This window comes from Bos grunniens, chromosome 5, assembly GCF_055505025.1.
Source record: "Bos grunniens cultivar Pamir isolate PY7600 chromosome 5, Bosgru_T2T1.0, whole genome shotgun sequence".
Lineage (NCBI taxonomy): Eukaryota > Metazoa > Chordata > Mammalia > Artiodactyla > Bovidae > Bos > Bos grunniens.
Window position 1 is genome coordinate 5,144,119 of NC_141169.1, and position 564,336 is coordinate 5,708,454.

Consider the following 564,336-nt stretch of genomic DNA (forward strand, 5'->3'; position numbering starts at 1 on the left):
TAAACTAGTGAAACTTAAACTTTCCTGTAGTTTGTTGGTCAAATAATTCACTCAGATTCAAAGGGGATATAGACGACCCTTTTCAATGGAACAGTCTTAAAAAATTGTGTCTGTCTTCAAACTACCGTAGTTTATCTCCTGCAACTTTCCTCTCCATTCTTCTTGTTTCACTATTAGTATGGATTCCTGATTTAATGGATATTTTGTAATCTTCTTTCTAATTAAGAAACTACTATGTACCACTTACTTTATTAATATGACAAGGAAATAAAGTAGTATACATAATTGATGGTTCTACCCATTAGTACCTTAGTATCTTTCTAACAAATCTATTAAGCAATTCATTTCTCCTTCCCCGGTTCATTTTTGTCACCTGTAATACATATTTGAGACTGGGATGTTTTGACAATTAAATGAGATAAAACAGGTAAATTACCTAACACAGTACCTGGAATACATTCAATTGTGAATAGTCAACTTTCCCTACCCTGAATTAGACTTAATTGTGGTTAATGTGTGTAATTTGGTTATTATAAGTGTGACTTGAGGATGGAAAAAAAGGGAAAGTAAAAAATTTTACTCTGTCAATGCCTGTATCATAACAGAAATAGAATTCTTCATGCTGCATTTCAAGGGAGTATGGAGTAGTTATGGATGGTTTATTTGAGGATACTGAGAACCTATCAAGTCTACAAGAAGCAAAAAAGAAGAAAATTTTGAAAATACTTGAATACTAACAATCATTTGGGCTTAATACACTGGGTTGGCTTATGCATAGTTCTTTTCTATTTTATTACAATCTTCCTATATTATGAAGATCTTAGGTTAAATGAAGCTTTTCATTACAAAGTATGCAAACCAATTGGAATCCACACTATTGCATCAAAAGGTAAAAAGCAAGGAGGCAATTCAGACTTGTTTACACATGATCAAATTGTTTGTCTATAAAATTGAATATATGCTGGAGGAAGTATATTACAATTTTTCAATATCAATCCAGTGGGAACTATAGAGCTTTAACTTATACTTACAAAATTATGCAGCTTGTCATCCAGAGATGTATCTGCTTATGAAAAGTCATATGGTATCTAGATTGTTGCTGCTGCTGCTAAGTCACGTCAGTTGTGTCCAATTCTGTGTGACCCCATAGACAGCAGTCCACCAGGCTCCTCCATCCCTGGGATTCTCCAGGCAAGAACATTGGAGTGGGTTGCCATTTCCTTCTCCAGTGCATGAAAGTGAAAAGTGAGAGTGAAGCTGCTCAGTCACATCCAACTCTTCATGACCCCAGGGACTGTAGCCTACCAGGCTCCTCCATTCATGTCCATGGGATTTTCCAGGTATGCCTTACTGCCAAAAGTAAAAAGCTTTTGGAGTTTGACCAATTAATTATTGAGCTCTTACTTTGTATGAAATACCATAGTAAGTCCTGTAGAATATAAAATAAAGTAACTTTCCAATGGAATTCCAGTTATCTTATAAATTTAATATATACCTATTGCATTGTAATGGAACTCAATTGACAATTTCTTATTATTGAAATTTTATCTATAAGATGTAGACCGTAGGAATAATATGGGCCATATTTCCAATCCATGAGAGAGCCATTCAGCAATCTAAGTTTTATATTTCAGGAGTATTTTTAGTGTGTGTTTTTAGTCTTCCACAACCACAAAAAGATGCATCAGGATGCAGCAGAAAATAGAAAAATTTAAGTAAAGTAAAAAGAATATGAAAAGAACATTTATACTGGTAAAACCTAGACTGTGACTTGCTATCTTTCTGTGGTGTTTTTGTTTTTTTAAATCAGTCCAATTCTGTATGGGGTATATAGGAAATTCAGCTGTAATTGAGATATTGAAACAGAGGAGTCTACTATTTAACAAATGAAAGGTAAGTAATGAAAATGGACTAAGAATTTAGAGGGTTTTCCTTTGTGGTATTCATCAGTTAGAATGCATGCTCATATTGATAGCTGATAATATCAATATAATTCCCTTAACTGATATGTTAAAATTTAAGTTACATAAAACTTAAGTTGACTAAATGGAACTTGTCAAGCCAAGGTCAGATGTTAGAAACATTACTCAAGAATCCTTTCCAATACTAGACATGTGTTCCCCCTAGTTCTATGAAATATTCACATTGCACTGGCTGAAGAACACTATATGAAATTTAAATATAGTTCCTGTCTAGTAAATTATCTAAGCTAATTTATATGAAAAATTATCCTCTTATTTAACTAAAGACCAGTTGGGATGCCAACAAAACAAGATGATTGATGTAGAAGGAATTGCTAAGAGGCTTGAGATGGCTGTGATACAATTATAGAAATATGATCATGAGTCTAAAGTACACATAGAATTGCACATAATCCAAGTGTTTTCTATTTGAATCTAAATTTTTAGAAACCAGGTCAACTGTACCTAGTAGTTTTTCTGTTGAGCCCAACCAGTCTTGTTTCAGCTGAGTCTGTTTCTGTTAGTTTTTCACAAGTGAAAAGTATGCTTTTACAATCCCCCTCATTCCTGTTGCTCACTCACTCTTAGATAAACTATTTGAATACTGCCAGAGCTACTAAAATTAAGAATTCAAAAACAGAAATGCTTGTAATTCTAAACAACGAATTCATCTATACCTTTTCCCCTTCCCCAGCTTTATTGAGGTATAACAAATGTACAAAAACTTCACATATTTAATGTATCCATTTAGATGAGGTGAAAATGTATGTACACCTGTTACACCATCATCAACATCAAGGTAAAATATTGATTAATTACCTCCAAAAGATTAAAAATCCTAAAATGTGGTTTACCTTCTTGAGTCTTAGAATGAACAACATTGTGTGGTTAATAGGCACTGTTTTACAGTTGATCTTTAGAACTTATTCATCTTGTATAATGGATTTTAAAATACCCACAAAACAAAAACTCTCTACTGCCCCTCCATCCAACCCCTGGCAACCACCATTCTACCCTTTATTTCTATTATCTTAATTATTTTGTATACTTTGTACAGGTGAAATCATCCAGTATTGCCCTTTTATGACTGATATTTCATTTAGTATAATGTCTTCCAGGTCCATCCATGTTGTCCAAATGATGGAATGTCCTTCTTTTTCAGGGCTGAATAATACTCCCTTGTATGTATATACCACATTTTCTTTATCCATCATCAGTCAATGGGCATTTAGCTTGTTTCTCTATGTTTACTATCATGAATGATACTGCAGTGAGTATGAGTACAGATATCTCCTTGAAACCCAACACCAATTTTCTGGGAGAAATACCCAGGAGTGTGATGGCTGGATTATGTGGCCATTTTATTTTATTCATTTTAAAGAATCTCTGTGTATTCCGTAGTGGCTGTTCCGTTTTACATCCCTACCTACAGTGTACCAGGTTACCGATTTCTCCACCATATTTACCAACATTCATTATCTTTTGTTTTCTAAGCTTTTTAAAAAACAATACTCTTGAGGTATAATTGATTTACAATGCTGTGTTAGGTTCTGGTGTACAGCAAATATATTCTTTTTCATTATCATTTATTAAAGGATATTGAATATCATTCCATGTGCTACACAGTAGGACCTTGTTCTTTACCTATTTTATACGTAGTAGCTTGTCTCTGCTAATCCCCAACTCCTGATTTACCCTTTCCCGCCCTCCTTCCCTTTTGGTAACCATAAATTTGATTTTTATGTCTGTGAGTCTGTTTCTGTTTTATGTAGCTACTGTGGAAAACAGTAGGGAGGTTCCTTAAAAAACTAAAAATAGAGTGACCATATGAACCAGCAATCTCACACACACACACACACACACACACACACACACACAGAAGTCGCTCAGTCGTGTCTGACTCTTTGCGACCCCATGGATTGTAGCCCACTAGGCTCCTCGGTCCATGACCATATGAACCAGCAATCTCACTCCTGGGCATAAATCTGGAGAAACTCTAACTCTAATTCAAAAAGATACATGCACTCCAATGTTTGTAGTAGCATTATTTACAGCAGTTAAGACATGGAATCAACCTAAGTGTCCATTGACAGATGAAAGGGTAAAGAAGATGTGATACACACACACATACACACACACAAAATACACACACAGTGGAATACTATTCGGACATTAAAAAAGAATGAAATGATGTCATTTGCAGTAACGTGGATGAACCTAGGGGTTATCACACAGAGGGAAGTAATGTCAGATAGAAAAAGACAAAAACCATATAATACCACATGTGCACTCTAAAATATGATACAAATTAACTTATCTTCTTTTTTTAATAATAAGTGTGAAGTGATATCTCATTGTGGCTTTGATTTGTTTCTCTATGAATTTTAGAGATATAAAGCAACAACAAATTGTAACTCCAGGAGAAACATATGAAGTACCTTCTGTGATCACAAGACATCAAAAATGTACTATGATTTATTTTTAAATGTCAGTTCACTTAACTAGTACAAGGGAAATGCCTCTTTTTCATATTGCACACAATTATGTTTCCTTGAATATAAAACAAAAATCAATGATTATACTGTCTCATTGGCACTGAGAAAAAACGTGGTGTGCCCCTGTAACTGATCCCTGAAAAGCAAGAGTCCAAATATCTGACTGAAAACAAAAAGGAAAAATAAAGATGTATTGTAACAAAGAGAATGAACTGTGGCCAGCTCTCCAATATGTAGTTAAACTATTTGAAATATATGCTTTTCAGTTTAGTTCAGTTCAGTCGCTGAGTCGTGTCCAACTCTTTGCAACCCCGTGAATCACAGCACACCAGGCCTCCCTGTCCATCACCAACTCTCAGAGTTCACTCAGACTCACGTCCATCAAGTCGGTGATGCCATCCAGCCATCTCATCCTCTGTCATCCCCTTCTCCTCCTGCCCCCAATCCCTCCCAGCATCAGGGTCTTTTCCAATGAGTCAACTCTTTGCATGAGGTGGCCAAAGTATTGGAGTTTCAGCCTCAGCATCAGTCCTTCCAATAAACACCCAGGACTGATCTCCTTTAGGATGGACTGGTTGGATCTCCTTGCAGTCCAAGGGACTCTCAAGAGTCTTCTCCAACACCACAGTTCAAAAGCATCAATTCTTCGGCGCTCAGCTTTCTTTATAGTCCAACTCTCACATCCATACATGACCACTGGAAAAACCATAGCCTTGACTAGATGGACCTTTGTTGGCAAAGTAGTATCTCTGGTTTTCAATATGCTATCTAGGTTGGTCATAACTTTCCTTCCAAGGAGAAAGCGTCTTTTAATTTCATGACTGCAATCACCATCTGTAGTGATTTTGGAGCCCAGAAAAATAAAGTCTGACACTGTTTCACTGTTTCCCCATCTATTTCCCATGAAGTGATGGGACAAGATGCCATGATCTTCGTTTTCTGAATGTTGAGCTTTAAGCCAATAAATTGCTCCTTTAAACTGCAAAATACTTTGAAAACAATGGTAGAATTAAATAAGATTTACATAGGTAAAAATTCTGTTATGTTCTTGGAGAAGCTAGATTGATATACATGAAGCAGAAAATCTATGACAGATTATGATTCATTGCTGAACTATTTATACAAACTATATTTATTTATACAAACTATTTATATAAACCATCAAGATTTATACAAACTATAAATCTTTAGGCAGCCCCATGGACTGTAGCCCACCAGGCTCTTTCATCCATGGAATTTTCTAGGAAAGGGTACTGGATTGGGTTGCCATTTCCTTCTCCAGGGGAATCTTCCTGACCCAGGGATCGAACCTGGGTCTCCTGCATTGCAGGTGGACACTTTACTGTCTAAGCTACCAGGAAATCCCATACAAACTATCAAGATTTATACAAACTATAAATCTTTAGGTGTTCAAAAAAGGAATAATTAACACAGCACAACATGATTTTCCAAGACTGCAGAGGCTTGAATTCTGAGCCTTAAAGGATGACTAGAGTTTGGAAAGGAAAAGAGTCAAAGATGTTTTTATATATATTCTGCACAGAAAAGAGTTTATGGGAGAATAAAGGAAGACGGTAACTTATTTCTTCATACATATAATGCCTTGATTTTCTTATCAAAAATAATTTTCTTATAAAAAATTTTATAAAGTTGTGAAAATTTTAGGTAACAATATGTGCAAAGTAGCTGTATTATGATTGAGACATTTAAGTTTAAGAACTTAATAAGATGAGTGGCTTAGCAGGAGTTCTTTGATTAATAACCAGCTTAATATGAGCTTCCCTGGTGGCTCAGATGGTAAAGAATCTGCCTGCAATGCAGGAGACCTGGGTTTGATCTCTGAATTGGGAAGATCTGCTGGAGAAGGGAAAGTCTACCCACTCCAGTATTCTTGCCTGGATAATCCCATGGACAGAGGAGTCTGGCGGGCTACAGTCCATGGGGTTGCAAAGAGTCGGACACAACTGAGCACCTAATATAAACTTTGCTATGTTATGCTAAGTCACTTCAGTCGTGTCCGACTCTTTGTGACACTATGGACTGTAGCCCACCAGGCTCCTTTGTTTCCTGAGAGTAAGACCCATTCTTTTGTTGTTCTTGTTGTTCAGTCACTCAGACCCATCCTTAAGCTCTGGACTATAGTGGACAAAACAGTGATTCTTATGACAAACCGCCTCAGAAACTTTAAGTATTTACTTTGCTCAACTGTTGTTGTGTATCTGTGTGTGTGTAGCAGGGGGGAGATGACTACCAAGAAATACTTGTTTTTTGAATGGCACTGGACCTACATTTTTAGAAGGAAATGGTTCAGTTCCACATTGTTCACTAAAATTTTCCTTCTACCTTTTATCCAGGTTTATTTTCATAATGTTGAAAATGTTTTTCTAGATTCCTTTCAGAGACAACTAATCTAAGAAAAAAAATCATGATGTGATTGAAAATGTCTAAATATTGAAGAAAAACTCTTCTCAACTAAGTACAATAATTAAATGACTTGCAAATTGAATTAATAGATACATTTACATGGATCCTTTTTGTAAAACCTGGGGCATCAAATACTGTATTTATCTTAATGAACGCAGCCTATAAGTTTCTAGTTGTTTGTGACACCCATATAAAATAGCTATAACCAGTTTCTAAACAAGACATGACTTTAAATATAATTCCAGAATTCCAGGTCAGTAAGGGATTCATTCTCCTTGGAAGGAAAGTTATGACCAACCTAGATAGCATATTCAAAAGCAGAGACATTACTTTGCCAACAAAGGTCCGTCTAGTTGATTGAAGAATTGATGCTTTTGAACTGTGGTGTTGGGGAAGACTCTTGAGAGTCTCTTGGACTGCAAGGAGATCCAACCAGTCCATTCTGAAGGAGATCAGCCCTGGGATTTCTTTGGAAGGAATGATGCTGAAGCTGAAACTCCAGTACTTTGGCCACCTCATGCAAAGAACTGACTCACTGGAAAAGACTCTGATGCTAGGAGGGATTGGGGGCAGGAGGAGAAGGGGACGACAGAGGATGAGATGGCTGGATGGCATCACTGACTCGATGGACGTGAGTCTGAGTGAACTCCAGGAGTTGGTGATGGACAGGGAGGCCTGGGGTGCTGTGATTCATGGGGTCACAAAGAGTCGGACACGACTGAGCGACTGATCTGATCTAATCTGAAGGGATTCATTGAGAATGTGTTTAATACGGATTACCATATTCAATAGAATGTTAAAATATTAGTACAAATAGAAGAAATGGAGTAGGAGTTAGGAAGACTCAATCCACGGTTCTCTTTTTTACTTAAAAGAGAGAGGAATTTTCTAATAAGAATTTATTATGTTTTATTACAGTGTCAAGGGATTAATGACAATAACATACCATGTAAAAAAATCTTAGGCAATACTTTGGTTAAGTTAATTTGGAATATAGATGAAAAGAATGCTCGAGGTTAGAGGTCTATGAACTTTTTTCTTTACAGGGCCCAGATGGTAAATATTTTAGGCTCTGTGGGCCGTATGGTCTCTGCTTGCAGCTACTGAATTCAGCCACTGCTAACTGTAGAAAATGCATAGATGAATGAGTGTAGCATTGTTATAATATAATCTTATTTACAAAAGCAAGTGGTGAACCAGATGGATTTGGCCCACAGGCCTTAGTTTACCTTAGTTCACCTGGTCTGGATAAGCAGTTAAACATATTTCTTATACAAAATAATGAATCCTCAGATCTGTAGTTAAAGTAGTAGTTCCTGCCAAATCCCTGAGGGCTTAGCTGGGAGAAAAGGTGTTTTCTTCAGATACTTGCACACTAAGGCTCAAGGGGATCTCTGGCATAAGCTAAGACTCCTTTTTTAGAAGAAAATGCTTGACTAAGTCTGCAGAAACCTCTTTAGAAATTTGACTCTCACAATTAAAAAATACGGAGGAAGCAAAACACAGCTGCATAGGATACTGTGCACCAGTAATCAGTGGAATTGCTGGTTATTTTCTATGAGGACAATAGATCTTAATTTAGTTCTGCTCTCTTCTCCTAACTTTATGCTACATAGTCATCTTTATCCTATAACGGCATATATTGAGTACAACATTGCTGCTTTATCAAAATTCCATGATATGTATATTATATTTTCTGAGGTTGTTACAATTTAAATGTTCCATGATGTCAGAAAAAAAAATCTTTAAAAACTCTCTTATCCTAGATAACTGTGTTATGAGAATCTATAGTATCTTTTTCTGTTCCTCCTAATACAGAACCACAGGCTACCAGGAGCTCAGGAAAAGCTTTCACAATGTAAAGAGGTAGAATTTTTATTTGAACTAAAAATAAGATATTGTTGAATAGAATACATTTAACAGGATAAAGGAGAAACTTTCTCTCATCTCTTGGCAAGATAAAACATCTTAATGCACATCCATCTGTCATTTGAAATGACTCTTATTCTATCTTAGAAATATTTTAACCAATTTCCAGTTGTTGACATAAAGGTCATTTCCAATTACCTACTAAACCAGATAATGTTATGATGAATATTTTTACATACATTTGAATGCCAAAGATAATTCCTAGAAGGAGAATACATCAGACCTTGGATCACTACAGGATACTTTTTGCTTTAATCTTGCCATTTTGATATACAATGATGGTAATTCAATGTTTTTAAATCCATATTGAAGTAAGAGTCTAAATTGTATATGTTTATTTCCCATTTGCATTCCTTTGTTTGAAGACTTATTCTTCCAACCAATATTTATCATTGTCCACTTGTGCCAAAAACACAGAGGGTCCTGGACAGTACAAGATCGCTGTTCCTCTAAGAGTCTAACTTTCGGCGTGTGAGTCTCAGTTGACCAACAAATCTTTACTGAGAGTCTTTAAAGCATTGAGTACACAGCAATGTATAGGACAGAAAGGTCTTTGTTATAAGGTGGGAAGAGAAAGATACTAAACACAGTGAGTTAATACATATTTCACATATTAATTCTACAAAGAAACTAGAGTAATATGGTAGAGGATAAACAGAGACAGTGAGGTTTGGAAGGGGGAGCCTGCTTTATTTAGAGGATTCTGATTAGGCAACTTTTAAGTTGAGACTTGAATCATAAAAAGAGTCCTGGTAAAAAGCTAACTAGAGGATCACCCAACTTGATGAAAAAAATTACAAAAGATTCTGAGATAGGAGTGAATTTTTTGTCCTGGTGGGTTAGAAACACAGCTAGTCAATCTACAGTATGAAAACAAGGTAGTGAACAGAGGGAAATAAAGTCAGACTTAGGAAGTGACCAGATCATGCTGGATCAGGTAGGCCAATGTGAGGAAGTTGGACCTGTATTTTAAATATGATAGGAACCTATTGGACAATTCTGAAGAGGGAAGTGATAAGAAAGGGATTGATAAATTATTAGAAAGTGGAGTAAAATGATTTGAAGCCTTGATGAAGTAGCCAATCTGACGGACAAAATAAATGCATAAAGTTAGAGATGAGATTGCTCTCAATGCGGTTAGAGGTCTTATATTTACAGTGTGCCTATCTACATATTTACATGGTGTGGTTACTTGAAGTGAAGTTGTGGTAGAATTCACTGCATTCGAGAAGGTCGGAGAAATCTGATTGGACATACCAAGTGACATTGAAGTGAGAGATGGCATCAGGCCTCAGAAGGGAGAAAGGATGAGAGGAAGGTAAAGTGATGTGATGACAATAGACGATAACAAAAATGATAACCAATAGAATGTGCCATAGGTAATTAGCAGAAACATTCATTAAATTATGGTGGAGATAGATCAGTGATCAACTGGAATATAAATTGTGAGCTGGGAGAATATCACCTTACCTGGCATTTCTATGCTACGTGGCTGTTAGTGGAGCAAGGAGCTTCAGCTTAATATGGCTGCAGGGGTCATGTATTTTGGGAACCAGCACATTTTATTTATAGCAAGAAGCAGTGGTGAGTACTGTGATGAGACTGAAAAATGAAGGGAACACAGTTCCCTAGGAACAGAGGTGCCTGAGGCGCTTTGAGAGAGGTTGGGAAGAGTAAGAAGTGTAGGAGGAGGCCCAACATGTATAAAGGAATGAGTCTGTAAGAATGGGATATCATCATCTCTGATCAGAGACCCAAACAGAAGTTATCATTAAAACCTTTACATAAAGCATAAAAGTAAAATTATCTCAGGGCTCTCCTCTCACGGCGAAAACAGCCACAGTTCTTAGTCCCAAAAGGATTCAGGCTAACCAGTGAAGCGTGTTCCAGACAGGCTAGGTGGTAGAATTATAAAACAAATTAAGAATTGAACCCTTTCCTCAAGAGGCTTACTGTCTAGTAGAAAGAGGCTGAATACATTTTCTAAAGGTGCCTATAAAGCAAGTACAACAAAGTGTGTATAAATTCATAAAATATTCGTCAGCTTTGTTTTCCCTAAAATCAAAAGTTCTTATGTTTAATATTTCAGGAACTTCATACTACAATAATTGTTGCTAAGTAGTGCAGAGTTTCTAGGCAGAATTTCACACTGGGTCTGGCATATAGAAGCCAATGAAGTATGCATTTATGAAGGGTCTTAAGCAAGGGACCTTTGTATAGTGAGAATATTCTAAGACAAATCTCAACTATACCTGGATCAGGATCCAGGTTCTTCTGCCTAGTCCTGCTCCTTACAATGCAAATGTCCCATTATATTATTTAAGGATGGTTTGGTCCCAATTCAGAGCAAACTGAGTAAGCCTGTTTGCTGAAAATGTATACTGGACATGTCAGAAGCAGTCAGATTCTGTCATGCAGTTATTTTATGACAGATCTAGGCCAAAGACATGAAGCTTGGCAAGTGCCTTATAAATTATAGCTGTGCTGAAGCCTACAGCAGTGAGTCTTAACTTTATCCCACCTTCTAACTATTCTTGCAAAAATAAATATGATAGAATTACCTAACACAGGAAAGGAAAAGCAATTCCTCCAGAAAACTACATGCCAAGCATTCAATAAGAGTCTTAGATTTTTTTATTAATGTTTTATTTCTTTTTCCAACAAATCTAAAACTGTCACTATTAATAGAAAACCATGTAATATTATGTAATGCTTTTCTTTAAGGTCTAACTGGCCCTAAGTCTAAAGTCCTGGCACAGGTGACAAAAATCTCACCCTAAAGAGATGTGACTAACATCACTCTTCGCTTCATTTTGGGTATTAATTTAGTAATCTTCAAATTTTAAGTGGAAATGTTCTGCATTATCTGTATCTTACTTTCTAAGAGGGCAGGAAGGAAAAGGCTATCGTTACTTAGAAGCAGTGTATCTTGTCACTCACTAATTTAGAATAATTGTTCAATATCATTAAGAGACACTTAGATGTTTGATTATAATGGCAATAAAGGTCCCAGTATAAATTTAATATTTAAGATAGAAAAAATCTATAATAAATCAATGAAAGAGTCTTTCAGCTCTGATAGTCTGATACCTGAGCCTGTGTGTTTCAACAATAGATTAAACAGCAGGAGATCCCAATTGTGAGATTCCCTGGAGAAGGGATAGACTACCCACTACAGTATTCTTGGGCTTCCCTGGTGTCTCAAACAGTAAAGAATCCACCTGCAATGTGAGAGACCTGGATTAGATCCCCTGGAGGAGGGCATGGCAACCCACTCCAGTATTCTTGCCCAGAGAATCCCCATGGACAGAGGAGTCTGGCAGGCTACAGTCCATGGGGTTGCAAAGAGTCAGACTGCTGCTGCTAAGTCACTTTAGTCATGTCCGACTCTGTGCAACCCCATAGACGGAAGGCCACCAGGCTCCCCCGTCCCTGGGATTCTCCAGGCAAGAACACTGGAGGGGGTTGCCATTTCCTTCTCCAATGCATGAAAGTGAAAAGTGAAAGGGAAGTTGCTCAGTCGTGTCCGACTCTTAGCGACCCCATGGACTACAGCCCACCAGGCTCCTCCATCCATGGGATTTTCCAGGCAAGAGTACTGGAGTGGGGTGCCATTGCCTTCTCCAAAAGAGTCAGACATGACTGAGCAACTAAGCACAGTAGTCGGTGCAAATTCTTATAGCGTCACCTAGTTCTTTATTATTTGTTTGTGAAATATATAAAAATTTAATAAGTTCAAAAAAATTCCCAAAGAAATTTTATTCTCTATTTTTTACATTACCAAAATTTTCTTCACTTTTGGGTAACTAATTATCATAACTTATTATACATTCTTAATGCTTTTATGGTCTTCCCTGGTGGCTCAGATGGTAAAGAATCTGCTTGTAATGCAGGAGACTGGGTTCGATCCCTGCATCAAGGTATTCCCCTGGAGAAGGGAATGACACATGACTCCAGTATTTTGCCTGGATAGAGGAGACTGGTGGGCTACAGTCCTTGGGGTTGCAAAGAGTCAGAGGTGACTGAGCAACTAACCACCACCATCAATGGTTTCTATGGGCAAACTTGAAGCTTTTGTAATTATTCAATTCCCAAATTCCTTAGTAAAAATGCATGTTTCAGTCAGTGTAAACAATCTAAAAAATATGATGCTTAAGGTAGAGCCGTTTAATGTGCAATTGTATGGAGAAATAGGAAATAATGGAAATAGTTTTGTCCAGTCCTATGAGCTCAGTATTCAGAATAACAGTTTTCTCATAATAGTGTTGAAGAGTGCATATTATGTCTTGATTCTGAAATATTTTTTACCAAAACAATAGCATGAACTGAAGTCTGATTTACTTCAAAATGAAAAACCTTCCCAGGAGAAATATAGAACTTTACATTTTGGTGAAGATAGATAAATAAATATATAGATAGAAAATGACATGGGGAGATTTTTTAAAATAATGAAAGTAGGATCTTGCTGTTTTCATCATGGTGGGAAAACTGTGCCCTTACAGTTGAAGTCTATTGCAATGATTGAATTGAATGCCTTTTCATTCAACCCCACCTTCCAAATATTCTTGCAAAAATAAAAATGATACAGTTATCCAATGCACAAATGCACAAATCACTTCCTCCAAGGAAATAAGTGCCAAGTATCCAATAATAGGAGCTATGAACTGGACAAAATATATGAAAAACTGTTTTTCAGACACTGGACAAAATGAAACTCAGAATTCTAGTCCTCGAGATACGAAAAACAAATGAGATGCCTGTGGTGGTCACCTCTTTTTTCTGTATACAGCCACATTCCAGACCACAATGAAGGCAAAGGGGATCCAAGCAGAACATAACTGTATCTCTGAATTTAGGAGGCAGAAAGTCTATGAATAGTTTGGGAAGGCTTAGGAAACTATTACACCAGAAATAAGGGAGAAGAAAGAATAGAGCTTCAGAAATTTGAATAAGGTTTGCCTTGAGTCTTTGTTGTTGCTTTGAAGATGAAAAGAACAGATATTTTATCCTTCTGTAGGGGAAGATTCAGTATTATATAGATGTTAATAGGCCCCAAATTAGTCTACAGATTCTTTGTACCTAACGGAATCCTAAGAACTTTTCAAGGCTGGAAGAACTGTACGCTTGTCAGCATTCACATATATATTCACAACAGATGTCCACATAAAGCAAAACATGTAATAAAGGTGATATTTCATGTGAGTGGCTTCACAGAATTAGTAAATACGACTGCTCAAAAAAAGAAAAAAAAAATCCATCTCTGTACCAAAAAAGAACACTCAGATTTAACCAAGTTGGCTTAAACCTGTAAATTTTATTAGCTTTATTCAGAAAGCCGACAAATAACACTTTCACTGCTAGAATTTTAACTCACATGACCTGGAGAGACATTAATATAAAAGCAGTCATTTTGTTTCAAAGAAGCAAGCTTGTGAGCCCCTTCTGCGAGAGCTGCCAGCTTGTCCCCAACTCTCCTCTGTGCTGCTTGGAACCCTCTCTCCTGTTCCAGGTGCCTTGAGTCTTTGGATGAACAGCTTTGTATGCTCAGGGTTCAGCCTATTAATGCTCGGCAAAGAAATATCATGGAGCTGTAAACTGAACAATTTCTGAAGCTCTCTCAGGACAGAGAGATATTCAAATTCCAAACAAGCAGAATAGAGGAATTTATGAGTAACCAAGGATTCATTAGAGACTCAGGAAGGCTATGCTTCTATAAATGAGCTAAAGTGGTTTTAGGAGTTACAGCTATTCTATACGCATTCTTTTTTTTTTTTTCCTGGCCTTTCCATTTATTTATTTATTTTTTATTTATTTTCATTTTATTTTATTTAACTTTACAATATTGTATTGGTTTTGCCATATATCAAAATGAATCTGCCACAGGTATACATGTGTTCCCCATCCTGAACCCTCCTCCCTCCTCCCTCCCCGTACCATCCTTCTGGGTCGTCCCAGTGCACCAGCCCCAAGCATCCAGTATCTTGCATCGAACCTAGTCTGGCGACTCGTTTCATATATGATATTATACATATTTCAATCCCATTCTCCCAAATCATCCCACTCTCTCCCTCTCCCACAGAGTCCAAAAGACTGTTCTATACATCAGTGTCTCTTTTGCTGTCTCGTATACAGGGTTGTTACCATCTTTCTAAATTCCATATACGCATTCTGATCATGATAGTGTTAGATGCTCAGTTGTGTCTGACTCTTTGGAATCCCATGGACTACTAGCAGCTCTCCAGGCTGTCCAGGCAATAATACTGGAGTGGGTTGCCATTCCCTTCTCCAGATATCTTCCCAACACAGGGATCAAATCTGGGTCTCTTGCATTGCAGGCAGATTCTTCACCATCTGAGCCATCAGTAAAGCCCTATGCATTCTAACAAAGGTTAAAAATTTCAAAAAAACACAAGTTGATCCAATAGTAACTTAAAGTATTGTAAAACAAAACTAAACAAAATGCGCAAAACCTTTAAAGAAAAACAACCATGTCCAGACATTAGACAATCTAATATGTATAATATCCAGTAGAAACACACTAGACAAGTCAGAAAGCAGGAAAATGTCATCAATAACCAGGAGAACAATCATTAGAAATAGACTCAGAAGGTATAAATTTGGCAGAATTAACTGAACAGGACTTTAAAAACACTATTATATTACAGTTAGGACTTAAAATAAGAATATAATGAGAAGCAAAATATGTTTATAAAATCAAATGGAACTTTTAGAGATGAAAAATATCTGAAAAAAAATCCTGGATGGGTTTAATATCAGATTAGATACTTTCAGAAAATAAATAAATAAATAAAAGGGTATCCAAAGTTAAACAGAGAGAAAGAAAGGTTGAAAAAATAAAAAGAGCCTAAGTGGCACATAGAGTAATCTCCAGCAGTCTAAAATCCATATTTAACAGTGGGAATGAAAGGAAGCATCACTACAAACAAAGCTAGTGGAGGTGATGGAATCCCAGTGGAGCTATTTCAAATCCTAAAAGATGGTGCTGTGAAAGTGCTGCACTCAATATGCCAGCAAATTTGGAAAACTCAGCAGTGTCCACAGGACTGGAAAATGTCAGTTTTCATTCCAATCCCAAAGAAAGGCAATACCAAAGAATGCTTAAAAACTGCACAAATGCACTCATCTCACACACTAGTAAAGTAATGCTCAACATTCTCCAAGCCAGGTTTCAACAGTATGTGGACCATGAACTTCCAGATGTTCAGGCTGGTTTTAGAAAAGGCAGAGGAACCACAAATCAAATTGCCAACATCCACTGAATCATCGAAAAAGCAAGAGAGTTCCAGAAAATCATCTATTTTATCTGTTTTATTGACTATGTCAAAGCCTTTGACTGTGTAGGTCACAATAAACTGTGGAAAATTCTGAAAGAGATGGGAATACCAGACCACCTGACCTGCCTCCTGAGAAATCTGTATGCAGGTCAGGAAGCAACAGTTCGAACTGGACATGGAACAACAGACTGGTTCCAATTAGGAAAAGGAGTACGTCAAGGCTGTATATTGTCACCCTGCTTATTTAACTTATATGCAGAATACATCATGAGAAAAGCTGGGCTGGAAGAAGCACAAGCTGGAATGAAGATTGCCAGGAGAAATATCAATGACCTCAGATATGCAGATGACACCACCCTTATGGCAGAAAGTGAAGAAGAACTAAAGAGCCTTTTGATGAAATTGAAAGAGGAGAGTCACAAAGTTGGCTTAAAGCTGAACATTCAGAAAACTAAGATCATGGCATCTGGCCCTATCACTTCATGACAAACAGATGGGCAAAGAGTGGAAACAGTGACAGACTTTATTTTGGGGGGCTCCAAAGTCACTGCAGATGGTGACTGCAGCCATGAAATTAAAAGACGCTTACTCCTTGGAAGGAAAGTTACGACTAACCTAGATAGCATATTGAAAAGCAGAGATATTACTTTGCCAACAAAGGTCCGTCTAGTCAAGGTTATGGTTTTTCCAGTGGTCATGTATGGATGTGAGAGTTGGACTGTGAAGAAAGCTGAGCGCCAAAGAATTGATGCTTTTGAACTGTTGTTGGAGAAGCCTCTTGAGAGTCCCTTGGACTGCAAGGAGATCCAACCAGCCCATCCTAAAGGAAATCAAGACTGAGTGTTCATTGGAGGAACTGATGTTGAAACTGAAACTCCAATACTTTGGCCACCTCATGCGAAGAGCTGAGTCTTTTGAAAAGACCCTGATGCTGGGAAACATTGAAGGCAGGAGAAGGGGACGACAGAGGATGAGATGGTGGGATAGCATCACCAACTCAATGGACATGAGTTTGGGTAAACTCCAGGAGTTGGTGATGGACAGGAAAGCCTGGCGTGCTGCATTCCATGGGGTCGCAAAGAGTCGGACATGACTGAGCAACTGAACTGCAAAGAGTTGGACACGACTGAGCAACCGAACTGAACTGAACAGTTGGAATCACAGAAAGAGAGGAGGGAGAAACAATGGTGAAAATATTTGAAGAAATAATAAAAAGTTTACATTCAGTTGATATTTCTATCAACTTCTTTTCAGAATTAATGCAAACCCAAAGAAAATGGAATAGATTCATAATGCTGAAAAAATTAAATTAAAATTAAATATCCAGCAAAAAATTTTTTGAGAAACAAAGGTGATATAGAGACATTTTCAGAAAAAACTAAAGAGAGGATTAATCATGAGCAGCCTTGCACTAGTTAGTGTTAGTTGCTCAGGAACCTCTTTACACTCCACGGACTTGTAGCCCACCAGGCTCCTTTGTTCGTGGAATTCTCCGGGAGACCCAGGTTCAGTCCAAGGGTCAGGAAGATCTCCTGGAGGAGGAAATGCCAACCCACTCCAGTATTCTTGCCTGGAAAATCCCATGGACGGAGGAGCCTGGTAGGTTACCGTCCATGGGGTTCCAAAGAATCAGACACGACTGAGCAACTTCACTTTCACTTTCACTTTCATCCACAGTTTGAGGTCTGTTTCAAAAGTGACTTCTTCCATGGAGCCTTTCTCAAATCTCCTTGACAAAAATAATAGCCTCTTTCTTTGAACCTCAGGATACAGTGCAAGAAACTCTTTATACACGTGATCTGTGTTTACATTACTTTTGTAATCAGTTTTTCCTCATTGGTCGGGCACAAGCAGAAAATGCATCTTGCTAACTGTGATATCATGTTTCACATCCAAGATAAAAAGTGAATTAACATTGACTGAATACCTAATATATATCTTTATGGAACTAATCATTTGAAAAATACTTATCTCTACTACAACCCAAAGAAATGGGAATTAATGTTCCTGTTTTACACATGATGAAATAAAACCTGTGTATCTTGTTCAAGGAGCAGCCCTGGTGGCTCAGCAGTAAGGAATCCACCTGCAATATACATAGATGCAGGTTTGATCGCTGGGTCAGGAAGATACCCTGGAGGAGGTATTATACTCACTTTTGTATTCCTTCATGGAGAATCCTTGGACAGAGGAGCCTGGTGGGCTGCAGTCCATGGGGTCACAAAGAGTTGGACAGAGCTGAAGTGACTTAGCATGCACGCTCACTGGCATCTTGTTCAAGATCACATAAATACTAAGGCAAAGCCATAAAGATACCTTGTGATTCTGAGACTATAAAGCATGCTGCTGCTGCTGCTAAGTCACTTCTGTCGTGTCTGACTCTGTGCGACCCCAGAGACGGCAGCCCACCAGGCTCCCCCGTCCCTGGGATTCTCCAGGCAAGAACACTGGAGTGGGTCGCCATTTCCTTCTCCAGTGCATGAAAGTGAAAAGTGAAAGTGAAGTTGCTCAGTCGTGTCCGACTCTAGCGACCCCATGCACTGCAGCCTACCAGGCTCCTCCGTCCATGGGATTTTCCAGGCAAAAGTACTGGAGTGGGGTACCATTGCCTTCTCCAGACAATAAAGCATACATTTCACTAAATATTCTCTATAATTAATTTGCAAAATAAATATAATCTGAAGAGTTTTGGTTCAGATGAGCTATTGATGTATTAAGTATTTCAAAGATATGAAGAATGGAAGGAAGGGGAAGGGGAATAGGAAGGAAAGAGGGAAGGGAGAGAGTAAAAAGGAAGTAAGAAAAGAAGGGAGGGAGGAAAATAGCAGAAGTGGAGACGCTAGCGAGTATTTGAAGCAGAAATTCCAAGCATTTTTGTTTAGAACATTTCATATAGAACACCCAAGGGAGTACAAAGGGATAAATCAAAGTAACTTTCACCTCAAGACAGCCATCAAGCAACAACAAAAAAGCCAGGGTGCTACTAAAAATGACTATTATAAAGACAGAAAATCTCTATTGATTTAGATTTCTAGAGTTAGAGAAGTACCATGAATAAACAGTACATTGAATTACTGTTGGTAACTCCAAAGTCACCTTATGAATGCCTGAACAAGGAAATATATTTCTTTCAAGTAGATCAACTTTCTTCAACAGATGTTGTATATGCATATAGTTAGGTCTATATTCTAAGAATTATTAATAACATCATATGATGATGAGAGGACTTTTGTTAATAAAACAAACACATTAGTTAATGCCTCTTTTACTACAAGTGTCAGGAACGCTTTTGTGCTATGAAGCCTCAAAGAATATTGTCATTTCTTGCTCAATGACAGTAATTTTTTTAGATAAATAAGGCCATGGTTTCCACCTGTTTTTTTAAACACATGGTTTGAAGGAAGTGTTGCATAAGTTAAAATATTTATCAGTATTATTTGTGTATATAATCTATGTCTGTTTATGTGTGCATAAATCCATTTACAAATATCTCTGAATCTTGTTACAGAACAATATAAAAATGCTGGAGATTATACCTACACTGATGGATATATTTCATTGCCAGTAAAAATAGTTCTACAATTTGCTAGCATATTTCAAAGAGTATAACAGGCAGGTGTTACTAACCTCCATTTTGCTCAAATTAAGTCACAGCCATTCTTTGTGAAGCTCTTAAAATGATGTATTAAGTGCTGAAACATATGAAGCTAATATCTAAAAGATGTATACATTTTATAAAAATACACATGTAAATTTCTCCTTGAAAGACATTAACAGAGTTTTTCCAATATGCAATTTTAGGATGTTGAACCATTTTTCAAATGTATTCACTAAGACTTTCTAATCAACATACATTCCAAAGTGGTTCATAATAATTAAAATTTAAAATAATGATGGTCTTCAATAATAGGAAGCAATTATTGCAGTGATAATCTGTGGAAGATATCTTCAAGAAGCTTGACCGCAAAGGCAAAATTATACAGACTGAATTATGGTAGTAATCAGATGAACAATTTCTATAGTAAAAATGGTCATTTCATGGCAGCCTGGTTAATTAATATTGTCGGTTGCAAATCAATTCAAAAATAAACAAGTATATTAGCTAAAATAAATAAGCAGAACACTTTTCAAAACAATGAGAAAAATATTCCTGAGCAACACAGAAGACTCAGTTGAAAGATTTTTGTGGAAATATATCTTAATCAAGTAAGTAGACGAGATTTCGATGCAGTGGAGAATTATGAATCACAGTATTAACTGCTGTCGTTCGCATCATGTCACAAATGTAACCTTATGTTTAAACTCCAGATGAGTGACTTTGTTTACCACTACATTCACGGGTTTTGCACTTGCCCATTGTAGGTGTTAAATTATTTGTTGGTTAGGTGAATCAGAAGATGAAAATCTCTTCTGAAAATATCCTTTGCAATAGGAAGAACCACATTTATTCTTTTTCTGTCGATGATATGCATTCACTCTTAGTCTTTTCTCTAACCTCTCACTACTGAATCCATGTGTTACAAGGACATTTTCCAATATAAAAGGGCAAAAATATCACTAAATTGCTAATGAGATGCCTAGCAGATTACTTTTTTTTTTTCTTTTGCTTCATTTCATCGAACAACATGCAGCCCAGAAGGAACTGGAAAGTTAACATATGGGTTAAAATGTTCCTTCTGATGTTTCACTGTGGCACTGCACAGTAACATTTTATAGGTTCCAAGAAAACAAATGAAAACAGTAATTCAGACTCTGGTCTAACTATCTCTACAACCTTAATTTTTGTTCTCATTTATGGCATAGCCATCTTGGGAATTCTCATTACAAAATTTAATTGCTGAAGCAACAGAGCAATTCAAAAGCAAAGCCATTCAACCCATCAAAAATGTTTGTGTTGCAGAGGGCAGGACAGGAATCTCTTCAAGTTCATTCATACAGGCCCTTAAGAATTGACAAACACTGTCTGGTAGCATGAATCCCTTGCCACTAGAGCCCACGAAGGTCTTATGTTACACCAGGTTAATTCCCTGACCTGTTCAAAACTGTCTCTAGCCCCAGCCCTAGTAGGTATGCTCAAGATTTCATGAAAAATGAGTTCTCAAACCTACCAGCTCCTTGAATATGATCAACAGGCAAGAAATGAATACTGTCAATGATTATGAAATTAAACTTTTTTCTATCAAGAGTATAAAAAAGTTCTTAGAAGGATTCTGTCCTACAAAGAAAAAAATAATTAACAGACTCATATAAAGTAGGCAGGGACTTCTCTGGTAGTAGTGGTTAAGAATTCGCCTTGCAATGCAGGGGACCCGGGTTTGATACTTGGTCAGGGAGATAAGATCCCACACTCTGTGGAGCAGCTAAGCCCATGAGACACAGCTGGAGAGTCTAATGTACGGTGACAACAATCCTGCATGATGCAACAAAGATCCCATGTGCTGCAACTGAGACCCGATGCAGGCAAATAAATAAACACATTTCTTTAATTAAAAGAAAAAAAAGATAAGTGAGTCAAGAGAGTTACCACTTAAGGATGAGGTGTTAAGGCGCAAGTTAAGAAAAGTGATGACTGCTGATGAAGGAGGAGAGGCTGGAGTAAAATAAAAATGCAAAGGGAACTTTTTGATTCTGCATCTTGTAACTAGTTAGCTCTAAGTCATATGTGTAAAAACAACCTGGGATAGCCCAGGATAAATGTAGTGGTCTATGGAACTTGGTCCTGGAACTTCAAAATTCTTCAGTATTTTTTAATAATTCAGTTACATGTGAAGGGCAACAAATGGTACTCTAAGTGTCAGGAGTGAATGAAGAAATTAGTGTTAAACATATTATCCAGGACACATATACAACTTCCTGTGATTTCTCTTTTTTGAAATCAATATTCCAGGTCATGTGAAATAAAATTACTGGGATAGACTCCAGTTGGCATTCTGGTTTTCTATTCCTGGATTGGAAATGTCAAGGCTGAGCTATGTGTTGAGTCTTGTCTGCTTCTCCCTATGATTAAGAGAATAGTATAAAGAACAGCAGGATTGCCGGGAGAAATATCAGTAACCTCAGTTATGTGAACAACACCACCCTGATGGCAGAAAGGGAAGAGGAACTGAAGAGCCTCTTGATGAAAGTGAGAGAGGAGAGTGAAAAAGTTGGCTTAAAGCTCAACATTCAGAAAACTAAGATCATGGCATCCGGTCCCATCACTTCATGGGAAATAGACGGGGAAACAGTAAAAACAGTGGACTTTATTTTTCTGGGCTCCAAAATCACTGCAGATGGTGACTGCATCCATGAAATTAAAGGACGCTTACTCCTTGGAAGGAAAGTTATGACCAACCTGGACAGCATATTAAAAAGCAGAGACATTACTTTGTCAACAAAGATCCACCTAGTCAAGGCTATGGTTTTTCCAGTGGTCATGTATGGATGTGAGAGTTGGACTATAAAGAAAGCTGAGCACAGAAGAATCGACGTTTTTGAACTGTGGTGTTGGAAAAGACTCTTGAGAGTTCCTTGGACTGCAAGGAGATCCAACCAGTCCATTCTAAAGGAGATCAGTCCTGGGTGTTCATTGGAAGGACTGATGTTGAAGCTAAACTCCAATACTTTGGCCACCTGATGCGAAGAGCTGACTCATTGGAAAAGACCCTGATGCTGAGAAAGATTGAGGGAAGGAGGAAAAGGGGATGACAGAGGATGAGATGGTTGGATGGCATCACCAACTCAATGGACATGAGTTTGGGTAAACTCCGGGAGTTGGTGATGGACAGGGAGGCCTGGCGTGTCAGGGTTCATGGGGTCGCAAAGAGTCGGACACGACTCAGTGACTGAACTGAACTGAACTAAATTGATATAGAACAGCTTTCTTCAAATTAATGAAAAGTAAAGGTGATTAAAGAAACCAACCCAGTAGGGAACAGTCCAGGTTCCTAGATCTAGCTGCTGCTGCTGCTGCTGCTAAGTCACTTCAGTCGTGTGACCCCATAGACGGCAGCCCAACAGGCTCCTCTGTCCCTGGGATTCTCCAGGCAAGAATACTGGAGTGGGTTGCCATTTCCTTCTCCAATGCATGCATGCATGCTGAGTCGCTTCAGTCGTGTCCGACTCTGTGGGACCCTCTGGACTATAGCCCACCAGGCTCCTCTGTCCATGGGATTCTCTAGGTGAGAGTACCGGAGTGGGATGCCATTTCCTTCTCCCTAGATCTAGCTAGAGAACAGTAAACAGTCCACATCTCAAGTTACAGGAAGCTGTCGCCAAAGATTCCAAGGATGATTCAGATCCTTTGGGAGATGTCAGTCTTTGCATAAAGAAAATGTTGCTCCATCTTTTGAGTTATTTAATACATACAGTCTCAGCTTTGAGATATAGTTAGAGCAGTCACACAATCTTGGATTTTTTGAGTCAGTGCCAAATTAAAATTTTCTGTTTTTGATGTGTGTGCCCTAGATTTGGAGTCAGGAAATAATGTTCCCTTGAACCTGATATCACTGGACATTAAAAAATCCCTACCTTAATTCAGGGCAGGGCAGGAAAGGGAAAAAAGGGATTTTCTTAGAGTTTCTAAGTCCCACACCAATTTTTAGCTTCTTTAAAAAAAGGGGGGATGCAAACTTTGAAATATCAAAGAGATCAGAATAATGATGGGCAGAAGATATGGATCATTTTTAGATAAAAGATTTTTGAATACCTTTATCTTATTTATTATCATTGCAGCAGTCAGAAAAGACCCTAAAATAACCATAGGGATTGCGGGCAGACAATAAAGATGCACCTGCTCTTCTCTCTTCCATTTGCTTGCCATACTGTGTGCATGTACGTGTGTATACATGTGCTTTTCTCAGCATTTCCTCCACTATATCATGAGCTTTCTTGGGGTAGGGGTATATTTTTAATATCTTTATGTTCTTGAGCCTGACTTAGAATAGGTACTTAGTAAGTGCATGTCAGTTGCATGCATATTTGAATGAATGAATGCTATTCCCATGGCAGAAAAAGTAAATAAAACAACAGTCACGTTAGTTTTAGCTAACATGCGTAAATACTGTGGTAAAGAAGATAAAAATCGTTGCTTTTAAAGTGGAATGTAAATCAATTCTCTAGGTCCCATGTAGGAAGCAGTAGGAGGGGTATAGACTTGGAATCGTTGCCTAGCAACTGCTTACCACTAATAAAAAAGGGACTCAGAGACAGACCCAAAGAAAGGATCCTGAACCACTGTAGCATGGAATTTATTTTCTAGCTCAGGTACAGTTAATTCTTGATTATTTAATTCAATTTCAAGATATGGATTACGACTAGTATAGACTATAGGCCTTGCCTCCTAGGAGCATAGAGCAAGCAATATTCCCTATTTGCCTTATTCAATCAAGTCCTTGCATCCCTCTCTGTTATACTCAATGCTGAAGATGTAAAGCTGAGTCAGTCTTCTAAAGGAATAGATGAAAATAAAGGCATGTGGAAAATATGGAGCCAAAAAACCGCTTGTCTGAAAGCAGGTCAATCTATGTGGCAAAGCCACATGGAGCAAAAACGGCCACTCTTGATGATTTTGGCAACTAATTTCACCCAATGGACCTAACTGTGTCTCTCACTTCTCAGCTTAAAACCTGGAGAAGCTTGCATTGCTTATACCAGCTCAAAACCTTCAGACTGAGTATATTTGACAGATATGTTTTCTTAGGTCTATTCACTATGAGCCTTCATAATATTTTAAAACTATGATTTATCAGTAATTACAATTTTGGATACTTCACAAAAGTGCAATTTACACTTCTCGAAAAACTGAGAGTTGTGGCAACACTGGGTGATTATAACTGGGGCTTTGTAGTAGCCACTTTAGACAGTAAAATATTCCCCCATGGACCATACCCTGAGAGGCTTCACTTCCAATGAATTCTCCAGGCAAGAATACTGGAGAGGTAGCCATGGCCTCCTCCAGGGGATCTTCCCAACCCAGGGATCAAACCTGGATCCCCTGCATTGAAGGCAGATTCTTTACCATCTGAGCCACCAGGGAAGCCCCCCAGTATTCTCCAGTCTACCACAGTCCTCATCACTCCTAAATGATCCAATGACTGTCAGGTCAGGTCTTCCTTCAGGTATACACAGGTAAGACTGAGGCAGAGGTGTGCTGGAGCTGGCTGATTCTGCTCAGAAGAAAAAGCATGCACAGCTCTTCTGAAGCTCAAGTTCAATAGCACTTTCTGGTTACTCGAACAGTTCTTTACCCAACTTTAGAGACTAGTTGTTAAGCATTCATCAGTGCCCCAAAGGACTGAGGTGAAATGAAGAGCAGCTGCAACTCACAAAGCCACTTCAGTTAACATATATCACCGGCTTTATAGAAAAAAAAAAATCAAAATCCACAATAAAAATATACTGACATACCATGATCTACCTCTATACTTATTTTAATTGGAGGATAATTGCTTTACAATGTTTTGTTGGTTTCTGATGTACAAGGATGCAAATCAGAACATATATATATATATAGGGGGAGAGAGAGAGAGAGCATGGCAACCCACTCCAGTATTTTTGCCTAGAAAATCCCATGAGGAAAATCCGCAGAGGAGGCTGGTAGGATATGATACATAGGGTTGCAAAGAGTTGGATATGATTGAAGCGACTTAGTATTTACACTATATAGCAACCCACTCAAGTATTCTTCCCTGAACAATTCCATGGACAGAGGAGCCTTGTGGGCTACAGTCCATGGGGTTGCAAAGAGTTGGACATGACTGAGTGACTAACACTTGCACTTTTTCACTTTCATATATATAAATACATATATATCCCTCCCTCTTGAGACTCCCTTCCCCTCCCACCGCACCCATCTAGGTCATCACAGAGCACTAGCCAGGCTGGGCTCCCTGCATTACGTAGCACCTTCCCACTAGCTAGCTATTTTCTACATGATAGCACATATATGTCAATGCTACTTTCTCAGTTCTTCCTACTCTCCCCTTCCCTGGCTGTATCCACAAGTATGTTCTCTACTTCTGCCTCTCCATTCCTTCCCTGCAAATAGGTTCATCAGTACTATTTTTCTAGAGTCATATATATATATAGTTAATATAGGACATTTGTTTTTCTCTTTTGGTGCAATCCCTTAGTGTCTGGTACTTATTTTTTTTAGCATAGTATCAAATGGTCCAATCCAGTCTTGCTAAAGTGCTTAAAGTTTCTAAGATGTAACACTTTTTTTACTTTGTTTCTTTGTAAATATTGTTCCCTTTATCTGGAATAACCTTTCCATCTTCTCCCTCTGACCAGTGCCTGTCTATCCTCTAAGATTCAACTCAGGTAATTTATCATCTGCTCAGTTTCTCTCTAACTGGCTTCCATCTCTGTGCATTTGAACATGGAGAACACTTCTCTAATAGCTCTTTAGTGTTTGGTCATTGCCCGATTGTGTCTTTTCCCCCTGGACTTTGTGACACTTAAGAACAGAACTTTGGGTTTATTTTTTATTTATCCTTATATAAAGATACATGTTTTCCAATAAATGTTCAGTAAACATTTATTAATTTTAATAAACACTTAACATTTAAGAAAATGAATTTCTTTGTATTTTGAGACATGCAATGCATGCTTGTTATAGCTGTGAGTAGTTTCTCTCTGTAAATCAAAATGTGACTCTCAAGCCTGAAACACTGGAGATAAGGTAGAGTGAGGGGTTAGAATGGCAGAGAATAGAAACACTGTTGGTCACCAAGACTGCAAGGCTCTCAGTAACTGACTGAATCAGGACTCCAGTCCAAGGCTGCTGCTGCTGCTGCTAAGTCGCTTCAGTCGTGTCCGACTCTGTGCGACCCCATAGACGGCAGCCCACCAGGCTCCCCCGTCCCTGGGATTCTCCGGGCAAGAATACTGGAGTGGGTTGCCATTTCCTTCTCCAATGTATGAAAGTGAAAAGTGAAAGTGAAGTCACTCAGTAGTGTCCGACTCTTAGCGACCCCACGGACTGAAGCCTACCAGGCTCCTGCATCCATGGGATTTTCCAGGCAAGAGTACCCGAGTGGGGTGCCATTGCCTTCTCCGCAGTCCAAGGCTACTAACAACAAATTCAATCTCTTTCCACTGGTTCCTGGTTTCCTTTTAGTCCTATTAATCAATCTTATTACTCCAGCTTTTCTTCCCAATGCTAAAAGTTCCTGCACATGTTTTACCTTCTTCCTAAAGGCACTGGGATTCAATAAATAATGTAGATATCTAATTTTATAACTTAACACCTTAAATTTCTACTTAGGAGTCCATTTCTGCCTTCCCTGGACTCCCTCACAGACATCTCTTATCATCTTATCATTGAGATTTATTGGTGTCATTTCATTTACCAACTGCCGTTTTCAATTTCAATCAGAAGCAGATGTTCAATCTGGCATCTTCCCCAGCTGCAATCAGTGTACATAATGCCACAGCTCCTTGATTGGCTTCAAAACATCTTCCTGTCTGCAGTCAGGAAGACAGTTTTAGGTTTCTGATGGCACATCTCAAGATGCTGCTTAATTTGTCTCCAGTTCTCAATATCTTAGTTGTTTCACACTGATCTTTAAAAATAGACTCTCTGTTGTTGTAAGCTGAGAAGTGGTCCTAAAGAAGAGGAGATTAAAATTATTATAGTGCAATATAGATTCCAGATATCCTATTGCACTATGGATATTAAAAGGAATATGCTGGAGAAAAATGTAGATGTATTGAACATGAGCAGTTAGATAACCCCTGTTAGTTGATAAAGTTATTTACTGTGATTATTGTTGCTTTCCTAGTCAGTTTTTTTTTTTCAACTTCTCTTGATATGAAAAGAAGACTCTTGAGATCCCCTTGGACTGCAGTAAGACTAAACCAGTCAATCCTAAAAGAAATTAACCCTGAATATTCAATGGAAGAACTGATGCTGAAGCTGAAGCTCCAATCCTTTGGCCACCTGATGCCAACAGTTGACTCTGGAAAAGACCCTGACTCTGGGAAAGGTTATGGGCAGGAGGAGAAGGGGGTGACATAGGATGAGATGGTTAGATGGCATCATCGACTCAATGGACACGAGTCTGAGCAAACTTTGGGAGATAGTGGAGAATAGGGGAGCCATAGGCCATGAGGTAGCAAAGAGTTGGACATGACTCAGCAACTGAACAACAATATAAAAAAAGTAGTAATTTTCTTGGCAGTACTTACATGTGGTTTTCAATGATATACAAAAAAAATTATTTCTTGACATAGAGAAGAATGTTTTATAGCGTGTGAATTATTTTATGCTTAATTAATACAAATTGCTCCAAATAAACTTAATACAATAAGTGCCATTTATCCACTTCTCAAAGCGTGTTTTTAAACAATTTTACTTATAATAAAATATGCAATCTATCCTCATTGAGATATTTCTCTTTTTTCTGTGTGATTGCTATTGTCACTTTTATCATTTAGTTAGTATCCACTGATCAAGTACACACAACAAAGGCAAGGTTTTTGCCTTTCTCCAGTGAATTTGGCTCTGCTGTGACTGTTACTCCCTCCCCAGCTTCTGAAACAATTAAATCAAAACTACCTAGAATTTTTAGTTGTAGTTGATGAATTCTGAAAATGGGGTGACTTTTTTATTGGGGTGACTTTTAAAAGAACTTTTTCACAAAAATCATAATAGAAAACACACCAAGTGATTGAAAAAAAATTCCTCTAGTTTCTAGAGCTCTGTTCACTTTGCTCTTTTTCTATAAATTGTTATTTTTTAGGTAGATTAAAGCAACCTGGTATTTGAAAAGTCTAAAAGACTGGCTTTTAGGTTTCTACTAGTCTATTTAAAGACATTTTAAAGAATTTTTTGCAGTATTTGTACCACAGGGGATCCAGGATATATTAGGAAGGTGGAACAAGGTAAGTGTTTCTCAAAGTGACAGTTATAAGTGAGTAAGACATAAGGAGATGAATCACTTGGTCATCATATTGATCTGAATTCTTGGAGGACATAGATCATAAATCTGAAGGAGAAAGGCAATGCATTTCTGCAAATGGATACTGCTTAAGTCTCTAAAATTCTCCCTGAAATAAAAGGGGCACAAACAAGGTTGCTTTACCCTAAAATGATCTCAGCTCCAATCTTGGAAGTTTTCAGAATTCTTGATACTTCTTGATTATCCTCTTAATCAGTGCATCTTTAATGAGTAGCCAATGGAGTATTGACTGGATGTAGAATCAGAGGCCTTAAGCAAATCACTCTAAGCAAGCAAATTACTCTGAGTATTAACTGTGCGATTTGTAAAATAGATTTTGTTGAAAAAAATATTCACAGATCTCAAAAATCCCATGACATATAACAGTGCAATGCAACCTCATATCAAAAGTCATTCCATTTTCTTCAGAGAGCTCTATTTCAGGGCCTAGTGGAAAATATTCCAGTAAAACATCTAATAATTCCTGAAAACTTTAGCATTGTAAATTACATTATGTTGTTATATGACAAGGCAAAAACATGTATGTTAGGCTTCACTAAAATTCATATTTGGTTTATTATCAGATGAAATTGGCAAGCACACATATAAATATAGAAAATTTTTAATTTCATCTTTGCTACTTAATTTAAAATTTTCATCTTATGTAAATAACCTTAGCTATCTCACATAACTCCTCTGAGTTTAATTTTTTTCCTTCTATAAAGTGGAAAGAATAATTTCAACTATGATAATATAATGAGTTATTAAAAGGTAAATGAAACAATGTAAGAATATCAGCTGTTATATCACCTAGGGATAACTCGTATGTATGAACAGAAGCCAAGAGTCTTTCATAAGCAGTGAATTGCTTTACTGCCATGCTCAGAAGAGGGGCTGAGTTTTTAAAATTAATTAATTTATTTTAACTGGAGGCTAATTACTTTACAATATTGTGGTAATTTGATTTTTGTGGTAATATGGTTTTTGCGATACATCGACATGAATCAGGAGGGGCTGATTTTTAAGTGAGATTTGTTTATTCATTCAAGCCACATTGATATATTTCAAATAGTAGATGAAGGTAGATGATACTGAGATTCATAAAGCACATGCTCTAATTTCAAGAGAGGCATAATCCAGAAAGGTTTGTAAACTCAGCTTATGGTGGCCCACAGATAAATTAATTTTTTGTTAGCACAGTTTATTTAAAGATTGAATTCTAAGACCTTTTAATATACTCTCCAGTTGGCCACATGCTCAACATCTTCCTTTTTTCTTACACTGAAAGTGAAAGCCGCTCAGTCCTGTCTGACTCTTTGCAACTCTACGGTCTTACATTAACCTTCCTTTATTCTTACATTCATTACATTGTCTACATTATGTAGTCAAACATAATATGTGCACTTACCTTCCAAAGTTCATGTGATACAGTCATGATACAAGCATGATCGTGTTTCCTTGGCCAAATGAACACCCTCGTATAGATGCCTTATAATGTTGCTTGATTCTCAGGCTCCTTTCAAGAATGCATGTTCCCATGCAAGCTGTTGGAATAATATTTAGATCAGTCATTCTTAAATATGTGTGCCTAAAGCCTTTTCTTTTCATTTTCCTCCGGACTACGCATATATCTAGATATTTCTCAGATTTGTTGTATTTCTTTATAGTTTTGCTGAAACATAGCCCTGCCAGACAGGATACATGCTGTTACATACTTCTGAGACCTCTATTTTCCTCAAACTCAACAAAGTTAAATCTTCACTACTTGACTATTTTACTCCTTAGTATTTGCCCCCTTTCCTGAATCCCTGTAGCATTATTTACGCATATATCACTCACTAGGGAATGGATATGGGAAATAGATGGGAAAACAGTGGAAACAGTGTCAGACTTTATTTTTCTGGGCTCCAAAATCACTACAGATGGTGACTGCAGCCATGAAATTAAAAGACGCTTACTCCTTGGAAGGAAAGTTATGACCAACCTAGATAGCATATTCAAAAGCAGAGACATTACTTCGCCAACAAAGGTTCGTCTAGTCAAGGCTATGGTTTTTCCTGTGGTCATGTATGGATGTGAGAGTTGAACTGTGAAGAAGGCTGAGCACCGAAGAATTGATGCTTTTGAACTGTGGTGTTGGAGAAGACTCTTGAGAGTCCCTTGGACTGCAAGGAGATCCAACCAGTCCATCCTAAAGGAGATCAGCCCTGGGATTTCTTTGGAAGGAATGATACTAAAGCTGAAACTCCAGTACTTTGGCCACCTCATGGGAAGAGTTGACTCATTGGAAAAGACTCTGATGCTGGGAGGGATTGGGGGCAGGAGGAGAAGGGGACGACAGAGGATGAGATGGCTGGATTGCCTCACTGACTCGATGGACGTGAGTCTGAGTGAACTCTGAGAGTTGGTGATGGACAGGGAGGCCTGGCGTGCTGTGATTCATGGGGTCTCGAAGACTCGGACACGACTGAGCGACTGAACTGATCTGATCTGATCTGAGGGAATGGATTCACATACGAAAACACTTCATTAGCTACTTTGTATCTCTCTAAAACTGCATTGTTTATTTTTTGAGAATAGGAACTGGGTCTTACATTCTCTTCCTTCCAGACCTTCTTCTAGTGAAATTTTTTTTTTTTTTTTTGAAATCTTGGAGTAAGTTGACAAATAAGCACTGAAGGATGACACAACTCAAAGTGAAGTGAAAGTCGCTCAGTCGTGTCCGACTCTGCGACCCGCGGACTAATCCATGGAATTCTCCAGGCCAGAATACTGCAGTGGGTAGCCTTTCCCTTCTCCAGGGATCTCCCTAACCCAGGGATCGAACCCGGGTCTCCCGCATCTCAGGCGGATTCTTTCCAGTTGAGCCACAAGGGAAGCCTGAAACAACTCAAAATGTGACCTCAAATACATTAGTCTAATAATACACACAGGACAGTTATATGAAATATAAAATTATGTAATATATATTATAAAAACTACCCTCAATTATTAGAATCAAGTTAACCACAACTTGTCTGTCTACTTTATTCATCCTGGAACACAAACAACAACTGAGAAAAAAAAAAAAAAGCTCCAAACTCTCTTTCCATCAATTCAGTTGCTCAGTCATGTCCGAATCTTTGCGGCCCCATGAATCGCAACGCGCCAGGCCTCCCTGTCCATCACCATCGCCGGGAGTTCACTCAAACTCATGTCCATCAAGTCAGTGATGCCATCCAGCCATCTCATCCTCTGTTGTCCCCTTCTCCTCCTGCCCCCAAACCCTCCCAGCATCAGAGTCTTTTCCAATGACTCAACTTTTCACATGAGGTGGCCATAGTATTGGAGTTTCAGCTTCAGCATCAGCCCTTCCAATGAACACTCAAGACTGATCTCCTTTAGGATGGACTGGTTGGATCTCCTTGCAGTCCAAGGGACTCTCAAGAGTCTTCTCCAACACCACAGTTCAAAAGCATCAATTCTTCGGTGCTCAGCTTTCTTCACAGTCCAACTCTCACATCCATACAAGACCACAGGAAAAACCATAGCCTTGACTAGAACTGACCTTTATTGGCAAAGTGATGTGTCTGCTTTTGAATATGCTATCTAGGTTGGTCATAACTTTCCTTCCAAGGAGTGTCTTTTAATTTCATGGCTGCAATCACCATCTACAGTGATTTTGGAGCCCCCAAAAATAAAGTCTGACACTGTTTCCCCATCTATTTCCCATGAAGTGATGGGACCAGACGCCATGATCTTCGTTTTCTGAATGCTGAGCTTTAAGCCAACTTTTTCACTCTCCTCTTTCACTTTCAGCAAGAGGCTTTTGAGTTCCTCTTCACTTTCTGCCATAAGGGTGGTGTCATCTGCATATCTGAGGTTATTGATATTTCTCCTGGCATTCTTGATTCCAGCTTGTGCTTCTTCCAGCCCAGCGTTTCTCATGATGTACTCTGTGTATAAGTTAAATAAGCAAGGTGAAAATATACAGCCCCGACATACTCCTTTTCCTATTTGGAACCAGTCTGTTGTTCCATGTCCAGTTCTAACTGTTGCTCCTGACCTGCATATAGGTTTCTCAAGAGGTGACCTACAAAAGCTATTTTAATAATATTATCTGCGGTGCTATAGCAAACATCAGTTTTCTTGGCAACCTATCTTTATCTTCTGTTGCACTTGGTAACCTCTTGATTTTATGTATAGAGTTATTTTTCTGATGCTGAGTGTCTTTATAAAATCACATTTTAATGCTTCTGGAAATAAAAACTTGTTGTGAGAAGCTATATGGAAACCTAGAGGCTATTATCTCAATAGTTTCATCTAATACACAGCTATGTAGTCTGCAGCTCCCTGATTCTCCATGTAATTCCTAGGAGGCCAGTCCATTACTTTGATGTGCAGGATTTTAAGACTACATTTAACCATGCCTAGGCAGGTCAGTTATCTTTTGTGGCTTTATACTGTATAAAGCTGACCTCTTTATGTGCACATTCATTTTTCTTTCATTTTCTTTAATGGGTCACTGATGCTGGTCAGATATTCTCAAAATGATTTCCAATTAGAAAAACATAAATTTTTTACCTTTTATAAATGTCCCCCAAATGGAATGATATTTTTACATATAAATTGCAAAAGATTAGCAGAAAGTAAAGATTATTACTGAAGAGGCATTGAATTTCAAATCAGAACACCAGAATTTGGTTTCCATTTTTGTCAGTTAATAAAAATACAGCTTTGGCTGCCTATATAGTAACTTTTCTAAGTTTAATTTTCCTATCTGTGTATATGATAATAATAATTCTACTACCTATTAAGATAATTGGGAGGATCAAAAATTTCCAGTGAAGAGCTTTGCCAAACATTATACAACTGGTATGTGTAACTCCTAAGCATAAATAATGATGGCTAAAGTCTTATATCTGGTACCCTTTATTCTTGCATAGCCACAGGACAAGCCACTGCTGATGCAAACAATTAGTAAAGAATCTATAATAGGAAAAGAAGAGTTTTATTTGAACCAAACTGTGGACAATAAGACAGGGAGACACAGATTTGGGAAACTCTTGAATTGTAATCTGCTGGACTACAAAATCTGGCAAGCTTATAAAAGGTGAAACCTGCAAAATTATATAAACTGTGAAGAATTAGAATTGGAGCTGGAAAGACGTAAGGGTGCTTATAACACAAGGATTGACTGGGGTCCAAAATGATTGCATATTTATAAGGGGTGAACTTGAAAGCATATGTTTGCAGCTTGCAGGTGCTACTAGACATTGTTTTGAGAATGCCTTGTTATGTCCTTAAGTTTGATACAGTTCAGAAAATTCAAGTTTTTCAGTGATGCAGGAACATACCTGAAACCATATCCACAAGGGTCACCCAGATCCATTCTGAATGCCTGAACAACAGTTGCTCCATTTTGATTTTTAAATACATTCTTTTCTTTAATGGTTAAAGCAGATATAAAATGCATGTTTGTAATAGGCTACAAAACAGGTTCTAAGTGGCACAAAGTTTAAGTAAAAGTCACTCAGATGTATGACTCTTTGTGACCCCATGGACTATATGGTCCATGGAATTCTCCAGGCCAGAATACTAGAGTGAGTAGCCTTTCCCTTCTCCATGGGATCTTCCCAACCGAGGGATCAAACCCAGGTCTCCCGCATTGCGGGCAAATTCTTCACCAGCTGAGCCACCAGGGAAGCCCAAGAATACTGGAGTGGTGGCCTATCTCTTTTCCAGCAGATCTTCCCAACCCAGGAATCGAACTGGGGTCTCCTGCATTCCAGGCATTCTTTACCAACTGAGCCACCAAGGAATCCCAGAGCTATCATATGTTTATGCTGTTCCATTCCTGGGTATTTATTCTAAGAAAATGAAAACACTAAAATGAAATGGTATATACACTACAATGTTCATTGCCACATTATTTATAATAGCCAAGATATGGAAGCAATCTAAGTGTTCATGATGGATTAATGGATTAAGAAGATATATATACATATAATGAATATTAGTCATAAAAAGAATAAAATTTTGCCATCTGAAAGAATCTTACTGGGCCTGGAAGACATTATACTAAGTGAAATAAGTTAGACTGAGAGAGATAAATACTTTATGTTTTCAATTTTACGTGAAATGTAAAAAATTTCAAATTTCAATAAATAAATATAAAGCAACAGAAACAAACTCACAGATACAGACAATAAATTAGCAGTTGCAAGAGGGGAGGGACAGAGAAGGCAATGGCACCCCACTCCAGTACTCTTGCCTGGAAAATCCCATGGACAGGGGAGCCTAGAAGGCTGCAGTCCATGGGATCGCTGAGGGTCGGACACGACTGAGCGACTTCACTTTCACTTTTCACTTTCATGCATTAGGGAAAGAAATGGCAACCCACTACAGTGTTCTTGCCTGGTGAATCCCAGGGACGGGGGAGCCTGGTGGGCTGCCGTCTCTGGGGTCACACAGAGTCAGACACGACTGAAGCGACTTAACAGCAGCAGCAGCAGAGGGGAGGGATGAGCAAAACAGGTGAAGAGGATTAAAAAGTACAACCCAGTGATGAGTCACAAATATGTAAGGTATAGCACAGGGAGTATAGTCAACAACATTATAATAACTTTGAGGTTTTTTGTATACTCTATCCTGAGAGCTTACTTATTTTATTTATTTCATTGAAGTCATAGTTGACTTATAATGTTGTGTTAATTTCAGGTATGTGGCAAAGAGATTCAGTTTTATATATATGCATGTATCAGATCAGATCAGTCGCTCAGTCATGTCCGACTCTTTGCGACCCCATGAATTGCGAATGCCAGGCCTCCCTCTCCATCACCAACTCCCGGAGTTCACTCAGACTCATGTCCGTCGAGTCAGTGATGCCATCCAGCCATCTCATCCTCTGTCGTCCCCTTCTCCTCCTGCCCCCAATCCCTCCCAGCATCAGAGTCTTTTCCAATGAGTCAACTCTTCCCATGAGGTGGCCAAAGTACTGGAGTTTCAGCTTTAGCATCATTCCTTCCAAAGAAATCCCAGGGCTGATCTCCTGGGATTGATTGAAGAGTTCAATCAATTCTTCGGCACTCAGCCTTCTTCACAGTCCAACTCTCACATCCATACATGACCACAGGAAAAACCATAGGCTTGACTAGATGAACCTTTGTTGGCAAAGTAATGCCTCTGCTTTTGAATATGCTATCTAGGTTGGTCATAACTTTCCTTTCAAGGAGTAAGCGTCTTTTAATTTCATGGCTGCAGTCACCATCTGCAGTGATTTTGGAGCCCAGAAAAATAAAGTCTGACACTGTTTCCACTGTTTCTCCATCTATTTCCCATGAAGTGATGGGATCGGATGCCATGATCTTCGTTTTCTGAATGTTGAGCTTTAAGCCAACTTTTTCACTGTCCACTTTCACTTTCATATATATATGATATATATATATATATATATATATAATCAGTTCACTCTCTCAGTCATGTCAGACTGTTTACAAACCCAGCACGCCAGGCTTCCCTGTCCATCACCAACTCCCGGAGTTCACTCAAACTCATGTCCATCAAGTTAGTGATGCCATCCAACCATCTCATCCTCTGTCATCCCCTTCTCCTCCTGCCTTCAATCTTTCCCAGCATCAGGGTCTTTTTCAGTGAATCAGTTCTTCACATCAGATGGCCAAAGTGTTGGAGCTTCAGCTTCAGCATTAGTCCTTTCAATGAATATTCAGGACTGATTTCCTTTAGGATGGACTGGTTGGATCTCCTTGCAGTCCAAGAGACTCTCAAGAGTCTTCTCCAACACCACAGTTCAAAAGCATCAGTTCTTCAGTGCTCAGCTTTCTTTATGGTCCAACTCTCACATTCATACGTGACTACTGAAAAAACCATAGATTTGACTAGACGGACCTTTGTCACCAAAGTAATGTCTCTGCTTTTTAATATGCTGTCTAGATCGGTCATAGCTTTTCTTCCAAGGAGCAAGATCTTTTAATTTCATGGCTTCAGTCACCATCTGCAGTGAATTTAGAGCCTAAAAAAATAAAATCTGTTACTGTTTCCATTGTTTCCCATCTATTTGCCATGAAGTGATGGGACAAGTTGCCATGATCTTAGTTGTTTGAACGTTGAGTTTTAAGCCAGCTATATAGAAATAAAAGCTATATAGCTGGCTTAAAACTCAACCTTCAAAAATATATATAAATAGATATATATATATGTATATTATATTTGGCAAAACTAATACAATTATGTAAAGTTTAAAAATAAAATTAAATTAAAAAAATTTTTTTTCACATTATTTCTAAGTTCCCTTATTACAAAATATTGAATATAGTTCCCTGTGCTATACTGTAGGTTCTTGTTGGTTATGTATTTTACATATAGTAATGTAAATATATTAATCCCAAACTTCTAATTTATAACCTTCCCTTTTTTAATCAAAATCTGTTTTCTGTCTGTTTGTCTATTTCCATTTTGCATATGAGTTAATTTGTATTTTTCTAATTCCACATGTAAACAATATCATATGATACTTTGTCTCACTTCACTTAGTATGATAATTTATAATAACTTTGGTGTGTAATCTACAAAAATACCAAATTACTATGTTATATCATATTGTATATAACTGAAAGTAATATAAGTTAATTATACTTCTATAAAAACAGACAATAAAAATATGTAAATTAAGGTGAGAGTTCTGATAGCAAAGGGAAAAATGGAGAAAAGTGAACCAGGGAAGGTAAGTAAGTCTGGTACTGAAGGCCTTGTTTGTGGGGCCTGTCAAATATGTTGACCCTAAAAGAAATGGAACCTTTGAAGGGTTTGAAGCAAGAGATCACATGTCTAAATTACATACCTAGAATATATGAATTAGTGTGAAGAAAAAATTTAATGGTACAATACTGGATATGGAAAGAATAGTTGGGGACAATTGCAGTAGGAAGGAACAAATTTGTATTGTTCCTATGGCAGTGGCAGTGGAGATGGAGAGAAGACTGATTTGAGAAACATTTAGGATGTAAAATATATTCACAGTGCTGAGCTCTTCATTGGAGGAAAGGGTCATGGGTGCTAATGTTGGAAACAGCGGAAGGGATCCAATTTAGGGGGACAATAGTGAATTCATGGATGTTGACTTACAGGTGCCTTTGAGGCATCAAATTAGGGATATCGGGACCCTAGTTGGAAATATACTTTTGGAGTCCAGAAATTTCTCATTCATTTGCACATGTTCAAACTGTTGCACTGCATTCAGATCTATTTTAATTGGATGATCCTCTTGCTGCGTTGTTACACCATGCACCTAGTCTCGACAGGATGTGGCTGGTGAACTGTATTTACTGAGAAAGCACGTGGCTGAACTTATTCACCGTCGGGGCTTCGTTTGATGGATATTACAAAACAGTGAAAGAGTCCAAGGAATTGATAGTATCATCAAGAGTGCATTGAAATATGAATAGTAGATTATAGTAAAATTGGAGATACTCACAGGCAAGGAAGAAGTAAAGATGATCAGTGGACTTCAGAAGCCAATGAAGTCATAGATAACAGCAGCTAGACTCAAAATGGATTAAAGATCGAAATGTAAGACCAGAAACAAAAACTCCTAGAGAAGAACATAGGCAAAACACTCTGACATAAATCACAGCAGGATCCTGTATGACCCACCTCCCAGAATAATGGAAATAAAAGCAAAAATAAACAAATGGGACCTAATTAAACTTAAAAGCTTTTGCACAATGAAGAAAACTATAAACAAGGTGAAAAGACAGCCTTCAGAATGGGAGAAAACCATACCAAATAAAGCAACTGACAAAGAATTAATCTCAAAAATATACAAGCAACCCCTACAGCTCAATTCCAGAAAAATAAATGACCCAATCAAAATAAATGGGCCAAAGAGCTAAACAGACATTTCTCCAAAGAAGACATACAAATGGCTAATAAACACATGAAAAGATGCTCAATATCACTCATTATCATAGAAATGCAAATCAAAACCACTATGAGGTACCATTTCACACCAGTCAGAATGGCTGCTATCCAAAAGTCTACAAGCAATAAATGCTGGAGAGGGTGTGGAGAAAAGGGAACCCTCTTACACTGTTGGTGAGAATGCAAACTTGTACAGCCATTATGGAGAACAGTGTGAAGATTCCTTAAAAAACTGGAAATAGAACTGCCACATGACCCATCAATCCCACTGCTGGGCATACACACCAAAGAAACCAGAATTGAAAGAGACACGTGTACCCCAATGTTCATTGTAGCACTGTTTACAATAGCCAGGACATGGAAGCAACCTAGATGTCCATCAGCAGACGAATGGATAAGAAAGCTGTGGTACATATACACAATGGAGTATTACTCAGCCATTAAAAAGAATGCATCTGAATCAGTTCTAATGAGGAGGATGAAAGTGGAGCCTATTATACAGAGTGGAGTGTGTCAGAAAAAAAAACAATACAGTATATTAACACATATATATGGAATTTAGAGGAGAAGGCAATGGCCCCCCACTCCAGTACTCTTGCCTGGAAAATCCCATGGACAGAGGAGCCTGGTAGGCTGCAGTCCATGGGGTCGCTAAGAATTGGATACGACTGAGCGACCTCACTTTCACTTTTCACTTTCATGCATTGGAGAAGGAAATGGCAACTCACTCCAGCATTCTTGCCTAGAGAATCCCAGGGACGGGGTACCCTGATGGGCTGCCGTCTATGGGGTCACACAGAGTCGGACACGACTGAAGCGACTTAGCAGCAGCAGCAGCATGGAATTTAGAAAGATGATAACAATGACCTTATATGCGAGACAGCAAAAGAGACACAGAGATAAAGAATAGACTTTTGGACTCTGTGGGAGAAGGTGAGGGTGGGATGATTTGAGAGAATAGCATTGAAACATGTATATTGTCATATGTGAAACAGATCGCCAGTCCAGGTTCGATGCATGAGACAGGGTCGGGTGCACTGGGATGACCCAGAGGGATGGGATGGGGAGGGAGGTGGGAGGGGGGTTCAGGATGGGGAACTCACGTACACCCATGGCTGATTCATGTCAATGTATGGCAAAACCAATATAATATTGTAAAGTAAAATAAATAAATAAATAAAACTGGAAAAAGAAAAAAAAAAGCAGCTAGAATGGGGGAAGTTTGAGACCAGTATGGGATGTGCTATAAATCTAATTGAAGATGAAATAGTTCCAGGTGGCAGCAAGATGTCTTATAAGAGTGAATGAGATGGTGGAGTGTAAAGGACACTCATCTGCAGTGGGACCAAAGAGTTGGGGAAAACACATGTTGAACATTCCATGGTCCGTAAGCAATGATGAAGAAAAGGAATAAGTGGTTATTCAAATAAAAACACAAAGACTTGTACACTATTCCCTTGCTCAAGAATATCAAAGAAACTAGAGCATATGCTATTCCAGGAACTTTAAAGACTTTGTTACAATAAAGCCTTTGGGGTCTCTCCATTTTGGATTTCAGTGCAAAATACTTGTACATAAGATCCTAGTGATTTTGGATATTTCACATTTTTAGCTAATATTACACTGATGCCTCTCATCACACACAGACACGCACACCATCCAGAAAATCCAGCATGGAAAAATATATATTTTGACAGCTTTGATCATTAGGAAGCAAAGATGACAGTCATAAGAGATTTCCTAGGAGGCTCTTGGACAGAGAAAGGAAACGTAATTAAGATGTTGAATCATTTAATGACATCCACTCTCTAGAGCTTATCTTTTACTGCAGTTGCTATTTCCAGATTCTATTTTTCCAGCCAGCGATTTTTTCATGAGTTGTGATATTCACTTGAAACCTTAATCATTCGCAGAGATCCAGCTTTAAATGGAAACTAGGGCTTTTCCCTCCACCTGAAACTCACTTGAAAGAAGGATAGCTGCTGTGTCAACTGCTTTCAAGAATTATGGAGGGCAGGCCAAGGAAAAGGCTTAAGAATAATGTAATAGTTGTTCTTTAGTTTTTTAAAAAAATGTTCTAAGGCACTGGTTATCAAGACTTTCCCTATGAAAACTTCAAAGCTCAGTTTTCAGATCCCAGATTAAGATGCTGGATAAACGCACAGTATGATCTAGGTAAGGATCCCTAATAAAGACCCTGTCATCATAAAATGAACAATTGGCAGCAACTTAAACAATGTAGCTACAAAGTAAGCAGGAAGCAAAATTTTCACACTCAAAACTCTAATTTGAACAATTCTAATAATTTTCACATTGCTTTTAGTGTTGCTTTAATGACTTTATTTACCAAGTTCTATCACTTTTACCTAACACTTTTTCCTTTGCCCCTGACTTTAAAACATAATTCTCATTCAGTCCCATTTTGCACCCTTAAATTTGTCTCTATCAGTCTACTGACTATATTACTGTTTCAATGCAGTCTTTACTTTGTGATATGTTTCAAACTGCCTCCTTCATTTTGCAAATGCTTTCCTTCCCCAAAGTGAAGTTACAGTGATTGGTCTTATTCCACCATTGTTTTTCCAACTTTAGGAGAAAAATGTCCCCCCTATCCCATACATTTTGTGATAATTTCAGAAACCTATGAATATGTTACATGACAAAGGGAATTCAGGTTGTAAATGGATTACATTACTAATCAGCTGACTTTAAAATAGAGAAATTACTCTACATTTTTGTTATCTAGTCACTAAATCATGTCTGACTCTTTACAACCCTATGGACTTTAGCCCTCCAGGTTCCTCTGTCCATGGGATTCTCCAGGCAAGAATACTAGAGTGGGTTGCCATTTCCTTCTCCAGGGGATCTTCCTGATCCAGGATTCAAACCCCCATCTCCTGTATTGGCAGGCAGATTCTTTACCACTGAACCACCAGGCAAGTCCTAGGGAGTATACATTATACTGATGTCATTGTAAAAGTCCTTAAAAGTAGAGAAAGGAGGGAGAGGAGGGCAGAGTTAGAGATATTTGGTGATGCTACACTGTTTCCTTGAAGATGGAGGAAGGGGCTTTGAGCCAAGGAATGTAAGTTACCTCTAGAAGTTAGAAAAACAAAAAAGTTTTTTCTAGATACTCTAGAAGGAACCTGTCAACACTTTGATTGCAACCCCAGAAGACCCACTTCAATCTTCTGACTTTCAGAACTGTAGTATACGTTTGTGTTCTTTTAAGCCACTGCATTTGTGAAAATTTGTGAGTAAAGTAATGCTCAAAATTCTCCAAGACAGGCTTCAGCAATATGTAAACCGTTAACTTCCAGATGTTCAAGCTGGTTTTAGAAAAGGCAGAGGAACCAGAGATCAAATTGCCAACATCTGCTGGATCATGGAAAAAGCAAGGGAGTTTCAGAAAAACATCTATTTCTGCTTTAATGACCAAAGCCTTTGACTGTGTGGATCACAATAAACTGTGGAAAATTCTGAAAGAGATGGGAATACCAAACCACCTGAGCTGCCTCTTGAGAAATCTGTATGCAGGTCAGGAAGCAACAGTTAGAACTGGACATGGAACAACAGACTGGTTCCAAATAGGAAAAGGAGTTCGTCAAGGCTGTATATTGTCACTGCTTATTTAACTCATGTGCAGAGTACATCATGAGAAACACTGGGCTGGAAGAAACACAAGCTGGACTCAAGATTGCCAGGAGAAATATCAATAACCTCAGATATGCAGATGACACCACCCTTTTGGCAGAAAGTGAAGAGAAACTAAAAAGCCTCTTGATGAAAGTGAAAGAGGAGAGTGAAAAAGTTGGCTTAAAGCTCAACATTCAGAAAACAAAGATCATGGCATCCGGTCCCATCACTTCATGGGAAATAGATGGGGAAACAGTGGAAACAGTCTCAGACTTTATTTTTTGGGGGCTCTAAAATTACTGCAGATGGTGACTGCAGCCATGAAATTAAAAGACGCTTACTCCTTGGAAGGAAAGTTATGACCAACCTAGATAGCATATTCAAAAGCAGAGACATTACTTTGCCAACAAAGGTCCATCTAGTCAAGGCTATGGTTTTTCCTGTGGTCATGTATGGATGTGAGAGTTGGACTGTGAAGAAGGCTGAGCACTGAAGAATTGATGCTTTTGAACTGTGGTGCTGGAGAAGACTCTTGAGAGTCCCTTGGACTGCAAGGAGATCCAACCAGTCCATTCTGAAGGAGATCAGTCCTGGGTGTCCTTTGGAAGGAATGATGCTGAAGCTGAAATCCAGTACTTTGGCCACCTCATGCGAAGAGTTGACTCATTGGAAAAGACTGATGCTGGGAGGGATTGGGGGCAGGAGGAGAAGGGGACAACAGAGGATGAGATAGCTGGATGGCATAACTGACTCAATGGACGTGAGTCTGAGTGAACTCCGGGAGTTGGTGATAGACAGGGAGGCCTGGCGTGCTACGATTCATGGGGTCGCAAAGAGTCGGACACGACTGAGTGACTTAACTGAACTGAACTGAATGGTAAAATAACACCCAAGTTTTTACTTATGGGTCTATCAGCAATTTTCAGCTTCTGAATTCTCATCTTCATTGACAATTTGCACAGATTCTCTACCCCCATCACTGACTGGCATCATAGTCAAATCCACTGTAGCTAGTTTACTGCACTGTAGTTAGGGGTTTCTATTACTCAGTAGCAATATCATGAAATAAATAGTGCTCCCATAAAGGAAACATTGGAAAACCAAGCATCAGAGATGACAAGTCTTCCAGTAAAGCTGCAGAGAAGGATTGCTTTGTTTAACCTCTGCTCATATCACTCACCAGGCTGTCTCACCTACAGGGCTGATTTTTCCCCAATTCCCAGATTTTCTTCTCCTTTACCAGATCCAGAGTCAAATCCATTTGGACGTACCTATCTATGTTCCCCAAAGTCTGTTCAAGATTAACTCTAGGGCTGTAATAGCTCTTATTATTGTTAATTAAAACAGTGGGTGAAGTATCTCTTATTCCTAAGTAGTTCCTGACTAATTGGAGGAGGTACACTGATCATCTAATTTGTCTAGTGAAAGTGAAAGTGTTAGCCATTAAGTCATGTCTGACTCTTTGTGACCCCATGGACTGTAGCCCACCAAGTTCCTCTGTCCATGGAATTTTCCAGGCAAGAATACTGGAGTGGGTTGCCATTCCTTCTCCAGGGATCTTTCCAACACAAGGATTGAACCTGGGTCTTCTGTATTACAGGTAAATTCTTTACCATCTGAGCCACCAGGGAATCCCTAGAATACTGGAGTGGGTTGCCATGCCCTTCTCCAGGGGATCATCCCAACCCAGGGATAGAATCCAGGTCTCCACATGGCAGGCGGCCTGCAGGGCTACAGTGTGGCAATGTGGGAGACCTGGGTTTGATCCCTGCATTGGAAAGATCCCCTGGAGAAGGGAACAGCTACCAACCCACTCCAGGTAATAATTTGTCTAAGTAAATAACAATTTCCCAAAGGTATATAACTTCTAATGATTTCTAATAGTCATTTGAATCACTGGTCCTGATTAGTCTTAAGTTTTAAAAAAATGGAGAAGACAAGTCTGAAGAAGAGAAAATTTGAATTATATGATACTTATAAAGGATGAAGTTTTAAATTTATATTATTGACATAATTAAGGTGCAGCTGTCAAGCATTAAGCTATTTGTCTTAAAATGATGTTAAGTTTATGAGCAACCTATCAATGTTTGCCTGCTTAGAGATGCTTCCACAGTGTGAAAAATAGCTTATCCTCCTACAAAAAGTTAAATATCTTTGTGGAATGTTACTTGATTTTGTTATTTTTTTTCTTTCTGAAAAAGTAGAAAATTAAGTTTGTGCACCTAGAGATGGTGATTTCTAAATTGCCAATTTATTGGATTATTATTTATGAAGCTGACGTATGTGGTACATATTTCACATACTTGAACACATCTATAATTTTTATAGTATGCTGTACCATCTATAGGCAGAGACCCTGCATTATGGAACATGGATACGGGTTTGAGAAATGCATTCTTTTCAAATTAACAAGAAAAATAAACCTAGTAATCATTTTCTTCATCTTTCAACTCATAAGCCCTAAGCTCTCAGGCAGAATGTTTTAACTAGATAACAAGGATAAAATAAGCATATTATCTCAAAGAACTATCATGAATAACATTACCTTGATTGTGTACCTCAGAGAATATTTTCAAAAATTATTTGGAAGAGTTAATACATTGATGATCCAGTTAGAGAACACATGTATTAGCAGTGTCCTTGTAGCAAAAAATAAATGCCACGCCACAGTTTACAGGAAACACGAGGAATAATGAAACCAACACATAAATAAAATAAATAAATAAGCAATCCCCACCACCAAATAGCTTCCCTAGTGGTTCAGATGGTAAAGCATCTGCCTGTAATGCAGGAGACCCAGGTTCAATCCCTGGCTCGGGAAGATCCCCTGGAGAAGGAAATGATATTCCTTAGATTGACGATAATCAAAAGAGGTTAAAAAAGGAAAAGGTCTTTCAGAGAAACACAGTATCACAATATTTTAAGGGATATTTTCTTCTGGGCTGGTAGCCTTTGAAAGATTCCATCATTTGTCAAGTTAGGATGAAATAAACTCAGATCAAATGGAAAAACAACAAAGCCTAGCAAAATTATTCTGAATCATCTCTTTTTACCCTTTCTTCTGGAAAGTTCAAGCAAATAACATTAGTTTTATTCTATTTGTGGAAAATAGCTATCCACTTACAACAGTCAGACATTCAAAAATATTGAAAAAGAAAATGACTTATTTTTCATTATTCTAAGTAAACGTAGTACTGTTTTAATGATAGCCTCACCACTGTGGGGAATCATGAGAGAGAGAGAGACAGCTGACCACTGTGCCTGAATGGAACTGGTTTGTGGCAGAGTTTGACATTTTAAATAAAAATGTCCAAAAGTCAGGTCTTTTCACCTATATATAGATACCCATGCCTAATTAAACTTTTCAAGAGGAATAATTGAAGCTCAAATACCTCATCTGAACTGCTACATAAAATAATATGCTTTATATTTGGTTTATAAAAATGGTGCTCATGTAAGGCTCACAATTTTGCCATTCTGAGCCATTAAACAGTCTAAAACACTTGACATAAAGGGATTTTAGAAAACAAAGACTATCTATCTTTATAACATATTATTTCAGTAGCTGATTCCTTAATATTTTGGCGAAATTTCATATATGCCAAACAATGTAAGCAATATTTCACTATTACTTAAATCTTCTACCACAGTTTGGAAATAAAATTTTGTGTATTCACCTTAGATGATTCTTACATTTTCACTTACAGAATTGAATGGCTCTAAATCCTTTGAAATTTAAATAAATTCAATAACTAGGATATTAATTTCATTCTTAAGAACTCATACTCTTAAAAAAAAGACTACAAATGTCAAATATGGTATATTGCCAATAAGATTATAAAACAAATTTGCATCTGGGTAACAAAATCCACTACAAATTTGGGGAAATTTCCTTTTTGGCTATTACCACACACTTCTGTAGCCATCAAACTGAGAAGGAGTTAAGGAAAATCAGGAAAAATAAGATTAATTTGGATCTAAAAATTGTATCATTAAATCATAGAATAAAAAAGATCCTACTTTTATCCAATTATGCTCCAACAGCATAAATCTACGTAAGCAAAAAATATATAAAAAGGCCTAGAATACGACCTTTAAATGTTTCATGATAGCCTTCAGTTCAGTTCAGTCACTCAGTCGTGTCCGACTCTTTGCGACCCCATGAATTGAAGCACCCCAGGCCTCCCTGTCCATCACCAACTCCCGGAGTTCACCAAAACTCATGTCCATCGAGTTGGTGATGCCATCCAACCATCCGATCTCATCCTCTGTCATCCCCTTCTCCTCCTGCCCCCAATCCCTCCCAGCATCAGAGTCTTTTCCAATGAGTCAAATTTTCGAATGATGTGGCCGAAGTATTGGAGTTTCAGCTTTAGCATCATTCCTTCCAAAGAACACCCAGGACTGATCTCCTTTAGAATGGACTGGTTGGATCTCCTTGCAGTCCAAGGGACTCTCAAGAGTCTTCTCCAACACCACAGTTCAAAAGCATCAATTCTTCGGCACTCAGCTTTCTTTATAGTCCAACTCTCACATCCATACATGACCACTGGAAAAACCATAACCTTGACTAGATGGACCTTTGTTGGCAAAATAATGTCTCTGCTTTTGAATATGCTATCTAGGTTGGTCATAACTTTCCTTCCAAGGAGTAAGCATCTTTTAATTTCATGGCTGTAGTCACAATCTGCAGTGATTTTGGAGCCCCAAAAATAAAACGGACACTGTTTCCACTGTTTCCCCATCTATTTCCCATGAAGTTATGTGACGGGATGCCATGGTCTTAGTTTTCTGAATGTTGAGCTTTAAGCCAACTTTTTCACTCTCCTCTTTCACTTTCATCAAGAGGCTTTTTAGTTTCTCTTCACTTTCTGCCATAAGAGTGGTGTCATCTGCATATCTGAGGTTATTGATATTTCTCCCAGCAATCTTGATTTCAGCTTGTGCATCTTCCAGCCCAGGGTTTCTCATGATGTACTCTGCGTATAAGTTAATAAGCAGGGTGACAATATACAGCGTTGATGTACTCCTTTTCCTATTTGGAACCAGTCTGTTGTTCCATGTCCAGTTCTAACTGTTGCTTCCTGACCTGCATATAGGTTTTTCAAGACACAAGTCAGGTGGTCTGGTATTCCCATCTCTTTCAGAATTTTCCACACTTTATTGTGATCCACACAGTCAAAGGCTTTGGCATAGTCAATAAAGCAGAAATAGATGTTTTTCTGGAACTCTCTTGCTTTTTCCATGATCCAGCAGATGTTGGCAATTTGATCTCTGGTTCCTCTGTCTTTTCTAAAACCAGCCTGAACATCTGGAAGTTCACGGTTCACGTATTGCTGAAGCCTGGCTTGGAGAATTTTGAGCATTACTTTACTAGTGTGTGAGATGAGTGCAATTGTGCAGTAGTTTGAGCATTCTTTGGCATTGCCTTTCTTTGGGATTGGAATGAAAACTGCCCTTTTCCAGTCCTGTGGCCACTGCTGAGTTTTCCAAATTTGCTGGCATATTGAGTGCAGCATCATCTTCCAGGATTTGGAATAGCTCAACTGGAATTCCATCACCTCCCTAGCTTTGTTCGTAGTGATGCTTTCTAAGGCCTACTTAACTTCACATTCCAGGATGTCTGGCTCTAGGTGAGTGATCAGACCATCGTGATTGTCTTGGTCATGAAGATCTTTTTGTACAGTTCTTCTATGTATTCTTGCCACCTCTTCTTAATATCTTCTGCTTTTGTTATGTCCATACCACTTCTGTTAACATTTCATGTTAGCCTTGGTAGTTATTAATGCATTCTTTGCCTAAACAGGTGAGAACATGAGTACTTATTTTGATTGTTTTATCAATTATTAATAACTGTAATACAAAAATAAGTGCTTTGGGAGAAGATCACGGAGCTGTTGATATCTGATCTTTTTTTAAGAGTCAATTTGACAGGTGCTAAATTTTTTAAATATTAAGGTTTTATTTAAATTTTATTAAAGTTATTAGGGTTTTTTTTTTAATATTTAAGTGTTCTAGAGTATCTGCTTCATGAAGGAAATGGTCTTTAACCTGTTTTATTCACTGACACCAAAGCACTTAGAAAAGTGCTTGTAAAATAGTAAGCAATCCATATAATTACCTCAGTAATTCATATCAAGAGGAAGAGTTTTCTAAAGTTGAAATTTCAAAAATTAAAATCTTGAAATTTTGCCTTTGAGGGTGCTTCCATTTATAAAAACAATATATTTGAGCTTTTTATTTAGCATATTTTGGATATAGGAGGGATTTTTCTTCCAGCTTAGGGTTTACACCTACCAATTCCCTTAACCCAATGTCAAGAAAATGAAAGCTCTGATTCTTTAGTGAATTTTGCTTTCTCAAAGAAAATGACAGTGTAAGACATCTGATTCCATCCTGTCTTTTGTTCCGTTTCAGAATAAAGATATTAGGACTTCAGTTGTTGTTCAATCACTCAGTTGTGTCCGACTCTTTGTGACCCCCATGGACTGCAGCACACAGGCTTTGCTGTCCTTCATTATCTCCCAGAGTTTGCTCAAACTCATGTCCATTGAATCTGTGATGCCATCCAAGCATCTAATCCTCTGTCGTCACCTTATCCTCCTGCCCTCAATCTTTCCCAGCATCAGGGTCTTTTCCAATGAGTCAGCTCTTTGCATCAGGTGGCCAAAGGATTGGAGTTTCAGCTTCAACATCAGTCCTTTCAATGAATAATCAGGACTGATTTCCTTTAGGATGGACTGGTTGGATCGCCTTGCTGTCCAAGGGACTCTTAAGAGGACTTGAGAAAAAACTACACGTTAAAAACTAAAACCAGATCAGATCAGATCAGTCACTCAGTCGTGTCCGACTCTTTGCAACCCCATGAATCGCAGCACGCCAGGCCTCCCTGTCCATCACCAACTCCCAGAGTTCACTCAGACTCACGTCCATCGAGTCAGTGATGCCATCCAGCCATCTCATCCTCTGCCGTCCCCTTCTCCTCCTGCCCTCAATCCCTCCCAGCATCAGAGTCTTTTCCAATGAGTCAGCTCCTCCCATGAGGTGGACAAAGTACTGGAGTTTCAGCTTTAGCATCATTCCTTCCAAAGAAATCCCAGGGCTGATCTCCTTCAGAATGTACCGGTTGGATCTCCTTGCAGTCCAAGGGACTCTCAAGAGTCTTCTCCAGCACCACAGTTCAAAAGCATCAATTCTTCAGTGCTCAGCCTTCTTCACAGTCCAACTCTCACATCCATACATGACCACAGGAAAAACCATAGCCTTAACTAGATGAACCTTTGTTGGCAAAGTAATGTCTCTGCTTTTGAATATGCTATCTAGGTTGGTCATAACTTTCCTTCCAGGGAGTAAGTGTCTTTTAATTTCATGGCTGCAGTCACCATCTGTAGTGATTTTGGAGCCCAGAAAAATAAAGTCTGACACTGTTTCCACTGTTTCCCCATCTATTTCCCATGAAGTGGTGGGACCAGATGCCATGATCTTTGTTTTCTGAATGTTGAGCTTTAAGCCAACTTTTTCACTCTCCACTTTCACTTTCATCAAGAGGCTTTGAAAAATGCATGCCTAAAAACTATATCATTTTTTTAAAATGTATTTATTTATTTTAATTGGAGGCTAATTATCTTACAATATTGTAAGGGCTTTCACCATACATCGACATGAATCAGCCATGGGTGTACTCGTGCACCCAGTCCTGAACCCCCCTCCCACCTCCCTCCCCATCCCATCCCTCTGGGTCATCCCAGTGCACCAGCCCTGAACACCCTGTCTCATGCATTGGATCTGGACTGGCAATCTGTTTCACATATGATAATATACATGTTTCAATGCTATTCTCTCAAATCATCCCACCCTCACTCTCTCCCACAGAGTCCAAAAATCTATTCTTTATCTCTGTGTTTCTTTTGCTGTCTCGCATATAGGGTCATCATTACCATCTTTCTAAATTCCATCAGATCAGGTCAGATCAGATCAGTCACTCAGTCGTGTCTGACTCTTTGCGACCCCATGAATTGCAGCAACCAAGGCCTCCCTCTCCATCACCAACTCCTGGAGTTCACTCAGACTCACGTCCATCGAGTCAGTGATGCCATCCAGCCATCTCATCCTCTGCCGTCCCCTTCTCCTCCTGCCCCCAATTCCTCCTAGCATCAGAGTCTTTTCCAGTGAGTCAGTTCTTTGCATGAGGTGGCCAAAGTACTGGAGTTTCAGCTTCAGCATCATTCCTTCCAAAGAAATCCCAGGGCTGATCTCCTTCAGAATGGACTGGTTGGATCTCCTTGCAGTCCAAGGGACTCTCAAGAGTCTTCCCCAACACCACAGTTCAAAAGTATCAATTATTCAGTGCTCAGCCTTCTTCACAGTCTTAGATATGCGTTAATATACTGTATCGGTGTTTTTCTTCTGACGCATTCCACTCTATAACAGGCTCCACTTTCATCCACCTCATTAGAACTGATTCAAATGCATTCTTTTTAATAGTTGAGCAATATTCCATTGTGTATATGTACCACAGATTTCTTATCCATTTGTCTGCCGATGGACATCTAGGTTGCTTCCATGTTCTGGCTATTGTAAACAGTGCTACGATGAAAGAGACAATGGGGTACACTTGTCTCTTTCAATTCTGGTTTCCTCATTGTGTATGCCCAGCAGTGGGATTTCTGGGTCGTATGGCAGTCTAATTCCAGTTTTTTAAGGCATCTCCACACTGTTCTCCATAGTGGTTGTACTAGTTTGCATTCCCACCAACAGTGTAAGAGGATTCCCTTTTTTTTGCACCCTCTCCAGCATTTATTGCTTGTAGACTTTTGGATAGCAGCCATTCTGACTGGTGGGAGATGGTACCTCATTGTGGTTTTGATTTGCATTTCTATAATAGTGAGTGATGTTGAGCATCTTTTCATGTGTTTGTTAGCCATCTGTATGTCTTCTTTGGAGAAATGTCGATTTAGTTCTTTGGCCCATTTTCTGATTGGGTCATTTATTTTTCTGGAATTGATCTGCATGAACTGTTTGTAGATTTTTGAGATTAATTGTCAGTTGCTTCATTTGCTATTATTTTCTCCCAATCTGAAGGCTGTCTTTTCACCTTGCTTATAGTTTCCTTCGTTGTGCAAAAGCTTTTAAGTTTAATTAGGTCCCATTTGTTTATTTTTGCTTTTATTTCCATTATCCCGGGGGGTGGGTCATAGAGGATCCTGCTGTGGTTTATGTCAGCGAGTGTTTTGCCTATGTTTTCCTCTAGGAGTTCTTTAGTTTCTGGCCTTACATTTAGATCTTTAATCCATTTTTAGTTTATTTTTGTGTATGGTGTTAGAAAGTGTTCTAGTTTCATTCTTTTACAAGTGGTTGACCAGTTTTCCCAGCACCACTTGTTAAAGAGATTGTCTTTTCTCTATTGTATGTTATTGCCTCCTTTGTCAGAGATATGGAGGAAATGGCAACCTACTCCATTATTCTTGGGTTACAAGAATGGGTTACAGTCCATGGGGTCACAAAGATTTGGACACAACTAAGCAACTAACACGTTGTCAAAGATAAGGTGTCCATAAGTGCGTAGTTTTATCTCCAGGCTTTCTATTTTGTTCCATTGATCTGTATGTCTGTCTTTGTGCCAGTACCATACTGTCTTGATGACTATTGCTTTGTAGTATAGTCTGAAGTCAGGCAGGTTGATTCCTCCAGTTGCATTCTTCTTTCTCAAAACTATACCCTTTTTATCATCTATACTTAATACAGAAACTCTTTATGCTGCTGCTGCTGCTAAGTCACTTCAGTCATGTCTGACTCTGTGTGACCCCATAGATGGCAGCCCACCAGGCTCCCCCATCCCTGGGATTCTCCAGGCAAGAACACTGGAGTGGGTTGCCATTTCCTTCTCCAATGCATGAAAGTGAAAAGTGAAAGTGAAGTCGCTCAGTCGTGTCCAACCTTCAGCAACCCCATGGACTGCAGCCTACCAGGCTCCTCTGTCCATGGGATTTTCCAAGCAAGAGTACTGGAGTGGAGTGTCATTGCCTTCTCCTGAAACTCTTTATAATGCTATGTAAATACAAGGCTTATTTGTATGAGTATGTATAATATAATCCTAGGTAAAAGAGAGTGAATGCATGTTTTATTATTAATAAAATTATTCTATTCCCCAGAATATTTCTTTCTTCCACTAGCAACAAATTTTATTTTTATAGTGTTGAGGGATTTTTTTTTATAGTTTATATGTAAAAATGTGCTGGGAAAATGCTAAAGTAGTGTATTCCATGTAGGTCTATTCTGTCACAAATATTATTAGTTCACTTATCTAGTATGTGGTTTCTTTGTAAGTCGGATATGATATTGTTCAAAAATGAAATATATACCTCAGCTATATGGTATTTCATAAGCTATATGATACTTAAACTCAATTATTTGTTTGTGTGTGTGTCTGTGTGTTTTACTCTGCTCTCTCAATGAAGTTAAATGGTGGGACAATTTCAAAGGAGATATTTGATTGAGGTTTTTGCTGACTTTGAGTCCATTGAGGAGGAAAAACTCTCTGATCCCTGATTTTTAATGTCGCCTTTAATTCTCACTTCATTCTTGCCACCAATCTCTGTGGCTACTACAAATGGAGAGATAACTTATAAATTTCCGTGTAATAAGCCCAGATAAGAAATTCTCAGATAATAGCCCTGGGAAACAGCAACTGATTTTAGTGTGTCTACTTACTACTACTACTACTAAGTCACTTTAGTCGTGTCCAACTCTGTGCGACCCCGTAGACGGCAGCCCACCAGGCTCCCCCGTCCCTGGGATTCTCCAGGCAAGAACACTGGAGTGGGTTGCCATTTCCCTCTCCAATGCATGAAAGTGAAAAGTGAAAGTGAAGTCGTTCAGTCGTGTCCGACTGTTAGCGACCCCATGGACTGCAGCGCACCAGGCTCCCCCGTCCATGGGATTTTCCAGGCAAGAGTACTGGAGTGGAGTGCCACTGCCTTCTCCAGAGTGTATACTTACAGATCTTCAAATAAATATATATTGGACTGCTATTCCAGTACCATAAATGTCACTTTATTGTTCCTGAATAGAGCTACCGGGGTAAATATTTTGAAAATAAGCATTATCTGAATTCCTATTCCCCTTTAGTTCTTGGATGAAAAGAACTGAATTAGTCACTCTCAACAATTCACCCCACTCCAGTACTCTTGCTTGGAAAATCCCATGGATGGAGGAGCCTGGTAGGCTGCAGTCCATGGGGTCGCGGAGAGTCGGACACGACTAAGCGACTTCCCTTTCACTTTTCGCTTTCATGCACTGGAGAGGGAGATGGCAGCCCACTCCAGTGTTCTTGCCTGGAGAATCCCAGGGACGGGGGAGCCTGGTCAGCTGCCATCTCTGGGGTCACACAGAGTCGGACATGACTGAAGTGACTTAGCAGCAGCAGCAGCAGCAGCAACAATTCACAGCTCTCTCTTTTTTGGCCACGCTCACAACTTGCAGGACCTTAGTTCCCTGCCTGACCAGGGTTTTAACTCAGCAGTGAAAGTGCAGAGTCCTAACCACTGGACCACCAGAGAATTCTCAGATCTGTTATTTCTTTTTGTATATTTATCAGAATCAACACTCCCAGAACTGTCTGCCTCATAGAAAACCATTCTCAAATATTTAACTTGTTGCCTGAAAAATACTTTGTAAATAGAGAACACATGCCATTGTCTTATGTATATATTTACCACGTGTTGTAGATTTCACTTTTTGCTGTAGTTTTCCCTGGGCATTATGCTTTTACCGTCCAGCATTACTGCCTAGTACTGTTTCAATTGTTTGTTGTGATCCATAGGGCTTTTCCATTGCCCTAGAAGTACACACCTAGGTTACTTTTTTCTGATGCCAAAATTAGCATTACAGTGAAATTCTCCATAGCTGTCCTCTGACATACTTGTTGAGATATTCCTTGGGATCTGTAACTGGGTGTGATTGCAGAGTACATGCCCACTTACTGTCACTGAAGGGGGCAAGACTATTCTGTAAAACAATAATATCATTTACATTCGTACAGAAATGAAGCCTTTCCACAACTCACTGATGCTTGGAAATAATCAGGCTTGTTAAATTTGCCAACTGACCAGACTAGGACAGCAGTGCACTGTCCCTTTAATTTGTACTTTTCATTAGGTTGTGACCATGTCTTCATGTGCCTTCTAGTCATTCATATTTCTCTTTCTATGAATTACTTCTTTGCTCATTTTTCAACGAAAGTCCCTGGTGTGCATGTGTGCCCACATTTGCATATTTCCTTGAAAACCAGTTTTTAAGTGAAAACCAATTTTTAGAATTTAAAAGTGACATTTCACGAAATAAGTCATTTGTTAGATTTTGCATGTGTCATTTCATAAACTGAAACTGTTAATGTTAATGTAGTAAAATTCATGATACATTTTTGTTGTGGTTGCCAACTGTATTTTTTATTAGCTCAGAAGGATTCCTTTCCAACAGTTCTTAAATCCACTGGAATCCAAGAATGATGCAACTAATCTCTCCATAGCAATCAGTTTTGCCAGTGCTGTGTCCTGTGAAGCAGTCCGCCTTTCCTGTACACATGGGTCCGAGTTATTTACTCTCTGCCATTGGTTTTACGTTTGTTAATTTTTCATAAGCATCACACTGTACCTTTGGACTATATTCTAATTTTTGTAGAGTGAGTCCCCTTCTTTGCTCTTCTTTTTCAAAACTGGCATAATTGTTAGGGACATTTTTATGTTTCTACATGAATTTTAGCATACACTCATGAAATGCTTCAAAAATTCTATTGAGATATGACTTGATTTATAAACACTTGTTAAGAATTAATACATTTTAGTAAGTTATTTCATCTGTGGTGAGATTCTGTCTGTGAACATGAAGAGATGTTTATTTATGCAGGTGTTATGTCTTTCAACAGTTTCCATTTTTTTCCAAAAGGCTTTTCAATATCTTTTCTTGGATTATTTGTCTTCCATTTTGTTGTTTGAGAATGATATAGTTTTCTAATATAATATCTAGTTGACTATTTGTAGAATTTAAAACCATTATTGATTTTTATAAGTCTCTTATGACAAATTAATTTTATCCAGAAGCTTTATGAATTGTTTTATTAGTTCCATAGAGTTTTGGGTGATTCTGTAGGGTTGATCAAATAGCATGAAAAAAATGACATTTTTCTTTCTTCTAATCCTATAAGGATTGTGTTCCTTTTTTCCTTCTAAAATTATGGCCTTTTGTAAATTGTTACAGAGTAACAGTATTAAGGTATATCTCTGGTAATGCCAATCTTAAACAGAAAGTATGTAATTTTCTGAGTTTCTTGCATTTGTTTGACATTACAGCTTTTAGAAAGCTACAGAAAAATTCCCTTATCTGTAGCTCCCTGAAAGTTTTTAAAAACCATAATTGGTATTACTTTTATCAACTTATTTTCCTGAGTCTATTATGATCATTGTTTTCCTTCAATTAATGTGGTAAGCTGATATGTTTTCTGATGCAGAATAACCACTGCATTCTTAGACAAAAGTCTAATTGATCATTATGAAATATTTTGAGTACGTTTTTTGCCTTCTGCATGGTTATAACTTAAATAAGTATTAGTCATTGTTTCTTTGTTCTTTCATTTTCCTGTTTTGAATCAAGTTTATATTAACTTCAAAAAAGTACGTTGAAAATTTTTCCTCTATCTCATACTCTGCAATAAACATATAATATGAAGATAAGCTGTTCTTTGAATTTTGGGAAGAACTCATCAATAAAATCAATTGAGTTGTGACTTCTTGTTGAGAAGGTCACATAGGCTTTAATCATCACTGGAATTTTTTTTCTATTTTGTCTTGTACCATTTTGACATTTTACATCTTTCCCCCAAATGTAAACATTTCTGTTTAATACTCAAAATTTATCATATATTTTTTCATAATATCCCTTTCCTATCTTGCAGTTACGATTGTGTCTGTAATTAGATATCTCCTTTCATTTTGTATTTTATATCTAAATTGCTTCCATTTTCCTTGACCTGATGATTGTCTATTCATCCGTCTCATCAAGAAAGAGGTTTTCCTTGGTTACATTGTTGTTTGGTTTCTGTTCCAGTGATTGCTTCCTTCCTCTTCTTTGCCTGGATTTGTTTCTCTATCATTTTGTCAGTGGTTACTAATATCAGTTCAGTTCAGTCACTCAGTCGTGTTCAACTCTTTGCGACCCCATGGAATGCAGCACACCAGGCCTCCCTGTCCATCACCAACTCCCAGTCCACCCAAACATATGTCCATTGAGTTGTTGATGCCATTCAACCATCTCATCCTCTGCTGTCCCCTTCTCTTCACGCCATCAATGTTTACTAGCATCAGAGTCTTTTCAAATGAGTCAGCTCTTCGCATTAAATGGTGGAAATATTGGAGTTTCAGCTTCAACATCAGTCCTTCCAATGAACACTCAGGACTGATCTCCTTTAGGATGGACTGGTTGAATCTCCTTGCAGTCCAAGGGACTCTCAAGAGTCCTCTCCAACACCACAGTTCAAAAGCATCAGTTCTTTGGCACTCAGCTTTCTTTATAGTCCAACTCTCACATCCACACAACTACTGGAAAAACCATAGCCTTGACTAGACAGACCTTTGTTGACAAAGTAATGTCTCTGCTTTTTAATATGCTGTCTAGGTTGGTCATAACTTTTCTTCCAAGGAGCATGTGCCTTTTAATTTCATGGCTGCAGTCACCATCTGCAGTGATTTTGGAGCCCCCCAAATTAAAAGTCTGTCACTGTTTCCCCATCTATTTGCCATGAAGTGATGGGACCAGATGCCATGATCTTAGTTTTCTGAATATTGAGGTTTAAGCCAACTTTTTCACTCTCCTCTTTCACTTTCATCAAGAGCCTCCTTAGTTCTTCGCTTTCTGCCATAAGGGTGGTGTCATCTGCATATCTGAGGTTATTGATATTTCCCCTGGCAAACTTGATTCCTTTATTCTTTCCCACTCTATGAAAAATGAACTTAAAGCAGAACATTGCTATGTCACACATGTGTTGGTATGTTGTGCTTTCACTGTTATACAATTCCATGTATTTTCTAATTGGTCTTATGAGACCCTCTTTCAGGTAAGAATATTTAATAGTATATAGATTTATTGCATTTTAAGCTATTCTCTTGTTATCAATTTCACTTTATTGCATTATGATCAAAGAATATGATTTTTTGAGATGTTGAATCTTTGAATTTATGTAGATTCCTTTTAGGGTTAAAGCAAAAGTTGATTTCTCTGAGTGGGTTTGAAAAGAATGTATGAAGTTATATATTCATTCCAGCTCTTCTGTTCTAGATCCATTGTTCTTTAACATATCGATTTGCTCCTTATAAACTTAAGAAATAATCTTAAATTCATTAGTCTGTTATTAAAACTATTAATCCAACTTGCTTTTGGTTGATATTTGCCTGAAATATCTGTTACTCTGTATCATTATATTTGAACTTCTGTTGTTTTGTTTCAGGTGAGTCTAAGTACTGCACAGTGCTTCTGATTATCACTTAGGAAAGTGTTTTCATATACATTGTTCTGTTGATACTTCCACTTCACAAAAAGTGAAATGACCCGCCCAGTTCTTAGGCTTTCAGAACCTCAGTGCTTTCCCCTAGACCACAGCAGAGACAGCGGAGTTTGCCACTTTCCTCTTTACATCCAGTGTCCCCATTCTGACTGCCTTCCATGGAAATGCCATATTCAGAAGCTTCGACATTCCCACTCTCACACCTCACTTCTGTCTCATTCCCAAAGTGTGTCACTAGGTGACTTCCCAGCTCATCAGATTTGAGAGAATTTTTAAATAGGTAATGATTAATTTTCCTCCTTCTCAAGGGGTGTTTAAATAATTAACAGCAACCTCCAGTGCCTCAACTCAAGGCAATGAATAATGTGGTAATTTCCAGCCCTTGGCAAGTCTAGTGGGATAAATGTTTTTGAATCATGGGGTGTGGGAGTAGCCAGTTTCGGGCTTGTCATGAGCTGAATCACCTGTGCAGGCAGCTCAGCCCACACTACCCACACGACAGCTTAACACTCTGAGTAGTCAACCTAAAGTTACAGGTGTGTAGAGAAGACCCAACTTCAAAAGATGAAAAATTTCAACACTTTTACAACCACTGAAATCCATTAAATTTACATATTCCTTATATATGTATATATGCTACTTATGAAGCATTGATAAGAAATTTAATTTTATCCAGAAAGTATAATAAAAGCATGTAAACATTTTTACTCTATAGAGTGTACTCACAGCATATGGGAACAGTTAAGTCAACTAATAGATCAATTAAAGTCATAATTTTGAGTTTTTGTTCGATTTGTCAATGAAGATTTTACTATGGTAAATGCCCCTAGGTGTTCTATACCCCCAACGCATCCTCTACCCTTTTCCCTCTTGCTCATGTCACTGCAGACACACAGGTTCCTCGCTGCTCCCTAATCATACCAATCATGCATGTGTGCTAAGCCTCTTTAGCCATGTTGGACTCTTTGTAACTCCATGGACTGTAGCCCGCCAGGCTCCTCTGTCCATGGGATTCTCCAGGCAAGAATACTGGAGTGGATTGCCATGCCCTCCTCCAAGGCATCTTCCATGACCCAGGGATCTAACCCCTCTGTGCTGCATCTCCTGCCTTGCAGGCAAAATCTTTACCACGGAGCCACCGGGGAAGCCTCCATACCAATGATACATTTCTGCATTTCTGTCCTCTCAGCTGGAAACACTGTTGTCCCAGGTTTCTCCTAGGACTACAGCTACCTTGATTATCCAATACACATGGCACCTATACCATCCAATCACTTTCTTCACATGCCTATCTATCTATTCAACCCTTATCACCAAATAGCATATAATGGATGTCATTTGTTTCTATAAATTCTATGAAAGCAAAGACTTTGGTGTGCCAAAAACACTATGCCTAGGACTTCCCTGGTGGTGCAGTGGATAAGAACCAGGTTGCCAATGCAGAGGAGCCAGATTCAATCCCTAGTCCGGGAAGATTTCACATATCGTGGAGCAACTCAGACTTTGTGCCACAACTACTGAGCCCACTGTGCTACAACTCCTGAAACCCGCCCACCTCGAGTCTGTGCTCTAGTCCGTGTTTACGAAGAGAAGCCGCCACAGTGAGGAGCCCTCGCACCAAATGAAGAGGAGCCCCGCTCACTGCAACTAGAGAAAGCCCATGCACAGCAGCACAGACCCAGGGCAGTCAAAAATAAATGAAATAATAACTAGAAAAAACACTCTAGCTACGAAAAAAATTGGGGATTCAATAGTTTTTTGTTAATGGATAAACCAAAAGAGAATTTAAGTACTATGCAAATTACAATAGATATCCTATAACTCTAAATTAATGACATATCAATGAAAATAGTATATTTCTGCAGTGTCTTAAATGGCATACTGTTTTATATAAATAAAAGACATTATTAAAATGTTTTGGCTTATGACAAATTCCTAATTATTGTTTTTACCAGTCAACATTTGTGGAGGATTGAGTTTATAATTATCTAAATCATGTTTAATTGAAAATATTTGGAGATAAAAGCATGCTAATAAAATCAACAAATATCTAAGTACCTATTGCAAATGTTTAGATTTTTTTATACTTCTATCAATTGAAAGATCAATAATCTATTTTGTTTAGTGATTGAGATTTCAGGCTCTCAGAGTCATTGCTGGAACATATAATAAAACTGGGTGGCAGATGGTTTTAACTCCACCACAAAAATCAGGTACAAGAAGCCTAACATGGCTATATTTTGGTGATCAGATTAAATCCATCTTTATGCCCCTCTTTGCGTGGATATTAACTCAACATTAGTCATTAATGGGGGAAATTTCTCTCTTTGTCTCTAAGATTCTATGAAGATGCCAGGATTTTATGCAGTCCAGCAAATGAAGGTCTTTTATTCTCACTAAAAGCTAAAGGCATGCTTCGATTTCAAGTTGGCATTTTTTTTTTGGAGGAGGTAACATGCCAAGGACAACAGAAGCTATACACTATCTGACTCTTTCTTCACTTCCATCTTATTCTCCTTTGCCTTCCTTGAACACAAGAAACTATAAATACAACGCAATTTACCAGGCTCTATGGCAGCTTGGGGAGCCATGTGGCAGCTGAGCAATGAGTTGAACACAGAAGCTCACTGGTCTTGGTTCTCTCCCCTGGTGCATGGTATATGATTCACTGGTACACAGTTATCTCCACATTCTTTTTCCTGCAACAGCCATGTGAAGCTGGAGGTATAGATACCATATGAAAAGCAAAAGAATAAAAGTCAACATGCTAACAGTGGCAGAAGAGACAGCCAGCAAGAGCCTGTGTCCTTGATGGCACTGCTGAACAGCTGGGGCAATGCCAAGAACCAGCTACGTATGTGCTAAATGTTATGGCCCCAAACCAAACACCTATTTATTTAAAATATTTTAAGATTCTGTTTCTTGTAGCTGAACACATTGCTAATTGAAATGCCAGTCTTGGGCAAGGGGATCTTTGTCTAGCATTTTAGCCCTGCTACCTACCGTCTCAGCTCGGTAGGTACACCATGCTGTCATTTTCTGCAGTTAGGGCTGCTTCTCTGGGCTCTGGTGATAAAGTGAGCACAGTTTTCTGCTAATGGCTGGTAACCTCCGAAGCCTGCCTCCTTCGTGGCCTTGGTGAATTTCACCATTCCACAGAGTGAGCACTTCCAGCTTTTGCCCTCCAAGCACTTATTTTATTCTCCTCCACCATGGAAATATCAAGCATATTCCCTGCAAATGAGCCTTAAACCCTAAACTGAGATCACTTTTAAAGGGTGAGACAGAGAAAGAAATGAAATAGGGAAAGTAGAGGATGATGTTAAATACTTTTTTTCATATTAATTTCCCAGTTACACTATTATAACCTATCCTGTTTTGGCATAAGTGTTGATATTTAATTTAGTCATTCAAAAGATCAGTTTTAAATTCCAGAGTCTGCCTCAGTTAGCGAGCAATCAACTGAATGATAGACACATCTAGTACATTGTTGGTTAAAATACCAAATAACAAATTGCTATGTTTCAAACCTTAATCTTCCCCATAAAAAAAAAAATCACAGACACAACCTAAGTTAATTTGAAAACAGATTTTATCACCAAGGATAAAAGAAAAAAAGTATGATATCAACTTTATGTTAGCCACTTGAAATCACCTTTAATCCAAAGCCTATGTCTTATGCTCATATCAGGCACAATTTAAAAACATCTACCTTTATCTAGAAATAAGCAGAACTTATTTGCAAAATATTTAAGTATATTGTCTCATTTTTTTCTGGCTAAAGAGAAATGCTGTCACTTCCTCCATTTATTAAAAATAATCACTCAACTCCACTTTCCACATCTACAGTTGCCCTATTTCTCTGCTCCCTTTTGTAACAACTTTTCTAAAGAGAATTTCTCCATGTGTTGTCTCCAGGTCTTCATTCTCTTAAACCTATCTTAATCAGATTTTTACCTGTGTCACCAAAGCTGATCTTGTCAAGGTTGCCAATGTCTCCGCAGTGCTAAATCCAGTGACCAGTTCTCCCAATTGATTGTTTCCTCCTCCTTCATTCACTTTATTTCTAAGCTTTCAGTCCCCTGCATTCTTTTCATTTCCATCCCTCCTCACTCTTTGGTCATTCTCAATCTCATTTGTTGGTTATAACAATCTCTCCTTACCTGGAAGTGTCCCAGGAATCAGTCCCTAGATCTCTTCACTTTCCCATCTACAGATAACTCCCTTGGTGATCTGACCCATTAGAATAGTTTTAAGTGCCATCTTTATGTCAACAACTCTCAAAGTATGTTTTCACCTCAGACCTCTTACTCAACCTATGTCATATCTAATAACCAAGCTGATATACCCATTTACATCTTTAAACTATCCACTTGTTCAACGGAAATCTTATATTTATACATACATAAATATTTGTGTGTGTGTGTGTTCATCACTCAGTTGTGTCTGACTCTGTGACCCCGTCGACTGTAGCCTTGCTGTCCATTGGAGTCTCCAGGCTAGAATACTGGAGTGGGTTGCCATTTCCTTCTCCAATGTATCTTCCCAATACACACACACACACACACACACACATATAAGGAAATTAAAAATCAATTTTCCTAAGAAGCCAAAATACAGGGTTAATCAATTTATTTTCTTAGAAAGAAATTTACAAGTAAAAAATATAAATACACTTTTTGTGCCTAGCCAGTTTCTTCAATAGCTGAATCTTTCACATATTAATATGAAGTTTTAGAGACAGTGCTATAGATATTCTAGAATGTATTTTTACATTAGTAAATGTACTTTAGAAAAAGTTTTCTTTTCCCAAGTGTGCTGTATTTTCCTTCGTTCAAAGAAAAATATGCCAAGTTATATGCCTCAAGAAGAGTTCAGTTCAGTTCAGTCGCTCAGTTGTGTCCGACTCTTTGCAACCCCAAGAATTGCAGCATGCCAGGCCTTCCTGTCCATCACCAACTCCCCAAGTTCACTCAGACTCACGTCCAATGAGTGAGTGATGTCATCCAGCCATCTCATCCTCTGTCGTCCCGTTTTCCTCCTGCCCCCAATCCCTCTCAGCATCAGAGTCTTTTCCAATGAGTCAACTCTTCGCATGGCATGGCCAAAGTACTGGAGTTTCAGCTTTAGCATCATTCCTTCCAAAGAACGCCCAGGGCTGATCTCCTTCAGAATGGACTGGTTGGATCTCCTTGCAGTCCAAGGGACTCCCGAGAGTCTTCTCCAACACCACCATTCAAAAGCATCAATTCTTCGGTGCTCAGCTTTCTTCACAGTCCAACTCTCACATCCATACATGACCACAGGAAAAACCATAGCCTTGACTAGATGGACCTTTGTTGGCAAAGTAATGTCTCTGCTTTTCAATATGCTATCTAGGTTGGTCATAACTTTTCTTCCAAGGAGTAAGCATCTTTTAATTTAATGGCTGCAGTCACCATCTGCAGTGATTTTGGAGCCCAGAAAAATAAAGTCTGACACTGTTTCCACTGTTTGCCCATCTATTTCCCATGAAGTGATGGGACCAGATGCCATGATCTTTGTTTTCTGAATGTTGAGCTTTAAGCCAACTTTTTCACTCTCCACTTTCACTTTCATCAAGAGGCTTTTTAGTTCCTCTTCATAAGAAAGAGTTAGCTTATCTTTATTTTTATCTCAGAAAAAAACAAAATCAAAGTATCTTACTGACATTGTTAATAATGTTGGCCACTGCTTCCACCCTTCTCAAGCTAAATGAGGGCATGTTTTCCATTTTATAGGATTGTGAGAAATAACTAAGCAAATAACTATGTTACTATAACCACTGCTTTAACCAATTCATAATTAAACTCCCTCTTAATGTTAAAAAAAAAAAAAGACAAAACCACTTTTTGTGGATTTGATAATTTTCTACAGAATTCTCAATAAACTAGGGAAGTACTACTACCACATCAAAGATTATGTCTACTAGTTTGCATTCCTACCAACAGTGTAAGAGAGTTCCCTTTTCTCCACACCCTCTCCAGCATTTATTATTTGTAGACTTTTGGATCGCAGCCATTCTGACTGGTGTGAAATGGTACCTCATAATGGTTTTGATTTGCATTTCTCTGATAATGAGTGATGTTGAGCATCTTTTCATGTGTTTGTTAGCCATCTGTATGTCTTCTTTGGAGAAATGTCTATTTAGTTCTTTGGCCCATTTTTTGATTGGGTTGTTTATTTTTCTGGAGTTGAGCTGTAGGAGTTGCTTGTATATTTTTGAGATTAGTTGTCTGTCGGTTGCTTCATTTGCTATTATTTTCTCCCATTCTGAAGGCTGTCTTTTCACCTTGCTAATAGTTTCCTTTGATGTGCAGAAGCTTTTAAGGTTAATTAGGTCCCATTTGTTTATTTTTGCTTTTATTTCCAATATTCTGGGAGGGAACACATGTATACCTGTGGCGGATTCATTTTGATATTTGGCAAAACTAATACAATTATGTAAAGTTTAAAAATAAAATAAAATTAGAAAAAAAAATTTTTTTAACTGAAAAAATACCTGTTAATATATATAATTTTCCACTCAAGTATTATTTGAAATTCTATTTTCTGAAAGAGTAGTGTCTATAAGTTACAGCACAATGGCTCATGTGCTTGTGTTTAGTAAATGCCAGAGAAAGAACAGAATCATAAATAGAGAAATTATAGACAATCACTGGGTAAAGATAGCTATATTCACATGGAGGTGACAGTATCGTGTTGCTTTACTTTGAGAAATAAAAAGCTTTTTAACAGAAAAAAAAAAAAAAAAGATTATGTCTAATTTGGATGGTCCTACTGTGACCCTGCGGAGAAGGCAATGGCAACCCACTCCAGTACTCTTGCCTGACGAATCCCATGGGCAGAGGAGCCTGGTAGGCTGCAGTCCATGGGGTCGCGAAGAGTGGGACATGACTGAGCAACTTCACTTTCACTTTTCACGTTCATGCATTGGAGAAGGAAATGGCAACCCACTCCAGTGTTCTTGCCTGGAGAATCCCAGGGACGGGGGAACCTGGTGGACTGCCGTCTCTGGGTTCGCACAGAGTTGGACACGACTGAAACGACTTAGCACCAGCAGCAGCAGCCAGCAACACTGTGACCCTGACAGTAATCTTGGAATCTCTTAAGCCTACTTTGCAGAATAAAATAAAAGTTATATATAATATTTTTATATTCTTCAGAAAATATGCTAAGACTTTCCAAATCATACTGAACCTTTAAATTACCAGAGATTTCGCTGATTTCTATTTATTGTTATAAAATGTAAACAACTCAATCTTTGGAGATTTAGTTTGTAAACAATAGGAAAAAAAAAAAACCTTAGAAAGTATATTCATTTTGATGCTTGGATGAATTTGAAAAGAAGATTTCATTATCTTTAAAGGCAACCTGGAAATGGATTTAGAAACTGTTACCAAAATTTTGTCCCATGATTATTACCTGCAAAAAAAACCATACTAGAAATAAAAACTATGTTACTACTCTATGAAAATTCTTTGCAAAAAAAAATCAATGATAACATAATAATTATAATCATAATTCAGTTCAAATTTACTGAGGAGAATCCCTGAATTCAATACTGTGCTAAGGATGCGTGCATGCATGCTAAGTCACTCAGTGGTGTCTGACTCTGTGTCACTCTCTGGATTGTAGCCCCCCAGGCTCCTCTGTCCGTGGGATTCTCCAGGCAAGAATACTGGAGTGAGTTGCCACGTCCTCCTCCAGGGGATCTTCCCGACCCACAGATCGAACCTGCCTCTCTTACACCTCCTGCACTGGCAGGTGGATAGTTTACCCTAGCCCCACCTGGAAAGCCCCTGTGATAAGTATACTATATGCATTTTCTCATTTAGAACTCATGACAGAATTATGATATAGATATTACTATTCTCAACAGTTTACATGTTTCTATAAAATTTAAATTACTTGCTCGAAATCCATATCACTAGTAAAGGAGAACAAGATTCCAACTCAAATTTACTTCGACTCTAAAGCCATTTGCTTTACCATAGGGCAACAAAGGTCCGTCTAGTCAAGGCTATGGTTTTTCCAGTGGTCATGTATGGATGTGAGAGTTGGACTATTAAAAAAAACCGAGCACCGAAGAATTGATGCTTTTGAACTGTGGTGTTGGAGAAGACTCTTGAGAGTCCCTTGGACTGCAAGGAGATCAAACCAGTTCATCCTAAAGGAAATCAGTTTTGAGTGTTCATTGGAAGGACTGATGTTGAAGCTGAAACTCCAATATTTTGGCCACCTGCTACGAACAGCTGAGTATTTGAAAAGACCCTGATGCTAGGAAATATTGAAGGCAGGAGGAGAAGGGGACAGCAGAGGGTGAGATGGTTGGATGGCATCACCGACTCAACAGACATGAGTTTGGGTGGACTCCAGGAGTTGGTGATGGACAGGGAGGCCTGGCGTGCTGCAGTCCATGGGGTCGCAAAGAGTCGGACATGACTGAGTGACTGAATTGATCTGAACTCAACTGAAGGGCTTCCTAGGTAGTGCTAGTGGTAAAGAACCTGGCTGGCAATGTAGGAAATGTTAAGAGATGCGGGTTTGATCTCTGGGTCAGGAAGATCCTCTGGAGAAGGACATGGCAACCCAGTCCAGTGCTCTTGCCTGGAGAATCCCATGGACAGAGGAGCCTGGTGGGTTACAGTTCATAGCGTCGCAAAGAGTCAGACAGGACTGAAGTGACAACATAACACACAACACAGGTTAAGTAGGTTTATCTACAAATTACAATAGAATGATGATTTGTGCTAATTGGTGGGGGTGGGGGTAGATCAGGGGAGATCTTTAAAGTGAATTTCTGATCTTAGAAGTTAATTCTGGCATTGCTGTTGATAAGTTTAGATAAAATATATAAGAGGTTTAAAATAATAGTAAGCACAAAATCTGTTGCAAATTGAAGTTTGACTTAGACAGTTATTAGTGTCCAAGAAGGCCCAAACCAAAGGTGAGGCAGGACAGCAAGAGGTCCAGGGTCAGTGATGACGCTGTGTCTACCATATCCCAGAGACTTTATGAAGCCCTGGAGCTACTGAACAAAGGAACTAGAGAAAATAATGAATTGTTGACTACAGACACACAAGAAAGAACCAAATGATAAGATGTGTTGCATGGCAAAGTTAAACATTTGTTTTATTCCAATGTTGATAGATTGACAACTAGGAAAGAACATGGTGAGATGCAAATTCAGAAGATTCAGTCTAAGTAACAGTTCACTTTAACAAATATGTACTGAGATTCTTCAGTGAGCTTGGAAGTTGCCTTGCAGTAGGGATAAAGTGATGAATATACCTGTTGGGGGACTCTAAGGGACAGTGTCCAAAAAAAGAGTGGGTCTTACTAAATCATTTTATCATATTTTGGGCAGTAAAAGGAAAAGAGATGAATGGCAACAACTTAGTTTATTTACAGCTCCCTTTCAATTTAATCATTTCAAAAAAGGAAATTTAATTCTTTAAAAAAATGAAAGCTGTTTTATTAATTCTCAAATTATATTTATGATATTATAAAAAATCTTCTAAATGTCTGTTTCAAAATTAGCTTACAGAGTGGTTGGAATTCCTCTTCACCTCTCCCTACCTATGTAAGTCCTCAAAATGCTTTTTTCATTTCGTTTTTGTGATTCATCACAACTTACAATATCGACTAAGGAACTAGACAAACTGCATTTCATTGGACCAGTTAAACAGGCAAGGAAGATTTTATTTAAGATTATTGCAATAAGGGAGAGAGATTAAACTCAACTACACTGAAACACAAGTGGTAGAGCTTTAAGCCCTGGAGTGAGCCAGTAAAAAGTACCAGAGGACACTAGAGGGGAGGTTGGTTACTGTGACTGGATCATCCGTGTTTGCTAATTGGCACTTAAGAAATGCCTATATATGGAATTTAGAAAGATGGTAATGATAACCCTGTATGTGAGACAGCAAAAGAGACAGAGATGTATAGAACAGTCTTTGGACTCTGTGGGAGAGGGCGAGGGTGGGATGATTTGGGAGAATGGCACTGAAACATGTACAATATCATATGTGAAACGAATCGCCAGTCCAGGTTCCATGCATGATACAGGATGCCCGGGGCTGGTGCACAGGGATGACCCAGAGGGACGGGACGGGGAAGGAGGAGGGAGGGGGTTCAGGATGGGGAACATGTGTACACCCGTGGCGGATTCATGTTGATGTATGGTAAAACCAGTACAATATTGTAATTAGCCCCCAATTAAAATAAATAAATTTATATTTAAAAAAAGAAAGTTAGGCTCCTACCTTCCCACAGAGACTAGGAGTTAGAGGTGCTATCTTTTGCGATTATTCTATTTCAAAGAAATGGATCCCAGGAACTTGAAAAAGATATTCCTGGGTTGTAGAAATGGTGAGAGCTAGAAGGCTTACCCTTCCAAGGGGCAGAGAAAGAATTTACACTAGCAAGTTTTCAAAAGTAAACACTTTAAGAAAAAGGGATGTCAGGGGCCAATGCCAGAAAGAAACATGTGGTGACCTAGAGGGGTGGGATAGGGCTCGTGAGAGGGAGGCTCAAGAAGGCAGGGATATGTGTATATTTATGGCTGATTCATATTGTTGTAGGGAAAAAACCAACACATACTGTACACAAATCATTTTCCAATTTAAAATAACTTAAAAAATAGTCTTTTGTGGAATTGAGAGGAATGGTAAGGCATCTTGGTCATAACCATCAGTTGGCAATTCAAAAGATAACATGTGTCTTCATGAAACAGTCTCACAGTTCACCTGGTTTAGTTAGAAGAAGGATTATTTGATGGTGTGAGGCTGCAGAAGTTTCTGCCTGTGGATCTCAAGTGAACCACTTATGTCAGAAGATGCTTTCTAAGCAGCAATTCTACGTGTCTTTCTTCCATAGGTCCAACATACCGCATGTCAATACCAGAACATTTGGTGCCAAGAAAAAATGATATTAAAAGCAAAAAATGTTATTTTACCTTAATATTTTGACATTCAATGTTATGGTTGCTATGTGTTATCAGTTCTAAAAAACAAGTAGGTGGATCTGAGCCTGAAAAAATTTAATTTTGGAAAATAAACCTTATACTTGTATCTTTCCTAGGAATCTCATTTGTGTCATTAGGGAATTTCACATTAAAAGGCAACATGTTCTCAGTAGTCCTCTGTCATTTTGTGCTCTTACGATAAATTTTTTAAAAACTTATGTAAATTCATTTTACACAAATCAAAACAAATATAAAGCCAGTAGTATTTTATATTTTGACAGTCAGCTAGTTCTGAAAATATTTAACTTTAACACTAATGTAAAAGTAAAGAAAGGATATTACTTTGTCAAAACTGAAACAAGCAAATAAAAACAGAGCATCTAAGAGGAAATTGTCTAAATTCACTAAAGAATATGAAAATTTGTGGTCTCTTCTCTAGCATCCCTGTGACGGAATGGAAACCTTTCAAGGTCTCCAGTGAAAAGAAGGTCTGGCCTTTTTGTGCAGAATTTATTCTAACATGACTTATGAAGCTGAATTATATAATTATTTCTTTACCTTTGACTTGTCCTTTCGTTTATTTCACACTAACTGACCTTGCTTCAGGCGATATTCAGTGTTTGAACTTTATCTCTGGCTTTTCTTTGCCTTTGTATTTGCAGCAGTGAGTGTGTGTCTGTGTGTGTGTGTTTTGATCGGTATTGTCTTAGATTCTGGGGCTCTCTACCAGTCATCTGCCTAGAATTCTTACAATTTTTTTTAAGTTTTTTGCCACCCAGTGTGATAAGGAACATCTACTGCAACAGGAGAAAATACCACTGTACAGTGTTTAAACTACTGTCTTTGTTTCCAGATAGAGACCAAATTACTGGTAAAATGTCGGGTCTCAGGGAAAAAAAGAAAAGAAAGAAAGAAATACACAGTCATTCCTTAGGTACTGACTTCATGCTTAAGTCTTTGCAATAAAATTACAGGTTTTATTTTTGATGAGAAAGTTAAGTATATCTTTAAGTCATATACTTTCTCTTGGCCATTAAGAAATAACTGGTTTTAAATTAACTGTTCAGTTCATTGCTAACAGATCTCAAAAGGAGATAAAAACACCGAGACCATTGATTAAAGTTTAATCAAAGCTTTTAGGAACTACGATCTTCAAATTACATTAAGAATGCTTTTATATCCTAGCTGTTTCACCTCACTAGTCACTACTCCTAAGACAAATGTGAAATTGTCACTAATGCCAAAGTCATTTTAATCATTTTGGTGTGATGACAACTCTTTCTAACTCAGAAAAAACTCTAAGTGTTTACCAAATTTATAACAAAGATCAAAAATATTTTCCCTCAAAAATAATATACTTGAGTTAGATGGAATGTCCTTATATCACTTTTTGATTATAAGAAATACACTGAGAAATGAAGATTTAAACTCTATGGATTTACAATACACCTATAAAATTCTTTTTAATGACATCTCATTTTGGAATCACATTTGATGACTACGAAAAAAATTTTTTCCTAATACAGGTACTTGGCTGATCTGCTAGTAAAAGACTAGCTAACCTATATGATAAATTCACTTCAGTTCAGTTCAGTCGCTCAGTCGTATCTGAATCTTCCTGACCCCATGAATCGCAGCACACCAGGCCTCCCTGTCCATCACCAACTCTCAGAGTTTACTTAAACTCATGTTCCTCAAGTCGGTGATGCCATCCAGCCATCTCATCCTCTGTCGTCCCCTTCTCCTCCTGCCCCCAATCCCTCCCAGCAGCAGAGTCTTTTCCAATGAGTCAGCTCTTCCCATGAGGTGGCCAAAGTACTGGAGTTTCAGCTTTAGCATCAGTCCTTCCAATGAACACCCAGGACTGATCTCCTTTGGAATGGACTGGTTGGACCTCCTTGCAGTCCAAGGGACTCTCAAGAGTCTTCTCCAACACCACAGTTCAAAAGCGTCAATTCTTTGGCACTCAGCTTTCTTCACAGTCCAACTCTCACATCCATACATGACCACTGGAAAAACCATAGCCTTGACTAGACGGACCTTTGTTGGCAAAGTGATGTGTCTGCTTTTCAATATGCTATCTAGGTTGGCCATAACTTTCCTTCCAAGGACTAAGCATCTTTTAATTTCATGGCCGCAATCACTATCTGCATCACCATCTATTTTTTGGACCCCCCAAAAATAAAGTCTGACACTCTTTCCACTCTTTCCCCATCTATTTGCTATGAAGTGATGGGACCAGATGCCATGATCTTAGTTTCCTGAATGTTGAGCTTTAGGCCAACATTTTCACTCTCCTCTTTCACTTTCATCAAGAGGCTCTTTAGTTCCTCTTCACTTTCTGCCATAAGGGTGGTGTCATCTGCATATCTGAGGTTATTGATATTTCTCCCGGCAATCTTGATTCCAGCTTGTGCTTCTCCCAGCCCAGCATTTCTCATGATATACTCTGCATATAAGTTAAATAAGCAGGGTGACAATATACAGCCTTGAAATATATATGGTATTTATCAAATCTACAAGTTTAATTCATGCTCATTTTTTTCTTTGTTATGTTTCATTTGCTAATAATATGCATATAAGTCTTTTGTAAAATAATATACATGTCTAGGCTCCATTTCCAGATATAATTTAAAAGGTTTAAATTTTATCTGGCATTTGTTTTTTTAAGTGACATCAACAATTTTTTTGATGCAGAGCCAGGATTAGATATCAATATTCTAGGTGAAGTTTTCTATGCTTGGAATGATGTCTTATGTATCTGTGCTTCCCTGGGCTGCTCTAATGGAAACTATGGACTTTGGATAATCATATATCAATGCAGATTCATCAATTGTAACAAATACCACTGGTGTAGAATGCAGAGAGTGGGGGATGTTGTGCATGAGTGGGAGCAGGGGGTAAATGGGAAGGCTGTATTTTTTGCTTAATGTTTCTATGAATCTAAAGCTGTTCTAAAATATAGTTCATTTTTTAAAAATTGAGTGCTAGGCACCTGGGATTCTCAATGGAGAATACATAGTCTTTGAACATTTTAATGTTCAAAGTGCATATTCATTGGTCTGTCACTTTGACATGACAGTTTGATGAATAAAGAAACCATGTAATACTAATGCAATTTAATTATTTAATCCTTAGATAATGAAAAATATCATATTCTCAGAGTTGTTTCAGGGGAGAACAGGAAACAAAAGATCAATAATAATGATACTGCAACTATGTCAGGGAAAATTTATATAAATCTATAGTATTCATTTAGCTCTAAATGTCTTCAAGCATGTTATAAATCCTCCAAAGTCCTTGCTTTGTATTATCGTCTTTTAATATATTCACTGTCTCTTTCCAAGTTAAGTTCACTCTTGCTCATTCATCTGTCTTGTGATTTATTTCAAAGATAAACTGAATATATTCCCCCTTTTTCTGTAAGTATTTAATCTTGATTTTTAATCAAAATTTGATGGCAATTATCATGTATTAAAATGCATTCTTTCCCCATCCTATATAATTTTCCTTTTTACAGTAAATCCTACATCCTGACACCATAGTTAACAACTTTTTGTCAGTAATTATATTTAGACAGATTTTCTTTTCTGAATCTTGGTTTCTTAATAGTCTCTTAATAATCAACAGTCTCTTAATAGACTTAATAATCAATAGTCTCTTAATAATCTAGCTCTTTTAGACCTAGAAAAGATTCAGTAAAGTGTTGGATTTGTCAACCTTATTTCTCTTTTCCATTTTCCCTTTCCTCTCTTCCTGTTGGTGACATAGAATTTACAGGTAAATAAAAACATAACCCTGCAATGAAAATGGAATGCCAGCCACATGTGGTGTACTGCTGAAACACTCATCTTTTATCCAAAAGCAAGACAGAAGTCATATTTAGAAGATAAGGCATTTATAAGAGGGCTTCCCAGGTGGCAGTAGTGGTAAAGAAACTTCCTGCCAAAGCAGGAGACACCGGTTCAGGGAAGATCCCCTGGAGTAAGAAATGGCAACCCATTTCAGTATGCTTGCCTAGAGATTCCCATGGACAGAGGAGCCCGGCAGGCTGCAGTCCACGGGGTCACACAGAGTTGGATATGACTGAAAGGGCTCAGCACAAGAAGCTCAGTAGATATTTAAACCATAAGAAACTATGACAGGAAAATCGTGACAAATATATACGTGAATAGTCTTGCCTCTCTGATCTTTCACTTCACCTCCAGTAAAATGAAACAAAAAATATTTACCTCCAGAATCATTGTGATGATTAAATTGGAAAGTGTAAGTGAAAATTCAGTATTTAGTCATAAAATGCCATATAAAAATCAAATACCATAATAATAATTTTACTACTTCAGAATTATAAGAGCAAAAATCACTTAGAAGAGGAAAACACTGGCTACATGTCTAAGGCTTGAATGAAAATGTGACCTATGTATGTTTACAAATCCTTTCATCTCAAATTCTTTATTATGCATGAGTGTCTTTTGTTATCACGATGCATAAAAATGGTAAAGCCTATTGAAAACTCCAAAACAAAGAGACGAGCCAAGGAAAAAACATGAATAATTTATTCCGATAGGATTCAAGTTTATCCCCAACTTATTTACCTTTTATTCTTCATTTTAGTTAATTACATTTTCACCATTTATCTTCAAGGTTATGCATGCACCTTGAGATGGTCACAAAAGGTCCGTGATATAGGGGTTCATAATTAGGTTGTATGTTATATTCAGAGTCCCAGGGGAACTAATAGATTCCAGAAATATTGATTAAGCAAGATGAATTCTTATACAGTTTCAACTACAACAGTTTTAAAGACAAGTACAAGCTTCTTTGCCACAAAATTCACAAAAAAAGTAATCGATTGAAGAATATCTCTTTTATGCAAAATATACATTTTAGGATACAATTCAATTCATATTCTACTATATACTGATATTGTTCTTGATAATTTAATAAAAAAATACTCTCATTGCCAGAATTTTATTTTTTTAATATTTATAATTGAGGTAACAATGACAAAATGCTTGAATCATGAATAATATTAATGAGTTTAAGTCAAATAACTTTTAAGAACTTAAAACAAATGTGAGACTCCAAATGGGTCAGTTTTGACAAATAGGCACTGAAAATTTTACAACATGACAAGCTAGTATAAGTGGTTTATTAAAAATAAATGCTACAGTTAGTGTTCGTGGATCTAACCAACAAAAGAGAACTAAAGGAAATTAAGACAGACCTATAGTATACCAATATCACTGCTCGTATGATCACAGCACAATCTACTGCAGGTCCACGAAGGGTAATTCACAGAGGGGCGGGCCTTACTTGAAGCTCCAGAGACGCTGATCGTGACTCTGGCTTTCTTTGATGTGAGATGGCCAAAGCTGTTGACCCATGCATACATGTGGGTATTTACAGCTGTTTCACGCCAGCCAGTCCTCAGCAGACCACTCATATGGGCAGCACCAAATGAGTTCCAGCCACAGTTCTTGCATAGGCTTCTCATGCCTCATGAAGACGCCAGGATCTCTTCCAAGTGCAACCTGGTCACGTCAGGGCACATTCAGCAGCAGAAGTCTGTTTCCAGAACAGTCCTTGGTATGGCTAAATTCCACTGTCCCTTTTTCAGCAGTCAAAAATCCATGATAAATTCTGTATAACACTGCAGTCAATAACAGCAGCACCAGACAGTATATTAATTCCTTTACCATAAACTTGTGTTTAATTATAACTTTCTATGTGTAGTGTTATCAAAAGCATCAAGGAATCTCTAAATGTAAGTTGTTTATGTCTGGGTAAATACAGTGCTGTACAAGGTCTCTGACATGCAGGTCATGCTCTAGGACTTGGGGATATAAAGTAATACATGTTATGTGGCCAATTCTAAAAGTGACAATTGTCTCCCTAACCGGAAATAAACATGAGCATCAGGAATTAGCAGTCTCAAGGACCCTAAATGCCTTAGAAATATTGTTTATCTCTCAATTTATAGTATGGTATTTTCTTCCCTCTCATGTCCAATACATCAGACACACTACTGCTATTGCATTTGTAGAGATGTGCAAACAGAATGTCTTCCACTTGGACTGAATAAGACACCCTGAGGGTTTCATCGGCGTGTCCTGATGAATTCTGGTTGCCAGTAGAAACTGACACTGCAGCAGGCAATCAAATGCAACGGTAAAACTGCTGCTTAAATCCTGCTCCTCAAAAAGGTTCACAGTACCAATTAACTTAGGTAGTCTACGGGGCATCATTAATTTACACACAAAGCAGAGAGGCTGTTCCAAGTAGTGAAGAAGGCGAGGGGCAGGGGAGAAGACCCAGTACTAAAATCATGAACACCTTATCAAGGCATTTCTGTGCTTCATGGAGACAGATGGCATATACATATAAGACAGGGAGCTAAGACATGCGGACAGAACAACATACAGGACAAAGCACCTGATTAAACACTGCCTGAAAACCTGATTAATGCTGTCAGTCAGGAATTTAAGGCTGGTCAAGAAAGCTTCCTGTGAACAACAATGCTCTTTGTTGTTTGCGAAAAAAAAAATAATAAATTAAATAAAAGAAGGGGGTAAAAAAGACAAGAATTTTGAGTGATATTTGGCACCCTGACTCTGAAAATGATGACAAATTCTGGGATTAAAAAAAAGAAAACATGAGTCTAGTTCCAAATAGCAGTTCCTATCTGAACGATGCAAGCCTGGCTGGCAGTTACCTTTCTCATGTTTTGTGCCTTCCCCAAGCCATTAAGTAAGAGATCTGGCCTCGGCTTGCGTGTAACCAGTAATGACAATCTCTTTGCAGTTATCTGTGTGCAAACAACCAGAGACATTCAGAACTCCAATACAGCATTTTGGAAGGAAAGTAAATCAATCAAGAAATTAAACATATCTTTTTTTTTCAAAGACTAATAAAGAAAAAAATATTGTCAAGGAGAAATTCGCCCTCCCTGCCCCACAGTTCAACATGCAGAACAGCCAACCAGTGCCTTCACATCAGCAGGATGGCTCAATGCAAGTACACATATCCCGAGCCCTCTGCGGTCCCCGAGCTCTGCGACATCGCTTTCAGGTGATAGAGACAAGATGGTCCATGCAAATGAGCTGACCCAAGTCATGTTGTGTGCATTCAAAACAGAATCCCAGACATCTTCAGAATGGTTCAGAGTCACAAGAAATGAAGTTCCCATGAAGTAGCTGGCATTTGGAAGCACAATGATTTAAATATATCTCCCTGAAGATGTGTTTATGTATTAGGGTACTCGCCAATATCTGGTGCTATCTGTCATTTTATTGCGAAAGGAGATCAGGGCAATTCATACGGAGAAGTGGTAGCACTACTAGGAGAAGATTCGTTTAAAGCCAGGATAAGATTCGTCAGCTACCCAAGTGGCATTTCTGACCTCAGATAGTAGTATCATGCAGGATTTATACTGTGTTAATGGCATCTGGAGTAACTCTACATTTAATTATTTCCATTATGGGGTAAACAGTACTTGAATTAAGACCATTTAGCCAACTGATGCGGTTTGGTTTACAAGATAGATGGGATTGGAGATCGAGAGCGCCTTAGAGGACAAGGAGAGTTGTAAGGTGAAGTTACTGGAGAGAGCCTCAGAGCATTGCCTGCCAAGCCCGCTATGTTGTTTAAGCTTCTGGATTTTTCATATCCTTTTATGGAAAAATGCACAGACATCAGTTGAATTCAACCAGAAAACAGACACAGACAGACAATATCATGCAGGGCAATCAAAGTGCTATTTTTGAGCTCAAAGAATTTTCTTACAAAGAATTCAATATTGAGACAATTTACAACTCTAAAAAAAAAAAATGAAGCTCATTGTAGCTGTCATTTCCAAAAGATTAAGCCAGCTATCACAAATTACTATTGTAATATTCAAAATCTATTCTTTTCCAAATTATAGTTTGTATTGATGTAATTTTGACATATTCAGTATCAGAAAACTTTTAAGAATTATGCAAAGCAACTTAAGTAAGATATAAATTTGGCTAGTATTTTTAAATTTCAGAATACGTCCCTGAAAAAAAAAATGAGCTATTTTTTCTCTTTTCATTCTTATGTTACTATTTACTAAGCTAATAAAGCATGCTTAAGTTTAAGTGGACAACTCTTTCCCAGCATCTTTAATCTTCCAGCTTTAAAAGGGGAAGGGGTTAAAAGGATGATTCCTCAATAATGGCTTTTAATGCCATTATCTAGGTGATGCAGAATGAATGCCCATTTCTAATCCCTTGTATTAAAAAATAAATAAATAAGTAATATAAACTGAGTCATCATTTCAGTAAATTTAAATCTGATTTTGATTATATATTTTCAGCTGATTCTTCCCTGCCAGGAATAAAGAATAATTTGATATTAATCCACCTTTTCTTCCTATTATCTTGCATTCTAATCTTCTGTTCATAATAATCATTGACTTACAGAATCCTTTCCACTTACAGGTCTTTCTGACAAACTTTAACCCACTGATTTTTGCCTTAGCTGCTCAACCCACATCCATCAAGGACACTTTTAGAAGAAGTATATATTGTGGTATTTTTTATTAGAAAAGACTAGAGGCAGGTAAATGAGGTAGTGAGTACCTACTGTACAAGGAGGGGTAAAATTGTCTTAAAAGCCAGGCAATCATTAACCGAAAAAATAGTCATATTATACAATTCAGTAAATAAATGTTCTGACAGCTCCATTGAAAAAGTGTTATAGATCCAGAAAATGACAGCTCTACTTGGGGTAAGGTTTGACTAGTAGGAACCCTCTCTCTATATACACACCCACAAACTTTTAGCAGATTAGATGTTTTCTTTGATATTCTGTAGATGAAAATTTATGTCATCCACTGATTATAGTAAAGTTCTCTAGAACATAATTTATGCTAATGAGAAAATTATCTGCCTATATGTTTTATTAGTATTTTGAGCTATAAAGCTCAAAATGTGAGGTGCATATATTTCACTCTGCTCTGGTGGGTGATGGAATAGTTAATGAGAGAATGTCTTAAATAATTAAAAAGGAATTGCAAGTCATTCATTCTTACATAGGAACCTTCACATTTCTAGAGGGCTAATTATCATTACTCTTCTGTAATGCGATTGGAAATATAACGAGGACTTGTAGAAAGAATAATTTATCCAAGTTGACTTGGATTTTTAGTGTAACCTAAAAATGTAAACTAGACTATAAACATTGATTGGTGTTGATTAAAAGCAACCTCATGAATATACATGAATCAAAGAAGGTTAATAACTATAAACCATCCTTGTAAAAATATACATCTTTTTCCCCCACAATAACTATGTTCCCTATGAGACTTCCGAAAAAGGTAAAAATCTGTTTAACAATTTATATTAATCATGTTATTTACATGTAAATCTTGGTTGCCCTTGCAAATGTTTAGTTACTTTTCTGAATTATAGTCATTAAGATAAATATTATTTATTCTGTTTATAAGTCTTTTTATTTTTAATAACTATGATTTCAGTGTCCATTTGAGAAGGGTTCCCTTATAATTTAGTAACAAGTATTTAATTAGTAAAATTATGTTTTTCATATACATTTATTCTTCCTTTATTCTGCAGGTTCATTTATGATTAGAAAACTTGACAAAATTTTGCCTCATCAAGCTTTTATTGAATGGAATGACCGAAAATATAATTTATGAGAATAAACAATATTGAACTCAATTTGAACTAACATCTAAATACATGATATACATTTTATACAGCTTTTAAGAGCACATATTTGTTTGGGGCAATATTGAAACTGCCTATTTGTGCACTATCAATGAGATGTTTGTGTTCATGTAAAATGATATATATATATAAAACTACCATATAAATAAAATCATAGGTTCTAAGTTTTGGGAGTTCATTCATTTAGGTAATCCATATGTTTTCTTAATGTATGCCCAACTGCATTTACACTTGTTGATAGAAAAAGAATACAATGGGGATCCAGTCATTTTTCTCATCTATATAGGGGAGAATTTACATAACTCAAAAATCAGGTCAGTGTAGAAAACGATTAGAAACATACAGAAGATAAATATGTGAGTGGGAATAATAGAAGACATCTCTAATCTATATAAAGGAAACAGGAGAAGAAATGAATGGATTTCTAATAGACATGACAAAGAAAACACTGAGAAGATTAAGTGAAAATAGCCAGAAATGTTACCAGATCTAGGAAAAAAAAAAACACAGATCTACAAAATAAGCAAGAATGAAAAAGGATTTGTTTATAGTGAGAAATGATGAAAAATAAAAAGCTCATAGTTGGTTTTTCAAAGATGCTTTCATTGATAGAATTTGTATTTGTGAAATAAGATCACATGTATAATTTTCTCATATAAACACAATATCTTATTAATTGCTTTGCTATGGAATTTTGCCATTTTACAGGAAAACTATATTTATATAGGTGCTTTATAGTTTTCAAAGTATTTTTAAATATGTGATCCCCTCTGACAGTTTAAAATTCAAAATACTATCTAACATAGAAGAAAAACATTCTAGCTAGAGTCTTAACATGTAACCCTAGTATAAATACTGCATGTGATATTTTATTGAACGATGCTTAAAATATATCCAAATATAACCACATAATACATAAAAATACATATATACACATATGGATATATGTATATACATATATAGTGATTTAAGATTACAAGGCACTTTAAGTACTATATTCTATATTATTAGTTATATACATATATTTTGCTTAAGTACTATGATAGAGTATTAACTATAAAAATATTTAAAAACTATTGTAACAATATAAAATAGTGAAAAATCAGATAATTGAAACACATTTTCGTACAAGAAATAGATGCAAAGAGTGACAGTTCTTGGAATGAAGTATAATTTAAAATATTACACATTAAAGAAACAAAAGAAGAGTCCTCTGTCTTCTCTTTTGTATGGAGACAGAAAGAACAATATAAAGTGCTCAGAAGAAGCAAAAAAGAAGCACAACATGGGTAATGAGCTATTTCAAAGGAAGTAGGCATCATAAAATAAATATTTTAGGCTTAAACGGTAAAGTATTCTATAGGGAGAAACAATGAATTTGCAATGAATAGTAAATAAGCACAATATTTTTAAAATGCAGTTGCACGAACATGAAAGTTCTAGAGTGGTTTTTCATTCAAATTCAGTCAATTGCCTAAGAAATTTTATTTCTTCATAAAAAATGTGTAGTTCTTTCTCTATTCTGTCGGTAAATTGAGTAAAATAACCTTGGCACTAAAGCAACTGGAATTCTCAAAGTAGAAGGTGTTCTAAGAGCATACCAGAACTTTGACAAGAGTGGGTTATAAGTGTTATGAAACTAATTTCTTGAGGATAAAAAGGGTCCAATTGTTTGGTTGGCAAAGTTTACTAAAATGAAAATGAAAACTAGCACCTAAGGAATAGTCATAGATGGCTGATACAATCTAGGGAAATAAAACCACGTGCTGGAGTGGAGCTTCAGTATCCTGCTACATTTCTTAACCAAGATGCCTATCTGGTACAATGCATCCATTCAACAGATATTAAGTATCTTCTATGAGCCAGGAATTGTTCAGTGTCAATTAAAAAATAATAAAATGATTACTGCCCAGAAGAGAAATTTTGTAAGTACATTTTGTAAGTACAGTAAGTAACCTTTCCACTGATTGGGTATACTGTTCTGTATGGCCAGAGGATCATGTACCTTAGCAAGCTCCTGACATTCAGATTAATTACTGGGGAAAATTTGCCCAAACACTGGATAAGAGACCATTAAGTGAAGTCGCTGAGTTGTGTCCGACTCTTTGTGACCCCACAGCCTGTAGCCTACCAGGCTCCTCTGTCCATGGGATTTTCCAGGCAATAGTACTGGAGTGGATTGCCATTTCCGTCTCCAGGGGATCTTCCCGACCCAGGGATCAAACCCGGGTCTCCCACATTGTAGACAGACACTTTACTGTCTGAGCCACCAGGATAAGAGGCCATTAGAGTATGTTTAATGCTTTACTTTGAAGAAAAAGCTTTATTATTGTTTTATAATTATCAACCACGTATCATACAGGTGCATAGAGTTAACTAGTGAGTTTAATTCATTGTAGGAAAAAAGATAACTTTTCAAGACTGCTGAATATATTATATTAAAATAATTAGATGATTGACTTTATTAAATACTTCATTACAATTCTGCCTATAGACAAATGAAAAACCAAAAAATAAAAAAAAAGAAAGAAGGGTGAAATGTCTTTCAGATATGACAATCAAGTTGGCTGTCATGATACATATTTTTAAATGTTTATAATGAGATAAGATGTAATGAGGCAAAAAGCACTGTGATGTCATAGTTGTTCCTAGAAAATGATGAACGAGCATTTTACATCACTCCATACATTTGCAGCATTTAATTGCTATGTCACCTGTTAGGATCTAATGAAATGCATGCCTACCTTTCCTGATCCCTCCATCAGAAGCACACGTGTAATCACCTGCCGTCAGCAGGAAACATGTTTCCCCTCTTCTGTGTTTGTCTCTGGTACTAGAGCGCCTGATGGGGAGCCTTTCTGGGGGTGATAGTGGTGGCTCACTTCCTGCACTGTCGTCACCTGATAACACTGGTCACAGCGCCGTGCCCATTGACAGACAGTGATGATGAGGAAATGAGACAATACAAAGAGTTTACGCCGGGTGTCCATCGCACAGCCACGCGATAACACAAACCACAATAATCACAACATGGTAAAAGAATTTTCATCACTCGTCACAAAAACTTACATGGAGCAAGATGGAAATGTATGGAAAAGGAGAGAAATGTTCTCAGGGAAATTTTAATTTCATGTTGGATTTTATCTAATATGACAACGACTTTTACAAAGCTAACATGATTCAAAGTAAGCGTGATAATGAAGTAGCACACGAATTAACATCTTTCCACTTTTGACAGGTTATCTAGGTACTGCAAACAGACATCTTTAAAAACGGAGCCTACTGAAGGAGAAACTCCTAAGTAAAGATTTGTCTTTGCAGTGCTAAAAGACATATGCTTTCATTATTTTCTGAAAGTAATTTTTCCCAAATTTCATAATGAAAACAATCCCAAAGTTTACAGACTTTGTGTCCAGGTTCTCTGTTTTAAAGCGACATAGTATTTTTGAGCATAACAATGGAACAAGATCAACTTCTCCAAACGCCCTTGAAACGTTTATGTCTAAATACTTGCCAAAGACTTTCATGTCCTATAGCCTAGATGCTAGCTTGTAACAGTGCTTGCCCAAGCTGAGAGTGTGTCCTCCTTTCCATGCCCTTCAGAAAAGCTCTGCACAGGTACCTGAGAACAATCCAATAAGGGCAGCAACGCAAACTAAATTCCATCTTTCATAAGGGCATTCCTGGCATAGCAACTCTCAGATACCCCTGACAGAATTTGCAAAACAATCTACTAAATAAACATAAGGACTTTGAATAAAATCTTTTAAAAAGCAGCTCAGTTCCAGTCAGGTTCCCACCCCTCCCCCACCCAATTTAATCCATAATAGCTTCTGGGAGCTAAGGAAGCAACCTGTGAAAATGTCACTTGCCTTTTCCATGTGTTTGCTGGTTTGCTTGTTTTGTTTAATCAGTGTTATTTCTAAATAATGCTAAATTATTCACATGAGATTGTCATAAATCATTTTTCTACAAGAAAAAGATTAAACCTATCTAAGTTATAGGGAATGCATATATCTTAACACTTCATAGATGACAAAAAATTAGTTAAATTGTGAGGTCTACAATATATTTCATCTGTACTAGACACTATTGAATATCACTTTGGCAAATTGAATGTCAATTTACAGTCAATTAACTCTAGATTATCTATGGCAATAGAGAGAAGTAGGAATTCAGCTAATTTCAAGCAGGAATTTATCCAAAATTACATTCTGGGAGGGAAAAGACCAGTGCAGAATGCATAAAAAAGGAAATCCACAGAGAAATTCAACCTTCCTATTGATTAGCCAAAGCAGATCATCTAGACCCTGCATAATGTTGGGCTGATTGTACTACATAGCACTTTACCCAAAGCAAAGGAATTATATTGAAATACCCTAATTTAAGAATAATGAAAACTTAATCAACCGTCCATAATATTAATGAAGAAGACCTTTACTTTCCAAAGGGCATTCTTACATATCACCCCTTCAGTGTTTAGGCCTTGGAAACGTAAACATCCATTCTTTTTACATAACTTTTTTTTGTGAATTAGGTCAAAATGCATGGCCCCGTGTGGCAGAGATAAAACTGAGACAAACACACCAAGCCAAATGATATGGAGATCAACATTTTTAGAATGAAGGATGGAAAATGTCCAATATCATACCACCACATCGTGCAGGGAAACAAAGAAACAACAGCACAAAAGCAACAAACAGGCAAAAGAAAATATTGGCGCCGTCAGCACATGGCATTCCCGTCAAAGCAGGAGAACTCTATAGACCAGCTACGCGGACTTCTCCTTAGGATTCATTTAGAAAAGCTACAGTCTAGCTATTATTGGCGCCGTCAGCACATGGCATTCCCGTCAAAGCAGGAGAACTCTATAGACCAGCTATGCGGACTTCTCCTTAGGATTCATTTAGAAAAGCTACAGTCTAGCTATTATTGGCACCGTCAGCACATGGCATTCCCGTCAAAGCAGGAGAACTCTATAGACCAGCTATGCGGACTTCTCCTTAGGATTCATTTAGAAAAGCTACAGTCTAGCTATCTACAAGCCTGACACAAACACATTTTGTAAAGGGGTAGAACTGAAAACTCCAAACACTTGCAGAAAATGAGAAGGTGCCTTCTACTTAAGGGACATACTGGTCTATAAAGTATTTAATGGCATGCATTTGAAACCGTGCCTTACCTGATCTGTTATGTTCCAGAAGCCGATTGTCTTTGCCCAGACACGTGTCACCCTGTTTGCTGTTGCAGGCCATGTTTAATTCTGTCTTGCAAAAACTAGGCGAGCTTGCCTGAGGAGCAGGAGGGATGTGCTTCTTTCTTTTCCTTGGAAGTTTCTGCTTCGCCATTGCCAAGGAGTAGTACATTCCAAAATTGTTGACAATGACAGGCACTGGCATGGCTATTGTCAGTACTCCAGCCAGAGCACACAGGGCTCCCACCAGCATCCCCGACCATGTTTGGGGGTACATATCTCCATAGCCCAAGGTGGTCATGGTCACTACAGCCCACCAGAACCCAATGGGGATGTTTTTGAACTGCGTGTGCTCACTAGCTGAAGGGTCGTTGGGCTGGGCACCCACTCTCTCCGCATAGTAGATCATAGTAGCAAATATCAAAACTCCTAGAGCCAGGAAGATTATGAGCAGCAAAAATTCATTTGTACTCGCTCGAAGAGTATGTCCAAGCACCCTCAAACCTACAAAATGGCGGGTGAGCTTGAAGATCCTCAGGATCCTCACAAATCTGACCACTCTGAGGAAGCCAAGTACATCTTTAGCAGCTTTAGATGAGAGCCCACTGAGGCCCACCTCTAAGTAGAAGGGTAGGATGGCCACAAAGTCAATGATATTCAAGAGGTTCTTGACGAATTCAAGTTTATTGGGGGAGAAAACAATACGGACTAAAAATTCAAAAGTAAACCATACCACACATACTCCTTCTACATACGTCAAGGCAGGATCTGTTTCAATTTCATACTGTGGAACCACACTGGTGCCATTGGTGACTGATTCTGTCTTGTTCTTAACAATATTGAAAGCTTCATGTGTCTCCAGGCAAAAGGTTGTGATTGAAACCAGGATGAAGAATAAAGAAGCAAAAGCAATAAACTGTAGAGAAAAAAAAAAAAGAAATAAAAGGAGAAACATAGAATGATCTGAACCATAATATACTTCAACCCAAGTCTAAGAACACTCCCTGTAGATGAAGAAGTATAAACGCATATTTGGAGATTTCACTTGGGATGTTACTCAACTATAAGAACTTAGACATGTAGGTAACATCCATTAGAGTTGCACAGGAAGGATGTTTCAAGTTCTTCTTTCAGCTTATATAGATTAAAAGTTTTGATTTACGTTGGAAAACAATTTGACTCTTTCGTGTAAGAAAAAGAGCGAAAAATAAAATCCTTGCAAAAGAATGTTAAAGGGCAGCAGGCTGAAAAAAAATAATAAATGTAGACACTGGCTCCAGATATTGGTTATGATCCTAGAAGTCTTCGTGTATTAGATCCAGATTGACAACCATAAATATAAGATGCAGTCTACACTGATGGAAATTTGGAAGTCACCCATATTTAACTGCAGGCTTCTTAAATGTTCAGATTATCATGAGGTGTGAACATGCAAACACTATCTGAGCTGTGCTACCATTTATATCAACTAAAGGTGAAGGCTTGTCCACAAAGAGCAAACCTAGGGAAGAAGAGTTGGCATTGAGACTGAAGGGAGAGAAAGAATTAAGGAACAAATTAAAGGCATTCTTCCTCTCCTGAAAAAGAACTTCAAATGTTAGAATAATATGTTAAAAAGTTATAAAGTGTATGTTATAAAGGATTTTTAAAATTCAACATTTCTTTTTTTATATCTTTTTTTAATTTTAATTTTTAATTTTATTTTTTAAATTCAACATTTCTTTGGCCAATAATATATGACTATACACACACCTACTAATACAGAATAATAATAAAAGCTCCCACTTATATAGTTCTTACTAGTACCAAACACTCTTCAAAGCAATTCACATAATTAACTCATATCAATGCTCATAACCACACTACACTGTCACTTTTATGGTCACAGAGTTGGTAACTTTTCCAAAGTCATAAGATTAACCTGATAAGTTTTGCCCCAGATTCTGTTCCCATAACTACCAAACTCTCAGATGTAGAATACAAATACGTGGAAACCTTTATTTTAGGGTCACATTCTTCTTAACATGAAAGACCTGAAAATTTGAGACCCAGTGTCGTGTGATGCCCATGACACTGCTGCCAGCTGTCAGCAATCGAGGCTGTCAGAAAAGCTGGCAGGGCCCTGGTGGTCTCGGAGTGCGCTCAGATTGGGCACGCTCACTCAGCATTAAGAGACTACCAACAGTCCTTGAATACCTAAGCAAATGAACTATGAACGAGGAAGAGGTCATCAGTCAAATAGAGGGAGATTCTTTTAGAAATAGTACGACATATCCCAAACCCAAAGCTCTTCCCTAATGCCTGCTTCTCAACTAAACATTGAAAAGATCTAAGTTTCAAGAAGAGATTGAAATCATCTCCCTTCTTCCCTGGTTGAGTTTCAATGTAAGAGATATACAGATCTTGCCAAATACATGAGATTTACAAAAAGACTGAAAAAAAAATCTTAGGACTGAGATTATCTGCCTTAAAGAAACTTCTCAAGAGGCAGGGGAAAGATAGGGATAAAGGATTAAGAGGTACAAACTATTATGGATAAAATAAGTAAGTTATAAAGATACATAGTACAACTTAGGGAATACTATCCAATAGTTTTAATAACTATAAATTGAATACAACTTTTTAAAAGTTGTAAATCACTGTGCTGTACACCTGAAACATATAATATTGTACATCAACTATAACCTCAACTAAAAAGGAAAAGAAAATGAAAGTGAAAGTGAAGTCATGTCCGACTCTTTGAGACCCCATGGACTGTAGCCTACTAGGCTCCACCAGCCATGGGATTTTTCCAGGCAAGAATACTGGAGCAGGTTGCCATTTCCTTCTCCAGAAAAGGAAAGAACCACCCCAAATTATGGACTAGTTTCTCTGCAGTGTGCTAGTAAAGTACACTGTTCATATTAATATTATAAGTCATGTAAATCAAGGCTTTGCCTTATTTTTCCATTCCTGTCTTCCAACTTCCCTTGGTTTTGATGTTACAATTTGACTATGATCTTTTCCAGATATATTGTGAGATGATGGCATTTTTTTTTCACTTAGCTTTTCCTTCATACAAATAAATATACTCTTCTTTTTAAGTCAACTACTTGTTCTAACACTCAATATCACTAGGACCTCACAGAGTCTTTAAAATATTACATCCTTTGGAGAAAGAATCAATTATCTTTGTTCTGTGCATCACTTCTTTATCTAATCACAATTTATCTATGGATCTGAGAGTCATGCTTGTTTCTGACTCTCCCCACACTCTTCCTTTGTCACTAGGGCCTCGGCAGTGTGACATACTGAGTTCTCCACAGCCACTCCCCACACATCCCACCACGGCATCCAGAATTTTAGGCTAAGCATCTAAGGTTTTAGTGGGCAGATTCTATCCATGAGACGTTAGCAAGTACGAAGCGATTAAAGTAAACTGCACTTTTATCTTTGATTCCAGTGTTTCTGAGTCAGCATTTTTTCTGCCTAAAATAAGTTTTCAGTCTCAAATGTTGTCCACCTATACTCTGTAGTGAATAGAGTGGGACCTTCAACGTTGCTCATTCAAAATTAGTCCTGACTTACCACCTCTCATACAACAAAGACAGTTTTCAACTATACTTTTATGCTCATCAATATAAAGTGCTAAAATCTTTTCCAGTCAGATATTTTCCTACACTTCATTCATTAATTCAACAAGTATGTTGAGTGCCTCTGTATGCCAGGTCACAGGGATAGGGCCTTACTTTAACAGTAGTAAACAAAACACAATCCCATCCTTTGAGGAACTCACAATCCACTAGGTATACAGACATTAAATATTTAACTACACAAAATTACACAATTGCAATTATAATGAATTCAATGAAAGGAAAAAATGACCTAAAACTTTATTTAGACTGAGAGATTATAGAAACCTCTGAGAAAATATCAATAGACTGGACTTTGAAGGGTAAGTGGAGGTCAACCTGATAGAAAGGAGAGATGTGTATCACACAAGAGAGAAGTTTTTTTTTGTTGTTGTTGTTGTTGTTTTTCTTTTTATTATTTTTTTTATTCAATTTTAATTAAAAAAAAATTATACATGTGTTCCCCATCCTGAACCCTCCTCCCTCCTCCCTCCCCATACCATCCCTCTGGGTCGTCCCAGTGCACCAGCCCCAAGCATCTAGCATCGTGCATTGAACCTGGACTGGCATCTCGTTTCATACATGACATTTCACATGTTTCAATGCCATTCTCCCAAATCTTCCCACCCTCTTCTTCTCCCACAGAGTCCATAAGCCTGTTCTATACATCAGTGTCTCTTTTGCTGTCTCGTATACAGGGTTATCGTTACCATCTTTCTAAATTCCATATATATGCGTTAGTATACTGTATTGGTGTTTGTCCTTCTGGCTTACTTCACTCTGTATAATAGGCTCCAGTTTCATCCACCTCATTAGAACTGATTCAAATGCTGGAGAGGGTGTGGAGAAAAGGGAACCCTCTTACACTGTTGGTGGGAATGCAAACTAGTACAGCCACTATGGAGAACAGTGCGGAGATTCCTTAAAAAACTGGAAATAGAACTGCCTTATGATCCAGCAATCCCACTGCTGGGCATTCACACTGAGGAAACCAGAAGGGAAAGAGACACGTGTACCCCAATGTTCATCGCAGCACTGTTTGTAATAGCCAGGACATGGAAGCAACCTAGATGCCCATCAGCAGATGAATGGATAAGAAAGCGGTGGTACATATACACAATGGAGTATTACTCAGCCATTAAAAAGAGAGAAGTTTTAACAAAAATGTCTGGAATTTCTTAAGTGATGCCTTGAAGGGAACACCAAAGGAAGAATAGAATAGACTTTCCAAGTCTGCCTCTTCTGCACAAATTGTGATGAATAAATCCCAAATTAGCACAGAGATCCTCACTTTTCAAAGGTTTTAAATCAACCAAAAATATTACCTGTATTTGAATTTAAAATGAGACTGTAAGGTGACTTTTGAGGTTTGAGTGCTGGTAGAGTCCTTTTGGACTTTCTATAATGGGAGACCTATTGAATTAACTTGTCTTAAATTATTGCACCAGCCCCATTGACTGGAATAAAGTGAAAATAAAAGATATATATATTAATATGGCTTCTAATTTAAAGCACTATGAAAATACTTGAAATCATTATTACCTCAGTAAGAATTACCGGAACTTACTGTTTATGTTCATTAAACAAGTTGTTACCAGGAAAAGGTCAAAAAAGTCTTAAGATACCACACTAGGTTGCTGGGATTTAGCTAACATGAATCTTTTTGTGCTAGGACATTATTTAAATACCCCACTCATATTTCCAAAAATGTGCTCACACTCATTATAACACACCTGGGCAGCTTACATAAATGTGAATTTCTTAGTCCTACATCAGATGTCAGATTCCATTGTTTGGGGAGATGGAATTTGCATTCTATAGGCTTTCTAAGTGATTGCTATGCATAGTATAGTTTGAAACCTCTGTTTCCGTGTTTTTTCAACAGACTGATAATACAAGATTGATAACTGATTACTAAATGAATTGGAGTAGTTTTTAAATTCTAAGCATTTGTAGACTCTTAAAAAGGTCTTCCTAAACCTTAATGAGAGTAGCAAACTACCTCCTATGTAATGGGATGTTTATGGCCCATGTGTGTTTATGTGTGTTTATGTTAAGACATAATTCTGGCTTCTACACAAATAACTGAGTAAGCAAAGAAACTGAACAGTTTCTAAATATACACAATTCTAAGACACAAAACTTCAGAAACCAAAAGTTGTCTGGTTTTATGTCATTTGGATCTTTCATTTATCAAAAATTTTATTAGAATTATTTAAAGAACCACATGATGATTTTTGCATTTGTATTATTCTGCATTGTAGTCTTTATAACTCAATATGTCTTTAGCTTTTAAGGACTTTGTATATCTGCTGGTGTGATAATATTATAACAGGAAAATACAGAGAGTATGAAAAATAGAAATAAACTTCGATATGCTTGGAAATATACAAGATTCATCTTCCAAGTAGATGATTATTTTGTTTAAAAAACAGCTAGATAGGTCATTAATAAAGGCCAAAGACACTTGGTATGGTCAAAAATAAGAAAGCTGTAACCGAAAGCCAAAGTTTACTTCATTATTACATGGTAGGGAACTGGAAGTTGGCTTCTGTCGGCCTGCAAAAGAGGATGCTGGAAGAAAGTTGAATTCTAATGAGAAGGAAATGGAAAAGGTCTCGAAAGACAAGGAGGAAAAGTCCAAAATGCGAGGACAAACAATTAGAGATCCCCCCACAGATATCAGTCAGTAAAGAATCTGCCTGCAATGCAGGAGACCCAGGTTCGATTCCTCGGTTGGGAAGATCCCCTGGAGAAGGAAATGGCAACCCACTCAAGTATTCTTGCCTGGAAAATCCCATGGACAGAGAAGCCTGGCGGGCTGCACCCTATGGGGTCGCAAGAGTCAGACGTCTTAGCGACTATATCACCACCACCACCACAGATATAGCAAAAGAACCTTAGGAGACTAACGGAGAACATTAAATTCTAAGATGATGCTTGCTTTCTTACGCCTCAGTAAAAGGTGGTTTTACAAAACAGCGTGGTGTTGAATGTGCTCTGAGTAATGAAGTTCTTGGACCATGGGAGGATGACAGGAGGGGAGCAGGCAGCCAAGGAGGAAACATACATAGTCAGATTCAAAAACATAAGAGAGCAGCAAATAATAGTAAAAGGGAATCAGGAGAAATTGAGCCCCCAGTAAAGTCCTTGGAGATACTGGGAGACAGAGCTTCCCACGGAGTGAAGAACAGGATCTCAGTTTACTAGGAATTTAGTTTGAGCATCAAATGAAAGGGTAGCTCCAGAAATCTTGAAGATCTAGGATTATCCAGAGGCTACACCTGGATTTCTTTAACAAAGGATGTGAACACTTTATTTGAACTTAAATCTAAGAGTCTCAGAGATAGAAAATGTCTTCCTTTGTTCCTACCTCAGAGATTGCATCGAAATGAGTAAATGTGAGGTTAGACTGAATAATACTAAGAAAAAGAAATGCAAAGGGAAAGAAATAGGGGGAAAGAAGACTTTAATTATTTATTTATTTATTTATTTTTCTCTTCAATGAACTGGTAACTGTTTAAGGACTTGAATATTGTCATATTCATTTCTGTATCCCCTGATTCTGTCACAGTAGTTAATATTTAGTATGACTGGATGGATGAATACAAGGGTGGAAGAATTAATTCAAAATGTATAAAATGAACAAAACAATAATCACATTTTGATGGTGATAAAAATGAGATAAAAATGGTGAAAAGAAGAAATCACATTTTGATGGTGATAAAAATGAGATAAAAATGGTGAAAAGGAGAAATGAAAAAATAAAGCATGCACATTGAAGCAAAAATTCAAATTTATAGCAGAAACAAATTAAATTGGTTCCTAGGTCCAAATGTTGCCAATAATAGCTTCCATTCATTCAGCTAATAAAGCTTGTGTCTTACCTGGGATTTGAGGAAGAAAACTATACTGCCATCTTTCTCTTCCTTTTCCCCTGTGATAAGACTACAAACTCCTACAAGCATTAAGTAAAAATAAGAAGAGGCATGTTAAATACTAATTAAAAATTTTAAAAGTTTTCCAGAGAAGATGCTGCATGTTGCCTGACTTCAAAGGACTGCTACATCACCTAAGGCAGTTTCAGGATGGGAATATCCTGCTAAAATATTGGTTTGTGGTTCCAAGAAGCAGTTACTTTTTCTCCATAAGCTCAGTGTCCATGCTTAGCAACACAGAGTGCCCAACACTCTCTAATTTTTTTTTCTTGATTAGCATCTATGGAGAAGTCCTCAGAGCCCAGGTTGTACATGGAATGTATTACATCTAAAAGCCTCAAAGCAAACATTCAAGGAAGATTCTCCAGGTATACATAATAGGCTGAAAGAAAGGTGAGGGAAAATGTCATATAGTTTTATGTTTCATCATTTTCTTTTTCATGTATGTATTAAAAGACATATAGTTGAACTCAACAGCTAAATAACATTATCCACCATCATACACAAAAATAAACTCAAAATGATTAAGGACCTAAATGTAAGGCTGAAAAACTTCTAAATGAAAACATAGGCAGAACACTCTTTGACATGCTGCTGCTGCTGCTGCTGCTGCTGCTGCTAAGTCGCTTCAGTTGGGACCGACTCTGTGCGACCCCAGAGACGGCAGTCCAAGAGGCTCCCCCGTCCCTGGGATTCTCCAAACAAGAACACTGGAGTGGGTTGCCATTGCCTTCTCTGCTTTGACATAAATCACAGCAATATTTTTTTTTGGATCCATATCCTAAAGTAAAGGAAATAAAAGCAAAAATAAATAAACAAATGTGAACTAATTAAACTTAACAGCTTTGCATAGCACAGGAAACCATCAACAAAAGAAAAAGACAGCTTAACTAATGGGAAAAATATTTGCAAAAGATATGACTGATAAATGACTAATACCCAACATAAATAAGCAGTTCCTACAACTCAACCTCAAAAAAACCAACAATTCACCTAAAGATGGGCAAGAAAACCTGAGTAGACATTCAGCTAAAGAGGAAATGCAGATGGGTAATAGGCACATAAAAAAATATTCAGCATCACTACTCATCAGGGAAATGCAAATCAAAACCATGATGAAATATCACCTTACACGTGTTAGGATGGCTACTATCCAGAAGAACACAAGTAACAAGTGTTGGCAAGGAAGGAGAAAAGGGAACACATGTGCATTATTGGTAGGAATGCAAATTGATACAACTACAGTGGAAAACAGTACAGAAGTTTCTCAAAAAAATAAAAATTCCACTCCTGAGAATATACCACCTCCAAAAAACTAAAACATTAAATCAAAAAGATAAATTTACTTCAATGTTCATAGCAATATTATTTACAGTTGTCAAGATATGGAAGCAACCTACATGTCCTTCAGCAATTGAATGGATAAAGAAGATGGGTGTATGTATATATACATGTACATATATACATACATACAATGGAATATACTCAGCTATAGAAAAGAATGAAATATTGCCATTTGCAACACCATGGATGGACTTACATGGTATTATGCTAAGTGCAATCAGTAAAACAGAAAAAGACAAATACTGTGTGATATCACTTATATGTGCAACCTGAAAAATACAACCAACTAGTGAACAGAACAAAAAAGAAGCAAGCTCACAGATATAGCAAACAAGCTAGTGGTTACCAGTGGGGAAAAGGAAGCAGGGACGGGGAATATACAGGGGTAGAGATTAACAGGTACAAACTATTAGGTATAAAATAATCTACAAGGATATGTTGTATAAAATGGGAAATATAGCCAATATTTTATAATAACTATAAATGGATGTAAACTTTAAAATTGTGAATCACTATATTGTATACCTGTGACCTATATAATATTGTATAGCAACTATCAGATCAGATCAGATCAGTCGCTCAGTCGTGTCCGACTCTTTGCGACCCCATGAATCGTAGCACGCCAGGCCTCCCTGTCCATCACCAACTCCCGGAGTTCACTCAGACTCACGTCCATTGAGTCAATGATTCCATCCAGCCATCTCATCCTCTGTTGTCCCCTTCTCCTCCTGCCCCCAATCTCTCCCAGCATCACAGTCTTTTCCAATGAGTCAACTCTTCGAATGCGGTGGCCAAAGTACTGGAGTTTCAGCTTTAGCATCATTCCTTCCAAAGAAATCTCAGGGCTGATTTCCTTCAGAATGCACTGGTTGGATCTCCTTGTAGTCCAAGGGACTCTCAAGAGTCTTCCCCAACACCACAGTTCAAAAGCATCAATTCTTCGGCACTCAGCCTTCTTCACAGTCCAACTCTCACATCCATACATAACCACTGGAAAAACCATAGCCTTGACTAGACAGACCTTTGTTGGCAAAGTAATGTCTCTGCTTTTGAATATGCTGTCTAGGTTGGTCATAACTTTTCTTCCAAGGAGTAAGCGTCTTTTAATTTCATGGCTGCAGTCACCATGTGCAGTGATTTTGGAGCCCCAAAAAATAAAGTCTGACACTGTTTCCACTGTTTCCCCATCTATTTCCCATGAAATGATGGGACCAGATGCCATGATATTTGTTTTCTGAATGTTGAGCTTTAAGCCAACTTTTTCACTCTCCTCTTTCACCTTCATCAAGGGGCTTCTTAGTTCCTCTTCACTTTCTGCCATAAGGGTGGTGTCATCTGCATATCTGAGGTTATTGATATTTCTCCCAGCAATCTTGATTCCAGCTTGTGCTTCTTCCAGCCCAGCATTTCTCATGATGTACTCTGCACAGAAGTTAAGTAAGCAGGGTGACAATATACAGCCTTGACGTACTCCTTTTCCTATTTGGGACCAATCTTAGGAGGGCAGAAACCAAAAGGAAGAAAGAATTCAACCTTCTTTAAGGAAAGAACTCAACTTTCCTTGAAACCTGGGAAAAGGAGACCTCAAACACAATAACTTAAAAAATAAATGAAAAGGCAGAGAAATACTGCACAAATAAAGGAACAACCTAGAAAAACATAAGTCCAAATAAATGAAGAGAAAATAGGCAAACTACCTGAAAAAGAATTAGAATAATGATAGTAAAGGTTATCAAAAACCTTGAAAACAAAGTGGAGAAAATGCAAGAATCAATTAACAAAGACCTAGAAGAATTAGAGAAAAAACATACAGAGACAAACAACACAATTAGTGAAAGTAAAACTACTCTAGAAGGAATCAGTAGCAGAATATCTGAAGCAGAAGAATGAATCATCAGGCTGGAAGATAAAATGGTGGAAATAACTTCTGAAAAACAGAATAAAGTAAAAAGAATGAAAAAAGCTGAGGACAGTCTCAGAGACCTCCGGGACCACATCAAACCCACCAACATTTGAATTATAGGAGTCCCAGAAGAAGAAGAGAAAAAAAAAAAAAAAGGGTATGAGAAAACTTTAGAAGAGATTATAGTTGAAAATTTCCCCAACATGGAAAAGAAAATAATCAATCAAGTCCAAGAGGTACAAAGAGTCCCATACAGAATAAATCCAAGGAGAAACACACCAAGACACATACTAATCAAACTAACAAAGACTAAACACAAAGAAAGAATATTAAAAGCAGCAAGAGAAAAGCAACAAGTAACATACAAGGTAAACCCCATATGCTTAACAGCTGATCTTTCAGCAGAAAGTCTGCAGGCCAGAAAGGAATGGTAGGATATATTTAAAGTACTGAAAGGGAAAAATCTACAACCAAGATTATTGTACAGCAGGGATCTCATTCAGAATTGACGAAGAAAAAAGCTTTTCAGACAAGCAAAAATTTAGAGAATTCAGTACCACCAAACACATATAGACTGAAAGTGAGAGGATGGAAAAATATGTTCCATGCAAATGGGAAGCAAAAGAAAGCTGGAGTAGCAATCCTCATATCAGACAAAATAGACCATAAAATAAAGAAGATTATAAGGGATAAGGAAGGACACTATATAATGATCAAGGGATCAATCCAAGAGGAAGACATTAAAACTGTAAATATCTATGCAACCAACACAGAAGGACCTCAATACATAAGACAAACATTAACAGACATAAAGGGAGAAATTGACAGTAACACAATAATAGTAGGAGACTTCAACACCCCACTCACACCAAGGGACAGATCCTCAAAACAGAAAATTAATAAGGAAAAACAAGTCTGAAATGATACATTAGATGAGATGGATCTCACAGATGTCTTCAGGACATTCCATCCAAATGCAGAAGAATACACCTTCTTCTCAAGCACACATGGAACATTCTCCAGGATAGACCACATCTTGGGTTACAAATCAAACCTCAGTAAATTTAAGAAATTGAAATTGTATCAAGCATCTTCTCTGACCACAATGCTATGAGACTAGATATAAATTACAAGAAAAAAAGTTTAAGAAACACAGACACATGGAGATTAAACTATATGTTTCTAAATAACCAACAGGTTACTGAAGAAATCAAAAGGGAAATCAAAAAATTTCTAGAAACAAACAACAATGAAAACATGACAACTAGAAACCTAAGGGATGCAGCAAAAGCAGTTTTCTAAGAGGGAAGTTTATAGCCACACAATCCTACCTCAAGAAACAAGAAAAACATTGAATAGACAACATAACTTTACACTAAAACAACTGGAAAAAAGAACCAAAAAAACCCCCCAAATTAGTAGTAAGAAAGAAATCATAAAGATCCAAGCAGAAATAAATGAAAAAGAAATGAAAGAAACAATAGTAAAGACTAATAAAACTAAAAGCTTGTTCTTTGAGAAGATACACAAAATTGACAAACCTTTAGCCAGACTCATCAAAAAAGAGAGAAGAGTCAAATCAACAAAATTAGAAGGTTACAACAGACAATGCAGAAATAGAAAGGATTAGAAGAGACTATTATGAACAACTATATGGTAATAAAATAGATAACCTGGAAGAAATGGACAGATTCTTAGAAAAGTTCAATCTTCCAAGACTGAACCAGGAAAAAACAGAAATTATGAACAACCCAATTACAAGCACTGAAATTGAAGCTGTGATTTGGGGAACACATGTATACCTGTGGCGGATTCATTTTGATATTTGGCAAAACTAATACAATTATGTAAAGTTTAAAAATAAAATTAAAAAAAAAAAAAAGAAAAAACAAAAAAAAAATAAAATAAAAAATAAAAATCTCCCCAAAAGCAAAAGCCCGGGACCAGATGGCTTCACAGGAGAATTCCATCAAACATTTAGAGAAGACCTAATTCCTATCCCTCTAAAACTCTTTCAAAAAATTGCAGAGGAAGGAACACTTCCAAATTCATTCTACGAGGCCACCATGACCCTGATACCAAAACCAGACAAAGACAACACAAAAAAGGACAACTACAGGCCAATACCATGGATGAACATAGGTGCAAAAATCCTCAACAAAATTTTAGCAAACATAATTCAGCAACGCATCTAAAAGCTCATATACCATGATCAAGTTCAGTTTATTCCATGGATGCAAGGATTCTTAAATATATGCAAATCAATCCATATGATACTATATTAACAAATTGAAAGGTAAAAACCATATTATTATCTCAATAGATGCAGAAAAAGCCTTTGACAAAATCCAGCACCCATTTATGATTAAAACTCTTCATAAAATGGACACAGAAGGAACCTACCTCAACATAGTGAAAGCCACATATGATAAGCCTGCAGCAAACATTATTCTCAATGGTGAAAAACTGAAAGCATTCCCCCTAAGATCAGGAGCAAGACAAGGGTGACCACTTTCACCACTATTAGTCAACATAGTTCTGGAAGTCCTAGCTACAGCAATCAGAGAAAAAAAATAATAAAAGGAATCTAGATCAGAAAAGAAGCAGTAAAGCTCTCACTGTTTCCAGATGACACGATACTGTACATAGAAAACCCTAAAGATAGTATCAGAAAATTACTAGAGCTAATCAGTGAATTTAGCAAAGTTGCAGGATATAAAATCAATACACAGAAATCACTTGCATTTTCATGTACTAACAATGAAAAATCAGAAAGAGAAATTAAGGAATCAATCCTATTCACCATTACAACAAAAAGAATTAAATATCTAGGAATAAACCTACTTTAGGAGACAAAAGAACTGTACACAGAAAATTATGACACTACTGAAAGAAATCAAAGATGATATAAACAGATGGAGAGGTATCCCATGTTCCTGGGTAGGAAGAATCAATATTGTGAAAATGACTATACTACCAAACACAATCTACAGATTTAATGGAATCCCTATCAAATTACCAATGGCATTTTTCACAGAACTAGAACAAAAAAACTTCACAATTCATATGGAAACACAGAAGACCCTGAATAGCCAAAGCAGTCTTGAGAAAGAAGAATGGAGCTGGAGGAATCAATCTTCCTGACTTGAGATTATACTACAAAGCTACAGTCATCAAGACAGTATGGTACTGGCATGAAAACAGAAATATAAACCACTGGAACAAGACAGAAAGCCCAGAGACAAATCCATGCACCTATAGGTATCTTATTTTTGACAAAGGAGGCAAGAATATACAATGGGGCAAAGACAGGCTTGTCAATAAATGATGCTGGGAAAACTGGACAGCTACATGTAAAAAAAATGAAATTAGAACACTTCCTTACACCATACACAAAGATAAACTCAAAATGGATTAAAGACCTAAATGTAAAACCAGAAACTATAAAACTCTTAGAAGAAAACACAGGCAGAACACATGATGACATAAATCAAAGCAAGATCCTCTATGACCCACCTCCTAGAGTAACGGAAATAAAAACAAAAGTAAACAAGTTGGACCTGATTAAACTTAAAAGCTTTTGCACAGCAAAGGAAGCTATAAGCAAGGTGAAAAGACAACCCTCAGAATGGGAGAAAATAATAGCAAATGAAACAACTTACAAAGGATTAATTTCCAAAATATACAAGCAGCTCATACAACTCAATGCCAGAAAAGCAAACAACCCAATCAAAAAGTGGGAGAAAGACCTAAACAGACATTTCTCCAAAGACATAAAGATGGCTAACAAACACATGAAGAGATGCTTAACACCACTCATTATCAGAGAAATGCAAATCAAAACTACAATGAGATATCACCTCACACTGGGCAGAATGGCCCTCATCAAAAAGTCTACAAACAATAAATGCTGGAGAGGGTGTGAAGAAAAGGGAATGCTCTTGCACTGTTGGTAGGAATGTAAATTGATACAGCCACTATGGAAGACAGTATGGAAATTCCTTAAAAAACTAGGAATAAAACCGCCATATGAGCCAGCAATCCGACTCCTATGCATATATCCTGAGGAAACCAAAATTGAAAGAGACACATGCATCCCATTGTTCATCCCAGCACTATTTACAATAGCTAGAACATGGAATCAACCTAGATGTCCATCAACAGATAGATAAAGAAGTTGTGGTACATATACACAATGGAATATTACTCAGCCATAAAAAGGAACACATTTGAGTCAGTTCTAATGAGGTGGATGAACTTAGAACGTATTATACAGAGTGAAGTGAGTCAGAAAGAGAAAGGTAAATACCGTATTCTAATGCATATATATGGAATCTTAAAAAATGGTTCTGAAGAATTTATTTACAGGGCAGCAATGGAGAAACAGACATAGAGAACAGACTTATGGCCATGGGGAGAGGGGAGGAGAGGGTGAGATGTATGGAGAGAGTAACATGGAAACTTACATTACCATATGTAAAATAGATAGCCAATGGGAATTTGCTGTATGGCTCAGGAAACTCAAACAGGGGCTCTGTCTCAACCTAGAAGGGTGGGATGGAGAGGGAGATGGGAGGGAGGGTCAAAAGGGAGGGGAATATGTATACCTATGGCTATTCATGTTGAGGTTTGACAGAAAACAACAAAATTCTGTAAAGCAATTATCCTTCAATAAAAAATAATTAATAATAAATAAATAAAAATAAAAAGAAAGCTAGATAAATAAATAAACTTGAACTCAATAACTAATTCAAAAGCTCCAGGACTTAAAAATGTAATGAGAACCAGACTGATTAAATGACCTTCCTCCACCCTCGCCTAGCCCAGGATCACTGATGACCTTCCTCCACCCTCCCCTAGCCCAGGGTCACTGATAATACTGTAGCACTTTTCTATCAGTCTTGTTCCTGATGCTAATTCCTCATCAGCATTTTGAAGAACACTTTCACAAGTTCTTCAAAGAGAAGGACTTGATATCTATCCTTAAAGCTAAGGACCAGACGTAACCCATGGCAAGAAGTAGGTGCTCAGTTCTTATGAAATTAGTAAAGCAGCACATTTTAAAAATATCTGTTATGTAAAAATTATGTTGGCCACAACACAGAATCTGTCTTTAAAATTCACTTAAAAAAATAAAATTCACTTCATCTTATTAATTCACAGATACATGAACCTTCATTGCAAGTTTTAAAGGGAGAAAATAGTTGAAGAAAACTTAAACTCGCCTCTACGTTTTAACAGCAGTCAATGAGATAATTTTATACTTGGACATAAACATTATAAGAAGCTTTTCTAAGGCATATTACCTAAAATATATGCTAAGGAATTTGTTTTTACAGTTCCATATGAGGTGCACCTATTTTTAGCTTGTATTTCAAGGGCATTATATATTTTCCAAATGGGAATGCTTCATTCCTATTATGCTCATTCTGCTTTACTCTCTTAAATAAATACATGAGAAGAGCAAGGTCTTCCAATGATAAAGTATCAGAACTCACAGTGCCTCTTGATCCAAAATATCCACTTTCAGAAATTTACTCTGGTAAAATATGTATATAGAAATACAAGGATATATGTAGGGCATTCATTTAAGCATTATTGTACAAAAAAGAAACAGAAAAAATATAAACATCCATGAGTCAATGGTATGGTCATGGTATGGTCATAAACTTGCATCACAAAAGAATGATATAACAATATGATATAATGATATAACACAGAATGATCACTAATGAAACATACTAAACAACCACCTGGCTTCTAGTAATTACTATGTACCAGACTCTATTCTAAATGGCTGTGGCACAACAACGCAGAGTTCAACCCCATTCCTTTCTTTATGTATAACTGCTGCTACTGCTACTGCTAAGTCACTTCAGTTGTGTCTGACTCTGTGCGACCCCACAGACGGCAGCCCTCCAGGCTTCCCCGACCCTGGGATTCTCCAGGCAAGAAGTCGCTCAGTCGTGTCTGACTCTTCATGACCCCATGGACTGCAGCCCACCAGGCTCCTCCATCCATGGGATTTTCCAGGCAAGAGTACTAGAGTATAACTAGTACGTACAAATAAATAGAAATGCTATATTCTTAGCAGTGGTTATGTTTGAGTGTAAGAGTGTGGCCTTGAGTGAGTGTGTTGCTAATGGAGAATCATAACTGATTTTATAAATGAAAGCCAAGTTTACATTTATCACAAAATCTTTAATTATGTGCTTTAAGTTTTAATTTTAAAACAAAACTCAAAGAAAATAATGACCAAAAAAGGATTAAACCTGGATCTTCATTCTTGATGACCATTAAGCTTATTTTATTTGTCCATAGAAATTATACATTGGCAGTTTGTAACTTTTCTTCTTTTCCACAGCATCTGAAACTCAGCAGATGCTCTTAATCATGTCTGTATGCAGATCCCATACACTAGCTTTGCCGTGTTGTTCAAAGAACTGTGGTCTCTAGGGAGAGAAGTTTCTTTCATTAGTCAGTCTATCCTCAAGGGCCAACCAAACAGCCCAGTGTCTGCTGGCTCCATGCAGAGTTGACAATCACTTTGACTTCTTAAGCCAGTAAAATCAGTTTCTCTTCATCCAAGTTTATTATTAAGAAGCAGTTTCACATACATTACTGCATTTATGGTACAGAATTAGGTTGAAGAAAGCTGATCACCTAACGTGATTACTAAACTCAGAAATCAGGGAAGAAGATTAAGCTAGAGGTAAGGCAATGGCACCCCACTCCAGTACTCTTGCCTGGAAAATCCCATGGATGGAGGAGCCTGGTGGGCTGTAGTCCATGGGGTGGCTAAGAGTCAGACACGACTGAGCGACTTCCCTTTCACTTTTCGCTTTCATGCATTGGAGAAGGAAATGGCAACCCACTCCAGTGTTCTTGCCTGGAGAATCCCAGGGACAGGGGAGCCTGGTGGGCTTCCATCTATGGGGTTGCACAAAGTCAGACACGACTGAAGTGACTTAGCAGCAGCAGCAGCAACTGTATGTAATCATGTATGTGTTTATAACATGTTATGTGTTTCATATCTACATATAAAATATGTTTATGTATGATAGACGGGTATTATATATAGTAGCCATAGATTAAACATAGACACAAAATATTATATAAATAGATATAGAAACAGACATATATAGAAATGGACAAAAAACCCAAAGACATAGAATAATATAAGATTTTTTAAATCAAGAAAATATACCAAAATTTTACTTTTGGCTACTGAGACCTATGTGATCCCTAATAAATATCTTCCATCATGTTTTTTGGTATCTTTATCCAACATATACATGATTCTCTCTGCACTTTCTTTGCAACAGACTGATTTCACTGAAATTTTAGTTGTTTATAATCAAGGCCTATTCACTCACACCCAAATATAATTTTCCAGGATACAGGCAAAAAAGGCCTGTGTATAATATTAGTATCACCATAATGGATTGTGTTATTCAAAGTTAGAGAACTAGAATTAAAAGTCATCAGATATGAATATGCAATGTGATTTTACTTCTCTAAGTCTCACAATACAATCTAAACTGTGTTATTAATATACTTCATGAAAATAATTTTTACAACTGTTTCATTAGACTAAAAAAAATTCTATACCTTTTCAGTCATAAGAATAACAGATCACATATAATCGCTTCACAACAGAAACATGAATTGCATACCTTAGATGCCAATTATTGAAAACTCTCCTCAAACCAAATTTTCCATCTTTAGCATATATTGATTTACCTTAAATTTATTTTTTAAATGATTCAGTTTGTCTTGAAATGATATGATGTATGGAACCATAGTCTAAGATTCCCTGGAGAGGGGCACATTTTAAGCCTTGTATCACATGAACCCCAGTACATCTTTCTTTAGACTAACAACTACTTTCCAAAATGAATTATTTAAGAATCCTTGATTTTATTTAGTTGAAAGTGAGGGAGGCGAAGGGAGGATTAGATGAAGGTGAAGGAAGGTGACTAGTTTGAAAACACCTGCCAGAGATTCACTGACTCTGATAAAAATGTTTCTTTCAACACTATGGCACTGTGGTTGAAACACACTCTACCCAATGACATGCATGCCTGGCTACCTGCAGTACCACCTCTGCTATACACCATACAGTGTTCCCCAGGTTCAGTCTCCAATATTACTGCTCCTTTTGTTCCATATCTGCTTGCTCAGTAATCCTTTCTAAAAATATGACCTATGCCAAGGTAACTGATCCTGAGAGTTTTCCAATCCTAGCCATTGCTCCAATGTATCTGGGCCTTCCCCGTACATACTAACATATTTGTTGGGGTTTTAGTATCCCCCTCTCCTCAAGATCATTTCGTTTAGTAGATACCTTGATCTTCCATGCTACTCAACCTGGGTCAGGCCCCTTCAGTCCACCCTAGTCTACCTCTGTGTGGATTGAGGACTCTAGATTCTCGGTCCCTCCTTTACCTGAAGATCTTGAGCACTATTGCAAATAGTTGCAAATTCTTCCCAGAAGGCAGAGGAAAATTATCTTTATGTCACAAAACAAAGCCCATGTGTAACTTGCAATTTCATTACAAGACACAGAAATGACATATTTAAAAATGAAAGGGGATTCATTGGCTGTGTAATTGAAAACCCAGTAGGGCTGACCTTAATATTGCTTGCCTTAGCAATTTAATGATATCAACAGCTATCACAGTATAACCTGTGGACTTATAGAGGTCCTTAGAACTTTTCCTGGGCCTATAAGATCAAAATTGACTTTGTAATAATATTAAAATAATTTTGGCATTTTTCATTGTCATTGTCTCACCAGTTTACAGAGAAGTTTTCTAGAGGCTGCATGACATGGTGTGTTACAACAGACTGAATGCACAAGGAGATATGAGAATCCAGCCATCTGGATTAGTGAGTCAGACATGAGATTTGCAAAAATTTAAAACGATGCCACTCTTCTCACATTTTTTTCTTTCAGAGATGCTATTCTTTTAAAAAATTATTTTTATTAAAAATGTTTGCTTATATCACTGAGTCATGTCCTAATCCAGGAAAACAGGTATCTCCCGATCCTTCTATAATAACTAGTAGGACTCACCAATGACTCTATTGTTGGTGTTCAGTTGCTCAACTGTGTCTGACTCTTTGTGAGCTCATGAATTTCAGCATGTCGGAGTTCCCTGTCCTTCACCATCTCCTGGAGTTTGCTCATGTCCATTGAGTCAGTGATGCCATCCAACAATTTCATCCTCTGTCGTCCCCTTCTCCTCCTGCCTTCAATCTTCCCCAGCATCAGAGTCTCTTCCAAGGAGTTGGCTCTTCACATCAGGTGGCCAAAGTACTGGAACTTCAGCTTCAGCATCAGTCCTTCCAATGAATATTCAGGACTGATTTCCTTTAGGATGGACTGGTTGGATCTCCTTGCTGATCAAGGGACTCTCAAGAGTCTTCTCCAGCACCACAGTTTGAAGGCAATCTTTGATGCTCAGCCTTTTTCATTGTCCAGCTCTCACATCCGTACAAGACTACTGGAAAAACCATAGTTTTGACTATATGGACTTTTGTCGGTAAAGTAATGTCTCTGCTTTTTAATACGCTGTCAAGTTTTGTCATTGCTCTTCTTCCAAGGAGCAAGTGTCTTTCATTTCATGGCTGGAGTCACCATCCACAGTGGTTTTGGAGTCCAAGAAAATAAAGTCTGTCACTGTCTCCATTTTTTCTGCATCTGTTTTCATGAAGTAATGGGACCACATGCCATGATCTTTGTTTTGTGAATGTTGAGTTTTAAGCCAGCTTTTTCATTCACTCTCCTCTTTCTTTCACTCTACACAAGACCACTAATTCTCCAAGGTGATCTTTAATTGAATTATATGCTTTATTAGATTATAAAATAAATAAATCATGCATTTATTATGTTTATAATTTTAAAACTATCACACATGAACTGAGCTCTAACCTAAGGAATTCTTGGTATTCACAGAAATCTGGAATAATCAGAAATACTTGCATCCACTGATTAAGTATTGAAATCTCTGGAAATCTGGTAAGCTTCTTTATTTCCACAATTCCAACTACCACCAATGCATGAAATATTAATCTTCAGCTTATACTTTTTCCTTTGTGACTTATAATCATAGTTCTCCAAATCCATACAATTCTTCCATCTCAATCAAATAAGTAATATGGAGGTAATCAAAACAATAACTCTCTTGGTCCAGGTTCTCCAGAGAAACAGAATCAATATGATATATCTAGGTATATAAAAAGAGATTATGAGGGACTGGCTCACAATATTGCCAAGGCTGAGAACCCCATGATCTGCTGTCTGCCAGATGAAGGCTTTAAAAAGCCAGTAGAGTCCCCGTCCAAGCTTGACAGTCTCACAGTAGCCAGTGATGTAAGCCCCAGTCTGAGTCTGGTGGTCCAGGAACCATGAGTCAAAATGTCCCAGGGCAGGAGGAGATGGATGTCCCCAGACAAGCAGAGAGAGCTAATTCACCCTCAACAGTCCACCCACACTGGTCCACCGGTCTTCTTTAGTCAGTGGATAGATTAAAATAACTTATTCCAGAAACACATTCAGAACTAATGTTTTACCAGTGATTAGGGCATTCCTTACCCTAGCTGACACATAAAATTAACCATCAGAGTAGATGTTATATATTTTATTATTGAAGGTTTCAAAGGAACTTCAAACTGTACTTGCCTAATATACATTCAAATCTGATATTCTATTCCATTATATTTTCTGTTATTTTGAACCTTCATTTGCCAATAAACTGTGGAAAATTCTTAAAGAGATGGGAATACCAGACCACCTGACCTGCCTCCTGAGAAATCAGTATGCAGGTCAAGATGCAACAGTTAGAACTGGACATGGAACAACAGACTGGTTCCAAATAGGAAAAGGAATATCTCAAGGCTGTATATTGTCACCCTGTTTATTTAACTTATATGTGGAGTACATCATGAGACATGCCAGGCTGGATGAAGCACAAGATGAAATCAAGATTGCATGAAGAAATATCAGTAACCTCAGATATGCAGATGACACCATCCTTATGGCAGAAAGTGAAGAACGTAAGAGCCTCTTGATGAAAGTGAAAGAGGAGAGTGAAAAAGTTGGCTTAAAATTTAACATTCAGAAAACTAAGATCATGGCATCTGGTCCCATTATTTCATGGCAAATAGATGGAGAAAGAATGGTAACAGTGAGAGACTTTATTTTTTGGGGCTCCAAAATCACTGCAGATGGTGACTGCAGCCATGAAATTAAGAGACAACTACTTCTTGGAAGAAAAGCTATCACCAATCTAGACAGCATATTAAAATCAGAGACATTGCTTTACCAACAAAAGTCCATGTTCTAGTCAAAGCTATGGTTTTTCCAGTAGTCATGTATGGATGTGAGAGTTGGACTATAAAGAAAGCTGAGTGCCAAAGAATTGATGCTTTTGAACTGTGGTGTTGGAGAAGACTCTGGAGAGTCCCTTGGACAGCAAAGATCCAACCGGTCCATCCTAAAGGAAATCAGTCCTGAATATTCAATGGAAGGATTGATGCTGAAGCTGAAACTCCAATACTTTGGCCACCTGATGTGATGAACCGACTCATTGGAAAAGACCCTGATGCTGGGAAAGATTGAAGGCAGGAGAAGGGGACAACAGAGGATGAGATGGTGGATGGCAGCACTGACACCATGCACCTGAGTTTGGGTAGGCTCCAGGAGTTCGTGATGGACAGGGAAGCCTGGTGTGCTGCAGTCCGTGGGATCGCAAAGAGTCAGACACGACTGAACTAATATTTTCTGTTATTTTGAACCATCATTTGACCATTAACCAACTTGGAACCTAGATTCCTTATTTATTTTCCCAACAGCTTCAGCTGTTGAATCACTGAGTCTTGTAGTTTCTCAGACTTAAAATTTCTCTAGTATTTTTCTCCTTTCCCTCTATTCCCAGTCCAGTGGCTTAGCTTTTAATTTGCCTTTCATTAGTTTGTCCTTGATTACCAGGAATAAGCACCCCTTTAAGGGAACAAATGTGATTATGTCACTCATCTGCTTAAAAGTTTAATGGCTCTCAATTACAGGATAACATTCTGTAATCATTCAAAACATTTCTTTATGGAGACCTTACACACTTTCTACTGTGAACCTCCCTATCTCCCATGTTGCACCAGATGCTCCGATCCTCATGCATTTGTACATGCACCTCTTTGCTTTGTATGACTGGCAAAGAACTACTTAATATTCTAGACTCAACTCAGAGATCACTTGGTCTTTGAAATAAATCCCCAAAATCTGAGGCAAAATTAAACACTTTCTTGATAGGTTCCTGTTCATATCTCTACTATAGCACCTCCCTCATTTCTATAATATTTTATATCTGTTCCTTTGGTTGCATATAAGCTTGTGACAGCAGGAATCTTTGTTCTTCTTTTATGTCAATGTCATTGAGTTGGTGCTTAATAAATATTGGTAATAGCAAAGAATATGCTCACAGCAAACATAAAAGTTTAACACCACTTTGGTTCACTTATTTACACCCAGCCACTTTTTTCAAATGGATGTTTAAAAAGGCTTATGAAAACAACACACACAATAGATCGGAAAGAAAAGTATAAACCAAGACTAATAAAGGAACAGACTGTCAGTGAGTGACAAGAGCAGGGCAATGTCAGAGATGAAAAGAGAAAGAGGAAGATTCAAGGAAGAGAGATTAAAATGTCAATTTCCGCAGAGTTCAAAGACAATAAAAATGGAGAAAGGTCTTCTGGATGAGATAATTAGGCCATCACTAGTTTCCCTTGATGAGTACTTTTAGTGAAGAAAAAGGAGAGAATAGATTTCAAGGGATTAACAAACTGTGGGTACTAAGAAGTATGAGTTGTATATAAACACACACACACAAATTACTGCTTTCACACGGGTAAGTCAGTTTTGCTCATAGGGATTATTACAGATTTTTAATTTTTGCTCTACTTGCTATAAGAATAAATGAAATGGGCTAGCAATGAAAAAAATGTAAAAAAGTTATTCAGCTAATACAGCAGCAGACCACATTTTTGAAACTGTAAAGTTAAGAGCTTAGTAATGAAAGTACAAATATCCCAAATATAATCACTGAAACTGTCTAAATCATAGACATTTTCTATCCATAACCAATCAGCAAAATATGGGAACTTGCTGTTATTCGGTCACTCAGCTGCATCCGACTCCTTGTGACCCCGAGGACTGCAGCACGTCAGGCCTTCCTGTCCCTCATCATCTCCCAGAGTTTGCCCAAGTTCATGTCCATGGTAACTACACAATTGTTTTATACCGTTTGTAACTAATTCCACCTCCCAAATCTAATTCAGTATCCACTGTCCTCAGCGGCATCGGGAAACTAGGAAATTGAGGGCAGTACCACCAATGAGAGTTTGTAGGATTAAAGAATGATTAAAAAAAACAACTAGGATTAGTTTTAAGATGTCAGGAGGAATACCGTCTTTGTCATTTAAAAGGTAGCAACTAAAAATAATAAAAATCTAAAACAAAAAGCAATAATAATACTAATAGGTAAAATTCAGTGAGGATATCTGTCCTCAAAAATAATTAGTATCTGTTTTAATTCTGCAACCATATTGCAAGTACATTCCATTATCCCATTTTAAAGAAAAGTTGCAGAGACTAAGGTCAAAGCTCTCTGTTTTCTAACATGAATTGATTCTCTGAATTTATCTCTTATTAAAACAAGAATCTTCAACTATACCGAACACAAATATTTAGAAAATAAGTATTATAATATTCCAACAAATAGCATTTTATACACATATATATGTACAAACACTCATGCACAGACACATGCTAAACTTTGGTCATCAATAGTGCAAAAGTAGCTAAGCCACAAAAATGAAATTCCTAAGCTTTATTCCTGATTTCTCTTACGGGTCTTTATATATAGTACTTTTTCAAGGTCTTTATAAAATAAATAGAATAATAACCAAATGCTGATTCTTCATAAGCAAAAATAACTAAGCAAAGAGGCATCAGGCTAGAAAGCAACTCTGTGTTCATTACTCGGACAAACCATACATTTTGCTCCTAAAGTATCTTTAAAAAGTCTGAAGCTTGCATGAGTGGACAAGTATGAGCTAGGTTCTTCTCCTTTACATATTTGTTAAAAATCTATTTTCTAGCTAGAGAAAGATATGGTTGTTTTCACAGGTTATTTAGCTCATTTAGACTTTCCAGAGCAAGGTTTGCAGGACTTGCCCTTGATAGAGAGACAATGAAGGGAAGCTTCTGAATATTTAATAGAGCTAGAAAATCCTACAGTTAATATTCTCTTGAGCTTGCACAGTGCTGACTTAGAAAGAAACCCAAAGTGTATCTTTTCCACATTGTAGAATCTTAAAAATGCTGTGTGCTTTAAAATGACACTCACAACTTGAATTGGTTTCATTCTTAAAGGTAAAACATTTCTTTTAAACTATGTGCTAAAAGTCTTTTTTTTTTTTTTTGGATCCCCAGGACACCAGACCCTGAAGGACCCCGCCACACACCAGGGGACCCCCGGAATCACCCTTGTCATCAGAGAAAACAAAAACAGCCACGTTCCCAGAGGACAACAGTGACTAGTGAAGAACACGTTGTCCCTAGGAGCCAATCCCAGGGAAGGAGGGCGGGCCTCTATGCCTAAAAAGTCTTTAGTTAATCAGAAAAAGGTAACTTTGACCTTTACCTTATGTTTCTGTTAATGTCTCATTTTTTATCACTTTATTTCTTGTTTTTAGAACTTCAAAATCTGGCAGCAGCTCAAGTTTTATCCAGGTTTTATTTTGTTCTGCTTTGTCACTTTTGTTTTGCTTTATTTGAATCAGGGACACACTTTAGGAATGCTAAGCAAATCAGCCATCTAATGCCATTTTAACAGCTTTTGTACATCCAACATGCTTTGTTGATTTTGACTTTATAAATGTGAAAATTTCTTTAAGACAGTAAGTTTTGAAAGAACTAGGACTGGAGAAGGAACCCCCATACAAAAAAAGTCCTTCTTAAATGGTTACAGTAATCCTTCACTGAATATATTTAATGACCTACTGTTTTGTTTCTTCTCTGTTCTGCAGTTTTATTAATTGTGCAAGAGTCTAATTCAATTCAGTAAATGTTTCTTGTTCGACTATTAAGTTGAAGCTTCTCTGCCTGAGATTCTGGAGAAACCAAGACAAGTTCTCATATACAAAGAGCATGTATTTGTGGGGGGATATAAAAAAATAAATGCCTCAGATAGAGATAAAAATAGTTCATTCAATAAGAAAGAGACAAAATGTTTAAAAGTCAGCCATCCACCCACCTCATATTTCTCCAGTTAGAGCACCCAACTCTCATAGAGGGCATCAGTTGCAAGCCAACTTGAATGGATATTTTCATGTTCTCTTCCTCAAAAGCAGTAAACACTAAATGTCCTCTCTCTTTGAGATATTCACAGCAAAGATTTCCAGGCTACCACATCCTTCTGATTTCCTCCCTACTTCTCTGGACAATACTTTCCAGTTTTCTCTGAGAGGTCCTCTCTTCCACTTGATCTCCAAATGATGGAACAACATGCAACTTGGCTGCAGATCCGTTTATATATCTAGGTGACTTCATATGATCCAATGATTAAAAACTCATCCATTTGCTTCTGATTCCAAACTTACATCCCCAGCTCTGGCCTTGCTGAACTCTAGACTACATTCTTGCTCAATGGCTTTCTTGTCATTGCCACTGGACATGATGTCAAGTAGGTTCACCAAATTTTTCAATTTCCCTCTAACCTGTTATTTCTCTCTTCCTCTCTATCTCAGTAGAAATAACACTGGTAGATATCTCAGTAGATAGATCTAACTAGTCAATCCTACAGTCCTGAATATTCACTGGAAGGACCGATGCTGAAGCTGAAACTCCAATACTCTGACCCACCTGATGCGAAGAACTGACTCATTGGAAAAGGCCCTGATGCTGGGAAAGATTAAAGGTGAGAGGAGAAGGGGATGACAGAGGATGAGATGGTTGGATGGCATCACCAACTCAATGGACATGAGTTTGAGAAAACTCCAGGAGTTGGTGATGGACAGGGAGGCCTGGCATGTTGCAGTCCATGGGGTCACAAAGAGTAAGACACAACTGAGCAAATGAACTGAACTGATAAAACTGGTGTGGGTGTGTGTGTGTGTGTGGGTGTGTGTGTGTGTGTGCGCATGCGCTCAGTTGTGTCTGACTCTTTGTGACTCATGGACTGCAGCCTGCCAGGCTCCTCTGTCCATAGAATTTTCCAGTTAAGAATACTGGAGTGGATTGCTATTTCCTTCTCCAGGGGATTTTTCCCGACCCAGGGATTAAAGCCACATCTCTTGCATCGTCTGCATTGCAGGCAGATTCTTTACCATGGCATCACCTGGGAAGCCCTGGAACACTGGTACTCAAGTACTCAAGTCAAAAGTGAAAGCTCATGTTAGTCCTTTCTTTTCCTTCTCACTTCAGAGTCTAATTCACCAACTCACTGGAGTCAGGAGGCAATCATTCCTTTGAGAAATAACCAGTCTTTAATTAATCTCCTTACTCCCATGCTTCCAGACACGAAAGTTATAGTTATCTATTGTTATGTGAATATTATCTCAAACTTAGAAAATTAACAGATTTTTATTATCCCAATTTCATATCATTCAGGGTAGGTAAGGGTGGTTCTGGCACATGGATTCTCATGAAATTGTAGTTAAGATTTCAGCTAGGAGCTGTGGTCACTTGAGGCTTATCTGGGGCTGGCATATCTATTTCTAAGGTAGCACAGTCATAGTCTGTTTCCAGGAGACCTCTATTCTTACTGTCTATTGAGAGAAGGCCTTAGTTTCTTACCACGTGGGCCCCTTTCCACATGGCCTTGAGAGCCTTCAAAACATCTGCCCATACCAGGGATCCATGAGGAATCCAAAAGAGAGATAAAACAAGGAAGAAAATGTGATGTTTTCTGTGACCTAGTCTCAGAAGCTACTTTATGCACCATCACTTTTCTCCACATTCTGTCTGTTAGAAACAAATCACTAAATCCAGCCCACTTTCAAAAAAGATAAATCAAACACCATTTTTGAAGAGAGAGATAATCAAGAATTAGGGGAACATTTTTAAACCACCACAGCCTTTCTTCGCCCAGAGTGCAGGGCCTTTATACAAAACAACTCCAAGACAATTATAACACAGGGAGAGTGGAATTAAAGGGTTCTTTTGATTCAAGAATTGAGAGTTTGTACAGATACCAATGCAGAGAATGCTGCTGCTGCTGCTGCTGCTGCTAAGTCGCTTCAGTCATGTCCGACTCTGTGCGACCCCAGAGACGGGAGCCCACCAGGCTCCACCGTCCCTGGGATTCTCCAGGCAAGAACACTGGAGTGGGTTGCCATTTCCTTCTCTAATGCATGAAAGGGAAAAGTGAAAGTGAAGTCCCTCAGTCATGTCCAGCTCTTAGCAACCCCCTGGACTGCAGCCTAACAGGCTCCTCCGGCCATGGGTTTCTCCAGGCAAGAGTACTAGAGTGGGTTGCCAGTGCCTTCTCTGAATCCAGAGAATAATCTTTACTAAAAGAAATCTAGGTGGGAAAACCTAATGTTAACAAGAAAGACTGGAAGAGATTCAAAAATTCTCTGGGCAATTTCAATGAAAAGGGACGGTCTAAATGTATAACCTACAGGGACAAACCTTCCTTCAAATGAGGAAAGCTTCTGGACATGTATAAACTTGGCAGCGGAGAGGAACGTGAAAAGCACCTCTTCTCAAGGAACGGCAAAAGGAGGTCCTGCTAATTAAAAGCAATCTCAGGAAAAGTTAGGTTTCACTTAGGCAAGGAGGTAAAACAATGACAGGGAAGTGAGCTATAAGCTATATTAGTCTGGTCCATAGGCTAGGTGACTTAAACAAAACATCAGAAATTTATTTCTTGCAATTCTGGAGGCCAGAAGTACAAGAGGAAGGTGGGTTGTTTCTGATAAGACCTCTCTTCCTGGCTTGCAGATGGCTACCTTCTCCCTGTGTCCTGATGTGGTCTTTCTTTTGTGTCTGCTCATTCCTGGTAGCTCTCCCTCTTCTCACAAAAAGATAATAGTCTTGTTGGACTAGAGTTCTACCAATATGGCCTCATTTAACCTTAATTACTTGCTTAAAGGCTCTGTCTCCAAATACAGTCATATTAACAGTTAGGGCTTCAATATAGGAATTTGCAGGGTTGATCAGGAGAAACAATTCAGTCCTTAATACTGAACTGGTTAATTCATAGTCAGAGTGCACTGTGGGTTTCATGGGACCATATGATAGAGGAGCATCACAGTCCAGGTTGTTATAGGCACAGGAGGGAGTTAGAACAGATGTTGAGAAAGTTGGAACATATAATATGGAATGAGATCAGAAAGCAAGGACACAGAGTCAGAGTCAGGTGTGGAAGGTAACTGATAAATAATGGGGTGTTGATCTTCAAGCAAGAAAAAACTGCAGTGCGATGAGATGGAGAACATTCCATATTGAGTGAGTATAAGAAGAAGTTGGAAATTAGAAGTTATTCAATGTTCAACTTATATATTAGAAACTTGGTTTGAATTGGAGCAAAATTATTAGCCTTCTCAGAGCATCTACCTGCCTTGCCTGAGCCTGGAAGGGAAATTATTCTTCACACTGATTTTCAACATCCAGATTGAAAGAAGGACAGTGATAGGAGTGTGTCAGCAATAGGCTTAGGCTGGAAGGAGAAGCAGATCTGAATAAGCAGTAGCTTGTCATTTCATGAACTGAATCACCTCAAATACTTCATTCAATAAACAATCATTGACAATGCTGGTGGTAAATTCAAGAAAATGTTTGAGATCCTTAAGCTTCTTTTCAAACATTCTGGCAGAAGAGGCCTATACACCAGAGACAGGACAAATTCTCTCACAATTTATGACAAACATGTTCAGGCAGATTAGAAGTTGAATAAAGAAAATTATATGCAGAAGCAAGATTGGTCAAGAATGCCTACACTTCCTTAGCATGCCAATGTATTAATTTTCACAGGCAATTATTATTATTTTTTTTTTTGCCCAACAAAGGATTCACAATAATTTGGATGACTTTTGAAACATTTCAACTAAAATTACATAATTTTCACTTTTTTGGTGTTAAAAAAGTGATTTCCTAACTATAAGTTCTTAACAATAGGGATACAATTAAAAAAACAAAAACTACCCATCACATTTGAAACTATTATTAAATTGTTAAAACCAGACTGACTCCAGGGCTTCCCTGAAGGCTCACTAGGTAAAGTATCTGCTTGTAATGCAGGAAACACAGGAGACGTGGGTTTGATCCCTGGGTCGGGAAGATCCTCTGGAAAAGGAAATTACAACCTACTTCAGTATTCTTGCCCCCCAAATCCCATAGACAGTCCATGGGCAACAGTCCATGGGGTCGCAGAGAGTCAGACATGACTAAGTGACTGAACAACAAGACTGATTCCGAGGTAAAGAAATACTGAGAAGCAAAAATTGATATGCATGTCACTTAATCTTTCTTAGATTCTACTTTGAAATGAGCTTTCATTAGCTCCTTTGTTCTTTTACTCCATTATTTCACTACTCTAAAGTGCTATAAGAGCCAATCTCTCTTTGCAGATTCTAAAAGGTTCTTCAGCCAACCATGCCACACTGGATAAGCAGCATCACCTCCCCATAGCACCTTTTAGTTTTTGTGAATTGGCTCCATGGTTCGGCTGTGACTGTTGGAATAAAGCATCCCATTTTTTCTTGAAATAATTATAACTTTTCATTTCCTGGAAAAAAGCTTGAGTATACTAGAGTCTTCTGATCAAGAAGTATAGTAAGTGTTTCAGCTAATTGTATTAGGAAGACAACAAATATATCTCTAAATTATGTTAAAAAGAAGATACAGAAATGTTCACTTTTTGTTACTGTTATTAGGTTATGATTTCTTTCCATTGAATTTTTGCTTGCTATTGTCAGCAGTAGTAATTATTTTCAACAAGACAGATGCTTTCAAACATGGCCTTTGAAATGACAGCAGAAATTATGCTCAAAAATGTCATTTGCAAGTTTATTTCCTGTGATAGGGTGTATGGCCTTTTAATTTTGAATTTAACTGATCAGAAATGTTCTATTAAATTTTGAAGTTCCACATTTGAATTTTGAAGACTTAACCTTAAATTAAAATACACCATTTACAACTTTTACTCCAGGCAAAAGTTTCTGGTATGTCATTTGGATTCTGAGTGTATACACTCCACTATACACATGTGTGTGTAGCATAGCACCAATATGCTATAAAAGTTATATAAAACTCATGAAATTGTGTGTATATTTTCCCAAATAACACAGGCAACTAGATAGGTGGAAAAGAGAAACTAGTATCAGTGAATTTCTTTACTATTTGAGCATATAATAACCTTTACTCACTAATTTTATTTTATTAGCTAGAGTTTACATCATGAAAACAAAATACAAAATTAAATATAATTATCAGTATTTGAAAAATAGATTTCATTGGTAATGCAAGACTGAATCACTGGATTCAATGAACCCCTAGCGGGGGTGGAAACAGTAACAATCAATGTTTTTTGGCTGTTTCTTCAAAAGACACCAAAACGAAAGATTCAACAGCAGTGTGAGCGCAGTCCTTCAGTGCATTAGTGTGCCTCACGTGAAGCCCCACTTGATCTAACGTCTTAGAGACTGACAAGCACGTGAGTTTACTTAAAGTTGATTACTTAGTGTTTATAAATTCTATAATACTATAAATAAGCATGATATTGCCAGTTATTTGTTTGCTCTGAATTTTTAATTGTATAAATGCTCAAAGATAGCATTCCATATGAACAGGCTTTTCATGACTAACTTAACTAAAATTACATTTTTGTTTTCAATTTGCTACAAATCCTATTTGTACCAATTATTCAAAATGAGAAATATAGTTATGAAAATCTTATCTTGCAACACTTAATATCAAATGTCTATCTCTTAAAAATAAGACATTATTCTTTTTTTATAGAAATATAAGAATAATTCAAGAAGCCCTAACTTTACAATAGTAATATTTTCTTCTCAGCCTTCTTTATTACTTTTTTATCTTTACCATTTGGCACTATTTTTTATAGTTAGCCAATGTTTAAAGTATCATAATAAAATTTCTAGTTTGCCTTAAGTTATGCTACAAATTTTGATTTTATATGATGTCTGGTATAGTAAAAATTAATATTTTCCTACAAAGTTCAAACTAAAATGCACTCCTTATGCCACATAAGAAATAGTAAGTTTTTTTTTTCAACAGAGCAAGATCACTTATAAGTTAGATTACATAAATGTCATAACCTATGTCTGCTGCTGCTGCTGCTGCTGCTAAGTCACTTCAGTCCTGTCTGACTCTGTGCAACCCTATAGACGGCAGCCCACCAGGCTCCCCCGTCCCTGGGATTCTCCAGGCAAGAACACTGGAGTGGGTTGCCATAACCTATGTCTAAAGTTTCCTAAATAATTTAAGCTTTGGGGCTTTAATTGCAGTTGGAATAATTCATTTGCATATAAAAATAAAAAATTTGGATACTAAATTAAATCCAATAACTCACTTAATTTCAACTAATGTTAATGAAATAAATAGTACTCTGTTACTATTTGAACGATTCAGTCACATTACAGAGATCTGATTTTAAGCCATGTGTTCTTTCTCTTTAAGTAATTATTCATCATTTAATCAATAAACTTAAACTGTCAATTTCAATAAATCTAACATATATAAGAACTAGAATTGATATATGTATTCTTGTCCATACCAGTTAATTGAAAATAAAGATTTTTCAAATTTAACAGGACATGGTTTAAAAGTGATATTGTTACCTTAAATATACCAAGTAAATGTATTCCAATTGATTTTTGTCTATTACACATTAATAGAAATTTAAATTTTAGAGCTATAAAGAAGTTTAAAAGCATTTTGTCTAATCTCTTCAATTCATGGATGAAAAAAGCCTAAGTTAGATCTCATGTCCAGAGTCACCTAGTTTGTGACAAAGTCTCTAAGTAAACACCATAGTATTTACATAGTTATCTTAAAAATTTTAAACACAAGTAAACATATAAATTATAAAATAATATAATATATTATGTCCTATTTGAGAAATTCAGTGGGCTCAGTGGTAAAGAATCTACCTGCTAATGCAGGAGATGTAGAAGACACGGGTTTGATCCCTGGGTCAGGAAGATATCCTAGAGGAGGAAGTGGCAACCCACCCCAGTGTTTTTGCCTGAAAAATCCCATGGACAGAAAAATCTGGCGGCCACACTCCACAGGGTCACAGAAGAGTTGGACGAGACTGAGCACACACACAGTCTTCTCTACATGCATCTAACCAACACTTATTGAACACATAGAATAGGTAAAACCCATGAAAAATATGACAAATATAAATAGAATTCTTTACCGGCTGAACCACAAGAAAAGCCCAAGAATACTGGAGTGGGTAGCCCACCCCTTCTCCAGCGGATCTTCCCGACGGAGGAATCAAACTGGGGTCTCCTCAATTGCACGTGGATTCTTTACCAACTGAGCTATCAGTGAAGCCCCTTATGCACATAGAGAGTGCCTATAAAACTTCTGTTAAACTAAAGCGAACTGGGTCTAATGCAATGATCATAACATTTATCTCTGAAGCAATGAAACTGATTTTCCAGGGAAGGAAAAAAAAATGGAAAATGTACAGAGTGTTAATAGACTCTACTAATCTGAGACAGAGTAGAGCCAATTATGCATACTTGGAGGGTTAAACCACGGTATGGAAAGCAGTGGCATGTTACTGGGCTTCTGCTTCCCTGGTAGCTCAGACAGTAAAGGATCTGCCTGCAATGCAAGAGACCCAGGCATGTCACTTGTGAAGTAAATGATGAGCAATGAGTCGGATCCAAATAGGCAATGGTCTTAGATGCCATAAGAAACATTGTGTATTCTGTGTTCACCATAGGTGCCCAAGAAAAGTTGTAAACATGGTAGGGATATAATAAACACTTTTTTATGAATTTTAATTAATGATAAGGAAGGAATTTTGGGAGGGAAAAAACTGAATAGAGTATATTCCAATCAACTAAGCCAGAGAAGATGAAGGCATGAGTTAAAGCCATGGCAGCAGCTGTGAGGATGGAAAAAGGAAACAGGTTCAAGATAGATTTCTGAGGTGAAACAGATACAAGGCACAAATACATTTTGTTAGGAATTATTTAATGAGGTGAATTTGTAGAAAGTAGGAGTTAGAAACAATAAGAGGAGAAGCTATACAGACAAATTGTGCTGTGCTCAGTCGCTCAGCCATGTCCGACTCTTTGGGATCCCACAGACTGCAGCCTGCCAGGCTCCTCTGTCCATGGAGATTCTCTAGGAAATAATATTGAAATGGGTTGCCATGCCCTCCTCCAGAGGATCTTCTCAACCCAGGATCAAACCCAGGTCTCCCCCATTGCAGGAGGATTCTTTACCATCTGAGCCACCACAGGAGTATGGTGTATGCTTTATTAATTAAGTATGTAATTAAGTAAGTAAGTAAAAAAAGTATACTTTATAAATTAAGTATGCCTTATTTCTGTGGGAATTGTCTACTGACAAAAAGATTATATTTGTACTGATAAAGTTAAGTTGCAAAAAGCCAAAGGAGGAACAAAATTTGAGGAGTAGAGTATTATTAACTAGTTACAAATATCAGGGAGAAATCAAAGAAAACTTAAGATGGGTCTTTGGACTTGGGTAATGGGAACTAATCAATAACGAGAATGAGACAGAATCATTTCAAGGCCGAGGGAGTATTCAGCCCAGAAGCAAACTTAGTTTAGAAATGACTGGCATATAGGAAAGAAGGGCTAACTGTTCTTCACGAAACGCACCCTAATAGGAAAACAAAGTCTTAAAGGGCAGGAACATTTCAAGAAGGTCTGCTTGTCTGCCTGGTTTTTGTCTTCTTTTACAAGATATTTTACTCAAAATAGGCAGAAAGAAAGAAATCAGTGGAAAGGAAGAGCTTGAATATACATGAGTAAGCACACATCTATGTGAAAATAACTTTAAGAATTAAAATTAAAGGACCATTGAAACAAGTCAAAAGAACTGAAATGTAGCTTTGCTTTCATATAATCTAAAAATCAAAACAACTGTGACCTGAGGCTTAGTGTACTGTTTCCACTGAATGATTACGGTAGACCAGGTGGACCAAAATTTCACTATGCGGTACTGCTTCTGCACAATGACCACTGCAGACAAATTTCAATGGTTTACACAGATCTTTATTTCGGTTCTTCCTATCTAAGCATAACTGGGCTTAATCAAGCATTCTTTATTACCAAGCACTTAAAAAGATGAAAGGAATATGGGGTAATCCAAGGTTTATAGTATTAGGTAGCACTTTTATGGGTTCATGCATACTAAGTCACTTCAGCTGTGTCTGACTTTTTGTGACACCATGGACTGTAGCTCGCCAGGCTCCTTATACAGAGTGAAGTAAGCCAGAAAGAAAAACACCAATACAGTATACTAATGCATATATATGGAATTTAGAAAGATGGTAACAATAACCCTGTATATGAGACAGCGAAAGAGACATGATGTATAGAACAGTCTTTTGGACTCTGTGGGAGAGGGAGAGGGTGGGATGATTTGGGAGAAAGGCATTGAAACATGTATAATATCATATATGAAACGAGTCGCCAGTCCAGGTTCGATGCACAATACTGGATGCTTGGGGCTGGTGCACTGGGATGACCCAGAGAGATGGTATGGGGAGGGAGGAGGGAGGAGGGTTCAGGATGGGGAACACATGTATATCTGTGGTGGATTCATTTTGATATATGGCAAAACCAATACAATATTGTAAAGTTAAAATAAAATTAAAAAAAAGAAAAAAGATGAAAGGAAGCCTCTTTACTGTGTAAATCAAGAAAAGGAAAGCATTCCCTCCTCCACCTTCACCCTCTGGGTAGAACCTTCTTGCAGCTCTAGGGGATAAACGAAGCTTCAAGGCGAGAAGGAGTTCTCTTCTCTTCTCATTCTATCTTCTCTATCTTTCAGGAAGACCCAGAGGAGTAAGGTTGGGCCTCAGTGGGTCATTTTTACGGCTGTAAAGTCAATTTCAATAGCCCCAACTATACATCAAGAAAACATAAACAGGATCTAAGTGACTCCTCTGCAAAAATTTCATGAGTAGATTTATCTCTCTGGCTTCTTTACTCATGCACAGAAATGTGGCTCTTACCACATTAGCTAATCATTAGCTAAGCTCTATGAGCAAACTTAAGAAAATACACTTAATCAATAAAAGAATAATAAACAAGTATATGCTTCTTGCCAGTAAAATAAATGTTTTACAATGCATTTTTAGACAAGGCATCGTCACTCTTTAACTTGTAGAATATTAAAAATTGCAAAGGTAAATTCTTTCAAGGAGAATGAAATATTTTCAGAGAAAAATTCCTATACTCTTACACCTACATTGCCATTTCATCTCAGTCCTCAAGGTGATACAAATAGAACTTAAAAAAAATGCTTGACATATTCTTAAATATAGAATTATAAAATAATAATATACAAATGTATAAATGCATTTATAATACATTTAATTTATATGTACCTTTATAAGAGGTCTATGTATTAATTTCATTTGAGAAAATGACTTTATAAATTATAAATGTTGATTAAAACCGCATTTGTGATAAATAAATGGAGAGTGCAAATATTCTGAAAAACATTTTTCAGACCAAGTGGCTAAAATATACTCACAGAACATATAAATGGAGAGGGAGAAAATTACATATTAAAATTATAAGCTTTAAAATTAATAGCCTATTTTATTAGCAACAGATGTATTTTTCACATTAATTCTTATGTTTATTTTCCTAAATTCTTTATTTTCATCTTTTTCACGTTTTTTCCTATACCTAATCACATTTTCATGGTTTAACTGTAAGTAAATTTTACTGGACTGAAGTTGAATCATATCTTCACCATTTACTATCTGTGTAAATCTGGCCATTAGTGTCCCACTTTAAGCAGAGAGATAATAAAACTCTACCTAGTTACTATTTGATCTCCAGAATTACCTGATCTATGTAAAAGGCATTGCATAATGCCAGGGTCTCTTCTGGCATAAAAGATATCTTGAAAGTAATTTAAATTAACAATAGCTTTGGACAGACTAATTTCCAAAAACACTACCATGCTTCACCAGGTCCCAGGATTTAAGGAACTGAAAGAAGGGATTTCAGATTCCCAGTGTATACCCCATGACAGGAGGCAACACAGGCAGCACGAGTTGCAGTACCTAAGTCATAGTCCTGAGCATTTATTGAGGAGGTACTTAATAAATATTATGCTTTATCTCCCCACTTCTACTTAGACATACCAGGTTTATGAATAAGGGAGTATCCTAAAAATATCTGCACACTTTTTAAAATTTATGTTTTTACATAAACACTTCAAAAGGAAACCCAACACATTCTTCGTTACCTTAAATGGTTAGCTTCATGACTTTTGGGGAGTTATCCTCTGTACTTTATGCATATTATATGTTTTCAAATAATTAGAAAATAATGAACTATGCTTCTTACAAAGCATACCCCACCAAATAAATTTCTTTTATCCTTTAGTAAACACTTCAGAATATACCAATTCCCCAGAGCTGGCACCATAGAAACAAATAACCCTCCATCCAAGTGAGAGTGAGCTAAAGTGCTGGTTAATAGAATGCCAGATACAGAGATTACATTTATATAAATATCTTTCAAATGAAAGCTCAGTAGGGGTATTTCTTAAAATACTGTCAATTTGATATGTGCAGCACTGCTGATATAGAATTAATGTCATGGAGCTAGCTGCAAAATTACATAGACTTCTATCTTTCTATTAATGCCTCTGTTACTTGACTTTTCACAGCTGTTATTAAACATCATGTCATCAAAAAAGAGAAGAATTGAAGTGACTGACATTTGTGAGCACTGTGGCAAGACAATGTGATATCTAATTTGATTCAGTTAAGGCTTAAAATTATGCTAATTACTCATAAATAAATTCAACATAATGATTTAAAATTATATTTATGGAAAATAGCCTAATAATAGTAAAAAGGAAATTTATTCTTCTGTAATTATAAAAAAGTACTTCATAAATATATTCTTCAAGAAGATCCTTCCTGAGATCTTTCAGGAAGTCCTATTATTTAAATGTATGTGTTACAGAGGCTCAATCTCCCTGCATAGCTGAAGTCTTAAAAATAGAAGGATAACATCTGGGAAACCCAAAGATATGAAATGTCAGGATATTTAAAAGAGAAAACCAACAGAAAAGTCAAGTAAGTCCTATATACAATAGGTCATTTTATTATTAGCTTTTCAGGAACTCTCTTATAGAGCTCAAAAATTTCTCTGGAACTTGCTGAATGCCTGGGAATGACAACCTTAACTTGCAATGTTCTTTCGCTTGTCAGTTTCAATCAGACTTTTAACGCTATTTCAGTAAAGCTTTTTGAACCAAAGATCTTGAAATGGCTTTGATCTGACACGATTTTAAGACACAAATCTGTCAAAATTGCCAAATAAATTTAACATGTAGACTATTCGGGATTTAGGATCTCCTGATAAGACAGTTTCAACTGCAGTGGGCAGAATGGTGCCCATTCAAAGGAATAGAAATATACCCCTCCTTACAAAAAATGCCTATTTATATTAAAGAAAAACAAATATGATCCAAATTGCAGCAAACTGAGCTGAGAATTCTAAAGCTCATTCCCTGATTTCATAACTCTGCACAGGTTGTTTATCTGTTTTGACCTGACATTCTATCATCATAAAAGAGTTACTGCCATATCATTGATTATTCAGTCTAAGCACACAATATCTGTACAACTTTTGAGCTTCTCTGAAACAAATATTATCATTTGGTAATAACAATATTTCTATTTTTAAAATAAGCATACTTTTAAAGCAAGTTCTTGGCTGGCTGAATTCTGCCAAAAAAAACTTTTGACTGAAGGTAGGAAATACATTTTTAAAAAGCTTGCAAAGTCAAAGGAATATTTCTATATAAATTTCTGAAATCCACTCTCAAATTTTGTATCACTTCCTTAGACAGTTAAGATTTTCCCAAAATTAAACTTGTTTTGGGGCTTCCCTCGCGGCTCAGTGCTAAAGAATCTGCCTGCCAATGCAAAATTAAACTTGTTTCACAATGGCACCTTAACAGAGTGTTGTTAGTATGTTTAGTAGAAATTTTCTCTCATTAGTTGTAATCTTACATTAACTTCAGGTAGATACAGATGGTCATATTTTGAGTATTTTGCTTGTGTCTTTGCTTGAAATATTTTTCACAATTAGAAAGCCTGCACCTAAATTTAGGAGACTGTGAATTATGCACATAAGCTAAGTGCAACTAAGATATCTCTTTAAAGAAGGAAGAATATAAAATACAAAAATAGATGATTTCAAATGCCTCTATTAAATAAACTATGGGTGGGATGATTTGGGAGAATGGCATTGAAATACATATAATATCATATATGGAACGAGTCGCCAGTCCAGGTTTGATGCACGATACTGGATGCTTGGGGCTTGTGCACTGGGACGACCCAGAGGGATGGTATGGGGAGGGAGGAGGGAGAGGGGTTCAGGATGGGGAACACATGTATACCTGTGGCGGATTCATTTCGATATTTGGCAAAACCAATACAATAAAGTTTAAAAGTAAAATAAAATTTAAAAAATTTTAAACATTAAAAAAAATAAATAAATAAACCATGGGAATCGTTTAAAATTCTAGAGAGCATAGAAATGTATGGGCTACTAGATCTAACTAGTTATTATCCTAATATATTGCTATGTTTCATGAGAAACGCTGGGCTGGAAGAAGCACAAGCTGGAATCAAGATTGCCGGGAGAAATATCAATAACCTCAGATATGCAGATGACACCACCCTTATGGCAGAAAGTGAAGAAAAACTGAAAAGCCTCTTGATGAAAGTGAAAGAAGAGAGTGAAAAAGTTGGCTTAAACTTCAACATTCAAAAAACTAAGATCATGGCATCTGGTCCCATCACTTCATGGGAAATGGGGAAACAGTGGAAACAGTGTCAGACTCTATTTTGGGGGGCTCCAAAATCACTGCAGATGGTGATTGCAGCCATGAAATTAAAACACACTTACTCCTTGGAAGAAAAGTTATGACCAACCTAGACAGCATATTGAAAAGCAGAGACATTACTTTGTCAACAAAGGTCCGTCTAGTCAAGGCTGTGGTTTTTCCAGTGGTCATTTATGGATGTGAGAGTTGGACTGTGAAGACAGCTGAGCGTCAAAGAATTGATGCTTTTGAACTGTGGTGTTGGAGAAGACTCTTGAGATTCCCTTGGACTGCAAGGAGATCCAACTAGTCAATTCTAAAGGAGACCAGTCCTGGGTATTCATTGGAAGGACTGATGCTAAAGCTGAAACTGCAGTACTTTGGCCACCTCATGAGAAGAGTTGACTCATTGGAAAAGACTCTGATGTTGGGAGGGATTGTGGGCAGGAGGAGAAGGGGACAACAGAGGATGAGATGGCTGGATGGCATCACCGACTCGATGGACGTGAGTCTGAGTGAACTCCAGGAGATGGTGATGGACAGGGAGGCCTGGTGTGCTGTGATTCATGGGGTTGCAGAGAGTCAGACACAACTGAGTGACTGAACTGAACTGAACTGATTGCTATGTTTCTAAATTGACAATTTTTAATTCAATGAATCCAAGTAAAAATAGATACAATTAACCTAATCAAAGTTCATATTTTATATTGGAGTTCCTCCTAAATATTCTGGGCAAGTGACTTTTCCATTTGTCAATTTCACATAATTGTTGTTGAGTCCCTAAGTCATGTCCACCTCTTTGCAACCCCACGGACTACAGCACGCCAGGCCTCCCTTCACTATCTCCAGGAGTTTGCTCAAATTCACATCCATTGAGTCAGTGATGCTATCTAACCATTTATCTCTGCCACTCTCTTCTCCTTTTGCCTTTAATCAGGGTCTTTTCCAGTGAGTCCACTCTTCTTATCAGGTAGCCAAAATATTGGACCTTCAGCATCAGTCCTTCCAATGAATATTCAGGGTTGACTTCCTTTAGGATTGACTGGTTTGATCTCCTTGCTATCCAAGGGACTCTCAAGAGTCTTCTCCAGCACTACTGTTCAGAAGCATCAATTCTCGAGCACTCAGCAGTCTTTAGGGTTCGGCACTCATATCTGTACATGACAACTGGAAAACTCATAGCTTTGACTATACGAACCTTTGTCAGCCAAGTAATGTCTCTGGTTTCTTATATGCTGTCTAGATTTGTCATAATTTTCCTTCCAAGGAGCAAGCATGCTTTAATTTCAAGGCTGCAGTCATCATCACTTACAATGTTGCAAACATCAGACATGAGATACTGACACCAGAGATATATATGATATATCCCCTGACCTCAAAGAGACTGAAGTGCTAAATAAGTGAGATTAGTAAAGTAATACTTACTGTAAACATTTAATAAGTATTGTGTTTGAGAAATAGTTTGCCTACGGAAGAAAGAAAGAGGCCTGTCTAACTCAGGAGGACAGGAGAACTCACTTCAACCAAAGTTCAGCTCACTGAAGGACAGAAAGGTGTTCCTAGATCAAGAGAGAGAAGGAACAGAAACATTAGAAAACAAGATATGCAGTATTGTTGAGCAACAGTTTAATGTGGAGGAGTAGATGAATGTGAGTCTAGAAAGCTCAAAAAGGAAATAATTTAGGGATCTGAATTTAATCTACAGACACTAAACTCTAAGCCCAAAATAATATTGAAGGTCTATGCAAAACAATGATAGAATCAGATCTATACTTTATAACTCTACTAAAGTGTGAACTAACCACATGTTGGGTTGTTTTGTTTTGTTTTGTTTTGGTTATTTAATTTTGTTTTATCTATTTCTCTGAAGCCCCATCCCACCAGGCCAATGTTGGTAGTTAAACTGTTCCAGTCAAGACGTGCTATGATTCCTCCTCTCATTATTCCTTCAGAAAAAAACACCCTTTCAGGATCTGAATAATCTTCTTAACCTCTTTGTAGGAAAAAATGAATGTCTCTAAACATTAAATCCAAGTCTCGGGAGAACAAAACACAAAGATTCCTCAATACATACATTTTCTAATCTGAAGACTGAAAAGGAATTAATGGAAACCTCTTTAGAAAGAAAACACATAGCTAGTCTTGAATCTATTGGATTGGGTGGAAGGCAGATGACAGCTATCACTGCATTATTAGTTTCTAAAACGTTGGAGTTTTGACCTAAATGTTGAAACTTTAAAAAATTATGAAATTATGGTTGCATTCATGCTCTAAATAAAATAAACTGCATACCATTACTCATATTCATAACTTAGGAAGTATACCTAGGAAGAGGTAAAATACAAGATTTTTCCTCATATCATTTTACAAGCATCTGTTAGAATGGATCTAAATACATTAACTCCTATCTAAATTTACCTTAAAGATTACTCTTCTATTTAACATTTGCAAGTGACATGCTCACTATAAAAACAATGACAATGTTTCCTAACAATCAAACTACTGGTAAAGTGCTTTCAGGTAGAGATGCTATACGAAGGCCCTGAGACATTTTAGTTCCCACCAACTTAGACCAGATGTAAAAATATCAAAATGCATAAGCAATCCCAGAACTTTCTCTTGACAGAGAATTCTAGAACATTGACAGAGCCTTTCTATATGCCTAGAGTTTTCAATCAACTTATCCTTTTATATAATAAATGAGTGCGACTCTTTCTCATCCTATGGACTACAGTCCACCAGGCTTCTCTGTCCATGGGATTTTCCCCATAAGAATACTGGAGTGGGTTGCCATTTCATGCTCCTGGAAATCTTCCCAATCCAGGGATCGAACCCGCATCTCCTGTGTCTCTTGCATTGCAGGGGGATTCTTGACCACTGAACCATTGGGGAAGCCATAATAAATGGTAGAATTATTGTTAGGTATAAATTTCTAAATTTATGCTATGATTAACCTCCAGAATGTGAGACTCTTGAAACTTATTCATTTCAATAATCCCAATGCACATTACTATAGTTTCAGCATGAAAATTGTTGACTTGCTGTGTATTTTAATATCTTACTCTGCAGCTAAATATATCTATTTCACTCTACCAAATTAAATATATTAAAGCACTATTGAGTTTCAATAAAGCTTAGGAGTAAGATATTTTCTCGCTTGAAATAGTTGCAAATTTAACCTAATCAATGAAAAAACATGTCAATTCATAGTTTCACCAACTTTTAATAGTAGATCTATTACATCAGTAGTTCAGCTTGTTAATACCAGTGCTAGTGTCATCAGTATTTGCTGAGAAAAAAATCACTTTTGTCCTTATTATTTAAACAAAAATGCAACCATGTCTATATGATAAACCTCATTAAAATCAGTCAATTTCCTAAGACTTAATAAACTCCTGTTTTCATGGATCTGAATGACTCACACAATAATTACTTTCCGTACAGGGTCATTTTAGTAATATCTCATCACATGCTGTCTGGCCAAATCTGTTTCCTAATTGGATATTCCACGGCTCCAAGTAACTTTGAGAAAACAAGGTAAAGTTTCTGATGCAAATCAACTTCTTGGCAGTATTCATTTGTCCTTTTATTGTTAGTCCATTTTAAGTTTGAAGGGCAAAAATTTCCTCTCTTCTAAAGGATTCCAAGATATACCTTAATTTGTAACCATGGACCTGTCAACTATCTTAAAATAAATATAGCAACCATTAGACTCCTGGAAGGGAAGTCTAGGTTTATATAGGCAATATCCTTTGTTAGACAATCTAAGTAATGACAGGATAAGACCTCCCAAACGTATTGCAAAAATTTACAAGGAAAGGGGCAAATGAGTTTAACCTCCACTCCCTCTGGCACTTCTGACAGGAAAGGAGGATGGAAAGCAGGATGTTGAAGGGCAGAGTACATAGTGTCCAGGCTAGGAGGCTGGCGCTACATAAAGATATCATACGTTCTCCTCTGAGTCATAAGGAGAGTCTACTCTTATCATTACCTTCCTTTTCTACCAGGTTCTCCGGCTGTCTTGTTCTTGTCACTTGTCTTCATGCTCTGTGTTCTTTCTTCCATTTATGTGTGACTATGTTTAATAAAACATAACACATTCAGCCCATCTCAGGCAGCTCATATAGAATATTCATTAGGCAGAATGGTCAAGAATAAGAAACCATAAACTGTGAATAAGGGCTAGGAAGAAGTAGTCTGAATGAAGATTCCAGAATGCTGGGTGTGTTCCTTCACAGGCTCACAAAGCCAGAGTGGTATTGGGAGACCAAACTGGTTGGAGTACACTTTATAATAACTTCGGTTTTTAGGCTATATAAGTACAAAGGAGTTTAACTCCTGCCATCGCGCACACTTATGTGTCTGAACATTCAACTTGACGTTTCCACATAAATCCATATTCTGTCATTGTAATGGCTTTAAAGAAAGTGTGATACTAAAGAATACAGAAAGAGTTGTTGAATGGTAATTGCAATTTCCTTCAATACAGTCTTCATCATCATAATAGCCAACACATATTGAGAGTTCTTATTACAAAACCAGTATGTTTTCATAAATGTTCTATACACGTGCTGAATCCTGTAATCCTCAGGGAAACCTTCTTTCTATAAATGAAGTGAAACATACAGACATTAACTCGTGCAAGTTCACATATGCAAGGCTGGGATTCCAATCTAGTTAGTCAGTTTCTGTTTTAACTAGGAGAATAAATCTGGTAGGCAAAAGGAATGTCTTAAAGATATTAGTGAGGATATTTTTTAACATAATTTATATCCCTGAGATACTGGAGTTTCAACAGCCCTTTTTAACACTACAAGTCAATCAAGTTGGGTATGACTAGAGACTATTTAAGCAATGGTAGCATAAATTTCCAGAGAAGGCAATGGCACCCCACTCCAGTACTCCTGCCTGGAGAATCCCATGGACGGAGGGGCCTGGTAGGCTGCAGTCCATGGGGTTGCTGAGAGTTGGACACGACTGAGCGACTTCACTTTCACTTTTCACGTTCATGCACTGGAGAAGGAAATGGCAACCCACTCCGGTGTTCTTGCCTGGAGAATCTCAGGGACGGGGGAGCCTGATGGGCTATCGTCTACGGGGTCACACAGAGTCGGACACGACTGAAGTGACTTAGCAGCAGCAGCATAAATTTCTCTAGATTCTATCTATACCCAAGGGCTTCCCCAGTGGCTCAGCAGGTAAAGAATCTGCCTGCAATGCATGAGATGCAGGAGACATGGGTTCAATCCCTGGGCTGGGAAGATCCCCTGGAGGAGGGCATGGTAACCCAGTCTGATATTCTTGCTGGGAAAACCCCAGCAAGAATGGACAGAAGAGCCTGGTGGGCTACAGTCCATGGGGTCGCAGAGAGTCGGACACGACTGAAATGACTGAGCACACATCTATACCCAAGTTTAATGTAAGAGCATAGAGAATTTTATGTGTATATTCTTACATCACTAAGATAAATATGTACTAAACACAAAAGCTTCATGTTTTACCAGAAGCTGAAATTAGACTAGGAGGTCAGAGAAATTAAATTACATGTTTCACATAGATCTTGGAATATACCACCAAATCATGTATGCAACTTACAAAATGTTTTTGGTATTGTGGTAACAGTATATAGGAATATGTTAAGCCATATTTATGGTCTGTGCCTCTGCCACTGTTAAACATGAATAACGATCAAAGGCTTGATCTTTCCCTAAGGATAAATTACCAAATGCTTTAGAACTATAATTTAATCCATGATTCCCCAGAAGTTTTCCAGTGAACTACCTTAAGGAATGCAATTTTCTTCATTCTTGAGTGGAAAGACTATATGTAAACTTTGAATACTAAAAAAAAAAAAAAAAAAATGTTCAACTGTGAAAAACAACCTAAGGTCCCAAGATCTTAAGAATAGTGTATTTAGTATAGTAGGCATGTAATACATATCATGGAATACTTTGTTGACTAAATGAATAAATACATACTCAGCCCCTTTGCTAATATATCTCTGTGTTTAAAATAGCTATGTTTGTATGATGGTGTATATGCTTATAAGCTGTTTGATCACCATAACTTACTGCAAGGTAAATCTTATCATGCATCATAAAAATATGCAGTCTCTGTACAAGGTCAGAATTCTAAACAAAAATAAAATAAAAACTCACTTACTGAACATCAAAATCTGGAATAAATATAAGCATATAAAAGTCTACTGAATTTAACAGCTCTCACTCAGTTTCTCAATATAAAATAACCAAATAACCAAAAGTTAAGATAATTGTCTATCATATTTTTATCATTTAAGATACAGAAAGAGGGGGAAGTATAGCACCCGTCTTTGAAATAAAGCATTTCCTTTGTGGATGCCGTTCTTTTAGTGGGAAACGATGTGTTGTCTGATTTTTGTCTCTGAAGACTTTTCACATTTTATCAGCAGTGAGAATAAAAAGGAATAAATGAGCTTAATTTTACACAATCAGTCTAATTTTACACAAAAAATTTCCTGTTTTTATTTCAACATATACTGCTTTTGTTCTTATTTTCTTGCTCAACCTTGTGATCAGTTCTGTTGGCAATGAATTACTCCTCCAAAATAACTTGAGAATTTAATTGAAGATAATTTTTAAAAATCAAGAATGCAGAAAAAGTAATTAAATAACATGCTAAGACAAGTAGATGAACTATGCAAGCACTCTTTTATCGGTGGCATTTGTGCACCAAGATTGAGGATTAGAGTGTCTTGTTTGGAACATGTGAGCCAGGAAATGCTTGTATTCACTATCATGCACAAGCTTCACTTACTGTGATAAAACAGAAGAAAATGCAGAACACTGAGAAACTACTCAAGCTATCTCTTGATACAAACCAGCTAGCCATGCATAAAGAGAACACAGTTCAGTTCAACATTTGCGCTTCAAGCTTTACAATAAACACAAAAGGCATTTTTCAATATATATAAATATCTCTATAAATGGAAATGTTGTACTGGGCTAGAATTGTACTGAACGACACATAACAGATCAAACTTTAAGATATGATTATCCTTGAAGAATTACTTTATAAAAATAAATACAGGAAACCTTATTTAAAAACAAACAAACATAACTAAGCAAAACCAAAGCCATTGATACAGAGGAAAAACAGATAGTTACTAAAGGAGAGGGGATGGGGGAGGAGAGAAACAGGTGAGGGAGATTAACAGTACAATTTTCAGTTACAAAATAAATGAGTCCCATACGTGAAATGTATATTGTGGGGAATATAGTCAACAATTGTGTATCTTTGTATGGTGACAGGTGATAACTAGACATCTCAGTGATCATTTTGAAACATATAGTATATGAAATCAGTATGTACCAGGAATTAACATATTGCTGTAGGATTAATTAATACTTCAAACAAACTCATGGAAAGAGGGGTCAAATACATGGTTACCATATGCAGGTAGAGGGAGGGGTGAAAGAGGAATTGGATGAAGGTGGTCAAAAGGTACAAGCTTCCAGTTATAAATTAGTACTAAAAATGTGATGTATAACATGATAAATGACGTACAACATGATAATTAACATAGCTGTATGTTATATATGACAGTTGTTAAGACAGTAAATCCCAAGAGTTTTCATCAAAATATTTTTCTATTTCTTTCTTTTTTTTTTTTTTTTCCAATTTTATTTTTAAACTTTACATAATTGTATTAGTTTTGCCAAATATCAAAATGAATCCGCCACAGGTATACATGTGTTCCCCATCCCGAACCCTCCTCCCTCCTCCCTCCCCATACCATCCCTCTGGGCCGTCCCAGTGCACCAGCCCCAAGCATCCAGCATCGTGCATCGAACCTGGACTGGCAACTCGTTTCCTACATGATATTTTACATGTTTCATTGCCATTCTCCCAAATCTTCCCACCCTCTCCCTCTCCCACAGAGTCCATAAGACTGTTCTATACATCAGTGTCTCTTTTGCTGTCTCGTACACCGGGTTATTGTTACCATCTTTCTAAATTCCATATATGTGCGTTAGTATACTGTATTTATGTTTTTCCTTCTGGCTTACTTCACTCTGTATAATAGGCTCCAGTTTCATCCACCTCATTAGAACTGATTCAAATGTATTCTTTTTAATGGCTGAGTAATACTCCATTGTGTATATGTACCACAGCTTTCTTATCCATTCATCTGCTGATGGACATCTAGGTTGCTTCCATGTCTTGGCTATTATAAACAGTGCTGCGATGAACATTGGGGTACACGTGTCTCTTTCCCTTCTGGTTTCCTCAGTGTGTATGCCCAGCAGTGGGGTTGCTGGATCATAAGGCAGTTCTATTTCCAGTTTTTTAAGGAATCTCCACACTGTTCTCCATAGTGGCTGTACTAGTTTGCATTCCCACCAACAGTGTAAGAGGGTTCCCTTTTCTCCACACCCTCTCCAGCATTTATTATTTGTAGACTTTTGGATCGCAGCCATTCTGACTGGTGTGAAATGGTACCTCATAGTGGTTTTGATTTGCATTTCTCTGATAATGAGTGATGTTGAGCATCTTTTCATGTGTTTGTTAGCCATCTGTATGTCTTTTTTGGAGAAATGTCTATTTAGTTCTTTGGCCCATTTTTTGATTGGGTCGTTTATTTTTCTGGAGTTGAGCTGTAGGAGTTGCTCGTATATTTTTGAGATTAGTTGTTTGTCGGTTGCTTGATTTGCTATTATTTTCTCCCATTCTGAAGGCTGTCTTTTCACCTTGCTAATAGTTTCCCTTGATGTGCAGAAGCTTTTAAGGTTAATTAGGTCCCATTTGTTTATTTTTGCTTTTATTTCCAATATTCTGGGAGGTGGGTCATAGAGGATCCTGCTGTGATGTATGTCGGAGAGTGTTTTGCCTATGTTCTCCTCTAGGAGTTTTATAGTTTCTGGTCTTACGTTTAGATCTTTAATCCATTTTGAGTTTATTTTTGTGTATGGTGTTAGAAAGTGGTCCAGTTTCATTCTTCAGGATGAGAGAAGCAAAGGAATGGGTACAGAATGGGATAAGGAGGTTGTAGGGAAAGTGGACCCCCAGAAAAGAGTGTTGTGCCTAGCACAAGGTTTCTTGAGAGGTTGAACTGCCTTTGCTAATGGATTTTAAGTTTCTTTACCTCTTCCGTGATCTCTTCTAGGTTGACCTAGAACAGAAATCTTTTGTTAGCTTTGGCTAAGTGGAGAAGTATTATTGTTTCACGGTGACTTGTGTGATCCTACCTGACTGTTCTCAACCCTTTTGATATCTATGCACTGCTGCTGCTGCTGCTGCTAAGTCGTTTCAGTCGTGTCCGAGTCTGTGTGACCCCAGGGACGGCAGCCCACCAGGCCCCGCAGTCCCTGGGGCTCTCTAGGCAAGAACACTGGAGTGGGTTGCCATGTCCTCCTCCAATACATGAAAGTGAAATGTGAAAGTGAAGTCGCTCAGTCGTGTCCGACTCTGAGCGACCCCATGGACTGCAGCCTACCAGGCTCTTCCGTCCATGGGATTTTCCAGGCAAGAGTACTGGAGTGGGGTGCCATTGCCTTCTCCCTATTTTTCTATTTCTTGAGTGCTGTTATCTATTTAAATGATGGATGTTCACTTTATAATTGTGCTGACCATTTCATGTGTATGTTAAGTCAAATCACTGGGCTGTACACCTTAAACTGGAACAGTGCTGTTTGTCAATTATATTTCAATAAAACTAGAAGAAAACATAATTAAAGTTGGGAAGCTCTAAGGAGGCACTCTCACCACAGGTCACATACTGCGGCAGGAAGAAAGATTCCCTCCTGACCCGGCAACAAGCGGCCCACAGCCTGCAGCCAATGAAGAGCCGCCACCGCCTCCCCAACTTCCTCCTGATACCTACTAAAGGCTAACCTCCCATTTGTCTCCTTGGACTTGCTATAGTTTGCCACAGTTGGATGACCCAAATTGCAAATTTCTCTGATCTTCCCAAATAAATTTATTTCGCTGGTAAAATAATTGGCTATTTTGTTTTTCAAGGTAAACAGACTTGAGGAATAGTTCTACACTGAAGTTTTCCTCGGCTCCTTAGCACACACCACCTTAATTTAACCCTCTCTCCTCTGGTTACACACCAGTAACCTATCTCTGCCACACACACACACACACACACACACACACACACACACGACTGTAATATGCCTATACTAGAATTGCATTCCTAGATAGTTGTTTTGAGTTTGTATTTGATCATCCCATGATGGCACGACCCTCAGTACAAAGTGCAGAGCTGAGCATTAATCAGAAGTCACATTAATTGACAAAAACTGATGGATCATTTATGGCTTCTTAATCTTCTTATGGCGAATTCCTCCCAGAAAGAAGATATGCTAGCATAGGGTAAAATTAGTGGTTTCAGAAATGACTTTCTTTTTTTTTTTTCTAATTTTATTTTATTTTTAAACTTTACATAATTGTATTAGTTTTGCCAAATATCAAAATGAATCCGCCACAGGTATACTTTCTATTGTCTGTAATTATATTCTATAGCCTCCCTATAACTCTACACATTATGTCTTCAGTATCCATGTCTTAAGTACCCATTCTATAGAATGGGAAGGGAGGAGGGAGGAGGGTTCAGGATGGGGAACACATGTATACCTGTGGCGGATTCATTTTGATATTTGGCAAAACTAATACAATTATGTAAAGTTTAAAAATAAAATTTTTTTAAAAAAGAGTAATATCTTTAACAACTTTCTTCCAATAATCTTTAAAGATCCTGGTACAGCATTCAAACTAAACCAAATCCCCTCCCAGAGAGTTTCTTCTCACAGCAGGACTCTGGTATGTCAACAGATTTAAATAATCAATGTATTCTGCCACATTCAATTCCCGGGTAATTTATATTTTGTTTATATCACTGTGTTCCTATTGGAATAAAATAGAAGCACCATCTAACACTGCTTATTCTTTTTTCTCCTTCCAAATTGCTACTTTTTATCCATTTATTTTGACCTTAGAAGACTCTGGCAGAAGATGAGCTTTATAGAGACAATAAAGTATAATAATGAGACCTAAGACTGACTTGACCAACCTCAAAATACTTTTGTTCTATAGATTTACAACTTTTGTAATAATTTGGTTGCTGGGGATAGTTTGCTAAATAGTTTATCTACAAACAGCCTGATTCACTTCTTGTAATAAATTTCCTCAGCTATTCTGGAAAACTCTAGCAATAAAAATGGAAGGTAATGAAGTTATGCCTATATAATAGCTTGAGACCATGAGAACTATTTATACCTAAGAAGAGAGAAACATAAATGCCTCAGTGGAAACACACACAAATTGAAAATCATGACACATAACTTCTAAGTTTAGAAAAATATAATACATCTTAGCAGATGTATGTGGGGGTCTGTGTGTGGGTGTGTGTGTGTGTGTGTGTATTGTGTACTCCATCACTCAGTCGAGTCCTACTCTTTGTGATCCTTTAGACTGTAGTCTTCCTAGGTCCTCTATCCGTGGTGTTTTTCAAGCAAGAGTACTGGAGTGGGTTGCTATTTCTTCATTCAGGGAATCTTCCCAACCCAGAGATTCAACCCACATCTCTTGTGTCTCCTGCATTACAGGCAGACTCTCTACCACTGAGCCATCTAGGAAGCCCATTAGCAGACATCCTCTGATCTAATTGTTTGGTACCTATAAGCGTGTGCTGGACCCAAAGCCAACACAATATGGACTGGACCTTTTTACTGGTTCCTATTCATAGTAAGCATCTTCAAAACAATTATGTTACCAAACTAAAAATTTATTCCAATTTCCTAGAAGTATGCATTTCCACAGAATCTCTTGAGAACCACTTAATTTCTGCTTAAGCTTAAATAAGTTGCTTTTCTGCTAAGTACTTTCAGAATGTGTGAAAGACAAACAATAATACTCATTTCTTATTATTACTTCAGTGGTGTGAAGATTAATTAAAATACTGTTTGCTGACAATTTTGAAAAGTGCTATATAAACACAAGGTATTACTTCTGAGGAGTAAGAAACTACCTTAGGGAAGTTTAAATCCTGGAAATTAATGATTCATCAGAAGGCCTGTAATAATAATTTTACTTAAAGTTATGTGATGGTGCACAAGCATGGCCAAGAGGAGCTACCCCACATCCAAGGTCAGGGATGGCGGCCAGGAGGAGCTACCCCACGTCCTAGGTCAGGGGCAGCAGCTGCACTTTGCCGGAGCACCCATGAAGAGATACCCTACGTCCAAGGTCAGAGAAACCCAACTATGATGGTAGGCGCTAAAAGAGGGCATCAGAGGGCAGACAGACTGAAACCACAATCACAGACAGCTAGCCAATTTGATCACAGGGACCACAGCCTTGTCTAACTCAATGAAACTAAGCCACGCCATGTGGGGCCACACAAGATGGGCGGGTCATGGTGGAGAGGTCTGACAGAATGTGGTCCACTGGAGAAGGCAATGGCAAACCACTCCAGTATTCTTGCCTTGAGAACCCCATGAACAGTATGAAAAGGCAAAATGATAGGATACTGCAAGGGGAACTCCCCAAGTCAGTTAGGTGCCCAATATACTACTGGAGATCAGTGGAGAAATAACTCCAGAAAGAATGAAGGGATGGAACCAAAGCAGAAACAACACCCAGTTATGGATGGGAATGGTGATAGAAACAAGGTCTGATGCTGTAAAGAGCAATATTGCATAGGAACCTGGAATGTTAGGTTCATGAATTAAGGCAAATGGTCAAACAGGAGATAATAAGAGTGAACATCAACATTCCAGGAATCAGCGAACTACGATGGACTGAAATAGGTGAATTTAACTCAACTGACCATTATATTTACTATTTTGGGCAGGAATCCCTTAGAAGAAATGGAGTAGCCATCATAGTCAACAAAAAAGTCTGAAAGGCAGTACTTGGATGCAATCTCAAAAATGACAGAATGACCTCTGTTGGTTTCTAAGGCAAAACATTCAATATCACGGCAATCCAAGTCTATGCCCTGACCAGTAATGCTGAAGAAGCTGAGGTTGAACAGTTCTATGAAGACCTACAAGACCTTCTAGAACTAACACTCAAAAAAGATGTCCTTTTCATTATAGGGGACTGGAATGCAAAAGGAGGAAGTCAAGAAACATCTGGAGTAACAGGCAAACTTGGCCTTGGAGTACAGAATGAAGCAGGGCAAAGGCTAATAGAGTTCTGCCAAGAGAACACACTGGTCACAGTGAATACCCTCTTCCAACAACACAAGAGAAGACTCTACACATGGACATCACCAGATGGTCAACACCGAAATCAGATTGATTATATTCTTTGTAGCCAAAGATGGAGAACCTCTATACAGTCAACAAAAACAAGACCAGAGTTGACTGTGGCTTGGATCATGAACTCCTTATTGCCAAATTCAGACTGAAACTGAAGAAAGTGGAGAAAACTACTAGACCATTCAGGTATGACCTAAATCAAATCCCTTATGATTATACAGTTGAGAAATAGATTTAAGGGCCGAGATCTGATAAACAGAGTGCCTGATGAACTATGAACGGAGGTTCATGACATTGTACAGGAGACAAGGATCAATACCATCCCCAAGAAAAAGAAATACAAAAAGGCAAAATGGCTACCTGAGGAGGCCTTACAAATAGCTGTGAAAAGAAGAGAAGCAAAAAGCAAAGGAGAAAAGGAACGATATACTCATTTGAATGCAGAGTTCCAAAGAATAGCAAGGAGAGATAAGAAAGTCTTATGAGTGACCAATGCAAAGAAATAGAAGAAAACAATAGAATGGGAAAGACTAGACATCTCTTCAAGAAAATTAGAGATACCAGGGGAACATTTCATGCAAAGATGGGCTCGATAAAGGACAGAAATGGTATGGACCTAACAGAAGCAGAAGATATTAAAAAGAGATGGCAAGAATACACAGAAGAACTGTACAAAAAAGATCTTCATGACCCAGATAATCATGATGGTGTGGTAACTCACCTAGAGCCAGACATCCTGGAATGTGAAATCAATGGGCCTTTGGAAGTATCACTACAAACAAAGCTTGTGGAGGTGATGGAATTCCAGTTGAGCTATTTCAAACCCTGAAAGATGATGCTGTGAAAGTGCTGCACTCAATATGCCAGCAAATTTAGAAAACTTAGCAGTGGCCACAGGACTGGAAAAGGTCAGTTCTCATTCCAAGCCCAAAGGAAGATAATGCTAAAGAATGCTCAAACTACTGCACAGTTGCACTCATCTCACACGCTAGTAAAGTAATGATCAAAATTTTCCAAGCCAGGCTTCAGCAATACGTGAACCATGAACTTCCAGATGTTCAACCTGATTTTAGAAAAGGCAGAGGAACCAGAGATCAAATTGCCAACATCTGCTGGATCACTGAAAAAGCAAGAGAGTTCCAGAATATCATCTATTTCTGCTTTATTGACTATGCCAAACTCTTTGACTGTGTGGATCACATTAAGCTGTGGAAAATTCTGAAAGAGGTGGGAATACCAGACCATCTGACCTGCCTCTTGAGAAATCTGTTTGCAGATCAGGATGCAACAGTTAGAACTGGACATGGAACAACAGACTGGTTCCAAATAGGAAAAGGAGTACGTCAAGGCTGTATATTGTCACCCTGCTTATTTGACTTGTATGCAGAGTACATGATGAGAAACGCTGGGATGGAAGAAGCACAAGCTGGAATCAAGATTGCTGGGAGAAATATCAAGAACCTCAGATATGCAGATGACACCACCCTTTGACAAAAAGTGAGGAAGAACTAAAGAGCCTCTTGATGAAAGTGAAAGTGGAGAGTGAAAAAGTTGGCTTAAAGCTCAACATTCAGAAAACTAAGATCCTGGCATCCAGTCCCATCAGTTCAATTCAGTTGCTCAGTCATGTCCGACTCTTTCTGACCCCATGAATAGCAGAACGCCAGACGCTAGTAAAGTAATGCTCAAAATTCTCCAAGCCAGGCTTCAGCAATACGTGAACCATGAAATTCCAGATGTCCAACCTGGTTTTAGAAAAGGCAGAGGAACCAGAGATAAAATTGCCAACATCCGCTGGATTATCGAAAAAGCAAGAAAGTTCCAGAAAAAACATCTATTTCTGCTTTATTGACTATGCCAAAGTCTTTGACTGTGTGGATCACAATAAACTGTGGCAAATTCTGAAAGAGATGGGAATACCAGACCACCCGACCTGCCTCTTGAGAAACTTATATGCAGGTCAGGAAGCAATAGTTAGAACTGGACATGGAACAACAGACTGGTTCCAAATAGGAAAAGGAGTACACCAAGGCTGTATATTGTCACCCTGCTTATTTAACTTATATGCAGAGTACATCATGACAAATGCTGGGCTGGAAGAAGCACAAGCTGGAATCAAGATTGCCAGAAGAAATATCAATAACCTCAGATATGCAGATGACACCACCCTTATGGCAGAAAGTGAAGAGGAACTCAAAAGCCTCTTGATGAAAGTGAAAGTGGAGAGTGAAAAAGTTGGCTTAAAGCTCAACATTCAGAAAACAAAGATCATGGCAACCGGTCCCATCACTTCATGGGAAATACATGGGAAACAGTGGAAACAGTGTCAGACTTTATTTTGGGGGGCTCCAATATCACTGCAGATGGTGACTGCAGCCATGAAATTAAAAGATGCTTACTCCTTGGAAGAAAAGTTATGACCAACCTAGACAGCATATTGAAAAGCAGAGACATCACTTTGCCATCAAAGGTCCGTCTGGTCAAGGCTATGGTTTTTCCAGTGGTCATGTATGGATGCAAGAGTTGGACTGTGAAGAAAGCTGAGCACCGCAGAATTGATGCTTTTGAACTGTGGTGTTGGAGAAGACTCTTGAGAGTCCCTTGGACTGCAAGGAGATCCAACCAGTCCATTCTAAAGGAGATCAGCTCTGGGATTTCTTTGGAAGGAATGATGTTAAAGCTGAAACTCCAGTACTTTGGCCACCTCATGCGAAGAGTTGACTCATTGGAAAAGACTCTGATGCTGGGAGGGATTGGGGGCAGGAGGAGAAGGTGATGACAGAGGATGAGATGGCTGGATGGCATCACCGACTCGATGGATGTGAGTTTGAGTGAACTCTGGGAGATGGTGATGGACAGGGAGGCCTGGCGTGCTGTGATTCATGGGGTCGCAAAGAGTCAGACACAACTGAGTGACTGAACTGAACTGAGGCCTCCCTGTCCATCACCAACTCCCAGAGTTCACTCAAACTCATGTCCATCCAGTCAGTGATACAATCCAGCAATCTCATCCTCTGTCATCCCCTTTCTCCTCCTGCCCTCAATCCCTTCCAGCATCAGAGTCTTTTCCAGTGAGTCAACTCTTCGCATGAGGTGGCCAAGTATTGGAGTTTCAGCCTCAGCATCAGTCCTTCCAAAGAACACCCAGGACTGATCTCCTTTATGATGGACTGGTTGGAAATCCTTGCAGTCCAAGGGACTCTCAAGAGTCTTCTCCAACACCACAGTTCAAAAGCATCAATTCTTCGGCACTCAGCTTTCTTCCCAGTCCAACTCTTGCATCCATACATGACCACAGGAAAAACCATAGCCTTGACTAGACAGACCTTTGTTGGCAAAGTAATATCTCTGCTTTTTAATATGCTATCTAGGTTGCTCATAACTTTCCTTCTAAGGAGTAAGCATCTTTTAATTTGATGGCTGCAATCACCATCTGCAGTGATTCTGGAGCACAAACAAATGTCTGCCACTGTTTCCACTGTTTCCCATGTATTTCCCATGAAGTGATGGGACCGGATGCCATGATCTTAGTTTTCTGAATATTGAGTTTAAGCCAACTTTTTCATTCTCCTTTTTCACTTTCATCAAGAGGCTTTTTAGTTCTTCTTCACTTTCTGCCATAAGGGTGGTGTCATCTGCATATCTGAGGTTCTTGATATTTCTCCTGGCAATCTCGATTCCAGCTTGTGCTTCTTTCAGCCCAGCATTTCTCATGATGTACTCTGCATACAAGTTAAATAAGCGGGGTGACAATATACAGCCTTGACGTACTCCTTTTCCTATTTGGAACCAGTCTGTTGTTCCATGTCCAGTTCTAACTGTTGCTTCCTGACCTGCATACAGGTTTTTCAAGAGGCAGGTCAGGTGGTCTGGTATTCCCATCTCTTTCAGAATTTTCCACACTTCATGGGAAATAGATGGGGAAACAATGGAAACATTGGCTGACTTTATTTTTCTGAGCTCCAAAACACTGGTGATGGTGATTGCAGCCATGAAAATAAAGACGCTTACTCCTTGGGAGAAAAGCTATGACCAACCTATTCAAAAGCAGAGATATTACTTTGCCAACAAAGGTCCATCTAGTGAAGGCTATGGTTTTTCCAGTTGCCATGTATGGATGTGGACTATAAAGAAAGCTGAGCGCCGAAGAATTGATGCTTTTGAACTGTGGTGTTGGAGAAAACTCTGAGAGTCCCTTGGAATGCAAGGAGATCCAACCAGTCCATCCTAAAGGAGATCTGTCCTGGGTGTTCTTTGGTAGGACTGATGTTGAAGCTGAAACTCCTATACTTTGGACACCTGATGTGAAGAGTTGAATCATTTGAAAAGACCCTGATGCTGGGATAGATTGAGGGTATAAGGAGAAGGGGACAACAGAGGATGAGATGGCTGGATGGCATCACTGACTCAATGGACATGGGTTTGGGAGGACTCAGGAGTTGGTGATGGACAGGGAGGCCAGGTGTGCTGCAGTCCATGTGGTCACAAAGAGTGTGACATAACTCATTGACTGAACTGAACTGAAGTGATAGAATGACATTGGAAGTGAGAATCCTACAACTGAACCTCCTACTATCATGAACAGGTTTTGTGTAAAATAAAACTCTATCATAGAAACTAATCTCCAGGAAAATAGTGTTACTAGCACTCATAACATACATATGAAAGAAGGACATGCATGCTAAGTCGCTTTAATCGTGTTCACCTCTCTGTGACCCTATGGACTATAGCCCGCCAGGCTCCTCTGTCCTTGAGATCCTCCAAGCAGGAATACTGGAGTGGGTTGCCATGCCATCCTTCCAGGGGATCCTCCTGGCCCAGGGATCGTACCCACATCTCCTATGTCTCCTGAATTGGCAGGCGGGTTCTTTACTGCTACCACCACCTGGGAAGCCCCACCCTAGAAAAGGACAGACAGCAGTATTTAATTAGCACTGTGATACTAGTATAGCAGACACTGTGCCAATCGTTTTTCCATAAAGATCTCATTTGAGGCTTACAAGAATCCTTAATGTAGGCAGGTATAGTTTTAACTATTTCAGAGGTGATGAAACAGTCTCAACATGTTGAATAATGTGCCCAAATCAAACAGCCTTTAACTACCAGAGCTAAGAATTCTATCCAGGTCTTCTGCTCTTTGCATTTCAACATGTTGTATTTATTTTAATGGTCATTGACCAAAATATAATTGATATTTCAACTATTTAATGAGAATTTAAACGTCCTAAAAGTAGAGAGATTACTCTGTATAAGTGTAGACTCTTCCCTATGAGTGAGTGGGTATCACCTGGTATGTAGGGAGATACTGCCATAATTAAAACTTAGTGGTCACTACCACTGCTCAGAAGGACACTTCAGATTGTTAACATCACACATACAATGAAAATACAATAAACAACTCAAGACAATGACATTTGTAACATACGTGACCTTGATTAGCATGCTTGATATGTAAAAAACTTTTTTATAATTACACATTTTTAAACATATGAGTCAAAGAACACAAGCAGCGAATTCACAGAGAATACGGATGTCCATTTTCTGTTCTTTAATGTTTAGCTTCACTCATAATAAAAAAAAAAAAACCACAATTCAAAACCATAAGATATTTGCTGCCAATCAAATGCATATTTGAACCAATGTTTATAAAATTGGGGGATGTTTATTTTTCTGGTTGGAGTATAAATTAATACAACATTTTAGAAGATTAATTTAATAATAAAATAAACCCAAAATTTTAAAAATGTAAATTCTATTTGATCCAGAAAGTCTTTTAGATTCTCACTCAAAGGAATTATGTTTTGATGTGTTAAAATTTTCACTATGAGAATATTCATCATGGTGCTGCTTTTCATGGTAAAAACATGGACATTACCTCAATATACATGTAATAAAGGATAATTAAGATAAATCCTGGAGCATTCATATATTGAATTACTTGCTAAACAATTAAAACAGCATTTTGGAAAAATACTAAATGATAAGAAAAAAAGGTTCATAAACTTACTGAAAAGTAATCAGGGTGCAATTTAATATTGAGGATGATTCTATTTTGTTTATATAAAGACAGCATATATTTCATTTTTACATCCAGAGATAGATATATATATAGAAAGAGATGGAAAGACATCTGTATAGCAGAGATAGAACCAGAGATAAATCAAGAAAGACAAAGACAGATATACCTTATGAGATAGGTGTGGAAATAAAATACAGATAGAGGTACTTACATATAGAAATAAAATATTTCTATACAGATAAAATTACACTTTCAGAAATACATAAATCTAGATGTATATATATATATATATATATACATGTTTAAACAGCTAAAATTTAGAAGTGGCTATCTAAAGGAAGTGAGGATTGAAATTTTTTTTCTGTTCATCTGTCTTCTTTTGCTTAAAAAATTACTAATTTTAGAAATTTTTAAAAATTAATATGCAATATTATGTTTTTTAAAAATCATTTGTAAAGACAAAAATAATTATACCTAAAGGCCAGCATCATCTTACCAAGAACAGTAACACTGCTGTTTTCTGTTAGCTGTTTTAATTCACAGTAAGAAGAAAAAATCATGACCCTTTTAGATGTCTCCAATCATCATCCAATTTCTGTTTGTTAACTGTATCAGTAATTAATTGGTAAAGTATTTTAAAACTTTAAGGTTTACAATAAAAAGTCCTTGGAGACAACCCCGCTAGGTGCATTTAACTGGACAATGTGTATAGAATGTAATTATTTGTAGTTAATTTGATAAAATTAATAAGGGTACGTGTTAAAGCCAAAGAGAATAGTAAATCAGAAGTCATGAAAATAAGAGCTATAATCCTACTTCTGCTATTTGCCAGTCACAAAGCTTTGAAATGTTTCCTGAAAATTTCTATACCTTATTTACTTCATTTACAAAACTGGGCTAAAACTAACTGCCCTTGTACCTTAACTGTAAATATGTAAATACTAACTCTGGTAGTATGGATAAAATCTAAGAAGATTTACATAAGCATTACACTCAGTGTAATTATTATTATTTAATAATAAACCAAAAAATTGACAACTTAATTATCATGTATGTTAATCAGTATAAAATACTTAGATTTAACATTTTAAGATTTTAAGAAATTTTATTATAATAAATACATGATTTTCTAATGTTTTTCTTACCCTTCTCTATTAGCAAGGTGAAAAGGCAGCCTTCAGAATGGGAGAAAATAATAGCAAATGAAGCAACTGACAAACAACTAATCTCAAAAATATACAAGCAACTCCTGCAGCTCAACTCCAGAAAAATAAATGACTCAATCAAAAAATGGGCCAAAGAACTAAACAGACATTTCTCCAAAGAAGACATACAGATGGCTAACAAACACATGAAAAGATGCTCAACATCACTCATTATCAGAGAAATGCAAATCAAAACCACTATGAGGTACCATTTCATGCCAGTCAGAATGGCTGTGATCCAAAAGTCTACAAGCAATAAATGCTGGAGAGGGTGTGGAGAAAAGGGAACCCTCTTACACTGTTGGTGGGAATGCAACAGTGTGGAGATTCCTTAAAAAACTGGAAATAGAACTGCCTTATGATCCAGCAATCCACTGCTGGGTATACACACTGAGGAAACCAGAAGGGAAAGAGACACGTGTACCCCAATGTTCATCGCAGCACTGTTTATAATAGCCAGGACATGGAAGCAACCTAGATGTCTATCAGCAGATGAATGGATAAGAAAGCTGTGGTACATATACACAATGGAGTATTACTCAGCCATTAAAAAGAATGCATTTGAATCAGTTCTAATGAGGTGGATGAACCTGGAGCCTATTATACAGAGTGAAGTAAGCCAGAAAGAAAAACACCAATACAGTATACTAATGCATATATATGGAATTTAGAAAGATGGTAACAATAACCCTGTATACGAGACAGCAAGAGACATTGTTATATAGAACAGTTTTTTGGACTCTGTGGGAGAGGGAGAGGGTGGGATGATTTGGGAGAATGGCATTGAAACATGTAAAATATCATATATGAAACGAGTCGCCAGTCCAGGTTCGATGCACGATACTGGATGCTTGGGGCTGGTGCACTGGGACGACCCAGAGGGATGGTATGGGGAGGGAGGAAGGAGGAGGGTTCAGGATAGGGAACACAGGTATACCTGTGTAGGATTCATTTCGATATTTGGCAAAACTAATGCAATATTGTAAAGTTTAAAAATAAAATAAAATTTTAAAAAAATCAGAAACCTCAAGGTAAATAAAATACTTCATTAAATTCAAAGAATAAGTAAGTTCATTTTTATTCCCTCTATACTATAGTCTTGGGCCAAGTGGAAAATGTAAGCACTAATGTTCCTAAATTGGAATGTACCCCTTTAATTAGAATCCTCTGTTTAATTTTTGCTTTGAGTGCTTCATACTTCTCTTGAAGTATCCTAGAGTTAAACCACTTCAAGTGTGTTCACGAAGAAAGCTGGAAAATGTGGACATGAAAGAAAGTAATTCACCCAAAAGTATCTAAGGAACATCTTCTTTACCAAATACTATATGAAAAGGAAATCTTGCTCTCCAGGGGTTCATAATCTAGTTGATTTTATATCTGTATCTACCTATCTGGCTATCTAATAAATAAAATACATATACATAAATATATATACATCCATTTAAAAACACAAAATGATAGAATTTTAAACCTCTCCAAACGCTATAGGAATTCATAAAAATAGGACACCATCCTAGTTCTAGTATGTTTTGAATTATACTACTACAGTTAGGGAATGACTGAGCTAGGATTCAAACTTTTGTCATTCAAGTTCAGAGCCTATGATTTTGCCATCTACAGAGAGGCTGACATATTTGAAAATTCCATTAACTCTCTTCAGTCACATATATTTTACTGTGCTTAAGAGTGATTTCTCAAATAGTGTCTCTGAGAAGTTTATTGGTCCAATAAAAGGTCATTATTATTCATCTCTCACACTAGTCTCCTAAAGATAAATTCATTTCAATTGATTATGATCCCTTATCTAGTAGCCTTCCAAATTCTCATATCTCAAAATACAAAGAACAAGAAAATTAAAGATGAATCTAAACCAGTGTCGTTAATGCAGTGATTGTGATGGAATAACATTATGTTGGTATTCAAAACACCTGATTTCTCCACTCTACACATTTCTTAGTGAAATTTCTTTTCTGCTGAAGGTATGAGCATAACTCATGCCCATGCTAGTTCTAAAATTTATGGTTTTAATTCAGCTTTTTTAAACAAATATTTTCCACCAATAGTATATTCCATTCATTTTCTAGAAAAGATTCAGGTTGTAGGAAATATCAACAGTGACTATAAAATTTCTCTACCCCAAAATTCAAGAAGCCATCATTTTGCTCTAAAACTACCTGGAAGGGCTTGGGTTGGGGTGTGTGTTGGGTGAAGTGGGAGGAAGAGTAGAGGGGACAATGGGTGAGAAATGTAATCATTCGAAGACATGATTTTGTGCCATAAATGGCTCCTGGCTGTTGAGCCATCTGCATTCCCCTACTATCTGTCAAGTACACAGTTTAAGTGACTTGGAAAAACATGCATAATGAAAGGATAATGAAAAGAATTTAGCTGAAACAAGAAATAAGATGTATTTTTCTACCTTCATTTGCTTGTTATGTTCTACTATCTTGGTGCTCTCCTCGTGAAATAGTAAAATGGATGTGACTAAGTCAGATCTATCTAATGTGTTGTTAGCCTGCCTTTGGTCATGTAATAGACACACTCAGGGAGGCAGTAAGTCAGCACCAGGATTCAGGGCTAAGGCATATGTTTAGTTCACCTTCAAACAAGTAGAATACAATCCCTTAAAAAGTAGATTCACTTGCTAATAAAATATAATTTAAGATAAAAGATAAGAGCAAGTTTAAGAAGCAAAGAAAAAAAATGAACATGTTAAATTTCCCACATTAGCTAATAATACTATTCAAGTGAACTGGGTTTATTTAGTTAAGTCATCCTTCTGTAGCGAGGATCCTCAACCTCAGAATCAACCAAAGACAGACTGAAATACTCAGGCTGAGAACTGGTTGATAGGGATGCCTAATACTACTCCATTTCATATACTCATTCACAGATTTTGGTATCCACGGGGTCCTTGAACCAACTCCTCTCAGATACCAAGGGACAGCTGTACCTGGCTCAACCAATAAATTGGAGTTGAGTAACTTTAAAATTTTTTCTTGCAATGCTTCTTAATGTTCAACAGCACCTTTAGACTCACTTATTCATGTAGTTATTCAACAAAAAGGAAATCATCAAAATAATTCTTTTGTACCAAGTTCTTCACTGCATACTGAGGATGGAAGAATAAAGAACTTTGTTAGCCTTTACTCTTATGGAGCTTGGAGTTTGAGAAGGGAAACACATAAACAAATCATTCTTGGTCTACATGAGAAGGGCCATGTGAAAGAATGTTCAGTGCTGAACCACTTATCTTCACAAAAACCTCTGGTTAAACTTAATGTTTGCATCCCCATACTAAAGGTAGCATTGGCCTCTGGAGGTATAGCAGGATTTTTCCAAGGCCTGAGAACTAAAGCAGAATCATAAGACTTCATCCATAACATTCAGCTTAGCATTAGTACATGCCCTCTCTTCCAATTAGTAAGGATAATATTCTAGAGGTTTAGATTTATAAATGCTTTGCTATTATTTTAGGTATGTAGAGTAATATCCGTTGGTGATCTCAGCATCATTTTCCTCAGCAGTTTTCTCAGCAATTGTTCCTACAATTGGTCACTTCAATAATTTTCAAACCTCTAATAATTGTGTAAAGACATGATACTTTTTTCTTGTTTTTTTTTTTATATTAATTTATCCATTTTAATTGGAGGCTAATTACTTTACAATATTGTACTGGTTTTTGCCATACATTGACATGAATCAGCCATGGGTGTACATGTGTTCCCATCCTGAACCCCCCTCCCACCTCCCTCCCCATCCCATCCCTCAGGGTCGTCCCAGTGCACCAGCCCTGAGCGCCCTGTCTCATGCATCGAACCTGGACTGGTGATCTGTTTCACATATGATAATATACATGTTTCTATGCTATGCTCTCAAATTATCCCACCCTCGCCTTTTCCCAGAGTCCAAAAGTCTGTTCCTTACATCTGTGTCTCATTTGCTGTCTTGTATATAGGGTCATCGTTACCATTTTTCTAAAGAAAAACACCAATACAGTATATTAACGCATATATATGGAATTTAGAAAGATGATACATTTTTAAAATTAATCTTTTCCTAGTGCTTTCATTATTTTGAGGTTCCTGACCTTTAGCACCCAAGGCAATTACCATTTGGTTTTTCTTTTCGATGCTTATGACCTTAGTTTGATTTGTCCACATTAAACTCTTTCAAATTAAATCTTAGGGAAACCCAAGGCAACACTGCTACTTACTGTATAGATCCCCATCCATGGGTGTATGTTACTGCTGGGTTTAGTAATGCAAAGCCTGGGAAGAGGCTGGGAGTGGGCCAGGGATGAGAACATGAAGATAGGCTAGTGGAAAACTGCCTCTTCCCCCAGTAATCTGACTAAAGTGTTTCAAATGTAACCCAGTGGCCACCAGTGTCATCCTCTTCCTTTCCTCTTAAACTCCTGATTGTCCCAAGTATTTCATGGTAACAGAAACTAGCCTAATAATTGAGTGATAGATTTTTTATTTGATGGATCCGGGTTTATATCCAGTCTTTGACACTTATCAGCTATATAGCATTAGGCAGCATGTTTATCTCTCATCTGTGAATTGGAGGTTAAAAACACGATTGACCCAATAGGGTAATTATAAGGATTTAATGAGGGGCAATAATGGAAACAGTGTCAGACTTTATTTGGGGAGGGGGGCTCCAAAATCACTGCAGATGGTGATTGCAGCCATGAAATTAAAAGACGCTTACTCCTTGGAAGTAAAGTTATTTCCCTCCAAATCCTTGGAAGGAAAGTTATGACCAACCTAGATAGCATATTAAAAAGCAGAGATATTACTTTGCCGACAAGGGTCCGTCTAGTCAAGGCTATGGTTTATCCAGTGGTTATGTATGGATGTGAAAGTTGGACTGTGAAGAAAGCTGAGCACCAAAGAATTGATGCTTTTGAACTGTGATGTTGGAGAAGACTCTTGAGAGTTCCTTGGACTGCAAGGAGATCCAACCACTCCATCCTAAAGGAGACCAGTCCTGGGTGTTCACTGTAAGGACTGGTGCTAAGGCTGAAACTCCAGTACTTTGGCCACCTCATGCGAAGAGTTGACTCATTAGAAAAGACCCTGATGCTGGAAAAGATTGAGGGCAGGAGGAGAAGGGGACGACAGAGGTTGAGATGGTTGGATGGCATCACTGACTCGATGCACATGAGTTTGAGTGAACTCCAGGAGTTGGTGATGGACAGGGAGGCCTGGCATGCTGCAATTCATGGGGTCACAAAGAGTCAGACATAACTAAGCGACTGAACTGACTGAATGAGACAATAAACGTTGCGTTCTAGCACAGTGTCTGGCTTATAGTGAAATCAATGGGACTTTTAGCAAATTGTACAAAAATTAAGCTCTAAGTTTCAATTTCCACATCTGTGTAAGTAAAAATAAATTACCCCTTAAAGTCTGAGAATTTAATGAGGGAATGCATGAAAGTATTTCACCTGGTGTCAGGTCTATAAAATGAGCTCAATAAATGTGAAATTTTAAAATACTGCACAAGTATAAAGTTACAGTGAAAGCTCACTTAACCTCTAATTAACTAATTGCCCAGATTAACCAAAAGTTCTGTTCTTTGTGTACAACATATCAACTGATGTTCAAAGTTTCCAAACACCAAGGCTAGTAACACACTTTGTAACTATAGGCCTTAGTTTGTCTGGAACAGTCATAATTTTATTCTCAAAAGCTTCTAGGTGTGGAAGATAAATTATATGCCTACTATACAAATATGCCATGCCCACCATACCTGCCAGAAAATGTGTACACTCACCAAGTACTCTCTGGATTAGTTTACAGAGCTGTTTTTGCAAGTTTTCCTTATTATTATAAACTCATAATCCAAAAATTTTATAAAAACTGATGAAAATGCTATATTTGTTTCATATATGCTTTATCTATACCTATAAAATGCTATAGAATTAAATGTAATTTAATTAAAATTTACATAAACTAATGAAATCTTCTACAGCATTGGACATGAGAGAGGGAAAAAAAAAGTTCAGAAGATGGGACTAGAGACTTTTTGAAAATGTAGAAGCTTCAGCAGGCTTTACTTTCCAAGTTTAAGTGCTTGTTCTCATTCACTGAAATTCAAAGTAAAAATTGTAGAGAATGGAGAAAAGAAAACATTAAATTTGTCACTGGATTCATACTCACATACATACTTTACCACTGCACCTCAAAATAACCTTGCAAGGAAATAATTTGTCTAAGTCCACTAACAAGCAACAGCGCTGAGTCACAAACCTAAATGTGTCTGACACTGAAGTCCTTCTCTCAGGAGCTAGAACATAGCTCCCCCACTCCCATAATGAAGACGCAGTATGTAAAGGCTGGCTGCTGCTGCTGCTAAGTCTCTGCAGTTGTGTCTGACTCTGTGTGACCCCATAGATGGCAGACCACCAGGCTCCTCCATCCCTGGGATTCTCCAGGCAAGAACACTGGAGTGGATTGCCATTTCCTTCTCCGTAAAGGCTGGAGTGAGCAAGAAAATATAATATCTTTTGAATTGAAGCCCAAAGGGCTTGATTTGTTAATTCTGGAAGATTGACAATATACAATTTTTTATACAAAAGAGCATCATAAGTTAAGGATGCATCATTATGCTCTATGTCAGCATTCCATTGAGATAGATAAATATGGGCTTCCCAGGTGGCGCTAGTGGTAAAGAACCCACCTGCCAATGGAGGAGACACCTTCAGGCCCTGGGTTGGGAAGATCCCCTGGAGGAGGGCTTGGCAGCCCACTCCAGTATTCTTTCCTGGAGAATCCCCATGGACAGAGGAGCCTGGCCAGCTACAGTCCATGGGGCCTCAAAGAGTCAGACATGACTGAGTGACTAAGCACATTGACAGATATATTTTTAATTGCAAAAGGAAAAAGTGAAGAGAGATTGAGTACATCCTGGTGATTTATTTTCTGTTATCATTCTACTAAAAATTAAGTGTCTGTATAATTCTGCTGTAACACAGTAAAGGCATATATTTAATCTGCAGTCCTGCAATATATAAACTTTAATGTTAAACACAAAACTGCCATTCATTCTCAGTGCTCACTATGTAATCCTTCTAAATTGATAACCTTCTATTAGAGCACTGTGTAATATGACTATAAAATAGTCTATTAAATAGTATCCAGTTTCATCAGTAATTGATTTGGGCTCTGCTTTGAAAGATTATCTTAATTATACTGAAACCAGGAAAATAAAAATGCAACCTAGTTAGATTTAAATTATGATTTATGAATTTTAAAATATTGAACCATTTTACATACATGTTTCACTAATGTCAGTGGGAGATGTGCAGCTAAAAGAACATGCAACACTTAACAATGTTATACTTAATTGGACACTTCTTTTCCGTTTCCTTTATCAGTGATGATGGTGGATTATTACAAATGGAATTGCAATCTCCAAATTGTTCATAATGCACTGTTTTAGATTAAAATACTTATAAAATACCTAGATTTATAAATTACAAATATAAATTATAAAACTATAAATATCTAAATTATAAATAAGTTATTAACTTAATACATTACATAAAATGTGAAACGCTCTCGACAGTCATGTTTCAAGTACTTGGTAAACACACATGGCTGGTGTCAACCATCGCGGGCAGCGCAAATACAAAACAACTACTGGAGAGTCCCTATATAGGTTTTAGAAGAAACTCTTTTCAGTTTTAATTTTCCATGCATAAAAGTCCAGTTTGTGACTTTCTAACAAACTAGAATGGATTTTAAAAATATTTTCATTATTATTAATAAACCAGGTAGGTTTGGATGGTACCTTCTAGGGAGCTCCAAATCCTCATGTCTATAGCCTGACATCTCTACCAGAAGTCTCTAAATATCCTCAAACTCATTACTTTGGGAAAATCTATGTGTCTGCCATACACAGTTCTCCAAAGCCCCTGTTTACCTTCTTCTTCTATTTATTTTTATGGTACTACCATCTCCACAGCCACATCAAAATAATTTTCAAAGTCATGCCTTTGATTACTTCCTTTACCTCTCATCACGACCTCTAAAGTGGTCACGGTGCAATTTCTTAAACCAGATAATTCCTTTTTTGCCTTGTCCTCTTCTCTACCCTCACTGTAACTCTTAACAATCGTTTTCTCACCTTAATATATCTTTCAAACAAACACCATATCAGTCTTATTAAAACATAGATACGATGCCAGATCCAACTACAAAATGAGAGGCAAACTCCCAAGCATAGCACTGCTGCTAAGTCGCTTCAGTTGTGTCCGACTCTGTGCAACCCCAGAGATGGCAGCCCACCAGGCTCCCCCATCCCTGGGATTCTCCGGGCAAGAACACTGGAGTGGGTTGCCATTTCCTTCTCCAATGCATGAAAGTGAAAAGTGAAAGTGAAGTTGCTTAGTTGTGTCCGACTCTTCGCAACCCCATGGACTATAGCCTACCAGGTTCCTCCATCCGTGGGATTTTCCAGGCAAGAGTACTGGAGTGGGCTTCATTGCCTTCATAAACCCCAACACATGTTACAGACACCCCCCCACACAATGCCTTGGTAACTTCTGTTGGCATATTTTGAAGCCTTTTCCAAATAGCTGAAAATAAATTCAAGGTCTTTAATCTTTGTGACCCTCAGTTTTTCTACCATAAGTGGAGGAAAGAATAGCTACTTTCAGGGATAATTTAGAGCTTCAAATAAGCCATGTAATAAATTTTTGCTGTTGTTATCATCATTCTCTTCAATATAATCATTAATTTGGCTTTAAACCTCCACATCTCTAGTTGCATTTTCAAAGAAGTCTTCATAGACGGAGTGGTAAAGATTCCTATGTTTCATTTCACTGGTGAAGGAAAATAGGTCAGACAAGGCACCATCCACTTGCCATGACCAATCCTATCACTGAGGGGTAGCCCGAGGATCGCAACGACCTTTTATTACCACTAAAAATTACTCAAAGGCTGTTGAGGCCCAATGTTATAAATAATCTTAAATTATTTTTATAAGATTTCTGAATGCAGTATAAAAATGTCCGTTGTACTCCACCGCCTGATACAAAGATCACATCTGTAGTCCCTATGCCTTATTGCCCAGACAGATTATAATACTGAGTCTATCCAGTTGGTAATGTTATCCCCTTATTACTAAAGAAGAATTGCTGGAATATTTTTCTTATAAGGCTTATCTCAGTTTTCATCTTTTGTTTCCTCCAGTTTTTATTTAACTGATGTACAGCACAATTTCCAGGTGTACTGCATAATGGTTTGACTTGCATACATCATTAAATGATACCACAATGAGTTCAGTGAATATCATCATCTCATTTAGACGCAACATGAAAGAAATAGAAAAAACATATTGTATCCTTGTGATGAGAACTCTTAGGATTTACTCTCTCAGCAACTTTCATATATACTGAACAGCAGTGTTAATTATATTAATCATTAAATATATTACATCATTAATTATATTAAATCCCTAGTACCTGTTTTTCTTAAACTGGAAGTTTGTACCTCTCAACCACCTTCACCAATTTTCACTTTTCACTTTGAGTTTTTTTAATTCTTTAAGGTTTTCTAACTCTTCCTGCAGCAACAATTTACGAACAGTTGTCAATAAGATAGCTCCCTTTTGATTTAATAAAGGCAACTTGTTATCAGCAAAAGCATCAAATTTGCTGAAGGATTATAACATTTGAGTAAGGCTGGCCTAGCAAATGAATCTTTGAATCTCAGCTTTCTGCACGCACAGTCCGATTCTGAAAATCATTTAAAAACTGCTTGAAAAGTAATTTATAAAACACTACTTTTATCCTCATAGAAAATAGGTGGAGAGTCAGATATTAAGTTGCTCTAATTAAAAAGTCTTCAGTTTCTACAATGCAAACTATGTCTTTGTTTCATTTTGTTATTGAAACAAAGTTTAGAAGATGTGAGAATATGTGGAGAATTCTCTCTCACTGATGATAAAACTATTTATGGGTACTTTTGAGAAACAAAACAGAATGCTAAAAGGCCTTAGTGTGTATATGCTTAGTCACTTAGTCGTGTCTGATTCTTTGTGATGCTATACACTGTAGCCCACCAGGCTCCTCTGTCCATGGGATTTTTCAGGCAAGAATACTGGAGTGGGTAGCCATTCCCTTCTCCAGGGGATCTTCATGACCCAAGGATCAAACCTCAGCCTCCTGTGTCTCCTGCACCGCAGGTGGATTCTTTAACCCCTGAGCCATCAGGGAAGCCCATGAGGGCTGTAGACAAATATAAAGTTGTGTCCTTTAAAACATATGCAAACACTATCCACTTTGGTTGTAAGACACAAACTTAGGAGATGTCAGTTAATTTTGTGATTAATGGCAAATGTTCAACTCAATTGTGGTTAATAGTTAATTGAGAAAAACAATGTTTACTTTATAGAATTTCCCTTAAATACCAACATTACTTCATTGTAACCATGTGTCTCCAAGTGTCTCCTAGATCAACAGTATCGGGTACATCTGAAACACTTGTTTGAAACATAGATTACTGGAAGAATTTGAACTTTGGAGTGAGGGCCTAATCTTCATTTTAACAGTCTCCTCAGATAACTCCCGGAGAAGGCAATGGCACCCCACTCCAGTACTCCTGCCTGGAAAATCCCATGGACAGAGGAGCCTGGTAGGCTGCTAAGAGTTGGACACGGGTAGCGACTTCACTTTCACTTTTCACTTTCATGCAATGGAGAAGGAAATGGGAACCCACTCCAGTATTCTTGCCTGGAGAATCCCAGGTACAGGGGAGCCTGGTGGGCTGCTGTCTATGGGGTCGCATAGAGTCAGACACGACTGAAAAGACCTAGCAGCAGCAGCAGATAACTCTCAGGTATTCAAAATTTAAAAACAATGCACTATGTTATTTAGAATGAAAGCAATTAAGTGATAAAACCAAAGGCAGATAAAAGGTCAGGTGGACCATTTCCCTCTCTCCTTTAAATCACACGGAACAACTAAAGTCCTTACTTTAGATATACGGTATGTATGCTCAGTCGCTCCGTCATATCTGACTCTTTGCAACCCCATGGACTGTTACCCGCCAAGTTCCTCTGTCCTTGGAATTTTCCAGGCAAGAATACTGGAGTGGGTAGCCATTCCCTTCTCCAGGGGATCTTTCTGACCCAGGGATAGAACCCTTGTCTCCTGCAAGTCTCCTACAATGGCAGGCAAACTCTTTACCACCAGGCTTTCCTGGTAACTCAGCTGGTTAAACAACCTGCCTGCAATGAAGAAGTTCAGTTCAGTTCGGTCGCTCAGTCGTGTCCAACTCCTTGCAACTCCATGAACCACAGCATGCCAGGCCTCCCTGTCTATCACCAACTCCCAGAGTCCACCCAAACCCATGTCCATAGAGTCGGTGATGCCATCCAACCATCTCATCCTCTGTCGTCCTCTTCTCCTGCTGCCTTTCCCAGCATCAGGGTCTTTACAAATGAGTCAGCTCTTTGCATCAGGTGTCCAAAGGACTGGAGTTTCAGCTTCAGCATCAGTCCTACCAATGAACACCCAGGACTGATGTCCTTTAGGATGGACTGGTTGGCTCTCCTTGCAGTCCAAGAGACTCTCAAGAGTCTTCTCCAACACCACAGTTTAAAAGCATCAATTCTTCGGCGCTCAGCTTTCTTCACAGTCCAACTCTCACATCCATACATGACCACTGGTAAAACCATAGCCTTGACTAGACGGACCTTTGTTGACAAAGTAATGTCTCTGCTTTTTAATATGCTGTCTAGGTTGGTCATAACTTTCCTTCTAAGGAGCAATGCAAGAGACCCTGGTTCAATTCCTGGGTCTGGAAGTTCCCATGGAGAAGGGATAGGTCACCTACTCCTGTATTCTTGGGCTTCCATGGTGGCTCAGATGGTAAAGAATCCACCCGCATGCTGGAGACCTGGGTTCAATATCTGGGTTGGGAAGATCCCCTGGAGGAGTACATGATAACCCACTCCAGTATTCTTGCCTGGAGAACCCCATGGACAGAGGAGCCTGGTGGGCTACAGTCTATGGGGTCACAAACAGCCAGGCACAACTAAGAGACTAAGCACAGCACACATGTAGGGTACAGTCAGTATGTATAATTACCCTGCAGCATAACAGATCTGGTTTTTAAATCTTCTTGACAAAGTTTTGATAGTTTAAATAGGAAAACAGACTGATGCTTATACTGCCAACATAAATTTACTTGTAAAAATGTCTTAATCAGTGTAGCACTTCTCTAGGGGGGAAAAAAGTTGATTTTTCATTGCCTTGCAAACATATTCAAATATATTTTACTCAACTTAACATTAAAATTCATTGATGACAACTTGCACAAATATCTTCAAGGCAAATTGAACATAGACATCTATTCCTAAAGAATGAGACTCTCTCTTGGGACAGTGATAATTATGATAATCAGTTGTACAAAACTCTGAACGACAATGATAAAAAAATTAAAATTTCATGGTTGAGAAAAATAAAAGAATAATTGTCAATCTTCCCTTCTCCCTTTCATACTTCTGTCACAATCTCTAAGGGAAAGACATATCAAATATTACATTTAGTCCCGAAGACAATATTCTTTGAATAAAAGGAACAAATTAATAACTTTGCTCAAAATTAAACCTACTATGTGAATAAGCTTATCATATTCAATATTCTTGATTACTGTTTAATCAGCTCATCACAAATCTTTATCATAAGATTGATGCTGACTTGAAAAGGTCATGAGTCCAGGATATGATTGTAATTTGACCTTCAGTGTTTTTTAATCGGTTGAATAGTTATCTGTTCTGTCCCCTGTCCTTGAAACCGCTAAGAAAATGAGGATAGAGAGCACAGAGAACCAATACAACAATTGAAAACATCCCTTTTTATTGCTTTATGAATTCACAAACTCTAAAAACTTTGGCAAACATAAACATGAAACATATGCATATTCAGATGGAATGGCAGCAATTCATAAATTAAATGAAACTCAATAAAGTCTTCTTTTAAAATCTGTTCCCTTTTTTCCCAATATCAGTTGTCTCAGTAGTGTCAACTCTACATATATTATAGGATTAGTTTATGTCCATTAAAAGGAAAAAACTATTGCAGTATGTTCCTTCTCTCATGTGTTTCATGGAAAATCAATCTCTGAAAGAAGCTAATGGCCCAACAAGCCTGGCTTCTTCAGATGCAACATCTATTCTTTAGACCTCTTCAGCACTGATTGGTTATCCATGGACTTGTGGAAGACTAAAAGACTTGAAACTCGTGTTTAATTTACTCAGGGATAGAAGGGCTTATTTCATCTACAAGTGTAGACAGCAACATAATACAAGTAAATTATTGTTAGAGTAAAAGGGCTAATGAAGTTTCATAGACAACTGGTAACTGGGACTGTGTTTAGGTACAGAGAACACAGCACAACCTGACACTAACTAGAGCTCATTGAACTAATTTTGCTTTGATTTAAATGACCAGCTAAGACACATGGCAATCCACAAAAGAATCAAGCTTTTCAGAAAAAAAATCAACTTGTAATCTTCATTATTTACAAATAGCAAACATATATGTGGGGCTTTGCAGGTGGCACTAATAAAGAATCTGCCTGCCAAGGCAGGAGGCACAAGAAATGCGGATTCGATCTCTGGGTCAGGATGATCCCCCAGAGTAGGAAATTGTAAGCTGCTCCAGTATTCTTGCCTGGAAAATTCCATGGACAGAGGAGCCTGGAGGGCTACAGTCCATGGTGTTGCAAAGAGTCGGACATGACTGATCAACTGAGCACACACTAATATGTATGTACTGACCAGTGAGAAACAGGTAATGTGAGGCCACTTTATTAAAAGGTTTCACTTTAAGAGAGAAGTTTAGTACATTCTGAATTTATAATAATGCATAGTTTCAGTATAATGCTTTACTAGGCCCTCTTTTTAAATTATTTTAAAGTAATTAAAAATTATTCTCCACGACCCAGCAATCCCACTGCTGGGCATACACACTGAGGAAACCAGAATTGAAAGAGACACGTGTACCCCAATGTTCATCGCAGCACTGTTTATAATAGCCAAGGCATGGAAGCAACCTAGATGTCCATCAGCAGATGAATGGATAAGAAAGCTGTGGTACATATACACAATGGAGCCATTAAAAAGAATACATTTGAATCAGTTCTAATGAGGTGGATGAAACTGGACCCTATTATACAGAGTGAAGTAAGCCAGAAAGAAAAATACCAATACAGTATACTAACGCATATATATGGAATTTACAAAGATGGTAACGATAACCCTGTATGCGAGACAGCAAAAGAGACACAGATGTATAGAACAGTCTTTTGGACTCTGTGGGAGAGGGAGAGGGTGGGATGATTTGGGAGAATGGCATTGAAACATGTATAATATCATATATGAAACGAATCGCCGGTCCAGGTTTGATGCAGGATACAGGATGCTCAGGGCTGGTGCACAGGGATGACCCAGAGGGATGAGATGGGGAGGGAGGTGGGAGGGGGGTTCAGGATGGGGAACACGTGTATACCCGTGGTGGATTCATGTTGATGTATGGCAAAACCAATACAACACTGTAGAGTAATTAGCCTCCAATTAAAATAAATAAATTTATATTTAAAAAATTATTCTCCAGTACACACACAAAAAAGCAAACTCTTGCCACTCTTTTGCGTTGAGGCTCAGAATACAGTCTGCACATTTAGTGACTAGTTCACAGTTTGGGTAGATACAACTTTCTGGTTGTTAAAAGTAAAATTAAATATGATTTCTCTTTTAAAGTTATCTTTTGATTTTTCAATTACATAAATATTGAACATACACAAGTACATATTGAAAGTAAAAAACTATCTGCTTCTCTTATACTAACATCAAATATTCCACCAACTAATACTTTATGAATGGACTACCAAAGCATATGGCTACGAAGCTAATACATGGTTAAATGAATTGTCATTCTCAAGTTGAGTGAATTAGAAGTCTGTTTGTCAAAGGTGATACAGCAAAATTATTCTGCTCTTGTACGCTTATGAGTAAATGCATCTATTTTAACTTAAAAGTGGAAACAGAATAGCAAAATTCTCCCCTACCCTCTCATATTTATATTCAGTAATATTTTGCCTTCTCATTTTTATCAATTCTATATATAAACCTTCCCTTATCCAGGGAAATGTCTGACTCATAAAATTCTTGTTTCTATTTAGCAAGAATATTCACCTTTCTAACAGCAAGGTTTCCAAAAGGGTAATTCAAACAAACATTGAGAAGTTTCCAGGAATTTTTAATTGAATCAGAACCGATAAAAATTAATTAGCTACATCTGTCCTCATGACAGTCCTGATGTGGGAACAATAATCAAATGAAAACTCTGCCAACAGAAATTGGCAGTGATAAAGACTTACTGCATCCCTCTCTCAAACGTAAATCCCCACTGCAAAGACATTACAGAAAATGATGTTACAATGAGATGGATGATAAGTGACCTGATGTGATTGGAAACAGACCAATGCGTCTAGGAACATCTAGCTTTCTAAAAAGCAATAATGTGTAAAACTGAGAATTAACAATGCCCCCTTGATTGAACAAAGTCTTAAAGGCATCATGCTTCACAGAGTGAACAATACATTGTCAGCACATTTAAATCGTGAAGGAAGACTTGTGTTTATGCACTTATGTTATATAGATAACAGAAGAAGTGTAAGGGTAGAGAATTATAAGGATGGAAAATGATTTATAGCTGATCATTAACAAAGAAAATTATACAACCATACTTTCTGCTGTCCTGTCCAATTTATGATTTTAATCCTTAAAATGTCCCTCAGTGCTCGCAGGGAATTCTACTGTAATCTCTTTTTCACCTTAAAATGCATGAGTGTATCTGCACTTAGGACCCATGCTTGGTTTCATGCATAGCTTTCAGAGACTTGAGGGTTTTTTTTTTTTTTTAACAATTTATTAATAGGACTCTCACATTTTGTGTTGCCTGTGCTAGTCAAATCTCTATATTCCTCTACTTACCCAATAATTATTATTGCTTTCTTTTAGTCTTCTAGTGTCTTCTCCTTTCATCTCTCTGTTTGAAGGTTTGGGTATATTATTTTACTAAAAAGGAAATGAAAACAATCAAAAGAGAATTTCTACATCCTCCTGCAACCATATTCAGCAACCTACATCTGTATACATATAAAGTTGGGTCTCCTTCTATTAAATTAAATAAATGTTTCTCATTTTATCTAAAACCACATAACCCACAGGGAACATAACTTCTACTTAATGCCTGGTCTACAGAATCGCATGAAAAGCCAATAAATCTGCCTAATTGTGGAATGCAGTATTAGGAAACCCATTTTGCCCTTGCAACTGAGCTACAATCCCCATTCCACCTCTATTAGTACTAGAGGTAATATTTTAGGATCTCTGTCTATTCATTCCTTGTCTTATTTTTCAGAACAGAAAAAATTTAATGTTGTTTGTGAGTTCCTCAAAGACCTCAACAGAGATCTCTTAATTAAATATTTGTTGAAAGACTGAATAAGTGAAATGTGTCCTTTAATGTTTGTTTACATTTGCCTAATCTACCAAGTAACCTTAATTTTTAAAATCTCCTGATTTTTACTTCCTTACCATAATTATCATATTTTTCTTATCCCATTAATAGTAATGTATGCCAAAGCCTTTGACTGTGTGGATCACAATAAACTGTGGAAAATTCTGAAAGAGATGGGAATACCGGACCACCTCATCTGCCTCTTGAGAAATCTGTATGCAGGTCAGGAAGCAACAGTTAGAACTGGACATGGAACAACAGACTGGTTCCAAATAGGAAAAGGAGTACGTCAAGGCTGTATATTGTCACCCTGTTTATTTAACTTATATGCAGAGTACGTCATGAGAAACGCTGGACTGGAAGAAACACAAGCTGGAATCAAGATTGCCGGGAGAAATCTCAATAACCTCAGATATGCAGATGACACCACCCTTATGGCAGAAAGTGAAGAGGAACTCAAAAGCCTCTTGATGAAAGTGAAAGTGGAGAGTGAAAAAGTTGGCTTAAAGCTCAACATTCAGAAAACGAAGATCATGGCATCCAGTCCCATCACTTCATGGGAAAGAGATGGGAAACAGTGGAAACAGTGTCAGACTTTATTTTTCTGGCCTCCAAAATCACTGGTGACTGCAGCCATGAAATTAAAAGACACTTACTCCTTGGAAGGAAAGTTATGACCAACTTAGATAGCATATTCAAAAGCAGAGACATTAATTTACCAACAAAGGTCCGTCTAGTCAAGGCTATGGTTTTTCCTGTGGTCATGTATGGATGTGAGAGTTGGACTGTGAAGAAGGCTGAGCGCCGAAGAATTGATGCTTTTGAACTGTGGTGTTGGAGAAGACTCTTGAGAGTCCCTTGGACTGCAAGGAGATCCAACCAGTCCATTCTGAAGGAGATCAGCCCTGGGATTTCTTTGGAAGGAATGATGCTAAAGCTGAAACTCCAGTACTTTGGCCACCTCATGCGAAGAGTTGACTCATTGGAAAAGACTCTGATGCTGGGAGGGATTGGGGGCAGGAGGAAAAGGGGACGACAGAGGATGAGATGGCTGGATGGCATCACTGACTCGATGGACGTGAGTCTGAGTGAACTCTGGGAGATGGTGATGGACAGGGAGGCCTGGCGTGCTGCGATTCATGGGGTCGCAAAGAGTCGGACACAACTGAGCGACTGATCTGATCTGATCTGATGGGTATAGGAATCTGTTTCAAGTAAGTGATGCTCAAAGACTAAGTTTAGTTGAGAAAATAACTTAAATGGCTTACAGTAAAATGGTAAATTATGATGACTCTACAGAAGTGAGTTTTCACCCTCTCCCTACAACTTCAATTTACAGCTGATCGAAGTCCTTAATTTTCTCCATATACCACAATGAACAAATTTCACAATTTGTGCTCCATTACACTACTTCCCTGATCTGGGGCTTCCCTGATAGCTCAGTTAGTAAAGAGTCCACCTGCAATGCAGGAGACTGTGGTTTGATTCCTGGGTTGGGAAGATCTGGGAAGATCCCCTGGAGAAGGGATAGGCTACCCACTCCAGTATTTGGGGGCTTCTCTTGTGGCTCAGCTGGTAAAGAATCCACCTGCAATGCAGAAGACCTGGATTCAATCGCTGGGTTGGGAAGATCCCTTGGAGAAGGGAAAGGTTACCCATACCCACTCCAGTATTCTGGCCTGGAGAATTCCATGGACTGTATACTCCATGGGGTCAATAAGAGTCAGACACAATTTAGTGACTTTCACTTCACACTACTTCCAACCAAGTCAACTGCAAACAGCTCAGCTCAATTTTATCTCCCTTTAGGAATAAAGATACACTTTAATTTCCCATGCTTATAGGAGTTCCAAACTGAAAAGAATGAATTAGATTAATGTTTTCTAATATTGTTGATTTCATGAAAATATTTTAGAAAGAGTTTTGGGTAAGTGGGGAAAATAGGAAAGAACTTCAGTGGATTCTCCACTTTCTACCAGAGCAAATCTGTATTTGCTTTCATTATTCATTGATTTTTCTCATACATTTGTTTAAGATATTCTTCTGCTAAAAGTTGTCTAAGTCTCCTTAATAGTTCTAAATGATTAAATAAAATATTATTGTTGAATATAGGAAAAAAGCATATAGACAATTTGTTACCCAAGGATCTATATTAAAGAAAGAAATGGTACACTTCTTCGTAAGAAAAACTGAGTAAAAGGCAAGTGATTAATTACACAATTATAGGGGGAAAAAAGAATGAGTAATAAATGACAGAAGAATAAGAAAAAGTTGCAAAAGCACATATTCATCCCTATTATCATTACCCTACTCCCCTTAAGCATTTAGGAAATGAGCTTAACCAGATTTAGGAATCTTTAAAAATTCTGCAATTCATACATGGAAAGATGAATTTAAAATCAAGTTATAATTCATTTTGCTTAGTGAATAAATAGTATCCTCATTATTTTCAGGCCTTTAAGAATTTCCACTTTAATATTATGGAAAATAATTTAATTTATATAAATGTAAAACTAAAAACAGAACTACCTTATGACCCAGCAATTTCACTCCTGGGTATATATCTCAAAAATACAAAAACACTAATTTGAAAAGATATACACACCCCAATGTTCATGGCAGCATTATTTACAATTGCTGCCACTGCTGCTGCTGCTAAGTCACTTCAGTCGTGTCCGACTCTGTATGACCCCATAGACAGCAGCCCACTCGGCTCCCCTGTCCCTGGGATTCTCCAGGCAAGAATGGATATAACCTAAATGTCCATAAACAGATGAACAGATAAAGAAGATGTGGTGTATATGTGTGCGTACATATATATATATGTGTGTGTGTGAATATATATACATATTCATATACCAGCTGAGCTACCAGGAAAGCCATATATATATATATTCCAATATGGAATATTACTCAGTCATAAGAAGAATGAAATTTTGCAGTTTGCAACAACATGGATGACCATGGAGAGTATTATGCTTAGTGAAATAAGTCAGACAGAGAAAGACAAATACTGTATGATATCACTAACATGTAGAATCTAAAACATACAACGAACTAATGAATATAACAAAAAAACAAACAAAAACAGACTCACAGATATAAAGAAGAAACTAGCAGTTACCAGTGGGGAGAGGAAAGGGGCAGGGTCAATATAGTGGTAAGGGTTAACTGTAAATGGAATATAACCTTCAAAAATTGTGAATCATTATATTGTATACCTGAACCTACATAATATACTTATATAATAGAGTTAAATAATAGAACTTACATAATCCAGTGTAGCTCAGTAAAAATAAGTAAATAAATAAAATAAGGAATGAGATATGTTCATGCAAAAACCTGTATATGAATGTTTATATCAGCTTTTATTTTATTTCTAAAACTTGGAAGTGACCAAGATATCCTCCAATAAGTGAGTGAGTGGATAACAGGTACATTTGTACAATGGAATATTATTCAGTGATTTTAAAAATGAGCTATCGAACCAGGAAAAGACATGGAAGAAACTTAAATGCATATTGGTAAAAGGCCAAACTATAGAGACAGCAAAAGATCAATGGTCCCCAGGAGTTTGGGGTGGGGAAGAAAGGATGAATGGATGGAGCATAGGGGATTTTTAGCACAGTGAATATATACTCTGTGTGGTATTATAATGGCAGATATATGTCATTATATATTTGTCAAAACTATAGACTGTATAACACAAAGAGAAATTGTGAGCTGAAGACTTTAAATAATAATAATGTGTCAGTATTGGCCCATCAATTGTTAACAAACGTACCACTTTAATGAAAGAAATGGTAACGGGAGGAGAGGCTGCTGCTGCTAAGTCGCGTCAGTTGTGTCCAACTCTGCAACCCCATAGACGGCAGCCCATCAGGCTCCGTCGTCCCTGGGATTCTCCAGGCAAGAATGCTTGAGTGGGTTGCCATTTCCTTCTCCAATGCATGAAAGTGAAAAGTGAAAGTGAAGTCACTCAGTCGTGTCCGACTCTTCACAACCCCATGGACTGTAGCCCACCAGGCTCCTCCGTCCGTGGGATTCTCCAGGCAAGAGTACTGGAGTGGGGTGCCATTGCCTTCTCCGGGGAGGAGAGGAGGGGGGATGCAAATGGGAACTCTGCACTTTCTGCCCAATTTTTCTGAAAACCAAAACTGTTCAAAAGTAAATAAAGTCTATTTTTACGATCCATAAAAATGAGAAGAGAAAATAAAAGTACACTCGTGAAGTAATTTTACCTTACAAAACAGCACTAGAAGCCTATATATACCATGATTTCTAACAGCAAGGATTTTGAAGAGAGCTCAACCAGCATTTCAACTGAAGCTTTGCTATTTACCACCTGTTTCACCTTGGAGAAAAAGTTTTAATCACTCAAAAACTAAGTTCCATCATTTACAAGAAAAAGATGATATTTGTACCTATTTCCCTCATTCTGTTTTATCTCAACATGAAATATTAAAATAACCCAATAATGTCCTTTTATTTGTTCTTTTGGAAATAAAAACAGTATCATGTTATGAGATGGTTCAGTTTGAATCATTGCTTTAAATTACTACCTTCTGCCTACTCAAGTTCTATAGTAAGAAAGCTTATTATTTACATTATTATTAATATGTATAATTAAGAAGTCTTGCTCATTTTCAAGCCTTAAAAAGGTGGTGAATTTATAGCAATAAGGCTCCAAACTGAGCTTCATTATGTAGATGCAGTTCTCATCCAGATAAGGGCAACTTAGAGACATGATAATATTATTGAATATTTCATGTTAAAATACATTACCAGCATTTAATAGAAGAGAAATTTGCTTCTGTTGTTCATTTAAGAAGTATGAGAAGCCTTTTAAGCACTTACATGTTTCACTGGGCACTTATATTACTGTGCAATCTGTTGCTATTTGTAAAATATTTATTTCACATCACTTCGGTTTGTTGATTCAGGTTTTATTTCCATGGAGAACTACAGAGAAGCTTTTCAAACACTCTAAAACTACCTTAAATCCCCCTTATCTGTGGAATACTTAAATTGTGTTGGTCTGGTGCAGGGAATTATTTCTCAGAAATCATGCTGGAAGAATTCTGAACCAATACAAAAATCATAAGCCAGTGTGGTCTGAGAAAGGCTGTTGACACACAGAGTAGGGCTTTGCCCTCAGAGAACGTGGAAAGATTCTGCTCTCAGTGTCCTGCTGATTCACTGTTTGACCTCTCTCAAGGACTCTTCCTCACTAGTTGTTGAAAATGAGCAAAAGATGTCAGTATCTTCTACATTCTTTAATGACAAATTATAAATCAATAACCTTATCTTATGATACAAATCTGAAACAGAAATGTTGCTAATACAAAGCATCATCATTATTTATGCAAAATGTGATAAAAACCTGAATGTATTAACTTGAAGAATTATGAGTCGTGCCTAGAGGGCTGGCACCATGCAAGGTGTCATTTGTTCTGAGATAAATTTACTTTCCATTTCTAAGATTCAAATGAGAGAAAGAACTTGAATATTTCACCCACAAACACATAACTCTGCAATGCATCCAGGGATTTTGGAGTTGAATTTAATTCACATTCAAATAAAGTTCAGTTTTTGCACATTTTTGCTTTGTTTTGTCCATGAAAGGCCCAGCTGCTTGCCCAGCTGCCTATCAGTCATTCCAGATCATAGCTTTATCTGTGTGATTCTCTACTCCTGCTATTTCCTTTGGAACTAAAAATTGTAGATGTATATTTTCTTTGTTTTAAGGTCATACAAAAAGCTTCTGACTCTATGAACATGAAGATTATAAAGAAGACATTATTTAGAGATTCTTATACAAACATAAGGCACTTATAAGAATTCACCCTGATTGAGTTATTATGGCTTCCTTAGCTGTTGAATGACCAATCATCTCAAGTTAAAGAACTCAGCTTGGGTTCAAATACTAGATTTCTATCATTTCCATTTCACACTCAAGTCTCCATTGAATAACTTCAGTTAAAAAACAAAATATATCACAAAAAAATGTCAAGTTTCCAAGACCCATAACATTTGTCAGAATGAACAAAAGAACTGTGAGCTGTGGATAAGTGCAACAACAGACCAGGATCAGAAGAGCTTTCTCTGACTCCAAACGATGCTAAGACCTTGGGAAACTATCTGGACATCCATTTACACGTAACAGTTAAGGAAAATAGGCTAGATGAATGATTTGCAAATTGAATTCCAGAACATCTGGGTTCTGTGAAGGTATCTGAAAGGAAGGCTTAGGCAGAAAAAATGGAGAAAGAAAAGTTCAGATGGGTAGGATTTTTGCTCCCGTTTTCATTAGAATCACTCTGCACTAATCTTTCTTTGGTTTAATAAAAATGTTTTCTATACATGCATTAAATAACTGGGTTATTTCTATAGTCTTTTTTATATCTAAGAGTCGAACCAGAAAAAAATTGATGAATTTCAGGCAAATCCTGATCAATATGTTCCTCAAACAGGTTACATCAAAGGGTTGCTCATCCTTTGGTTTGTTTGTTGTTATTATGGTATCATCTACTTAATGTACAAATTTCAGCATGTCCACACAGCAAAATACATTCTGGAAATCCAAACCAACTGACAAAGACAGTAAGACAATGTAAAACTACATTAAAATTTCCCTAAAGAAATTACTGATATATAATTTTGCATACTGAATAAAAAATATAATTTTACATGGAAATAATAATTATATAAAACATATGTACACCATAAAATTTTGGATATCATTAAGTACTCTATTTTGCTCTTATTATGAACCATATTGCTACTACCATTTCAGTGGTCCTCTTTCCTTACTTCCCACATTTAGATAATCTTAATGTATATTCATAATGATTACAACAAATCCAAAATTATAGTATGAAATTTTGACTGCACATATTTTTAATACATTTTTGTCTTAGGGACAAACTTGACAAATCTAAATATTAAATTAATATTCCTTAGATCATAAACTACAAGCTCTGTACAGGCAGTTAATGATAAAGGTCAAATCAGGAGTTTAAATAATCAGATATCAAGAGAAATACAACGTGAAAAAATAGTAGGAATTATGAAGCAGTGGAAGTGTTTAAGTAAAGCAGGTCTCCAAACATCATACATAAGTATCAGCTCAATTTGATGATAGACTTAAAGGTAAAAACAAAACTACACAATTTTTAGGGACTTCCCTATAGCTCAGATAGCAGAGAATTTGCCTGCAATGTAAGAGACCTAGGTTTGACCCCTGGGTCAGGAAGATCCCTTATAGAAGGAAACGGAAACCCACTCCAGCATTCTTGCCTGGGGAATCCCATGGACAGAGAAGCTCCGTGGTCCATGGGGTCACAGGGTCGGACACAACTAATACAGACACACACACACAATTTCAAGAAGAAAATACTTTTAAAAATTCTTTGTAAAATTCTGTTAGACTCATCCTTAGATAGGACACAAACCAAGAAGTCTTAAAAATAAATAAATAAAAATCTATCAGAAGTAAAAATCTTCTGCTTTCTCTTTTCATGCTAAAAACATATCACAATAGGCAATAAACTATAAGAAAGTAATTACAAAATGCATTATTAAAGGACTTCATCCACAATATGTAAAGAACTCTTATAACTCAATAATATATGAAAACCAACGGTACAATCTAAAAAAGAACAAAAGATTAGAACAGACACTTCATCAGACAAGAGATGAAGATGATGAACAGGAACATGAAAAGATGTTTAATATTATTAGCCATCGGGGAAATGCAAATTAAACCACAGTGAGATACTACTATATACAACTACTAGAATGGCTAAAAATTTTTTTAAGAAAAGTACAATATAAAATTCTAAAAAGGAAACTCTCAAACATTGCCTGGTGAGAGTGCAAAATGGTACTACTTTGGAAACCAGGTTGACAGTTTCCAAAGATTGGTATTTTCAATGGAGACAGCTGTTTAGCCCTCCAGGCATTTAGGTCCGTATACTGTTGACAGTATTGACAGTTTGACAGGTTGACAGTTTGACAGTTTCTTATAAGATTACAATCATATCTACAGGTTGACAGTTTCTTATAAGATTACAATCCAGGTTGACAGTTTCTTATAAGATTACAATCATATCTACCATGTGACCCAATAATTCATAGAGTAATTACCCAAGAGAAATGGAAACTTGTGTCAAACAAAGGCCTATGCACATATTCTTCACTCACAATTGCCCCAAACTGGAAACAACCCAAACTTCCATCAGCAGATGAATGGATAATTAAACTGTGACAGATTCATACCGTGAAAACTTTACAGCAATACAAAACAACAACAGTGATGAATCTCGAAAGCATCATGCTGACTGAAAGAAAGCAAGCTACACACTGCATGATTCTACTCATTGGACATATGGAACAGGGAAAGCAGTGGTGTCCAAGGGTGGGATGACTGGGAGCAACGAAAGAAGCAAGACTGAATCCAAAGGGGCATCACACTGTGGAGTGACGGAAACCTTCCTATTTTAATTAAGGTGTTGCTTCCAAGTGTGTACATTCACCAGAACTCATCAAACTTTGACCTGAAAAGAATGCTGTTTCATTCATTTCATGTATCAATTCTGCAATTCAAGAAAAAGGAAGAGAGAAGGCAAAGGACAAAGGATATATGGCAGCTGAGTCTTTCATCTGTAAGGCAGCTTTTCTTGAAGCCCCTTCTAACTAGTCTCATTGAACTGTTTCATAATGTCCTTTCTATCTGCAAAGGAATCTGGGAAAATGTAGTTTTTAAGACGATCCTCTAAAAATTGAAGCTATATAAACTGAAATAAAAAATAAAAATTGAAGCTATATAAAAGAGTTAGCAAAGGAGAAGAAGTAAAAGTATATTGTTGTGTAGACAAACAGATGTCTGTACAAGCAATAAACTGTCCTCTGTAAGACTGCTAATCTCATGTTAAGAAAAATGGTGAAGGACCAAGCAATGGTGAACTTGGTGGAGAAGTTCACAGATAATCTACTAGATGGCTTTAAGCAATGAATTATAACAAAATTTGAAAATTATGGGCCAGAGGTGTTTGATGTTTACAAAATAAAATGAAGACATTTTGACATCTTGTTTAACAGCATGAAGAAAATGTCATTTATTTGCAAATAAAAGCACAATCTGTTGCCGGAATTCAAAAAAAAAAATAAATAAATAAAATGAATAAGCATATCTTTTCAAAAAACAGATCTACTCTATCTGTGGTTCAACAATAGAGAGCTATTTTTTTCAAGTCATTAGAAAAATATATGCATAGACAGAAAATTCATGGACTCTTTCAGTTTATTCAGAGCTTTTTCAGTATCACTTAAGAGAACCACGTGTGATCTGAACTTCCTTGAAAAATCCTATGTGAAATTAAAATAAAAAAATAAGAATGAAAATAGAAATAAAAATAGAAATACTGGTAAGGAAGAAACTTAGAAACCATAAAACAATAAGTGCTGTGGCATATTGTGCATATTACAAGAGCAGTGGGGCTTTGCTGCTGCTGAGTCGCTTCAGTCATTAAGACGGTAGCCCACCAGGCTCCCCCATCCCTGGGATTCTCCAGGCAAGAACACTGGAGTGGATTGCCATTTCCTTCTCCAATGCATGAAAGTGAAAAGTCAAAGTGAAGTCGCTCAGTCGTGTCCGACTCTTAGCGACCTCATGGGCTACTGCCCACCAGGCTCCTCCGTTCATGGGATTTTCCAGGCAAGAGTACTGGAGTGGGTTGCCAGTGCCTCTCCAGTGGGGTTTTAGGTAGCACAAATTCTTAGGACCTCTATCTTGATTAACTCCGGAGTGCCTCTCATGTCACACTCCCCTTCCTGTGGCCTTTCGTGGCTGCTGAAAATGGAAGAGCATCTTATGGGATTTACTATCTTCTTTCCCCTCAGTTCTTAAGGAATTGTCAACAGGGCCCTCCTAGTCAGACCACAGTAAGAGTAAGCCATCCAGATTAATTTGATTAGGGGGTGGTAAATTTGGGAGGGCTACTCTATTAATGTATTTGCGTGTTCCTCCACTGGTTGATTTTGGGGGGCACAGATAATATAGTTTGCTCCATTAAATAACTGCTGATACAGTGTTTTGAGAAGTCCAAGGAATGAGAGGATTGGGCAAAGCACAATGAAAACCTTACAAAGAATCTTCTATTCTTTCCTTACAGTGATAGACGCTCAGCCGTGCCCAACTCTTTGTGACCCCATGGATTGAAGCCCACCCAGCTCCTCTGTCCATGGAATTCTCCAGGCAAGAATTCTGGAGTGGGTAGCTGTTCCCTTCTCTAGGATATCTTCTCAACCCAGGGATCGAACCCAGGTCTCCCTCATGGCAGGCGGATTCTTTATTGTCTGAGTCACTAGGGAGGCACTTTCCTGACAGTATACAGACCTAAATGCCTGGAGGGCTAAACAGCTGTCTCCACTGAAAATACCAAAGGAAAAAAGGCACACAGCTCTTCAGTTCCCCTGACACATGCTCACACATGAACAACGATACCATACTTTGGGGGAGGGATCATATGGACAATTTGATATTGGTCATGAAAACACAGACTTCCCAAATGATTCAGAAAAAAAGGGGAATGTTTACCCCAGAACATATGAATCAAGATCAGTCTGAAACTGCAAGATCATCACACCAGTGTGTAACCACAAAAAAGAAAAAAAAAAAAAAAAAAAGTGGTAATTCCTAAAGTTTGGATTTCATGTATATAATCAACTATTTGCCTTGAGTTTTGTTTTTGTTTTTTTTCCCGAAGCTTTAGGTGAATCATTTTGCATTCATTCCACATTCTTCTCCTACATATGGGTTTTCTAACCTTGGGTCTGATCACAAGATTATATGGAAATACTACTACACAGAGGTCAGGAGATCTAAGTCCTTATTACCTCCGCAATCTGACCAAATCAATTAACTGCAATGACACTCAAGTTTCTTTTTAAAAGGTTTTTTAAATGTTAAAAGATATCATTCTATTGGATGACAAATGAAGGGGAATAAAATGTAGTTTTCTGAGCCATTTATGTCACGATGCTGAATTTAAATTACATTAATAAAATCTTAAAATTTTAATAGTCTTTAATTTTTCAAAGTACTTTCACATACCTCATTTTTCATCCACAAAATTACTGTTTAAAATTTTGTCTTTGGTTTTATATACATTAATCAATGTAGCATCAGTGAAAACTAAATATTTATCACATGTAAGTATATACATGTAAATATACTTTGCTCATATATTTATCAATGTAATTAATGAGTTACATTAATTACTACTGAATATGTTAGAGTAGAATAAGGGTATCCTATATATTGTCAATATAGTATGATCTAAATGATTCCTGATTTTTCTGAACAACTGTAATTGTATTAATATCTCTGCTTTGGAAGAATTTTAGTCAGAGTCACCGACATATATAGAAAGCAATTTTCTGTTGCATTGGACAGGGAATCAGCCTTGTCCTCCAAAGAAAACTGGTTGAGAGACATCTTCAATCACATTTACTAATGGCATATTAGCAAATTATAACACTAAATTCCATAAAATATCTAGCTTTTATGAAAGAAATTAGGGCTTCCCTAGTGGTTCAGTAGTAAAGAATTCATCTGCAATTCAGGAGACGCAGAAAACTAGAGTTCAATCCCTGGGTCAGGAAGATCCCCTGGAGAAGGGCACAGCAGGCCACTCCAATATTCTTGCCTGGAGAATTCCATGCATAAACGAACCTGGCAGGTTACAGTCCTTGAATTCTAGAAGAGTTCAGCTGCACAAGACTGAAGGGACTGAGCCCCCATGCAGAAAGAGAAACTATATCTTAAAGAAAGAATTATTCCTTTCCTCTAAAACAAGAGTATGGAGTGGTGGCTGTGTGGCACAGGAGCTAGCTCATGTCCAGAGCAAGGATCAGCAGCCATGAGGAGCTACCGCACGTCCAAGGTCAGGAGCAGCGGCCATGAGGAGATACCCCACACCCAAGGTCAAAAGTGGTGGCCAAAAGGAGCTACCCCATGTCCAAGATCACGAGCGGCGGCCTTGCTTTTCTGGAGCAGCTGTGAAGAGATACCCCACATCTAAAGTAAGAAAAACCCAAATAAGACAGGAGGCACTGAGAGAGGGCATCAGAGGGCAGACAGACTGAAACCACAATCACAGACAACTAGCCAATCTGATCACAAGGACCACAGCCTTGTCTAACTCAATGAAACTAAGCCATGCCGTGTGGGGCCACCCAAGACAGAAAGGTCATGGTGTAGAGTTCTGACAGAATGTGGTCCACTGGAGAAGGGAATGGCAAACCACTTCAGTATTGGTGCCTTGAGAACCCCTGAACAGTATGAAAAGGCAAAATGATAGGACACTGAAAGATGAACTCTCCAGGTCGGTAGGTGCCCAATATGCTGATGGAGATCAGTGAAGAAATAAATCCAGAAAGAATGAAGGGATGGAGCCAAAGCAAAAAGAACACCCAGTTGTGGATGTAACTGGTGATAGAAGCAAGGTCCGATGCTATAAAGAGCAATATTGCATAGGAACCTGGAATGTCAAATTGGAAGTGGTCAAACAGGAGATGGCAAGAGTGAACGTCGACATGCTAGGAATCAGCGAACTAAAATGGAATGGAATGGGTGAACTTAACTCAGATGACCATTATATCTATACTGTGGGCAGGAATCCCTTAGAAGAAATGGAGTAGCCATCATAGTCAACTAAAGAGTCTGAAAGGCAGTACTCGGATGCAATCTCAAAAATGACAGAACGATCTCTGTTCGTTTCCAAGGCAAACCATTCAATATCACGGTAATCCAAGTCTATGCCCCAACCAGTAACACTGAAGAAGCAGAAATTGAACAGTTCTATGAAGACCTACAAGACCTTTTAGAACTAACACCCAAAAAAGATGTCTGAAAAGGTATAGGGGACTGGAATGCAAAAGGAGGAAGTCAAGAAACACTTGGAGGAACAGGCAAACTTGGCCTTGGAGTACAGAATGCAGCAGGGCAAAGGCTAATAGAGTTCTGCCAAGAGAACACACTGGCCATAGCAAACACCCTCTTCCAAAAACACAGGAGAATATTCCACACATGAACATCACCAGATGGCTAACACTGAAATCAGACTGATTATATTCTTTGCAGCCAAAGATGGAGAAACTCTATACAGTCAGCAAAAACAATACCAGGAGCAGACTGTGGCTCAGATCATGAACTCCATATTGTCAAATTCAGACTGAAATTGAAGAAAGTGGAGAAAACCACTATAGCATTCACACATGACCTAAATCAAATCCCTTTTACAGTAGAAGTGAGACATAGATTTAAGGGATTCGATCCAATAGAGTGCCTGATGAACTATAGATGGAGGTTCTTGATACTGTACAGAGGACAGTTATCAAGACGATCCCAAAGAAAAAGAAATGCAAAAAAGGCAAAATGGCTGTCTGAGGAGGCCTAACAAATAGCTGTGAAAAGAAGAGAAGTGAAAAGCAAAGGAGAAAAGGAGAGATATAAGCATCTGAATGCAGAGTTCCAAAGAATAGCAAGGAGAGACAAGAAAGCCTTCCTCAGCGATCAATGCAAAGAAATAGAGGAAAACAACAGAATGGCAAGACTAGAGATCGCTTCAAGAAAATTAGAGATACCAAGGGAACATTTCATGCAAAGATGGGCTCGATAAAGGACAGAAGTGGTATGGACCTAACAGAAGCAGGTGATATTAAGAAGAGGTGGCAAGAATACACTGAAGAACTGTACAAAAAAGGTCTTCATGACCCAGACAATACGATGGTGTGATCACTGACCTAGAGCCAGACATCCTGGAATGTGAAGTCAAGTGGGCCTTAGGAAGCATCACTATGAACAAAGCTACTGGAGTTGATGGAATTTCAGTTGAGCTATTTCAAATCCTGAAAGATGATGCTGTGAAAGTGCTGCACTCAATATGCCAGCAAATTTGGAAAACTCAGCAACGGCCACAGGACTGGGAAAGGTCAGTTTTCATTCCAGTCCCAAAGAATGGCAATGGCAAAGAATGCTCAAACTACCGCATAATTGCACTCATCTCATACGCTAGTAAAGTAATGCTCAAAATTCTCCAAGCCAAGCTTCAGCAGTACGTGAACCATGAAATTCCAGATGTTCAAGCTGGTTTTAGAAAGCGCAGAGGAACCAGACAGAGATCAAATTGCCAACATCTCCCGGATCACTGAAAAAGCAAGGGAGTTCCAGAAAAACATCTATTTCTGCTTTGACTATGCCAAAGCCTTTGACTGCGTGGATCACAATAAACTGTGGAGAATTCTGAAAGAGATGGGAATACCAGACCACCTGACCTGCCTCTTAAGAAATCTGTATACAGGTTAGAAGCAACAGTTAGAAGTGGACATGGAACAACAGACTGGTTCCAAATAGGAAAAAGGATACCTCAAGGCTGTATATTGTCACCCTGCTATTTTAACTTAGATGCAGCATACATCATGAGAAACTCTGGGCTGGAAGAAGCACAAGCTGGAATCAAGATTGGCGGGAGAAACATCAATAACTTCAGATATGCAGATGACAACACCCTTACGGCAGAAAGTGAAGAAGAACTAAAGAGCCTCTTGATGAAATTTAAAAAGGTGAGTGAAAATGTTGGCTTAAAGCTCAACATTCAGAAAACGAAGATCATGGCTCTGATTCCATGACTTCATGGGAAATAGATGGGGAAATGGTGGTTGACTTTATTTTTGGGGGCTCCAAAGTCACTGCAGATGGTGACTGCAGCCACGAAACTAAAAGATGCTTACTCCTTGGAAGGAAAGTTATTATCAATCTAGACAGCATATTAAAAAGCAGAGACATGACATTGTCAACAAAGGTCCATCTAGTCAAGGCTATGGTTTTTCCTGTGGTCATGTATGGATGTGAGAGTTGGACTGTAAAGAAAGCTGAGCACTGAATAATTGATGCTTTTGAACTGTGGTGTTGGAGAAGACTCTTGAGAGTCCCTTGGATTGCAAGGAAATCCAACCAGTCCATTCTAAAGGAGATCAGTCCTGGGTGTTCATTGGAAGGACTGATGCTAAAGCTGAAACTCCAATACTTTGGCCACCTTATGCGAAGAGTTGACTCACTGGAAAAGACCCTGATGCTGAGAGGGATTGGGGGCAGGAGGAGAAGGGGCCAACAGAGGATGAGATGGCTGGATGGCATCACCGACTCAACGGACGTGCATTTGGGTGGACTCCAGGTGTTGGTGATAGACAGGGAGACCTGGCCTACTACAGTTCATGGCATTGCAAAGAGTCACACTCAACTGAGTGACTGAACTGAACTGAATTGATCATTTAAAATGAATGTTTCAACTGAGAATTGTTATTTCAGTGGAAGTCTCATTTGCCATTTTTGACGTAATATGTTTCACATACATTTAGATCTCTGTGGTTGGGATTGCAATCCCTAATGTCTACTCAAAAGTCCAGCCAGCACAATCTAAGAGGGCAGTTTTACCTACTTTTATTTGATAAAATGACTATTAAAATTAAATTTTTCACATTAATAAGAATGGTTAAGCTCAAGATTACAGTGTTCAGAGATTTGCCAATTCATTATGGGGCAGTTTCACAGGGTGGAGCTATTCTGGGAATACATAAGGGTAGGTTACATGTGATTTGTAAAAAAAAAGGAAAAAATACCTTGTTGCAGAGTTGGTCAGTTGATCTGTTATACCTTTTGAGGATGCAACTCTGAGTTTAAAAAGGCAACAATAGCAAAAAGAATTAATTAATTCAGTATGTGAGCATAAAGAAAGCTTCATTTCCACAAAAAGAGTATTCCTAAAAAAGAGAACACTTGACTAGTTTCTAAAATCACCTTTGCTTCCTGAATGTAAGCATACTCTTCCTTAAGAAACTAAAAAGACCAAAAACAAAGATTCCATATTGTCTGCTTTAATACCAATTTCCCAAAGCTTTAGGTGCAGTGCTAGCAATTATGTGGGATTTTCCTTATTCTTAGCACCAGCGATGAAAGTAAGAACAGAAAATAAAAATAAAAATTGCATATATATTCCTCTGTGGCCAAATTTAACAAGTCTTGAAATTGCTAGAAAATGAGATTTCATTCAAGAGGAAGAGATGGCATTTAAAATACCAAATCATCAAGTTCAAAGTGCTTATCCCAGCAATGCAAACTGACAGCATATGCACAGACATAATCAAATGGGAAATAATAATAGTACATCTCAATAGACCGCCCAGCACAAAAAGTCAACGGCCCAAGGGATATGTCAAGAATAATTTCTTCACATGCATTGCTCCCATGCTGTGCTCCGTCACAGAGTGATTTCATCAATGGAGAGTATATGAAGCTCTCAGGCAACAAGACTCGATCTTTATTCACACCCAGCTTCTTTACGTGGGAAGAAGAAATCAGGTTACCTTCTTAAAACAAGCAGCTCTTTGCTTGGAGTTAGCAGTGAAGGCTTTTTCTAAAAACCATATTTCTGTGTATGCATAGGAATCAAGAGGGAAGGAAAAGGAACTATTTTCCAAAAGTGAGTAGAGACAAAAGTATGTAGTGGGAGAAGATTTGATCCTTTTACAGAGGAAAACTCTATCATTTGGAAGTTATTTCAAATATAATCATTAGATGCAAATTAGATAACTAGGGTGACATCTGCACTGGTTGCTGCTGCTGCTGCTGCTGCTAAGTCACTTCAGTTGTGTCCGACTCTGTGCGACCCCAGAGATGGCAGGCCACCAGGCTTCCCCATCTCTGGGATTCTCCAGGCAAGAACACTTAAGTGGGTTGCCATTTCTTTCTCCAATGCATGAAAGTGAAAGTGAAAGTGAAGTCACTCAGCCATGTCCGACTACCAGCGACCCCATGGACTGCAGCCCACCAGGTTCCTCTGTCTGGTTACATACCTCTAATTTTGGACAGCCCTAGTAGCTAGCCCAGAACACCACGTCAGCAGCCAAAACAACCCTCAATAAAAGCTACAGAAATTCAAACGCTATCTGGACATTTCTTGAAGGCCTGTATTTTTTAGAATTCTCCCCTAAAATATTTATTACCAATAGCCAAAGAAAAGATTTCTAATTATAAATATGCTGTGCTTAGTCGCTCAGTCATGTCCGACTCTTTGTGATCCCATGGAGTGTAGCCTGCCAGGCTCCACTGTCCATGGGAATTCTCCAGGCAAGAATACTGGAGTGGGTTGCCATGCTCTCCTCCAGGGGATCTTCCCAACCCAGGGAATGAACTCATGTCTCCTGCAATTGCAGGCAGATTCTTTATCATCTTAGCCACCAGGGAGGCCCAAGAATACTGGGTATATATGATATGTATAGATATAGATTTAGATATACACACATTTCTAATTACACATACATACAGGTTACATTATATATACATATGTAATACATAACTACGTGCTTGTGTACATGCTCAGTCACTTCAGTCATGTCTGACTCTTTGCAATGCTATAGACTATGGCCCACCAGGCTCCTCTGTCCATAAGATTCTTCAGGCAAGAATACTAGAGTGGGTTCCCACGCCATCCTCCAGGGGATCTTCCTCACCCAGGGATCAAACCTGCATCTCCTGCATTGGCAGGTGGGTACTTTACCACTAGAACCACCTGGGAAGCCCAATTATATAACAGCATAATATATTAATTATAAAATAATATTATATAATAATTATATATACATATAGCTTAAATTTGGGCTTCCCTGGTGGCTCAGATGATAAAGATTCTTCCTACAATGCAGCAGACCCAGGTTTGATCCCTGGGTCAGAAAGATTCCATGGAGAAGGGAATGGCTACCTACTCCAGTATTTTTGCCTGGGGAATTCCATGGACAAGGAGCTTCATGGACTATACAGTCCATGGAGTCACAGAGTCGGACAGGACTGAGTGACTAACACACACAGTTTATATATGTATACATTTCTAATGGAATACACACATATATGTCTATGTTGTTTTTAAGATTGAAGAGTTGTCTCTTAATGGAGCTAATTAGGCGACTACAGAAAAAATTAGGCTCTTATAACATGTTGAGTTTTCAGAGTTTTTAGAAAGCGCCATTGCCCATGGAACATGTCCCCTCCCATACAGGATTATTGATAACAGATCTTTTAATAGAGGACAATGCCTTTGATTTTACAAGATAATTTCTTTCAAATAGCGTCTATGGAATGGAACGTTTTGATTTGAACTTTTCCCATATAATATAAAAATCTGTAACTAACACTTCTTCAGTGCAGGTCTTCACAGTTGGAGAAGAGCCCTGGGATGGAAGATGCCTCCACCGAGTGCAAGCATGAAAGATAAACCCGGGTGCCAAGAGGTGAGATTAAGAATGCTGAGACACACCCAGCTTTCCCTATGAAGGTGCTGAATTGCTGAAAAAATCATCTTTAAGGGCAAATCATAAGCTCTCTAAATGAAAATGATTAAAAGGGTTAAATCTAACTCCATGGAAAACAAACAAGCCAAAGAATGTAATTGGACATTTCCAACCACGAGTCAGACTAGATGTGGGGCTTCTATGACCACTATTGTCGTTTCCAAGCACGTGAGGGGTTTTCTCTCCTTACTGTTGTTATATAAAATTGTTAAGGAGGGCCTATTATTTGTTCTTATCCATTTGTTTGAAACCTGCAAATATAGCCCCTCATAAAATCCCACTAGTAACTTTCCGTAAGATATCAAAGCAAGGACAATATTTACACATCCTGGGGATTGATCCTCATTCTTCACTGCCAGGGTTACTGAGTAATTGATCTACTTAGTATCAACCATTCTTCAAGATCTTCTATATCTGTTACCTCATTTGCATATTATACTAGAAAATATCCCCATTCTAAAATGAGGTGGATAAAATTTAACATTATTAACTTGAATCCACATGGCTAGTGGGAAGACTGGAACCACAAATCAGATTCCAAAAATCCACACTCACTGTATGATGTGACATTCATAGTGTGTAGGGATCAGTACAATGCACTCCCCACAAAACAGGCACTGAAAGAAACAATACTAATAATCAAGTACGATCAACTTGTTCTATGAACACCATTATATCTATATAATTTACTTCTGAGCATAGTTTTGAAACATATCTAATTCATATATCAATTTAATAATATTCCTTGTGCAATATATATATATATATATATATGCTATAAGGAAACTGACAGAATAATTAACTTGTCTAAGGTCATACAAAGTAAATGGTAGAGCCAGTTTTCAAACCTGGGCAATATGATTCCAGTCTCAAGAACACTGTTGGTGGGAATGCAAACTAGTACAGCCACTATGGAGAACAGTGTGGAGATTCCTTAAAAAACTGGAAATAGAACTGCCTTATGATCTAGCAATCCCACTGCTGGGCATACACACTGAGGAAACCAGAAGGGAAAGAGACACCTGTACCCTAATGTTCATCGCAGCACTATTTATAATAGCCAGGACATGGAAGCAACCTAAATGTCCATCAGCAGATGAATGGATAAGAAAGCTGTGGTACATATATACAATGGAGTATTACTCAGCCATTAAAAAGAATTCATTTGAACCCATTCTAATGAGGTGGATGAAACTGGAGCCTATTATACAGAGTGAAGTAAGCCAGAAGGAAAAACACCAATACAGTATACTAACGCATATATATGGAATTTAGAAAGATGATAACAATAACCCTGTGTACAAGACAGCAAAAGAGACACTGATGTATGGAACAGTCTTATGGACTCTGTGGGAGAGGGAGAGGGTGGGAAGATTTGGGAGAATGGCATTGAAACATGTAAAATATCACGTATGAAACGAGATGCCAGTCCAGGTTCAATGCACGATACTGGATGCTTGGGGCTAGTGCACTGGGACGACCCAGAAGGATGGTATGGGGAGGGAGGAGGGAGGAGGGTTCAGGATGGGGAACACATGTATACCTGTGATGGATTCATTTTGATATTTGGCAAAACTAATACAATTATGTAAAGTTTAAAAATAAAATAAAATTTTTAAAAAAATCAAAAAAAAAAAAAAAAAAGAATCTTACCAGTAGCTTGCACTGCCCTTTACAGAATAAAAGCATGTTCTGAGTTTAATGCTATGAAATTAAAAGATGCTTACTCCTTGGAAGGAAAGTTATGACCAACCTAGACAGCATATTAAAAAGCAGAGACATTACTTTGCCAACAAAGGTCCGTCTAGTCAAGGCTATGGTTTTTCCAGTGGTCATGTATGGATGTGAGAGTTGGACTGTGAAGAAAGCTGAGCGCTGAAAAATTGATGCTTTTGAACTGTGGTGTTGGAGAAGACTCTCAAGAGTCCCTTGGACTGCAAGGAGATCCAACCAGTCCATCCTAAAGGAGATCAGTCCTGGGTGTTCATTGAAAGGACTGATGCCGAAGCTGAAATGCCAATACTTTGGCTACCTCATGCGAAGAAATGACTCATCGGAAAAGACCCTGATGCTGGGAGGGATTGGGAGCAGGAGGGGAAGGGACCAACAGAGGATGAGATGGCTGGATGGCATCACCAACTCTATGGACACGAGTCTGGGTAAACTCTGGGAGTTGGTGATGGACAGGGAGGCCTGGCGTGCTGCGATTCATGGGGTCGCAAAGAGTCAGACACGACTGAGCGACTGAACTGAACTAAACTGATAATCCACTAATTCAATAGGCTTTGATCTAAGTGCCTGAGATGAAGCTAGAATCAAAACATATCAAGTCTCCCTGACTTCAGAGAGACTGTATTCTAATGGAGAAATCAGGAAACAAGCATTATCAGTAAGTAAAATATATGGCATGTCAGTGCTTTGGATAAAAATATAAATAAGTGAAATAAGAAAGTTTAGGTATATAAGAGGTGAAGATATACTGTTTTAAATTTCTTACTATAGAGATGGCATTTAAAGAGAGAGCTGAAGGAGGTGATGGTAGTGGTTTAAATTTGGTGATAGCAATGGAGAGAAATATCAAATTCCAGATATATTTTTGAAAGCAGAGCTAACAGAATTTCTTAGGGGCTTCCCAGTGGCAGTAGTGGTGAAGAACCTGACTCTCAACACAGGAGTTGTAAGAGATGCTGGTTCATTCCCTGGGTTGGAAGATCCCCTGAAGGAGAGCATGGCAACCCACTCCACTATTCTTTCCTGGAGAATCCCGTGGACAGAGGAGCCTGGAGGGCTATGGTCAACAGGGTTGCAAACAGTTGGATACAACTGAAGCGACTTAGCACATACACATACACGCAAGAATAGGATATAGGGAGTGAAAAAAAAAAGGAGAGCTTAAACTTGACTCCAGTGTTTTGGAGTCACAGGATAAAGCTGCCATATCTTGAGGTGGGGAATGCTTTTCAAGAAGCTGTTTTAGGGCTTACCAGAATTTCACTGAGTCATGTTAAGTCTGTAGTGATGGCTATAAGGCAACAAGGAAGAGATGTCCATTACAGCAGCTGAATACAAGAATCTAGTTTGGAGAAGAAGACTATATGAACGAATGTATAGAATTCGACTTTCTTAGACTGGAAGAAATCACCTACAGAGGGAACTAGAGCAAGTGAAGCTTTGAGGACTGAGTTCCTGGAGACGCCACCATTAGGACATTGGGCAGAGAAGAAAACAGCAGAAGAGACCAAGAAGAGCTGAGATGATCACTTGTGTCAAGCACTGCTGATAAGCGTTAGTGTTGCAAAGATGAATGATTTCACCTTAGTTTTAGCAACCAGAAGTCACAGGCGACCTTGAAAACAGCAGTCCTGTGACATTGAGGGCTGAAAGCCTGAGAGCAGTAGGTTCAAGCATGAGTGGTAAAATGGAGAAAGTAGAGAGAGAAAATAGACACCTCTTGAGAAAATTTTATGCAAAAGACAGCAGAGAAATAAGGTGGTGGCAGGAAGAAATTATAGTATGTCTCTATGCTGATAAAAAGTATTCCTGGCTAAAAGAAAAAGCAATGATAACTAAGAGAGAAGGGAGAATTGCTGGGGTGGTGTCACTGAGAAGAGGAGATGAGCTGGATTTATTGAACAAGAGGAGAGACTGCTATCAGATGGGAAGAGGGAAGATCCACTCATGGAAACAGGAGGGAAAGCAAAGGATGAGGATTTGGCCAAAAGATGCAGACAAATACCTAGAAGCACATGCAGGTTTCTTCAAATTGCTATAATTTTCTCAATAATATATAAAGTGAATAAAATACAATATAAATATAATCACCACTAATAGAGACTGAGCATCAACTGTGTAGCAGGCACAGGCCTGGGCCCATTAATTATGTGATAATACCTCTTTTAATTTAGATACTATTCTTACATCACTGGGCTTCCCTGGTGGCTCAGATGGTGAAGAATCCTCCTGCAATGTGGGAGACCTGGGTTTGATCCCTGGGTTGGGAAGATCCCCTGGAGAAGGGAACAGCTACCCACTCCAGTATTCTGGCCTGAAGAATTCCATGAACTGAATAGTCCACAGGGTAGCAAAGAGTTGGACACAACTGAGTGACTTTCACTTTCACTTACATTACTATGGAGAAAGCTGATATCAGCAAGAAAACAATTCATATATTCAATTTCAAAAATATGCTTTTAATTCCACACAAACTAATATTTAGGGAAAGTCAAATTTAATAGAATAACAATATATAGTAAAGAATAGCAGTTTTTAGAATCAAGTCAATTTTTTGTCAGCAAATTTAAAGTTATTCTTTTTTCTTTCATATTAAGAAGATAAGCCCCCCAAATATCACAGGGATATGAACAGAGCTGAAAGAGTAGGAATAATTGCTCATGATAAAAGGCTTTTCTAATAGAGTTTATTATGAAATCAAAAGCACATAAAAAGTCAAATAATATTTTATTATCTGATGCATTATCTGAAATGCTTAGTCTATTTTACTAACTTCTGTCAGGAAAAGCAAAATTTCTCTAATTAGTCTCCAATTAATAACATGGCCACTCAGTCTTCTCAAATCCCTGTTAGATTTATGTTTTCAACTGAAGAGCAGAAGGAAAACACAAAGTGCATATTTTTATTTGAATATGTTTCTTGTAAATGTCTTTCATGTAACACAGCTATAAGTTTTAAGTTTAAAAATCAGAACAGTAAAAGGAATGTGATGATGACCACCATAAAGAATATAAATTTTAGAATAAGCTGTAAGAGCAAACAAAGAAAAATCAGGTCCAAGTCATTGATTTTTACCTTTTGTAAACTATTCAGGAAAATCTGGAAAAGAATTACTTCTACATGATGCATATTAAAACAGAGAGCTCTCCACATACTCTTATTTACTTTCTTACTTTACTTATATACTTTATTTATTTACTTTACTTATATACTTTCTTTTCTAAAAGTAGCAGAATCCTGCATAGAAACCTAATTTACTTTTCAATTCTTTATTCACATCACACAACATGAAAAAGAAAATAAAAAACAAAGCAGGAAAGAGAAAGAAGATAATTGCAGAGTAGAAAATAAAGCTACCAGAGCTGTCCTTAGACCTGTGACCTCTGGGAAGTGACACATTTCTTCAGTCAATAGTAAGAAAGAATGCTTGCTGAATAAATCAATAAATAAATGCCAAGCAGATATTTGGTACAGCATTCTGGGTTATTTTCCACCTACCTCTTCAGAATATGACCTCTCTGAAGCTAACTGAATATATCCAAGAAAAATTAAAACAGCCTGACTTTTGATTCAGAATGATGAGTGTTTTACAAAGCAGAGATGCAAGAGGCCTCTGCGACCTTGGGCAAGCTGCTTAACCTATCTGAGCTCTAATTTCCACATTCATTAAATAAGAAAAAAGATGATTACCTTGTAAAGGCTTTCCCAACCTCACTGTGATGATATATTTCTCTCTTTTACTTCATAATTTTAAAAGGTTCAGAAATATCCATGTCCATTCTTTAGGAACACCATCTCCTTGGCTACTTAGTTCCTTATATTATCATATGACAGTGAATTTGAGAACAAATTTTAATTAAAAAGTAGAGGAGGAAACAGCAGTGACTAAAATTTGGTTCTGATTATAGCTACATAAAATAATTACTAATATTTGCATATTTTTGTTTACCCTGTGTTTTCTATGACTATTCAACTGAAGACTACTTAAGGGCAAGAAAAGGAGACCCTGCCATCTATTTTTTTTAACCCCTCAACAGCTTCAAGAACAATTTGTCTAATACTGTTGTTTACCCATTCATCTTAGAAGCAATTATTTTAAAAACATATTTAGAATTGAGACTAAAGTTTACCATGACTAAGCCTTTAACTGCCCTTATCCATTCCAAAACAGCTGCTAATTTCATAAAGCCAGCAATTACAACTTTCTCCCTCCCCCAAACCCTCACAGATTCTTACAAATGGATTATTAGCTTAATTTCATTCTAAACCAAATAAGAGTGTTTTCACAAATCCAGTGTGGTTGTTTCAAGGCTGAGATGGTTTCATTGGGCATGGATATTTAAGCATTTTTTTTTCTAAACTGAAATTCAAACTATCAGATACAGTCACTTTACAGTAAATATCATCCCAAAGGAATACATACGCTAGAAGGAAAGAAGGGAATATGACAGCAACTGTCACAATTCTTCTGCAATTAAGTTCAGGGTAACTTAGAAAGTAAGAGAGTTACCTCCTGGTAAAGGTGCAAAAGACTATAAACGAGTGAAAAAGTGTATAAAGTCCAGAAAAACGGGAGTCAAAATCTTAGCCACTTAACCCTTGCATCTGTGAGCAGGTTACTTATTTAACTAAACCTCAGTTTCCTCCCTTTAAGTGGGGCAATTACTATATACCTCGAGACACTGATGTGATGATTTAAAAGTAGATAAAGCCTGACACATAGGAAACCCCACAAACAATGTTATCTTTTATGTAAAACTGATCAGTCTCATAAAAAGTTCTGGGAGATTCTGGAGAGACGGCATCTCCTGAACTTAATCCTTAATGCTCCCACCATACTCCCTCTTGCTCTATGGTTCCAGACAGCAGCCGCTGAAGAAAAACCGTTCACTCTCCTCTGTGTTTTGACGGAAGCCAGAAACCACTGGTCCGGGGTGATTATTCTGACCTTCGTACACCCAGAGATAATGTCACCCTTCAAAATCTGTGAGTTATTGTAGGGAAGTCATGCTTATGTGAGGTCTGAGAACCTACAGAGGACCCATAATTGGAGCCACACTGCTAACTGTCTTGAAAGTTATTAAGTGCAGTATTAAGACTTGCATTGCACCCCAGAAGGTCTAGGAGCATCTGAGAAGCTCCTCCATGGTACCCCATCAGATTTCAAGTCCCCTGTCTATTCACAGGTCTAAAGGAACAAAACCATATTGGACTCTCTTTGCTGGTTGGGCAGCAATGACAGGATCCTAACAATCTGACCTGATGGCTACCAACAGGCATTGGAGCCCAGATACCTATGGCAGGACTTTCAAGTAGATGATCCCAAACTGAAGGCTTTTACACAGTTCACTGAGAAGAGTCTGTTGATGACTTGAAACTAATAAAAAAGCAATAAGACCATATAAAGATATCCTTTGGGTCTTAAAAAATAATCCGAACTTTTAAAAAATTAGCAGCAGAGGAAATGAAAGAGACAATGTTTAGGCAAAGACCAATGAACAGGAATATCTCAAAACACACAAAAGAGACAGGAATATAAAAAGTCATGGGAGAACAGTTAAGAGTCTGAAGGAAAAATACAGGAGGCTGGATGTACAAATAATAAGAATTTCAGATAAAGGGAAAGGAACAGATGGAGGAGAGAGAATAATCAAGCCAACAATAGACAAAATGTTTTCTGAACTGAAGAAACATTTGAGCCACAGATTGAAAAGATTCACCACACCCCAGTAAGGACTAATTAAAAAAAAACATATTTTTATATGTACTCCAGTAAATTCTTTTAAGCTTCCACACAAAGTTACTTTCACAATAAAAAGAACTGGAGTAACATTCAAATCATCTGAAATTCCAAAAGTTAAAAGAAACTCATATTCACAGCCTGCTGAGAATGGGCAATAATCAATAACCCATATCCAGATGATACTCCTGTCACCTGGGAAGAGAAAAGAAGTCTATCTCTGCATACACAGAGATTCTGAAATTACATCACTCATGTTTTCCCATTTGAGGAAAATATGAGAAAGTATCAAACATCAACTGAGGAAGACTGTAGACCCCGGGATAGAAAAAGATGAAAAGAGGAGAGTAGTAAGCCAGGAACATTGTTGAGCATACAGGGATGTGTGTACACATAAGGCGCACAGCACACAGGGATGTGTGTACACATAAGGCGCACAGCACACAGGGATGTGTGTACACATAAGGCACACAACATATGGGGACGATCTCCATGAAGATGCCGATCACTGATATGTTGTAAATATGCTTTTTCTTGAAAATATCTTAATGCAATGCTTTTAGTTATAAAATATGCACATAAAAGTTATAAAGAACAAAAAGAATATCCATGAACCAACTACTTGACCACTCCAAAAACTCTAGGCTACAATACCTCTCTGCCTTACTGTACCAGCAGTGTTGTGTTAGTCGCTCAGTCATGTCTGACGCTTTGTGATCCCATGGACTGTAGTCTACCAGGTTTCTCTATGGGATTTTCCAGGCAAGAATACTGGAGTGGGTTGCCATTCCCTTCTCCAGGAGATCTTCCCAACCCAGCAATCAAACTCAGGTCTCCTGCATTGAAGGCGGATCCTTTACTGTCTGAACCATCAGCAGAGACCATTATATTTTTCTTGCTCTTTTGGAATTTATGTTTTAAACAACATGTGCATATTTCTATACATTTTTTTTACTTTTCTTGCTAGACTATGCAACTTTCTGAAACTTGCTTTTTATGCAGTAATATGCTCATTCAGCTCATGAATGTTTTTCTGTAGATGATCTGCTTTCAGTGCAAGACATATCCATTGAATGAACTCATTGCACATTTTGTCTGTTTTTTGGTTGAAGAAACTTGGTGGTTAATAATCATGAACAATATTGATATAAACTATTTTATTTATATTTACTGGTACAATAGTTTCTCTAGAGAACATACCAAGATAAATATTTTAATTTTATGTTAATATAATAAATATATGTTCTACAAGGTAATGCCAATTTCATTGTCTCCAGTCATGTATATGTTTTCATTAAAAGTTGTCAAGATTTGGCATTGTCAATACTAATGAGTCTTAAAAGATAAAGTGATTCAAGACAAAACATTAAATCTGGAGTAAAGAATATTAAGCTATCTCCTCAAAAATCTAAAAACTTGAAGCAATTTAGGAAAAGATAGGAAATACATGAATTTTTAAAGCACATGAATTTAAATATCCATTCTGTGAACAGAGGAACATTATACGTGTTTCTCTTTTAAGTAATAATTAAAAAATACGAATTTAAAAATTATTGATTAGAATGGGAATATAAGCACCAGCAGAAATGAAAATTGTATTTAAAAGCTCTAAATTTGTCAATTTAGACAGGATAAATTCCTTACCATTTTATAAAACAAGAAATAACAATGAAAATAACTAGAAAAATTCAGAAAGCAGAATTAAAAATCACACATAAAGCTATCATTACCTACATTAAACATGACTGACTTGACTGCGGATCTCCCCTAATACAGGAGAAGGGCCCACCAAGAAAGGCAATAAAACCCTTCTATTTGTTTCTTTCACACTACACGTAAAACAAAAGGCTTAAAATAAAACTAGAGCCAGTGACTAGACAAATGCAAGCAGAACCAAAGCAGAAGTGACAATATCAGCAAAGCAGACTTTAAAGTCAAAGCACCAAATAGGACAAGAGGCATGTGAGGTAATCATAAAGACACAATTTACAAATTTCTCCTATAAACTTTGCAGCTAAATATAAAAACTCAAACTTACTCAAAGTACAAGGTGACCTTGACAAACAATTAGTGTGAGATACATCTTTCTGAATAGAACAGAATACAGAGAAAAAACATTTTGTTAAGGAATGAAGGGGTCTGAAAAATACAACTAAAAAGTTCAGTTATATTGATTTATATTTTCTACCCGTATCTGTATATAATTATGTCTTATACTATAAGCACTGAAATGTTATTCATATCTTATGATGAAGGGACATTTATAAATATGCATTATATGCTTAGAAATTAAAAATCTTCAATATATTTTAAAAAAGAAGAAATCAACAAATAACTTAGAAATAATAAAATCAAGAAACAGTAATTTTCCTTATAATTGCATCCAACTGATTAAGAAAAAAATGTACATATTCTTCAAATAAAAGGCCACAATATAGAAAATATATTAATGTTTATTTTTAATCAACCAATAAACTTAAAAAATGAATTAATTGTAACCATACAAAGAATGAACATTGATAAAAGTCAGCATGCCAGAAACTAAAAATTTGAAAGTATGGGAGATATATACTACGAACAAATGTCTAGGGTGTAAAGATGTCTTTTCTTGACAATTAACCTTCCCTTGATATTCAAATAATTGGAATCACCAAATAAAGTTAGAAATGATAAAAGGACAATTAAATAACTTAACTACAACAGCATTTTCTGAATTTTTTTCTAATCCCTGGGTCAAATAAAAAACCCAAACTAAATATACAAAATTCACTTGGATTCATGTTGATGTATGGCAAAACCAATACAATATTGTAAAGTAATTAACCTCCAATTAAAATAAATAAATTTATATTAAAAAATAATAAAATTTTAAAAACTTAAAAAAGATTTATTTTTGAAAGTGATCAAAATCTACACAGAGGAAATCTGATAGACTTGAGTATCATCATTACTAAAAACTGAAACTGACAAAAGTAACTTAGCACTTATTTTAAGAAAAAGATAAAAAATAAATAAATAAACCAGGAAAGTCAGAAGATGTAATTAATACAGGTAAAAACAATTGGCCCTCCATATCTGCTGGTTCTACATTTGCAGATTCAAACAACTGCAGATCAAAAGCATTCAGAAATATAAAATTCTAGAAAGTTCCAAAAAGCAAAACTTGAATTTGCCACAAGCCAGCAACTATTTACATAGCATTTACATTGTATTTACAATTATTTACATAGTATTATGGAGTATAAGTAATCTAGGGATGATTTAAAGTATACAGGAAGTTGTACACAGGCTGTATGCAAATACTGTTACACCATTTTATTTCTATGAGGAACCTGAGCATTGGCAGGTTTTGATATCCATTGGGATCCTGGAACCAATCCCTCACATATATTGAAGGATGACTACACTAAAATAAAATAAGTAAAAAATAAAAAAAGGAACTTGTAGTTTCCAAACTATCTTTTAGTATTTCATTCTGGCTGCCTTTATCATCAGTGTCCATTAAAATTAACCATTAATACCATAACTTTCATAATAATAAGGGGTCAGGAGTTTTTAGCAAGAGAGGTGGTCATAATTCATTATTGCTACATCAGTTCATTAACACAGGTCAGAAACTCAAATGCCTAAAGCATTCAGATGAGTGACATAATTATTGCCTCAAGACAGGTGAGGGTACAGTAGGGAAAGGCCCGGAACACGCAGGCTGATTCACGGGGGATGCTGCCAGCTTCAGACAAACACTGTCACGTGGGAGTGGGGGCCACTGCAGCCAGATCTTCCAACTTTTCAAAAGATGCCTATTAAGCTAGCTTTGTTTTATTTTGCTCTTACATGATATTACTGGGAAACCAATTGAAAAGTTTTAAAATACAGTGAGAAACTATGCTACGTGAACTAAAATGGGTGGGCCTGGTAAAACAGTGCGTGCCTGCTCAGTCGCTTCAGGCGTGTCCAGCCCTATGACCCCGTGGACCAGAGCCCGCCAGGCTCCTCTGTCCATGGGGATTCTCCAGGCAAGAATTCTGGAGTGGTGGCCATGCCCTTCTCCAGGACATCTTTCTGACCCAGGGATCAAACCAGCATCTCTTTTTTCTCTTGAATTGGCAGGTGAGGTCTTTATCACCAGCGCCATCTGGGAAGCCCAGTGAAACAGATCAACAGCTAAATTCAGTCCATGGACTACTTGATATCACCTTCTTCCTTAAATCCCAAAATTAATGTTCCCTGGAATATTATAGCAAACATAGAAACAGCAGATACAGCAATTTCATCTTTAAAATTCCTCAACAAACCATCCCATCTGTGCTGTGTGAAAAAAATCACACAATTTTTAAATACTCTCATTGTTTAAAAAATATTCTACAGACAAGATAAAGAAAATTATGAAAATACTGAAATCTCCATCCAATTCACATTAGATTTTTTATGTTAATTTTTAGAAGTCTCTTCTATTAAAATACAAAATATCTTATAATTTCATTTATAATTAAAAAAAATATTTTGTATTGAAGTATAGTTGATTAATAATGTATTAGTATAGCAAAGTGATTCAATTATACATATACATGTATCTATTCTTTTTCAAATTCTTTTCCTATTTAGGGAAAATTTCATACATCTGTTTTTATAAATTCACAATACAATATCTCTATTGTATTGGAGGGGAGAAAAAAAGAACCTCTTACTTGTATTTTGATTCTGAAGTTTAGTCCTGTTCGTGTCCATTATAGGACATTATTAGTACATTCTCCTGCCCTGGGTCATAAGAATCATGCTGATGCTAAGACAGAGCATCTAGACATTTAAACATCTCCTCTAGGAGAGAGAATTTTTTTTAACCAACAGAATCCAACTTACTACACAGTTTATTTATTTTAAATTTACTTTTCCTTCCCCAAAGTAACTCCCACACTCATATTTATTGTTTATGAAAGTTTAATTTCATAGATAAGTAAAAAGAAAAACAAGTTCATTAATCTAACTCATATTTGAATGTGACTTAACTAAATTTTTAATTTCAAACAGAATGAAAAACTCACAAAATATGATGGCTAACATGTACAGCAGTAAACCAAAATGAGAGTTTTTCTGACATTTTGACTTAGAGATTCAAAACCAGCTATGAACACATATATTTTAGTATCAGATATCACTAAACAAAAAAAAATCAAAATTTAAAAATAAAATTGTAGATGGCAGCCAGTTTTGACTCTTCCCTCTTTTTGTACCCTACAGCCAATCTGTCAGCAAAAATAATGGGTTCTTGTTCCTAAATATTTTTCAGGCATTATTAATTTATTTAATAAATATATAGAGAATATTTAATAAATATCAGACACTGTTTTGGCAGCAGTGACATAATAGTGAGCAAAATAGACTAAGTCTTGCCCTCTTGAGCATGTGTTCTATGATGCAATATTGCTATCAGAAAAATAAATCAGGACAAGGAAATGTTAGAGGATAATATCTCAGATAGGGGATTACAACCCACGGAGGTAACATTTGATCAAAGCATAAGTGATGCATAGATCTGAGCCTTACTCAAGGTGTGTGCAAAGGACCTGGGATCCTCTCTGTATCAAGAGTTACATCTAGTATTTCCTTTATTTATACCTTTGCTTGTAACTAAAATGCCCACCACCCTCTCTGCTGCCTTTTGGAATCCAATCAGTTCCTTGCACGCTTCCAGGACCCTGTCTCAGAAAACTCCAGTCTATACTCAACTTCTGTCATTCATGGGCAGCTCTCTCGCTTCCTGTGACCTGCACCAAATATCACTGCACTTAGAATCTAAAAGAGAAATGAAGTGAAACTTTTAGAACCTCTAATATGAGCCATATCCCTGCCCATAGCCTATTATATATTATCTCACTTAACAGTCATGCTACTTCTGCTGCTGCTGCTAAGTCATTTCAGTTGTGTCCGACTCTGTGTAACCCAATAGATGGCAGCCCACCAGGCTCCCTCGTCCCTGGGATTCTCCAGGCAAGAACACTGGAGTGGGTTGCCATTTCCTTCTCCAATGCATGAAAGTGAAAAGTGAAAGGGAAGTCGCTTAGTCATGTCTGACTCTTGGCGACCCCATGGACTGCAGCCCACCAGGCTCCTCCATCCACGGGATTTTCCAGGCAAGAGTACTGGAGTGGGGTACCATCACTTTCTCCAATGCTGCTTCTAGAAGGTAGCTATTACTGTTCAGTTTTACAGATGTGGGAACTCAACTGAGAGATTCTGACCACACAGAGATTCTGACCACAAAGACAAAATCCATATTCAGTTTTATACTATTCCATATATCTATTTTAATTAATTTATTTATTTTTGCTCCTACATCAAAACAGTTTGCCCCGTGTCTTTTTTTCCAAGTGAAGGAGGTAGATGATTTTCAGCACTTTTGCTTAGAACTCTGTTAGGTTCCTTCTCTGCATATCAAAATTTTCAGAGCCCAGCATGCTACAATGCTTTTTCAAATAGTTAAGACAGTATTGATCTCTTCTCTGAATTCCTGATACACTTGGAATCAGAATTGCACAGACTGGAACCTGTTTATTTCTCTGCTTGTTTGGTTCTTAATCCTTTTTTCTAAACAAAATTACTGAAGAATCTAATGTGAGCTCTAGATACCCTCCTCCGAAAAATAATGAATACAATTACACTATTGTGCTTTCCTGAAGCTCATCCCTTGGACTTCCGGCTTTGAATGAATTTATTTAAACCATGCAAGAAAATTACGTGCTCCTTGAGAACAGCAACTATGATTTATTTTCTCTTGAGCTCCCTGCAGTGCCTGGCACAGTGCTGAACAAATATACTAAGTGACGTACCTGTCAAAGAATCTTGTGCTATAGATTATGCCAAGTGATAGGTTCTCAGCATAAGCTCATCTAATTCCAGTCTGCAAAATAAGAAAGTTGGATGTATTTTACAGAACCGAAAGACCAGGAGATTACAGTTTCTAAAAGGGAGCACAATAGAGTTCATTTCCACCATTTCAAGGTCATTGAGCTGTGAATTCTCAACCTGACTGCAGAATCTGGATTTTTTTCCTTTGATTTTTAAATTAATTTTTATTGGAGTATAGTTGACTTACAATGATGTTAGTTTTTGCTGTACAGCAAAATGAACTTATTGTAAATAAATATATATCCTCTCACTTTTAGATTCTATTCCCATATAGCTCATTACAGAATATTGAGTGGAGTTCCCTATGCTATACAGAAGGTCATTAGTTATTTATTTTATATACAGTAGTGTGTATATGTCAATCCCAATCACCCAGTTTATCTCCCCCAATCCCCGTTTATCCCTTGGTAAGCATAAGTTTATTTTCTACATCTATGATTCTATTTCTGTTTCGTAACATTTTTTTTAAGATTCCACATAAAAGTGATATCATATGATATTTGTCTTTGTCTGACTTACTTCACTTAGTATGACAACCTCAACATCCATCTATCTTGCTGCAAATGGCACTACTTCATTCTTTTTTATGGAAGAGTAATATTATTTATATATATATATCTATATATATAGATATATATATATAGATATATATATAGATATATCTCACACCTTCTTTATCCATTCCTCCACTGATGGACATTTAGGTTGCTTCCACATCCTGGCTATTGGAAATAGTGCTGCAGTGAACAACGGGATAACACGTATCTTCTCCAATTATGGTTTTCCCTGGATGCATACCCAGGAGTAGGACTGCAGGAGCATATTGTAGCTCTGTTTGCAGTTTCTTAAGAAACCTCCATACTGTTCTGCATGGTGGCTGTACCAATGTACATCCCCAGAAACAGTGTAGGAGGGTTCCTTTTTCTCCACAACCTTTCCAGCATTTCTTGTTTATAGATTTTGTTTGATGATGGCTATTCTTGACTGGTGTGAAGTGATACCTCATTGTAGTTTTGTATTTCTCTGATAATTAATGATGTTGAGCATCTTTTCATGTGCCTCTTGGCCGTCTGTATGCCCACCTATCCCTCCGTTTCCCTTCAGACATTCCTCTTAAGCAGGAATCCATATTATAGACATACAGAAGCCGGGCTCAAATGGGACTCACATTCCCTGCCTTAAAGATAGCATCAGACGTATAGCTCCTCATGGTTGGAGGAAGTCCTCCTATTGTTGGACTTGCTCATTATAAAATAATAATAAAGCAAAGGGAAATATTATTAGGTTTCAAAATCAAACTATAAAAGCAGCTACTAAAAATCACTGTTAGGAAGTCTTCCAATTCATATAATATCATTTTCTTACTCAGTTTCAAATGAAATGAACATTCTCAGGGAACTGGCTGACTATACATATTCCAGCAGGAGAAAATACTGCAAGAGCAAACCAACATTTAGAAACAGCCAAATAAGCACAGTAGGAACAAAAGACAAAACACAATATTTCATGCTAAAATTTAGATCACTAGATAACAAAACAATATTTAAAAGTGGAACAAAACAGTAATGAATGTAGGAAAGGCTAAGCTGCAAGATGGCCCTGTTCCTAACATTCTCTATCTTGGCAACCTCAGTCCAAATGCTGCACCCACTCCTTAGCAGACCCCACATACTGACCCCTATACACATGTCTCCAGTTCACGGTTGATGAACTTTTTCCCTGCAGCCCATCCACCGCCAAATAAACAGCTTTAAATTATCTAACAGTAATAGATGGCATCTCACTTGCTTCGGCTATAATTTCCAGCCTAGCATAAGAAACTTTTCCTTTACAATTGCTCTCCCTAAAATTCCATTCACATAGCAACACATTTTTCCTTCTGTTTTGGGCACATTTACTCCATGACTCTCATTAGCACTGGTAATTGCTCTTTTTATTTATTTATTTATTTTTTTTGGCATTGCACTTTCTTTCTTTTTAAGGAGAAGAAAGAGAAAACAAAAAGAAAGAAATAACTTCCAGATTTAATTACACATTTGTCTCCATACATTGAGAAGTTTCTGGGTGTAAAGGCTTAATGTTTTTTGTTCTTTGTAATGCTCTGAGAAGGTTTCCTTTTGAATTCATTTTGCCTGCTCCTTTCAAAACATACAAAGGAGAAAATCTGGGGAAGATACAAGCTGCCTTATCAACAGGCTGGCCCTGCACTGCTTTTATTATCGTGACTGCAGCCGCCAACAGGACAGCAGACACTGTATATAAGCTACCCGTAGCAACTGCCCCCCTCCCCAAAAACCTGTAATGCTGATTCTTCTTTTGCGCAATTGTTAGAATCATGGATAGTCTTGGGATCTTTCCAAACCAAGGGTCGAACCCATGTCCCCCGTACTGGCACTGGATCCACAAGCACTGGATCACCAGGGAAACCCCCTCATCAGCTGTTCATGAATATCATATGAGTTAATATTTAAAAGCGCTTAAAACAATGTGTTACATAATTTAGGGCAATGAAGCTGGGCTTAACATACCACCAACTGAAAAGTACCCCTGGAGTTGTACAGTTCGGCAGCCCAGTATAGTGACCAACGTGTGTCAGTTACTTGTCCAGTCCTTGCCGACCTCACTGCACGGTGCGCTCTTCAAAACAGGCCCTGTCCTTCATCCTTGGACCTCCGCCCGACACAAGGCTTGGAAAGGCGGATGCTGACATTGTCAGAGAGTGTCACAAAATCTCTGGGAACTAATAGATAGAGAAGATGATTAGTATTCTCTGTAGACAAATCAGGAGGCTGAATCTCAGAAAGGATAAGTGACTTAATCAAGAACTTTCACTTAAATGATCATTGGCCATTTCTGAACATCTATGATGTGCCAGACTTCAAGGGCACAGCCAAGGATAACACATAACCATTACTGCAGAGGAGCTAACATTCCACTAGGGAGAAACAGATGAAGAGCATGGAAGTGAATAAAAGAACTTCAGATACTACTGATTAGAAAAAGGAATAAGGTGGAGTGGTAGGGTCTAGAGTGGCTTGGTTGGCAGGTTTACATAATGTACTTGGGGAAGTCCCCTTGGAAGAGGTGACCTTTGCATTTCAACCCCAGTTCTTAAAAGACTGCCTTGTAAGAAGCAGGAGAAAGCATCCCAAGCAGAAGGAAATCAAGGATCAAGACCTGAAAGAAGCTGGCAAAGAGAAGAAACCCAGAGAGTTTGGAATGCTTTGAGTACAGAGATTTTAGGAAGAAGTCAGAAGGAAAGGTCGGGCATTAGAAGTCATGGTCGAGGAGGTAGACTTCTTTCTGGTTACTGTGGAAATCCGCTAGATGGCTTTAAGCAGGGAAGCAATGGGATTCAATTTAAACTTTAGAAAACTTACTCCAGCTAACTGTAGAAAACAAGGTAAGAAAAGTGCATAAAGTTCAGTTGAGGGCCCAGTATAGTAATTCAGGAAAGAGATTACGTTTTGCAGTACGTTCCTTTCTACGACTATGAGAGAAAGAACCTCTAACTGGACAGAATGCAGTACTGAATGAATGTGATATCCCAACTTTTATGCTTTTATAAATTTACAAGCACAGAAAAAGGGAATTTGCTAGCAAGCCAAATGTGGTACCTGCACTTCTTATCAACTTCACACTAAGTTACCGGGCCTTAGGAGAGTCCAGCTAAATTGTGGAGGAACAGTGAAATTATGAAGAATAAAGCAATGCATCACTTACACTGAAATGTTATATGGAATATGTTCGCTGGATATGCCCTTTCATTGTATCCCTTCAGGTCTTTTCACTTCACTCAATGCCTCTTTTGAATAGATTAGTATTGAATGCACAACTTAGTACCTTCAAGACTGGGATACTGAGGCTGCTCACATTCATTTTCAAAAATACAACCACAACAACAAAAAACCCTTGCAGAGACTGCCAAGTGAGCCATTTCACACATAACTTCAAAATTTAGGTTTTCTTTAAAAAGTGGCCTTGACCAAACCAAATCACAGCTAGGAAGGTAGACATTCTCTCTAGTGGAGAGATTGAAAAGGGTTTGGTTAAAAATAACTAATATTAAAAAAATAAATAAATAAATAATATTATGTATCAGTTTACTATTTGTAAACTGCTTTCCCACCCAATGCCTCATTATGATACCTAAAGTAACACTGCGATTTAGGGTAATAATAATTATTATCTCTAATATAGAGATGAATAAGTAAGTTTCGACAGGTAGTGACCTAACCGAGAAAACTCAGCCAGGAACTGGTCAGCTGGGTCAGTGCTGCCATTCACCATCACGCTAGTTCCATCACTCTCTGCAGCCTGCATTCAGTAAAGGCTCTCTTGCCCTAGAAGCTGCAGGTTCCAGTGATAAAAAACAGACTTTCAGGTCAGATATAGCTCCATGGATCTATACTCTAGCTCTCTTATCTCACTGGCACTCTCGGTATCTATTGTTTCCAATGTTCTTACGTGTGAAATGGGGATACACATAGAAGTCGCTCAGTCATGTCCGAATCTTTGTGACCCCATGGATTGTAGCCCACAAGGCTCCTCGGTCCATGGGATTTTCCAGGCATGAATACTGGAGTGGGTTGCCGTTTTCTTATACCAAGTTCCAATTCAAAGATCTTGTTTTGAGGATTAAGACAATATATAGAAAGAGTTTAGCATAGTATCTTCAGTTCAGTTCAGTTGCTCAGTCGTGTCCGACTCATTGCAACCCCCTAATCGCAGCATGCCAGGCCTCCCTGTCCATCACCAACTCCCGGAGTTCACTCAGACTCATGTCCATCGAGTCAGTGATGCCATCCAGCCATCTCATCCTCTGTCGTCCCCTTCTCCTCCTGACCCCAATCCTTCCCAGCATCAGAGTCTTTTCCAATGAGTCAACTCTTTGCATGAGGTGGTGAAAGTACTGGAGTTTCAGCTTTAGCATCATTCCTTCCAAAGAAATCCCAGGGCTGATCTCCTTCAGAATGGACTGGTTGGATCTCCTTGCAGTCCAAGGAGCATAGTATCTTAAGCAACAGCAATAACTTAATAAATGATAGTTTCAGAAGTGGATGACCCTCACAACTAAATGAAGCATACACTCTAATTGTCTTTAGAATACAACTGTAAAACCAAGTCAGGGATAGGGTGACACAGACAGTTATGGTACTCTGCATAAAACTTTCAAAGATGATTTCTAGCCCATCCTCTACATCTCACTTTTAATTAATAGAAGCCTGGGGATTTAAATGCAATACATACAGAATGAATACAATAGCAAATTAAGTCTCTTATGAGCATCAGTTGAATAGTTCTGGTCATCTGCATTTAAGGGGTGTTTGGAATAACTCATTTCCAATTAACCCCAAATATTCTATCATATTAACAGTTGCAGAGACTCCCTAGTATGGCAGCAGTGTCTCATCAATATTCAAGATTGATTTATGTTGGAGCACATGTTGGAATACAGGGATTCCTCGATGTCTCAGCAGTAAAGAATCCACCTGCAAGGCAGGAGATACAAGAGACGCAGGTTCAATCCCTGGGTTTGGAAGATCCCCTAGAGGAGGACATGGCAACACACTCCAGTATTCTTGCCTGGAGAATCCCATAAACAGAGGATTCTGGCGGACTACAGTCTATGGGGTCACATAGAGTAGGACACGACCAAAGCAACTGAGCACATAGGCACACACAGAGGATGCTTAGCATCTTCTTTTCTGAAGGCATGGATCATGTCTATTTTGCAATGGTATGTCCTTAGCATCTCACCCTATGCCCTGCCCTGAGCTCAGTAACTAGTTATAAAATGAGAAAGGGGTCTTGTTAGCAAACTGTCCATTGGATCATTGAAAAAGCAAGAGAGTTCCAGAAAAACATCTGCTTCTACTTTATTGACTATGCCAAAACCTTTGACTGTGTGGATCACAACAAACTGTGGAATACCAGACACCTGACCTGCAGAGGACAGGTCAAGAAGCAACAGTTAGAACTGCACATGGAACAACAATCTGGTTTCAAATCAGGAAAGGAGTACATAAAGGCTGTATACTGTCATCATGCTTATTTAACTTATATGGAGAGTACATCAAAAGAAACACTGGGGTGGATGAAGCACAAACTGGAATCAAGATTGTCTGAAGAAATATCAATAACCTCAGATATGCAGATGACACCACACTTATGGCAGAAAGCAAAGAACTAAAGAATCTCTTGATGAAAGTGAAAGAGGATAGTAAAAAAGTTGGCTTAAAGCTCAACATTCAGAAAACTAAGATCACGGCAACTGGTTCCATCACTTCATGGCAAATAGATGAAGAAACAATGGAAACAGTGAGAGACTTTATATTTTGGGGGCTACAAAATCACTTCTGATGGTGACTGCAGCCATGAAATTAATAGACACTTGCTCCTTGGAAGAAAAGTTATGACCAACCTAGATAGCTTATTAAAAAGCAAAGACATTACTTTTCCAACAAAGGTCCATCTAGTCAAAGTTATGGTTTTTCCAGTAGTCAGTATGAATGTGAGAAAGCTGAGCACTGAAGAACTGATGCTTTTGAACCGTGGTGTTGGAGAAGACTCTTGAGAGTACCTTAGACTACAAGGAGATCCAACCAGTCCATCCTAAAGAAAATCAGTCCTGAATATTCATTGGAAGGATTGATGCTGAAGCTGAGACTCCAATACTTTGGCCACCTAATGCAAAGAGTTGACTCATTAGTAAAAAACCCTGATGCTGGGAAAGATTGAAAGTGGGAGGAGAAGGGGACGACAGGGGATGAGATGGCTGGATGGCATCACCCACTCAATGGACATGGGTTTGAGTAAACTCTGGGAGTTAGTAATGGACAGGGAGGCCTGGCATGTTGCAGTCCATGGGGTCACAAAGAGTCGGACATGACTAAGGAACTGAAATGAACTGAGCTGAATTGAGGTATGTGGTATTAGGAATTAGGGATGAGAGGAATTAAGATCTGGAAACATCATAAAAGCTAGGGATGGAAAAATAGAAGTTATCTAGGACAATCTTGGCATTGTGGATCATGTGCCTCAGAGAGAGGTGTACACAGAGGTCTAGAGTAGATAGAAGGAAAATGCTGTACAAGAATTTGCTCTTAGTGAGTTGCACATATTAACTCATATTAGCTGCAGAGAAGGGGATAAATTACAGCCATCATCTATTGTTGAAAAAATGCATAAAGTAAATCTCTTGTGAATTTATCATCGGAGATAGTGTTTAAGGAAAAAATGTCACAAAGATTAAAAGGAAATAAAAAGATGTATGAAGCTAAAATGAGCTTCTCAGAGCTATATACTCAGAGCTATGGTTTTTGCAGTAGCCATGTACAGATGTGAGAGTTGTACCATAAAGAAGTCTGAATGCTGAAGAATTTTGGTGCTGGAGAAGACTCCCAAGAGTCCTTTGGACAGCAAGGAGATCAATCCAGTCAATTCCAAAAGAAATCAACCCTGAATATTCATTGGAAGGACTGACGCTGAAGCTGAAGCTCCAATACTTTGGCCACCTGATGCAAAGAACCAAGTCATTGGAAAAGACCCTGATGCTGGGAAAGACTGCAGGCGGGAGGAGAAGGGGATGACAGAGGATGAGATGTTTGGATGGCATCACTAACTCAATGGACATGAGTTTGAGAAAGCTCCAGGAGATAGTGAAGGACAGGGAAGCCTGGTGTGCTGCAGTCCATGGGGCCGCAGAGCCAGACACGACCAAGTGGCTGAACAACAACAAGATAGCATAATCTCGCAGCCTGCAGAAGAGAGACACGTGAGGCCCTCTAGGGTAATTCCTGCAAGTTGTCTCAAAGAGACACTTTCTGAGGACCACCAAGCGTCTACCTTTCCTGGAGAGCAATTAATAACCAACTGCCAAGGAATGTTTTGTTAGAGACTCTCCTTGTTGCCAAAGTGTTTCATCAAATTTAGCACTTTTGTGTTTAGGGGTCAGGACATTCCTTTGATGGCTTTGGCCTCATTTGTGGCTTCAATCTATGCAGTTTCAGAATCTTAAAAGGGTGCCATTCCCTAGGCCTTAGGATGTAGTATATGGATTTGTTCCAGCTGTGAAAAGAACTAGCTGGACTCAAGGCATGGCATCATAAAGAAACGCTGCTCCATATAATCCCAGCTGTAAATCCTGCTTGATTTAGAATCCTGGGTCAAAGGAGGCCAGCAGGGGAGGCGAGGGCTCCTGGTGGGAGGCAGGATGGGACTGTGTCTGCCAAACCTGAGTGCCAGAATGCCCACAGTCTTAGCATCCTTCAGGAAAGAGGATGCTAAGCAAGGAACCACATACATAACTCAAAAGTGGAGGTTGCTATATGTGCTAGTAAAAAAGGAGAGGAGGTGGGAGGGAGTCAGAGAAGGCCCCTGAGGAAGTGACTGCCTTTGTCACAGGACCATAAGCAGTCTTTAATTGCACTTTTTTATGAGCTGTTGAAATCCAAATGTTGTATTAGTTCGGTTAATATTCAGCAAGTGACTCAGACACTCTTTAGCTGTGCCCAAAGAGCTTGGTCCTGTTTCTTTTGGAATTTCCAGTGGAACAGAAGCATTCATTTCCCTTGGCCATATTGGATGGATTAAAATAAGTGCAACTCATTTGTTGGCTCAGTTGAAGCAATGTCACAGTAAAATTCTCCATTCCATATCTAGTATTCACTGAGATCCTTGGCCACCTCCCCTGCATGGAGGGGAAAAGTGAGGTCCTCTGTGTATAAATGATCTTATCCAAAGGACTCCGCAAGTTTATGATAGAGAAAAGGTCAGAACACAGAGACCTGGGTTATCAGTTCCTGCACACTGACTCAGCAGCTACACTTGGTGACCGGAGGCATCATGCAGACGCTGCTGCGGACGCTGCTCAAGAGTCTCACACCCCTCAATGCCCCAACCAAAGCACGTAGAAGGATAGTATGTGTGTGCATGCTAAGTCGCTTCAGTCGTGTCAGACTCCTTGTGACCCCATGGACTTTAGCCCACCAGGCTCCTCTGTCCATGGGATGCTACAGGCAAGAATACTAGAAGAGGTTGTCATGCCCTCCTTCAGGGGATCTTCCTGACCCAGGGATTGAACCAGCATCCCTAAGGTCTCTGGCATTGGCAAGTGGGTTCTTTACCAATAGCACCACCTGGGAAGCCCAGAAGAAGAAATCGAAAGTCATGTTCCACCATCACCAACGCAAGAACATCAGCCTTCTTTCCAGAAAAAAAAATGGAGTTCTCTCTGCCCTCCCTAGACTCACAGATAGTAGAGTTCATTTGTTAATGTGAAGGGAGATAGGAAATGGGAGCTCTTTTATACCGTCAGGACCACCCAACAAAAATCATCATCCAAGTATTACAGCAACTCCAGGATATGGGATATTGTTTTACAGATGCAGAAACTGAGTCCCAGAGCCATTTATATGGTGAGAAAACACAGCACTCATTTTAGTACCCACACAAGTGGGAATCCAAAACTGCCAAGTTTCCTGTTACACCTACCAGTGTTGAAATATAGGGTATGAATTAAGAGCTAAGTTTGTCGTATAACTCTCCTTGAGGAGTACCCTGTTCTATATACTGACTTAACAACAGAACATTTTATTTTTAAAAAGTCAGAAGAACAGGAAATAGAAGTTCAAAGCTGATGGCTCTGAAGCTCAGCATACTTGAGTTTTTATCCTGGCTGTGCTGCCCACTAGACATTTTGTTACCTGTAAAATCAGGTCAATAACTTGTATCATTCTATTTGGAATCTTTCAAGAATTTTTTTTTTCAAAATGTTTCAAGTATAATTTTTTAAGTATCAGTGTCTGGCACACGCCCAGGAAACGTTAGCTATCATTTTATAGTCTACATTCACATGAATGAAACTGTTTTTTGAAGCTGTGTTAAGTAACTTTTGAAAAGGTTCAGTTAAATGAACATACATCATAACACATTTTCAATAAAAATTCAGTTCCATAGTACATGTCCTAAGGTCTTTAAACCTTTTATTTCATTGCTTAAGTCTCAACCTTATAGAAAACTTAAAGCAAAACAATAAGCCATGCAATAAATAGATTACAGATCCAGAATCTGAAGACCAAAGTTCAAGTCTCAGTTTTTTCCATTTTTGGCTTTGTGATGTTGTATATTTATTTAATCCTTATGAGTGGATCAGTAGCCCTATATTTAAGATAAGGAAGATAGGATTCACTTCCTCCACATGGCTTCAGTATCAAAGTAAATCATTGTTAAAACAGAGAAATCTATTAAATATGCTTTTCAGTAACTAAAACAGAAAAATTCAAGGATTTAATGTTCTTATTTGATCTCTTAGGCCAAATAAGCATGAAGTACAATTATAAGGCATCATAGCAAGCCAGAAAGCAGAAACATTTTGTTGTTGTTGTTCATCTGTGGAATATTCATTATCTTCTAACATTTGCTAAGATCGTATAACAAAACATCAGATACTAGTTAAAATCAGAAAGCTGGAAAAATATCAGAGTGCTGTAGGTTATAGTTTTACTAAAAGAAATTTATTCTTTGAAACTCAGATTTATTTTAATCAGAGGATATTTTAATTCAGGTCTTAGGCCAATCTGTCTTGATAATTTATAAAGATATTTTATGAAGTATTATGTCTTTAAAATTGAGTGTTTAGCAAATCCTAGATGAAATAAAATCTCTACCTAACCAGATCAGATAATTACATCAAATTAAATATATTTCTTCAAAAGTACAAATTTTGTAGGAAAAAAAAAATGAAGATTGGTATATAGGTCTTGCTCATTTTTAAAGGATAAGTGCTCTTTAACATCATTATATAAACTTAAGGTACCACTTAGGACAAAAATGGAAACACTTTCATAAAATTTCTGCTTCAAATTTGGGTATAGCAGAGACATGCATAACAAAATAGTCTTTTTTTCAAGGTAATGTTTCATGCATCGATTAAGCCTAAACATTAAGTTTATGTTAATTGACTCAGAATCAGTGACATGTAAATCTTAGAGTATCACTTGAAACCAGTTCTATTCTTAATAGTACAAAAATAGGCACAATGAAATACTTCTCTTCTAATTAAATGTTTTAAAAATACATTTAAGAAGCAGAGCAAAACAAACACATTGGTATCCACCCACCATTCCAAGCAATTACTTTTCCTAAATGCCTCTTTGGGGGCTGAATAGGCAGTACATTTGTAATCCTTCTACCTGAGGTCCTCTTCCCTGATCATTCATTCTGCAAAGAAAACCAATACAACAGCATCCCCTCCTTCATGTGGGAACAACACAACTTTATCTGAGGACACAATTTAAGGTCTTGATCCTAGACCAATTAAGTCAAGGCTTAAAAGCTAACAGGCTCCCTGACCTTCATTTCAGTCCAATACAATCTGAATACAGTTCTTCCTCTGGGGTATAAACCCCTCCACATTTCTTTCTCCTTCAATTCTTCCCTACTGTGGTAGAACCCTTAGGGATCTGATGGTCTTAGAACCTCAGGAATCAGTGAGCATCACTAGAATCACATAAAAAACAGCAGAAACTTCAAAATCAGCAGCACTTGGAACACTGGACTTAGAGGAAGCTGACCAGAGGAGGATGCAAAGGTTATTTGCCAAAAACCAAATCTGAATACCACTTTTGCAACACAAGGGAGCTATCCTTCAATAAACACTACGTTTTCTAAGCCTTATATGTTCCCCATTTGAGTGACGGGAATGAAATTTCACTTAGGATTGCTAAAGGAAGAAAGTACAAAATTCCAAAAAAGAGTCCAAACCTTTCAAATCTTTCTAATAACATTTAATTACCTTCTGTATACAGCATTTGGTTCTATATGAACTTAAATCATCCTCATTCCCCCAAATCAATTTGCACCATGTATATAACTCCAGGGGAAAAAACCAGTCTGTCCTACACTGATCAATATTTATTCTTTAAATAAACCCAATGATATGATTATCTACACTTCACAAAACATATTCAGGGGATTTATATACCCTAAATTGCCTTTACACCACATTCTTTTTAAGTTAAAAGTCTGCACGTTTACTTGATCATAACCATCAGCTCTATAGCGATTTACTATATAGACGTTTTATGCCTTCACTCAGGCTGGTACAAGAATTTAGATTGCAATGAGAAGGTTTTTGTGAGATTTAAATATGAATTGATGGTAAACGGGACTTTTACCATCAAAGATACTTTGACAAGTGATTGCGGATTAACTCTCTGAGATGTCTTAAATATTTAACCATAAACAGAGACAAAAAATGAGCTCTGGGGATCCCTTACAGATCTATGATTCTATAGAAATGAGCCATGACACAGGTGAGTCTTTTAAGATAAAGATGTTTACTACAAGTTGAACAAGGATTAAAGATGTAGAATTTGCAATATTCTGTGATTAAATCTCTATCTCCTACCAGGCTCATAATACTGTAAAAACAAACACCAAAAAATTAAAATAATTTGCTTTCTCATTAGTGATTACAGCATTCTGCAAAGAAGTTCATAATATTCCCATTGAAATTTACCACGCTTCATATCTTTATTACTATTCCTATTTAGGAGATCTTAGTTAAAATGCATCAAAAGTTGTGGGCAAACATAATAACCAAGCTGGCAAAGAACATCAAAGAGGTTCAAATGATTGGTGTATGGTCCACCACAGCAGGAAAATAACTAAGACATTGACAAACTCATGAGGCTACCATTCTCCTGCAACAAGTTGTTCACAATGTGAGTGATGAGCAGATTAACATAGCATGCAAAAGTACACATCTCAATTAAGTGTTTTGGAAAATAAATTTGAAATATTGAACTTGAGCCAAAATCAGACCAACCCACTTTAGTCAATCACGAAATAGTTTAGGTTCCATGATTATATTGTTATTCTTCTTAACAGAAACTTATCAATAAATTTACAGTTAAAAGGAATCAGCTGTGTTTTCAGCAGATGATCCAAACAAACTGAAGAAGGAGCAGATGTTTCTTAGCAGCAGTATGTGCATATACCCTTAAGAAATGGTGGAATCTTTCATGCTTGGCTCTTTCTCTTTCAGAAAGCAATCATTCTGACTATGAGCCACAGCTTCTGTTTCAAGATCACCTTTTGTTAGGTATCTAGCCAAGACTATTAGAACGTGTAGGAGAAAATTCTAAGCCATTGCTGTTTTATGTGTCAAACAACCCTTCTGCACTCCTTTCACCTTTCTGCATGCACTGTTATCAAACTCACACACACTCGGGCTATGGGCCAGGACCCTCCAACTAAATGCACTCATTTTTCTCGTTCCTCATCGGAATACTCCCTTTTATAGAATCATGCATTGGAAAATAAAGTGTTCAATACAAATTTCTGCTTGAATATTGCCCTTCAGAAATACATAGATAAATGGATAGATATACAGATAAATATAGATAGAAAGAAATAATGAGAGAGAGTGAGATCTCATTTTGCTCCTTATGATAATCCCATAACATGAATGTTGTTTTCTTCATTTTAGATGATAAGGGAAATAAGGCCAAAGGATGGGTATCTAGTGGGCTGTGGAATCAAAACTAATACCCAAGTCCTCTTCTCTTAAACTGAAGGCCTTACTGCTTTACAAATTAGTAAAAAAAATAATAATAATCTTCATAGCCTAGCCCAGGGCTACATGAACTAGTTTTAAAAGTTGCATTGAAGGTGGTAAAACTAATTGAATTTATGTGTCATCTCATTTATAATATTTTGCATTTTAAAAGAGAATAATTAGGTAAATTAGATCTTTAAAATAGGAAAATGAACTTCCAATGTTGAAATATCAAGCATTAATTTATTCATTCATACATTCATTCAACAGACTCTTACTGAGCACTGTACAATGTGCAAATCATTGTATAAGCTATTAAGGATATAATTTGAATAAGCTGTTTTTATATCTCTAAGTATTTTATATCAGGGCAGATAGAAAACTAAACATCATTGATTACTGTGGAGTGATATACGAGAGGTTTACATAGGATGCCATGAAAACAAAAGGAGTTTGGCGAAAACATACTGTAAAGGTTTCATGTGTAATGTGGCAAATGAGCCGAGTGCTTTAGGACGAGGAAGTTGGTGATACTAGAGAAAGAATTTTCCAGACACCTGGGACTGCATGAAGAAGGCACAGGCATGAAACAGCCTGAGACAGGGAAGGAAACACATGTCACTCAAAATGGCTCTGAGAGATGTGCAAGGCTCAATGCACAGACTGAAAATGAAGGGCCATAGGCTAAACTGAAAAGTCTGAGCTTCATCTTGAATCCTATGGGGACATCAAAGGGTTAAAAACAAGAGTGTTCAGAATACGACCACTCTAACAATATTAGAAACATGCCTTGGAGAAGGAGTTGGGGGCAGGAAGGGTTTCCCAGTGTTCTTAAAATCACACTTTTGAAGAGAGTCAAATGACCTGGATATGTTAAAAGAAAAAATCACGCATAATAACCAAACATTCCAACAAAGTTTCTATCATGCCTACTAAAACACAATACACCATTATATATTGTACTGTATCGGAGAAGGCAATGGCACCCCACTTGCCTGGAAAATCCCATGGACGGAGGAGCCTGGTAGGCTGCAGTCCATGGGGTCGCTAAGAGTCGGACACGACTGAGCGACTTCCCTTTCACTTTTCACTTTCATGCATTGGAGAAGGAAATGGCAACCCACTCCAGTGTTCTTGCGTGGAGAATCTCAGGGTCAGGGAAGCCTGGTGGGCTGCCGTCTATGGGGTCGCACAGAGTCAGACACGACTGAAGCAACTTAGCAGCAGCAGCATTGTACTGTATATTGTGTGTACTGTATAATGTATATTGTTAAAATTTTTTGCTTTTTAGTTTGTCTCAGTTAATGTTTTGGGTTTTCCACTTGTCTCAAAGATTTAAGAATGAAAACTCACTATGCAAATTACAGAAGACAGGTAGCAACAATCTTTCTGTTCTGGTGAAATCCACACTCTAATAAAGTGAGAATTAGTAGCTGCATGACAGCACTAGTCGAAAATGTAGCTCAAATTAAATTCAAACATATAGAAAATTATAGGATCTCTCACTTGCTTTCAGAGAGAAAGGTCAGTTCTCCTACTGCTGACAGGAAGAAAAAAGGGAGCTTGATATTTAAGGAAAATTGCCTATGGTTTTATGGAACCATTGAGAAAACTGGCAGTCTCAATGGTACGTTTTATTTAAGTCAAGTGATGGTTTGGAAATAATAATAGAGCATGCCAATTGGAAAATATAAAGAAAAAGGATGGGGGAAAAAAACTATTACTTTACTGAGTAATCAAAACACATAAATTCTCATTCCCAAGGTGAAAAGCTTTAAAGAGGATGATGAGGCAAATATACACATTGCCCTTAGGAATGAAAATAATAAAGACTAGAAATGATGAAGAAGTAGAAAGAGGAGGGCAAATCATATTTCTCTAAAAAGAAGAAGCAAGTGGAAAAGAATTTAACATTGAAAATGTGAGCATGTTTGGAAGACAAATGTAATGAGAAAAAAGTTTAGTCCATTAAAAAAACTCAACAGAATATTCCTATTTCACAAATCAATGTACCTTTTCAAAAAGTTATCAATTATGGAACTGCTAATGGAATTCCTTTCTTATCTTTAAGAAAATATTAAAATTGTTTTTCATCAAGTTAACCTGGAGAGGAACAAAGACTATCATCATCTAAAAATATATGGATACAACTTTTCTTCAAGCTGAGAAAAAACATATCAAGCCAAAACCTTTATTATTTCATTATAACTTCTCATATTAAAGTGGTATAGCAATGAAAATGTCTAGTAATCTAATAAAATGTCCCAGTTTCAAACGCAATGTCCAAGAAAATTCTTGTTACAAAGTACTCTCTACAGTAAATTTTCCATTACCTTTTCTCCTAATTAATCTACTTTTTTTATTATCTTTAACCCCCAAATATTTACAATTTAGATTTTAAATGTGCATTGGAATGATACAGGAAAATATTCAGTATAATAGCCATAAAACTAGTCAATAAAGAATAATAACTCAAATATGTTCAATCTTCTGTGGCCCACAGTAGGAATCTATTGTATTATACTCATTTATAAGTAGAAATATATTAAACATTAAAAATGCATGTAAATTCCTAAGCCTATTTCTGCAGAACACTATGACCAAAACAATGAGAAGATATTGGAGGGAGTAAATAAATTCTTACAAATCAGCTTCATATTCAGTGTACTTTTAAACATGCCAGGGTTGTGGACCTTTCAAAGTTCCTCATAATTTTAGGATCTCAACACCTAGTTTATAAAATCAGTTAAAATGGCAAGTCAACAAACTCTACCACTGAATAGGTGTTGTTTAAAATGCTTAGAGAATGAGACTCCCTTATGCTTTTAAGCGTAAGCACCTATCCTCCCCACTTACAGACTCAAGGAAAACATAGCGACCTATGTTCATATGTTCAAAGAGAGTAGTTCACACTTGCATTTTCAGGAATTTTAGACTTTAACATTTATGCATACCCAATACCAGTCTCCTGTGTTAAGAAAATAAAACCTATCTAGGGTTTTGTCTTTCAAATCCTACAAGAGACAAATAACAGATATTCAAGAGCCTCAGGAGATTTTTCAGACTCTGGTAATATTATTCAAAAAGAAGGTTAAATTTTAAACTCATTAATTTCACATAGGAGGCAAAGAGAAATGCATACAATCAGATAATCACCAGTAGTGAGTCCCATTATTTGTTGATTCATGCTTTATTTATTTTCATGTTTTCTCTAGAGAAGATGCAATTAGCCTCTCACCTGCTAATCAAATGTGTGGTTTCATGCCTCTCAGCATTTCAATTTATATTGATTCAAGAAACCAAGGTCAGATTGTTACCAACTTGAAAATCCTCTCCACGGACTTCTACAAGCCAAATTATTATCCATGTATCAGAAAAGTCTTTTTTTAAAAAAGAAAACTTGAATAGTCATAAAAGACATTTTAGTTTATTTTTTATTGAAATATCGTTGACAGACAACATAATGCTATTTTCAGGTGTGCCACATAGTGGCTTGACATTTACATACATTATGAAGTAATCAGTATGGTAAGCCTAATAAACATCTGTCCCCAACAAAATTACTACAGTATTACTGACAGTACTCTGACGCTGTATATGATATCCCCCTGGCTTATTTTATAATTGGAGGACTGTACCTCCTAATCCGCTCACCCATTTTTTAACTCATTTTTTTGATGTTGAGTTGTAATGAGTTCTCTGTATATTTCGGATTGTTGTGCTGTTGTGCTAAGTTTCAGTAGTGTCTGACTGTACAACCCTAGGGACTATAGCCCACCAGACTCCTCTGTCCATGGGACTCTCCAGGCAAGAATACTGGAATGGGGTGCCATTTCCTCCTCCAGAGGATCTTCCCAACCCAGGGATCAAACCTGTGTCTCTTATGTCTCCTGCACTGGCAGGCAGTTTCTTTACTACTAGCACCACCTGGGAATTTAACCGCTTATTAGGTATATTTGGCAGAGAAGGCAATGGCACCCCACTCCAGTACTTTTGCCTAGAAAATCCCATGGATGGAGGAGCCTGGTGGGCTGCAGTCCATGGGGTCGCTAGAGTCGGACACGACTGAGCGACTTCCCTTTCACTTTTCACTTCCATGCATTGAAGAAGGAAATGGCAACCCACTCCAGTGTTCTTGCCTGGAGAATCCCAGGGATGGGGAAGCCTGGTGGGCTGCCATCTATGGGGTCACACAGAGTCGGACACGACTGAAGTGACTTAGCAGCAGCAGCAGCAGCAGGTATATTTGGAGAAGGAAATGGCAACCCACTCCAGTATTCTTACCTGGAGAATCCCAGGGACAGGGGAGCCTGGTGGGCTGCTGTCTATGGGGTCGCACAGAGTCAGACACGACTGAATAGACAGCAGCAGCAGCAGCATTGGGTATATTGTTTGCTAAAATCTTCTAATCAGCAAGCTGCCTTTTACTTTTGTTGATAGTTTCCACCACTGTGCAAAAGCTTTTTAGTTTGATATAGTCCCATTTGTTTATTTTTGCTTTTGCTTCCCTTGCCCAAGGAAGCAGATCTAAACAAATATTGCTAGGACCTATTTTATAGAGTTTGCTGACTATCTTTATTTTCAGGAGTTTTATAGTAACAGGTTTTACTTACACTTAAGTCTTTAACCTATTTCGAGTTTATTTCTGTATATGATGTGAAAAGGTAGTCCACTCTGATTCTATTGTATGTAGCTATCTACTTTTCCCAACACCATTCATAGAAGAGGCTGTTTCCCCACCACTGAATATTTTTGTCTTGTCACAGATTAATTGATCATATAAGTGTAAGTTTATTTCTGGGCTCTCCATTCTGTATCATTAATCTATGTGCCTGTTTATGTGCCAGTACCATACTATTTTGATAAGTGTAGCTTTGTAGTTTAGTTTTAAATCAAGGAGTATAAAAAAATAAATAAATAAATCAAGGAGTATGATCCCTCCAGTATTGTTTTTCTTTTTCAAGATTGCTTTTGCTATTTGGGGTCTTTTGTGTTTCTATAAAAATTTTAGAAATATTTGTTCCAAGTTCTGCAAAAAAAAAAAAAAAACCCTTGGTATAAGACTGCACTGAATCAGTAGATTGCTTTGCATAGTATGGTCATTTTAACATTATTAATTCTTCCAGTCTATGAGCATGTTACATCCTTCCACTTGCACTGTCTGAAATTTTCTTATCAACATCTTATAGTTTTCAGAGTATAAGTCCTTGACCTTTTGGTTAGATTTATTCCTAGGTATTTTATTATTTTTAATGCAGTGTAAATAAAATTTTTGCTTAATTTCTATTTTTGATAGTTTGCTATTAGTGTGTGGAAAGACAAAAGATTTCTGTATAGTAATTTTATATCCTGAAACTTGACTGAATTTAGTCATTAGTTCTAATAGCACTTTGGTAGTATGTTTAGGATTTTCTATATATGATATCATGTCAGCTGAAAAAAGATTTACTTCTTCCTTTCCAATGTAGATTCCATTATTTATTTATTTATTGTCAGATCACTAGCCTAGAAATTCCAATATTATGCTAAATAAAAGTGGCAAAAGTGGGCATCTTTGTCTTGTTCCTAGTTGTAGAAGAAATGCTTTTAGCTTTCTACTGTTGAGTATCATACTGACTTTGAGTTTATCATTCATATTCTTTATTATATTGAGGTATGTTCCCTCTGTACCCACTTTGCTGAGAGTTTTTATCATAAGAGGATGTAGAATTCTGTCAAAAGTTTTTCCTGCATCTACTAAGTAACCATATGATTTTTACTCTTCAATCTGTTAATGTGGTGTATCTCATTAATTGATTTGCAGATATTCACCCATTCTTGCATCTGAGGTATAAATCCCCCTTGATCATGGTGCATTACCTTTTTAATGCATTGTTGAATTTATTCTGCTAATATTTTGTTTAAAAATTTGCATCTATGCTCATTAGTGATACTGGTATGTACCTTTCTCTTAATGTGGTGTCCTTGTCTGGTGTTAGTATTAACATAATAGCTTCATAGAGTGAGTTCAGAAGCCTTCCTTCTTCTCTGACTTTTTGGAACAGTTTAAGAAGGTATGTGTTAATTCTTCTTTTTTTTTTTTTTAAATTCACTTGTGAAACTGTCTGGACTTCTGTTTGTTGGGAGTTTTCTTTTTCTTAAATTGCTGTTTCAATTTCGCTATTAGTAATCTATATATTCATATTTTTTATTTCTTCCTGATTTAGTCTTGGGAGATTATACATTTCAAGGAATTTACCCATTTGTTCTAGATTGTCCATTTAATTTGCATATAATTGTTAGTATGATCTTTGGTATTTGATCCTTGGTATCCTCTTATGATCCTTGGTGTTTCTGTGGTGTTGGCATGTATATTCTCTTTTGTTTCTAATTTTTATTTATATGGGCCATCTCTCTTTTTTCTTTATGTATCTGACTACAAGTTTATCAATTTCATTTATCTTTTCAAAGAACTAGCTTAGTTTCATTGATCTCTGTCTCTATTTCATTGATTTCTGCTCTAATCTTCATTATTTCTTTCTTTCTACTAACTCTGGATTTTGTTTGCTCTCTTTGATAGTTCCTTTAGGTGTGAGCTTAGATTATTTATTTGAGATTTTTCTGGTTTTCGAGGCAGGCTTGAGTCACGACAGGCTTCCCTCTGGAAATGTTTCACTGCATCTCCTACAGTTTGGATTGTTCTGTTTCCATTTTCATTTGACTCCCAGTATTTTTTTTTATTCTTCTTTTTTTCAGTGACCTATAGATTGTTTGTATCATGATTTATATTCCATGTATTTGCAGTGTTTGCTCTTTCCTTCTTGTAGTTGATTTCTACTAGTTTCATAGCATTGTGGTCAGAAGAGATGCCTGACATGATTTCAACCTTCTTAAATTTATTTAGGCTTATATTGTTGCCTAGCATGTAATCTATCCTGGAGAAATTTCTACAGGCATTTGAAAACAAACGTGCATTCTACTTGGCTTTCTGTATATGTCTATTAATTCTATCCAGTCTAATTTGTCATGTAAGACCACTGTTTCCTTCCTGATTTTCTGTCTGAATGATATGTCCATTGATACAGGTAGGGGGAAAACCATTTAAAGCATGAATCAACACTGAGGTTACCAATATGCCAACTTGGAATTCTCTAAAGCCAGTTATACTTTCTCTCATGGTTATGTACTTCACGTTATATATAAACTTCTTGCAGTTTTGCAAGAGTATATAACCACTTGCAAATCTACTGTCTTATAAAGGCAAGCTATAGTAGATCTCAAAGGGAAATGAGAAAATGGTGGCAAACCAGCACAAACAAGTACATTAACACCACGGGATGAACAGCTCCTCAAACATACGTTCCAGCCATCCAGGAGTCGTGGCACTAACATTCTGGGAAAGAGTCCCCTTCCCCCTATAACTCTGTCAGGGTAGCCAGTTACTCTGGATAACAAGTCAGCACAAATATCCAGTGATGGCTTTCATGGATAAAGTGGCTTACACTGAGCTCGCTTTTCCCTACCATTCAGTTCATTCAGTGCCAAGTATTAAATAAGAGAGAGCATTGTGCTTTCATTGGTATTTATATTTGACTCTTGTCTACATTCTAATTTCTTTATGGGTAAGACTGTTTCTTACTGTTTTGGTTCCCTTTTCATTGCACACCATACTGTTTGATGTACAAGAAGTGTTTTCATGTATACACCCTGAAATAAAGGCAAGTAAATAGAGACAATAGAAAAAAGAGTGAGGGAAGAAATAAAGATGATTTTCTGTTATCTGTAGCACTATATAGAAATCATGCAAAAAAAATGAGGATTGGAAGTGTCTGATAGAAACAGAACATTCTGAACAGTCCTGATAATCATTATACTAAGAAGATATTCATAGAATGTAATGATGCCCAAGAGCTTACCATATTTTAGGAGACTGAAAAAATTATAGAAGAATGGTAATTTGATTATATATTTGCTTCACTAGGTAAATAACTTATCAGAAAACATATACAGAAATAAATCTCATGTATAGTCCTAAAATCATTAAGTCCATATAATGCTATTTAAGCTATGTATAGTATCCATGATATGCTAGTAGGCTTAATTTTTAAAACTATGGGAACAGTCCTAATCAGTTGCCATATAGATATAATTGCTTATTACATATTTTTAGCCTTAGTTCATATAATTGTATGAAAGTGCAAACACCACACAAATATTTATATCTTTCGAGTCTTTAGGCCTCAGTTAGGTCCGTCTCTTCTATGTTCCTTTAATATTCCTGATCATAGCACTCATTACTGTATTATAATAAATTTATTTGCATGTTGTTCATTTCTGCTTGTCCATAAACTTTTTTTTTTTCCCTCTAATTTTATTTTATTTTTAAACTTTACATAATTGTATTAGTTTTGCCAAATATCAAAATGAATCCGCCACAGGTATACATGTGTTCCCCATCCCGAACCCTCCTCCCTCCTCCCTCCCCATACCATCCCTCTGGGCCGTCCCAGTGCACCAGCCCCAAGCATCCAGCATCATGCATCGAACCTGGACTGGCAACTCGTTTCCTACATGATATTTTACATGTTTCATTGCCATTCTCCCAAATCTTCCCACCCTCTCCCTCTCCCACAGAGTCCATAAGACTGTTCTATACATCAGTGTCTCTTTTGCTGTCTCGTACACCGGGTTATTGTTACCATCTTTCTAAATTCCATATATATGCGTTAGTATACTGTATTTATGTTTTTCCTTCTGGCTTACTTCACTCTGTATAATAGGCTCCAGTTTCATCCACCTCATTAGAACTGATTCAAATGTATTCTTTTTAATGGCTGAGTAATACTCCATTGTGTATATGTACCACAGCTTTCTTATCCATTCATCTGCTGATGGACATCTAGGTTGCTTCCACGTCTTGGCTATTATAAACAGTGCTGCGATGAACATTGGGGTACACGTGTCTCTTTCCCTTCTGGTTTCTTCATTGTGTATGCCCAGCAGTGGGGTTGCTGGATCATAAGGCAGTTCTATTTCCAGTTTTTTAAGGAATCTCCACACTGTTCTCCATAGTGGCTGTACTAGTTTGCATTCCCACCAACAGTGTAAGAGGGTTCCCTTTTCTCCACACCCTCTCCAGCATTTATTATTTGTAGACTTTTGGATCGCAGCCATTCTGACTGGTGTGAAATGGTACCTCATGGTGGTTTTGATTTGCATTTCTCTGACAATGAGTGATGTTGAGCATCTTTTCATGTGTTTGTTAGCCATCTGTATGTCTTTTTTGGAGAAATGTCTATTTAGTTCTTTGGCCCATTTTTTGATTGGGTCGTTTATTTTTCTGGAGTTGAGCTGTAGGAGTTGCTTGTATATTTTTGAGATTAGTTGTTTGTCGGTTGCTTCATTTGCTATTATTTTCTCCCAATCTGAAGGCTGTCTTTTCACCTTGCTAATAGTTTCCTTTGATGTGCAGAAGCTTTTAAGTTTAATTAGGTCCCATTTGTTTATTTTTGCTTTTATTTCCAATATTCTGGGAGGTGGGTCATAGAGGATCCTGCTGTGATGTATGTCGGAGAGTGTTTTGCCTATGTTCTCCTCTAGGAGTTTTATAGTTTCTGGTCTTATGTTTAGATCTTTAATCCATTTTGAGTTTATTTTTGTGTATGGTGTTAGAAAGTGGTCCAGTTTCATTCTTTTACAAGTGGTTGACCAGATTTCCCAGCACCACTTGTTAAAGAGATTGTCTTTAATCCATTGTATATTCTTGCCTCCTTTGTCGAAGATAAGGTGTCCATATGTGCGTGGATTTATCTCTGGGCTTTCTATTTTATTCCATTGATCAATATTTCTGTCTTTGTGCCAGTACCATACTGTCTTGATAACTGTGGCTTTGTAGTAGAGCCTGAAGTCAGGTAGGTTGATTCCTCCAGTTCCATTCTTCTTTCTCAAGATTGCTTTGGCTATTCGAGGTTTTTTGTATTTCCATACAAATTGTGAAATTATTTGTTCTAACTCTGTGAAGAATACTGTTGGTAGCTTGATAGGGATTGCGTTGAATCTATAAATTGCTTTGGGTAGTATACTCATTTTCACTATATTGATTCTTCCAATCCATGAACATGGTATATTTCTCCATCTATTAGTGTCCTCTTTGATTTCTTTCACCAGTGTTTTATAGTTTTCTATATATAGGTCTTTAGTTTCTTTAGGTAGATATATTCCTAAGTATTTTATTCTTCCCGTTGCAATGGTGAATGGAATTGTTTCCTTAATTTCTCTTTCTGTTTTCTCATTATTAGTGTATAGGAATGCAAGGGATTTCTGTGTGTTGATTTTATATCCTGCAACTTTACTGTAGTCATTGATTATTTCTAGTAATTTTCTGGTGGACTCTTTAGGGTTTTCTATGTAGAGGATCATGTCATCTGCAAATAGTGAGAGTTTTACTTCTTCTTTTCCAATTTGGATTCCTTTTATTTCTTTTTCTGCTCTGATTGCTGTGGCCAAAACTTCCAAAACTATGTTGAATAGTAATGGTGAAAGTGGGCACCCTTGTCTTGTTCCTGACTTTAGAGGAAATGCTTTCAATTTTTCACCATTGAGGATAATGTTTGCTGTGGGTTTGTCATATATAGCTTTTATTATGTTGAGGTATGTTCCTTCTATTCCTGCTTTCTGGAGAGTTTTTATCATAAATGGATGTTGAATTTTGTCAAAGGCTTTCTCTGCATCTATTGAGATAATCATATGGTTTTTATTTTTCAATTTGTTAATGTGGTGTATTACATTGATTGATTTGCGGATATTGAAGAATCCTTGCATCCCTGGGATAAAGCCCACTTGATCATGGTGTATGATCTTTTTAATGTGTTGTTGGATTCTGATTGCTAGAATTTTGTTAAGGATTTTTGCATCTATGTTCATCAGTGATATTGGCCTGTAGTTTTCTTTTTTTGTGGGATCTTTGTCAGGTTTTGGTATTAGGGTGATGGTGGCCTCATAGAATGAGTTTGGAAGTTTACCTTCCTCTGCAATTTTCTGGAAGAGTTTGAGCAGGATAGGTGTTAGCTCTTCTCTAAATTTTTGGTAGAATTCAGCTGTGAAGCCGTCTGGACCTGGGCTTTTGTTTGCTGGAAGATTTTTGATTACAGTTTCAATAAACTTTTAAAGAATCTTTTCCCAATTTATCTCTCTTGTCCCAGGACTTAACAATGACTAATATAACATAGAGCCACAATCAGTTCAGTTCAGTCGCTCAGTATGCAAAAATAAGTGAGTGAAAGGATTAAATAATCAAAACTGAGCACATGTTTTGTACTAGAATCAGTATTAGGAAATGTCATGGCTGTAAATATGAGTCACATTTAAACCATGACCAGAATGAGCTTACAGAAATTATTGTAACATAGAAAGTGATAAAGCAATCGACAAGAAAATATTATAAGGATGGGATGAAAAACTAATTAATTTGCATCAATGTGGATATTGAAAGTATGTGTTATCCATACTTGTGAGGGCAAGAATTTTTTATTTGACTTGGATACTTCCACTTAAGCCATACAGGGAAGCTCAGATTCAGTCTATCTACCCTAGAATCTACTTTAGTTCACTGGCAATTCTGAATGAATGACCAATATCTGCCATTCACAGATAAAAGCAATTCCATCTGTTGTGTCTTCTGAATTTTTGCTGCTTGGATGCACCAATGCAATGATGTGTGGAATACCTTTCAGGATATAACTAGAATAAACATATGTTGAGAAAAGACCTAAAGCTTCCAAGCAGTTGTGTCATTTTGTATATTTCCATGAAAATAAATAAGACTAGATGATTATAAATTTTCAGATATGCAATGCAACAAGTCAGCTAGAATGCCTCAAATAAAAACAGAATGACTCACAGGCTATGAAAGAGAATATTTCACAGGGAAAAGGACCATAATTTTTATTGTTATCTTGAAACATTTGGTTTTCAACATATATCCAGAAATCAAAAGGTAAATATAAATATTACAATAATTTCTCACAGATCTTACCCTCAAATATTAATTAAATTCTTTATAATTTACTCTTAATAAAATTTTTGATAATCAGGAACTCTTTTTTTAAAATAGGACTACTGAAAGCAATGGCATATAACTGTGATTGCGGCAGGCAGAGTGAAATCCTTAACATAGTCAGACTTGTGAATATGTAACTTTATATAACAACAGGGATTTTGCAAATGTAACTAAGATTATAGATACTAGAATAGGGAGATTACTCTGGTTTATTGGAGTGGATCTAATCTAATCAGCTGGGTCCTTAAAAGCAGAGAGCTTTCTCTGGCTGAAGGTAGAAAGATGAAGTAGAAGAAAAGTTAGAGATGTTCAGAGAATGAGAGAAATTCAACTCTTCATTGCTGGAGTGGAGCCATACAGAAAGTTTAAGGAAGTCAGCCAGCGTCTAGGAGCAAAATGGCCCCCTTACAGATAGTCAATAAAGAAAGGAGGACCTCAGTTCTACAGCTACATGGAACTTAATTTGACCAACACATGATTGAGGTAGAATCTTCTGCAGAGCTTCCAGATAAACAACCAGCCCAGATAACACTTTGATTTCATCCTTGTGAGACCTTAGACAATGGATCCAAATGAGCTATGCTCTGTACAGATTTCTGACCCATGAATCTAGGAGATAAATGGATGTTGTTTTAAGCTGTTAAGATTGTGGTCATTTGTTACAGCAACAATAAAAAACTAATACAGAAGCTCTTGTTCTGGAATTAAGACTCTTTAGGTTCAAATCCCAGCCCTACCACAAAGATATAATCGGAGAAAGTTTACTAATATAAGTTTTCTAATCAACCTTGCAAGTTGACCAACCTCTACAACTAAGAATATTGGGAAAATTATGCCTCCATAATTAAGGGTCCATATTTTCACCTGGAAAGTTTATTTAATAAAAACAACATCTTTATCATACTTTTTTGGGTGTATCAGTAAGATACCACAAATAACATAGTTAAGTGCTTTGTATAGAATAATGTGCTGATCAAAGATTAGCTACTTCTATTTAAAGTCAAATGCACTTGAAATATTTAGCCAGGGTGTAAGTATCTTTAATTAATCTTGAAATGTATCAAAAATAAGCAGATTAATGGATAGACATTGGGTTGGATAAATGGATAGATATATGAAAATCCAAGTATAATATATTGTTAATGGCAGAAGGGAAGTACGTAGATAGATGCTCCCTGTGAAATTCCATCCAACTTTTGTGTGTTTGGAAATTTTTATTACAAAAACATTGGGGGAAAAAATTCATGCCAGTGGTCTTTTATGAAGAAAACACCTTATATTAAAACACAGATAGTGTTATTGTTAGTAAAATTACAAACTTTGAGAAGAAACCTTGTTTTTTTGCTCTTGCTTTTTCTCTCTGGCCTGTCTTCTCTGAGATGTTAAGAAAATCAAATTATATGGAAGCAAATTCTCAATGCAAAATAAAAGTGTTATATGGTATCTTTTTATTATATAATTAATAATTCTTCACATAGTGAAGTGATACATTGAGTGTTCTAAAATAGACTCATTAAATCAAATTAAATGATTCTCTAACATTGCTGAAGAAATGTAACATAAATTTAATGACAACTCCCCTGCTAATGTGTGCTCCCTGACACTGCATTATCACTGCTGCTCAGCTTCACTCTCATTCATTCCTTATTGACTCCCTCTCACACTGACAACTGCATCCTCGAGTTGATTAACAAGCATGTGAGGTTATTTTGAGCCTTGAATCACTGTAAATTCTGAATTATTAAAGAAAAATTAATAAAGCTACTATAAGATCAATGGTAGTCTTTATCAAATGTATTACCTACTTCACTTTTATCCAGATACCAAAAAGCTTAATAATACTTCTTTTAATTATTAGCTGCCTGTAACCAAGGATTTTAGTTTTCATCTACTCTACATGGTTTGGTTAAGAGTTCTGAAATTGCAAATATCTTAGCATACCCCTTACCCTCACGTGTAGACTGTATACAAAATTTCTACCACTTAGCAGTTGGATTTTCATGAGTATTCTTACATAATATGGCAAATTTTTCCTTTCAGATTTTACTAAATATTATATAACTTGAAATGTAATACAAAAAATATAGTCTATGATGTATATACTGGTGAACTGGATACTAACTTGGAAAGTTAGGAAAAAGTTCATAGGCTTTAATAATCAAGTGATAATTACAAAATTCTATCTATGTAATGCATGTTCTGAATGCTAAAAGAACTGATAAATGAGTGCAACACCAGACTTCAAAACCAAGTCAAGATAAAAGTATAAGCACTGGATTTGATGTTCACCAGTTCTTATCAGCAACCCTCCAGATAATACTCAATAGACCTAGTTCTAGTATAACCTAGAACAAAATTATGTGTACTCCTTTCAGATACATGTGGAGAAAACTAAACTGACATTTTTCTAATCATCTATAATAAATTACTTGCTCTCCCAAGTGAGTAGGAAAATGACATTTCTAGTGTTTACATTACAGTGATTATGATTGATTATTCATTAGATTTTCTTTAAAATATGCATTCCCACAATCAGATAAAAGGTAAAGAAGAAATTTAACTCAAGGACAATATATTTCACCATAATTAAAGTAGTGTTGGGGAAATCCATTGATTCTAGGAAGTTCAGCTTGATCATAGTGAACAAAAATAACCTAGCTGCTAAGAGCTGAATGCGGATGTGATTCAATTTTCTACTTGTACTCCTGATCACAACATTTCACTTGTAGAGAGGCCATTTGGATCAAGTCAAGAATCATTCCATACGTAGAAAGTCAGCACATATAAGCCAAGTGAATCAGCTCTATTCCTAGTTCAGGAGCACTATTTATACAAATAGTGAATAAGTACGGAGGGCCCAGGTGGTCCTAGTGGTAAAGAACCCTCCTGCCAATGCAAAAGACATAAAAGACATGGCTTCTATCCCTGGGTCGGGAAGATCCCAAGAAGAAAATGGCAACCAACTCTAGTATTCTTGCCTGGAGAATCCCATGGACAGAAGAGCCTGGTGGGCTACAGCCTATGAGATCACAGAGTCGGGCATGACTGAAGCAACTGCGCATGCAGGGAGGGCTGGGGCAAAGCAGAAGCCTGCTGCTGCTGCTGCTAAGTCCTTCAGTCGTGTCCGACTCTGTGTGACCCCAGAGACGGCAGCCCACCGGGCTCCCCCGTCCCTGGGATTCTCCAGGCAAGAACACTGGAGTGGGTTGCCATTTCCTCCTCCAATGCATGAAAGTGAAAAGTGAAAGTGAAGTCACTCAGTCGTGTCTGACTCTTGGTGACCCCATGCACTGCATCCCACCAGGCTCCTCCATCTATGGGACTTTCCAGGCAAGAGTACTGGAGTGGGGTGCCACTGCCTTCTCCGAAGCAGAAGCCTAGGAGAGCGCTAACCTCAGAAACACCTTCAACGAGTGAGCTGGGAGAAAACTTAGGGAATAAACATACCAGTGATATTTTTGTCTCTTCAATCACATTTTCACAGTTTCACATGAACAGTAACAAGACTAACATAAGGGTCAGATGATTTGAATTGTAATTAATACCTCTGCATTTGAAGTAGGTGATATTTTAATTTCTCCCTGTATCAGTTAGATGGACCACGCAAAATTGAATAATTGAGGATCATTTAATGCAGAATGGGGGGGGGGGCATTTATACAGGTATGGGAAAGGTTTGGAAATCCATGAGAGATGGTGAATCACCTGGTTGGCAATAGCAGAACGTTGTTCCCATCCCTAGGCTTGCAGACAAATGACGGGACAGCATCAGGGAGAGCTGCAGCTCCAGGGCAGGGACCTTTGGTCAATGACACAGCTATTACCAATTTAAGCTCCAGCAAGGAAGGAGAAGAAGGAATAAGTGCAGAGACATCCGGTCTTCTGGTCTCTTGCCAGTCCTTCCAAATAGCTAAACCCTCCTGGGATACAGAGAGCAAGGAGGGAGCCCGCTGAAGGTATCCTCAGGAGAGAGGTGGGGAAAAGGAGCTGGAGGGGCAAAGATACCCTACACATTACCTGTCACCCAACCTGACTCATTCTTTTAAACAGTAAAAAGGGATGAGGAAAAGTATGAAGAAAGAAGCAAAATGTGGCGCTAGAATTCTCCACTGCTCTCCCCCAGAGGCTAAGTGGCTAAATAACTCCACTAAGATGGACTGAGCCTACTCAGTCCTCTCTCAAACTAGTGAAAATGGTAAAATATGGGCCTCAAAAGGTAAAAGGGAACTGTTCCCCATCCAAGTGGAAAGCACTCAGGCTTTGACCAGTAAGATATTAGCTATACAATTTTCTTTTTTTTTTTTAGGGGAAAAAAAAAAAAATTCCAGTGGAGTCATACATGTGTTGGGAGCAAAACAAGGAGAGAAGAACTTAGGGGGAAAAGCAGCAATGCCTTTCCCGTCTGCTCGCTGCCTCCACCCCCCATCGCACTCCCCAGATTCACCCTCTTTTTAACTGTTTGTTTTTAGTACCTTTAGCAGTTACCTCCATAAATCTAGATAAAAGGCTTAACCTCTTTTTCTCCATTTATCAACTTGAGATAATATCTCTAGACACCTTAATATGAAAAGGGAGGATTTAGCTCATTTACTCTAAACCTCCTCCTCTTCCAAATGTTTTATCTTATTCCATTCTTACCTTTGCAATTTTAAATAATATACAAACCTTCCAATCAGAAGCCCCAGCTTTCACTTTTTTTATCCATTTATAGTACTGTGAGCTGCCTAATATTTAAAAGTGAAGACAACCTACAATACAGATGCCAGAACAATAAGGCCAAAAATTCTTCATGGTGAACCCCAAGTAGTTAAGGAGCCCTAGAAAACATGAAGGATGGTCACACAGGTCGGGTGCATCTCAGACACCAGAGGAGCCTGTTTTATCATGATGTCAAGCCTCATTTATGGCCAAACTTAACATTAGGACTTAAACTGAAGTTTAAACAGTGAGTTGGAGACATCTACCCTGAGACTCAGGTCAGAGTTTATTGTGGTTACTTAAAAGTTTTAGGTTTCAAAAGTTTGTCTTTCCTAAAAATTGTAAGGTGCTGTTAAATACTCCTTTGCAGTAGAGAAGCTTTCTTCACCTCCTCTAGTCTCCTCCTATTGCCTCCGATCCAAACAATGCTTCAAGGGCTCATGGTGATGGGTTGTGTCGACTTCCACCAGTTGGGGGGGTGCTGTACAGGTCTAGCTCCCCTGACATCTTCGCCATGATTTACCTTGGTGACTCCCCTCCTATGGGCTCCTCACCCTGAGACACATATCAGACATAAGGGGAGTTAGGGTGGCTCTGGCAAAGATAACAAGGGCAGTGAGCTGGGCATAGCCTCCCACACCATTCAGCACCAGCCTATCCCTGAAAAGACAATAAGGCAGGTCAGGAAGTACAAGGACAGTAGCTGCTAATCAGACAAGAATTAATTCCGCACCCTTGTCTAAGAATGAGGGAGTGTGGTGGGTAGTTGAGAGGAAGCCAGAAGCAGCAAGGTGACTTGGGAGGAGAATCAGGAAATAGTGGAGACTGTTAGAACTGCCCAGGTGTTAGAGTTGGGCTCTAAAGTAGAGGGTGGGGGAGGGGTCAGAAGTATAACAGGATGGCAGGAATTTTTACTAGGGATACACAGGGATTTGAAAAGTTATGCTTAACATGATACCATTTTATGCTTGAAAAACACTTTTAAAAGGAGTACATGACTACTTTGTTCAGAAATTCCTTCAGTGAAAAATCAGAAGTTACATAAGTTGAGAAGCACTACTTTAGAGACAACCTGGGTACTTAATTTAAAATACCTAAATAAATCCTTTGATTCAAATCTGCTGAAATTGGTTACATTTGCCTGCTCTTAATTCTCTAGTATAACAGAAAAAAAATTATAATTATTTTAAATACCACAACGTTGCTTTAAAAGAAAAAAGAAAGTCAACACTCCCCCCACCCCATCCCCAGTCTGAGCTTTGGCGGCAAGTGAATAAATGAAGCGGTGATTAATTTAAGAGGTGCCAGCAGCTTTGATTTGTTTTCTAGTTTCTTTGAACAGAATGTGCCCTAATTTGTACTTCTGCCCAGTCCCTCTCGACCTTGCCGCTCTTAAGTGCTAATTTTTTTTTTTTTTTTTTGCTTTTAGTTCCTCTCCACCCTCTTGAGTGACCTTCAGGCCACTCACCAGTGAAATCTTCCGAAGTAAAGAGTTGGTGCCCACCTGAGGCTCTTAAAACTTGGGTTTGCTCAATAATCATCCAGCAAGGTTGTTAAACATGAAACATGTTTTTCCACCCTACCCTGTCCCTACCCAACAAGAGGGTTAAAGGAGGAACTACCAACCTCCACCACCAGGAAAACCAAATTCCAGGGCCACCAGGAAGACCCCATCCCACATCTCTGAGACTCCTGGCAGCCCTCCCTCCTCCACCCCGAACTCCACGTTCAGAATCTTCTCTTCCACCTCCTCCTCCTCCTCACTATACAATTTTCTTAAATGTACTTTAACTGTGTTAGTTGCTCAGTTGTGTCCTACTCTTTGTGACCCCATGAACTGAGCCCCCCCAAGTCCTCTGTCCAGGGAATTTTCCAGATAAGAATACTGGAGTGGGTTGCCATTCTCTTTTTCAGGGGAACTTCCCGACCCAGGTCTCCTGCATTGCAGGCAGACTCTTTAGCATCAGAGCCACCAGGGAAGCCTAGGGATATTCACTTTTATTCTTAATTTGTGGAAATTTTTTATCATGAACTATGATTGCTGTTTTTTCATCCATTGATAAAATTATACCATTTTTGCTTTTCAGTTTGTTTATAAGGTGAGTTACATTGTTTTGTTCTCAAATGTTAAAACTACCTTGCATTTTGGAGTAAAACTCAGCTGGTCAGGGTATATATAGATAGATAGATAGATAGATACACATAAACATACATATATATAAACATATATATATATATATAATGTATTACTAAATTCAGTTTTCCAATATTTGATAATGACTATTCATGATAGATACTGATCTATAGCTTTCTTATGTTGTAATTATTTTGAATTTGGACAAAACTGGCCTCATAAAATGAAGTGGGAAACATTCCCTCTTTCTCTACTTTCCAGAAGGATTTTTGTAGACTTGAGATTATTTCTTCCTAAATGTTTTATAGACTCACTCCAGTACTCTTGCCTGGAAAATCCCATGGATGGGGGAGCCTGGTAGGCTGCAGTCCATGGGGTTGCTGAGGGTCGGACATGACTGAGTGACTTCACTTTCCCTTTTCACTTTCATGCATTGGAAAAGGAAATGGCAACCCACTCCAGTGTTCTTGCCTGGAGAGTCCCAGGGACGGGGGAGCCTGGTGGGCTGCCATCTCTGGGGTCGCACAGAGTCGGACACGACTGAAGTGACTTAGCAGCAGCAGCAATGATTGTATCTAGAATTTTTTTGATAGAAATGTTTTTTAGTTTTTAATTTCTTTAATAAATTTTAGGCTATTAATACTATCAATTTATTTTTAATGATAATCTTATTTAGATAACTCACCATTTTGAAGTGTACAATTCAGTAGTATTTAGTACATCTATAGTGTGCAACCATAACCATTATCTAATTTTAGGATATTTTAATCATTCCACAAAGAAATTCTATAGCCATTAGAAAACATTTTCCATTTATTCTTCCCCTGAGTCCATGACAACTACTAATCTAATTATTGTCTCTATGGATTTACCTATTCTGGACACTTTGTATAAATGGATCAGACAATATTTGGCCCTTTTCATTTTTGCTCTTTTTAAAATTTTTTTTTAATTGGAGGAAAATTGTTTTACAATGTTGTGTAGGTTAACATATAGCCTTTTATATATGGCTTCTTTCACTTGGCATGGAGTGTTCATGGTTCATCCATGTTGTAGCATATATCAGTTCTTCTTTCATTTTTATGACCAAATCATACCACATTTTATTTAGCTTTCCATCAGTTGATGGGCCCCTGGGTTGTTTCTACTTTTTGTGTATCATGAATAATACTTCTAGGAACACTCATGTCTCCATTTTTATGTAGACAAATGTTTTCAACTTTCTTGGGTATATAGCTAGCAATGAAATGGCTAGGTTAAATGATAACTCTGTGTTTAACCAATTGAGGAAGTACCAAACTCTTTTTCAAAGTAGCTACATTTTATATTCTCACCAACAATTTATGAAGGTTCCAATTTCTCCAGTATCCTCCACAATACTTATTTTCAATCTTTTTTGTTACAGCCATCTTCATAGATGTAGATGGTTATCTCATTGTGGTTTTTATTTGCATTTCCCTAATGACTGATGACACTGAGCACCTTTTGATGTGTTTACTGGCCACTTGGGTAACTTCTTTGGAGAAATATCTATTCAGATTACGTGCCCATAAATAAATTGAGTTATTTGTCCCTTTTGTTATTTAGTTGTAAGGCTGCTTTTTGTATCATGGTTACCAGTCCTTATTGATATACAATTTGTAAATATTTTATTTCAATATGTGGGTTATCCTCTTTAATTTCTTATGAATTAATATTCACTGTACTTCTTTCGCTATGTTTCACTGATTTTTCTCATGATTATTGGGCTGTCTTATCCTACTTCTTTGTGACTTTTGGTCTTTCCACTTGTCCTTGTTGGAACATGAGCTACGGCCAGTCCTCTGTGACCTTTGGGATTGTTCCACTTTCCACTTTTCAGTAGTTCTTTCCTTGTATATGCAAATGAATACTCAACCAAAAATTGGAAGAAACTCCTTTGCATAGTTTGAGACAATCTGTGTAGTTCCACCATCTTTCATATTTTGCTCTGCAAATTACAGCAGCCCTGACACATTAGACTCTTTATCCTCTACTGGAAGGGGTTGTCTTGGGTTTTTTTCAAATTCTTTCTCCTTGCCTGTGGCCTGGAAACTCCAGGGAATCATCTAGGGCAGTGGTAGAAATTACCTTATTCGTTTTCCTTCTCTCAGGGATCACTACTCGGTGGCTTGTATATAATTGGGAGAAAAACCAAAAACTTGGAAAATGAGTTTAGAAAGTCATAAAATGATAAATTCCATGCTAAGAAATTTACCTTTACTATTTTTATTGTTTTCTGTTGTTTTTCCCAAAAAGGAACATAATAATTATATAATGAGAAAATCACCAAGTAACACTATAAAGGATGAATCACAGGGTAAAAGTTATGATACGGGCCTGAAACAGGGTGAAAACAGATGAAATGGTGAAGGATTGTAATCACTCTAGAAAGAAATTTATTCTGATGGGTATACCACTGAATCTGGAGAATGACACAAATGAAAGTGTTCATCGTTAGACTAGGTTTTGTAGCTTAAGAAAATTGATGATAATGATTCTAGAGAAAGCATTAATGAAGGCAAAAGAAGGAGAAATATTTTCTATGGGGGAAGAAGCTAAATAGTTAAAATCAGGATACACAGTGTTAGGCATTCTATGTGATACAAAGATATATGTATTAAAACCCAAAAATGATTCTCTTTGCCATCTGTAGTTACCATATTTTATTTGGTTATCCTATATTATACAGTGGTCAAAGGCTGAAATTTGAGTAAACAGTGACTTTTCATTCCTTATAAGTTTTATTTAAATCTTCATTCATTAGTAATTTCTTTATCAAAATAATTGCCCAGTTGCTCATCATCCTGTTTTAATTGCAGCACAATTCAATTTTAGATGCTTCAAAATTCTGCTTCGAAACCAGTGTGGATCAACTTTCATCTCCCTTGAGTCTACTTATGAGGTTTTGGCAGAAGTGTCAGGCTACCTAAACAGAGTGTCGGAACCTTTGAACAAACTAAATTAAAAGATGTCTCTTACTTAAGCAGATTCTTAAAGCAAAGTTGATACAGAATTTTAAAATAAAACCTTTTATGTATTGCCAGTAGGAAAAGAATTTTGAAAGATATTCAGGCAAAAAAATAAAAATAAGAAAATAAAGCATATGTGCTGATGGTTGGATAATTCCCCAAACTGTAATGTCTTTTCTAAATTCAACAGGCACTGTGAGTTAGCTCCTATATCGAATGAGGACCATAATTCATCAAAATTGCCCTGATCTAAATTTTTGTCTCTTATCAAAGGAAAATGAGTTCAACCAACATTTAGACTGGAATGCCAAAACCTTTCCCTGATTAATCAACTGTTCATTTCTGGCTGCAAGACTCCTTTAGAGATTTTCAATATGTCTAAGCCTTGGAGCCTTGGAGACATACATCTATAAATCATGATATTTTAAACAAATGATAAGAATTTCAGCAACACTGTATTACAGACATCTAACAGGGAGGTTTTTTTTTTTTTTTTTTTAAGTTTTCTATTTGACTGGCTTTTACTTTCCCTAGAACTTCTACTGGCTGGAGAAGTTTGAACATTTGTTAGAAGTTATAAATGACCTCCTGATTTCATCCATCACTGAAGAAATATCTATTTGGGTCTACCTTTAGAAATAAAAAGTATTAAATTCGAAAAAAAAAAGAAATAAAAAGTATTAAATTAATATTTTTAGGTTTAAATGATGTACAAGACTCAATAACTTCAAATAAAACAACTTATACAAGTTTATAGACAGGAAAGGATTTTGTCCAGTAATTATCTTTCATGCTTAAAAAAATCTTCAAGATTTTGCTACCAGCATCATACAAATCAAAACTTGTGTTAAAGAACGGTTCATAAACCAAGTACTGATATTGACTGAGGATTGTCTCGGTAGGGGGTTTGTAGTTAAGTTCAGAAGCTCAATGACATTGTGTCCCCGTCATTTAGAGTAGATGAGCATTAACTGCAATTAATGATTTCCATAAAAGGAAAGCTTTCAAGAATCCACTCAAACCAATTTCAACGTTTACACTAAGACACTACCAGGAAAATCTTCCTTGTGTATCTCTTCATATTTCCAATGCTAGATCTGAATCATTTCCCTCAATTTTTTTCTCAGTTGAGATGATTAACAGTATCCTTTTTTTTTTTTTTTTTTTTTGGTGAGACTTCTTCAGCAATTAAAGATCAGTCACTGAACTCTGTGTGTAAAACTGGTTACCATTTTGGGCAAACTGTATTGAATAAGGCCCAATGCAGGAAGGGACAGATAGACTCTGAAATATAAGAAACAGATTCTGGTTCTGTCTCTATAAAGTTAAGCAAATATTTTGATTTCTCTGTAACTCATTTTTTGATAAAATGTGAATTCATTCATCCAACAAATATTATAAAACAACGTGCAAGAAACTGGGATAGAAACTGGGCTAGACAGCAGTGACAGTGACCAGCCAAGACACGGTTCCTGCCCTCAGCAGGAGAGTGGGGCGAGCAACAAAAATGATAATAGTGAACAAAAACCACAGAAAGAAAACAGGCACCAGAGGAGAGAGCAACAAACATGATGATAGTGAACAAAAATCATAAAAGAAAATGACACAAGAGGGGTAAGGGTATGAGAATCACAAGAGCATATACCAGTAGGCATTGATTAATATTTATCCTAATTTCCTCAAAAGTTTGCTGTGACGCACATGTATGAGAGCTTGAGACAAGTGAAACTTGTCACACAAATGAAAAGCAATCTAGTATTATCTTCCAGAGTGATAAAAATGTGTCTGGACAGTTGTCAGACTCACCTGGCAGACTAGCCATCATCCACTAAAAATAGTATAATTAAAATTAAAGCATAATAAACTGCCTATAATAAACATCAAGTGATTACTTGCTGACTAAAGTACTGCGATACTCCAAATATATAATTATATGTTTCTACTCATACCATGACAGAGAAGGCAATGGCACCCCACTCCAGTACTCTTGCCTGGAAAATCCCATGGACGGGGGAGCCTGGCAGGCTGCAGTCCATGGGGTCGCTAAGAGTCGGACACGACTGAGCAACTTCACTTTCACTTTTCACTTTCATGCATTGGAGAAGGAAATGGCAACCCACTCCAGTGTTCTTGCCTGGAGAATCCCAGGGATGGGGGAGCCTGGTGGGCTCCCGTCTACGGGGTCGCACAGAGACACGACTGAAGCAACTTAGCAGCAGCAGCAGCAGCACTCATACCATGAAATAATATGATTAATGCAGACACATGCTTTTTAATAACACAGAAGGGATTATATCTATATTCTCTGAAACAGGAATATGCAATTCTATTGAGCATAAATTATTATTTTTTAAACATGATGTTAGAATGACAGAAAAATAGGTATGGCTATCTTTATGATGACTTAAAAAAACAATTCACCATCTAAGCTCATGTTGGAGGCTGTTGTGATGCACATAAACATGTACTATACATGTTTGTAACACTGCCAGCCCCAACCCATCCATAGACCATAAACGGCATTGTTATTCTCTCTTCATAGATCAATCCAATGTTTTGAGTTAGATTCAGAATGGATTATGCAAGGCACTAAGATTATAAATTCTTTTAAAGTATCAGTCTTTCCAGAAACAACTATTCACAGATAATTAATGGATACAATTATAATCATTTTATAATAGAGGGCATTTCTTAAAGCCTACTCTTAGAAAACACTTTCAATCTAATATTAAATGCAATGTTCATTTGCAAGTAACAAAATCACATTTGCTTTAAATGTTCTGAAATACAGATTTAAACTAGAGTTCTCTCTACTTAGTCTGATTAACTAGGTTTCATACAATTATAATTACACTCACAAAAATAATTGTTTCTAGTAAACTTATTCATAACCAGTATCAGGCCATTTTTCTCTAAATAAATACAAAATACTTTCCTATTTGCTCTCTCAAATGTTACACAGCCCCAGTCACTAAATCAAGATTATACTGATTCTTATGACCTCGGGTCACAAATATCTGTCCTCCTTAGAATCCCTACCCACAGTGACATAGTGACTGGGAATAAGTCCAGGATAAAACAGATGGAGAATGGCTGGGTTCATTAGGCACCAGGCCAGGTGTTTGTTTCTGGCAAAACTGTAAGAAAAAAGTGCCACTGAATCCCTGACTATTACGTACGCACAGTTCTGTGTGAACGCGGTAATGGTGGCAGTTAATTAATGTGTCCTCTTTACTACCAGGCAGGTTGCATTATTTCAATCACACATGCAAACGTTTACTGCATGGAAACTCAATGTGCAGTTTCCTATCATTAGTGTCCTAAAGTTCTCTCTAGAGAAAATAAGAGAGATAAATAGTTAGCTAAACAAAGAAATGTGTGTGTGTGTGCGCGCTCACTCAGTCGTATCTTTGTGACCCCATAGACTGTAACCCACCAGGTTCCTTCGTCCATGGAATTTTCCAGGCAAGAATACTGGAGTGGGTTTCCTATTCCTACTCCAGGGGATCTTCCTAACTCAGGGATCAAACCCACATCTTGTGCATCTCCTGCATTGGCAGGCGGCTTCGTTCCACTGTGCCACTGGGAAGCCATCCTCCCGACCCAAGGATCGAAGCCAGGCCTCCTGCATTGCAGGATTTTTTACAGTCTGAGCCACCAGGAAGTCCAAACAAATAAATACTTAAATTCAAACTTCAGACAACATTCTGAAAATAACTATTTTTAGTACAAGAGAGAATTTATAAACTAAGCTGTACAACAGATATTACAGCAATACTTTTATAATTGCAGAACTTTTGATGAGAACTTACTACAGAAAATCAGAGGGAGAAAATGTAAGGACATTCTACATTCGTTCTGTGACAAATAGCTTCCCTTCTCCACACACCACAGAACTGTGGCTATCACAATGGACATGATCTCTGTTTACTCATTTCCTCAAATCAATGACTCATCTGAGCTCTGTAAAATAAAATAATTGGTTCATTATAATCCCACAGTTTTGACGATTAACAGCACAAGGGATAACTACACCCTACATTTACCCTGAGCATGTTTATTTTCTAATTTAACGTGGTGTCTTCTTTGACAAGTGTGTGATCTATAGAGAAAAAAACAAGTATTTTTTTATTACACACATTAAACTTATCTTCAACTCCTTTTCTCTAATCTCAGAGGAAAGGTGCCCCTCCAGTTAAGATTAATCTGTCAATTTAAGCACTCAGAGATCCCCATATTATCGAGGAGTTTTCCACGTGGTTCAGATGGTAAACAGTCTGCCGGAAAAGCAGGAGACGTGGGTTCAGTCCCTGGGTTGGGAAGATCCCCCAGAGAAGGGAATGGCAACCCACTCTAAATATTCTTGCCTGGAGAATTCTACGGACAGAGCGGGCTCAGTTCCTGTTAATATTATCTTTTCTCTCTTTGTACATATAACAACTTTCTTCACTGTCACCTTCTCTTTAGCCTGCCGGGAAACCCAAGTTCCTTCTACTTTTTAAAAAATAAAGATACTTTTGCTTTACTCTGTATGATCCCACCACAATCCACTGTAACTTTTTCTCTTCCCTTCTCAACCAAACTTGCAACAATAACTTACTCTAGCTATCTTCCTTTTTTTCTTCTTCTTCTTTCAAATGGCTACAGTAAGTTTTTTCCCAAAAGCCTTAACTAAGGTCTGATCACCTAATACTTGAATCTAACAGACTCTTTTAAGGATTTTCTTCTCTCTTTGGCCCTCAGGATATTCTCTCACCTAGATCTTTACTACTTTAGTGGTCATTCCCTTTAAGTGTACAACAGTAGGCTTTTTCCCCTTTTTGTCACATATATACTAATTCCTCAAGGATCCCATGCTCAACTCTTTTCACACATTACATGTACCACCTGGAAAATCATGTAACCCATTGGTTTTACCTACCACCTCTATAAAAGAATTTTTACAACTGCATCTGTGATCCTGGTTTCTCCTCAAAGTCCCAGGATCCTATGTACAGCTGCAAATAGTCTCTATACATTTTATTACTGTTGCTTATTTGTCATAACTAAATTCTTTATAAGACCATGAAAAAACTGGACTAATCACATTGATGAAAAAACAGAATGCATTAAAGAAATGATGACATGGTCAAATCCATTAAAAATAGCAGGATTATCATTAATATTTTGTCCCAACACCCTGTTGTTATATATATATATATATATCTTCATGCTGAAACATTTTTGCATAGATCACTCTTATTTCTGAATGAAGAAAGCTTTACAGTCAATATATATCTTTTAAGAAAAGATATAAAGGAGACAAAGTCATATTAAATTCCCTTCCTCAGTTCACATCTCCATTAGCAAATATCTATCACCATCAAATATTCTCACCTCTTCAGCATGGGCAGAAACAAAGGACAAATACCTCTGATTCAACCTGGTACACAGAAATGTGCCCATGAGCAGTTTACGTTTAATAGCTACAAAAATGAAAGTACAGTGTTGAGTTTATTTCCTAAAGAGAAAAATCCAATTCCTCAAGATTATGAGCATGACTGGAAGCCCACTGTGGGAATGCAGTGGTTGTTTAGAATGAAAGTGAAAAGCACTCAGTCACTGTCTTACTCTTCGTGACACCATGGACTGTAGCCCACCAGGCTCCTCTGTCCATGGAATTCTCCAGGCCAGAATACTGGATTTGGGTAGCCATTCCCTTCTCCAGGAGATCTTCCCAATTCAGGGACTGAACCCAGGTCTCCTGCATCGCGGGCAGATTTTTTACCATCTGAGCCACCAGGGAAGCCCAAGAACACCGGAGCGGGTAGTCAATCCCTTCTCCAGTGGATCTTCCTGACTCGGAGTCTCCTGCATTACAGGCGGATTCTTTACCAGCTGAGCTACCATGGGTTGTCATTAATTGGCAGTCACCCATGCTGTGCCCTCACATGGACTGACTCACTGATATGGACATAAACAGAATCCTAATTCCATTTTTTAAAGCAATGCTCATTTTAGGAAGATTGCATATGTGTTTCCTGACATGAAAGCACAGCAACCACCTGAATATTTAGTTACTGCATTTTGTCTTTGTCAAGGGAAAAAAATCCACTGTTTAGTCACTTGCTTGTTAGTGGCTCAGTTGGTAAAGTATCTGCCTGCAGTGTAGGAAACCTGGATTCAGTCCCTGGGTCCGGAAGATTCCCTGGAGAAGGGAACAGCAAACCACTCCAGTATACTGCCTGGAGAATTCCATGGACAGAGAAGCCTGGCAGACTACAGTCCATGGGGTCACAAAGATTGGACACAACTGAGTAACTAACACTTCACTTCACTTCACTGTCTTGTATCCACTACAAAAAAACTCTATCACTTAATGTTCTCACTATCTTTATCATAGGTCTTAAAAAACTGCTTATACATATGTGTGACTTACCAATACCAATTAGAAGATAACAATATAATTATATCTAAATTTATAAAACTACGGTTTAGGCCATTTCAAAATCACCTGGATGCTTTTTAAAAAATAAACCACCACAAAAACAAATTCCTGGAGCATCTCAGGAAATCCACACAGTCCGAAGATTTGCAGTGAATGGAGGGTCTGTTTTAGTGGACTCCCCAGGTGATGTTTATGCACACTAAACTTGAAAACAAGACTCTCTCATTGCTTTTACTAAGTTGACTTTAAACAAGAAATCAGAAAGAGGGATTGAAAGAGAACGTTGTCAAAAATGTTTCACTTAAAAAGAGAGAGAGATCTCATTTACAAAAGGTTCAAGGAGATTCCTGCTAGTGCTCCTCACCTGAGAAAAAGCCAAATCAATGAAGGCATTCTAGCATGGCGTCCTAGAGACCTCAAGATCTAATAAACCACATTATTTACTGTCTACTTCTTTAAGATCAGCTTGACTGCCTTTGCTCTCGTTAGAGTTAAAATAACCAATTCACTTCTCTTCCTTCTGCTGCACAAAATCAGTTGCTTCAAGCATCCAAGTTGGCCCAGATATAATAATAAGGCCATGCCTTGAAAAGGAAATGAAAAAGAATAAAACATGAACCAAAATTGTACCTCTTCCTCAAAGGAAGCTGTGAATTATGGTTAGAAATAAGCTGATAAAATTGTAGGCAATGCTCTGCTTTAAAAACAGCCCAAGTGAAATACAATTTGGCAGCCAGAGAGAACACAAAATTCTTTTAGAAAAAGAGATCACTATTGAGGGTGAAATTTCCTTATGTGAACAAGAATTTCTGTGAGAATTCCGTTCAGCTCTAACTGCTATTCCAATCCATAAATACTATCCTCACTCAGGCTTTCTCTCTTTTTTCCTAAGTATATGTTCTGATGATGGCTAATACAACTCTTCTCCATACCGAGGAAAAGATGTCTTAGCAGAAATACACTATAGCTACTTTTTCAAATATAAAAGAAAATAATTTTGACTTTGGAAATACGACTCATATTTTGCTTTAGAATTTTTAAAAATTTCTAAAGAACTTTATGATATCATATTAGACTTTTCTTCTAAATCTGCTGAAAGAATTAATAAAATATTATAGAAGAAAACCTAGTAGCAACCCTATAGATTCCTCGTGTGTAAAACTGAGACAACAAAATCTTCCCTAATTGGTTCCCAAGGTTGATATACCCACATGCTTCAAAGAGCAATATGTGTATCAGTCACCTATTGCTGTTTAACAAATCACCCGGAAATTAAGGCATCTAAACAAAAGCAATCTATTGACTGTGTATTCTTCTTTGGGATGGATTTAGCTGAAGAATCTTCTAATCATCTCACCCATGTTCTTGCGTGAGGGGATCTAGTGGGTGTAGATGGTCCATAGCGGACTCATTCACATTCACATGTCTGGTGGTTCTCTGGGACTTCTGTTCTGGGCACTTGTGTTCTTTGTATAACTTCTCCAGCATGTTCCAAGGGAGCAAGTCACAATGAGCAACATCAAGCCTCTGCTTGCATCACACTGATGACTATACAGTTGGTTAAAGCAAGTCACATGGCCAAGTGCAGAAGTCACAGGAGGGGACCGTACAAAGAGGCAGACACCAGGGGTGTGATAATGCAGTTAACCTCTCCAATATTAATTGTCTTGAGGATTAAATAAATTATTTTACAATGAGTTTAAATAGTAACCAGTGTAAATATGGCTAGCAAGCAGTTGTTATATCAATAGTCACAGTGATAACAGATGTTTGGCAGCTAATTTTAAACCTTCTCATGTACTGGCATTTTTACTAACAATATGTATTGTATTATTGGCTAATATGTAGTTTCTCAGCAAATATGACTACTAAGTCCTTCTTCACCTTTATTCAGACTGAATCAATGATTTCCCACTTGAGTATTCCATTGTTTAAAGTTTATTCAATTATCAAAGTCATTCAGAATTTGAATCTATCTTCTTATTTTTTCATGTCTGAGTAAGGTTGTTAACTAATATAAATGTATTAATATGGGTTGAGTGAGCTATCAGGTCCTGAGAAGGAGTTGGGAGAAGGACAATGCTCTTTAGAAGATATTGCTATATACCTGAGGAGAAAATAGCCATTTGTTTTGAAGGACTGTATTATTTAATTCCAATAATAATAAATGACAGCTAACATGTTTTGAGTATTTACTATGCTACATACTGTGCTACACAACTTACATGAATTAGTTCTTTTACCTTCACAAAATTATAACGCTGTAGTAGGTACTTACACTGTTCTCATTTATAAATGAGAAAGTTCAGTCTTAGAGAGATCACGTGATGTGCCTAATGCCGCAGACGTTTTAAGTATCAATGTCTGATAAATCCAGGTCAGACTCTAGAAGCTGAATGTCTAATCCTTAAATAAACTTCCTCTGCAACTGCCACAAAAAGTAAGAGAGTTATCGGCTCTATTTCATAGGTCGAGTAAATTGAGACAAAGAAAAGTTAAATAACGTGTCCAAGATCTCAACATAAACGGCAGACTACGGATTTGAACCCAGGGCAGTTTGGCTTCAGATAAAACAACAACAACAAAAACAGTAAAAACTGTGGCTCCAGAAAGCACAAATCCACAAACGTAAATTTCTTGTGATGCTATCTGGGTACACTTGTCATTCACAAGTCCATCTTTAAGCTTTGAAAAGAAAATGATAGAAACAATGAAACTTGTATGCTAAACAGTTTTTTAAATTCTCCTGATTATAGGGACCTTCACTCAAGTAAGCAAGCACATGGTATCCAGCATGACAAACCGCCCCGAAAACTCAGTGGCTTACAAAGTCATTTATTTACTCATGAATCTGTAGTTTTGAGATAAACAGGCCATTTCTGCTCCACACAGCATCAGCTGTTGAAGATCTGAGCAAGGACTTGACAGTCTATTTCAAGATGCTTCTGCAGACTGGCAGCTTGGACTCAGCCAGGGATATCAAGCCCCTTCCTGGACTGCATGACTTCTCTCATGGCATGGTAGCTGGATTCCAAAAGTGAGCAACTACAAAGAACTATGTAGAAGCAGTGTTATCCGTTATGAGTTAGCCTGGGACACAGGGACACTTTGCTGTAGTCACAAGTCAGCCCGCCAATGTTCACAGGATGGGAACATGGCCACCCATCTCTTGGGAGGAGTGTCAAAGCAATAAAGTACTTAAGCTCCTGCACTTGTTTTACTTTTAAAGCTCCAGTCCTTCAACCCTGATTAATAACTTTAGTCTCATTCTCAATTCTCATATCAACTCTGTCTCTAGCAAAGTGGACATACAGAGCCATGTTGAAACAGTTCAGGAGCTTTGTGAGGAGTCAGACCTGGAGGCCTGTAGAAATAATAATGCTGTTCAAAGAACATTCGTCCTGGAAATCAGGCCATCCAAGATCAAATGGGGGTTGGGTCTGACTAACTTATGGGTAAGGACTCTGCAGGCTTCAGTTCTCTCATCTATAAAATGACTGTTGGTCTAAGCCACCTCCGAAGCCTCTGAGATTTATGATGAAAGTAACCTTTTCTACCTATTCTCCCATATTTCATGTCCTATACCTCATATCCTAGTGGCCACCCAGACACAGAATTTGTCTGCCTCTGAAAACCTACCTTTGTGAATAGGCACCTAGTACCTACTCCTACAACCCTCTCAGGGGAAAGCCTGCCTTCCAGGATCTCTACCGCATGTAACTCCGTCCCTCAGCTATTCCACTTGATTGCAAAGATAGACGTGAGGTTTGGGAACTCATCTGGATGAGGTTCTAGCAACCTACTCCTTATGTAGATTGACTCGTCAGGGACTTCTCTTTATTTTTTTTTCATTTTTTAATATAAATTTACTTTAATTGGAGGCTAATTACTTTACAATATTGTATTGGTTTTGCCATACATCAAAGGAACATTTCATGCAAAGATGAGCTCTATAAAGGACAGAAATGGTATGGACCTAACAGAAGCAGAAGATATTAAGAAGAGGTGGCAAGAATACACAGAAGAACTGTACAAAAAAGATCTTCACGACCCAGATAATCACGATGGTGTGATCACTGACCTAGAGCCAGACATCCTGGAATGTGAAGTCAAGTGGGCCTTAGAAAGCATCACTACGAACAAAGCTAGTGGAGGTGATAGAATTCCAGTTGAGCTATTCCAAATCCTGAAAGATGATGCTGTGAAAGTGCTGCACTCAACATGCCAGCAAATTTGGAAAACTCAGCAGTGGCCACAGGACTGGAAAAGGTCAGTTTTCATTCCAATCCCAAAGAAATGCAATGCCAAAGAATGCTCAAACTACCGCACAATTGAACTCATCTCACACGCTCGTAAAGTAATGCTCAAAATTCTCCAAGCCAGGCTTCAGCAATATGTGAACCGGGAACTTCCTGATGTTCAAGCTGGTTTTAGAAAAGGCAGAGGAACCAGAGATCAAATTGCCAACATCCGCTGGATCATGGAAAAAGCAAGAGAGTTCCAGAAAAACATCTATTTCTGCTTTATTGACTATGCCAAAGCCTTTGACTGTGTGGATCACAATAAACTGTGGAAAATTCTGAAAGAGATGGGAATCCCAGAACACCTGATCTGCCTCTTGAGAAATTTGTATGCAGGTCAGGAAGCAACAGTTAGAAGTGGACATGGAACAACAGACTGGTTCCAAATAGGAAAAGGAGTACGTCAAGGCTGTATATTGTCACCCTGTTTATTTAACTTATATGCAGAGTACATCATGAGAAACGCTGGACTGGAAGAAACACAAGCTGGAATCAAGATTGCCGGGAGAAATATCAATAACCTCAGATATGCAGATGACACCACCCTTATGGCAGAAAGTGAAGAGGAACTAAAAAGCCTCTTGATGAAAGTGCAAGTGGAGAGTGAAAAAGTTGGCTTAAAGCTCAACAAAGGTTCAGGATGGGGAACACAGGTATACCCGTGGCAGATTCATGTTCAGATCAGATCAGATCAGATCAGTCGCTCAGTCGTGTCCGACTCTTTGCAAACCCATGAATCGCAGCACGCCAGGCCTCCCTGCCCATCACCAACTCCCGGACTTCACTCAGACTCACGTCCATTGAGTCAGTGATGCCATCCAGCCATCTCGTCCTCTGTCGTCCCCTTCTCCTCCAGCCCCCAATCCCTCCCAGCATCAGAGTCTTTTCCAGTGAGTCAACTCTTCGCATCAGGTGGCCAAAGTACTGGAGTTTCAGCTTTAGCATCATTCCTTCCAAAGAAATCCCAGGGCTGATCTCCTTCAGAATGGACTGGTTGGATCTCCTTGCAGTCCAAGGGACTCTCGAGAGTCTTCTCCAACACCACAGTTCAAAAGCATAAATTCTTTGGTGCTCAGCCTTCTTCACAGTCCAACTCTCACATCCATACATGACCACAGAAAAAACCATAGCCTTGACTAGACGGACCTTTGTTGGCAAAGTAATGTCTCTGCTTTTGAATATGCTATCTAGGTTGGTCATAACTTTCCTTCCAAGGAGTACCCTTCCATAAAATTTCATGTTAAGTCAGCTTGAAAACTCCTATTATGCACGATATGTTTTGATGGGAGTTTTAATTAAACATATAAAACTAATTTAAGTGTCAGCAATATTTTTTCCAATATGCATGTAGACATACTTTTCATCTGATAATAAAACCGACACAAAAGGTAAAGAAAGAATTATTGCATGGAAGTAATAATTGCCTAAGAAAACATTGCAATTCATGGTGAATACCTGTTTTTGTATGACTGACATTGCATTAATAATTATTATAGTTTTACTTGTCACTGAAACAAAGAAAACAATATTAGCTTTATTGTACAAAGATAGATTCACCAAATATATTGTCTTATGAGTCTATTATTTATTTTTAAAATTATTCACTATCATCTGCATTTTAATTAGCACATCTTAATATTCCCTGGTGGCTCAGATGGTAAAGAATCTGTCTGCAATGCAGGAGACCTGGGTTCGATCCCTGAGTTGGGAAGATCCCCTGGAGGAGGGCTTGGCAACCCACTCCAGTAGTCTTGCCTGGAGAATTCCATGGACAGAGGAGTCTGGCGGGCTATAATCCATGGGATCGCAAAGAGTCAGACACAACTGAGCGACTGAGCACACTGCATAATATCTGCAGGGCACTAAATATTCTGGAATACCAGTTATTGAAAGACATGGCTGTTATCCTCAAACATCCGTAAAAAGATGCAAATCTATGACTCATTGTTATACCTAAATTTAACAAAGTCCCAATTCAATCTTTTACATGGCTAGTAAAAAAGTAATTAGGATAACCTCTATCCATACGGATAAAACTTTATAGCTCTTCCATGACTGACATACAATCTGTACCAATTATTCATTTAAAATGAGCTCTCAGGCGATATTCTTCCTCCTTGTCTTGCTTTTAAACTATACATTCTTATAGGTCAGGAGGTCTTCCTAGTCTCAGTTGTATGGGTAATTTATAACAAGTGTTTTAGCCATTTTTTCCTTCTGGATATATCTTCCTAAGGTTAAAAATAGTCATTTGAATCAAAAGATTAACTTAGTGACTATGATTTCAGTATTTCCACTTAGCATATTAAAATATTTCTTAAATGTTTTATGCTATATTTTATAGGTAAAGTAAAATTGCATTATTTGTTTTTTACCAAGAACATAACGGAAGCTTAATGGCAAACACTATTGTAGGTTTTTTTAATATTTTTAAAATTTATTTTTGATTGGAGGATAATTGCTTTGCAATGTTCTGTTGGTTTTTGCCATACAACAACATGAATCAGCCATAAGGATACATATGTCCTCTCCCTCTTTAGCCTCTCTCCCGACTCCCAGCCCAGGCTGTCACAGAGCATGGGCTGAGATCCCTGTGCTACACAACTTCCCACTGGCTGTCTGTTTACACACGGTAATACATATGTTACAGGGCTACTCTCTCAGTTGGTCCTACCCTCTCCTTCCCCTGCTGTATTTTTATACTTCTCCTCTAACTTTGGTCAAATTCTTCAAAGAATAATGAAATCCTTTTTTGTCTTAATTCTCCTTAATATCTGTCTAGGGAAGAAAGACTATTTCAGCATTGCCAATTCAGTTTTTTGCCTCAATTTCACCTCAACAGTTTCAGGATTTCCCATCTGCCAATGCAAACATTTTTTAAAGTGGTTTATTTCTTATACCACTTCTTATGTCTCATGGCATTTCACAATGTCAATGAATGTGAAAAGCTTTTTGATAACTGATTAAATTGGGGAAAAAAAAAAAGATTCTTGGTAGAAATTGAAAATTGATACCATCTTATCACTGTCTACCAGAATATTAAAATGAGAAGTACAAGTTAAGAATGACCAATTTTGGATAATTCAATAAATCGAGGATGCAATTTAAGGAAACCTTTATCTAGTCATTAAAAAAGGTAATGATGTGGAAAAGCTGGAGGAACTCGTGTGTGTCTGTTTGTGTGTGTGAAGTATGCATTTTATTTTATAGTTTTCCCACTTATTGTACTTCTTATATTATTAATGTGTAAAAATAAGCACATCCTGTGTCTACATATTTTCATTCACAGATCAAGACTATATACTATTTCTGATTACCTTTTAGTCATCAAGAGGGAGGGGATATGTGGCTCAGCTGGTAAAGAATCTGCCTGCAGTGCAGGAGATCTGGGTTCAATCCTTGGGTTGGGAAGATCCCCTGGAGAAGGGAAAGGCTACCCACTCCAGTATTCTGGCCTAGAGAATTCCATGAACTGTATAGCCCATGGGGTCGCAAAGAATCAGACACAACTGAGCGACTTTCACTTTAGTCATCTGAAGATCATGTATTTGCCTCTCCTCCAAAAATTATTCTGTAATATGGTGAAAGCCCAGATATGTATATCATTGTAATTGTGAACAGAACCTACACTGTGGAAGTTTTCCTTATCATCCTTCTAATCCATACAAATGAAAAAAAAAAACAGTCAATAGTTGTGGCATGTCTTTCCACAGGTATTCTAGCCCAAATCTCTTATTAGTCACCTTTAACCTGCATTATGCATATATGCTTAGTCCCTCAGTTGTGTCTCACTCTTTGTGACCCTTTGGACTGTTTGAGACCCTTTGGACTGTAACCCACCAAGCTCCTCTGTCCCTGAGATTTCCCAGGCAAAAATGCTGGAGTGGGTTGCTATTTCCTCCTCCAGAGGATCTTCCCAACCCAGGGATTGAACCTGCATTCCCTGTGTCTCCTGCATTACAGGCATAATCTTTACCCGCCGAGCCATCAGGGAAGCCCTTAATCTTCACTGGTGCTCCATATTTGTGAATTAAACAGCCAATATTTGTTTTATGTTTTGACCTGTGTCCAAAAATTTAAAATATTGGAAGGCATTTTAATCATCTGCTAAGAAACAAAAAGTCAAGTATAATTACTACTAATAATAATTACCTAATAATATTTTTAAAGAAAGATAAATCAAAATACATGCATATATTTATTAAATTTGGACAGGAAAAAACTCAACAGTTTCTTACTGAAGTCATGAACGTCTTAAGAGATACAATTGAAGATTATTGACATAATTCAGCAACAATTTCTATTTTATTCAATAAGCAGATACAGTGCTATTGAAACACTAAATTTAACTATTGTTTGGTTGGGCAAGGACTCAATTGATCACAGCGCCCTCATATCTTACTATAAGCAATTGCTTGTTACCTGCCTGACCCCTGAAGGCACTTGACTGCAACGACCGCAAATATAAACCAATGCACTGATCCTCCATTCAGAGTCTACTAGAGCTCACTTCTGCTAAATATGTATTTCTGCATAGGCTTTGTTCTATTGCCCGTGTAACTTTTAAGAAATCAGAAAATCATTTAGTTTCGATTATGTGGATGATTAAAAAAATAACTTCAGTGACCTCTGCTTAACAATTTTTTCCTTTTTCACTACACCCTCATCATCCACACTAACACACTGTATACTCTCTAGTAATAGCGAGCTTAGACTTCTATATTATACTGCTCTGCATATAACGCTATGCCTTTATAAACTATTGTCACCACCGTCTCCAATGTATTCACTTGGTAAATGCCTCTTACATATCAAGACTCTTCTTAAAAGTTCCTTGATTCTCACAGGCAGACTGAGTGGATCCTTCCTCTAAACACCATTAATATGTACGTGAATTTTGAGGTATCTAGTTACTTGATTGCATGGGTATCCATTTACTAAACTACGAGCTTCATCAAAGCAGGAACATCCCATGTGCTTTGGGAAATCTTGGGACATAGTAAGCATTCAAGAAATAATTTTCAAAAGAAGAAATAAATTGTTACATAAATATCCTCAATTTTCCAAGTCACTTAGAGAATGTATTGTAAATGTATTAGTATTAGTAAATGCACTGTTATCTAAGAAAATTGGATTCTGAAGCCGTACTGTCTGGGTTCTAAATCTGGCACGGCTACAACTAACCGTGTAAATATGGGTGAGCTACTCAGACTCTCTGACCTCAGTTTTTTCATATATAAAATAAGTATTAAAGAGTACCTTCCTCAAAGAGTCATGACGAGGACTGAGTAAATAAATTTTAAAAATTTAGAACGGTCTCTAGCGCATAGAGGTGTTCAATAAAAGTTAGCTATTTTTATTACTGAAGAAATAATGCCTTTTTATGGACACCATAAACAAATCATTCCTAAAGTTAAACAAATGAAAACGCATAATTCTCACAGTTCTTTGATTTTTAGCAGAAGTTTTTAAAAATTTGGAAAGGCTTACTGGCCAAGTATATCTTTGTATATACACATGAAACACTGCAAAAAAATTACATGATCACATTATTCTAATAAAAGATTTTATAGTTATGGTTAATATAGTTATATTATGTTTAATATAATATGTTTAACTATATTTATAACTATATAGTTATGTTTAATATATCAATATTTTATACATTCACTTTTAATAAATTATGTCCACCTGAATACCAATGTTTCATTCACTAAATTTGTCTTCATTTGGTTTCAAGAAAAAAATGTAGATTATACAATAAAACCTCAGCTATGTAAAACATTCCCTTCAAAATCCTACAGTAAAATTAGGTGTTAAAATCAATCTTTATGCATTTGCAGTTCTTAACACCCAAAATATCTAGTTCCATTCTTACAGTGGATTATATACCTTCAGTGCCTCAGATGGTAGAGAATCTACCCATGATGCAAGAGACCCCGGTTCTATCCCTGGTTCAGGAAAATCTCCTGCAGAAGAGAATGTCAACCCACTCCAATATCTTGGCTGGAGAATCCCATGGACTCAGAAGCCTAGCAGGCTACATGAGTTTGCAGTGAGTTGGACAGAACTGAGAGACTAACACTTTTACTTTCATACACCCTGCCTGATGCTCCTTGCTGCTGCTGCTGCTGCTGCTAAGTCGCTTCAGTCGTGTCTGACTCTGCGTGACCCCATAGACGGCAGCCCACCAGGCTCCCCCGTCCCTGGGATTCTCCAGGCAAGAACACTGGAGTGGGTTGCCATTTCCTTCTCCAATGCATGAAAGGGAAAAGTGAAAGTGAAGTCGTGCAGTCGTGTCCGACCCTCAGCGACCCCATGCTCCTTACTGAGGAATAAAAATTATATGTAAGTGTGTGTGCCAGTGTGCATGTCTGTGTAATACATGTTATTCTGAACACATCACTGCACTGATGCAAAAATACAAAAGAGGAAGCAAGAGCTCTGGAATGTGAGGAAATACCAAAGGTGATTTTTACCTGGACATTTTTTGCCTGAAGCCAAAAGGCTTTGAGCTTCCATGTGATTACTGCACAGAAGTACAAAACTGGTAAAGCCTGAGGTTCTCACAATGCAGCGAAACTCGTAAGAAAGCTTTGCACAGAAGATTAAGCACAGGGGAAATAAACCCTTCTGTTTGGAAAGATCCACGACTGTCTAGATGCTGGATGTGGGTGAAGAGAAATGTTAACATTTCTCCTGAGCATCTCTAGCCACAGATGAGTTTCAAACCAGGTTTGGAGTTGGAATTCACACTATCCCAAGATCCTCATGTGGATAAGGTCAAGGTGTCCTGGGTGGTGGCCCTGCCAGATGACTATAAAGTCTCTCTGGAAGAGCTCAGTTTCAAACCAGACCTCAAAGAGTCCCTACAGGTAAAAATTCCAAAAGAAGTGAATAGCTCACAGTCAAAATTCACAACCTGTGCCAAAACAAGAACCAGCAGATTGTAATACATAGATGGATAGATGAGAGAAGGAAAGAGGGAGGGGGAGAAGGAGAGAGAAAGTAGATTAGACAGATAGATATACAGAAAAATAAATAATACTCAAATCAAAACAGACAATGGATTCTGGAATTATAATATACCTATTTAATATATTAAAGAAATTAAAATCCTAATAAAAATATTTGATAATATGACCAAGAATCAAGCAGATCTGAAAAAAAAATAGTATTTAGAGAAATGAAAAATATAATAATGGAATCAAAAACATATTAGCAAGATCAACTAAATGCATTAGTTTAAGAGAAAATTAGTGAACCACAATAAACATCTGAGATAGTGTTCAGAATATAATGCAGAAGGTTAAAGAGAAGGAAAATATGAAAAAGAGAAAATGTGACATGGAGACAGTAGAAGCAAGTCTAATGTAAAATTGTAGGTCAAAAAAGTAGCCAATAAAGAAAAAAGGGAGCAAAAAGATACAGCTGAATACATTTCCAAGACAATGGTTAAAGATTCAATGCTCATATCCATGAAGCTCAATGAATCCTAAGCAGAAAAATAAAAAGAAATACAATAAAATAAAAATTACCCAAATGAATGGGAAGATCATAACATCAGTGAGAATAAAAAGACAATCTTCAAAAGAATGACTATTAAAATATTTGCTGGCTTTTGAACAACAGTAGGAGTCAGAAAAGAATGTATCCCTTGGTTTACTGAGAGTAAATAATGGTTAACACAGTTCTAAAATTTCTAGTATCACTGATTTCAAGTCATATTCAAACAAGTAATAAACGAGAGTTTCAGATATGCAGATGATACCACTCTAATGGCAGAAAGCAAAGAGGAACTAAAAAGCCTCTTAATGAGGGTGAAGGAGGACAGTGAAAGAGTTGGCTTAAGATTAAATATTAAAAAAAAACTAAGATCATGGCATCCAGCCCCATTAATTGCATGGCAAATTAGAAGGGGAAAAGGTGGAAGTAGTGACAGATTTCCTCTTCTTGGGCTCCAAAATCACTGAGGATGGTGACTGCAGCCATGAAACCAGAAGACGACTGCTCCTTGGCAGGAAAGCTATGACAAACCTAGACAGTGTGGTGAAAAGCAGAGACATTACTCTGCCGACAAAGGTCGGTATAGTCAAGGCTGTGGTGTTCTCAGTGGTCACATCCGGTTGTGAGAGCCGGACCGTAAAGAAGACAGAACGCCAAAGAATTGATGCCTTCGAACTATGGTGCTGGAGAAGACTCCTGAAGGTCCCTTGGAAAGCAAGGAGATCAAACCAGGCAATCTTAAGGGAAACCAACCCTGAATACTGGTTGCAAGGACTGATGATGGAGCTGAGGCTCCAGTATTTTGGTCATCTGATGCCAACAGATGACTCATTGGAAAAGTCCCTGATGCTGGGCAAGATTCAGGACAGCAGAACAGAGCATCAGAGGATGAGATAGCTGGACAGCATTACCAATGCATGGACATGAACTTGGGTAAACACTGGGAGATGGTGAGGGACAGGGAGGCCTGGGGTGCTCCAGTCCATTGGGTTGCAAAGAGTTGGATACAACTCGGTGACTGAACAACTACAGTAGTACCGAAAGACCCTCACTGAAAGAAACTTTTATCTAAATCCTTCAAGACAAAGGAAAATTATCCCAGATGTGAGATTTGAGATGTAAAAAAGAACAGTAAACACAATAAATATTTGGGTAAATTTAAACAGTGATTGTCTACATTAGTTGCAAAAATTGTTCATTGTATGTTGGTGTGGAGTAGAACGTAAACAGGCTAGAATTAAAATATCAAGCCAATAATAAACTAGAGTGTTCAAGGTAAAGAATTCTAAAGTATTCGATTAGTTGTAAAGAAAGTTATGATATGGCATAAAAATTTAGAGGCCTCAAGCAAACTATGCTTGTTATATGTACTAAGATAGGCACTAGAAAAACAGCGTAGACCATACAACTTGTAAAAATTAAAGGAGAAATATATAATAAGAAGAATAAATTTGAAAACTCAATTTATCCCGAAAAACTGGGGCAAGGGTGGGGCAAAGGGAGAGCGGGAAAGCCATCTACAACCAACATGCATGAATTACAATATGTTACGTTGAGGCAAAATCTAAAGAAATACTCTATGATTTCATTTAGCATTCACAAAAAGTTAAGACTAAACCATATTATTTAGAGATACATTTAAAGGAACTGTGATTTGGAATAATAGATACTTTGAGGGAGATATACTAGCATGTCATGGGACAGGGGGTCATGAAGGGTTTCTAGCATACAAATATGCCTCAGTGATGTGACAACGATGTTTACCATTTTTCCGGAAGTATGCATGCAATTTTACATAACCTAATTAGAATGATGTAGTTCTTTTTATTGGAGCATAATTGCTTTACAATGTTATGTTATTCTGCTATACAACAAAGTGAATCAGCTACATGTATACATATATCCCCTCACTCTTGGACCTCCCTCCCACCCCACCCCCATCTCACCCCTCTAGGTCATCACCGAGCACCAAGCTGGGCTGTGTACTGAACCAAGAAGCTGCCCACTGGCTGGCTATTTTACATGTGGTAGTATATATATGTTAGCGTCCCTGGTAGCTCAGCTGGTAAAGAATCCACCTACAATGCCAGAGACCCCGCTTTGATTCCTGAGATGAGAAGGTCCCCTGGCAAAGGGATAGGCTACCCACTGCAGTATTCTTGGGCTTCCCTAGTGGCTCAGATGGTAAAGAATCCACCTGCAATGAGGGAGACCTGGGTTCAATCTCTGGGTCGGGAAGATGCCCTGGAGGAGGACATGGCCACCCACCCCAGTATTCTTGCCTGGAGAATCCCATGGACAGAGAAGCCTGGCGGGCTATAGTCCATGGGGTCACAGAGAGTTGGACACGACCGAGTGACTAAACACAGCGCAGTGTATATATGTCAATCCTAATCTCCCAGTTTATCCCACCCTCCCCTTCCCACACTATGTCTGCATGTCTGTTCTCTACATCTGCACCTCTATTCAGGATTCTTTACAAAGGCACTTACTTTCATTCCATTGAGTAGTTTCATGAGGAAAATGACAGAACAGGGCACCCTGAGGTAGATGACTCCCTGGGGTCCAGGCTGATATTTAATTATTTGGCAAAACACACAACTACTGCACTTGTTGTATCAGGAGAAATAATTGTGGAAGATTTTAGACAGGAGCATCTGAAAGACTGGCGTCTTAAATAGGTCACATTCTTTAGATAAAACTGACTGCTGCAGACCAAGCAGCTGAGATCCGGGAAGCCTTCGCTGAGGTCTCCTGCCCAAGTGTCATCACGCCCATCCTCCCAGTTGTCCATTTCCAGACTCCCAGCCTGAGGCTCCCATGGACGTTCAGGGGCTCTCATATTACGCAGCTTTTACACCTTAGCAAACGTCAGGCGTTAGGACTCTTCCTCTCTGGCATTTGTGGCGTGTGGAAGGTAAGTGACAATAAATCAAACTGACTAAATTTCCTAATCCCATCTGGAGCTACTGCTGCACAGATAGATGCAATCATGTTTTAAAAGAGACATCTGACTGGCAATGGTGTGCCCTGAGTCATGAAATGTGCGAGCTGGTCACCCAAATAAGTAAGAGAGGATAACTCACTTAGAGCCTTTATAATTCTGAGCTATTTTCATTTGATGTCATTTCATAAATCATACGGTACTGGTGCTACAAAGCTAAATACACGGTATATAAATAGATAATAGAAAAGTCTTTGGTTTTCTATAATAGTTACAACACGGCAACTGCTATGTGAGATTTCTTTCACATTTTAACCATTTTGAAAAACTAAAACATGCTTCTTTCAATTTTTCTGTCTTTACAGTCTCTATTGTCAAGAAGTACCTTTCAAGTTCCAACACACTTTTTCACTGATACGCCATGCTGTGCGCTAAGTATAAAGAGAGCTTCAGAACCGTCACCAAACAGTTGGGAGTTCAAAGTTCAGGGCAATTAACATTAGATTCAGTCCTGTCTTCCAACTCCCTCTTCCCAGAAAATCTCCCTTCTTCGTCTTGTCTGCACAAGCCTCTGGCTCAAATGTTACCATAACGACTATCAATGCACAGATTGGATTAGGGCTGGTTATATAAATCGAGGGATTTGTATTTTGTGGTGCCTATGATGAAGCCATGTTCTCTCATGCACTCTTTCAACAGCGGATTTAGAGGCAATGGAACAAGAAAACAAAGAACAACTAAGCACAGCAACAATCCTTTCCCCCCACACACAAAGCTAGTCTCAAATCCAAACGTCAGGGGTAAGAAGGACAAAGGAAAATAAACTCACAGTCACTCAAGAGAAGAAAGTCAGTGCCAGCATGATTTCCCAAAGATGGAGCCCCAACCAATTAATGCAGGTTTCCTTCAAAAGATAATTTGTGTTTATGTTGGCAAGGCTTTATATCTAACCCTGACGAGTTCATATTCTACATCTACTGACTGATGACAGAAAACGAGAGGGCTCGTTAAGACTGCAGGTGATCCTAACTTGAGAGGGTGCTTAGCAAGGAAGCGGACGGGAGAAGGATTAATAGGTTAAACATCGCCGAGCAGCAGAAGAGAAGCAGAGCACCATTATAGAATGACAAGGTTAAGAAGCTTCAAGTCACTGGGTTAAGTGCTTTTTACATAGTTTACCATTTCTTCTTGCAATAAGACTTCAAGGTAGGTAACATTTACAGAAGACAATGTAAAATCCCAAAGAAATAAGAGTATAAAGAAAGCTGAGGGCTGAAGAATTGATGCTGTTTAATTGTGGTGTTGGACAAGACTCTTGAGAGTCCCTTGGACTGCAAGGAGATGCAACCAGTCCATCCTAAAGGAAATCAGTCCTGAATATTCACTGAAGGACTGATGCTGAAGCTGAAGCTCCGATACTTTGGCCATCTGATGCGAAGAACTGACTCATTGGAAAAGACCCTGATGCTGGGAAAGACTGAATGGGACAACAGAGGATGAGATGGTTGGATGGCATCACCGACTCAATGGACATAGAGGTTTGAGTAAGCTCTGAGAGTTGGTGATGGACAGGGAAGCCTGGCATGCTGCAGTCCATGGGGTCGCAAAGAGTCGGATACAATTGAGCAACTGAACTGAACTGAACTGACAGTAAAAAACAGGCTTCCCAGATGGTGCTACTGATAAAGAAACTGCCTGCCAATGCAGGAGCCTAAAGAGGTGCAGGTCGATTCCCTGAGTAGGGAAGATCCCCTGAAGGAGGGCATGGCAACGCACTCCAGTATTTTTGCCTGGAGAATCCCCTGGACAGAGGAGCCTGGCAGGCTCTAATCCACAGGGTCACAAAGAGTCAAACATAACTGAAGCGACAGCACAGCACAGCATAGTAAAAAGGAAGAAAAAGGAGAAAATGTTGTCATTAGGGAGCATAAACAAAAAATAAACACCTACCGTATAGCACTATGTAGTTAAAGAAAGTGGAGTTTGGCTTCAAAGTTTAGAAAAAAATGCTCTAATGGTCTGATTTCAGATCACCAAGAACAGTGGTTGAATATTTCTTCCTCATACTTTTTGAGGGTAGAGACAGTGCAGTATCTAGGAAATGCCAGTTGGATATATCTACAGCTGCTAGGTATAGCAGCAAAGTCAAATACAGAGGATTTAGAGCAGTGATCAGCAAGCTATGACCCATGGACCAAAGTTGACATCCCTGCCCATATTTTTGTACAGTCCACAAGTGAATAATGGCTTATACATTCTTAAGTGGCTGAAAAATACGAGAACAAAAATGTTATTTTATCACCTGTGAGCATTACAACTTTTGCAATCTAAAATCTTTACCATCCAGCCCTTTACAGAGCAAGTTTTCTGACCTTGCTCTGAGTCACTGGGTCTTGAATTCAAATCCTGATTAATGTCTAGCTAAACACAATTTCTTTCAACCTCATATCTTCATCAGTAAATAATATCCATCTTGAAGGTTTATTGTGAGACAAAATGATAAACTCAGTGGCTCAGTTATATCCAATCTTTTTGCAATTCTCCCCACCCACCCACCGCCCCATGGACAGTAGGCCACCAAGCTCCTATGTCCATGGTATTCTCCAGGCGAGAATACTGGACTTGGTTGCCATTTCCTCCTCCAGGGGATCATCCTGACCCCGGGACTGACCCCAAGTCTGTTGTGTCTCCAGCAGTGGCAGGCGGATTCTTTACCACTAAGCCACCTGGGAAGCATTCTACCTCAACGCTTCTTGGCAAACCAGAAAAATAAAGCTTTCCATTTATTTTTTGGTTTCTCTGTTTCTTATAGCAAAATCCAATCTTAACTAATATATTCACCCTCAAAGAACTATTTGATCCATATCCTTATTTGGGTCCAGGCGTCCAAACATCAAGACTACAGTTCAGTCATTTTAATCAGTTTCCTGTCATTTTTGCCTGAGTAATATTATGTAACTTACTAGCACCAAGCACCAAAAGTGAAAGAAAAAGATAAAGAAACAGGAGAAAGGAATTGAGATGCTGCACTCGGAATGAGACTCCCTGCCACTGACTACTGACAGTGGTGATCTTAATTGACAGGATCTCTGATTTGGGAGCTTGAACTCTGTACTACAAACCAACAGTATAATTAAGTTATCACTTCAAGACATTTTCAATGGAAACTTCAAACTTCATAGACCTTTGGCTTACCCACTCCTCTGGAAACTTCTCTCTCTTAGAAAGCTTAGATTAAATGGCAGGGAGGCTTTATTGACGGAAAGTCCATTTAAGTCATAACTCAGGAAGTTCACTGATTCAAGTTATATTTGGCCAAACTTTGTCATTAATCTGATCCTATGAACTTTACTTAAAAGATTTACATTTGAAGTCAATAGAAGTCAGTGGGAGACTTATTTATGTTTTCTCACAGGTTCAGTAATGAATATATACAATTTTACCAATCTCTTAGTTTATCAATTTATTGTCTGAATAAATCTGCCATCTACCAAAACTCAAGATGTGAATGGAACAGAAATAAAATAGTGTTGCCAAAAAACTGTAGTTCTAATTTTCAACTAATAGAATCTTTTAACCTTAATTGAAAGTGGGGGAGAAAGTTACCAGCACAACTTTGCTGCCCACCTTTAATAAGAAGGAAACCATGTGTATATCTGGACATCATTCACTATATTAATGAAGATTATATTTTCAGATATACTTCAAGGAGAAAAAAGGAAGTAGCCACACATTTTTAGTTAAAGCAAAAACAAAGTAACAGACTATATCCTCTCACCTTTACATTGGTATTACCTTGGTTTTTCCTACCAAGAAGGCTTGATGCTTTGAGATCCAAACCAAGGTTTTTTTTCTTGGTTATGAAATTCCCTGTGACATTTATTTTAAAAAAATCAATCTGGCTTTTCAAGTACTGGAAACAGGGTCTTGAGAAATGAGGAAACCATAACAAGGCTTCAACCAACAACATTACTTTGATTTTTTTTTTTTTTTTTTTTTTTGCCCAAAAGCCTTCTGAGAAGCTTTATCTGAAAATGGATCTAGTAATATATCAAAGGCAAAGACCACCTAAGAGGCTTTTTATTAACTGCAAGATTATCTTCTTCTACAGATTTAATTTTAGTCCCCTGAGACTCTGAATATAATCAAGTCATAGAGTCAATACTGAGCATGTGATTTTTTTTTAAAATATTTAATAAACTTAATAAAAAAAAAAGAAAATTTTAAACAAACAAAAAAAAAAAAATACTGAGCAAAATTTAATTTGGTCTTGTCCTAATCAGACCCGAAAAATGAAACAGGAATGACAAAATTCCTATTTAAAAGGCTGAGAGGTATGAAGTGGAAATGTGGCCTCAGTAGAGGCAGAATGAGCAGCTAAAGATCTGTGCAACATCTTTAAAGTATATCTGAAAAGTAAATTTTCAAATATATATATATGTACATATATATTTATATGCACACTTATATATGGGTCTTGATTTGGTTTTCTCCCAATAACACTTCCTTAAGTCCAGTAAAATGTAAGAAATAGTTTGCTGATGGCTTTGAAATACTACTATGATTGGCAGCTGCATATAAAGCTCTAATGAACCCAAGTCGACAGTTGAAGACTATCTCATGAAATAATCAAGTATTTATTTATGTTAGGGAAACACAGAAGCAAGGTTCAACCGAACTTCCTACTCAAACTAGATGTGTAATCTCAGGCAAAACACTTGAGATTCTCTGAAGCTTAATTTTTATCATTAGGACCACAAGGCACAATGACCACAAAAGGACTCAGTCACCTACAAAGCACCTTTTAGATTTTCAGTTATTATTTTCCATTTGATCAGTGGAAGCCAAACTCCCATTATCTCCCAGAGAATTTTTTTTAATAACTACATAATTCACAGCCCTCTCTGAGAGATCCTGACGTATTCAGGAGTCTGAATATTTTAAAGTCCTTCTGGTCACTCTGCCATTCTGTTATGTAGTCAAGTTTGCAATCCACTGTAACTACATTACAAGTTAATTGAGGGCAGGGGCAAGTGTGACAGTCAGATGCCCTGTGCCTAACACAAGTGTCTGCCCCAGAGTAGGTACTTTACAACGTGTGTGCTCAGTCGCTCAGTCGTACCCAACCCTTTGTGACCCCACTGACCGTAGCCAGCCAGGCTCCTCTGTCTGTCCATGGAATTATCCTGGCATTAATGCTGGCGTGGGTTGCCATTTCCTGCTCCAGGGCATCTTCCCAACTCAGGGATAGAACCCGTATCTCCTGCGTCTTCTGTATTGGCAGGCAGATCTTTACCATTGAGCCACCTGGGAAGCCCAGGTACTTTATAAGTGAGTGCTAAATGAAAATATATAAATGACTGAACAGATCGTGAAAACACCTAGTCACTATTATGACTCCCTCAAAATTTATACATTGAATCCCTAACCTTCAGTATTTCAGAATGTGACTACTTGGAGACAGGGGCTTTAAAGAGGTAATTACCTTAAAATGGAATTGAGCAGGCTCTAATCCAACATGACCATTGTCCTTAGAAGAAGACAAAAGCTGGACATACAGAAAGATACAACAGATGTGCCAGCACACGGGAGGCATGGGAGGACACTGAAAGAAAGTGGCTTGTCTGCAAGCCAAGAGAAGCCTCAGGAGAAACCAGACCTGCTGACAACTTGACCTTGGACTTTCATCCTAAAGAATGGTGAGAAAATAAAGTTCTGCTTTTTTAAGTCACCCAGTCTGTAATATTTTGTTATGAGAACCCTGGGGTTTGAACACTGGTCTAGGAGTTATGTAATTATAACTCAAACCCTTTGCCTACTCTACTGTGGCATGGAATGTGCTCTATTAACAAATCCAGAATTATAACCACCTCCGAAAGATTGATCCAATCTGTAAAAAGACTAAAGTTATCTATTCAGAAGCGGCATGCTTTTCAGGATAACATCTGTGTCAAATGCACATTGGTATCTTCTCTCTTCAGATCGTCATTTGCTAAATTATAAGATAAATGCAACCGACTCCAATATTCTTGCCTGAAAATCCCATAGAGAGAGGAGCCTGGTGGGCTACAGTCCATGGGGTAGCAAAGAGTCAGACACGACCTAGCAACTAAATTACCCAGATAAACATACTCAAGGCTTCATTAAGATCTTAAAAAATACATGCATTTAACATCTCAGTTAAATGCATTATCATAGTTTCACAAAAGATATGTATGGTAGGAGATAATAACCACAAGAAACAGAGAAACAGTTTTAAGACATGTAACAAATTTTTCAAGTTCATTATTGATTTGAAAAGTTTCCATCTTCCATGAAAAGCAAATGATAGGTTGTGTAAGGTTCAGTTCAGTTCAGTCATTCAGTTGTGTCTGACTCCTTGCAACCCCATGGACTTCGGCACACCAGACTTCCCTGTCCATCACCAACTCCTAGAGCTTGCTCAAACTCATGTCCATCGAGTCGGTGATGCCATCCAACCATCTCATCCTCTGTTGTCCCCTTGTTCTTCTGCCTTTGATCTTTCTCAGCATCAGGATCTTTTCCAATGAGTCAGTTCTTTGCATCAGGTGGCCAAAGTATTGGAGTTTCAGCTTCAGCATCAAATATTCAGGACTGATTTCCTTTAGGAGGGACTGGTTGGATCTTTGTTGTCCAAGGGACTCTCAAGAGTCTTGTCCAAAACCACAGTTCAAAAACGTCAATTCTTCTGCACTCAACTTTCTTTATAGACCAACTCTCACATCCATACATGACCACTGGAAAAACCATAGCCTTGATTAGATGGACCTTTGTTGGCAAAGTAATATCTCTGCTTTTCAATATGCCATCAAGGTTGGTCATAACTTTCCCTCCAAGGAGCAAGTGTCTTTAAATTTCATGGCTGCAATCACCATCTGCAGTGATTTTGAAGCCCAAAAAAATAAAGTCTCTCACTGTTTCCATTGTTTCCCCATCTATTTGCCATGAAGTGATGGGACCAGATGCCATGATCTTAGTTTTTTGACTGTTGAGTTTTAAGTCAACTTTTTCACTTAATTGGTGTATGGTCAGATGTGTCCAACTCTCTGCAGTCCCATGGGCTGTAGCCAGGCAGGCTCCTCTCTCCATGGAAATTCTCCAGGCAAGAATTTTGGAGTGGGTTGTCATTTTCTACTCCAGGGGATCTTCTCAACCCAGGAGTGGAATCCATGTCTCCTGCCTTAATAGGTGGATTCTTCATCACTGCACAATCGGGGAAGCCCAAATACTAATCTTTGAATATCAACCAGCCTGTACCATTAAAGGTTGTAGGCACTCGATAGCTTTAAATATAAACTCAAGATTGCCTTTGCTTTCAAAACAAGCATGATAGCAACAATAATAAATATTATTCAGAACTTTATATTTTCAAAGTTAAATCAAAGTAGTAATCTAAGCTATTGTTTTGAACATCTATGGACTCACCCTACAAACATACCTTTAAAATGTAAATGACAGCTACTCAAGTTTAATTTAATCATTTAATTTAAATTGATATCAACTAATTTTACCCAAAGCCATATGGAAAGCTACTTTCAAGTGGTAGTTCAAAAACAAAGAGTTCCAAGAAACAAAAATAATCCATCAAATGGAGTACAGTGATATCTTCTAAATGCAAACTTCATTTTTATCTAATATCAGGGTCTTTTACAGAATAAAGTTCTGCAAAATTTGAACATGAAGTTAAGACATCCTGATTTCTGCTTGGCAGAGAACTTTATTGCCATTTCTCCTCCAGCAATGTGAAGAAAGAAAAGTGATTACTTTAAACACCTTGGTAAAATTTATAGTTCTGGCAAATTTTACAATCTAGAGCTGTCACATACACTCATGCAGGTTGGCCGCTACCCAGTTCTAGAGACTTGAATGTGAATTGCAACCCTCTGGAGTCACGTAATGCTTTCTTTCTTTCTTTTTTTTTTTTGGAGTCACGTAATGCTTTCTAACTGGGAAATACATCTTAACTCTAATTTTTTTTTACTAAGAAAAGAAACAGCCTTATTCCCCTACCCATGGTAGATTACTATGACTTAAAGTGTAGGGTAGAGAAGTGAAAGTCACTCAGTCGTGCCCAACTCTTTGTGACCCATGGACTATACAGTCCATGCAATTCTTTACCAGCTGAGCCACGAGGGAAGCCCAAAGGCTCAGGGTGGAAAAGGCAGTGGCAATTGAGAAGCAATACTTGGGGAGAGATATGAAAACATGCTGAAGAAGGGAAGTGATACCATTAATAGAACTGAAATCTTACAGTAACTAAATTCCTTCAAAGTCGTGAATTCTGTGCTTATAAAATCCCAACCCATGTACCATCCAACATTCATCAGCCAATAATGACGGGATCCATGAAGAGCAGAGAGCTCTGTGAGGTTCTATTAGGGATTACAGAAAATAAAGACATTCCAGTCATGCTCCCATTCTCTATTATAGACCGAATGCCTGTGCTCCTGCAAAATTCTTATGTTGAAACCTAACCCCCAGTGTGATGGTATTTGGAGATGGGGCCTTCGGGATGTGATTAGACCATGAGGATGGAGCTCTCGTGAATAGAATTAGTGCCCTTATAAAACAGACCTCAGAGAGTTCCCTTGTGCACTTCCCCATGTAAGGACACAGAGAAGATGATGGTTTATGAACTAGGAAGCAGGCCCTCATAAGACATCTCTTTATGCCAGTACCTTGATCTTGGACTTCCTAGGCTCTAAGACTGTGAGAAATGCATCTCTGTAATTTATGAGTCACCAAGTCTATAGTATTTTTGTTATAGCAGCCTGAAAGACTAAGGTAGCCCCACCACAACCACCCACAAGTGAGTCTTTCTGCATAATCAAGTTTTCCAATGAGCCAGTTTACTTCATTACAAAACACAACATCTTGCTTTTAAAAAATTAATGTTGTATGAACATCTTTATAAAATGTATTAAATATAGCTTCTTTGATAGAATACTTGACCTTAGTTTCTTCACTTATGAAAGATTTCGGTTATGTGGACTCCAAGGTCTGCTTTTCAAATTTTCCTAAATGATCAGCATTGTTGGTCTCAACCTACTGATAATTCTTTCCCAAGACAGCCTGAGGCCATCAGGGTTGGCTCAAGTTTATGGGACTCTTTGCCAGCCCACAAATTGGCAGCTGGTGGCAATGTCTTTCGAATTATTAGATTACATCTATACTTTTGTTCTTTCTTCTCTTGCTGTCACACTGTCAGAAGCTACACTTTGCTCTGCTGAACACCGTTAAGTCCTTTCTCCTGCACTGATTTCCCATCTTAAATCATAAGCACATTTACAATCGGACAACCATGCCTGCTAAAACTCCACAAAAAGAGGCGTGCCCTGTAGTTTAGATTTTGAAGAGAAAGAACAGATTTACTAACATCCGTGTTGCCTACTCATCATCAGAAAACCTCACTTTCTCCATTTCTGTTCACTCCATTTTTCAAAATAGGTAACTTCACCCCCTCTGCTTACTTGCAGATTAGTGGAAGGCAATGTCTCCAGCTCCTTTGCTGCTGCTCAGTCACTTCAGTCACATCCAACTCTGTGCGACGCTGTGGACTGCAGCCTGTCAAGCCCCTCTGTCCATGGGATTCTCTAGGCAAGAGTACTAGAGTGGGTTGCCATGTCCTCCTTCAGAGGATATTCCCAACCCAAGGATTGAACCCAGGTCTCCAGCATTGCAGGCAGAGTCTTTACCTTTCCCACCAGGGGAGCCCCTTCCAGCTCCTTTAGGAGTCCCCATCTCAAGACATTCACACAGAAGGTGTATTTAACTAGAGATTTAAAAGTCTAAGGCCATGACCTACTTCCTCTTTATTTACTGTAATTAAAGGCAGAAGATCTCTCTTGCAATTTGTCTTCACAGAGCAGACCTATTTAACTGGTGTAAATCCTGGAGATTTATGGATCTACAGATCTCTGTGTAGGCAAGCTTGAGTTTCAGTTCAGGGGAAGATGGCATACTCCATTTGCCTGCAAACCTCAGGCTGATCCTGCAGCTTCCCTGAGAAAGCCAGTAAAGAGGGAGTGGGGGATCAGGAGGCGGTGAAGGAAGAAAAGTGAGATGTGCTGTCATCCTGCACTTTTCCATTCATTAATAAAGCTGATATTTTATTTCCTTTTTGTCTGTAACTTCTTGACCAAGAACCCAAAGGGAAAAGGATTGACAGGTCCTCTCCAGGTAAAAGAGATTTTATTGAGAAACCACTGTGGGGAGTAAACAGAGGGTTGCTGAGAGAAACCTATTTTCTCAAGTGGGATTCCTAAGCTGAAAGTCGACCAGATGGCGAAAAAGAACACTTCCCATTTGGAACAAATGCATTTAGTTTCTACACATTAATAATTTGTTTTAGTATCAGCCACTTACAGATGAAAAATTCTGAGCATTAATTATGACACAGCACACACCTATTTCTATAGACTGTTAAACTTCAAAAATATGAAATAGATGCATAGCCTGTATAAGAAATATCTATTGCTGCTTACTCATTCCAACCATTTTGCTCTATTTGTTTTTTTAAAAATCTAGTGACATAATCATGAATATAATTTAGAAAATCACACTACTACATTTGGAGAACTGTAACATCAATGACTCGAAAAATACAGGTTACACTGTATAAAAAGAAAGATGAGCTATTTTCCTGAAACCTAAAAATTTGACATGTTAAGTGTTGATGTTACAACACTTATATTTTTGCCAGACTTCTCCAAACTGTAACCTCATTTCAAAACTGCCATGAGATTTCCTACAAAGATTGTTGCTACTACTGTGAAGCAAATCCCAGAAATCCTTAAACTATGTTGGGGAAAATTATACTTCCCTTGGTTGGAATTTGCAAGAAATATATGCAAGAAAGCAAAAGAATGATACCTGAACTCAGGAATTCTCAGAACTATCATAAGAATTACCTTTTATATATGACTTAAGCTCCTGTTTCATAACTTTTCTTTTCTTTAGTCACTGAGGAGAATACAGGCCCAGTATCTGAACATCATTAGCCTCATGCTTATTTTCTATTGTATTTTTAAAATATATTTTAATGGGAGAAATAGTTTGGACTTAATGCATGTGTCGGCCCTGCTCATGTTCACTCAGCCCAGCACAACACACTACCATCTAAACCAAATTTCTTTCACTTCATTTTGAACGATAAATCAGCATCCAGTGTAGGGACTGCTCTGGTTATGTTATTACACGAATACCCCGGGGTATAAGAGGTCAAATTATATTCTTAGCCCCACACATATTCTAACACATTTTAAACTGTGCCCTCACTTGAAAATTCTAGGTCCTAGAAACTACTCAGATCTTTGATCCTTTGCCAGCAGCCACTGTCACTTAATGCATTTGGGCATAACTATTGATCCTTAACTAGAGTGCATTTCTCTGGACTAAACTGTTGCCAGGTAGAATTTGGGTAATGGACCCACCAGTCATCTGCAAGGAGACCATAAACGTTCTCTGGGTAAGTCAAATGGAGTCCCTTAAACACACACCTGTAACAAATGCTGTTTTGTTTCCCCTCCCAAATCTATTTTTTATGTATGAGGACAGCCAGTGGTATGGTGCCTGAAGTTTTCTATTTATATTCATAGACCAGAAATGACTGAAATAAAACTATCTTCATCTGCATGAGTTATTCAAAATTTTTGTTTGATATTCATTAATATTTTAAAAGCCCATTTAACAAATTCTGTCAATATTTCAATTACATGCTTTCCTAACTTCACCACCCAAATATCCACCAGCCTACTGCAGTTAAAACCATTATTCTTAGGCTAAGCCATGACTGCTACATACACTAAAATTCCTATTTCATTTCTTAGTGACTTTAATTTGTACAGGTCAAGATAGTGATCAAGATATTTTCCTGGCAATGTCTCCCAAATCCATGGGGCCATTTGTGAACATTCTAAGGGGAACTGATGGAAGGAAGTCTGCACTGTTATCTTTGAATCTCATTAAAGCGTTAATAAAATCTACCCTTTAACAATTATTTTCCCATATTTTATCAGTGGACCAGATAGAAAATCTCAATAGAACTAAAACAAGTAATGAGATTTAAGTATTAATTTTAGAAGCTACCCCTACCAAACAAACAAAAAAACCAACTACACAGTTTCATTAGTGAACTCCATGAAATATTTAAAGAATTAATGCCAATCCCTCACAAGCTGTTCAAAAACAGGACAGAAAGGAACATTTTCCAATCCTTTCTGTGAGACGATTATTGTCTTAATACACAGCCCAAAAAAGATCTCTTTCTCTCTCCCTCTCTCTCTCTCACACACACACACATACAGAACAATATTCCCTATAAATATAGACCAGAAAAGAAAATTCTCAACAAAATATTTGTACACTGAGTTGAGTAAAATATAAAAAGGATTATATATCATGACCAAGTGGATTTATCTCCACAATGCAAGATTAGATTAAATCTGAAAATTAATCAATGTGATCAACATTGATTAATCAATTAATCAACATTCTATTAATAGAATATATGACTCTATTAATAGAATATAGGACAAAAGCCACATGATCATCTTGACTAATGTAGAAAAAGGCATTTGACAAAATCCAACAATCTTTCTTGATAAAAAGTACTCAAAAAAACCAATACAATATTGTAAAGTTTAAAAATAAAATTAAATTAAAAAAAAAAAAACCTGGAAATAGAAAGGAACTTGCTCATCTTGATAAAGGGAGTGTACAAAAAACACTTACATTTAGTGGCAGAAGCCTAAGATCAGGAACACTCTAATATCAGGAACAAGACAAGAATGTTCCCTATTGCCACTTCTATTCTATTACACTGGAGGCTCTAACCAGGAAAATTATGCAGGAAAAAGAAATAAAGGGCATTTGTATTGAAAAAAGAAGTATCTGTAGATCACATGATCATGATGATAAGGACTCCACTGAAAAATGTTATAACTCATAAACAACTTTAGCAAGCTTGCAGGATACAAGATAAATATGTAAAAATTAATTGCATCTCTACACACTACCAATGAAGAAACTGAAAATGAAATTCAGGAGGCAATTCCATTTAAAATAGCATCAAAATACTTGAGAATAAATTTAATAGAAGAAGTATAAGATTTGCACACCGATAATTACAAATATTTTAAAAATAAATTAAAATCTCTAAAAAATGGAAAGATAAGTCATGTTAATGGATATCAGAAACTTGGATATTATGTGCCTGTGAAGTCGTTCAGTTGTGTCCGACTCTTTGTGACCCCATGGACTGTAGCCTGCCTGGCTCCTCTGTCCATGGGATTCTCCAGGCAAGAATACTGGACTGGACATTGTGTGCCTAGGCAGGTTGAATTTTTCTCACTTAGGGTTCCTTAAACTTCTTGAACCTGAATTTTACCAGTTTTGGAAAAGCCTCAGCTGCTATCACTTTAAAGTGATTTAAAGTATTTAAATACTATTTCTTTCATTCATTCCCCTCTTTCTAGTACTCTAAATTTCCAGATGTTTACACCCATTTATTATGCTCCAAATATCTCTTTTTTTTCTGTTCTTACTAGTCTGTTTTTCCTGTGTTCCAGATGTGTTTTATAGATCTGCCTTTTGATTTCATTAAACCTATGTTCAGCTCTAATCTGTTGTGAATCCAATCTAACACTCTCTTAAGTTTAGAATTAGTATGAATAGAATATTCACTGGAATCTGATAGTTCAAAAGTCTATATTAAATTCTCCAGTTTTCAAATTTCATCCTTTTAAAATTCAAATTTCTTTTCTTTTTAAAATATATCCATTATAGTTAAAGATTTTGTTTGCCAGCCCTACCATGTAAGTTATCTGTGTGTCTGCTTCTAAAATTTTCCTTTAATATTCTTTCCTTTTTACTTATAAGTTTTCATTTATATGTCAAACATTGTGCATTAAAAAAAAAAATACCTAGAAGCTGAAATTGAAAATCTCTTCCCTAGAGCAGATTCATCCTTTCCACTATTAAGACAGATACTTTGAGGGGCTAAATACTTAACCCAATAAGGATTTGAGATGGATTAGAGATATTTTGCATTTTCTGTATGATTCACTACATCTCTGATTTAAATGTCTATTGCAGAGACTTGTAGAATATTTCAGGCCTCTCCCGCCAGCAGGATTTTGTTTCATCAGCAATGAGACAGTGTACAAGATTTCATTCTGCTTTTCTAGCCCAAGGTTAATCTTAATTTTATAAATGTTATAGTTTTTATCACTAATCCATTAAATCCTCATAACCATAAGTTAATTACTACTATAATTACTGTTTTACCTGTGAGGAAACCCAGCAACAGAATGATTTAAAAACTTTCGCAAAATTATTCATCCGTGAGTGGCAGAGCTGCCATGTGAACAAGGGAAATCTAGGTTTAGGACCATGCTCTTAACCATTACATATCTATTACTACCTTTCAAAAATATTATAAATGTTCAAAAATAGAAATTTGTTAAATATGCAATGTAGCTTTCTATGAATATTATGTAACCACTAAAATTACCATGTAGATCTATCTTTAGGCAGAAATGATAGTATATGTATGCTGTGAAGTAAAAAAGAGAACAAAACTATGTTATATGATTTAATTTTTGCAAAATAAAACTGTGTGGTACAGACACAGAGAACAGACTTTGGACACAGTGGGGGAAGGAGAGAGTGGGATGAATTAAGAGAGTAGCATTGAAACATATGCACTGCTGCTGCTGCTGCTGCGTCACTTCAGTCGCGTCCTAAAACAGACAGCAGTGGGAGGTTGCTGTACACCCGCACAGTTGCAGTGCGGTACTCTGTGACAACCTAAAGGGCTGGGACGGGGTGGGAGGCGGGGGGAGGCCCAAACGGGAGGGCGCATATGTGTGCTCACGGCTGATTCATGTGGTTGTATGGCAGAAGCCAACATAATATTGTAAAGCAACTGTCCTCCAATTAAAAATAAATTTTTTTAAAAGTGAGGTTTAACACATGTATACCTGTGGCGGATTCATTTTGATATTTGGCAAAACTAATACAATTATGTAAAATTTAAAAATAAAATAAAATTTAAAAAAAAGAAAAAAAAAGAAAATAAAAGTGTGGTTTATGCACTCGTGTATACGTGAATATATAAAAAATATAAATCAGTGTATGTCCAAATAGTAACAGTGGTTATCAGCAGGCATAGGGTTATGGGTGAATTTTTACTCTATTATCTGTATTTTTTTCTTCTTTTGTTTCTATTTATTAACTATCATGTAGTACTTATTTAAATGTTTCATTCATAAAATAAAGTTTATGTAGTAAATACTACAAAGAGTAAAATTTTCTCAAAAATATAAAACAAAAGTTTCTGATGAGTCACATTTTCTTCTTTAGAAATTATAAGCTAGGAATCATTCATAAATATATGAAAAGAATATCATAAATACTGGAATGACACAGAGAAGAAACCACACAAAGATAATAACCTTATCTAACATATGTAAAGACACATGAAATTAAAAACAAACACAAGCTGATAACTAGAGTTGTCTTAGCAGAGAGGTCTTTCTCCCACCAATCTGAGTTGTAATTAATGCATTGTGATTACAGGTCTATGTTTTTGGCATTTCCGTTTTCTCAAAAGTACTGCTGAGAACGAGTTAGTTACTAAATCATGCACTCTCCTGAATAATTTTTCATCATTTTCACTTTCAAAATCCTCTTTCTTTTCAGATAATTCCTATCTTATAACAGGATTTAATCATGGCTATATGTATGACAGTATCTCAAGATTTTCTGACACACTGATGGCCTTTAATCTATAACGCAAAAAAAAAGTTATCTTAAATTCTCAATCATCATTTCCAATTTTGCTTTAATCTCCACATTTTATCTTTCATATTTTAATGATGACTCTTTGTTAAAAATGTATAATATGAGACTGCCAAAGACCAAAATGAGCTCCACACGTCCAAGTGATTTGGAGCACCTGTCTCCAAAATGCTAATCTCTCCTTGCTGTTCATCATTTCCCCTCCTGTAACTGACAAAATGAATGTTGGGTTTTTGATTTTGTTTAATGAATGACTTGAGAAAACTGAAAGGCATGGTGGATGTTGGCCTAATCAATCAAGCAGTGGAGGAAAACAATTCTTTAATGACTTTTATATATCTTATTTTGAATATTTACTATGTATACGTCTAGTAGGTATACATGGTAAGTACATTTGATAAGAAATAATAATGAGGGACTTCCCTAGTGGTCTATTGATTAAGACTTCACCTTTCAATCAGAGAGCAGAGGTTCGATCCCTGGTCAGGCAGCTAAGATCCCACATACCTTGTGGCTTTAAAAACCAGAACATTAAAAAAAAAAGAAAAAAGCCAGGAGCTATAGTGTAACAAATTGACTTTTTAAAAAAGAAATAATAATGGACTGTTTATTATGCACTTCTCTCTTTGCCAGGTATTGTGTTTAGTCCTTACACAGCAAATAAGAGCACCAGCCCTGTTTTGCAAACTAGAAAACTAAGTTAAGGAAGCTGATTTCCCAGCATCATCAAAAAGCTAGAAAGTGGTGGTACCAGGATGCAGAACCAGAGATTTGGTCTAATTATTATGCTCTATAATTATGAATTGCATGGTTTCCATACAAACAATACATTTAATTTAAACTTACTAGGAAAATATAATGAAGTAAGAAACAAAACACAACAATTTTGAAATTCACAAATGATAAATATAATTATTTGATTTTTTTATTTTGACAACAGCATTTTCTGTTTAAAGCCATATCAGCAGAAGGAGAATTGATCGAATATTTTTAAAAAATGTTTATTCCCTCATGAAACTTATTCCCAAATAATTTTGTAATAAGTATGGGTTGTAAATAATGCAGAAGTCTGTACTGGCTAGAATTTGTTCAAATATCTTTAACTCAGCCAAAATAAATATTAAAAATCTGTTTCAATATTTTTGGAAGCAAAGTAGTTCACATAATCTTCATTTAAAGATTCTCTTACTTGGTTTAAGCCTTTGCTATGACTATTTGTAAAGATTTGCTCACAAATACAATGCAAATACTAACAGAAAGGCTTTCCTTTGCAGAAGTCAGGTAAATGATGTTTTAAACCATCAATCTTCTGTTGAGATAGATGCCAAAAGAAAAGAGCATATATTTTTATGGTATCTCTCTACCAGAGAATTAACTTAACTACGTGTAGCCTCCATTATTGAAGGCCAGAAACCAATGTAATCAAAACTAAACCATAGTAATTCAAATAATCTCTTTCAAGCACAAAGCTAACTGGGACTGCCTTTGTCTGAGGCCTTGACAGTCTTTCGCAAGAAAATCACTACACTAGCACCTAGCATGGTGCCTGGCACACAGTGAACGCTGAACAAAAATATTTTTGAATAAATGGATGAATCATTGATTATCACAAAATAGATATCAAACTGCAACCACTCTGAAAAAACTGGTAGAATTAATTATAACAAATGAAATAGCACAAATTATTCACAATGTATATATAAAAAGATATTCAATGATGTTCCATTACGAGTGACAAGATAATGTCATCTAGGGTACAAAATAAAAATTAAAATTTGTGGAGTCAAAAGATATATATATATATATAGATATATATATATATATGACCTTCTTAATGAACCAAGCTTGATTTATACTTTATCTTCACTGGGCAACAAGGTTAGAAAAAAAGTTGGGAAAGCATTTTAACCAATACAATCACTTTCAGGGTACTTTCATATCCTCCTCTTCTGAGTTTCATTGTTTTAATCTTCAGAATACACGTAATCTTTCTCAACAACAACAAAACAGTCATTTTAGCAACAGTAGTTTCTTTAATGGGGCTTCCCTGGTACCTCAGCTGGTAAAGAATCCACCTACAATGCAGGAGACCCCGGTTCGATTCTTAGGTTGGGAAGAACCCCTGGGGAAGAGATAAGTTACCCACTCCAGTATTCTTGGGCTTCCCTGGTGCCTCAGATGGCAAAGAATCCACCTGCAATGTGGGAGACCTGGATTTGATCCCTGGGTTGGGAAGATCCTCTGGAGGAGGGTATTCTGGTCTGGAGGATTCCATGGACTTTATAGATAGTCTCTTTAATATAGATTTTGATTGAATTTGAGTTAAATATTATTCTTCCTCAGAGCTCTAACGTTTTTCCCACCTGGTTCCTTAATTTAATCAGGTGATCAAAATTATAGGAAACTTGAATATCCTAGATCATTGATTAAACTTGATCAGAATTCTTAAATATTATTAAACACATGACTATATTGTCATAAAACAGGTGCTAACTTTTCAAATGTTCTTAAATAGAATGATTGGAGGACCATCTTAGTTACTTCTGATGCTCTGTCCTTATGGCACATGGATCCCCTAGTGAATATAAAACAGAGAGTAGCAAAAACCCATTTTATTTTGCTTCATTCTCACCACAAGAGAGATGGACACTTTACAGCACTGTCATACAGTCTGAAAATCTCTTATTGAGACACAAGTGAATTTCCCTCAGCATAATGAATGTGCTGCCTCTGATCCACTCCTTTCATATATAAAAATGATCATTTAAATCCAGTCTTCACTTAAGAGTTTAAATGTATTTAGCAAAATATATCTTTTCAGTTTATGGAAAATGAAGTCTGGATTTCTGGCAGAAATCCACCAAGGTTTGTTATTTATCCCAAAGGGATTCAAAAAGAAGTCTCATTTGAGTAGTCAACATATTTTTCTATATGTTGTATTGAATTAATTGTGGTTTTGTACACATGTGCTTATGTGTGAACATCTGTTTATCTGACCTGATTGAAAGGATAGTAAAAAAGAAAAAGGTTAAAGGAAATTAATATCAGATTAATTCCCCTAAGCTAGAAATGGCAGTAGTAAAGGGGTACAAAAAGAAAAGAATTTTTATTGTCCAGAAGCAGAGGAATCCTGCCTGCCATGTAGAACCTCTGGGTAAACAGCCTGGTAAATGAGAAGCAGAGAGAAGCCCGTATCTGAAGGACCAATGAAGACCACAACTGTGTACATCTCAAGAGTAAAGCTCAGATGAAATCACACCTTCACACAGCGCTGGGACTAGAGAAAGGTGCTGTTGTTGTTGCTTAGTTACTACATATCCAACTCTTTTGCAACCCTGTGGACTGTAGCCTGCCAGGCTCCTCTGTCCATGGGATTCTCCAGGCAAGAACACTGGAGTGGGTTGCCATTTCCTTCTCCAGGGGATCTTCCCAACCCAGGGATCTAACCCACGTCTCCTGTAATGGCAAGCAGATTCTTCACCACTGAGCCACCAGTGAAGCCTCAGACAGAGAGGAGTGAGGCGCAAATGTAAGATGAATTCAACACACATGGATTGAAGTTATACTCTGTCAATATAATTCTAGGTTCTGCCTCTCAAATAATTTATCTCAAAAAGATTAAATAAGTAGAAAATGGTTAAACTGCAAATTAAAATAAGATAAATATCATTAGGAAATTACAAATAAATCCCAAGTGGCTCTAGAAAGGGAAGATTGCACCCATGGGGAATTGCACCTAGAAATTACATCATTCCTGCTTCCCCTAGCTCCAGTCTAGCTCCAGTCCCCTCTTTCCCAGGATATGATAGAACTGAACTCTTATTCCTCTCTAGCTGATGGGCCCAAAAGACTTTTCTGGCCAATGAGTTGCAAATGGCAGTTATGTTTGTTACTTTCAGACCAGAGCAATTAATTGCTAATGTGAAATTCTGCAAAGCTCTCCCTCTGGCATCATAAGAAGCAACTTTGAAATGGTAGTCTCTGAAGAACTAAATTAAGAGGGCTTCTCTGCTATGCTGTAAAGTACATGTAGCATAAACAGGAAATAAAACTTTGTTGTGTAAAGTCTCTAAGACTTTGGAGTGGCACAACAAAACCTATCCTCATTGAAACTTCAGTGCTCATTGACACTTGAGCACTAAGGCACTAAGCTGTAAATTAATTACAGCTTATTAATAGTGTTGCCAGATAAAATTCTGGGCTTGCAGATGAATCCTAATTTTAATAAACAATGAAAAGTAGTAAATGTCCCATCGTTCTAATTTTAAATTATTCATTGTTTATCTGAAATTCAAATTTGATTGGACCTCCTATGTTTTTACTTGCTGAATTTGACAACCTTATTTATGAAGGCAGTGGTATCTGAGATGAATCTTAAATCATTAATAAATTTTGACATGTAGGACAGATAAACAAATGCTCAGGCAAAGGGCCAAAGAGCAAAAAGTATAGAAGAATGTCCAAAGATCAGGAAGTCTAACTTAACTGAAACACTGTATACCTAGGATGGCAGATTCCCTTGCATTTTTCTGTTTCCTAGTGCTCCATCCATGGTACTACTCTCATTATTCTACCTGCTTGCCCTAAGCACTGTCATCCACTCCAGCTTCCTCTCATCTGAGCTGGAATAGGATACAAATGGCAGACTGGGCTATAACTCACTTCGAGAACTTCCTCTCTGTTGAGAGCCACCATATCTAGCCTATATTCTTACAACAGCCCCCTAACCCAGACTGAGCCTTTGCTGTCACTCCTACATTAAGTTTCACAATAGTGACCACGGTAGTCCTTTTAAAAAGAAGCCATCTGTATGTCTTCTTTGGAGAAATATCTGTTTAGTTCTTTGGCCCATTTTTTGATTGGGTCATTTATTTTTCTGGAGTTGAGCTGCAGGAGTTGCTTCTATATTATTGAGATTAAACCTTCGTCAGTTGCTTCATTTGCTAATATTTTCTCCCATTCTGAAGGCTGTCTTTTCACCTTCCTTATAGTTTGCTTTCTTGGGTAGAAGCTTTTAATTTTAATTAGGTCCCATTTGTCTATTTTTGCTTTTATTTCCAATGTACTGGGAGATGGGTCATAGAGGATCCTGCTGTGATTTAAGCTGGAGAGTGTTTTGTCTGTGTTCTCCTCTAGGAGTTTTATAGTTTCTGGTCTTACGTTTAGATCTTTAATCCATTTTGAGTTTATTTTTGTGTATGGTGTTAGAAAGTGTTCTAGTTTCATTCTTTTACAAGTGGTTGACCAGTTTTCCCAGCACCACTTGTTAAAGAGATTGTCTTTTCTTCATTGTATATTCTTGCCTCCTTTGTCAAAGATAAGGTCTCCATAGGTGCGTGGGTTTATCTCTGGGCTTTCTATTTTGTTGCATTGATCTATATTTCTGTCTTTGTGCCAGTACCATACTGTCTTGATGACTGTGGCTTTGTAGTAGAGCCTGAAGTCAGGTAGGTTGATTCCTCCAGTTCCATTCCTCTTTCTCAAGATTGCTTTGGCTATTCGAGGTTTTTCGTATTCCCATACAAATTGTGAAATTATTTGTCCTAGCTCTGTGAAAAATACCATTGGTAGCTTGCTAGGAATTGCATTGAATCTATAGATTGCTTTGGGTAGTATACTCATTTTCAGTATATTGATTCTTCCGATCCATAAACATATTTCTCCATCTATTAGTGTCCTCTTTGATTTCTTTCACCAGTGGTTTATAGTTTTTTATATATATGTCTTTTGTTTCTTTATGTAGATATATTTCTAAGTATTTTATTCTTTTCATTGCAATGGTGAATGGAATTGTTTCCTTAATTTCTCTATTTTCTCATTATTACTGTATAGGAATGCAAGGGATTTCTGTGTGTTGATTTTATATCCTACAACTTTACTATGTTCATTGATTAGCTCTAGTAATTTTCTGGTGGAGTCTTTAGGGTTTTCTACGTAGAAGATCATATCATCTGCAACAGTGAGAGTTTTACTTCTTCTTTTCCAATTTGCATTCCTTTTATTTCTTTTTCTGCTCTGACTGCTGTGGCCAAAACTTCAAAAACTATGTTGAATAGTAGTGGTGAAAGTGGGCACCCTTGTCAACAAACACATGAAAAGATGCTCAACATCACTCATTATCAGAGAAATGAGAATCAAAACCACAATGAAGTACCATTTCACGCCAGTCAAAATGGCTGCGATCCAAAAGTCTACAAGCAATAAATGCTGGAGAGGGTGTGAAGAACAGGGAACCCTCTTACACTGTTGGTGACAATGCAAACTCGTACAGCCACTATGGAGAACAGTGTGGAGATTCCTTAAAAAACTGGAAATAGAACTGCCTTATGATCCAGCAATCCCACTGCTGGGCATACACACTGAGGAAATCAGAATTGAAAGAGACATGTGTACCCCAGTGTTCATTGCAGCACTGTTTATAATAGCCAGGACATAAAGCAACCTAGATGTCCATCAGCAGATGAATGGATAAGAAAGCTATGGTAGATATACACAATGGAGTATTACTCAGCCATTAAAAAAAATACATTTGAATCAGTTCTAATGAGATGGATGAAACTGGAGCCTATTATACAGAGTGAAGTAAGCCAGAAAGAAAAACACCAATACAGTATACTAACGTATATATATAGAATTTAGAAAAACAGTAACGATAACCCTGTATGCGAGAGCACAAAAGAGACACAGATGTATAGAACAGTCTTTTGGACTCTGTGGGGGGGGGGGGGGATGATTTGGGAGAATGGCATTGAAACATGTATAATATCATATATGAAACGAATTACCAGTCCAGGTTCAATGCCTGATACAGGATGCTCGGGGCTGGTGCACTTGGGATGACCCAGAGGGATGGTACGGGGAGGGAGGTGGGAGAAGGGTTCAGGATGGGGAACACGTGTACACCTGTGGCAGATTCATGTTGATATATGGCAAAACCAATACAATATTGTAAAGTAATTAGCCTCCAATTAAAATAAATAAATTTATATTAAAACAAAATTAAAAATTAAAAAAATAAAAAGCCAGGTCATGTCACTCTTCTGCTTAAAATGTTTCAATGAGTCTGACTCAGAGTAAAAGCTGAAATCATTACAACAACCTCAGGCCCTGCAAGATCTCCTGCCCTGAAAACTCTCTGGCTGTTTACCACTGCTCTCCACCATCCCCGCACCAGACTAATGGCCTTCCTAGTGCTCCTAAAAAGCAACAGGCACACTTGCCAGCGCTCCTAAAAAGCAACAGGCACACTTCCCAGCATGGAATCTTTGCACTTGTTCCTGTCTCCACTTGAAGATACTTTTCACCTAAATTTTTGTGCAGCCTCCTATCTTACAACCTTCTGGACTTTGTTCAAATATTCCCTTTCTGCTGTAGCCTTTTCTTCTAGTTATGACATTGAAGCCCTCATTTCTTGTCAAACATTTTCTCCATACTTTTGTCACCATATATTATATGGTATATCAGTTCAGTTCAGTTTAGTTCAGTCACTCAGTCATGTTTAAACCTTTGTGACCCCATGAATCACAGCACGCCAGGCCTCCCTGTCCATTGCCAACTCTCGGAGTTCACCCAAACCCATGTCCATTGAGTTGGTGATGCCATCCAACCATCTCATCCTCTGTTGTCCTTTTCTCTTCCTACCCTCAATCTTTCCCAGCATCAGGGTCTTTTCAAATGAGTCAGTTCTTTGCATCAGGTGGCCAAAGGACTGGAGTTTCACCTTCAAAATCAGTCCTTCCAATGAACACACAGGACTGATCTCCTTTAGGATAGACTCGTTGGATCCCCTTGCAGTCCAAGAAACTCTCAGGAGTCTTCTCCAACACCACAATTCAAAAGCATCAATTCTTTGGTGCTCAGTTTTCTTTATAGTCCAACTCTCACATCCATACATGACCACAGGAAAAACCATAGCCTTGACTAGAGGGACCTTTGTTAACAAAGTAATGTCTCTGCTTTTTAATATGCTGTCTAGGTTGGTCATAACTTTCCTTCCAAGGAGTAAATGTCTTTTAATTTCATGGTTGTAATCACCATCTGCAGTGATTTTGGAGCACAAAAAAATAAAGTCTGACACTGTTTCCACTGTTTCCCCATCTATTTCCCATGAAGTGATGGGACTAAATGCATGATCTTCGCTTTCTGAATGTTGAGCTCTAAGCCAACTTTTTAACTCTCCTCTTTCACTTTTATCAAGAGGCTCTTTAGCTCCTCTTCACTTTCTGCCATAAGGGTGGTGTCATCTGCATATCTGAGGTTATTGATATTTCTCCCAGCAATCTTGATTCCAGCTTGTGCTTCCTCCAGCCCAGCATTTTTCATGATGTACTCTGCATGTAAGTTAAATAAGCAGGGTGACAATATACAGCCTTGACGTACTCCTTTTCCTATTTGGAACCAGTCTGTTGTTCCATGTCCAGTTTGAACTGTTGCTTCCTGACTTGCATACAGATTTCTCAAGAGGCAGGTCAGGTGAACTGGTATTCCCATCTCTTTCAGAATTTTCCACAGTTTATTGTGATCCACACAGTCAAAGGCTTTGGCATAGTCAATAAAGCAGAAATAGATATTTTTCTGGAATTCTCTTGCTTTTTCCATGATCCAGCGGATGTTGGCAATTTGATCTCTGGTTCCTCTGCCTTTTCTAAAACCAGCCTGAACATCTGGAAGTTCGTGGTTCACGTATTGCTGAAACCTGGCTTGGAAAATTTTGAGCATTACTTTACGAGCGTGTGAGATGAGTGCAATTGTGCGGTAGTTTGAGCTTTCTTTGGCATTGCCTTTCTTGGGATTGGTATGAAAACTGACCTTTTCCAGTCCCGTGGCCACTGCTGAGTTTGCTCAAATTTGCTGACATATTGAGTGCAGGACTTTCACAGCATCATATTTTAGGATTTGAAACAGCTCAACTGGAATTCCATCACTTCTACTAGCTTTCTTTGTTCGTAGTGATGCTTCCTAAGGCCCACTTGCCTTCACATTCCAGGATGTCTGGCTCTAGGCGAGTGTGAGTGATCAAACCATCGTGATTATCTGGGTCGTGAAGATCTTTTTTGTACAGTTCTTCTGTGTATTCTTGCCACCTCTTATTTGTTTATTTTCTATCTACACCTTCAATAAAATGTATATCCACAAGGGTAAAGGTTTTGTTTGCTTTATTCATTTCTGTACTTCCAGGTCCCAAAACAGCAAGCTGCACATGAAGATACTCAATATTTTTAAATGAATGAATGTATCAATTACATGGACAACAAGAATAATGTTGGCTGGTCTGAAGTCAGTAAGCATATTACCTGAGCTGTACTTTATTAATATTAGTAACAGAGTTTAAGGGTAGTGGGCATATCCCAAATAAATGACTTTTCAAAAAATTAAACCATAAAATAAGTGTAGGGAAGTCTATTGAAGTTATCTTTTCCAAAATGTTGCTTTCAATATATTTTTCATCTTTTATTTCTTTCTAGGTATTTTTAAAAATATCTAATACCAAATTTTTTAAGAAAAATAAATGCTCCAACTTTCCCAGTATCTTAATATTCCCATGAATAATCAATGCAGGGGAGATAGGAAGTTCATTGTGGAAGCTATTTCTGTAATATCAAAAGAGCAACAGTTGTGGGAATAAGAATATGTATGTGAGATAACAAGATAAAAATTTTAGAATTTAGTAATCAAATGGATAAGGAGAAAATTGTGGAAAAATCTTTAAGGTAACTCTAGAGTTTGAGACCCATGTGATTTTACTGACAGATGGAATTTTTATGCTTTATGGACCAGTCTTCCTCTGTTTAGTCACTGTTTGAAGTCCATAATCTATCTCTTAACAGACCATGACTCAGTCAACTTTGCTCATCCCTAGCCCATGTCAATGGCAAACTGTTTACATTATCCTAAGAATATAAGAGCAGTTTCATTGTAGCCTAATTTTCAATAAATAGAGACATTCTTCCATGACATGTGCAACTTTCATTTTTAATAGTTTAATTTTAGATAGTATAGTTTTATTTCAGCTATTATGTTTCCTTGTTCATACTATTAAAAAGTAATTCATGCAATGATTTATTATTAAAACAGATAAAGTAATATAAAAGTCTTATAAAAAATGTAGGGGAAAGGAACCATGATGTTAGATATGGCAATTATTCCTTACATATGGTACCAAAACCACAGTAAACAAAGGAAAAGCTATATAAATTAGACTTTATCAAAATTAAAAACTTTTGTACATCAAAAGATATTATCAACAGAGTGAAAAGGCAACCCGCAGGGTAGAAAATATTTTTAAAATCATATATCTGATATAGAAATAATATTTAGAATATATAAGAAATTCTACAAGTCAACAACAGCAGAAAAGAAAACCTCCTGATAAAAATATGGGCAAAGGACTTAGACATTTCTCCAAAGAAGATAAACAAATGGCCAGTAAGCACACCAAAAGATGCTGAGCATCTCCAGGCATTAGAGACATGCAAATCAGAACCATGGTGAGACACCAACTTCACACTCATTTAAAATGGCCAGCGTGGTTAGGGGGGCATGGGTTCCACTGCAGAGGGCATGGGTTCCATCCTTGGCTGGGCAACTAATATCCTGCAAGCCATGCGGCATGGCCATTAAAAAAAAATAGTATTTTTTAAACGACTGTTATCAGAAAAACAGAAAATAACAAGTGTTAGAAAGAAATGGAGATGTTGGAAACCATGAGCATCGCTAATGGGAATGTAAAAGTGTGCAGCTGCTAAATAGTATGGTGATTTCTCACTAAATTAAATGTAATTAAACGTTTCTCACTAAATTAAATGTGATCTAGAAATTCCACTTCTAGGTAAGGATCCAAAAGAGCTGAAACCTGGAACTTGAACAGATATCTGTACACCCACATCCACGGCAACATTATTCATAATAGCCAAATATTAAGCAACCCAAGTGCCCACCCAGAGATGAATGGATAAACAAGATGGGATACATACATACAATAGAATATCATTCAGCCTAAAAAAGGGAGGACATCGTGACATATACTATATAACACAAATGAAACTTCAGGACTGTGTTAAGTGAAACAAGCCAGTCACAAAAGAAAAAGCAATGTATTATTCCTCCTACATGAAATTTCTAGAGTGGCTTGATCCATAGAGACAGAAAGTAGAATGACAGCTGCCAGGGGTAGGGGAAGATGGGAAGGGAAATTAGTGCTTAATGGGTACAGAGTCTCAGTAGGGGAAGATGAGAATGCTCTGGAGATGGATAGTGATGAAGGTTGCAGAACAATCTGGATATACTTAATTCCATAAAATTGATCACATAAAAATAACTGGAATGAGGAATTTTACATTATTTGTATTTTACCATAATTTTTTAAAAACAGACAGCCTGTATCCAATGTGTGTCATACCCGATTCACTTCGTTCAGCTTTGAATTCAAATCCTCTCATTAAAAAATTTAAAAAGTTGATAACATGACATACACTGAAGAAAAATAACACAACATACCATATTCCTTGGCAATGCCCATTAGTTGTCATCTTAGTGAGACAGAAATCAAGAGATTTGCCCTAATCTCCCTCTCCTGTCCATACTCATCTTTCTTCATTGAGAAAAATCTCCAAACACAGATAATATTATAGTTATGTGCCAGGAGCCGGCATATTGCATATTGAGTGCATACTGCATATTGAGTGCAGCACTTTCCACAGCATCATCTTTCAGGATCCGGAATAGCTCAACTAAAATTCTATCACTGCCAGGAGCCAGCGTGAGGAACTCCGCCCATGGCAAAGGTCATGAGGAAGGAGGCTCGGCATACGCAAAGGTGGGATCGAGCCTCAGGAGTCCCCCTGGAAATTCTCGAGCATCTACCCCCAAAACCAGAGTCTGCCTACTTTCTGCTTTGTGCTTTCACCTACACCTCTGACTTTACAGGGGGCTGTCCCCCACTACCTCTCTCTGAAAAAAGACTTAGCTTACAGCTCCAGTTAATAATTCCTGGGTGTGACAGTATTTCGACCTACAAACTCCTTTGGAAGTCCTCTAGCCTGCCTGAATAGGTTTTTCCGGCCACATGTGATTGCTCAGAGACTCCCAACTGTGAGAGGCAAGAGATGTTCTAACTGTCTAAACACAGATTCCTTTGAGTAGTTAAAAGATTGATTAGAAATTGTAGTGGTGAAGGGATTTTCACTTATTGGGCCAATGTTTGCTGCTAAGTCTCCATATTCCTTACCTACTGTGTCCTTGGCAGTGTACTGATTGATATAATGGGTGTATAGAAATGTAAGTAGTAGCCTCAATGTTTGTAACCTTGGACCCTTGAGTTAATTCTTTTCTTGATTGAGCCCACCTCACCTTTGCCCTATAGGAATGCAGCTTTGTCCAATGCTTTTTTGGAGGCTGGTGCCTGACTTTGGAATAATCACCTTTAGAGAAAAATAAGTTTCTTAAAATGTTAACAGGCCTCCTGGCCAGAAGATGATGTAAATCACCTGAACTTTTGCATATGATAAGTTTGAAAGCCTGGCTTCGATTAGAACCGGGAACTGCTGTCCTTGCATGACTCCACCCCTTCCCCCATTATCCTCTATGCACAACTTAAGGTATAAAACTACTTTGGAAAATAAAGTACGCCCCTTTTTGTTCACCGAAATTTGGTCTCCCCATGTCATTCTTTCTTTCACCTTCTGGCTGAATTTTTCCTCTGAGGCGGGGAAGCTCGTCAAGCCTACTAATTTTGCCTGGGCTTCTAAGATCTGACCGGGGAGGCCTTAGTGTCTCCTCTCCTTCGGGAGAACGGGAGGACGCCTGCGGCCTTCGTAGGTGACGTAAATTCCTTGCCTTGGAATTTTATTCAGCCTCTTTTCTTCACTGAATTTTCCTACTGAGCTATCCTTATTTCAGCCGCTTTTCTCCACTGAATTTCCTCACTGAGCTATCCTCATTCTATTACTCTTTGTATCTTTGATAAATATTTAAATAAATAGGTCGCCTACGCTGTCTCTCCTTCGAATACCCTGGATCAGCCGGGGCTGGACCCCAGCAGTTATGTAGTAATATTTCCTCCTGATAAGTTTTCTTTTTCTCAGTAGTTTAATATGGATGGTACAAGCTTTTCATATCCTCTCAAATGTCCTATTCAACTTCTCACCTTCTAATTCATCACAAACACCAAAACCTCAGATATAAACTGGCTCATCTCCTGACTCATTCAGAATTTATCTACGTTTACACCTAATACTATACAATTATCTTCATTCTCAGAGGATGTGTAATTCTTGTGCTATTCACTAATCCTTCACCTATATCCACTCATTTATTCACTTAGGAAATATTAATTGAGTCAACCATGAGTCATTTGATTTTCTGCCTTTTCTTTGACTCATTTCAAGATCCTTTTAGTTTCCTTTTTTCCTATTTATTGATCTCTCCCAGCTCTGAATACGATCAAGTCATCCGTGCATGTGTGCTTAGTTGCTTCAGCCGTGTCCAGCACCTAGTGACCCCAGGGGCTGCAGCCCACCAGCCTCCTCTGTCCATGGGAGCGTCCAGGCAAGAATACTGGAGTAGGCTGCCACGCCATCCTCCAGGTGATCTTCCCGACCCAGGGATCGAACCCATGTCTCTTCTGTCTCTTGCATTATAGACAGATTCTTTGACCACTGAACCACCAGGGAAGGCCCATGATCAAGCCATACCCAATCTCAAACAATATCCTTCCTTCAATCCAAATCCACACTTCTGTGAACCTACAATTCTGTCTTATTAAAACTGTATCTTTCACCCTCGTTTCATAGAAAACCTTCTTGAAATAATGCTTTATACCAGACTTTATTATTTACCTTTAACCTACTGGAATATGGAAACTTCCCACCAGAAACTGCTCATTCTAAAGTCATCCATAATCACCATGTCTATAAACTGGATAGCCACTTTTCAGGCCTTATATTATTGGACTTCTAGACCGTACATGACATGTTCATCTTTGTTTGAAATCTTTATAAATATTTTATTCCCTTAGTTTAATGGTTGGCTCTATTGTGGGTGATGATATCTTACCTCCATAGCCATTATTTATCAAAGTACTTTGTGAGTCCTCTTTGCCCACTCTACATTTTGCCATCTCCTAGGTTTTATATTTAGAATAACTCACAGGGCTTCCCTGGTGTCTCAGACAGTAAAGAATCTACCTGTAATACAGGAGACCTGGGTTCGATCCCTGGGTTAGGAAGATCCCCTGGAAATGGAAATGGCTGCCACCCACTCCAGTATTCTTGTACAGAACTCCATGGACAGAACCTGGCGGGCTACAGTCCAGTCCATGGGTTTGCAAAGCACCGGACACGACTGAACATCTAACACACACACACTAGTCTCACTACTCTAAATGCCTACTCTTGACCCTGTAATACATTCCAGCCTTTCCTCTCACTAAGCCTCAGGCATATATTCAAATGCCTGATGGACACATGTATCTGCAAAGCCCACGAACACATCAATTCAACACACCTAAACTGCATTTATCATCTTTCTCTTACAGTCTCCATCTTAGTAATGACACCTGTCACTCAGACCAAAACCTAGGAGTTATCTTACTCTCTCACTCCCTACACGTAATCACTGTGGCATGCTGTTAAGATCATATCCTTAACATATTTTAAATCCAAGTTCTTTTTTCATGTTTACTAGCATTGCTTTAATTGACGTAATCATTTTAGCCCAAAAATAACTGGTGAAACCTCCTACCTCTCTACTGCCATTCTTGCTTTAATTTCTATAAAGCTGTCTTCCTTACTATAGTAAGAGTGATCTACTTAAACTCTGATTAAACTCTTTCCCCACTTCAGTTAACAATGAATCCCTACCAGCTCAACATGTTCTCAATCATTTAATTTGTAGTAGTGAAAAAAGAAATAGAATGATGGAATATTGTGTTTCATCAGGAAGTATAAACAGAACGACTGCATGAATATTAAGTGTTAATAAAGTTATGTAAAACAATGCTCCAAATTATTATACACTGTACTTCAACTTTGCACATTGGAAAACAGGAAGAAATGAAACCAATTGTTTGAGAATATAGTAGTTTGCTACAGATGCCATAACACCACACTCTGGGTGACTTTAGCAGCAAAAATTTATGTTGTCATAGTTCTGGAGGCTATGATCTAAGCCTGGAGGCTATATGTCCAAGATCAAGGCATTGGCAGGTTTAGTCTCCCCCATGATCTCTCTCCTGGATCTGCATGTGGCCACCTTCTCGCTGGGTGAGCACATGGTTGTTTCTCTATTTGCTATCTTTGTGTCCTAATCACCTCTTCTTACAAGGACTTCAGTAACTGGATTAGGGCCCACCTTAATGACCCTATTTTAGCTTAATTGTCTCTTTAAAGTAGCTAAGTCCAATACAATCACATTCTGAAGGTTAAGGCCTCAACATGTGAATTTTGGAGGGCTTATAATTCAGCTCAAAATACAATCAATATACAATATACAAATACAATACAATACAAAACAGTCACATTCTGAAGGTTAGGGCCTCAACATGTGAATTTTGGAGGGCTTATAATTCAGCTTAAAATGTACGGTAGTGATACAGAGCCTCTGTTTGAGTTTCCTGAGCCATACAGCAAATTCCCGTTGGGTATCTATTTTACATATGGCAATGTAAGTTTCCATGTTACTCCTTCCATACATCTCACCCTCTCCTCCCTTCTCCCCATGTCCATAAGTCTATTCTATGTCTGTTTCTCCACTGCTGCCCTGAAAATAAATTCTTCAGTACCATTTTTCTAGATTCTGTATATAAGCGTTAGTATACAATATTTATCTTTCTCTTTCTGACTTACTTCACTGTATACCTATGACATTCATATTGAGGTTTTACAGAAAACAACAAAATTCTGTAAAGCAATTATCTTCAATTAAAAAATAAATTTAAAAAATACAGTAATGGAATTATAGTTGAAATGTTTTTATTGTCTTGTAAATATTATAATCAAATGTTAACATAAAAACAAGATCTACTTTGGGAGAAGCTGCTATGGGATGAAGTGAGAATTAAGGAGGAAGATTTAATAAACTTATAGAATTTAATAAAATCTCATCTATTCCCCTATGTCCTGGCAAAAAAAAAAAAAAAAACAGTGGGGAAACACCAGGAAGAGGTAATGCTATTCCATGATACAGGGTTCAGAAAATGTACTTTTAATTCTATAAACTTACTGTGGAACATTAATTATATATTTTTTTTAAAAAATAATCAAAATGCAAGGAAATTTGGGAATTGTGTAAACTAAGAGACTTTCAGCTGCAATAAACAAGAAATACTGACTAAATCTTACTTAAAATATAGGAAAATTCATCTTAAATTTTATGAAAACCAGGAGAAGCTTCAAGGCTGGTTGACTCAGCAGCTCACCTAGTGGTCAGGTTCATTCAATTTTTCTGCTCTAAGATCCCTTGTGTTCATTTCATCCTTCATCAAAAAACTGTTTCAGTCATGGTATCTGGATATAATGTTACATAGAGAAGGAAACTTAAGTTCTAACCTTGAGGCAAACTCTTTGGAAGGAAGATAATTTCTCCAAAATTTCCTTGGAGACCTGCCCTAAAATTCTGTTGTTTTTATTGAGCCATTCATTGACAAGAGAAATGGGATTGTTCTTAGACCATTTAGGTCCATCACTGTATCTAGGCTGAGGTCAACATCACCTGTAACATATAGCTGTATACAGATACTGGGGCCTCCCTGAACAAAATCAGAATTATTTTATAAAGGAACAAAGCGGAGAATAGAGGGAAACAACAGTGTTCCTTGTCTTCATGTTAACACACTAAAGACAATATCCGGACACCTTTAAACACACTAAAGGTGATATGCATAAAGACTAAAAACCTTGCCCAAGAATTGAGTGACAAGGCCTGCCATCGATGCCCATGTCTTCTGGAAAGTGGAGTGCCCAGTGAAATATTGGTTAATCTTCTCAACTTTCATAATTATCCCCAAGAACACACTGAAGGCACGGCCCAGATATGAGACACTAATGAAGCAGTCAAGACACTCTTCTACTTTCATCATTACTACAAAGTTAAATAGTTCAGTTTTAAACTTGAATCAGAGCACTAGTAAAAAAAAAAAAATAGGCTTTCTATAGGATATGATACAATGTTTTACTTGTCTATAAACATTCAGAAGCAAATAAATTTTGAAAAGTGAAAACCAATTGCTCCTTAGAAAAAAAGATCATTTATCATTTTTATTGATCTCAGTTTTCTTTTTCCTATTTTGGTTAAAATATAGAAGAAATCTAACTAGTTAAAGAAGTGTTCCTTAAATCAGAGAACAAGAATAAATTTACAAAGCTTTAAAAACAATCCCACATGTTGTTGTTTGTTTCTGTTTAGTCACTTAGTCATGTCTGACTCTTTGTGACCCCATGGACTGTCCTGTCCATGGGATTTCCCAGGCAAGGATACTGGAGTGGGTTGCCATTTCCTTCTCCAGGGGATCTTCCCAACCCAGGGATCAAACCTGGGTCTCATGCACAGGCAGGCAGGTTCTTTACCACCACTAAGCCACCTGGGAAGCCCCAGTACTAGAGTTGGTTCCTATGCCCTCCTCTAGAAGATCTTTCCAAACCCAGGGATCAAACCCAGATCTCCTACATTACAGGCAGATTCTTTACCATCTGAGCAACCAGGGAAGTCCAGGAATACTGGAGTGGGTAGCCTATACTCCTCCATCCAACCTATAGCCCTCCATTTAACCTTTTTTTTAACTTTTGCATAGAAATTACCACAAGTATAGAATGCAAAATTATAAATGGACAACTTGCAAATTGAATTTATATTTTAAAACATAAAAAATATAAATAAGTCATCAAGTTCCTTATTTTACCTTGTGGATCATTTTCTTCAGTACTGAAGATTGTCCAGGAAGGCTCTCTTTTCAAGTATTTATTGTAAAGCATTGTACAAAACAAGTTGAAAGTGAAAGTCACTCAGTCGTTATCTCTTTTCAATCCCATGGACTATATACAGTCCATGGAATTCTCCAGGCCAGAATACTGGAGTGGGTAGCATTTCCCTTCTCCACGGGATCTTCCCAACCCAGGGATCGAACCCAAGTCTCCTATGGAAACCCAGTCCAGTATTCTGAGAGCCTTCCTGGACAATCTTCAAATACTGAAGACTGAATACAAATACTGAAGCAAATGATCCACAAGGTTAAATAAGGAACTTGATGAATTAGTTTCCAGGATTCCCATGGAAATGGAAGGCAAAACTCAAAGGTCAATTCATTTAAAATGCAAGTGACCTATGATCCCAGGTACAAAGGTTAAGGACCTCATTTGAATTAAAAAAAAATAACAATAATTCCTCATCCTTAAGAATAATGAACTGTGTTCATAAAGTAAACCATTTCCCTACTTGTAACGATATTACTGTTCACTTTTTCCAATGCTTAATCACCCTTTTAATCACCTCTTTCTGTCTGTACAGGACATACCTGCATATTTACACCAATGCAAATACGACCAATCTTAAGCAATACTCTAGAGCAGCAAAGCTATTCTGAGCTGGCTAGGCTTCAAGCTACGCTTCAGCAGTATGGGAACTGAGAACTTCCAAATGTACAAACTGGGCTTAGAAAAAGCAGAGGAATCAAGTTCAAGTTGCCAACATTCAATGGATCATAAAGTGAGGGAATTCCAGAAAAACATCTACTTATGCTTCACTGACTACACTAAAGCCTTTAACTGTGTGGATCACAACAAACCATGGAAAATTTTTAAAGAGATGGGAGTACCAGACCACCTCCTGAGAAATCTGTATGCAGGTCAAGAAGCAACAGTTAGAACCAGACATGGAACAATGGTCTGGTTCAAAATTGGGAAAGGAGGACGTCAAGGCTGTATATTGTCACCCTGCTTATTTAAATTATATTCAGAGTACATCATGTGGAATGCTGGGCTGGATGAAGCACAAGCTGGAATCAAGACTTCCAGTAGAAATATCAATAACCTCAGATATGCAGATGGTACCATTTTAATGGCAGACAGCAAAGAGGAACTAAAGACCCTCTTGATGAAAATGAAAGAGGAGAGTGAAAAAACTGGCTTGAAACTCAACATTCAAAAAACTAAGATCATGGCATCTGGTCCCATCACTTCATGGCAAATAGAAAGGCAAACTGGAAACAGTGACAGATTTTATTTTCTTGGGCTCCAAAATCACTGCAAATGGTGACTGCAGCCATGAAATTAAAAGATGCTTGCTCCTTCAAAGGAAAGCTATGACCAACCTAGACAGTATATTAAAAAGCAGAGACATCACTTTGTCAAACAAATTTCCATATAGTCAAAGCTATGCTTTTTATAGTGGTCGTGTATGGGTATGAGAGTTGGATCATAAAGAAGGCTGAGTGCCATAGAATTGATGCTTTCTAGTTGTGGTGTTGGAGAAAACACTTGAAAGTCCCTTGGATGGCAAGGATATCAAACTAGCCAATCCTAAAGGAAATGAACTCTAGAATTGGAATATTCCAATATTGTTGGAAGGACTGATGCTGAAGCTAAAGCTCCAATACTTTGACCACCTGATAGGAAGAGAAGACTTATTGAAAAAGATCCTGATGCTGGGAAAGACTGAAGGCAAAAGGAGAAGTAGGCAGCAGAGGATGAGATGGTTAGATAGCATCACCGACTCAATGGACACGAGTTAGACTATACTCTGGGAGACAGTGGAGGACAGAGGAGCCTGGCATGCTGCAGTCCATGGGGTCACAAATAGCTGGACATGACTTAGAGACTGAACAACAACACAACAAAAAATTATACTTAATACTTTTATTTCAGCCTTTGATTTCTGCCTCCTCCTTTTAATATACCCAACTAAACTTTCATGGATGATGAGGGTCCCCGACTAGAGTGCCCACCCCCTGACTTTCTCTAAGCAGCCTCTTTTTCCCAATATTTTAATTGCAAGCAATTCACTAAAGCACCCCTTTTTACAGAGAAGCAATAGAGTACAACTGTGAAAAGAGTAGACTTGATGACATCACAGGTACGGACTCAAACTCTTCTTAACGACTTTCCTGCTGTGTGACCATAGGCAAGCTATCAAACTTGTCAGATCTGTTTCTTCATCTATAAAATGATGATCATGGTGCCAATATCACAGTTTTATCAAAATGATTAATAATAATAATTCTGTGAAGCACAGTTATAAGTGCTTTGCATCTCTTAAATCATTTAATCTCCATTACAAGTCTATTAGGGAAATTTTACCTCTCTGTTTTGAGACGAGAAAACTGAAGTAAAGGGAAGGAAAGGACAGTGCCCAAAGGCATACAGCGGGTTAGAGAATGGAGATGAAATTCCAACCCAGGTAGTTTAGCGTTCAAATGCCTGCTCTTTTACCCTGCAAAACCACCTCTCATTATTAACAAGGTTATACGTGCTAATACTTAAGTGCCCCACCTGACTTGTGGGAAGTACTGAAGATACGGTACTTTCCAAGATCTTCCGTTTCTTACTCAAAACACTTAGGGCCAGGTGTATTTCTGAATTCTTTTTTAGATTTTAGAAAGGCAATACCGTATCTTTAACATATGTTATGTAACATCTCCACAGGGTCTGGGGCAGCGTCCCATAATCAAGCACATTAATATTTCTGCAGCAATCAAAACTTTCACACTAAGTGGGATAAATAAGGACTATAAATAGCCTCACCTCACTTCAGGACAAGCTTTACTGCAAATCAGTTCCTAAAAAAAATGTTCTCTTTCCAGAGCTTCTCTTCCCTCCAGGATCTAAGAACTGAGGACTAGATACTGTGGGCTATTTTATGCCAGGCACTGCTCTGGGTGCCACAGACATGAGATGCCTAACAGCAGACCGTGAGAAGCAGAATGAAGACATCATCCTTCTGACCTTCTATCCCCAAATAGAGTGCTTCTTGCTTCTGACTTCTTCCAGACCCTCACTGACAAACAGTTAGCAATCTGACCGCTACTTTAGCATAGTGTTTGTGGCTTAAAAGAGTCCAACAAGGTCAACTCTCTCAGGAAACATATTTATATGTTATGAGACATTCCAAAATCACAGTGCTTTAATTTAAAGGAGTAACTTCCACTAGAAGTGTTTTTACAAACAAGTTTTTTTTTTTTAAACAAAATAACATAACGTAGAGATTTTGCTGCCCTTAGTTCAAATATTCCCCACAAATAGACTACTCATAGAGAGACATCAAACCTAAATCTGAGAAATCCTTTGTGTTAACCAAGTAGGAGCTCCAGTCACCATGAACATTTCTAAAAAAGAAAGAAAAATGTAGTCTATTACAGCAAGTATCCATCCACCATAATAAAAATACTTAAACTTTCTTTTCAGTGTCCAATCCAAAAAGCAAAAAATACAGAAATCACTGTGTCCAATGCACCAAAATCATCAGTCATACTCAGGAATGAAATAACCAGTGACTGAAAAGACCAGGAAATGACAAGGCCCTGGAGATGAAAGCAAACTACATTTGAAATTTCTGTAAGGCTTTGATGTGTCTTTGAAATATTATCTACATATGTTAGAAATTTTAGCATAATCATTACGCTTCTTTTAAGTCCAACTGAATGATATCTTTTTCTCCTCTCCATACAGGGATGTAGGAATATGAAATGTCAGCTCTCCTTGAGATGGTTCCAAAACTTTAACAAAGAATCGATTTAATGAAGAAATCGACTTTACTCTGGAATTTGAAAGGAAACTGAATAATTTTATATTTTGTTGGTCAAAAAAAAGTGAAGCTGCTATTTTCCCCAGTTAGAAACATAGAAGTAAAGTCCAGATGGTCCAGTTAAAAAAAAAAGTTGTTTTGCTTTTAAGTAAGCTGTAGTTCAAGTTTGCTATTCACTGTGTACACTTCTAAATAGGCAAAAACACTCTATAACAACAGCCATGAAAGGGAAGTACACTAAGATGCTCAAATATTATAGAAAAATCTGGCCTAAATTAGTATAATGCCTCTTTCACTTTTGACTCTCCTTACATTCTTACCCTTGCTCTTTTATCCATTCTCCAATGTTGTTTTAAACCTTACAATGGATTTTTTCACTCACTTGCCACAAATCCTTCACTGAACACTCACTGCTCTCAGGATAAGCCCAAAGTCCTTTACGTGGCTTACTGGGCTCTCCACTGTCTCCATCTGCCTTTGCAGCCTCACTGCCCTCTCTCCCCCGCAGATTCTTAGACCCCTAGCTTTGCTCAACTTTATTCTCTTCCTCAGGAGTGTCACATTCACCTCCCATCCACCTGATAACTTTTCTGTCTTATACACATTTCCTGTTCACAACCACTTCTCTTAATCCACACTCTTCCTTCATGAATCTATATGAATTTTAATTGCTGTAGGTTTCCTTTGATCATCTTTGGCTTGGTTAGATCCACTTTCTATATGTTCCCCATATACCCACTATTATAACAATTATCATATTTGATTGTAATTATTGGTTATCATTTTCTAGATGTAAATTCTATAAGGATTTATATAGTAACTCATGTAGCCCCTTTAGTGACAGTCTTCCATTTCACAGAAACATAAAATGAATAATTTTAATAATCATGCATCACTTTGTAGGAGCTAAACATTTTTGTACTATTCAAGAGCAGATACTTATTAGTGTCAATTTAATCATCTAGCTGAGAGTCTTCATAGATGTCAATCAGCTAGGCTAAGGAAATTTGGGTTAATGGCACTGGATTTAATCACTAATAATATTATGAAGCATTAGATAAGCACTTTCTATGCAAAGACAATTTACATATTTTTCTCACTTCAGGTTCAGTTCAGTTCAGTCACTCAGTCGTATTCGACTCTTTGCGACCCCATGGACTGCAGCATGCCAGGCTTCCCTGTCCATCACCAACTCCCAGAGCTTACTCAAACCTCTATGTCCATTGAGTTGGTGATGCCATCCAACCATCTCAACCTCTGTTGTCCCCTTCTCCCCTCGCCTTCAATTTTTCCCACCATCCGGGTCTTTTCAAATGAGTCAGTTCTTCACACCAGGTGACCATAGTATTGGAGTTTCAGCTTCAACATCAGTCCTTCCAAAGGACACCCAGGACTGATCTCCTTTAGGATGGACTGGTTGGATCTCCTTGCTGTCCAAGGAATGCTCAAGAGTCTTCTCCAACACCACAGTTCAAAAGCATCAATTCTCTCTTAACCTCTAACTATATCTCTTTCAACAAGGAAAGCAAGGTAACTTCCTGGAGATCAATAATTTAATTGGCAGAGCTGATATGTAAACCCAGGTCTAATTCTGCCAGGCACTTTTTTATACTTAGATAGACTGGCAGGATGTGCTGCCACAAAGCATTTCTTTCCAGAATTAAGGAAATAAAGATAGAAGTCATGAGACACAGTGATCTCTTTTAATTATCTCATAGAACCTAAGAAAGATTATATTAAAAATATTCATCTAGTCCTGTATGACACATTGATTGAAGAGCCACTAACATATTTAAGTGCCTGTTTGAGAAATGATCTGTGAATCCACAGAGATAGAACAGAGTTTAAATACGTGTGATGGTTACATGCCCAATCTTCACTGTTCAAAATCAGATCTGAGCATGGCCACGACAGTCCATATTCTCATGGGAAATTTTTAGTATGTAAATATCCATTAGTGGACACATGAATGCAGGCTCTCTCCGAAGGGAACAGAGGTGTAGAGTTGGAAAAATATACAGAATATATTGGAATGGTAAGAGTAGATTTTCCATCTGAAATAATATCTGTTGAATACTCATAGAAGAAAACGAATAATCAAGAATTACAAAGAAAAACAAAGCTTGATGTGTAATCCTTTACAAGAATGGTAACAGATGTGTTTAACCAGATAATAGAAGACAGAATTATGAAAGACATCTTTGGACTGGCACAATGGTAACACATTTTACTTAGTTTCTGCGATTTGTTAGTTTGCATATTAGTAGCTGAGCATTGAGCACTGCAAACATTCTCAGTTGTGTCCAACTCTTTGTGACCCCATGGACTGCAGCCCATGGGCTCCTCTGTCCATGGGATTTTCCAGGCAAGAATACTGGAATGGGTTGCCATTTCTTATTCCAGGGGATCTTCCCAATCCAGGAATCGAATCCACATCTCTTGTGTCTCCTGCATTCCAGGTGGTCTTTACCATTTGAGCCATCAGTCACTTACTCAGTTTGTATGTATTTCTGAAAATGCTATAAAATCTGCTACCTATTAAATAAATGTACTATTGTAGTCTCCAAAAATGTCATTTTAGTTATTAATTTCAATTTCATTGGAATGCCAATAAGGAAAATAGAGGTGTAGCACTGAAGACATAGTACTAAAGATCCTACAAATTCTAGACTATTGGAAATTTTCTTAACACTTCTTTGAGAACGATTCTTAAAGTGCTAGAAGCATTTTAGGGAAAACACTGGGCTCCCCGTCACCATTCCTCCCACCTCAGTACTCTCCTCAAGCCAAAATGATTGATCCATGGGTTGTTCTCAAATTTGATGCAATCCCAGCATTGCCCCCTCTATCAGGAACATATTTCTTCTTACTCTCCTCTCTACATGCAACCTGTAATTTGACTCAGCTCAGGTGTTGCCTTCTCAAGTAAATCTCTTCTGATTCTTAGGTCTGGATTAGACGCTCATGCTATGGGTCCTTAAGATATTGTGTGTCTCTCTCATGAATTTACCAAACTGTGTAATCGTCTGTTTACCTGCCTGCTGTACCTCCAAACTCCAGTTAGGCTGTGTGATTCTTCAGGCTAGAGATAATCTCCAGCACCAATAGCATTTAGGAGGCATGAAGCTCATTAAATATCTAATTAATAAAAATATAAAAATTAAACTGGGTATTTATTTTTTCTCACTGAATTTCTTTCTGTGGTATACATTAGAGTTTAAATATTAGAGCTGAGATTTTTTTTATAATTTTACTAATTCCTTTTAAAGCAGAAAGACAGAATTTTCAGCCAGCTACATCTTCAGTGCTAAGAGCTTTATTTGCACACACTGCTATACCTTAGAAACATGCTTTTAAAATTAGTACATTCATGTTTTTTATAAAGTTAACAAATGACCATTGGACAAAACTGAGAAATACATAATCTTTTTAGGATGAAAAAGTAAATGATCTCAAATCTCTATAGTTTGGTTATATAAATAATTTTTTTACTAGTTCTCAGAATTTATTCAATGTATATGAAATAAGCAAAATTTAAATCTGCTATGATAATGTTTTATAAATAGTTTTCCATATTACTAAGATTTTTTCATAAATATTATTTTTCAAAGTACAATAATATTCTATTATATGGACTGCCATAATTTGCATATATCTTTTATTACCCTTTGTTGGAAATTAAAGTTATTTCAAATTTTTATGAATATAAAATAATTATTCAAGGAATATTTTTTCAAAGATTAGTTCATATTTAATATACTTTTAAAAATTAATCCTAACAGATGTCTAGATTGAGAAAAAAAATAGGTTACTTACAAAGTTGACAGCATTTCATTTCACCAATCTTTTCTATTTTCTGTTAACTTGCATGAAAACATTTTTCTTTCTTTGTTACTGTATTTTCCAGCTCATAATTCCTTAATTTATAATGGAATCATGTGATCAAACTCCTCAAGTATTATCTTGTGCATGCATGTTCAGTCATTAAGTTCAGTTCAGTTCAGTCACTCAGTTGTGTCTGACTCTTTGCAACCCCATGAATCGCAGCACACCAGGCCTCCCTCTCCATCACCAACTCCTGGAGTTCACTCAGACTCACGTCCATTGAGTTGGTGATGCCATCAAGCCATCTCATCCTCTGTCGTCCCCTTCTCCTCCTGCCCCCAATCCCTCCCAGCATCAGAGTCTTTTCCAATGAGTCAACTCTTCGCATCAGGTGGCCAAAGTACTGGAGTTTCAGCTTTAGCATCACTCCTTCCAAAGGACATCCAGGACTGATCTCCTTTAGAATGGACTGGTTGGATCTCCTTGCAGTCCAAGGGACTCTCAAGAGTCTTCTCCAACACCACAGTTCGAAAGCATCAATTCTTTGGCGCTCAGCCTTCTTCACAGTCCAACTCTTGCATCCATACATGACCACTGGAAAAACCATAGCCTTGACTAGACGGACCTTTGTTGGCAAAGTAATGTCTCTGTTTTTGAATATGCTATCTAGGTTGGTCATAACTTTCCTTCCAAGGAGTAAGTGTCTTTTAATTTCATGGCTGCAGTCACCATCTACAGTGATTTTGGAGCCCAAAAAAATAAAGTCTGACACTGTTTCCACTGTTTCCCCATCTATTTCCCATGAAGTGATGGGACCGGATGCCATGATCTTCGTTTTCTGAATGTTGAGCTTTAAGCCAACTTTTTCACTCTCCTCTTTCACTTTCATCAAGAGGCTTTTTAGCTCCTCTTCACTTCCTGATGTTCAAGCTGGTTTTAGAAAAGGCAGAGGAACCAGAGATCAAATTGCCAATATCCTCTGGATCATCGAAAAAGCAAGAGAGTTCCAGAAAAACATCTATTTCTGTTTTATTGACTCTGCCAAAGACTTTGACTGTGTGGACCACAATAAACTGTGGAAAATTCTGAAAGAGATGGGAATACCAGACCACCTGACCGGCCTCTTGAAAAACCTATATGCAGGTCACTTAGTCATGTCCAACTCTTTGGGACCCCATGGACTCTAGCCCACCAGACTGCTCTGTCCATTATCCAGTATTATCCAGCCAGAATACTGGAGTGGGTTGCCATTTCCTCTTCCAGGGGATCTTCCGGACCCACCCATCAAACTCACATCTGCTGTGGCTTCTGTATTGGCAGGCAGATTCTTTTCCACTGAGCAAGACTGGGAAGCCCAAATATTACCTTGAATGGTGGCCAAACTCAAAACACAAAGTTGAGCTGAACTTTCATTTCACAAAATCGTTCTTTTTCCATTTCAGTCCTGCACTCTAACTATTAGATGCCTGAATCACAGGTATCATTTCCCTTCCATCAGCCATTTTAACACCTTCCCTGCAACATGTGACACTAAAGCAACGGCTTTAAACACACACAAACCAAATCTCAGATAAGCAATGACATGGTCTCCTTCTTTCAAAAAATGCCCGAAGGAAAGTATTTTTTGAAAGACACTCCATGAAATGGTATGTTTGCAGGGGGAAACTGGAAGATAGGTACCTTTCCTTTTTGTTTTATTTATAATTAGTGGGATTTCTCAGAGGCCTAATGCACAATATGTCCTGTGAATCAGCAAGTGGAGACAGGGTGTGACTCAAGAAGAATTTGCTTTTTATAATGCAGCATCTCAAAGGACTTGTGTACTAAAGAACACACTTCTGCTTGGGGAGATGATGCCCTTAGTAAGACACTGCCATGGTTTAAAACATGTTTAGAAGTCCTCTGTTGGAATCAACTTCAAGAAACAACTTACCATACTAGAAAAATCAGTCTTACCAAATTACAGTTACAGGATATCTCTTTCTTTGTCCTTAGTTCCTCTGATGTATTCCTTCACTTGTCTGTTCCTCACCTACTGAACCATGCAGAACTCACAGTGGGGCATGTTGGCTCTGTTCACAAGGACAGTTATTTGCAGAAGAGACAGTGAAGGCCAAAGGGAACGACTGTTGGAACCAAACTGAAGGCACAGGCAAGATGCAACTCTGCCCAAAGTGCATCACGGAGCAGACTATTTAATTGCCCACGGACTACTGCCTGCCTGTGAAACAGCACAATTACTAACATAAATAACCTGAGGATTATAACATAAAATTATGAGAAACCAAATTTCCAGAAGTTAAGAATGCATACACCCGTATATTTTAAAACACATCTGAAATAAGATGAATTTCTCTACAGCTCAGTAGCAGTTACTAAGTTTTCCTCAAATAATATAGCCTTTGTGTACAATTATTTAGCAATAATTAGAAGTCCTCTTTTTTGCAATCATTATACCTGTATTGAGTAAAATATACTAGGAAGAGGCTATTGACATGCAAACAGAAGTTGTATGAAAGCCAAGAAGAGAAAAAAGTACAGAAATATGTTGGTCCAATAACATTTGAATGAAAATGGTATTAAATTCCACCCTTTCTCCAGCTCTGAGATCACAGAAATGACCTCTGGCAAGGACCCAACCATCTTTGTTGTTGTTCTGGCAGTGATGTCCCTGGACAGCTGGAGAAGTTATCTATCTCTATTTGAACACTAACTGCTTCAAAAATTAGAGCAAGTGCTACAGTAGACAATGCGCAGCACCATGAATATATTCAGTTCGAAAATCTGTGTTTGGAACTAAACGTAAAACAGTGAGAAAGACTGCAAAATACAAGCACCAAAAATTTATTTCTGCATTCTCTTTAAAATGCAATGCAGCATTGCCAGATTCAGCAAGTAAAAATTATAGGGTGTCTATTTAATTTGGAATGTCAGATAAGAAACAGAATGCTTTTAGTGTAAGTATGACCCATAATCTGGTACACACATTTATCCTAAAAGCACTTACTTTTTGTTTATCTGTAATCAAAATTATCTAGGTGTCATATTTTATCTGTCAAACCTACAGTCATAAAAACATATGATATAATACAATACCTGAGAAAACTTGAGGACAAAAACTCACAACATGCCAGGATCCAGGAAAGTTTATACTAATTAAAATATTTACTGATGAGAATAGTTAAGAATTGATGTTCATAGCAGCTTTTGCTCAAACTCTTAAAGCAAATGAAACAACTGACAAAGGATCAATTTCCAAAATATACAAGCAGCTCTTACAAGTCAATATCAGAAAAACAAACAACACAATCAAAAAGTGGGAAAAAGACCTAAACAGACATTACAGGAAAGAAGACATGTTAGCAGATGGCTAACAAACACCTGAAAAGATGCTCAAGATGACTCATTATTAGAGAAATGCAAATCAAAACTACAATTATATATCACCTCATACAGGTCAGAATGGCCATCATCAAAAAGTCTGCAAAAAACAAATGCTGGAGAGGGTGTGGAGAATAGGGAATCCTCCTACTCTGTTGGTGGGAATGCAAATCGATACAACCACTATGTAAGACAGTATAAAGACTCCTTAAAAAAACTAGGAATAAAACCACCATATGATCCTGCAATCCCACTACTAGGCACATACCCTGAGGAAACCAAAATTTTAAAAGACACATGTATCCCATCTGTCACTGCAGCACTGTTTACAATAGCTAGAACATGGAAGCAACGTAGACGTCCATTGACGAATGAATGGATAGAGAAGCTATGGCACATATAAACAGTGGACTATTACTCAGTCATAAAAGGGAACACATTTGAGCCAGTTCTAATGGGATGGATGAACCTAGAGCCTATTCTACAGAGTGAAGTCAGTCAGAAAAACAAATATGGTATACTAACATATATATATACATGGAATCTAGAAAGACGGCACTGATGAAATGTGCAGGGCAGCAACGGAGACAGACACACAGAGAACAGACTTATGGACACGGAGATGGGGAGGAATGAAGGGGTGGGGTGCGTGGCAAGAGTAACACGGCAACTTACATTACCATGTGAAATTAGATAGCCAATAGGAATTTGCTGTATGACTCAGGGAATTCAAACTGGACCTCTGTAGCAACCTAGAGGGGTGGGATGGGGAGGGAGGTTAAAGAAGGAAGGGAGATATATATATGTATACACCTAGGACTGATTTATGCTGATGTCTGGCAGAAATCAACACAATTCTATAAATCAAGTATCCTTCAATTTAGAAATAAATAAATTTAGCAGGTCACAGATACACCGCCCCCCTCCCAAAAAAAAAAGAATTGATTTCATAGCATCTTGTGCTCAAACTCTTGAACTGGTGGTTGGGGCAAGTGAAGACTGGACAGGATTAGAGAGACATGAAAACTGCCTTAAGCTTAAAAGTTACAGTAGATTCAGGCTTTACCTCTGACTAGGAGAATGACATTAGCCAAGAATCCGTCCACCAATAAGGGTTTGAAGAATGGGAACTAATTAATAAGAGGGGAGGACTTTACTTCCGTAAAAGTATTAGTTACTTGTTTGTTACTCTTGATAGCTCAGGAGTGGAGAGAGTTGCCAGTGTGGCATGCTCTCCAACACCAGCAATGTAATGACGGTCAAGGGGCCTCCTATTCCTTATTGTCCAATAACCATCCCAGGGAGCCACAGAGCTGGGGGAAGAAAGGTTTCTAGATGCTTCCCTCAGAGATGCACTGGCAGGTGAAGCAGCAGAAGCCTCTGGAGAACTGCATGCTGGGAAGTATGCACACGTATGTGCATGCGTGCTTGTGCGTGAGTACTTAAGTCACTCAGTCATATCTGACTCTTGCAACCCATGGACTGTACCTCCAAGTTCCTCTGTCCATAGCATTTTTCAGGCAAGAATACTGGAGTGGGTTGTCATTTCCTTCTCCAGGGCATTTTCCCCACCAAGGGATCAAACCTGAGTCTCCTGAATTGCAGGCAGATTCTTTACTATCTGAACCACAAGAGAAGACTCGTCCCAAGATCTAAACATACAACAAGCATTTGAAAGATGCCACTAATTATTAGGCTGAAGATTTTTCACATCAGCCTGCCCTCGGGCTTCATATAATAATAGTTACCATTTTTAGAAGGCTTGGGCTTCCCAGGTGGCACTAGCGGTAAAGAACCTGCCAATCAAAGCAGGAGACATAAGAGACACTGGTTCGATCCCTGGGTTGGGAAGATCCCTTGAAGAAGGGCATGGCAACCCACTCCAGCATTCTTGCCTGGAGAATCCCATGGACAAAAGAGGCTGGTGGACTACAGTCTATAGGGTCACAAAGAATCAGACATGACTGAAGTGGCTTAGCACGCCCACACACACATAGAAGGCTTAGTTTTTGTTAGGCATCCTACTCTATGCACTAAATACACTATTTTATTTAGTTCTATCATTCAATCCTCATAATACCCAGCTTATGAGGAAGTTCTTTTACAAATAATGAGACAAAATATTAAAGAAGTTAACAATGTCATCCAAGGTCATGAAACCTAATATGTCATAGGGCCATAACCAAATCCAGGTCTGCCTGATGCCATGACTTCTACTCTTAGCCATCATATATGCTGCTTCTTAAAGAGAGGTTATGCCAGAACTTACACGGATTAGGAGGAAATGCAGGTCCATCCTGAGTCCTGGCTGCAGAATACTGAGAGAATTGGAGACCAAAGGTGGAAGTAGAAGCAGAACTCGCAGCAAGAGATATCCTACTTGGGGCCAAGATTGGTTTAGTGCTCCTGCCTGTGCTTATTACACATGGGAATTTCTCTATCATTGTTTTCGTCTACATTTCATTATTTCTAACTATCACATAGAAACAGCAGATTTTAGTAATCAAAACTGGGTATCCAAAAGTTCTAAACTTAGCCAAGATAATTTTCATAGGTCACTGCAACAGAAAGATATCCTCAGATACATGAATACCCACAAAAATACATCATACTCAAGTCAATCCTGAAAAAGAAATTTTAAATATATATTAATAGCATATCATAAAGAAATCCAAACTGACTCAAAAATGAGAAATAACAACAAAGTAATAGTGGTAATTTGTTAATTAGGTACAAATACATCTGTAAATAAAGACCATAATATAGTTACAAATTAAATGCATATAATAAAAATTCAAAGAGAAAAGAGATATTAGTTAAAACTATTAGAAATTATAAAATAAATTATCATTTACATATGTGGCATATCCACAAAACCTAAAACAATAAACTGAAATGCTATTTGTGTCGATAAGGATTCAATAAGAACTATTGCTGTTGTTTAGTCACTAAGTTGAGTCCTACTCTTTTGCAACCCCATGGACTGTAGCCCACCAGGCACCTCTGCCCATGGGATTCTGAAGACAAGAATACTGGAGCAGGTTGCCATTTCCTTCTCCAGGGGATCTTCCCGACCCGGGACCAAAGCCGAGGCTCCTACATTGGCAGGCGGTTCCTTTACCACCGAACAATCAGGGAAGCCAAAGTAACTATACATATTATTAATACACTAAAAGTAGTAGTTTATTCATATGCCATCAGTAATTAGTTAAAATTTAAGGGACAGCAAGACCCCATTCACAACACCATCTAAACATAAAATATATAGTAATAATACTTGAAGTAAACACGTAGGACAAGTATGAAGTAAACAATAAAATTATTTTATGAGATGTAAAATCAGATTTGAATTAAATCAGAAGGTACTGTGTTCCTCATTACAAAGATTAAATATTGGATAAAGAACTCTTTATACCCCCATGTAATTTAGAACTATCTTACAGAAAATAAAAATAATTATACTAAATTTCTAAAAGCCTTTGGGGGATAAAAGGGCTATTTTCTTCTTTAGCATACTATATATATTCCCTTAACTGTCCATAATCAGAACATTTACTTTTAAGATTTAGACTATTTTTTATTTTAAAAATAAATTACAATGACCCCTTATCTTAAAAACATAAATTTGTTCTAAAATTACTGTTTTAAGCATCATGATTTATTTTACAATTTTTATTTACTATCTCACAGTGGTTCTTCCTAAAAACAATACAGCTTTGCCTGATGTCTCTAACATATACAATCACATGTATGCATGAAGGCTTTTCCCCCCTCCTTCCATTTGCATCACCACTATAATATATATGTGCCTGTATGCCCATGTTCAGCCACTCACTGCCATGCATCTATGTTTCTTTAAATGTCTTTCTCAGTCTTTCTATTTGCCACAACTCGGAATATCTGAGCATAATTAGGTTTTAGATGTAATTATCTTCATTACTGCACTGGTTGGATAAACTGTATTCTCGGTACATGGGGAAAAATTCACCTTTGGATATTTCCACTTTATTAAACGAAATGAGATAACAATACTGTGATGAATAGGAATCTTTTTTTTTTTTCCTGTCCTTCTTGTCTAATTTCCTTGCTGCTCACACATCCATTCTTTAGCATCTTTTCTTAAGACACAGCACCCTTCGTGAAGGCCCAATTTCCATGTAATTAGCAGGACAATCAGTGCCATCTATTATTATCAGTCAGATGTCTCTCTACAAAATAAGGACTAAAGCATGTGGTCTCATTGGCAATGTCTCGGTGTAAAAAATTAAAGCAGGCTAACATGTAAATGTTATTTCTGCTTGACTCTATTACTTTATTGGGGAAATTTAAATACCACAAACATCTGTTAAACCATCAAAGTTCATGTCCTTACAAATGTATTCTCAGTGGGCAAATGATAAATTAATGAGTCACTGTTCTCCAAGTAATAATTTTCTAGGATTTTGTATTAATGTTAGTCTAACAAGCCTCTTATAGGCAATGATAAAATCACACACTATACGTCGGCTTTGAATATCTTCTTTAAGACTGTATATTTGGGAAGCAGAATAGATAAAAAGTGGACAAAGAAGGTGGCCCAAAGAAGATAAGAAGAAACAATGACTGCAGGGAAGAATCATAGAGGAACGCATCCTTGTAGACAAGGGAACTCATGGAATTGTTCATATGATAATTAAAAAAAAAAAAAAAAAAAACACCTCACTGAGAAAACTACCAGACACTGTGCGTTACTCTGGAAAATGACAACAAGAATGGAATGGTGCCCCCATGTATGAGTTCATAACTAGTGCAAGGAGCAAGGGGGCTATATACACATACAGTCAAATTCTACTTGGAAGATAGCACACTTCATCTCCTTGGCCAAGTCTCGTTAAAAATCATGAAAAATTATCACAGGGATAGAAAATAGGAAACACTGCTATCATTGACCCAGAAGCAAACAGAATTGAGATGCAGATTCAGGGGAGAGGTAGAATGGAATTCAATATAGGTGCAACAGAAAGCTTTTCCTGAAGTTGGTCAAGTGCTTCCCAGAGAGCTACAGAAACCAGAGGAATCTCAAACTCAGAGGCAACAGGCCCTAGGACAAGGATGTAGGACAACTTCTTGGAAGACCCTGACTTCCTTCAGTGGCTCCTAAAGAATTTTCCCTCAGGATATAGCCAGCAAGAATAGCTCTCTAGGGGGCTTCCCAGGTGGTCCAGTAGTTGGAAGTCCACCTGCCAATTCAGGGAACACAGGTTCAATCCCTGGTCCAGGAAGACCCACATACCACAGGGCAGCTAAACTGGTGGGCCACAGCTCCTGAGCCCACTCTCCTAGAGCATGGGAGCTGCAACTGCTGAAGCCTGCATGCCTAGAGATCACGCTCTGAAATACGCAAAGCCACTGCAGTGGGAGGCCCGTGCACAGCAACAGGAGAGTAGCCCCCAGGCCTTGCAACTAGAGAAAAACAAAAGAGAAAGACCACACACAGCAAGGAAGACACAGCACAGCCAAAAATAAATAAATAAATATTCTTAAGAAAAGAAGAGCTCTCTAAATTACCTAGAGAATCAACAGAAGATAGTTTCTAATTAGACGTGCCATGACAGAGGACAGTAATGTAAATTTCTTAGTGCCCCATATTTACTCAAAGTGTATGGAGAAAAAGAAGAAGGGTCACTCCGTGTTAATCAAAATTCATTAAATTTCTTTCCCCAAATACAGATTCCTTTCTTGGACCCTGAGAGGGTCCCTAATTTACCCAACCACCCTATCCACCCTGAAGGGAATTCTTTTTTCTGCACAATCCTGCCTGTCTACCCACATAACACTACAATCACTGCCACCTTCTTTTAAAGGAAAAGATACCTGAAGAAAATATATAACTATAAAAAGGAACAAAAGTGAAAGAATAGAAAAAAATCTACAGAGGAACCCAGAGTTAATACCTGAAATGAAATAGAACTTTGAAAATTATCTAACTAGTATCTTCATATTCTTGAAGACATGGTATCCATTAAGTGAGAACACACCAAAATGGAAAAGGAGAAATCAAGACAATAAAAGATTTATCAGATACTACGAAATTGTTGCCCAAATGGACAAGTTAGCATCCTGGGTTAAATGGTATCTCCCCAAAACGCATGTTCACCTCAAACCTCAGAATGTGACCTTATTTTGTGACCTCTTTGTGGAGGTAATTTAAGTACAGCCCACACTAATCCAGTATGACCACATCTTAATTTATTCAATTTATTCAATTTATTTAAATTAACAAGTGGTCATACTGGATTACTGTAGGATATAACCCCCAAAATTGGTGTCTTTTAAGAAGAGACACCTGAGACACACCAGGACGATTATCTTGTCAAAATGGTGGCAGGGACTGAGTGACATGGCTACAAACTGAGGAACACCGAACTGCCAGCAGACCTTTCCCTCAAAGCCCCAGAAGAAACAAAGTCTGCTGAGACCAGGATTTCAGACTTTTAGCCTGCAGAGCCATAAGAGAATAAATTCTGTTGTTTCAAGTCATCCAGTTTGTGGTAGTTAGCTACAACAGCTCAGGGAAACTAATACAGCCAGTTAAATGCTACAATACTATAGCTACAAAGTGATACAGAAAGTCAAAGGAGAAAACAAACTGCTTTTGAAAGAGTTTAGAAGGTGCCAAGCAAGACTTGATAATTTTACAAACTATTGAAAGATGATGGAATCAACATGTAAAATCGAGGAGGGGAGAGTGCAGGCTGTGAGAACAGTGTACAAAAACACAGGACATTGTGCACACATCTCTTATACTCAGGAATGGCAAAGCATGCTGTCTGAGCAGTAGAGCTGTGGGAGCTGTTATTGCATTTGTAGATGATGGGCAGATTCTGGGAAGCCAGGCTAAGAAAAATATGTTTTAATATATAGCCACTAGAAAAGGATAACAAGTTTATAAGCAAGAAAATGGCATGGTACAGTAATGCTTTAGAAGGAGCTACTCTGCCTTGGATCTGAACTCACCACATTCTTCCCAGTTTAATTCCTTTGGTGCCTCTTCCCATTTTTGTGTTTCTTCCTCACTACCTTTGCTCCTTCCTGGACTTTATCTAGAGGAAGTATTTACTTAAAACAAGTTTCCAAAGAGCCACAGAATCTCACTGGTACTTTTCAATCCCTAGTTAAATTTAAGCTTCTAGCTTTGGAATCTATATGAACTACTATATTGAATGAGTCAGTTACATTTCACAAAAATTATGCAAAAATTGATATTATTTTTTTGGGCATGAAACCAAAATAATATATAGCAAGACAAAGCTAACATTTATTTTAGAGAGGACTTATTCCTCACTATCTTTTATGGTGGTGAATTACGGCAACCAAAAATTTTAAGGGGCGTACCCTGCATCTAATTTCACAACAATAAAATCTATGAAATAGCTATTAATAACTGAGTAATTGGTACTGAAATATAAAAGAAAAATTACAAAACATAATACAAAATACTACAGTGTTAAATCCATAAAAGAATAACTACTGATTTCTCAAATCATATAACCACTGACTCTTGAATTAGAAAAAAGTCATAAAAGTTGTCTTGTCCCATTGGGCAAACAGAAGCTAGGGAGACATTCTTGACTTCTCTCTCTGCCTTACTCAAATGGCACCTAATTAATCAACAGTTCCACTTTAGTTGTCTTCATTTCACTTCATCACTCCGGCCACTGTTTTAAGTGAGATCACCGGTATCTCTTGGGCTGGTGGCTCAGATGGTAAGAGACCTGGGTTCAATCCCTGGGTCAGTAAGATGCCCAGGAGGATGAAATGGTAAGTATCTTTTCCAGTATTCTTGCATGGAGAATCCCATGGACAGAGGAGCCTGGCGGGCTATAGTCCACGGGGTCGCAAAGAGTCAGACACAACTGAGTAACTAACACTTTCACTTTTTAGTATCTCACACCTGGATTAGCACACTCACATGCTAAACTATAGCTCTTGTGACAAACTTGCACTCATTTTCCCCAGCCCAATCCTGTCTTCAAGTATAAATATTTCAGAATAATAGTCCTAATTACAAAGATGCATGCCATTGCTCTGCTGAAAATCCTTCCAAAGGTCTCCAGTCCCAGAGAAAGACCAGACCTTCTAAACAGAGCTTGCCAAGGCTTTCGATCCAACCTCAACTCGTTTCTGGAAACACCTCCACATCCCCTACACAAGGTGGGGGCTGTCCTGAATTATTTACAGCGTCTTGCACAGGCCTTGCCTTCTTTCCCTCTTAGGATTTTATTTCAACTCTTCTCTTTAAAAACTCTGGCTATCTCCTCTTCAGCCTCTGGTACCAAGACAGGTATATTTCTTCCAGGAAGTTTTTTCCCACCCTTGGCAACCTTCTGCCGGAGCTCTCCTGACATTGCACTTTCATTTCTTTTCTGCTGTTCTCCTCCAGGACACTACAGCTGCTTAAAGGCAGGGAATAAACCATTATCTTACAACTTGTAAAATGTTTGGTATAGGATATACATATGTTAGATATTGTTCTAACTACTATGTATTCATGTGGAATAGAATTATTCCTATAATTTCCCAGATAGCTATCCAATGTTCATACATTGGAAAAAACCTCAGCAATAGACAACTTACTTTTTTATGAACAATCTAAATGCTAGAATGTTCCCTTAAGGTACTCTATGTAACTACCCAATCCCTCTCAAATAACCAGCGCTTGGCATAAGGAATAGTGACGATTGTGATGATGATGGTAACAGTAATAATGATACAGCTAAAATTGAGAGAACTAGACACCATGCTGGCTTCTGAACATGAATATGCACAATCCACCCTCATAACAATTCTTTGAGTCAGATACAATTATTATCTTCCCAGTCCAGATGAAAAGAGGGAGGCTTAAAGAAGCGACAGTGTGAAAGTGATACAGCAGGCAAGTGGTAAGTCAGGACTCAGACTCAGTGAACTGAGTGCAGTCCTTCACATTAACTCACTCCTGTCTCAAAACCAACTGTCAGCTAGTATTTTAACTCTTTTCCCTGAAAAAGAGATGTAGTAAAAATGATATCAAGAAGAAGAAGACAGATTGAAAAATAAAAATCTAGTTAAAAATCTTTATTTTAAATTAGTTTCCGAATTCATCTGTCTATGGAACTCTTTTGAGGGCAACACCTGTTAACATTCTGGAGAAAACATACTTTGGGAAATATTGGTTCAAGCATGATTATTACCCTATTTCAATGTTAAACTGTATTTGCTTTGGCAGCAGTCACATCACAGTACTAACATGAACTGGGTCAGTGGCCAACTACAATGCCAAAGATGTTCATCTTATCTGAATCCTATCCAAATCCTACTGGAGTGAGACCTGGGAAGTCGAAAATCTAGCCATCATCTCAGGTTATTCCTAGGCACATCTAAGTTTTAGAACCACTATCTAAGTGGTTAGGACCACTATTTTCAAATACACTGAGATAACATTCCTACCCAGAGGCCCTCTCTTCCTTTCAAGCCTGTTCTCCTGCATTCTGGTCCTTTTATTACCCCTTATGACATGGCACAGCATTCTATGTCAAGCCTCCATGTTTGCACACTACTCTGTTGACCTAATCCTTGACTGCTGGAAAACACATCTCTTGCATGTTAACTATTCAAATCTCATCTCTTCTTTATAGGACAGTGGGATCTGTGTGTCCACAGTATGCCAATATCGCTGCTATAGTTTTAATGCATTATACTGTAACCATGGGCAGACAGTTGTTCTTTTCCAATAGAATACAAGTGTCTTGAAGGTAAATGACAAATTTTAACCCTTACATTCTCTGTACTAACCTAGTTTGGGCCAATAGTTAAAACCCAAGAACTGTCAGCAGAGAGATTCAAAAGCATTTGACAGCTTTCATCTTTGAGGCTTGGTTCTCCTCCAGTTGGTTTAATTGAGAGAAATGTACTAATACCTAGCACATTATTTCAACCAAGAAATGCCATCAGTCCTGAATATCCATTGGAAGGACTGATGCTGAAGTTGAAGCTCCAATACTTTGGCCTCCTGATGTGAAGAACTGACTCATGGATGGCATCACTGACTCAACAGACATGAGTCTGAGTAAGCTCCGGGAGTTGATGATGGACAGGGAAGCCTGGCATGCTGCAGTCCATGGGGTCACAAAGAGTCGAACACGACTGAGTGACTGAACTGAAGCAATGCAGCAAGCCAAGGCAGAGGAAACACAAAAGGTTGCAAACAAAGAAACTCAGCACTGAAGCAGTCAAGTACTCAAAACTAAAGACACAGAAATTTGAGATGAATTAAATCAATGATTAATACATAAACAGAAAAATGAATAGGTATTGAAAACAATCACTGAATTTTAAAAAATTAAAGAATGGATAGTATGCACATATTACAACTAAAAACTAAGCAGTGGATTCGTATAAGAAAGTGGAACAATTAAAGAATCCTGTTTTTGAATTGAGACTAATCTATTTTGAATGTCATTGAAGCCTATCAGTGCATTAAAATACATTTGATTTCATTGCTTGGCATGAATTTTATATCTCTAACATTGTACTCTAAATATCAAAGCACCGTGAACACCATTTTGAACCTGGGAATTAAGTATAAGTTCACAAATGCCTCTCCATCACGATACAAATATGATGGTTGTTCAACTTTGATGCACCACTAATCATTTTATGTAACCCTGATAGCTCACTCAGGCCTGATAGTAAAGTTGTAGCTTTAAAAAAAAGGCTACTTGGTCCTTTAGAATCTCTTGGCACAAAAAAGGGCTAGCTAAACCTCTGTTCTGTCCATTTCCTACTCAATTTATATATGAAAGATGGGTCTCACTAAGAATATTATGAAAAATTTTCATAATCACCCTCTCACTGTTCACCTCAAGAGGGAAGCAGGACAACTGAAACAATAAATCAACTTGTAATGATGTCTTGTTCTACTTTCCTAAATATCAATTTTATCCAAATTAATATAGTAAGGAAGCTTCCTTTTGCCACTGTTTCCAATGCCATTACTTTGTCATTGTTTCCAATACAGTTATTATATAATATTCACTTTAAGCAAGTGGCATTTTATCCTCAATCAATAAATACAGAAATAAGCAACCCCATATCTGAACTTATGCAGCAAAATTTACAAACAAGACACAAAATTTACAGAAATTGTGAATAATCCTTGGCCCTTTCACTGAACCTAATCAGACAAACTGCTCTAGGAATAACTGCAAAATGAAAGTGATACTTGCTCAGTCGTGTCTGACTCTGCAATCCCATGGATTATAGCCCACCAGGCTCCTTATATTCATCCAAATAGATTTTACATCAACATGTTGCCTTAAGTTTAGAATTAATAGTATCATTTGGATATCTTGACAATATTATTTAGGATCACTTTATATAAAAAAGTTTTTGCATTTTATCATTTAATGAATGACTTTAAAATTCTGGACAGTTTTGGTGTAAAGGAAGAGAACATCTGTGGCCAAAAGGTGGCATATTTTCATCACTGAGACTTTCTCCATGGAGACATCTCAAAGGAGAACATCTTCCACTGCTGAGACTAAATCACAGAACATTTGCCAGGAAGGGCTGTCTTGAATTTTGCTCCAGTTTTTAAAGACATCAACAATGTTGTCAGATGCAGAAAGAATGGCAAAGCTCTAAGTTCTGATACAAAATCCACCAGTGTCTTCAAACATAAAATTAAGACACTGAGGTGTCTGCATAGGGTTTTCTTAATACGTGAACACAGAGGAAACGTCGGGTTACACAGATGTCTCTATCATTATGAGCTTTCAGAAGAAAAGGTCAGTCAAGAAACCATAGAAATTATGGAGTACTTTTTTCCCCAATACTACCAGCAACATCTTCTGTTTGACTCCTATAAAATGCCTTCTCTCAAACACACACAAAATTATAAGGCTGCTTTACATTCCACCAATAGGGAAGGAAGCACTACCTTTGACTAACTACTAAAGAAGGTTGAAGGAAAAGTTTTTTAGTCTTGTATTTACTGACCTCACTAAAACATAAATCTCATTTTAGGTCTTAGAAACAGCTCCAACCATCTTCACTCTAATTTACGTTATCCCTGTGTATACCCAACCAAAATGTTGGGCTCCAAAATCACAGCAGGTGGTGACTGCAGCCATGAAATTAAAAGACGCTTGCTCCTTGGAAAGAAAGTGATGATCAACCTAGATAGCATATTCAAAAGCAGAGACATCACTGTAACTACAAAGATCTGTCTAGTCAAAGCTCCAGTTTTTCCAGTAGTCATGTATGGATGTGAGATCTGGTCTATAAAGAAAGCTGAGTGCCAAAGAATTGATGCTTTTGAACTGTGGTGCTGAAGAAGACCCGAGAGTCCCTTGGACTGCAAGGAGATCCAACCAGTCCATCCTAAAGAAAATCAGTCCTGGGTGTTCATTGGAAGGACTGATGCTGAAGCTGAAACTGCAATACTTTGGCCACCTGATGTGGAGAGCTGACTCATCTGAAAAGACCCTGATGCTGGGAAAGATTGAGGGCAGGAGGAGAAGGGGACAACAGAGGATGAGATGGTTGGATGGCATCACCGACTCAATGGACATGAGTTTGAGTAAGCTCTGGGTGTTGGTGATGGACAGGGAAGCCTGGAGTGCTGCAGTCCATGGGGTCGCAAAGAGTCTGACACGACTGAATGACTGAACTGAAACCCATGATCTGGTTAGTTACACGTGAGAAGAGAATGTCCTATAAAACATTAACCATCACCAATAGGTTGAACAAGGGTTGCATTTAAAAATTCCAAAGGCAATAAAGCCAAAAAAAGTAGAAAAACATATTACAAAAGACACACACACAAGGATAAAGGGATAAAATAGGAGGTAAGTGAATAAACAGGCAGATTAGTTTTGATGTTTTAAAGGCAGTAGAACAGTAAGATGTAGACCTGGTAGAGAAGGCAGCAATGGAAGGATGCATCTGGAGGGTATCTGGAAATAGAATAAGAAGATAGGGACAATTTCCCTGCTATTGTTGAACAATAGGACATTGAAGAGGACAGACCCTACCCCAACTACTTCCAATAGGCTTGCTACCTTCTGAAAACTAAAATTTGTGCAGCTGATATCAAACCCAATCCAGACTAAGCAATCAAGATGGAATGGGAGGAGTGCCGGGAGTCAGAAGGTCTAAATTCCAACCCTGCCACTGTGACTAACTACCCATGGCTATGAACAAGTCAGCTGTTTTTGTGATTTAAGGTCACTGTGTCAGGTTTCCTGACACAATGACCAGTTTCCTTCCAAGTCTCATGAACAACAGAAGTCTGCTATACATACCAGTGTCACTGAAAGATGCTGTGGTGTGGTGGGATGCATGCTCAGTTGTGTCCGACTCTTTGCGATTCCACAGACTGTAGCCTGCCAGGCTCTCTGTCCATGGGATTTCCCAGGCAAGAATACTGGAGTGGATTGCCATTTCCTCCTCCAGGGGATCTTCCCGACCCAGGGATCGAACCTGCATCTGCATTGGCAGGTGGATTCTTTACCACTGAGCCATTAGGGAGGTCACATTCAAAGATTATACACCACATAATATATAATACACGTATGCTCACACACAAATATTCTCAATCAAAACTTTAAGCCATATTCCCACAAGTCTCTTCCTTCACTTATCCATATAAACATTTTATCAATATACAGAGTATGTATCTACATTATGATAGTGAATATATCTTTTTTATGTAAATATATATAGGCTGAAATAGAAAAACTATTTTTTTCTCAAAAGAGAAATAGGACAAAAGAGACACTGATGTATAGAACAGTCTTTTGGACTCTGTGGGAGAGGGAGAGGGTGGGATGATTTGGGAGAATGGCATTGAAACATGTATAATATCATATATGAAACGAGTTGCCAGTCCAGGTTCGATGCACAATACTGGATGCTTGGGGCTGGTGCACTGGGACGACCCAGAGGGATGGTATGGGGAGGGAGGAGGGAGGAGGGTTCAGGATGGGGAACACATGGCGGATTCTTGTTGATATATGGCAAAACCAATACAATATTGTAAAGTTAAATAAAATAAAATTTTAAAAAGAAGAAATAGGGTGCACTATATAATCCATACATATTTTTCTCTTCAAATATTCACTAGTGAGTACATTAAAACACAAACTTACAAAGTGTGCTAGACAGCATACTATTCTCTATGCTTATCCTGATTGAATGAGTTATGAAAAAAGATTAGAACTGAATAATTTGACACTATTTGGTAAACACTTAAATGTGTTAGGCATATCTGTAAATCCTCAAGTGAATGACTTTCCCTTCTGTATAAGATATGGGAAGGGGAAAAGGCTGGTGTCTTTGACAAGGCACTTTTCAAATGGAAATAAAACTGAGATTACCTAATCAGTTACCCTTGTGGGTGGATGGCTATACACCTGCACTGAATCTTAGACTTAGAAAATGACAGAGCCGATCATCTTTATGGGTTTCATGACAGAGCGGACAGCAAAATGATTTCCTGAGATCAATATGTGGTTGAAAGAAAGCTGTTTTCAATGGAAACAGGAAGCTAGGAGCCAACCTGTTTCTATGGTAACCAGAGCAGCAGCTACCCAACAGCTGTAGGAAAAGAAAAGGGCAGCAAGTTAAAATTCAAAAAAAAAAAAAAAAAAAACAAGAGAAATCCATGCTAGTTTACCTTAATAGTGTGACGGTCCCTAGAGGACAATCAAAATGAGTGCAGACATGCTCTTTTCCTACCCAGGGATTTTCAGCATCACTATCCTTGTTTTTTCCTCTAAACTTCAAAATCTTGGAGCTGGAAAGAAGTTTGAATACTTATCTAATCCAGTGTGTCATCCTCATTTTTTCTTTCAAAATAAAGCCAAAGGAAATCAAGAATTAGAAAGACGAAGTAAATTCTCAAAGGTCACACAGCTAGCTGTGAAAGCAGAGTTAGTGCCTAGGACTCATGGATTCCAACTCAGGCATTTTTCCAATGCGCTTTCCATGTACTCTCTACTCTACTCTCTTCTCCTCCCAACACCTACAGTTTAGTCACTTTCTGTGAAAATATTGACTACACAGTATTAAAATTAATCACCACCCTTCAAACTATAAGCAAAAGGCAATGCTATCTTGTTATAGAAAAATCTTGACTGTTTTTCCAAAAGAAAAGCCCTTCATACTTCAAAAAGAACTGGATCAAGTTTATATAATCCACTGATGGTTACAGTTTAGATTATCTTGCCATTATATATTTCCTTAGAGAGACCTGTGTTTATACTATATCAGTCCTTTAGTGCTCTTTACTATTTCATTCAGATACACTTTTACAGTTGCCATAATAAAAAAGGGTAAATGATTCAGAATTTGAGAATAAAAATGAGATCTGAAAACTGCATTTACTTTATTTGCAGTAGTTAAAATAAATAGTAATGATACATATTTCTAAATGGAATGATCTAAATGATACATATTTCTAAATGGAAAAGGTTGACCTGCATTTTTTATAAAACTACACATTTTCTCGTTTTCAGTTGCTTTGAAAATAAGCTGCTTGACAGAGAAGAAAAATTTCTCTGACTCTCATTTAGTTTTGTCAATTCAGGTCTACACATGAACTCTTGGGAAAATATAACAGAAAGGAAAAAAAAAAAAAACCATACATAAACTGTCCAACTACTCACCTTTGGCATGATAATGCCCTAGCAACAGATTAGGTCACCTAGTCTGGGGTCAAATACACTATCAAAAATACAGTTCTACTAAAGTTACTTGCTTTTTTAAATTATGTGTTGAATGAGGCACTCTCTAATCTTATCCAATGCTCAGAATATATGAATAAAATCAAATATATCTGTGAAGTGTATAATGAGTGGCCTGGAAAAAGTCAAGGGAGACTTAGATGCTTACATAGCAAATGCAAATACACCAGACTCTTAACAGCAGACTCTTTTTAGGGGTCTGAAGTTTGGATTTGTATTGTCATGTGGTTGGCCATAACTTTTAATTGTGAGATTAAAAATATGGTTAGATAGCATCACCGACTCAAAGGAAATGAAACTGAGCAAACTCTGGAAGATAGTGAAGGACAGAGAAGCCTGGCGAGCTGCAGTCCATGGGGTCACAAAGAGTCGGACATAACTTAGTGACTGAACAAACAACAACAAACTTTTAATTAAAATAGGAAGGGATGAAGACACTCAAACACACTGTAAATAATTCAGTTGTTTTCTCTGCAAATAATTCAGTTTATAGCTATAAGCACAGCTTGTCTCATACTCTTCAATAATATTGCAAAGAGAGAGCCTATATATCACTCTGAAAACAGAAAAATCAAGGCTAAAAAAGCCTAACACTTTCATAATAAAATAAAGACTAACAGAAGCATAAAACTGTTGTTTCTTTTTTTTTTTTTTTTTGCCACACCCCACAGCTTCCAGGATCTTAGTTCCCCTGCCAGGTATTGAGCCCCAGTTTCTCCTAACCAGTGGCCCACCAGAGAATCACCAAGATCATCATTTCTAAACGCAGTATTTTCCCGAACATCTCAAGCAACACTTCCACATGAGTTTTGGTTTTTTTTTAAGGGAAACATCTTTAGTGTCTCTGGAATTTTGCTTGTTGTTATTCTGTTGTACTTTTAACTGAATAGATAATATTTTAGGAAATATTTTATTATAAATAGAGTGGTGAGCTTACTGAGGCCAAGTACTATATCTGCTCATGCACTTCTAGTATCTTATATAGTTTCTGGTCTACAATGACTGCAGAAACAATATTAATTGACTAAAATTCTAAAATTTTAATAATTAACAACAATATTTCACAAACAAGCTTTATTTGGCCATTATTTCTTTTAACTGGAGTAAGCCTCACAGAACAAGAATTAATACGTGTTCTTTCTTTAATCTTAATGTATGACTCAAATTGTCCTTACCATATTATAACTTTAAAAAATTAAATGCGACATCTAAACCTAGAAAATAGTTATTTAGAAGATCATTCCTTTCCTGTTTTGTACTTTGAGGTAGAGGAAAAAATGTCCCATAAAAAGCAAATTACATATATGCAATTCTGAATCCAATTTTAGATATTCAAATTTAAACTGTAATAGTTTTAAGGAGTATATTTTAGTAATTCTGTGGAAATAAAACCATTTAAAATGCTTTTTTCTATTTGTAAATATTATTCAATGCCATCAACAGGATAATCTCTCTTCTTTCCAGATCTCATTTTCTCCACAACAGGTTTCCATGACAACTTATATTTAAATTTTTATAAATTTCTAATATATTTTAAGAATACAATTCATAAATGTAAAATATAAACTTATTTACCAAGTTAACCTGAACAATTTAGACTGTTCAAATATGTATTTACATCATAAATTAAAAGCAACAGAGGAGGGGGAAATGCCAACCAAAACAAAAGGCAAAAATACAATGCTGTAAAATTAAATTAATTATCTAGTTCCTACCACTGTTGTTTCAGTCTGCCACTTTAGACTAAAAAAGTTAGAAGTAAAACAAATCTACTATATAATTAAGTCACTCTCCTCAATACTGGGAAAGGATAAGGACAATGATGAAACAAGTATAACAAATTGAAAACAGAATTTGCACAGTTAAAATTGTTCATCTCAAGTACATCAATAAAAGATGAACTAATGTAAAATGAAAAGTAAGAGGGTTTATAAAAGTTAAATACTTCTATTAAGAATGACATCAGTAAGACCACAGCTGAAACAAACCACTTGATAATTGATTTTATGTCTCCTAGAATCATGTCCATGAAAATATAATTTCATCTAGTGACCTCCCAATGTAATTCTATTTACCAAAGTAGTCAGATAATATTGTCAGTCAATCATCTGAACTAAAAGTGTCCATAAAAAAAATATTAAATCACATGTAAATAGAATGGGGACTTCTGAGTATTCTTTTGTAAGCAACCCCTAATAATTTGAAAAGTGATTTTTCTGAAGACAAATCCCACAAATGTTAGCCAATCTGAAAAAAAAAAAAAAAGGAAAAACATTACATATAAACTGGTCAATAAAAATTGAAAGTTAGAACAGGGTTCATTTGAAGAAAACTGGAATCCCATATTTGCACTCTAATGTTGGGTAGTGCAGCCAAAGACCTGGAAAAAAATGTGTATGTATGCATATATATATATACACACACACAGAGATAAGTCATAGATGACCTTTTAAAGTTAGAAGACTAAGGACTGTCCTATGCTGCATTAAATCTCAAGAGCAACACTGTCTGCAGAGATTTCACAAGCCAAATAGTCAGTTATAATCAGTGGTTGCGGTGGAAAGGGCCTGGGGAGGGTGTCATGAGACCTTCGGCGTAATTTTGGCTTTGCTAATAACTTGCTCTATGACCTTGGCCATCACTTAGCATCTGCAGTCTTCATTTTCCTCATCTACAAACTACAGGTTCTTCATGAGGTGACCTCAACGAAATTTTCCACGTCTCTCATTCTCAGCTGATTCTGTTTCTAATGGCTCTTTGACCTAAAACTAATCTCTAATCTATCTGTGTTCTTTTCCTCACCTAAAATGGATGCAGGTCAAATTCTTAATATTATTACAACAAAATCTTGGTAAGATTTTTAAAAAACTATTTTCAAGTTAATGGGCTACCCTTAGACCATTAATTCATAGAATCAAATTCCATAGCAGTAATAAAAACTGAACGCCTTGAAGCTTTTCCTGTGCAACCTAGCCTCCAAAAAATGCATTTTATTATCATGAATAAAGATAATAAAACATCCTGGTTTTTTATACCACATAAAATAACAAAATTATATGATGAGTCTGAAAACAAATGCAGATTATCTTTTTAGTCGCCAATTGGAAAGAGCACTATGGCACACAGCTGGAATCCAAAACAACAGAGATAATTGTCATGAGTCTCTGATTTAATTTAAATAAATAAATAAGTCTGCACTTTTTTTTTTCCCTGAATGCCAACTCTTGCTGAATTCATAGAATGGTCTTAAAAGGAAGATCTCGGAGTTGAAGTTATTAATTCTATATTCAAATATGAGAATGTGGACATGCTGGAATTTATGTGTGCACTTAAATACCAGATCCCATAAAGTAGCAATGCTTTAAATTGTCTCTTTGATAGTCTATATCAAATTGCAAACAGAATACATGCTCAGACTTCTAAAGTGGTATCAGAAGCACATCTTCTGACATGTTATCAGACAGCTGCAAAATGTCTCAGAGGCAGAGACTTCTGACATGCAGAGGATTGAGCCAAACTCAAGCTGGGAGAAATCCCATTCTGCCCAAGGAGGATCTTTCCTAGGTTCAGAAGCAAACCAGACACATGCAGTTGCAAAGATTTAACTAAATACAGTACTCCATTCTCACACAGAATTAAAAACCATTCACATACTGCATAATCTGAGGTTATTTATATTTCTTTTATTTCCTTTAAAATTAGAGAAACCATTACTAGTTACTTTTATCATCTCTTAATTTTGAAGAATTTTGAAGAATCAATCCGGTGTGTCAAAGACTAAATTTAAACTGTCACTCAAACTAGAAACTGAAAAGAAACATGAGTATGGGATCAAAATGTATAGAATAAAATTAAGTTGCCTACAATCTAAATTAGAGACTCCCACTGAACTAGGATCACCGAAGTGTCCAATCGGCATTGAACCTGTAAAAGACACAGAGCGCCAGGGGAAAGACACAGACTCCAAAATTCACTGTGCAGGTGGGCTATCCCGTCAGTTTACTGAGGCAAGCAGACTCAGCACTGCTCTCCCTTGGATGGAGACAGGCCCAAACGATACTCAGGAGGTTCTCTTTCCAAGATGAACCTGTTCATCTCCCGGCCCAGCCACAGACATATATTCCGTTTCCCTCTACTGCCCTAAGTAGGGCCACTGCTCTGCGTGAGTCAGGCGTGTCAGACCTCACTGGAAAGATCAAACCGTGATGATCGGGAGGCCTGGAGGACCCTCGGAACTCAAGAAAAGGTTGGAATAAAAGAGAAACAGAAATTCCACATCATGAAGCGTGGGTAGCGATTTCAGAACGAGGTTCCAACAGACTTGCCCAGAGCAGTGGACATTTGCCCTGCTGGTCCCACCTGGGGAAGTAAATCTCGGTTTGAGTTGAGGAGAGGAGGGGGAAGCGGAGGGGAACCGGGCGGGTAGAAAGAGGACGAGGGAGGGGGGCCCTGAGTTTGCCCTGAGCGATGGGCCCCCAGCCTACCGATACGGGACACCCCGGCCCGCTCCCCGCAGCCCTCTGCTGAGAGAGCAGGACATCTCGGAAGGGATGGGGAGAAGCTGGAGCAGTACGGAAGGGGGCGCCTCTGGCCTTACCCGGGCGGCTCTGGACGAGTAGGGGTCCTCGAAGAGAGCCCACATGCGGGGCTGCAGCCTCCTCCAGCGGCCGGACTTGCCGTCTGGGCCCCCCAGGCCCGCGGCGTCCTCGATGCCCAGCCTCTTGGCCGCCAGGTCCTCGTCGTCGCCGGGGTCGCCGCCGAGGAGGTCGGGGGCCTCGAAGATGTCGAGCGCCTCCTCGGCGTCGCGGTGCTGCCGGTAGGTCATCCAGCAGCAGGGCTCCACGTCGGTCTCGTCGATGCCCCAGAAGGCCAGCTCCTCCTCGAAGAGCGGCCCGCACACGTCGGCCGGGCAGTGCAGCTTGCCGGTGCGGTAGTAGTTGAGCACGTAGGCAAAGACGCCCGGGTGCCGGTCGAAGAAGAACTCGCGGCCGCCCCCGGCGGGGTGGTCGCCGCCGCGGGCGCTGCAATTGCGCGCGCCGCCCTCCAGGCAGCCGCCCGGCCCGGGGGACCGCGGGGGCGGCCGCGGCGGCGGCGAGCGCGCAGGGGGCGGCGGCTGCAGCGGGTCGCCCTGGGTTTCGGAGGCGGCGAGCAGGGCCAGGCGCGTCCCGGGCAGGGTCTTGAGGGTGCTGCGGTAGGTTTCGTGCCGGGTGCCCCCGACATTGAGGATCACCCTCTCGTTGCTCTCGATCTTGCCCATCTCTGTGCCTCAGACATGACTGGGGGGAGGCGAATACAGCGCCAAGTTAAACAGCGCGGCTGGCGGAGCCGCGCTGTGACCCCCGCCCCCACTCCCAGCCCCAGCGCCCCAGGATGCAGCGTGGACGGGGAGGTGAGGCGCCAAGGAGCCTCCCTGGAGAAGCCCGACGCCCAGCCCTGTCCCCGCCTCACGCAGCACTGAGCCTTCCCCAGGTTTCTAGAGAACTGAGGAGATAGCAGTCCCCATCTTCCTCGACCTCTCACGACCCCTCTCCCCCAGCCTCTCACCTTTCTCCCTCAGCTCTGCCTCCTGCAGCTTCTCACCCCTCACCTTCTCTCGAGTTGAACCCGTTTCCAGTCCCTACACCTCCCCCGCGCTCTCCCCAGTCCCCTCATTTTCCCCTCCGAGATCCTCCCGCGTTTTCTTCCTCCGCCCCATCCTCTCCCCAAGCCCGCTCCCTTTCCTCCCTCACACTGAGACCCGCTTCCCCCCTACCCTCTCCGGGAGGCAGTTCCCTTAGGCAAGGAGTTCTCTGTGCCCAGGCAACTTGACAGTGCTGGGTGGAGAGACCCCCGGACTGCGCGGCGAGCCCCCCCTCAAACGCGTACCCTCGGTGAACTCTGGACGGCCCGCCGCTCCCAGGCTCCCGGGGAATGCCCTCTGCACGACCTGTTCTCGGTTCACCTCTCCCCTCCCTCCCGGGCCAGGCAAATAGACCCAACGCAGAAGTCGGAGCAAAAACAAACGTCCCTGCTAGTGCCTTTCACCAAGGAGACCTCTGCCTAATTTCCTGATCCAGTTTTCTTTTCACATGATTGCTGTGAAAATTATTACTTGGGAAAGGAAACGACTAACTAGAATCCATTTTGGAGAGAAGTGATCCATGCATCCCACCCCATCCCCCTTTCCCAAGAGAAACAAACGCCTCTCCGGTGGAGAGTCGGGGGCTGCTTCCCAGGAGGCGCGAGTGGGGCGGGTCCCCGAGGGAAAGCTGCTGGAGGCACGCCCCCTGGACCCCGGAGTTGGGAGTCCTGGTGACGGTGTCCCCGTTTCCGACCTCCCAGCCACCTCTCCCCGGGGCTTCGGCTCTCCAGTCCAGGAGCGGAACGGAGCGGGGATGCCTGCCTCGCGGGCTCTCGCACGTCCTTCCCGGCAAACCCGCCCCTCGCCTTCCCACCCCTAGTTACCTTAAGGAGACCGAGAGGAAAGTGCTGCTGCTCCGGCGTCCGAGCGGACGAGGGGCTTGGGGCAGCCCGACTGAGTCCCGACGCCCAGCCCAGCCGCCCGGCGCCAACGAGAAACTACTTGTTGGCGTTTTCCCGGTGCAGGTGGTTGGGCCGCTGCCCCGGGTACCGGGCTCGCACAGACAGCGCCCGCCGGCCGCCCGCGCCGCCCGCCCTCATTCCGCGAGCGGCGGGCGCGCCCCGCGCCGACCTCGGCGCCGAGAGGCAGCATCGCGCGGGGCTGGGCGGACCATGGAGCTCGGGGCGGGCCCCGCCGGCGCGCCGCGACCCCGCCGGCAGCGGCCGCCGAGCGGCCCACCCGAGTCTGGGGGGCTCATCCGCCCGCAGGAGAGCCCACCCGACCTACGCGGGCCGCAGGTCTCCTTCCGCCCCGCAGGCGGCCGCTGCCGGAGCCGCCCCTCCGCGCCGCTCGCCGCCGGCCTCTGCGCCCGAGCCCCGAGCTCGCGGAGCGGCGGGTGGGCGGCGGGTGGGTCTGGGGAAGCGCTGCTGTACCAACCAGGTTCAGCTCCTTTCCTTCAGGGAGACTCTGTCCCCGCCCTCTCTGGAGCGGCTGTCTGCCTTATTTACACCCCACTCTCCACACCCTTTCTCTTCCCGCTACCCCACCCCTCCCAACAAGTGAGAGCGAAAATCTGAGACCAAGTGTGTTTTTTTATGTTTGTTTTTGTTTTTTTTCTTAATGGCAGCTGAAGGGAGCAAGCTCTACTTACAGGTGACAAGTGAGTCCGGTCCCTTGCGTCTTAACCATGGCTATGGCTTGCTCTTTTCAGTGAAATGTAGGTCTCCAGTCAGCACATCATGGTTATATAAAACAAAACAAGTTTTAAAAGTTTATTCCAGGAACATAAGGCTCTAGCAAGTGAAAATTCAGGTTTATCAGAAGCTTAAAAAGACAAACTACAGATATCCAAGTACCAAAGCAGTGATCTCATTAGCCGGTTTCTCCCTTTCTAAAAATTTTATTGGGCCCTGTATTAGTTTGCTAGGGCTGTCAATAATAGAGTACCACGAACTGGATTGTTTAAGCAGCAGAAATTTATTATCCCCCAATTCTGGAAACTCAAAGCTCCAAATGAAGGTGTTGTCAGGGTTGGTTTCTTCTGAGGGCTGTGAGGAATGGATCTCTCCCAAGCCTTTCTCCTTGGTTTATAGATGGCTGTCTTCTCCCTTTGTCTGTACCTCATTTTCCCTTTATGCACGCCTGTCTCTGAACAAATTTCTCCTTTAAACACTAGTCATACTGGATTAGGGCCCACTTTCATGATTTCATTTTAACTTAATTACATCTGTAAAGACCCTAACCCCAAAGAAAGGGGCACTCTGAGGTACTGGAGGCTAGGAGTCCCACATCTCTTTTTTGGGGCCGTGATGATTTGGGGGAGGTTTGAGGGGAAGCCTGAGACACAGTTCAACCCATATTAGATCTTACCACCAAATAGAGGGTGTGTTTCTGTGACTGTGCCTATATTTCTAGAAAGAAAAGGATGGAGAAGAGCGATCATGGTCCATGGAGGTAGTTTGATAGGCTTGAAGTCCGTGGAGTAGGTGAGACACCAGGTTGTATGTAGAAGGAAGTGCCTGAAAAACAGATACTAACATAGACACTATGGAAAGAGCAAGAGTTGTGAGTTACTAATGGAAACGTTTTAGCAATATACAAGACTACAAGATAGGCAATTAACTATAAACAATTCACTAAAGAAAATTCCTACCTGTTATGACTGTAAATACCTAAACAAAGTGAAGAAAGATCTTTGGAAGGGCACTGATGTCCAGGAAACTAATGCCAGAAAATATGGTAAGTATACATTTGTAAGAAATTTACTAACAGTATGACAGTAAATGTGTAATAATAACCTACCTAGCCTTGTGAAAGTATAAATTTGTTTTACTAACATGTAAAGAAATGTAACACTTAAATACTGAGGTAATAATTCTAGTTACAAAGTCATGGAGCCATTTCCTAAAAGAACAGTAATAGTATATTCAGTTGTCAGAAATTTACAAAGAAAAATTATATTCAAATTCTAATATGCATTCTCGTATTGTCTAGATAGTTCCTTATATAGCTTTAGTGTAAGTTCAATAGGGAGAAAAAGGCATATGGTTTGCTTTAAAATAAATTAGCAATAGTAAGTTTAGTAGCAGCAGCATTTATAGTAATAGCATTTACTGAGAGCTTACTATGTGCAAAATGCTTTACATAAATTACTCCTGTTGATTTAAATAGAGGAAATATTTATACTAAATTACAAGACTTCCAGAAAGATAACTCATACAGATGGCAGGAATCAATAATGAAAGCCTTCAGCTTGATAATGTTAAGGCTGCATTATAAAGGCTCTATATAGAAACCAAAAGAAAGGAGGAAAATGATGCAGAGGACTCATGGGGGAAAGGAAAAGACAAAGACCTAATGAATCAAGTTCAGTCTGAGATTATATAAGCTTCTCTGGAAATAATCACATTGGCGAAAGGATTCTCTTTTAGAAAAATTCAGAATTTTCTTGTGATTCATAAAAGAATAGCTGTGAAAAGAGAGAAGATTTTGGATAAGTCTGAAAACAAGAATATGGGAAGATAAGAGGATAAGATGCCCTTATCAATGGAGAACTGATAAATGAAACAATGAATGAGATACAGTCTCATTTTTTCCCTCTTGGTCAATATAAGAGGAAAATCCTAGAACAAATATCCAGGCTTCATATATAAGACCGGAGAGAATAGAACACCCTTCCCCCTGCCCCCCGCCCCCAACCTCAGCTAACTAACTCCACTGATCCTGCTGTAAAAGACCCATAAAAGCCGGAGGTGGAAGACAGACAGGAAGCAAATCTTTGAAAGATGGCAATGGAAAACCTAGGGGGGAAATCAGTTGTGATTTCCTGTGTTGGTTTGTGTGGAACAAGAATTCAAAGGACTGTGTGGACATTACTTCTTGCAGAGAAGCAACTGAAATGCTCCTTCCTTTGTACCCTTAAGTCAGCATCACAGAAGGCTAAGAAACTGAGCAGCATATCACCACTAGAAATGTGGATCTCATGAAACCACCTTGTGACTGTCAGATGGCAACTTGTCAGATTTTAACATTTGAACAAATTAACTCTTTTAAAATCCAGTATGAGGATTATTTAAATATTATTAACCCTACTTAAGGAAGCAACATGTTCATAAGCAAAATTTCTCTGCAGTAGTCCTAAATGGCTGCGTTTTCCCATCCCTTCCTTTAGGTATGCCCTTTTGTAATGTGATTTTGCATCTTCTCCCACTAAGTCCATTTCTCCAGCCCTTGAATCTATACTGGCTTTGCATCTTGCTTTAGCCAACAGAAAAAGTGGAAGTGATTTTTTACCCATTCAACGCCTTGGCTTCAAAAAGTCTTGCATGCTTCTGCTTTCTCTCTTTCTTGGAACCTTACCCTAGAGCTATGACAACAAGTCTTATCTGACCTGCATGATGGAAGGAGTTACATTTTCCAGTGTCCTCCCACCCCACCCCAAACACACATCTCTTTGGTGCAAAGAAAAATAGTACTAGAAAATAAGTAAAAGGACATAATAGAGCAAGGATTTAAAAGAAATAAACATCTAAAAGATATAAAGTACCCCCCACCAATAGCTAAAACCTCATCTCTGCCCCTGGAGGATAGCCAGCTAATCTCCAGAGGTAGAACTGCCTTGCTCTTATGCGTGTGTCCAGAAGAGCTGTCCCAGACATGCTAACACACAGAATCAAGAGCTAAAGAGAAAACTATGTATAGAGGCTATTAAGTTTTGGAATGGTTTGTTATACAAATTGATTCATCCTCTAAGGTCCCTTCATCTGAAAATTAAAGGACATGAACCTACTTACCTTACCTGTTAACAATAACTAACATTTATATCATGTATTGTGAATTCTAAAAATCCCCAGCAATATATGATATATATTTTTCCTCAAGCTATAAATTTTTGAAAGGTGCTTTTCATAGTGGTCAATTCCACAGGCCTTGGAGACAGGTAAAATGAAATTTTATCTTCTGAGTGTTGCTTGCTAGATATCTGACCTGGAAAAAAGTACTCATCTCCTTGAGCCTCAATTTCCCTTTCCATAGAATAAAAAAGATGTCACTATAGTTAATATGGGGATTAAATGGCATAAGGCCAATAAAAAGCTTACATTTCTAGCATATTTTAAGCATCTATGGATAGTAACTTTTATTGTCAAATGAGGAATAAGTCTCATCCCAAAGTCACCTAGTTAATAATTGGCAGGAGCAGACCATAACCCATGTGTTTTCATGGCGGTTCTAACCCTTAACTGTTACAGCACACTATCCTGTAGAGAGGTCAAAACTAGTTCAAATATTGAATAGTCCACAAAGATGCAATGAAACCAAAACTCTAGAATACTTGCACTATGTCTGCATTCTTCACAAATTATTTTAGTTCAAAAATATATGTATTAGCCATCTTTTAATGACTTAGTTTATGCAATACACTTTCTAATACCCAACATAGTTACTTGTAACAATTATAAGATAGACCTGCTGCTGCTGCTGCTGCTGCTGCTGCTGCTGCTGCTGCTAAGTCACTTCAGTCGTGTCCAACTCTGTGCGATCCCATAAACGGCAGCCCACCAGGCTTCCCCATCCCTGGGATTCTCCAGGCAAGAACACTGGAGTGGATTGCCATTTCCTTCTCCAATGCATGAAAGGGAGAAGTGAAAATGAAGTTGCTCAGTCGTGTCCAACTCTAGCGACCCTATGAACTGCAGCCTACCAGGCTCCTCCGCCCATGGAATTTTCCAGGCAAAAGTACTGGAGTGGGGTGCCATTGCCTTCTCCGAAGATAGACCTACATACAAAGAATTCATGGATTACTACTTTTACAACTTGGTCATTTGATTTGTAAGAAATATGTATTTGTGTTGGTTATCAAGAGTCAGAGGCTTTGCATAAATACTCAGCATGACAACATAGACATTGAACCAATTTGAGCTTGTCATATGCCTAGAAAATTAATGTGCAAGAGTTCTAAGAAAAGGCATTTAGATTGAAGAAAGAGAAAAAATTCCCATGAACATAGTATGATGTTGACAGATGAGCATTAAAAGCAAGAGTTGAAGATAGCCTTCTCATTATGAAAAATTCTTTATAGTCCTCTGCATCATCCATTTAAACAAATGCTGATACTGATGCTGAAGATAGACAGGTAACTTTGGTAAATGGAGCAATGCATTATTCACATTACACATCTTGATGTCATTTTAACTTACACAGAGGTCAGTGTGCAGCACTTTCTCCTGGTATGACTGATTGTTTTACTACTAAGGGTTAAATTATTGGCAGATACCGATAAAGTGCACTTTACTTCCTATTGCCCTTGTTCCTCAATAGGTCATGGGTGCAAGATAAGATGTTTCATTAAAATTTTATAATCTGTATTTTTAGTACTTCCCTGCCTTCTCCTGCTAATTATTTCATATGTGTATGACTTACATTATATACATTTATAGATTCCCTCTCTACATTTTCGGCCTCACTCCAGACTGGAGAGTTCTATGCTTTGAAGTGCATCAAACTCCCCTGAGAAGGCTTTTAAGATGCAAGGCTCCACCCTGAGTTTTTGTTTCAGTTGGTTTGGTCTGCACCAGTTTGTGCAGTCAGAAATCTGTGTTTTTAAAAAGCATCCTACACTTTATGAAATGTCCATAGGAAGCTGTATGGAAGGGAGTGTTTATAAATATATAACAAGGAATTAGCTGAAAATTGCACCTGCAGAATATATTAGAGAGGAGTGGAGCAAGAAGAGAACTAACATTTATTAAGGACAAACTGTAGATATTATACATTATTTTATTATTATTACAGAAAGTGTAAGAAGCAAGTATTGAAATACTAATTTTCTTCATATTAGGTCAGGGATTGTCAGAGTGACCAAAAAAAAAAGAAGAAGAATTATTAGCAACTGCAGTAGTCAAAACTTTTTTAGGTAATTAAGAGCAAAGTAAAAGTCAGAGAGGGACTTCCCGCTTGGTCCAGTGGTTAAGACTACAGGTTAGATCAACTACAGGTTAGATCAACTACAGGTTAGATCCCTGGTTGGGGAACTAAGATCCCACATGTGGCATGGCCAAAAGATTTTTTTAAAAGGCTAAGAGCTTTAGATGTGACTCATTTAATCCTCAACCTATGATTTTACCTGCATTTTACTAATAAGGAGACTGAGAATTTTAAAATAAGTTGCCCACTATCACACAACTAATAAGACACAGCTGGTACCATTCAACACATGTGCATTTAATCTCAATACCTGTGTTCTAGTCAGAGAGTAAATAGTAGAGCCATGATTTGAATATATGTAGAACCATAATTTGAATCAGAATTAAAAGACAATAGACATAACAAAAAATAAATAGCAAATTTGATGTATACCAATTGTTTTGATAATAGAAAACCCTTAGGTTTTAGATACTGTGATACTCATTATCACAGTATCTCAGAGCTATATCTCTCCCTTCTGTTTAATAAATAGCATATGAAAAAAAGCAGAAATCAAAATAAGACAGTAAAGCAAATTTTTTAAAAGGACTTTGGATTTATTTAATGCAAGAGGAGAAGAATGGAAACCATGAGTCACAAATATTGTTTTGCAAAAAGTTGGAAATAATCTGATAGAAATAATCCCTAGAAAATAAAGTAAGAGCTCAAAGAATGAGGAAAGCTTAAAGAGACTTGCAATAAGACTAAAGCAGATATAAGCACACCATTTTAGCTTTATTATTTAGAAAGATGTCTAGACAGGCAGAAAAGCAAGCTTCTGAAAAGTCACTATAGAAGATTTCAAATGGAGTTGAGGGAAGTTAAAATAATGTCAGGGCAAAGGAGGAGTTCTTATTGAAATTCTTTAACTGTGCTGTGGAAACCTGCTTTTCAGTTTATATTTGTTTATTTCTTTAAAGAAATGGAACTAGGGGATAACATAGAATATCATGTAAGTTTGGGGACAGAAGTGAAAAGTAATTTAAAACTCCAGTATGAATTAGCATGACAAAACAGCCTCTCAGAGAAAATGTTAAATCCTACAATAAAACACACTGTTAATTGTTTCCAAGAGATATAAAATACTTTCGAATTTTTGTCAGAAACACACATACACACACATCAATTTTTAACTCCATAGTAAGATATATAATCTTAAAAGTCCAGTATTCTCTGAAAGTCCTGAATCTATTTTATTGCCATAATTATGCCATAATTAAATTTGGACTGTTAGTTAAATAGATTTAAGAGTATCTTTAGCTGATTTCATTTAATTACTGTGATGGGTGACACAATTTATTAATGAAATATTAAACCAAGAGAATACTCATATACTCTTCCCTAGTCCTGAGACAATACTTTCTGCTTTTACTAGTAGTCATTCCAATTATTTTGTCCCCTTTTAGGCAAAGACAAAAAATCAGGGATGATAACAAAAATAAATAAATAAATTGTCCCAGAGGCATTGCCAATAGAATTTCTAAAACTAAGCTCATCAGCCATTGACTTCAGTCTCCAATTCAGCTTTTCCAACCCCCTCCTGAAATCTGTGAGTGGTACTGATATGCTCAAAGTGAAAACTTGGGAAACAGTCATGACTCAATCCCTCTATATCTTATATCCAAGATCAACTCTGTCACCAGGTTGAAAAAATTCTTCTCCTAAATAGCTTTCAAGTCTGTTCACTTCCTTCCATTCTTGACTGTCCAGGCAGTCAACATGTGTTATCTCCATAAAGTTCACAACTCCTAACAGAGTTCTCTGCCCTCAACATTAATACTAAAAAACAAAAACAATTCTGCATGTTGCAGTCAAAATGGTCTTTCAGAGAATAAAGATACTTATGCTGCCCTGTCCTATTTTATTACTTATCAGTGGCTACTCCTTGCATCTAGGAAAAACCCAATTTCCTTAGGATGTCCCTGTCCATCTCACCTGTGCCATTTCTTTCTCTTGCTTTCTCCTTCTTTATACTACCTCAGGATAGTCTCAGATACTGTTCTTTTTTCATGGAAACTTCCCTTCTCTCCTCACATGTCTAACTGCTACTCAACCTTTGGATCTCAGTAACAACATTGTCTTGTTGCAAACTTCCTCAATGCTGTAAAATATGTTGTATTCTGTGGATCCCAAACTATACACGTGTACATAGCATGCTATATTTTCTATATCAGGACACTTAGAAGTCAGAATTGCAAGTATTTTTTAATTGCTTATCTCCCATGGCAGACTACGAGGGCTGGAATCAAGTGTGTCTTGGATACAATTATATCCCCAATGTCTCTAGGTTAATGTCCACTTTACAATGATCTGTGATGGTGATGATGATGATGAAGAAATAACTGCAATTGTGATCATATTACATTTGATGACATTGTATTATATTATTGTATAACTACCATCTTCCAGATTCTGGGCTAAATGATTTATATTTATTCCTCCATTTAATTATCACAGCAAAGCTTTAGCATATGTATTATGATTACTCCCATTTTAGAGATAATGACTATTCCCATTTTAGAAATAAGAGCATGTAGGTGTAGAAAGGTTATTAAAATTGCCTTAAATCAAACCTCTAATAATTTGAGGAAATGAGACTTCAATCCAGGTGTTTTAGCTGCAAAGGTTGTCTTTTTCAATGTGTGGAGAAAATTATTCTTTATGAGTTTGAGTTTCTACAACTGAGAATTTTAGATATTGAATTCTTATCCCATTGGATTTCTGACGTTTCCATCTTATTCATTCACAATGTAATGCTAGTGCTCTCAGCTCTGCTTCTTGTTCTTAAGAATTCTAAATGTAGTAATTCCTTGGAAAATTACAAAACTCATACAAGTTTACAAAGTAAAAGTGTTTTAATGGGTATTCAGAAGTATATAGTCAAAGTCCTTCTAATTTTAAAATTAATTTAATGACACTATTTTTCAGTCAATGTCTTGTTCTAATACTAGACATCTATATTCAAAAAATAAGAGAAAATCTTCCAAAATATAAGGATGCTTCTCAACTTGCTTCTTACCTGAAGTTGGTTAGAGTCTAAAAGCCTCTTCTCATTTTGAAATTTACCTGCCCCTTTCAGTCCAAGATAATATAATTCTTTTACAATTTTTTTAAATTTTAAATTGTATCAAATTAAGATCTAGTCTATTAAACAAAAGATATATTCATATATTTTTTTCCTCAAAGCCCATCTAAAGCTTGGGTTCCAGTGAGGCTGCTATGATACAAAACCCTTAATAGTTTTAGTTCTATTGTTTTAACAGGGAAAGTCTTTGTGGCATGCCCTTAAATTCTTTAGATGGCTTGTGTCTAACTGAAAGTAACTATGAGAGATAACAACTTATATCTTTGGGGGCTTTTAACAAAGGATCTTATAGCCCTGTCTGAATTTGATTTGTTACTTTGGTAGTCTTTTGCTGGGAAAGATTAAGAAAAGAAACAGTTTTATTTCAAATCCAGCAAGTTCTAGTTCATGTAATCTCTCTAAATTATGCTCAAAAATGTAGAGGCTTCTTCTTTGGTGCATCTATTCTTCTCCTGTTTTATCACAGCCAGTAAAAAGAAGCCAGTTGTCACTTTGTACATTTTGCCTAAAAATCTCCCCAGCCAGATCTGAGTTCATGGGGTTTCCTTTCTATTTTTCATGTGACCATAGGCAACAGTACTGTCAAACTTTCTTACACTATGTAATGAGAATCCCTTGTTTTCCAATTTCCAATAATATTTTCCTCGTTTTCCTTCAAGCCTTCACCAGTGGTTTCCTCAAGGTTATTTCCAGCTTTGGCTAACAGTCTTCTTGAGAGTCTTTCTGCTTTGGTCAGCCACTGGGTCTCAAAGCCAGTGGGAAATGCTTTGGGTTTTTACTACAGTAGTGCTAGAGGAGAGTGAAAAAGTTGTCTTAAAGCTCAACATCCAGAAAACTAAAATCATGGCATCCGGTCCCATCACTTCATGGCAAGTAGATGGGGAAACAGTGGCTGACTTTATTATTTGGGGCTCCAAAATCACTCCAGATGGCGATTGCAGCCATGAAATTAAAAGACGCTTACTCCTTGGAAGGAAAGTTATGACCAACCTAGACAGCATATTAGAAAGCAGAGACATTACTTTGTCAACAAAGGTCCGTCTAGTCAAGGCTATCGTTTTTCCAGTGGTCATGTATGGACGTGAGAGTTGGACTATAAAGAAGGCTGAGCGCAGAAGAACTGATACTGTTGAACTGTGGTGTTGGAGAAGACTCTTGAGAGTCCCTTGGACTGCAAGGAGATCCAACCAGTCTATCCTAAAGGAGATCAGTCCTGGGTGTTCATTGGAAGGACTGATGCTGAAGCTGAAACTCCAGTACTTTGGCCACCTCATGCGAAGAGCTGACTCATTTGAAAAGACCCTGATTCTGGGAAAGATTGAGGGCAGGAGGAGAAGGGGACGACAGAGGATGAGATGGTTGGATGGCATCACCAACTCAATTGACATGGGTTTGGGTGGACTCAGGAGTTGGTGATGGACAGCGAGGCCTGGTGTGCTGCAGTTCATGGGGTCACAAAGAGTCGGACACGACTGAGTGACTGAACTAAACTGAACTGAACACTTACAGAATCAAATTCTGTTTTGCTTAGATATGCAGCACAAACTACTCCGTAAACTTTGGGGCTTAAAACCAGAGCCATCTTCTTATTATCCGCAATGGTTCTGCAGGTCAAGCACCATAGCAAGAGATGGTCCATCCTTGCTCCATGATGAGGAAGGCCCCAGATGAGAAGATTGAAATGGCTGTGGGCTAGATCTGCCGAGGCTGACTGTAAGTTTGCTGTCTACCTAATCTCAGGGTCTTTCCATGGGATGTCTTCTTGCCATTTTTCCAGTATGTCAGCCCAGGAGAGTCATACACTTTACACTGAAGCTCAGAGTTTCAAAAACGATAGATCCAATAGATGATAGCATAAACTACAGGATTCCTATGGTGCCACAAAACTAGCCTTAAGCTTCAGTCCTAGTAGTTTTATTTATATTCCATAATCTACTAAATTAGTTCTATCTTGGGACCGTTTCATTAACTGTTTCCTTTCCTGAATTGCTATTCTACTGGATCTTTTCCTGGATTGCTCTTTATGTCATTCAAGTCTCTGGTCAGACTCATCATCACACAGTGACTGCCTTGACATGGTTACCTCCTGCATCAGTCACCCAGAATCCAAGGAAGCATGTCACTTTTCTTAGTGAGATTGGAGGGAGTGCAGTGGAGAGGTCAAAAGGAAAAAGAGAGCCCTCTATTGCAGGTGGTGAGATACAATTACTTATGACTATTTTTTTCCCCTCTGTGAATCTTTGTGGTTTTATGAAAAGCAAAATGATATACAATCTAATCATGTATCACTTTGTTTCTTGCCCTTAACTTAATAGATTTGGGGAAGATGTAATTATAAAGGGTTTCCCTTGTGGCTCAGTTGGTAAAGAATCTGCCTGAGATGCAGGAGAACTCGGTTCAATCCCTGGGTTGGGAAGATCCCCTGGAGAAGGGAAAGGCTACCTATGCCAGTATTCTGGCCTGGAGAATTCCACGGACTGTATAGTCCCTGGGGTCACAAAGATTTGGACATGACTGAATCACTTTCATGAAGGGCTTCCCTGATAACTCAGTTGGTAAAGAATCCACCTGCAAGCAAGAGACCCTAGTTCGATTCCTGGGTCGGAAAGAAATAAGTTAGAATCTAAACTTTAAAAAGTGGGGACAACTTTTTATTCTTCAATATTGAACAATTCAATATTGAATATTGAAGAATATTCAACCCTTAAACTCCTCAACTTGTCTCTAATCAACTGTGTCAATCACCATCTTCCTGTTTTGTTTTACTCCCATACCCTAACCAACATCAACAATAGTTGAAAGATAGAAAATATACAGTATAAAACAAACACTTATGCATTTTATTCATTCAAATACTATTTCTTAAACTCTAATTATTTCTCATCTGAACAATAGAATGCCAAATGAAATTGCAAGTTTGGAAATTATATTAGACATAGAAAAGTCTGATTTCAATGGTTTTAAGTACAATGTGTTGTATTGTCATAGCAAATGCAAAGAAATTATTAGAAAGCAATGCCTGGATCAACTTGGATGAACTCTCCCTTCAGGCAACAGAGGAAACTAGAAATTTAATTGTAGTCTTGTCCCCGTCTTAGAAATGTGGACGTCAAATCACAAGGGAATATCATTAAACATCAAGTTTCATCACTTCCACCAGGATTTAGAAGCAAGTTAATTTCACATGCATTTTTTTCTCTGTAAGGAAAATGTTTCCACAGAATCTAACTCATGGGAATCGTACTAGAATCTATTACACTGTGAAAAAAAAGTAATATAGAAATATCTTTGTGCCATTGCTAGCCTAGAAAGCACAGGCAAAGCTAGTAACACATAATCCATTAAGAAAGTGTACCCAGAAGTCCCATTCTCAGGCTAGCAAAATAAAAGTCTTGAATCTCTTCTTGTGAAGATAAAATTACTTTTTTGGAGTAAAACTACTTGCAATAAAATGGAATGGAGGAACTCTGACTATAAAGGACAGGCAGAAATATAATTTGTCAAATTATATGTTACTACCCTGGAAGAATTAAGAGACTCCACAGAGCTGGACATATTGCTTATAGAAAAAAAGTAGCAGCTCTCTCTTAATATATAATAACATTAAGATTTTGTTTCTGATAGCTGGTGAATGTTCTGATTGTTCATATTTTCAAGTCATGTAGCAATTATTCCTTTAGATTTCAAATATTTACTTTTCAATATTTCAAGAAAAGCTATTTAGAATATATTTCACATTATCTGCTTTAGTAAATTCTGTGAAGAAGCTTAATTTATCTTCTCTATTGATTCAGAAGGAAAATACTTTATTGTTTTATTATCTTATATTTATTTTATTATTGGTGAATTTAACTTACTTGTTAAATATATATATTTAGTTACATTTATACATATATTAATTTACCTTATATATACAAATATATACACATATGTATGTGTATATGTGTGTATCTGTTGCTGAAGCACGCAAAAATAAGCTATAGATGACTTTATGTTTTATCTCTGATTACTTCAGTATGTGTTTCCTATAAATGAATACATTCTCTTATATGTATAATACCTAAGAAAATTAACAATTCAGTAATGTCTATATAAACATTCCATGTTGAATTTTTCCCATTCTGGGATCTAATTATGTATGAAGTGACATAGTGTTTTTACATAGTTGAATGTGTTCGTTATGTCTCTTTAATCTCTTTTCATCTGGAATTTGTTGCCCTTTCTTTGTTTCCCAAAGAGACCTGGCCATTTGTCTTGCAAGACATCTGATGGTCTAAACTTGTCTGACTGTTCTCTCATCAGATTCAACTACACATTTGTGGAAAGAATACATGATATAGCCTTGTTTTTTATTGTATCATATATGAAGACATGCAGTAGCCAATTGTACAACTGCTGATGCTAAGGTGGTCATCTGGTCATCGAGCAACCACCAAGTCTCTTAAGATAAAGATACATTAGACTATAGTAATTAGTGAATAATCTGTGGATGATTCTTTGTGATCACGTGAAAATTCTTTTTCCCAACCCTATGTTTTTAGCATTCATGGATAATCATTATCTAATTTTGATTAAATTAGTTGTTATAATTAAGAAATCCTAGAAATAAAATATATAGTAAATTATTACATGAGACATTAGACACAACAGATGAAGTATTTAGTGAAGTGGAAGTTCGGTCAACTAGTAGAAAATATGAAGACTGAAACCACATATAGGGTAAAGGAGTAAAAAATGAAGAATACAGAAGATTATGGAACACTATAAAAGGTCTAATAAGAATTAAAAGCACTGAAGGAAAGGAAAGAAATAAAGGGGCAAGTAACTATGCTTTTCAAACATACAGGATAGCTGCCTAAAATTAGATGATGTTATTGACCTGAAAGAATATGGCCTTAAAGTTTAAAGTTTTTACCCCTGGCGTTACTAGTGTCTGCTCATGGCAAAAATGTCTTTATTCATAAGACATATCATACAACTTTAACGGTCTTCAGTAGCCTCAGTTTTCTAAATGGTGATTTTAAACAACACATATTGTCAACAGGAAAAAATATGTTATTATTTTACAATTATTATTCTTCATAGAGAAAACGTCTTATCTTCAGATAACTTAATATGCCAAAATAAAGTCCTATTTTCAACAAATTTAATTGAAAAGAGTGAATTGAAAATATGTAGCTATTGTTCAGTCTATCTTTGAATAACCATGCCTTGATTTACATATTGTCAAGGTATTATTTGGAAAACATCAGAAAAAAAATCTTTATCGGAACTACAAGACATTTACAAAATAGTTTGTACACAAATCCATTCTCTTAAAAAAATCATTGTTAATTATGCATATGTTTGCTTTTTTAATAATGTATCTACCTTTGAAGAGTCAAAGTCATGAATGGACTTAAAACTGCATAAACCAAGTTTATAGTATAATAGTTTTTGTTTGTTTGTTTTAATTGTTAGGTATTAGGAATAACTTTGACCATTTTTAAGAAAAATTTTTAGGTTTGTAACATACATGTAAGGTTAAGGAAGAAAAATTTCCAGCATATCCAAAATATTCCTTCAGTGCCTTGCCAATCATTTCACCTTGGCTTCCAACAACAAATATATCCTTGTTATTTTGATGTTATGTAAAGAGAGATATCAATGCAAAGAAATAGAGGAAAACAAGAGGATGGGAAAGACTAGAGATCTCTTAAAGAAAACTAGAGATACCAAGGGAACATTTCAGGCAAAGATGGGCTTGATAAAGGACAGAAATGGTATGGACCTAACAGAAGCAGATGATATTAAGAAGAGGTGGCAAGAATACACAGAACTGTACAAAAAAGATCTTCACGACCCAGATAATCACGATGGTGTGATCACTGACCTAGAGCCAGACATCCTGGAATGTGAAGTCAAGTGGGCCTTAGAAAGCATCACTACGAACAAAGCTAGTGGAGGTGATGGAATTCCAGTTGAGCTATTTCAAATCATGGAAGATGATGCTGTGAAAGTGCTGCACTCAATATATGCCAGCAAATTTGGAAAACACAGCAGTGGCCACAGGACTGGAAAAGGACAGTTTTTATTCCAATCCCAAAGAAAGGAAATGCCAAAGAATGCTCAAACTACTGCACAATTGCACTCATCTCACACGCTAGAAAAGTAATGCTCAAAATTCTCCAAGCCAGGCTTCAGCAATACATGAACCATGAACTTCCAGATGTTCAAGCTGGTTTTAGAAAGGCAGAGGAACCACAGATCAAATTGCCAACATCCACTGGATCATTGAAAAAGCAAGAGAGTTCCAGAAAAACATCTATTTCTGCTTTATTGACTATGCCAAAGCCTTTGCCTGTGTGGATCACAATAAACTGTGGAAAATTCTGAAAGAGATGGGAATACCAGACCACCTGATCTGCCTCTTGAGAAATTTGTATGCAGGTCAGGAAGCAACAATTAGAACTGGACATGGAAAAACAGACTGGTTCCATATAGGAAAAGGAGTACGTCAAGGCTGTATATTGTCACCCTGCTTATTTAACTTATATGCAGAGTACATCATGAGAAATGCTGGGCTGGAAGAAGCACAAGCTGGAGTCAAGATTGCCAGGAGAAATATCAATAACCTCAGATATGCAGATGACACCACCCTTATGGCAGAAAGTGAAGAGGAACTAAAAAGCCTCTTGATGAAGGTGAAAGAGGAGAGTGAAAAAGTTGGCTTAAAGCTCAACATTCAGAAGATGAAGATCATGGCATCTGGCCCAATCACTTCATGGGAAATAGATGGGGAAACTGGAAACAGTGTCAGACTTTATTTTTGGGGTTCCAAAATCACTGCAGATGGTGACTGCAGCCATGAAATTAAAAGACGCTTACTCCTTGGAAGGAAAGTTATGACCAACCTAGATAGCATATTCAAAAGCAGAGACATTACTTTGCCAACAAAGGTCTGTCTAGTCAAGGCTATGGTTTTTCCTGTAGTCATGTATGGATGTGAGAGTTGGACTGTGAAGAAAGCTGAGCACTGAAGAATTGATGCTTTTGAACTGTGGTGTTGGAGAAGACTCTTGAGAGTCCCTTGGACTGCAAGGAGATCCAACCAGTCCATTCTGAAGGAGATCAGCCCTGGGATTTCTTTGGAAGGAATGATGCTAAAGCTGAAACTCCAGTACTTTGGCTAACTCATGCAAAGAGTTGACTCATTGGAAAAGACTCTGATGCTGGGAGGGATTAGTGGCAGGAGAAGAAGAGGACAACAGAGGATGAGATGGCTGGATGGCATCACTGACTCGATGGACATGAGTCTGAGTGAACTTCAGGAGTTGGTGATGGACAGGGAGGCCTGGTATGCTGGGATTCATGGGGTCGCAAAGAGTCGGACATGATTGAGCGACGACTGAACTGAACTGAACTGAACTGAAAGAGAGACACGGAGCTTCCCTGGTAGTTTAGTCAGTAAAGAATCTGCATGCCATGCAAGAGACTGGAATTCAATCCCTGGGTTGGGAAGATCCCCTCAAGAAGGAAATGGCAATCCACTCCAGTATTCTTGCCTGGAAAACCCCATGGATAGAGGGGCCTGGTGGGCTACAGCTCAAGGAGTCACAAGAGTCAAACCCAACTTAGTGACTAAACCACCAAAGAGAGTTATTTAATATGTATCCTTTCATATCTGGCTTCTTTTCTTGGACATTATGTTTGTGAGATTCATCCGCATTGCTGAATGTAGTCATAATTCATTTTTTTTCATTTTTTAAAGAGATCTTATTTTTAGAGCAGTTTTAGGTTTACAACAAAATTGAGGAGTAGGTACAATTTCTGTTTTTCTGAGAAAATTTCTATTTCTCCTTCCCTTTTGAAGGATAATTTCATAGGGTACAGATTTCTAAATTGCATAGTTTTTTCACTCAGTCCTTTAAATATTTTACTCTACTTTCTTCTTACTTACATGGTTTCTGAGAAAAAGTCAGATGTGATCATTTCTGTTTCTCCTAGATAAAGTGTTGCTTTCCTCTTTGTTCTTTAGGGATTTTTTTTTTATCTTTGATCTTCTACAACTGGAAAATAATATGCTAAGGTGTAGTGGTTTATTGGTGTTTATCTTGCTTGCTGCTATCTGAGCTTCCTGGATGTGTGGTTTGGCATCTGATTAATTGGGGGAAATTCTCAGTCATTATAGTTTGAAATATTTCTTCTGCTCCTTTCTCTCTTTCTTGTCGTTCTGCTATTCATATTATACATGAGTCACGCCTTTTGTAGTTGTCCACAGTCCTTGGATATTCTATTCTGTTTCTTTCAGCCACTGTTCTCTTTGCTTTCAATTTTTGAGAATTCTCTGAACTGATTCTCTAGTTCAGGGATTCTTCCCTTTGCCACATCCAGTCTAGTAATAAACCCATTAAAAACATTCATTTGTGTTCCAGTGTTCTTGATTTCTAGCTTTTATTTTTGGTTCTTTGTCAGGATTTCTGTCTCTGCTTAATTGCCCATTTGTTCTTACATGCTGTCTATGTCACTCCTTAGAGCCCTTTAAGCATAGTTAATCAAAGTTATCTTAAATGTGTGGGTCTGGGACTTCCTTGGCAATTCAGTGATTAAAACCTTGCACTCCCATTTCAGGGGGCTCATGTTCAGTTCCTAGTCAGGGCAATATCCTACATCCACAAGGTGTGGCCAAAAATTATTCTTGTTGTTTAGTCACTATATCTTGTCTGACTCTTTGTGACCTCACGGACGATAGCCTTCCAGGCTCCTCTGTCCCTGGGATTTTCCAAGCAAGAATACTGGAGTGGATTGCCATTTCCTTCTCCAGGGAATCTTCCCCACCCATGAATGAAACTGCATCTCCAGTATTGGCGGGCATATTCTCTACCATTAGGCTACCAAGGAAGCCCTGTGGCCAAAAATAAATAAATAAATAAATTCAGGGTCTGATAATTTCGATGTTTCTGCCATGTGTGGTTCTCTGTATCTTCAAATTATGGTTTTTGCTTTTTGGTATGCCATTTTTCTGTTTTTTGTTTCTGTTTTTCCTGATAGCCAAGCATGCTGTACCAGGTAAAATAGACTGCTGTAAATAGGCCTTCACTAGTATGGTGGTGAGGTATGGGAGGGTGAATGCATTCTGCTGCTGCTGCTAAGTCGCTTCAGTCGTGTCTGACTCTGTGCAACCCCATAGATGGCAGCCCACCAGGCTCCAACGTTCCTGGGATGCATGAAAGTGAAAAGGGAAAGTGAAGTCGCTCAGTTGTGTCCGACTCTTAGAAAACAATTAGGTCTGAGTCTTTTAATGAACCTAACCCCACTCCAGTACTCTTGCCTGGAAAATCCCATGGATCGAGGAGCCTGGTTGGCTGCAGTCCATGGGGTCGCTAAAAGTCAGACACGACTGAGCGACTTCACTTTCACTTTTCACTTTTCACTTTCATGCATTGGAGAAGGAAATGGCAACCCACTCCAGTGTTCTTGCCTGGAGAATCCCAGGGACAGGGGAGGATGGTGGGCTGCCGTCTATGGGGTCGCACAGAGTTGGACACAACTGAAGCGACTTAGCAGCAGCAGCAGCAGCATGCTTCTGAATTATGACCTTCACAGATTTCTCAATTTTCTTCTCCAATAATGGGACAAAAAGGGCAGACTGAGCTGGATTTGGGTATTTCCCTTCTCAAGATCAGTTAGACTCTCATCATACTCCAGCTGCTTAGGCTCTCATTAACTAGTTTCACAGGCATGCTTTGTTGAGAAGAGTGCTCTGGATGGTTCAAATTGTTTCATTTTCCTCCTCCCTCTACTGGAAGCCTTAGGGGATTTTCCTCTGATTGTTGTTATTGAGTCACTCAGTCATGTCAGACTCTTTGCGACCCCATGGACTTCGGCATGCCAAGTTTCCCTGTCCTTCACCATCTCCCAGAGCTTGCTTAAACTCATGTCCATTGAGTTAGTAATGCCATCTAACCATCTCATCCTCTGTCACCCTCTTCTCTTCCTGCCTTCAATCCTTCACAGCATCAGGGTCTTTTGCAGTGAATTTACTCTTCACATCAGGTGACCAAAGTATTGGAGCTTCAGCTTCACCATCAGTCCTTCTAGTGAGTATTCAGTATTCAAGATTTCCTTTAGGATTGAAACAGGTTTGATCTCCCTGCAGTCCAGGGGACTCTCAAGAGTCTTCTCCAATACCACAGTTCAAAAGCATCAATTCTTTAGTGCTCAGCCTTCCTTATGGTCCAGCTCTCACATCTGTACATGACTACTGGAAAGGCCATAGCTTTCACTGTACGAACCTTTGTTGGCAAAGTGATGTCTCTGCTTTTTAATTTGCGGTCTAGGTTTGTTATAGCTTTACTTCCAAGAAGCAAGATTCTTTAATTTCATGGCTGTAGTCACCGTCTGCAGTGATTTTGGAGCCCAAGAAAATAAAGTCTGTCATTGTTTCATTATTTCCCCATCTATTTGCCATGAAATGATGGGACCGGATGCTGTGACCTTAGTTTTTTGAATGTGGAGCTTTAAGCCAGCTTTTTCGGTCTCCTTTTTCACCTTCATCAAGAGGCTCTTTAGTTCAGCTTTACTTTCTGCCATAAGGGTGGTGTCATCTGCATATCTGAGGTTATTGATATTTCTCCCAGCAGTCTTGATTCCAGTTTGTGCTTCATCCAGCCCAGCATTTTGCATGATGTACTCTGCATATAAGTTAAATAAGTGAGGTGACAATATACAGCCTTGACATACTCCTTTCACAGTTTTGAACCAGACTGTTGTTCCATGTCAGTTCTAAATGTTGCTTCTTGACCTGCATACAGGTTTCTCAGGAAGCAGGTAAGGTGGTCCGGTATTCATGTCTCTTTAAGACTTTTCCACAGTTTGTTGTGATCCACACAGTGGATATCTTGTCATGCCCCTGGAGATCTATTTCACACCACTGTGGGAACCCCGCTGTGGCTTGGTTCCCTTGGAGTTTTAAACTCTGAGAGTTGTCCACACTGAGCCTCCAGAAGTCTCTCAATTGGAGTTCAGTTTTTCTCTTACTCCTAGGACTAATTCCTGCCGCTGTTTCTGCTTGTGATTCTCTGCTCTAGTAAGCCACTACTTCCCAGGTCTACAGTCTTGGGGACAGCAGTTTGCCCTGTGGCCTTCTCTCTCTTATGTATCCTAGAAAAGTTACTGATTTTTCAGTCTGTTCAACTTTTTAGTTGGTTTAAAACAGGATAGGTGCCTTCCAAGCTCTTTTATGAAGAACCAGAAACTGGAAATGTTTGCATTTTAGTCATTATTAACATAGAATTACTGCAATTTAAAGGAGATCAGTCCTAGGTGTTCATTGGAAAGACTGATGTTGAAGCTGAAACTCCAATACTTTGGCCACCTGATGCAAAGAGCTGACTCATTTGAAAAGACCCTGATGCTGGGAAAGATTGAGGGCAGGAGGAGAAGGGGACGATGGAGGATGAGATGGTTGGATGGCGTCACCGACTCAATGTACATGGGTTTGAGTGGACTCCGGAAGTTGGTGATGGACAGGGAGGCCTGGCGTGCTGCGATTCATGGGGTCGCAAAGAGTCGGACACAACTGAGCAACTGAACTGACTGACTGCAATTTATGTATTAACTTATGAATAATGATAATTTTGTTTTTTTCAACAGTCTTGACTTATAAAAGTCTAAAATAACATATTTTTACCTCTTCTTGAAAAAATGCAAGGCTTTTAGAATACTTTAAATTTGTTTATTTAGATTTAAATTATATTGTTGTCATTCATTACATATACAGAGATATAACTCTATGACATACATATGTATAATGTGTATCATATATATTAAATGTATATATACAAGTATTCTTGCTGGGAAAATCCCATGGACAGAGGAACCTGGTCAGCTACAGTGCATAGGGTCGCAAAGATTCAGACACAGTTGAGTGACTGAACACACACAGCGTGTATTAAACTCTATAAAATATTGTTCTTATTCTGTATAGTCACTGGTTATATATGTCCATATATTTCTGTCCATCACTCTTTATTTATTCTTCCATCTCAGTGCTCCTTACAATCTTTTTCCTTCTTCCAGAATAACAACCTTTACTGTTTCCTTCAGAAGTCAGATGATGACAGATTTTTCTAAGAATGCCTGTGTTTTGTCATCAGTTTTAGAGGCTGTTTTTTACTATTATACCCTGATTCCTAATTGCTATTGAGAAATCAGGTGTCATTCTTGTTCTGTTTTTCTGTTGCTGTGAAAACTTTCTATTTATATGTTTTAGTTTATATTTTTACAGTTTTACCTTGAGGGATCTCAATAAATCTTTTTATTACTCATCCTTTTCTGTATTGGAAGGGCGTCTTGAATTTGTATATTGGTATCTTTCATTAATATTAGATCTTTGTAGCTATTAGGTCTTGAGATATTGTTTCTGCTCTGCCCTCATTTCTTTTCTCCCACTAATACAGCTGCACTTATTTAAGATCTTGTCACTGTATTTCTTATATCTTTTGTATTGCTTTCTGTATTTTTTCACTATGTTGTTTCTCCATGTCTTGTTATGAACATTTTCTTTTGACCAATCATCATCATAATTTTCTTATAAGATACATATTTAAGTCTATATTTAAATACTTAATTTTGATTTTTAGAATTTTTCTTTAAGTCTGCATTTTTTTATAGTTTCAAGTTTTCTGTCAAAGTTTTCAATCTTTTTTTTAATTCCTGAACAAGTACTACATAGTTATTTTTAAATCTGTAACTCTATTATCTCTATTTCTTATTGATCTATTTCTATATTTTATTGTTTCTCTTGGTTTTAACTCATGTTGATTGCCTCCATTAGTTACTCAATCTTTTTTTTAAATCTTATTTACAAACATCATGTGCTGTGCTATGCTTAGTCACTCAGTCACGTCCAACTCTTTGCCACCCTATGGACTGCAGCCCGCCAGGCTTCTTTGTCCATGGGGATTCTCTAGTCAAGAATACTGGAGTGGGTTGCCATGTCCTCTGCCAGGGTTGCTCCCAATTCAGGGATCAAACACAAGTCTCCCACATGGCAGGCAGATTCTGTACCATCTGAATCACCAGGGAAGTTCAAGAATACTAGAGTGGGTAGCCTAGCCCTTCTCCAGGGCAATGTCCCTGCCCAGGAATTGAACCAGGGTCTCCTGCTTTGCAGGTGGATTCTTTACCAGCTGAGCTATGCAGGAAGCTTAAAAACTTCATAAATGAACTTTTATGTAAATAACCTGAGGCCTATGATGACATTAACTTTTGCCAGCTTCTCTGTTATTGCTCTGTGATCTTTTGCTACACGTTACTCAAAAACATGAATTAGCTGTTCTAATTTAGTGATCATACAAAGAAGGGCTCAACTATTTTATTTAGCTTATTTTGGAAAAAAATCTGATATTTTAGTATATCCTTTATTCATCTATGTTAACAATTATTTATTGTTAAATAGTCATTAGATTCATGTATCCAAGAAAGCTAATAATAGATCACTTACATCCCTTTACAGAGATTAAAATGACTTGATCACTTTCTTGAAAGGCTTTTCTACTTCTGATTCAACTTTATTTTAGGGTGCATTCTTTGACATTCTAACTCAAGATGGAATATTTGCCAGTGCTATTCCTTCCTGATAAATTCTTGATACTAATTTGCCTCTCTAGTCCTATAAGGCTATTTAAAACTCTGCTCAGCCCTTACCCTCTGAGACCCATTTCTCCGAATTGGTATTGGCATATATTGCCCGTAAGACTAGTGCCCCAAATATCAGGATTGCCTCTGTCCTTCATAATTCTGCTTTACCTTGTTAATTTTCTGTGCCTTCAAGCAATTTTGATTTGATACTTTATCCATTTTTTCTAGATGATCTATAGGGCCTGCATTTCTTTGCCTGCTGTTATTAGAATCACTTTTTTTGAGTAACCTTTACTAAAGGTTACCCAAAACAAGTATGAATTGGCTGTTCTGATTGAGTAATTATTTATAACAAAGAACTTCTCTACAGTTTTATTTAGTTCATTTTTGCAAAGAACATACCATTTTAGAATATCTATTACTTACCTATTTAACAATTATTTATTGAGGATTTACTATGCACAAGTATGAAATAATGGGAAACACACACTTTTCCCACCTCAGCCTTTACTTTCTCATTGGTGTAATACAGTAAACAAACACATAAGTATAATAACCTCAGATTGTAATTAGTACTATGAAGGGAATAAATAGCAGGTTATTATAGAAAGTAAATGTTAAGCTGAAACAAAGATTGAGAAGGAACTCACTCTACAGAATATTAGAAAAACAGTGTCCAGGCAGAGGAAAGTAAATAAATGAATGCCCCATGGAAGAAAAAAGCTTGCTGTGTCAGCAGATCATGTGAAATGTGAGAGCAGATTAGAATAAATTGAAGTTGGAAAGAAACAGTGTCTGGATTATACAGAACTCTGGGCTGTAGAGCTCTGGGCTGTAGTAAGAATAACTTGTCTTTGGTCTGTAACTGTTTTAATACAATATAGTATGAGTTATGGCTCTGTGTTGTAGCTAAGTTAACTATCATAATATTTCTACCTAAATGACTACCAAAAAAATGTTCTCAGGCCACTAAACTGGTAGGAGTACCCTGGACTGTCAAATTAGTTCGTAACTAAGTTGTTTCCACTGATATTTTTATCTTTAGAGGGTAGTGGAAGCAACTTGGGACATTGCTACTCTGAACTTAGTAATGACCAAGAAGGAAAAATCGGTCGGTAGAACATAGAAAAATTGGTGACAAGAATCTTGACAACAGGCAACAGTGCTACCCTAGAGTCTAAAATCACAACGAAGGGAAATTCTGGGTACATTCAGACAACCTTTTTGTTTACCTTTTTGAAGAAAAGCTTGTTAGTCTGTTTAAGAAGAAAGTGAAATTGAACTCAGGCTATCAGAAGCTATAAGGTGAAACATCTGGACCCTTTAACATCTGAGCCACCAGGGAAACCCATCAAAATTCTCCGCAAGATATAATTCTGCTTATATTGTACGGAAGAGATACTGATGAGAAAAAATGTGGGGACAGAAACATGATATTTCCACCAAAAAAGCTTTCTGATACATTTATTAAAAACTGTATTCAAAAAGGCAAACAAAATAGTCACAGTATTATAATAGTAGCACTTAAGAATGTTTTCAAGAAGTCTTATTCACAATACATGTAAAATTACAAAAATATTAAAGGCAACTAAAATAATTCTTTGCTCGTTTTTGGAGCAAAAGACAACCAAAGGAGGAGGAGCTTGGAGAAATGTTAAGGTATAATAAGAAGAAAATGAAACAACTATTTTTCATTTGTTTTCTCCTATAAGGTGAATTACTATATTTAGGGTAGAATAGATATGCCAAAAAGAGGGAATTGCAAGCCAGAATGTAAGATATTAAGGAGAAATAGCAACATCTCAAAATGAGGCCAGTTCTCAAAGACCAGGTGAGTTACTAGAGTGGTAAAATAACCTGGAAAGAATCTGCTGAAGGATGTATGCTGGGCATTAAATCTTTGAGAAATCTGGGCTTTGAGAAGCTGGATACCTGAGCTTCCAGAAGCCTGAAGAGAATCAGGTTTCTCTAATCTTCAAAAAGGCAAAAAACAAAGTGAAAAACCTGGAAGACTGTCTTATCCAGAAGAACATTTCTAGAACAAGAGATAATGGTATAATTTCTAAGCTTTATGAAATGAAGCTGTAATTATTAGGAAATTATTAGGAAACAGTAGGAAGGGTACTAATGACAAGCAATTTAATGTTAACATTCTTCCTTTCCTCTTTGCTCTCTATGCTCCCACCATAGAGGGTTGCTTTTCATCCAAAAACCTGGCACAGAATAGAAAGCAAGTAAATTTTTGTTGAGTGGGTGACAGTTTTCATTCTCCATCTCTCTAATATGATATCCTCCAATCGGTTTTTCCATACATGGCCTCTGCACATGCTGTTCCTCGGCCTGTAAACCACTCTCTCCCTTGATTGAAACTCCCTTAAGCCCGACAGCTTTAACCTAGCCAACTCAATTTGCCCTTCAAATTCAACATTATTTATATGAAATCCTTCTCTAATACCACTTTCCACACAGAAACACAAACATTGGACAGAATCCCCCATTACAGCCTTAGTTCTTCATTCATAATATTATCACCTTTATTATTGATTCATTGTCTGCATAATTATTTGTTTAATATTTGTCTTTCCCACCAGACTAAACCTCTGTCAGGATGAGAAACATGTCTGTCTTGTTCATCTCTATACACCAGGGATCTGGGTTAGGGAAATTTATGGATCATAAGCTCTTTGCAGGATGGTTTGTGGATGTAGGCAAGGTCTTTTATACAAATATCTAAGAAAAGATAGTGAAATATGAGCTGGTCATGGTTCAGTTAAACTGAATAGCAACCTTGGATTAAATGACTGTATCTGAGGGTTAGAGATTAAAGATTCTAAAGCAGTATATATTATGTGTCCAGTGTCACATCACATATAAAGCAGTGATTCACTATCTCTAGTGTAAGTCAGAATCACCTTTGTACTTGCCAAAATAAGGGTAAACCCAGGACCCCATCCCCAGCAATTCAGGTTCACGAAGTTCTCTGTGCTCTGTCCATAGGGAAACTTTCTAAGAATTTTGTGGTTTTCAACAAGGTCTCTGACTGTAATATCACAAGGGCATTCTTTCTCCCATTGATCTTTTTCTCTCAGGCATACTCAGTTACACATTACATTAGTAAGAGTCCATCTTGGTGGCTTTTCTATTTTAAGCTACTGTATGAATGACATACAGGATAGAATTAAAATTAAAAAAAAAATTTTACTGAGGGGGGGAATATATTCCCAGAACAGATTTTTTTTTAAATTTTAGTTTATAATAGTTTTAGATATACAGAAAAATTGAGACAGTAGTAAAGAGAGTGTCCATATAGCCATACCCTCTTTTCACTATTAATAGCATCATACATTATTAGGGACATTTATCACAATGAACTAACAATGATTATTATTATTAACTAAAGTCTATATTTTATTCATATTTCCTTAGCTTTTAACTAACGTCTTTTTTGTTGCAGGATTCTATCCAGAATGCCAATTATATTTAGTTGTTATATTCACTTAAATTCATTGTGACTGATATTTCTTAAGTTTTCCTATTTTTTCATGACTTTGGCACTTTTGAGGAGTGCAAGTCAGATATTTTGTAAAACGTGTCTTGATTTGGATTCTTCTGATTCATTTTTCTAATGATTGGGCTGAGGTTATAGGTTTTTAGGAGAAAGACCACACAGGTCAAGTCCCATTCTCGCCCCATCATCTCAGTGGTAAAACAGTCAACACGTCTTATCACTGTCGATGTTAACCTTGACCCCCTCAGCTGAGGTAGTCTGTGTCAGATTTTTCCACTGTAAAGTTACTCTTTTTTTTTTCTCCCATTTACATATCGTATTCTTGGCAGTCACTATGATGGATCACACTTAAGAAGTGGAGGATTATGTCCCAACTCCCTGAGGACAGAGCATAGTTACTTGGAATCTTCTGCTTGAAAAATGTACCTATTCTCTTCTTTCCTTTATTGATTTATTTATATCCATACGGCTCATGGACATTTCATAGCATGGGTTATAATGTAATATTTATTTTTTTATTTATTTTTATGCTCAAATTGTTCTGGCTTTGGCCATTACAAACCGCCGTCACTGTGGCTTTTTGTGTTGTGTTTCTGACAAGAAGTCAGCCATCATTCCTATACTTATTGCTCTATAGGAAGATCCTCCCACCTCTTCTTCTTGGATATTTTCAACATTTTCCTTTGATTTTCTGAGGTTTGAATATGATATGCCTAAATGTGGATTTTAATATATATCCTGCTCTGCATTCTATAAACTTCCTGGATCTATGGTGATTGTCATTAATTTTGAAAAATTCTCCGAGATGATTACTTTAAATATTTCTCCTGCTTTGTTTTCTTTTTCTCCTTCTGCTTTTCCAATTATAAGTATGTTATATTTTTTGAAGTTGTTTCACAGTCTTGAATGTTCAGCCTGTTTTTTTATTGTTCTTTTTCACTGTGAATTTCAGTTTGGGAAGTTTTTGTGTACCTATAATCACGAACATAAAGAAACACTGATACATTGTCATGAGACATCTGGTTGCAGCATACCCATAGAAAAGAACTGGCAGTATAAATTTAGTCATTTGTGTTTTCAGGTAACACCTGTTCCATTTATCGTTGCATTCTTTTCTATTTAACTTGTGCTTAATCGCTCAGTCGTGCCCGACTCTTTGCGACCCCATGGACTGTAGCCTGCCAGGCTCCTCTCTCCATGGTGATTCTCCAGGCAAGAACACTGGAGTGACTGGCCATGCCCTCCCCCAGGGGATCTTCCCAACCCAGGGATCAAACCCCAGTCTCCCACATTGCAGGCAGATTCTTTACCATCTGAGCCTCTACGGAAGCCCCTATTTAATTCAGGAGGGTAAAAATACTAATACATTGTCAGTATTCTGTATAATCCAATACACAGTTTTTTCCTTTGATTGCATTTTCAAAATCCAGCAGGCATATTTTTAACCTCCAAATATACTTCTTAATCTTTAATGACTCCTTACTCTAGTTTTCTTGAACTTTAAGACATTTATAAATGATAGATTTCTCAAAGTTTCTCTTTCTTATGAGTATGTTTATTTTATGGCGGGAGGGCGGGGGGGCATTTGTTTTACATCCTCATAACAGTCTCAATTTAAAGACTCAATTTCCATATATCAGTCAACGTTTTGGTTTACCTAACCCTAGAGAAGGAAACTTATGTTTGAATAATGTTGGGGTTGAGATGAATTGTAAGAAATTGAATAAGTCCCTGTGCTAATCATAAAAGTAAGAAAAGAAAAACATAGGTTTATTGTCATTTTACTTTGGAAGATTAGTGATCAAGGACATTATAGTTGGATGCAGTCATAGCATGGATTATCTCTTCTTTGCTGAAGAGTTTCTTAACTGTAATTATGGAGTAGTCCCGGCACTTTTCACGAAACTCTTCTCACTGGCTTGACAGCTCTCACTGGGCACCAGCCTCAGCTGTCTCCCTGATTTAGTTAAAAGTGTAATATGAAAATAATCTGTACAGTAGGTTCCTTCCCCTGCATAAACTCTGGCATCCAGAAAATTTCTGGTGGTATGTTTAATTAGGACCAAGTTATACTTCTTACCAACTGCTCTGCAACCCACACTTTTATCCAGCACATGCCATTCAAACTTAGGTAACGGTAATAATTTTTTCAGTTCTAACATAGGCTACAGTCTTATATGCAGTAAATGATGGGGTGACATGGCTTCTCTGTATATTCTCATCTCTTCTGTGGCCTGCAGACTTCTCAAATCTTTGAAACAAGAACCACATTCTTTTCCAAGTTTCATCATTCCAAGATCCATATTTTTCACTATATTATATTCCCTCAGTAATTTAATGATGATTTTATGAGAGAATAATGGTACATGTCTTAAAAAGTGAGGGTTATTATTTTTTACTTTTATTATTATTTATGTTTAAAGTTTTAAGCCAATTAAATGCCACCAACCACAAATGTTATATTCATCTAAATTTTACCACAGTGAAGTCCTCTCTCTTGATTTCCCCTAACTGCTTTTGGAGAAGGAAATGGCAACCCACTCCAGTGTTCTTGCCTGGAGAATCCCAGGGACGGGGGACCCTGGTGGGCTGCCATCTATGGGGTCGCACAGAGTTGGACACGACTGAAGCAACTTAGCAGCAGCAGCAGCAGCAACTGCTTTTGAGATTTTCTCCTTACCTGGTTTTCAGCAACTGGATTAGTGTCATTTTCTTAAAGGTTTCCCAGGTGACCTAGTGACGAAGAATCTGCCTGCCAAAGAAGGAGACACAAGAGACTGTGGGTTCAATCACCGGGTCAAGAAGATCCCCTGGAGGAGGAAACAGCAACTTACTCCAGTGTTTGCCTGGGAAAATCCCATGGAGGAGCCTGGCAGGCTATAGCCCACGGGGGTTGCAAAAGAGTTGACCACGACTGAGCACATAAACGTTTATCTTGTTTGGAGTTTGTTGAGATTCTTGAGTCTGCAGATTTGTAGTCTTTCAAAAACTTGGAAAAATAGTCAGTTATTATTTCAAATTTTTTTTCTCTCATCTATCTTTCTTTTCTCCTTTTGAGGCCACAATTGCATGTACATTAGACTGTCTGATATCATTCCACAAGTCAATAATGAGGTTCATTTCTTTTTTCTTTTTTGCATCTGTGCATAATTTTGTATAATTTCTATAGCTCTGTGTTCAGGTTCACAGATTGTTTTTCTTCTGTGTCCGATTTAATATGAACATTATCTGTCTCAGTCTTCTCAGGCTGCTATATGGTAAAAATACCATAGACGATTGGCTTAAACAACAGATATTCATTTCTCCTAGTTTTAGAGGCTGGGAAGTCCAAGATCAAGACACTGGAATATTTGTCTACTGACGGCCCACTTCCTAATTCATAGATGGCCCTGACGTGGTAACTAGGGCATAGGAGCACTCTGGGGTATCTTTTCTAAGGAAACTAATCCTTTTTTATAAGGGTTTCACCCTCATGACTTAATCATCTTCTGAGGTACCCACCTCCAAATATCATTACATTTAGCATTAAGATTCAGATATATGAATTTGCAGAGAAAATAGACAGTTAGCCCATATTATGATCTATTTTATTTTTCATCTCAGATACTGTATTTTTATCTCAAAAAGTTCAATTTAAGTCTTTGTGTTTTTCAGTTGTCTCTTTTTCATGACCATGTTTTTCTCTACCTTCTTGTCCATATGGGATGTATCGATAATCAAAATAGCTGTTGTGATGTGCTTCTCTACTAATTCCTTCATCTCTTCAATTTCAGAGCTGGTTTTAGTGAGTGATTAAAATTCTCTTTGCATTAATTCAATTCCAATATGTCTTCTAAGAACCTCAAACAAAAAATTATCAGAGTCAGTTACTCAGGCGAGATCGGGTGCATTCCAGTAGTATGGTCATATATGAAGCCAATCATTCATAGTAACCAGAAACTAGAAAATAATCCAAATGGATAGGCAAATTTTTATATATTTATTCAATAAAATACTATTTGGTAATAAAAGAAAGCAAACTGCTGATATACCCCAAAACAGAATTTCATAGATACATGTTGAGTGAACAGATCAGACAAATCTTTCAAAGTAGATATAATCAGAGTAGATATAGTAAAATTCTATTCACTGAATTTCTACAGCACAGAAATCTAACCTATGATGCTAGGAATCAGAACAATAGTGGTCAGCAGGAAGCAGGGGAGAGGGGATCAACTGGAAGGGGATAGAAAGGAGCTTTCTTTGGTGATATAATTGAACTCTACAATGATTAGAATGTTAGTCACATGGATTTACATATTTGCCAGTTCATCTAATAATACTCTTTTAAATCTGTGCATTTCACTGTAGTTAAAGTATAGCTCAATTTAAAATGTTAGAGAAATTTCAAAATGTGAAAACAAAATGAAAAAATTACAGCCTACAATACAGAGTCAAAATCATAACTATCAATTTGGAGACTCGATAGTGAAAAGATGCCTCTCTTATACAGGATTAAGGAAAAAGAATAAAAACATTTATTTTTCCAAATAAGTTAAAATTACATGTAGGATGGTAAACTCCCTTAGAAACTGGAGAAATTAAATTTTAGATCACATTGAGATATATATTTTTTCACCTTTCAAATGTGTTCATTTATTATAAATATCACATAGTTTCATATTTCAATACTATAAGCCTCCTACATACAAACCTTCAAGTTGTAAACTTTTGAAGATGCAAGTATCCATTCCATGGTATCAGGCATGAGTGATGTTGCAGCTTGCCTTCTGTCTCCTAATTGCTGACAATTCTTCAGCTCTACCATGTCCCACCTCCTCTCACTTCTCTCGTCAGTAACTTTTCTTGCCTTTTACTAGATTCCAGTCCTGTGTGCCAGCTATTGTACAGTACCACTGTACTTTTCAAAGCGCTACACTGGAAGATTAAAAATGTTTTATGTTTTACGTTCATTTTTCTATGTTTATTTGTGTGAAAAGTATTATAAATCTATTACAATGCAGTAATATATAGCCAATTGTGTCCATTAGGTACCTAGGCTAACTTTGTTGGACTTAGGAACAAATTGGACTTACAAACATGCTTTCGAAATGGAATGCATTTGTATGTAGGGGTTTAGTATACTTTTTGTATGGTAGACCCTCAAGTAATCAGTGAATGAATAAAATAATGTTAATTTAATTTAAATAGCCCATGTTTAAATTAATTAATATTAAAAGTAAATTTTTAATTTAAAAACTGGAATACATCCTTATAATTTAACAATAAAACATGTATCAAATTACATAACAGCCAAACAAAACTGTAACAGAAGTATGAATTTCAGAGCTTTCATTGCTTTAAATAATAAAGATAAGTTTAAAACAATCATAAAAAGTAAACAAAAATTATAAATAATTTACTTAAAGACAATAACAGGATTGATATCACGAACTGATTCTTTGAGGCAGTAACAGTAAAATTAAAAATGCAATGGTAAACCTTATAAAAAAAGAATTATAAGCATAAATAAAATAATACTGGAGAAGTGAAGTGAAGTGAAATGAAAGTCTCTCAGTCGTGTCCAACTCTTTGCAACCCAATAGACTATACAGTCCATGGAATTCTCCAGGCCAGAATACTGGAGTGGGTAGCCTTTCCCTTCTCCAGGAGATCTTCCCAAACCAGGGATCGAACCCAGGTCTTGCACATTGCAGGCTTTATCAGCTGAGCCACAGGGAAGCCTACAATACTGAAGAGACTGTAAATTATAAGAAACACACTGTTCACATTTGAATCTAATAAATTTCAAGTAGATTTACTTTTAATTATCAAATGTTAATTTTAAATGATAAATTTAAGTGATAGTTTTAAATTATCAAATGTTTCTGAAGAAGAATCAGAAAATTTGAAGATAAAAATAATCAAGGATGATAATGAAAAGCTAAAAAACCCCAAAGAGTAAGGAATAAAACTATGGGAGTTTACTGAAGACCCGAAAGATCTGGAAAAGAAAGAGATATATCATGTATCATGAAGAGCAAATAAATCTATGTTTAAATATCACCTCAACCAATGACAAAAGAAATTAACCAAGAACTAATTCTAAAGTTCATAAAAAGAATAAAGTAGGAATCCTATGAAAAATATAGCTATAACACTTTTTTAATTAATGAAGAAAGACATGAAAGATAGAAGTTAAAATATATCACAAAGAGCATCCATAAATAGACCTACATATCTATTTTAATTTAGTTTGTGGTGAATATAGTATTTCAAGTAAAAATGAAAATATGGACTATTTTATTACAGTATTTTAACAACTGGATACGCATATTTAAAAAATATTATAAGGCCTGTGTGCCTGTGTAAATTCCAGGTAATTTAATTAATACTACAAAAGTCATAGAAGAAAATACAAGTTAATATCGGCAAGGATATTTCCTAAGTCAAAGACAGAAGCCAAATTAAAACACTAACAGATTTTATTTCATATAAAGTCTCCCTAAAACAAAATGAATTATAAATAACGTTAAAATTTCAGGAAAGTTCTGGGGAAAAAAAAATTTGACCTTGTATTACTGAGAAAGATTATTAACCAGAATATGCACAGAGTTCCTAAAGTCAATTTAAAAAAAAAAAAAAACATAAAAATAACGGGCAAGATATAAAGAAACAAGTCACAAAGGATAGTTGCAAACGTCTACATAAATATATATAGAAAGCTGCTCAACCTGATGAGTTGTAAGAAAATGCAAATTAAAAGGAATTGTTTTTCATAAGTTTGACAAGAATCACAGTGATGATATCATGCCCTGGCAAGTACACAAGAAATAGTACTTTTGTACACTTTTAGTGGGAGTATAAATTGAAGAAACCGTTCTGGAAACCAAGTTGACAGTCTATCAAAATAAAATTGTACATTTCCATTGACTCAGCAGTTCCATTTCTAAGAAACAATTCAAGAGAAATATTCACTGATAAGCATTAAAATGTACATAATAGAGTGATTTCTTTGTTGTGGTAGTGAAAATTGGAAATCTAAATGTCCATCAATAAATTATTTTTACAATATTTTAATTATACAACTTTTTAAATGAACAAGATAATTTTATGTACTTATACAAACCCTTACCCCTACTCTATAAAAATAGAAGTTACAAGATACAAAGACTGAAGATCAAAGTATATATTTCCATCTGATAGAAATTCCAGAAAGAAAAAAAATAAGAAAATAGAGAGGAAAGAACTTAAAGATACCACATCAGTCAGTTCAGTCGCTCAGTAGTGTCTGACTTTTTGTGACCCCATGGACTGCAACATGCCAGGCTTTCCTGTCCATCACCAACTCCCAGAGCTTGCTCAAACTCATGTCCATTGAGTCGATGATGCCATCCAACCATCTCATCCTCTGCCACCCTCTTCTCCATTTGCCTTCAATCTTTCCCAAAATCAGGGTCTTTTCCAGTGAGTTGGCTCTTGGCATCAGGTGGCCAGAGTACTGGACCTTCTGCATCAGTCCTTTCAATGAATATTCAGGGTGGACTGGTTTCATCTCTTGCAGACCTTTAGGATTGACTGGTTTGGCCTCCCTGCAGACCAAGGGACTCTGAAGGGTCTTCAGCACCACAATTCAAAAGAATCAGTTTTCTTGGTGCTCAGTCTTCTTTATGGTCCATAAGAAACCATCTATTCTCCAATAAAAAAACAAACCTCACCCCATCCCTTATTGATTCCCCTTCCACTTCTCTAATTGCTCTATTATTTTATTTTTCATAATCCATCTCTATATCTGAAAATCTCTAAACTTGAGCCATGTATTTGCCTAAAATGCTCTTTAGATTAATCATATATTCTTTTATTTTTAGTTTTTTATTGAAGGATAATTGTTTTACAGGATTTTGTTGTTCTCTGTCAAACCTCAGTATGAATCAGCCATAGGTATACACATATCCTCTCCCTTTTGAACCTCCCTCCCATCTCCCACCCCATCGCACCCCTCTAGATTGATACTAGATTAATCATATATTCTTATAGCTTCTCTATAGTATCAATTTCCAAATTCAAATCTGTTTTTTCATCTGGATATTTATGCTTTCATAGCATTATATTACCTCAAACTCAACATAAATCAATTGAATCTCATTATCTTCTATCCCAAAACATCTCCCATTGCCAATTATTGTTGGCATCTCTGGATACATTGCTATCCCAATTGACTTTAAAAAAAGATTCATATGTTTGTTTTTCTCTTTTCCTTCTCTGATCAATCACATCAACTCCCATAAATTCACAACTGTATTAATTTCCTATTGTTTTAATAAAGTATTGAAAACTTAGGGCTTAAAACAACATCAATTTATTATCTTACAGTTTTAGAGGACAGAAGTCTGAAATGGTACCAGCAGGGCTGCATTCCTTCAGTTCAGTTCAGTCGCTCAGTCATGTCCGACTCTTTGTGACCCCATGGACTGCAGCACACCAGGCCTCCTTGTCCATCACCAACTCCTGGAGTTTACTCAAACTCATGCCCATTGAGTCGGTGATGCCATCCAACCATCTCATCCTCTGTCGTCCCTTCTCCTACCACCTTCAATCTTTCCCAGCATCAGGGTCTTTTCCAATGAGTTAGCTTTTTGCATCAGGTGGCCAAAGTATTGGAGTTTCAGCTTCAGCATCAGTCCTTCCAATGAATATTCAGGACTGATTTCCTTTAGGGTGGACTGGTTGGATCTCCTTGCAGTCCAAGCAAAAGTATCAATTCTTCGGCGCCCAGCTTTCTTTATAGTCCAATTCTCACATCCATACATGACTACTGGAAAAACCACAGCCTTGACTAGACTGACCTTTGTTGGCAAAGCGATGTGTCTGCTTTTTAATATGCTATCTAGGTTGGTCATAACTATTCTTCCAAGGAGTAAGCGTCTTTTAATTTCATCTACAGTGATTTTGGACCCACAAAAATAAAGTCTCCCACTGTTTCCACTGTTTTCCCATCTATTTGCCATGAAGTGATGGGACCAGATGCCATGATCTTAGTTTTCTGAATGTTGAGCTTTAAGCCAACTTTTTCACTCTCCTCTTTTACTTTCAGATTCAAGGGAAGAATTTAGTTTTTAACCTTTTCCATCTTCTGCAGGCTACCCACATTCCTTAGCTCAAGGTCCCCTTCTAACTTCAAAGCTGGCAATGACTAATTGAATCTGTTTTATGTTGCCATTTCTCTGGTTCTCTTTTTTTCTGTCTCCTTCCTTGATGACCCTTTAGATTACACTAAGCCCACCTGGATAACCCAGAATAATTTTCTATATTAGCTGATTAGCAATCTTAATTGCAATCTCAACCTTAATTTCCCTGTCAACAGGTAACATTCACAGATTCTGGGAATTCGGATTGGACATCTCTTTGTGTCCAAATCATTATTCTATCCATCACAATATCTAATCCAAGTCAATTCAAATGTCACTTCACCCCCCTCCTTCTTTGCTTTCCTTCCCTTATTTCATAATTCAGGAAAAATTCTATGTAAAATTCTTTCGCTTCCAAGCATTTCTGGGAGTCCCACCAGCTCCCTTACATGTGCTTAAACCAAGTCATATTTTTTAATGTTTCTCTCTTTTCTTCCTCAGCCTTGTTCATTAAATGCAAGCATGTCTTCTTGGTGGCAATGCAGCCTCGGAGGGTCACTTCCCAGCCCTGCCCACCCTTTCTACTGACGCTGCAGCAGTGGCACTGATGTCCCAGAAACAACAAATCTTTGAATTGAGGGAAAATACTCCTTTCCACTTTTTCTACTATGTTCTGCTAAAGGATAACACAGCAGAGTTACTTGTTCACCTCTTAGAGACTTAAAAAAAAAACAGTTTTTACTTTAAAATAGAGACGTATGGAGGAGACAAATCTAACTGGCAGAAATGGTGTGTACGGAGCATCATTATGCCCCAGGGATGACAAATACCTGGTTTGGGTTCTGATATCTATAGACGGAGTCATTGACTCCCTTTTCTCTCTGGTTGAGTTTTCATCCAAGAAGCGTCCTCAGTTAGGCTGGCTAGACTCTGGTAGACCTAATCAGCAGCGTGCAGAGCAGATCTGACACCAGGGGTGGAAACAGTCTGGCTTAAATGCAGTCAGCTGCAACCACAGCCTCTCATACTGATCTCTTCTTTACTTTGCCGTAATCACAAAACTTGCCCAACAAGGGAGGTTTACTTAATATTTAGATAATTGCAATAGCCACCACTATCACCCTGTTATAATCCTCACCCATCCAACATGACATCATTGATTAAGATTCCTAAATCAGTGCTAGTTTTCGATTTGAGGATGTATAGTATTTTTCTGTTACTATTTACATAAAAGCCCAAACAATCTATCATTTAAATATCTTCCTTATATTTATAATATGATTTCCATTATTTTATTGTTAGCTATTGCCTTTCTTCATTCTAGTCCTTAGTCACACACTTTCCTTTTCAAAATCTAAGTCACATCATATTTAAGTATCCACAATAAGTCCCCACTTCTCAATACAGTTGAAAAATTTTCTAGGTAAATTTTAAGTCTTTTTAGAAACTTTGTAAATCAGTTGATATTTAAATGATTGAAAAAGTATAAATTTTGTTTAATAGATGTCACCTGATGCTTTATTGTACTTCAGTGAGAATGCTGCTGCTGCTGCTAAGTCGCTTCAGTTGTGTCCGACTCTGTGTGACCCCAGAGACGGCAGCCCACCAGGCTCCCCCGTCCCTGGGATTCTCCAGGCAAGAACACTGGAGTGGGTTGCCATTTCCTTCTCCAATGCATGAAAGTGAAAAGTGAAAGTGAAGTCGCTCAGTCCTGTCCGACTCTTAGCGACCCCGTGGACTACAGCCTACCAGGCTCCTCGTCCATGGGATTTTCCAGGCAAGAGTACTGGAGTGGGGTGCCATTGCCTTCTCCACTTCAGTGAGAATAGTATCTCTTAAAAGTAAAAATGAAACAATTCATCCTAGAGTTGGTATTATTTTATTATTGCTCCCTCAGGCTAGCAAACCAGTGATAACAGCCCCAGGTGTTATTCTGTCCTTTCTTGCTGACTTAAACTCAATAATTCAGGTTAAGTCTCATCCTGATATCCTCAAAAACCCAATTTGGCAGTTCTGTTATTTCCTGTCTGTACCCAATACCCTTAGCAAGTCTCCTTTCCTGAGGCCACTGCCTGCCCTTTTAGAAAAAATTTCCTTTTATCCATTTCTCCAAACCCACAATATTTTTCAACTGGCTTGCCTTTAGTCCTTCTGGAAATGACTGCAGCTCTTTCAAGCTAGGGCAAAAATATACTTCTTGAAATTCTAAAATTTCTCATAAAAAGATTTTTTATTTCACCATTTACAGCCATACCAGGTCAAATTTCTGAGAAATGATTATTAATAAATCATGAAATTAGTTTCTCTGAAGATAATATGATCACGTTCACTGACAGGGAAAACAGGGACTATAATTCAATATCCTCAACATTTGAGGAAGGAAGTATTCTTCACAAAGCTTTCTGGTTGAAAAATACTGCATAATTTTAAGATAACAGAATCATTTTGGCAACAGGGAGAAAGAGCTTCAAGAGTTCTGAGGTATGTCTTTACTCGTGCATTTTTAGAGATCTTTCATGAGGATGAAGTAACCCTTATGGAGGAAAAAAATACCAGTGTTGCTACAACTGCTGATAAAAGCAAATAGTACCAACAAAAGAACCATGATTTAAGACACTGTGAGCAGAAGGCCGAAAGATCTGATATTTGGGAACTTTAATGGTAAATTTGCTGATAAACTTGTTGTTACCTGTTTGCATGTACTGTCCTACTGTCTGTCCTAAAGAGGTTGAAAAGCACTGTGAAAACCAATTTTTTAAAAAAGAAAGATCATGTTTTGGGGGCTTCACTGCCAGCCTCTGACTTGATGGAAAAGAGTTACTGGGCTTAAGTAAGTCATCTTGTCACCATTTCAGTTAAATATATGACACCAGGAAGGTTGTGATTAAGGGACTGATTCCAACACCATGAAAAAGCTCTGGATTTTTCAGCACTCTTAAAACTGGTTGAACTCTCCTCACATATAGTCCTCACTACATGCCTAAGACAGGCAGGGTACAATACTGCCTGCACAAAAATGACTTGTGCAAAAGTTAACATGGAAAATATCCAAGAACAATCACATGTGAACAATCTTCATTCTTATTTTTCTCAATCACTGAAAAACAACAACATCCCGGACTTTCTCCTCTTTTCTTTTCCTGGGCTCCTGTACTATTACTATTTTCAAATTTATTTTCCTGATCTTTCTGGAAAGATTCACTGCCATGCAAGACTCCTTTCTGTGGATAATGAATGCCTTGTGTTCTTTTTTCTTTTCTTTCAGGGTCTCTTCCCTTCCCGTTACCTCCTAGATAATTTGAAAGTTTTTTTCCACATAGATGACAGTGAAAAGAGAATCTTTGAATAACCAGAGGACTAGCTCAAAACAGCATTTCATAAGTGTAAATTTTCTTTGACATTTGCTGTTTTATCATTAACATGTACATAAATTTGGCATCCTACTTCAAAATGGATCCAAGTTTCTGTTAATCTAAGGTGTATGACATTGTTTACCAGGCATGGAAATTGATGCTACAGGAAGACGTGCTAAGCTGCTTCAGTCGCATCTGACTCTTTCTGACCCCATAGACTGAAGCCCGCCCAGCTCTTCTGTCCATGGGATTCTCCAGGCAAGAATACTGGAGTGGGTTGCCGTGTCTTCCTCCAGGGGGTCTTCCTGACCCAGGGATCAAACCCGTGTCCCTTATGTCTCCAGCATTGGCAGGTGAGTTCTTTACCACTGGTGCCACCCAGACACTACAGAAAGACAGACCTTGATTAATTATGACTTTCAGTATTCCTATAAGCCTCTCTGTTGAAAGCTATTCTTTTTCCCATATTCACAGGAAAGTGGATATTAACCGACAGGGAGGTGACATTTTCCTGAATCCCTAATTCTTCTTCCTGACTTTTACTCTTTCATCTGACTACAGAAATCCATCCTCATTTAAGGCTATTTATCATATATCATCCTTGTTAAGTTCATTTCATTGAATGTAGCCTTTTGGATCTGGATCACAGTCTTTTTCTGCAATACTTCTGCAATAATTCTACAAGATTTTAGTGTTCATGTAGACAAAAGGTGGCATCCTAACTTCAAATTCCCTAGACGTCTTTCACCTTATCCTTCCCTCCTCTGCACTACAGCCTTTTCCCAAAGAACACGTGTTGATAGTTCACTCAGAAATTGTGAATTCTATACTTTGCAAACAAGTTTTTTCACCTCTCTCATACTATCCTTCCCAAAAAATCTGCACAACAATTTACACAAACTCTCCAATACCTGCATTCCCCATTTTGGTTTTAGCAGTTCCATCCTGGGCTACCCTTCTTCCTTACTGAGCTAGAACTTCAGGCTTGTTCATCTAAAGTTCAACATCATCAGCAACCTGTAAAACCCAAACCCTGGAGCAGTGAGTGACACTTAACCTTTTTTGTTTCCACATTTTTATATTTGAGAATACCAGTTAAAAACCCCCTAATTCTTTGATTTGACACTACTTTAAATTCATGATTTTCAGCCTTGACTAGAACCTCAGGATCACCCTCTGTACTCGTCCTTGTTCCCTCCTCCTTTCCCCTCAAAACATATTTCAGAACTTGCACTTCCCTCAAAACTCATCTTCACTCAAACTCTATTCTTTAGTTCTGAGCAGATTTCAGTCTTCTACTTTATATTTCACCAACAGAAAAAAGATTCTCTCTTTGACTCCCTATATCCTTACTGATGAAATATACTATCCATATGGAAAAATAGCTAAAAATTATTTAAATCAAAGAAAAAAATGAAAGTGTCAACATTTAAATTATTTCAATCATTTGAGGAGTAGGGTCTTAAACCATTTAATGGGGGGCTTCCCAGGTTGCGCTAGTGGTAAAGAACCTGCCTGCCAGTGCAGGAGATGTAAGAGATGTGGGTTTGATCCCTGGGTCAGGAAGATCCCCTGGAGAAGAAATTGGCAACCCACTCCAGTATTCTTGCCCGGAGAATCCCCATGGACAGAGTAGCCTGGCAGGCTAAAATCTATGGAGTCGCAAAGAGTTGAACACAACTTAACAAGTAAACCACCACCAACAACCCATTTGATAGCTCAAAATATGAAAATAAACCAGATCTGATTCAAATAATTGTTGACAACAGGTGTTTCCATCTTTGTATTCCTGCCTAGATAGGGACTGGACCAAAAACTACCTACTTTCGTATTTATTACTCATAAGCTATATGTATACTTCAAAGTCTGACCCAGTGCAATTAGATTTCTAAGACGGACAGCACAGAGACGGCGCCACTTTTAAGTTGAAAAAGACAGCATGTCTTTGATCACTGAGCTGGGGAGAGAACTGCTGAGACCTGATTCTCTGAAACACATGTCTTCCAAGGCTTCACTTTCACTTTCATCAAGACAACAATCCTCAGGTATTGTTGACAACTCGGGAACATTGTATTTGCTGTTTTGGATGGTCTGGGCTCTGTACCTGGAAGTAATCCAAACCAGTTCCTTGCAACATTCAAGAGAAAATATTCAGCTAGTCTTTAGAAGCTATTTCCCTCCAGTAAAAGGACTCAGTATCATTAATTTTTGAATACTTTATAACAAGCTAGAGAAGTTGCAGTAATGAATTATGTTTCTACTTACGGATTGAAAAGGCACAGAACTAATACAGATGGCTTTGCTTTTGAAAAGACTACTAGAAAATTGCAAGCTTTAAGCGAAGCTTCCAATTTATCAAGGCTCAATATTTCTTTCCTCTCTGAAATATGAAGTATAATAGTCTTGGGTAAGCAAAAAAAAAAAAGTTTAATAAGCAGTATGTTCCCATTTCATAGTCCTGATTTTTTTTCCCAAAATTATTTTTACCTTTGTTTTCTATCAGAAGCAATGCATTTACATTGACTAATCCAGATTACTTTTTGAGTAGATGAAACATTGCATTCTTTTTTAACTATTCTGGCAGCCAGCAAAAACAACAGACTCCAGTGAAAGACAAACTTTAGGGTCTACCTTCATAAAAGCCAAGAATCTGTCCAAAATATTGACAGCCAGGATAAAAGTTTATGTGCGAGATTGAAAATTTTAAAAGGTGCTTAAAGCCCTTAAATCTCAACATGTCTCTATCTTCAACACAACTTGTTATTGTTCTCAGAAGTAGCCTTCATCAGGCTCAGTCATTTTTTTGTGCTTGGAATTCCTGTTCCTGCTCCAGAGAGAGAGAGCTGACCTTCTTCCAGACTTCCAAGACCTGTGCTGCCACACCCTTCATCAGGTGGGAGACGAGCATGTGGTCTGGAGAGGGGTGGGCACAGAGGAGCATACGGACCCTTCCCTGGGTCAGCGACCCGCCAGTGCAGCAGTCCCCCGGCAAGCACCCACTCCTCCCCCACCTCTGCGTCCCCTCATCAGCCTCATAGTGGAGCTCAGTGCTACTGCCCACGCCCACCCTCCCGCTGGCAGCAGCTCCTCCTGCAGACTCTGCTTTCCCAGCAACTCTTCAGCAGAAGCTGGAGCAAACCTCTCCATGTTCATCATATTTTTAATTTCCAAGGTGAAAAATTGCTCTTTGATTTTTTTTCATAAGATCCCATTTTTGTCCCATTTTTTTTTCTACCCTTGATGATATAAACTATGACTTTTGGTTCTCTGTTCCATTGATTGCTTTTGTCCACATTTCTTTTTTTCTATTTATTTTTGGCTCTGCATTTTGAGTTGTCTTTTCTCAAATGTCCAGTTATTATCGGCACTCGTTCATGTGTGAAAATGAGAAGCTGATTGGAGGACGTGCCTAGGTGTGGGTTGGTGGAAGGTATAAACCCGGCTGTCTAACAAAGCAGAAGCAGCTTCCTAGTCCAGCATTTTAATATGTAGATGTTTATATAACACCACTGCTCTTAGCACCAACAGATACTTTATCCTGTATCTGTTGTCGCTGAATCCAGAGCTCTGTGGCGTAGTTTCTCCAGACTGCACCTGTTGCCCCGAAGGATGGATATGTTGAGGTAGTTCCCTGACTTCTCAGGGAAGTGCAGGGGAGCAGGCAAGTTCAACCAATTGACGTACAGGTACTAGACCAATCAGGTCTTGTTCTAGGCATTCTGCAAGGCAAATTAGATCAATTCTTGTAGGTACTTCACCTCCTGTAGGCATTTGGATTTCTATTTCTTCTACCCAAGTCCATCAAATCTTCCCCATCATTTTGTTATCTAAACATTTTTTGAAATCTTTCATCCATAGTTTTCTCTTTATGTTGTCTTTATCCTTGTGGTTAATCCTTTTTTGATTCTTCACTGGTATTTTAGTGAAGTTTTTGGAGGGAGAGCTAATGGACAAGAGTGGGCAATCCGCTAAACTTAACTGGAAGGGCTCAGTAGTTAGCAGTCAATATTTCTGAAACATTGGACAGTATGACAGCATGCATATGGATGGGTTGGAGGTCATACATATTGTTATATATCATTTGCAGCATTAGAATATTATTTATGACTCTACCTTCAAAGTATGATCAAAATTTGAACACTCCAGAAGCTGTCATCCTAATCCAGTGATGTCATTTTAAACCAGGACACCACCATCTGTCATGTGGACTGAAACAATGTAGCAAATGAGAAAAGCCAATCTGGATTTATTCTGACTGCCTGAAATCAGCCCAATAGCTGACTTCAGCTCCAAGTTATGCCTGCTAGCCTTCAGAGGAGAGGTCCTAGCTAAGGCTTGAACTGTTCAATGAGTACAATGCCTAGCAGTCATTTCACAGAATAGGCTTTCAATTTCCCCCCAGATTTAAATCTGACCTAACATTCATTTCCTGCCTTAATATGTGCTCACCAGCCCCTTAACTCCCTTTCATCTCTGCCTTCTATAGAAGGGATATAGACCATTGACAACCATGTATTCTATGGCAAGAGAAAGAGTGTGGAATATAAAGTAGAAAAGTCTCTTTAATGCAAGAAAAGATCTGTAATACATGAGCCTTCACTGACAAGCACAATCTCGGTTGATGTTTTGTAGTTTTTGTCAAAATACATGCAGTAAACTTTCATTGAGTAACCAGCCTTCTCTTGCTGATTGTGTAAATACCATTCCTCAGCAAACCCATAAAGAAAGATGTGAATCACATGGTCCTGAGAGGAGGTAGTTGCTCCAGTAGTAAGGTTAGGAACTTAGCCTTGAACAGTTGACCACAAGTTCAGTTAATGCAGCTGGCAGAATGGTCCTGGGAGCATATGAAATACCACTTTCAAGCCTGCCAGAATAATTTGGGAATGCTTCAAAGTGAGCTTATATATATTTTTTAATTTATATGATTTTACTTATTTAATTTAGTTGTTTAGTTTTGACTGCGCTGGGTCTTCGTTGCTGTGCAGGGGCTTTCTCTGGTTGTGGGCGAGCAGGCGCTGCTCTTCACCGTGTGCACGGCTTCTCCTTGCAGGGGCTTCTCTTGTCGAGCAGCATGGGCTCTAGACGCTGGGGCTTCAGTATCCACAGCACTGCAGGCTTGGGAGTTGTGGCAGCAGGCTCTAGAGCACAGGTTCAGTAGTTGGGGCACCTGGGCTTAGTTGCCCTGTGGCATGTGGGATCCTCCCGAACCAGAGATCAAACCCGTGTCTCCTGCATTGACTGGCAAATTCCTATTCCCTGCACCACCAGGGAAGTCTAGGGAGCTTTTCTGAAAACCAATGGACACAAGTGAAAATGCACGCCCCCCTCCACTTTTACCCCTAATTTTTCTAACCACGAGACCTGCCAGCAATTAGGTTATGCCCATTCTCAACCACCTGCACTCTTTTTCCAAAAATCTTAAAATTTATCATGTATACCATGGACCCCATCTTGTCCCAAGCTACCTACTACTCCATCAGTACCTCATATTTTTTAATCTTCTCTTTTACCTTATCATTCTTATGTAGTACCCTTGCTTTATTCTCATAAATGCTTTTTGCCTTACTTTATTTTGCCCAATATTAATTCGGCCAGATTAACTTTTTTGAATGTTATATATATTTTTGAATGGTATATATTTCCTCACCCATTTCTGTGTAGTTTTGACTTAGGTGATTATTTATTTAATTTGGGTGTCCCTTATAAGCAGAATGTGCCTAAAATTTTTATTCTTGTTATTCCATGTGATAAAAATCTGCCTGGTAAAATTAGCCCAGTTGTATTTATTATGGTTACTACTATATTATGATTTTTTTACAATCCTATTTTGTGGTTTCTGTTTATCCCAAGTTTTTCTTAGATTCCTTCCCTACTTATCTTCCATTTGATAACTATTGTTTACCTGTTTTATTTTTTATTGGGGTATACCTGATTAACAAACAATTTTATGATAGTTTCAGCTGAATAGCAAAGCGACTCAGCCATACATATACACGTATCCATTCTCCCCCAGTCTCCCCTCCCCTCTGGGCCGCCGCACAACACTGAGCAGAGTTCCGTGTGCTCTTCAGTAGGCCCTTGTTGGTTATCCATCTGAAATATAGCAACGTGTATATGTCCATTTTTATGTTTTCTTTTTTCTGTGATGGTTTTTAAAGCTGTAGATTGCATGTTTATTCTTTTTGGTGACGTCAACTAAAATGTTGACATGAGTATTTCACTGTAATTTTTAGCAAAATTTAACGGTATTTTTACCTCTGCCCCCAACCGATCATGTCATCTTTCACAATCCCTTCTCACACAATGTTATTGTTGTTTAGAGTTTTCATTTTATTCTTTATTTTAAATACACATACAAAATAACTTTTTATCATCCATTATTTTAATATTTTGTCATTTGCTTGCATTTGGAGCAGAAGATATGAACTGTTTTTGAGTGGAAGCCCTTTAATCTATGAACATGTGTAAGTCTCTCCCCGCCATTCTGAGGAGTTCCAGTGCTGTCAACAGATTCTCAAAGGGGAATGTTATTGAAAGATTAAAAATCACTCACCTTTAGCATAAAATCCAAGTACCTTTATAAGGCATGCAAGACGATCCAGGACCTGCTCTTACCCATCCCTCTGGCCTTCCATCACTCCTTGTTGGACTAGTCAAATTCCAGCCAAAGTAAACTATGGGAACACCCACACCCACACCCACACCCACACCCACACACACACACACACACACACACACACACACCCCACCTCCTAGGCGGGCCTTTACTTCTGTGCATTTGCTCTTGCCTTTCTCCTCCACGCTTCTCCCATCCCCGTCCCTGACACTCACTGACTCCCCTCGTCCTTTAAGAAGTATCTCTGGGTTCAGTTCCTGTAAGCATTTTCCTCTGGTTAGCCACCACCATCACATGGCTGAGGCTTCCATAGTTCCTGATATTTCATAGTTTGGTTTATATTATACAACACAGCTGTTTCCCACGTGAGATAGTCACACAAGTGTAGTAACTCCGTGGTTTGTGTTTGCACACTCTCAGCGCACGGCACAGGGCCTGACATACAGTAAATACTCAGTATAAACTTGCTGAAGGAAGTAACAAAGAACTATGGGCCTGCTTATGGGTAAAAAGCAATTAGGCTAAACACTTTGAATTAAGATTAGTGTTTATCTATAGCTTCAGAATTAGCCAACCATAAGGAACACCAGTGAGACTCTTGATGAAGAAACTAGAATTCAATGATTTAGTTGGAAAATAATGCTCTACAGGGCTTGGACAAAATAAATGTGTGTGTAAACATACACATGAGGCATATATTTTTATTCCATTTTTCTAACAGATGACTTCTTCTGACTGAGTCCTGAGGAAAAGCTTGCTCAGAAGATATGATTGATAGGTCCTAACTTGGGAATGGGACAGTGGAGCTTTCAAAGTAACAGAGGAAAACTGGGAAACAATAATCTGACTTCACTGAGAAATATCTTTAAGCCAAGGAAAGGACAGAGCCTCATATAAACATGCTGTTTATAAAACAGAGATAGTCAAGAAAAATGTGAAGAACAGCAAATATTTAATATAAGGAATATGGATATTATAACATTGCAGTCCAGCCTTAAAACATGCAAAGAAAACTCCTGAATAGTAGAGCAAAATTGATAATCAAAAGCAGGAGAACAGTAAACAGCTTCCTACCAGGAAACCACATTGAAGAGTGCTTTGGACTACCAAAGACAGTGGACGGATGTCTCCAAAAGTCTAAAGAGAGAGCAGGGAGCCATGCTGAAAGAGGCCACTTAGAACACTGAGGACTAAAATGTTACAGGAAAACTCAAAAAGTAAATCTGTAGGTGTCTTATAAACTGACTACTCACTTTAGTGATTCCTAAATAATAGAGAGGAGAAGATAAAAGTGATCATTTAAAAGGGCGAGAAGGAAATATTCAGAAGGAGAAGTTGGTGTGGAATTTAAGTAACTAGTAATTTTGGTAACATAACTTACAAAAATGTCAGTTCTTCACAAAGGATTCATAAAAAATATGACAGGATAGACAAGATAAATATATGATATAAAAATGATCTGAAAATATTCGGATTATTGAGGTAGATACAATTTTAGTATTATGTCAATGAACACATATCTATTTTGTATTTATGTTCCAGACACAAAGCCAGGAACTGTGCCAGACAATGAGAATATAGTAATGAACAATTAAAAATGTCAATTGTCTTCTCAAGGAAGATAATAATTGATTTAGACAATACCAGTGGCAAAGTGATATAAAGGGTAAAGAGAATGTTGCTGCTGCTGCTAAGTCGCTTCAGTCGTGTCCGACTCTGTGCGACCCCATAGACAGCAGCCCACCAGGCTCCCCCGTCCCTGGGATTCTCCAGGCAAGAACACTGGAGCGGGTTGCCATTTCCTTCTCCAATGCATGAAACTGAAAAGTGAAGTCACTCAGTCGTGTCCCGTGTCCGACTCTTTGCGACCCCATGGACTGCAGCCTACCAGGCTCCTCTGTCCGTGGGAGTTTCCAGGCAAGTGTACTGGAGTGGGGTGCCATTGCCTTCTCCGAAGAGAATGTTATGGACAGTATAAAAAAAAAGGAGTCCTAATATTTCTGACATCCCTCTGGGTCATCCCAGTGCACCAGCCCTGAGCACCATCTCATGCATCATCAAACCTGGACTAGCAATTCGTTTCACATATGATAATATACATGTTTCAATGCCATTCTCCCAAATCATCCCACCCTCGCCCTCTCCCACAGAGTCCAAAAGACTATTCTATACATCTGTGTCTCTTTTGCTGTCTCACATGTGGGGTTATTATTACCACCTTTCTAAATTCCATATATATGCGTTAGTATACTGTATTGGTGTTTTTCTTTCTGGCTTACTTCACTCTATATAATAAGCTCCAGTTTCATCCACCTCATCAGAACTGATTCAAATGTATTCTTTTTAATGGCTGAGGAATATTCCATTGTGTATATGTACCACAGCTCAGAGAGCATTTTTTATTCCACTTTGTACCATGAAGATCTAGCATAGGAAAACCCTTCCTTCTCGGTCTCAGTAGAAACTCAACATTTACTCTTCCACCCCAGGTGGGCCCATATCCATTATAATCTCCTTAGACTCCCCCTGGGCTTCCCTGGTGGTTCAGGCAGTAAAGAATCTGCCTGCAGTACAGGAGACTGGGGTCCAATTCCTGGATAGGGAAGATCCTCTGGAGAAGGGAATGGCTACCCACTCCAGTATTCTGGCCTGGAGAATTCCATGGACAGAGGAGCATAGCAGGCTAAAGTCCATGGGGTTACAAAGAGTCAGACATGACAGAGCAACTAACACACACACACACACACACGCCACTCCAGATAGAAGAAGTTTAGATCCTGAATGGAGTTGTTGGCATTTCTACTTCAGATCTTGGAACAATAAAAACAAAGCTTGCTTCTCTTCTTGGAGTAGGACTGGAGGGATCTCGTCTATTCTTTTCTGTATCTTATAGGAATAAGAACCAAGCATAAATTATTATCTCCACAAATTATGTTATATTTATCTGAGTCATTGGTGAAACTGTTAGAGGAAATAAAATACTTTCAGCAAGAAAATTACATGATACTTAATCTAAGACCATAATAAATAAACTCCCTAGTTGCCAGAACTAACATAATATAAAGAGTAACGGCTACAGTGGTAAAATACATGTTCTGCGAGGTTTTACATTACTCTTCAATTTGGTGATCTTTCATAAAGTATAACATTTTAGAGTCTATGTATCACACATTCTATCAGATAACTTTCTACCACACAACTGAAATGACAGACACGTCATCTCTGTTTCCTCCTTTAGTGTCTCCAAAGAATTTTATAAACTGTTGCCATATTAATTAAACCCCCTGAATACTTGACAAAATGTTTTTAGTATCCTTGCTTTATTCAAAGTTTGACATGAAAGTGAAGGTGAAAGTCACTCAGTCGTGTCTGACTCTTTGTGACCCCAAGACTATACAGTCCATGGAATTCTCTAGGCCAGAATACTGGAGTGGGTAGCCGTTCCCTTCTCCAGGGGCTCTTCCCAACCCAGGGATCGAACCCAGGTCTCTGGCATTGCAAGCGGATTCTTTACCAGCTAAGCTACCAGGGGAGCCCAAGAATACTGGAGTGGGTAGCCTATCCCTTCTCCAGGTATCTTCCTGACCCAGGAATTGAACTGGGGTCTCCTGCATTGCAGGCAGATTCTTTACCAGCTGAGCTACCAGGGAAGCCAAAAAATTAACCCCAAAACTTAGCAGCTTAAAGCAACCATTTTATTTTGTTCACAAAGTTATGGATCAATTATACCTCAAAAAATCTGAAATTTAGAAAAAAAAAAAAAGAATATGGAAGCACTAAGAGTTCAGCTGGGTGGTTCTCATTTGGAGTCCATCATATAAATATAGTGAGATGGGCCTGAAATCAACCCAAAATGACTCACTCACCTGGCAGATAATTGATACCTGCTCCTGGCTGGGAATGCAGATCTGGCTATTGATTACAGCATCTGCATTTGGCCTCTGCAATTTTTCAGTCATGTAGTCTGACTTTTTACCTTGTGGCTTAAAAGTATCAACAAACATGGCAGAAATTAGGTGACTGTTTCTTGCCTAATCTGAGAAGTAACACAGCATTAATGCAGCCAAAACCATTGTTAGAAACAAGTAACAAGTTATCCAGAACCAAGCAGAGGGGAAATGGATCCCACTTCCTGATGTGAAGCCAAATTCACTACATAAGAACACTATATGGGGTGACATATTATTGCAGCCATCTTTGGGAAAAATCACTTATAGAATTACAGACAAACAATTGTCTTAATGTAACACATCAAGCATATTAGGAATGTTGCCTAAAGTCTCTATGGATATAAAATTAGTCTTCCATATGTGTGTGTATTAGTCTCTCAGTCATGTCCAACTCTTTGTGATCCCATGGACTGTAGCCCTCCAGGCTCTTCTGTCCATGGTATTCTCCAAGCAAGGATACTGGAGTGGGCTGCCATTTCCTTTTCCAGGGGCTCCTCCCAACCCAGGGATTGAACCCAGGTCTCTTGCATTGAAGACAGATTATTTTACCATTTGAACCACCAGGGTATTTTATTACTGATCACTAAATAATTGATAGCCTTAATACAAGATTTTTAATTTCATTCATTGATTTGATAAAGGAAGAGAATTGATAATAATGAGAAGTTTATTAGATGCAGGAGTAAATGGTGACATACAAATTATTTCTACCCATGATGTACATCTCTTTAAAAGAATAGCTCTTTTAAAAAAGGTGAAAAAAAAAACAGTTTTTAAGATTGCCATCAGGGATTAATCAGAAAAAAATAAGAAAAATTTTGATTATTTCAAGCAAGAAAACAAAGGAATTATATCTTACATTTTTCTGCTAGATTGTGCTAAACACTGTATCTAGATATGTATTTACATTTACATCTTTAATTATATCCAATTGTATACATATATTCAACCTTCAGATGAAGAAGTAGAGACTCAGTGATACTAAATTGCTTCCCAAAGTCCTATAGCTGATTTAGACCAGGGCTCAAGTTTGAAGGCCGTATTGTGACTTTAAAGCTTGTGCTCTTTCCACATCATTTGTATTACAATATTACTGTAAGCACATACTTTTCCTTAATTTAGTGGTCATCTGAATACTTCTCCCAAATTACTGTTCCTTGACAACTTAAAAATTCTACAAGAATCTCTTCAACTACTGGATAAATGTGCAACTTTGATAAGTGATTTCCTTGAATTGCAATCATTTGTTTCACATTGGCTTTCTCATCATCTAAAACTCTCAAAAAACTCAACAGTTACAAAGGTGAGGAATCTTCATTTATATATAAATGCATTCAGCCATGGTTCAGAAATCCCATTCTAACTTGATGAAAAGAATCCTTAAACACAACAGGGTCTGTGATTGTTTTATCCTTGCATAAAATTTTTCACAGAGAGGTAATTTTTTCATTCAAATCCTTCCAGATAATTTTGTATACCCAAAAACTATACATATCAGCTTGTATGAGTTATTAAAGAGAGAAATCTGACAATGTGTATCCACTAATGCTTTCCTAAAATCTCCATGACCAAATTTCCAAAACCTTTGCTGTTTCAGTTGTTACTGATATGTAGAACCTTTTAATTGCCATCTCAATACCTAATAATTGAGTATTTTCAGAACGGTGTGTTATTATTAATATTATTCCCCTGGAATGACACAGACAGCTCTTCCATGCTCTACTGTGCCTAGTTTATGCTTGTGATAGTAATCATGAATTAGTAATCATGAATTCGAATTTTTAACTCTGTTTTTGGCATTATGCCATGCCATATTTGTGTCTGGGTGCCTACTGCAATGTCTGACCAAGAACTGCAGCTGTCAACTGACAGCTAATTTAGGAGTAGCTAGTGTAGTTGCAACAAGTAATAGATTCTTTGTAGTAATTCTAACGTTCCCTCCCTCCCTCAAATCTTTGAGGTTGGTGAAAACTAGCTATTCCTTCTATCCTATCTAGTTACAATGAAATAAATTTCAGAGTAAATTCTGCCACATGTACAGACATTTATTAATGAGCACATCTTAGCAAGGAGGCACAGATAGATTCCACAGCCTCTTCTGTAAACTCAGTGAAATTGCAGCAGCCTGCCCTTTTGGGAACTCCAGTCAATGTTATACCTGAATGGCTCACCAGAGGAAACTGCAGCAGCACTCCAGGGAAGCGATCTGGTTACCGGATCTTTAACAACCGGTTAGTCCAAAGTCGTTCTGATCCCCAGGTGGACACAAGACCATTTAGGCCTCTCATAAGAAGGTGCTTTCATGAATAAAACCCACTGTATTTAGGAGGCTAATTATCTAGTGAATATAATAGCTTCTGAGCAGTGAGGCCTTGTTGATGAAGTGCAGTCTGTGCATTCTTTATTAGGGAAACTTACTGCTCCAATAACTGAATTTTTCAGGAAACTTCACATTCATACTATTTACATGGTCTGTGCTAAAATGTTAATGAAAAAATATTCAAAAATAAGAACCATTAAACATTTAGCTCAGTTCAGTCACTCAGTCATGTCCAACTCTTTGCATCCCTATAGAGTGCAGCACGCCATGCCTCCCTGTCCACCAACTCCCAGAGCTTGCTCAAACTCATGTCCATCGAGTCGGTGATGCCATCCACCCATTTCATCCTCTTTTGTCCTTGTCTCTTCCTGCCTTCAGTCTTTCCCAGCATCAGGGTCTTTTCCAGTGAGTCAGTTCTTTGCATCAGGTTGCCAAAGTATTGGAGCTTCATCTTCAACATCATTCCTTCCAATGAACACCCAGGACTAATCTCCTTTACGATGGACTGGTTTAATCTCCTTGCAGTCCAAGGGACTCTCAAAAGTCTTCTCCAACACCACAGCTCAAAAGCATCAGTTCTTCAGCACTCAGCTTTCTTTACAGTCCAACTCTCACATCCATAAATGACTACTGGAAAAACCATAGCTTTGATTAAATAGATCTTTGTTGGCAAAGTGATGCCTGTGCTTTCTAATATGCTGTCTAGATTGGTCATAGCTTTTCTTCCAAGCAGCAAGCATCTTTTAATTTCATGACTGCAGTCACCATCTGCAGTGAATTTGGAGCCCAAGAAAATAAAGGCTTTCGAGGTTTCCATCATTTCCACATCTATTCCCCATTAACAGTTGCTGCTTACTAAATCTCACATGTATCCTGTCAAGAGATTTTGATTTAACACCAACCACAGGTCAGACACTGTGCTAGACACCAGAGTCATAATGCTGATTAAGATATGGTTTTTATCCTCAAGGATCTTACAAACTAGTGGGAGAAACACAAGCAAAGTAATCACTATAGTATAAAGTGATAAATGCCAGATTAAAGGCACCAGGGGCCAACGGGATCCCAAAGAAGAGCGACCAAATCAGACTCAAAAGTTTGTCTGATTGTAGCTTCTACCAGAAATGGTTCTCGAGGTAGTCTATGAGCTAATTGGGATGCACTGAGTGGAATAAATAATTTTGGACAAAAGTATTATAGCAGAACAGTTCTGAAGGAAGAGAAGTTTGAAATCTCACAGCCCGTTTTAAAACTGTACATAGTTCAGAATGGCTGGAGGGTCATGGAGAGTGAGTGGAATGGAAAGAGAGGAACTTGGGGGATAAGGTCAGTGAGGTTTATATGTTAAGGTAAGGAGTTTGAACTTTCCTGAAAGATACGGAGTACAGGGGAGGGTTTTAATCATGTTTAGTTTAGAAAGATCATTCCAATAGTAATGCGTAGGATGGATGGAAGTAGGATTGGGAAGGGACAGTTGATGAGGGGGTATGTGGTAAAAGCTCGAGCAAAGGCATAAGCAACTGAGAATAGTAAAGGGGCAGATTCAAAAGAAGGAAACCAGAGTACTCGAGACTGAGTGGATATAAAGTGAGAGAAAAACATAGACGATCTCTGCCTCGGGCAACTGTATGGATGGTGTTACACAATAGGTGTAAATGACTGAATGAAGAAATGATCAAATGAACAGTGACTCCAATATGAAGCATTTATTCTTGACTTTAGGATGACATCCAGGGCTTCCCACATGGCACCAGTGGTAAAGAACCCGCCTGCCAGTGCTGGAGACATAAGAGATGTGGGTTCAGTCCCTCAGTTGGGAAGATCCCTGGAGGAGGGCACGGCAACCCACTCCAGTATTCTTTCCTGGAGAATTCCATGGACAGAGGAGCCTGGCAGGCTGCAGTACAGGGGGTCGCAAAGATTCGGGCACAGCTGAAGTGACTTAGCATGGACGGATGAAGACATCCAATAAATAAGTTGTCCTTAGGAGTTATAGAAACATCAAAGTGGAAGGCAACGATGAGAGCTTTCTGTCTTATCAGTTACTAATACAATCCACTGGATTCTCCTTCTCTTGCATGGCTTCTGGTTTTACAGGCTCAGGTCCTTGTACTTCTTTAAGCACTTTCACTGTCGATGTTTATTCTCGCTGGTCAACCTAGTAGTGATTATAACTTGTCACAGTATATATTTTATTTTGCAAGCTCTATAATCTCATAAATACATGTTAAATAATCTGTAGTTAGCATAGCTTACTTTACACAATTCTCTCTTGAAGTAACGGAGAAGGCAATGGCACCCCACTCCAGTACTCTTGCCTGTAAAATCCCATGGATGGAGGAGCCTGGTGGGCTGCAGTCCATGGGGTCGCTAAGAGTCAGGCACGACTGAGCGACTTCACTTTCACTTTTTACTTTCATACATTGGAAAAGGAAATGGCAACCCACTCCAGTGTTCTTGCCTGGAGAATCCCATGGACGGAGGAGCCTCGTGAGCTGCCGTCTATGGGGTCGCACAGAGTCGGACACAACTGAAGCAACTTAGCAGCAGCAGCTCTTGAAGTAATGGACAGGTTAGATTTAGAAATCGACAGTAATTAATAAACTAAGATGTGTTTTACAGCTGCATCAATATTATGAATTATTCTAAGTGACTCTCCCTGTGCAGAATCACTGGTTCATTAAGCACATATATTCATATATTTAAAATAAGAACATACACTTTTATCTATATTCCAGTTGCTCTATCATACAAATGTATATTCTTTCCTAATTAAATATAGCTAAACATTCCTAAATAATATCTCTTTTCTAATAAAATGTAAATTTTCCCTGAAAATTCTATAAAACTTTAAGTGTAAGAATAGAAACAGTAAAATCAAGATATAGAATTCAATAAACAGTATGGTTAACTGGAAAAGCAATTCTATACCATAAACAAGTAACTAACCTTTTAAAGATCTTGAGAACAGTGAAATGCATGTAACTATAAACTTCATGTAAAATCATCACAACATATAACTATTTTAAAGCTTATCAAGAGATTTTTTTAGAATATGAAGCCTATATTTTTTAAATATAATGTCAGAAGTCAGTTATTATGCTATGGATGTTTGAAAATGTAGTTTCTATTAAATGCTCTTCTATGAAACGGAATACTGAATAGTAGATTTTACTATACCAAAGCCAAAGAAGAATGTAGACAATGGGACAAAAGCAGAATGATTTACTGTGCCACCAATTATAATTTAACAAAATATGTCAAATAACATATTGAATACGTATTTTATAGCTTTAATAGGAAAATGACAGTGTAAAATAGTAAGAAATTAACTATAAAAAAGTTACATCCCTTAAATACAGGAATCACAAATATTCAGAGAATCACATGAATATTTATATTAAGAGTCTGGAGGTTTATTTAAGAATAGGCTGTCCTATTAGTATGTTAAACCCTAGGAGAATCCTAATCTATAGGGTTTTAAATAACTACAGTTGGAGAAATTTTTCCAAGATAAAGCATGTGACTCAAAAATAGTGTTACAGACTTATTTCTGTCAAAACATCTTCCAGCATATTGTTTTAATTGAAACACCCTAATTGAAAAAAAGTCCAAGGAATAAATAATTTAGCTAGTGAAAATAGCACTGAAATACTTATGCATACTTTGTTTCTGATTATTCAGTAGAAAGTTTTAATACCTCCTTGAATCTTGAAAAAGTACTACTTTAAATTTATGGAGTTCACACACATCACACTTCTGATAATGTTGCCAAGGGTATAGATGAATGCAGTTATATGCCAAAATTTATTTTTTATAAAGTATGTATTTTCATTTTGAACCACTTCTTATTTAGCTTGACACTGTTTTTTTAATCTGTTATCATAATATATAAAATTTTAAATTATAAACTTGAAAACAACTCTATAAAGTTCTTCTTCTCTCTGTATATCCAAGAAATGAGAAACATAGAAGAATTCAGAAAGAATGATTGCATCTAACTTTTAAATATTTATTTAGAAAAAGAAATGTCTCAGTTGTTTAGTATACCAAAAGAGGTACTATTTATAATAGCATACATTCATTTTAGGACACAAATGAACTTTTTACAATTTGGTTAAGGATTATTAAATTATACCTTAGTCCATATAAGTGATAACATACTTTTTAAAATCTTTATTTGATATTCAAGGAAAATATTTATCTTCCCACTATGTGTTGCTTCTAGTTAAATAATAACTGTATGCAGATAATAAGAATTACACAGATTAAAACCTGCACACTTAAAAACAGAATAAAAGAACAGAAAGAACTGGACACTACAATAATTACATTGTGCTCTATTGAACAAACAACAGTACATGATTTGGGAGACAAATAAGTGTTTAAATAAGCATTTTTGATGTAAACATCCATCATTCTAAATATTCATTTTACAGAAAATACCCATAATCACACTGCATGGAAAATTTCTTTTGCATATCCTTCAATTCATTTAGGGAGAAGGCAATGGCACCCCACTCTAGTACTGTTGCCTGGAAAATCCCATGGATGGAGGAGCCTGGTGGGCTGCAGTCCATGGGGTCGCTAAGAGTCAGGCACCACTTAGCGACTTCACTTTCACTTTCCACTTTCATGCATTGGAGAAGGAAATGGCAACCCACTCCAGTGTTCTTGCCTGGAGAATACAGGATACAGGAGAATACATGGACGGAGAATCCTGGTAGGCTGCAGTCAATAGGGTCGTACAGAGTCGGACACGAATGAAGCGACTTGGCAGGCAGCAGCAATTCATTTAACATTTTCAGATGTTTGAAGCAAGCTGATCTAATCCAATCTCACAGGCTTTGGGCCTAAGTCTCGTTCATCAAATTGAGAATGGTGTCAATTACATTTTGGGGAATAGGTAGCAAAAAAATCAATGGGCAAGAAACTTGGTTTCACATACCTGCTCTCCTATTGTTTGAGACAGATGTTACTTTCCTATGAAGGCTAATAAAAATGACCTCTAAAATATATTGAAGATAAGTAATAAGTCAAAAAGACAGATCAATGAAGTGAAGTCCCTTAGTCGTGTCCGACTCTTTGCGACCCCATGGACAGCAGCCTACCAGGCTCCGCCGTCCATGGGATTTTCCAGGCAAGAATACTGGAGTGGGCTGCCATTTCCTTCTCCAGGGGATCTTCCCAACCCAGGGATCAAACCTGGGTCTCCTGTATTGCAGACAGACGCTTTACCGTCTGAGCCACCAGGGAAGTCAAAAAGACAGATCATTATAAATTATAAACAGGTGAGCACGGGCATGCATGTGTGTGACTACACATATACCCTTCCATCTGTCTTTCTGAATGCTTCTCCTTCCAGGCTCAGCTTTTTTAAGAGCACAACAAACAGAATAAAAAGAATCATAGAGATATACATTCTGGTGTTTGATACTTCACGTTCATCTCTCCATGCTTAGTGCTGGTGACATATTCATTTAAAAACCTAAATCCCCCAAGGAGTACATAAGACATTGACAAAATCTTCATCATCTACTATCCCTATACTTAGACTTTCATAGTAATCTTCAAATTCACCATATGACACCTCATCAGACTTGCTGCAGGCATCTTTTAACGTCTCTAGAAAAGATGATTTGATTTCTTCCTCTGTGGAGTGTCCTGTAAAATAGTACTGACTATGAAACCATGTCCTTAAAAGTCCAGTAAAATGGCTGATGGTAAATACTTAAGTCACCTGATGAAATCTTTTCAGCAATTTGAAATCTTAGGTCAAACTACCCATCAATTTATTTAAACATTTACTTGCATGAACTAGAATTTAATGATGGAGACTTAACTATATATTTGATGCATCTTTTAAAACAGTCTGATAGGGTGTATCCTATATATGTATGGGCAAAATAACAGTTACTACTGTAGATATTTTTGTATTTGTTCATATTTTAGAGAACTCAGTTTCATTCCCATTAGAAGTAAGGAAAGAAGAAAACAATTTCTATGATATATAGGCTGTTAACATAGTAATGCAATGTGTGAAAGACATTAGTTACTTTATGAAGCAGTTACTCTAACTGCAACTAGAAAATATTACTAGGATTCATGATTCAGAGGCCTATGAACATCTTTGCTGGAAGAACTTTCAGTTGATTAAATCATTCTAGTTTAATCTCTAAAATTAAGTAGGCTATTTCTACTGGCGGGTTATATTGAACATGTTTAATTTTAAACTATGCTGCTGCTAAATTGCTTCAGTGTGTCCGACTCTGTGCGACCCCATAGACGGCAGCCGACCAGGCTCCCCCGTCCATGGGGTTTTCCAAGCAAGAGTACTGGAGTGGGGTGCCATTGCCTTCTCCGAATTTTAAACTATAGGAAGATGCTATTGAGAATCACATATGTAAAAAAATAGTAATTCTTTAGTTTGCTATTTAAAGTCAGAGCAAAGAACATCTAAGTCATCCTTTCTTAAAATTTATTTGATTTTTTAACTTAAAACAATAAGCTATTTAAATAAGTATCTCTGATTGTATTATGACTGGTTAAAGGGAAGGAGTGATTTCAGTTTAACTACCTTTTTCTTTAGGCAATTTTTGTATTTTCAAATTTTGATAGACATATGTATGTTTATTCCCTTGCTGCTACTGCTGCTGCTAATTCGCTTCAGTTGTGTCCGACTCTGTGTAATCCCTGAGATGGCAGCCCATCAGGCTCCCCTGTCCCTGGGATTCTCCAGGCAAGAACACTGGAGTGGGTTGCCATTTCCTTCTCCAATGCATGAAAGTGAAAAGTGAAAGTGAAGTCACTCAGTCGTGTCCGACTCTTAGCGACCCCATGGACTGCAGCCTATCAGGCTCTTCCGTCCATGGGATTTTCCAGGCAAGAGTACTGGAGTGGGGTGCCATTGCCTTCTACGGTTTATTCCCTTATTCTGCCTTAAATCTTCAACCATAAGCAGACAATAAAACTCAGAGGACTTGCTCATGTAATTATCTGTTCTCTCAGTCTATTGTGCTCTAACTCAAGTTTGCCACTATCTCAACAGGAAATAGTTAACCTCAATTATAAACATAAATGAAAAAAACAAGTACAAATAACAGACCTATGAATTTTTAAATGAAGAAGCTCTCACATTTCTGGTTTAAAAAAAAACTATTTCCTCTGTTATTGGCCTCAAGTCCATGCTATAAATTAATATAGCTTATAGATATACTATTATTAACTCACATTTTTGAAATCTAATGCATTTTTTCTTCTTTTTAATTTATTTATTTTAATTGGAGGCTAATTACATTAAAATATTGTGGTGGTTTTTGCCATACATTGACATGAATCAGTCACAAGTGTACATGTGTCCCCCATCCCGAACCCCCTCCCACCTCCCTCCCCATCCCATCCCTCTGGGTTATCCCAGTGCACCAGCTTTGACTGCCATTTCATGCATCGAACTAAGACTGGTCATCTGTTTCACGTATGACAATATATATGTTTCAATGCTATTCTCTCAAATCATCCCACCTTGTCTTCTCCTGCAGAGTCCAAAAGTCTATTGTTTACATCTGTCTAATGCATTTTGACTTGTAGTAGTTACCTGAAATTACTTGAGGATGCATCTTTGCACAATAACATTTGCTTATGTCTATAATAGACACACTGCCTGTTTTGTTAAAATCCAGTTTCATAAAGGCCTAAATAAAGAGAAAAGTGTTATTTTTTCCTATGAAATCCTTAGAACCTAATTTTCCATTCTGCAGTAGGCTATTTTTGAGCTCTAAACAAAGCAATTTAAAATACTAAACTAGAATATGAAGGGAGCATCATGAATGCAGGGAGAAAGATACTGGAGCAAGATATTAGGTGACCTGCACTTAAGCATTAGTTCTACCCTTTCTAGCACGCTGACCTTGAGAAAGTAACTTAACCTCTGTTACCCTGGCTTTCCTCTTTTTAACACTGAGGAGTTGGGTAAAAACCTCACAGTAAAGAATCTGCCTTCAATGCAGGAGATGAGGGTTTGATCCCCGGGTCTAGAATATCTCCTAGAGAAGGGAATGGCAACCCATTCCAGTATTCTTGCCTGGAGAATCCCATGGACAGAAGAGCCTGGCAGGCTACAGTCCATAGAGACGCAGAGTCAGACATGACTAGCGGCTTAAGCATGCCCACACACTAGGAGTCACATGAAGTTGATAAATGGCTGGGACTATTTTGATTCAAAAAGTAAACTCAAAATATCCTATCACTAAAATCAATGAGAAGAGGAAATGATTTTTTAAATGGATTTTGTTACTCTATTTCCTGAAACTTAACACTACCTTTTGAAATGCTAGTTGCTTTACTGCTCCTTTAATTCAATGCAATCCTGTGGATCATAAAATGTATTTTATTGAGAAAAGGAGTGGATCCATAGAAACACACAACAGACCCAAAGCAACATCCCACATCTGCAGATGAATCAAAACTAGAATGAAGTTTATTTACAATAATGTCACACATATATGGTACCTCTTACAGGCTAAATTGCATCCTCCCCAAAATTCATTTGTTGAAGCCCTAAACCCAAGTACTTCAGAGTGTGATGCAGAAGATAGAGTCTTTAAATAGGTGACTAAGTTAGAATGAAATCATTAGAGCAGACCCTAATCCAGTATTTCTGGTATCCTCATAAGAAGAGGAGATTAGGACACAGACAACACAGACTGAGGGACTGACCATGAGGACACACAGTGAGAAGACAGCCAACTAATTACAAGCCAAGGAGAGTAGCTTCAGAAGAAACCAAACCTGCTGACACCTTGATTGTGGACTTCTCGTCTCCAGAATTGTGAGACAATAATTTTCTGCTATATAAGTCATCCAGTGTATGGTATTTGTTATGGTAACCCTAGCAAACTAAATTTACTTTTGCCTATTCCCTGGATTTAGAAAAGGCAGAGGAATGACTGATCAAATTGCCAGCATCTGCTGGATCACTGACAAAGCAAGAGAGTTCCAGGAAAATGTCTACTTCTGCTTTATTGACTACGTCAAAGCCTTTGACTGTGTGGATCACAACAAACTGTGGAAAATTCTTCAAGAGATGGGAATACCAGACCACCTGACCTGGCTCCTGAGAAATCTGTAAGCAGGTCAAGAAGCAACAGTGAGAACTGGACATGGAAGAACAGACTGGTTCCAAATCAGGAAAGGAGTACGTCAAGGCTGTATACTGTCACCCTGTTTATTTAACTTATATTCAGAGTACATCATGCAAAATGCAGGCTGAATGAAGCACAAGCTGGAATCAAGATTGCAGGGAGAAATATCAGTAACCTCAGATATGCAGATGACACCACTCTTATGGCAGAAAGTGAAGAAGAACTAAAGAGCCTCTTGATTAAAGTGAAAGAGGAGAGTGAAAAAGTTGGCTTAAGACTCAACATTCAGAAAACTAAGATCATGGCATCTGGTCTCATCACTTCATGGCAAATAGATGGGGAAACAATGGAAACAGTGAAAAACTTCATTTTGGGGGGCTCTGGGAGATCCGACCAGTCCATTCTGAAGGAGATCAGCCCTGGGTGGTCTTTGGAGGAATGATGCTAAAGCTGAAACTCCAGTACTTTGGCCACCTCATGCGAAGAGTTGACTCATTGGAAAAGACTCTGATGCTGGGAGGGATTGGGGGCAGGAGGAGAAGGGGACGACAGAGGATGAGATGGCTGGATGGCATCACTGACTCGATGGACGTGAGTCTGGGTGAACTCTGGGAGTTGGTGATGGACAGGGAGGTCTGGCATGCTGCGATTATGGGGTCGCAAAGAGTCGGACATGACTGAGTGACTGATCTGATCTGATCTGATCTGGAAATCACTGCAGATGTGACTGCAGCCATGAAATTAAAAGACTCTTGCTCCTTGGAAGGAAAGTTATGATCAACCTAGACAGCATATTCAAAATCAGAGACATTACTTTGCCAACAAAGTTTCGTCTAGTCAAGGCTATGGTTTTTCCAGTGGTCATGTATGGATGTGAGAGTTGGACTATAAAGAAAGCTGAGCACCGAAGAATTGATGCTTTTGAACTGTGGTGTTGGAGAAGACTATTAGAGTCCCTTGGACTGCAAGGGGATCAAACCAGTCCATCCTAAAGGAGATCAGTCCTGAATATTCACTGGACAGACTAATGCTGAACCTGAAACTCCAATACTTTGGCCACCCGATGTGAAGAACCAACTCATTGAAAAAGATTCCAATGCTGGGAAAGATTGAAGGCGGGAGGAGAAGGGGATGACAGAGGATGAGATGGTTGGATGGCATCACCGACACAATTTGAGTAGGCTCTAGGAGTAGGGAGGTCTGGCGTGCTGCAGTCCATGAGGTCACAAAGAGTCAGACAGGACTGAGCGGCTGAGCTGAACTGATTCCCAGGACCAAGGCTTATGAAGGAGACAGCCCTTCATTCTCTGTTCTTGACATTCACACCCATCACCAGGACATGTAAGGTAAACATGAATGCAAATTTATAAGTATAATGTGGTGAATTTAACATAAGGTTTTTATCTTGCCTTTTGACCAGTAAAGATACAGATTTTATATTTTCCATTTGTGCCCAATGTAATTGTTCAGACTACTCTATACACAATATCTTTGCTTCAATATGGGATATATATACATTTCATATTAAGTACATATACAAAAGAAAAACTTCATTTTCAAAAGTATGCTCTAAAAATGGCTACTAGAACCAAAGTATTATGTTCTCTCCTATAAACTCAGGGCTCTTTTTTAAAATTATTGTTTAACATGGTCATTTTCATCTTCATTTTAACGTTTAGCAAGCGTATTCTGAAAGTAGAGAAACATCTTTTAGTCATCATGCGAGGGTCATATGCATTGAGCTCGGACCCTTGAGCCGCTATGATGCTAGCCATTTTAAACGTGTCGTCTTAGACCGGATCTGTGAGGTAAGAAGCTGAGGTTCGGGGGATATTTATTAATTGATATAGACATACAGCTTATATGGAGCCAGAAATATATGGAATTAACAATTTGTAAACTGAAATTTAATTTCAGATTTTATTTTCTTTTTACAGTATTTTCCTTAAACATAGGCTGCCTTGCTGTATAATGGGTAGATTTGTACATGTATGTGTGTTTTTGTGCTTTACTAAACCCACAGTACACTGCAGGGAAAGGGATTTAAAACTTCTTCAATGGTAATTCATTAAAGATTTAAGAATGAATCTAACAATCTATTAAAAGTTACTATTTGAAAGGTTACTTTACAAAGTTACCTTTCGAACAAATGATTTCCTGTATTCATTCATTTCACCAATTATGGCACGTTTGAATTCTCCATAATCAGCCCTGCCATTGCCACTGCTATTTAGGATTAGCCAAAAAGACTCAAAATCCTAGAAATAACCAGAGAGAGACTACTGTTACACCTTTAAGTTACATATGGCCACGACTATAATCATCATAGTATTTTGTTACATCTCATGTTTAGGGCTATACCTAGCCCTAGACAAGGTAGTAGACTTAATAAGGAAATTCCAAAAAGTCACATATAAATCCAATCAAAGGTACTAAGAAAGCTTATTGAGAGGAACTCTGTAATGGGGATAGTTCCATAAAGTTAAGAAACATTTAAGAGTGGTAATAAATCAAGTATATCATTTTAAATTTATTCCTTTCAGTAAAAATGCTACCATTTACTTGAATTTGACCACTTAATTATTTGTAATGTATTGTATCTGTGACAATTAAGAAGTCACTTCACCTACTGGAATGCCTCCAATAGGATGAGGACCACTAATAATAAGAGAATATATATGAAGTGGCATAAAGAAAACATTTACATTTTGGGTAAATGGTATAGAGAGGATCAGGGTTCGGATGGAATGATCCTTTAGGTGGAGGCGTCAGTGAAGTGCTCTGAGTAGAGAAAACCTGAATGGTGAGAAAATCCAGCCAGCAGACTCAGAGGTCTGCTGGACCTCCACTCACAGTGGAGGGACCCGTGGCTGTAAAGGCTTTGGGGCAATTCCTGGAATGGTCACATCATGTCTCCTCTTGAAGCCTTCACATAGACTTCTCCCTTTCCTCAAGCAGCCACTGTCTGATCCATGCTCCTCCTCCCCTCGTTTGCCTAATTCCTCCTCATCCTTCAAATCTCAGTTCTGATACATACCCACTCCAGAAATCCCATGAACTTCCTTCTTCTTCTGCATAACCTGGCTTGCAATTTATCTCACATGTTCTGAAAGCATTCTCTCTTTAACACTTACCATGCTTTTTCTGTAATCATTTATATCTTTCTTTTGATTATAAAGACTTTAAGAGTACAAAGTATGTCTTCTCCGAGTTAGAACAATGCCTGCTTATTAGGTTCTGAATAAGCATAGGGAGGAGGGATGAATGCTGACATTTAAAAAATCAACAGGAGTTTCCTGACGGCTTAATACTGATAATGAGGCATAAAGAAGGAGACAAATGAACTACAAAAACTTCAGTAGAAGAGTGAATAAGGCCACTTAAGAATAATAGTCACTCACTGCGGAGAATTATCTGTGGTACCTACGTTTTCGGACACTTCTAAGCGAAATAATTTTAGAGCTTGCTTAAAATCTGCCTTATCTAAAAGCCCGTTTCCTTCCTTGTCCAGTTGTTGAAGGTGTTTTCCCAATCCAGTCAATATACGAACGCCTCTTCTACGCAGTTGTTCTTTTAGCAGGTCTGTTTAGGAAGAAGTGATGGAAACTAATTATCCCTATGCATACCTGAATCAAACTGCAATTGTCCCTCTGGTAAGAAAAAAAAAGTTGACACAGCTGATATAAGGGATGTGAATAGGCAACCAGATCATGTGTATGGCTGACAAAAGGCTTTGGAAAACAGAATGCTTTTAGTAAAGTGGGTTATACACAAAATCCCACGTAAAGTATATCAGAGCTATAGCGCCACTGTGTGGTGAGACTGTTATATTTTTAATATGGGAAAATAATGGTTCACTTTATCAGCATGAAAATAACCTCAGCGTTACAAATAAAATCGTCATGCTTAAAAAATCTTCTAGCCTTCCACTTCACCTGATGAGCCTATATTTTTAATCTTTTTCCTCTTTCTTTGTTGGTACCAACTGAATTACAAATTTTTGAGTGATCTACCTGACAGCTTATCAGTTCAAAATTTCTAAAATCGTTTGGAATCTTCAAATTGTAGCATATATTTAATAACATCAAGGCTTTAGAATGCTACCCTATACTTTTACACTTAAAGTAACCCTTTTTGCTCGGGATTTATAACAAGTTTTATCCCTAGGCCCATTCTCTTTGTGGGACAGATTTCATTTGATGCAGTCTGTACCATCTTCACTTAAGAAAATATGGGTAACTTTACCAAAGCAGTTATTAAATATAGTGCATTAGAAGGGAAACATGTCACTAGATATAAGGGTGACAAATCATACTGATCATGCTAGAATAAACTTTATTAACAATAGCATCAGGGATATTTCAGAGATCAAATACCAATCCTAGGAAACGTCAATCCACTCCTGTACTATTGCCTGGAAAATCCCATGGACAGAGGGGCCTGGTAGGCTACAGTCTGTGGGGTCACAAAGAGTCGGACACGACAGTGATTTCACAGACAACTTTTAAATCTCCTTTTAGCCTTGTTACTCCCGTATCATCTTTATATGATAAATCAGGACTTACCAAAATTTATAAATTATATGTTGACTTCTGTGATGACTGGTTTAATGCCTTCCTGCCTTCTTGACTATGAGAGTCAACAAAGGACTTGTCTATTTGAGCCTCATAAACTGTACTAATTACAAGAGTAGACTCTAGAAACAAACCTTTAAAATATTTTAGTGTACAAACCTACATGTATTTCACATATTACCTACAACAACTCTGAAATTAATAAGAGGTTATTATACCCATTTTAGATTTAAAGAAAGAGGTGCAAGAGATATACACAAAGTCATATGTCTACTGAATGGAGAGTCCAAACATGGCTTCCAGTCTAGTATTTTTTTCCTACACTGCTGCTGCTGCTGTCGCTTCAGTCGTGTCCAACTCTGTGCGACCCCATAGATGGCAGCCCACCAGGCTCCTCTATCCCCGGGATTCTCCAGGCAAAAACACTGGAGTGGGTTGCTAATTCCTTCTCCAATGCATGAAAGTGAAAAGTGAAAGTGAATGTCCGACTCTTAGCGACCCCATGGACTGCAGCCCACTAGGCTCCTCCATCCATGGGATTTTCCCGGCAAGAGTACTGGAGTGGGGTGCCATTGCCTTCTCCTAGGCCACCACCAATTTCTTTATGATACCATAATATATGAAATGAGTACTACATAGTAAAAATCACATATCCATTTCATAGATAAAAACCACACTATCTAGTGCTTTCTAAAATGTTTAAGTTCATAAATGATATAATACTAGTTATTCAGTTAGACTCATTGAAGTAGGAGAGATCCTAAAAATATTTTCAAATATGTATTTGTGTATAAAATAAAAAGATAGGAAGCAAATAGGCAATATAAAAGAAGTGTCATAAAACTAAGTAATACCTGGAAAATACTGCTTTACTCCTTACAAAGAAAATGGTTGAAAATTACAACTATTTGAGAGTATAGTCATGGTACACACCTTGAATGGCCTTGAGAATCTTCCTATCGTTAGCTTCTTCACTGGTTACATCATCATGTTCCTCAGAATCAGTTCTGCAATTGACATGTTCATTGTAATACAAATATACTGTTTTGCAGTCTTAGTATAGGAACGCTAAGATTTCCCTGCTTTAGACCCAAAAAATTCTCAAAGAAAGATAGAAGAGTGCTTAGAGATTAATCGACTCTTCCACCCTTGCTTGCGGCTTTAATCCTGAATACGCTAAGTCAAAACGAAAATCCTTACCTCTCCCAAGAACTACCTTTAAGCATTATGTTCAGTTTTATACTTATTTCAATCTTCTTTTTAAAAACTTAATTAAAACTATTATTTAAAAGCAGTTTTACCTTTAAATGTAAATGCGGTATTTTAAAAAGCAAAAAAAAAAAAAAAAAATACAATCCTATTGAACAATATAGTAAAAGACAATAAAAGACAAGCAAAGACTTAGCCAATTTATGGCAGATGGCCTCTAATGTACTGATAGCACACCAGTTACTGTAATCTTGACCAAAAAAGCACTCCACAAGAATAGCATAAATATTTTCTGCAATTAAAAAAAAAAACTCAAATTCATTTAAAAGCTTTTGATTCATAGCATTATTTTTTTCACTATGTATATTATCAATCAATGGTCTACAAGCATGTGGGACCAAGATTTTTTTGTGTGCTTAGAAAAAGCACTGCTCTAAAACCATGGGAAAAGTTATTATATTATACTGTATCTCATCTTTTAAAATGTATTAGTTTGGTAGCATTTACTAATATTAAAATGTTATAGTATAGGCAAATTAATAAAGTACTTTAACAAACTTAAAATGGGACATCTTAAATCTCCATTTGATTGTAACTGTTCCCACACATGGAGTATATTTGAGTACAAGATATAGCACATAAAATAGACATGTATAGCTATGCTTTATTTTTCTTTAATGTAAATCTTAACTAAAATCAAAACATTTTGATATAGAATCTCACTTTAATAACAAATAATAATACCTCTAAAATGACAAATGCATGTGTGACTTACTTGAGAGAATCCAAAGCTCTCCAGTCAACATTTGTGATTCGAAGTGTAAGCACTGTGTTTTCTTTTACACTTTCTGGAAGTCTGGGATGATCAGAGCTCAAAAATGTCAAGTTTGCACCCTAAGGAAATTAACAAATGAATTATTTTAACTATGAAGTATGTAAGAAGTAAAATAGAACTAATAGTAATTTTAAATATTCAATTTTGATTACATCTAATATAGTATACTTTTATTCTAATAAATAAGTATATTGAGAGTATATTTAGAAACCACACAGGCTTCAGCAAATAATATAGGAAAATAGAACTAATTTCACAATCTCCCAATTAGAACAATCTTAGATGTAACAATTGATGTGAAAAAAAAAAAAGAAGAATTCCAGTTTTTGGTTTTTTTTTTAAGAATTAGAGGAAAAAAGAACAAATTATCTCTATGGAAATTATGACACTCCAAAATACAGAAATAGAGCTATTGATCTGCAGAAACATGTGCTGCAAACTGATGAACTATGAGAGATTCATTACCCTCTTTCCCCTGGTATTTTTAATATGGTTGTGTGTATTTATTTACGGCTGTGTAGGGCCTTCGTTGCTTTGTGTAGGCTTTCTCTGGCTGCAGAGTGGGGGCTACTCTTTGTCACAGTGTGCAGGCTGCTCACTGCAGGGGCTTCTCTTGTTGCGGGGAGCGCAGACTCCAGTCACGTGGGCTTCAGTGGCTGTGGCCTGTGGGCTCTACAGTGCAGGCTCGGGAGTTGTGGTGCAAGGGCTTAGTTGCTCCATGGCAAGTGGAATCTTCCCAGACCAGGGATCCAACCCATGGCCCCTACACTGGCAGGTGGATTCTTATCCACTGCTCCACCAGGGAAGTCCTCTTTCACCTGGTATTTTGATAACAAATATTACATAAATGTAAAACTAAGCTTAACCTGTTTGGAGCATCAAAGCTTTGGTGAAAAAATTCCCCTCAAAAGTCCTTCATCCAAACTTAGAAAATTGTTGTTATTTTAATTTCTGAGTTTCTCAAATGCTTTACCATCTGAGCCACCAGGAAAGTCTTCTCAAATATAGTCAAATATAAATAAACACAAATTTCAAATAATATGCTTAATTATGTCTTTTGAAAATCAGGGAAGAGATTTCTCTCCTTTTTCCTAGAGCATTTACTTTAGAAAACTATAAGTACTTTCTCCACTCTTTGATATGTATATAAGTTCTCTTGAAATTATTATTTAAACAATAGAGACTATTTGATATGTGTAAAGTAATTCAATCCAATCTGGTCCTTTACTAGTCTTCAATCCATTCCCCAGACCGCAACCAGAAAAATCTGTCTAAATCACAAACCTACTGATGCTACCTCCTTTCATTCCATCCACCTTCTTACCTTTCAGTGACTCCCCAAGACATTTTAGATAAGTCTTTATCACAAGGCCACTCTTAGTAAGTTCTCATTTGTCTCTTGCCAATCCCCACCTTGAAGTCAAGATCAGTAGGACTGAACTCCTTTCAGTTCTCAAAAACGGCCATGTCTTTGGAGCTTTTGTTCTGTGCACGACCTGTCTCCTCGCCTGAAAGCCTTGCCTCCCCTCTTCCATCTACACATCTGCGCCTGCCTACGTCCGGGTTGGGTGGCACGCCCTGAAGAAGCCTCCTTCGACTCTACAAAACTGGGTCACTGCCCCGCCTATGTGGCCCTCTGATCTCTTTCCCATTAGAATATAATTCCCACAAAAGCAAGGATTCTTTTCAAGTCATTTATAGTTCTATTTCCAATGCTTAGCCTATGAGTAAATGTTTTATATGAATGATCATTGTGGGTAGTGAGATAACATGACTGTGATCATTTCATATTTCAGAGCACTATACAACTTCTAACATTACCTAAGATCATTTCACACTAAGGAATCCTCATGATATGCCATACACCAGGAGTTGTGCCAAGCAGGGAAATCACAAGGAAGATGAGCTAACCAGGAGATTTATGACAGCTCCAGAAGCCAAGCACCACTCTGTGTGGAGAAAAATGTGTGTCCCCAGAAGATAAGCCTGCATTAGGTGGAGAATTACTCCTGGTTCTATTGAAATAGCCACTGACCCAGTGGTACAGGCTTTAAAAGCACCAGAACACCAGCTCTCTGGGGCTTCCATTGCAGGATAAGTTGGGGTGGCGGGGGAGGGTGGTGGAGCTGAGTAGGGTCACAAGGAATAAATGCTACACTTAGATTCAAACCACTGGGATCTGGACCTGAGAGGCACCCCCTCTCCTAGAGAAACATCAACCATTAGCCAATATAAATGCCCCTGCTCAGCAAACAGGGAAAAGAATAAACTGGAAACTAGAAACCCTGCTCCCCTAGCCCCACAGGATCCCTCAAAGTCCAACACCAGGTAGTAAAACATGAGCACACACACACTCAACTTACAACATAAAGATCAGCAAGTCGGTACTGCTTTCCTTTTCTTCGTCCACGCTGATGACAATAAATGTTTTTTTGAATAAAAGGAAGCACATTTGTTCTAGAAGTTAAATGACAAAAATGTGAAATTATTCAGCTTCTCTGGGAAATAGTCATCTTGAGAGCTGTAACGATCTTTAACGGCATACCTATTTTTCCCAAATTGCCGATATTCATAAATTGTAAGGGACTGGTCATGAGTGAAAAAGAATCCAACCAGCTCTCTGCAAGCATCATGTCCATTTCTAGAAAAAGAAAATGATATCAAAGATTTTCAAATAGGATACTTTTCATATTTAATGATAGATGGATGCTATGTGTCAAACAGAGATGCCAGGATTTGCTCAAATATGTGGTTATGGGAAACCACAAGGGAACAAAGACAGAGCTGGCTGAAGTGTCAACTTAATTCTAATTTGGATGGAGAAAAAAGCTTTACCTTATACTAATATGAATATGGATATATTACAATGTAGATTACTAATTTGGCTTAGACTTTAAGATAGTGAAAGACCTTAAAAAAATGTTGAGCTTGCAAGAAGCCACAAGAGAGATATACATTTATTACCTTTTGTCATGGAAATTTTAAAATCACTGAACAAATATGCTAATTTTTAAAAAGCCACCTTATCTTTAACATTCATGAAGAACATCGAGTAGCATTATGTGTTACTGGCAGTTTGTAACACTAGATACCAGATTGAAGAACCACCTTCCTTGTCACTTTACTACATCTACTGTTACTTTAAGCCATTAAAGTGAAATTAAATAAATTACATAAAGGTTAATTTTTAAGTAGTTTAGAATCTTTTAGTAGTAACATGTATCTTTAAAAAATTCATTTTATTTCTTTTTGAACAACATTTTAAAATCACATTTTAAACAATTTCTAATCAAGATGTTTTTTTTTTAGACTCATACTCCCCATAATTTTTATAAGAATTAAGTATATATTATTACCTAAAAATGTTTGTGGTAAATTCACTTAAATGTAACGAATTTAACTAATTTCATTATTGCTACCTCTATTTGAAAAGAAAATACCTTTTAATAATCATAGGATTAAAAAATTTAATAAAGTCACAATTACCTTGATATGATCCTACCATCAAACTGCACTTTATGAGAAAGGATATTTTCAGTTAATGTAGACTGTGTTCTTATCCTGGCAAGAAATACAATTGTTAATAATTATTTTTAAAATACCTACATTAGATAACAAAAGTACCTAAAAGTTATGTCAATATTTTCAAATGCACATACTAGATAAAGATGAGGTTTAAACCTCTTTTTATTCCAGACTGCTATTGCTATTGCAGACACAGAAGAAAGAACCCTGAGCTGTGGTATATAATGGGCTTCCCTGGTGGCTCAGTGGTAAAGAATCCACCTGCCAATGTAGGAGACGTAGTTTTGATTCCTGGATCGGAAGATACCCTGGAGCAGGAAATGGCAGCCCACTCCAGTATTCTTCAGTGGAAAATTCCATAAACAGAGGAGCCTGGTGGGCACAGTCCATGAGGTTGCAAAAGAGTCGGACATGACTTAGCAACTAAACAAAAACAACAAACCGTATATAATATACAAATAGCTTCTATGCTAGAACTTACCATATCAAAGTGCTAAGAAAGTCAGTGTGAAACAGAGATAGCACGTTTGTGCCTGGCACTGTTGCAAGGCTAACCAATAGCCATTTCTAACCCTCTTCTTTGCCTCTCTCCCATCACAGAATTTGCATTCTTAGCCTCTTACAACTAGAAGTGACTAAGGGACCCAGTTCTTCCAGTAAACTTCCAGGAAAGACTTGCTTTTTTCCTGATGAGAGAACGGCATGGAAAGAGCTCCAGCCTGTGAACACGGTGGGGATACGATGCCAGCAGCCACAGCAGCCATCAGGCAACCAAAAAGATCTCAGGGAAGCCAGCCCACAGCTGTGCCTCGCTGAGCCACTCAACTAAAGCCAACAACTGACCACCTCCAAGCAGCCAGTTGTATAACGGAAATAAATCCTGATTCGTTTCAGCCACTGTCAGTCAGGTTTTCAGTTACGGGTAGCTGAAAACATTCCTTGCCAAAACAGAGTAGAGACAAAGAGTGCTGGATGAGGTTCCAGTCTTGGCCATAGTTCTAGCTGTGAGACCTCAGATCAGTTATTTAATCTTTATGGCTTTTAGATGGCATTGAATGACCTCACAAAGACTGCCAGTCCTAAAATTCTGTTTAATAATATGAAGCAAAACCCAATGACACACACTTTGGCACCCTACTACCAATATTCTCCTCTGAAGATTCAGTGATGTCTCTTTACGTCCCTTCCTAAGTAATTTTATGATATTCCCATAAAACTGCAGCTATAATGAAATTGCAATAATGTAGCTCACTGAGATCTTAAAATGTTATACCTCTATAAAAATCTAGGTCTCAATGAAAGGTGAGCAACATATAGCAAATAAGAACTTGTAAATCAAATGAGAGTTCTGAACACAGAGTGTAGCCATGAGAGTTTGGTCATCTCATTTCAATTTAATCCATTAGTAATAATGTGTTCATTGAATGCCCACTATGTGCCTGAAACAGTTCTAAATGCTGAGAAAATAAAAGCAATAATAATACTAGCTACTATTTATTAAGAACTTCCTAGACACTAGTCTGTGTTAAAATCTTTTTAATGTGTATTGGTTCATTTAATGCTTGTAGTAACTCAATGAAGTAAGTGTTATTATTCCCATTCTAAAAATAAGGTTTATACAGTTAAACAGTTAGCACATGGCATAGCCAAAAAAAGAAAAAAAAATTTCTCATAACCATTACATTATATTGCTTCTCAAGGTAAACAGAACTCAGTTTAACAGTGATAGATTGAAATAACAGTTTTAAGGATTCTAGTTTTCTTGAAAATACAAAAAAAAAAAAAAAAATAGGCATTTATATTACAAAATGGGAAGTTCCATGTTGGAGTTTTCAGTATCCGATACATAGCACCAATACTTCTCCAAGTTCTCAACCAATAGAGGAATAAGAATCAGGCGGATGAAGACTCACATATAAATTTTCTTATTGCTAAAGCAGTTGGAAACCATGGTTTAGAAATGTAGCAACAACAAGCTAAGTCCTTAACATTAGAATTAAATAGACTAACCCACTTATTCCCACTGGGGAAGCACCCTGTAAAGCTCAGTGCACAGGACAGAATGTGTACTTCTGCAGACATCTGGGTCAAGGAACAAGAGGGGAGGAAGGCCTATACTATACGTGCCAATGGCTGCTTCCCACTCTATGGAGCAGAATTTTCTCCTCTTCTTCCTTTGGGAATAAGACTAAGGGCAGTTAAGCCCAATAATTCTAATCAAGCCCCCACAGGATTTTTTGTAGAACTAGACTAGCTAAATTTAAAACTTATATCAAAGAGGAAGGAGCCAAAGTGTGCCAAGACAATACTAAAGCTAAACAAGCTTTAAATATTTAATATATAACAGTACTAATTAAGACAGGATAATTCTGGTACAGGGATGTGTAACAGGTAGATGAGACTGAAAACAACAACAAGAACAACAACCTAGAAACCAACCATACATTTCTAACAACTTCATATATGACATAAGTGGCAATACAAGTCAGAGAGATAACAAGTTGGTGGTAGGAAGAGATTTCATAAAGAAGATACAGGGACACTAACAATAAATGGAGAGATTGGTAAACTGGTCTACAATAAATTTAGCAACTTTTGTTCATCAAAAAACATGATCAAGAGAATGAAAAGGTGATCAGAGGATAGGAAAAGACACGTCCAACAAATATAGCTGAAAAAGGACTTATAACTAGAATATGTAAGTAAGTTCCACAAATCAATATGAAAAGATAACCCAATAGACTGGAAGGGACTATATAGACTATCCTATAAGAGGATACCCAGGTGATGAACGTACCTATGCAAAAGTGCTCAACATCATTAGTCTTTAGTGAACTGTAAGTGAAAATCACCAATATATACCCATAAAATCACCAGTATATACCTATGTTCAAACTACTGCACAATTGCACTCATCTCACAAGCTAGCAAAGTAATGCTCAAAATTCTCCAAGCCAGGCTTCAACGGTACATAAACCATGAACTTCCAGATGTTCAAGCTAGATTTAGAAAAGGCAGAAGAACCAGAGATCAAATTGCCAACATCCGTTGGATCATCAAAAAAGCAAGAGAGTTCCAGGAAACATCTATGTCTGCTTTATTGACCATGGCAAAGCCTTTGACTGTGTGGATCAGAACAGACTGTGGAAAATTCTTAGAGATGGGAAGAATCAATATAGTGAAAATGAGTATACTACCCAAAGCAATTTATAGATTCAATGCAATCCCTATCAAGCTACCAACGGTATATTTCACAGAGCTAGAACAAATAATTTCACAATTTGTATGGAAATACAAAAAAACTCAAATAGCCAAAGCAATCTTGAGAAAGAAGAATGGAACTGGGGAAATCAACCTGCCTGACTTCAGGCTCTACTACAAAGCCACAGTCATCAAGACAGTATGGTACTGGCACAAAGACAGAAATATAGATCAATGGAACAAAATAGAAAGCCCAGAGATAAATCCATGCACATATGGACACCTTATCTTTGACAAAGGAGGCAAGAATATACAATGGAGAAAAGACAATCTCTTTAACAAGTGGTGCTGGGAAAACTGGTCAGCCACTTGTAAAAGAATGAAACTAGAACACTTTCTAACACTATACACAAAAATAAACTCAAGACGGATTAAAGATCTAAACGTAAGACCAGAAACTATAAAACTCCTAGAGGAAAACATAAGCAAAACACTCTCCGACATAAATCACAGCAGGATCCTCTATGACTAACCTCCCAGAATACTGGAAATAAAAGCAAAAATAAACAAATGGGACCTAATTAAAATTAAAAGCTTCTGCATAACAAAGGAAACTATAAGCAAGGTGAAAAGACAGCCTTCAGAATGGGAGAAAATAATAGCAAATGAAGCAACTGACAAACAACTAATACCAAAAATATATAAGCAACTCCTGCAGTTCAATACAAGAAAAATAAACGACCCAATCAAAAAATGGGCCAAAGAACTAAATAGACATTTCTCCAAAGAATACATACAGATGGCTAACAAACACATGAAAAGATGCTCAACATCACTCATTATCAGAGAAATGCAAATCAAAACCAAAATGAGGTACCATTTCATGCCAGTCAGAAAGGCTGAGATCCAAAAGTCTATAAGCAATAAATGCTGGAGAGGGTGTGGAGAAAAGGGAACCCTCTTACACTGTTGGTAGGAATGCAAACTAGTATAGCCACTATGGCAAACAATCTGGAGATTCCTTAAAAAACTGGAAATAGAACTGCCTTATGACCCAGCAATCCCACTGCTGGGCATACACATCAAGGAAACCAGAATTGAAAGAGACACGTGTACCCCAGTGTTCATCACAGCACTGTTTATAATAGCCAGGACATGGAAACAACCTAGATGTCCATCAGCAGACGAATGGATAAGAAAGCTGTGGTACATATACACAATGGAGTATTACTCAGCCATTAAAAAGAATATTGAATCAGTTCTAATGAGGTGGATGAAACTGGAGCCTATTATACAGAGTGAAGTAAGCCAGAAAGAAAAATACCAATACAGTATACTAATGCATATATATGGAATTTAGAAAGACGGTAACGATAACCCTGTATGCGAGAGAGCAAAAGAGACACAGATGCATAGGATAGTCTTTTGGACTCTGTGGGAGAGGGAGAGGGTGGGATGATTTGGGAAAATGGCATTGAAACATGTATAATATAAGAAACGAATTGCCAGTCCAGGTTCTATGCAGGATACAGGATGCTTGGGGCTGGTGCACTGGTATGACCCAGAGGGATGGTACGGGGAGGGAGGTGGGGGGGGGGGTTCAGGATGGGGAACACGTGTATACCTGTGGTTGATTCATGTTGATGTATGGCAAAACCAATAAAAATTAATTAATTAAAAAAGAGATGGGAATACCAGACCACCTGACCTGTCTCCTGAGAAATCTGTATGCAGGTCAAGAAGCAACAGTTAGAACTGGACATGGAACAACAGACTGGTTCCAAATAGGAAAAGGAGTACGTCAAGGCTGTATATTGTCACCCTGCTTATTTAACTTATATGTAGAGTACATCATGAGAAATGCTGGGCTGGAAGAAGCACAAGCTGGAATCAAGATTGCTGGGAGAAATATCAATAACCTCAGATATGCAGATGACACCAACCTTATGGCAGAAAGTGAAGAACTAAAGATCCTCTTGATGAAAGTATAAGAGGAGAGTGAAAAAGTTGGCTTAAAACTCAACATTCAGAAAACTAAGATCATGGCACCTGGTGCCATCTCTTTATAGCAAGTAGATGGGGAAACAATGGAAACAGTGACAGAATTTATTTTGGAGGACTCCAAAATCACTGCAGATGGTGACTGCAGCCATGAAATTAAAAGACGCTTTTGCTCCTTGGAAGAAAAGCTATGACCCACCTAGACAGCATATTAAAAAGCAGAGACATTACTTTGCCAACAAAGGTCCATCTAGTCAAATCTATGGTTTTTCCAGTAGTCATGTATAGATGTGAGACTTGGACTATAAAGAAAGCTGAGCACTTAAGAATTGATGCTTTTGAACTGTGGTGTTGGAGAAGACTCTTGACAGTCCCTTGGACTGCAAGGAGATCCAACCAGTCCATCCTAAAGGAAATCAGTCCTGAATATTCACTAAGGACTAATGCTGAAGCTGAAACTCCGATACTCTGGCCACCTGATGTGAAGAACTGACTGCTTAGAAAAGATCCTGATGCTGGTAAAGATCAAAGGCAGGAGGAGAAGGGGACAACGGAGGATGAGATGGTTGGATGGTATCACCAACCCAATGAGCATGGATTTGAGCAAGCTCCAGGAGTTGTGATGGAGAGGGAAGCCTAACATGCTGCAGTCCATGGGGTCACAAACAGTCGGACAGGACTGAGTGACTGAACTGACTGATACCCATAAGAGGAACTAAAATGAAAAATATAGATAGTTACCAGTATCTTGTAAAGATACGGTGCCACTAGCACCTTCTTACTGCTACTGGTGGGAGTTTTAATTGTAGCAACCACTTTGGAAGACTATTTGACAGTATTCTTTAAAGCTGAACATATGCATAGTAGATGGGCCAGCAATTCCACTTCAAAGTGAGTACTGAGCAGAAATGAGTACATATGCTCATCAGAAGGCATGCACTAAAGTTTATGGCAGCACTATCCACAAACTGCCAAATGTCCACCAACAGCTGTGAGTAAACAAACTGTGGTATATTTATACAATAAAATACTGTACAGTAAGCAGGATAAGGGACAACTACAAATAACACAGATTAAACTTGCAAACGTAACATTAAGCAAAAGAATTCAGACTCAGAGTCCAAGTTTTGTGAGTTCATGTAAATTCATAACCAGACAATAGCAATCTACAATGTTAGGATGGAGAGGCTAACCTGGGGCGGCAGAGGAGCTGGGAAGTAACTGAGGGGCAGCAATGGTTTCTGGGGTGCTGACCTGTTTCTTGGTCTAGGAATAAGGCATAAGTTTTGTTCAGTTTGTGAAAATTCCTATGCTGTACATTTAAAATGTGTAAACTTTGTGAATGAATGTTTTATCTCTATAAAAGTTTACTTTAAGAAAGACAAGTTTAGACATATGGTAGCTGAGTGATGGCCCCTGAAAGATACTCATATCCTAATCTTCAGGTCACATTAATTAATTTACACATGATAACAGGGACTTTGCAAATGTGATTAAGTTAAAGATCTGGAGATGAGAAGATTAACCAGGATTATACAGGTAGGTTCAGTGCAATCACAAGTGTTTTATAAAAGGAGAGCAGAAGGATACGTGATACCTCAGAAGAGGAACAGCAAAGTAATAACACTCCTCTGCTTTGAAGATGGTGGAGGGACCACAAGCCAAGGAACAAAGGCAGCCCCTAGACACTGAAAAAGGCAAAGAAGCGATTCTTCCCCAAAGCTTCTGGAAGGAATGCAGTCCTGTCAGCACCTTGATTGTAGATTTCTGAACTCCAGAAGTGGAAGAGAATAAATGTGTGTCGTTTCAAAAATACTATTTGTGGTAATCTGTTACAGCAGCAATAGGAAATTAACGCATGATACCTTCAAATATTTAAAGGTATGGAAACTTCTAGAAAATAAGATAAGGCTTCTAGAAATAAGATAAGAATGAGACAAAAAGACCTAAGTTATAAGAAAGTGAAAGTGAAAGTGAAGTCACTCAGTCGTGTCCAACTCTTTGCAACCCCGTGGACTGTAATCTACCAGGCTCCTCCATCCATGGGATTCTCCAGGCAAGAATACTGGAGTGGGTTGCCATTTCCTTCTCTAGGGGATCTTCCTGACCCAGGGATTGAACCCGGGTCTCCGGCCTTGCAGGCAGACGCTTTAACCTCTGAGTCACCAGGGAAGTTATAAGAAAGTACTGACAATTATACCAATCTGAAAATATTAAAAAACTGCTCTAAGAACTGGTGGGTTCTCTATTCTATTAAATCTGAGGCTAAATGTCAATTATCGGTGAAGTTGGTGAGAACTTTCAGTGGACTGCACCAGCGAACTATAAAAATCCATACCAAACCAAGTACTTTGTACTTCATAAAAGTAAAAGGCAAAAAGTAATATTTTTTAAAAAATACTAATTTTGAATATATTATGTCATAGAAATTCAGCCAGTATATATTGTGCATATACAGATGTCTCAGTTACTACATTGTGTCTTTTCACATGTATTGCTGCCTGAGTTTCTGGCTGTCACTCCTAAATTATAAATAGAAGATCTGGAGGGCAAAGTTTATCCCAGTATCTTAAAGTGACAGAACTGGGATCTGAACTCCAAAAATTCCACTTTCCTTTATACAGAAAAGATAAAAACACAAAGGAAAAAATTTCCATTAGATACAAAAGTACATTTGAAAAATATAACATACTACATCCTTATTTTATATAAAAGCCTTCTTACTTCGTTTCATGCAGTGTTCTTTTCCTAAGTCGAATAGGTGCCAGCTTTGAATCTGGAAGGATATGAGAAATTTCTTGCTTCTCAGAGGTTAAATTTTGCTCTGGATCACTGATTACAGCCCTATACAGGAAAACACAACAGTCTGACAATTAAATATTATAATGAAATGCTCTAGTATTCACATATTTATAAGCAGTTGGAAAAACCCATATACAAATGCCAATTTATACTACTGGCAGAATGAATGATCTATCAGATATTAAATGAACAAATTTAATAATTAAAAACATCATACAAGTGAATATTCTTATCTCTTTTTCCATAAGTATTATCTAAAAATAAATCGAAATTTCTGAGAGGATTTGGAGCTTCAGGTCTTTCTCTTACTATTCTTTAAACAAAAAGACACTGTGCCGACGACTTCTGAATAAAAGACAGGAAGTATGTAAGCAACCATATGGATTTCTGGGGTGGGGAGGAAGCATTCCAAGCGAAAGGGAAAATAAATGCAAAGTACCTGAGACATCAGTGACTCTGGTATGTTTTAGAAGGGAGGAAGCCAGATGGCAAAGCAGAGTAAACGAGAGAAGTAGGAAAAGGGGTCCAGGGTCTAATGGTGGGCAAAACATGCAGGGATTGGGGAGAATCTGCTACTGATCCCAGTTTTTTAGCACTCCTGATTCACACCCTTGGCGTGCCCTCATTATAATGGTAGTATACTTTCTTTGGCTTTAAGTTTAGCCATTGGAAATGCTTTGGCAGCGGATGGCTCTGCTGGTCTGACCTGAACTAATTCGTGCAAGTGTGGGTGGTTTGGGAATCTGTTCATCTAGGATAATTGTGGCTAAGTGGTCCAGCTGCATGTAGGGAAGGACTTTCCTTTTGAGAACAAGTGGGTTAACCAAGCTAACAAAGATGGCAGAAGCACAAAAAGGCAAATGGAAACATGAGGTTTTTTAAGGATTAAACTCAGAATTAAGCCCACTGCTTTTGGTCATATATAATGGGCCAAACTAAGTGAAAAGTAATAGCTACTCAGCCAAGTCTAGCCTGGACAGCTGACCTGAAGACACATGAGCATTAATTAATGACTACTGTTTTAAGCTACTAGGTTTTATAGTGATAGGTAACCAATACATGTGCATACTCGGTCACTTCAGTCATGTCTGACTCTGCAACCCCACGGACTGTAGCCCACAAGGCTCCTCTGTGCATAGGGGTCTCCTGGCAAGAATACTGGCATGGGTTGCCTTTTCCTCTTCCAGTGGATCTTCCCGACACAGGGACTGAACCCTGTGTCCTCCGTCTCCTGCACGGCAACAGATTCTTCACCCACTGAGCCACCTGGGAAGCAACCGATATATAGGTCTTACAGATTTTATTCTGATTGACATGGATGTTACTGGAAGGTTTGATGTGGCTTATGTTTTTAATGGACTCACTGGCTGCTAGGTTGAGAATAGACCAATTAGGGGCAAATGCAGGTACAATGAGTCCAATTAGAAAGTGTGTGAAATAATCCAGGAGACAGGAAATGACAGGGTGAACAGGAAGGGTGGCAGCAGAGGGGGATAAATTTATTTTGATGGTAGACCTGAGTTTGCCAATGAACTGCATATAGGATTTGAGTGAAAGAGAAGGATTAAAGGCATTAACAAGATTTTAAGCCTAAATAACTTGAAGAATTATTACAAATAGCTGAGAAAAGAAAAGATGCAAAAGGCAAAGGAGAAAAAGACATACCCATCTGAATGTAGAGTTCAAAGAATAGAAAGAAGAGATAAGAAAGCCTTCCTCAATGATCAGTGCAAAGAAACAGAGGGAAACACTAGAATAGGAAAGACTAGAAATCTCTTCAAGAAAATTAGAGATACCAAGGCAACTTCTCATGCAAAGATGGGCACAATAAAGGACAGAAATGTATATGGACCTAACAGAAGCAGAAGACATTAAGAAGAGGTGGCAAGAATACACAGAAGAACTATACAAAAAAGATCTTCATGACCCAGATAACTAGGATGGTGTGATCACTAACCTAGAGCCAGACATCCTGGAATGTGAAGGCAAGTGGACCAGAGGAAGCATCACTATGAACAAAGCTAGTGGAGGTGACGGAATTCCAGTTGAGCTATTTCAAATCCTGAAAGATGGTGCTATGAAAGTGCTGCACTCAATATGCCAGCAAATTTGGAAAACTCAGCAGTGTTCATAGGACTGGAGAAGGTCAGTTTTCACCAATCCCAAAGAAAGGCAATGCCAAATAATGCTCAAACTACCGCACAGTTGCACTTATCTCACACACTAGTAAAGTCATGCTCAAAATTCTCCAAGCCAGGCTTCAGCAATACGTGAACCATGAACTTCCAGATATTCAAGCTGGTTTTAGAAAAGGCAGAGGATCCAGAGATCAAATTGCCAACATTTGATAGATCATCGAAAAAGCAAGAGAATTCCAGAAAAAAATCTACTTCTGCTTTATTGACTATGCTAAAGCCTTTGACTGTGTGGATAACAATAAACTGCAGAAAATTCTTCAAGAGATGGGAAGACCAGACCACCTGACCTGTCTCCTGAGAAACCTGTATGCAGGTCAAGAAGCAACAGTTAGAACTGGACACGGAACAACAGACTAGTTCCAAATCGGAAAAGGAGTACGTCAAGGCTATATATTGTCACCGTGCTTATTTAACTTAGATGCATAGTACCTTATGAGAAATGCTGGGCTGGATGAAGCACAAGATGGAATCAAGATTGCCAGAAGAAATATCAACCACCTCAGATATGCAGATGACACCACCCTTATGGCAGAGAGCGAAGAAGAACTGAAGAGCCTCTTGATGATAGTGAAAGAGTAGTGTGAAAAAGTTGGCTTAAAACTCAACATTCAGAAAACTAAGATCATGGCATCCAGTCCCATCACTTCATGGCAAATAGATGGGGCAACCATGGAAACAGTGAAAGACTTTATTTTGGGGGGCTCAAAAATCACTGCAGATGGTGACCCAGCCATGAAATTAAAAGACACTTCTCCTTGGAAGAAAAGCTATGACAACCTAGACAGCATATTAAAAAGCAGAGACATTACTTTGCCAACAAACATCTGTGTAGTCAAAGCTATGGTTTTTCCAGTAGTCATGTATGGATGTGAGTTGGACTATAAAGAAAGCTGAGTGCCAAAGAATTGATGCTTTTGAACTGTGATGTTGGAGAAGACTCTTGAGAGTCCCTAGGACTGCAAGGAAATCAAATCAGTCAATTCTAAAGGAAATCAGTCCTGAATATTCACTGGAAGGACTGATGCTGAAGCTGAAACTCCAATACTTTAGCGCCTTGATGTGAAGAACTGACTGCTTAGAAAAGACTCTGATGCTGGTAAAGATCGAAGGCAGGAGGAGAAGGGGACGACAGAGGATCAGAATGTTGGGTGGCATCACTGACTCGATGGACATGAGTTTGAGTAAGCTCTGGGAGTTGATGATGGATAGGGAAGCCTGGCGTGCTGCAGTCCGTGGGGTTGCAAAGAGTTGGACATGACTGAGTGACTAAACTGACGGACTGAACTTGAAGAATATTGTTGCCATGGAAGAAAACTAAAGAGGATTTCATAATAAGGGAATGAAAAAGAACAGCTTTCAGAAACCAAAGTAACATTTTCCAACGTTACTTTGGGATTTGGATTACGGCTGCATCAGCATATAGATGGTTACTGAAGACCCGATACTGGATGAAATCACCTAGAAAGTAAAAGGAGAACTCCAAGAAGTAGAAGTCCTTGTGTATTCCTGTGTATAAAGATAGGAGAGGTGAAGACGAACTAAGACAGGAGGCTGAGGGTTGGAAAGTAGGAGGGTAAACCAGCCATGTGTGGTATGCCAGAAGCCAAGGGAGGGAAAAAAAAGTGCTTTACAGGGAAGAAAGTACTCAACCCTGTATATGGCACTGATGGGTTGAGTAACTGAGAAATAGGTAATTGCCATTAACCCAGCAATATGGACGCCACTAGAAGGAAATGCAATGTACTCCAGTGTTCTTGCCTGGAGAATCCCCGGGACGGGGGAGCCTAGTGGGTTGCCATCTATGGGGTCACACAGAGTCGGACACAACTGAAGCGAGTCAGCAGCAGCAGCAGCAGTTATCTTATGAAGAGACACTGCGGTGGCATTTTGGGAGTAAAAATGTAAAGTCAGTTCATGAGGTAATAAAAGGGCAAATACTGAAGACTGTAACAAAACTGTGTCAAAAAATTAACTAAGAAACAGGTATATAGACTATCATTCTTTCTCTCTGCCAACCAACTAAGTAGTTAACTTTTTCAAAGCTAAATTTGAGTCTTATCTCTGCTGTGAAGACTTCCTAGACTATCCTAGCCTCTTCTGAAATCCTGCATTACTTACATATTCATGCAATTTAGCACAGCAGGTATTGAAACTTTATCTAGTTTTCTAAGGGTTGTGAAACTTTACGTTAGGCTTTAGAACTCTTGACAATCCCACAGTTCCCAAAGTGCACTGAGTCACACTCGGGTGTCACAGGGAAGTCAAAGGAACACCGCTGGACATGTTTAGTTTTTGAGGGAAATAGTGATACTTCATTATTGTGGCATACCACAAAAACTACTAGCTCCAAGTAATTCACAGCTTCAGCAAAACACCACATTACACGCCGTCAATGAATGATATTACATCTTTGCAAAACTGGCTTTTCTACAGTTGCTGTGATAAAAAGCAGGGGCCAGGTGGGCTAGAAAGTGAGAGTGGCAGCATTCCATCCAATCCTAAGATTTGAGAGATTATTTGTCATCCAAGAAGTGCATAGTGAGTAGCTGCATATTTATGAAGGAAATAAAAACATTTTTTCAATTTGTATTATTTTTTCAGATGACCATTAAGTTATTAGGAAGAAAATATTTACTAAGCTATTTAGACAAAAAATACTTAGTAAATAGAACTGTGAAGTATTTCTGTTGGGCAAGGAGTCTGGTGGGAAAAAAAAGTGCAGTAAACAGAGAAAGTATGGAAACCTCTGAGTTGACCATTCCAATGCAGATGTCATGTATAAAAAGGAAATGTAGGGGAGGGAGGAGGGAGACCTGTGGCGGATTCATTTTGATATTTGGCAAAACCAATACAATATTGTAAAGTTTAAAAATAAAATAAATTTAAAAAAATAAAGATAAAAAAATAAAATAAAATAAAAAGGAAATGTAGTGAATGCTTTCTGAATGGATCTCTATTAACGCTTGCCTGGATAAGTGGTCTATCATCACTTGCTCTGCAACCATCTGTTTCTTCTTCTCTGCAGCCACAACATCCTGAGAAGAGAAAATGAAGAAAACGCCATTGTCCATAAAGCAGAACAATACTATAGTTAACACAAGAGTCCTAAAACATAAATTAAACATTTCCAATTTCTTTCTTAGAGATTACCATATCATCTTTTCCCAATGGCTTCCCCAGTGGCTCAGCCGGGAAAAAATCTGCCTGCAACACAGGAGACACAGGAGATGCGGCTTTGATCCCTGGGTCAGAAGATCCCATGGAGAAGGAAATGGCAACCTGCCCCAGTATTCTTGCCTGAGAAATCCCGTGACAGAGGAGCCTTGCAGGCTACTGTCTATGGGGCTGCAAAGAGTTGGACATGACTGAGAGACTAAGCACATTCATATCATCATTAATAAATTTGAATTCCAATTATTTAATCTAAAAATACATTTATTTGCTAAAATGTAATGCCATTAAAGTTTGGTGGAAATCATCAGTGATTTCCATATCAGTCAGACAATGGATGTAAAACCCAAAAGCAAGCGAGAGAGGTGACATTGATGAGTATAGAGTCCATGGAGAACATGCACCCTGGGTGCTGACATTTACAGTGACTTATACTTTGGAGGAAAAGTCAGAACCACCCTCAGGCACATTGACTTAGAGAGCTGTGTAAACAGAAGGCAGATTAGAAGCAGAAATCACACAAATGCAACTGAAAAATGACAAAGTGGAAGAGATGGACATAAAAACCACAGGTTCACTGCTTCTGTTGTTCATTTAGTTAAAAACTAAGTTGAAAAGTTTCCACCCACATTTAAAAAGTAAATTGGTACTAATTTCACATGCATTCAAAATTTACTCATGTAAAATATCTCTTTTAAAGGATTGATACAGGGGTGCTACCACAATAGAGTAAAATGTGCTTAATGGTGAATTAAGATATGATGCCACTTAGAAAGTAACTGAATGGGAAAAGAAATCCACAAACACCTATATGGCTCTGGATTATACTAAGAGCAGTAGCCAAAGGCCTTATGTATTTAGTAACATCCAATCAAGTACAACTTTAGTGAAAAATGAAAGTTGCTCAGTCACGTCTGACTCTTTGCGACACTGCGAACTGTAGACTGCCAGTCTCTTCCATCCATGCAATTCTCCAGGCAAGAATACTGGAGTGGGTTGCCATTACCTTTTTAGGGGATCTTCTCAACCCAGGGATCAAACCAGGGACTTCTGCACTGCAGGCAGATTCTGTACTGTCTGAGCCACCAGGGAAGCCCCAAAAGAGTATACTTTAGAAATATACCAAAATAAGCCTTGTCTGGGACACAACTTTGCAAGGAACATTTTTTAATTTTTCTATAACCCTGGTAATACTCCTTTTTCTATTAAGCATAAACATTTATATAATAAGCATAAACATCTATATAATAAGCATAAACATCTATATAATAATGCATATAAAATAATGTACATGTGATTTTTAATAAACAAACAAATTACCAACTTGGGACATCTGCAGAAAATCAGTCCACCTGGCCCAGAGATTGATTACATCTTGCTGTCAGTTCAGAATGGATTGATTCAGAATGATTGCTATCCAAATAAAATCTATTTTGAATATCCACTCAATGATAATGTATCTAGCTAAATCCACATTGCTTTATTATTATTTAGGCTATCTAAAGCAGAATTTTCTCAATTTTAAGCCAACACACATTGATAGCCCATCAATCAATTACAGGTGTACCTGAGGTATTAATCACCTGGGGGTGTCTAGGGAGCCAATGGCCTCCAACTCCAAGCAGCTTGGTCTGCATACTCCAGGACACTATAGAAATGCTATAATTATCTATTTGTACAATAACTAGTCTAAGTAATACTCATTAAGAAATCTCATTCATTTTGTAAAAAGTATAAAGTTAACATTGAGACTAGGGCTTTGTTTCCCTTTTCCTAAAGAAAAATTACATTATCCCTGCCCTTCAGTTTTATTAGCTTATGATTTTCAAAACAAAAAGATTATCCAGCTACTTCTTTGTGGGGAAAGGGGTGATACCGGATTAGCCCACTGTCATCGTGGTCAGTTAACATTCTGAACAGTGTCAACCAAATTTTTACACACTTCCAGAGATGGAAGATGACTTTTCCACAGTAAACATACCAAACGTCAATCCATGGTAGGAGTGAGGGCTGAACCTGGCGTATTAATGACTATTCACCTCAGTCCAACTTCAACTGTTGGAATCATTTCTTCAAATTTAAGGCTGCAAAACTTCGGAGGGCAAATTATCTTAAACGGTTTATCAAATCAGTAAAAGTACCAATAACTTACAGCATCAGATTTTCCTGTACTCCGTTGGAGAATGTGAGGGTTGGCTGCATAACCCAGCTGTAGCAGGGCTTTCCTGTCCAGAGTTGTCAGATCACCTGTGATGGCTTCTGCACCTTGTACACACTGGATGTGAAGCAATGAGTGAGCCCTCATATGCATGCTTAGAACATTTGCTTTTAACAATATAAAGAATAAAACAATGACTGGATACATCAGATTAAGAGTATAGGCTCTGATAATCAGACCGCCTATTGAATCCAGCTCTCCCACTTTGTAGCTAGATGACATCTCTGTGCCTCAGTTTACTCATAAGTAAAATGGCAATTAATTGGTAACTGTTTTGTACTCCAAAAAATGATTAAATGAGGTGATATATGGGCAACACATTTCAGAAGTACCTGACATATAGTAAGCATTACAAAAAAAATAGCAACTATTATAACTATAATTGTCCATTTGAGTCTTTGTAAAGTTTATAAATATGGGCATGTCATTCATTTATAAAGCTAAGTTCACAAGTAAAATGATACTAATATATGGGTGTATCCTTTGAGATTGTTAAAATCAAACACAAACAGAAACCAGCCTTAAAAATTCCCTGAGCAGACAATACCAGTTTAGTCATACAAGCAAAGCTTAATTTAGCTTATTTTACGAGACAAGTGAGACTAACTTGACCAGGGTTACTTCCTGCTTATGTCTCTAGAAATCATAAGTGAAACTTACACTGTTCCCCCAAACTGATATGAAGTAACCACTAACCCATCCCTTATCATTTAAGAAAATTCTGGTATTAAAACCAATCACTGTGAGGCATCAACAGGCACTGCTGCCACACTATGTAAGCTGCTTTATAACAATAGCTCCCTGGGTCTCTTTCCATGTGTAATTTGAGTACTTCCAGTTCAAGAACTGACCGTTTGGTGTGTACACAAAACTTTTACTAATTACTGCTTTGGTGATTCATCGGTTTTATGTCTGCTATTTCTGAACTTTTAACAACATTCTAAAGAGGTAAATGCTAAATTTTTCTCTGAATACTAGATGTGTTTATATGAGCTTAAGAAAATATAATGCTCCAATAGGATGACAACTTATCAAAAATGTAATAGATTACAAGTGTATCTCCCCAGGGCTTGTTCTTACTTCAGATTTTCCTTGAAAGGTCACATTTCATCTTCATAGTCTTCGCTGTCTCCATGACCTTCGATTGCTACATGAAACTTTATTATACATTTGTTTATGATCTGTTGCCTGCCTCTCCTGTTGTAAGTTCCATGAGGGCAGCAACCTTGTCTGTCTTTTTCATTGCAGGATCCCTGGTGCCAGAGCAGGACCACATGAGGTTGGCACTGTATCCAATGAGTGAATAATGAATTGTAAGTGTGTACTATTGGGAAATAAATTTATGAGGATACTTTATAATTTTATTTATTTACCCACTAATATCTGTTTTTCCTAAGTAGTGATTTGACACTCACCAAAAAGATGTTTAACATATAAGGTAAATTTAAGAAAGATTAAATTAACAGACATGTTTCAGTATAAGCCAGGTTCTGCATTAAGTACAGGTTGGAGGAAACTTTCAAAAGCATCTTACTTTGTTTCAACTTGTTTTCAGTCTTTTACCCAAGGGAAACTGTGGCATTTCCACTTGGCATCTCAGATTTAACCTCCCCAAATCAGACTTCACTGTGATATCCCCCACTCCAGTTAATGAAAAATGCACCCTTTGAATTGCTCAACTCAAAAAGCCTTAGCGTCATCTTTCATCTTTCCTTTCTCTCAAGCCTAAAACCAATCCATCACCAAATATTCTGAGCCTTACCTTCAGAAACTGTCTAGAATCGAAGTTCTCGTTGTGACCAGTTCTTATCCAAATCTGCTGCAACCACCTGGGTCCAAGCAGGCATCCTTATCTCTTGCCTGGATTATTGGGATAGCCTCCACAGTAAAACCCATTCTCAACAAAACGGAATAGAAAGTAAAGTCCTGAAGTGGTCTACAAGACCTCTCTGATCTGCCTCCCAGCCTCCGCTTCCCTTTAACTCACTGAAAAAATCTCCTCCCACCTCTCCCTTGCTCTTCTCCCTCATCACACTGCTCTTAATATTTCTTAAATACTCCATGCCCACTCCTACTTCATGACACTAAGAGTTTCTTCTAACTGGCTTACCTCTTACCCCTTTTGAATGTGCCCTAAAATGCTACCTTATGGAAAAGATCTTCTCTGATGATCCTGTACAAACTACAACCCCAACCTTGGCTTTCCAAGTTTCCTTTACTCATAGTTTTTATCATCATCTATCATATTAGAGGACTTCCTGGTGGCTCAGAAGATAAAGAATCTGCCTGCAATGCAGGAGATTCGGGTTACATCTCTGGGTCAGGAAGATCCTCTGCAGAAGGGAATGGCTACCCAACTGATTCATTCATTTATTCTTTTTTTTTTCTGCAAGAGCAGGGATACTTGTCTGTTTTAGTCACTGACTTATTATCAGTGCCTGGAAAGGTACCTTGCATATCGTGAAACATTAGAGAACTATTTTTGAAAGAATGAACAATGAATGAATTAGTAGGTGTTTTGTCTTTTTATAGAGTTGGTGAAAAAAGGTATACGTGCAACGATCACATGCTAGTAATGTTCAAAATTCTCCAAGCCAGGCTTCAGCAATACGTGAACCGTGAACTTCCAGAGATTCAAGCTGGTTTTATTTATTTATTTATTTATTTATTTTTTCAAGCTGGTTTTAGAAAAGGCAGAGGAACCAGAGATCAAATTGCAAAAATCCACTGGATCATCAAAAAAGCAATAGAGTTCCAGAGAAACATCTATTTCTGCTTTATTGACTATGCCAAAGCCTTTGACTGTGTGGATCACAATAAGCTGTGGAAAATTCTTCAAGAGATGGGAATACCAGACCACTTGACCTGCCTCTTGAGAAACCTGTATGCAGGTCAGGAAGAAACAGTTAGAACTGAACATGGAACAACAGACTGGTTCCAAATAGGAAAAGGAGTACATCAAGGCTGTATATTGTCACCCTGCTTATTTAACTTAGATGCAGAGTTTATCTTGAGAAATGCTGGGCTGGAAGAAGCACAAGCTGGAATCAAGATTGCCGGGAGAAATATCAATACCTCAGATATGCAGATGACACCACCCTTATGACAGAAAGTGAAAAGGAACTGAAGAGCATCTTGATGAAGGTGAAAGAGGAGAGTGAAAAAGTTGGCTTAAAACTCAACATTCATAAAACGAAGATCATGGCATCTGGTCCCATCACTTCATGGCAAATAGATGGGGAAACAGTGGAAACAGTGGCTGACTTTATTTTTCTGGGCTCCAAAATCACTGTAGATGGTGATTGCAGCCAGGAAATTAAAAGACACTTACTCCTTGGAAGAAAAGTTATGATCAACTTAGACAACATATTAAAAAGCAGAGACATTACTTTGTCAACAAAGGTCCATCTCGTCAAGGCTACGGTTTTTCCAGTAGTCATGTATGGATGTGACAGTTGGTCTATAAAGAAAGCTGAGCGCAGAAGAATTTATGCTTTTGAACTGTGGTGTTGGAGAAGACTCTTGAGAGTCCCTTGGACTGCAAGGACATTCAACTAGTCCATCCTAAAGGAGATCAGTCCAGGGTGTTCATTGGAAGGACTGATGTTGAAGCTGAAACTCCAATCCTTTTGCCACCTGATGTGAAGAGCTGACTCATTTGAGAAGACCCTGATGCTGGGAAAGATTGAGGGCAGGAGGAGAAGGGGACAACAGAGGATGAGATGGCTGGATGGCATCACCGACTCAATGGACATGGGTTTGGGTGGACTCTGGGAGTTGGTGATGGACAGAGATGCCTGGCATGCTGTGGTTCATGAGGTCACAAACAGTCGGACACGACTGAGAGACTGAACTGAACTGAACAGAACTGAACATAAGTAGAATTAATTAATATTAATTTTGGAATTAATATTATTTCCTGTAAAATTGAAGTTTGATTTTCAGTGTTTTATTTAAAGGTATTTCATTACTTTAAAAATATATATATGTACCCACACAAATATATATAAATTTACATTTTAGGTGGTAAAACAATTTGATAGTGAGATTCATCACCTTTTATACTAAATGGAAGGAAAACTCAACACAGGAATTTTGCCTTTAGAATCAAGCAGAGTGGAACTATTTTACTGTTTGATATTATCAGTTGATTGATGTATCAGCCTATTTAATTAGTAGCTATAGCCTTTAATTATTGTCTTGGATTCTAAATTCATCTAACTTTAGCTTTTTTTTTATCAGCAAAGAGAATCAATCTGCATGTGACTTCCTGCTTTAAAGAGGGGCTATGTTTCAGATATCAGGGACCTCTTTTATTTCTAGAGATTTACTATCCCAGTGGTAATTCATGTAATTATAATAGGATTTATTAACAACAAATTTATACAGCAGTTTTGGTTCCAATAAGAGTATACTTTTAAATGACATCAGATAAGTTGCTCAAACTCCATAAGTACAAGATTATTATATATAGAATATATAGAAACCAGGGATTTTTTGTAAGACTACCAAAGACATAGTAAACTTCTAATATGTAAGTTAAAAGAATCAAAAAAGTAAAACAAGATCTTCTCCAAAAGAACATATGCAAATGCTGGCTTTTATTTATAAAACCCTTATTCATATGGGAAGATTTACAAACAATATTTATCTTCTCGTAAACAAAGCATCCTCGTTTGAACTTGTGTTCAAGGGTATCAAGGTTTTTCTTTAAAACTATTTGAATTGTTTTGCCATGAAAAGGAAAGCATGCACTTACAGAAACTTTCATTCTGTTTTCCCAACATTATTACAGTGATCTAAATATCACATGGTAGATCCTACAGATACTACACACCCAGATGCTAAACAGTTATGAAATTGTCCTACCTGCTATTACAGACACTAGAATACTATATTTATGTACATCTGTTTGAATCTGGAAAATTAGCTTTAAAATAAAAAAGACCAAATAGTCCCATAACTTTTGTTTCTCTTTTAGTTAAATACCATGGGTTTTAGTGAGTTCCAGATAGTCCCTACATGGATTAGAAAAAAAAAGCTGATACGGCACATCTACTTACAACTTATTTAGGTATAAACTGACGATTCATAAATATAGGAGCAAAGTAAATATATAAATTTAATGGCTTTTACAAGCATACCAGAAAGGTCAAAGTTGAATTTTAAAAAGGTTTTACAACTTATTCTTTTTACTCAACAGTAAATGCTAAGTAATACAACTATCAACCTTCCCTGAAAATACATTATTCTTATTAAAAGTTAACTGAATGAAGAATTGTATCTAAGTGTTCTTTATTTATGACCAGTAGTATCATAAATTATGTTTTCAAGCCTTTCTAAAATTCACGGTTCACCTTTTTGATATGCTTGTGAAACACCATTAAATTTATTATGTTTACTTTGCTCTTATATTCATGAATGGTGAGTTTATATTTAATTAAGATTAAATTAAAATATAACAGCTTTAGCGATTCATGATATTAAAAATACCTCCTTAACTCAACTAGAAAACAATCATGGAGTGATGACAGTTTTAAAATAAAACAAGGTCACTTGAAAGTCTGAAACCACTTTTCAACTTTAAAGTTTAGTCTTTAAAGTGAGACAAATAGAGTTCAAGACAGCTACATCAGAAACAGATATGTAATACTGCCTTATTTCCAACCCAAGGCAAGTGAAAAACTACAGAGAAAAGACGATTAGGTCATATGACTAAATTTTTCACATCTGAAAATGGTGATAATAACCCACCAAAGTTGTTGTGAAGAATAAACTAGTTAATTAAATAAAGTCCTTAAAGAGTGTCCCTGGCACACAGAAATAAGTGTTACCTATTATACTTTATTCAGAGAAGGCAATGGCACCCCACTCCAGTACTCTTGCCTGGAAAATCCCATGGATGGAGGAGCCTGGTAGGCTGCAGTCCATGGGGTCACGAATAGTAGGATACAACTGAGCGACTTCACTTTCACTTTTCACTTTCATGCATTGGAGAAGGAAATGGCAACCCACTCCAGTGTTCTTGCCTGGAGAATCCCAGGGACGGGGGCACCTGGTGGGCTGCCATCTATGGGGTTGCACAGAGTTGGACATGACTGAAGTGACTTAGCAGCAGTAGCATTACACTTTATTATGATTAACGGCAAGATAAATCAGGCAAAAAGATGTTTCTATAATAAAAACACTGTTTCCTTTAAATTCCATTAAAATTTTGTAAAGCCTCGAACATTACCTTGTCATCTGTCTTGTTCCTTGGAGTCTGTTGATGTGTGATACTTGACTTTGCCTTTTCGGCATTTCTCTGACTGAATTGTTTATATCCTCCTGTCATTTCAGTTTTGTATTGCTGATGTTTTAGTTTATATTTGTCTGTTGGTGCTGGCAAATTTTCAGGTATTCTGTCCTGCTCCAAGAAGTAAAAAGAAAAAGAATGCTATTGTAATAAAAAATTCAAAATTACCATTAATTTTCCTTATTAACATTAAACAAATTTACCATTTACCTTAGCAGTTATGCTTAAGAAACAGATCACTATGATCTATTTTCTAAGGAGAGGTAATATTTAAAATATTTAGCTGGTGCAGCATGCCTGAGTGGGCACTGGCCTCAAATACCCTAAGCCTGTATCTTGTTTCACAGCTGGAGATCAGTCCTAGTTCTAAAACAGAGAGAAGAAAGAAAGACTTTTCTCTCTACTTAGGAGTTTTAGATAGATTATTTTACTCCTGCCTTAGAAAACCTCCATTGCAAAACATTTTTTCCAGAATAGTCATTGGAATTGGAGGTCACTCATATTGAGAAGCTCTGGTTGCCATTTCTAGAATATTGAAATATTCTGTCTTATGGTGTTATCTGGCTTCCTTCCACATGTCCATGGAATGAAAGGTAGCACAGCCAAGAGATAAGAGAAACCTACAAAGAATAGTAAGAAAATATATACTGTCCCAGAGAGGGACAGTAACTCTAACAGGAGGATAAAGCCAGTACAACATTTTCTATTTGAAACATTTTGTATCCAAGTCTATACCCCAGGAGAAGAATGAGAAGAAGCTTTGGGTGGAAACTGTAAAATGATGCCGATTAAGGTACTTTCATGTAATTTAACCAAGACAAGATGGCAGAGATCACGAATGGAAAAAGATTAACAAAGACAGAAAAGTGAGCCCACCTGGTCAAAGACTGCTAGTCAGAACTTGTGCTCTGACATGAAATAAAACCCTTAATATTGTTTCAAGTATAAATATGTCCCAAGGAGACAGCTTGGAATAAATAGTTATTATTTACTTCATAGTATCCTCATAGCCTAAAGTATGTCAAGAGACATACAAGTTTCAAGAGACCAGTTTTACATTGTTAAACTAGCAACATCTGATCTAATTTTCTGCCATTAGTATAAACCTGTAGCTTACCAGTTTTGTAAGGCATTTTGAAAATGCCATTCTTATGTGAGGCAAAAATGTAAAACAAAGTAAAATTCATCAACAGTATTGTCTGAGATACTAATATACACTATGCATGTGTGTTAGTCATTCAGTTGTGTCCAACTCTTTGGACCCTGTGGACTGTAGACTACCAGGCTCCTCTGTCCATGGAATCCTCCAGGCAAGAACACTGGAGTGGGTAGCCATTCCCTTCTCCAGGGGATCTTCCTCACCCAGGGATCGAACACAGGTCTTCTGTATTGCAGGCAGATTCTGTACCGTCTGGGCCACCAGGGAAATCCTAATAGACACTAACTATATTTAAACTAAACAAAACAGAGATTGAACGTAATGAAATTTATGGATTAAATAGAGTGACAAGTGCATGCTGTACTTCTGAAAGTTGGTAATAGGAAGTAAATACTAACCAGGTCATATAGATGATGCTGAGTATACAGTTTGTGACATGGTATTACCCAACCAAAACCAAAAGATGAATTTGTGGGGTTAAAATGAATATGTTCTGTACTAAGTGGCATATATGGTAAATCATCCTAAAAACTAAAATTAAATGACCCTAGTGAAATGCTACCTATAGCACTGTGTTCAAATGTTTATAATATGAAATACCAAGTAAAAATTACCTCCTCATCAGAGTCAACAAGGCTTCCCAGATCAAGTTGTGGGACCCTGAAAGAAATATGTATCCCATAATTTTTTTAACTGAGTCTTTAATAGTTGCAAGTCATATATGCTATATCTTACTATATAAACAGGTAAACTGAAGCCAATGGTGTGCTGGCTCTTACCAGCTGTGAGAGGCTTTTGTTAAATATTCAGTAATATTTTGCACAGGTTGTTAACACAGAATTATTAAGACTAAAATTATGTAAACTTATAATTACATCAATTATATGAAAAACAAAGGTAATAAATATTCAAAACTCCTCACTTCCTAATAGCTTTACTATACTTCACTATTTCTTGCTTTATAGAGGTTATTTATAGCTATCATATCTGAATGGCAATACAGGGCTGGCATATCTTTCCAACTCTGTGTTCAGTGATAGACTGAAATCAGCCACAGTGGGACTATTTACACAAATATGGGCAGATGTTATGAATCAGGCCTTGATATATTATTTTGTTGATTTCCAAGGCTGATAAACGTGGTGGAGAAAATGTTACTAGTGCATATTAAACTTAAAGTATTCCCTGTAACTGTCACATGGCGAATAACAAAAAACTGAGAACATATTATTCTAGTATTCAAAACTATTACTTGATTCAGCAAAGAAATCACTCATGTCACACTACAATTAATGAAAGTATCAACCAATATTCCCCCTGATGGATATTTTCACAGAAAATGTATAATCAACTTAAAATATGCTTAACTTTATTTATAATTAGCAAGTAAAATATATGATAACCTTATAATACATGTCTAGAAAACCAGTTGTTAGCCATTTTCCAGCGAACAACTGACTGTCATCACATACTCAATACTGTATCTAGCATGTACACCTAGCTCTGTTCTTTGTCTGGATGAGCAAATAGGTATCTGTTTTGTGGAACACGTGAAATTGCTGATATTTGCCCATTGTTAATCTATAAAAATGTCATTTTTATATAGTTCAGGTTAATATATTACTTTTTAATTTCTATTTTCCAAGAAGCCCTGTAGTCTAATATATTGGATTGACCAAAAAGTTCATTTGGACTTTTCCATAAGATGTTACAGAAAAACCCAGATGAACATTTTGGCCAACCCAATATTTGAAAGAATATAAAAATCATATCCTTCCAAATTTTAAAAAGCAAAAATTTTAAATATATAACAATTAATGTATTCCAGTCCAAAATTAAATCACTTTAATAAGACTGATAAAATCATCATATTCCTCAAGATAAGATTAAAGAACAGATAACCTCCCATTAAATCCATTTTGACCATCCCAATAAAAGTGCAATATTTTATATACATTTTTTAATAAGTGCTCTTAGCTGAATTTTCTAAATAAAACAATATTTTAACATTTTCAGGAAAATATAAAAATAATACTAAAGAAAATTAAACAACAAGAGAAGTATTAGCCTTAGTCCTACCATCCTATCACAGGAAATACTTCAGTTTGGACAGAATAATTTTCAGGGCATCAACATTTTTATAAACTTTTCTGTAGTTCACAGTCATAGCTATATATGTAATTTTTCTTTCTTTTTTTTCTTGTCAATGTGTATTTACATCTTTACCCAAAAAACAGTTCAAATGTGAAGAAGTGTAACTTACACAGGTAGGCAAGGATCCTCCATAGCACATGATTTGAGGTCCATCTTTGCTTTAATTAAAAAAATTAGAATCAGTATGCATGTGTCATTTATTTATACTTTAAAAGATAACCAATGTGCCAATGCAACAAGACCAATTATAATTTTTCTCAGTAAGCTTACATAAGAAATATTTAGGAAGCCCCATCCCTACTGTGCTTGATATGCAGAGATAGGACCATAACCGGCATAGGACTCTGCTCGGGAAGACATTCACTCAGACAATGTGGAAAATACATACTGAGACAGAGCAGCTGCACAGAGCGTGCGCACCCAACCTAGTCTAGGGAATTGAGGCAGCTTTTTTCAAAATAAAAAAGGAAACTTTAAATGGAGCTCTGAAGGATAGATAGGAGTTAGTTAGCCAGACCAAGACAGAAGGGAGAAAACTGCTCCAGCCAGGAGGAACAACTTGTACTGCACATGCCCACAGGCAAGAGCTGACAGAAAAGACTGAAATCCAGAGTGTGAGGAGGTAGTGGACAGAGCTGTTAAATTATAATGCAAATTAAGGAGCCTGGACTTTATCCCAAAGGAAATGGAAAACAGTATAGGATTTAAGTAAAAAATGACAAATATATACAGGTGTATGTTTGTAAATATTTGATTTTATTGCTAAAAAATGGGTTCAAAGGGAGGGGATATATGGATATCTATGGCTGATTCATGTTGAGGTTTGACAGAAAACAACAAAATTCTGTAAAGTAATTATCCTTCAATTAAAAATAAATAAATTTTTAAAAAACTAAATGTCTCAATATATTGACAATAAAATTTCATCTTTATGTACCTGTGGGGGGAAAAAATAAGCAAAGACCAGAATATTAGAGTGAGCTTAGCCACCATGGAATAAGAACTATGTAGGAATCTTACGGAAAGCTAAAGTTAATAAAAGCAGGAAATTATTTATTTATAAGCACTTACAGCTTACTTGTGAAATATTATCTAATAGATCATTTTTATATTGATAGCAAGTACAGAAATTATATTCAAGACTGGGCTTCATCACTCAGACTATGAGAAAAACTCAGAGAAAAATTCAGCTCAGTATCAACTTTAATATGGCATTGTATTAAGTACTGTCCCAATAAATAGTTAAAATGTAGGAATGTAAAGTCACAAGATGATCATCTAAAGGGATGTATATATATATTTAATATATAATAATAAAATAAAAACAAATGAATATAATATATTGATTCTATTTAATTAATAATAAATTTAAAATATAATTTCATATATAGGAAAGACTGAAAAGTGAGTGTTTGTTGATCAGTTGTCTCTGCCCCTTTGTGACACCATGGACTGTAGCCTGCCAGACTCCTCTGTCCATGGGGTTCTCTGTGGACAGAGGATCTAAATAGAATATAGCTGTAGTTATCATTGTCATCATGATCATTATTATTCCCAAGAAAATGTTTTAACAGACATATTAAAATCTATCTAATAATGAGGCCATCAGTTCAGTTCAGTTCAGTTCATTTCAGTCGCTCAGTCTTGTCCGACTCTTTGCGACCCCATGAATCACAGCACGCCAAGCCTCCCTGTCCATCACCAGCTCCCGGAGTTCACTCAGACTCACGTCCATCAAGTCAGTGATGCCATCCAGCCATCTCATCCTCTGTCGTCCCCTTCTCCTCCTGCCCCCAATCCCTCACAGCATCAGAGTCTTTTCCAATGAGTCAACTCTTCGCATGAGGTGGCCAAAGTACTGGAGTTTCAGCTTTAGCATCATTCCTTCCAAAGAACACCCAGGGCTGATCTCCTTCAGAATGGACTGGTTGGATCTCCTTGCAGTCCAAGGGACTCTCAAGAGTCTTCTCCAACACCACAGTTCAAAAGCATCAATTCTTTGGTGCTCAGCCTTCACAGTCCAACTCTCACATCCATACATGACCACAGGAAAAACCATAGCCTTGACTAGACTGACCTTTGTTGGCAAAGTAATGTCTCTGCTTTTGAATATGCTATCTAGGTTGGTCATAACTTTCCTTCCAAGGAGTAAGCGTCTTTTAATTTCATGGCTGCAGTCACCATCTGTAGTGATTTTGGAGCCCCAAATAATAAAGTCTGACATAGTTTTCACTGTTTCCCCATCTATTTCCCATGAAGTGATGGGACCAGATGCCATGATCTTTGTTTTCTGAATGTTTGAGCTTTAAGCCAACTATTTCACTCTCCACTTTCACTTTCATCAAGAGGCTTTTGAGTTTCTCTTCACTTTCTGCCATAAGGGTGGTGTCATCTGCATATCTGAGGTTATTGATATTTCTCCTGGCAATCTTGATTCCAGCTTGTGCTTCTTCCAGCCCAGCGTTTCTCATGATGTACTCTGCATATAAGTTAAATAAACAGGGTGACAATATACAGCCTTGACGTGCTCCTTTTCCTATTTGGAACCAGTTTGTTGTTCCATGTCCAGTTCGAACTGTTGCTTCCTGACCTGCATACAGATTTCTCAAGAGGCAGGTCAGGTGGTCTGGTAATCCCATCTCTTTCAGAATTTTCCACAGTTTATTGTGATCCACACAGTCAAAGGCTTTGGCATAGTCAATAAAGCAGAAATAGATGTATTTCTGGAATTCTCTTGCTTTTTCCATGATCCAGCGGATGTTGGCAATTTGATCTCTGGTTCCTCTGCCTTTTCTAAAACCAGCTTGAACATCAGGAAGTTCACAGTTCACATACTGCTGAAGCCTGGCTTGGAGAATTTTGAGCATTACTTTACTAGCGTGTGAGATGAGTGCAGTTGTGCAGTAGTTTGAGCATTCTTTGGCATTGCCTTTCTTTGGGATTGGAATGAAAACTGACCTTTTCCAGTCTTGTGGCCACTGCTGAGTTTTCCAAATTCGCTGGCATATTGAGTGCAGCACTTTCACAGCATCATCTTTCAGGATTTGGAATAGCTCAACTGGAATTCCATCACCTCCACTAGCTTTGTTCATAGTGATGCTTTCTAAGGCCCACTTGACTTCACATTCCAGGATGTCTGGCTCTAGGTCAGTGATCACACCATCGTGATTATCTGGGGCATGAAGATCTTTTTTGTACAGTTCTTCTGTGTATTCTTGCCATCTCTTCTTAATATCTTCTGCTTCTGTTAGGTCCATACCATTTCTGTCCTTTATCGAGCCCATCTTTGTGTGAAATGTTCCCTTGGTATCTCTAATTTTCTTGAAGAGATCTCTAGTCTTTCCCATTCTGTTGTTTTCCTCTATTTCTTTGCATTGATCGCTGAAGAAGGCTTTCTTATCTCTTCTTGTTATTCTTTGGAACTCTGCATTCAGATGCTTATATCTTTCCTTTTCTCCTTTGCTTTTCGCTTCTCTTCTTTTCACAGCTATTTGTAAGGCCTCCCCGTACAGCCATTTTGCTTTTTTGCATTTCTTTTCCATGGGGATGTTCTTGATCCCTGTCTCCTGTACAGTGTCACGAACCTCATTTCATAGTTCATCAGGCACTCTATCTATCAGATCTATGCCCTTAAATCTATTTCTCACTTCCACCGTATAATCATAAGGGATTTGATTTAGGTCATACCTGAATGGTCTAGTGGTTTTCCCTACTTTCTTCAATTTAAGTCTGAATTTGACAATAAGGAGTTCATGATCTGAGCCACAGTCAGCTCCTGGTCTTGTTTTTGTTGACTGTATAGAGCTTCTCCATCTTTGGCTGCAAAGAATATAATCAATCTGATTTCAATGTTGACCATCTGGTGATGTCCATGTATAGTGTCTTCTCTTGTGTAGGGATAAATATTTCAGAATGGCAGTTATCTTTCCTGTCTAGTTACAATAAAATTGTGCTAGCCAATCCAGAATAAAGATAAATTATAGTTTGCAAATCCCTAGGCCAGAGATCAGCAATCTAGACTCAGCTTTGTTTTTATGCTAAAGTTTCATTGGCACACAGCCACGTTCATTTATTTACAAATTGCCTATGTTTTCTCAAAAAAACTGCAAAATGGAGACACTGTGCAGCCCATAAAGCCAAAAATATTTTTATTTTAAAAGTTGGATATTTTTGTAACCAACATTTTTTTTTTATCCAATTCATTTTTAATGCATTTTATTTTTTTAGAGGAGTTTTAGGTTCACAGCAAAACTGCATAAAATGTACAGAGATTTGCCACATATTCTCTGAACTTACACCTGTATAGCCTCTCCCAAGAAGGGCTGCTTTGATTAAAATTATCAAATAGTTCAGATTTAACTCATAATATTGTGAACCATAAAAACCCTCAAAGCTGTCACTCATGTATATAAGGGAGATGGCTGAACACAAAGGAAGGAGCTCAGATACTGAAGTCAGAACTGAGTTCAAAATCCTGATGAGTCACTTAATCTCTAGGAGCCTCAGTTCTTCCATATTTGAAAGCAGGTGAGGCCTGTCCCCTTGGGAGATGATCCACACTCTGTGGAATGTGCTTCTCCCTGGGCCACCCTTACCTGTGGGGATGGACCACATTCTCTCTATGGAATGTGTACCTCTAAATAAATCAACTTCTTACCTATCACTCTGTCTCTCCCTAAACTCTTTCTGCAACCAGAAATAAAGAACCTGAGCTTTAGTGAGTCCTGACACCAGCCTCCAATTAACTCTGGATGCTTGGAAGGAACCCTGAAACATCTCAAAGAGGAATGTTAAACTAATCAGGTTTATTTGGAACTAAGGCCCCCACCGAGGTGGAGGATGGAATGATGCTGTTGACCCTTCTGACTTTAGTCAAGTAACGCCTGGACTCTGTCAACCTTTGAGTCTATGCTTAATTCTCCTCTGCTCAAGCCCCATCATGAACATGCATGGACCCTGAGCTTAAAACTTCCCCAGTTTTGCAGTTCAGGGAGACTCTGCTTTGGGAAAAGGTCCCTACTCTTCTCCTTACTTGCTGCAAGTAATAAATCCTTCCTTTTCCCAAGTAAATAGATAGATAAAAATACAGAAGTGTTGGTTAATAATAATACCTAACTCAAAGGTTTGTTGAAGAATAAAGTAAACTGCTGAAACATTTATTGTGTTTGCTGATAAACAGTAAGTAGGCATTCAATATTTGAAACAGTAAGAATAGCAAGGAAATATATATCAATGTTATGTATTTCTAAACTAAATTTTATGTTTGCTCAATTCTGTGGTGATTACAGGGACAAAGTAGCTTTACACTTACACCTAATCAATAATATACAGTAGTGATATTATGAAGGTTGAAAAGAGTGAAAGTCCTAACAATAGAAGTCCAGATTCTTTTCCTACCTACCTAACACAAAATATATATTGATTATTTTCTTCTTCTTTCTCCTTTTTTAATTTTTATATTGTATATGTATGCAGACATACATAGACAATTCTTAAATAATAAGAAAACATTGATATTAAGCTTAATTAAAAATAAAACATTCAAGTAATGATCAATTTTCAAGTAATGATTATCTTCAATTTTTTCTGTTATTCAAATCTAAGTATTAATTCTAAATATTTGGGGGGATGAATTATCATAAAAACACGAAGTAAGGAGTCAGAAAACTATTTAATGAATCTTCCTACAAGAGGAAAATTATATAGCATACATACTTGTAGTAGCTTCTTTCTTCCAGAGAATGGCTGAGTTTGAGTTATAGGAGAAGCAGCAACTCCTTTAACCTACAAATCCATTCAAGTTCATGTCTTTACCAAGCAGCATACTTTGAAAAAGGTAAAACAATATAAAATTATAATTCTTATTCTGATTTTAAATAAGTCATACAAATTGCATAATAATATTACATGGAAAGAAGTCAGGTGGTTAATCACTTTTCTGTCTTTCACCAAAATCAACTTTCTGTGAGGCAACTACATTATGTGGGACAACATTTATGGGGTAAATACTAGTCTGAGCAATGGCCCCCCTGAAGACATTCATGTCCTAATCATCAGACTCTGCGAGTATGTTACCTTAAATGGCGAAAAGCTTTCCAGATATGATTAAGTTAGGATTTCAAAATATGGAGATTATCCTGAATTATCCAGGGGACCCAATTAATCACCTTATAAAAGGAAGAAAGATCTGAAGATGGATGTGCAGGTCAGATAGGAGCTAAGATTTTAAGCAGCATTGACTTGTACTTTCAACAATTAAGCTCCCATTCCAGGTGATACTCACTGTGTAGATGACTTTTTGAAACCTTGAAGGAATGTAAATGTACTCCTGTTATGATGTTCTTTGTTATGACAAGATATAAAACTGTGCTGAAAACCCATCTGCTCCAGAGCATTTCCTCAGAGCTATCTGAGAGGATGTTTTCCAGGCTATAGTCCTCCTGCATGCATGCTAGTCACTTCAGTCATGTTTGACTGTGTGTGACCCTATGGACTGTAGCCGGCCAGGCTGCTCTGTCCATGGGATTCTCCAGATAAGAAATTGGAGTGGGTTGCCATGCTCTCCTCCAGGGAATCTTCCTGGCCCAGGGACTGAACCCATGCCTCTTAGGTCTCCTGCATTGGCGCGTAGGTTCTTTACCACTAGTGCCACCCAAGAAGCCCCACCTACTATAGTCCTCAGTTTTGACTCAAATAAAACTCTCTTCTATTCATGTTGCTGTTGTTGTTGTTGTTTAGTTGCTGAGTCACGTCTGACTCTTGGCTGTTGATCTTCCCCATTGACACCCATTTCCATAGCCCTCTCTCCAAAAACTCCCTTGCCCTAAGCCTGGGGTTCTACTGCATGAGCAAAGTCAGGAAGATTTACCAATCAACAGCAGACTTATTCTGAAAGCATCCCAGATCATTAGATTTGAGAACACCCTGACAGCACTAGCAAATGGCTTTCTTTTCAGAGATAGCTTTCAGAAGGAAGAAACTTTGTGGCTCCTCTGGTGACTCAGTGGTGAAGAGTCTGCCTGCCAATGCAGGAGACTCAGGTTCGATTCCTGATCCAGGAAGATCCCAAATGCCATGGAGCAATGAAGCCCATGCACCACAAATATTGAGCCTATGCTCTAGGGCACAGGAGCCACAACTACTGAGCCCACCTGCCACAGCTGTTGAAGCCAGATGCCTTAGAGCCCATGTTCCACAAAAGAGAAGCCGCCACAGACAGAAGCCTGTGCACCTCAACCAGACAGCAGCCCCCACTCACCAGAACCAGAGAAAAGCCTGAGCAGCAAAGAAGACTCAGCACTTTCAGTCACTTCGCAAGCGCTATTGTATTTGCCAGGATGATAGGGACCATCAAACTGAGTTGAAACAGAGATGCTAAACAATCAGCTACCTGACTAACTCCATACATCAGCCTCACATTCTTTACACCTTAGTAACATTATTGTCCAGCTTCCCACGTGGCACTCGTGGTAAAGAACACTCCTGCCAATAAAGGAGACACAAGAGACACAGGTTCTATTCCTAGATGGGGAAGATTCCCTGGCAACCTACTCCAGTATGCTTGTCGGGAGAAACGCATGGACAGAGGAGCCTGGCAGGCTACAGTCCATAGGGTTGCAAAGAGCTGGACACGACTGAAGCACAGCACAACATTATATCACTATAGGCCACTTTAAGTCACCGTGCTGTACGTGAAAATAATAAAAACAACAAAATTTATACCCTAAATGCCCATGGTCTCCTTGTTCCTTTTCCCAGGCATGACAGTCATCATTCTTCACTGTAATTAGCTCTTTTTTATCTCCCAAATAAACAATCAAGACCACGAAGGTTAGTATCTGATGCCTTTAATATAGCAGATGCTTACTAAAGTCAATAAATAAACTAATGCATAATCAAATACCTGAATACATTTGAAACATATCCTTAGTTTCACACCTCTGCACTTAATTATGACATGATCATAATGCCCCTCTACAAATTCTGTCTTCAAAAAATTAGATAAGGTGTTCAAAGTGTATTAAGCATAAAGAAGAGTAGCTATGATTCTTCACCACTCTAACTATAATCCTCAAAAAGGCAAAGATTACTACTGGTTTTCCTCACCCTACAGCTCAGCACTTAACAGGAAAATAGTAGGAGCTTAAATATTTGTTAAAGTGAATTCAGTCAATTCAGATATGTGTTATTTCAGAATAACAATTACTAGCTGTAAAATCCCATGGATGGAGGAGCCTGGAGGGCTGCAGTCCATAGGGTAGCTAAGAGTTGGACACGACTGAGCGACTTCACTTTCACTTTTCACTTTCATGCATTGGAGAAGGAAATGGCAACCCACTCCAGTGTTCTTGCCTGGAGAATCCCAGGGACGGGGGAGCCTGGTGGGCTGCCGTCTATGGGGTCGCACAGAGTCGCACACGACTGAAGCAACTTAGAGCAGCAGCAGCAGCATTGATAAAACAGCTCAATCTTCTGACTATCAGACCCAGAAAAATGAATTTTACTTTGCCAAATTATTCGCTAGTTATTGCAGAGTTTGAAGTCACACAGGTTTCAGACCTGAATTTCACTTCAACACCATTTCCGGTACAAGCAATAGGGAAGGGGATGGGAATTAGCTGCACAGACTAAGGAAAACCAGAAACCTAAAGTGAAGTGAAGTGGTTCATTCGTGTCCAACTCTTTGTGACCCCATGGACTGTAATGTACCAGGCTCCTCAGTCCGTGGAATTTTTCAGGCTTCAGGCAAGAGTACTGGAGTGGGTTGCCATTTCCTTCTACAGGGGATCTTCCAGACCCGGGATCGAACCCCGGTCTCCAGCATTGCAGGCAGAGGCTGTACCATCTGAGCCACCAGGGAAGCCCAGAAACCTAAACTTGGTGGTAAAAGAATCAGCATTTCAAACAAGTGGCTTGGAGCTAAATCCTGGATTGCATACCAAGGGCTGTCTTTGCCCTAAGCGCTGAATATGTAGTTGGGGTATGCTGGGGATAGGGTAGCAAGAGGAGAGAAGAGCAAGGTCTGATGGCTTCTGTCTCCACCCAAACAGCTGCCAAGTCATGAGATGTTATTTCTAGCATGTAATGAATGATGGGTTGTTAACTAATAGAACCATGTCTTTCCATGTTAGCTTTTGTGCTACCAGAACGAACTGAACTCACCACCACCCCCCCCCACTTCCCTCATTTTTAAAGATGATTTTGTCCAGCTCCAATTATCATCACTTCTCTTTTGGTATTAGGGGCTATAAGGCTGCTTATATCAAATCAGAACATAGTGAAAAGCAAAGGATAAACTGATCAAATCCAGTCCATAAGCAAGGAGAGAGGAAAAGAGATGTGTAAATACAATTTCATATTTAAACTCCACGCAGGTGAGGATCAAGTCCACCTCGGAGCCCAGGGGATAAAGATCCAGGTGTCTGATGGAACCTAGGATCATTCCTAATTTCAAACACAGCAGAGTAACTGTCTTCACATCACTCCCCAGAAAGCTGAGATTATACTTATGAGCACCTGCAACGTACTAGCACCCTCTTCCTACCTGAGATTCATGGACTAGGGCAGGACTCTAGCGGCAACCAACCTGACATGACGCAACCAATCCAGGGAAAGAGTAAGTCCAAGATGGGAGAGCTGGAAAAGGTATAAACTGAAGCAATTCCACCGAGAGAACTCCCTTGAGGCCGTTTCAGAGGGGAGGAGCCACAAAAGAGACAGCTCTCAGCAAAGGCTCTGGCCAACTCAGACCCGCGTCTGTAGGTTGCCTTGACAACAGGCCTCTGCGCGCCGGGCCGGGACCCCTCTCACTTCCGGGAACAAGGAGATAGATCTTTGGCCAAGACCCCGGCTCCGCTGGCCCCACCTACCGGCCCCCAGCTGTTTCTGCCCTTGCTTCCTCTGCCTGGCATGTGCCACAGGAGCTCCGGACCCCTAGTGGGACTCGCGCAAAAGCAGCAGAGCTGTTCTGCGTCCAGGCATCCTAGGAGACCAGTTCCGGCGCGTTTCTAGCCTTGGCAGAGAGCTGCGCGGACGCACTTCTTTGCTCTTGTACTGCGCCGGAAGAGGGCCAAAGTCGGCCCGGCGGCGGTTTGTGCAATTCTTCTTTAAAGTGAATTCTGTTTAAAATATTTTATAGGGCACAGACCGAGGGTTCAGCTCCCCGGTTGATGTTTTGAGAAGGAAAGAAATTTAAGCGTATTCTGGAATGTCTGCTTTCCAGGAGCTTGCAATTATTTAAAAAGACAAGACTGCAGTATAAGAGAGAGACAAAGATACTACTTTCAATATGTGGACATTTACACATATACAGGAGAAGGCAACGGCACCCCATTGTACTCTTGCCTGGAAAATCCCATGGATGGAGGAGCCTGGTAGGCTGCAGTCCTTGGTGTCGCTAAGAGTCGGGGACGACTGAGAGACTTCATTTTCACTTTTCACTTTCATGCATTGGAGAGGGAAATGGCAACCCACTCCAGTATTCTTGCCTAGAGAATCCCAGGGACAGAGGAGCCTAGTGGGGCTGCCGTCTATGGGGTCGCACAGAGTCGGACACGACTGAAGCGACTTAGCAGCAGCGCACATATACATATATGATCACTACATAATTATATATATATATATAATTACAAATTAAAATACTGAGGAAAGCCTAGGAATCAGGAAGCTTTCTTTTTATTCTTTGCTCTGCACACAATGTCTTTAGGCATCGGCTCCTCATCGGTAAAACGACAGGTCTGGTTTGAGATATGTCTAAGATTTCAATCTACTCTAACATGCTGTAACTCTCCTGAGTTAAACTTCCAAGTGTCAGATACCCAAATCAGAACTAAAATCTTTTTAAACTTAATCCAGTTCTTCCCATAAAATGGAGTTGTTTTTCTAATCTGCTATCTTTTCAAAATTTGCTCCCCTCCAAATGTATGTGTCTAACTTTGCAAGTTAGAATCATTTTGTAAGAGAAAATACAAATGCATTTTTAAAGCATGAAATGAGTGAAATCAATAGGTATAAGGTAATCACTCCTGTTTCTTCCCGATCTATAAAAATTCATCCACCTATTACCCCCATAGAAAAAGAAAAACAAAAATAAACTGGGGAAAAAGAAAAAAAAGAACAAAAAACTTTCAAAACATTATCAAAGACCAAAACTTCTGGTCCCTAACTGCCTATTCCACAAATAGATATTCAGCAAATAACATTAAGATGTCTCTTTCCGGCTCGGAACACTTCGGTTTAGTACACCTAAACTACTTTAGTATTTCTGACACAGAAAACATCTAGTATAGAAGCAAGAACTTTGGATGATGGGTTGATCATATAAATTGTACTTTTTGCCAGTTTTCAAAACAATTCATTACAAAAGCTCTTTCGTTATTACTGCCAATTAATTTCTTTTTACACAAAATAAAATTAGTCACATGTTAACCTCAATAGTTTGCAGATCCAAAATAGAATGTATTTGAAACTCAGAAAGCATCCATTGAACTACAATCTGCAAATATATATACCCAATGTTAGAAAAAGTAGTGTATATATGTCTATCCAGGATTGCCTTTTAAATTATTTATTGAGTCTAAAGTATTTAGAGCCCCTAGTATGTGTTTGACAAATAAGATATGGTTTCTAAAGAAGCTTACAATTATATACAACATGTTTAGTAAGCTAAAGAGTGATCATTTCTTCATTAATTCATTAAACAATATTTACTGAGGGCATAAGGATTCAGTACCTATTCTAGGTGCTATATATATATATATATATACATATATATACATATTTATGTATATAGCAGTGAAGAAAAAAGCCACTCTTTTAGTGAGGGTTACAATCTCATAGATGCAACAAAAATAAATAAATAATGTCAGATAACAACTAATACAGTGAAGAAAAATATAAGAGGTCAATGAGATAGACATTAAGAGTAGGAGATGCTGTATGATCGTATGGTTTCACTGAGGGGAATTCTCGGGCAAAGGGAACAGTCAGTGCAAAAGGCATGAGGAGAGGGCATCCTTTCAAGCTGATGGATGGAGCTGAAGCAGAGTGAGCCAGGGGAGAATGGAGGTTGGGGGCTGGAGAACAGCCATGGTTAGATTCAGCATAGCCTTGTGGATCATATCTAGATTTTGAATTTGATTTGTGTGACAGGAAGTCATTAGAGGGTTTTGAAAAGAGGGTGCTTATGTTTGGGATTCCCTGGTGGCTCAGACAGTAAAGAATCTGCCTGCAATTCAGGAGATCCAGGTTCAATCCCTAGGTTGGGGAGATACCCTGGAGAAGGGAATGGCAACCCGCTCCAGTACTCTTGCCTGGAAAATTCCATGGGCTGAGGAGCCTGGTAGGCTAGAGTCTAAGGGGTCTGACAAAGCAATGGTTTTTCCAGTAGTCATGTATGGATGTGAGAGTTGGGCCATAAAGAAGACTGAGAGCCAAAGAACTGATGCTTTTGAACTGTGGTTCTGGAGAAGACTCTTGAGAGTCTTCTTGACAGCAAGGAGATTAAACCAGTCAATCCTACAGGAAATCAGTCCTGAATATTCATTGGAAGGGCTGATGCTAAAGCTGAAGCTCCAACACTTTGGCCACATGATGCAAGGTAGTTGGATGGCATTCCTGACTCAATGGGCACCAGTTGAGCAAGCTCTAGGAGATGGTAAAGGATGGAGAAGCTTAGTATGCTGCAGTCCAAGGTCACAAAGAGAAGGACACAACAATGAGTCCATCAACAGATGACTGGAGAAGGGAGTGGCAACCCACTCCCGTATTCTTGCCTGGAGAATCTCATGGACAGAGAAGCCTGTACAGTCCATGGGGTCACAGAGTTGGACACGACTGAGCGACTAACACTTACTTAGTTACTTATGTTTTAAAAGGAGTAATTTGGCTTTTCTATGGAAAATAAATTTTGATGAAGCAAGAATGAATACACAGATGCCGAGAAAAAGGATACTGCTACCTTTATTCCAGTAAGAGATGATTGTGGTTCTAACCAAGGTGTTGGGTGTCCATAGCATGGGAAGAAGTGTTTGGATTATTTTTTTTTTTTCGTTTTCTGAATATTGAGCTTTTTTTTTTTTTTTTTTTTGGACTATTTTAAACGTAGAGCCAACAGGATTTGTAAATTGATTGAATCCAGTATGTGAGGAAGAAAGAAGAATAAAGTAATAAGATAGGCACATGAAGTGTTTAGAAGGATAAGAAAGTATGATGGTTGATTTTATGTGTCAGCCTGGCTAGACAGTGGTGACCAGTTGTTTGGTCAAACATGAATATAGATGTTTCATGAGGATAGCATTTAGATGTGATTAACATTTAATAGACTCTGAGTACAGTAGATTACTCTTCATGGTATGGATGGGCCTCATCCAACCTGTTGAAGGCCTTAAAAGCAAACACCTAGTTTCCCAAAGATGATTGGATTTTGCCTCCAGAGCTCAGTATGAAAATTCAGCCTGAGTTTCTAGCAGACTGAAGACTGCAACATCAACTCTTACTGAATCTTAAGCGTGTCAGCTTGCCCTACAGATTTGGGTCTTGCCAGCCCCAATAATTGTGTAAGCCAGTTCTTTAAAATCTCTGTGTGTATGTGTGTGTGTAAAGAGAAGTTCTTTAAAATCTCTGTGTGTATGTGTATGTGTAAAGAGAGGTTGTCCTATTGGTTCTGTTTTTTCTGGACAACTCTGACTAATGCAGAGGGGAAAAGAGAAATAAAGTAATAAGATACAGGAAGCTTACCTGTTTTAGTAACAGGAGATTCCTTCTAACTAGAGGACTTCATAAAAGTAGCTAATATTTAATTTGAGTCTTAAAGGATTCATTTATTAATATTCTCATGAAATATTGAACTCCTCTGTTGAAATGCTGGGCATACAGTAGTTACAAAATAATAACAAGCAATCCCTACCCATTCAATTGAGGGGGAATATGATAATAATTGGAGAAGGAAACGGCAACCCAGTATTCTTGCCTGGAGAATCTCATGGACAGAGGAACCTGGTGGGCTACAGTCCACGGGGTCGCAAAGAGTCGGACACGACTGAGCGACTTCACTTTCACTTTCACTTTCATGATAATAATACTTTGGCCACCTGATGTGAAAAACTGACTCTGGAAAACACCCTGATGCTGGGAAAGATTGAAGCCAGGCAGAGAAGGGGAGGACAGAGGATGAGATGGTTGGATGACATCATCTGGGAGTTGGTGATGGACAGGGAAGCCTGGCATGCTGCAGTCCATGGGGTTGCAAAGAATCGGACACTGAGTAACTGAACTGATGATAATAATATATTCATAAATAAATTACATCATAAAATGTGAGGATATGGATTATGAAGAAATATAAAGCAGAAAAAAAGACCAATAGGAAGTGATAGGTATAGAATGGGTAATGCAAAACTACCTTCTAAAGTATATTTTGATAAGATATACTTTGGGGCTTCCCTGGTGGCTCAGATGATAAAGCATCTGCCTGCAATGTGGGAGACCTGGGTTCAATCCCTGGGTTGGGAAGATCCCCTGGAGAAGGAAATGGCAACCCACTCCAGTACTCTTGCCTGGAAAATTCCATGGACTGAGGAGCCTGGTAGGCTATAGCCCAAGGAGTCGTAAAGTGTCGGACATAACTGAGCGACTTCACTTTCACTTTCTTTGAGCAAATATTTAATAGAGGTTATAAACGAGTCATGTAACTTTCTGGGGAAAGAATTTAGGCAAAAGAAACAAGAGCAAATGCCCCGGTACAGGAGCATCTTAGCTTTTTCCAGAAACAACAAAGGAGCCAAACTGTGTGAAATAGAGACAGCGAAGGGGAGAGAACTAGGAGATGAGATTAGAGTTGGGGTGCATTGTTCAGGATCTTGATGGTTAATGTAAGGACTTGGGATTTTGCTTTGAGTGCCATGGGAGTCATAAAGTGGAAGGTTTTGAGCAGTGGGGTGACATAATCTGATTTACATTTAACAGAATCACTCTGGATGCTGTGTTAAGAATATTATTTAAGTGTTTGAATATGAAGATAAATATACACAGAGGCATGATATAAGATTCTAGAAATATTCAGAAATACTCTCTTATTTCCTGTAGAGGTTTTTCTCACATTTAAGGCTTAATATGGAATTTGTTTTTGTGTAAGGAAGAGATTAAGTCTTATATTTTTCAATATACACACACTGCATAACAAGTCGCTTCAGTCATGTCCAACTCTTTGCGACCCTATGGATCCTATAGACTGTAGCCTACCAGGCTCCTCTGTCCATGGAATTCTCCAGGCAAGAACACTGGAGTAGGTTACCATTTCCTCCTCCAGGGGATCTTCCTGACCCAGGGATTGAACCTGTGTCTCTTATGTCTCCTGCATTGGCAGGCAGTTTCTTTACCACGGGCACCACCTGGGATGAGTAATTATATGAGAAATTTTTTAAGTCCTTATCACGAAACTCATCAGAAATGCCACCTCTGTTATACACAAGTTCTGGGACGTATATGTGGATACTTCTTGACTCTTTATTCTATTTATCTATTTTTTCATCTGTGTTCCAACAGCAAAGGCTTTATATCACATAGTTCATATTCTCTGACCACAAATGTAATGTAATCAATAACCAAAAAAAAAAAAAAAAAAGCTTAAAAACCCACCTATTGCTCTGTTAAATTTCCATTAGAATCCTTTCTTTTCCCCTATTTTATAATTTAATTTTCTGCTTTCTATTTTAACAAATAACTAGTTGTATCAATTTTTTTCTTTCAGTGGCAAAGTCAACTGACTACAATATAAGTAAATGTAAATATATGCGTTCACTTGAATTAAATGGCATTATAAACAACCTCAAATAATCAAATAAAGACACTTTTTTGAAACACAGAAATACTGTTAAATATCATCTAAGGCCACGGTATAAAATGCTGGTTTCTTATTGAATAACAGTATGACATATAATGGATTTAAAACATTATGCCAAATGAAGTTGATTCGTATTACAACGTAGATAAAATAAGCAATCAGTTGTATTCTGTCCTAGTCTTCAGCATCCCAACCAAAGCAGTCCTTTAACTTAAGTTTGCTAGCCTCTAAACGGTAGCTCTGTTCCACATTTACGTATAAAAAAGGAACGATTTTGTCCACTGTTCCACATGTCTATGTTCATCGTTTGAGGCAGTCAGTCTCTTCAGCTGAGAAAACAGAAGCAAATTATTAAATAATTAAGTGTTTGACATGGTAATTAGGATCTGTATGTCATCAAGTATTTAAAATGCCTATTCGAGTTTTGTTGCCAGTCTCTAAGGAAACGCAGAATAAAATGCTGAAGTTTATTCCAAACAATGAACTTTTTTAAAGCCATACCGAAGCTGAATCTGTGAATCGACCACTCTACAGGGCCTTGCTTGCACAGGCCCGGTCCACTGTCGGCATCCTATACAAGTTGCCCCTTTCCATAGATGTGTTGCCTGCGTGTTGCAATCTGGTTTACAATCCAGGCCCCCTCTGCAGTGATTCCGGATTGGATCCCCAGAAAGCACCTTGAATGGGTGCTTGAATGGGTAAAACTGCACCACAAAGCGACTCAAGGCTTTATCCTGCAGCCTAGGACTTTCTGTACAGGCGAACTGGCCGTCTGTCGCGCCCCTCTGCGTGGAGCCCCCTATTGCGCGCATGCGCACACCGGTCTCAAGCCCTCGCCGGAAGTCAGAGCCGGCGGAAGAGGCCGGAAGCCAGGGGCTGGGAAAGTCGGATAGACTGAGCCGTTAGGAGTCTGCGAAGCAGAGCGTTTTCTGAGTCGCACCATGATTCTCAGGAAGAAACTGAGCTATTTGTGGACCTTAGGTCTCTGTCTGGTAGCCAGTAAATCGCCACCCAAAGCTCCCTCCATCACGAATGATAGGTTTATAGAGGAGTGCCTCAGATTGCACAATGAAGCGCGGACCAACGTCTCGCCCCCAGCAGCCGACATGAAATACATGGTGAGGAAGAATCTAGGCTAGTATCTTTCTTCTCTGGTTCATCCTAAGGTATCTGGGCAATGAGTTTCATGGACTCATTTGTATGAACTCAATCTGGAACTTTCAGCATGCATCTAAAAATTACGCCTTGACCGAGCTGTCTCTTCCAAGGTGCATGAGAAAGGAAACTTGAAGCTGTCGCTTGCCTAGACTTAGTTCCCTTTTACGCAGGTTTGGTGGGGCCAAGGCGGGTGGTGGATCGTTGTGGATACTCTTGGCCTAGTGACTGTCTGTCCCGCACATAAACAGTATGCAATGATAACACATAGACCAGACTATAGCTAACATTTATCCATTCAGAAAACGAACAAGTGGGAACCACACAGCAAACACTGGTTCAGAGCAATTCTGAAATCTTTAGAGCAGGTGTTAGAAGATCTGCTATACAGGAAGCCAGAAAAGTTATTTGATTAGAGGTGGTAGGAGTTCCCTTGCCCATTGTTTTCTGTGGTCTCTATCTTCTTTGAAAATATCCTTCCTTATCCATCATTCTCCTTGAACCAATCTGAAGTGGACTTTGGGAATTCTGCTCTTTTGAGGGCTATATAGCCTTCTCAGACTGCTTTCTGCCCACAGTAAGGTCTGAGTGTCATTTAAGATACCTTGCATTCGTTTGCTTTTTCATAACAGGTTCACAATATCTTTGGGAATACATCTGTCTCCAGAACTCTGAAGGTCTTTTGGCCTTATTCCTCCAATCAGTTCCAAGTACCAATACTCATGCTTAAAGTGCAGCTTGGAGAAGTTTTTGAATCTTTCTTTGGTTTCTCACCCTGGTGCTTTTATTTTTCATCTTAATGGCAGTATCCTTGAAACATGAATTTTGGGGAAATTGCTACAGTCTGAACCTGTTCCATTTGCTAAGGCAATTTTTAAAAACTTAAGAGGATTTCCTGGGAGTCATAGACTGCTTTTTGCCCTGAGGCTTTTTAATCATATGAAAGTTTTACAGAATTGGTCTCTCAAAGTCTTTTTAAAATCTTATTATATATACTATATAGAAGCAGTTTCTTTTCCATTCCTCAAAAGCCCCACATTTCCTGACTCTCTCTTTCTTCTTCCAAACTTGCCAGTGTTTTCTGATAACTTGTTGAACCTACAGAACAACCGCCAAATACTATCAATGTTCAGTTTACTGACCTCAGCGTCAGCTTCAACTTATGATCTGCCTCCTGAATAATAGATCACATTTTTTTCAGATATTTTGTTTCTGAATCACATGGATTGCCATCATTCCCCTGCCATTAATAGTCTCACTGCTTGCCAACTAACTGTAGTTGCCAACATAGTTCAGGCAAACTCACCACTAACATTTGTGACCTAGAAGAAGTATAAAAACGGAAGCCCACATGTCATTGGTGGCTCAGTAGTTAAATTTTCATTTAGTAAAGAATATGTGGTTTCAGAGATTTCATCTAATCTGCTCAGATTTGGATTTGGTCAGAATAATTTTGCTCATTTTCATTGATGTTATTAAGTAAATTTTCATTTCTTCTGAAATCATCAAAACTTTCTATTAAAATTATAATTTTATAGATATAATATGTAGGGTTTGGGTTAAAGTTATAATAAATGGTCTTCAATTTTAAGTATTTTAAATATTTTTTAATGCTTTTGGAAATTTAATTGTCTTCTTAAATATTTTTATAAATACAAGATTATTTACCATTCTGGTGCTTATGCCCATCTAGTGGCCAATGTGAAGAACTGATGTCATTCTTCACTTAGGTGACAAAAAGAACTACACATATCCCTACTCAACAGTAATAGAAATTTGTTACCATTGCAAAATATCTCCTTTATAACTGAAATCAGGGAATATGGAGAAGTGATGAAACAGATCTTCAGTAGTACTTCCAAGCAATATTATATTATTCATGGATTTACTGCTTTCATGCTGAAATGAAAGATTTGACAAGTTAATCTTTTAACCTAAGCACTTCCATGGTTCAACTCTTTCTTGGACTCTGAAGTGGTGTCTGTCTCTAGTGTCATCAGCAACAATATTCACAAGCCTTTTACCATTCAGATACAGAAGCCTTTTGCTTTAAAACATGTGGCAAAAGAGGCAGATATTCAGTGTTGTGGGTCACATTAAACCTGTGCTATGGTTAAAATGAGGAAAAGTGTGTGTGTGTGTGTGTGTAATATGCAATGTCCTATTAAGTTTGGACCAAGAGCAGGGATCCCTCCTACCTAGGTCTCAAGTGGTATGAATTTGGATTTTTATAATGGCTGCACCCCACTTCCAGCAGTAAGTTTTATAAGAGGCTAGGCTGGGCTTTGGTATGAAATAAACCCTGAAATCTCAGTGGCTTAGTGAAACAAAACGTTTAATTTCATACTCACACAGGTTGTAGAGAAAATGAATTCGGATTCAGCCTGTCTCTCTGGGCAAAGGGGTTCCCCCAAACTCAGTTAGCTCACTGACAGGCATTAGAACAAGAGCTCCCAAAGTCATTCATCTGATAATTACTTTACTAGTGTGAAGAATAAGAGGATATCTACTGATGCTCTTGCTATTATAAATAGATTTAGCATCCTTTTGCTATCTTTTCATCCCTATTTTTTGTTGAATTAATGGCTTTTATATTCAGATTGTTGTTCTTCTTACCTACAAACATTTGTTATGCTGATAATTAATAATAACACAAATAAATTTTATGGTATGTTTTGGTGAGGTTGTAAAACAATTTGAATCACAGTACCCTGTTCATGGGAATTTAAAATTGTGCTGCAGCTATGGAGATAAGTATGGAGGTTCCTCAAGAAATTAAAAATAAAACTACCATATGGTCCAAAATCCAACTTCTGGGTTTCTTCCCCCAAAAAATCGAAAAAAAAAAAAAAGTCACGATCTTGAAGAGATAGCTGCATGTCCATATTCATTGATTCACAATAACCAAGATATAGAAACAACCCAAGATATAGAAACAACCCAAGAGCCTCTTGATGAAAGTGAAAGAAGAGAGTGAAAAAGTTGGCTTAAAGCTCAACATTCAGAAAACTAAGATCATGGCATCCAGTCCCATCACTTCATGGCAAATACATGGGGAAACAATGAAAACAGTGACAGACTTTATTTTTCTGGGCTCTAATATCACTGCAGATGGTGACTGCAGCCATGGACAGAGGAGCCTGGTGGGCTGCAGTCCATGGGGTCACTAAGAGTCCTGCACGACTGAGCGACTATACTTTCACTTTTCACTTTCATGCATTGGAGAAGGAAATGGCAACCCGCTCCAGTATTCTTGCCTGGAGAATCCCAGGGACAGAGGAGCCTAGTGAGCTGCCGTCTATGGGGTCACACAGAGTCGGACACAACTGAAGTGACTTAGCAGCAGCAGCAGCTCCTTGGAAGAAAAGCTATGACAAATCTACACAGCACATTAAAAAGCAGAAACGTTACTTTGCTGACAAAGGTCAGTCTATTCAAAGCTATGGTTTTTCCAGTAGTCATGTATGGATGTGAGAGTTGGACCATAAAGAAGACTGAGAGCCAAAGAATTGATGCTTTTGAACTGTGATTCTGGAGAAGACTCTTGAGAGTCTCCTTGACAGAAAGGAGATTAAACCAGTCAATCTTAAAGGAAATCAGTCCTGAATATTCATTGGAAGGGCTGATGCTAAAGCTGAAGCTCCAACACTTTGGCCACGTGATGCAAGATGGTTGGATGGCATTCCTGACTCAGTGGACATGAGTTGAGCAAGCTCTGGGAGATGGTGAAGGACAGAGAAGCCTGGCATGTTGCAGTTCATGGGGTCACAAAGAGATGGACACAACAAAGAGTTCATCAACAAATGACTGGATAAAGAAAAATCCGCATTTCTGGTGTATTTTTTACCAGCTGAGGCACCAGGAAGCCTAAGAATGCTGGAGTGGGTAGCTTATCCCTTCTCCAGCAGATCTTCCCAACCCAGGAATCAAACCAAGGTCTCCTGCATTGCAGGCAGGTTCTTTCCCAACTGAGCTATTAGCGAAGCCTATATACACAAAGAATGGAATATTATTCAGCCTTAAAAAAAACTAAGAAGAAAATCATGCCAATTGTGACAGCATGGAAGAATCTGCAGGACGTTATGCCAAGTGATATTAAGATATTAAGAAGAGATGGCAATACATAGAACTATATGAAAAAGATCTTCACAACACAGATAATCACAATGGTGTGATCACTCACCTAAGCCAGACATCCTGGAATATGAAGTCACATGGGCCTTAGGAAGCATCACTATGAACAAAGCTAGCGGAGGTGATGGAATTCCAGTTGGGCTATTTCAAATCCTTAAAGTTGATGCTGTGAAAGTGCTGCACTCAATATGCTAGCAAATTTGAAAAACTCAGCAGTGGCCACAGGACTGGAAAAAGTCAGTTTTCTGTTTTTTTTAATTTATTTATTTTAGTTGAAGGCAAATTAGTTTACAATATTGTAGTGGTTTTTGCCATACATTGACAGGAATCAGCCATGGGTGTAAATTTGTTCCCCATCCTGAACCCCACTCCCACCGCCCTCCCCATCCCATCCCTCAGGGTCATCCCAGTGCAACAGCCGCGAGCACCCTGTCTCATGCATTGAACCTGGGCTGGCGATCTGTTTCACATAAGATAATATACACTTTTCAATGCTATTCTCTCAAATCATCCCGGCCATGCCTTCTCCCACAAAGCCTGAAAGACTGTTCCTTACATCTGTGTCTCTTTTGATACCTTGCATATAGGGTCATCATTACCATCTTTCTAAATTCTATATATATGCATTAGTATACTGTATTGGGGTTTTTCTTTCTGACTTACTTCATTCTGTATACTAGGCTCCAGTTTCATCCACCTCATTAGAACTGCTTCAAGTGCATTCTTTTTAATGGTTGAGTAGTATTCCATTGTGTGTATGTACCACAGCTTTCTTATCCATTCTTCTGCTGATGGACATCTAGGTTGCTTCCATGTCCTGGCTATTGTAAACAGTGCTGCGATGAACATTGGGGTACACGTGTCTCTTTCAACTCTGGTTTGCTCAGTGTGTATACCCAGCAGTGGGATTGCTGGGTCATATGGCAGTTCTATTTCCATTTTTTTAAGGAATCTCCACACTGTTCTCCATAGTGGCTGTACTAGTTTGCATTCCCACCAACAATGTAAGAGGGTTCCCCTTTCTCCTCACCCTCTCCAGCATTCATTGTTTGTATACTTTTTGATAGCAGCCGTTCTGACAGGCTTAAGATGGTACCTCATTGTGGTTTTGATTTGCATTTCTCTGATAATGAGTAATGTTGAGCATCTTTTCATGTGTTTGTTAGCCATCTGCATGTCTTCTTTGGAGAAATGTCTGTTCAGTTCTTTGGCCCATTTTTGGATTGAGTCATTTATTTTTCTGGAATTGAGCTGCATGAGCTGCTTGTATACTTTTGAGATTAACTCTTTGTCATTTGCTTCATTTGCTATTACTTTCTCTTTTTCTGAAGGCTGTCTTTTCACCTTGCTTATAGTTTCCTTCATTGTGCAAAAGCTTTTAAGTTTAATTAGGTCCCATTTCTTTATTTTTGCTTTTATTTCCATTACTCTGGGAGGTGGGTCATAGAGGATCCTGCTATAATTTATGTCAGAGAGTGTTTTGCCTATATTTTCCTCTAGGAGTTTTTAGTTTCTGGTCTTCCATTTAAATCTTTAATCCATTTTTAGTTTATTTTTATGTATGGTGTTAGAAAGTGTCCTAGTTTGTTTTATAAGTCGTTGACCAGTTTTCCCAGCACGACTTGTTAAAGAGATTGTCTTTTCTTCATTGTATATTCTTGCCTCCTTTGTCAAAGATAGGGTGTCCCTAGGTGTGTGGATTTATCTCTGGGCTTTCTATTTTGTTCCATTGATCTATACTTCTGTCTTTGTGCCAGTGCCATACTGTCTTGATGACTGTAGCTTTGTAGTTTCGTCTGAAGTCAGGCAAGTTGATTCCCCCAGTTCCATTCTTCTTTCTCAATATTGCTTTGGCTATTTGAGGTTTTTTGTATTTCCATAAAAATTGTGAAATTATTTGTTCTAGTTCTCTGAAAAATACCAGTGGTAGCTTGATAGGAATTGCATTGAATCTATAGATTGCTTTGGATACATACTCATTTTCACTATATTGATTCTTCTGATCTATAAACATGGTATATTTCTCCATCTATTTGTGTCCTTAATTTCTTTCATAAGTGTTTTATAGTTTTCTATATATAGGTCTTTTGTTTCTTTCAGTCAGTTGAGTCGCTCAGTTGTGTCCAACTCTTTGTGACCCCATGAATTGCAGGATGCCAGGCCTCCCTGTCCATCTGGGTGAACTCCCACGTCCATTGAGTCAGTGATGCCATCCAGCCATCTCATCCTCTGTCATCCCCTTCTCCTCCTGCCCCCAATCCCTCCCAGCATCAGAGTCTTTTCCAATGAGTCAACTCTTCGCATGAGGTGGCCAAAGTACTGGAGTTTCAGCGTTAGCATCATTCCTTCCAAAGAAATCCCAGGGCTGATCTCCTTCAGAATGGACTGGTTGGATCTCCTTGCAGTCCAAGGGACTCTCAAGAGTCTTCTCCAACACCACAGTTCAAAAGCATCAATTCTTCAGCGCTCAGCCTTCTTCACAGTCCAACTCTCACATCCATACATGACCACTGGAATAACCATAGCCTTGACTAGATGGACTTTTCTTGGCAAAGTAATGTCTCTGCTTTTGAATATGCTGTCTAGGTTGGTCATAACTTTCCTTCCAAGGAGTAAGCGTCTTTTAATTTCATGGCTGCAGTCACCATCTGCAGTGATTTTGGAGCCCAAAAAAATAAAGTCTGACACTGTTTCCACTGTTTCCCCATCTATTTCCCATGAAGTGATGGGACCAGATGCCACGATCTTCGTTTTCTGAATGTTGAGCTTTAAGCCAACTTTTTCACTCTCCTCTTTCACTTTCATCAAGAGGCTTTTGAGTTCCTCTTCACTTTCTGCCATAAGGGTGGTGTCATCTGCATATCTGAGGTTATTGATATTTCTCCGGGCAATCTTGATTCCAGCTTGTGCTTCTTCCAGCCCAGCGTTTCTCATGATGTACTTTCATATAAGTTAAATAAGCAGGATGACAATATACAGCCTTGACGTACTCCTTTTCCTATTTGGAACCAGTTTGTTGTTCCATGTCCAGTTCGAACCGTTGCTTCCTGACCTGCATACAAATTTCTCAAGAGGCAGGTCAGGTGGTCTGGTAATCCCATCTCTTTCAGAATTTTCCACAGTTTATTGTGATCCACACAGTCAAAGGCTTTGGCATAGTCAATAAAGCAGAAATAGATGTTTTTCTGGAACTCTCTTGCTTTTTCCATAATCCAGCGGATGTTGGCAATTTGATCTCTGGTTTCTCTGCCTTTTCTAAAACCAGCTTGAACATCAGGAAGTTCACAGTTCACATATTGCTGAAGCCTGGCTTGGAGAATTTTGAGCATTACTTTACTAGCGTGTGAGATGAGTGCAATTGTGTGGTAGTTTGAGCATTCTTTGGCATTGCCTTTCTTTGGGATTGGAATGAAAACTGACCTTTTCCAGTCTTGTGGCCACTGCTGAGTTTTCCAAATTTGCTGGCATATTGAGTGCAGCACTTTCACAGCATCATCTTTCAGGATTTGAAATAGCTCAACTGGAATTCCATCACCTCCACTAGCTTTGTTCGTAGTAATGCTTTCTAAGGCCCACGTGACTTCACATTCCAGGATGTCTGGCTCTAGGTCAGTGATCACACCATCGTGATTATCTGGGGCATGAAGATCTTTTTTGTACAGTTCTGTGTATTCTTGCCACCTCTTCTTAATATCATCTACTTCTGTTAGGCCCATACCATTTCTGTCCTTTATCGAGCCCATCTTTGCATGAAATATTCCCTTGGTATCTCTAATTTTCTTGAAGAGATCCCTAGTCTTTCCCATTCTGTTGTTTTCCTCTATTTCTTTGCACTGTTCGCTGAGGAAGGCTTTCTTATCTCTTCTTGCTATTCTTTGGAACTCTGCATTCAGATGTTTATATCTTTCCTTTTCTCCTTTGCTTTTCACTTCTCTTCTTTTCACAGCTATTTGTAAGGCCTCCCCAGACAGCCATTTTGCTTTTTTGCATTTCTTTTCCATGGGGATGTTCTTGATCCCTGTCTCCTGTACAATGTCACGAACCTCATTCCGTAGTTCATCAGGCACTCTATTGTTGCAATGGTGAATGGAATTGCTTCCTTAATTTCTCTTTCTGTTTTCTCATTGTTAGTTACAGGAATGCAAGGGATTTCTATGTGTTTATTTTATATCCTGCAATTTTACTATAGTCACTGATTAGCTCTAGTAATCTTCTGGTGGAGTCTTTAGGGTTTTTTGTGTAGAGGATCATGTCATCTGCAAACAGTGAGAGTTTTACTTTTTATTTTATTTTTATGTAGAGGATCATGTCATCTGCGAACAGTGAGAGTGTTGAATAGTAGTGGTGAGAGTGGGCAGCCTTGTCTTATTCCTGATTTAAGGAGAAATGCTTTCAGTTTTTCACCATTGAGTATAATGTTTGCTGTGGGCTTACCTGATGCGAAGAGCTGACTCTATGGAAAAGACCCCGATGCTGGGAAAGATTGAGGGCAGGAGGAGAAGGGGACAACAGACGATGAGATGGTTGGATGGCATCACCGACTCAATGGACATGGGTTTGGGTGGACTCCGGGAGTTGGTGATGGACAGGGAGGCCTGGCATGCTGAGATTCATGGGATCGCAAAGAGTCAGACATAACTGAGTGACTGAACTGAACTGAACAGATGTTCTTTCTATTCCTACCTTCTGAAGGGTTTTTATCATAAATGGATGTTGAATTTTGTCAAAGGCTTTCTCTGCATCTATTGAGATAATCATATGGTTTTTATCTTTCAATTTGTTAATGTGGTGTATCACATTGATTGATTTGTGAATATTGAAGAAACCTTGCATCCCTGGGATAATGCCCAGTTGGTCACAATATGAGCTTTTTAATATCTTGTTGGATTCTGTTTTCTAGATTTTTGTTAAGGATTTTTGCATCCATGTTCATCAGGGATATCGGCCTGTAGATTTCTTTTTTTGTGGCATCTTTGTCTGGTTTTGGTATCAGGGTGATGGTGGCCTCATAGAATGAGTTTGGAAGTTTACCTTCCTCTGCAATTTTCTGGAAGAGTTTGAGTAGAATAGGTGTTAGCTCTTCTCTACATTTTTGGTAGAATTCAGCTGTGAAGCCATCTGGTCCTGGGCTTTTGTTTGCTGGAAGATTTCTGATTACAGTTTCAATTTCCGTGCTTGTGATGGGTCTGTTAAGATTTTCTGTTTCTTCTTGGTTCAGTTTTGGAAAGCTGTACTTTTCTAAGAATTTGTCCATTTCTTCCAAGTTGTCCATTTTATTGGCATATAGTTGCTGATAGTAGTCTCTTATGATCCTTTGTATTTCTGTGTTGTCTGTTATGATTTCTCCATTTTCATTTCTAATTTTGTTGATTTGATTCTTCTCCCTTTTTTTTCTTGATGAGTCAGGCTAATGCTTGTCTGTTTTATTTATCTTCTCAGAGAACCAGCTTTTAGCTTTGTTGATTTTTGCTATGGTCTCCTTTGTTTCTTTCATTTATCTCTGCCCTACTTTTAATTATTTCTTTCCTTCTACTAACCCTGGGGTTCTTCATATCTTCTTTTTTTTGCTTTAGGGGTAGAGTTAGGTTATTTATTTGACTTTTGTCTTGTTTCTTGGGGTACGCTTATGTTGCTATGAACCTTCCCCTTAGCACTGCTTTTACTGAGTCCCATAGGTTTTGGGGTTTTGTGTTTTCATTTTCATTGTTTCTGTGCATATTTTGATTTCTTCTGTGATTTGTTGGTTATTCAGAAGCGTGTTGTTTAGCCTCTATATGTTTGTATTTTTAAATTTTTTTTTTCTTTTTCCCTGTAGTTTACATCTAATCTTACTGCTTTGGGATCAGAAAAGATGCTTGGAATGATTTCAATTTTTTAAAATTTACCAAGGCTACATTTATGGCCCAGGATGTGATCTATTTTGGAGAAGGTTCCATGTACACTTGAGAAAAAGGTGAAATTCATTGTTTTGGAGTGAAATGGCCTATAGATATCAATTAGGTATAACTGGTCCATTGTATCATTTAAAGTTTGTGTTTTCTTGCTAATTTTCTCTTTAGTTGATCTATCCATAGTTGTGAGTGAGGTATTAAAGTCTCCCACTATTGTTGTGTTACTGTTAATTTCCCCTTTCATACTTGTTAGCATTTACCTTACATATTGTGGTGCTCCTATGTTGGGTGCATATATATTTATAATTGTTATATCTTCTTCTTGGACTGATCCTTTGATCATCATGTAGTGTCCTTTGTCTTTTTTCACAGGCTTTATTTCAAAGTCTATTTTATCTGATATGAGTATTGCCACTCCTGCTTTCTTTTGGTCTACATTTGCCTGAAATATCTTTTTCCAGCCCTTCACTTTCAGTCTGCATGTGTCCCTTGTTTTGTAGTGGGTCTCTTGTAGACAACATATATAGGGGTCTTGTTTTTGTATCCATTCAGCTAGTCTTTGTCTTTTTGTTGGGGCATTCAACCCATTTACCTTTAAGGCAATTATTGATAAGTATGATCCCGTTGCCATTTACTTTGTTGTTTTGGGTTCAAGTTTATACACCCTTTCTGTGTTTCCTGTCTAGAGAAGATCCTTTAGCATTTGTTGAAGAGCTGGTTTGGTGGTGCAGAATTCTCTCAGCTTTTGCTTGTCTGTAAAGTTTTTGATTTCTCCTTCATATTTGAATGAGATCCTTGCTGGGTACAGTAATCTGGGTTGGAGGTTTTTCTTTCATCGCTTTAATTATGTCCTGCCATTCGCTTCTGGCCTTAAGAGTTTCTATTGAAAGATCAGCTGTTATCCTTATGGGAATCCCCTTGTGTGTTATTTATCTCTTGCCGCTTTTAATATTTGTTCTTTGTGTTTGATCTTTGTTAATTTGATTAATATGTGTCTTTGGGTGTTTCGCCTTGGGTTTAACCTATTTGAGACTCTCTGGGTTTCTTGGACTTTGGTGGCTATTTCCTTCCCCATTTTAGGGAAGTTTTCAACTATTATCTCCTCAAGTATTTTCTCATGGCCTTTCTTTTTGCCTTCTTCTTCTGGGACTCCTACGATTCAAATATTGGGCCGTTTGACATTGTCCTAGAGGTCCTGAGGTTGTCCTCATTTCTTTTAATTCTTTTTCCCTCTCTGCTTAATTTATTTCTACCATTCTATCTTCCACCTCACTTATCCTATCTTCTGCCTCAGTTATTCTACTGTTGGTTCCCTCCAGAGTGATTTTGATCTCAGTTATTGGATTATTCATTATTGATTGACTCTTTTTTATTTCTTCTGGGTCCTTGTTAAACATTTCTTTCATCTTCTCAATCCTTGTCTCCAGACTATTTATCTGTAACTCCATTTTGTTTTCAAGATTTTGGATCAATTTTACTATCATTGTTCTGAATTCTTTTTCAGGTAGACTCCCTGTCTCCTCCTCTATTGTATGGTTTGGTGGGCATTTATCATGTTGTTTTACCTGCTGAATATTTCTCTGCCTTTTCATCTTGTTTATATTGCTGTGTTTTGGGTGGATTTTCATTATACTGGAAGTTTGTGGTACCTCTTTATTGTGGAAGCTCCTCCCTGTGGGTGGCGTTGGACGAGTGGCTTGTCAAGGTTTCCTGGTTGGGGAAGCTTGCATCAGTGTTCTGGTGGGTGGAGCTAGATCTCTTCTCTCTGGAGTGCAATGAAATGTCCAGTAGTGAGTTTTGAGGTGTCTGTGGGTTTAGTGTGACTTGGCCGCCTGTATTTTAATGCTTAGGGTTGTGTTCCTGCATTTGGAGAATCAACTTGGTATTTTTGCTGTGAAACTTGTTGGCTCTTGGGTGGAGCTTGGTTTCAGGATAGGTATGGAGGCTTTTGGATGAACTCTTGATTAATGTTCCTTGGAGTCAGGAGTTTTCTGGAGTACTCAAGTTTTGGATTTAAGCCTCCTGCCTCTGGTTTTCAGTCTTATTCTTACAGTAGCCTCAAGACTTCTCCATCCATACTGCACTGATGATAAAACATCTAGGTTAATGATGAAAAGTTTCTCCACAGTGAGGGACACCTGGAGAGGTTCACAGAGTTACATGGAGAAGAGAAGAGGGAGGAGGGAGATAGAGGTGACCAGGAGGAGAAGAGGAGGAATTAAAAGGGGAGAGAGCAATCTTTCCAGTAATCAATTCCCTATGTGCTCTCCACAGTCTGGAACACCCAGAGAGGTTCACAGAGTTACACAAAGAAGAGAAGAGGGAGGAAGGAGATAGAGGTGACCTGGAGGAGAAGAGGGGGAATCAAAAGGAGAGAGACAGATCTAGCCAGTAGTCAGTTCCCTAAATGTTCTTCACAGCCCAGAATTCCCAAAGAGATTCACAGAGTTGGGTAGAGAAGGGAGAGGGAGGAGATAGAAATGACCTGGCAGATAAAAGGAGAGTCAAAAGGGGGAGAGGATAGTCAAGCCAGTAATCACACTCCTAAGTAAAAATGGGTACCGAAGATTGGATTCTTAAAGGTACAAAATTGATAACCAATACCAAAAAAGCAAAGCTTAAAAAATCTAGAGTAGAGGTTAGACTCTCAAAAATACAATATTAAAAAAATGAAACAAAATCACAAAAATTATAAAAGTATATATATGAAATTTGCTTTAAAAATAGGGTCTTTTTTGTACAAGGTAGTAGTTGGTTATAAAAATGAAAATTAAAGGAGTAATAACATAAAAATAAAACAAAAATTTTAAAAATTAAAAATGTTACTAGCAATATATATCTATTTTACTATATTTCTCTAGAGCTGTTGAGGGCTATGGGGGCTCAGTTCATTTTCAGATAGTTCCTTGTTCCAGCTTATACTTCTTCTCAAGGTGTATAGGCCCCTTCCTAGGTATTCGGTGTTAACTACAGTGTTTTAATCTGTTGCACCTTCCAAAGCAGTTCCCTCTTCTATATTTTGGCTTCCTCTGTTTGCAAGTCCCTTCAGTGTCTAATTTCCACCCTGACACAAGGGGGTGAAAGTGGTCACTTATTTAGGCTCACTTGTTCAGTTGTGCTGTGGGGAGGGAGGAACACTGCAAACAAATATCACTGGCATGTGTGGGGACTGCTCACAGAGTCTGGGCCACACTAGATTTGCCCCTGCTCATGGCGTGTGTGCTTTCCTGGTCTAAACTGCTCAGGTTCCAGGTTTCCCTGCAGGGGAACTATCTCAAGTGGGCCCTGGGTTGTGTACGCTTCTCAGGTGTAAACTGCTCAGGTTCAGGTTCTTGGGTACTCCACAAAAGCACAAACTCGGTTGGACCTGAGTTTTATGCCCTTCCCAGGTCCAAGCATCTCAGGCTACCAGGTGCTTGGTGAGCGCACTCTCCCCAGGTGGGTGGTGCGTCTTATCACCTCCCCGGTGCCAGCTGCTTGGTTTCCTGGGTGCGCAGCAGAAGTGCCATCTCTGGTGTTCTGTGTGTCTCTTCTGGGATGCTGATCTCTGGCTGCAAGCCACCTGGCAGATTCCAACCATCCAGGATCCCAGGAAGACTTGGTTAGCAATCGGGAGCCTGCTCGCAGTTTGGTAGGGGATGCTGTCTCTGGGGCTGAGATTGCCCCTCTCCCCCTAGCTCTGGCTGTTGCCCGCCTGCCTCTCTGCCTCTGCCGGGGCATGGGCCGGTCCACAGCCAGCTAGCTTTCCCTTGGTATTCGCTCAGTCCTTTGTTCTGTGAGTGGGCCGGCAGTGCCTTAGGTTAGAGCTTTTCATGGGAAAGTTCTCTCTCTTTTTCTCTCTTTTTTTTTCTCTCTCTCTCTGGCTATCCCAGAGTTTGGGTTGCTATCTCCCTTAGCTCCCTCAAATGTTCCTCAGGGCATTCAGGCCCGGTCCTTACCGTAAGCAATGCAGCCCGCGCATCCCTGCTCAGCCCCTGCTTGCTGGTGGCAGACTGGCCTACTTGCTGGCAAGCATCTGGCCTACTTCTCCGCTGGAAGTTGCAGTTAGGCACCTAATCTGTGAGGTGTTTGTTTTTTTTTCCCCTCCCGGTTATGTTGCTGTCTGAGATTCCAAAACTCCCCACAGACCCACTGGTGAGAGGGTTTCCTGGTGTTTGGAAACATTTCCTCCTTCACTACCCCTCCCTGGAACAGGTCTCCATCCCTAATTTGTCTCTATTTTTATTTTTTGTCCTACTGCTTTCAAATAAAATGGGCTGCCATTCTGGGTGCCCTGTGTCCTCCGCCAGGGTTCAGAGGTGGTTTTGTGGAATTAGCTCAGCGTTCAAATGATCTGTAGATGAATTTGTGGGGGGGAAAGTGGTCTCCCCATCCTATCCCTCCGCCATCTTCAAAAGGTCAGTTTTCATTCCAGTCCGTAAGAAAGGCAATGCCAAAGAATGCACAAACTACTGCACAATTGCATTCATCTCACATGCCAGTAATGCTCAAAATTCTCCAAGCCAGGCTTCAACAGTATGTGAACCATGAATTTCCAGATGTTCAAGCTGAATTTAGAAAGGGTAGAGGAACCAGACATCAAATTGCCAACATCCACTGGAACATTGAAAAAGCAAGAGAGTACCAGAAAAACATCTATTTCTTCTTTATTCACTATGCCACAGCCTTTGACTGTGTGGATCACAATAAGCTGTGGGAAATTCTTCAAGAGATGGGAACACCAGACCACCTGACCTGCCTCTTGAGAAACCTGTATGCAGGTCAGGAAGAAACAGTTAGAACTGGACATGGAACAACAGACTGGTTCCAGATAGGAAAAGGAGTACGTCAAGGCTGTAAATTGTCACCCTGCTTATTTAACTTATATGCAGAGTACATCATGAGAAATGCTGGGCTGGAAGAAGCACAAGCTGGAATCAAGACTGCCAGGAAAAATATCAATAACCTCAGATATGCAGATGACACCACCGTTATGACAGAAAGTGAAGAAGAACTAAAAAGCCTCTTGATGAAACTGAAAGAGAAGAGTGAAAAATTTGGCTTAAAGCTCAACATTCAGAATACTAAGATCATGGCATCTGGTCCTATCACTTCATGACAAATAGATGAAGAAACAGCAGAAACAGTGGCTGACTTTCTTTTTGTGGGCTCCAAAATCACTGCAGATTGTGATTGCAGCCATGAAATTAAAAGACGTTTGCTCCTTGGAAGGAAAGTTATGACTAACCTAGAGAGCATGTTAAAAGGCAGAGACATTACTTTGCCAACAAAGGTCCATCTAGTCAAGGCTATGGTTTTTCCAGTGGTCATGTATGGATGTGAGAGTTGGACTATAAAGAAAGCTGAGCACTGAAGAATTGATGCTTTTGAACTGTGTTGTTGGAGAAGACTCTTGAGAGTCCCTTGGACTGCAAGGAGATCCAACCAGTCCATCCTAAAGGAGATCAGTCCTGGGTGTTCATTGGAAGGACCGATGTTGAAGCTGAAACTCAAATACTTTGGCCACCTGATGTGGAGAGCTGACTTATTTGAAAAGACTCTGATGCTGGGAAGGATTGAGGGCAGGAGGAGAAGGGGACGACATTGGATGAGATGGCTGGATGGCATCACCAACACAATGGACATGGGTTTGGGTAGACTCTGGGAGTTGGTGATGGACAGGGAGGCCTGGCGTGCTGCAGTCCATGGGGTCGCAAAGAGTCGGACACGACTGAGCGACTGAACTGAACTGAACTGAACTCACTATTGTAGGTTCTTTGAATTCATAAATAATTTATAATCATTTTGCAACCCCTTCAAAAACCTACTTAGATTTTCGTTAGAAATACATTCAATATTTTTTAAGTATGTATGGAATCTTCCAGCCCATGAATATTTAATATCTCTCCGTTTATTTGTCTATTAATATTTCTCTTAGCAATGTTTTGTAGTTTTCAGTTTGTAGATAATTATTTATATTATTTATTAGATTTAATTATATATATTTGATATTTTTGAAGCTATTGGATTCTGGAATGTATATGAAAATACAATTTTGTATCTATTCCTCCTCCTGGTATCTGACAACTTTGATAAATTTACTACTTATAAGTTTGCTTCTATATTCATTTGAATTTTCTATGTACCCAGGCATGCCATCTGTAAATAATGCAAAAATTCAATCATTATACACTTTATATCTTGTCTTATATATTTATATCTCCCCCTTTATATTACACTGCCTAAACCCAGAACAATTTTAAGCAGAAATAATGAGACATTGTATTTCATTCTCAATCTTAAGGGAAAGCTTTCAATATTTTACCACTATATATTAATGCTTATTGTAGGATTTTGGTTTTCTTTTGTAGATACTTTTGATCAAATTAAGGAAATTCTATTCTTAGTGTGCTAAGAGACTTTTTCTCTTTTTAATTATGTATTCTCATAGTTTACTTATGATATGTCTGTGTAACCTTCTTCAATTACTAGACTGTGAACTCCAACTTCTTTAAATCACATTCAGTTGCATTTTTTGAGTGTCTCACTGGACCAGGCCATCTGCTAGGTGCAAGTACAAAAATGAACTGACATACAGTGGGTACTAAATAATTGCTTCTGAAACAGAACCAAATAGAAATAATTGTGAATATAATAAATACTAAAAACTCTGTTTCAGTAAAAACAATTACATAAAAATTAATTTATTATAGTCATTAGAATAACTTTAACCCAGACAAATCTACACAGTTCAATGTAAATTATTTTTATCTTTCAGAGTTGGGATGAAGCTTTAGCTAAGACTGCTGAAGCATGGGCAAAAAAGTGCAAATTCATCCACAATTCCTGTTCATCAAAATCATTTAAATGCCATCCAACGTTTCAATATGCTGGAGAAAATCTCTGGCTTGGTCCATTAACCATATCTGCAGCAAAATTTGCTATTAATATGTGGTATGATGAAAGAAAATTTTATGATTTTAATACAAGATCATGTTCCCAAGTTTGTGGCCATTATACACAGGTAAATATCTCAGATTTTATTAATTCTTACATATGCATATTTTAATCATAAGACAAATTTTTAGCACTTTCTTTAGAGTTTCTGTTAAATATCTGGAAAATTTACCTTCATTTGGAAGATATTTTTACTGGGAATAGAATTTTATGTAATAAGTTTTTTTTCTTTAATAATCTTACTCCATTATCATGTCACTTGCACTGTTTCCAACAAGAAATCTACTGTAATTCTTTTATTTATTCCTCTGTATGTAATGTGTCTTGGTTTCCCAGACTGCCTTAAATTTTTTCCTTTATTACAAGTCTCAAGCAAATTCAAAAATTTTCAGTTTTCTTCATGTTTCTTGTGCTGCAGTTTACTGAGCTTCTTGGCAGTATAGGTTTATAGTTTAAATTACATTTGGAAAAATGTTAGCCACTTTTAAAATTTATCTTTTAATTGGAGGATAATTGCTTTACAGTGTTGTGTTGGTCTCATTGTGCAACATAGATCAGCCATAAGTCTGCATAATTGCCTTCCCCTTGATCCTCCCTCCCACCCCAATCCCCACCCCAGTCCTCTGTGTTGTCACAGTACACCGGGGTGAGGTCCCTGTGTTATGCAAAACTTCCTACTAACTATTTTACATATGCTAATGCATATGTTTCAGTGCTCGGAGAAGGCAATGGCACCCTACTCCAGTATTCTTGCCTGGAAAATCCCATGGACGGAGGAGCCTTCTGGGCTACAGTCCATGGGGTCGCGAAGAGTCGGACACGACTGAGCGACTTCACTTTCCCTTTTCACTTTCATGTATTGGAGAAGGAAATGGCAACCCACTCCAGTGTTCTTGCCTGGAGAATCCCAGGAACAGGGAAGCCTGGTGGGCTGCTGTCTATGGGGTCGCACAGAGTCGGACACGACTGACGCAACTTAGCAGCAGCAGCAGCATGTTTCAGTGCTGCTCTCTCAATCCGTCCCACCCTCTCCTTTTCCTGCTGTGTCCGCAAGTCTGTCCTGTATGTCTGCATCTCTATTGCTGCCCTGCAAATGGGCTCATCAGCACCATGTTTCTAGATTACATATATATGTGCTAATATACAGTTGACTCAAATTCACTCTGTTTTATGAGTAATATTCCATTGTAGTCATTCTTTTAAAACTATGTCCATCTATCTTTAACTCTTCTCTTCCCAGAGCCCAGTTGCCCATGTAGAAGGCCAGTTGAAGTTTCCCCACAGTTGACTGACTTTCCTTCCTCATTATTGGTTAAATTTTCCTGCTTCTTTTCATGCTGGGTATATTCCCAAGTTTGTAAATCTTGCCAAGTTTGTAAATGTTGAATGCTGGATTTATTTATATACCTAGAAGTATTCTTAACGGTCTTCTGGGATATAGTTATTTGGAATTTGTCTGTCCCTTTTGGTTTCTGCTTTTGAAACATGTTAGATAGAATTAAAGTAGTAGTTAGTCTTGAGCTAATTCTCTCTCATCAGTGAGGCAGGTTTCTTCTGTACACTGTACTGGATGGCCCCAGAAATTATGAAATTTTCCAGTCTTACTAGTGGGAACTGGCCCACTATTCCAATTGCTGGCCCTGTGTAAGCTTCTGCATCCCTCCCTCTAGTTTTTATAGGCAATGCCTTTCCAGGCCAGGGGTGGTTTTTTCACATGCGTGCTGTGATTAGTGCTCTGATGAACTGATGGTGAGGACCCCCTACAGACCTCCACAGTTGTGTCCCTAGAAGATTTTCACCCCCCCTGGACCCCTGCTTGTTGGTCTCCCCAGACACTCAGCTCTGTCGTTCAACTCTGTGACTCAGTCAAGCTTCTCCTGGCTTCTCCACCACCCTAACCCCCAGCCACAGCCTGGAAACTCACTCAGTACAATAAGCTGAGCCGTCTTTTCCCTCCAACTCTCAGGGGCATCACTCATTGTTGCCTGATGTTCAGTATCTTGAAAAACATTATTTCCTATCATTTTCCAATTCTTTTGGTAATTTTGGGTGAGAGTTTTTGATGAGAAGAGGAAGTCACTTTTTAGCTAAACTAATCCTAGACATGGCACTGAACTCTTAGAAAGGCCCCTGTAGGCAACAGAAAAAGCCAACTTTATTCTCCAAACTGACTCATCTTCTCAAGTTGAATGAACATATAGTGTCTTAAAACAAGTCATTTTTCTCAGAGGTGCACAGAACAGAGAAATTAGCAGTTTCCTGCTTCCCTTCTAATCATTCTTTGTCCAATAACAGAACGCTGTTTAAGAGCAGAAATTCTTCTCAGGATCAATGTTTGCAAAGAATGTGGTTTGGCTTCTGATGGGAAAACTGAGATAATGGACTCAAATGTCAGGTATCCTGCTAAGAAGCAGAATTCAATACAATAGTTCTTCCCACTTATCTGTAAAGGACACAGTAAATGCCTGAAACTTCAGATAGTATCAAACCCTACTATGTTTTTCCTACACATATATACCTATGGTGGAGTTTAATGTATAAATTAAGCACAGTAAGAGATTAACAATGGGCTTCCCAGGTGGCACTAGTGATAACACACCTGCCAATGCAGGAGATGTAAGAAATGTGGGTTCAATCTCTGGGTCAGGAAGATCCCTGGAGGAGGGCATGGCAACCAACTCCAGGATTCTTGCCCGGGAAATCGCATGGCAGGCTGCAGTCCAAAGAGTCACTACTGAAGTGACTTAGCACACATGCATGCAAGAGAGTAACAATAACTATTAATAAACTAGAACAATGATAATAATATCCTTTAATAAAGGTTACCTGAATATGACCTCACTTTCTTTCAAAATATCTTATTATACTGTACTTACCTTTCTTCCTCTTGTGATGATGTGAGATGATAAAATGCATATCATGTGATGAGGTGAAGTGAATGAACATAGGCATTATGATGTAGCAGCTAGGCTACCATTGACCTTCTGACAATGCATAAGAAGGAGGATCATCTGCTTTGGGCGATCCTGGATCAGTGAGCCATGACACTTTGATTTATGAAAACAGTCAGTGAGGAAAACCTAGTTAGCCTCATGAATGCAGCTTTAACAAATTAAATTGAATCTTAGAAATTAAGGAAAAAACAGACAATAAATATTTAAGTATATTCATTTTTTTGTAGCATGGCAAAAATTACGCCTGTTCCCATAATGTGCTGATTGTGTAGAGTCGTTTTGCATATTTTATTTTAAAATTCCTTTCTTTATAGGTAGTTTGGGCCTATTCATATAAAGTTGGTTGTGCAGTTGCAGTTTGTCCAAATCTTGGGAGCCCTGACAGTGCACTACTTGTATGTAACTATGCACCTGCGTAAGTTATTTTGCTTTAAAAATATTTTAAGTTGAAATATATGTTAAATGATTGTTTCCAAAAGTATGATGCTATATGAAAGACACAAGTATATTTTTCATAAGCACAGTCTCCCTCTATAATTCTAATCAAAAGAAAGAGATAAAATAAAAGAGAATGTGTGAAAAATTATGCTGATCATGAATGATTTAATCTTGAGAGAGGAAATGATGGAGATCATTTCTTAAGTAAGAAAATAGATATTATAAAATACATTGCCACAGTAATATTTAAATACTGAACACAAAATAGGTTGGCAGATGCTAATATAACTTGAATGAGTAAATGATTTAAATGATTGAGAGTGAGAGGCACATTCTTCTAAGAAAAGAGTACCATAAAATTTTGGCTGCCTTGCTGGAAATTGCATATCTAAATAAAATAAAACAAAAGCCTAATGGGAGTATCCAAAAATAAAATTCTGGACCTCAAATTCAGCATATCTGTACAAGGAATAAGATTAAGTCAGTTAATAATCCAACTCTTTAACAAAATGTAAGAATAAAATGCAGAAAAGATTAAAATATAGGCTAAGAATAAATATACAGGTTTGGCAAAAAGGACATAATATTTGTGAAAGTTGCCATGGAGAGATACAAATGTGTATACCTCTTTTTGTATTTTCTCCCATTCCCTCTCAGTAACAAGTAAAAACAAGAATGACAAATAGATGGCCTAAAAGTTTGGGGTAGAGTACAGTTTTTATAAATACCAGAGAAATTGTAGAACACTTATTTTTACCACCCAAGGCAGGATACACAGAGGGAAAAAAGAATCCGAAAAAGCAAAAAAAAAAAAAAAGTGATATAAAAGAGCATCAGTTAGCTGTGACATAACTTTAGAGGGAATTGATTTCCTGAATGAGGAAGGGACAGAAAAATTTTTGAAGAAATATGGCCCAAAACTTTACATACTTAAGGACCACCTTCTAATGAAACCTTTCAAAGCCAATAATAAAGAGACAATCTTAAAAGCAATCAGAAAATAAAGATGTGTTACATACAGATGAGCAAAGATAAGGATTTCCAGATTTCTCACTGGAAACAATGCAAGAGAGAAGACAGAAATATCTTTAAATACTGAAAGGAAAAAAAAAAAAAAAAACCTGTTGTCTAAGGACATTATATTCTGTGAAGATTTTTTTTCAAAAATAAAAGTGATATAAAGATGTTTGAACCACTGGAAATGGTAACCATACAGGTAAATACATAGGATGTTTTCTCCTTATTTTTGCCTTTCAAAAGATAATTATTTAACCAAAGATAATTGAAATGTATTGTGAAGATTATAACATAGGTAAAGCTAAAATCTGTGATAATGATGGCATAAAGGCTGAGAGGAGAAAATAGAGAAAATAGTAGAAGAACCCTTAAGGTTCTTCTACTCAATGTTAAGAGGAATTAACTTGACTGTGATAAGTAAAAGATGCATACTATAAACCCTAAAGTAGCTACTCATATAACGAACCAACAGTAAAATCAAATAAGCCAACAAAGCAGGTAAAATTAAATCTAAAAAAAAAAAAAAAAAAAAAAATTCCATTAATCCAAAGGAAAGCAGAAAAAGGAAAAAAAAAGAACAAAGGACAGATGAGACAAATAGAATAAATAAGATCTGATAGCCTTAAATCTATGTTAATAATCACATCAAATGTAAATACAAATACCCAAATAAAAAGAAAAAGACTGGATGATAGGATAAAAATCAAGAACCAGTTACATTCTGCCTACAAGAAGTATATTTAAATTAAAAGACACAAGTAGATTAAAAGTAAAAGAATGGGAAAAGTTTTACTGTGCTAACATTCATAGAAAGAAAGATAGCAGGATCTATGTTAATATCAGATATTGCAGATTTTATAGCTAACAATAGTCCTTCAAGAGACACAAATTACAAAGGAGAAATAAAGTGAAAACTACAGAGAAATCTCTTTTTTTTTCTAATCTGTACAGAAGTAATTTTTTATTAAAGTATAGCTGATTTACAATGTTGTGTTAGTTTCAGTTGCCCCCCAAAGTGATTCAGATATATAGACAGACATTAATAGATAGATAGATATAGATTATATCTTCTTTATGCATGCATCTGTTGATGGACATTTACATTGCTTCCATGTCTTGGCTATTGTAAATAGTGCTGCAAAAATCACTGCAGGGCACTTATCTTTTTGAATTATGGTTTTCCCCAGGTATATGCCCAGGAGTGGGATTGTAGGATCATATGAAAGCTCTGTTTCTAGTTTTCTAAGGAACTTCTGTGCTGCTCTCTGTAGTGGTTGTACCAATTTTTGCTCCCACCAACATTGTAGGAAGATTCCCTTTTCTCCACACCCTCTCCAGCATCTATTGTTTGCAGATTTTTGATAATAGCCATTCTGACTGGTGTGAAGTGATACTTCATTGCAGTTTTGATTTGCATTTCTCTAATAATTAGCAATGTTAAGCATCTTTTCACGTTCCTGTTAGTCATCTGCATTCTTCATTGGAGAAATACCTATTTAGATCTTATTCAATATCTCTTATGAACATAGGTACAAAGATTCTAAACAAAATTTAGCAGCTGAACCCAATATAATAAAAGCATCATACATCTTATCCAAAGGGAGTTTGTTCCAGTAATAGGGCTATTTTAATATTCTAAAATCAGTGTAATTCACCATATTAATCAACCTATAAATAAAGATTATTTGATCTCAATAGACTGAGAAAATGTCAAACATTCATTCTTAGTGAAAGTTCTTGGTAAATTAAAAATACAAGGGAATGTCTTAAATCTAATAAAGTTTATCTATGAAAAGCCTATATGTAACATTATACCAGTACTAAAAAAATTTTTCTGTAAAGTACTAGGCAGTAAATATATTAGGCTTTGCATGACACATACATTCTGCTACATATTCATCTTTGTTCTGTTTTGAATTAAATAACCCCTTAAAATAAAAATAATTTTAAAAAAACAATTCTTAGTTCACTGACTGCACAAAATCAGACCACAAGCCAGATATGACCATTCTTTACTGACTTCTTGGTCTCTAGTTCTATATATAAAATTCAGTGGAATCTATAAAAACTCTTCTACAACTAATAAGTAAGTTTAGCAATTTTTCAGTGTACAAGATCAATATGCAAAACAATTACATGTGCATACTGGCAATGAACAATCATAAATTGAATTAAAATAACAATACCATTTATAATAGCATCAAAAATATGAATTATTTAGGGATAAATCTGGCAGAAGACATGAAAAACTAATATACTAAAAATTATGTAATAGTCATGAGAGAAATTATTAACAACAAAGACAATAACTAGAGCACTACACCTAATTAATGGGTTAAAAGACTCAAGATTGTAAAGATGTAATTTTTCACTGAATTGAACTATGCATTCAATAAAATTCCAATAAAAATCCCACAGGCTTTTGTAGTAGAAACTGACAAACAGATCATAAAATTCATAAGGCAATACAAAGGACTTAGAATAGTTAAAACAACTAGAACAAATCTGAAGTAGGTAACACTATTGTTTTCATGAATTATTAAAATCATGATATAGTTATATTGATGTAAAGTTAGACAAATAGATCAGTGGAATAGGATATAGAGTCCAAAAATAACCCGACACATGGTTGACCACATATGTTCAACTGACTTTTCAAAAATGTACAAGGCAATGCAACATAAGAAAGATTTTTCAATAACTGGTGCTCTGTCACTTACATATAAAAAACAAAAGTAAACTTGGATTTACAAAACATACAATCTACAAAAATTAATTAAAAATGGATCATAGATCCAATTGTAAGGCAAAAACTGTGAAACTTTTTGGAAAAAACATAAAACCTTTGTGACCTTCAGATAGCCAAAGATTTTTAGCTACCACATAAAAAGCATGATCCATAAAAGAATAACTTGGTAATTTGAATGTCACTAAAATTAAAAACGACCACTATTCAAACATACTGGTCAGAAAATGAAAAGAGAAGCCACAGACTGGAAGAAAGTCTTTGTGAAACAAAGACCTTGTACGAAGTATGTAGGAAGAACTCTTAAGATTTAATACCTAGAACCATCTCACACCAGTCAGAATGGCTGCTATCAAAAAGTCTACAAACAGTAAATGCTAGAGAGGAGAAAAGGGAACTCTCTTACATTGTGGGAATGCAAACTGGTACAGCCACTATGGAGAACAGTGTGGGGATTCCTTAAAAAACTGGAAATAGAACTGCCATACGACCCAGTAAACCTACTGCTGGGCATACACACCGAGGAAACCAGAGTTGAAAGAAACATGTGTACCCCAATGTTCATCACAGCACTGTTTACAATAGCCAGGACATGGAAGCAACCTAGATGTCCATCAGCAGACGAATGGATAAGAAAGCTTTGGTACATATACACAATGGAATATTACTCAGCCATTAAAAAGAATGCATTTGAATCAGTTCTAATGAGGTGGGTGAAACTGGAGCCTATTATACAGAGTGAAGTAAGCCAGAAAGAAAAACACCAATACAGTATACCAATGCATATATATGGAATTTAGAAAGATGGTAATGATGACCCTATATACAAGACAGCAGAAGAGACACAGATATAAAGACAGACTTTTGGACTCTGTGGGAGAAGGCGAGGGTGGGATGATTTGAGAGAATAGCATTGAAACATGTATATTATCATATGTGAAATAGATCACCAGTCCAGATCCGATGCATGAGACAGGGTGCTCAGGGCTGGTGCAGTGGGATGACTCTGAGGGATGGGATGGGGAGGGAGGTGGGAGGAGGGCTCAGGATGGGGAACACATGTATACCCATGGCTGATTCAAGTCAATGTATGGGAAAAACCACTATAATATTGTAAAGTAATTAGCCTCCAATTAAAATAATAAATTAATTTTTTAAAAAAGATTTAAAAGCTAGAAAAACCAAAAGCTCAATAGAAAAATGGACAAAAGATTAATAAGATCCACAGATGGCAAATAAGCACATAAAAAAATTGCTAAAAAATCAATAATCATTAGGGAAATACAAAATTAAAATCACAGTGAATACCACTACACAATAATCAGAATGGCTAAACATTTGTTATTCTCACACACTTTCTGGTGTAAATATAAAGTGCTACAACTGTTTTATAAAAAACTTTGTCCCAGTTTCTTTAAAAGTTAAATATGCACCTACTGTGTGATCTATTCATTCCATTCCTAGGTATAAATCCAAGAAAATGTATGTGCATATAAAGACATGTCTGAATGATCAAAATATTCATAGTAACTTTATTAGTAATTTCCCAAAACTGGGACAACCTGATGTCCATCAACAGTTGAATGAATAAATAAATTGCGGCATATTCTTTAAAAGAATACAATTCATGTTCTTATGTTTTTCTTTGTGTACTCTGGATAAGTAACACTTTCTAAAGTCTTCCACAAACATGGAAGTGGGAAAAGAAAAAAGAGAGCCTTGTTAGCATGTTTCAGCTTATATTACTGAAAATTCGGCAACATAACTGCCAAATCTTTCTGGTGTATCTCAAAATACTATAATACTGTGCTTTTAAATTAAACTATAAAACATATGTTTTCATGGGCAATTCAAACTTCCTTATTCCATTAAAAAATCAAAAGATAATTAGTGTTTACAGCAAAATCTCTGTGGCTGTCACATACATAATTATATTGCATTCACATTTATTTGTGTCCTAGAGAATACTCAAGAATATAACTGCTAGAAGGATTGGGGACACCCTCCAAAGAGTAATTTTAATAGTTACTTTAATAGTTTATAGTTTCTTTTGTAAAGAAAAAAGTACAAAATTGGGACCTACTTGTTGTTATTTTCCTTGTCAACATTCATGGTTAGGGACCAAAACAACTTGCATAATGCATAAACAAAATTAGAGACATTAATAACTACTTAGCTAATCACTGTCTCTTTTTTTACAGAGGAAACTATCCAAATATGTCCCCTTACACGAATGGAACACCCTGCTCTATGTGTCAAGGAGATACTTGTGAAAACAACCTCTGCCGTAAGAAAACAGGAAACAAAATAGTTGGGGCATTTTCTTTGGAAAACAAAGTTCCCAGAAATTCATTATAATTTTAAATTTGGAGGCTCAATGTTAGAAGATAAAATTTGATTGCTGCTGTTTGATGATACAAAGCATTTGTCATAAATGATCATATTTCATTCCAGATGATCCCTCCCTTTGTCACTGATTATTTTCTCTCAGTCTAAAAGACTAGAAGGAGTAAGGTATAACAGATCGTACGCTGCTACACCCAAAATGCTATCGACTGGCATATTGTTCTTAGTTGTGTTTGCTTCCCTTTTACCTCCTTTTACTAGTTATTATTAAATAGTGACTCACTCAGAAGTAATACCTGAATCAATGTCCAAACTAATTGTGATTTACAGCCGACATGTTTTCCTTCCTTCATCAGTCTTTTGGTTCTCAAGACAAAGACTTATTTTAAGTATAAATTTTTGATTCTCAGAGCAGACGAGTTCCCAGTACAAAGTTACTTTTTAAGGATAAGCATAAATTCCTGTTTGAGGACCGAGTGAAGGGGGTGAAGAGAAGAGATAATTTAAAAACTGTAAAAGATGTGGTGCCACAAAAGAAGACAGACACAAAAATGCATATTAAATTATTCCATTTCTATAAAGTTCAAAACTGTACAAAACTAATCTACGCTTAGAGTCAGGATAGTGGTTACCTTTGGAGAGGAAAGAGGAGTTAGTCACTAGAAAAGTATACCAGAGGACTTTCTGGACCTATGCTGTGGTTATCTAGGTGTATTCACTTTGTAATAGCTCATCAATCTTTCCAATTATGAGCTATGTATGATTCCATATTCATGTCATACTGCAAGTAAAAAAATTGTTTGGGGTTTGTGATATTGAGCTGTTTGTATATTTCAGATATTAATACCTTATCAGTTGCTTCATTTGCAAATATTTTCTTTCATTCTGAGGGTTGTCTTCTCGTCTTGTGTATAGTTTCCTTTGCTGTGCAAAAGCCTTTTGTTTAATTAGGTACCATTTGTTTATTTTTATTTTCATAGATGATCTTATTTGCAAAGCAGAAATAGAGACACAGATGTAGAGAACAAGTGTATGGATACCAAGGGGGAAAGGGGCAGTGGTGGGAGGAATTGGGAGATTGGGACTGACATATACACTCTATTGACACCGTGTGCAAAATAGCTAATGCATGAGAAACTACTGTACAGCACGGGGAATCTACTCAATGCTCTTTGACGACCTGAATGGGAAGGAAATCCAAAAAGAAGAAGATATATGTAAACATACAGCTGACTCACCTTGCTGTATGGCAGAAACTAAGACAACGTCATAAAGCAACTATGCTGTTGTTTGCCCCTACGTCGTGTTCAGCTCTTCGCGAACCCATGGACTGTGGCATGCAGGGCTCCTCTGTCCTCTACTATTTCCCAGAGTTTGCTCGGATTCATGTCCACTGAGTTGGTGATACTATCTAACCATCATCCTCTGCTGCCTCCTTCCCCTGCATTGGCAGGTGGATTCTTTACCTGCAGAATCACTATGGACAGTGACTGCAGCCATGAAATTAAAGATGCTTGCTCCTTGGAAGGAAAGCAATGACAAACCTAGACAGCATATTAAAAGCAGAGACATCACTTTGCTGACGAAGCTCCATCTAGTCAAAGCTATATTTTTTTCCAGTAGTCATGTACAGATGTAAGAGTTACACAATAAAGAAAGCTGAGCACTGAAGAATTGATGCTTTTGAATTGTGGTGCTGGAGAAGATTCTTTTTTTTTTAATTTTTAATTTTTTTTCTTTTTTTTTTCAAGGCAGAATGGACTTTTTTTCATTTTTTTACATTTTCCAATCTTTATTTATTTATTTTATGTATATATATATTTTTTTCTTTTTTTTTTTAACTTGACAATATTGTATTGGTTCTGTCATACATCAACATGAATCTGCTATGGGTATACACGTGTTCCCCATCCTGAACCCCCCCTCCCACCTCCCTCCCCGTACCATCCCTCTGGGTCATCCCAGTAAACCAGCCCCAAGCATCCTGTATGGAACCAGGACTGGTGATTTGTTTCTTATATGATATTGTACATGTTTCAGTGTCATTCCCCCAAATCGTCCCACCCTCTCCCTCTCCCACAGAGTCCAAAAGATTGTTCTGTACATCTGTGTCTCTTTTGCTGTCTCGCATACAGGGTTATCATTACCATCTTTCTAAATTCCATATATATGTGTTAGTATACCGTATTGATGTTTTCCTTTCTGGCTTACTTCACTCTGTATAATAGGCTCCAGTTTCATCCACCTCATTAGAACTGATTCAAATGTATTCTTTTTATTTTTTTTATTATTATTTTTTTAATTTAATTTAATTTTTTAACTTTACAATATTGTATTGGTTTTGCCATATATCAAAATGAATCCGCCACAGGTACACATGTGTTCCCCATCCTGAACCTTCCTCCCTCCTCCCTCCCCATACCATCCCTCTGGGTCGTCCCAGTGCACCAGCCCCAAGCATCCAGTATCATGCATCGAACCTGGACTGGCGACTCGTTTCATATATGATATTACACATGTTTCAATGCCATTCTCCCAAATCATCCCACCCTCTCCCTCTCCCACAGAGTCCAAAAAACTGTTCTATACAACAATGTCTCTTTTGCTGTCTCGTATACAGGGTTATTGTTACCATCTTTCTAAATTCCATATATATGCATTAGTATACTGTATTGGTGTTTTTCTTTCTGGCTTACATCACTCTGTATAATAGGTTCCAGGTTCATCCACCTCATTAGAACTGATTCAAATGCATTCTTTTTAATGGCTGAGTAATACTCCATTGTGTATATGTACCACAGCTTTCTTACCCATTCATCTGCTGATGGACATCTAGGTTGCTTCCATGTCCTGGCTATTATAAACAGTGCTGCGATGAACACTGGGGTACATGTGTCTCTTTCAATTCTGGTTTCCTCGAGTGTATGCCCAGCAGTGGGATTGCTGGGTCATAAGGCAGTTCTATTTCCAGTTTTTTAAGGAATCTCCACACTGTTCTCCATAGTGGCTGTACTAGTTTGCATTCCCACCAAAAGTGTAAGAGGGTTCCCTGTTCTCCACATCCTCTCCAGCATTTATTGCTTGTAAACTTTTGGATCTCAGCCATTCTGACTGGCGTGAAATGGTACCTCATTGTAGTTTTGATTTGCATTTCTCTGATAATGAATGATGTTGGGCCTCTTTTCATGTGTTTGTTAGCCATCCATATATCTTCTTTGGAGAAATGTCTGTTTAGTTCTTTGGCCCATTTTTTGATTGGGTCGTTTATTTTTCTGGAATTGAGCTGCAGGAGTTGCTTGTATGTTTTTGAGATTAGTCCTCTGTCAGTTGCTTCATTTGCTATTATTTTCTCCCATTCTGAAGGCTGTGTTTTCATCTTGCTTATAGTTTCCTTTCTTGTGCAGAAGCTTTTAATTTTACCAATGGTATTTTTCACAGAGCTAGAACAAATAATTTCACAGTTTGTATGGAAATACAAAAAATTTCGAATAGCCAAAGCAATCTTGAGAAAGAAGAATGGAACTGGGGAAATCAACCTGCCTGACTTCAGGCTCTACTACAAAGCCACAGTCATCAAGACAGTATGGTACTGGCACAAAGACAGAAATATAGATCAATGGAACAAAATAGAAAGCCCAGAGATAAATCCACACACATATGGACACCTTATCTTTGACAAAGGAGGCAAGAATATACAATGGAGAAAAGACAATCTCTTTAACAAGTGGTGCTGGGAAAACTGGTCAGCCACTTGTAAAAGAATGAAACTAGAACACTTTCTAACACTATACACAAAAATAAACTCAAAATGGGTTAAAGATCTAAACGTAAGACCAGAAACTATAAAACTCTTAGAGGAGAACATAGGCAAAACACTCTCTGACATACATCACAGCAGGATCCTCTATGACCCACCTCCCAGAATATTGGAAATAAAAGGAAAAATAAACAAATGGGACTTAATTAAAATTAAAAGCTTCTGCACAACAATGGAGAAGATTCTTGAGAGTCTCTTGGACTGCAGGAGCAAACCATTCAATTCTAAAGGAAATCAACCCTAAATATTCACTGGAAGAACTGAAGCTGAACCTCTAATACTTTGGCCACCTCATGCAAAGAGCTGACCCATTGGAAAAGACTGATGCTAGGAAAGCAACTATACTCCAATTTAAAAGGAAAAAAAATAGGACTACATTGAAAGCATGGTCTCTCTAAAATGAGATTTCATTCAAAGTGGTTCATATTTGTAAACTGCTAAGTTTTCTAGTCTACAACATACAAAGATAAAGTGATACCGTCTTTTTCTTTCACTTCCTCTTCCTTACCAGGATCCAGATTACTGCCATTTCTTGCCTGAACTAGTGCAGCCTCCCCACTTCTCTTCCTACTCTATTCCAAGGTGTTTCACTGCTCCCTGGGCCAGGGCGGGGGGCGAGGGACAGAAAACAAAAGAAAATATCAGATAAAATCACTTTTCTTAAAATTCTTCAATTGCTTCTTTTTGCAACTAAAGGAAAATCAGATTCTATGCATTGAGGCCAACAAACCCAAGTGTGATCTGGCTCTTGCCTTTGTCTTCTACCGTATCTTTGGTTAGTCCCCTTTTGGCACAGTCAGCTCCATTATTACACACTCAAATTCCCTATTTAAAAACCCCAGCATCCAGATCACCTGTGAGTCTGTTTCTAGTTTCAAGATTGTTTTTTCTCTTCTTTTTGGTAACATGCTCTGTTTCTTGATGTCCCTAAATATGACCGTAAGTGATTCCTCCCTGCTGTCCATGCACACCACTCCTCCCATCAAGAAGCCCAGACTATTTCTCCTCTCCTTGAATAAGGACCTGATGTTGTGCCACTTCTGGGCCACACCTTTAAGAAAACTGGCAGCTTTCGCTTTTGTTCTTTTGAAAGCTATCCAGCATATCTAAAAATCCGTGCTTTCCCACTGAACAGGTCAGGCCTTGGATGAGGAGAGGGCATCCTTCTGTTTCAGCCGCAAATGTGAGCAATAGCTAAATGTAGCCACATCCTTGAACCCTGATGACACTAAATATAGGAGAGAAATTCCCTATTAGAATCTGCTAACCCAGGTAATTGTGAGAAATAATAGTAAGTTGTTAACCATTTTAAGCCATTAAGTTTTGGAAGTTTGTTCCACAGCAGTAGATTGTGGAAACACTTGATGTGCCTAATAAGTTAAATACCTAATAATACGGTATGAAACAAAAAAAGGAGAGTTCTATCTTTTCCTCTACTGAACAGATAGAGTTAGGGTGGTTCCTCTTAATCCAAACACAACTTGGTCAAAGCTGGTTTAGAATTTACCTAAGGCGTAGTCTGCCTCTGTTTGCTCTGTTCCAAGAATAGAGACTTCCAAGGCTTTGCAGTGGGAGACAGCTGTGCTCTCTGTTGCCTTTACCTAGTGGTTTTCGAATTCCAATTCTTACTGCTTTTTTTTTCCCCCCACTGTTTTTCCATTGCTTTAACACACAGAAATTACTGAAATATCTACTATGATTTCCAAAGGCTTTTAGCCTAGGTTTTTAGCCCCTTACCTCTCACAGTTTCAAAGTTACAAAATGGGCATGTCTTGGGCTTATTTCCTCCACCTCTACCTCCCACCTGGATCTTGAACGACTCAATTCTCCAATTTTATCTCTCTAGTTCTTTAAGGACAATAAATGCTCTGCTGGTTTCTCTGTTTACCAAGAAGTGACTTCTTCCTGGACAAAGCCGATTTTCAGCCCTAGGCCTGGGCCCAGAATCAACAAATGGCCCTAAGAAAAGAGCATCCTTCGTAACATCAACCCTCCTCTTTATGGATCTTCTGTTCTGAAATCTGAACCTTTTGGTCTTTTTTCCTTTTGCAAAGGTCTCATGCTCTTACACATAGTTTTCCTAATAATAATAAAATAAGAATAGTAAAAGATAATTTTATTTATATTTTATGCTTGATGAGAGATTTTGTCCATCACACATGATTTCATCCTGGAGATTTAGACAGCTGTATTCTGTGGGTCTCCAAGATAGCACCTTAAAAGCTACCAAGGCTACAATAAATAAGCTTTGAGACTTGGTAGGAGCTATTCCCCCAATTCATTCCATTTCCAAATTGTTCAAAAATCATTTGCCTATTCCTGGCCCTTTGCTCTTGGAAATTAATGTTAGGATAAGCTTATCAATTCTACAGACGACCTTGAAATTCTGAATGGAGTTACTTTGAGTTTATAGATAAATTGAAAGAAGTAACTTTACAGTGTTGAACTTTTCAATTAATAAAGACTGTTTACTTGGGTCTTTTTATATATCTTTTTTAGGCTTCCCTAGTGGCTCACACATAAAAAATTCTGCCTGCAATGCAGGAGACCTGGGTTTAATCCCTGGGTCAGGAAGATGGCCTGAAGAAGAGAATGGCAACCCACTCCAGTATTCTTGCCTGGAGAATTTTTGGACAGAGAAGTCTGATGGTCTACAGTCCATGGGGTCACAAAAAGTCAGACATGACTGAGCAACTTTCACTTTCATTTATATCTTTTATACTTTGAAATTGTCTCAGTAAGGTCTTACATCCCAAATTAGATTGCTTGGTGTTCTATATGTGTTTATATTATAAATGGAATTTTTAACTTTAGTTCAGTTCAGTCGCTCCATCATGTCCAACTCTTTGGGACCCCATGGACTGCAGCGCACCAGGCCTCCCTGTCCATCACCAATTCCCGGAGCTTACTCAAATTCATGTCCATTGAGTGAGTGATGCCATCCAACCATCTCACCCTCTGCTGTCCCCTCTCCCCTCATCTACAGTCCTTCCCAGCATCAGGGTCTTTTCAAATGAGTCAGCTCTTCGCATGAGGTGGCCAAAGTACTGGAGTTTCAGCTTCAACATCAGTCCTTCCAATGAGCACCCAGGACTGATCTCCTTTAGGATGGATTGGTTGGATCTCCTTGCAGTCCATGGGACTCTCAAGAGTCTTCTCAAACACCACAGTTCAAAAGCATCAATTCTTCGGTGCTCAGCTTTCTTTATAGTCCAACTCTCACATCCATACATGACTACTGGAAAAACCATAGCCTTGACTAGATGGACCTTTGTTGGAAAAGTGATGTCTCTGCTTTTTAATGTGCTGTCTAGGTTGGTCATAACTTTCCTTCCAAGGAGTAAGCATCTTTTAATTTCATTGCTACTGTCAACATTTGCAATGATGTTGGAGCCCTCCAAAATAAAGTCTGCCACTGTTTCCACTATTTCCCCATCTATTTGCCATGAAGTGATGGGACTGAATACCATGATCTTCGTTTTCTGAATGTTGAGCTTTAAGCCAACTTTGCACTCTTCCTCTTTCACTTTCATCAAGAGGCTCTTTAGTTCTTCTTTGCTTTCTGCTGTAAGGGTGGTGTCATCTGCGTATCTGAGGTTATTGATATTTCTCCTGGCAATCTTGATTCCAGCTTGTGCTTCCTCCAGCCTAGCGTTTCTCATGATGTACTCTGCATATATGTTAAATAAGCAGGGTGACAATATATAGTCTTGACGTACTTCTTTTCCTATTTGGAACCAGTCTGTTGTTCCATGTCCAGTTCTAACTGTTGTTTCCTGACCTGCATACAGATTTCTCAAGAGGCAGGTCAGGTGGTCTAGTATTCCCATCTCTTGAAGAATTTTCCACAGTTTGTTGTGATCCACACAGTCAAAGGCTTTGGCATAGTCAATAAAGCAGAAATAAATGTTTTTCTGGAACTCTCTTGCTTTTTCAGTGATCCAGCAGATGTTGGCAATTTGATCTCTGGTTCCTCTGCCTTTTCTAAATCCAGCTTGAACATCTGGAAATTCATAGTTCACATTCTGTTGAAGCCTGGATTGGAGAATTTTGAGCATTATTTTACTAGCGTGTGAGATGAGTACAGTTGTGTGGTAGTTTGACCATTCATTTGGCATTGCTTTTCTTAGGGAATGAAAACTGACCCTTTCCAGTCCTGTGGCTACTGCTGAGTTTTCCAAATTTACTGACGTATTGAGTGCAGCACTTTCACAGCATCATCTTTTAGGATTTGAAATAGCTCAACTGCAATTCTATCATCTCCAGTAGCTGTGTTTGTAGTGATGCTATTAAAGCCCACTTGACTTCACATTCCAGGATGTCTGGCTCTTACACCATGGTGACTGATTTTTAAGTTATATTTCCTAATTGATTTTTTGCTGATTCATAGAAATATAAATTATTTTTTAATATTAGTGTACTATCCAGGAATCTTACTGAATCTCATTATTATTTCAAATAAGTTGGTTCTCTAGGATTTTCCATAATGACAATCATGTTATCTGTAAAAAATGCAAGCTGTGTTCTTCTAATCTTTACATAAGTTATATGCTGTAACAATATTAACAGTTAATTCTCCAGTGCATTGTCGCACATAAGCTGTAACAGTAGCACCATTCTCTTATACCACGCTTTAAAAACAATGTTTAAATTATGAATATTTGCTTTGATGAAAAGGTGAAAGGGTCAGTCGCTCAGATCAGTCAGATCAGATCAGTTGCTTAGTCATGTCCGACTCTTTGCAACCCCATGAATCGCAGCACGCCAGGCCTCCCTGTCCATCACCAACTCCCGGAGTTCACTGAGACTCACATCCATCGAGTCAGTAATGCCATCCAGCCATCTCATCCTCTGTCATCCCCTTCTCCTCCTGCCCTCAATCCCTCCCAGCATCAGAGTCTTTTCCAATGAGTCAACTCTTCGCATGAGGTGGCCAAAGTACTGGAGTTTCAGCTTTAGTATCTTTCCTTCCAAAGAAATCCCAGGGCTGACCTCCTTCAGAATGGACTGGTTGGATCTCCTTGCAGTCCATGGGACTCTCAAGAGTCTTCTCCAACACCACAGTTCAAAAGCATCAATTCTTCAGCGCTCAGCCTTCTTCACAGTCCAACTCTCACATCCATACATGACCACAGGAAAAACCATAGCCTTGACTAGACGAACCTTTGTTGGCAATGTAATGTCTCTGCTTTTGAATATGCTATCTAGGTTAGTCATAACTTTCCTTCCAAGGAGTAAGGGTCTTTTAATTTCATGGCTGCCGTCACCATCTGTAGTGATTTTGGAGCCCTGAAAAATAAAGTCTGACACTGTTTCCACCATTTCCCCATCTATTTCCCATGAAGTGGTGGGACCACATGCCATGATCTTCATTTTCTGAATGTTGAGCTTTAAGCCAACTTTTTCACTCTCCACTTTCACTTTCATCAAGAGGCTTTTGAGTTCCTCTTCACTTTCTGCCATAAGGGTGGTGTCATCTGCATATCTGAAGTTATTGATATTTCTCCCGGCAATCTTGATTCCAGCTTATGTTTCTTCCAGTCCAGCGTTTCTCAAGATGTACTCTGCATATAAGTTAAATAAACAGGGTGACAATATACAGCCTTGACATATTCCTTTTCCTATTTGGAACCAGTCTGTTGTTCCATGCCCAGTTCGAACTGTTGCTTCCTGACCTGCATACAGATTTATCAAGAGGCAGATCAGGTGTTCTGGTATTCCCATCTCTTTCAGAATTCTCCACAGTTGATTGTGATCCACACAGTCAAAGGCTTTGGCATAGTCAATAAAGCAAAAATAGATGTTTTCCTGGAACTCTCTTGCTTTTTCCATGATCCAGCGGATGTTGGCAATTTGATCTCTGGTTCCTCTGCCTGTTCTAAAACCAGCTTGAACATTAGGAAGTTCACGGTTCACATATTGCTGAAGCCTGGCTTGGAGAATTTTGAGCATTACTTTACTAGCGTGTGAGATGAGTGCAATTGTGTGGTAGTTTGAGCATTCTTTGGCATTGCCTTTCTTTGGGATTGGAATGAAAACTGACCTTTTCCAGTCCTGTGGCCACTGCTGAGTTTTCCAAATTTGCTGGCATATATTGAGTGCAGCACTTTCACAGCATCATCTTTCAGGATTTGGAATAGCTCAACTGGAATTCCAGGTTGCCATGCCCTCCTCCAGAGGATCTTCCCAAAATAAAGTAGGCTCTCAATAAATTTTAGCTGTGACCATAACTAAGTTCCTGATTATTTTCTATCTCTTGACCCTTTTTATCATACTAATCACTTTCTCTGATGGTATATTTTAATCTCCTATATTCATTTATTCCATTTTAAAGTTGATGATAGAGTTTCTCCCCTGATGCTTCTATAAGGAAAAGAACTTTACTTTTTCCTAATAACCATTATATCCAAAGCCTAGAATCATGCTTAATACATAATAAACACACAAGCATGAATAAATGAATAAAAATAAATGAAATAAACATAAATGAAATAAACAAACTCATAAGAATTGTGATTGTCCATATCACCTCCACTAGCTTTGTTCGTAGTGATGCTTTCTAAGGCCCACTTGACTTCACATTCCAGGATGTCTGGCTCTAGGTCAGTCATCACACCATCGTGATTATCTGGGTCGTGAAGATCTTTTTTGTACAGTTCTTCTGTGTATTCTTGCCATCTCTTCTTAATATCGTCTGCTTCTGTTAGGTCCATACCATTTCTGTCCTTTATCGAGCTTATCTTTGCATGAAATGTTCCTTTGGTATCTCTGATTTTCTTGAAGAGATCCCTAATCTTTCCCATTCTCTTGTTTTCCTCTATTTCTTTGCATTGATCGCTGAAGAAGGCTTTCTTATCTCTTCTTGCTATTCTTTGGAACTCTGAATTCAGAAGTTTATATCTTTCCTTTTCTCCTTTGCTTTTCGCTTCTCTTCTTTTCAGAGCTATTTGTCAGTTGCTCAGTCTTGTCCAATTCCTTGCGACCCCATGGACTATAGCCCAAAAGCCTCCTCTGTCCATGGAACTCTTCAGGCAAGAATATTGTAGTGAGTTGCCATTTTCTTCTCCAGGGGGCATATTTATTTGAGATTGTTTTAATTAGTCCTCATTTCAGATCATAAAAGTTTTTATTTTTCTCATTTTACTGTGAGCTTTTATCTTGAATAAATGCTAAATTTTACCAGATATTTTTTCTCTGCATCTCTTGAAATGATCCCAAATGTTTTTCCTTTAATATCTTAATGTTATAAACTACATCAAATGATTTATTTTCTTTTTGGAAACTGTTTTGGACATAATATTATGTAACTTAAAGAAAAATGACATGTGCTTCAAATTCCTCTTTGGATAATGTTATGTTTTAATTGACCCATTTTACTAATATTTTCAAGTTATTGTAAAGAGGTAGGTATATGTTTTTTTTTTTAATTTAAAGGGGACGACAGAGGATGAGATGGCTGGATGGCATCACTGACTCGATGGACGTGAGTCTCAGTGAACTCCGGGAGTTGGTGATGGACAGGGAGGCCTGGCGTGCTGCGATTCATGGGGTCACAAAGAGTCGGACATGACTGAGCGACTGATCTGATCTGATCTTTTATCATATTTTGTAACCTGTTTCCATTTTGTTTATTCTCTTTTTGTTATTTTTAAACCTTTTTTGAACTGTGATTGACAGACAAAAAGCTGTGTATCTGTTAATAAATACAACTTAACTAGTGAAATTTATGTTTCATAGAGATTCTGGGAGTTAAGTGATAGGTCAGGAATCCAATTATAAACTATGCTTTCATTCCAACGATAAATCCAACTTAGTCATGATGTTTCCCTTGAAAGTGAAAGTTGCTCAGTTGTGTCCGATTCTTTGTGACCCCATGGACTATACAGTCCATGGAATTCTCTAGGCCAGAATACTGGAGTGGGTAGCCTTTCCCTTCTCCAGGGGATCATCCCAACCCCAGGATCGAACCCAGGTCTCCCTCATTGCAGGCAGATTACCAGCTGAGCCACAAGGGAAGCCCAAGAACACTGGAGTGGGTAACCTATCCCTTCTCCAGTGGATCTTCCCAACCCAAGAATAGAACCAGGGTCTCCTGCATTGCAAGCAGATTCTTTACCAACTGAGCTTTCAGGGAGCTCCCAAGTTTCCCTTATAGAAGGCTAAATTCTTGTTAACATTTTACTTATAGTTTTTGGATTTAATTTCAGACTTATGACTGGCCTATAATTTCCCATCTCCATATATCCTCATATGATTTGGACTTCAAGTTTGTAGTAACCTCATAAAAGAAGTTAAAAGTTGGGAACGATACTTCTGTTAATATTTTGGTTGCAGTTTGTGTAAGATTCTCATTATTCATTTTTTGAATGTTTGGGAGAAATTTCTGTAAAACTATTTTGTTGTGGTGTGTGTGTGTTTACAGATGTTTACTAACTTCTTTAAATGTTTTATGAAAGAGGACACTAATAGATGGAGAAATATACCATGTTCATGTATTAGAAGAATCAATATAGTGAAAATGAGTATACTAGCCAAAGCAATTTATAGATTCAATGCAATCCCTATCAAGCTACCAACAGTATTCTAGCTCTACCAACAGAGCTAGAACAAATAATTTCACAATTTGTATGGAAATACAAAAGACCTCGAATAGCCAAAGCGATCTTGAGGAAGAAGAATGGAACTGAAGGAATCAACCTACCTGACTTCAGGCTCTACTACAAAGCCACAGTTATCAAGACAGTATGGTACTGGCACAAAGACAGAAATATAGATCAATGGAACAAAATAGAAAGCCCAGAGATAAATCCACGCACATATGGACACCTTATCTTTGACAAAGGAGGCAAGAATATACAATGGATTAAAGACAATCTCTTTAACAAGTGGTGCTGGGAAATCTGGTCAACCACTTGTAAAAGAATGAAACTAGAACCCTTTCTAACACCATACACAAAAATAAACTCAAAATGGATTAAAGATCTCAATGTAAGACCAGAAACTATAAAACTCCTAGAGGAGAACATAGGCAAAACACTCTGACATACATCCCAGCAGGATCCTCTATGACCCACCTCCCAGAATATTGGAAATAAAAGCAAAAATAAACAAATGGGACCTAATTAACCTGAAAAGCTTCTGCACATCAAAGGAAACTATTAGCAAGGTGAAAAGACAGCCTTCAGAATGGGAGAAAATAATAGCAAATGAAGCAACTGACAAACAACTAATCTCAAAACTATACAAGCAACTCCTACAGCTCAATTCCAGAAAAATAAATGACCCAATCAAAAAATGGGCCAAAGAACTAAATAGACATTTCTCCACAGAAGACATACAGATGGCTAACAAACATATGAAAAGATGCTCAACATCACTCATTATCAGAGAAATGCAAGTCAAAACCACTATGAGGTACCATTTCACACCAGTCAGAATGGCTGCAATCCAAAAGTCTACAAATAATAAATGCTGGAGAGGGTGTGGAGAAAAGGGAACCCTCTTACACTGTTGGTGGGAATGCAAACTAGTACAGCCACTATGGAGAACAGTGTGGAGATTCCTTAAAAAACTGGAAATAGAACTGCCCTATGACCCAGCAATCCCACTGCTGGGCATACACACTGAGGAAACCAGAAGGGAAAGAGACACGTGTACCCCAGTGTTCATCGCAGCACTGTTTATAATAGCCAGGACATGGAAGCAACCTAGATGTCCATCAGCAGATGAATGGATAAGAAAGCTATGGTACATATACACAATGGAGTATTACTCAGCCATTAAAAAGAATACATTTGAATCAGTTCTAATGAGGTGGATGAAACTGGAGCCTATTATACAGAGTGAAGTAAGCCAGAAGGAAAAACACCAATACAGTATACTAACGCATATATATGGAATTTAGAAAGATGGTAACAATAACCCTGTGTACGAGACAGCAAAAGAGACACTGATGTATAGAACAGTCTTTTGGACTCTGTGGGAGAGGGAGAGGGTGGGATGATTTAGGAGAATGGCATTGAAACATGTAAAATATCATGTATGAAACGAGATGACAGTCCAGGTTCGATGCACGATACTGGATGCTTGGGGCTAGAGCACTGGGACGACCCAGAGGGATGGTATGGGGAGGGAGGAGGGAGGAGGGTTCAGGATGGGGAACACATGTATACCGGTGGCGTATTCATTTTGATATTTGGCAAAACTAATACAATTATGTAAAGTTTAAAAATAAAATAAAATTAGAAATAAAATACATAAATAAATAAAGGGGAAGACACAAAAAAAATAAATAAAAATAAATGTTTTATGATACTCAGATTTTGAGGGGATTTGCAAACTTTTGTTTTATCCAAGTTTTAATGACATTCTATTTTTAACACTACTATATCTGTTGTGTTCCACTTATTAAGTCCTATGACTTGATTTTTATTCATCATTTATATAGAAAGTCAACTTCTATCTTTTTTACTTCCTTTTTGAGGGGCAGATATACAGCATAATGGTTAAATGAATAGGCCTTGGAATCAGATGGCTTAACCCAGGAGGTGACTAAGAGGATTAAATATGATAAACCATACAGAGTGATTTGGGACCAAAATAAAGCACATGCATGCTAAATTCCTTCAGTCGTGTCCAACTCTTTGTGACCCTCTCGACTGTGGCCAGTCAGGCTGCTCTGTCCATGGGATTCTCCAGGCAAGAACACTGGAGTAGATTGCCATGCCCTCCTCCAGGGGATCTTCCCAAAATAAAGTAGGCTCTCAATAAATTTTAGCTATGACCATAACTAAGTTCCTGATTATTTTCTATCTCTTGACCCTTTTTATCATACTAATCACTTTCTCTGATGGTATATTTTAATCTCCTATATTCATTTATTCCATTTTAAAGTTGATGATAGAGTTTCTCCCCTGATGCTTCTATAAGGAAAAGAACTTTACTTTTTCCTAATAACCATTATATCCAAAGCCTAGAATCATGCTTAATACATAATAAACACACAAGCATGAATAAATGAATAAAAATAAATGAAATAAACATAAATGAAATAAACAAACTCATAAGAATTGTGATTGTCCATATCACCTCCACTAGCTTTGTTCGTAGTGATGCTTTCTAAGGCCCACTTGACTTCACATTCCAGGATGTCTGGCTCTAGGTCAGTCATCACACCATCGTGATTATCTGGGTCGTGAAGATCTTTTTTGTACAGTTCTTCTGTGTATTCTTGCCATCTCTTCTTAATATCGTCTGCTTCTGTTAGGTCCATACCATTTCTGTCCTTTATCGAGCTTATCTTTGCATGAAATGTTCCTTTGGTATCTCTGATTTTCTTGAAGAGATCCCTAATCTTTCCCATTCTCTTGTTTTCCTCTATTTCTTTGCATTGATCGCTGAAGAAGGCTTTCTTATCTCTTCTTGCTATTCTTTGGAACTCTGAATTCAGAAGTTTATATCTTTCCTTTTCTCCTTTGCTTTTCGCTTCTCTTCTTTTCAGAGCTATTTGTCAGTTGCTCAGTCTTGTCCAATTCCTTGCGACCCCATGGACTATAGCCCAAAAGCCTCCTCTGTCCATGGAACTCTTCAGGCAAGAATATTGTAGTGAGTTGCCATTTTCTTCTCCAGGGGGCATATTTATTTGAGATTGTTTTAATTAGTCCTCATTTCAGATCATAAAAGTTTTTATTTTTCTCATTTTACTGTGAGCTTTTATCTTGAATAAATGCTAAATTTTACCAGATATTTTTTCTCTGCATCTCTTGAAATGATCCCAAATGTTTTTCCTTTAATATCTTAATGTTATAAACTACATCAAATGATTTATTTTCTTTTTGGAAACTGTTTTGGACATAATATTATGTAACTTAAAGAAAAATGACATGTGCTTCAAATTCCTCTTTGGATAATGTTATGTTTTAATTGACCCATTTTACTAATATTTTCAAGTTATTGTAAAGAGGTAGGTATATGTTTTTTTTTTAATTTAAAGGGGACGACAGAGGATGAGATGGCTGGATGGCATCACTGACTCGATGGACGTGAGTCTCAGTGAACTCCGGGAGTTGGTGATGGACAGGGAGGCCTGGCGTGCTGCGATTCATGGGGTCACAAAGAGTCGGACATGACTGAGCGACTGATCTGATCTGATCTTTTATCATATTTTGTAACCTGTTTCCATTTTGTTTATTCTCTTTTTGTTATTTTTAAACCTTTTTTGAACTGTGATTGACAGACAAAAAGCTGTGTATCTGTTAATAAATACAACTTAACTAGTGAAATTTATGTTTCATAGAGATTCTGGGAGTTAAGTGATAGGTCAGGAATCCAATTATAAACTATGCTTTCATTCCAACGATAAATCCAACTTAGTCATGATGTTTCCCTTGAAAGTGAAAGTTGCTCAGTTGTGTCCGATTCTTTGTGACCCCATGGACTATACAGTCCATGGAATTCTCTAGGCCAGAATACTGGAGTGGGTAGCCTTTCCCTTCTCCAGGGGATCATCCCAACCCCAGGATCGAACCCAGGTCTCCCTCATTGCAGGCAGATTACCAGCTGAGCCACAAGGGAAGCCCAAGAACACTGGAGTGGGTAACCTATCCCTTCTCCAGTGGATCTTCCCAACCCAAGAATAGAACCAGGGTCTCCTGCATTGCAAGCAGATTCTTTACCAACTGAGCTTTCAGGGAGCTCCCAAGTTTCCCTTATAGAAGGCTAAATTCTTGTTAACATTTTACTTATAGTTTTTGGATTTAATTTCAGACTTATGACTGGCCTATAATTTCCCATCTCCATATATCCTCATATGATTTGGACTTCAAGTTTGTAGTAACCTCATAAAAGAAGTTAAAAGTTGGGAACGATACTTCTGTTAATATTTTGGTTGCAGTTTGTGTAAGATTCTCATTATTCATTTTTTGAATGTTTGGGAGAAATTTCTGTAAAACTATTTTGTTGTGGTGTGTGTGTGTTTACAGATGTTTACTAACTTCTTTAAATGTTTTATGAAAGAGGACACTAATAGATGGAGAAATATACCATGTTCATGTATTAGAAGAATCAATATAGTGAAAATGAGTATACTAGCCAAAGCAATTTATAGATTCAATGCAATCCCTATCAAGCTACCAACAGTATTCTAGCTCTACCAACAGAGCTAGAACAAATAATTTCACAATTTGTATGGAAATACAAAAGACCTCGAATAGCCAAAGCGATCTTGAGGAAGAAGAATGGAACTGAAGGAATCAACCTACCTGACTTCAGGCTCTACTACAAAGCCACAGTTATCAAGACAGTATGGTACTGGCACAAAGACAGAAATATAGATCAATGGAACAAAATAGAAAGCCCAGAGATAAATCCACGCACATATGGACACCTTATCTTTGACAAAGGAGGCAAGAATATACAATGGATTAAAGACAATCTCTTTAACAAGTGGTGCTGGGAAATCTGGTCAACCACTTGTAAAAGAATGAAACTAGAACCCTTTCTAACACCATACACAAAAATAAACTCAAAATGGATTAAAGATCTCAATGTAAGACCAGAAACTATAAAACTCCTAGAGGAGAACATAGGCAAAACACTCTGACATACATCCCAGCAGGATCCTCTATGACCCACCTCCCAGAATATTGGAAATAAAAGCAAAAATAAACAAATGGGACCTAATTAACCTGAAAAGCTTCTGCACATCAAAGGAAACTATTAGCAAGGTGAAAAGACAGCCTTCAGAATGGGAGAAAATAATAGCAAATGAAGCAACTGACAAACAACTAATCTCAAAACTATACAAGCAACTCCTACAGCTCAATTCCAGAAAAATAAATGACCCAATCAAAAAATGGGCCAAAGAACTAAATAGACATTTCTCCACAGAAGACATACAGATGGCTAACAAACATATGAAAAGATGCTCAACATCACTCATTATCAGAGAAATGCAAGTCAAAACCACTATGAGGTACCATTTCACACCAGTCAGAATGGCTGCAATCCAAAAGTCTACAAATAATAAATGCTGGAGAGGGTGTGGAGAAAAGGGAACCCTCTTACACTGTTGGTGGGAATGCAAACTAGTACAGCCACTATGGAGAACAGTGTGGAGATTCCTTAAAAAACTGGAAATAGAACTGCCCTATGACCCAGCAATCCCACTGCTGGGCATACACACTGAGGAAACCAGAAGGGAAAGAGACACGTGTACCCCAGTGTTCATCGCAGCACTGTTTATAATAGCCAGGACATGGAAGCAACCTAGATGTCCATCAGCAGATGAATGGATAAGAAAGCTATGGTACATATACACAATGGAGTATTACTCAGCCATTAAAAAGAATACATTTGAATCAGTTCTAATGAGGTGGATGAAACTGGAGCCTATTATACAGAGTGAAGTAAGCCAGAAGGAAAAACACCAATACAGTATACTAACGCATATATATGGAATTTAGAAAGATGGTAACAATAACCCTGTGTACGAGACAGCAAAAGAGACACTGATGTATAGAACAGTCTTTTGGACTCTGTGGGAGAGGGAGAGGGTGGGATGATTTAGGAGAATGGCATTGAAACATGTAAAATATCATGTATGAAACGAGATGACAGTCCAGGTTCGATGCACGATACTGGATGCTTGGGGCTAGAGCACTGGGACGACCCAGAGGGATGGTATGGGGAGGGAGGAGGGAGGAGGGTTCAGGATGGGGAACACATGTATACCGGTGGCGTATTCATTTTGATATTTGGCAAAACTAATACAATTATGTAAAGTTTAAAAATAAAATAAAATTAGAAATAAAATACATAAATAAATAAAGGGGAAGACACAAAAAAAATAAATAAAAATAAATGTTTTATGATACTCAGATTTTGAGGGGATTTGCAAACTTTTGTTTTATCCAAGTTTTAATGACATTCTATTTTTAACACTACTATATCTGTTGTGTTCCACTTATTAAGTCCTATGACTTGATTTTTATTCATCATTTATATAGAAAGTCAACTTCTATCTTTTTTACTTCCTTTTTGAGGGGCAGATATACAGCATAATGGTTAAATGAATAGGCCTTGGAATCAGATGGCTTAACCCAGGAGGTGACTAAGAGGATTAAATATGATAAACCATACAGAGTGATTTGGGACCAAAATAAAGCACATGCATGCTAAATTCCTTCAGTCGTGTCCAACTCTTTGTGACCCTCTCGACTGTGGCCAGTCAGGCTGCTCTGTCCATGGGATTCTCCAGGCAAGAACACTGGAGTAGATTGCCATGCCCTCCTCCAGGGGATCTTCCCAAAATAAAGTAGGCTCTCAATAAATTTTAGCTATGACCATAACTAAGTTCCTGATTATTTTCTATCTCTTGACCCTTTTTATCATACTAATCACTTTCTCTGATGGTATATTTTAATCTCCTATATTCATTTATTCCATTTTAAAGTTGATGATAGAGTTTCTCCCCTGATGCTTCTATAAGGAAAAGAACTTTACTTTTTCCTAATAACCATTATATCCAAAGCCTAGAATCATGCTTAATACATAATAAACACACAAGCATGAATAAATGAATAAAAATAAATGAAATAAACATAAATGAAATAAACAAACTCATAAGAATTGTGATTGTCCATATCACCTCCACTAGCTTTGTTCGTAGTGATGCTTTCTAAGGCCCACTTGACTTCACATTCCAGGATGTCTGGCTCTAGGTCAGTCATCACACCATCGTGATTATCTGGGTCGTGAAGATCTTTTTTGTACAGTTCTTCTGTGTATTCTTGCCATCTCTTCTTAATATCGTCTGCTTCTGTTAGGTCCATACCATTTCTGTCCTTTATCGAGCTTATCTTTGCATGAAATGTTCCTTTGGTATCTCTGATTTTCTTGAAGAGATCCCTAATCTTTCCCATTCTCTTGTTTTCCTCTATTTCTTTGCATTGATCGCTGAAGAAGGCTTTCTTATCTCTTCTTGCTATTCTTTGGAACTCTGAATTCAGAAGTTTATATCTTTCCTTTTCTCCTTTGCTTTTCGCTTCTCTTCTTTTCAGAGCTATTTGTCAGTTGCTCAGTCTTGTCCAATTCCTTGCGACCCCATGGACTATAGCCCAAAAGCCTCCTCTGTCCATGGAACTCTTCAGGCAAGAATATTGTAGTGAGTTGCCATTTTCTTCTCCAGGGGGCATATTTATTTGAGATTGTTTTAATTAGTCCTCATTTCAGATCATAAAAGTTTTTATTTTTCTCATTTTACTGTGAGCTTTTATCTTGAATAAATGCTAAATTTTACCAGATATTTTTTCTCTGCATCTCTTGAAATGATCCCAAATGTTTTTCCTTTAATATCTTAATGTTATAAACTACATCAAATGATTTATTTTCTTTTTGGAAACTGTTTTGGACATAATATTATGTAACTTAAAGAAAAATGACATGTGCTTCAAATTCCTCTTTGGATAATGTTATGTTTTAATTGACCCATTTTACTAATATTTTCAAGTTATTGTAAAGAGGTAGGTATATGTTTTTTTTTTAATTTAAAGGGGACGACAGAGGATGAGATGGCTGGATGGCATCACTGACTCGATGGACGTGAGTCTCAGTGAACTCCGGGAGTTGGTGATGGACAGGGAGGCCTGGCGTGCTGCGATTCATGGGGTCACAAAGAGTCGGACATGACTGAGCGACTGATCTGATCTGATCTTTTATCATATTTTGTAACCTGTTTCCATTTTGTTTATTCTCTTTTTGTTATTTTTAAACCTTTTTTGAACTGTGATTGACAGACAAAAAGCTGTGTATCTGTTAATAAATACAACTTAACTAGTGAAATTTATGTTTCATAGAGATTCTGGGAGTTAAGTGATAGGTCAGGAATCCAATTATAAACTATGCTTTCATTCCAACGATAAATCCAACTTAGTCATGATGTTTCCCTTGAAAGTGAAAGTTGCTCAGTTGTGTCCGATTCTTTGTGACCCCATGGACTATACAGTCCATGGAATTCTCTAGGCCAGAATACTGGAGTGGGTAGCCTTTCCCTTCTCCAGGGGATCATCCCAACCCCAGGATCGAACCCAGGTCTCCCTCATTGCAGGCAGATTACCAGCTGAGCCACAAGGGAAGCCCAAGAACACTGGAGTGGGTAACCTATCCCTTCTCCAGTGGATCTTCCCAACCCAAGAATAGAACCAGGGTCTCCTGCATTGCAAGCAGATTCTTTACCAACTGAGCTTTCAGGGAGCTCCCAAGTTTCCCTTATAGAAGGCTAAATTCTTGTTAACATTTTACTTATAGTTTTTGGATTTAATTTCAGACTTATGACTGGCCTATAATTTCCCATCTCCATATATCCTCATATGATTTGGACTTCAAGTTTGTAGTAACCTCATAAAAGAAGTTAAAAGTTGGGAACGATACTTCTGTTAATATTTTGGTTGCAGTTTGTGTAAGATTCTCATTATTCATTTTTTGAATGTTTGGGAGAAATTTCTGTAAAACTATTTTGTTGTGGTGTGTGTGTGTTTACAGATGTTTACTAACTTCTTTAAATGTTTTATGAAAGAGGACACTAATAGATGGAGAAATATACCATGTTCATGTATTAGAAGAATCAATATAGTGAAAATGAGTATACTAGCCAAAGCAATTTATAGATTCAATGCAATCCCTATCAAGCTACCAACAGTATTCTAGCTCTACCAACAGAGCTAGAACAAATAATTTCACAATTTGTATGGAAATACAAAAGACCTCGAATAGCCAAAGCGATCTTGAGGAAGAAGAATGGAACTGAAGGAATCAACCTACCTGACTTCAGGCTCTACTACAAAGCCACAGTTATCAAGACAGTATGGTACTGGCACAAAGACAGAAATATAGATCAATGGAACAAAATAGAAAGCCCAGAGATAAATCCACGCACATATGGACACCTTATCTTTGACAAAGGAGGCAAGAATATACAATGGATTAAAGACAATCTCTTTAACAAGTGGTGCTGGGAAATCTGGTCAACCACTTGTAAAAGAATGAAACTAGAACCCTTTCTAACACCATACACAAAAATAAACTCAAAATGGATTAAAGATCTCAATGTAAGACCAGAAACTATAAAACTCCTAGAGGAGAACATAGGCAAAACACTCTGACATACATCCCAGCAGGATCCTCTATGACCCACCTCCCAGAATATTGGAAATAAAAGCAAAAATAAACAAATGGGACCTAATTAACCTGAAAAGCTTCTGCACATCAAAGGAAACTATTAGCAAGGTGAAAAGACAGCCTTCAGAATGGGAGAAAATAATAGCAAATGAAGCAACTGACAAACAACTAATCTCAAAACTATACAAGCAACTCCTACAGCTCAATTCCAGAAAAATAAATGACCCAATCAAAAAATGGGCCAAAGAACTAAATAGACATTTCTCCACAGAAGACATACAGATGGCTAACAAACATATGAAAAGATGCTCAACATCACTCATTATCAGAGAAATGCAAGTCAAAACCACTATGAGGTACCATTTCACACCAGTCAGAATGGCTGCAATCCAAAAGTCTACAAATAATAAATGCTGGAGAGGGTGTGGAGAAAAGGGAACCCTCTTACACTGTTGGTGGGAATGCAAACTAGTACAGCCACTATGGAGAACAGTGTGGAGATTCCTTAAAAAACTGGAAATAGAACTGCCCTATGACCCAGCAATCCCACTGCTGGGCATACACACTGAGGAAACCAGAAGGGAAAGAGACACGTGTACCCCAGTGTTCATCGCAGCACTGTTTATAATAGCCAGGACATGGAAGCAACCTAGATGTCCATCAGCAGATGAATGGATAAGAAAGCTATGGTACATATACACAATGGAGTATTACTCAGCCATTAAAAAGAATACATTTGAATCAGTTCTAATGAGGTGGATGAAACTGGAGCCTATTATACAGAGTGAAGTAAGCCAGAAGGAAAAACACCAATACAGTATACTAACGCATATATATGGAATTTAGAAAGATGGTAACAATAACCCTGTGTACGAGACAGCAAAAGAGACACTGATGTATAGAACAGTCTTTTGGACTCTGTGGGAGAGGGAGAGGGTGGGATGATTTAGGAGAATGGCATTGAAACATGTAAAATATCATGTATGAAACGAGATGACAGTCCAGGTTCGATGCACGATACTGGATGCTTGGGGCTAGAGCACTGGGACGACCCAGAGGGATGGTATGGGGAGGGAGGAGGGAGGAGGGTTCAGGATGGGGAACACATGTATACCGGTGGCGTATTCATTTTGATATTTGGCAAAACTAATACAATTATGTAAAGTTTAAAAATAAAATAAAATTAGAAATAAAATACATAAATAAATAAAGGGGAAGACACAAAAAAAATAAATAAAAATAAATGTTTTATGATACTCAGATTTTGAGGGGATTTGCAAACTTTTGTTTTATCCAAGTTTTAATGACATTCTATTTTTAACACTACTATATCTGTTGTGTTCCACTTATTAAGTCCTATGACTTGATTTTTATTCATCATTTATATAGAAAGTCAACTTCTATCTTTTTTACTTCCTTTTTGAGGGGCAGATATACAGCATAATGGTTAAATGAATAGGCCTTGGAATCAGATGGCTTAACCCAGGAGGTGACTAAGAGGATTAAATATGATAAACCATACAGAGTGATTTGGGACCAAAATAAAGCACATGCATGCTAAATTCCTTCAGTCGTGTCCAACTCTTTGTGACCCTCTCGACTGTGGCCAGTCAGGCTGCTCTGTCCATGGGATTCTCCAGGCAAGAACACTGGAGTAGATTGCCATGCCCTCCTCCAGGGGATCTTCCCAAAATAAAGTAGGCTCTCAATAAATTTTAGCTATGACCATAACTAAGTTCCTCATTATTTTCTATCTCTTGACCCTTTTTATCATACTAATCACTTTCTCTGATGGTATATTTTAATCTCCTATATTCATTTATTCCATTTTAAAGTTGATGATAGAGTTTCTCCCCTGATGCTTCTATAAGGAAAAGACCTTTACTTTTTTCTAATAACCATTATTTCCAAAGCCTAGAATCATGGTTAATACATAATAGACACAGAAACGTGAATAAATGAATAAAAATAAATGAAATAAACTCATAAGAAACTGCAGAATCCTCATATCCAAATCTTCAATATGAAGGAAATATGGTATTTTTCAGGGACTTTAAATGGTTATGGCAGTGTCAAAAATAAAGTTCAGTACTGTATATAGTTTTGTCTGTTTCAGGCCTTTTGCCTTCAATATGTGAGATGTTCTTGAAATATTTGTTGACATGACATCTTTGGCAGGGAGCATCATACAGATTTTTAAGTACTATGGGATTTTCAGAGGAAGCTTCAGTTTTCTTAAATTAAAAAACCAAGCTAAATTTTCTGAGTTGACTATCTTATTCAGAAAGCCAGAAAAGCAAATGAATGAGTTTAATGTATACTTTTTTTTTTCTATTTTAGGTAATAAAGAACGTGATAAATCTCAAAGTACGTATCAAAATCTTTCAGTATTTATTCAATTACTTCCTTTCCTTGAAACTAAATTGAGCTCTTAAATGTTGTTTTTATTGACAGGATATCCAAATTGGAACCCATCAGGGACACGTCAGCTGATAGCATGTAATCCATTGTACCTAATTTCTGTTCTTCTGACAATATTTTAATTGTCTTTGATGTACAAGAGAAATTCTCCAACATGACAATAAAGAAATAGATTATGGTTAAATGTAACTCTTATCTGTTTAATTACTAAGGCTTCTAAATGCTTTACCTGTTATCTAAATTTGATGTGTTTTTAATTCAAAAGATGTACTATAATATAGAAGGGTAGCAATAAAAAAAAAGCAAAACTTAAGTGATTTAAAAATTATTTTGAAAAAAAATAAAAAATAAAATAAAAATTATTTTGCATGTATCAAGAGTCTTGTTATCTAATATTCTAGATTGTCATTTTAGTTAGAGTACACTTAAAGAATTAAACATTTCAGATATTAGGTATTTTCCTTAAATGCCAGTAGTTCTCTTTAAGAGTTCCCTCAACATTATTCAGAAACAAAATGCTATTAAGGAAAGTTTCAAATAGCCTGTAATGTTATATTATGATCATAGTCAATAGTTGGGGAAATTGATGAGAACGGTTAAACTTAAAAAGGTAGAGTTAGGAAATTTTAATCTCTTTTAGGAGATTTTATTTTTAAATATACCTTGTATACATAACAGGATGCATGTATACCTTCTAAAGTCCTGTACAAAATTATCTGTAGTGTAATTAACAACATGTCTACAAACCAAAGAACTGGTGCATTCTGGCTTTTTTTTTTTTGGTCTGAAGACAAACAGAAAAAAAGAAGAAGAAAAAGAAACAAACAAAACAAATTATTCAACTAATTCAGTTTTTTAAATCACTTATGTTAAATTGTTGACTTCTATGTACTAAATAAATGATCTAGATCTTTTACTTCCCAACTAAATGATCTAGATCTTTTACTTCTCAACTAAAGCAACCACCAATTTCCCTCAGCTGTAATATTAAAAAACATAATATTTTTATGCTGTAAATGTATTTTTACATGATTGTAAAATGTAAATGTATTTTTAACATGATTGAGAGTTACACTGTATATACTGCCAAATATCTAGGAATTTCCACATAGTGAAGGGATCTTAAAAGAGAAGCCAAGTGATTTTATATTTCAAATCTGCTTGTGTTACTCAAGGTTTTCCAGAGAAACAGAAGCAACAAGTAAGGAAGTAGGGTATGGGTAAAGACAGATAGAGGAGAAATTTAAGGAATTGGCTTACATGATTTTGGTGGTTAGCAAGTCCAAAATCTATAGGGCCTGCTGGCAGGATGGAGGTTCAGGACTTGCTGCTGCCTTCTTAAGTCTGACATTGGGAAATCAGGCAGAATATCTACATTGCAGTCTAACAGCAGAATTCCTTCTTTGGGAAATCTGTCTGCCTTTGACTGGTTGGATGTAGCCCACCCACACTGCAGAGGGTAATCTGCTTTACTTAAAGTCAACTGACTGTAAATGTTAATCACATCTAAAAAACACCTTTGCAACAATATCTAGACTAGTGTTTGACCAAATACCAGCCACCACAGTCTAGCCACACTGAGACATAAAATTAACCATCACAGCGTTGTTCAGCATCAACATGGTATGGATAGTCATTACCATTTTAGTAAAATAAATTATTGCTATTTCCCTAACTATTGCATTTTTAAATTTGAGTTCATAATTAATTACACTTGCAGTTTGAATAGGCTAAATGTAAATTGACATATATACATAGTATACTTTTCTGTTTTATTATTCTGTTTGTAGATTTTTAATTAAACTTTTTTCAATAATTAAAATATCTTTTGATTTTTAATATAATTATTCTATTACTCCTTTAGACTCCTTAATTATCCAGGAACATATAAGTTTCCTTAGGTAGATGAATTGAAATTCTACCGGCCACACTTAAAAATGAATTTTTACAGAATTATACCCTCTGAATTTGAAAAAAAATATTTGTCAGGGAGTATTACTTTAGCACTGCTACAGGAGCTTGTAAGTAATGGCAGTTCTCAGATAATGGGATTTATACATGCAGAGCTTTCCATCTATGCTGAAGCTGTGAGTAAATGTTGGGCAGGTGAAGTGCCTCTGCCTTACCAGTGGGGCTTCCCCTCATTAGCAAGAAGAGAAAATTCTGGACTGAGATATCTTTTCCTTGTGATCATAACCATAGGCTCTTGACAGGATATCTTAAAAGGCCTGGCATCACTTTAATTCTTTTACTCTGAGCAGATGTTGCTCTTAATAGTGACCATAAGTGACCCTCCAATTTTGCAGTTTGGAATTACTAGACAAACAGCTCTGTACTCAGTCTTTTCAAATTACTGAGGGCAGTTAACTCAGGGTTTGAACAGTGCATTATTCTGGGGATCGTTTTGTCCTACTAGGCTATGTTTGAAGTTTCCAGAAGTGATCAGACTCATCAGTCTTAACTGGGCCTATTGTATCCCATTGTTACCCCTTGAAGGATGGTGAAAAGATGGTTTAAACAGTAGTCTCTGTAATTTTTTGATTATGCATCCCTATTATTAAAATAAAATATTGTAGAGTAACTAATATTCCTGGTTCTCCTTGGGACTGAGGGGGGTCCCTAGGACATAGGAAAACACAATAAACCCAGGACATTTCCTTACAAATCAGGAGTTGATGCCCCTAAGCTTGAGCTAAAAGTATGAGTATATCATTTAATTATATGTATCATGTGTGTTTTTACAATAGAGTATTATATGTTTTAATCCAATCCAGTGTTTTAAAATATACAAAAATTGAACCCGAAAAGGATGACATAAAAGTGAATTTTTAAAAACTACTAAAGAGAGGACTTTCCTGGTGGTCCAGTGGTTAAGAACCCACCTTGCAAGGCAGGGCATACGGTTCCATCCCTGGCCAGGGAACTATGACCCCACAGGCTAAGGGGCATGTGGGCCTATGTGCCATAACTACTGAGCCCACGTGCTGCAACTAATGCCAATGCAGTCATATAAATAAATAAAAATAACTGCTAAGGAGATATTTAGGCTAGGAAGATGAGTCCAACAATCAACAGTGTGTGCTTGCCCTTGTATCTTTACAACTGTAACTGATCTGCAATATTTTCTCAGCTATTTTTGCAAGACATATGATTATCTGGTGATGGCTGGCTAGGTTAAAACTAGGTAACAATCTCTAATTAAATTCACCTCAGTTCACATACTGGCATGAAAGAAACAAGTAAATTCCATCACCATCCCTCACAGAGGAACTCCCATTTTCCCCTCAAGAAAGCTCCACACCACTTGACATTGCTGCTGCTGCTGCTAAGTCACTTCATTGCTGCTGCTGCTGCTAAGTCACTTCAGTTGTGTCCAACTCTGTGCGACCCCAGAGACGGCAGCCCACCAGGCTCCCCCATCCCTGGGATTCTCCAGGCAAGAACACTGGAGTGGGTTGCCATTTCCTTCTCCAATGCAGGAAAGTGAAAAGTGAAAGGGAAGTCTCTCAGTCGTGTCCGACTCTTCGCGACCCCATGGACTGCAGCCCATCTGGCTCCTCCATCCATGGGATTTTCTAGGCAAGACCACTTGACATTCCCCCTAGTCAAAAACCAGCAGGAACTCCTCTGGAGTTGCATACAGTGAATTTGCTCCTTGTAGCTAGTGAAACCACACTAGCTATCCTAAGAATAGCTATCACACGACTAGCATAAGAATAATTCTACAAATATGTATTAAGAATGCACACTATGTCTGGTAAAATGCTGTTAAAAATATAATTTAGTCCTTGTCCATATAACAAGTGAAAATGAAAATGAGATATTTTTATTAACAGTATTAATTTAATAATAGTAGTAACTAACGCTAAGTACTGTTTACAATGTACCAAGCACTTAGCGACTCACATGTAATAGTTTATATAATCCTCTCAGTAATTCTGTGAGGTAGATGCTATTAATGTTCATTTCGTGAACTGCTAGTAGATTTAAACATTCTCACAACAATGTTCAGATTGACACATATGTATTTTGAGAGTTATTAAGACCGTCTTGGGGAATGCTGTCCTTCAGTGGAAGGATTCCTAGGAGTTGTTGCACACATGCAACCATGCTAAATAAACATTAAGCTCCAGAATACAGGAGTTAATGTCAGTTTAGAAGTCAAATTTTTATATCAGTATTCCCAAATTTAAACTCAATTTTAAGACTTTGACTTTTAGATAGAGGCAAGTTACACTTCCTGACACCCAAATTCATGCTGGAATCTGGTTGCATACAGATCACCTTATCAAATATGTGACAGGAATAGATGGCAGTGTGAATATTTCTACTACACAGTTTTGGCAATTTTGTGTTTCGGTCTGTTTGGTTTTGGTGGTCAGTTGCCTGTTCATCTCCTTCATTCGTTTTGCTAATGGTGCTGTTCATTTTCTTAGACATTTTAAATGATTCTTCCAAAGTGTTAGTCGCTCAGTCATGCCCAACTCTTTGCGACCCCATGCACTGCAGCCCACCAGGTTCCTCTGTCCATGGGTTTTCCCAGGCAAGAATATTGGAGTGGGTTGCCATTTCCTTCTCCAGGGGATCTTCCTGACCCAGAGATCGAACCTGGGTTCCCTGCACTACAGGCAGATTCTTTACCGACTGAGCTACCAGGGAAGCTCAAATGATAACGTGTCTTAATGGCATATCAGTGCTTTTAATCCCTTGATTTTTATGTAGCAAGTTTCTTTTTCAGTTGTCCTTTATTTACATTTTAATGAAGTCTATCTTTCCACTCTTGAACATTGGATTTTATTTGCAGCATCCTTTTGGTTTTCTCTTGTAATGCTTCTCATGCACCATTAGCATCATTTGAATTTCTGAGTTATAGGAAAGATCAATCAAATGAGGACTGATAGAAAAGTGAAGAAATGTAAGAAAAAGAGTCAAAGGTAAAAACCATATATCTTCCCAATAACATTCATACAGAAAACAAAATCACACTCATTAGTACCTTTAACCTATCTTTAACCAGTCGGAATGGCCATCATTACTAAGTCTATAACTAATAAATGGTGGAGAGGGTGTGGAGAAAATGGAACCCTCTTACACTGTTGTTGGGAATGTGTATTGGTGCAGCTACAATGGGAAACAGTATGTAGATTCCTCAGAAAACTAAAAATTGAGTTGCAGTATGATCAACAATCCCACTCTTGGGCATATATCCAGACAAAACTTTAATTTGCAGACACATGCACCCCTGTGTTCATAGAGGCACTATCTGTAATAGCCAAGACATGGATTCAATCTAACCGTCCATCAACAGATGAATGGATAAGGAAGATGTGGTGTGTGTGTGTGTGTGTGTGTATATATATATATATATATATATATATATGCAATATATGTATGAATGGAATATTACCCAACCATTAAAAGAATGAAATAATGCCATTTACAGCAACATGAATGGACCTAGAGATTACCAAACTATAAGTGAAGTACTTCAGAGAGACAAATGTCAGATGATATCACTTATATGTGGAATCTAAAATACTACAGAAACAAAAATATCTACAAAACAAAACCAAACTCCCTGATACAATAACAAATTTGTGGTTGCCAAGGGTGAGGGAGGTGTACGAGCAAAGGACTGGGAGCCTGGGATTAGCAGAGGCAAACATATACAGGACGGATAAACAAGTTCCTATTGCATAGCACAGGGAACTATAGTCAACATTCTGTGATAAGCCATAATGGAATAGAATATGAAAAAGAATATTTATGACTGAATCACTTTGCTGTATAGCAGAAATTAAACACATTACAAATCACCTATACTTCAATAATGGAGAAGGCAATGGCAACCCACTCCAGTGTTCTTGCCTGGAGAATCCCAGGGACGGGGGAGCCTGGTGGGCTGCACAGGGGTCTATGGGGTCGCACAGAATCGGACACGACTGAAGTTACTTAGCATACTTCAATAAAGTTTTTAAACATAACAATATGTGTTTCTTAAGGTTTTTATGATTTAAATGAGTTGATACTTTCTGAGCATGTAAAATTGCACCTGATAATTCTGTGAACAACACTGTGAACATAAATGCCACGAATTCTACACTAAAAATCGTTAAAATGCTAAATTTTATGTTATGTATTTTTTACCCCAATAGAAAAAAAATGAAATAGTTTCTGAAATAATTTTTTAAATAAATTTTAAAATAGCATTTATTACTCTGTATTACAGTTATTTGATGATTTGTCTGTATCACCTTTAACTAAGTTTGAGCAAACTCCGGGAGACAATGAAGGACAGGGAAGCCTAGTGTGCTGCAGTCCATGGGGTTGCAAAGAGTCAGACACAACTTGACAACTGAACAACAACCTCTAACTAAAAACTTCACGTGGATAGACTACACATCTCATTTGTTGAGAATTTATAGCTCTAACACCTAGCGTAGGTCTGACACATAGACGTCCTAAAGAAATGCTTATTAAATCAATGAGTAAGATGTCCAGCAATGCAATGAGCTACCTAAGAGATAGTGACCTCCCTATCAATGATGTGTCAAAAGTATGTCTAATACATTGGGACTAAAGTCTAAAACTTCTTCCTAATCTAAGACTGCATTATTCTATATATCTTGTGCTTTAATATAGCAATTTTCTTAGTCTAACAACAGTACCAATATAATGAAGGAATTCCATCTTTCAGTACTTGCTGCCTTCACCCCCACAATATGCTCTGGTCATACTAAAACACTTTTAGCCTTTTTGATCTCCTGGGATATTGTATGTTTTTCCCTTTGTTTAGAAAGCACTCTTTATCTTGTGTGCTTCACTTTCTTGATGTCACATTCCCCACACAGGCTTACCTGGTCATCAAAAAGGGGGTTAGATGTCCCACATAATGCCATAGCACTTTGGCTTTGTGTTTATCCCATGGCATAAAAGGCCCCAGTTTGCTAGTTCTCCAGACTGTAAGCTACTTGGAAGCAGGATTTGTGTCTTGTTCGTTGGCCTTTCTCACCCACCTAACACACTACCTGGTAATATATATTTAATAAAAAAAGGCATGAATGAAACCATCTTGTGAGCTCTACTGCTTTCTATTGTGTACACTATTTTTTTTTTTTTTTTTTTGACTGTGTTGGGTCTTGCTTGGACTTTCTCTTGTTGCAGAGCACAGGTTTTAGGTACCTGGTGGCATGTGGGATTTTAGTTCCCTGCCCAGGGATTGAACCTGTGCCCCCTGCATTGGAAGGCGGATTCTTAACCACTGGACCATCAGGAAAGTCCTACAATAGATAATTTTTTCAAGCACATGCATTTTTAGATATTTTTTTGTCAAGCAGTTGCAATGCTTTCTTTGTGGCAAAATTCTGTCCCTATGTTAATGATTTTGAATATCTTCTTAACACTATCCAGGACAATATATGATATGTAAATATGTACCCCAAAACAATTTTTTTTAATGGCTACAACTTACATTCTCCAAAGCAAGTTTTCTTGAAAAAATATATGAAGCTAAAAAAAATTGCTGGGACACTAGCCATTTTTGTCTGAAACAAATGAAAACAACAACAAAAAAAGTGTTACCTACTGTTATCATGGACAATTTATCAGAGATGATATTCATATTTCAGACTGTCTATACATGCTGGCGAAAGAAAAAAATGAAAATATTTTAACTTTATGAGAATTCAATGATCCCTAGTGAACTCCGGGAGTTGGTGATGGACAGGGAAGCCTGGCGTGCTGCCATTCATGGGGTCGCAAAGAGTCAGACACGACTGAGCGACTGAACTGAACTGAATCTAGCTTGCCACTCCTCTCATTTATCCTGCAGTTTCCCACAAAGGATCATTAAAACATTGAGATTGTGAAAATCTCAATGAGGAAGTTGGTCTAGAAGAGGATATTATTTTGTCCACGATGAAAATAAAAGGAGCGTCTTGCACTAAGATCCCAACATAACTAGCAAGAATTTCTTTTTTTCGACTGAATGTTCATCGGAAGAATTCGGAAATTCCTCAGGTTACTTACTCAGCAATTGACATTTACTCTGCAGCCGACTCATTAATAAAGGATGACACATCATCTGCTGTCAAAAACTGACTCTGGATATTTGCCAACGTTACTTTAGTGAAAAACCTGCACTCACTTAACTCAACCGTCTGTTTCGGTTAGTTCTGCAGATGGTTTTCCCTGTTTTGCCTCTTGCTGATACTTTTCCCTCGGCTCCCGGAGAGGCGGGGCCCAGCGCGCCTGCACCGCCCCTCCCCGTTGACTGGTGGGCCGCCGGGGCGAGCGTGCGCGTGCGCACTGGCCTGTCCGCGATAGGTGGACTATGGAGGCACTGCCCTTCTCCGTGGAGTGGTACGCCCGATGGTTTCGTTTGACGCAGACGGGCATTTGGAAGATGTGTCTGTGTGAGTTCTGGCTGCTACTGCTGGGTTCCGGTTTGAAAGCGCACCTTTTGCCTGACGAGGAGGACGTAACGTTTATCAATGAGTACGTGAACCTCCACAATGAGCTCCGGGGCAACGTCTTGCCCCGAGGGGCTAACTTGCGCTTCATGGTGAGGCCCTAAGGCGGTCGCCTAAACCTCCGACAACCCCTGTCAGGACGCGCCCCCTCAGCCGCAGAGTTTGGGCCTCTCCTCTGCTGAAGGTTGTGGGGAACCGCACTTAAGAGTTTGGATTTAAAAATACACGTAAAGTTTACACGTTCAAGAAATGAAAACCACTCTCACTCTAACGCATACTTGTGACCAAAGGTTTGCACAGGGCTGGGACTAGGGTGAGTAGAGCTCCTCGCCTGGGGTGCAAGATTTAAGGGAGCTTTCCATTTGAGAAAATGATAGTTTAATCCAGTATTTTTTTTTTTTAATTTAAAAATCAATGCAAAAGTACTCTTGATGAAAATCGTATCGATTTAAACAAAGCCAGGATTTTTAAGCTTGAACTGGGGAGAGGCACGTGTGCCACGCTCAGGATAGTGCAAGGGAGAGGACAGATTCGGTTTTTACTTAAAATTTTGAAGTTTTATTATGGATGTTTTCACACTAATTTTGCCTTTTTGAAATATTTTTTATCATGGCTATTGAGTTTTTTGGTATCCAGCCTAAATTTTGCTCTCCGGAGGGTGTTTCATTCACTTCTTCCTAGACCAGACCTGATTTTACATTCTTACGTTCTTGCTTCTCTGTTGCACTTTCCCCCTATTTCTTTATAATATCTCATTAGCTTTTCCTTTGGTACTGTGGCATCTTCATGGTTGTCATTAAAAAGGAATGCACAATTAATTGAGTAACTATAGGGCAATTGGGAGCTTCCAATTTACATTGTAAATATTGCAAAGACTGTCTTCCTAAATGTAAGTCTTTTCTTCCTTCTGGATTAGTCTTTTAGGAAAAATTCCAGGCTTGTGAAAAGAATGATTTTTTTTCTATGTGTACGATACATAGCAAGTACTCTATTGAAGGACAGTGCCAAAGTAAGCAAAGATTAGAATTATTCTGTTTTCACCACATCTGACTGACTGGGCAGTTTAGGGAACTTTCCTTTTATGTTAATTTTAAAGCCTTATTTTGATTGGACATATTTTTTTCTTTCTTGTTCATTTTCTTTACCTTTTGCATTAAGTTTCTTCTTCTCTTTATTTATTTTCTTGTAGAAATACACTAGCATTGTATTTGCTGAAGGTAAAGTTTTTATCTTGTGAATTTAGTTAGAATTTGAGAATATTGGAGAGTGATATATATGTATTTTTCACCCTTCACACTTTGTGATCAATTTTATTTCTTTCAAGTTTGAAGATTGGCCTTCCTCCTGATAATGAGTAATCACAAAATGTTTTAATACAATGTTTAATAGGTTTTGTATTCTTAATCTCTAAAAATTGGATTTCAAACATAAAGCATAGAGAATAATTTGTGTCCCTACAGTATATATCTTCATATGTGAACATTTTTGAAGGAATAGTGTTTGGGGTACAGTTTAAAGCCCCAGTCTAAATTTTATCCTTCTGTTCTTTCTAAAAGTTGATGTCTATTTTTGCCATGGATTTTACTAGGATATAAATAATAACCAGTCAATAATATAGTCTATCATAATAGTATGTTCTACTTAGACTTTGCCTTGACACGTTTGGAAATCATACATTTTATTTTCATTGGTTATGCTCAACATTTTAGTGTATATAATTTATAAAGTCCAAAGTTAAGCAACATCTATAACCTCCTCCCGAATATTAAAAAGATTCTACAACACACAAATTCTGACTGTCTCCTGCCCATGTCCGTACTGTTGTTGTAACCTAGTAGTTTTGCTCTAGATTGTTTTTAAACTCAAAAATTTTATTGGTTTCTTTAATTATAAAATATACATAATACAAAATTTATGGTTTTAACCATTTTTTAATGTACATTTCTATATGCATTTACAGTGTTGTGCAATCACTACCACTATTCATCTCCAGAACATTTTCATCCTCCCCAACTGAAACTGCACCAATTAAACACTAACTCCCCATTCCCTTCTTGCTGCTGGCAACTTCCATTTTGCTTTTCTGTCTGGAAACCTTGACTACTCCAGGTATGTCATATAAGAATCTGAAGTGTTTCTCTTTGAGATTGTCTTATTTCACTTAGCATGTCTTCAGGGTTCATGCTGTAGCATGTGTCAGAATTTCCATCCTTTTAAAGGCTGAATAATATTTCACTTTATGGATATGTAATATTTCGTTTACCCATTCATGTGTCGATGGACACTTGAATTTCTTCCACCTTTTGGCTATTGTGGATAATGCTACTGTGGACATAGGTATGTGAATAAATATCTCTTCAATACCCTGCTTTCACTTCTATTGATTATATACCTATAAATGGAATTGCCAAAACAGGTAGAAATTCTGTTTAATTTTGAAGAACTGATATTCTCTTTCTCATAGTGGCTACACATTTCCCATTCCTACTAGCAATACACAGGGTTTCAGTTTCTCCAAATTTTTGCCAACCCTTGTTTTCTGGGGTTTTTTTAGTTCATAAGGGGTGTGAAGTTCTGTCATTATGGTTTGATTTGCATTTCCCTAATAATGTTAGTTTGAACATCTTTATTGTTTACATAGGTAGAATTCTTTATATATTATAAACATATATATCAGTTCAGTTCAGTTGAGTTCAGTCACTCAGTCATGTCTGACTCTTTGCGTCCACATGAATTGCAGCATGCCAGGCCTCCCTGTCCATCACCAACTCCCGGAGTTCACTCAAATTCATGCCCAGTGAGTCGGTGATGCCACCCAGCCATCTCATCCTCTCTCGTCCCCTTCTCCTCCTGCCCCCAATCCCTCCCAGCATCAGAGTCTTTTCCAATGAGTCAAGTCTTCACATGAGGTGGCCAAAATACTGGAGTTTCAGCTTTAGCATCATTCCTTCCAAAGAACATCCAGGACTGATCTCCTTCAGAATGGACTGGTTGGATCTCCTTGCAGTCCATGGGACTCTCAAGAGTCTTCTCCAACACCACAATTCAAAAGCATCAATTCTTTGGCACTCAGCTTTCTTCACAGTCCGGCTCTCACATCCATACATGACTACTGGAAAAACCATACCCTTGACTAGATACACCTTTGTTGGCAAAGTAATATCTCTGCTTTTGAATATGCTGTCTAGGTTGGTCATAACTTTCCTTCCAAGGAGTAAGCATCTTTTAATTTCATGGCTGCAGTCACCATCTGTAGTGATTTTGGAGCCCCAAATAATAAAGTCTGACACTGTTCCCACTGTTTCCCCATCTATTTCCCATGAAGTGATGGGACCAGATGCCATGATCTTCGTTTTCTGAATGTTGAGCTTTAAGCCAACTTTTTCACTCTCCTCTTTCACTTTCATCAAGAGGCTCTTCAGTTCCTCTTCACTTTCTGCCATAAGGGTGGTGTTATCTGCATATCTGAGGTTATTGATATTTCTCCCGGAAATCTTGATTCCAGCTAATGCTTCCTCCAGCCCAGTGTTTCTCATGATGTACTCTGCATATATGTTAAATAAACAGGGTGACAATATACATCCTTGACGAACTCCTTTTCCTATTTGGAACCAGTCTGTTGTTCCATGTCCAATTCGAATTGTTGCTTCCTGACCTGCATACAGGTTTCTCAAAAGGCAGATCAGGTGGTCTGGTATTCCCATCTCTTTCAGAATTTTCCACAGTTTATTGTGATCCACACAGTCAAAGGCTTTGGCATAGTCCATAAAGCAGAAATAAATGTTTTTCTGGAACTCTCTTTCTTTTTCGATGATCGATCAGATGTTGGCAATTTGATCTCTGGTTCCTCTGCCTTTTCTAAAACCAGCTTGAATATCTGGAAGTTCATGGTTCACGTATTGCTGAAGCCTGGCTTGGAGAATTTTGAGCATGACTTTACTAGTGTGTGGGATGAGTGCAATTGTGCAGTAGTTTGAGCATTCTTTGGCATTGCCTTTCTTTGGGATTGGAATGAAAACTGACCCTTTCCAGTCCTGTGGCCACTGCTGAGTTTTCCAAATTTGCTGGCATATTGAGTGCAGCACTTTCACAGCATCATCTTTCAGGATTTGAAGTAGCTCCACTGGAATTCCATCACCTCCACTAGCTTTGTTCGTAGTGATGCTTTCTAAGGCCCACTTGACTTCACATTCCAGGATGTCTGGCTCTAGGTGAGTGATCACACCATCATGATTATCTGGGTCATGAAGATCTTTTTTGTACAGTTCTGTGTATTCTTGCCACCTCTTCTTAATATCTTCTGCTTCTGTTAGGTCCATATCATTTTTGTCCTTTATCGAGTCCATCTTTGCATGAAGTGTTCCCTTGGTATATATACATAAATATATCTTTATATATATAAAGTAATGCCCAAAATTATCCAAGCCAGGCTTCAGCAATATGTGAACCATGAACTTCCTGATGTTCAAGCTGGTTTTAGAAAGGGCAGAGGAACCAGAGATCAAATTGCGAACATCTGCTGGATCATGGAAAAAGCAAGAGAGTTCCAGAAAAACATCTATTTCTGCTTTATGGACTATGCCAAAGCCTTTAACTGAGTGGATCACAATAAACTGAGGGAAATTCTGAAAGAGATGGAAATACCAGACCACCTGATCTGCCTCTTGAGAAATTTGTATGCAGGTCAGGAAGCAACAGTTCGAACTGGACATGGAACAACAGACTGGTTCCAAATAGGAAAAGGAGTACATCAAGGCTGTATATTGTCACCCTGTTTATTTAACTTATATGCAGAGTACATCATGAGAAACGCTGGACTGGAAGAAACACAAGCTGGAATCAAGATTTCCGGGAGAAATATCAATAACCTCAGATATGCAGATGACATCACCCTTATGGCAGAAAGTGAAGAGGAACTCAGAAGCCTCTTGATGAAAGTGAAAGAGGAGAGTGAAAAAGTTGGCTTAAAGCTCAACATTCAGAAAACAAAGATCATGTCATGTGGTCCCACCACTTCATGGGAAATAGATGGGGAAACAGTGGAAACTCTGTCAGACTTTATTTTTCTGGGCTCCAAAATCACTGCACATGGTGACTGCAGCCATGAAATTAAAAGATGCTTACTCCTTGGAAGGAAAGTTATGACCAACCTAGATAGCATATTCAAAAGCAGAGACATTACTTTACCAACAAAGGTCTGTCTAGTCAAGGCTATGGTTTTTCCAGTGATCATATATGGATGTGAGAGTTGGACTGTGAAGAAAGCTGAGCACTGAAGAATTGATGCTTTTGAACTGTGGTGTTGGAGAAGACTCTGGAGAGTCCCTTGGACTGTAAGGAGATCTAACCAGTCCATTCTGAAGGAGATCAGCCCTGGGTGTTCTTTGGAAGGAATGATGCTAAAGCTGAAACTCCAGTACTTTGGCCACCTCATGTGAAGACTTGACTCATTGGAAAAGACTCTAATGCTCGGAGGGATTGGGGGCAGGAGGAGAAGGGGACGAGAAGATGAGATGGCTGGATGGCATCACTGACTTGATGGACATGAGTTTCAGTGAACTCCAGGAGTTGGTTTTGGACAGGGAGGCCTGGCATGCTGCAATTCATGGGGTCGCAAAGAGTCAGACATGACTGAGCGACTGATCTGATCTGATCTGATAGAGAGAGGATTTTTTATATATTCTAGATAAAATATATTTAAAAATACATGAATTTCAACTGTTTTCTCCCTTTCCGTAGATTGTCTTTTCATTCTATTAATAGTATCTTTGATACACAAAAGTTTTTAATTGTAATGAAGACTAATTCATCTATTTTTTATCGTGTTACCTATACTTTTGGTGACATATCTAAGAAATCATTGCCAAATCCAATGTCATGAAACTTCCCCCTTTGTTTCTTCTAAGAATTTTATAGCTTTAGCCAACAGGTACATAAAAAGGTCCTCAACATGACTAATCATCCAGGAAATGCAAATTAAAACTACAATAAATTATCACATTGTATCTGTTAGAATGTCATCAATAAAGACAGGAGATAGACAAACAACACAATTACCACAATTAAAAATACTCTAGAAGGAATCAACAGCAGAATATCTGAAGCAGAAGAATGGATCAAATAAAGTAAAAAAAAAGAAAAGAACGTAGGATAGTCTCAGAGACCTCTGGGACAACATCAAAGTCACCAGCATTCGAATTATAGGGGTCCCAGGAGCAGAAGAGAAAAAGAAAGGGTACGGGAAATTTTTCAGCTCTAATCTTTTCAAAAATTTTCTCAAAAATAAAAAAAGAAAGGGTATGAGAAAATTTTTGAAGAGAGAAGAGTAGAAAATTTTCCTACCATGGAAAAGGAAATACTCCATCAAGTCCAAGAGGCACTAAGAGTCCCATACAAGATAAAACCAAGGAGAAGCATGCCAAGACACATACTAATCAAACTAACAAAGACTAAACAGAAAGAAAGAATAGTAAAAGCAGCAAGGGAGAAGCAACAAGTAACATACAAGGGAAACCCCATATGCTTAACAGTTGATCTTTCAGCAGAAACTCTGCGGGCCAGAAGGGAATGTCAGGATATATTTAAAGTGCTGAAAGGGAAAAATCTACAACCAAGATTACTGTACCCAGCAAGGATCTCATTCAAAATTAATGGAGAAAGCAAAAGCTTTTCAGACAAGCAAAAGTTAAGAGAATTCAGTACCACCAAACCAGCTTTACAACAAATGTTAAAGGGACTTATATAGTCAAGAAATACAAGAGAAGAAAAAAGATCTACAAAATCAACCCCAAACAATTAAGAAAATGGCAATAGGAACATATATATCAATGATTACTTTAAATGTAAACAGATTAATGCTCCAAGCAAAAGACACAGACTGGCTGAATGGATACAAAAACAAGACCTGTACATATGCTGTCTACAAGAAACCCACCTCAGACCTCAAGACACATATAGACTGAAAGGGAGAGGATGGAAAAATATATTCCATGCAAATGGGAAGCAAAAGAAAGCTGTAGTAGCAATCCTCATATCAGACAAAATAGTCCTTAAAATAAAGAAGTTTACAAGAAATAAGGAAGGACACTACATAATGATCAAGGGATCAATCCAAGAGGAAGAATAAATTGTAAATACCTAGGCACCCAACATAGGAGTACCTCAATATGTAAGACAAACACTAACAGACATAAAAGGAGAAATTGATAACACAATAATAGTAGGAGACTTTAACATCCCACTCACACCAGTGGACAGATCATCAAAACAGAAAATTAAAAGGGAAACACAAGTCTTAAATGATACATTAAATGAGATGGATCTCATTGATATCTTCAGGACATTCCATCCAAATGCAGAAGAATACACCTTCTTCTCAAGTGCACATGGAACAGTCTCCAGGGTAGACAACATCGTGGGTCACAAATCAAACCTCAGTAAATTTAAGAAAATTGTAATCGTATCAGGCATCTTCTCTGACCACAATGCTATGAGACTAGATATCAATTACAAGAAAAAACCATAAGAAACAGAAACACGTAGAGACTAAACACCACATTTCTAAATAACCCACAGGTTACTGAAGAAATCAAAAGGGAAATCAAAAAATTTCTAGAAACAAATGACAATGAAAACATAATAACTAAAAACCTATGGGATGCAGCAAAAGCAGGGAAGTTTATAGCAATACAATGCTACCTCAAGAAACAAGAAAAACATTGAATAGACAACCTAACTTTACACCTAAAACAACTGGAAAAAGAAGAACAAAAAAAAATTAGTAGAAGGAAACATACAAAGTCTGAGCAGAAATAAATGAAAAAGAAATGAAAGAAATAATAGTAAAGATTAATAAAACTAAAAGCAGGTTCTTTGAGAAGATATACAAAATTAACAAGCCTTTAGCCAGATGCATCAAGAAAAGAGAGAAGAATCAAATCAACAAAATTAGAAATGAAAAAGGAGAGGTTACAACAGACAATGCAGAAATACAAAGGATTATAAGAGAGTATTATCAACAACTATATGGCAATAAAATGGATAACCTGGAAGAAATGCACAGATTCTTAGAAAAGTTCAATCTTCCAAGACTGAACCAGGAAGAAATAGATTCTGGATAATTACAGGAACTGAATTACAGGAACTGAAATAGAAGCTGTGATTTAAAAAAATCTCCCAAAAAAACAAAAGTCCAGGACAAGATGCCTTCATAGGAGACTTCTAACAAACATTTAGAGAAGAGCTAATGCCAGCCTAAAACTCTTTCAAAAAATTGCGGAGGAAGGAACCCTTCCAAACTCATTCTACGAGGCCACCATCACCCTGATACCAAAATCAGACAAAGACAACACAAAAAAGGAAAACTACAAGCCAATATCACTGATGAATATAGATGCAAAAATCCTCAACAAAATTTTAGCAAACAGAATTCAGCAATGCATCAAAAAGCTCATACACCGTCATCAAGTTGGGTTTATTCCAGGAATGCAGGTATTCTTCAATATACGCAAATCAATCAATGTGATACACCATATTAACAAATTGAAAGATAAAAACCATATGATCATCTCAATAGATGCCAAAAAAAGCCTTTGGCAAAATTCAGCACCCATTTGTGTTTAAAACTCTTCAAAAACCGACCATAGAAGGAACCTATCTCAAGAAGTAAATGGCATATATGATCAGGCTACAGGAAACATTATTCTCAATGGTGAAAAACTGAAAGCATTCCCCCTAAGATCAGGAACAAGACAAGGGTGCCCACTTTCATCACTGTTATTCAACATAGTTGTGGAAGTCCTAGCTACATCAATCAGAGAAGAAAAAGAAAAGGAATCCAGATCAGAAAAGAAGTAAAACTGTCACTGTTTGCAGAAGACATGATACTGTACATATAAAACCCAAAAGATAGTATCAGAAAATTACTAGAGCTAATGAGTGAATTTAGCAAAGTTGCAGGATACAAAATCAATACACAGAAATCACTTGCATTTCTATATACTAACAATGAAAAATCAGAAAGAAATTAAGGAATCAATCCCATTTACCATTACAACAAAAAGAATTAAATATCTAGGAATAAAGTTAGGTAAGGAGATAAAAGAACTGTACACAGAAAATTACAAGACACTAATGAAAGAAAGCAAAGATGACATAAGCAGAGGGGGAGATATTCCATGTTCCTGGGTAGGAAGAATCAATATTGTGAAAATGACTATACTACTAAATGCAACCTACAGATTCAATGTGATCCCTATTAAATTATCAGTGGCATTTTTCACAGAACTAGAACAAAAAAAATTCACAGTTCATATGGAAACAGAAAAGCCCCCAAATAGCCAAAGCAGTCTTGTGAAAGAAGAATGGAACTGGAGGAATCAATCTTCCTGACTTCAGATTATACTACAAAGCTACAGTCATCAAGACAGTATGGTACTGGCACAAAAACAGAAATATAGACCAATGGAACAAGACAGAAAGCCCAGAAATAAACCCTTTCACTTATGGGTACCTTATTTTTGACAAAGGAAGCAAGAACATACAATGGAGCAAAGACAGCCTCTTCAATAAATGATGCTGGGAAAACTGGTCAGCTACATGTAAAAGAATGAAATTAGAACACTTCCTAACACCATATACAAAGATAACCTCAAAATGGATGAAAGGTATAAATGTAAGACCAGAAACTATTAAACTCTTAGAGGAAAACATAGGCAGAACACTCGATGACATAAATCAAAGCAAGTTCCTCTATGACCCACCTCCTAGAGTAACGGAAATAAAAACAAAAGTAAACAAGTGGGACCTGACTAAACTTAAAAGCTTTTGCACAGCAAAGAAAACTATAAGCAAGGTGAAAAGACAGCCCTCAGAATGGGAGAAAATAATAGCAAATGAAACAACTGACAAAGGATTAATTTCCAAAATATACCAGCAGCCTCATACAACTCAATGCCAGAAAAACAACCCAATCAAAAGTGGGAAAAAGACCTAAACAGACATTTCTCCAAAGAAGATAAACAGATGGCTAACAAACACATGAAAAGATGTTCAGTGTCGCTCATTATTAGAGAACGGCAAATCAAAACTACAATGAGATCACCTCACATCTGTCAGAACAGCCATCATCAAAAAGTCTACAATCAATCAATTCTGGACAGGGTGTGGAGAAAAGGGAACTCTCTTGTGCTGTTGGTGGGAAAGTAAATTGATACAGCCACTATGGAAGATGTTATGGAGATTCCTTAAAAAACTAGGAATAAAACCACCATATGACCCAGCAATCCCACTTGTAGGCATATACCCTGAGGAAACCAAAGTTGAAAAAAACACAAGTATCCCATTGTTCACTGTAGCACTATTTACAATAGCTAGAACATGGAAGCAACCTAGATATCCATCGACAGATGAATGGATAAAGAAGTTGTGGTACATATACACAATGTAATATTACTCAGCCATAAAAAGGAACACATTTGAGTCAGTTCCAATGAGGTGGATGAATCTAGAACCTATTATACAGAGTGAAGTGAGTCAGAAAGAGAAAGATAAATATCATATTCTAACACATATATATGGAATCTAGAAAAATAGTCCTGAAGAATTTATTTACAGGAAAACAATGGAGAAGCAGACATAGAGAATAAACTTATGGACATGTAGAGAGGGGAGGAGAGGGTGAGATGTATGGAAAGACTAACATGGAAACTTACATTACCATATGTAAAATAGATAGCCAATGGGAATTTGCTGTATGGCTAAGGAAACTCAAACAGAGGCTCTGTATCAACCTAGAAGGGTGGAATGGAGAGGGACAAGGGAGGGAGGTACAAAAGGGAGGGGATATATGTATACCTATGGCTGATTCATGTTCATGTTTGACAGAAAACAACAAAATTTGGTAAAGCAATATCTTTAAATAAAATAAAAGGACAGGAGAAAACAAATGTTTGTGAGAATGTGGAGAAAAGGGAACCTTTGTGCATTGTTAGTAGAAATGTATATTCATGCAACAATTTTGGAAAACAGTATGAAATTTCTTCAAAAAAAAGTGTTTTAAAGTTCTGTGTGATCCAGCAATACCACACTTAGGTAGCTGCATCCAAAGGAAATGACAACAGAATATCACAGAGATGTATGCACTCTTATGTTCATTGCAGCATTATTCACAATAGGGAATATATGGAAACAACCTACGCGTCCATCAATGAGTGAATGAACAAAGAAGTAGTAGTATGTATACATACAATGGAAATCTCATGGTTCAGCCATCAGAAAGAAGGAAATCCTGCCATTTACAGTAACTTGGAGGGAACTTGAAGGCATTGTCCTAAGTGAAATATGCCAGATAAAGACACATATTACATTTTGTTGATGTTTAGTTGAACCGTGAACTTCCAGATGTTCGAGCTGGATTTAGAAAAGGCAGAGGAACCAAAGATCAAATTACCAACATCTGCTGGATCATCGAAAAAGCAAGAGTTCCATAAAAACATCTATTTCTGATTTAATGACTATGCCACAGCCTTTGACTACATGGATCACGATAATCTGTAGAAAATTCTGAAAGAGATAGGAATACCAGACCACCTGACCTGCCTCTTGAGAAATCTGTATGCAGGTCAGGAAGCAACAGTTAGAACTGGACATGGAACAACAGATGGGTTCCAAATAGGAAAAGGAGTATGTCAAGGCTGTAAATTGTCACCCTGCTTATTTAACTTAGATGCAGAATACATCATGAGAAACGCTGGGCTGGAAGAAGCACAAGCTGGAATCAAGATTGCCCGGAGAAATATCAATAACCTCAGATATGCAGATTACACCACCTTTATGGAAGAAAGTGAAGAAGAAATAAAGAGCCTCTTGATGAAAATGAAAGAGACTGAAAATGTTGGCTTAAAGCTCAACATTCAGAAAATTAAGATCATGGCATCTGGTCCTATCACTTCATGGCAAATAGGTGGGCAAACAGTGGAAACCATGGCTGACTTTGTTTTTCTGGGCTCCAAAATCACTGCAGATGGTGATTGCAGCCATGAAATTAAAAGACGCTTACTCCTTGGAAGGAAAGTTATGACCAACCTCAATAGTATATTAAAAAGCAAAGACATGACTTTGTCAACAAAGGTCCGTCTAGTCAAGGCTATAGTTTTTCCAGTCCATGGGGTCACAAAATGAGTCAGATACATATGAGTCAGATATGTATAGATGTGTGAGTTGGACTATAAATAAAGCTGAGCACTGAAGAATTGATGCTTTTGAACCATGGTGTTGGAGAAGACTCTTGAGAGTCCCTTGGACTGCAAGGAGATACAATCTGTCCATCCTAAAGGAAATCAGTCCTGAATGTTCATTGGAAGGACTGATGTTGAAGCTGAAACTCCAATACTTTGGCCACCTGATATGAAGAGCTTGACTCATTTGAAAAGACCCTGATGCTGGGAAAGATTGAAGGCAGGAGGAGAAGGGGACGACAGAGGATGAGATGGTTGGATGGCATCACCGACTCAATGGACATGAGTTTGAGTAAACTCCAGGAGTTGGTGACGGACAGGGAGGCCTGGCTTGCTGCAGTCCATGGGGTCGCAAAGAGTCGGACACAACTAAGCAACTGAACTGAGCTGACTGAGTTGCTCAGTCGTATCTGACTAATTTTGTGACCCCCGTGGACTGTAGCCTGCCAGGCTCCACTGTCCATAGGATTTCCCAGCAAGAATACTAGAGTGGGTTGCCGTATCCTTCTCCAGGATATCTTCCTGACCCAGGGATTGAACTTACATCTCCTGCATTGGCAGGCAAATTGTTTACCACTGAGCCACCAGGGAAGCCCCCAATATTGCATGGTATCATTTATATGTGGAATCTGAAAAAAAAAGAAGTCAAATCATAGAACCATGACAGTAAACATTCCAGTGGCAGCAATTCCACTCCTAGGTATTTTTCCAAAGGGTGAAAAAAGGAAATACTAATTCAAAAAGGTATCTACACTCCTATGTTCATTGCAGCATTATTCACAATAGCCAAGAAATGGAAGCAACCTAAGTGGCCATGGATAGATGAATGGATAGAGAAAATGTGGTATATACAATGGAATATTACTCAGCCATAAAAAAAGAATGAATTCTTGCTATTTGCGACCACATGGAGGGACCTAGAAGGTATTATGCTAAGTGAAATAAGTCAAACAGAAAAAGACAAATACCATACAATTTCACTTATATGTGGAATCTTGAAAATGAAACAAACAAACCATCAAACAGAAAAAAAAAAAAAAAAAACACAGATGAAAAACCGGTGATTGATTGCCAGAGGGGAGGACAAGGAATGAGTGAAATAGGTGAGGAAAATTAACAAAGTTACAGTGACAAAACATATGAGTAAGGGAAATTAAATGTAGAACATGAAAATATAGTCAATAGTAATGTAATATCTTTGGACAGAGACAATGTACCTAGACGTGTTGTGCTGATCATTTTGTAATGTATGAAAATGTCAAACCACTATGTTGTTCACCAATAACTGATACATGTTGTATGTCAATTATACTTCAAAAACTATGTATATATATACCAAACTGATAGAAAAAGAGATCAGATTTGTGGTTATCGAGGGTAGGGAGGGATTAGATGAAAGTGGTAAAAAAAAAGGAACAAACTTCCAGTTATAAATAAATCCTAGGAATGTAATGTCCTAATGATTACTATAATTACTCCTGCTGATGTTACCTGAAAATGTTAAAAGAGCAAATCCTGAGTTCTCAACACAAGGGAAAAATACTTTTTTTCTGTTTATTTTATATCTGTATGAGGTAATGGATGTTCATTAAACTTTTTGTGGTAATCATTTCATGATATATTATGTGACTCTTTGTGACCCCATGGACTATACAGTCCATGGAATTCTCCGGGCCAGAATCCTGGTGTGGGTAGCTGTTCCCTTGTTCAGGGTATTGTCCCAACGCAGGGATCCAACCCAGGTCTCCCACATTGCAGGCAGATTCTTTACCAGCTGAACCCCAGGGAAGCCCATGTATTGTGCTATACACCTTAAGTTTATACAGGGCTGTGTGCCAATTATATCTCAGTATGAATGGAAGGAAAAAACCCACTTAGAATAGTGATTAGTGCACTATAAGCATATGGTGTGTTGTGTAAGCAATATGCAAAATTAGGTAGTAGAAAGATGGTCCATGGAGCTTTGTTTGTAAATGGGAAAGAATCAGAAGGGCCATCAATAGTGGAATGATAACCTTTATTACATGCTCCTAGCCACACTATGTGGAGAAGGCAATGGCACCCCACTCCAGTACTTTTGCCTGGAAAATCCCATGGATGGAGGGGCCTGGTAGGCTGCAGTCCATGGGGTCGCCAAGAGTCGGACATAACTGAGCGACTTCACTTTCACTTTTCACTTTCATGCATTGGAGAAGGAAATGGCAACCCACTCCAGTGTTCTTGCCTGGAGAATCCCAGGGACGGGGGAGCCTGGTGGGCTGCCATCTATGGGGTCACACAGAGTCGGACACGACCGAAGTGACTTAGCAGCAGCAGCAGCCACACTATGTAATACTATGAAGAGTTTTAAAAAGTTAGGTAGATCTATTTGTGGTAATAAGGAATAATCTCTCTGAGTGAAAACTGCATATGCAGGCCAATAATATTGTGAAGTTATGATTAAAACAGTGCAAGGACAAAAATCATAAAATATTCATCTAAAATACCCTAACGTATCTTACTTTGGATAGTATGTACATGGAGATAGAGAAATGTATGCATAAGCCATATTTTAAACAATGATTACCTTTGGGAAAGAAAATAGTGTGGGAACGGAGGGGATATGCTAAAATCCTGATTTATTTTCTATAATATATTTTCTGTTTATGAAACTAACCAAGAAAACTCTAAGGAAATCTTAGTAATGTTTTCAAAAATGTTTATTTTCAAATATACTGTAACGTACATTTTTAGCATGTTGGTTTTAGAACTATTGATTTTTCTATTTGTGTGTGTTTTTTTGTTGTTGTTCTTGTCCTTAACTAAACAATGAACATTATACTGAGCCTCTAAATATGACAGAAGTACACATTTTTGGATGTTTCCATTAATGGAAGATGGCAGCATCTTGTGACATTTTCTCACATTTCTGGAAACATCCATAAAGCTTTACATGTACCTCTTGTATAACGTTTACAAACTACTTCTATATGTTAAAATTATATATACATGTATATGTGTGTGTGTGTATATATATATATATATGTATGTATTATCCCATGTTGTTCTAATAACAATAAGAAGCTAGAGGACAAACTTTATGTTGACTTCATTTTATTCCTCAAAGTACAACAGTTTGCATATAATCAGTGTTCAATAAATAGTTCTTAAATATGTTAAATTATTGTATTATTATGTATAAAAGGCATGAGGTTAAAAATATGCATTTTCTGAATAGACTACAGGTAAGAGTATTATAATCATTTGCATCATCTGACAATCTGACTTTCTAATTACAAAATATGCATAGTCCTTCATCTCTGGAAATAGTTGTTTCATTTATAATTATCTCAAAACACTTTCCTCCTTAATAAATTCCACAAATCAGACTGATAGGCACAAAATAAGAATTGTTTTCCTTAAATCTAAATATGAGAATTCAAGGAAAATAATTTAGAGCACAAAAAAAGCCTTCATTATTATTATTTTGTTTTCTTTGTCTTTTGCATTTTTTTTCAGACTTGGGATGTAGCTTTGTCACGGACTGCTAGAGCATGGGGGAAAAAATGTGTGTTTGAGCGTAATACTCATTTAGAAGAACTATATATGGCCCATCCTAAATTTAATGGTATTGGTGAAAATATATGGGTCGGCCCTGAAAATGAATTTACTGCAAGTATTGCTATCAGAAGTTGGTTTGAGCAGAGGAGAAAGTACAATTTTGAAAAGAACAGTTGCTCTGGTAACTGTTCTAACTATCTACAGGTATCTAATTTTATATTATTAATTCAATAGACTCCTTAATTGCCTTACTACTAAGTTTTTATTGATTGTTTCAATTTTATAAATAAATTCAAATGGTAAAATTACTTCCTCTAATAGAATCAAAATTCTGATCAGTCCTAGATCTTCTGAATGTTTGTAATTTGTTCTATTTGCTTGAACCATACAATTAAAGCTTTCCTTTAAATATAGTAAATCTAATCTCTATACCCAAAGATGAAAGGTACCTTTCTAAAATAATGCATACTGGAAAAGGAAGTAAACAGTAAATAAAAATTAGTTCTAGTTTATTGACTATTTAAACATAAATAAGAGACTTGATTTTTTTTGCATGAATCAGTACACATTCTATGGTATATGTATGTATGAAAACATTTTAATTGCAAATACATAGTATTATTTTCCTGCCTCATATCTAACAATTCACCCTTACACTTTGTACTCCAAGAATACTGAACCACTTTTTATTTCCTGTGCATACATTCATTATTTTACATATTACATTTTTCATAATCATTAATGTATGAATCTAATACTATGCAAAGGGCAGGGACCTTGTCTTCTCTTCCATGTATTCTCAACACATCAACATGACATTATTTAGGTCTTCAATAAGTATTTGTATGAGGAATCAATAAACTATTTTTTTTAATTTTATTTTATTTTTAAACTTTACATAATTGTATTAGTTTTGCCAAATATCAAAATGAATACGCCTCAGGTATACATGTGTTCCCCATCCTGAACCCTCCTCCCTCCTCCCTCCCCATTCCATCCCTCTGGGTCGTCCCAGTGCACCAGCCCCAAGCATCCAGTATCGTGCATCAAACCTGGACTGGCATCTCGTTTCATACATGATATTTTACATGTTTCAATGCCATTCTCCCAAATCTTCCCACCCTCTCCCTCTCCCACAGAGTCCAAAAGACTGTTCTATACATCAGTGTCTCTTTTGCTGTCCCGTACACAGGGGTATTGTTACCATCTTTCTAAATTCCATATATATGCGTTAGTATACTGTATTGGTGTTTTTCCTTCTGGCTTACTTCACTCTGTATAATAGGCTCCAGTTTCATCCACCTTGTTAGAACTGATTCAAATGTATTCTTTTTAATGGCTGAGTAATACTCCATTGTGTATATGTACCACAGCTTTCTTATCCATTCATCTGCTGATGGACATCTAGGTTGCTTCCATGTCCTGGCTATTACAAACAGTGCTGCGATGAACACTGGGGTACACGTGTCTCTTTCCCTTCTGGTTTCCTCAGTGTGTATGCCCAGCAGTGGGATTGCTGGGTCATAGGGCAGTTCTATTTCCAGTTTTTTAAGGAATCTCCACACTGTTCTCCATAGTGGCTGTACTAGTTTGCATTCCCACCAACAGTGTAAGAGGGTTCCCTTTTCTCCACACCCTCTCCAGCATTTATTATTTGTAGACTTTTGGATCGCAGCCATTCTGACTGGTGTGAAATGGTACCTCATAGTGGTTTTGATTTGCATTTCTCTGATAATGAGTGATGTTGAGCATCTTTTCATGTGTTTGTTAGCCATCTGTATGTCTTCTGTCTATTTAGTTCTTTGGCCCATTTTTTGATTGGGTCATTTATTTTTCTGGAGTTGAGCTGTGAGTTGCTTGTATAGTTTTGAGATTAGTTGTTTGTCAGTTGCTTCATTTGCTATTATTTTCTCCCATTCTGAAGGCTGTCTTTTCACCTTGCTAATAGTTTCCTTTGATGTGCAGAAGCTTTTCAGGTTAATTAGGTCCCATTTGTTTATTTTTGCTTTTATTTCCAATATTCTGGGAGGTGGGTCATAGAGGATCCTGCTGGGATGTATGTCAGAGAGTGTTTTGCCTATGTTCTCCTCTAGGAGTTGTATAGTTTCTGGTCTTACAGTGAGATCTTTAATCCATTTTGAGTTTATTTTTGTGTATGGTGTTAGAAAGGGTTCTAGCTTCATTCTTTTACAAGTGGTTGACCAGATTTCCCAGCACCACTTGTTAAAGAGATTGTCTTTAATCCATTGTATATTCTTGCCTCCTTTGTCAAAGATAAGGTGTCCATATGTGCGTGGATTTATCTCTGGGCTTTCTATTTTGTTCCATTGATCTATATTTCTGTCTTTGTGCCAGTACCATACTGTCTTGATAACTGTGGCTTTGTAGTAGAGCCTGAAGTCAGGTAGGTTGATTCCTCCAGTTCCATTCTTCTTTCTCAAGATCGCTTTGGCTATTCGAGGTCTTTTGTATTTCCATACAAATTGTGAAATTATTTGTTCTGGCTCTGTGAAGAATACTGTTGGTAGCTTGATAGGGATTGCATTGAATCTATAAATTGCTTTGGGTAGTATACTCATTTTCACTATATTGATTCTTCCAATCCATGAACATGGTATATTTCTCCATCTATTAGTGTCCTCTTTGATTTCTTTCACCAGTGTTTTATAGTTTTCTATATATAGGTCTTTAGTTTCTTTAGGTAGATATATTCCTAAGTATTTTATTCTTTCCATTGCAATGGGGAATGGAATTGTTTCCTTAATTTCTCTTTCTGTTTTCTCATTATTAGTGTATAGAAATGCAAGGGATTTCTGTGTGTTGATTTTGTATCCTGCAACTTTACTATAGTCATTGATTAGCTCTAGTAATTTTCTGGTGGAGTCTTTAGGGTTTTCTATGTAGAGGATCATGTCATCTGCAAATAGTGAGAGTTTTACTTCTTCTTTTCCAATTTGGATTCCTTTTATTTCTTTTTCTGCCCTGATTGCTGTGGCCAAAACTTCCAAAACTATGTTGAATAGTAATGGTGAAAGTGGGCACCCTTCTCTTGTTCCTGACTTTAGAGGAAATGCTTTCAATTTTTCACCATTGAGGATAATGTTTGCTGTGGGTTTGTCATATATAGCTTTTATTATGTTGAGGTATGTTCCTTCTATTCCTGCTTTCTGGAGAGTTTTTATCATAAATGGGTGTTGAATTTTGTCAAAGGCTTTCTCTGCATCTATTGAGATAATCATATGGTTTTTATTTTTCAATTTGTTAATGTGGTGTATTACATTGATTGATTTGCGGATATTGAAGAATCCTTGCATACCTGGGATAAAACCCACTTGGTCATGGTGTATGATCTTTTTAATGTGTTGTTGGATTCTGATTGCTAGAATTTTGTTAAGGATTTTTGCATCTATGTTCATCAGTGATATTGGCCTGTAGTTTTCTTTTTTTGTGGGATCTTTGTCAGGTTTTGGTATTAGGGTGATAGTGGCCTCATAGAATGAGTTTTGAAGTTTACCTTCCTCTGCAATTTTCTGGAAGAGTTTGAGCAGGATAGGTGTTAGCTCTTCTCCAAATTTTTGGTAGAATTCACCTGTGAAGCTGTCTGGACCTGGACTTTTGTTTGCTAGAAGATTTTTGATTACAGTTTCAATTTCCGTGCTTGTGATGGGTCTGTTAAGATTTTCTATTTCTTCCTGGTCGAGTTTTGGAAAGTTGTACTTTTCTAAGAATTTGTCCATTTCTTCCTCGTTGTCCATTTTATTGGCATATAATTGTTGATAGTAGTCTCTTATGATCCTTTGTATTTCTGTGTTGTCTGTTGTGATCTCTCCATTTTCATTTCTAATTTTATTGATTTGATTTTTCTCCCTTTGTTTCTTGATGAGTCTGGCTAATGGTTTGTCAATTTTATTTATCCTTTCAAAGAACCAGCTTTTGGCTTTGTTGATTTTTGCTATGGTCTCTTTTGTTTCTTTTGCATTTATTTCTGCTCTAATTTTTAAGATTTCTTTCCTTCTACTAACCCTGGGGTTCTTCATTTCTTCCTTTTCTAGTTGCTTTAGGTGTAGAGTTAGGTTATTTATTTGACTTTTTTCTTGTTTCTTGAGGTGTGCCTGTATTGCTATGAACTTTCCCCTTAGGACTGCTTTTACCATGTCCCACAGGTTTTGGGTTGTCGTGTTTTCATTTTCATTCGTTTCTATGCAAATTTTGGTTTCTTTTTTTATTTCTTCTATGATTTGTTGGTTATTCAGCAGCGTGTTGGAATTTTTAATAGTTCTTCTCCTGTTATTGAGATCTAATCTTACTGCATTGTCGTCAGAAAAGATGCTTAGAATGATTTCTATTTTTTTTTGAATTTACCAAGGCTAGCTTTATGGCCCAGGATGTGATCTATCCTGGAGAAGGTTCCATGTGCGCTTGAGAAAAAGGTGAAATTCATTGTTTTGGGATGAAATGTCCTATATATATCAATTAGGTCTAACTGGTCTATTGTATCATTTAAAGTTTGTGTTTCCTTGTTAATTTTCTGTTTAGTTGATCTATCCATAGGTGTGAGTGGGGTATTAAAGTCTCCCACTATTATTGTGTTATTGTTAATTTCTCCTTTCATACTTGTTAGCATTTGTCTTACATACTGCGGTGCTCCCGTGTTGGGTGCATATATATTTATAATTGTTATATCTTCTTCTTGGATTGATCCTTTGATCATTATGTAGTGACCTTCTTTGTCTCTTTTCACAGCCTTTGTTTTAAAGTCTATTTTATCTGATATGAGTATTGCTACTCCTGCTTTCTTTTGGTCCCTATTTGCATGGAAAATCTTTTTCCAGCCCTTCACTTTCAGTCTGTATGTGTCCCCTGTTTTGAGGTGGGTCTCCTGTAGACAACATATGTAGGGGTCTTGTTTTTGTATCCATTCAGCCAGTCTTTGTCTTTTGGTTGGGGCATTCAACCCATTTACCTTTAAGGTAATTACTGATAAGTATGATCCCGTTGCCATTTACTTTATTGTTTTGGGTTCAAATTTATACACCATTTTTGTGTTTCTTGTCTAGAGAATATCCTTTAGTATTTGTTGGAGAGCTGGTTTGGTGGTGCAGAATTCTCTCAGCTTTTGCTTATCTGAAAAGCTTTTGATTTCTCCTTCATACTTGAATGAAATCCTTGCTGGGTATAATAATCTGGGCTGTAGGTTATTTTCTTTCATCATTTTAAGTATGTCTTGCCATTCCCTCCTGGCTTGAAGAGTTTCTATTGAAAGATCAGCTGTTATCTTTATGGGAATTCCCTTGTGTGTTATTTGTTGTTTTTCCCTTGCTGCTTTTAATATTTGTTCTTTATGTTTGATCTTTGTTAATTTGATTAATATGTGTCTTGGGGTGTTTCACCTTGGGTTTATCCTGTTTGGGACTCTCTGGGTTTCCTGGACTTGGGTGATTATTTCCTTCCCCATTTTAGGGAAGTTTTCAACTATTATCTCCTCAACTATTTTCTCATGATCTTTCTTTTTGTCTTCTTCTTCTGGAACCCCTATGATTCGAATGTTGTAGCGTTTAATATTGTCCTGGAGGTCTCTGAGATTGTCCTCATTTCTTTTAATTCATTTTTCTTTTATCCTCTCTGATTCATTTATTTCTACCATTCTATCTTCTAATTCACTAATCCTATCTTCTGCCTCTGTTATTCTACTATTTGTTGCCTCCAGAGTGTTTTTAATTTCATTTATTGCATTGTTCATTATATATTGACTCTTTTTTATTTCTTCTAGGTCCTTGTTAAACCTTTCTTGCATCTTCTCAATCCTTGTCTCCAGGCTATTTATCTGTGATTCCATTTTGATTTCAAGATTTTGGATCAATTTCACTATCATTATTTGGAATTCTTTATCAGATAGATTCCCTATCTCTTCCTCTTTTGTTTGGTTTGGTGGGCATTTATCCTGTTCCTTTATCTGCTGGGTATTCCTCTGTCCCTTCATCTTGTTTAAATTGCTGAGTTTGGGGTGTCCTTTCTGTATTCTGGCGGTTTGTGGAGTTCTCTTTATTGTGGCTTTTCCTCGCTGTGTGTGGGTTTGTACAGGTGGCTTGTCAAGGTTTCCTGGTTAGGGAAGCTTGTGTCGGTGTTCTGGTGGGTGGAGCTGTATTTCTTCTCTCTGGAGTGCAATGAAATGTCCAATAATGAGTTATGAGATGTCTATGGTTTTGGGGTGACTTTGGGCAGCTTGTATCTTGGAGCTCAGGGCTGTGTTCCTTTGTTGCTGGAGAATTTGCTTGGTATGTCTTGCCCTGGAACTCGTTGGCCCTTGTGTGGTGCTTGGTTTCAGTGTCGGTATGGAGGCGTTTGATGAGCTCCTGTCAATTAATGTTCCTTGGAGTCAGGAGTTCCCTGGAGTCAGGGTTTGGACTTAAGCCTCCTGCTTCCAGTTATCGGTCTTATTTTTACAGAAGTTTCAAAACGTCTCCTTCTATACAGCACCATTGATAAAACTTCTACGTTAAAGATGAAAATTTTCTCTACTGTGAGGGTCACTCAGAGAGGTTCACAGCATTACATGGAGAAGAGAAGAGGGAGGAGGGAGTTAGAGGTGACCCAAATGAGATGAGGTGGAATCAATAGTGGAGAGAGTGGGGTAGCCAGTAGTCACTTCCTTGTGTGCACTCCACAACTGGACCACTCAGAGATGTTCATGGAGTTATACAGAGAAGAGAAGAAGGAGGAAGGAGGCAGAGGTGGCCAGAAGGATAAAAGGGGGGAATGAAAAGGAGGGAGACAGATCCAGCCAGTAATCAGTTCCCTAAGTGTTCTCCACCGTCTGGAACACACAGAAATTCACAGAGTTGGGTAGAGTAGAGAGGGGTTAGGGAGGAGACACAGGCGACCTGGTGGAGTAAAAGGAGAGTCCAAAGGGAGAGAAAGCAGTCAAGCCAGTAATCTCGCTCCCTAGTGAAAAATGGGTCTTGAAGATTGGGTTCTTAAAGGTACAAAATTGGTAACAAATACATAAAAGCAAAAATTAAAAATCTAGAGTAGAGTTTGGAATTTCAAAAATACGATGTTAAAGAAAAGAAGAAGGAAAAGAAAGAAAAAACGAACAAAGAAAAACAAACAAGGTCGTGAAAATTATAAAGAAAATAGAGGTACAAAATTTATAACTAATACCAAAAAGCAAAAATTAAAAATCTAGAGTAGAGTTTGGAATTTCAAAAATACAATGTTAAAAAAAAGGAAGAAGAAACATAAAGGGAGAAAACAAACAAACAAACAAAAACAAACAATGTCGCAAAAATTATAAAGAAAATACAGGTACAAAATTGATATCAAATACCAAAAAGCATAAATTAAAAATCTAGAGTAGAGTTTGGAATTTCAGATATACAATGTTATATAAAAGAAGAAGAGAAAGAAACAGAAAAAAAAAGTCACAGAAATTATAAAAAAAACTATAGGTACAAAATTGATAACATATACCAAAAAACTAAAATTAAAAAACTAGAGTAGAGTTTGTAATTTCAAAAATACAATGTTAAAGAAAAGAAGAAAAAAAAAACAAGGTCCAAAAATTATAAAATATATATATGAAGTTTGCTGAAGAGAAAAAAATAGGGTCTTTTTTTTTTTTTGCAAAGTAATAGGTTATAAAAGTGAAAATTAAAGGAACAATAGAGGACTTAAATTTTTTTTTTAATTAAAAAAAAAGAAAGAATGATCGTAAAAATAGTAAAAATATATCTAGGACTTTTTCTGGTTTTGTTGTGAGTATTGTGGGTTCAGTTCATTTTTGGCTGGTTCCTTGGTCCGACTTATATTTCTCAAGATCTATAGGCCCCTTCCTATGTAGTCCGTAGTAACCACAGGGTTTTAATCTCCGAGGCGTTTCCCTCTGTTGTAACTTCTTCTGTTTGCTGGTCTCTTCAGGGTCTGGTTTCCGCCCTGACACAAAGGGGACGGTGGAGGACACTTTTTTTTTTTTTTTTTTTTAGGCTCACTTGTTCACTTGCGCTGTGGGGAGGGAGGGAGGGATGCTGCAAACAAATAACACTGGCGTGCGCTCACAGTGCCTCAGCCACACTGGGTCTGCCCCTGCTCACGGCGCGTGTAGCCTCCCTGCCCACACTGCTCGGGCTCTAGGTTGTTCCGCCGGGAACAATCCGAGGCCGGCCCTGGGCTGCATGTATCTCCCAGGTCCAAGCCGCTCAGGTTCAGGCACTCGGGTAGTCCTCAGAGGCACAGACTCAGTTGGGCCTGCGTTTTGTGCTCTTCCCAGGTCCGAGCAGCTCAGGTGATGAGGTGTTTGGCGAGTGCCAATGCTGCAACTTATCACCTCCCTGCCACTCGGTTATCCGGGTGTAAAACCGGCGCACCTTCTCAGGCAGATGTTGACCGTCCAGACCCCCAAGAAGTTTTAGTTAGCAAAGAAGCCTGCTTACAGTTTTATAGATAATGTCTCTCTGGGGCTGCGATTGCCCCCTTCCGGCTCTGGCTGCCTGTCACCGGAGGGGGAAGGTCTGCAGCCAGCTATCTCTGTTCAGTCTTTTGTTCCATGCGATGGCCTGGCAGTGTCTTAGGTTGGGGCTGGCTTTTCGCGTGGTAGATATCCCACAGTCTGGTTTGCTAGCCCAAATTATTTCCCTCAGATAGCGCTCAGGGTATTCAGGCCAGATTCTTACTCTCAGTGGCTGCGCCTCCCTGCCCAGCCCCCGCTTGCTAATGGCGTGTGCAGGCATCTGCGCTGCTTCTCCGCTGGGGGAGTTACCGTAGGGCTCGCAATCTGCGAGTTTTAATTGTTTATTTATTTTTTCTCCCTGTTATGTTGCCCTCTGTGCTTCCAAAGCTCAGCACAGATTCGGCAGTGAGAAGGTTTCCTGGTGTTTGGAAACTTCTCTCTTTTTAAGACTCCCTTCCCGGGACGGAACTCCGTCCCTCCCTCTTTTGTCTCTTTTTTTGTCTTTTATATTTTTTCCTACCTCCTTTCTTAGAGTTGGGTTGCTTTTCTGGGTGCCTGATGTCCTCTGCTGGCATTCAGAAGTTGTTTTGTGGAATTTACTCTATGTTTAAATGCTCTTTTGATGAATTTGTGGGGGAGAAAGTGTTCTCCCCATCCTACTCCTCCACCATCTTGGCTCCTCCTCTCAGTAAACTATTGAATTAACTTCCAAGCTCATTTAAAAGATGATTATTTTTCAATGAGTCGATTCTGATGTAGAACTTAAAATTTTGGAATTTTTTCATGTTGAACTAGTGTCTTTCTGTTCCATCAAATGAATCATGTTTCAAAAAATTTTTGATCAGTTCTTTCTTCTAGAAAATGAGAGACTCTCTATTATCTTACTCATGTCAAAGCTAAACTCCTTTATATGACTTCAGTACTTTGAGCAAACTAACCAAGTCTCCTCCCTGACCTACTCCTCTGTATTTTTTCCTCCTTAAATCTAGTTTCCTAGACACTTTCATCTCCTGGATTTGACTTAACTTCAACTGCTGCAGACATTCTATTCTCTATTCTTTTAATGCATTGGTCTATTTCTTTTGGAGTCACACATTTTTAAAATCGCTAAGAGTTATAGAGAAAAGGAAAACAAATGGTTTCTTCCTGTCCCACAGAGGTTAACAAAACAACTTTTTTCTTTCTTCACTTAAGAGTATCGGGACAATTAAATACACTCAGGAATTATTTTCTAGAATATCTTTAATTGTTTTCCTATTTTCATTCCAAGACCTGTCTTGCAAGAAATTATTTTATAGGAACCAGCTCTTTTACTCATTTTTTTTTTAATGAAAAGCCCAGACTTTATTTTACTTTATAATAGAATTTCCTCAATAAAAGAAAAAAAAATTCTGCAACATTCAATTACTTTCTACTCTTGTATTTCTTTTCCTTCTCTTCTATAATCTTACTGTCTCCTCTTTTTCTTCTTTCTATTCACAGCTTCCATTCTTCCAAGGCTTTTTCTCTTCTCATTTCCCTCTTCCTCTCTGCCAATAACCTGGAACTCTCAGATTTAAAAAAATGTTGAAAATTGATTCTTCCTTCCTTATTCTGGATCAGTTTTTCTCAGACTTTTTATCCTAAGAGTACAGTATTGGTAGAACCTATTGAAATGTTTCTCTAATTACAGTTTTGTAAATGCTTAACTAAATTCATGATAATTTTCTGCCTGCAGCCAAATGAAGAATAGTTCATTCTTGAATTGGCTTGGTTAAAGTTCTATGTGTATTGAATATACTATTGATTATACTATGGCAGAGTAAATGTTTAGAATTAAATTTTATGTTTTCTTTGAAAATTTTATTTTAGCTTGTTTGGGACAGGTCTTACAAAGTTGGTTGTGCTGTTACTCCATGTTCAAGAATTGGACGTATTAAACATGCAGCACTTTTCATATGCAACTATGCACCAGGGTAAGTTTCTTTACATTTTTTAAAGAGTACTAAAATAAATTGGGGATTTTTAAAGGATTCCAGCCTCCCTAGAAGTTTGGTTACACCATATGACTGAGCTTTCAACATATTCTTCTAAATGTCTTTGTGAACTATAAAAGGATTAATATAAGGATATTAACATATTAATATTAATATATTAATATAAGGATAATATAATTAATATAAGATAGCAATTAAAGAGTTTTTATTGAAATATTTTTAATTCTATAATAAAATGAGTCATAATTTAGACATACTAATTTTACCTGTAAATAGCCAAATATTACTTCCAAAGGGAGTTTTAAGCTTGGTATTATTTCATAGTACCTAGGCTAATTAAGATTTAAATTATTTTCTATAATTGTTTGTTTCCATATTTTTATAAAAAGAAAATAAGATATGTTGAAATGTATGTTGTAAAAATGACATCAGGAGCACCTAAGTTTTATAACATGAAGGACTCTTTTAATTGACTATCCTCCAGAGGTTGCATTATTAATTGGTGCTAGTCGCATAAATATAAGGAATCATAATAACTCAAAGGTGGAAAAGTACTTCAGAAGTCTTCTAGTCAAGCTATCCATATGAAACTTGAACTCTTAACACTTACCATGTAATTATGTACCTATACCCAAAAACTTTCCAATGATGGGAAATAACTACCTTCCAAAATAGCCTCTATTTCTGGAGAACTTTATTGGAAAGCCTCAAGTTTTCCTACAGGTCAATAGGATCCTATAAATAATGTTGTTAAAATGAATAATTGAAATGAGAAAATATCCTAATCAACATGCCAAGAAAAATTAACTACATGCTAGGATTGAGAAGGAGCTTCTTAATACATAAATAAAATGCTTCTGAGACTAAGCCAAAAAAAGAAAGGAAAACAGAACAATGATTGCTAATTGATGATTGTATTCCCCTAGAAAGGAAAAACAACAGAACTGTGAAAGCAGGTCGAATTAAATTCAGAAAGCCACTTCCTAAATGGAAGCTTTGCTGACTTTGAACATAGGCATGAAAAGCAAATTTTGAATGTACAGTAATGGCAAAAGTTTTTTGGCTTCTTTCAGTCCTACAAAGTGGAAGCATTGGGATGTTATCAACTACATGGAATAGCTTTTAAAAGTTGATGTATCCACTAATAAGAACAATAAAGACCGACCATGCTTAGTTTGTAGTCTTGGAAGAGACTTACAAGTGAACATATTAAACAAGTGATATTTAACTAATAGTGAAATATGCCGTAGAAACAGCACAATAAGCAAATGGGGAATAACTACTATAGAATATAAATAGTGTTGTTAGTTGCTCAGTCGTGTCTGATTCTTCACAACCCTTCAGACTGCAGCCCACCAGGCTCCTCTGTCCATGGAATTCTCCAGACAAGAATACTGAAGTGGGTTGCCATTTCCTTCTCCAGAATATAGATAGGATATCTGTGAAAGGAGGTGACATTTGAGCTGAAAGCCAAAAGATGAACAGATGGCTAAAAAATATTTCAGGTAGAAGTGAGAGCACGTATTATAAAATCTCTGAGCTTGAAATGAGTTTAGCATGTTTCAAAAATGAATAATTGTGGTTAGAGGTAGAAAGTTAGGTGACAACAAAACCAAATAGAATATCACTGGCCAGGTTAGGATTTGGGGGTTTATTCTACACAATGGCAAAACCATGGGAAAGTTTTAAACAAGTAAGTGGCATGATCTCAAACTATGATTTGAAAAGAAAAGCAAAAGTGAAAATTGCTCAGTCATGTCCAACTCTTTGTGACCTCATGGACTATGCAGTCCATCGAATTCTCCAGGTGAGAATACTGGAGTGGGTAGCCTTTCCCTTCTCCAGAGGGTCTTCCCAACCCAGAGATCCAACGCAGGTTTCCCACATTTCAGGCAGATTCTTTACCAGCTAAGCCACAAGAGAAGTCCTTTGAAAAGAAAACTTAACAATAAAAGATTGCTCTTGCTATTATGGTGAAAATGCAGTATAGGAAAACAAGGGTACAAAGAGAAACAAGCACAATTGGAGACTGTTTCTGTAGTACAGGCTATAGACTTGTATCTTGGGTTAGACTTTCAGTATGTGGATTGGTTTTTATTCAGTTCAGTTCAGCTGCTCAGTCATGTCTGACTCTGCAAGCTCGTGGACTGCTGCTGCACGCCAGACTTCCCTGTCCTTCACCAACTCCTGGAGTTTGCTCAAACTCATATCCATTGAGTCAATAATGCCATGCAACCATCTCATCCTCTGTCATCCCCTTCTCCTCCTGCCTTCAATCTTTCCCAGCATCCAGTGAGTCAGTTCTTCACATCAGGTGGCCATAGTATTTGAGCTTCAGCTTCAGCATCAGTCCTTCCAATCAATATTCAGGACTGATGACTTTTAGGATTGGCTGGTTTGATCTCCTTGCAGTCCAAGGGACTCTCAAGAGTCTTATGCAACACCACAGTTCAAAATCATCAATGGCATGTGAGATAAGTACAATTTGATCTGGGAATGGTTTGTAGTAAACTGCTGCTATAAAGGCCCTGACATAGAAATGAATTGCAGTCCTGAATGATATCACCTTATGGAAGAGGAAGTTTGGTGAGTTAATTTAAGTACTAAGATCTAGAGTAATACAGTATTTCAACCTAAGGCAAAAGAGCTGACAAAGGAAAGTAAAGAGGCTAATAAGAAAAGAGGGAAACCCAAACAATGCTAAGGATAAGGATACTTGGAATCCACGTGAAGAACATGAGTCATGATGCCCAAAGTGGTTAACTGTATGAGATACTCCTCAAAGAATTAGAAAGAAAGATGAGGAAGGAAAGATGACATTTCCATTTGATAAGATGAAGGTATTTGTTAACCTTAATAACAGGAGTGACCTATAGACGCAGTAGGAGAAGGAGAATAGTGGGATGAACTGAGAGAGAAGCATTGACATAGATATATATTACTATGTGTAAAAAAGATAGCTAGTGCCATGACTATAGTGATAAGATGAACCTACTAGATGTTGCTGCTGCTGCTGCTGCTGCTCCTAAGTCACTACAGTCGTGTCCGAATCTGTGCGACCCCATAGACGGCAGCCCACCAGGCTCCCCTGTCCCTGGGATTCTCCAGGCAAGAACACTGGAGTGGGTTGCCATTTCCTTCTCCAGACTAGATGTTAGGATTACTCTTCTTTCCACCCATTTGTCCCATAGGCTTCTTTGTCTTGAAATTTTTACAACTATTTTCTTCTTTGATACAGACATTGGAAAATCTACTTATGAAGGATCTAGGTTGGCTCATATATTAGGCACCTCACCCCAAGGTTTATTTGATATGCAACCAAAATAGGCAGTCATAGCTATCTTTCTTAACAATAGTTGGTAGAAAAATCAGGTCATCACAGTCTTATAAAATACTTAGTAGGAGTGAAAATAAGAAAGCCAAATTGAAAATTAGAATGTGTAGTGGACTGAATGGTGACCCCCCCCCCCCCACTAAAGGATGTATCCAGGTCCTAATTCACAGAACTTGTGAATATTAACTTATTGATACATGGCAAGAGTGAATAGTGACTTATAAAAAAAATATGATATGTTTAAGATAAAGATCTTGAGAGGAGGCACTTGTCTTATTCAAGTAGGACCTAAATGCAATTACTCATACCCTCATAAGCGAGAGGGAGAAGGGGATTCAGCTCTAGACACACAAAAGAGAAAAAGGCAATGTACTGTGGAGGGAGAGGTTGAAGTGATACATTCAGAAATCAAGGAATTCCTGGAGCCACCGGGAGCTGGCAGAGTCAAGGAATTTTCTCTGTGAGCCTTTGAAGGGAGCAAAATCCTGACAGCACCTTGATTTTGGACTTCAGACCTCCAGAACTGAGAAAACAAATTTCTATTGTTTTAAACCACCCAGTTTGTGGCAATTTGTTAAAGTAGCAACAGCAAGCTAGTACAGAATGGAAGAATAAAATAGACTTGGCAATAGGGAAAATATGAGTCAATGACAATCTTGAAAATTTTCATAACACAAAGATGGAGAATAGAAGTAAAAATATATGTAAAAAGAAAGGAACCATGTAGGGTAATAAATCTATAAATTAGTGCTCCTAAAGAACAGAAAATAAATGGAAGAGAAATAATAATCAGAGAAAAGAAAATTATAAGCAAAAGAAAATAATCTATAGAGAGTAAAATCTATAGAGAATATATCAGTCAGTCAGTTCAGTCACTCAGTCGTGTCCAACTCTTTGCGACCCCATGAATCGCAGCACGCCAGGCCTCCCTGTCCATCACCAACTCCCGGAGTTCACTCAGACTCACGTCCATCGAGTCAGTGATGCCATCCAGCCATCTCATCCTCTGTTGTCCCCTTCTCCTCCTGCCCTCAATCGCTCCCAGCATCAGAGTCTTTTCCAATGAGTCAACTCTTCACATGAGGTGGCCAAAGTACTGGAGTTTCAGCTTTAGCATCATTCCTTCCAAAGAACACCCAGGACTGATCTCCTTCAGAATGGACTGGTTGGATCTCCCTGCAGTCCAAGGGACTCTCATATAGAGAATATATAAAGCTTAAGATAGCTTATAATGCATCAGAAAAAGTGAACTGAAGCAGTATTTACATATGTCATTTCCTAGTGATTATTTTCAATTTCAAAGGTAAAAACTTATACATTTCTGGGAATTCCCTGGTGCTCCAGTTAAGATTCCACACTTTCACTGCTAAGAGCACAGGTTCTGTCCCTGTTAGGGGAAATGAGATCCCACAAGCCTTGTGGTGTGATCAAAAAATAATAAAATTTTAAAATTATACATTTCTAAGCAAAACACACTAAAGTAAAATAAAACAGCATTAATTAGATTAGTCTTGAATTTAGGTATTGAAGGGGGTACAGTAAAAGATGAGCATTAGAATTTAAACTTAAGTGATAATTTTATTAACAGCACTAGGAAAAGATGTACGGTGGAGGGAAAAAAATTGGTTGTTATTAGACATGTTGCATCTGCCTACAGGATCTTTTATTTATTTAAATACATTTGTAGTAAGTGTATTTAAACAATAACTAAGCAATAGAATTCCACATTATTTACATTGTGTCTATCCTGAAAACACTTGTAGACCATTGGGAAAGAAATTTTTTAAAAAATACACAACATTAACCAAATACACCCAATATCTGTATTTTAAATAGAAAAGAGTTGCTGTAAAAGCAGGTATGAAATCATGGGCTGGGAAAAAAGACTTTAACAAGGGATGTCTAGGTTGAGATTGGAGAAGTTTCAAGAAATTTCTAGAAGGTGTAAATAATAAGATTTGTAATTTATTGCTTTAAATAATCCAAGAGAGGAAATAGTCAAAGAATATTCTCAAATTTATGACTCAGCCACGAATGGTATTGGCATTAACTCCAAAGAGGAACAAGGAACTTTTTGGGAGGAAATGATGAGTTCCATTTTATACATAATGACTTTGGGTTGGCTGTGAAATACTCATCTTGAGATGTTTAGTAAGCAGGTGGTTATTTAGGTCAGAAACTCATGAGTGAGGAATGGCATAGAACAAATATTTGGAGTGCTAGAATACATAGGGTAATTTAAACCATGGGAATAGATGAGACTGCTTAGCAAGAAAGCATAGACTGAGAAGAGAGGAGGCCCTGGGGAATGTCATGCCAACATTTAAGGGTGGATAGTGAAGCATGAATGGGAGAGGTGACCAAAGAAGTGTAGCCAGACAGGTAGGAGAAAAGGCCAAAGAGTATGGGATCAGTTAAGATGTGGGGAAAGAATATTTTTAAAGGGATGAATTTATCCATAATTTCAAATTCTAAGAGGTCAGGCAAAGTCAGGACTTAAAAATATCAGATCTGAAGAATTCATTGGTAAACATAGGAGAAGCTGTTTCTGTGGAGCAGAGGAAATTGGTACTAGGATGGAATGAACTTAGAACTGTTTGTTATTTTTATTTTGTCTCATTTTTAAAATGCAGAAGATGTGAACATACTTAAATATTGACATGAAGGCTCTAATACAGAATAAAAGTAATTCTTTATGAAGAGTAAAAGCAGTGTATATGTAAAGATACAAGTCCCTGAGAAAGCAGAAGTTTAAAAGAGATTAGCCTTAGAAAGAATGAGGAGCAATTCTTCAGTTGTACCAGAAAGGAAAGAAAGAAGGAAAAGGTATATTTCTCAAATTTAGTGACAGAAAACTTCTCAAGTTCCAGTCTAAGGGCTGTTATGTCTCTTTGTGAAATAGAATACATCATGTCCTAAGAATAAAGGGGAAGACAGTGAAATGAGAATTTTGAGGACTGGGAAGGTTTGAAATAGTTATTATGGATAATGAGAGAGGAAGCTGAATAGAGAATGATAGAAATATTCTCTACCTAATTTAATGATTTTCCTCCAGCAGCACCCAGCAGCCCTGAAGCAGGTATGGAACATGCAGACAGTAAGATTCCTTCACTTTCCCCAACTCTGGGGTTTTGTCAGGTGGCTGTAAAGGAAAATAGTGCAAGAGAGTTTCAGGTTTTTAGCTAAAGAGTATGCAAACTGATGAATCTAAACTGGATCGAGAAGAGATAACATGATGGATAGGGAGAAAAATAGGAAAGAAAGTAGACTTGTGGAACCAGTGAAATTAATGGACAAATGTTACAGGAGTAAATGACTTAACAACCTGGAAGGATAGGATGTTACAGTCAATGAGTGGAATATGTAACTTTTGTGAGTTCAGAAGTAGAGACATTTTAGGAGATTACAAGATCTAGAATGTGGCTACAAAAGTGACAGTTTTGGAACATTATGATGGTAAAGATATCCAGTAACACAGAGACCAAGTTATTGGATACTGTAATCATCTAGGTCCCAAATTTGTAGATGATGGCAAAATTTTGACTGAAAAGCAAACTGTGAGTCAGATACCAATGTGAGTAAGGAGGCCTGATCAGAGGAAGATGGTATCCTGGGGAAGATGAGAGGATTGGTACAGCTACATAATATCAGCCTCAAAGAAGCGTTGATGGTGTTTGTGGTTCCTAGTCCTTTAAGTGCAAGATGTGAAAGTGAAGGGAAGAGACCAACTGATTTTCACAGGAAGAGATATAAATTGAGATAGCTTTGCACATACAGGGATAATCTGAGGCAGGAAACAACAGAGTCCTTGACCTTGACCTTGAATACGTCCAAGAAGTAGTCATGAAGTTTTTGGCAAAGACAAATAGGTGAAGCAGAAGGAGTGCCAGATAGAACCTCTAAAAGATAATCTTCTTTGCTGCTTATTGCATTGTAGTTTTCTCTAGCTTATTGGGATAGGCTCTTTAAGTCTACTTGGAAATCTGTAGATGTCTGGATATGAATCAGAAGCCAGATCTATGACATTTCTCAATGTTATAGATCAGATCAGATCAGTCACTCAGTCGTGTCCGACTCTTTGCGACCCCATGCATCGCAGCACGCCAGGCCTCCCTGTCCATCATCAACTCCCAGAGTTCACTGAGACTCAAGTCCATCGAGTCAGTGATGCCATCCAGCCATCTCATCCTCTGTCATCCCCTTCTCCTCCTGCCCCCAATCCCTCCCAGCATCGGGGTCTTTTCCAATGAGTCAACTCTTTGCATGAGGTGGCCAAAGTACTGGAGTTTCAGCTTTAGCATCATTCCTTCCAAAGAAATCCCAGGGCTGATCTCCTTCAGAATGGACTGGTTGGATCTCCTTGCAGTCCAAGGGACTCTCAAGAGTCTTCTCCAACACCACAGTTCAAAAACATCAATTCTTCGGCACTCAGCCTTCTTCACAGTCCAACTCACATCCATACATGACCACAGGAAAAACCATAGCCTTGACTAGACGAACCTTTGTTGGCAAAGTAATGTCTCTGCTTTTGAATATGCTATCTAGGTTGGTCATAACTTTCCTTCCAAGGAGTAAGCGTCTTTTAATTTCATGGCTGCAGTCACCATCTGTAGTGATTTTGGAGCCCAGAAAAATAAAGTCTCAATGTTATAAGGATGGAGTAAAAGTGAAAGGAGTTATTATAGGTGGCCTAGCTATTCTGGTTGTATAATATAGAAAAATCAACATCCATTTGATGCACTCTGGCCATTGTTCCATGGACAATATACAGACTATATGAGTCTGCATATGGAGAACTTTGAAGAGAAGAATCTACCTATAAGCTGTAATTGCTTGATTGTCAGTCCATGGAGCTGGAGTCCCTCCCTTATGGGCAAAGTGGCAGGCATTGAAAGTTTACATCACACTGGAACAGTATAGATCTCTTATAAAATTTGAATAATGGTCTTCTAATGGACTTCAAGTTGGGCATGGGAGTAGTTTACCCATTGGACCACCCAGGCAACATGGGTGGAAGGTAAAAGTGAAGTCACTCAGTCGTGTCCAACTCTTTGCAACCCCATGGACTGTAGTCTACCAGGTTCCTTCGTCTATGGGATTTTCCAGGCAAGAATGGACACATATCCTGTCGGTAGCAATAAACTAAAGATATGACCAGATGTGAGTCTAACAAAAGCTCCAGAGGTCAGTGTTCAGAGTCATAACTTTGTCTCAGAGAACCACTGGGCTGCTTCTCAGCAAAGGCAGGTGTCTAAAGACTCTACTATCATCTATTTCTTCAGGCATTGCCAGGAAACCTATGAAATTTCAATGTACTTTGCTAATTATACTTATCTGTTGTTTTCTTCTAATCCAGTCTAGTAATTCCAATTGCAGTTGTGGACTTGTACAGAAGGAGTGCCAGATAGAATCTCTAAAAGATAATCTTTGCTACTTATTGCATTGTGTTTTTCTCTAGTTTATTGGGATAGTCTGTAGATTCAGACTCAGACTGCTTTAGGTTAAACTTTTTAGAAACTCAGAACAAGGGGAAGATTAACATGAAAGCTTGGCATTTCTGACTACCTAATATAAATATCTTTATAATCTTATCTTCAAAAAAGAAGGCCCACTGTATTCTAGCACAGTGTGAATTTATTTATTTTGATTAAATAATATGTTTATTTACATATTTATTTGCCTTTTCAGAGTTATTCCAGGCCAGAGTTATCAGACATTATGGTCACAGGGTCATTGGCCTGTGCTCCAGGTGTTTAAAGGCCATCTTTATAGCGAGTAGCTCTGCACTGGGACAGGAAAAAAGCTTCCCCCATCCCTGGTTTTACAACAGGATAAGCTCTTTTGTGTTGGAGGCATCTGTTTCAGTGCAAAAGGATTAACACAATAAAAGTAGTGGAGGATATTAGATAAAGGTGATTAGATCAATTCTTGGATTTCTTGAAGGCTAGTATTCTGGCTGGGATCCAGACAAAATCCATTTCCTCCTTGAAATGGTTTGATTGTAGAACAATCTTTTGCAACTGCATGGACTGGAGCCTGCCAGTCTCCTCTGTCTGAATTCTCCAGGCAAAAATACTGGAGTGGGTTGCCATGCTGTTCTCCAAGGGATCTTCCTGAACCAGGGATTGAAACCAGGTCTCCTGCACTGCAGGGAGATTCTTTACTGTTTGAGCTATCAGAGAAGCCCTAGAGCACTACATGATCTGCAAATAACAACAGATCTCTGTATATCCTTGATGGACTTGAAAGTTTGCCATCCAAAGATATCAGATAGTTTTTGAATGTCTATTTCCAAGGTTTGTCCTTCTTCTAAATGGCCCAGATGGCCAAGGACTTAAATGCCTAATGTTTGTTTTTATGACTTGCAACTATACACTGAGTAAATAGCCTTGTTTAAATAGCCACAAATAATGACCCTCTCCTCACTCAAAAACGTATTTTCCCCATTTATCTTCTACTTTTTATTTTAAATATTTTAAACTATGCTTCCCAATTCATACCTGTTTCAGGCTGCCATCCTAACTTGGGCTTCCCTGGTGGCTCAGATGGCAAAGAATCTGCCTGCAATGCAGAAGACCTGGGTTCAATCCCTGGGTCCGGAAGATCCCCTCGAAGAGGAAATGGCAACCCACTCCAATATTTTTGCCTGGAGAATCTCATGGTCAGAGGAACCTGGCAGGCTATGGTCCATAGGGTTGCAGAGTCGGACACGACTAAAGCGACTTAGCAGTTTCCTAACCTAGCTCTGGGCAATTGATGTAATATTTTTTAACTTCTCCCCTGTGCTCTGTACAATGGATTAAACCAACTTTCTAAAATCCCATTTTCCTTTATTGCTTGTTTATACACTTATATATTTTTCATGATTACCTCAAAATAATCCATGTAGCTGGATCTTTGGAATAATAGGCATTTCAGGATTTTTCAAATGCTCCAAAAAATTAATATATCATTCATACATAGCTTTGTGTATATTTATGCCAACCAGAAAGCAATTAGTTATGAAGCATTCTATAACATCCACTTTTTAAAGGAAAATTTTGCTACAAACTAAAATGAAAGAAGCTTTAAAACTCCCTCAAATTTAAATTACAACACTTTGTTTAAGAGTCATGGGAATTAGTTTCAGAAGAGACTATTTCTAGGGAGAAAAAGGGGGAAGATTATATATCCAATTTAAGTACTTTCTTGAGTCCCTTTTTCAAATGAAATCACCTTTATAAATTAACTAAAAATCCAGTAACCATATTATTTAGATAACATAAAACTTGAGACTTTTTCTAATAAGATGTTTCTGCTTTCTTGTAGAAGAGGTCTGTCAAGAAGGCCTTATCAACGAGGATTAATGTGTTCTCAATGTGACGGCTATGACAGATGCACAGATTTTCTATGCAGTAAGCTAAAGAAAATAACTGAAACATGAAAAAATTCCATAATGCATTGAATGACAAGAAAATGAAGTGGTGAACACTTGTCTTTCATTGTCATGTTAATATTGTTCCTTAGATCAGAAAGGTTTTGTTATATTATCAAAGGTGGTATCAAACTGTATCATCTTTAGACTTTTTTAAACTGCACAGCCTTTTCTGCCCTCTCTAACTCTTATTCCTGCCCCTAAGGACATACTAGAATATCTGAAAGAAGGAATGAGAACTAACAGTTTTACTCTGAAGACAAGCTTTGCATCTAATTCCTGAAATATCAGCCTGTTTGAGAATGACTGCTCTAAAGAATAGGATATTCTAAAACATTTATTAAAAAAAGAAAAGAAGTAAAATAGCAAATGGTTAATATAATAGCCTTTTACTTTTGTAATATTCAGAAGATAAAACTAGAAAATGTTTTATTAATACATTTTTCTTTTCATTTTTCTAAATATAAGAGCATATAACCCAAGATGCTTACAGGAATGTAGTAGGGAGTAAATTCAGACAGGGGCATATTATCTTTTGTGTTAAAGAAACTAGTGCTGGAGTTACCCACTGTAACATTTCTTCCCTTGCTTCATCTGAATCAAGATGCAAAACCTTGCCTTTCCTCTTCCCTTTTTCTTTCTCTTCCTGGGAATATCCAGACCTAAAACCGTTGCATAGGTCAGAAAGGGGTAGGCATCCACACAGACGGAGACATGTTAGCACCTAAGCAAGAAGGCAGGGAATCCATACATGATGCAGCGGGCATGAGGAGAGAGCCGAAGCGGGGTGAGGACACATGGGGTAGCAAGAAGACAAGGAATTCATACATGATACAGTGGGCATGAAGAGAGAGCCTAAGTGGGGTGAGAACACATGGGGTACGGCCATGTGTGGAGAGCTAGAGCCCTCAAGGGCTGAGGTGAGTGTGCCTGCTGGAGATCAGGCTTGGAGCCCCTCATCAGAGTAATGGCATGTCCATGCAGAGTGGCTCACTCTGCGGTGTCACAGTCCAGGCATGGTGGGGACAGATCCACCCGGGGTGGGAGGGAGATGCCTGGCAGTGTGTCAGAGTCTGACCAGGTGAGGAAGGCATCCCTGGAGGTCTGGGCTGGACCTGTGTGGGAGCCCAGGCAGAATGGGGAGAAGATTCACATCTAGGGCTGACCTGAAGAGGGGTGTTAAAAAGGAAGCAGCTAAGGGGGCCTCTGCATTTGAGGGCAATCTCCTCACACTAGGTATCAGAGTCCAAACTAGGTGAGGAAGCTTTTAATGTTGGGGGAGGTGGCTTGGCATGGGAGGGGTCAGAGTCCTAGTGGTGTAAGAAAGGAATCCATATGTTGGAGAAGCCCAAAGCTAACTTTCAGAGTCTGAGCAGGGTGGGAGAAGGATCCAAGTAGAGGATCAGCCTGCCCATTGCCAGATTAAATGCTGGGCATCCAGAGGAGGAGGGAGAGAGATGGACTGAGTGTTTGAGGTTGGTAGATGGAAGCTATACATTTAAAATAGATAAACAACAAGGTCCCAATGTATAGCACAGGAAACTGTATTGAATATCCTGTGATAAACCATAATGGAAAATAATTTATATATGTGTTTAACTGAGACACTTTGCTGTACCACAGAGATTGGCACAACATTTAAAATCAACTGCACTTCAATTAAAAATTTTTGAAATGCTAGGCATCCAGTTAAATTTGAATTTCAGAAAAATAAAAGTATTTTTAGTATAAATATATCCCAAATATTACATAGGCTATTCTTATACTAAAATATGTCTGTTGTTTTCTGAAATTTGAATATAACTAGGCATCCTATATTTTTATTTGCTGAATCTGGCAACTCTACCACCCCAATGTGGAGTATCAGAGTCCAAGCAAGAAGAGGGAGTAGAAGCAGTGATGGGAGATTAGAAGCATTTTGGAAAGTGAAAGTGAAAAAAAAAGAAAGTGAAAGTGAAAGTCTCTCAGTCGTGTCTAACTCTTTGCGACCCCATATGGACTGTAGCCTGCCAGAATCCTCTGTCCATGGAATTCTCCAGGCCAGAATACTGGAGTGGCTAGCCCTTCCCTTCTCCAGGGGATCTTCCCAACCCCGAGTCAAACCCAGATCTCCCACATTGCAATCGGATTCTTTACCATCTGAGCTACCAGGGAAGCCCAGAAGCAATTGGAGGATAGATCAAATAAGCAAATAGATTAAGGATAATGGAGCAGATTTCTCACTGTCAGAGGATGGCATATGAATATGTAAAGGAGGAAAACAAGCCCAAATCTTTTGGTGATGATTTGGATGATTTAGAGTTACTGGAACTTAAGAGTTTCAATAAATATAAATAAACATAGACATAAATATTTATATATGTATGTATCAACATACATTTATTCCCTAGCTCTGAGACAGCCTTGGAACAGTGTCCTCTCAGCCCTAAAGCAACGGGGGCTTCCAAGGTGGTGCTAGTGGTAAGGAACTTGCCTGCCAATGCAGGAGATGTAAGAGATGCAAGTTTGATCCCTGGGTGAGGAAGATCCCCTGGAGAAGGGCATGGCAACCCACTTCAGTATTCTTGCCTGAAGAATTCCATGGACAGAAGAGCCTGGTGGGCTACAGTCTGTGGGGTTGCAAAGAGTCGGACATGACTGAGTGATGCAATGAGCACAATAGTACTCAGACCTTGGTTTCTAAATTCCAGTCCACACTAAAGGGAGCCAGGACTCTCTGGAGAAAGGTCAAATTCCAGGGCTGGGGCAGGAGAAACATTAAATAAACCCCAAACATCTTTTTCTACCTGAAAGCAAGGAAGTGCTCAAAGAATGGTGGAGACATGTAACATAAAGGACACAGAAGCCATCTTAAAGGGCTTTTACTGGTCAAACTGGGACAATTTGAGCACCAAAATAAGGATAATAGTAGTCAATTATAACTCACTGGATAAAACAGGATACTATAATTCATACTGATATAAATTAATAAGTGACTAAAAGTTGTATGAGAAACAGTTTATTTGCATAGTTCAGAAGTAACTCCTCATAGAAGTACTTCATTAGGGGTAAAGACTAACTTCACGATGGAGGAGCCTGGCAGACACAACCTAACACAATGGTCAAAGTGAATATCAGCAGCAACAGGAAGTATCAAAAACAAAACCCTCCACCACCTAAGAGAATTCAATGAGGAGAGCATGTCATCCATCACCTGTGTGGTATTCCTACCAAAGATGCATAACCTAATCCAGCCACAACGAAGCACCAAATAAATCAAAATCCAGATTTGTTTAAAAACTGGGGATAGATAGATACATAGATATCTAAATAAATCAAAATCCAGATTTATTTAAAAACTGAGAATAGATAGATATATAGATATTTAAAGAAATAACTAAAAACTTCAGAAATAGAAATTCTTGAATGTGCATACTATAGAATGTAAATTGAGATAGCCACTATGGAAAATAATATGGAAGTTCCTCCAAAATTAAAAATACAACTAATGTGTGTGTGTGTGTGTGTGTACACATGCACACTCAGTCATGTCTGACTCTTTGTGGCCCCGTGGACTATAGCCTGTCACTCTCCCCTGCCTGTGGAATTTTCTAGGCCAGAATAGTAGAGTAGGTTACCATTTCCTACTCCAGAGGCTTTTCCCAACCCAGGGATTGAACCCGCATCTCATGCATGTCCTGTATTGGCAGGCAGATTCTTTACCACTGCACCACCCGGGAAGCCCTACAACTACCATCAGTTCAGTTCAGTTCAGTCTCTCAGTCGTGTCCAACTCTTTGCAACCCCATGAACTGCAGCACGCCAGGCCTCCCTGTCCATCACCAACTCCCTCTATTGAGTCGGTGATGCCATCCAGCCATCTCATCCTCTGTCGTCCCCTTCTCCTCCTACCCCCAATCCCTCCCAGCATCAGAGTCTTTTCCAATGAGTCAACTCTTCGCATGAGGTGGCCAAAGTACTGGAGTTTCAGCTTTAGCATCATTCCTTCCAAAGAACACCCAGGACTGATCTTTAGAATGGACCGGTTGGATCTCCTTGCAGTCCAAGGGACTCTCATATGATCCAGCAATTCCACTTGTAGGTATTTATCCAAAGAAAATGAAAACACTAATTTGAAAAGATACATACACTGCCATGTTTATTGCAGCATTATTTATACTAGTCAAGATATGGAAACAACCTTAGTGTCCATTAGTGGATAAATGGATAAAGAAAATGTGATATATATGCACAATGCAGTATTATTTATCCATGAAAAAGAAGGAAATCTTGCCACTTGTGACAATCTGAATGGACTCTGAGAGCATTACATAAAGTGATTTAAGTCCAAGAAAGACAAATACCATATGAGCTCACTTGTATGTGGAATTAAAAACAAACAAAAGAAAAAAACTTGCAGCTATGAATAGATTAATGGTTGCCAGAGGTAAGTGAATGAAATGGATGAAGGGGGTCAAAAGTACAAAATTCCATCTCCACTTATAAATAAGTCATAAGGATGTAATAATGAACATCATGGTGACTATAGTTTATAATACTGTATTACATATTTGAAAGTTGTTCAGAAAGTATATATTAAAAGTTCTTAAGGAAAAAATTGTGTAACTATGTATACTAATGAATGTAAACTGGACTTATTGTGGTGATCATGTCACAAAATATACAAATGTCAAATCATTATGTTGTGTGTTGTAACAAATGATTTATGTCACTTATACTTCAATTTTAAATAAAATAAAATAAAACCCTTGTAAAGAAAAAAGGTATATACTACGTGCCAGAAAAAGTGACAGAAGGTAGTCACCATCTGGACATTGCCTAGTAAGTAAGAAGAAAAAAAGAATCCTTTAAGCATCTAAGAAAAAATGTAAAATCATTTATTAAAGAGTTTAACAGTCAAACTCTTTTTTGAAGAAAAGAGAAAAAATAGCCACTCTAAGTATTCTGACAATACAGTGTTCAGAATGAGAAATACGCTGTAAACTCTCAGGTAGTGAAAATAAGAGAAGGTGCCATGAAAAAGCAGAGGAAAATAGCTAAAATGTCAGGGAAGCAGACTCTGAAGACCTCTTAGCCTGGGACACCAAAATAGGTGATTCTCAAAAGCTCACCAGAAAATTGCTGCAATTCTCAAGAATCTTTGAGAAAGTTCCCACAAACTGTCTCAGTGTTCAGCAGCAAAGCAAAACTTTCCCATTCTACCGAAGAGGTAACTGAATCTCAAATCCATTCAGGTCTCTGGCCAGCAGCCACTTCTGAAGAATAATGGTCTCTCCTTCTTTCAAATAGTCCAAATTTCACTAGCAGTCTTGTCTTTGGCAAACTCAAACCTAAAGCTTTGGAGCTTTCCCAGTGGCTTAGCAGCAAAGAATCTGCCAGCAGTGCAGGAGATGCGGTCAGGAAGATGCCCTGGAGGAGGAAATGGCAACCCACTCCAGTATTCCTGCTGGGAAAATGCCATGGACAGAGAAGCCTGGTGGGCTGCAGTCCATGGATTGCAAAGAGTCAGACACGACTGATATACTTATGTGATAATAATGCTATACTGGCAACTGACAATCCTGAAGAGAGGAGAAACATCCAGACCAGCCTCAAATTTTTCTACAATAACAGTAAAACCTAAGGGTCAGTGGAGTGATGCCTACATTGTCCTTAGTACAAGTGTCAACCAGGAATTTGTATAGAGCCCAAACTTTCATATATAAGCAAATAGACATACTGTGGGAATATGCAGTAACTTGTGGCATATAGTTCTCATAAGCACTTCAATAAACTACTAGAGAATGACTTTCACCAAAAAAGATAAATGGTAAAGCAAAACACTGCGCTGAAAGAACTTTCCTCAAGCACTGAATCTTAATTGATAGACAAAGATTAAAACAAACCTGAAGGTTATAATGATAAAACAAACTGTATGGGTAATAAAATCTGGTGATATATAAATAATATAATTCATAAAACTTGGCAAGAGAAGAGAGAGGTAGAAAAAATGTGCTTAATTTCATCATCTTTTATAGCCAGGGGTCAAAACATATTATTTACAGATGATAAATCAAACAATAGCAATGTTAGTAAATTTAAATGTATTTAAATCAAGTACAAAAGTAAAAGAAGAATGTAATCAATGAAAATTAGTGATGAGAACTAAAGATACAAAGAAATGTACTAATTGCATCATTGCTCAAAATAAGCAATAAATACACATACACCAAAGGGCTTCCCTCATAGCTCAGTTAGTAAAGAATCCGCCTGCAATGCAGGAAACCCGGTTCAATTCCTGGGTCGGGAAGATCCCATGGAGAAGGGATAGGCTACCCACTCCAGTATTATTGGGCATCCTTTGTGGCTCAGCTGGTAAAGAATCTGTCTGCAATGCAGGAGACCTGGGTTTGATCCTTGGGTTGGAAAGATCCCCTGGGAAAGGGAAAGGCTACCCACTCCAGTATTCTGGCCTGGAGAATTCCATGGACTATATGGGGTCACAAAGAGTTGAACACGACTGAGCGGCTTTGACTTTCACTTTCACACAAAAGGAAGTAGAGAAAATACATACAGACTGTACTGTAAAAAGGGTTTTTTTGTATTTTGGCCACACTGTGTAGCATGTGAGATCTTACATGCTGCCCTACCAGGGACTGAACCTTCAGTAAAGTGCGGAGTCTTAACCACTGGACTGCGAGGGAAGTCCCAGTAAAAGATTTTCTAAAATAGAAATTAGTTCATAAAATATGAAGTAATAAATAATACCAAACACAGAAGGCTAACATAGCTTCAGAAATCCAACAGATAACTTCAGTTCATCTCCAAGGTGCCTGAGGAGTGATTTCTAAATTTTCCTCTAAGATTTGCATCATTGCAAGACAAAGCCCTGGTTGACATTAAGGTTCAGTTCAGTTCAGTCGCTCAGTCATGTCCAACTCTTTGCGACCCCATGAATCGCAGCACGCCAGGCCTCCCTGAGTTCACTCAGACCCACGTCCATCGAGTCAGTGATGCCATCCAGCCATCTCATCCTCTGTGGTCCCCTTCTCCTCCTGCCCCCAATCCCTCCCAGCATCAGAGTCTTTTCCAATGAGTCAACTCTTCGCATGAGGTGGCCAAAGTACTGGAGTTTCAGCTTTAGCATCATTCCTTCCAAAGAAATCCCAGGGCTGATCTCCTTCAGAATGGACTGGTTGGATCTCCTTGCAGTCCAAGGGACTCTCAAGAGTCTTCTCCAACACCACAGTTCAAAAGCATCAATTCTTTGGCTCTCAGCCTTCTTCACAGTCCAACTCTCACATCCATACATGACCACAGGAAAAAGCATAGCCTTGACTAGACGGACCTTAGTTGGCAAAGTAATGTCTCTGCTTTTGAATATGCTATCTAGGTTGGTCATAACTTTCCTTCCAAGGAGTAAACGTCTTTTAATTTCATGGCTGCAGTCTCCATCTGCAGTGATTTTGGAGCCCCAAAAAATAAAGTCTGACACTGTTTCTACTGTTTCCCCATCTATTTCCCATGAAGTGATGGGACCGGATGCCATGATCTTCGTTTTCTGAATGTTGAGCTTTAAGCCAACTTTTTCACTCCACTTTCACTTTCATCAAGAGGCTTTTTAGTTCCTCTTCACTTTCTGCCATAAGGTATCTATGGGTAAAACTGCATTTGTCCTTCCAGTCTCCTTCCTAGTGGAATCTGGGAGTGATTGTTTGAACTTCTCTGCCCAAATGAGCAAAGGAAAAGAAATTTATTTCCTGAAACACATTGTGATAGCACTGGGCTAGATAGCAGAAACAAGGAGTACCAGGCTCTGCAGTTAACCTTGCCATCTGTGAGATGAAGAGCAACCAAAAGCTTCTGAAAATAAGAATTAAATGAGGAAAATGAATAGATTCAGAGGACTAATTTTGAATGATATTGGGGGGTGTGGGGACAAGAAAGATTAAAAATAAGATAACACAATATTAAATTAACTGTACTTCATTTTTTAAAAAGGATGTTATGGAATTCTAGAATGTTGAAGCTGGAACAGTCTTTGGAAAGAAGAAGTGAAGTGCTTTATATAAGCTGACAGGATGATTAAGAAACAGAATAAGTACTGGAATCCATACCTCTTCTTCCTATACTTCCATGCTTTCTCTAGCAGACCAGGAGAATCTACTGAAAGAAATATGTTGTACCTTACAATTGGCTACTGGTTGAAGGGGGGACATCAAAGATGAGGGTATGGTACCTGAAAACTAGAAGAATAACATTATTATTGTTGGGGAAAATATCTTATATTCTAGAAAAATAAGAAATTTTATGTAATTCTTTATGAACTTTCTTTTTCTTTCTAGGCAATGCAGATCGTGACCAAGCCATATGTATGTATTGTTGTCCTTTATTTCTTGAACGATTCAACTACTTCATGTGAAATCCAGCTTTCAATTACTTCTTTATTTACAGATTACCGATATTGGTATCCAAGATGGGAAGTACCCCGGCCAATTGTGTGTAATCCACTGTGCTTATTGATTTTATTTCTAAGAATGATGTGTTTTTCACTGAGTGCCACAATTGTCTTGATAATACAGTCTTATTTTCCAAATATATTAGTGGAAGAAGAGATGGTTTCTACCCCTGTGGAAACTGGGCCAGCAAAAGAGAAGGGAAAGAAAGAGAAGCAGGTGGAGGAGGAAGAAGAGAAAGAAGAGGAGGAGGAGGAGGAGGAGGGAGAGGAGGGGGAGGAGGAGGAGGGGGAGGAGGGGGAGGAGGAGGGGGGAGAGGAGGGGGAGGAGGAGGGGGAGGAGGGGGAGGAGGAGGGGGGAGAGGAGGGGGAGGAGGAGGGGGGAGAGGAGGAGGCAGAAGAGGAAGAGGACGAGGAGGAAAAAGAGGAGGGATAAGACTTACCACTGTCATAGGATAAAATTGTAATATAAAAAAAGACAAAAATTAAAAAATGAAATAAAAAACACTGGGAAAAAAACCCACTGAGCTTTAACAAAAAATAATATGCACAAATCACTACCGTAATACCTTTTATCCCCTTCTCTTTCCCATATTTATTGAAAAAATTTAAATTTGAAAAACAAACAAAAAAACATGTATTTTGTAATAAGCACTATAAACCAAGTTCTTGCACACGAAGAACAAATAAAGACATGATGACAGAAAATACTAAAAAAGATTTGACCAGTCTAATTAATCTTAAGCTTTCACTGTATTATTCTGATAAAAGATGAAATTTCTACTTTCTAAATATGTTTCTATCTCTGTATTTTAAATATTTTTAAATGGGTTAAAAAATTTCTCAAGTATTAAATAAGATTATACATGTAATGTGCTTAGGACCATTCCAAGTTCAGGACAACCATTTGATAACTTTTGATTGTGTTGTTTTTATCACTCCTATCATAATTGTTACTCGTGGTGGTGATGGTGGCGATACTTTCCATGTGTTATCAAGACTTCTAATATCATTATTTATCTTTGTAGTACATGTGTTTAGAATGGTGTAAGTGGTATTTGTACATGCTATTAGCAGACAAATTTTTTATTTCTACTTCATGCTCAGTATTTCAAAAGCTTTACTGTAATTCTTTACTAGACTATATAATTTGTTGACACCAAGGGCTAATAAATGTCAAAAGTTTAATTAGTTGTATCAAAGCAATCTGCCTGCTTCCAAATTTGTGTTAAAAATAAAATAAAATTTTTATAATAGTTATCTACTTATTATATATAGTAAAAGTTCATAAGTTAGTAATATAAATTAATTACTTACCACTTGTAGTACTAATAAATGAACTGAGTAAAAATACCAAACATAAGCAAAATACATCAAATGGTGTAAACTTTTTATTTATTAACTGTATTATATTAAAAGTGAAAGTGAAAGTCGCTCAGTTGTTTCCGACTCTTTGTGACCCCACAGACTATACAGTCCATGTAATTCTCCCGGCCAGGATACTGGAGTGGGTACCCTTTCCCTTCTCCAGGGGATTTTCCCAACCCAGGAATCAAACCCAGATATCCCACATTGCAAGAGGATTCTTTACCAGCTGAGTCACAAGGGAAGCCCATTATATTAAAAACCTGTTCTTAAATGGGACTTGAGAATTATACAAAAAAGCAATGAATTTGCTTGTTGTATTTGATAGTTTATATTTAATAGTTTCTGCTTTTTTGCTTATTCGTTTCACTTGCTTTTTTTTGTTATATAAGAATTCAGCATTATATACATAATTTATATATATTATAATATATACTAGTTAATATACAATTATGTATATATATGTTTATATATAGTTATATATATATATATGTATATATAATTTCCATTAAGTCAGCATCTTTTCTACCCAGCCTCCTGAGAAAAAGCCTAAGGTAGGAAAAAGAACTGGTTCTCCACAGTGATTTTCAGTTCAGTTCAGTTTAGTCACTCAGTCGGGTCCAACTATTTGAAACCCCATGGACTACAGCACACCAGCTGCGCTGTTCTACACCAAATCCCAGAGCTTACTTAAACTCATGTCCATCAAGTCAATGATGCCATCCAACTATCTCATCCTCTGTCATTCCCTTCTCCTCCCACCTTCAAACTTTCCCAGCAACAGGATCTTTTCCAATGAGTCAGTTCTTCCCATCAGCTGGCCAAAATATTGGAGCTTCAGCATTAGTCCTTCCAATGAATATTCAGGAATGGCTTCCTTTGGGATTGACTGATTGGATCTCCTTGCAGTCCAAGGAACTCTCAATAGTCTCCAACACCTCAGTTCAAAAGCATCGATTCTTTCGCGCCCAGCTTTCTTCATAGTCCAACTCTGACATCCATACATGACTACTGGAAAAACCATAGCTTTGACTAGACGGACCTTTGTTGGCAAAATAATATCTCTGCTTTTTAATATGCTGTCTAGGTTGGTCATAGCTTTTCTTCCAAGGAGCAAGCATGGTTTAGTTTCATGGCTATAGTCACCATCTGCAGTGATTTTGGAGCCCAAAAAATAAAGACTGTCACTGTTTCCATTGTTTCCCCATTTATTTGCCATGAAGCGATGGGACCAGATGCCATGATCTTAGCTTTTTGAATGTTGAGTTTTAAGCCAACTTTTTCCAGTCTCCTCTTTCACTTTCATCAAGAGGCTCTTTAGTTCCTCTTTGCTTTTCTGCTATAAGGGTGGTGTCATCTGCATATCTAAGGTTATTGATATTTCTCCCAGCAGTCTTGATTCCAGCTGATGCTTCATCCAGCCCGGCATTTCAGATGATGTCCTCTGTATATAAGTTAAATAAGCAAGATGGCAATATACAACCTTGACGAACTCCTTTCCCAATTTGGAACCAGTCTGTTGTTCCATGTCCAGTTATAACTGTTGCTTCTTGACCTGCGTACAGATTTCTCAGGAGGCAAGTTAGGTGGTCTGGTATTCCTATCTTGAAGAATTTTCCACAGTTTGTTGTGATCCACACAGTCAAAGGCTTTGGCATAGACAATAAAGCAGAAGTAGGCATTTTTAGGGGAACTTTCTTGCTTTTTCGATGATCCAACAGATGTTGGCAATTTGATCTCTAGTTCCTCTGCCTTTTCTAAATCCAGCTTGAACATTTGGAAGTTCACAGTTCACATACTTTCGAAGCGTAGCTTGGACAATTTTGAGCATTACTTTGCTGGTGTATGGGACAAGTGCAATTCTGCAGTAATTTGAACATTCTTTGGCATTGCAATTTTTTAGGATTGGAATGAAAACTAATCTTTTCTAGTCCTGTGGCCACTGTGGAGTTTTCCAAATTTGCTGGTATATTGAGTGCAGCACTTTCACAGCATCATCTTTTAGGATTTGAAATAGCTGGAATTCCATCACCTCCACTAGCTTTGTTCATAGTGATGCTTCCTAAGGCCCACTTGACTTTGCATTCCAGGATGTCTGGCTCTAGATGAGTGATCACACCATCGTGGTTATCTGGGTCATGAAGATCCTTTTTGTATAGTCTTCTGGTATCTTGCCACCTCTTAATTTCTTCTGCTTCTGTTAGGTCGATACTATTTCTGTCCTTTATTGAGCCCATCTTTGCATGAAATTCTCCCTTGGTATCTCTAATTTTCTTGACGAAATCTCTAGTCTTTCCCATTCTGTTGTTTTCCTCTATTTCTTTGCATTGATGGCCGAGGAAGGCTTTCTTCTCTCTCCTTGCTGTTCTTTGGATCTCTGCATTCAAATGGGTATATCTTTGTTTTTCTCCTTTGCCTTTCACTTCTTTTCTCAGCTATTTGTAAAGCCTCCTCAGACAGCCATTTTTCTTTTTTGCATTTCTTTTCCATGGGAATAGTCTTGTTCCCTGTTTCCTGTACAATGTCACGAACCTCTGTCCATAGTTCATCAGGCACTCTGTCTATCAGATCTAGTCCCTTAAATCTATTTCTCATTTCCACTGTATAGTCATAAGGGATTTGATTTAGGTCATACCTGAATGGTCTAGTGGTTTTCCTTACTTTCTTCAATTTATGTCTGAATTTGACAATAAGGAGTTCATGATCTGAGCCACAGTCAGCTCCTGGTCTTGTTTTTGCTGACTTTATAGAGCTTCTCCATCTTTGGCTGCAAAGAATATAATCAATCTGATTTCGGTGTTGACCATCTGGTGATGTCCATGTGTACAGTCCTCTCTTGTGGTGTTGGAAGAGGGTGTTTGCTATGACCAGTGCATTCTCTGGGCAAAACTGTTAGCCTTTACCCTGCTTTATTCTATACTCCAAGGCCAAACTTGCCTTTACTCCAGATATCTCTTGACTTCCTACTTTTTCATTCCAGTCCCCTAGGATGAAAAGGACATCTTTTGGGGGGTGTTAGTTCTAGAGGGTCTTGAAGTTCTTCATAGAACCATTCAACTTCAGCTTCTTCAGCATTATTGGTCAGGGCATAGACTTGGATTACTGCGATATTGAATGCTTTGCCTTGGAAATGAACAGAGATCATTCTGTCGTTTTTGAGATTGCATCCAAGTACTGCATTTCAGATTCTTGTTGACTATGAGGGTTACTCCATTTCTTCTAAGGGATTCTTGCCCACAGTAGATATGATGGTCATCTGAATTAAATTCGCCCATTCCAGTCCATTTTAGTTTGCTGATTCCTAAAATGTCAATGTTCACTCTCGCCATCTCCTGTTTGATCACTTCCAATTTACCTTGATTCATGGACCTAACATTCCAGAATCCTATGCAATATTGTTCTTTACAGTATCGGACCTTGCTTCTGTCACCAGTCCCATCCACGGCTAGGTGTTGTTTTCACTTTGACTCTGTCTCTTCATTCTGATAGTGTACAGTGAATGGCATCAGATTCATGATCTCCGAAGAAGATTTAGCTTCGCGACCAGGGACCAGGATTGATCACTCAGGAGCTTTTGTGTAGCAGAGTTTTATTAAAGTATGAAAGGGACAGAGAAAGTTTCTGACACAGACATCAGAAGGTGGACAGAGAGTTCCCCCCTCATTAGTCTAAGCTAAGGAGTTATGTACTTTTTAAATTGGTTATTACAATAAATCAAAAATCTCAATATTGTAAAAACTTTACCATACCCACTCCCACAATTTCTTCACTTCACTTCAAGACCAGTTTTTGAGCTTCCCTGGTGGCTCAGCTGGTAAAGAATCCACCTGCAATGTGGGAGACCTGGGTTCGACCCCTGGGTTGGGAAGATCCACTGGAGAAGCGAAAGGCTACCCACTCCAGTATTCTGGCCTAGAGAATTCCGTGGACTGTATAGTCCATGGGGTTGCAAAGAATGGGACATGACTGAGTGACTTTCACTTCACTTCATATCACTCCCACAATTTACATTTTAAGGTAACAAGATTAGAACTTAACAATAGAAAGATCTTACCAGACCACTCCCATAATATACATTCTAAAATATCAGGATTAGCCAGAAGGTTTTCAGGAAGGAGAAAGTGTCCTCAAGCTTAAAGAAAAAGACATTTTATGTGACTAAGACTAAGGAATGTAGAGGGAAAAAAAATGTTTGTCCTTTCCTCCTCCTTGAGAACTCCAGACCCCTATTTCCTCTTCAAGAGCCCCAGACTCCCCTCTCCTCCTTGGGGAGCCTCAGCTTCCTATCAGTCTGCCTAGGAATTGACCCTCTCAATTCTTTCTGAGTTATTTCTCCATTCTTCTCCAGTAGCATATTGGGCACCTACCAATCTGGAGAGTTCACCTTTTAGTGTCATGTCTTTTTGCTTTTTTATACTGTTCATGGGGTTCTCAAGGTAAGAATACTGAAGTGGTTTGCCATTCCCTTCTCCAGGGGACCACATAGATTTTATTGATTATTATTCTTTTATTTATGGGCCATTTCATAGTTTCCAAAGTGCTTTACATAATTATTTAATACTCAAAGCCACTCTCTATAGTTGGTGTTGCTTCTACTTTTAAACTAAGGAAACTGCATTTGCAAAGTGGTTCACTGAGCTCCGCCATTTGCGAAGTGGTTCACTGAGCTCCGCCGTGGCAAAGGTCATGAGGAAAGAGGCTTGGCATACGCAAGGCGGGATCGAGCCTCAGGAGTCCCCCTGGAAATTCTTGAGCATCTACCCCCAAAACCAGAAAGCCTACTTTCTGCTTTGTGCTCTCACCTACACCTCTGACTTTACGGGGGGCTGTCCCCCATTACCTCTCTCTGAAAAAAGAGTTAACTTACAGCTCCAGTTAAGAAAGTTCCTGAATGTGATAGCGTTTCAACCTACAAACTCCTTTGGAAGTCCTCTAGCCTGCCTGAATACGTTTTTCCGGCCACATGTGATTGCTCAGAGCCTCCCAACTGTGAGAGGGATGAGATGTTCTAAACTGTCTAAATACAGATTCCTTTGAGCAGTTAAAAGATTGATTAGAAATTGTATTGGTGAAGGGTTTTTCACTTGTTGGGCCAATGTTTGCTGCTAAGTCTCCATATCCCTTACCTGCTGTGTCCCTGGCAGTGTATTGATTAATATAATTGGTGTAAGTAGTAGCTTTAATGTTTGTAACCTTGGACCCTTGAGTTAATTCTTTTTCTTGTTATAGCCCACCATACCTTTGCCCTATAGGAATGCAACTTTATCTAATGCTTTTGGAGGGTGGCGCCTGACTTTAAAATAATCACCTTTAGAGAAAAATAAGTTTCTTAAAATGTCAACAGGCCTCCGGGCCTGAAGATGATGCAAATCACCTAAACTTTTGCATATGGTAAGTTTGCAGGAAAAAAGCCTGGCTTACCGCATGACTCTACCCCTTCCCCCATTATCCTTTATGCATAACTTAAGGTATAAAAACTACTTTGGAAAATAAAGTGCGGGCCTTGTTCACCAAAACTTGGTCTCCCCGTGTCGTTCTTTCTCTCACCTTCTGACTGAATTATTCAGCCTCTTTTCTCCACTGAATTTCCTCACTGAGCTATCCTTATTTAACCACTCTATATCCTTAATTAATGTTTAATTAAGCAATTGTTTCCTGATCCTCACCGACGCCGTCCCCACTTCGAATTCCCTGGATCCACCGGGGCTGGACCCCAGCAGTTCACTCTAGGACTGAGAACAAATTGATTTCTGAACATTCTGATGCATTTGTAAGTAAACATTCTTCAGGATACCATGTTCTATTCCCACTGTGACAAACCTGATATGTATCTGTGTATGTAACGTCCACTCTTCTACATCTACTCTTCAACATATTCTCTGGTGATTTCATGGAGTATGATTGCTGTAGGCCAGGGCTTCTTAACTGGGGGCAATTTTGCCAGCTCACCACCCATGACATTTGACAATGTCTAGAAACATTTTTGATGGTTATGTCACGTGAGTGTACGTTCCTCGGTTCTTTGTCTCGTCACAACAAAGATTTGGAGCGACAGACATTAAAGCCCTCGGCGCGTCACAGCTCTTACGTCTTGGACAAACCGTGCTACAGCTCTTAAGCAAATCAGTGTTACAGCTCTATTTTATTTAGAAGATAGCAGGAGAATCCAAGACTCGAAGAGAAGAGAGTGGAGGAGTGCGTGGGGAGGGAGAGGGAGGGGGAGGAGGAGGGGGAGTGGGGGAGAGAGAGAGAGCGCGCATGCGTGCGCGCAGGCACGTGGGAGATAGTCTGTGAGAAAGCGCTTTGGCTCCTCCTTTTATATGTTTTTTCCTCCACCTGGGCCTGCCCTATGCAAATTGGGCTTAGCCAGGAGTGCTGTTTGTTCTGCCTGAAGTTTTCACTCTGGTCCTCAGACCTTCCTTTGGCCTTCCTTGTCTTTTAGCCACCACCATTTTGGACTCCTTTTCCCTATTCTACCTACCTAACAGTTACAACCAGGAAGGTGCTGCTGGTATCTATGGTTAGAGGCCAGAAATGCTGCTCAGCATCCTAAAGTGCACAGGCAGCCCTCGCAGCAAAGAATCCTCTGGTCCAAAATGTTAACAGTGTCATTTTGTTATTGTGATTCTGGCTCCCGAGTTTGAGTGATGGTCCACTGACCACGGCTGCATCCAGTCATGGTCTTTGGTTTGGGAGGTCCGGGCAGACATTTGAGGCAGGTCCTCATTGCTGGCTAAAATTTTAGTGTGTGAGGCTCTGAGGCTATATAGCATACCACATGGAAAGAAAGATGAAATCCAAACGGAGAGAAACAGGAAAAGACTGTTGGCTCTGGTGTCTAGTTTCATCCCACTGTTTCACATGAACCGTTTGTTTTGTTTTTTTCAGAATATATCCTAATTCCATTCAGTAGATTTTTCTATTTTATTAGGTTATTTCAAATTCAATTTCTCTAACCGTATCAACTGAAGGACATTCTTACTACAAAGTTATTTTAATTAAGGTTTTCTTTGTTTGAAATAGCATGAACAAAAACTCAATCCATAGATGTTCTTCATATCATCATGTGGTCAAAGGAATAGTTTCATCTTAAGTAGCATTTCCCGTATCTTTTTTTTTTTTTTGGCCCTCCTAGAACCACACAGCCTATGTACTTAGAAAGCTTGTTTTTATTTTTAATATGCAAGCCACAGGTGAACTCCTTCAGCTAGCTCAAGGGATTATTAGTCTGAATCCCAGAGATGTGTGTGGAAATTACCCCTGTTCTGTTTCCATGGCACAGAGTTCAGGAATGTACTTTAACCAGATATTCTAGCACAGATAGGCTGGGGTGATGGATGAGCATTTGATTCCTTATTAAAGCACTGTGTATTCCATTCAGCACTATAAAACTAAAAATACAGAAATGCTCCTGACCCTGGTAAGGTCATCTCCAGCAAGTGTCTATACAGCACTATGTCCAGGTATACCCCAGTAGATGACTAGGCCAGAAGAAAACAGATAGACTTCTAGTCCTTCCGTCATTTATATTTAACCTCTGCAATCATACGTCTGCTGGTGAGGCTTAGCACTAGGAAGTTTTCACTCTTTGGTCCTGGAGAATGTTGCTGCTCTCTGCCATATATCCTAAAGTTCTTTTGTGTCATTTACGTGAGTAAAAACTGATGTTCTCAAGTGTTTGCGCCTTGTTTATCTGTCAGTCCATTACATTGTTATTACAGCAGTTGTGCAGAGTGGCAGCCAGTGGAAATGACACAAAGACTTCATGTCCATATGGATTTTTTCTGTAGGGAAAGCTCTCAGATAATAAAGGGGACAGAGACGATATTGTGATACCAAGTTGGTTTTCTATTTGCCCTTGATTTGACTAAGGGCTTGAAACAGAGTGTGAAAAACTCAGTACACTTAGTCAATAAATATTGACAAAATGTTAGTGATCCAATGCTATCTTGAGTCCTCCACTTAAATGGCAGTAGGAGGATACGTGACCTTGAAGATAAGTGATATCGGTGATTTTACTATTGGCTGTTGAAAACGTAATTCCATGCAGTAAACTTGCTCTCATAAAATTGAATTCAGTAGTTCATCTATATTAATACTTACATTACCTAGACCTATTAAATATTTGGGTTTCCCTGATGTCTCAGGGGTAAAGAATCTGCCTGTAATGCAGGAGATATGGGTTCGATCCCTGGGTCGGGAAGCTCCCCTGGAGAAAAACTCCAATATTCTTGCCTGAGAAATCCCATGGAGCCTGGAAATCCCTGAGCCAGAGGTCCATAAGGTTGCAAAAGAGTCAGACACAACTTAGCAACTAAACAACAACAATTGAAATGTATGCCAAGTTCCTAAATACAATGGTGAGGATCTGAAAGTGGCTTACATTATGTAAATAACTACATTTATATAGTATAGTCTTGGCATAACAGGGTGCTATGATGATTGTTTTAGAAGCCATGACTCAGATTAAAAACAAAGCTGATTTTTTTATGAAAGCAGAGATGTAATGAAGAAAAAACAGTAAAATGGGAGCCTATGAAGTTCTGTTTCTGAATCTTGGTCAAGAGTGAGAGTTGCTGAAGCTTTGTGAACATGGACGATCTAAACTTACATTTTCAGAAAATGGCTGGGAATTCTGTTATTGCAATTCAAGGGAGAAAAAATCCTGACTCACTTTGGATCAACAGTGATATGGCAGACCATTAGTGGACCTTGTGAAATGCAGTATACTCCAAGAGAATGATTCTCAGGCCTATCCTGTTTTCCCACTGGAGAGACTAGTCTTACTGCCTGATCATGCCCTTCTTGGGAAAGGAGTCTCAGTGTACTGTGTGTTCTTATCTCATATTAATAACACATATCTAAATACTTTTTAATGGCTGCAAAAATGTCCACTGTGTGAATGCTCTTTTTATTACCTGTCTCCTTTTATTGGATGTTTGTGTTCTTTCTGAGACATTACACGGATAACAGTGGCTATTGGTGTTCCTGCTCAAAAGAGTTTCCCTACTACTTGTTCAGTTCTAATTTGATGGGGACATGGGAGAAAGTTCTTCCTTTTTGTTCCATCTCCACATAAGTCCCATTAAGAAGGGCTAACAAAGTCTAGTGCTGTTCAAGTGTAAGATTTCTCCAAGTGACCAGTTGATAGTAGAAGACAGCAGGTCCTAAGTCCCTTCTGCTTTGCTCACTGGTCTCCTCTGGACATTTCTCCAACTCCATTTCATTTTGATTTGAAATTTATGCACTTGAAAATGCTGAATTTAAAAAGTTATACAGATTTCTTTACTGTATACTATAGGAATTCTCTGAGACTTTAATAGACTAAATGTGAATTAGGGATCTTTGAATCATGTGTAGAATATGAAGAGTTTTTCCACCCTTCTTACCATCAAGTACTTTCTCACATATTTTCTTCTCTGTTTTCAAGAAAATATAGTTTGGTAAAAAATGCTACCATATATTAAATTCTTATAAACATTTGCAATTTTTTGGACTCTATTTTATTTCTGATCTGTCTGGTTAGGTTATTGGTAAGAAATGGATTATACTGAGATGATGGTTAACTTTATGTGTCAACTTGACTGGGCTAAGAGATGCCCACATAGCAGGTGAAACATTATTTCTGGGTGTTTCTGTGAGGGTTGGAGGAAGAAATGGCAACCCACTCCAGGATTCTCATCTGGAAAATTCCATGGACAGAGGAGCCTGGCTGACTATAGTCCACGGGGTTGCAAAGAGCCGGACACGACTGAGCAACTTCACTTAAGATGATGTTAACCAAGAGGCCTAGGGGTACCACAGCCATCTCACCTCCTCCCTTCCTCAACACACACTCCCTCGCTGCGTGAGAATTATGGAGGACAAAGAAACTCTTTAGCAAAGACTTTGTCCCCAAGTTCCCATTAAGGAAGCGGAGTGAGCATGATTAAGCCATATCCAGCTATGACCTGTGCACTTTCTCACTTCAATACGTATCCCTGGATCTCAGGATTTGCCACTAGATAAACTGAAATCCACGTCAGCTAGTTACCAGAGGAAACAGAAGCAAACAAACAGCATATGTATATCCCAGGCCTATCCTATATGAGTAAAGATGGAAGTGCTACAAACTCCAGAAGGAGATGTCCCAAGCATGGAAGAAAAACAGAAAAGAAATCACACCCATGGGTATTAGGACTTTTTTTTTTCCCTTTGAATGCTCTGTTCCAAATAACAGTGCAATGACATATGATTAATGAAGTTTAATATTCCTGCTCAGGGTGGAATAAGAGGACTAGAATGAATATGAGGAGTTTGAGGTCAATTTATTCATTCTGAAACTGGTAAGATTCTTCTTATTCTTACTATAGTAATCTAGTACATTTTCTCAGCTCTGTCAGAGGACTCTTTCCTTGTCCTTTCTTTTTTCAAAATATTTTTTTGCTATTTCCAATCTTCTGAATTGGGATTATATTGTCAAGTTACAAACAAACCTCACTGGTATCTTTCATTGGGATTATCATTATGATGACTGTTGTTCAGTCGATCAGTCATGTCCATGACTCTATTCAATTTATATTAAATTGAATTATATTAAATTAGGGAAAATTGACACCTCTCAATGCAGTTTTCCAACTATTTTTGCTCTCCCTCTCAATTTCTTTTCCACTATGTTTTCTGTTTCTTCCTTGAGGCCTTCTTCCCCACATTTTTTGCATTTTCCTCAATATGCCTGCTGTCTTGATATTATACATTCCTGTATTATAACTAGATAATATAAGCATATGTATACATTTGACCGCAGCTTAATAGTCTTATAATTTATGCATAATTAGCACTTCAATAAAAGTTAATGGTCTCAATTAATAGTTTTTTTAATGTCAAAGGGACTTTTGAGTAAAAGTTATTCTGTACCTATTTTAATGCTAAATTTATTATTTATACTCTAATAAACAAAATTATGAACATCAGTTTTATTAAACACATATTAAATATTTACCTCTCCTTAAAAAATACGTTATAATTGCAGCCTTAGGTGTTCTGTTGAACTATTTATATAACATAAAAGCAAGAAAAAACAGTATTTTTGTAAATATAATAACTTAAAAACTATGTCCTATTGTAAAAATGTCAGTACTTTGAGTTTAATTATTTCTTTACTATTTGTACTTCTGATGGCTTTACAGGGGTATAATAATGTCTGTGTTGCCACCCTACCAGCGTGATACCCAAGGAAACTTTCCTCTAAGCAGGTTCTATTTTATTATTGTCCTCTCAAGTTCCGGAACTCAAGAATTAACATCCCTCAAATCTAAGCTGGAGACTGCATTAGCTTCCCAGGGCTGCTGTCACAAAACACCACAAACTGGGTGGCTGAAAACGAGAGAACTTTATTCTCTCACGTTTTTGGAGACTAAAAGTTCCAAGTCGACGTATAGGTTGGGCCGTCCTCCCATTGAAGCCTCAAGGAGATTAAGCGTCCTTTCCTCTCCCAGCGTCTAGCAGCCCAGGTCATTCCCTGCCTGTGGCAGCATGACTCCCGTCTCTGCCTCCGTCTTCATGTGGCCTCGTCTCTCTTTGCCTCTGTGTCTTCACATGGCATCCCCCTTGCTGTATCTCTTCCCCATTTCTAATTAGGACACTAGTCATATTGAATTAGGGTTCATCCGAACAAGCTCATCCTAACTTGATCTGCAAGCGCCCCATTTCCAGATGTCATTCTGAGGCTTATGGGCTTAGGGCTCCCACATAGCTTCTGAAGGGGCTCAATGCAATCCGTAATAAGCCCTTTAACCGGGGCTGCTGAAATCTCTCTGAATAACTTCTGTTAAAGTTGCTTTTATCTTTCAGCCTCCTACACAAAGGCAGAAACTAACTAGCTTCATCGTATCCCCAGTCTGATAAAGGCACCATTCCTTCCTGCCGTCTTTTTCTTCATGCCTGGAATGTGAATGTGAACCTACTGCTGGAGCGGCTGTCTTGTGACCATGAGATAAGAAGCATGAGTAGAAAGGCCACATGCTAAAGATGATTGAGCAGCAAAATAGGAAGAGCTGGAATTGTGTTGCTACTGCACCAGCTTTGGACTCCCCACCTTTGAACTTATAATTATGTTAGAAAAAGTATAGCCCATTGTAGTTAAGTCACTGGAGATGAGCTTTTGTGCAACCCTCCCTCTTTTCAAAAACAACCTCAAAACAAAACAGCTGTGTTAGTGGACTGCTTCCCCTGGGCTAACTGCTTATGCAAGCTTAATGAAGTAAACCATGTTTATCAGTGATTTAGTATTGGGACACCTCTGCAACTCAAGTAGCTGGCATCTTAATTTAAATAACAAATAGTATATGTTTTAGTTCTGGTTTTTGTTTTCTTTCTATTTTAAATCAAAGTGTGACCTCGTCTATTTCCACACCTATTCTTTTTTTTTTTTTCTTTTTTTTAATTTTATTTTATTTTTAAACTTTACATAATTGTATTAGTTTTGCCAAATATCAAAGTGAATCCGCCACAGGCATACATGTGTTCCCCATCCTGAACCCTCCTCCCTCCTCCCTCCCCACACTATCCCTCTGGGTCATCCCAGTGCACCAGCCCCAAGCATCCAGTATCGCGCATTGAACCTGGACTGGCACACCTATTCTTGAAGTTGACAGTGACAATCTTTCGGTGGCAGTATCCTCCTCACAGGAGAACTCTTCAGTAGCAACTCACTTATTCACTTGTCTGACTTCATCTTTGCTGGCTCTGATTCTAGATGTCAAATGGCCTCAGACACTGCCCACTGACAAGTTCCCTGTTTTGGTTTCTGATTTGACAGCTTAAATTTCTCCATCCTTTCTCTATGCCTGGTTCAGCTTTCCAAACCAGATGTTGGCTGAAGCTTTTAACCCAGTGGCATCCTGGCTGAGCTTACCTGCAATAAGAGAGGCTGATCAAAACAAAAGAGAGAGAAAATGAAAATCACCAATATCAGGAATAAACAAGGGACACTGCGAGAGATTTCGGGAAATTAAAAGAATGATAAACGGACGCGAGTAACTTTTTGTCACTAGATTCAACAATTTAGATGAAATAATCAAATTCTTGAATGAATCCACTTCCAAAACCAACAAAAAAATGAAGAAAAAAAATTGAAATGGACTCCTATCAAAAATTATGAGAGGTCTGGGACTGTATCCTGCCATCAAGTTAACAACTTAGTCAAGGATACTTAGAGAAAATGTAATACTTGTGGGTCAGAGACAAAAGAAAACACTTTACTCACAACAATGAAAATAAAGCATTTAAAAACAATTTTGTTTCTTAAATTTTATTTATATGAAAGATCTACATATGCATACTGTGGCCACTGATGAGTTTTCCAAATTTTCTGGCATATTGAGTGCAGCACTTTCACAGCATCATCTTTCAGGATTTGAAATAGCTCAACTGGAATTCCGTCACCTCCACTAGCTTTGTTTGTAGTGATGCTTCCTAAGGCCCACTTGACCTCACATTCCAGGATGTCTGGCTCTAGGTGAGTGATCACACCATCGTGATTATCTGGGTCATGAAGATCTTTTTTGTACAGTTCTTCTGTGTATTCTTGCCACCTCTTCTTAATATCTTCTGCTTCTGTTAGGTCCATCCACCTTCTGTCCCTTATCGAGCCCATCTTTGCACGAAATGTTGCTTTCATTTTCTTAAAGAGATCTCTAGTCTTTCCCATTCTGTTGTTTTCCTCTATTTCTTTGCATTGATCACTGAGGAAGGCTTTCTTATCTCTCCTTGCTATTCTTTGGAACTCTGCATTCAGATGTTTATATCTTTCCTTGTCTCCTTTGCTTTTTGCTTCTCTTCTTTTCACAGCTATTTGTAAGGCCTCCTCAGACAGCCATTTTGCTTTTATGCATTTCTTTTCCATGGGGATGGTCTTGATCCCTGTCTCCTGTACAATGTTATGAACCTCCATCCATAGTTCATCAGGCACTCTGTCTATCAGATCTAGTCCCTTAAATCTATTTCTCACTTCCACTGTATAATCATAAGGGATTTGATTTAGGTCATACCTGAAAACATCTATTTCTGCTTTATTGACTATGCCAAAGCCTTTGACTGTGTGGGTCACAATAAACTGTGGAAAATTCTTCAAGAGATGGGCATACCAGACCACCTGACCTGCCTCTTGAGAAACCTATATGCAGGTCAGGAAGCAACAGTTAGAACAGGACGTGGAACAACAGGCTGGTTCCAAATAGGAAAAGGAGTACGTCAAGGCTGTATATTGTCACCTTGCTTATTTAACTTATACGCAGAGTACATCATGAGAAACGCTGGGCTGGAAGAAGCACAAGCTGGAATCAAGATTGCCGGGAGAAATATCAATAACCTCAGATATGCAGATGACACCATCCTTATGGCAGAAAGTGAAGAGGAACTAAAAAGCTTCTTGATGAAAGTGAAAGAGGAGAGTGAAAAAGTTGGCTTATAGCTCAACATTCAGAAAACGAAGATCATGGCATCTAGTCCCATCACTTCATGGGAAATAGATGGGGAAACAGTGGAAACTGTGTCAGACTTTATTATTTGGGGCTCCAAAATCACTGCACATGGTGACTGCAGCCATGAAATTAAAAGACGCTTACTCCTTGGAAGGAAAGTTATGACCAACCTAGAGAGCATATTCAAAAGCAGAGACATTACTTTGCCAACAAAGGTCCATCTAGTCAAGGCTATGGTTTTTCCAGTGGTCATGTATGGATGTGAGAGTTGGACTGTGAAGAAAGCTGAGCGCTGAAGAATTGATGCTTTTGAACTGTGGTGTTGGAGAAGACTCCTGAGAGTCCCTTGGACTGCAAGGAGATCCAACCAGTCCATTCTAAAGGAGATCAGTCCTGGGTATTCTTTGGAGGGAATGATGCTAAAGCTGAAACTCCAGTACTTTAGCCACCTCATGCGAAGAGTTGATTCACTGGAAAAGTCTCTGATGCTGGGAGGGATTGGGAGTAGGAGGAGAAGGGGATGACAGGATGAGATGGCTGGATGGCATCACCAACTCGATGGACGTGAGTCTGAGTGAATGCCGGGAGTTGGTGATGGACAGGGAGGCCTGGCATGCTGCAATTCATGGGGTTGCAAAGAGTCGGACACTACTGAGCAACTGAACTGAACTGAACTGAACTGAATGGTCTAGTGGTTTTCCCTACTTTCTTTAAGTCTGAATTTGGCATAAGGAGTTCATGATCTGAGTCACAGTCAGCTCCTGGTCTTGTTTTTGCTGACTGTATAGAGCTTCTCCATCTTTGACTGCAAAGAATATAATCAATCTGATTTTGGTGTTGACCATCTGGTGATGCCCATGTGTAGAGTCTTCTCTTGTGTTGTTGGTAGAGGGTGCTTGCTATGACCAGTGCATTATCTTGGCAAAACTCTATTAGCCTTTGCCCTGCTTTATTCCGTACTCCAAGGCCAAATTTGTCTGTTAGTCCAGGTGTTTCTTGACTTCCTAATTTTGCATTCCAGCCTAGAGGAGCTACTTCATGTTCAAGGTCAGGTGGGGAGGCCATGAAGAGATACCCCTCATCCAAGGTAAGGAGCAGTGGCTGTGGTTTGCTGGAGCAACCATGAAGAGATACCCCACGTCCAAGGTAAGAGAAACCCAAGTAAGATGGTAGGTGTTGCGAGAGGGCATCAGAGGGCAGACACACTGAAACCATAATCACAGAAAACTGGCCAATCTGATCACACGGACCACAGCCTTGTCTAACTCAGTGAAACTAAGCCCTGCTATGTGGGGCCACCCAAGACGGGCAGGTCATGGTGGAGCGGTCTGACAGAATGTGGTCCACTGGAGAAGGCAATGGCAAACCACTTCAGTATTCTTGCCTTGAGAACTCCATGAACAGTATGAAAAGGCAAAATGATAGGATACTGAAAGGGGAACTCCCTGGGTCAGTAGGTGCCCAATATGCTACTGGAGATCAGTGGAGTAATAACTCCAAAAAGAATGAAGGGATGGAGCCAAAGCAAAAATAATACCCAGTTGTGGATGTAACTGGTGATAGAAGCAAGGTCTGATGCTGTAAAGAGCAATATTGCATAGGAACCCGGAATGTCAGGTCCATGATTTAAGGCAAATTGGCAGAGGTCAGACAGGAGATGGCAAGAGTGAACATCGACGTTCTAGGAATCAGCAAACTCAGATGACCATTATATCTACTACTGCGGGCAGGAATCCCTTAGAAGAAACGGAGTAGCCATCGTGGTCAACAAAAGTCTGAAATGCAGTACTTGGACGCAATCTCAAAAACGACAGAATGATCTCTGTTCGTTTCCAAGGCAAACCATTCAATATCGCAGTAATCCAAGCCTATGCCCCAACCAGTAACACTGAAGAAGCTGAAGCTGAACGGTTCTATGAAGACCTACAAGACCTTTTAGAACTAACACCCAAAAAAAAGATGCATACTTTAAGAAATCAAATAATCCTATAATGCCTGTAAGAAAAACATAACATAGTTACCCAGAACCACAACTAACAAAACATGTTTTAGAAGATGCTTTAGCAGTGAAACTCCCCCCGCCCCGCCCCCCCAAAAAAAAGCCAGGAAAAAAAATTCAAAGGAAGCAGCTAAATTGCTTTTGAAATCACCATTTCCTTAGGGTACAGCAAGTTCAAGATAATTTCCTTCTCAGAAGTGAGAAATTAACTAGGCTGAAATGTGTAGCTATGTGAATAGTGCAAACTTTGGATAAGTCTCAATGCTATAAGATTACATTGGCTCCATTATCCCTTTGACCATTTATACCTTATATTCCTACATGAAAACATCACGTCATATTTAGATGCCTAACAAATTTAACTCATGAATAACTAAATCTAGCAGCATTACTCAGCATAATGTAAGCACTACACAGGCACTCATCTATTAATATTTATTCATTTCTGGATGTTTATTGATTTAGAAAGTACATTTATATCCTGTTAGAATTTATAGTGATTTTTAAAACGTAGCCATGTCAATTATTTTAGGATAACTGTACTGTATCAGAAAAGGACTGTTTAAGGAAAACATGTTAAATGAGGACCAAGAATTCAAAATAAAATGTGGGAGATTATTTAAATGGAATTTTCTTTTGAAGAATGAAAGTGTAAGGATTAGGTGTTAGCGATAAGGAAATAGGAATGCTCGAATTGGAAGTAACATATGTAAGTTTATTAACAAATTTGTGTCTGTTATGCCTGCTGTAGGCCTATATCACCTGGTAACTGTAGTGACTTGAATGTGAACACTTGAATAATAAGGATGCTATATTTTAGCTGTTATGCAAGAATGTTAGGACAGAATCTATAGACCCTTCTGACTTGAAGTGAACTAGCATTGTCACCAAGTTCTAATTTTAATCTCATGTTGATAAAAAAAATAGAATTTATTATATATTTGGAGAATTATAAAAAATAAAATATTCTTGAAATTACAGTTTTATACACAGAGTTCCTAGGTAATAATATTCCTTAACTCTATCAGTGCATACTTCTGTGTTAGTATATTCATACTGAACATCATTACTTAGTGATGTTACTTACTTAATGAGGTTATTTACTTAAAACATCACTGTCTAAAGAAGTAAAAAGCAACCACACATGTTATTTTGAATTTTCTTGTAGCTACATTAAAAAAAAAGTAAAAAGAAACAGGTGAGATTAATTTTAATAATAAACCTTATTTAATCAACATATTCAAAATATTGTCATTTCAACACATAATCAATATTAAAAGTATAAAGGAATGTTTTTCATCCTTCATTTCATACCAAGTCTTTAAAACTGGATGTGTGTTTTACATTTCCAATACTTCTGTTTAGTTAGCCACATTTCAAGTGCTCATTAGCCCCATGTGGCTAGTGGTTCTAACTCTATAAAGCACAGATTGAAAGACTGAGCTCTTACAAGTGCTGTAACTCCAAAGCTCATCTTTTCCAATAGCCAAGTAGGCATCTGTTTACTTCGTATGATTTGAGGTGGAGATTCTGAATTAGAGGTGTATTGACTGAAGGTGAACCCTCCAAATTCACATGCTGAAGCCCTAACCCCCAATTTGATGGCTAGGAGGTAATTACTTTAGGGAAGTAACTCGGGTTAGATGAGGTCATGAAGATGGGGTCCCCAGGATGGGATCAGTGTCTTCTCTCTCTCTTTTTCTCCCACTCCAGCATGTGAGGACACTTTGAGAAGGTGACCCTCTGCAAGCCAGGAAGAGGGCCTCACCAGGAGCTGAATCAGCTGGCACCCAGATGGTGGGACATCTCAGTCTCCAAAACTGTGAGAAATAAAATTCTTCTGATTAAAACACTGGGAAGAGTTGATTAAAAGCAGTGATGAGTTGTTATGGTGTGGACATTCTAATGCACACCAAGGTGTGTGAGTCATCCGTGTAAAGAAGAGAGATAAACCTGAGTTTAATTCACTTCTTTCATTTACTAACTGTGTGAACTTGAGCAAGTTACTTAATGCTGGCCCCCAAATGTGGCTAATAATACACAGTTTCCAGGACCATAATGAACTAAACATTAACTGAGAACATGCCAGGTCACACTATGCCGTACTGCAGAAAGTATAAGGTGAAGGGTCGTGGATCTCTGTCTTGTCAATGGACCATAGTGAACTGACAGAAGATAGATGCCTCTTGGTCTAAGAAGAGCATAGTCCAGCATGCAGTTATTAGGCTTCCCCAGTCTTGGGTGGTACAAAAGCTAAAGGCAGAAAATAAAGACGCAGTGCCATAATAACTGCTCACCAGCTCTCTCAGCCTCTCCACATAGCATCTGATTTTCCCGCACACAATTTGCAGTGTGTACAGAGATCTTTGCTCAACTAGTAAGAAACTAGTAGCATAACCACTGAAGTGTATGAGTCATTCTCTGAGGTCACCCCAGCAGAGAGGCCCTGAAGGAACTTAATGGAATACACAGTAAGAACTTCTCTCTTGCCTTACAAAACCAGAACAGCATTACTCCACAGAGAAACAGAAAAGGAAGTACCTGGCAGCTTTTTATGCTGAAGTTGAGTTAACTCATATTTGGACTATTTATCAAATTAAGAAGCACAAAGAGGACGTGAACCTTCAGTAAATGTTTCTTCTCTGAAACATGTATGCTAAAGAAAGTGTTTAGAAATGTTTGTAGATAGACAATTGCAGCTTTGTTTGTGCTGTAAGTCACTTCAGTCAAGTCGACTCTTTGTGACCTTATGGGTTGTAGACTGCCAGGCTCCTCTGTCCATGGAATTCTCCAGGCAAAAATACTGGAGTGGGTTGTCATGCTCTATTCCAGGGGATCTTCCCAACCCAGGAATCAAACCCATGTCACTTACATCTCCTACATTAGCAGGCGAGTTCTTTACCACTAGCACCACCACTCTCAGTTATGAGAGTTTAAAAATGTATGTTACTCAGTTCTTATCTTAACATCATCTTTGAATTCATACTTTTAAAAGTAGTCACTCTGTTTAAGTATGAAGAGAATTGATCCCAGTGCTAACTGTTTGTCTTCTGTCTCTCTTGTCATATAATACAATCAAAGGCAAAATTTAGAAATTCCACTGTGGACTTCTTTTTGAGCAAAATATGCATCAAAGTCAGCTAAAGTTGAGATGATAAGCTAAAATCTAGTGTAGAAAGGAAGACAAAACAGGAAGTAGTCAAATATGCATATTGATAAGACACTCTTCCTGACCAGACTCTTAGGCAAACTTCTCTAAACCCTGTTCCTGGTGGAGGGCCTTGACTTTGCACACTTCCCTCCATCCTTGTCAAATGTGCTTAGCTCAATTTCGGGAAAAATCCTACCAAATCAGTTTACAGAAAATTTCTGCCACTCTTTAGATCTGATTGCTCTTAATAACTCATCAAATATCTCCTCTCCCACCCTTGATACTTGATCACTCTGGCCTGCTACTAGTAATTTTCCAACCTCCACATCCCTCCCCACCACACCAATTCTGTTCCTTGGCTATAAATTTTGGCTGCCTTGTTCTGAACTGAACCCAGTGCTAAACTGAAGTCTCTTCGTGAATGCAAAATAATGTCCATCAACAGAGGAATGGATAAAGAGATGTGGTACATATAAACAATGGAAAATTACCGAGCCATCAAAAAGAATGAAATAACACCATTTGCAGCAATATGGGTGGAACTAGAGATTGTCATACTGAGTGAAGTCAGAGAGAGAAAGATAAATATCATATTATATTGCTTATATGGGGAACCTGATACAAATGAACTTATTTATAAAACAGAAACAGATTCACAGACTTAGAAAATGGATTTATAGTTACCAGGGTAGAAGGGTGGGAAGAAGGGATAGTTAGGGAGTTTCGGATTGACATGTACACACTGCTATATTTAAAATGAATAACCAACAAGGACCTACTGTCGAGCACAGGAAACTCTTCTCAATGTTAAGTAGCAATCTAAATGGGAAAAGAATTCAAAAAAATGATAGATATATGAATATGTAAAATATGATTCAATCTCCAATAAGAAAGGGTAAATTAAAACAACAGAAAAAAACTAGTTTCTTTTCCCCTATTGCAATAGTTTCTGAATTAAATCTATCTTTACTGCCTTAACTAGTGTCTAGCTCTGGTTCTCTTTGACAATATGCACAAACAGGTACATATAACACATAGCTCTGATGTTCAAGATACAATCTGGTCCTTACACAAATCAATCAATGTGATGTGCCATATTAACAAATTGAAAGATAAAAACCATATGATAATCTCAATAGATGCAGAAAAAACCTTTGGCAAAATTCAGCACCTATTTATGATTAAAACTCTTCCAAAAAATGGACATAGAAGTAACCTACCTCAACAAGTAAAGGGCATATATGATCAGCCTACAGCAAACATTATTCTCAATGGTGAAAAACTGAAAGCATTCCCCCTAAGATCAGGAACAAGACAAGGGTGTCCACTTTCACCACTATCATTCTACATAGTTGTGGAAGTCCTAGCTACAGCAATCAGAGAAGAAAAAGAAATAAAAGGAATCCAGGTCGGAAAAGAAGATGTAAAGCTCTCAATGTTTGCAGAAGACATGATACTGTACATAAAAAACCCTAAAGATAGTATCAGAAAATTACTAGCGCTAATGAGTGAATTTAGCAAAGTAGCAGGATACAAAATCAATACACAGAAATCACTTGCATTTCTATATACTAACAATGAAAAATCAGAAAGAGAAATTGAGGAATCAATCCCATTCACCATTACAACAAAAGAATTAAATGTCTAGAAATAAACTTACCTAAGGAGACAAAAGAACTGTACACAGAAAATTATAAATTACTGATGAAAGAAATCAAAGATGACATAAACAGATGGAAGGATATTCCTGTTTCTGGTTAGGAAGAATCAATATTGTGAAAATGACTATATCAAGAAATGCAATCTACAGGCTCAATGTTCAGTTCAGTTCAGTTCAGTTCAGTCACTCAGTTGTGTCCGACTCTTTGCAATCCCATGAATCACAGCGCGCCAGGCCTCCCTGTCCATCATCAACTCCCGGAGTTCACCCAGACTCACGTCCATCGAGTCACTGATGCCATCCAGCCATCTCATCCTCTGTCGTCCCCTTCTCCTCCTGCCCTCAATCCCTCCCAGCATCAGAGTCTTTTCCAATGAGTCAACTCTTCCCATGAGGTGACCAAAGTACTGGAGTTTCAGCTTTAGCATCATTCCTTCCAAAGAAATCCCAGGGCTGATCTCCTTCAGAATGGACTGGTTGGATCTCCTTGCAGTCCAAGGGACTCTCAAGAGTCTTCTCCAACACCACAGTTCAAAAGCATCAATTCTTCGGCACTCGGCCTTCTTCACAGTCCAACTCACATCCCTACATGACCACAGGAAAAACCATAGCCTTGACTAGATGGACCTTTGTTGGCAAAGTAATGTCTCTGCTTTTGAATATGCTCTCTAGGTTGGTCATAACTTTCCTTCCAAGGAGTAAGCGTCTTTTAATTTCATGGCTGCAGTCACCATCTGCAGTGATTTTGGAGCCCCAAAAAATAAAGTCTGACACAGTTTCCACTGTTTCCCCATCTATTTCCCATGAAGTAATGGGACCGGATGCCATGATCTTTGTTTTCTGAATGTTGAGCTTTAAGCCAACTATTTCACTCTCCATTTTCACTTTCATCAAGAGGATTTTTAGTTCCTCTTCACTTTCTGCCATAAGGGTGGTGTCATCTGAATATCTGAGGTTATTGATATTTCTCCTGGCAATCTTGATTCCAGCTTGTGCTTCTTCCAGTCCAGCGTTTCTCATGATGTACTCTGCATATAAGTTAAATAAACAGGGTGACAATATACAGCCTTGATGAACTCCTTTTCCTATTTGGAACCAGTCCATTGTTCCATGTCCAGTTCTAACTGTTGCTTCCTGACCTGCATACAGATTTCTCAAGAGGCAGGTCAGGTGGTCTGGTATTCCCATCTCTTTCAGAATTTTCCACAGTTTATTGTGATCCACACAGACAAAGGCTTTGGCATAGTCAAGAAAGCAGAAATAGATGTTTTTCTGGAACTCTCTTGCTTTTTCCATGATCCAGTGGATGTTGGCAATTTGATCTCTGGTTCCTCTGCCTTTTCTAAAACCAGCTTGAACATCAGGAAGTTCACAGTTCACATATTGCTGAAGCCTGGCTTGGAGAATTTTGAGCATTACTTTACTAGCGTGTGAGATGAGTGCAATTGTGCGGTAGTTTGAGCATTCTTTGGCATTGCCTTTCTTTGGGATTGGAATGAAAACTGCCCTTTTCCAGTCCTGTGGCCACTGCTGAGTTTTCCAAATGTGCTGGCATATTGAGTGCAGCACTTTCACAGCATCATCTTTCAGGATTTGGAATAGCTCAACTGGAATTCCATCACCTCCACTAGCTTTGTTCGTAGTGATGCTTTCTAAGGCCCGCTTGACTTCACATTCCAGGATGTCTGGCTCTAGGTCAGTGATCACACCATCGTGATTATCTGGGTCATGAAGATCTTTTTTGTACAGTTCTTCTGTGTATTCTTGCCATCTCTTCTTAATATCTTCTGCTTCTGTTAGGTCCATACCATTTCTGTCCTTTATCGAGCTCATCTTTGCATGAAATGTTCCTTTGGTATCTCTGATTTTCTTGAAGAGATCTCTAGTCTTTCCCATTCTGTTGTTTTTCTCTATTTCTTTTATTGATCGCTGAAGAAGGCTTTCTTATCTCTTCTTGCTATTCTTTGGAACTCTGCATTCAGATGTTTATATCTTTCCTTTTCTCCTTTGCTTTTCACTTCTCTTCTTTTCACAGCTATTTGTAAGGCCTCCCCAGACAGCCATTTTGCTTTTTTGCATTTCTTTTCTATGGGAATGGTCTTGACCCTGTCTCCTGTACAATATCATGAACCTCATTCCGTAGCTTATCAGGCACTCTATCTATCAGATCTAGGCCCTTAAATCTATTTCTCACTTCCACTGTATAATCATAAGGGATTTGATTTAGGTCATCCCTGAATGGTCTAGTGGTTTTCCCTACTTTCTTCAATTTATGTCTGAATTTGACAATAAGGAGTTCATGATCTGAGCCACAGTCAGCTCCTGGTCTTGTTTTTGCTGACTGTATAGAACTTCTCCATCTTTGGCCACAAAGAATATAATCAATCTGATTTCGGTGTTGACCATCTGGTGATGTCCATGTATAGAGTCTTCTCTTGTGTTGTTGGAAGAGGGTGTTTGTTATGACCAGTGCATTTTCTTGGCAAAACTCTATTAGCCTTTGCCCTGCTTCATTCCGTATTCCAAGGCCAAATTTGCCTGTTACTCCAGGCGTTTCTTGACTTCCTACTTTTGCATTCCAGTCTCCTATAATGAAAAGGACATCTTTTTTGGGTGTTAGTTCTAAAAGGTCTTGTAGGTTTTCATAGAACCGTTCAACTTCAGCTTCTTCACCATTACTGGTTGGGGCATAGACTTGGAGTACTGTGATATTGAATGGTTTGCCTTGGAAACGAACAGAGATCATTCTGTCGTTTTTGAGATTGCATCCAAATACTGCATTTTGGACTCTTTTGTTGACCATGACGGCTACTCCATTTCTTCTGAGGGATTCCTGCCCACAGTAGTAGATATAATGGTCATCTGAGTTAAATTCACCCACTCCAGTCCATTTCAGTTCGCTAATTCCTAGAATGTCGACATTCACTCTTGGCATCTCTTGTTTGACCACTTCCAATTTGCCTTGATTCATGGACCTCACATTCCAGGTTCCTATGCAATATTGCTCTTTACAGCATCAGACCTTGCTTCTATCACCAGTCACAACCACAACTGGGTATTGTTTTTGCTTTGGCTCCATCCCTTCATTCTTTCTGGAGTTATTTCTCCACTGATCTCCAGTAGCATATTGGGCACCTACTGACCTGGGGAGTTTCTCTTTCAGTATCCTATCATTTTGCCTTTTCATACTGTTCATGGGGTTCTCAAGGCAAGAATACTGAAGTGGTTTGCCTTTCCCTTCTCCAGTGGACCACATTCTGTCAAATCTCTCCACCATGACCCGCCCATCTTGGGTTCCCCACAGGCATGGCTTAGTTTCATTGAGTTAGACAAGACTGTGGTCCTAGTGTGATTAGATGGACTAGTTTTCTGTGAGTATGATTTCAGTGTGTTTGCCCTCTGATGCCCTCTTGCAACACCTACCATCTTACTTGGGTTTCTCTTACCTTGGGCGTGGTGTATCTCTTCACGGCTGCTGTAACAAAGCGCAGCCATTGCTTCTTACCTTGGATGAGGGGTATCTCCTCACCACCGCCCTTCCTGACCTTCAATGTGGGATAGCTCCTCTAGGCCCTCCTGTGCCCGCGCAGCCATGGCTCTTCTGCCATATGGATGGTGTCATCTGCATATCTGAGGTTATTGATATTTCTCCCAGCAATCTTGATTCCAGCTTGTGCTTCTTCCAGTCCAGCGTTTATCATGATGTACTCTGCATATAAGTTAAATAAGCAGGGTGATAATATACAGCCTTGACGTACTCCTTTTCCTATTTGGAACCAGTCTGTTGTTCCATGTCCAGTTCTAACTGTTGCTTCCTGACCTGCATACAGATTTCTCAAGAGGCAGGTCAGGTGTGATCCGTATCAAATTACCAATGACATTTTTCACAGAACTAGACAAAAAAATTCACAATTCATACGGAAGCAAAGAAGACGCCAAATAGAAAAAAGCAGTCTTGAGAAAGAGGAATAGAGTTGGAGGAGTCAAGCTTCCTGACTTCAGATGATACTGCAAAGCTACAGTAATCAAAACAGTATGCTTCTGGCACAAAAACAGAAATATAAACCAATGGAACAAGATAGAAAGCCCAGAAATAAACCCATGCACCTACAGGTACCTTATTTTTGACTGAGGAGTCAAGAACATGCAATGGGGCAAAGACAGCCTCTTCAATAAATGATGCTGGGATAACTGGTCAGCTACATGTAAAAGAATGAAATTGGAACACTTCCTAACACCATACACAATGATAAACTCAAAATGGATGAAAGATACAAATGTAAGACCAGAAGCTATAAAACTCTTAGAGGAAAACATAGGCAGAACACTCGATGACATAATCAAAGATCCTCTATGACCCACCTCCTACAGTAACAGAAATAAAACCAAAAGTAAGTAAGTGGGACCTGACTAAATGTAAAAGATTTTGCACAGCAAAGAAAACTGTAAGCAAGGTGAAAAGACAACCCTCAGAATGGGAGAAAATCATTGCAAATGAAACAACTGACAAAGGATTAATTTCCAAAATATACCAGCAGCCTCATACAACTCAATGCCAGAAAAACAACCCAATCAAAAGTGGGAAAAAGATCTAAACAGACATTTCTCCAAAGAAGATAAACAGATGGCTAACAAACACATGAAAAGATGTTCAATGTCGCTCATTATTAGAGAAAGACAAATCAAAACTATAATGAGATATCACCTCACATCTGTCAGAACAGCCATCATCAAAAAGTCTACAAACAATAAATTCTGGACAGGGTGTGGAGAAAAGGGAACTCTCTTGCCCCGTTGGTGGGAATGTAAATTGATACAGCCACTATGGAAGATAGTATGGCGATTCCTTAAAAAACTAGGAACGAAACCACTATATGACCCAACAATCCTACTCGTAGGCAAATACCCTGAGGACACCAAAATTGAAGAAGACACATGTATCCACTGTTCTCTGCAGTACTATTTACAATAGCTAGAACATGGAAGCAACCAGATGTCCATCAACAGATGAATGGATAAAGAAGTTGTGGTACATATACACAGATGGAATATTGCTGCTGCTAAGTCACTTCAGTCACGTCCAACTCTGTGTGACCCCACGGACGGCAGCCCACCAGGCCCCCCCCCCCCCCCCCCCGTCCCTGGGATTCTCCAGGCAAGAACACTGGAGTGGGTTGCCATTTCCTTCTCCAGTGCATGCAAGTGAAAAGTGAAAGTGAAGACGTTCGGTCGTATCTGATCCTCAGCGATCCCATGGACTGCAGCCTTCCAGGCTCCTCCATCCATGGGATTTTCCAGGCAAGAGTACTGGAGTGGGGTGCCATTGCCTTCTCCAAGATGGAATATTACTCAGCCATAAAAAGGAACACCTTTGAGTTGGTTCTAATGAGGTGGATGAACCTAGAACTATTATACAGAGTGAAGCAAGTCAGAAAGAGAAAGATAAATATCATATTCTAATGCACATATACAGAATCTAGAAAAATGATACTGAAGAATTTATTTACACGGCAGCAATGGAGAAACAGACATAGAGAACAGACTTATGGACATGGGGAGAAGGGAGGAGAGGGTGAGATGTATGGAGAGAGTAATATGGAAACTTACATTACCATATGTAAAATAGATAGCCAACGGGAATTGGCTGTATGGCTCAGGAAACTCAAACAGGGGCTCTGTATCAACCTAGAGGGGTGGGATGGGGAGGGACATGAGAAGGAAGTTCAAAAGGGAGGGGATATATGTATACCTATGGCTGATTCATGTTGAGGTTGGACAGAAAACAACAAAATTCTGCAAAGCAATTATCCTTCAATAAAAAATAAATAAATTATAAAGATACTATATGGTCTTAATGTCCATATGATAATGATGGAAGTGCAAATTAGTACAAGTTCTGAGGGTAATTGGACATTCTCTATGTGCAATCTTTAAAACACTCATATCTTGTTACTCAGTAATTCTATTTCTATGAATCAATCCTACTATGTATGGCTTATATATAAAGATATCCACAGCAACATTATTTATAATAAAGAAAAACAGAAAAGAATCTGAATGCCTAACAATAATTTGTTATGTAATGTTATGAGGCACTCAGAATGATTTGAGGAAACATTGTACAGCCCTCAAAATCTTTATGAAAAGTCATAATGACCAAAAATACACTTATGAAATAGTGGTAAGTAGAGAAAAAAAAAACAATATACTAAATTGCATGAAATTATGCCCACATTTAACAAATTTCTGCATATGTTGTTGTTGTTCAGTCACTAAGTCATGTCCGACTCTTTGCGACCCGATGGACTGCAGCATGCCAGGCCTCCCTGTCTTTCTCTATCTCCCGGAGCTTGCTCAAACTCATGTCCATTGAGTCAGTGATGCCATCCAACCATCTAATCTTCTGTTGTACCCTTTCCTTCTGACCCTCAGTTTTTCCCAGAATCAAAATTATGCCCACATTTAACAAATATCTGAATGTGTATTTTACATATACATTAAAAAAACATATATATGTATGTGAATGTATCTATATGAACACA

The 564,336-nt window shown here is 37.9% G+C and overlaps 4 protein-coding genes, 1 long non-coding RNA gene, 1 other non-coding gene and 1 pseudogene across 40 annotated transcripts; 3 read left to right on the plus strand and 4 right to left on the minus strand.

Moving 5' to 3' along the window:
• Positions 1–45,330: 45,330 nt before the first annotated feature.
• On the plus strand, positions 45,331–45,402 carry TRNAY-GUA (transfer RNA tyrosine (anticodon GUA)). The gene has a single exon. It is a non-coding gene; the product is annotated as a tRNA-Tyr (tRNA).
• A 28,253-nt stretch (positions 45,403–73,655) lies between these two features.
• KCNC2 (potassium voltage-gated channel subfamily C member 2) lies at positions 73,656–317,905 on the minus strand. 7 transcript variants are annotated; one of them, XM_086398694.1, is made up of 6 exons: positions 317,311–317,491; positions 315,464–316,142; positions 84,014–84,941; positions 81,576–81,740; positions 75,837–75,929; positions 73,656–74,774 (listed from the first exon to the last, which is right to left on the minus strand). In XM_086398694.1, exons 2-5 carry the CDS (start codon positions 316,121–316,123, stop codon positions 75,868–75,870), a joined length of 1,815 nt encoding a protein of 604 aa, XP_086254820.1. In that variant the 5' UTR covers positions 316,124–316,142; positions 317,311–317,491; the 3' UTR covers positions 73,656–74,774; positions 75,837–75,867. The 7 variants fall into 7 exon arrangements, with proteins under 7 accessions (XP_086254820.1, XP_086254824.1, XP_086254818.1 ...); XM_086398698.1 differs by lacking the exon at positions 81,576–81,740; XM_086398692.1 differs by having other exon boundaries at positions 73,656–76,791.
• Positions 317,906–357,985: 40,080 nt separating this feature from the next.
• LOC147371260 (cyclin-G2 pseudogene) lies at positions 357,986–359,006 on the minus strand (annotated as a pseudogene).
• A 13,939-nt stretch (positions 359,007–372,945) lies between these two features.
• On the minus strand, positions 372,946–423,472 carry CAPS2 (calcyphosine 2). 15 transcript variants are annotated; one of them, XM_086398701.1, is made up of 17 exons: positions 423,023–423,449; positions 419,152–419,261; positions 413,546–413,594; positions 411,897–411,942; positions 410,064–410,234; positions 403,763–403,885; positions 401,407–401,474; positions 396,164–396,283; positions 388,199–388,273; positions 387,258–387,353; positions 387,076–387,169; positions 384,653–384,771; positions 383,602–383,675; positions 381,522–381,676; positions 380,233–380,352; positions 376,549–376,645; positions 372,946–374,618 (listed from the first exon to the last, which is right to left on the minus strand). In XM_086398701.1, exons 3-17 carry the CDS (start codon positions 413,587–413,589, stop codon positions 374,443–374,445), a joined length of 1,578 nt encoding a protein of 525 aa, XP_086254827.1. In that variant the 5' UTR covers positions 413,590–413,594; positions 419,152–419,261; positions 423,023–423,449; the 3' UTR covers positions 372,946–374,442. The 15 variants fall into 15 exon arrangements, with proteins under 15 accessions (XP_086254827.1, XP_086254829.1, XP_086254828.1 ...); XM_086398703.1 differs by having other exon boundaries at positions 419,152–419,220; positions 423,023–423,444; XM_086398702.1 differs by having other exon boundaries at positions 423,306–423,436.
• A 5,645-nt stretch (positions 423,473–429,117) lies between these two features.
• LOC147371262 (uncharacterized) lies at positions 429,118–430,078 on the minus strand. The gene is made up of 2 exons (XR_015163382.1): positions 429,779–430,078; positions 429,118–429,606 (listed from the first exon to the last, which is right to left on the minus strand). It is a non-coding gene; the product is annotated as an uncharacterized LOC147371262 (long non-coding RNA).
• A 90-nt stretch (positions 430,079–430,168) lies between these two features.
• On the plus strand, positions 430,169–481,679 carry GLIPR1L1 (GLIPR1 like 1). Of its 6 annotated transcripts, none has more exons than XM_086398717.1 (6): positions 430,169–430,395; positions 447,215–447,460; positions 450,662–450,762; positions 456,750–456,835; positions 481,226–481,252; positions 481,340–481,679. In XM_086398717.1, the coding sequence occupies exons 1-6, from the start codon at positions 430,219–430,221 to the stop codon at positions 481,426–481,428; spliced, it is 726 nt and encodes a 241-aa protein (XP_086254843.1). In that variant the 5' UTR covers positions 430,169–430,218; the 3' UTR covers positions 481,429–481,679. The 6 variants fall into 6 exon arrangements, with proteins under 6 accessions (XP_086254843.1, XP_086254845.1, XP_086254848.1 ...); XM_086398719.1 differs by having other exon boundaries at positions 450,662–450,742; XM_086398722.1 differs by lacking the exon at positions 447,215–447,460.
• Positions 481,680–489,416: 7,737 nt separating this feature from the next.
• Positions 489,417–536,590, plus strand: GLIPR1L2 (GLIPR1 like 2). 10 transcript variants are annotated; one of them, XM_086398729.1, is made up of 7 exons: positions 489,609–489,802; positions 491,738–491,886; positions 505,512–505,757; positions 515,851–515,954; positions 526,618–526,703; positions 535,048–535,074; positions 535,157–536,590. In XM_086398729.1, the coding sequence occupies exons 3-7, from the start codon at positions 505,599–505,601 to the stop codon at positions 535,591–535,593; spliced, it is 813 nt and encodes a 270-aa protein (XP_086254855.1). In that variant the 5' UTR covers positions 489,609–489,802; positions 491,738–491,886; positions 505,512–505,598; the 3' UTR covers positions 535,594–536,590. The 10 variants fall into 10 exon arrangements, with proteins under 10 accessions (XP_086254850.1, XP_086254851.1, XP_086254859.1 ...); XM_086398728.1 differs by having other exon boundaries at positions 489,621–489,869; XM_086398724.1 differs by lacking the exon at positions 491,738–491,886 and having other exon boundaries at positions 489,417–489,869.
• The last annotated feature ends 27,746 nt before the right edge of the window (positions 536,591–564,336 follow it).

Coding starts and splice junctions, on each gene's coding strand:
- KCNC2 (XM_086398692.1), bottom strand. CDS start 316,123: ATGGGCAAGATCGAGAGCAACGAGAGGGTGATCCTCAATGTCGGGGGC. Junction 84,942..315,463: donor ACTCGTCCAGAGCCGCCCGG/GTAAGGCCAGAG, acceptor TTTTCTCTACAG/TTTATTGCTTTTGCTTCTTT. Junction 76,792..81,575: donor TGATGGAGGGATCAGGAAAG/GTAGGCATGCAT, acceptor TTTCCATAAAAG/GATATGAAAAATCCAGAAGC.
- GLIPR1L2 (XM_086398724.1), top strand. CDS start 489,639: ATGGAGGCACTGCCCTTCTCCGTGGAGTGGTACGCCCGATGGTTTCGT. Junction 489,870..505,511: donor GGGCTAACTTGCGCTTCATG/GTGAGGCCCTAA, acceptor ATTTTTTTTCAG/ACTTGGGATGTAGCTTTGTC. Junction 515,955..526,617: donor ATATGCAACTATGCACCAGG/GTAAGTTTCTTT, acceptor GCTTTCTTGTAG/AAGAGGTCTGTCAAGAAGGC.
- CAPS2 (XM_086398700.1), bottom strand. Junction 411,943..413,545: donor GAGGATCCTTGCCTACCTGT/GTAAGTTACACT, acceptor TATTTCTTTCAG/GGTCCCACAACTTGATCTGG. Junction 410,235..411,896: donor TTGTTGACTCTGATGAGGAG/GTAATTTTTACT, acceptor TTCTTGGAGCAG/GACAGAATACCTGAAAATTT.
- GLIPR1L1 (XM_086398717.1), top strand. CDS start 430,219: ATGATTCTCAGGAAGAAACTGAGCTATTTGTGGACCTTAGGTCTCTGT. Junction 450,763..456,749: donor GTATGTAACTATGCACCTGC/GTAAGTTATTTT, acceptor CTTTTTTTACAG/AGGAAACTATCCAAATATGT. Junction 456,836..481,225: donor TTGTGAAAACAACCTCTGCC/GTAAGAAAACAG, acceptor TTTCTATTTTAG/GTAATAAAGAACGTGATAAA.